The sequence below is a fragment of the Pristiophorus japonicus genome, chromosome 4 (genome assembly GCF_044704955.1).
Source record: "Pristiophorus japonicus isolate sPriJap1 chromosome 4, sPriJap1.hap1, whole genome shotgun sequence".
NCBI lineage: Eukaryota > Metazoa > Chordata > Chondrichthyes > Pristiophoridae > Pristiophorus > Pristiophorus japonicus.
The window spans coordinates 209,249,738-209,681,993 of NC_091980.1; the positions used below are offsets into that span (position 1 = coordinate 209,249,738).

The window sequence follows — 432,256 nt, forward strand, 5'->3', positions numbered from 1 at the left end:
AGGAAACGAGCACCCAAACTAGGCCTATCCACCCACCAAAGAAACACATGGCTGTGAATATAAAGCTCCGAGTCTGAATTATGAGGAAATCTTGATAGCGCCTTCAGCTATTTTATTAACTCAGATTGAAAACATTAAAGGAGAGTGTCATACCATATCCCAATTATTACAGCCTCACCACAGGCCCAAAGACTGGTAAGTCTCTTTCCTCCTCCAAGGCCACGTGGTGCGCGTGCACTCTCTTTTCAAATGCACAAGCGGCTTCCAACCTTAGCTATAAAGACTGCATGCAATGCATCCTGTAGGTTAGGGGTTCTCAAGCATTTTGCTTCTGAAGTCCCCCTCCCATGTAATAAAAATCCCACGGACCCCTGTAACACAACATAACTGTTGGACACCAGTTGAACGCTTAGACAAGTCCCTTTGTGTGTCACTGACTATTACAGCAGTATTTGTCTTGTTAAGTTTTTGTTTGACCGCACCCTATTCACTTCCATTTTCCACTCGCCACTTTTAACTATTAAACAATGGTGGGGAAATCTGTGAGTTAGGTGTTCCGTGGGCCTGGGTAGCACGAGCTTTCCTTTCAAACCTTCTCTTTCCCTTTGTGCAGAGCCGTCCTGTGTTGGTTGGGACAAACCAACTGGTGGACCCCCTGAAATCCTCTCACGGACACTTAGGTGCTGCGGATCCCCAGTTGTGAACCTCTGCTGTAGCTGCTAACTATGTTAGTTACTTACTTAGTACACATTGCAGCTATGGTGAGCCATTGGTCAAGGGAGTGAATGTTTATGGTGGAGGAGTGTCACTGGTGCTAAGGATGAAGTTGGGATGGAAGCAACCATGTTTCGATGGTCAAAGAAGGTAGTCTTGGTGATAGTCTGGAAACTTAGCTCAGGGCAAAGTCAACACCAAAGATACATATCAAATTTAGTTTGTGCAGAAATCCAGGAAGGGAGATGGGATTAGGGACTACAATGCAGAGTTTGTGCTGGGGCTTTGGTCTTGCCAATGTTGAACTTGTAAGCAAGGGTTAATTTGCTCGAAATCTTGGCCATAACATTTTTAAGTATGTAAGTAACTAACATAGTGAGCAACTATTGTGTCGATAACAGCAAAGTCAGCAAGCTGTATCCTGTTATTGAAGCTGGAACAAACCTCCGTTACAATGCTAGGAAGCCAGGACATATATAGGAATCTGATTGGTGCAGGCATATGGTGTGAAAACAAGGGAAGTAAGTGTGGTACCTGCTGATTGGTTTAGGCTCTGTGTAAAGGGCAACGCTTGAGGCTGATTAGTGTAGAAGGATTTTTGAGGCGAAAGAAGAAGAATCGAAGAGGAAGGGAACAAGCCTATTGCATCACATCTAGAGACACATTTCTATCCAGAACAGAGCAGGTGACATACTTTCTGCTTGGTTCTGTAAACTGTCGCTCATGTACTGTAATGTGTTAAGTTTTACAAGTCTTAAATAAAGTATCATTGAATCCAATTGCAGTTGTCGAATTCCCTAGAAACTCAAGAACTTTTTATTCATTCACAACTTGATATTAGATCGGTAGTTGGACAGCATGCAGATAGTCATGGAATCTAGGGTTACAGTGGAGGGGTAAAACTATCTGAAATCTGACCCCATGCTTGATAGGAGGTGGCCAGGGTTGGAAACCTTGGGGAAAAGTGGAGGTAATCATGAGTGCACAGAAGAAGAAGCCAGTGTAAAACCGCTACAAGAAATAATAATACGAATAAAACTGGATGGACCACCCGGCATCGACCTCGGCACCAGCTTCAGATATGACAACGACAAAAGCAGCCCAGTCAACACTGCAATGTCCTCCTCACTAACATCTGGGGACTTGTGCCAAAATTGGGAGCGCTGTTTCACAGACTAGTCAAACAATAGCTTGACATAGTTATACTCACAGAATCATACCTTTCAGCCAATGTCCCAGACTCCTCCATCACCATCCCTGGGTATGTCCTGTTCCACCAGCAGGACAGACGCACCCGAGGTGGCGACACAGTGGTATACAGATGGGAGGGAGTGCCCCTGGGAGTCCTCAACATTGACTCCAGACCCCATGATGTCTCATGGCTTCAGGTCAAGCATGGGCAAGGAAACCTCCTGCTTATTACCACCTACTGCTCTTCTTCAGCTGATGAATCAGTACTACTCCATGTTGAACACCACTTGGAAGAAGCACTGACAGTAACAAGAGCACAGAATCTACCCTGGGTGGGGGACTTCAACATCCATCACCAAGCAATCCCACGATCAACGGATCAGATCAAAGCTCTGCAGTCCTGCCACATCCAGTCGTGAATGGTGGTGGACAATTAAACAACTGACGGGAGGAGGAGGCTTGGTAGCACCACTACTGACCGAGATGGCCAAGTCCTGAAGAACATAGCTGCAAGACTGGCCTGCAGCAGGTGGTGAGAGAACCAACACGAGGGAAAAATCAAATTTACCTTGTCCTCACCAATCTACCTGTCGCAGATACATCTGTCCATCATCATCATCATCATAGGCAGTCCCTCGGAATCGAGGAAGACTTGCTTCCACTCTTAAAAAGAGTCCTTAGGTGGTTGAACATCCAATAGGAGAACCACAGTCCCTGTCACAGGTGGGACAGATAGTCATTGAGGGAAAGGGAAGGTGGGACTGGTTTGCCGCACACTCTTTCCGCTGTCTGCACTTGATTTCTGCATGCTCTCGGCGATGAGACTCGAGGTGCTCAGCGCCCTCCCGGATACACTTCCTCCACTTAGGGCGGTCTTTGGCCAGGGACTCCCAGGCGTCAGTGGGGATGTTGCACTTTATCAGGGAGGCTTTCAGGGTGTCCTTGTAACGTTTCCTCTGCCCACCTTTGGTTCGTTTGCCATGAAGGAGTTCCGAGTAGAGTGCTTGCTTTGGGAGTCTCGTGTCTGGCATGCGAACTATGTGGCCTGCCCAGCCCAGCGGAGCTGATCAAGTGTGGTCAGTGCTTCAATGCTGGGGATGTTGGCCTGGTCGAGGACACTAATGTTGGTGCATCTGTCCTTCCAGGGAATTTGTAGGATCTTGCGGAGACATTGTTGGTGGTATTTCTCCAGCGACTTGAGCTGTCTACTGTACATGGTCCATGTTTCTGAACCATACAGGAGGGCGGGTATTACTACAGCCCTGTAGACCATGAGCTTGGTGGCAGTTTTGAGGGCCTGGTCTTCAAACACTCTTTTCCTCAGGCATCTGTCCATGACAGCATTGGCAGCAGTGATCAGCGCACAGTCATTGTGGAAATGAAGTCGCGTCTTTACACTGAAGACACCATCCATTGTGCTGTGTGACACTACCACCGTGCTAAAAGGGATAGATTTAGAACAGATCTAGCAGCTCAAAACTGGATATCCATGAGGCACTGTGCATCAGCAGCAACAGAATTTCATTCCACCACAATCCAGAACCTCATAGCCCGGCATATTCCTCACTCTACCATTACCATCAAGCCAGGGGACCAAATCTGGTTCAATGAGGAGTGCAGAAGAGCAGACAGGAGCAGCACCAGGTGTACCTAAAAATGAGGTGCCAACCTGGGGTAGCTGTAACACAGGACTACATGAATGCTAAACAGTGGAAGCAGCATGCTATAAACAGAGCTAAGCAATCCCACGATCAACGGATCAGATCAAAGCTCTGCAGTCCTGCCACATCCAGTCGTGAATGGTGGTGGACAATTAAACAACTGACGGGAGGAGGAGGCTCCAAGACAAGCTGAAGCATTTGAAACCACCTTCAGCCAGAAGTGCTGAGTGGATAATCCATATCGGCCTCCTCCTGAGGTCCCCACCATCACAGAAGCCAGACTTTAGCCAATTCAATTCACTCCACTTGACATCAAGTAGCAGCTGAGCACACCGGATACAGCAAAGGCTATGGGCCCCGACAACATCCCGGCTGTTGAGCTGAAGACTTGTGCTCCAGAACTAGCCGCGCCTCTAGCCAAGCAGTTCCAGTACAGGCGCAAGACTGGCATTTATGAGACAATATGGAAAACTGCCCAGGTATGTCCTGTCCACAAAAAGCAGGACAAATCCAATCTGGACAATTACCGGCCCATCAGTCTACTGTCAATCATCAGCAAAGTGATGGAACGTGTTATCGACAGTGCTATGAGCCGGCACTTGTTTACCAACAGCATGCTCACTGATGCTCAGTTTATGTTCCGCCAGGACCACTCGGTTCCAGACTTCATTACAGCCTTGGACAGAAGAGTTGAATTCCAGAGGTGAGGTGAGAGTGGCGGCCCTTGACATCAAGGCAGCATTTGACTGAGTGTGGCATCAAGAAGTCCTAGTAAAATTGAAGTCAATGGAAATCGGGGGAAACACTCCACTGGCTGGAGTCATACCTAGCACAAAGGAAGATGGCTGTGGTTGTTGGAGGTCAATTATCTCAGCCCCAGGACATCACTGCAGGAGTACCTCAGGGCAGTGTCCTAGGCCCAACCACCTTCAGCTGCTTCATCAATGACCTTCCCTCCATCATAAGGTCAGAAGTGGGAATGTTCACTGATGATTTCACAGTGTTCAGTTCCATTCACAACTCCTCAGAAAATGAAGCAGTCTATGCCCGCATGCAGCAAGACCTGGATGACATTCAGACTTCGGCTGATAAGTGGCATGTAATATTCGTGACACGCAAGTGCCAGGCAATGACCATCTCCAACAAGTGAGAATCTAACCACTTCCCCTTGATATTCAACGGATTTACCATCACCAAATCTCCCAACATCAACATCCTGCGGGTCACCATTGACCAGAAACTTAACTGGACCAATCACATAAATACTGTGGCTACAAGAGCAGGTCAGAAGCTGGGTATTCTGTGTCTCACCTCCTGACTCCCCAAAACCTTTTCACCATCTACAAAGCACAAGTCAGGAGTGTGATGGGATACTCTCCACTTGCCTGGATGAGTGCAGCTCCAACAACACTCAAGGAGCTCGACACCATCCAGGACAAAGCAACTTGCTTGATTAGCTCCCCATCCACCACCTTCAATATTCACTCCCTCCACCGACACATCATGTCTGAAGTATGTACCATGTATAAAATGCACTGCAGCAACTCACCACAGCTTCTTCGGCAGCACCTCCCAAACCCGCGACGTCAGCCACCTAGAAGGAAGGATAAGGGCAGCAGTTGCACCAACACCTGAAAGTTCCCTCCAAGTTACACACCATCCTGATGTGGAACTATATCGCCGTTCCTTCATCGTCGCTGGGTCAAAATCCTGGAACTCACTCCCTAATACACTGTGGGAGTACCTTCACCACAAGGACTGCAGCAGTTCAAGAAAGTGGCTCACCACCATCTTCTCCAGGGCAATTAGGGATGGGCAATAAATACTGGCATTGCCAATGATGCTCACATCCCGAAACGATTAAAAAGAAACAGTTGGGCAGATGATCTGGAACCATGAGGGATCAGCACCATGGAGTTGGACCATCCAGGATCATAATTGTCATGTATGTACATGCTGTTTGTAGCCACCAGGTGGTGTAATTGTTGGAGGCCACTGAGCAGCACGCACATGGTGCTGCTCTGGTATAAGAGGCCAGCCTTTTTATGAGTCAGATATTTGGGGCCGTAATAAAGCAGAACCAAGGTTGTACCTTGTTCAGTTAAACAGTACTCAGTTTGTATCTTTATTGCATACATAACATTTGGCGACGAGAATACAAGAACCTTTGTTCACAAAATGAGCACGATTGGATTTTTAGAGTGATTCGTGGAGGGAGAAGATTGGGAAGACTTTGTGAGCCGTTTGAACCAGTACTTCGTGGCCCACAAATTGAAGGAGGTTGACGATGCAGGTCGGCGTCGGGCCGTGTTCCTCACTGTGTGCGGTTCAAAGATCTACAGTCTGATAAAGAATCTACTCATGCCTAGTGATCCAACAGAGAAAACATACGAAGAGTTGTGTACATTGGTACGGGACCACCTCAAGCCAGACAACGGCATCATTATCTCGAAAAATAGGTTTTATACACACGTTCGATTGGAGGGCCAGAGCACAACAGAATTTGTTGCCGACCTGAGACGTTTAGCGGGACCATGCAAGTTCGTGATGGTGTTGGCAGACAGGCTGCGGGATTTCTTCGTTTTCGGTATCAACCACAAGGTGATCCTGCACAAACTTCTGGCGGTGGAGGAGTTGAATTTAAAAAGGGCCATTCAGATCGATCAATCATGTATGACGACAGACAGGTGTTTAAAGCAAATATTGGTGAAGAACCGAACCTTGGCAAGTACTGTAAATGCTATTGATTCGGCGTTTGGCAGAGCGGCACATGGCAGGGCCTATCCGGCTGCGTTCGTGAAACCTGTGGCTGCCCAAAGTCCGCCAGAGGGAATGTATCCGACTTCTCTGTGTTGACGTTGTGGGGGAAATCATCGGTACCAGCAGCGCCGATTTAAGCAATATAGTTGCAAAGGCTGTCTGAGAGTGGGACATCTCTAGCACAAGTGTCCGCAGATGAGCAAGCGAGCTGCGACACACCACGTGGAGGATGAGAGTCAGACTAGCGTGGATCCGGATACGCAATCCGAGTTGCCAGAGGAGGAAGTGTATGGACTGTACTCTTTCGTAACCAAGAGTAAACCAATTTTGATTAATGTGAAGTTTAACGAGATATCGGTATCGATGGAACTGGACACAGGGGCAAGTCAATCGATCATGAACGAGAGGGCATTTAATAAGCTGTGGGATACTAAGACTGTGAGGCCCAGGCTGAGCCCTGTTAACGCCAAGCTGTACACGTACACCAAAGAACTGATAAAGGTGATTGGCAGTGCACAAATTAATGTGTCGTATATTGGTGCAGCTCATGAGTTACCGCTGTGGATTGTTCCAGGCAATGGCCCAACGCTGCTCGGCAAGAGCTGGTTGGAGAAAATCAGATGCGACTGGAATGACATAAAGGCATTGTCATCGGAGGAAGATACATGTGTCCAAGTATTGAGCAAGTTCCCCTCGCTTTCGAACCGGGTATCGGCAACTTCAGGGGAGTCAAGGTGCAGATCCACGTGGACTCAGATGCAAGACCCGTCCATCATAAAGCTCGGGCAGTGCCATATATGATGAGGAAGAAGGTCAAAATTAAACTGGACAGACTCCAGCGTGAAGGGATCATATCACCAGTTGAATTTAATGAATGGGCCGGCCCCATTGTTCCTGTGCTGAAAAGTGATGGCACAGTCAGAATCTGTGGAGACTACAAGGATACGATCAACAGGGTTTCGAAACAAGATCAGTGCCCATTACCGAGGCTGATGACTTGTTTGCGATGCTAGCCAGAAGGAAGTTGTTCACAAAACTGGACTTGACGTCGGCCTATATGACGCAGGAGCTGGTCGAGACGTCGAAGAGACTTACGTGAATTAACACGCACAAAGGACTGTTTATTTACCAGAGGTACCCGTTTGGAATTCGCTCGGCTGCAGCAATATTCCAGAGGAATATGGAAAGTCTACTGAAGTCCGTTCCCAGAACCGTCGTGTTCCAAGATGACATCCTGATCACCGGTCATGACTTCAAGGAACATTTGAACAACCTGGAAGAGGTTCTACTGCGTTTGGACAGAGTGGGACTCAGACTTAAACGCTTGAAGTGCATCTTCATGGCACCGGAGGTCGAATTCCTCGGGAGGAAAATCACCGCCGATGGCATCAGACCTACTGACGTGAAAACCAAAGCCATCAAGAATGTACCCAAGCCGCAGAATGTGATGGAGCTGCGTTCGTTCCTGGGGCTACTCAACTATTTTGGTAATATCCTACCTAAATTGAGCACCTTACTTGAACCACTGCACATGCTATTGAGAAAAGGCAACAACTGGGTGTGGGGCACATTGCAAGACAGAACTTTCAAGAAAGCCACCAATCTGCTTTGCTCGAACAAGCTGCTGGTACATTATGACGCAAGTAAATGTTTAGTTTTGGCCTGTGATGCATCGTCATATGGAATTGGTTGCGAGTTACAACAAGCCAATGAGTCGGGGAAACTTCAACCTGTCGTGTATGCATCCAAAAGTTTGTCTAAAGCAGAAAGAGCCTGCAGTATGGTAGAAAAAGAAGCTTTAGCATGTGTGTACGGTGTTAAAAAGATGCATCAATACCTGTTCAGTCTGAGGTTCGAATTAGAGACCGATCACAAGCCGCTCATTTCGTTGTTTTCCGAGAGCAAAGGTATCAATACCAATGCTTCATCCCGCATCCAAAGGTGGGCGCTGACATTATCTGCCTATGATTATGTCATTCGCCACAGACCTGGTGCTGAGAATTGTGCCGATGCTTTCAGCCGGTTGCCGTTGCCCACACCGGAGGTGGAAACGCCACAACCGGCAGATCTAATGTTAATCATGGATGCTTTTGAGAGTGAAGGTATCCCTGTCACGGCTCAACAAGTTAAGACCTGGACCAGCCAGGACCCAATATTATCGGTGGTAAAGGGTTGCATCCTCAAAGGGGATTGGTCTGCCATACCTAAGCAAATGTGCCAGGAGGCCAAACCGTGCATGCGTCGGAAGGACGAACTGTCTAGGCAAGCAGATTGCATATTGTGGGACAATCGAGTTGTAATGCCTAAGAAACGGAGAGAAAAGTTTGTGCGTGAGTTAAACAGCACACATCCTGGTATAGTGATGATGAAGGCCATCGCTAGGTCCCATGTATGGTGGCCAGGAATTGATTCTGAGCTGGAAGCATGTGTGCATCAGTGCAACACCTGCATGCAGCTCAGCAAAGCACTAGCGGAATGGTCGCTGAGTCTGTGGTCATGGCCATCCAAACCTTGGTCCAGGATCCATGTAGATTTTGCAGGTCTCTTCCTGGGCAAGATGTTTTTAGTGGTAGTGGATGCTTATTCGAAGTGGATAGAATGCATAATTATGTCATCCAGTACGTCCACGGCAACCATAGAGAATCTCAATGTTATGTTCGCGACACATGGTCTGCCTGACATAGTGGTGAGCGACAATGGGTCGTGCTTCACCTGTCAGAAGTTTCAGGAGTTTGTAAAACTTAACGGCATAAAACATGTAAGGTCAGCACCATTCAAGTCTGCGTCCAACGGGCAAGCAGAACATGCAGTACAAATTATCAAGTAAAGCATGAGGAGAGTAACCCAAGGGTCACTACAGACCTGCTTGTCTTGCATACTGCTGAGTTACAGGACAAGAGCCCGCACACTCACAGGGGTCTTGCTTGCTGAACTCATGATGAAAAGAGGTCTTAAGACCAAGTTATCTCTTGTACAGCCGGATTTAAGTAATCATGTTGAATACAGAAGACAGAGTCAACAAGGGTACCACGATCGCGCAACTGTGCCACTCGAGATTTCTGTTAATGGTCCTGTATATGTGTTGAATTATGGTCAGGGTTCCAAATGGATTGCTGGTACAGTCATGGCCAAGGAGGGCAACAGGGTATTTGTTATTAAGCTCAAGATTGGCAAACTTGCAGGAAACACATGGATCAAACAAAGCTGAGGTACACAGACTAGCCGGAGCAGTTGAACGAAGAAACCGTCGATGACCAACCAACCTACCAACAGCCTTCAGTGGACTCAAGGGTCATCAGTGAACCCGGAATTTCCATCACGGACTTGTTCAATAAAAATGGACTTGCAATTCCTGACATGGCCACTGCCACCCCCAGCAAGTCAGTCATCCAGCCACCAGCCACAACAGACTCCGCACATTCACCCAAGGCCGGAATCGAACTGAGACGGTCAACCGGGAGCGTAAAGGACCGGACCATCTGAACCTGTGAAAGTCTATGATACGATCTCAGAGGAGGGTATTGTCATGTATGTACATGCTGTTTGTAGCCGTCAGATGGTGTCATTGTTGGAGGCCACTGAGCAGCACGCACATGGTGCTGCTCTGGGATAAAAGACCAGTCATTTTGTGAGTCAGGCACTTTGGGCCATAATAAAGCAGAGCCAAGGTGGTACCTTGTTCAATTAAACAGTATTCAATTTATACCTCTATTGCACACATAACAATAGTATGGTCCACGCAGAAGGCCTCAGACAGGACAAGGAGGTATAATGCATCTTGGTCATAATCACAAAGACTGTCTTTGGTGACACTGATCAGAGCATTCTCAGTGATGTGGGCAGAATGAAAATCAGACTGAAAGGTTTCGAACAGAGAGGTGGGCATGGCGTGGTCGTAAAATATTTTTTTTCACTTTTTGTCTGTTGAGTCTTGGAAGACAGTGGGAATATTCCAATTGCACAAAATTGCATCTAAAACAACTCTAATTGGCGGTGTATTAATAATCACACTCTGGATGTAAGGATGGCTGCTGTGAAAAATGAAATGAAAGAGACGATTCATCTCTGTTTAGTGCTGATCTGAGAACTTTCATCGATTCAAAATTGATTATCATACACCAGTTTCTTTCATACACTGGTCCTGTACTAATCAAAGTCACACACCACATCCTATGCAACTGTCACAGTGATTTGTCTTTTCTTTTATCCTCTGCTGCCTTTAATACTGTCAACTGTTGCATCCTCCTATATTTTTCTTTCTTCCACTCATATCTATTGCAATGTATTGTGTTCCTAACACAGATGAGGCTGCATACAGGGAGGTTAAAGTAGCAGTGGCCTTTGTCTTTAATAAGACACTCCAGAGTGAGGAACAGGCCTTAGGGGCCTGCTTATATACAGTGCTGCCAAGGGATGCTGGGATCCCTTGGGACTTCAGGGATGAGCTCCCTGGTGGCGGAACATGGGAGTGCATGCTTTACAGATACACAACATCACTTTGGAAGGGGTACAGAGACGATTCACTAGGCTGATTCCGGAGATGAGGGGGTTACCTTATGATGATAGATTGAGTAGACTGGGTCTTTACTCGTTGGAGTTCAGAAGGATGAGGGGTGATCTTATAGAAACATTTAAAATAATGAAGGGGATAGACAGGGGATAGAGGCAGAGATTGTTTCCACTGGTCGGGGAGACTAGAACTAGGGGGCACAGCCTCAAAATACGGGGGAGCCAATTTAAAACCAAGTTGAGAAGGAATTTCTTCTCCCAGAGGGTTGTGAATCTGTGGAATTCTCTGCCCAAGGAAGCAGTTGAGGCTAGCTCATTGAATATATTCAAATCACAGATAGATAGATTTTTGACCAATAAGGGAATTAAGGGTTATGGGGAGCGGACGGGTAAGTGGAGCTGAGTCCACGGCCAGATCGGCCATGATCTTGTTGAATGGCGGAGCAGGCTCGAGGGTCTAGATGGCCTACTCCTGTTCCTAATTCTTATGTTCTTATGTTCTTATTAATATTAGGGAAGTCCAGAATCAGGGGTCACAGTCTAAGGATAAGGGGTAAGCCATATTAGGACCGAGATGAGGAGAAACTTCTTCACCTAGAGAGTGGTGAACCTGTGGAATTCTCTACCACAGAAAGTTGTTGAGGCCAATTCACTAAATATATTCAAAAAGGAGTTAGATATAGTATTACTACTAGGGGGATCAAGGGGTATGGCGAGAAAGCAGGAATGGGGTACTGAAGTTGCATGTTCAGCCATGAACTCATTGAATGGTGGTGCAGGCTCGAAGGGCCGAATGGCCTACTCCTGCACCTATTTTCTATGTTTCTATGTTTCTATGTTTCTATGTTTCTATGTTTCTATGTTATCCCGCCAAAGTCAAAGTGAAAACTATTTACAAGGTGAGGCGGTTGGGAGCCTTTCTTTCCCTGGTGGACCGGCTCGGTACAAACGTCTGTTCTGGTGTGTTGGCTGTGCCTTCGGTGGGCTGGCGTGTTGTTGGCCCTGCAGGGCTGCTGGGTGAGCCTGGCCTTGCTGGGCTGTTGGGCGTGATGGGTTCGATTTCCTGGTCTGGCGTGGTGTTGTTGATGCTTTGGGTGTGTGTTGTGGGCTCGAGAAAGGCGGTGCCTGCTGTGGGTTGTTCAGGGCAGTCTGTGAACCGCAGCCTCGTTTGGTCCAGGTGCTTTCTGCAAATTTGTCCATTGTCTAGTTTGACTACAAACACCCTATTCCCTTCTTTAGCTATCACCGTGCCCGCGATCCACTTGGGACCATGTCCATAGTTTAGCACATACACAGGGTCATTCAGATCAATTTTCCGTGACACAGTGGCGCGACCATGGTTTACATTTTGTTGCTGCCACCTGCTCTCTACCTGATCATGCAGGTTGGGGTGAACCAGCGAGAGTCTGGTTTTAAGTGTCCTTTTCATGAGTAGCTGAGCCGAGGGCACCCCTGTGAGCGAGTGAGGTCTCGTGCGGTAGCTGAGCAGTACTCGGGACAGGCGGGTTTGGAGTGAGCCTTCTGTGACTCACTTAAAGCTCTGTTTGATGGTTTGTACTGCCCGCTCTGCCTGCCCATTGGAGGCTGGTTTAAATGGGGCCGAGGTTTCATGTTTGATCCCAATGCGGGTCATGAATTCTTTAAATTCGGCACTGATGAAACATGGCCCTTTGTCACTGACCAATATGTCAGGCAGGCCATGGGTGGCAAACATGGCCCTCAGGCTTTCAATGGTGGCGGTGGCGGTGCTTCCTGACATTATTTCACATTCAATCCATTTGAAAAAGCATCCACCACCACCAGGAACATTTTACCGAGAAACTGGCCCGCATAATCGACATAGATCCTCGACCATGGTCTGGAGGGCCAGGACCACAAACTTAGTGGTGCCTCTCTGGGCGCGTTGCTCAACTGAGCACGTACGCTGCATTGCTGTACACAGGCCTCTAAGTCAGAGTCGATACCGGGCCACCACACGTGGGATCTGGCTATCGCTTTCATCATACCCGGGTGTGTGCTGTGGAGTTCCAAGATGAACGTCTCCCTGCCCTTTTTTGGTAGCACTACACGGTTACCCCACAACAGGCAGTCTGTCTGAATGGACAGCTCGTCCTTTCGTCGCTGGAACAGCTTGATTGGCTCTTGCATTTCAACGGGGATGCTGGCCCAGCTCCCATGCAGTACACAGTTTTTTACACAGGGACAGCGGAAGGTCTTGGCTGGTCCAAGTCCTAATCTGGCGGGCCGTGACGGGTGATTTATCATTTTCAAACGCTTCCATGACCATCAACAAGTCTGCGGGCTGCGCCACCATCAACAAGTTTGCAGGCTGCGCCATTTCCACCCCCGTGGTGGGCAATGGTAGCCGACTGAAAGCATCCGCACAGTTCTCGGTGCCTGGCCTGTGGCGGATGGTATAATTATACGCTGATAGCACGAGTGCCCATCTTTGTATGCGGGCTGAGGCATTAGTATTTATCCCCTTGTTTTCAGTGAACAGGGATGTGAGGGGCTTGTGATCGGTTTCCAGCTCAAATTTGAGGCCAAACAGGTACTGATGCATTTTCTTTACCCCGAACACACACGCTAATGCCTCTTTCTCAATCATGCTGTAGGCCCTCTCGGCCTTAGACAAGCTCCTGGAAGCATAGGCAACAGATTGCAACTTCCCCGCGACGTTAGCTTGTTGTAATGCACACCCGACTCCGTATTGCGACGCATCACATGCTAGCACAAGTCTTTTACACGGGTTATACAATACAAGCAGCTTGTTGGAGCATAAAATGTTTCCGGCTTTCTCAAAAGCAATTATTTGTTTTTTTCCCCATACCCAGTTCTCACCTTTGCACAATAACACATGTAGGGGCTCTAAAAAGGTACTTAACCCCGGTAGGAAGTTACCAAAACAGTTGAGGAGTACCAGGAACGACCACAGCTCCGTGACATTCTGTGGCCTCGGCACGTTCCTGATAGCCTCTGTTTTGGCGTCTGTGGGCCGAATGCCATCCACCATGATCTTTCTCCCCAGAAACTCCACTTCTATTGCCATGAAGACGCATTTCGACCTCTTCAGCCGCAGCCCTACGCGATCCAGTCGCTGAAGGACCTTCTCCAAGTTTTGTAGGTGCTCGGCGGTGTCCCGACCTGTGACCAATATGTCGTCCTGAAAGACCACCAAGGCTCTCCATGTTTCTCTGGAAGATCGCTGCAGCCGACCGAATTCCAAACGGCCACCAGAGGACACTGCGGTGGGGGACCTGAGGGTCACCTGCATAGGTGTGCAGGGCCCAGTATAAAAGGCTGCCCACCATGCTTGTGTCTCACTCTGGAGTTACAATAAGTGGGACTAAGTTCACAACAGCTCAAGTACAATACTAGACCTCGTGGGGTCATTCATAAGAGTATTAAAGACATAACAACTGGCGACGAGATTACGAACTTTCATGCAAAAATGACTAACGTTGGTGCATTAGAAAAGTTCTCAGAGGGTGAAGATTGGGAAGCCTTTACAGAGCGGCTCAACAATATTTCGTAGCAAACGGCCTGGTAGGCAATGATCCGGCCACGCTGGCAGATAAGTGCAGAGCTATCCTGTTGACCAGTTGTGGGCCCGCGATCTACGGCCTCGTCAGGGACTCGCTTGCACCAGAGAAAACAACGACCAAATCATACGAGGAGCTGAAAGTGCTAATTTGGGACCAACTCAAACTGAAGGAGAACGTCCTCACGGCCAGGCATCGATTTTATACACACCGCCGCCCCGAGGGCCAGGAAATCGTGAAGAACGTTGCCGATCTCAGGAGGCTGGCAGGACCGTGTGAATTCGGTGCATCCCTCGTCGATGCATTGCGGGACGTCTTTGTAATTGCCATCGGTCATGAGGCCCTTCGTCACAGGCTACTGTCTGCCGAAACCACCGTCATTCTGCAGAAGGCCATCTGCATCAGCCAGGTGTTCATGACCTCAAGCTGCAGCTCCAAGCAGATCATGACTCACTCTCAGGACTCAAACCCGGCAAGTATTGTAAATAGAATGGCGCCTTTCACAGGCAGAACTGTTGAACGTGAATCTGCCCAGGGCAGAGCGTACAGGCCCCCGAGTCTTTTAACTCAGAGTCCGCTGAGGGGTGCAAACGTAAATCGAGTAGCACCATGCAGGTGTTGCGGAGGTAATCACAGGGCTCATCAGTGTCGGTTCAGAGACTATGTGTGCAAAGGCTGCAGCACAAAGGGCCACCTCCAGCTAATGTGCAAAAGAACTGTGACTCACCACTTGGAAGAGGAGTTAGCAATGGCTGTGAATCCAGCGCTGATTACGAGGAGATGGCTAGAGAGGCAGCTCAGTCCCAGGACGAAGTGTATGGAGTATATACCTGCACCACAGATTGTCCTCCAGTGATAATGGAAGTCGAGATAAATGGCGTTCCAGTCTTCACGGAAGTGGACATGCAGGGGCGAGTCAGTCAGTAATGAGCCAGGAAGCCTTTGAGAGGCTATGGAATGATCAAGCTGAACGACCCAAGCTGGTCCCGGTTCAGGCAAAGCTGCACACCTATACCAAGGAACTGATATCAGTTGTTGGTAGTGTGGATGTAAGTGTATTCCATGATGGCGCGGTGCACAATTTACCATTGTGGATTGTTTCAGGTGATGGACCAACGCTACTTGGAAGAAGGTGGATGGGGAGGATTCATTGGAACTGGGAAGACTTCATCCCTCCAGCGATCGATGTCCCCCGTGCTCAGAGGCAGAGCGAGCCCCCACCTTCTGTTGGACCAGGCACCGAAGAGCAGATCTGTGCAGCCCCCGAGGCACAGACCGATCATCACGACTGCGTGGCGATGATCCGGCCGAGACGACCCGAACGCACCTTCCCGGTTTCAGTGGCAGGATTCCTGGGGAGGGAGATTGGATCCAAAGGCGCCTTCCCAGCTTCAGTGGCAGAATCTCTGGGAAAGAAGATCGCGGCAGTAGACATCATGGACAGGGAAAAGATGGGGTCCAAATCACGAGGTGCAGTGCTAATGGAGCAATGACACATGGTTCCACACAAGGGAGATAATTGGGGTAAAAGTAGTAAGGCCATTTTAAAGGAGGCCAGCAACCCGCCATTTTTGAATGAACTGCTTGAAATTGGTAACCAATGTAAAAGTCCAGCTGTAACGAGTAAAATGTTGTTATAAGAACATAAGAACATAAGAATTAGGAACAGGAGTAGGCCATCTTGCCCCTCGAGCCTGCTCCGCCATTCAAAAAGATCATGGCTGATCTGGCCGTGGACTCAGCTCCACTTATCCGCCCGCTCCACATAACCCTTAATTCCCTTATTGGTTAAAAATCTATCTATCTGTGATTTGAATACATTCAATGAGCTAGCCTCAACTGCTTAATACAGTGACCCCGACGTGAGCGATGTCAGGTAAAAATTGCAATCAGCCAATGTAGCAGGCGAACACCTAACGGTCGTATACAGGTCCAGCGGGCTACCCAATGCTGTAGCCTGCGTCCCCGGGACCAGAACAATGGAGCATAAAGTATCCCCACAGCTGACAGAAGTAGACAAGCCGCAGAGTAAACGATCCCCGGAGATCAGAGGCACCGGTAGCGATACCCTGCCTCAGATCGGTTTAACATTGCAGGCACCCGATGGCATGAACTGCCATGGACCAGAAACAGTAAACTGTGCCTATGCTCGCAGTTGGCTACTGTCGCCCACCACCCGGGTGGAAAAGGCGCAGCCCACAAACCCACTCGCCACCACGGCAATACCCAAGAGCATAGGATCACCCACAGCGGCTCCTCAGAACGGGACCGGGACCAGCCAGAATCCCAAACTAGAACGTGCTCACAACGGTGCCTTCAAGGAAAGCGAGTCAGCAGTCCCCTGCGAACTGCTAGAGAAGGCGAGGCAGCCCCACCGTCGCTTAGACGAAACGCTTATTCGCTTAGACCGCTTCCCAGGGAGCAGCAGCGACACTGTGCAAACGAAAAGGACAGGAAGGTCACAGACACATCAGCTCTCTTTGGGCCTGCCCGACACTAGGAGTAACGGCAAGAGCCCTGAGCTCTGGCAACTCGAGCAAAATGAGCTCACCTCACCCACAGACCCACTAGTATGGGGCGCTGCACCGCCACTGGACGACCCGGATCTCATCCTGCTGTGCTAGAACTAGATTGTCCTGTGTCGCTGCACTGAGATACCTGTACTGATCATGTAAATGTACCACACAAAAAGAAATGCAACTGTAATCCACTCAACAAATGTACCAAGATGTAAATATAAAACCCATGTGATGAACTTGAATGCAACTTGCATGTAACGGGCCATTAGCATGATCTCTGTGTGGTGGGGGGAGCATGGAGCAGTCATGGACTCACAACCAGAAACCACAGGGACCTCCACTGGCAACAAATCTCACTACCAACCCACCCAAGCTAGAAGGGACCCTCCAATGGTCAACCAGGAAGAGCAAAGCCCAGGTCACCATCAATATATGAGTCAATTTGCAGTAAAGACTTGGGAGGAAGTGATGTCATGTATGTAGACCATGTATTCTAACTGTATAGTCACATAAGGTGTGCCACCAGAGGGCACTGCAGTGGGAGACCTGAGGGTCACCTGTATAGATGTGCAGGGCGCAGTATAAAAGGCTGCCCACCATGCTTGTGCCTCACTCTGGAGTTACAATAAATGGGACTAAGATTACAACAGCTCAAGTACAATACTAGACCTCATGGAGTCATTCATAAGAGTATTAAAGGCATAACAGAGATCACGATGCAGATCCCTATACCACTAACCACATCTTGCTAATGTGAAGAATGTGCATTAATTTCCCCTCTATACTCTCGTTTCCTATGGCTCCAATATCCTTATAACAGCATTCCCAAATTGATACATAATACTCCCAAATGTACTCCATAAAAGGAGCGGCGAGCAGCGGCCATGGGCAGCATGGCAGCGTGCCACTGCAAGGTACAGCGTGAGCTGGTGCAGGAGGGTGACGGCAGCGAAGAGGGACGTCATCAAGGTGCAGGTCTCTGATTGGAATGTGGGCAGGTACAGCAGGAGCGGCAAGGTCAGGGCGAAGGAGCAGCAAGAGATTGTAGAGTGACGTGATCAGGGCCCAGGAGAGGCGCGAGTTCGGGGCCAGAAGAGGCAAGGGCCCAGGGGCAGCACGGACTAGCCCACACTGTGATATGTGTGCGTACTAGGCCCGTGCAGCAGAGCAGGTCTCCAGTCGTCTTGTTAATCCTTGCCACTGGACCAAGACCTAGCTCTGTCAAGCCCGTGTGGTGGCTGATGTGCAATGGCCATCACACGTTAAAAAGTCCACGCACAGGTATCTTCCACACTACACTATGCAGTTCAGGACCTGGAATATTAGATCCTTCATTGAAACACCTGTGAATTCATCCTTTTTAGGCGTGGAAGCAAGTCATCCTTGATTCGCGGGACTGCCTATGATGATGATGATGTACTCTCTTTTAGATATTTATCCATGCAGCTACATTCCCTATAATACCAATACTCGTATCTGGCACCTTATCAAATAGCTCCTGAAAATTCATATATACATCTACCGCCTTCCCATTATCTGTGATTTCTTCAAAGAATTCAATTAAATTAGTCCAACATGACCTATCTTTTACAAATCCATGCTGACTGTTCCATGCCTCAGTATTCACTAATTACATCCCATATTATGGACTCTAGGGATTACGCACAATTCAGGTAAATCTGAATGACCTATAATTTCGTGGTTTATTGTTTCCATTTTTTTTGGACTGGGTGTAACATTTGCCATTTTCCAGTCCTTTGGCATTGACTTCATTGCCAGGGTCGGCAAGGACACAGACCTCTGAGGAGGTGTGATTGGCAGAGGGGGGTAGGGAAAGCCAACTCCAATGGTACCCTACTCCTGACAAAATGTCTAGAACATGAACTTGTCATCACCAACAGCTTGTTCCAGCAGAGGGACAAATACATTTTCTATGTTTCTATCCTTAAGGCTAAAGGGATCAAGGGGTATGGAGAGAAAGCAGGAAACATAGAAACATAGAAACATAGAAAATAGGTGCAAGAGTAGGCCATCCGGCCCTTCAAGCCTGCACCGCTATTCAATAAGATCATGGCTGATCACTCCCTCAGTACCCCTTTCCTGCTTTCTCTCCATACCCCTTGATCCCTTTAGTCGTAAGGGCCATATCTAACTCCCTCTTGAATATATCCAATGAACTGGCATCAACAACTCTGCAGCAGGAAATTCCATAGGTTAACAACTCTCTGAGTGAAGAAGTTTCTCCTCATCTCAGTCCTAAATGGCTTACCCCTTATACTAAGACTATGTCCCCTGGTTCTGGACTTCCCCCACATCGGGAACATTCTTCCTGCATCTAACCTCTCCAGTCCCGTCAGAATTTTATATTTCTATGAGATCCCCTCTCATCTTTCTAAACTCCAGTGAATACAGGCCCAGTTGATCCAGTCTCTCCTCATATGTCAGTCCTGCCATCCCAGGAATCAGTCTGGTGAACCTTCGCTGCACTCCCTCAATAGCAAGAACGTCCTTCCTCAGATGAGGAGACCAAAACTGGACACAATATTCCAGGTGGGGCCTCACCAAGGCCCTGTACAATTGCAGTAAGACTTCCCTGCTCCTATACTCAAATCCCCTTGCTATGAAGGCCAACATACCATTTGCCTTCTTCACTGCCTGCTGTACCTGCATGCTAACCTTCAATGACTGATGAATCATGACACCCAGGTCTCGCTGCACCTCCCCTTTTCCTAATCTGCCGCCATTCAGATAATATTCTGCCTTTGTGTTTTTGCCCCCAAAGTGGATAACCTCACATTTATCCACATTATACTGCATCTGCCATGTATTTGCCCACTCGCCTAACCTGTCCGAATCACCCTGCAGCCTCTTAGCGTCCTCCTCACAGCTCACACCGCCACCCAGTTTAGTGTCATCTGCAAACTTGGAGATATCACACTCAATTCCATCGTCCAAATCATTAATATATATTGTAAAGAGCTGGGTCCCAGCACTGAGCCCTGCGGCACTCCACTAGTCACTGCCTGCCATTCTGAAAAGGACCCATTAATCCCGACTCTCTGCTTCCTGTCTGCCAACCAGTTCTCTATCCACGTCAGTACATTACCCCCAATACCATGTGCTTTGATTTTGCACACCAATCTCTTGCGTGGGACCTTGTCAAAAGCCTTTTGAAAGTCCAAATACACCACATCCACTGGTTCTCCCCTGTCCACTCTACTGGAAACATCCTCCAAAAATTCCAGAAGATTTGTGAAGCATGATTTTCCTTTCAAAAATCCATGCTGGCTTGGACCAATCCTATCACTGCTTTCCAAATGTGCTGCTATTTCATCCTTAATGATTGATTCCAACATTTTCCCCACTGTCAGGCTAACTTGTCTATAATTACCCGTTTTCTCTCTCCCTCCTTTTTAAAAAAAGTGGTGTTACATTAGCAACCCTCCAATCCATAGGAACTGATCCAGAGTCGATAGACTGTTGGAAAATTATCACCAATGTAACCACTATTTCTAGGGCCACTTCCTTAAGTACTCTGGGTTGTAGACTATCAGGCCCTGGGGATTTATCGGCCTTCAATCCCGTCAATTTCCCTAACACAATTTCCCATCTAATAAGAATATCCTTCAGTTCCTCCTTCTCACTAAACCTTCGGACCCCTAGTACATCGGGAAGGTTATTTGTGTCTTCCATTGTGAAGACAGAACCAAAGTACTTGTTCAATTGGTCTGCCATTTCTTTGTTCTCCATTATAAATTCACCCGAATCCGACTGCAATGGACCAACGTTTGTCTTCACTAATCTTTTTCTCTTCGCATATCTATAGAAGCTTTTGCAGTCATTTTTTATGTTTTCGGCAAGCTTCCTCTCGTACTCTATTTTCGCCCTCTTAATTAAACCCTTTGTCCTCTTCTGCTGTATTCTAAATTTCTCCCAGTCCTCCGGCTTGCTACTTTTTCTGGCTAATTTGTATGCCTCTTCCTTGGATTTAACACTATGCTTAATTTCCCTTGTTAGCCCTGTTTTATTTTTACTCCAGACAGGGATGTACAATTGTTGAAGTTTGTCCATATGATCTTTAAAGGCTTGCCATTGCCTATCCACCGTCAACCCTTTAAGTATCATTTGCCAGTCTAATCTAGCCAATTCGCGCCTCATACCATCAAAGTTACCTTTCCTTAAGTTCAGGACGCTAGTTTCTGAATTAACTTTGTCACTCTCCATCTTAATAAAGAATTCTACCATATTATGGTCACTCTTTGCCAAGGGGCCTCGCACAACAAGATTGTTAATTAGTCCCTTCTCATTACACATCACCCAGTCTAGGATGGCCAGCTCTCTCGTTGGTTCGTCGACATATTGGTCTAGAAATCCATCCCTAATACACTCCAGGAAATCCTCCTCCACTGCATTGCTACCAGTTTGTTTAGCCCAATCAATATGTAGATTAAAGTTGCCCATGATTACTGCTGTACCTTTATTGCACACATCCCTTATTTCTTGTTTGATGCTGTCCTCAACCTCACTACTACTATTTGGTGGCCTGTACACAACTCCCACTAGCGTTTTCTGCCCTTTGGTATTCCGTAGCTCCACCCATACCGATTCCACATCATCCAAGCTAATGTCCTTCCTTACAATTGCATTAATTTCCTCTTTAACCAGCAACGCCACCGCCTCCTTTTCCTTTCTGTCTATCCTTCCTAAATGCTAAATACACCTGGATGTTGAGTTCTCAGCCTTGGTCACCCTGGAGCCATGTCTCCGTGATGCCAATCACATCATACCAGTTAACTGCTACCTGCACAGTTAATTCGTCCACCTTATTCCGAATACTCCTCGCATTGAGGCACAGAGCCTTCAGGCTTGTCTTTTTAACACACTTAGACCCTTTAGAATTCTGCTGTAATGTGGCTCTTTTTGTTTTTTGCCTTGGGTTTCTCTGCCCTCCACTTTTACTATTCTCCTTTCTATCTTTTGCTTCTGTCTCTATTTTATTCCCCTCTGTCTCCCTGAGGGAATGATCAGCCATGATCTTATTGAATGGTGGTGCAGGCTCGAAGGGCCGAATGGCTTACTCCTGCACCTATTTTCTATGTTTCTATGTTTCTATCCTTACAAGGTGTCATGGCAACACCCTCGCTCCAAACACTGGCAGCTGCTCGACTATGTCATCGTCCGAGCCAGGGATCGCAAGGGTGTGCGCATCACCAGCGCCATGACAGGAGCTGACGACCGCTGGACGGACCACCATCTAATCCGATCCATCATCGACATTCACATTGCCCCAAAGTGGAGGGGGCAGCAGAAGCAGTTCCACAAAAAAGTCAATGCCGGGGCACTTAACGACCCAGCTAAGAGAGCCCTATACAGTCAGCGCCTCACAGCTAACCTGGTGTGCCTTGATGACCCCGAGACGCAGAATGCCCACAGCGCTTGGTCTACCCTCCAGGCCTCCATAACCAGTGCCTGCAAATAGACACTCGGTCACTCAACCAGGATACACCAGGACTGATTTGATGAGAATGATCCGGAGATCCAAGAGCTAATAGATTGCAAGCGCAGGGCATTTCTGAGCCTTAAAGAACAACCCAACTAGGGAGCAGCAAAGCAGCATTACTGGCGGCTCAAGGCTGAGGTCTAACAAAAAACCCGGGACCTAAAGAACAGGTGGTGGATGGAGAAAGCACAGGAGATACAGCAGCTGGACGACAGCCGTGATATGCAAGGATTCTTCATTGCAGTCAAGGCCATCTACGGTCCAAACACCCAAGGCCCCACCCCACTGCTGGCCAAGAACGGGGAAACACTCATCAATGACACCAAGGCAGTCAGAGCCCACTGGAAGGAGCACTTCAAAGAGCTCCTCAATCGAGGATGCCTTTGACTCGAGTGTTCTCGACTCCAGTCCGCAGCATGCTATCTGCCACCACCTCACCAACACTGCACGAGGGAGAAAAAGCCATAAGACAACTTAAAAACAAGGCTAAGGGTGCGGATGGAATCCCTGCTGAGGCACTGAAGTATGGTGGAGAGGCACTGTTGGCACGAACACATGAACTCATCTCTTTCACCAGAGGGAGGAGAGCATGCCGGGAGATTTCAGAGATGCAGTGATCGTGACCATCTTTAAAAAAGGGGACAAGTCCGACTGCGGCAACTACAGAGGAATCTCCCTGCTATCAGCCACTGGGAAAGTCATCGCTAGAGTCCTCCTCAGCCGTCTTTTCACTGTGGCTGAGGAGCTCCTCCCGGAGTCGCAGTGCGGATTTCGTCCCCTATGGGGCACAACAGACATGATTTTTGCAGCGCGATAGCTGCAGAAAAAATGCAGGGAACAGCGCCAGCCCTTATACATGACCTTCTTTGACCTTACAAAGGCCTTTGACACTGTCAACTGCGAGGGTCTATGGAGCGTCCTCGTCCGCTTCGAATGTCCCCAAAAGTAGGTCACCATCCTCCACCTGCTGCACGACGACATGCAGGCCGTGATCTTTACCAATGGAGCCATCACAGACCCAATCCATGTCCAGACCGGGGTCAACTAGGGTGCGTCATTGTTATGTATATAATAACTCGATAGACTGAATACTGTAAACTCACTCAAGTGCAAATCTGGCTCAACTTTATTCGGGCCCAAAGTACCCACATTACATGGTGGCTTGCTTTATAGACCTGGCCCGCACACACGTGCGTACAGCCCAATGACGGCCTACAGTGGTGCCCCCTGGTGGCTAGTAACCCCAAGCATACATACATGACAACATCCCCCTTCAAGATCTTAGCATCAGTCTTTTTACAAGTTAAGATGGTCCGGGGCTTTCTGCTCACAAATTGATCGTCTCAGTTCAACTCCAGTTCTGGGCGAGCGATCTAAGTCAGTTATGACAGGAGGCTGGGTAGCTGATCTGATGGGAGTGACAATGACCATGTCAGAGATTAAAAGTCCAGATTCATTGATGACAGCAGATTCAATGATGATGACATTGATGATGAATGAATATAGGTTGGTTGGTCACTGATCGTATCTTCCTCAACTTGTTCCAGTTCATCCGTGTGCTGCAGCTTTATCTGATCAACATGTTTCCTGCATGTTTGCCCATTCTTGAGTGTCATGTATTCAACTATCATTGTAACCCATGTATAAGCCGACCTAAGTTGTACACCTTGAGAACATTGACCACAAGGGGTGCACTTGTGGGAGACACTCCTAACCTGGACTTTCAGGTATAAAAGGGGAAGCTCCACCCACCTTCATCACTAAAGGTAACTGGTCACAGAGTAACCTTCTCTCAAGTATGGGCCTCGTGTGCATTTATACTGTATAGTAAGGGCATATCATTGGCGACGAGAAACTGGGATTTAAACCATGCGAGCATGGCCACTAGCAGCACAGAAGAGAGATACTGTGTTGATGATGATTGGGACGACTTTATTGAGAGACGACAGCAAATTTTTGTCACTAAGGAATGGTTGGGACAGGATTCGGCCGACAAACGCAGGGTTCATCTCCTGACGGTTTGTGGATCCAGAACGTACTCCCTGATGAAGGACCTTCTAGCGCAAGAGAAGCCGGTGGACAAGACGTTCGAAGAACTCAGTAAGTCGGGGAACACCTTAAACTGTCGAGCAGCATGCACATGGCGAGACACCGATTTTACACGCAATAGCGGCGAGAAGGGCAAAGCGTTCCAGACTTCGTGGCAGATCTCTGGCGACTGGCGAGCTTATGTAAGTTCCCAGATGCATGCAGAGCGGAGATGCTGTGAGACTTTTTATTGAGGGCATTGGGCACGCTGGGGTTTTCAGGATACTGATTGAGACCAAAGACTTGACCTTGGAAGTGGCGGCTCTGATAGCCCGGACATTTATCTCAGGGGAGGAAGAGACCAGAATGATGTATGACAAAAATCTTGGCTCAAATGCGGCAAACGACCAGGGAGTCAACATTGTTAACGCGACACACAGTTATCTAGGTCAACAAGGGTAATCGGACATGCCCCAGCATGTAGTCGAACCCAGAGGGGGAATTCAACAGAGACAATGGCTAGCTGAACGGCGATTCATGCCATCGCAATGGACAATGCGGCCAGTAATGGGACCATTAACACCTGTTAATGGTGCGCTTAAGGACAGTTACAGAGACAGTCAGAGATGATCGACTGGTAATGGACCTTTTGCTTCCAACAACAGGGCCTCCAGCTCATGCTGGAGGTGTGGAGGCAAACACCCAGCCAGAGTTTGCAGGTATCAGCAATATACCTGCAGAAACTGCAATGTCAGCGGTCACTTGGCGCGTATGTGCAGGAAGTCTGCAGCTAGGTTGATGTACAAGGAGGACGAGCCCGATGTAAGCCTTATGAGGCCAAATGGACACTGGTGGAAATCGCTGGAAGCTGAAGTTCAGCGAGTTGATGTGGAGCACATATACAGCTCATATACCAGGACGCCACCGATAGTGATGAAAGTGCTCCTCAATGACATCCCAGTATTAATGGAGCTAGACACGGGGGCCAGCCAGTTCCTGATGAGTATCAAACAGTTCGAAAGGTTGTGGGTGTCCAAGGCCAGGAGGCCAAAATTATTGCCGATTGACGCACAGCTACAGACATATACAAAGGAGATCATTCCGGTGCTAGGCAGCGCCACGGTAGTCGTGACCCACAAAGATTTTGAGAACAGGTTTCCACTCTGGATTGTCCAGGGGGATGGTCCTGCACTACTGGGGATGAGTTGGCTTGCTGTCATGAACCGGAAATGGGGCGATGTCAATGCAATTTCTTCTGTGGAGTGAGTATCATGCTCACAGGTCCTAGACAAATTTGACTCATTATTTCAACCCGGCATCGGCACTTTCATGGGGGCCAAGGTAGTGATTCACATAAACCCGGACGCCAGACCAGTACACCACAAGGCCAGAGCGGTGCCGTACGTGATGCGGGAAAAGATGCGAATTGGACCGCCTGCTGAGGGAAGGCATCATCTTGCCAGTCGAATTCAGTGAATGGGCGAGCCCGATCATGCCCGTGCTCAAGGCGGATGGGTCGGTCAGGATATGTGGCGATTACAAGGCCTCCATCAACCGGGTGTCACTCCAAGACCAGTACCCTCTACCGAGAGCGGAGGACCTCTTTGCTATCCGATGGCAAACTTTTTTCAAAATTGGACCTGACCTCAGCTTACATGACCCAGGAGTTGGCGAGTGAGTCAAAGAAGCTGACCACCATCATGACACACAAGGGGTTGTTTGAGTATAACAGATGTCTGTTCGGGATTCGTTCGGCCCCCGTGATCTTTCAGCAAAATATGGAAAGCCTCCTCAAATCGATTCCAAGGACGGTGGTTTTTCAAGACGACATCCTCATCACGGGTCATGATACTGAAGAACACCTCCACAACCTGGAGGAGGTGCTACGCAGACTGGACCAGGTAGGGCTGCGACTGAAAAAGGCAAAGTACATCTTCTTAGCTCCAGAGGTAGAATTCCTGGGAGGAGGGTAGCAGCAGACAGGATCAGACCCACTGCATCCAAAACTGAAGCGATCCATAGAGTACCCAGACCCCGGAACACGATGGAGCTGCATTCGTTCCTGGGGCTCCTGAACTATTTTGGTAACTTTCTTCCCAAATTGAGCACGCTGTTAGAGCCGCTACACGTGCTCCTATGCAAAGGTAGGTCTGGGGGGGACAGCCAGGAAAGGGCTTTTGATAGAGCACGCAATTTGTTATGCTCCAACAGACTGTTAACATTATATGACCTGTGTAAGAAACTTGTTTTAACGTGTGATGCGTCGTCCTATGGGGTTGGGTGTATGTTGTAGCATATGAATGCCAATGGTCAGTTACAGCTGGTAGCTTATGCCTCTAGAAGTCTGTCCCAGGCAGAAAGGGGCTATGGGATAGAAGAAAAGGAAGCGCTAGCATGTGTATATGCAGTAAAAAAAATGCATCAGTACCTGTTTGGCAGGAAATTTGAGCTGGAGACAGATCACAAACCCCTAACGTCCCTTTTGGCCGACAACAAGGCCATAAATGCGAATGCATCGGCCCGCATACAGAGGTGGGCAGTTACGTTAGCCACCTATGACTACACAATTCGGCACAGACCGGGCACTGAAAACTGCGCCGATGCACTCAGCAGGCTCCCACTAGCTACCACTGAGGGGGCAACTGAGCATGATGCTGAAATGGTCATTGCTGTTGAAGCTTTTGAAATCGAAGGCTCACTTGTGACAGCCTGTCAGATTAAAATCTGGACAAATAAAGACTGCTACTGTCTTTAGTTAAGAAATGTGTCCTAAATGGGGACTGGGCAGCCATGTACGGGGCATGCCCTGAGGAATTTAAACTGTTTCATAGGCGCAAGGATGAACTCTCGATTCAGGCCAATTGCCTACTGTGGGGAAACCGAGTAGTCATGCCCCAGATGGGCAGAGAGGTGTTTATCAGAGAACTTCACAATGAGCACCCGGGCATTATCATGATGAAGGCAATTGCCAGGTCACACGTTTGGTGGCCAGGGATAGATGCAGACCTGGAACTTTGTGTTCGCAGGTGCAACATGTGTGTTCAGCTGGGCAACGCACCCAGGGAAGCCCCCCTTAGCCCCTGGTCCTGGCCCGCCAAGCCATGGTCACGCATCCATGTGGACTACGCAGGTCTTTTCATGGGAAAAATGTTTTTGGTTGTGGTAGACGCCTACTCCAAATGGATTGAGTGTGCCATTTTAAAATCAAGCACATCCTCTGCCACGGTTGAAAGTTAACGGGCAATGTTCGCCGCCCGTGGTCTACCGGATGTCTTGGTCAGTGACAATGGCCCGTGCTTCACAAGCACTGAATTCCAGGACTTCATGGCACGCAATGGAATCAACCACGTCAGAACAGCACCATTCAAGCCGGCCTCAAACGGCCAGGTGCAACGAGCAGTGCAGATAATCAAACAGGGGATGCTCAGAATCTCTACAAAGCCGCTTATCACGGCTCCTGTTGGCCAATAGATCCCGACCACACTCGCACACAGGGGTTCCACCTGAAGAGTTGCTAATGAAAAGGACGCTCAAAACCAGGTATCCCTTATACACCTTACTATGAAAGAAATTATTGAGAGCAGGCGTAAGTCACAATGTGACTACCATGACAGGAACGCGAGGGTGCGATGTATTGATGTCAATGACCCTGTTTTTGACCTTAATTACGCTGCAGGACCCAAATGGTTTGCAGGCACTGTGATTGCCAAAGAGGGGAAAGGGTTTTGGTAGTTAAACTTACCAGTGGACAAATCTGCTGCAAACACGTGGATCAAACTAAAAGGATGTTCAGCAACCCCATAGAAGAAGCAGAGGAAGAACACGACGTAGAGTTTACTCCACCACAAGTGACCGAACACCGGAACCAAGTGGAGGAGAGCTCATTCACTGTGGGCAGTGCGGACAGGCCTGAGGCATCTGGTAACTGGTCACAGAGTGACCTTCTCTTAAGTATGGGCATCGTGTGCATTTATACTGTATAGTAACGACATATCATTGAGCATGACAATAAACACTCTGTCATGGCAGGAGAGCTCGGACACATGTTATGCTCCTCCTGTACTATGTGGGAAGTCAGGAACACTTCCGGTGTCCCTGACGACTACGTGTGCGGGAAGTGTGTCCGCCTCCAGCTCCTGACGGACCGCGTTGCGGAGCTGAAGCTGCGGGTGGATTCACTCTGGAGCATGCACGATGCTGAGAATGACGTGAATAGCATGTTTAGTGAGTTGGTCTTACCACAGGTAAAGGATCCACAGCCAGCTAGGGAACGGAAGACCAACAGGAAGAGCAGTGCATGGAAGGTAGTGCAGGGATCCCCTGCGGTCATCCCCCTGCAAAACAGATATAGCGCTTTGGGTACTGTTGAGGGGGATGACTCATCAGGGGAGAGCAGCAGCGGCCAAGTTCATGGCACCGTGGGTGGCTCTGCAGCACAGCGGGGCAGGAAAAAGAGTGGGAGAGCTATAGTGATAGGGGATTCAATTGTAAGGGGAATAGATAGGCGTTTCTGCGGCTGCAACCAAGACTCCAGGATGGTACGTTGTCTCCCTGGTGCAAGGGTCAAGGATGTCTCGGAGCGGGTGCATGACATTCTGAAAAGGGAGGGTGAACAGCCAGTTGTGATGCATATAGGTACCAACGATATGGATAAAAAACGGGATGAGGTCTTACGAGACGAATTTAGGGAGCTAAGAGTTAAATTAAAAAGTAGGACCTCAAAAGTAGTAATCTCAGGATTACCACCAGTGCCACATGTTAATCAGAGTAGGAATCGCAGGATAGCTCAGATGAATACGTGGCTTGAGAAATGGTGCAGAAGGGAGGGATTCAAATTCCTGGGACATTGGGACTGGTTCTGGGGGAGGTGGGACCAGTATAAACCGGATGGTCTGCACCCGGCAGGATCGGAACCAATGTCCGAGGGGGAGTGTTTGCTAGTGCTGTTGGGGAGGAGTTAAACTAATATGGCAGGGAGATGGGAACCTATGCAGGGAGACAGAGGGAAATAGAAGTCGGGCAGAAGCAAAATATAGAAGGGAGAATAGTAAAAGTGGAGGGCAGAGAAACCCAAGGCAAAAAGCAAAAAAGGCCACATTACAGCCAGATTCAAAAGGTGCAAAGTGTGTTAAAAAGACAAGCCTGAAGGCTCTGTGCCTCAATGAGAGGAGTATTCGGAATAAGGTGGATGAAGTAACTGCGCAGATAGCAGTTAACGGATACGATGTGATTGGCATCACGGAGACATGGCTCCAGGGTGACCAAGGCTGGGAACTCAACATTCAAGGGTATTCAGCATTTAGGAGGGGATAGACAGAAAGGAAAAAGAGGCAGGGTGGCATTGCTGGTTAAAGAGGAAATCAATGCAATTGTGAGGAAGGACATTAGCCTGGATAATGTGGAATCGGTATGGGTGGAGCTGCGGAATTCCAAAGGGCAGAAAACACTAGTGGGAGTTGTGTATAGACCACCAAATAGTAGTAGTGAGGTTGGGGACAGCATCAAACAAGAAATAAGGGATGTGTGCAATAAAGGTACAGCAGTAATCATGGGCGACTTTAATCTACATATAGATTGGGCTAACCTAACTGGTAGCAATGAAGTGGAGTAGGATTTCCTGGAGTGTATTAGGGATGGTTTTCTAGACCAATATGTCGAGGAACCAACCAGGGAGCTGGCCATCCTAGACTGGGTGATGTGTAATGAGAAGGGATTAATTCGCAATCTTGTTGTGCGAGGCCCTTTGGGGAAAATTTACCATAATATGGTAGAATTCCTTATTAAGATGGAGAGTGACAAAGTTAATTCGGAAACTAGGGTCCTGAAGTTAAGGAAAGGTAACTTTGACGGTATAAGGTGTGAATTGGCTAGAATAGACTGGCAAATGATACTTAAAGGGTTGACGGTGGATAGGCAATGGCAAACATTTAAAGATCACATGGATGAACTACAGCAATTGTACATCCCTGTCTGGAGTAAAAATAAAACGGGGAAGGTGGCTCAGCCGTGGCTAACAAGGGAAATTAAGGATAGTGTTAAAACCAAGGAAGAGGCATATAAATTGGCTAAAAAAAGCAACAAACCTGAGGACTGGGAGAAATTTAGAATTCAACAGAGGAGGACTAAGAGTTTAATTGAGAGGGGGAAAATAGAGTACGAGAGGAAGCTTGCAGGGAACATAAAACTGACTGCAAAAGCTTCTATAAATATGTGAAGAGAAAAAGATTAGTAAAGACAAACGTAGGTCCCTTGCAGTCGGATTCAGGTGAATTTATAATGGGGAACAAAGAAATGGCAGACCAATTGAGCCAATACTTCGGTTCTGTCTTCACAAAGGAAGACACAAATAACCTTCCGAATGTACTCGGGGACAGTGGGTCTAGTGAGAAGGAGGAACTGAAAGATATCCTTATTGGGCGGGAAATTGTGTTGGGGAAATTGATGGGATTAAAGGCCGATAAATCCCCGGGGCCTGATAGTCTGCATCCCAGAGTACTTAAGGAAGTGGCCCTAGAAATAGTGGATGTATTGGTGATTATTTTCCAACAATCTATCGACTCTGGATCAGTTCCTATGGACTGGAGGGTAGCTAATGTAACGCACTTTTTCAAAAAGGAGGGAGAGAGAAAGCGGGTAATTATAGACCAGTTAGCCTGACATCAGTAGTGGGGAAAATGTTGGAATCAATCTTTAAGGATGAAATAGCAGCCCATTTGGAAAGCAGTGACAGGATCGGACCGAGTCAGAATGGATTTATGAAAGGGAAATCATGCTTGACGAATCTTCTGGAATTTTTTGAGGATGTAACGAGTAGAGTGGACAAGGGAGAACCAGTGGATGTGGTGTATTTGGACTTTCAAAAATCTTTTGACAAGGTCCCGCACAAGAGATTGGTGTACAAAATCAAAGCGCATGGTATCGGGGATAGTGTACTGAAGTGGATAGAGAACTGGGTTGGCAGACAGAAAGCAGAGAGTCGGGATAAACAGGTCCTTTTCAGAATGGCAGGCAGTTACTAGTGGGGTGCCGCAGGGTTCAGTGCTGGGACCCCAGCTCTTTACAATATACATTAACGATTTGGATGAAGGAATAGAGTGTAATATCTCCAAGTTTGCAGATGACACTAAACTGGGTGGCGGTGTGAGCTGTGAGGAGGACGCTAAGAGGCTGCCGGGTGACTTGGACAGATTAGGTGAGTGGGCAAATACATGGCAGATGCAGTATAATGTGGATAAATGTGAGGTTATGCATTTTGGGGCAAAAACACAAAGGCAGAATATTATCTGAATGGCGGCAGACTAGAAAAAGGGGAGGTGCAAGGAGACCTGGGTGTCATGGTTCATCAGTCACTGAAAGTGGGCATGCAGGTACAGCAGGCAGTAAAGAAGGCAAATGGTATGTTGGCCTTCATAGCTAGTGCATTTGAATATAGGAGCAGGGAGGTCTTACTGCAGTTGTACAGGGCCTTGTTGAGGCCTCACCTGGAATATTGTGTTCAGTTTTGGTCTCCTAGTCTGAGGAAGGACGTTCTTGCTATTGAAGGAGTGCAGCGAAGATTCACCAGACTGATTCCAAGGATGGCTGGGCTGTCATATGAGGAAAGACTGGATCAATTGGGCCTTTATTCACTGGTGTTTAGAAGGATGAGAGGGGAACTCATAGAAACATATAAGATTCTGACGGGACTGGACAGGTTAGATGCGGGAAGAATGTTCTCGATGTTGGGGAAGTCCAGAACCAGGAGACATAGTCTTAGGATAAGGGGTAGGCCATTTAGGACTGAGATGCGGAGAAACTTCTTCACTCAGAGACTTGTTGACCTGGGAATTCCCTGCCGCAGAGAGTTGTTGATGCCAGTTCATTGGATATATTCAAGAGCGAGTTAGATATGGCCCTTATGGTTAAGGGGATCAAGGGGTATGGAGAGAAAGCAGGAAAGGAGCACTGAAGGAATGATCAGCCATGATCTTATTGAATGGCGGTGCAGGCCCGAAGGGCCGAATGGCCTACTCCTGCATCTATTTTCTATGTTTTTATGTTTCTATGTTACCCTTCTTGGCCGTAACAGTACCGGCGACCCACTTGGGACCTTGACCACAATTTAGCACATACACAGGATCGTTAACAGAGATGTCGCGTGACACAGCAGCACGATCATGATACCACTGCTGATTTTGGCGCCTGTTTTCAACACAATCGTTCAAGTCAGGATGGACGAGGGAGAGCTTGGTCTTGAGACCTCTCTTCATCAATAGTTCAGCAGGGGAGACCGTGGTAAGAATGTGGGGTCTTATTCTGTAAGCAATATGCATGACAAGCGAGTCTGCAGTGAACCCTGAGTTACACGTTTCATACTCTGCTTAATCGTTTGGACAGCACGCTCTGCTTGACCATTAGAAGCAGGTTTGAATGGTGCTGACCTCACATGTTTAATACCATTGAGTTTCATGAATACTTGAAACTCCAGACTTGTGAAGCAAGATTCGATGTCGCTCATAACGATGTCAGGCAGATCATGAGTAGCAAACGTAACACGAAGGCTTTCAATGGTAGCTGTGGATGTACTGGATGACATGATTATACACTCTATCCACTTGGAATATGCATCCACCACCACAAAAAACATCTTCCCCAGGAAAGGACCCGCAACGTCGATGTGGATCCTTGACCATGGTTTGGATGGCCACAACCACAGACTCAGCGGAGATTCCGCTGGTACTTTGCTTAGCTGCATGCAAGTGTCAGAGTCAGTTCCAGGCCACCATACATGAGACCTGGCAATTGCTTTCATCATGACAATACTGGGATGAGTGCTGTGTAGATCACATACAAATTTCTCTCTGCCTTTCTTAGACATAACAACACGATTACCCCACAGTAAACAATCTGACTGAATGGGTAGTTTGTCTTTGCGACAGTTGTAAGATTTGGTCTCATCTCACATTTCCATAGGCATAGCAGACCAATCACGACTAAGGACACAACGTTTTACAACCGATAAAATCGGGTCCTGTCTGGTTCAGGTCCTAACTTGTTGAGCAGTGACAGGGGTTCCTTCACTCTCAAAAGCATCCATAACTAACAGTAGATCTTCAGGTTGTGGTGCCTCCACATCTGGTGTGGGCAACGGCAGACGGCTCAGTGCATCGGCACAATTCTCGGTGCCAGGTCTATGGCGAGTGACATAATCATAGGCAGATAATGTCAGCGCCCACCTCTGGATGCGGGGCGATGCACTGGTATTGATACCTTTGTTTTCCGAAAACAATGAAATGAGTGGCTTGTGATCCGTTTCGAGTTCAAAACGAAGACCAAACTGGTACTGATACATCTTTTTAACCCCATACACGCAGGCTAAAGCCTCTTTTTCTACCATGCTGTAGGCTCTTTCCGCCCTTGACAAACTTTTCGAAGCATACGCAAGAGGTTGTAGTTTACCTGACTCATTAGCTTGTTGGAGCACGCTGCCAACCCCATATGATGAAGCATCACAGGCCAATACTAGACGCTTACACAGATCATAATATACCAGAAACTTGTTGGAGTAAACAGATTTGTAGCTTTCTCGAAAGCTCTATCTTGAGACATACCCCAAACCCAGTTGTCGCCTTTTCGGAGCAGCATGTGCAGTGGCTCTAATAAAGTGCTCAATCTAGGTAAGAAATTCTAGAAGTAGTTGAGTAGACCAAGGAACGAATGCAGCTCCGTCACATTCTGAAGCCTGGGTGCATTTTTGATGGCCTTGGTTTTCGAGTTCGTAGGCCTGATGCCATCAGCAGCAATCTTTCGCCCCAGAAATTTGAATTCTGGTGCCATGAAGATGCACTTCGAATGTTTCACTTTGTCCAGCCGATGTAGAACCTCTTCAAGGTTGTTCAGATGTTCGGTGGAGTCACGACCTGTGACCAGAATGTCATCTTGAAACATGACGGTTCTAAGGACGGACTTCAGTAGACTCTCCCAAGTTCCTCTGAAATATGGCTGCAGCTGAGTGAATTCCAAAAGGACATCTGTTGTAGATAAACAGTCCTTTATGAGTGTTGATGCACGTAAGTTTCTTCGATGTGTTGATGAGCTCCTGTGTCATATTGGCTGATGTCAGATCCAGTTTAGTGAACGACTTCCCACCGGCTAGCGTTGCAAAGAGGTCATCAGCCTTTGGTAACGGGTACTGATCCTGTTTCGAAAATCAGTTGATTGTAACCTTGTAGTTTCCACAAATCCTGACAGTGCCATCACTCTTCAACACAGGAACAATGGGACTGGCCCATTCGTTAAATTCGACCGGTGATATGACCCCTTCACACTGGAATCTGTCCAGCTCAATTTCGACCTTCTCCCTCATGTACGGAACAGCCCGAACTTTGTGATGGACGGGTCTTGCACCCGAGTCCAGGTGAATCTGCACCTTGGCTCCCGTGAAATTGCCGATGCCCGGTTCAAACAGCGAGGGAAACTTGCTCAGCACTTGAGCACACAAAGTGTCATCCACCAATGACAATGCTTTGATATCATTCCAATTCCATTTGATTTTTTCTAGCCAATTCCTGCCGAACAGCGTTGGTCCATTTCCTGGAACGATCCGTAACGGTAGATCATGAACCACACCATCATGCGGCACCTTGACTACTGCACTGCCAACCACCAGTATTAGTTCTTTGGTATAAGTACGCAACTTGGCATTGACTGGTCTCAGCTTAGGCTTCACAGCCTTAGTGTCCCACAGCTTGTCGAATGTCCTTTGGCTCATTACCAACTGACTTGCACCTGTGTCCAATTCCATCGATACTGGCACGCCATTTAGTTTCACATTAACCAGTATCGGTTGGCTCTTTGTCAGGAACGAATACAGTCCATAAACTTCCTCCTCAGGTTACATATCCAGGTCCACGCTGGACTGGTCGTCATCATCCACATGGTGAGTCGCAGCGCGCTTGCTCAGTTATGGACACATTCGCTGAAGATGCCCCACTTTCGAACAGTCTTTACAGATGTACTGTTTAAAACCGACACTGATGTTGCCGATGATTGTCCCCACAACGCCAATAGGGTGAAATTGGATTCGTACCTGTTGGCGGACTTTGAGCAGCCACAGGTTTCGCATACGCAGTCGAGTAAGCCTGCCATAAGCAGCTCTGCCCTACGACGACGCAATCTTGTTTACAGTACTTGCCATGGAGCTCTGACTCTTCGATGATATCTGCCTTAAATTGTCATCCGTCGTCATGCATGCCTGGGCAATCGCGATGGCCTTGCTCAAATCCAGCATCTCTGCAGCCAATAACTTCCAGAAGATCACCTCGTGGCTGATTCCTATTATGAAGAAATCTCACAGCATGTCTCCCAATGCGTCTTCGAACTTACATGGCCCAGCAAGACTTCTTAGGTTGGCGACGACTTCCGACATATCCTGGCCCTCAGAACGAACATGCGTGTAGAATCGATAGCGTGAGATAATGATGCCTTCTTTTGGTTTGAGATGGTCACATACCAGAGCACAAAATTCCTCATAGTACTTGTCCATTGGACGTGCAGACGAGAGGAGATTCTTTATGAGGCCATAGATTTTCGGACCGCAAACAGTGAGGAAAACTGCCCTGCATCTAACTGCGTCAGCAGCTTCTTCCATTTTATCGGCCACGAAGTACTGGTCCAGGCGATCGATAAAATCCGACCAGTCCTCTCCCTCCGTGAATCTCTCCAGAATTCCAATGGTGCTCATTTTTTTTGCATGCGAAGGTTTTTGAGTTGTCTTGTCACTAAATGTTACGAATGTAATAACTCGATAGACTGAATACTGTAAACTCACTCAGGTGCAAACCTGGCTCAACTTTATTCGGGCCCAAAGTGCCCTCATTACATGGTGGCTTGCTTTATATACCTGGCCCGCACACACGTGCGTACAGGCCAATGACCTCCGACAGTGGCACCCCCTGGTGGCTAGTAACCCCAAGCATGCATACATGACAGTCATCGCCCCAACCCTCTTCTCAATCTTCCTCACTGCCATGCTCCACTTCACAGTCGACAAGCTCCCCGCTGGAGTGGAACTAAGCTACAGAACCAGTGGGAACCTGTTCAATCTTCGCCGTCTCCAGGCCAGGTCCAAGACCACCCCAATCTCTGTCGTCAAGTTACAGTACGTGGACGACGCCTGCATCTGTGCCCATACAGAGGCTGAATTCCAGGACATAGTCGACGTATTTACTGAGGCCTACGAAAGCATGGGCCTTACTCTAAACATCAGTAAGACAAAGGTCCTCCACCAGCCTGTCCTCGCCGCACAGCACTATCCCCCAGTTGTCATGTATGTATGCTTGGGTTTACTAGCCACTAGGTGGCGCCATTTTTGGAGGTCATTGGGCTGTGCGCATGTGTGTGCGGTCCAGGTATAAAAGGCCAGCGATCTTGTAATGTAATCATTTTGGACTCTAAAAAATAGAGCCAGGTTTGTACCTGTCCGGAGTTTACAGTATTCAGTCTATTGAGTTATTGCATACACAACATTTGACGACGAGGTAACAAGAACCTTTGCATGCAAAAATGGGCACAATTGGAATTCTGGAGTGATTCGTGGAGGGAGAAGATTGGGAAGACTTTGTAGCCCGCTTGAACCAGTACTTCGTGGCCAACAAAATGGAGAAAGAGGAAGATGCAGTTCGGCGCCAGGCGGTCCTCCTCACGGTTTGTGGTCCGAAAATCTATGGACTCATAAAGAGTCTCCTCTCGCCCTTAAGTCCAACGGGCAAGGACTATGAAATATTGTGTGCTCTGGTACGTGACCATCTCAAACCAGATGAAGGCATCATCATCTCGAGATATCGATTCTATACGCATGATCGTTCTGAGGGCCAGGATGTATCGGAATTCGTTGCCGACCTAAGACGTCTAGCTGGACTGTGTAAGTTCAAAACTGCGTTGGCAGACATGCTGCGGGACTTCTTTGTAATTGGCATCAACCACGAGGTGATCCTGCGTAAGCTACTGGCGGCAGAGATACTAGATTTGAGCAAGGCCATCACGATTGCCCAATCATGCATGACGACGAACAAAAGCTTAAAGCAGATATCATTGAAAAATCAGAACTCGGCAAGTACTGTAAACAAGATAGTATCGTTGTTTGGCAGAGTTACATATGGCAGAGCCTAACCAACTGTGTACGCGAAACCTGTGGCTGCTCAAAGTCCGCCAACGGGAATGAATCCGATATCACCGTGTTGATGTTGTGGGGAAAATCATTGGCATCATCAATGTCGGTTTAAACAGTATATTTGTAAAGGCTGTTCGAGAGTGGGGCATCTCCAGCGCATGTGTCCGCAACTGAGCAAACGTGGTGTGACACACCATGTGGAGGATAATGACCAGTCTAGCGCGGATCGGGATATGCAATCTGAGATACCAGAGGAGGAAGTGTGTGGACTGTATTCTTTGTTCCTAACAAAGAACCAACCGGTAATGATTAATGTAAAACTTAATGGTGTGCCGGTATTGATGGAATTGGACACGGGTGCGAGTCAATCAATAATGAGCCAGAGAATATTCGACAGGCTGTGGGATACTAAGGCTGTGAGGCCTAAGCTGAGTCCAGTCAATGCCAAGTTGCGTACATACACCAAAGAACTCATAACGGTGATTGGCAGTGCAGTAATCAAGGTGTCGTATGATGCGGCAGTTCACGATTTACCGTTATGGATTATTCCAGGCAATGGTCCAACACTGTTCGGCAGGAACTGGTTAGAAAAAATCAAATGGAACTGGAATGAGATCAAAGCATTGTCAACGGAGGAGGATACTCCATGTGCTCAAGTGCTGAGCAAGTTCCCCTCGCTGTTTGAACCAGGCAGCGGCAATTTCACAGGAGCCAAGGTGCAGATCCACGTGGACTCGGATGCAAGACCCGTCCATCATAAAGCTCGGGCAGTTTCGTACATGTTGAGGGAGAAAGTCGAAATCGAACTGGACAGACTCCAGTGTGAAGGGATCATATCACCGGTCGAATTTAACGAATGGGCCAGTCCCATTGTTCCCGTGTTGAAAAGTGATGGCACTGTCAAGATTTGTGGAGACTACAAGGTTACGATCAACCGAGTTTCGAAACAGGATCAATACCCATTACCGAAGGCTGATGATCTGTTTGCAATGCTAGCCGGGGGGAAGTCATTCACAAAACTGGATCTGACATCGGCCTACGTGACACAGGAGCTGGTTGACACGTCGAAGAAACTTACGTGCATCAACATTCATAAAGGACTGTTTATCTACAACAGATGCCCTTTTGGAATTCGCTCAGCTGCAGCCATATTTCAGAGGAACATGGAGAGTCTACTGAAGTCCGTCGCCAGAACCGTCGTGTTCCAAGATGACATACTGGTCACAGGTCGTGACTCCGCCGAACATCTGAACAACCTGGAAGAGGTTCCACATCATTTGGACAAAGTGGGACTCAGACTGAAATGCTCGAAATGTGTCTTCTTGGCACCGGAAGTCGAATTCCTGGGGAGGAAAATTGTTGCTGACAGTATCAGGCCTACGGACTCGAAAACCAAGGCCATCAAAAATGCACCCAAGCCTCAGAATGTGACGGAGCTGTGTTCGTTCCTTGGTTTACGCAACTACTTCAGTAATTTCTTACCTAGATTGAGCACTTTATTAGAGCCACTGCACATGCTGCTCAGAAAAGGCGACAACTGGGTTTGGGGTGCATCTCAAGATAGAGCTTTTGAGAAAGCTACTAATCTGCTTTGCTCTAACAAGCTGCTGGTACACTATGATCCATGTAAGCATCTATTATTGGCCTGTGATGCTTCATCATATGGAGTTGGTTGCGTGCTCCAACAAGCTAATGAGTCAGGCAAATTACAACCTGTTGCATATGCTTCAAAAAGTTTGTCAAAGGCAGAAAGAGCCTACAGCTTGGTAGAGAAAGAAGCACTAGCCTGTGCGTATGGGGTTAAAAAGATGTTTCAGTACCTGTTTGGTCTTATTTAAACTAGAAACAGATCACAAGCCATTCATTTCATTGTTTTCAGAAAACAAAGGTATCAATACCAATGCATCGTCCCGCATCCAGAAGTGGGTGCTGACATTATCTGCCTATGATTATGTCATTTGCCATAGACTGGCACTGAGAATTGTGCCGATGCATTGAACCGTCTGCCATTGCCCACACCAGAGGTGGAAACGCCATAACCGGCAGACCTACTGTTAATCATGGATGCTTTTGAAAGTGAAGGAACCCCTGTCACGGCCCAACAAGTTAAGACCTGGATCAGCCAGGACCCGATATTATCGGTTGTAAAATGTTGTATCCTTAGTGGTGATTGGTCTGCCATACCTAAGCAAATGTGTGAGGAGACCAAACCCTACATCTGTCGTAAAGACGAACTATCCATTCAATCAGGTTCACTAGGTTGATTCCGGGGATGAGGGGGTTGATTTATGAGGAAAGGTTGAGGAGGTTGGGCCTCTACTCATTGGAGTTCAGAAGAATGAGAGGTGATCTTATCGAAACGTATAAGATTATGAGGGGGCTTGACAAGGTGGATGCAGAGAGGATGTTTCCACTGATGGGGGAGACTAGAACTAAAGGGCATAATCTTAGAATAAGGGGCGGCCCATTTAAAACAGAGATGAGGAGGAATTTCTTCTCTCAGAGAGTTGTAAATCTGTGGAAGCTGGGACAGTGAATACATTTAAGACAGAAATATACAGTTTCTTGATCGATAAGGGGATAAGGGGTTATGGGGAGCGGGCGGGGAAGTGGAGCTGAGTCCATGATCAAATTAGCCATGATCTTATTGAAAGGCGGAGCAGGCTCGAGGGGCCGTATGGCCTACTCCTGTTCCTATTTCTTATGTTCTTATATATACTGTGGGGTAATCGTGTTGTTATGCCCAAGAAAGGCAGAGAGAAATTTGTGCATGATCTACATAGCAAGCATCCCGGTATTGTCATAATGAAACCCATTGCCAGGTCTCATGTATGGTGGCCTGGAATTGACTCTGATCTGGAATCATGTGTGCATCAGTGCAACACTTGCATGCAGCTTAGTAAAGCACCAGCGGAATTGCCGCTGAGTCTGTGGTCGTGGTCATCTAAACCATGGTCCAGGATCCACATCGACTTTGCAGGTCCCTTCCTGGGAAAGATGTTCTTAGTTGTGCTGGACGCTTATTCCAAGCGGATAGAGTATACAATCATGTCATCCAGCACACCCACAGCTACCATTGAGAGCCTTCATGTCATGTTTACTACGCATGGTCTGCCTGACATCGTAGCAAGCGACAACGGATCTTGCTTCACCAGTATGGATTTCAAGAGTTCGTCAAACTCAATGGTATCAAAGATGTGAGGTCAGCACCATTCAAACCCGCATCCAGTGGACAAGCAGAACGTGCGGTCCAAACCATCAAGCAGAGTATGAAACGTGTAACTCAAGGTTCACTGCAAACTCGCTTGTCACTCATATTGCTTTCCGGGGTCTCCCCTGCTGAACTATTGATGAAGAGAGGTCCCAAGACCAGGCTCTCTCTTGATCACTCTGATTTGAATAATCGTGTTGAATACAGACATCCAAGTCAGCAAGGGTATCATTATCGTGCTACTGTGTCACGTGACATTTCCATCAATGATCCTGTGTATGTACTGAATTATGGTCAAGGTTCCAAATGAATCACCGGTACTGTTACGGCCAAGGAGGGTAACAGAGTGTTTATCGTTAAGCTCAAGAATGGGTAGACATGCAGGAAACATGTCGATCAGATAAAGCTGCGGCACACGGATGAACCGGAACAGTCTGAGGAAGACACAACCAGTGACCAACAAACCTACCTTCAGTCATCAGAGGACTCCGCTGTCATCAATGAATCTGGACTTTCAATCCCTGACATGGTCAATGAATCTGAACTTTCAATCCCTGACGTGGTCATTGCCACTCCCATCAGATCGGCTACACAGCCCCCAGTCATAACAGACTCAGAACACTCGCCCAAGGCTGGAGTTGAACTGAGATGTTCAACTCGGGAGCGGAAAGCCCTGGACCATCTCAATTTGTAAAAAGACTGTTACTAATATCTTAAAGGGGGATATTGTCATGTATGTATGCTTGGGTTTACTAGCCACCAGGTGGTGCCACTGTCTGAGGTCATTGGGCTGTGCGCATGTATGTGCGGACCAGGTATAAAAGGCCAGCCATCTTGTAATGTAATCACTTTGGGCCCTAATAAAGTAGAGCCAGGTTTGTACCTGTTCGGAGTTTACAGTATTCAGTCCATTGAGTTATTGCATACACAACACCAGTCATCATGATCCACGGCGCGGCCCTGGACAACGTGGACCACTTTACATATCTCAGGAGCCTCCTATCAACAAGAGCAGGCATTGACAACGAGATTCAACGCCGCCTCCAGTGCGCCAGTGCAGTCTTCGGCCGCCTGAGGAAAAGAGTGTTTGAAGACCAGGCCCTCAAAACTGTCACCAAACTCATGGTCTACAGGGCTATAGTAATACCCACCCTCCTGTATGGCTCAGAAATATGGACCACGTACAGTAGACACCTCAAGTCCCTGGAAAAATGCCACCAACGATGTCTCCGCAAGATCCTACAAATCCCTTGGGAGGATAGACGCACCAACATCAGCGACCTCGACCAGGTCAACAACTCCAGCATTGAAGCACTGACCACACTTGATCAGCTCCGCTGTGCAGGCCACATAGTTGCATGCCAGACATGAGAGTCCCAAAGCAAGCACTCTACTCGGAACTTCTTCATGGCAAACGAGCCAAAGGTGGGCAGAGGAAACGTTGCAAGGACACCCTCAAAGCCTCCCTGGTAAAGTGCAACATTCCCACCGACACCTGGGAGTCCCTGGCCAAAGACCGCCCTAAGTGGAGGAAGTGCATCCGGGAAGACGCTGAGCACCTCGAGTCTCGTCGCCGAGAGCACGCAGAAATCAAGTGCAGGCAACCCAGTCCCACCCACCCTTTCCCTCAACGACTATTTGTCCCACCTGTGACGGGGACTGTGGTTCTCGAATTGGACTGTTCAGTCACTTAAGAACTCATGTTAGGAGTGGAAGCAAGTTTTCCTCGATTCCGAGGGACTGCCTATGATGATGATGATAGCGTAATTCTTGACCGGAAAGGTTTTTGGAAAATTACGGGCAGTGTTTCGATCTGAATTGAAAGTTAAGTTGGATAAGTAACAAGGTGCACAAATCCTCGTACGCTGTGCCAGGCGCCCAGCGGCGCGACTATTCGGTTTATTACGGCGCTGCGCCGGGCGCCGAGCAGCGGCTGCCACGTCATCCTGGGCAGCGTCACCGAGCCACAGCAAAGATGGCGGCGTCCGTGCGGGACAAGCAGATTGGTAAGTGGCCGCTGGACAACCAGCTGCGACTGTCTCCTCACAGCCCGGAGTAGCGAGTGAGAACTCACTGAGAGTCAATGTGTGGAAGAATGAGGGGAGAGTAAGAGGCGGGCGGTGCAGCGGGTGTTGTGTCAGGCCTAACTAAGGGTGAGACCCTCAGTTGTGGCACTACTCGGGACGCTTTCTCTGGCTGTGAAGCCGGAGGCGGAATTGCTGATTGTTGCTAACGGAGCATTTAATGTTTTTTTTGGAATGAGCAGCTTCGTCCCTCCCCCTTAGCCCCAGATGTTATCATTTGTACATTGCTCTGTCGTTTCTCCAGGCAATAGTTCTTCAGGCAGAGCTATGGTCTTCCAGGGAATGCCGGCATTTGGGTGTCAACAGAAAAACAAAATTGCTTCATAGTTTCTGTGTAAAATGTGTTTCAATACGTCTGTGTGATGCCTGGTAATTGCCAATTATTTGTCCAAGTGAATATTTTATTAAAATCACACTTCAATGACTTATAACGTAATAACATCTGACATATAAGTCTGATTGTGTTCCCACGCAAATCCCACTTTCTCTTTATATACACGCCCACACCACACACAAGACTACCTCTAATATCAAGGAAAAGTCGTCCCTAAAAACAAGTGATTCTTTTAGGGGGGGGTTCATTGCATGACGCAAGGGACTTTCTTGTCTGAATACTGTGGTTGCATACTCTTAAGTAGTCTTTCATTAAAGGGTCTTAAAAGACAGATTTGACTGTATATATTTTAACTGTCTTGAACTCTCCAGTTCAAAGCTTTTGACCACACATCCACTCATCACCTAGACTGCCAACTTCCATCTTTGTAACATCGTCTGGCTCCACCCCCGCCTCAGCTGATTTGCTGCTGAAGCCCTCATCCATGCTGCTGTTACCTCTATACTTGACTATTCCAATGCTCTCCTGGTCGGCCTTCCATCTTCCACCCTCTATAAATCTGGCTCATCCAAAACTCTGCTGCCCGTATCCTAACTCGCAGCAAGTCCCACTCACCCATCACCCCTGTGCTCCCTGACCTACATTGGCTCTCGGTCTGGTAATGCCTCAGTTTTTAAATTCTCATCCTTGTTTTCATATTCCCTCCATGGCTTCACCCCTCCTCTCTTTGTAACCTCCTCCAGACGTACCACCCTCTGAGATTTCTGCGCTCCTCCAATTCTGGCCTCTTGTGCATCCCCAATTTTAATAGCTCCACCATTGGTGGTCGTGCCTTCAGCTGCCTAGGCCCTAAGCTCTAGAATTCCCTCCTTAAGCCTCTCTGCGCATCTCTCTCCTTTCATCGTCATCATAGGCGGTTCCTTGAAATGAGGATGACTTGCTTCCACGCCAAAAAATGAGTTCACAGGTGTTTCAATGAAGGACCCAAACTACATCCTCAAGGGTATCTACATCTCTCTCCTTTAAGATGCTTGTGAATATCTACCTCTTTGACCAACCTTTTGGGTCATCTGTCGTAATACCTCATGTTGCTCCGTGTCAGATTTTGTTTTATAACGCTCCTGTGAAGAGCCTTGTGATGTTTTACTACATTAAGGGCACGGTATAAATGCACGTTGTTGTTATATACCATATACTTTTTGTTCCTCCTTATTTCCCAATCCTTAAGCTTGGTGAGACAATATACTGAAAGGGCTTCAATATATTCAGGGCTTCCAGATGACCTGTGGGTGTTACTTTCAACTGGCTGCTGGGATAGTCGCCTTATTATAACTAGCTCATTTTTTTTTCACTCATGATGTGGGGTAATCTTTAACATCTGCTTGATGCTTTTCCACCACAACATAGCTGACATCACAAGCTAACTTGTGAGCAGTGTGATAAATGCAAAACTGTTCTCTACTGCTTTGGTCTGGTAAATATCCCTTTAAATCAGGCACACTACATCATTTTAAAAGCCATTTTCAGATTTCACCTATTTTGTTTTAAATGTTGCAGCATTTGTTATAGTCTCCTTGGTAACCAGTTTCAGATCGAGTCTAAAGCATAATTTTCAATTATATGCAGACTTTATGATTGGTTCCGTTATGAATATGTCTTTATTTTTTGAATTAAGCTGGCAGTTCTGAATTTATAACGGGCCTTGGCAGCAGGTCGAGAAAAATAGGATAGAGTAAGCAGACAGCAGTCCACGGAGAGTAGTTAAAAGTGAAATCTTTGTGATAGGTAGTTAGATTTTAAATAACTTTTATAGCTTCTAGGGAAGGGAGTTGTATATACAATAGTTGTTTAGACATACAGGTTAGTACTTAGATTCACAACCTTTTGTTGTTTTCTCCGTTGAGATAGTAGTTCAAATTTTTAGGTTACCTTGTTACATATTTGTTCATTACTTAAGATATTTGCTTAGTAGTTTAAAACTAGACTGAGGTCTGACATGCTCTATTGATTATTGAGTAGAGATAGAATAATTCCAGTAGTTTAAAAAAAAATGACCAGACCATCATTTTCTGTTTGCTATCAAGAGTGGGGAGAGGGGAGGTACAGAGTGGAGTTTCCAGGGATTGGCCGTAACTCTGGTCAAATTCACAGTCGAGTTGTACATTATAAGAAGTTTGGTAAAATCTGCAAATGGACAAATCAGTGACAGCCAGTTCCTTACAGGCAACTACATGGTACTGCATGCTGAAAGGATGGTGTAGAAATAGCTAAAGGTGAAATAAGAAATCAGCTGAGGTGATAACAGACAGTATGATTGGCAAGAGCTTTGCTGTCCAGAGCCAGAATTTACTGTATCCCTGGAGTCTAGCACGTCTAGTGGCAGCCAGCTTTATTTATCACTGGTAGCAGGGAATTGCATAATTTTGGAAGACACGCATACTAGCCGTGCCTTAGTTGGTCGCACTCTCGCCTCTGAGTCAGAAGGTTGTGGGTTCAAGTCGCACTCCAGAGACTTGAGCACATAATCTAGGTTGACACTCCAGTGCAGTACTGAGGGAGTGCTGCTCTGTTAGAGGTGCCATCTTTTGCATGAGACATTAAATGAAGGCCTCGTCTTCCCTCAAGGTTCCATGGCATTATTTTGACGAAGAGCAGGGGAATTATTCCCTGTGTTCTGACCAATATTTATCCCTCATCCAACATCACTAAAACAGATTATCTGTTCATTATCACATTGCTGTTTGTGGGACCTTGGTGTGCACAAATTGGCTGCCACATTTTCTACATTACAATAGTGACTACCCTTCAGAAGTACTTCATTGGCTGTATTTGATGTCTTGAGGTCATTAAAGATGCTATATAAATGCAAGTCTTTCTTTTACTATATCCTTAATCTAATGCATCTCCTGGAGGTCGTATTGTAATATATGTGGGGTATAAAACAAAGAATTCTTTGAATGGTGGAAGAGAGAAATTATTGGGCTAGTTTCCCATGAAAAAATTGTCATTCTCAACAAGTTGACTTGAACATAACACTGAACAATCAATCTTATGCTTAAGTGCAACTGAAAAGAACAGACCAGGTCTTCATTCATAATGGTTTGAATACTGTTTTCTTTGTTTAAACTGAAAGAGAATATTCTAATACCTCATTGGCATGGATTGTTTAGTTTGTCCTATTTGACAAAGTACTACAATCAAACTTTGATTTAGTGACATTTGTGATCTTAACATTTCATGTTTGGCATGCAAGAATGCTTTTTGAGCTTTTTTAAAGAACTTAGAGCCATCGGTTGTTATTTAGAAAAGATAGCCACAAATGTTAAGTGATATTTGAGGGGTTTTGCTGTAAAATGTTTTCTCCTTCATAGCTTTTTCCCACAGCCTCTGTTTTCCTCTAAGTTTTTGGTTCTGAACAAATATTCTGCATTAAATAGCTGCTTCATATTCACTGTCTGACTTTTCGTGTCAGTAGGTGTGGTTCACTGACGCAAGTGCTGGGTCCTTGTCTTTAGGGTACAATGGAGTTTGGTGATTTTATTTTCATTTGTATCTGTCAATCCACAGTCCTACTTTGTACCATAAGTCAATACTGTCTAAGCATTACCATCCTTAGTACCTTATACAAGAGAGGATGAGATTATTGACAGTTATTGAGAGTAAGGTTGTTCCGTAATTCAAATTATTCCGATACTGTTAACACTTCTAATAAATACTTGTGCTTTACGCATCATCTACAGCACCTATATCTTTCCAATGGAGTTAGTCACATCTTGCATTACTCAGTAGAAAGCTGTGGAATCATTTACAAAGACATTTGTTGTTGATTATAGAGAAGTTTGAACAGTGAGCTGAGTAGGTTGCAGTGATGTTCGGGAGTTCGTCATCACGCCAACGCTCTTTTCGATCTTCCTCGCTGCAATGCTTCATCTCACGCTCAACAAGTTCCCTGCTGGAGTGGAACTAAACTATAGAACCAATGGGAACCTGTTCAACCATCATCGCCTCCAGGCTAGATCCAAGGTTGTCCCATCCTCTGTCATCAAACTACAGAACGCGGACGACGCTTGCGTCTGCACACATTCAAAGGCTGAACTCCAAGCCATCGTCAACACCTTCACTGAAGCGTACGAAAGTATGGGCCTTACACTAAACATCCGTAAGACAAAGGTCCTCCACCAACCTGACCCCACTACACAGCATTGCCCCCCCGGTCATCGAAATCCACGGTGCCGCCTTGGACAACGTGGAACATTTTCCATACCTCGGGAGCCTGCTATTAGCGACGACATCGACGACAAGATCCAACACCGCCTCCAGTGCGCTAGCGCAGCCTTCGGTCACCTGAGGAAGAGAGTGTTCGAAGACCAGGACCTCCAATTTGGCACCAAGCTTATGATTTACAGGGCTGTATGATATCCGCACTCCTATATGGCTGAGACGTGGACCATATACAGTAGACACCTCAAAGCTCTGAAGAAATACCACCAACACTGCCTCCGCAGGATCCTGCAAATCCACTGGGAGGATAGATGCACCGCCAGTGTTCTCGATCAGGCCGACATTCCCAGCATCGAAGCACTGACCACACTCGACCAGCTCTGTTGGGTGGGCCACATCATCCGCATGCCCAACACGAGACTCCCTAAGCAAGCGCTCTATTCGGAACTCCTACATGGCAATCGAACACCAGAAGGGTAAAGGAAATTATAGAGTGCAACATTCCCACCGGCACCTGGGAATCCCTGGCCCAAGACTGCCCGAAATGGAGGAAGAGCATCTGGGAGGGCGCTGAGCACCTCGAGGCTTGTCGCCGAGAACATGCAGAAATCAAGCGCAGACAGCGGAAGGAGCGTGCGGCAAACCAGACTCCCCACCCCTTCCTTCAATGACTGACTGTCCCACCTGTGACTGAAACTGTAATTCCCACATTGGACTGTACAGCCACCCGAGAACTCACTTTTAGAGTGGAAGCAAGTCTTCCTTGATTCTGAGGGACTGCCTATGATGATGTCACAGCAGATTGCATTAGGAAATCCCACTATAATGCACTGCAATCAATTACATGTTTAAAAAAGGCAAACTTCTCGCCATGGAGATCGTGAGATCTTTGTTGGCAGCTTTTTTGGGCAGTGGCGAACTCAGGGCCTAGAAGTACTGTGTTGGCTAGGAAGGAGATGGTCACTTAAATAAAGATAAAGATAGCATACTATATAATAGGGATTATGTGCTTTGATCCTATGATGTACTGAAGTATGATTTCTGTGTGTGGGAGAGGTACTTGCCAGAGCATGCCTTGGTAGGTATGTATTGATCTCTCACAGTACCCAAGGATGATATTGATAGCCGTGTAATGAATTCCAAACAATACATTTTCTTTTGCCATTTATGCAAGAGGCTGGACACTTTAAATTTGACTTATCGAGATTGCTAGTCCAGCTAGATATACTACAACATCACCAGGAAATCTATAAACTGGCTTTGATGAGATGCTTTGTATTTTTGATGTGCTAATTGCAATCTTGGTTACTTGTTTTGGTTTGTCAATGGAATGTGAGGACTCTATGTGACCCTAATTTACTCGTGCTTTCATTGATCAAAATGCTTTCTGATTGGCTATGGATTGGTACTTTAGGAAACCTTTCCTTCTGGATAGCTGTGCTCACATGTATGCTGGTTATCTTTCGATCAGTCTCTGATTTTCTGAGAAGGGGGCTGGAATTATTTTGTGTCACTACTGCAGTTTGTGTGGAGTTGGTCTCGGGAACAGGAATAGGCCAATCGAGCCTGTTCCACCATTCACTTCAATCAGGGATGAGCAATTATTTGGACTGGAGGGCCACTTAACAAGTTTTGGCGAGCTGATGAGGGCTGCCCACCAATGTTGCCCCTAGGCACGTGGCTGCACAGTTGCGTGGTCCCGCGCAGGCTGCTCCCCAGCTCCTGCCGCTGGAAGAGATACTGTGCATTCGTGGCTGCATAGTGGCCGGTCGCGCAGCAAATTTAAAGAGACCATGCACGAAAACAAATTAGAGGGGACATTGCATAAACATAAACGTTGCGTAAACATAAATTCAGATAGTAGTCAGATGCTATCTTACATACACGTATTCAATACTGCATAGCAATGAATCAAAGATAAAGGTTGAATATGTTATGGTATCTTCTGGTCTCTCTAAATCAGTCCTGTGAAATAGAACAGTACCCTCTTTGGAGCCTCTGTCAGCATCAGTGCCCCACCTCAGTCATCCTTATGCCCCTCTGCAAAGATTACTAAGGCTGACCCAATTGGTGCCAGATGAGAACTCCCCTGCCGTTGTACTCTAGATACTGGGAGAGGAAAGATCCACTTCTTCGGTAAAAGAGTTTTGGAGATGAGCAGCCATGACTCCACTCTAAAATGGATAGGGCATATTTTTGTGCACAGTGCATTCTGGGAACAGACGTCCGACATTGGGGCCCAGAATCACGGAACGGATCCTTTTAAGATCAGGCCAGGGAGAATCGTTTTTACGAATTATTAGTTTGAATAACATATTACTTGGCTGCTGTTCGGATTTGTCTCTGACCCATAGGAAGTGAAAGTGGATAGACGAATATGCAGCTTGAACTCCAGCTCGCGTTCTATTTCTGTCCTATCCAGCAGGTCAGATAGAATGACTTGGCAGGCTGGATATGGCCCGCGGGCCGTATTTTGCCCACCACTGACTTAGATCATGGCTGATCTGTATCTCGACTCCATTTACTCGCCTTTGCTCCATATCCCTTGATACTCTTACTTATTAACAAACATCTTTGACCTGAGTCTTGAAAATTTCAATGACCCAGCATTCCCAGCCTTTTGGGGAGAGAGCGTATGGAACTCCTAAGCTGTTATGAATTCTCCTGTATACCAGTTACAGTACAGATGCTAGTCCTGGCGTGGTGGTATGAGTAGTTAGCAAAGTTGAGTTCTTTGCCATTTCTATGCCTGAGCAGAGAGTTGGTTGAAAGATCTGTAAAAATAGTGGAAACCATTGTATTTATTCTGACCTATGCTTATCTGCTACTTTTAATAAACCATCTGTTCTTTAGTTTATTGTTTAAAACATTGCCTGATAAAGGGTTTATACTTCTGCTTTCCCACAAGAGGACTCGTGTCAATTTAGTAAGCTATTATAGTATGAATGATTTTTTTCCCCACCTCCTGGACAGGCCACATCATAGATATGGTATGTATTTATGTATTAATTTGTATTGAGCAAGGTGTCAACTTGGCTCACTGGTAGCATTCTTGCCTCTTGTTTAGAAGGTTGTGGATTCAAGTGTTTGCCTATATTGCTCACTACAGCTCAAAAGTACTTCTTAAGCTCTGAAGCACTTTCTGATGTCCTGAGGTTCTTTCTTTTTTACGGAGTGTTCTTTGGCACTGAGAACAAAATATTAATATCGGCAATAAGTCCTAAATATGGAACAGCAATTCTGTTTAGTACTTGCGGCAATTGTGAAAGATGGGAACTGTGTTCTTTGAATATTGTTACTTCAACATGGACAAAGTCCAGAAGTTGAAATGGTACTTTCTCCTTGAGCTCCGTTTTTGAATCAGAAAGCTATAGAAATTTACATCATAGGCCATTCAGTCCATTTGTGTCTCTGCCAACTCTCTCATACAGTAATTCAAAACTCCCCACCCTGTTCTCTCCCTACAGTCCTGTATTATCTTCGTCTTCAAACATATTCCCATTTTTTCCTTAAGATTTGCTGTGGTCTCAGCTATTCCCTTTGGCAAAGCATTCCATGCTCGGACAACTCTCAGTATAACAAAAATTGTCTGTGTCAGTACTTTGATTATTCCTGATTTTTATGCACTTATTAAAGTTTTAAATGCATTGTAATAAATTATTCAAAATATGACTAGGTCAATTAAATATACTGTAGAATTGTATGAAGGGATGCAAACTCTGAGATTTAGTGGTGGCATTTAAAATTCAGTGAGCAATTTTCTTTTATTTTACAGCTGCTTTAAAACGGATGTTAAACTTCAATGTCATTCCTGTTAAAAACAGCACCACAGAACCAGTATGGAAGGTGAGGAAATAATCTAGATTGACAGCAAATGTATTCAAATAAAAAAAACCTTTCCCGCTAATGCTCTAAACTAAGATTTTTAAAATGTTGCATCTTGAAACTCCAGTCTTGTCATCATTGGGGAAGATGCAAAGCATATTAGCAGCAAAAGGCAGTGTTGGATATAATCACCATATTTAATTAAAATGAAGAGTACTGTACAACTCATTTCTGCATAATTTTAAAACTACATGAATCACTATAGATCTTTAACAGAATATATACAATGATCATACAAGATGGTTACAAGACAAGCAACTGTACAAAAGCAACAGATCATTGTTAATGTTACCTCTGTGTTTGGGTTGGAGAAATGGTATTCCCAATTGATTGTTGTGATTTTTAAAGAGGCATGAAGGAAACTGTTATGTGTAGTAATTCATTCTCATTGAAAATCTAAAACCTCTTTCTGTATTAAACTTAAGTTTTCAAAAATGCACAATTTTAATGTTGCTAATATCAAAAAAAGTAAGGGGTGGTGGTTTATATGTATTTGTAAAGTATTTATGGGTCAATAACACAAACTTGAAACACAATTATGAAACAGTTTTAGAAAAGGATTACTAATAATAAAGTACTGTGTGAGCACTCTATAGTTTGTATATAAGCAACAATCCTTTTTCTAATATTACTGTCCTTGTGCAGATTCTGATTTATGACCGATTTGGTCAGGACATCATTTCACCATTGTTGTCTGTGAAAGAGTTGAGAGACATGGGCATCACTTTGCACCTGTAAGATGAATTTACTCTTGAACTTCTAAAGTGTAAAATAAAACATGATGGACATGTGTTCCAATAATAGAGTAAAACATGTTTTAAGAAATTCCTTTTTATTTGTGAATATTTTAAATAATCTGATGCTGCATCAAGTGTCCTTGTTATACCAATTTCTTTAGCTAACAGAATTAATAATTACATTTGTCTCAACAATTCAAAAATAAACTTTTAAAAATGTTTGTATAATTCTCTGATGTTTACAGAAGCTAAGAATATCAAAAATCTGTTCTAGTCGTTCCCATTTCATGTTTTAAATTGCTTTGGAATACCGGATTGTAACATTAAAAATAGCAGATATGTTGAAGATTGTCTTTAAATTGATTAAAATGAAAATCTGACACATTAGTCAGAAAGTTGTTTGTTTTGAGTTTCTAGTTCTGCGAACAAGATGTAACCCAAGTATTAAAACTGCATATGGCATTTTTTCAATCTTGGGATTGAATTTTTGAGTCACAGTGCTGTACACGAGCTCTGCACAGTTGCTGCGTACCATTGTTATGCCGGTTGACAGTCTGAAATCTGGAGTTCCGAAATTTGGAATGTTTCACAATCCGGACACCGGGCCGATCCGTGGTAGGGCCATCCAGAATCCGGAAAATGCTGCAAAATCCGGACACCCTGCCAAACTGATTGCCGCCACGAGCCAAGCCCAGGGAAATTCCAAAAAACAAAAATACTCAATCAAAAAAGAAAAACTCCAACCCATCTCTTCTTGCAGATCTTCACACCCACAGGCACCGCTGCTCCTGGGTCCGCAATGCAGGTCCCCCCCTCCGGTCTTCCCTTGGCCAGAATACGGGCATGCCAAAACAAAGCACGGTGACCGCGGCACCCCCAGCCTTGCACGCCGGTGGTCCGCCTAAAACCGTTGGTGCAAGACCCCAGCGAACCTCCGCAAATGGCACTTCCCAAACGGCGCAACAAAACAGCCGTCCGAAAACCGAACACGCACAGCGCAGTCGTCCGGAATCGGCTAAACATCCTAAAATCTACTGTGGATGGTTATTTCCGAAAAGTAATAGACTGAGCAATTAGTTTCAGCAAGGCAAAACAGTACAGTAGATCAGAATAGCTCTAAACAAATACAGGAGACTTTGGATTAACAAAAACACAAGAGAGGGAGAGCAGCAAAGGACTACAGAAAGATGTCCCGAAATCCGGAAATACCCGAACCTTGGCCCAGGCGTTTCCAGTTTCGGGATGTTGAAAGACATTCCGATATCCAGAAATACCTGAAATCCGGAATGGCCTTGGTCCCGAGGTTTCCGGATTTCGGCCGCTCTATCTGTATTTGGCCAACTACAATAATGCCGAGAATAATTGCCATAGAAAGTCTGTTATTTAATATTCGTTGTCATGTGTATAATCCAGTGAGTTGCCAGAAAACAAATCATACATTTTGTTTTGAAAATGTATTTATAAAAATTTGTTTTGTACAAAATCAAATTTTAGTAATCGAATACTTGGATTTTAAGAAAATATGCATTTCTCTGTATTGATGTATTTACAGTGCAGTGTTTACTTTGATTTTGAATTGAAGTTGAATTTTTTAGGCTATTGCACTCTGACCGAGATCCTATTACTGATGTCCCAGCAATATATTTTGTAATGCCAACAGAAGAAAATGTTGACCGGGTATGCCAGGTAATTAACAGATTTTTAGATAATAAATGTGGCTTTTATGGTATCTGGCATGTAAAGCTTTACTTGATGTTGAGAATTTTACCTAGTTGTTAAATATTGTATGTATATTTTTCAGTTTAGTTCCTATGATTGAAGACAGATATTAAATTGTATGAAATTAAAATTTTTTGTAGGATCTTCGGAACCAGCTTTATGAGTCCTATTACTTAAACTTCATCTCAGCAATTTCAAGAAGTAAGCTTGAAGACATTGCTAGTGCAGCTTTGAGTACTAATGCAGTAGCCCAAGTTGCCAAGGTAAGATTGCCTTATTAGCTCAGAAACCGATGTTTTGTTCTGATCTTTTCATTTATTTTGTTTTTCTCCTGGGTCTAAAGAAGAAACAATACATAATTGTTTAATCCAGAGATGTCTCATTTCATGGATGTCAGCATTTAAATTTGCCTTTTTAAAATTGTCATTTGGAAGCTGTTTGCTAGATGTTTAGCTATAAAGTGTATCCTTGCAGCACTGTTGATCTTTTGTGGTCCTGATCTGTTAAAATTTGCGTAAGTGGGTCCAAGCATGTGTTGCCAATCAAAATGATAAGAACTGTTTCTTTTGTACATAAACAGCATCTATGGATGTGTCTCTATGACAATTTGTTCAATGCAATCCGTTTGTGATCACTTAACTCAACACAAATACAATTCTTAAGAATATTTAATGGTATTATAACTAGGATTAGAATATATTAATTGAAACAGCTGATTTGCTGGCTACAATTGAAATATACTCAATCTGTAGCAAGTTTTAAGTTTTTAATTTAATCATTTAAGATATTTGTGCAGATTCGTCACACAAAGGTGTTTCCACTGTATGACTTCATTTTGGAAGTAAATTGGCTGTGTGGTTGATAATGAAGAAAGCTGTAGACAGCAGGAAGATATCAATGAACTGGTCAGGTGGGCAGGACAGTGGTAAATGGAATTCAATCCAGAGAAGTGTGAGGTAATGCATTTGGGGAGGGCTAACGAGGCAAGGGAATACACATTAAATGGTAGGACACTGAAGTGTAGAGGAACAAAGGGACCTTGGAGTGCATATCCACAGATCCCTGAAGGTAGCAGGCCAAGTAGATAAGGTGATTAAGAAGGCATATGGAATACTTCGCCTTTATTAGCTGAGGCATAGAATACAAGAGCAGGGAGGTTATGCTTGAACTGTATAAAACACTAGTTAGGCTACAGCTAGAGTACTGCATGCAGTTCTGGTCACCACATTACAGGAAAGATGTGATTGCACCAGAGAGGGTACAGAGGAGATTTATGAGGATGTTGCCTGGACTGGAGAATTTTAGCTATGAGGAAAGATTGGATAGGCTGGGTTTGCTTTCTTTGGAACAGAGGAGGCTGAGGGGAGACCTTTATTGAGGTGTATAAAATTATGAGGGGCCTAGATGGAGTGGATAGGAAGGACCTATTTCCCTTAGCAGAGGGATCAACAACCAGGGGGCATAGATTTAAAGTAATTGGTAGGAGGTTTAGTAGAGATTTGAGCGGAAATTTCTTCACCCAGGAGCCTGGAACTCATTGCCTGAAAGGGTGGTAGAGGCAGAAACCCTCACCACATTTTAAAAGTACTTGGATGTGCACTTGAAGTGCCATAATCTAAAGGGCTGTGGGATTAGGCTGGATAGCTCTTTGTTGGCTGACGTGAACACGATGAGCCGAAATGGCTTTCTTCCATGTTTCTAATAAAATTCTTTATTTGGGCTGAAATGTACCACTCGTAAGGTGCTCTTTATATCAGAAAATAAATTAATTATCTGGCGCATTTCCACTCTTGGCTGCCCTTTGTTAGCGGTATGCATACTGGACAACATGGAACCAACCCAATAATAAAGTAAGTGTAGTTTGGCCATTTGTTAATGTTTTTTTTTGCCCCCACCCCTGCTGGCACTTAAGTTCTCATGAACTATTGTGTCAGTTGTAAATTGTTCTTGTGCTCCTAGCATCATAACTGGTGCCAATGGATATCCTCCGTATTACATGTTTAGAAGAGGAGGATCATCTATGGAGGAATACCAGTCAGGCCAGGTTGCCAATGATGCTGTTTACATACCCACTGGTAACCGCACACCCATATCTGTAGCCAGACTTTACTTTGGCTGATAATTAGTACAGGTGGTGACGCGTCTTCCAAAGGAAGCAGTAATCGCAGAATTAACGTATGTGAATGCCTGGCTAAGAGTAATGTTGGATATTTCCTCAGAAAAAAGAAAGGAAGCAGCACCTCAGTCAGAGCAAGATGGCTTAATTACTATAGATTAATGAACTTGTTCTCTGGGATAAAAACAGAAAATGCTGGAAATACTCGGCAGGTCAGGCAGCATCTGTGGAGAGAGAAACAGAGTTCTCTGGGAACTGGATTAATTGCCAGTTTACAGATTGTGCCACTGTTATACCATTATGTTGTACTATTTTGTGTTTTAATGCTACTTTTCTTTGTACTTTTGTTCTTGTAGTTGTTCAACTGTTTATGCAGGGGTTCTAATTGTAGAATACCCACCGTCTCTTTCTGTTCTTTAATTTTCCTTTTACGGTTTGAAACTTGCGCATTTCCTTTTTCAATTCTCTTTCTCTTGTGTCCTTCTAAGTGGTAGAGGTCGCGGATATGGGAGGTACTTTTGAAGAAGACTTGGCGAGTTGCGACAGTGCATCTTGCAGATGGTGCACACTGTGGCCATAGTGTGCCGGTGGTGGAGGGAGTGAATGTTTAAGGTGGTGAATGGGGTGCCAATCAAACGGACTGCTTTGTTCTGGATGGTATCAAGCTTCTTGTGTGTTAGAGCTGCGCTCATCCAAACAAGTGGAGAGTATTCCATCACACTCCTGACTTGTGCCTTGTAGATGGTGGAAAGGTTTTGGGGACTCGGGAGGTGGGACAAGCGCTGTAGCATACCAGGCCTCTGACCTGCTTTTGATAAAGCATCTGAAGATGGTTGGGTCTGCCCTGAGGAACTCCTACAGCAATGTCCTGGCGCTGTGATGATTGGCCCCCAACCATCTTCCTTTGTGCTTGTTATGACTCCAGCCAGTGGAGAAATTTCCACCTGATTCCCATTGACTTCAATTTTACTAGGGTTCCTTGATGCTGTCTTGATGTCCAGGGCAGTCACCCTCACCTCGCTTCTGGAAGTCAGCTCTTTTGTCTATGTTTGGGCCGTCTGTAATGAAACATAGAAACATAGAAAATAGGTGCAGGAGAAGGCCATTCGGCCCTTCGAGCCTGCACCGCCATTCAATAAGATCATGGCTGATCACTCCCTCAGTACCCCTTTCCTGCTTTCTCTCCATACCCCTTGATCCCTTTAGTCGTAAGGGCCATATTTAACTCCCTCTAGAATATATCCAATGAACTAGCATCAACAACTCTCTGCGGCAGGGAATTCCACAGGTTAACAACTCTGAGTGAAGAAGTTTCTCCTCATCTCAGTCCTAAATGGCCCACCCCTTATCCTTAGACTGTGACCCCTGGTTCTGGACTTGCCCAACATCGGGAACATTCTTCCCGCATCTAATCTGTCCAGTCTCATCAGAAGCATACACGTTTCTATGAGATCCCCTCTCATCCTTCTAAACTCCAGTGTATAAAGGCCCAGTTGATCCAGTCGCTCCTCATATGTCAGTCTAGCCATCCCTGGAATCAGTCTGGTGAACCTTTGCTGCACTCCCTCAATAGCAAGAACGTCCTTCCTCAGATTAGGAGACCAAAACTGAACACACTATTCCAGGTGAGGCCTCACCAAGGCCCTGTACAACTGCAGTAAGACCTCGCTGCTCCTATACTCAAATCCCCTAGCTATGAAGGCCAACATACCATTTGCCTTCTTCACCGCCTGTTGTACCTGCATGCCAACTTTCAATGACTGATGAACCATGACACCAAAGTCTCGTTGCACCTCCCCTTTTCCTAATCTGCCGCCATTCAGATAATCTGCCTTCGTGTTTTTGCCCCCAAAGTAGATAACCTCACATTTATCCACATTATACTGCATCTGCCATGCATTTGCCCATTCACCTAACCTGTCCAAGACACTCTGCAGCCTCTTAGCGTCCTCCTCACAGTTCACACCGCCATCCAGTTTAGTGTCATCTGCAAACTTGGAGATATTACACTCAATTCCTTCATCTAAATCATTAATGTATATTGTAAAGAGCTGGGGTCCCAGCACTGAGCCCTGGGGCACTACACTAGTCACTGCCTGCCATTCTGAAAAGGATCTGTTTATCCTGACTCTCTGCTTCCTGTCTGCCAACCAGTTCTCTATCCACGTCAGTACATTACCCCCAATACCATGTGCTTTGATTTTGCACACCAATCTCTTGTGTGGGACTATGTCAAAAGCCTTTTGAAAGTCCAAATACACCACATCCACTGGTTCTCCCTTGTCCACTCTACTAGTTACATCCTCAAAAAATTCCAGAGGATTCGTCAAGCATGACTTCCCTTTCATAAATCCATGCTGACTTGGACCGATCCTGTCACTGCTTTCCAAATGCGCTGCTATTTCATCCTTAATGATTGATTCCAACATTTGCCCCACTACTGATGTCAGGCTAACCGGTCTATAATTACCCATTTTCTCTCTCCCTCCTTTTTTAAAAAAGTGGTGTTACATTAGCTACCCTCCAGTCTATAGGAACTGATCCAGAGTCGATAGACTGTTGGAAAATGATCACCAATGCATCCACTATTTCTAGGGCCAGTGCCTTTCGTACTCTGGGATGCAGACTATCGGGCCCCGGGGATTTATCGGCCTTCAATCCCATCAATTTCCCTAACACAATTTCCTGCCTAATAAGAATATCCTTCAGTTCCTCCTTCTCACTAGACCCTCGGTCCCTTAGTACATCCGGAAGGTTATTTGTGTCTTCCTTCGTGAAGACAGAACCAAAGTATTTGTTCAATTGGTCTGCCATTTCTTCCCCATTATAAATTCACCTGAATCCGACTGCAAGGGACCTACGTTTGTCTTCACTAATCTTTTTCACTTCACACATCTATAGAAACTTTTGCAGTCAGTTTTTATGTTCCCGGCAAGCTTCCTCTCGTACTCTATTTCCCCCCCTCTTAATGAACTCCTTAGTCCTCCTCTGCTGAATTCTAAATTTCTCCCAGTCCTCAGGTTTGCTGCTTTTTCTGGCCAATTTATATGCCTCTTCCTTGGATTTAATACTATCCTTAATTTCCCTTGTTAGCCACAGTTGAGCCACCTTCCCCGTTTTACTTTTACTCCAGTCAGGGATGTACAATTGTTGAAGTTCATCCATGTGATCTTTAAATGTTTGCCATTGCCTATCCACCGTCAATCCTTTAAGTATCATTTGCCAGTCTATTCTCGCCAATTCATGCCTCATACCCTCGAAGTTACCTTTCCTTAAGTTCAGGACCCTAGTTTGTGAATTAATGTGTCACTCTCCCTCTTAATAAAGAATTCTACCATATTACGGTCACTCTTCCCCAAGGGGCCTCGCACGACAAGATTGCTAATTATCCCTTCTCATTACACATCACCCAGTCTAGGCTGGCCAGCTCTCTAGTTGGTTCCTCGACATATTGGTCTAGAAAACCATCCCTAATACACTCCAGGAAATCTTGCTCCACCGCATTGCTACCAGTTTGGTTAGCCCAATCAATATGTAGATTAAAGTCGCCCATGATAACTGCTGTACCTTTATTGCATACATCCCTTATTTCTTGTTTGATGCTGTCCCCAACCTCACTACTACTGTTTGGTGGTCTGTACAAAATTCCCACTAGCGTTTTCTGCCCTTTGGTATTCTGCAGCTCCACCCATACCGATTCCACATCATCCAATCTAATGTCCCTCCTTACTATTGCATTAATTTCCTCTTTAACCAGCAACGCCACCCCGCCTCCTTTTCCTTTCTGTCTATCCTTCCTAAATGTTGAATACCCCTGGATGTTGAGTTCCCAGCCTTGGTCACCCTGGAGCCATGTCTCCGTGATGCCAATTACATCATATCCATTAACTGCTATCTGTGCAGTTAATTTGTCCACCTTATTCCGAATACTCCTCACATTGAGGTACAGAGCCATCAGGCTTGTCCTTTTAACACACTTTGCCCCTTTAGAATTTTGCTGTAATGTGGTCCTTTTTGTAATCTGCCCTCCACTTTTACTATTCTCCTTTCTATCTTTTGCTTGTGACTCCATTTTATTTCCCTCTTGTCTCCCTGCATAGGTTCCCATCCCTCTACCATATTAGTTTAACTCCTCCCCAACAGCACTAGCAAACACTCCCCCTCGGACATTGGTTCCGGTCCTGCCCAGGTGCATACCGTCCGGTTTGTACTGGTCTCACCTCCCCTAGAACCGGTTCCAATATCCCAGGAATTTGAATCCCTCCCTTCTGCACCACTCCTCAAGCCACATATTCATCTGAGCTATCCTACGATTCCTACTCTGACTAGCACAAGGCACTGGTAGAAATCCTGAGATTACTACTTTTGAGGTCCTACTTTTTAATTTAGCTCCTAGGTCCCTAAATTCGTCTTGTAGGACCACACCCCATTTTTTACCTATATCGTTGGTACCCATATGCACCACGACAACTGGCTGTTCACCCTCCCTTTTCAGAATGTCCTGCACCCGCTCCGAGACATCCTTGACCCTTGCGCCAGGGAGGCAACATACCATCCTGGAGTCTCGGTTGCGGCCGCAGAAACGCCTATCTATTCCCCTTACAATCGAATCCTCTATCACTATAGCTCTCCCACTCTTTTATCCTGCCCTCCTGTGCAGCAGAGCCACCCACGGTGCCTAGAACTTGGCTGCTGCTGCTCTCCCCTGATGAAGTCTGGAGCTGAGTGGTCCTGGCAGAACTCAAACTGATCATTGGTGAGCAGGTTATTGGTGAGTAAGTGCCGCTTAATAGCACTGTCGACGATAGTTTCCATTACTTTGCTGATGATTGAGAGTAGGCTGATGGGGACGGTAATTGGCTAGATTGGATTTGACCTGCTTTTTATGGACAGGACATACCTGGGCAATCTTCCATTTTCTCGGGTAGATACCAGTGTTGTAGCTGTACTGCAACAGCTTGGCTAGAGGTGTGGCTAGTTCTGGAGCACAAATCTTCAACACTACAGCCAGGTGGGATGTTGCCGGGCCCCATAGCCTTTGCTGTATCCAGTGCACTCAGCTGCTTCTTGATAGCATGTGGAGTGAATCAAATTGGCTGAAGACTGGCTTGTGATGGTGGGGACCTCAGGAGGAGTAAGAGATGGATCATCCACTTGGCACTTCTGGTTAAAGATGGTTGCCTTGTCTTTTGCACTCGTGTGCTGGGCTCCACCATCATTGAGGATGGGAATATTCGTGGAACCGCTGTCTCCTGTTCGTTGTTTAATTGTTCACCACCATTCACAACTGGATGTGGCAGGACTGCAGTGCTTTGATCTGATCCGTTGGTGGTGGGATCACTTAGCTCAGAGTATAGCATGCCGCTTCCATTGTTTAGCATTCATGTAGTCCTGTGTTGCAGCTTCCCCAGGTTGGCACTACATTTTTAGTTATACCTGGTGCTGCTCCTGGCATGCTCTTTACTCCTCATTGAACCAGGGTTGGATGCCCAGTTTTGAGCTGCTTGATCAGTTCTGAATGTATTCCATTGAGCACGGTGGTAATGCCATACAACTTAATGGAGGGTGTCTTCAGTGTGAAGATGGGACTTCGTCTCCAGAAGGACTGTGCGGTGGTCACTCCTACCAGATGCATCGGTGACAGGTAGATTGGTGAAAACAAGGTCAAGTAGGTTTTTCCCTCGTGTTGGTTCTCTCGGAGGAGGAGGAGGAGCGGCAGTTCGAGCAGCGCGAGTCCGGGGTACTTGGAGGGACCTATAAAGGCCCAACGTCGGAGGAGGAGCGACAGTTCGAGCAGCGCGAGTCCGGGGTACTTGGAGGGACCTATAAAGGCCCAATGTCGGAGGAGGAGCGACAGTTCGAGCAGCGCGAGTCCGGGGTACTTGGAGGGACCTATAAAGGCCCAATGTCGGAGGAGGAGCGACAGTTTGAGCAACGCGAGTCCGGGGTACTTGGAGGGACCTATAAAGGCCCAATGTCGAAGGAGGAGCGACAGTTCGAGCAGCGCGAGTCCGGGGTACTTGGAGGGACCTATAAAGGCCCAGCTTGTGCAGCTGCAGCTGGGAGAAAAAGCAAAAAAGAAGTAGAAAGAAATCAAAAGGTGACGTTACAGACAAAGGGGTAAGTGATTGGTGAGTAGCTTTTCTTTTTCTTTTTCATATCAGAAAGTAACCTGTTAACATTGTTGTCGCCAAATTAAGTGTATCTAAAGATTAAGTCATGGCAGGAGAGCTCGGTCGTGTGATATGCTCCTCCTGTACCATGTGGGAACACGGATACTTCCGGTGTCCCTGATGACTACGTGTGTGGGAAGTGTATCCGCCTCCAGCTCCTGACAGACTGCGTTGCGGAATTGGAGCTGAGGGTGGATTCACTCTGGAGCATCCACGATGCTGAGAATGATGTGAGTAGCACGTGTAGCGAGTTGGTCTTACCGCAGGTGAAGGGTCCACAGCCAGATAGGGAATGAAAGACCAGCAGGAAGAGCAGTGCAAGGAAGGTAGTGCAGGGGTCCCCTGCGGTCATCCCCCTGCAAAACAGATACACCGCTTTGAGTACTGTTGAGGGGGATGACTCATCAGGGGAGGGCAGCAGCAGCCAAGTTCATGGCACCATGGCTGGCTCTGCTGCACAGGAGGGCAGGAAAAAGAGTGGGAGAGCGATAGTGATAGGGGATTCAATTGGAAGGGGAATAGATGGGCGTTTCTGCGGCCGCAACCGAGACTCCAGAATGGTATGTTGCCTCCCTGGTGCAAGGGTCAAGGATGTCTCGGAGCGGGTGCAGGACATTCTGAAAAGGGAGGGTGAACAGCCAGTTGTCGTGGTGCACATTGGTACCAACGATATAGGTAAAAAAAAAAAGGGATAAGGTCCTACGAGACGAATTTAAGGAGCTAGGAGCTAAATTTTAAAAATAGAACCTCAAAAGTAGTAATCTCGGGATTGCTACCAGTGCCACGTGCTTGTCAGAGTAGGAATCGCAGGATAGCTCAGATGAATACGTGGCTTGAGCAGTAGTGCAGCAGGGAGGGATTCAAATTCTTGGGGTAGGTGGAACCAGTACAAACCAGATGGTCTGCACCTGGGCAGGACCGGAACCAATGTCCTAGGGGGAGTGTTTGCTAGTGCTGTTGGGGAGGAGTTAAACGAATTGGCAGGGGGATGGGAACCAATGCAGGGAGACAGAGGGAAACAAAATGGAGACAGAAGCAAAAGACAGAAAGGAGATGAGTAAAAGTGGAGGGCAGAGAAACCCACGGCAAAAAACAAAAAGGGCCACTGTACAGCAAAATTCTAAAGGGTCAAAGTGTAATAAAAAGGCAAGCCTGAAAGCTCGGTGCCTCAATGCGAGGAGTATTCGGAACCCAGGAGAGGGCTCTGAGCTAGTTAGAGTGGGTGAGAGCGCAGATGAACAGGACCCCAAGAAAGAATGCAAAAGGCAGGAGGCAACAGAGCAGAGTAGCACTGGGGTAAGTGTAAACCACAAGGTGATAGGAAGGGACAATATGTATGAATATAAAGGGGCTGCAGGAGGGGTCAAAACTAAAAATCATGGTTTAAAAACTAGTATTAAAACACTCTACCTAAACGCACGCAGCATTCGAAATAAAGTAAATGAGTTGACGGCACAAATCATTACAAATTGGTATGATTTGGTGGCCATTACAGAAATGTGGTTGCAGGGTGGCCAAGACTGGGAATTAAACATACAGGGGTATCTGACAATTCGGAAAGATAGACAAGAAGGGAAAGGAGGTGGGGTAGCTCTGTTAATAAAGGATGATATCAGTGCAGTTGTGAGAGACGAAATTGGCTCTAATGAGCAAAATGTTGAATCGTTGTGGATGGATATTAGAGATAGTAAGGGGAAAAAGTCACTGGTGGGCGTAGTTTATAGGCCCCCAAATAATAACTTCACGGTGGGGCGGACAGTAATCAAGGGAATATGGAGGCATGTGAAAAAGGAACAGCAGTAATCATGGGGGATTTTAACCTACATATCGATTGGTCAAATCAAATCGCACGGGGTAGCCTTGAGGACGAATTCATAGAATGCATACGGGGTTGTTTCTTAGAATAGTATGTTACAGAACCTTCAAGGGAGCAAGCTATCTTAGATCTGGTCCTGTGTAATGAGACAGGAATAATAAACGATCTCCTAGTAAAAGATCCTCTTGGAATGAGTGATCACAGTATGGTTGAATTTGTAATACAGATTGAGGGTGAGGAAGTAGTGTCTCAAACGAGCGTACTCTGCTAAAACAAAGGGGACTACAGTGGGATGAGGGCAGAATTGGCTAAAGTAGACTGGGAACACAGACTAAATGGTGGCACAATTGAGGAACAGTGGCGGACTTTTAAGGAGCTCTTTCATAGTGCTCAACAAAAATATATTCCAGTGAAAAAGAAGGGCGGTAAGAGACGGGATAACCAGCCGTGGATAACCAAGGAAATAAAGGAGAGTATCAAATTAAAAACCAATGCGTATAAGGTGGCCAAGGTTAGTGGGAAATTAGAAGATTGTGAAAATTTTAAACGACAGCAAAGAATGACTAAGAAAGCAATAAAGAAAGGAAAGATAGATTACGAAAGTAAATTTGCACAAAACATAAAAACAGATAGTAAAAACTTTTACCAATATATAAAACGGAAAAGAGTGACTAAAGTAAATGTTGGTCCCTTAGAAGATGAGAAGGGGGATTTAATAATGGGAAATGTGGAAATGGCTGAGACCTTAAACAATTATTTTGCTTCGGTCTTCACAGTGGAAGACACAAAAACCATGCCAAAAATTGCTGGTCACGGGAATGCGGGAAAGGAGGACCTTGAAATAATCACTATCATTAGCGGGGTAGTGCTGGACAGGCTAATGGGACTTAAGGTAGACAAGTCCCCTGGTCCTGATGAAATGCATCTCAGCGTATTAAAAGAGATGGAGGAAGTTATAGCAGATGCATTCGTTATAATCTACCACAATTCTCTGGACGCTGGGGAGGTACCATCGGATTGGAAAGCAGCTAATGTAACGCCTCTGTTTAAAAAAAAAAGGGAGCAGACAAAAGGCAGGTAACTATAGGCCAGTTAGTTTAACATCTGTAGTGGGGAAAATGCTTGAAGCTATCATTAAGGAAGAAATAGCGAGACATCTAGATAGGAATAGTGCAATCAAGCAGACACAACATGGATTCATGAAGGGGAAATTATGTTTAACTAATTTACTGGAATTCTTTGAGGATATAACGAGTATGGTGGATAGAGGTGTACCGATGGATGTGGTGTATTTAGATTTCCAAAAGGCATTCGATAAGGTGCCACACAAAAGGTTACTGCAGAAGATAAAGGTACGCGGAGTCAGAGGAAATGTATTAGCATGGATCGAGAATTGGCTGGCCAGCAGAGAGTCGGGATAAATGGGTCCTTTTCGGGTTGGAAATCTGTGGTTAGTGGTGTGCCACAGGGATCGGTGCTGGGACCACAACTGTTTACAATATACATAGATGACCTGGAAGAGGGGACAGAGTGTAGTGTAACAAAATTTGCAGATGACACAAAGATTAGTGGGAAAGCGGGTTGTGTAGAGGACACAGAGGCTGCAAAGAGATTTAGATAGGTTAAGCAAATGGGCTAAGGCTTGGCAGATGGAATACAATGTCGGAAAATGTGAGGTCATCCACCTTGGGGGGGGGGGGGGGGGGGGGAAAACAGTAAAAGGGAATATTATTTGAATGGGGAGAAATTACAACATGCTGCTGTGCAGAGGGACCTGGGGGTTCTTGTGCATGAAACTCTTTTGAATCCCAAAAAGTTTGTTTGCAGGTGCAGCCGGTAATCAGAAAGGCGAATGGAATGTTGGCCTTCATTGCGAGAGGGATGGAGTACAAAAGCAGGGAGGTCTTGCTGCAACTGTACAGGGTATTGGTGAGGCCGCACCTGGAGTACTGCGTGCAGTTTTGGTCACCTTACTTAAGGAAGGATATACTAGCTTTGGAGGGGGTACAGAGACGATTCATTAGGCTGATTCCGGAGATGAGGGGGTTACCTTATGATGATAGATTGAGTAGACTGGGTCTTTACTCGTTGGAGTTCAGAAGGATGAGGGGTGATCTTATAGAAACATTTAAAATAATGAAAGGGATAGACAAGATGGAGGCAGAGAGGTTGTTTCCACTGATCGGGGAGACTCGAACTAGGGGGCACAGCCTCAAAATACGGAGGAGCCAATTTAAAACAGAGTTGTGAAGGAATTTCTTCTCTGAGGGTTGTGAATCTGTGGAATTCTCTGCCCAAGGAAACAGTTGAGGCTAGCTCATTGAATGTATTCAAATCACAGATAGATAGATTTTTAACCAATAAGGGAATTAAGGATTATGGGGAGCGGGCGGGTAAGTGGAGCTGAGTCCACGGCCAGATCAGCCATGATCTTGTTGAATGGCGGAGCAGGCTCGAGGGGCTAGATGGCCTAATCCTGTTCCTAATTCTTATGTTCTTATGTTCTCACCACCTGTCGCAGGCCCAGTCTGGCGGTTATGTCCTTTGGGACTCGGGGTTCGGTCAGTAGTCGTGCTATCGAGCCACTCTTGGTGATGGGCATTGAATTCCCCCACCCAGAGTACATTCTGTGCCCTTGCTACCCTCAGTGTTTCTTCCAAAAGATGTTCAACATGGAAGAATGCTGATTCATCAGCTGAGGGATGGCGGTGGATGGGAATCAGCAGGATGTTTCCTTGTTAATGATTGACATGATGCCAAGAGATGTCATGGTGTCCGGAGTCATTGTTGAAGACTCTGAGGGCCACTGACTCCTGACTACACAGTTATGCTGCCATCTCTGGTGGGTCTGTCCTGCTGATGGTACAGGACATACCCAGGGATGATGATGGAGTCTGGGACATTGCCTGAAATGTAGGATTCTGAGAGTGTGACTGTCGGGCTGTTGCTTGACTAGTCTGTTGGACAGCCCTTCCAATTTTCGTCAAGGAATACTGTGCAGGGTTGATTGGGGATGTGCCTTTGCCGTGACCGAATCTGGTGCCTAGATCGATGCCGAGTGGTCTGTCTGGTTTTATTCAAACTGTTTTGGATAGCAGCATGATACAACTGAGTGGCTTGCTAGGCATTACAGATGGCAGTTGAGAGTCAACCACATTACTGAGGAACTGGAGTCACACATAGGCCAGACCGGATAAATGTGGCGGATTTCCTTCCCTACAGGACATTAGTGAACCAGATGGGTTTTTGACGACAATCCGGTAGTTTCATGGTCACCATTACGGCTAAAGATTTATTTAATTAACTGAATTTGAATTCCTTTCTCCAGATTATTTGTCCAGGCCTCTGGATTACTTGTCCTCGACGAGTAATCCAGAGACCTTTGGCTAGAATTTGCAATGCATCTCCGCCCGGTTTCTCGGCGGTATTGTCCGGTTTGGGCGAAAACCGGGTCGGTGAAAATCAGTTCTGCCAGCGGTTTTGAAATCCTGCTGGGGAGCGGATCGCCAGTGTGCACCGTCCAAAGACCGCTATTGCCCCATTTTTGACTCAGCGGTGACCCGTAGGTAAGTAGAAAAAAACCGCCCAAGCGAAGCAGCGGGTAAGTAGCCCTGCAAAAAAAGGTAAGTTAATGGGTTTTTAATAATTATTTTACAGTGATTGTGAAAAGGGTCCTGAGAATGTGTTCTGATTTTTTATTTTTTATTTTATCAGATCAGCCATGATCTTATTGAATGGCGGAGCAGGCTCGAGGGGCTAGATGGCCTACTCCTGTCCTAATTCTTATCTTTTCCAAAAAAACATAAACATATGTTTTGTGTTTTCCCCCTCCTAGGCCCAATCTACAGCCTCGGTCTAAATTTTAGTAATTACCGCCCATTCTGTTTAAGAATTGGCCTGTTTTCTGCCAAGAATTGGGGTGCAAGGTCCATTTTTTTTCGCCGGGCGGAATTTTTTCCTTTTTTTGTGGAATTTTTCGTCCGTGGTAATTTAAAAATCTTAGAGGTATTTTGGGCGGCAATCCAGCGCTGGTGGATTTTTTGGAAATTCTAGCTTCAAGAAACCAAACTTCAGTCTCTGAATTGCTGGGATAACATGACTAAAACATCTAGCTTAAAAGTGAAAGTAGCAATTTGAAGTTTCAGTTTCACTATATTGATTGTGCTAATGTCAGTGGATCATTAACAAATTTAATATTTACATAACATAATGCAGAGTTAAAATCGTATTCTGATCTTCCAATTTTGCTTATTTTTGCAGGTATTTGATCAGTATCTAAACTTTATCACTTTGGAAGATGACATGTTTGTGTTGTGCAACCAGAACAAGGAGCTTATCTCGTATCATGGTATTAGCTCTAATTTCTTTCTTACTTTCTACAATTGATGTGTGCGTCAAAAATGTTTTGACAAAAAAGGCTCATTTAGGCTCAATCTAGTTTTTGATGGTACAGGTAGTTCAAAATAACAAACATACAAGCTACATAAATCATTCTTAGAGTAAAATATAGTTGTAGAAAAATGAAAAATTGTGTATTTCCTTCAGCTGTGAGAATGGGCTGATCTGGACTCTGGACATCTCTGCAGATGAGCCAATGGCACATTAGAGTTAGTAATTTAAAAATGTTGTATCTATCTGTCCCTGAAAGAAAAAATTATTGTAAGATGCTCCACATAAATTAACTAGCCTAAAACTTAAGATATTTTTCCCATTGGGATGCATGTCTGTTATATATTAAAAACAATGAATGGGTTGTAACATTCTGATGCAAATTGCATTGAAAATTCCTATGTCAACAACAACAACTTATATTTATATAGCACCTTTAACGTAGTGAAACATCCCAAGGCACTTCACAGGAGTATTATGAGATGCAAAATGACACTGAGCCGCATAAGTAGAAATTAGCACAGGTGATGAGGTATGTTTTAAGGAGGAAAGAGAGGTGGATTTCGGGTTAGGGTTATGGATAGGTTTAGGCAGGGAGTTTGAGCTTGGGGCCTAGGCAACAAGAAGGCACAGCCACCAATGGTTAGGCGATTAAATTCAGGGATGCTCAAGAGGGCAGAATTAGAGAAGCGCAGACATCTTGGGTGGGTTGTGGGGCTGGAGGAGATTACAGAGATGTGGAGGGGCGAGGCCACGAAGGGATTTGAAAATAAGGATGAGAATTTTGAAATCGAGGCGTTGCTTAACCGGAAGCCAATGTACATCAGCGAGCACAGGGGTGATGAGTGAGCGGGACTTGGTGCAAGTTAGGACAGGGGCAGTCGAGTTTTGGATCACCTCTAGTTTACGTAGGGTAGAATGCGGGAGGCCAGCCAGGAGTGCATTGGTATAGTCAAGTCTAGAGGTAACAAAGGCATGGGTGAGGCCTTCAGCAGCGAATGAGCTGAGGCAAGGGCGGAGAAGGGCAATTTTACGGAGGTGGTAGTAGGCGGTCTTTGTTATGTCAGGTACTGTCTATAGCAAAATCAATGTTTAAAATTTCAACATTTCGATACAGTTACACCTGTAGGTAATGTTGTAATAGGTCTTTACAATATTAAAAGACCTGCCACGTAACATTAACTGCAAAACCCATAACTAGTTCGATTTGTTGGCCCTGACAGCATGAAATTGCATTATAAAGGCATTGGCAGAATAGTAATCTCTTAGCCGTTATCAGAATTCATTAATGTTAGGATGAAAGAAAAACATTTGGTACTCTGACACAAACTTTAATCTAAGTATATCTGGAAAGGATTAGTTCTCGTCTCTGCTTGAGCGTAAAATCAAACGCAGTTCCCAAAGCTTCCGGGCCAATAGCACACTATTGACGCATTCTCTGGTCTCATTATGGCCTGCCCAGTCAGTTCCTAATGTTGCACCTCCAGAGCCCTCCCCTGGTACATGCTTGGCCTCTTCCAGTGTGTCTTTAGTTTTTTAAAGGCACCCTGATCCACTGCAATCCTCATCCTCCATTGCCTATCACCTCTGTCCTGCTTTCCCCTTCCTCCTCCTCTGGCCATCTCTTCTGGCTGCCTTCCGAGATATCTAATTTTTGCAAATTGCTTTAACTACTTTTTTACTATTGTCTCTTGTTTTAGCAATCAATAGACCTGATATCACTGATACTGAAATGGAGATCATTATGGACACCCTGGTGGACAGCCTCTTCTGCTTTTTTGTTACGATAGGTAAGTACAGTGCAGTAAATCGCGACATGTTACCGTGAGCCCTTTTAAGACTGGAGATACACGTCAAATGGTTTAAAGAAAAGGATCTGCTTTTATGTACTTCTTCAATATTGCTTTATAAAATGATGTATTAAGAAAGGTACCAACATTTATTATTTTAATGAATATATGCTGGAACTAGTATTTCAAAAGTTGAAAGAGCAGTAAATTTTTTACTACGTTAATTGAGATTAACTGAGTGTGCCAGATTTACAGAATGTAAATAAAACGCTACAGAAAAGTGTATTGCTAAAGACTAATTTAGGTTGCCCAGTTGAGACATCGGTATTCTGCACCACATAGTGGTCAGATGTGATGTATGACTGCACCTCCACAGTCCATATCCATTGAGTTGCAGACCTCATGGACAGCATTGTGGAGAGAAGCCAAGCAGAAGTGAGGTGGTTCACAGAAAAAACTGAGACTGCATTTAACACAACTTCTACTGTCCAGTTCAGAGTGGTATTGGGAAAAGCTTGAGTTGGTGGTGAGTGGTGTGAGACACCGGAAGAAAGATAACAAAAACAAACAAATGTCAGGCTTGTATTTAAAAGTAAATAAATACATTTTGCAACTTTTAAGTCTTGTCGTCTGATTGTCTTCTTTACATTAGGTGCTGTTCCTATTATACGATGTTCTCGAGGAAATGCAGCTGACATGGTAGCAGTGGTAAGAAATGCATTTTAATTTCCTTCAATTTACATGATAGAAAATGTATGGTACTTTTTTAAAAAAAAACTATGTGATATACCAAAACATTGCCTATATGTAACTATCAACTATAAAAAAGTGACGTTGGTTGGTGTTAAGTCTTGTTTTCAATCAGCCAGTAAAGCAAATCAATTTAATTTAGGTATGGTTGGCTCAGGTGGTAGTATATTCACCCGAGTCTGAGGGCTTTGAGTGTACTGCATTGTTGGATGAGCTATTAAACTGCAGTCCCATTTGCCTGCTCATGTAGATGTTAAATATCTCATTTAACTATTCAAGGAAAAGTAGGGAGTTTTATGGCCTGGAAGTGTTCAAAGTTGACAGTTGATGCCAAAATAGAAAATATTCTTTTCCCACCACTAATTCCCCTCAACTTGATGAATACAAAATTCACAGAAAAGAACCCTCACTTCTGTGAGTATTAAGTTTACAAACCTGGTTGCAAACTCAGTTAATTTTGGAAATAGGCATGCTAGCTTATGCAGTAACAGCAATAAAAAATGACTTGGATTTATATAGCGCCTTTCATGACCACCGGACGTCTCAAAGCGCTTCACAGCCAATTAAGTACTTTTGGAGTGTCATCAATGATGTAATGTAGGAAACACAGCAGTAATTTGCACAAAAACAAGCTCTCACAAATAGCAATGTGATCTTTTTTTTGTTATGTTGATTGAGGGATAAATATTGGCCAAGACACCAGGGATAACTACCATGCTCTCTCCAAAATAGTGCCATGGGAACATTTACGTTCACTTGAGAGAGCAGACGGGGACTCTTTAACATCTCATTCGAAAGGTGGAACCTTCAACAGTGCAGCACTCCCTCAGCACTGCACTGGAGCGTCAGCCTAGATTTATGTGCTCATGTCCCTGGAGAGACCCTTGAACCCACAACCTTCTGACTCCGAGGCGAGTGTACTGCTAATCCAATCCGGCCAATGACCACCCCATCAACCTACTCTCATTAGCAAAGTGATGAAAGGCGTCGTCGACAGTGCTATCAAATGGCACTTACCAATAACATGCTCATCGATGCTTGTGATCTATTCACAGAGCACAAGCACACACAGCTTCCAACATGGCAAGCAGCTCTCTTGGAAGCCTCCGGAAATCTGCCTGGTTCTGTTTAATTATTAACTGCAATTGCAGTACACAATACGTCCACATCCACAGGGTGGAGCTACAAACATTACAAGCTTACAGTCATTACACTTCTCCCTCCTTAATGAAGTTATTATAACAAACATCATACATAACTTTCATGTTTAAACATAACACAGGATATAAACTTTCTTTTTCCATATTTACAAATTTAACTTTACCACTTGTTTTCTGTTTCGAAGAGGATACCTTCGCTCTCGAACAGAACCTTCCAAACATTGTGTCGAATCTAAACTCATTCGAGACTCATCCTGAGGAACGTTTTCCTCCACGGAATTTCCTTGATTTTCATTTGAACTCACTAACTTCAGGCTCTTTTGTTTTCTTGACTCTGACTCAGACTTTCATTCTGATTCTCTCCTGGATTTGTTTCCAGTACATTGGATTTAGGATTTGCTACTGGTGTATCAAAACTAACTGATGAGTCAGAAATAATTGAAACATTCCCACCTTCAACTCCTTCCATGTCTGTAGGTAAAATATGATCAATATGAACAAACCTAACCTGTCCATTATCAAACATCTTTACCAAATATGTGCGAGGAACACATATCTTCACCACTCTTCCTGGTGACCACTTTAACCATTTATGGTGATGGTTTTTCACTCTCACCTTCTGGTTTAATTTCACACATCTCACTTTTACTCTACCTCTATCATGATTCTATCGCTGTCTTAATTGCGTCTCTTCTACGGACTGTGCCAAACTTGGCTTTAACAACGAGAATCTGGTTCGTGGCTGTCGTTTCAGAAACAACTCTGCTGGTGTTCTACCAGTAGTTGTATGAGGAGTATTTCGATATGTAATCAAAAAATTAGCCAAATTGTGATCCAATGACAACTGTCGTTTCATTGGATTTGGATCTAACATTTGTTTTATGAGGGCACGTTTTACAATTTGTACAGTGCGCTCTGCTGCACCATTTGAAGCAGGATAGTATGATGGAATCTTGGTATGTTTCACACCATTTTTGCTCGAGAATTGTGCAAATTCTTTTGAACGAAATTGTGGTCCATTATCCGAAACAATTTCTTCAGGGAGGCTAAATGAAGAAAATAATTTTTGCAAAATGTTCAATGTTTTACTTGTTGTTTTCCACATTGGAAACACCTCGACCCACTGCGAATGGCTATCAATCACAATGAACAATTGTTGTCCTTCTAACTCAGCAAAATCAATATGTAGCCTTTGCCACACCCTGGGAGGCCATTTCCAAGGCTGTAATGATACTGGTGGTGATTGCTTGCTTACCGATTGACATATCATACACTGACTCACAATGTACTCTATATCTTTATCAAGACCTGGCCACCATAAATAACTGCGTGCAAAACTCTTGGTCAAGCACATTCCTAGGTGGAGGTCTCCTCATAATTTGGACCTAAATTTATTTGGTATAACCACTCTTGTACCCCGCATGATACAATCTTTATCGACTGATAATTCATTCCTACGAATGAAGAATGGATGTGTATTTTTGTCTGTTACCTGGTTTGGCCATCCATTTGCAATATACTCATACACCTTTGACATCACTGGGTCACGTTTGGTTGCTCTACCAATCTCCTCAGCTGTGACTGGCAATTCATCAATATGAAAAATAAAACACTTCTTCCCTATCGGGTGTAACTTGTGATGGGGAAGGCAATCTAGACATTGCATCAGCATTACTGTGATCAGCTGATCGTCTATTCAATATCATGTATATGCTGACAAAATCAAAGCCCATCTCTGCATTCGGGTTGCAGCTAATGTTGGAACTGGGGACTTTGGATGGAGGATTGCTGTTAGGGGCTTATGGTCTGTAACGATGGTAAACTTATGACCTTACAAGTATTTGTGAAACTTCTTGACCCCAAAAATTAATGCCAAAGCTCCCCTTTCAATTTGCGCATAATTACTCTCACTGGCGCTGAGAGTGTGTGAAGCAAAAGCAATTGGTCTCTCCTCCCCACTACTTAATACATGAGAGATTACTGCCCCAACTCCATACAGAGAGGCATCACATGCTAGCTTAATCTACTTAGATATGTCATAGTGAACTAACATGGTGCTCGCTACCAATTTGCTTTTACACTCCTTGAATGCTGTATCGCATTCTTTTGACCACTTCCAATGGACCTGTTTTTTCAAAAATTCATTCGGTGGATGTAATACTGTAGCCAAATTTTCTAGGAACTTCCCATAATAGTTCAAAAGACCCAAGAATGAGTGAAGTTCAGTGACATTCCTGGGAGTGGGTGCATTTCTAATTGCATCCAATTTTTCCATAGTTGGATGTAAACCATCTTTGTCTACTCTGTACCCTAAGTACTCCACTGAGTTTTTAAATAACTCACACTTACCAGCAGACACTCATACTCTGCTTCTCTAGCCGTTTGAGGACTTCATTCAGTATGTTATGAATTTGCCTATTTGGTGCTGAAATTAGTATGTCATCCAAATAACATACTACCCCTTCAATACCTAGCAAAATCTGGTTCATCACCCCTTGGAATATGGCAGGGTAAGAAGACACTCCAAACGGTAGCCTATTAAATTGATATAGGCCTAATTGAGTATTTATAGTCAAACATGACTTGGACTCCTCATCTAGTTCAAGCTGTAAGTAGGCATTCGTAAGATCCAGTTTTAAGAAGATCTGACCACCTGTCAGTGTTGTGAACAAATCTTCTATATTCGGCAATGTATTGGGGACATTACCCTCTAGAACCTGGTTTACGGTTACTTTATAATCACCACACGATCTTACCTTACCATTGGACTTGGGTACAACAACAATGGGTGTAGCCCAATTACATCGATCTATCTTACAAATAATGTTCTCAGTCTCTAGTCTTTTGAGTTCTTGCTCAACTTTCTCCTTGAGTGCATATGGTACGGAACGTGGCTTGTAGTAAACCGATCTAGCGTCCTTCTGTACCCTGACACTCTCCTTGAAGCCTTGGATCGGACTGCCTGTTTTGCAGAACACCTTCGGATACTTCTTGATAACCTCATTCATTGATAAAAATCTCGCTTCCACACACAAAATCTTACTCCAATCCAGCTTCATTGAGCTCAACCAATTTCTTCCTAGTAAGGCAGACTTGTCTCCTTTCACTACTATTAGAGGCAAGTTCTGAAATTGAACTTTATATTTTACCGGTACAGTGATACGACCTACCACAGGAATTTTCTCTCCCGAGTAGCCTCGCAGCTCTATCTTGGATTTCTCCAGTTGAAAATCTCAAGTTGTCGAGGTAAAGCGACTCCGGTATTACACTCATGGATGCACCCATGTCAATTTCCATTGGTATCTTGAATCCCGCAACATCTGTGTGGATTCTGATGCTTTCCGAATCGCTGTCCGTTAACCTCGTGCTCCTGATAACGTGTAACTCTAACATCTCCTCGTCCTGTTGTTGTTCTTCCATGCTATGTAGTCTCTTGGGATTTCTACTCATAGCTTTGAACGCTGGACTCATAGCTTTAAAAACTGGTTTACCCTTCAGTCGGCATGCCTTCGCAAGATGCCCAATCTTTCTGCAGAAGAAACACTCTGCCTTCACGTATGGACAACTTTGAGCAGGCACCGATAGCACGACTTCGACGCTCTGTTAGAATTTCGAGTTTCTGAGACTTTGGGCCCCCACCATCTTTTACTTTGAACCTGCAGCTGATTTACCTCGGTTGACTGATGACCGTAATTATTATTTGATTCTCGGGAATATTGTTCGGCCATGCCCATCGACCTCGCTGTCTGACAAGCAATCTCAGAAGTCAAGTCATCCGTCGTCAATAACTTCCTTCTGATCGCATCATTTTTCACCCCACAAACAAAACAATCCCGTAAAGCTTGGTTTTGAAAGTTTCTAAAATTACAGTGAATCGATAACTTTTTTAATGCTACAATGTAATCACTGATACTTTCATCAGACTTTTGATTCCGAATCCCAAAATAATAGCTTTCAGCAATTTCTAACGGTTTGGGGTTATAGTGCTGCTCCAGCTTCGTTAAAATCTCTTTAAGCGTTGTGTCCTTTGGCCCATCAGGCACAAGCAGGTTTACAAGGGTTTCGTATAATGCCGGACCCGCCTCCGAGAAGATTGCTTTCTTACGTTCCAACACAGCCCGGTTCTGGACTGCATTGACTGGAACTTCGATTATGTTATTTGCAGTGAACTACATTTCTAGCCGATCCACATACGCTTTAAAATGTTCCCGGTCCTGCCTATATTCCCCCAAATGTCCGATTACACCTGCCATTTTAATCTGTAGCTGTTCACACCATGTGCTGTATTTTACCTCGGATTTTGTAGCTTTTTCCAAAGGCAGAAACTTCCAAAGTGTGTCTGTCGGCTGGCTGAATCCTTCCCCAACAAAATTTAAGCTTTCAATCATTCGAAAAATCCCATCTCGCCGCCAAATGTGATATATTCACAGAGTACAAGCACACACAGCTTCCTACATGGCAAGCAGCTCTCTCGGAAGCCTCCGGAAATCTGCCTGGTTCTATTTAATTATTAACTGTGCAATTGCAGTACACAATATGTCCACATCCACAGGGTGGAGGTAGAGTGACTACCCTTGATATCAAGGCAGCATTTGACCGAGTGTGGCATCAAGGAGCCCGAGTAAAATTGAGGTCAATGGGAATCGACGGGGAAACTATCCACTAGCTGGAGTCATACCTAGCGCAAACAAAGATGGTTGTGGTTGTTGGAGGCCAGTCATCTCCGCCCCAGGAGATTGCTGCAGGGGATCCTCACAGCAGTGTCCTAGGCCCAACCATTTTCAACTGCTTCATCAGTGACCATCTCTCCATCATAAGGTTAGAAGTGGGGATGTTTGTTGATGATTGCATAGTGTTCAGATAATGAAACAGTCCATACCTGGATGCAGCAAGACCTGGATGACATTCAGGCTTGGGCTGAAGGCAAGTAATGTTGGCCCTGACAAAGGCACCACCTTAAACATTCACCCCCTCCACCTGCACACCGTGGCTACAGTGTGTACCATCTACAAGATGCACTGCAGCATCTCGCCAAAGCTTCGTCGACAGCACCTCACAAACCCGTGACTTCTACCACCGAGAAGGACAAGGGAAGGAGGTGCGTGGAAACACCGTCACCTCCAAGTTACCCTCCAAGTCTCTCACCATCCTGACTTGGAAATATATCGCCGTTCCTTCATTGTCGCTCGGTTAAAATCATGGAACTCCCTCCCTAACAGCACTTTTGGAGTAGCTTCACCACACGGACTGCAGCGGTTCAAGAAGGTGGCTCACCACCACCTTCTCAAGGGCAGTTAGGGATGGGCAATAAATGCTGGTCTTGTCAGCTATGCCCACATCCCATGAATGAATATTAAAAAATAGAGGCAGAGAGGTTTATGGTGGGAATTCCAGATCATAGAGCATCAGTAATTCAGGAATGTGTCATTTGATATAAGCCTGACTTGATTTTTCTTACCAAACTCTGACTTGTTTTGAAAAGTAAGCAATATTGAAATAGTTCAGTCTGAGCATCTGTAGGACATAATAAATAAACCAGTTTTGACAGTTTTTAAAATGAAATTTCATACTAATTAGACTGGGCAGCGCCTGTTTTTCAGATGTTACACTGCCTCCTATGGCCCCAAAATGACAGGCAGGAAGTATTGCACGTACCTCCAACCGGAAGTGCGCAAACTGCATATTGGGCGAGGATAAAAGTGATGTCCTTTACCCATGCCTGAAGAAGTGTTAGGCCCTTTATTTGCTTTCTGCAAAGGGACCAACACCTACTTTAATAAAAACAATAGGTAAGGAATAAAAATAGGTTGCTGCAACCTCCCCCCCACCACCCCCCCCCCCCGCCCTCCCCGATCCCAAGTCCAGCCACTTGCCTATGGGCTGCTGTGCTTGCTCCTCCCGCAGTGTCATTCTCATTGTAATGAGGTTTGAAGCCCAATATCCAGGGCTCCTCGGACCTCGCCATTTGGGCACAAGTTATTAACCCAGCATGGGCTCCTGAATTTAAGCCCCACTCAGTTTTATGGTATGGTGGAAAGTTTTGCTTTATCTGAAAATTTGTCAGTACAATAACAAATTTTCAGGTTTTTAAGGGAGTTGTTTAGGAAATCAACTATTGAAGCTTATTGTGCAAATACATACCTCATGATCCAATGTATAATTTGAAGTTTACATCCTTATTTCTATGTACAACAGACTGAACCAGTCAGTACTGCCTATATGAGCTGTTTTTTATATAAGCAGGGATGGATTAAGGGGGCCCCAGGCAGTACCCAGGCCATGGGCCCCCTACTCCCATTCACATCCTGCAGTAAATTACATCAGTGAGCTAAGTCACGGCACTATACTGAGTATTCATCAGGTCAAGGGCAGGTTTACATCTCGGGTTATATTTTCATTGATACTATGACGACACTCACTTAAATATTTTATTATGTTTCCAAACCATCAAACCGATACCTTGATGAAACCCTGTATAAACAGTAAACACCAACATTTTAATTTTAAAAAAACTTACATTTTGAAACTAAATCGACAATGACAACAGTTTAGAACGAGATAGCGCAATTTTTTTGGAAGACCATCATTTGTAATTTTCATTCCATTTTCTCCACAGAGGCAACTACAAGTATAACATTACATTGGTCTTTTCCTAGATTTTTGTCGGCTAAACTCATCAATGATTTTCGAGAAGTCCAGTCCTCTCAGTACTTCACTCTCTATGCTCATGTTTGAAAGACTATTGAGTCGATCTTGTCCCATTCGGTTCCTGACCTCATTCTTGATACGTTTTAGTTTTGCTAATAAGCGCTCTCCACTGCAATTTGATGCCATCATCGACAGATATATCCAAAGAGCTATTTCAAGGTTAGAAAAGGTTTGTGTGAGGGCGTGTGTATGGAGGAATTGGTACATTCTCGGCTCTGCTGACTTAGTTTGTTTGATGCAAATTGAGGTTTGAAGCTCTGTAGAGAATGCCACCAAGCTAGAAAACTGGATGAATTCACTCTCAATCATAGGTTCCAGATCTTTGGGATAGGAGCGGGCAAGATTTGCTGCGGCTTGCTTGATCTCACGAGTCGAGAGAAAGGCTAGCTTGGACAGGAATCCAAACTTACAGTTGATTTCCTTGTATGCTTCAAGGTGGTGTTTCAAGGTACTGATTAGTTGATCAATGATAACAAGGAACACTTCAGTTTTGAATTTCTCCTTCGGTGACAGCACAGTGTTATCAGCATCACCATCGTCATAGCGGCAATTGCATACCTGGATGTACCTCTGAGCTGAATTGTACTCGTTGTGGCCACACAGTTTAATCCCTAAGTCTTTGAAGTCCTCAAACTCTGTCCGCTGGGTCTTGACAAAATCGACAAGGGACTCTAGTAAGGATACCATGACATTCAGATTCAAGCTGGTCTCATGAAGTGAGAAATTGGTCAGGTGAAAGCGCTATAAGACTGTGTTTCATAGAAACATAGAAACCTAGAAAATAGGTGCAGGAGTAGGCCATTCGGCCTTTCTAGCCTGCACCGCCATTCAATGAGTTCATGGCTGAACATTCAACTTCAGTACCCCATTCCTGCTTTCTCGCCATACCCCTTGATCCCCCTAGTAGTAAGGACCTCATCTAACTCCTTTTTGAATATATTTAGTGAATTGGCCTCAACAACTTTCTGTGGTAGAGAATTCCACAGGTTCACCACTCTCTGGGTGAAGAAGTTCCTCCGCATCTCGGTCCTAAATGGCTTACCCCTTATCCTTAGACTGTGACCTCTGGTTCTGGACTTCCCCAACATTGGGAACATTCTTCCTGCATCTAACCTGTCTAACCCCGTCAGAATTTTATATGTTTCTATGAGGTCCCCTCTCATTCTTCTGAACTCCAGTGAATACAAGCCCAGTTGATCCAGTCTTTCTTGATAGGTCAGTCCCGCCATCCCGGGAATCAGTCTGGTGAACCTTCGCTGCACTCCCTCAATAGCAAGAATGTCCTTCCTCAGGTTAGGAGACCAAAACTGTACACAATACTCCAGGTGTGGCCTCACTAATGCCCTGCACAACTGTAGCAACACCTCCCTGCCCCTGTACTCAAATCCCCTTGCTATGAAGGCCAACATGCCATTTGCTTTCTTAACCGCCTGCTGCACCTGCATGCCAACCTTCAATGACTGATGTACCATGACACCCAGGTCTCTTTGCACCTCCCCTTTTCCTAATCTGTCACCATTCAGATAATAGTCTGTCTCTCTGTTTTTACCACCAAAGTGGATAACCTCACATTTATCCACATTATACTTCATCTGCCATGCATTTGCCCACTCACCTAACCTATCCAAGTCGCTCTGCAGCCTCACAGCATCCTCCTCGCAGCTCACACTGCCACCCAACTTAGTGTCATCCGCAAATTTGGAGATACTACATTTAATCCCCTCATCTAAATCATTAATGTACAGTGTAAACAGCTGGGGCCCCAGCACAGAACCTTGCGGTACCCCACTAGTCACTGCCTGCCATTCTGAAAAGTACCCATTTACTCCTACTCTTTGCTTCCTGTCTGACAACCAGTTCTCAATCCATGTCAGTACACTACCCCCAATCCCATGTGCTCTAACTTTGCACATCAATCTCTTGTGTGGGACCTTGTCGAACGCCTTCTGAAAGTCCAAATATACCACATCAACTGGTTCTCCCTTATCCACTCTACTGGAAACATCCTCAAAAAATTCCAGAAGATTTGTCAAGCATGATTTCCCTTTCACAAATCCATGCTGATTTGGACCTATCATGTCACCTCTTTCCAAATGCACTGCTATGACATCCTTAATAATTGATTCCATCATTTTACCGATGTCAGGCTGACCGGTCTATAATTCCCTGTTTTCTCTCTCCCTCCTTTTTTTAAAAGTGGGGTTACATTGGCTACCCTCCACTCCATAGGAACTGATCCAGAGTCAATGGAATGTTGGAAAATGACTGTCAACGCATCCACTATTTCCAAGGCCACCTCCTTAAGTACTCTGGGATGCAGTCCATCAGGCCCTGGGGATTTATCGGCCTTCAATCCCATCAATTTCCCCAACACAATTTCCCGGCTAATAAGGATTTCCCTCAGTTCCTCCTCCTTACTAGACCCCCCGACCCCTTTTATAACCGGAAGGTTGTTCGTGTCCTCCTTCGTGAATACCGAACCAAAGTACTTGTTCAATTGGTCCGCCATTTCTTTGTTCCCCGTTATGACTTCCCCTGATTCTGACTGCAGAGGACCTACGTTTGTCTTTACTAACCTTTTTCTCTTTACATATCTATAGAAACTTTTGCAATCCGTCTTAATGTTCCCTGCAAGCTTCTTCTCATACTCCATTTTCCCTGCCCTAATCAAACCCTTTGTCCTCCTCTGCTGAGTTCTAAATTTCTCCCAGTTCCCAGGTTCGCTGCTATTTCTGGCCAATTTGTATGCCACTTCCTTGGCTTTAATACTATCCCTGATTTCCCTTGATAGCCACAGTTGAGCCACCTTCCCTTTTTTATTTTTATGCCAGACAGGAATGTACAATTGTTGTAGTTCATCCATGCGGTCTCTAAATGTCTGCCATTGCCCATCCACAGTCAACCCCTTCAGTATCATTCGCCAATCCATCCCAGCCAATTCACGCCTCATACCTTCAAAGTTAGCCTTCTTTAAGTTCTGGACCATGGTCTCTGAATTAACTGTTTCATTCTCCATCCCAATGCAGAATTCCACCATATTATGGTCACTCTTCCCCAAGGGGCCTCGCACAACGAGATTGCTAATTAATCCTCTCTCATTACAAAGCACCCAGTCTAAGATGGCCTCCCCCCTAGTTGGTTCCTCGACATATTGGTCTAAAAAACCATCCCTTATGCACTCCAGAAAATCCTCCTCCACCGTATTGCTTCCAGTTTGGTTAGCCCAATCTATGTGCATATTAAAGTCACCCATTATAACTGCTGCACCTTTATTGCACGCACCCCTAATTTCCTGTTTGATGCCCTCCCCAACATCACTACTACTGTTTGGAGGTCTGTACACAACTCCCACTAACGTTTTTTGCCCTTTGGTGTTCTGCAGCTCTACCCATATAGATTCCACATCATCCAAGCTAATGTCCTTCCTAACTATTGCCTTAATCTCTTCCTTAACCAGCAATGCTACCCCACCTCCTTTTCCTTTTATTCTATCCTTCCTGAATGTTGAATACCCCTGGATGTTGAGTTCCCAGCCCTGATCATCCTGGAGCCACGTCTCCGTAATCCCAGTCACATCATATTTGTTAACATCTATTTGCACAGTTAATTCATCCACCTTATTGCGGATACTCCTTGCATTAAGGCACAAAGCCTTTAGGCTTGTTTTTTTAACACCCTCTGTCCTTTTAGAATTTTGCTGTACAATGGCCCTTTTTGTTCTTTGCCTTGGGTTTCTCTGCCCTCCACTTTTCCTCATCTCCTTTCTGTCTTTTGTTTTTGCCTCCTTTTTGTTTCCCTCTATCTCCCTGCATTGGTTCCCATCCCCCTGCCATATTAGTTTAACTCCTCCCCAACAGCACTAGCAAACACTCCCCCGAGGACATTGGTTCCGATTCTGCCCAGGTGCAGACCGTCCGGATTGTACTGGTCCCACCTCCCCCAGAACCGGTTCCAATGCCCCAGGAATTTGAATCCCTCCCTGCTGCACCATTGCTCAAGCCACGTATTCATCTGAGCTATCCTGCGATTCCTACTCTGACTAGCACGTGGCACTGGTAGCAATCCCGAGATTACTACTGTTGAGGTCCTACTTTTTAATTTAGCTCCTAGTTCCTTAAATTCATTTCGTAGGAACTCATCCCTTTTTTTTACCTATGTCATTGGTACCAACGTGCACCACGACAACTGGCTGTTCTCCCTCCCTTTTTAGAATGTCCTGCACCCGCTCCGAGACATCCTTGACCCTTGCACCAGGGAGGCAACATACCATCCTGGAGTCTCGGTTGCGGCCGCAGAAACGCCTATCTATTCCCCTTACAATTGAATTCCCTATCACTATCGCTCGCCCACTCTTTTTCCTGCCCTCCTGTGCAACAGAGCCAGCCACGGTGCCATGAACTTGGCTGCTGCTGCCCGCTCCTGATGAGTCATCCCCCTAGTTCGCCTAGTTTGTCAAGGATCAACTGAGCTTCATTTCGGCATTCAACTTTCTGTTCCACGTCAGTTACCAGGGATTCCAACACTTCGCATATGGGAGTATAGCCTTTGAGCAAGGCTGACACTGCTACATACCTTGCTGACCATCGAGTAGCAGAAAGCTGTTTGACGACGGACAGCCCTAAAGGCTTTAGTTTTTCATAAAGCAGTCGCCAGAGATACATCGATGCAAAGAGAAAGGTACAACTTTTGTACAATGTCAAAAAATCTGATGATCACTGGGCTGCATTTGGCACTGTTTCCCCACAAGGTTGAGTGAGTGCACTGCGCATGGTATAAATGTCGCATATGGGCATTGCTCTTTGATAGTTTGGACACCAATGTATTTCCCACTCATATTTGAAGCATTATCATAAGATTGTCCGTGACAATTTTGTATGTCGATCCCACTCTCAGCCGGAAAGGCCAGTATTATTTTTGCTATTTCTTGTCCACTATGACTGATTATCAGCAAGAACTTTAGGAACTTTTTCTCAGGACCAGTCGGTAGAACATAGCAGACGACAAATGTCAGCTGATCTGAGTGTGTGACATCTGGCGTTGAATCAACAGATATTGAATAGAATTCGCTGATTTCAATTCCTGGATAATCGTCTCGAGTACTTTGCCACTCATCAGACTAATCAATTGTTCACAAGTGGTGGAAGACAAGTATGAAGTATGCCCCTTGCCTTTGTTAGCGAACCGCTTGATGTGTTCAGCAAGAAATGCATCGTAGTTTGCAAGAACCTCCAGCACACCCAGATAATTACCATTACTTGGAGACCCAACGATTTTGTCTCTACCTCGCAATGAAAGACCCCTTTCAGAGAAACGTTATCACAGACAGCCCGCTCTAGCACCTTGCGCCAGTACTGCCGTTCATTTTAAAATTGGAAGACAATATGACCATCCACACAACCAGTGCCTGCTTGTTTAGTGCACATTACTATCATGGCTTCTCTATGCTGGTGGCTGTTTGCGTGAGATGAAATCCTCTCATCTCATGCTTCCGGTCATTAAACCCGTGAGTAAAGTGGCTACTTGTTCGTGCTGTGACTTTGAAAGCAAAGTGGTATACTCTACCGTTTCGCTCCACACATTCCCTGTCAGCGGGTGCACACAAGTGAAGAAGGACTTCGGGCAGTATCGGCGACATCCCTCCTCGGCATGAATCATGCCAGAGTTATGGAAGTCTTTATCACAGTTTCATCAGTCTTTGCTACGTTTTGCAATCCAATGGCATTACATGTCTTCTGAGATATTGTCTCCCCACAGCCCAATGTCACGTAAGTTGCTCCTCTTTCAGCTCAGTATGTGCCAATTGGTTTTCATCTTCAACTTTTTGGACTTGGAGCTCCAACTCTGCCAACTCCGTGTCCAGTGCCACTAGGGTTTCGTTGTTGAAGTTGACTGCACAGCATCATCTTGGCCTTCATCTTTATGATCTTGAGATTTTAGTTGGAAAAAATTATGTTTGAGCAGTTTAGCTACTTCTCGTCTTTTTTGTTCCTTGCGTAGTTGGTGCTCTTTCCTTTTTTTTCGCCCCCAATTTGGGCGTAGGCTGCATCTCTAGAAAAAGGGCATCTAGAAGTCTGTAAGTTGTGAATAACATGCGCCTGAGCCCTCGTGACTTCGCTTATTTCATGTATGTCAATACTGGTTACCCTTCATCCAACCCAGTATGGGCCCCACTCTAGGCTTGGGCCCTGGGCGACTGCCCATCTGCCCCCCTCCCCCACCCCCCCCTTAATCCCTGTATCTGAAAGTACTAGTTTTGGAATTATTTCCTTACTTTCAGCTATATTGGGTATATTGGCTCGGTGGGTAGCACACTTGCCTCTGAGTCAAAAGGTTCTCCAGGAACTTGAGGACATAATTCTAGTTAACACTCCACTCCACTCCAGTGCAGTGCTGAGGGAGTGCTGCACTGTCAGAGGTGCCAGCTTTTGGATGAGACGTTCAACTGAGGCCCTGTCTGCTCTCTCAGGTGCACATAAAAGATCCGATGACACTATCAAAGAAGAGCAGAGGATTTAGTCCTGGCCAATATTTATCCCTCAATCAATACTACAACAAACAGGCTATATCTGGTCATTATCACATTGCTGTTTGTGGGAGTTTGCTGTGCGCAAATTGGCTGCCGCGTTTCTCTCATTACAACTGACTACACTCCAAAAGTACTTCATTGGCTGTAAAGCGCTTTGAGACGTCTGGTGGTCATGAGAGGCGCTATATAAATGCAATTCTTTCTTTATATATTTATAGACATTTCTACAATTCAAACTAACTGCAGTTTATTTTCATAGAAATTGGATAAGAAACTGCGAGAAAACCTGCGAGATGCCAGAAATAGTCTCTTCACAGGAGATAGTCTTGGTGGAGGACAATTCAGGTATAATATTGCAATTTAACTGTGTTCAGAAATCAATCCAGGGCTGTAAGAAAATGCTTCTTTGAAGTTGAGCAACATTTAAGCAAGCTATGCAAAAGCATTTGCATTTACCTTTATACAACTTCTTGTATATCTGGTTCAATCACTGAATGTGAGAATGAGCTTCTGACAGAAGTTTGGAATTGGTGGAACAATTCTGTTGTAAGTTCTACTAGTTTATTTGGATTCTGACCTAGGCAAACTGGATGGTCAATAATTCTTCATTCTCGTTTATAGTTTTAGCGAAGGGCTTATTGTTTACAGTTTTGGAGCCCTAGGCATTATTATCGATATCAAAATCTAAATCATATCTGTGCTCTAATGTGGATGTTACTGTTGCAAACCTAACTCCTCAATATTAACCCCCCAGCCTCCAACAAAGGACAGGAGAGGGGTGTTGGACATTGAAACATGAACACCACTCCAACCAGCCACGCATATGCCTATCGGAATGTCCAAGTGTCCTACCGTGGACAGTCGGGACGCTTATTAACCCATCTAAATCGGACTCCTACAGTACGATTAGGAGCCCGATTTGAATTTAACTGCTGCTCCATGGGTTTCCTGGGGTCAAAAGCTCAGCAGTGAAATGAAGGTGGGAGCTGCCCGTTCCACAAGATGTGGTTCTTTAGCACTCCTTGTGGGCTAGGAGGATTAAGCTCCCACCAGGCCCCTCAAGGAAGTCTTCACTGCCGCCGCCAGCTCCCCTCGCCCCGATCGGAAGCCTCCCCCCACCAACCACCCCCAGCAGCCCCCGATCGGCAGCTGCCCGACCCCGACCAGCAGCCTCCTCCCCCGCCCCAATCGGCAGCCGTCATCCCCTGCCCCGATCATCAGCTTCCTCCCCTCTGCCCCCAATTAGCAGCCTCCTCTTCCTGACCCGCCCCGATCGGCAAGCCTCCTCCCCCGAGCCCTCCCAATCGCAGGCCTCCCAACCTACCTGATTGCCGTCCTCCTTCCCCTCACACCCACCTTAAATTGTTGGTTTAATTAGATAAATATAATTGTGCTTCTAATAAAGATTAGCAGTAAGATCATCCCGCTTAAATAAAACTGAAGATGCTGCCATATTCTTGAAATGAGGGAGAGAAAAAAAATTTCAGTTGTTCATTTAAACTAGCAATTCCTTATGAAATTCTAAACTTTAACTTCATGCTATAATATTTTCATGCTGGTTGTTCAGATAACTACTTTGTTTTTATTTTGTAGGTTAGAATGGCGAGCGGTTCATTGTTAATAAAATGTGGTTTCTCCCATGCAAATGAAATAACTAATAGTATAATTACATAAATCTGCATTAAAATTTTGTAATAGCCAATCTGTAATTTAAAGCGCTCATAATTTAAGTTTTCATTTGGAAGAACATTGTACAAGTTTCTCAACAAAATACTACGGCTGCTGTGGACTTTTTGTTTTAAGCTTGTTGGTAAATTTGTTATTTTAGACTAGAAAACATCCAATTTGCTTCTTTATGCTTCATAGTTCATGTTTTTCATGTGTTTGCTTTTTTATGGCAGTTTCCAAAGACCATTATTAGTCCTTGTGGACAGAAATATAGATTTGGCGACCCCATTACATCACACATGGACATACCAAGCTCTGGTTCATGATGTTCTGGTAAGAAATCAACTGTGCTAACAACCTTGATAACTTATTTTATGGCAATGAAATACAAAGTAACTGAACTATATTACAGTAAAAGTCCAACAGTATTACATGAAGTTATAAACTATGGCCCAGATTTTGCTGAAAACAGAATGGTGTCTGAATAATGCACCTGCTATTAATGTGCAAATTGGCCAGCAACTTGTCGCAAGGAAGAGATACCCCGTGAATTGTGAATCACCAAGTTGCTGGCCGATTTGCTCTGCCATTAACTTCGCCAAAAAGGCACCTCGTGCTTAACCTCCCTGTGATTGTTTTGTGAAGCTGCTGCATTTGCATATTAATTGCCCATTAAACTCTCAGAAAGTTATGTCACGTAATTAACAATGTAATTACCCTTTCAACAACATGATAATTGTTAATGACTGCCAATCAACATCCTTTGCCCAGAAATTAAACAATTATTAGTGTGAGGTCAGGCAGCATCAGTGGAGAGAGAAACAGACTTAACGTTTCAGGTCTTCTTTTCCTTTGTGTCCCTTTTTTCTCCCTTGATCCAAGCTTTCTTTCCCTCTCTCTATTCTCTTTCTGTACCTGATTTGACATTGACTTCAACCACTCTAATTCACCCCCTTTCTCAGTTCTTCCTCTGTTTATTTCTCCATCCTTTAATCTCATTGATTAAGGAGAATCGCATTGATTAAGGAGATACACTGTTTGTCCCGTCATTCACCAAGGTCCCTGTTGTCCTCACTGCACCGTTATCAACTCGCATTTCTCGCAACTTTATGGGCAACATTTTTAAAAATGTAAACGTGCAAAAACAAGTCTAACTAACAGGACATGCCGCAAGATGCCCCGCTGCAACAAAATCTGGGCCTTTATTTTCTGAAATGCATGCACATTAATGCAGTATTAACCTGCACTTACCAGTAGATGGAGCAATGATGCTACAGAGAGATTTTATTTCCTTCTACACTTCCTTCTAAGTATGTAAAGGCAGATTGAGGCATTTTTAACTGTTACAGAAACATAGAAACATAGAAAATAGGTGCAGGAGTAGGCCATTCGGCCCTTCGAGCCTGCACCACCATTCAATATGATCATGGCCGATCGTGCAACCTCAGTACCCCAATCCTGCTTCCTCCCATACCCCTTGAACCCTTTAGCCGTAAGGGCCACATCTAACTCCCTTTTGAATATATCTAACGAACCGGCATCAACAATTTTCTGTGGTAGAGAATTCCACAGGTTCACAATTCTCTGAGTGAAGAAGTTTCTCCTCATCACGGTCCTAATGGCTTACCATTGCCTACTAATATAAATAATCATAAAATCATAGAATGGTTACAGCACAGAAGGAGACCATTCGGCCCATCGAGTCCATGCCGGGTCTCTGCAAGAGCACTTAGAAACGTACAAACATAGAAATTTACAGCGCAGAAGGAGACCATTTCGGTCCATTGTGTCCACGCTGGCCGACAAAGAGTCGCGTCGTCCTCAGTCAGCAGCCCTGAAGATTACATATAAACCTATGAACAATGACGGAAAGGCAAAGAGCACCCAGCCCAACCAGTCCGCCTCACACAACTGCGACACCCCTTCTACTGAAACATTCTACACTCCAACCGGAGCTATGTGATCTCCTAGGAGAGGCAAAAACCAGATGAAAACCCCAGGCCAATTTAGGGAGAAACAAATCTGGGAAAATTCCTCTCTGACCCATCCAGGCGATCGAAACTAGTCTAAGAGATCACCCTGGCCGTATTTGATTCCCTGCAGTACTTACCATTATATCTGCGCCGGCCAACAAAAGGTCATCCAGTCTAGTCCCAATTACCAGCTCTAGGTCTATAGCCCTGCAGGTTACGGTACTTTTAGTGCCCATCCAACTATCTCTTAAAAGTGGTGAGGGTTTCTACATCCACCACTTTTCCAGGCAGCGAGTTCCAGATCCCCACAACTTAAGCTAGTCCCACTCCCCCGCCCTTCCCCTGTAGCCATGCAAATTGTTTTCTTCAGGTACTTAACCAATTCCCTTTTTGAAAGCTGCAATTGAATCTGCCTCCTCCACCCTTTCAGGTAATGCATTCCAGATCTTAACCATTCGCTGCATAAAAAAACTTTTCCTCATGTTGCCTTTCATTCTTTTGCCAATCACCTTAAATCTGTGTCCGCTGATTCTTGATCCTTTCGCCAACAGGAACAGTTTCTCTTTGTCTAATCTGTCTAGATCCCTCATGAATTTGAACACCTCTATAAAAAATCTCCCTTCAACCTTGTCTGCTCTAAGGAGAGCAACCCCCAGCTTCTCTAGTCTATCCACTTAACTGAAGTGCCTCATCCCTGGAATCATTCCACTAAATCCTTGGAAAGTGCGGTGCCCAGAATTGGACACAATACTCCAGTTGAGGCCGAACCAGTGTTTTATAAAGGTTCATCATAACTTCCAATAACTTCCTTGCTTTTGTACTCTATGCCTCTATTTATGAAGCCCAGGATCCTGTATGCTTTTATTAACTGCTTTCTCAACCTGCCCTGGTACCTTCAATGATTTGTGCACATATATCTGTTCATGCACTCGCTTTAGGATTGTATCCTTTCGTTTATATTGCCACTCCTCGTCTTCCTACCAAAATATATCACTTTGCACTTTTGTGTTAAATTTCATCTGCCACGTGTCTGTCCATTTCACCAGCTTGTCTGTCTGTCTTGAAGTCTATCATTATCCTCCTCTCTGTTCACTATACTTAATCCAGTGTATGTTTGCTGCAATAAAGAACTGTAGGCAGGCTAAAACATAAGAAATAGAAGCAGAGGTAGGCCATACAGCCCATCAAAGCCGGCTCCACCATTCAGTAAGATCATGGTTGAACTTCCACATCAACTCCACTTTCCCGCCCTATCCCCATATCTCTTGATTCCCTTAGTGCCCAAAAATCTATCAAGCTCAGTCTTGAATATACTCATCAACTGAGCCACCACAGCCTGCTGGGGTAGAGAATTCCAAAGATTTACAATGCTCAGTGAAAAAATGTATCCTCATCTCAGTCCTAAATGGCCAACCACTTATACTGAGACTATGACCCCCTAGTTCTAGACTCTCCAGCCAGGGAAAACGGTATCTCAGCATCTACCCTGTCAAGCCCTCTAAGAATTTTATTCGTTTCAATTTTTTAAACTCTCATTTTTCTAAACTCCATAGAATATAGCCCATTCTACTTAAACTCTTCTCATAGGAGAACCCTCTCATCCCAGGAATCAATCTAGTGAACCTTCATTGCACCCCTTCTATGGAAAATGTATTCTTAAGTAAAGAGACCAAAACTGTACACAATACTCCAGTGTGGTCTCACTAAAGCCTTATATAATTGCAGCAAGACTTCCTTACTCTTGTACTCCAAGCCCATTGCAATAAAGGCGAAAGGCTAACATACCTAATTGCTTGCTTTTCCTGCATGTTAACTTTCTGTGATTTGTATACAAGATCCCCCAAATCCCTCTGAATAACAACATTTACAAGTCTCTCACCATTTTTAAAAACTATTCTGTTTTTCTATTATTCCTTCCTAAGTGGATAATTTCACATTGCCCCACTTTATACACCATCTGCCATCTTCTTGCCCACTCACTTAACCTGTCTATATCTCTTTGTAACCACTTTGTGTCCTCCTCACAGCTTACTTTTCCACCTTGCTTTGTATTATATTACGCTCGGTCCCCTCATCTAAGTCATTAATATAGATTGTAAATAGCTGAGGCTCAAGCACTGATCCTTGCGGTACCTCACTAGTTTTAGCCTGTCATTCTGAAAATGGCCTGTTTATTCCTACTCTCTGTTTTCTGTCCATTAACCAATGGCAGATGCAGATAAATGTGAGGTTATCCACTTTGGTGGCAAAAACACGAAGGCAGAATATTATCTGAATGGCAGCAGATTAGGAAAAGGGGAGGTGCAACGAGACCTGGGTGTCATGGTACATTAGTCATTGAAAGTTGGCATGCAGGTACAGCAGGCGGTGAAGAAGGCAAATGGTATATTGGCCTTCATAGCTAGGGGATTCGAGTATAGGAGCAGGGAGGTCTTACTGCAGTTGTACAGGGCCTTGGTGAGGCCTCACCTGGAATATTGTGTTCAGTTTTGGTCTCCTAATCTGAGGAAGGATGTTCTTGCTATTGAGGGAGTGCAGCGAAGGTTCACCAGACAGATTCCCGGGATGGCAGGACTGACATATGAAGAAAGACTGGATCAACTGGGCCTGTATTCACTGGAGTTTAGAAGGATGAGAGGGGATCTCATAGAAACATATAAAATTATAATGGGACTGGACAGGTTAGATGCAGGAAGAATGTTCCCGATGTTGGGGAAGTCCAGAACTAGGGGACATAATCTAAGGATAAGGGGTAAGCCATTTAGGACTGAGTTGAGGAGAAACTTCTTCACTGAGAGTTGTTAACCTGTGAAATTCCCTACCGCAGAGTTGTTAATGCCAATTCATTGGATATATTCAAGAGGGAGTTAGATATGGCCCTTCTGGCTAAAGGGATCAAGGGGTATGGAGAGAAAGCAGGAAAGGGTACTGAGGGAATGATCAGCCATGATCTTATTGAATGGTGGTGCAGGCTCGAAGGCCTACTCCTGCACCTATTTTCTATGTTTCTATATCTCTTTCCTCACCTCCATTCCCTGAATTCCTAAAATTAAACTCCGTGATTTGGAGCCTGATCACCAGCTGATAAAACTCCTTTGCAAATAATCTTGGAAGATATCCCTGTTGACAGGCGGATGTACACTTCTCTTGTGCTGCCCAACTCTTTGATATATGTTTGTAAATGCTAATAATTCTTAACAAAATAAGCACAGATAAGAGGGACCATTCAGCAAATCCAAAGAAGCTTACAATCCCCCATCACAGCATCTACATAAATCACAGAGATAAGATGTCAATGATTGTCCATCAAATTGAAGGCGGGGTTCTCTCAACTCAGTTGGTAATTGCAGTATGGAACTGATCCATGCAGGAACTAGGAGGTCCGATCACTGATCTGTGCTTCCTAAGATAGTTGATCTCGTCTGTTAATTGCAGTGGGGCACTGCACTTGATTTCGACACTCCTGAGCTAAGGAGGTAGAAATCGGGTAACCTTCCTGTGCTCAATCGCTATCCAATGAATATTGGGTAACAACAGGATTGGATTCAGCTGGTGGGCGCTCTTTCTCTCCACCCCGCAGCTAACACATGAAGAATTGGTAACTTGAACGTAGTACCAGAGGTCAGCAAGTGTCTGTGTAAACTATAGCCCTGCAAGAGTCAGCAGGAGAGGGAAGAAAACTGAACAAGTGACTTCCTTCAATCAAAAACTAGATTTGAAGAAAAAATTGTGAACATTCATTTAGCTACCTTGTCAGATTTTCGACTAAACAATTTTCAGTGATCTCTTGTTTTAAAATTCTCATTCTGTGAACCATCCACATGTCTCCAAATGTTAGTTTAAAAAAAAAACCTGATGCTTCACTTCAATGAGTACATTGTGCTATGGCAGATTGTTATCATTCTTCTAATCCTTAATGATATTCAGGAGTCCTTTTGAAAATAAGGATCTTGGAAACTGTACATCCATTCAACACTACATCTGTAAACACTAAGATGTCACTGCAACTTTGATATCTTATGAGATTTGATGAGTGACTTCCTAACATAAGATACTTATTTCCTTTTGGAAATGAGCTGCGTAATATTCAACTTACCATGTACATGTGATTGCCGATTTGGAACTTCAGTCGTTCAAAACATATCTGTTTTTCAGTAACCTTAATTAATGTCCTCTCAGATTTTGCATTTCTTTGGAAATAGACATACGATTTCCACTTAGTGTAGTGAATAGTTAGAGCAAAGCATTTGTTAGATTTTCACCTTTTATCTTTTAAAATTCTGGTGTTGATTTATGAAGTCAATAATATTCATGCTTTCCTTGCTTGACACTTGTTGCTTTCAAAATGTTTATGAACTTGCCTCCTCAAAAAGGTTTCTGCATTGGGCTGTTGAGCCATGATGGCATAATTTTCCCAAACAAAAATCAGTATTTTGCAATGTCAACAAAGGTACTGCATTTGCTTGGAACGTTATGCTTTCTCCAACCGTCCAGTCACTACCTCTTTCAGTAGTGTCCTTCAATTGTCTTTTTTTTTAAACTTGTGGTATTGCTGATTAATAACCCAGAGAATTGGGTGGGGAAGGAGAAGAAATATATGTTTGGTAGTAAACTTTCAGTGAAAGTTCAGTTTTGAATTATTGAAGCATTGTACTTTTTGTGCGTATAAACGGATTCCACTTTGTATGTGTGCCTTTAATTACGCTCAACTCACGTTATCCTGTTCAATTTCCAATAGTGTCAAAACCTGTATATTTTCCATAGTGACATCTTTGACTGTTCAAATTGTTTTCAAAGCTACTCCTACTCACAAATTTACACTGCTTATTCCCTTAGCTAGTATGAGCCACCAGAATAGTTTTTCTAAATTCATTTATATTCATTTCAACACCCGGTCTGCTAGAACTGATTTTTAGCAGAAAGCTGCCCAGCTTCTGCTGTCTACTGTGACAGGAGATGCATTTGATCTTTCTAGTTACAACACTTGCATATGGGATACGTTTAATATTTTTGGAAAAAATTGCTTCGTGGTAGAGGTTTGCATGGGTACACATGTGAATTTGATTTGTGATTGATGCAGTGCTTCCAAAACAAACTTTATGGTAGGAAATTATGGTCCAGTCGGACATGATAACATGTTATTGAATGTGTTGATAGCTTCTCAAGTGGGTCATGATTTCTATGGGATTACATCTTAATTATTTTATTTTATATTACAGAAGGTGAACACACCATGTTTTGTTGCTTCAGCATTCTTTAGAAGAAATAAAATAAATGTACTCACTTTATGACACTAGAGAGGTAGTCCTTACTTAATGTATCCCTGGTCTAGTCTCTCAAATTAATGAGATATTGTCAACAATTTTTGGTTTGCAAGCCAGAAATTCCAGTATATACCAACAACAGCCAAAACATTTTAGAAATAACAATGGACATGTGACTCCAGCACAATTTTGTCAATAATGATTTTTATAAATATTTTGAAAGTTGCAGTCTTGGTGTACTACGGATGGTCACTCTGCTTCATATGCAAAGAAATATGATACTTCCTTGGAGCAGATTTTGCAATGCATCGGAAATCTATATTTTCATTGTTTTTCATTCAATGCAGTCTACTCCTGGATAATTCAAAGCTGAATTGAATTGTCTAATAATTTCCTCCATCATCATCCCTAGGGTATGTCCTGCCTCACAATCAGGACAGACTCACCAGAGGTGGCAGAACAGTGGTATACAGTCGGGAGGGAGTGTCCCTGGGAGTCCTACACATTGAATACGGATCTCATGAAGTCTCATGGCTTCAGGTCAAGCATGGGCAAGGAAACCTCCTGCTGATAACCACCTACTACCCTCCCTCAGCTGATGAATCAGCACTCCTCCATGCTGAACACCACTTGGAAGAAGCACTGAGGGTAGCACGGACAGAGAATGTACTCTGGGTGGGGAACTGCAATGTCCATCACCAAGAGCGGCTCGGTAGCACCACTATTGACCGAGCTCGCCGAAGGTCATAGCTGCCAGACTAGGGCTGTGGCAGGTGGTGAGAGATCCAACACAAGGGAACAACCTACTTGAACTCGTCCTCACTAATCTACCTGTCGCAGATGCACCTGTCCATGACAGCATTGGTAGCAGTGACCACCACACAGTTCTTGTGGAGACAAAATTCTGTGTTCATACAAAGGACACCCTCCATCGTGTTGTATGGCTTTACCACCATGCTAAATGGGATGGATTCAGAACAGATCTAGCAGCTCAAAACTGGGCAGCACCAGACATATCTAAAAATGAGGTGCCAACCTGGAGAAGCTGCAACACAGACTACGTGCATAGTAAAAAGCAGAAGCAGCATGCTATAGATAGAGCTAAGCGATTCCACAATCAACGGATTAGATCAATGCTCTGCAGTCCTGCCACATCCAGTTGTAAATGGTGGCGGGCAATTAATCAATTAACGGGAGGAGGAGGCTCCATGAATATTCCCATCCTCAATAATGATGAGCCCAGCACGTGAGTGCAAAAGACAAGCCTGAAACGTTTGCAATCATCTTCAGCCAGAGGTGCTGAGTGGATGATTCATATCGGCCTCCTCCTGAGGTCCCCACCATCACAGAAGCCAGTCAAGATACAGCTGAGCGCACTGGATACAGCAAAGGCTATGGGCCCTGACAACACCCAGGCTTTCATGCTGAAGACTTGTGCTCCCGAACTAGCCGCACTCTAGCCAAGCTATTCCAATACAGCAACAACACTAGCATCCACGTGACAATGTGGAAAACTGCCCAGGTAAGTCCTGTCCACAAAAAGCAGGACAAATTCAATTCAGCCAATTACCGTCCCATCGGTCTACTCTCAATCATCAGCAAAGTAATGGAATGTGTCGGTGACTGTGTTATCAAGCGGCACTTATTCATCAATAATCTCAGCGAAGCTCGGTTTAGGTTCCACCAAGACCACTCTGCTCCAGACCTCATTGCAGCCTTGGTCCAAAAATGGACAAAAGAGCTGAATTCCAGAGCTAAGGTGAGAGTGAATGCCCTTGACATCAAGGCAGCATTTGACAGAGTGTGGCATCAAGCTGCCCTAGTTGAATTGAAGTCAATGGGAATCGGGGAAAACTCACCACTGGCTGGAGTCATACTTGGCACAATGGAAGATGGTTGTAGTTGTTGGAGGCCAGTCATCTCAGCCGCAGGACATCGCTGCAGGAGTTCCTCAGCGCAATGTCCTAGCCCTAACCATCTTCAGCTGCTTCATCAATAATCTTCCCTCCATCATAAGGTCAGAATTGGGATGTTCGCTGATGATTGCACAGTGTTCAGTTCCATTCGCAAATCCTCAGATAATGAAGCGGTCCATGCTCTAAAGCAGCATGACCTGGATAACATTCAGGCTTGGGCTGATAAGTGGAAAGTAACATTCGCGCCATACAAGTGCCAGGCAATAACTATCCCTAACAAGGGAGAGTCTAACCACCGCCCCTTGACATTCATAAGAACATAAGAAATAGGAGCAGGAGTAGGCCGTACGGCCCCTCGAGCCTGCTCCGCCATTCAATATAGTCCCATCTTGGCCTCAACTCCACTTTCCTGCCTGTTCCCCATAAACCCTTGACTCCCTTATAGTTCAAGAATCAGTCTATCTCAGCCTTGAATATATTCAATGACTTGGCCTCTACAGCTCTCTGGGGTAGAGAATTCCAAAGATTTGTGACCCTTTGAGAAGAAATTCCTCCTCATCTCCGTCTTAAATGGGTGACTCCTAGTTCTAGATTCCCTCACGAGGGGAAACATTCTCTCAGTATCTACCCTGTCGAGCCCCCTCAGAATCTTACATGTTTCACCTTGACTCCCCTATAGTTCAAGAATCTGTCTATCTCAGCCTTGAATACATTCAATGACACAGCCTCCACACTCTGTCCCTTCATCCAAGTCATTAATATAGATTGTAAATAGTTGTAGCCCCAGCACTGATCCCTGTGGCACCCCACTAGTTACAGTTCGCCAACCTGAAAATGACCCATTTATCCCGACTCTCTGTTTTCTGTTAGTTAGCCAATCCTCTATCCATAATAATATATTGCCCCCAACACCATGAGCTCTTCTCTTGTTTAGTAAATATTTATGTGGCACCTTATCGAATGCTTTTTGGAAATCCAAATACACTATATCTACTGGTTCCCCTTAATCCACCCTGCTTGTTACATCCTCAAAGAATTCTAATAAATTTGTCAAACACAATTTCCCTTTCATAAAACCGTGTTGACTCTGGTTGTATTATGATTTTCTAAATGTCCTGCTACTGCTACCTTAATAATGGATTCCAGCATTTTCCCAATGACAGATGTTAGGCTAACTGGCCTATAATTTCCTGATTTCTGTCTCCCTCCTTTCTTGAATACATTTGCGGTTTTCCAATCCGCTGGAACCTTTTCAAATCTAGGGAATTTTGCAAGATTACAACCAATGCGTCCACTATCTCTGCAGCCACATTTTAAGACCCTAGGAATCAGGCAAACGGGTCATCAGATTCAATGGCATAACCATCGCCAAATACCCCATCAACATCGTGGGGGTCACCATTGACCAGAAATTTAACTGGACCAGCCACACAAATATTGTGGCTACAAGAGCATGTGTCGAGTATCTCACCTCCTAACTCCCCAAAGCCTTCCCACCATCTACAAGGCACAAGTCAAGAGTGTGATAAAATACTCTCCACTTGCCTGGATGAGTGCAACTCCAACAACACTCAAGAAACTTCATCATCCAGGACAAAACAGCCCGCTTGATTGGCACCCTATTCACTCCCTGTACCACCAGCGCACCGTGAATGCTGTGTGTACCATCTATAAGATGCACTGCAGCAACTCACCAAGGCTTCTTCGGCAGCACCTCCCATACTCACAAACACTACCACCTAGAAGGACAAAGGCAGCAGGTGCATGGGTACACAATCACCTGCAAGTTCTCCTCCAAGTTACACACCACCCTGACTTGGAAGTATATTGCCGTTCCTTCATCATCGTTAAGTAAAATTCCTGGAACTCCCTCACGGAACAGCACTGTGGGAGTAACTTCCCCACAAGGACTGCAGTTGCTCAAGAAGGCGGCTCCTCCTCCACCTTTTCAAGGGCATTTAGGAATGGGCAATAAATGCTGGCCTTGCCAGCAACGTCCATATTCCAGGAACAAATAAAAAAAAACTTCAAATTAAGCAGCTTGAATAACACAACAGAGTGGAAATTTGGTGCTTTTTTTTTTAAAAAAAAGGATTTACCAGATAATTTGAATTAAGCAACTTTGAATTTTGTGTAGAGTAATAATTTTGGAAGCATTCTTGGTCTGAATTTGATTCACTTTTTGGCCCTGTTGATAATGTGCAACTGAGAAGCAGACTGTAATGATTATTGTAAAAAAAAAATCATCTGTATCCTGGCAATTATATGTTGAAGACTCAGACAAATACTTAATTCCCTCCTTTATCTTAACAAGGAACTGTCTGGGATTTTACCTCCCAGTGTAGATCTGGGGATGAACTATGCTTGACCTGGCTTGCTGAACTGTCTTTCACAAACCAATTTGTATAAAAATGAATTTAGTTTACTAAACCTAATTGGGTTTACCCTTAAGCTGCAGAATGAGTGAGTGAACATTTTCTTGCCAAATCATCAAAAAAACCAGATTACAAGTCATGTACTAAAAAATAATAACAACGTTAAAAGTTGAGCACATGCTTAATTGACCTGTATAAATGTAATCAAGAGTTACCTAAAAGTTGAGCAGCAAATTATTAATGGGCAGAGTTACTTTACAAAATGAGTAACAGAGGTTACAAGTCAATTCTGTGTATCACTTTAAATCAATGCTAATGGATGCTGAGTATTATTAACTATAGCGGTGACCAGAGTCCGAGGTTACAAATTGGTGTAATTACTTTAAATGTAATTTCATAGATAGCTGACATTAACAGCTTTCCCTCAATATTTATCCCTCAATCAACATCACTAAAACAAATGTGGTCATTATCACATTGCTGTTTTATTGGAGCTTGGTGTGTGCAAATTGGCTGCTGCATTTCTTACAATTACAACACTGACTATACTTCAAAAAGTACTTCATTGGCTGCAAAGTGCTTTGGGACGTCTGGTGGTTATGGCAGGCACTATATAAATGCAAGTCTGTCTTTCTCTCAGTGCCACAATATAAAGAAATTGTATGGATTGGCGTAAAGCATAAAATAATAATTCCATAATTGAAATGAGAGAATAACAACAGTGTATAGAAAATCAGGGCCTTGATGTGGGTCCCAGCAGGAGAACCAGGACAGTGTGGAGTGCAAGAATTGCTGAAAACATTCGGCCTAGTTGTTGATCCTTAAATTATGTATGTTTTTTCTTTGTTTCCCAAGGATGCTATCTGGTTTTAAAAAAAATAGATTTTTAACACATTTTATTTTATGTTCCATTTACTCTCTCTAGAATGTACAAAATCAGGATTTGGAAAAATGGTATTGACAATAACAGATCAGTATTATTTGAGATGATATATTGTACCCATTGTTTATGTATTTTGCACAGAATGAAAAACTGTCCAATACGAGAGCATTGTACATATGTTATCAATGCTCATTGGAAGAATATGGAGGTATTGAGTAGTAAACTGCATAGATTTAAAACAACAACTTATATTTATATGGCACCTTTAACGTAGTGAAACGTCCTAAGACGCTTCACAGGAGTATTATGAGATATAAAAAATTTGACACCAAGCCGTATAAGGAGAAATTAGGGCAAGAGACCAAAAGCTTGGTCAAAGAAATAGGTTTTAAGGAGCGTCTTGAAGGAAGAAAGAGAGGCGGAGAGGTTTAGGGAAGGAATTCCAGAGCTTTGAGGCTTATGCAGCAGAAGGCACGGCCACCAATGGTTGAGCGATTATAGAAACATAGAAAAATAGGTGCAGGAGTAGGCCATTCGGCCCTTCGAGCCTGCACCACCATTCAATAAGATCATGGCTGATCATCCACCTTGGTACCCCTTTCCTGCTTTCTCTCCATACCCCTTGATCCCTTTAGCCGTAAGGGCCATATCTAACTCCCTCTTCAATATATCCAATGAACCGGCATCAACAACAACTCTGCGGTGGGGAATTCCACAGGTTAACATCTCTGTGAAGAAGTTTCTCCTCATCTCAGTCCTAAATGGCTTACCCCTTATCCTTAGACTGTGTCCCTGGTTCTGGACTTCCCCAACATCAGGAACATTCTTCGTGCATCTAATCTGTCCAGTCCCCTCAGAATTTTATGTTTCTATGCGATCCCCTCTCATCCTTCTAAACTCCAGTGTATAAAGGCCCAGTTGATCCAGTCTCTCCTCATATGTCAGTCCAGCCATCCCGGGAATCAGTCTGGTGGACTTTCGCTGCACTCCCTCAATAGCAAGAACGTCCTTCCTCAGATTAGGAGACCAAAACTGAACACAATATTCCAGGTGAGGCCTCACCAAGGCCCTGTACAATTGCAGTAAGACATCCCTGCTCCTATACTCAAATCCCCTAGCTATGAAGACCAACATACCATTATAATCAAGGATGCTCAAGGGGGCAGAATTAAAGGAGCGCCGACATCTCGGCAGGGGTGGGGGGGGCGGTTTTAAAACAAGAGAATTTTGAAATGGCAGTATTGCTTAACCAAGGGCCAATGTAGGTCAGCGAGCACAGGGGTGATGGGTGAGCGGGACTTGGTGCGAATTAGGACACGGGCAGCTGAGTTTTGGATCACCTCCAGTTTATGTAGGGTAGAATGTAGGAGGCCAGCCAGGAATGCATTGGAATAGTCAAATCTAGAGGTGATGAGGGCTTTGACAGCAGATCAGCTGAGGCAAGGGTGGAGATGAGCAATGTTACGGAGGTGGAAATAGACGGTCTTAGTTATGCTGCGGCTATGTGGTCGAAGGCTCATTTCAGGGTCAACTATGACATCAAAATTGTGGTTCAGCCTCAGACAAAATTTGGGGAAAGGGTTGGAGTCAGTGGCTAAGGAACAGAGTTTGTGGCGGGGACTGAAAAACAATAGCTTATGGGTAGAATTATTAAGGAAGACTCTCCGTTGAATATAATTTGCTTGGATTCTCTGAAGGCAGTGGATATGGAACTTTCAAGGAATGTTGAAGAATTAATGGCAAGTTAGCTCGATTGAGAACTGGCTTTGTAATGGGAAGCTGATGATAATTGAAAAAAATTGTGTTCATGAGTAATGACGATTAGAGTTCCACATGCGTCTGTTAGTTCCCATGCTAGTCACATTATTCATAAACTAATGGAGGAAGTTGCTACTTGTAAAATTTGATGCCAAACTCTGTAATTAAATAGAAAATATAGGAGAGATAAAGGATAAATGTGAAAAGGTCTAGGCCAATTAAGCAGATGGGCTAATGAATAGACTGATTTTAGACATTACACCACAACTGCAATGCATCAATGCTAAGATTGTGGTGTAAAATTGGAGTCGGGGCCTGATATGACTCAAAAAAACTAGAATGAGACTCCTCCTGGAGTCCGATTGAGCCCTGGATCTATACTGCAATAGCAGCTTTGGTGAAAGGCAAAACGGTTTTGAATTCATGTTAAAGTAGTAGTGTGTAGGCACTGTTATAATGTGGGGAAATTAATATGGAGAATACACTTAAAAGTTACCTGTGAATATGAAGCTATTATCCACAAAGCTAAGTAAATTCTAGAATGCAACACAAATGCATTTGACTAAGTTGAAACAAGTTATTTCTCCTTATTTGCATTGCAGATAAGGCCACATTAGATGTACAGATTTTGGATACCCACCCTTCAAAGGGTCATTGGTGCTTGGAGATGGGTCAGAGAAGAGCAGCAAGAGCATTAAATTATAAGGAGATGCTCACCGCGCTAAACTTGTATTTGTTGGAGAAAATAAGATTTACTTCAATAAAAGCTTATTGCAGATAAGAAATTATATAAAGTTCCATTTGCCAAGATTTTATAAAGAGCAACAAACTCTGAAACATGTTGCTGTTCAAATCCATTCTATTTGGAATATCCAATTCTTAGCCTTTGTAACTCCATCATCATCATCATCATCATCATCATCATCATCATCATAGGCAGTCCCTTGAATCGAGGATGACTTGCTTCCACGTCAAGAAGTTCACAGGTGTTTCAATGAAGGATCTAAAATTCCAGGTCCCGAACTAAATCTTGAAGGGTGGAAGATGCCTGTGCGTGGATTTTTTTAACGTGTGGTGGCCGTTGCACACCAGCCACCACACGGGCTTGACAGAGCTAGGTCTTGGTCCAGTAGCAAGGATTAACCAAGACGACTGGAGACCAGCTCTGCTGCACGGACCTAGTGTGCACAAATATCGCAGTGTGGGCTGGCCCGTGCTGCCCCTCCGTCCTCGTCTTTCCTGGGACCCGAACTCGCGCCTCCCCTGGGCCCGATCACGTCCCTCTACAATCTCTCGCCGCTCCTTCGCCCCCAACCTCGCTGCTCCAGCTGTACCTGCCCACGCTCCAATCACCGACCTGGACCTTGGTGATGTCCCTTTTCATTGCCGTTGCTCTCCTGATCCAGCACATGTTGCTCAGAGGTAATGGGGGAGCAAGTCATGTTACAGGCAGTAGAGTTTACGGAGGGTGCAAGATGGGAGTCTGGAGATAACAAAAGCTTGGGTGAGGGTTTCAGCGGTAGATGGGCTGAGGTAGCAACAAAGATGAGTGACTCTAACTGTGTGCTTGCATTGGATCAGTACAATAAGAAAATTGAATGTGACATTGGAATAACCATTTTTTTTTAAAAGTGGAAAGAAAATAAATAGATTAGACATTTTTATTATCTTTATTTACTAAGGAATTGCACAATTTTGTGATCTTGATTTTTTAATTAACCGTTAAACTACCAATAGTTCCAGGAAAATACTTGTCTCAAGGGCACAGCTTTGCAATTTTTAGCTTGCACATTGGTCAGGGCTCAATCGGAGCTAAAACACTAACATCACAGTCAGGGCTAAAACACTAACATCACAGTAATAAGATTGTTTAAGCTTTGTAATTTGTTCTCTTAGCCTCCTGGCTCCCTTAATTTTTTTCAAGTGGGAGCAAATTTTTGAAAGTGATTTTCATTTACTGAAGATGTAGAATGACGGCGTGCATGCTTATTTGTACAGACAATTAACCCGACGTGGAGGATTGACTTGATCCAAGTTGATGTGATGCCGTTTAGTATTCTGAGTACTGTGATAGTGAATAATGATGGATGAGCTGGATGATTTGAATGACCTATAGAACTTACTTACAATAATAACACTTTGCACCAGAGGCATAGACAGGATTCCAATGTGATTGATGCTATCAAATTGGCATTGGGCTGCAATAAATTACACACAAACAAGTAGAAACCTCTGATCATCTCTCTGTATAAACGCTAGCTAGCAATTTTACAAGAAGTAATTGCATACTTGATTGCAAAAAATTCCAGAAATAAATTACCGATGGGCCCTGATTGAAAAGCGAGAACTGATTTTGTCCTCATTTTTAAGGTGATTTTCTCGATTTCCTATTCTTTCAGCAAATATAAGGGCTCTGTTTTATTTTAGCCATAAAATCTATACATATGTTACACCACTTTGCACTTTTTACCACTAGCAAATAACTCACTAGGTTCACCTTTATAAAATCAGCCAAATTGATAGAAGTGTTAGAAAAGAAAGAGTAAAACTATTTGAAAAGTTTCTAATCTTTTTCCTTAATGGATGTGGCTGCTAATGGTTGCTTTTTTGAGTAGCAGCTTTGAAGTGCAGGAGCTTTTTTGCAGTTGGAACGTTAAGAAATATCCGGTCAAAAAATACATAATGGTACAAAGTGCATATGCTGTTCATCTTTTTTAAAAAAAAAACATTTATTAGTCACCATATGTGAAAATGGAAAGTTAATCATTCTTATAGACAGCTGTAGAGTACTGCGTGGTTTGGGCATGGATGAGAGGTTCATCACAAACTAAAGTGACCGAGCACTATTCTTAGAACCTCTGACTGGCCGTAAATCAAAATGTTTGTTTTTCCTCGCACATGTGGATTGGAGATATTGGATATGACTTTTTGGGTAAATCGTGGCAGAAAACATGAAAACTGAAGTGATTGTGCAACTCAAAAACACCATCAGAAATGTTTGAAATTGGGAAAAGTGTAAATCTTGTGAAATCCAATACTTATTAAATTAATACAGTGCGGCAGATGTGATTGAGGACACAACTGCTGATTTATTTCTTGGGTTTAATAAGTTGCACATTTCCAATTTCCAATGAAGCAAATATTTCCATGGACTATTGCCTACAAATGAAAAATCCAATACCTACAACTACTGTGGTGCTGGCCTGTTTCTTTCTCTCTTGGCTGATCAGTTTTCCACATGATTTCCACTAAGATCAGAAATACTGTGTGGAATGATTCCAATTCAGTTTTTTAAAGCAACGTGGGTGTTGAGTAGTTAAACATAAATAGCTAATGATAGCCTTCATACTGAAATTCTGAACCTTCCCAACTCTTGTGTAAATGTATGACATTAATGAAATGTCAAACTATTTTGAATTGGAAGTTCCAAGTGGAATTTTTGATATTTAATATGTCATCGTGATTCGTTTCAGATCAAACACAACTTAGAAAAGAATTTCTTTTTTCCAGTTAGAAACCTTGCCTGTACAATTCAATGTGACCTGTATGACATAACCACTTTATTGCTCTTCCCAGGGCCAAGAAAATCAGAATTAATGAGTTGGATACACAAGCTGATGCTCCATTTTTGTGCCTCTTTGAAGGAATCTCAATATTGAAATATTGCAAAGAAAGTAGTATGTTTTTCTAAGTATATGATAGATCTGCCTTATTGGTGTAATAGTGTTCGTGTCTATAGATAAAGAATACACTCAAAATACCAATTTCAGTGCAAGTTTCTGCTAATTCCAAGTTATATTTCAACAGTAATCATAGTTGTCAATGATGTTCGTCTTGAGCGTGAGCAGTCAGAGTTTTGGTTCCCTGCTGGTATTACTGCTTCTGTATGCTTGCTTATTTTGGGAACTTAAAAACCATCCCCAGAAGTTTGAAGTCCCCAGCTCAGAAGAACTTGCAAATTAGCTTGAGTAACATCAAGTTGCAGATGCAATTTTTGCACTCATCCTTCTCCTTCAATTCAAGCACTGGCCCCTCACCAAGAGTGACTGACTCAAACCCTTTCTCTGCAGGAACGTCCCTTCCACCAAACTCTGGGACAACAAGAAATTAACTTTAATCCTTCTTTCCTCACTGTTGATTGGTCTGTGTCTTCACTCTGCATTATCCTACATTACAACAGTGACTACTTCCAAAAAGTACTTCATTGGCTGTAAAGTGCTTTGGGATGTCCTGAGGTTATGAAATGCAAATTCTTTCTTTTTTCTTTATCATAGTTAATCATTCAATAGCCACTTGTTTTAACTACAAATGTATTTACTATATCTGTTTATAATATAATCTTTCTGCACAACATTAATTGGATTGATATTTTTCGAATAATATATCATAGTATGAGATTCTGCAATCTTTGAGCAAGAAAGTTAAATAATTCATTTTAATCTGTTGAATTTAGTGTGAACAGTAAAGTGTTATTTTATTTGGTGTGAACATGTCAATGTTTAATCATTAAAATTGCAGGTCCAAGTTAGGATTATAAAGGTTATTACATGATAGTTTTCTGTGTCTCTCTGGGCATGTACTGGCACATGCAAGGTCTGTTGCAATTAAAATGCTAACCAGTAAAAATCACTGTATACAAGCTGGTGCGGGGAACAGGATGCACTGCAACTGCAATGAAAGATTTGTTTGTCACATTTCAAATGTCAGAACCATTTGCACAATTATAAAACAATATCCTAACGTGATAAATTGTGTAAAGCATTTCATCCCAACTACAGTATGTGCCATAGTTATTGTAAAATGATTATACTCGACAATTGCTCATGATTTTAGTGAACAATCAGCATTTCTTCCATTTACACAACTCGCACGGTGTTCCATAAATTCTGGGAATTTAAAAACCACCCCACAACACTTTGAGTTATCTCTTCTGTTTCACTGCAGGACTTGAGCACATAATCTAAACTGACACTTTAGTCATGTGCTGAGAGAGTGCTCTATTATAGGAGATGCTTTCTTTTAAATGTGACATGAAATCAGTCTGCTTGTTGAGGTGGACATAAAAAATTCCCTCAGCACTTTTTAAAGAAGAGCAGGGTATCCTGGCCAATACTTATCCCTCAATCAGCACCATTAAAATAAGTTAACTGGTTGTTTATCTTCTAGCTGTTTGTCGGATTTTGCTATGCGCAAATTGGGTGCTGTGTTCCCCAGTGAGTAAACTGCAAAATTAATTCATTGGGTGTGAAGTGCTTTTGAGATGTTTTAGGAGCTAAAAGACAATGTATAAATACAAGCTTTTTAGTAAATCATATATGTGCCTAATCTGTACAAGAATGTAAAAAAGGAGTTTATTACAAAACTTTAATGACTGCCATTATACATTACTGAATCTCATGGGATGTACATAGTTTGGCCACTACTGATTATATTAGTCTTCATTATGAACCATTCAAGAACTTCATCTTGAAGTAAACAAAATTCAGGAGATATGTGCAACTAAGAGTGCTGAAATGGTAAGCAAGAAAAATGATTCATATTTGTTACTTCTGGGATTCAGAATATTTTGAAGCAGTTTAGCTAGCCAAAATTAATAATGTTTTCCTTTTTGAATCCTTTGCCATTAAATTATTTTAACTTTCAAAAATACACATTTGCGTTCTATTATAACGATTTTTTTCAATGCTGAATATTAATTGATAGTTCCCACTGATCTAAACATTGCAATTTCCATTTTAGTACAAAGGTGCCGCTGCATTCTGTAAAGGATAATTTATATAATTTGGAAAAGTTACAAATATTATGACAGAAAAAAGAGGGGTATTGAATAAGATAGGGATTAGCCCCCATTCATTCTGACAACTTCTTTTCTTTAAGTTTATCACCTGGAGAGTATTCTGTGCCTTGGAAAATAATAAATGCAGTTGGCCATAGTGCACAGCCATATTTGCCTTATTATAAGCTGTCAGGACACTCTTCGATGTAGGTAAAATAAAGAAGCTAATTTGATTACATATTAGTATTAACTTGAGCTTTTGCAGATGTACATCTGGAGGTGACGTTGAATGTTTTACACAAGTTTCATAAGTCTCGCCCTTAATAATATAGACTGGGCAGCACTGGCAGGGCCACGTTTATTATTGATCCTGCGTTGCCCTAAGAAGATGGTGGTGGGCTTTATATAGCAATTGGTTTTGCAACTAAGTGTCTTATTAGGCTACTTCAGAAGACTTTTTTTTAATGATAATCGTCATTTATTTTATACTAGCCCACAAATTACCAGATTTATTGAAATTAATTTCACATCTTGCCATGGTGTGGTTTGAACTCATGACCTCTCTGATCTGAATGTAGTTCTCAGTGGGCATAGCCCACAGCAAAAAGAATTGCCCCAGTTTGGCACTAAGTTGGCAGTTTTGGTCAGAGAAGGCCATAAAAGTAGCGGATATAGAAAATGCAGAAGTTCACACAGGTCTAGCAAGGGACTTCTGAGATTCGGATTAATGTATAATATTAGGATTGTAGGGAGTTATAGTCTGCATGAATCCGAAATCTCTCCATGTCAGTGTTACATGCATTCAAAGAAGTACACATTGATCTTTTTATTTATCCATAACATTGATGAGACATAATGATTGGGATTTTCCGGGGTCTAGAGTCCCACAAGTTCCAGGTTTCCACATGCACATGTGTGAAAACCCGGAACTTGCGACCTGTCAAGATTTTGCTTGGAAGATCATCTGCATACGCAAGAAATGGCCATTTGCTGGCGCAGAGTTTGGCTATTTGCCCAACTACTGCACAGCAAATGCCCATGAATTTCACTGATCTGAATATAGTTCTCAGTGGGCATAGACCACATCAAAAAAATTACCCCAGTTTGGCACTAAGTTGGCAGTTTTGGTCAGAGAAGGCCATAAAAGTAGCGGATATGGAAAATGCAGAAGTTCACACAGGTCCAGCAAGGGATTTCTGAGATTTGGTAAAAGCAGGCATAAGGCCTTTCACCAGCGTAAGGGTTTAAATAAATATTAAAATAATTAAAAAAAAAAGATTTAAACATTCAAAAACCTTTAAAATTAGTTTAGGTTATTTTTGGCCCCTTTAAAAATGTTTACATTTATTTTTCAGCAAATTAAATTTTTGTTTTAAATGTTTAATTAAAATGTATTTTAATTAATTTCGAACATGTGATTTATTTTTATTTAAGTGATGTAAAATGTTATTTGTTGGGGGATTCCTATTCTGCTTATGGCGATTCCTTACATAAATGGAATCCCCATAAGCATAATGGAAATCCCGCTTTGTGATTAGTTGGCCTGGCCCAGGTGATCCCAGAGACACTTGACCCATGCGTTTCTGGGATACACGGGCCTTTACACAGACAAATGCCTGCATGCCCAGGAGCGCAAGAGTCCGAAGGTCCGGAAGCACTAGGTAGGTGCTTGCTTTTCTTGCGGTTCTGAGGCATTCGCCCGCAGGAAGCTGCCGACCACAATTTCTAGCCCAATATTTAATTTTTTTCACTTCAAACTAAATTTGGTTAGAATTTTCTCTGCACAAACAATACCTCAACAGTGCCGGGACCAATATCCTCGTAGGGAATTTTGCTAGTGCTTTTGGAGAGAGTTTAAACTAGCTTGGTAGGAGGATAGATTTTGAGAACAATTTCAATAGGGAAGGAAGTAAAGCTGAAATTGCAAAGCAAGAATGTAGAAAGTGAATGTGTAAGACAAGAAACAATGATTAATAAGTAGTAATCAAGAAGGTCTTCCTCTGCTAAATGGTATAAACAATGCAAGGAATATAGCGAATAAGGCAGATGAGCTGAGAGCACAGATAGACACTTGGGAGTATGACATTATAGCCATTACAGAGACATGGCTGAAAGAGGGGCAGGTTTGGCAGCTCAATATTCCTGGTTACAGGATTTTTAGACAGGGCAGAGAGGGGGGTTAAAAAGTGGGGGGGAGGGGTTGCAGTATTGATTAAAGAAACTATTGCAGCTGTGAAGAGGGATGATATGTTGGAGGGATCATCAAATGAGGCTATATAGGTTGAACTGAAAAATAAAAAAGGGGCGATCACATTGCTGGGTGTGTATTATAGACCCCCAAACAGTGGGAGGGAGATAGAAGAACACATATGTAGGCAAATTTCTGTGAAGTCCAAAAACCATAGGGCAGTAATAGGGGATTGGGACAAATATAATGTGAAGGGTAAAGAGGGTGCAGAATTCCTAAAATGCATTCAAGAGAACTTTTTTAGTCACTGTAACAAGCCCAACACTGGAGGGGCGGTGCTGGATTTAGTTTTGGGGAATAAAGCTGGGCAGGTGGAAGGGCTATCAGTGGGAGAACACTCGGGTGCCAGTGACCATAATTCAGTAAGATTCAAGTTAGTTATGGATAAGGACAAGGATAGACCAGGAATAAAAGTCCCAAATTGCAGAAAAGCTAAGTTGAGAAGTGATTTGGCCACAGTGGACTGGAAACAGCTACCTGAAGGTAAATCAGTGTTAGAATAGTGGGAGGCATTCAAGGAAGAGATCCGGAAGGCTCAGGCCAAACATGTGCCCTTAAAGAAAAAGGGTGGCAATAACAATTCTGCAGCCCTCTTGATGTCTAGGGTCCTACAGAGGAAGATAAAGAAAAAAGGGAGGCGTATGTTATAAATCGACAGCTAAATACTGTAGAATCTCTGGAGGAATATAGGAAGTTCATAGGTGAAATTAAAAAGGATATTCGGTATGCTAAGAGAGAGTATGAACAATTCTTGGCAAGTAAAAATAAAGGAAAACCCAAAGATGTTCTATAAATGTATTGAGAGCAAGAGGATAACTAAAGAAAGGCTAGGGCCTATTAGAGACCATGAGGGTAATCTGTTTGTGGAGGCAGAAGGTATGCTTCTTAATGAATACTGTGCGTCTGTTTTCACAAAGGAAAGGAGCAATGTAGATACCCTGTACTGCAATCGGGGAGGAGTGAAATTCTGTGCGAAATAGACATAGTGAGAGAGGAGGTATTGGGGGGTTTGGCAGCTTTGAAAGTGGATAAGTCCTCAGGCCCAGATGAAATGCATCCCAGACTGTTGAGCAAAGCAAGAGAGGAAATAGCAGAGGCTTTGAGAATCATTTTCCAGTCCTCCTTGGATTTGGGCATGGTGCTGGAGGACTGCTAATGCCGAAACTTTGTTTAAGAAGGGTGAAAGGGATATGTCGAGTAATTACAGGCCTGTCAGACTAACCTCTGGTGGGAAAATTATTGGAAAAAATCCTGAAGTACAGGATAAATCTACATTTATAAAGGCAAGGATTAATCAGGGACAGTCAGCATGGATTTGTTAAGGGAAGATAGTGTTTGACTAACCTGATTGAATTTTTCAAGGAGGTAACCTGGAGGGTCGATGAGGGTAGTGCATATGATGTAGTGGAGATGGACTTTAGCAAAGCTTTTGACAAGGTCCCACATGGCAGACTGGTCACGAAAGTAAATGTCCATGGGATCCAGGGCAAAGTGGCAAGTTGGACCCAAAATGGCTTCGAGGTAGGAAGCAAAGGGTAATGGTTGATGAATGTTTTTGTGATTGGAAGGATGTTTGCAGTGGGGTTCCGCAGGGCTCAGTACTGGGTCCCTTGCTTTTTGTGGTATACATCAATGATCTAGATTTGAATATAGGGGTTATGATTAAAAAGTTTGCAGATGATACTAAAATTGGCTGTGTGGTTAATAATGAAGAGGAAAGTCATGGACTGCAGGAGGATATCAATCTACTGGTCAGGTGGGAAGAGCAGTGGCAAATGGAATTTAATTTGGAGAAGTGTGAGGTAATGCACTTGGGGAGGGCTAATAAGGAAAGGGTATACACATTAAACGGTAGGGCACTTAGAAGTGTAGATGAACAAAGGGATCTTGGAGTGCTTGTCCACAGAACTCTTTTTGGGAGGAAACTAAAACGTTAAATCATTAAATCGTGTCCCCCCGATCTGGGGGACACACCAAACATTTTCAAGGCCCTTTTTTTTTTTTTTTTAAAGGTTTTTTTTGGGCACTAAAATCATATTTTTTTCCTCCAAGTGCCCCCTATAAAAGGGGAGGGGGACACTAAAAACATCGGCAATTAAAACAAATTAAACTTTAAAACATAAAATCAAGTTAAAATTTGGTTGCCGGGCGTGATGATGCACTCCAGTCCCTCCGGTGCCCACCTCTCGCGGAAGGCCTCGAGCGTACCGGTGGACACCGCGTGCTCCATCTCCAAGGACACCCTGGCGCGGATGTACACGCGGAAGAGAGGCAGGCAGTCAGGCTGAACGACCCTTCGACCGCCCGCTGCCTGGACCGGCTGATGGCACCCTTGGCCGTGCCCAGGAGCAGTCCTACGAGGAGGCCCTCGGACCTACCCGCTCCCCTCCGCACAGGGTGCCCAAAGATCAGGAGTGTGGGACTGAAGTGCAGCCAGAATTTCAGGAGCAGCCCCTTTAAATAGTAAAACAGGGGCTGCAACCTCGTGCATTCGGTAAAAACATGGAACACGGACTCTTCCAGACCGCAGAAATTGCAGGCGGCCTGGGAGCCCGTGAACCGGCTTAAAAATTTATTGCACGGCACTGCTCCGTGCACCACCCTCCAGGCTAAGTCCCCGATAAATAGTGGGAGGACCCCCGCGTAGAGTGCCCTCCAGTGGGGACCCCCGCCTCCTCCGGACGGCAAGATGGTACGCCATGGCGTGTCCGGACGGCAGGCGAGGATGGCAAAGTTGAGTGTGTGCAGGAGCAGCCCATACAGGAAACCCCTCCGCGCGGAACTGAAAGACACGGAGGGGATTTCCTCGAGGCGGCTCAAGTTGTGAGGCGCCGGCTCTCGAGGGAGGTTCCGGGGTTTGGCGCCGATGAGGAATTCCGTCCGGACGGGGGTCAGTTCGGACGGGATCTCCCCACGTGCTTGAGCCTCCTCAACACACCTAACGGAGTCGGGGCCCAGAGCTGTTTTTAGCGACTCGATGGCATCGGCCGCGCGGCGGACGTTGACAGAATTTAGGCGCCGCGCCAGCATGTCTGCCGCCATCCAGCCCGCTCCTCCGCCATCGAGCAGGTCCCTGACCCTGGTCACCTCACCAGCCACAGCCCTCTCATCCGACCGCCACCTAAAACCTCGGTCGTGGAGGTACGGATTCCCGAGCAGTGGCTCCTGCAGGACAGCCGCCACTCCAGCCGGTGGAGAGCTGCGCTTGGTGGAGACTTTGTTCCAGACCCTGATGAGTTCCTTGTAAAAGACAGGCAGCTCCTGGAAGGCGGTCCTGACGCCGCCCCAAGCTCACAAACAGGAGCTGCGTGTCGTAGTTGAGGCCGTGCTGCTGGCGGAAGAAATACGTCGCCAGAGCACGCCACCTGGGAGGGGGCTCGACGTAAAGGTATCTCTGCAGGGTCTGAAGACGGAAAGTCGCGAGCTGAGTGCTGACGCACACCAACGACTGACCGCCCTCCCCAAGCGGGAGACTCAAGACCGCGGCAGAGACCCAGTGCTTCCTGTTGTTCCAGAAGAAGTCCACCAGCTTCTTCTGTATCTTGGCGACAAACGCAGGGGGAGGGACAAAGTGACCAGCCGGTACCACAACATGGCGGCCACCAGCTGGTTTATGACTAGCGATCGACCCCTGTAGGACAGCACTCGGAGCATGTTTTTACCGAATGCACGAGGTTGCAGCCCCTGTTTTACTATTTAAAGGGGCTGCTCCTGAAATTCTGGCTGCACTTCAGTCCCACACTCCTGATCTTTGGGCACCCTGTGCGGAGGGGAGCGGGTAGGTCCGAGGGCCTCCTCGTAGGACTGCTCCTGTCCAGCGCCCAAGGCGAGCGGCGACCTTGGCCTCCAGCTCTTGCCAGTTCGCCGGCCAGGCTTCCTCGTCGGGGCTAAGGTAGACTCCCAGATAGAGGAGATGGGTCGTGCTCCAGGCAAAAGGCCTGAGCTACTCTGGCAGGGAATCCACGTGCCACTGACCCACCAGGAGTCCGGAACATTTCTCCCAGTTGATCCTGGCAGAGGATGCGGTCGAGTAAATCTCCTGGCACTCACGCATCCTCCGCAGGTCAGCGGGATCCTCTACCGCGAGGAGCACGTCAACCTCGTCTGCAGGAGGCGCAGGAAAGGCTCCACGCAGATGGCATATAACTGGCCGGACATGGGGCATCCCTGGCCACCCTTCTCCCAAAGCGAAGGGGCGCCGTCGAGGACCCGTTAACCTTTATCAGACACTCCGGGCCGGCGTACAAAAGTCGGATCCGGGCGACGAAATGCATCCCGAACCCGAAAGCGCGCAGAGTTCCGAACAGATAGCCGTGATCCACCCTGTCGAACGCCTTCTCTTGGTCGAGAGATAGGAAGGCGACCGACAGACCAGCCTCCTGGGAATGATGGATGAGGTCCCGGACCAGATGGATGTTATCGTGGATTGTCCGGCCCGGGACCATGTAGGACTTGGTCGGGGTGGATCATGTGGTCCAACACGGCGCCAAGGCGAGCAGACATCGCCCTGGCGAAGATTTTGTAGTCCATGCTGAGGAGGGAGACCGGGCGCCAGTTATTAAGGAGGCGGAGATCGCCCTTCTTAGGCAGCAGGACGATGACTGCCTTGCGCCAAGAGAGGGGCATCTCCCCGGTCGCCAGACTTTCCCCCAGGACCCGCGCGTAGTCGCCCCCCCCGGATGTCCCAGAACGCCCTGTGGAACTCCACGGATAGCCCGTCCAGCCCCGGGGCTTTTCCCCCTCGAGAGCCGGTCGAGGGCGCCTGTCAGCTCCGCCAGGCTTAGCGGAGCTTCCAGATTTTCGGTGCCCTCCGGGCCGACCTTCAGCAGGTCCTCCCACAAAACTCTACGCGCTTCCTCGCTGGACGGCTCCGGAGAGAACAGAGCCCCGTAATATTCACGGGCCCTGTCGTTGACGCCCTCCGGATCCGAGACGAGAGAGCTGTCGTCGGCCAGCAGCGTCAAGAGCTGCTTACGGACACTCTTTTTTTTGTCCAGCGATTAGAAGAAGGGGGAGCCGCGGTCCAGATTCAGCAGAATCCAGATCCGCGACCTCACAAACGCGCCTCGGGACCCGACGAGCTGCAGGTCCTTCAGCGCGGCCGCCTTCGCTTCGTACACCATCCGCAGGGCCGGGTCCTCGACGACTTGACCGAGACGGGACTCCAGGTCGGGCACCTCTTTTTCTAGGCGTCCGACCCTGGCCGCCCGCCTCTTGGTCGACTCCCTCGCGTACTCTTGACAGAAGACGCGGACGTGAGCCTTGCCCACGTCCCACCATAGCCTCAAGGAGGGGAAGCCCCCCTGCTTCCTTCTCCAGTCGGCCCAGAAACGACGGAACGAGTCCTGGAACCGCACGTCCTCCAGCAGCCGGTTGTTAAAATGCCAGTACGCGGACCCCGTCCTCGCGCGGAGCGAAGCGAGCTCTGCCTACACCAGGTGGTGGTCCGAACACGGCACCGGCCGCATGGAGGCCGCCGGGACGCAGGAAACGTACGCCCGAGACACGTAAAGGCAGTCGACTCTGGACCATCCTACTCCAGGCCTCACCCAAGTAAAGGCGCTGGAGTCGTGATGGAGATTTCGCCAGACGTCCACCAAGTTGAAGGACCCGATCAGGTCCCTCAACTTCTCCATCGCCGTCATGCTCTGCGGGGCACCGGAGCGGTCCCTCGCCTCGAGGGTGCAGTTAAAATCCCCCCCGAGGACAATGCAGTCGCCGACGTCGACGGAGCCAAGAAGAGCGGACACTTCTTCGAAGAAGCGCGCTTGCCGCGGGCCGGGCTGAGGGGCGTACACGTTCACGAGATGGAGCGGCACGTCCCCCAGGCGAAACGTGATGTGCAGCAAGCGACCTGGCACGGGCTCCTCGACCCCCAAGATCTCTGGCTGAAAATGCGGGGCCAGCAAGATGGCCACCCCACAAGAAGTAGCGGTGAGGTGGCTCATGCGGACCTCTCCTTGCCATTCCAGGAGCCACGTGGCTTCGTCTCCCGGAACGGTGTAGGTTTCTTTCAGGAAGCACACCGCATATTTCCCCTCCCGCAGGAGCGAAAATTTGTTAAATCTACGGCGTGCCTCTCCGATGTTGAGGCTGGCTATGGTTATCTTCATGACAAAAGCATAGTGCAACCTCTACCTAACCTATTGTGGGGGGGGGGGGAGTGGAGTCGTTTGTTGACCTCCACTCCTTCAGCAGCCCAGCGAGGAACTTTTTGAGCCGGCGCAGCTTAAGGCCTTGTGCCTTTGATAAGGGCCCACCCGCGGCCATGGTTTTAGCGGCGGCGCGGACGGACGCGATGAGCAGCCCCGGCTCGGACCATCTTTCCAGGGCCAGATGGGCTCGGTTGCGGCGACCCTGGCTCTGGACCAAAAAGTCCCAGAGTTCCTTTACAGGAATGAGGGGGGACTCGGCGCCGGGCTCGAGGAGATCCACCGCCTCACTGGCGATGGACTCGAGATCTTCTCCCTCGTCCCCCATTGAGTCCCCGTCCCCCTCCGGGAGGTCGCCGCCAGCAGCCGGCCTGTCGACCGCACGAGGTACGGCAAACGGCCCGGCCGCTCCATCCGGCCCTGGCTCTGCCCCGATCCCACCCCCAGGATCGTCGGCAGAGGAGTCCCCACTGGGCTCTTTTAAAAGCGGTGCCGGGTCAGGAAGCGACAGCGGAAGGGGTTCCTCCTCCGCCCCAGGAACCGGGGAACACGGAGAGACCTGGTTTAGGAAATTTTCCAGGTCCTCCAAGTACCCCAGCTCCAAAGTAGGGGGCGAGGGTGGTTGTTCTTCCCCCTCCCCGCCGCCACCCCCCGACCCACCGTGTACAGAATCATTAAAATTGTTAACATTTTGAGTTTCTTCCGGGTCGAGCGACTCCCGGGGGAAGTTGGTTAATTGCTGGGCGGGCTCAGGTCGGCCTTTTCGGCCCCGCCTGCCTCAGTCCCCGGGACGCTCGACCCGGCGGCTACGCATTTCTCCGCTGGCCCCACGACAGGCAGATCTTCCACACCATCCCCGGGAGGCAGAGGCTGGGCAGCCTCGACTGCCCCACCCTCCCCGGGGACAGATTCCTCTTGCCTACGGCACAGTTTGGGGGCGCTGGTGGGGGACGCGGGACACGCGGGACACGCGGTGGCACCGACTCCTCCGCGGAGGGATGTTGTTCCCCCTCCGCCTCATTGGAGCGGCACCTCCTTTTGTTCCTGGGGGGGCGCGGAGGCAGGGAGACCTCCATGTCTGCCGAGGCCTCCCGCTCCGGCCCCCCTTTTTCTTATCTTGCCTGAGCCCCTCTGTGATATTGGTCAAGGGCACGGGCTCAGGGCACCCCGCGCTCGCCGGTGACAAGGTTGGGCCGAGCGCGGTGATCGGGCTGTCTGGCGCACTGAGGGGACCCGCCTCGAGATGTTTCGCCTTCCTCCGCGCCGCCTTTCCGGCCGGACGCTCTCCCTTCCCCCCCCCCCCCCCCCGCCGGAGGCCGTGAAAACAGACCCCCGGCGATGCCCGCGCACCCACAGCTCCCGGCACGCGGACGCTACTAGGGGGAGGGGTGGCGGCAGCGCCAGCCTTGGCCGCCCTCGGTGGTTTGGCGGCCTTGGAGGCGGGGCAGTTCTTACGAACATGCCCCACCTCCCTACAGGCATGGCACCGCACGCCGTCCGACGTTCAGAAGACGCGGTAGGCAGTCCCCTCGTGCACCACATTAAAATAGCCCTCCGTCGTCTCCTCCCGCGCCAGCCGGACAAAGAGCTGGCGGCGGAAGGAGAAGACGTAGCGCAGGCTGTTCTCCCTGAGGCCGAGCGGTATGGGGTTGATCCCTGACCTTACCTCCCCCAGTTGGTGTAGGTGAGGGAGGAGGAGCCCAGCGGGAACAAAGGGCGGGACGTTAGAAAGGATGACCCTCTGCCCGGTGGCCTCGAGAAGGTCCACCGGCAGGAACGTCCCGCCCACCGTGAGCCCCTTTTCAAGGACCAGGGACACCGCCCGCTCCGACCCCAGGAAGAATACAGCCTTCCCAGACATCTTGGAGGCTGCGACAATGGCCGAGGGGCCGACTACCTCAGCCATCACCCGCACGCACTCCTCGATGCTCATTGTGGGGTGAGTGTAGCTCTTGACCCCGTGTTTTTTTGTTATAAGTCTGAATGGTGGCAGGGCAGCGGGTGGCGCAGGAGGCGCCGTGGAAGCGGTTGCCACCTGCGCGTACGTCTTAGCTGGCCCTGCCACCGGCGTGAATGGGGTCGCCATCACGGGGTCCCTTTAAGGGCTACACCCACCCCAAAGTCACAGGCCTTAATGTTCTTAAATTGGCCTCGTTTAAGTGTATGAGCAGAGGAGCTCTCAATGAGGCACACCTCTCCCCTAGTTGACAATTGGGGAGGGGCCTTGCTCCCTCTGCTCAGTTGTCTTAATTGTTTTTTTCAATTAGGAGGAAAGGGCTCAGAGAGAGGGGAGAGACAGAGATTGACAGAGAAGGAGGGGGGGGGTGGGAAAGAGGGAAGCTGCGAGGGCAGGTCTCCCCTCACAGCGATGGGTGGGTGTTTCTTGGGGTGCACTCCCCAGATGGCAAAAAAACACAGTCTTTGTAGATGGTCTTCGGGTGGGGGGAGAAGATGTCTTCACCTGGGGTAGCTGGTGCCACCCAGGCACACACTCCCAACGATGTTAAATAGGGTGATTAATGATTCTTCAGCCAGGTGGCTCCAGCTATCCCAGGCTAGGCAATAGGGGAGGGGTGCTTCAGTGGTGTGTGGGGCCTAGCTGTAAGCAAGACCCCCACACACACTTCCACACACACACACCCCCCGTGATGTTCCGGCCCTCGGAATGGTCTTCTTTCCTCCCCCCACCGATACAACAAAGTCTTTCGGGGAATGCACCAATACACCCACCTTTTGATGATGAAGTCTTTCCCTCCTTCCACACTGGATTGTTGTTCTTTTCCCCCTCTCTCCAACTCTTTGTAGAAGTAATGAAGTTGTTGAATTTTCTGCTCTCCTCCTCTCCCTCTGGATGAATTGGAATTGTAGTAAGCCCCTTCCTCCTCTTCCTGGGCTGTTTCACAGGGCTCACAAAGGCCTTCCAGGCAGGAGCAACAGCAGGTAGCTCCTTCTCTCACTGCTCCAGGCTCCAAGTGAATAGGCCACGCCTCCAAAGCTCCACCATTGGTCCACAGATCCCTGAAAGTAGCAGGCCAGGTGGTTAAGAAGGCATACGGAATGCATGCCTTTATTGGCCGAGGCATAGAATACAAGAGCAGGGAGGTTATGCTTAAATTGTATAATACTCTGGTTAGGTCACAGCTTGAATACTGCATGCAGTTCTGGTCGCCATATTATAGGAAGGATGTGATTGCAATGGAGAGGGTGCAGAGGAGATTTATGAGAATGCTGCCTGGAATGGAGAATCTTAGCTATGAGGACAGATTGGATAGGCTGGGCTTGTTCTTGGAACAGAGGAGGCTGAGGGGAGACCTCATTGAGATGTATAACATTTTGAGGGACCTGGATATAGTGGATAGCAAGGGCCTATTTCCCTTGGTGGAGGGGTCAACTACAAGAAGGCATAGGTTTAAGGTGGTTGGTGGAAGGTTTTGAGGGGAAGCTTCTTCACGCAGAGGGTTGTGGGGTGTCTGGAACTCATTGCCTGGAAGGGTGGTGGAGGCAGAAACCTTCACCACATTTAAAAGGTGCTTGGATCTGCACTTGAAGTGCCGTAACCTGCAGGGTTACTGACCTAGAGCTGGTAAGTGGGATTAGACTGGTTAACCTCTTGTTGGTTGGTGCAGATACGATGGTAAGTACATCATGTAATCTAATATGGCCAGAGTGCTCTCCTGGACTAGTTTCTATCATCTAGATGGGTCGGAGAGGAATTTTCGCAGATTTTTTTTCCCCCAATTGCCTAAGTTTTTATCTTTTTTTTGCCTCTCCCAGGAGATCGCATAGCTCCGGGTGGGATGGAGTGTAAAATGTTGCGATACATGGGGTATCGCAGTTGTGTGGGGCGGACTGGTTGGGCCGGATGCTCTTTACCTGTCTGCCATTGTTCATTGTTCATAGGCTTATATGTAACCTTCAGGACCTTGTGACTCTTTGTTGTCCGGCGCGGACACAATGGGCCGAAATGGCCTCCTTCTGTGCTGTAAGCTTCTGTGTTTCTAATACATTAGAACAGTAGCTCTGCAGCTGAAGTTCAAATCCATCCTAGACTGATGGCATGAAACTCCTCTCTGCTGACTAAATGAAATGTGATGGTGAGGTCTTAACTTTATTCCATTTCGATGTGAGGCCACCTAACCTGCCCCAAATTCAGCACTTACAAACAATCTCTCACAAAGAAGCAGCGAAAATAGCTGATGTCGGAAGAGGAAAATTTGCAGTGGTGCTGCAAGGAACGCTGTCCTGAGTCTTAAGACTAAGACATATAGTTCAGGTACAGGTTTTTAAAAATGTGTTCCGGGATGTGGTCGTCACTGGTAAGGCCAGCATTTATTGCCCATCCCTAATTGCCCTTGAGAAGGTGGTGGTGAGCCGCTGCCTTCAACTGCTGAAGTTCGTGTGTTGAAGGTACTCCCACAATGCTGTTATGGAGGGAGTTCCAGGACCTTGACCTTGATGAAGGAACAGCGATTATATTTCTAAATCTGGATGGTGTGTAACTTAGATGTTCTATAGTTTAGTTCTACTCCAGCTCCCCGCTGGAGTGGAACTAAACTACTGAACCAGTGGGAAGCTGTTCAACCTACGCCCAGGTCCAAGACCACCCCAACCTCTGTCGTCGAGCTACAGTACACGCACATACAGAGGCTGAACTCCAGGACATAGTTGACGCATTTACTGAGGCGTACGAAAGCCTGGGCCTTACATTAAACATCAGCAAGACAAAGGTCCTCCACCAACCTGTCCTTATCGCACAGCACTGTCCCCCCAGTCATCAAGATCCACGGCGCCGCCCTGGACAACATGGACCACTTCCCATATCTCGGGAGCCTCCTATCAACAAGAGCAGGCATTGACGACGAGATCCAACACTGCCTCCAGTGCGCCAGTGCAGCCTTCGGCCACCTGAGGAAAAGAGTGTTTGAAGACCAGGCCCTCAAAACTGCCACCAAGTTCATGGTCTACAAGGCTGTAGTAATACCCTCCCTCCTGTATGGCTCAGAAACATGGGCCATGTACAATAGACACCAAGTCGTTGGAGAAATATCACCAACGATGTCTCTGCAAGATCCTACAAATCCCCTGGGAGGACAGATTCACCAATATTAGCGTCCTCGACCAGCCAACATCCCCAGCATCGAGGCACTGACCACACTTGATCAGCTCCGCTGCGCAGGCCACATAGTTCGCATGCCAGACACGAGACTCCCAAATCAAGCGCTCTACTCAGAACTCCTTCATGGCAAACAAGCCAAAGGTGAGCAGCGGAAACGTTACAAGGACATCCTGAAAGCCTCTCTGATAAAGTGCAACATCCCCACTGACACCTGGGAGACCCGAGCCAAAGACTGCCCTAAGTGGAGGAAGCGCATCTGGGAGGACGCTGAGCACCTTGAGTCTCGTCGCCGAGAGCGTGCAGAAATCAAGTGCAGGCAGCGGAAAGAGCGTGCGGCAAACCAGTCCCACCCACCCCTTCCCTTAACGACTATCTGCCCCACCTGTGACGGGGACTGTGGTTCTCGTATTGGACTGTACAGCCACCTAAGAACTCATGTTAAGAGTGGAAGTAAGTCTTCCTCGATTCCAAGGGACTGCCTATGATGATAATGAACTTGGAGGGGAAATTGCAGGTGACGGTGCTCCCATGCACCTGATGCCCTTGACCACCTAAGTCGCGGGTTTAGGGAGATTCTGCCGAAGAAGCCTTGGCGAGTTGCTGCAGTGCATCTTGTAGATGGTACACACTGCAGCCACAGTGCACCAGTGCTGGAGGGAATGAATGTTGAAGATGGTGGATGATGTGCCAATCAAGCGGGCTGCTTTGTCTGGATGAACATCTTGAGTGTTGTTGGAGCTGCACTCATCCAGGCAAGTGGAGAGTATTCCATCACACTCCTTACTTGTGCCTTGTAAGTGGTGGGAAGTCAGGAGCTGAGACACTCGCTGCAAAATACCCAGCCTCTGACTTGCTCTTATAGCCACAGTATTAATGTGGCTAGTCCAGTTAAGTTTCTGGTCAATAGTGACCCCCAGGATGTTGATGGTGGGGGTTTCGACGATGGTAATGCCCTTAAATATCAAAGGGAGGTGGTTAGCCTCTCGCTTATTGGAGATGGTCATTGCCTGAAACTTATGTGGCGCGAATGTTACTTGCCACTTATCAGCCCAAGCCTGAATGTCATCCAGTGTCTTGCTGCATGGACTACTTCATTATCTGAGGAGTTGCGAATGGAACTGAACACTGTGCAATCACCAGCTAACATCCCCACTTCTGACCTTATGATGTAAAGAAGGTCATTAATGAAGTGGCTGAAGATGCTTGGGCCTAGGACACTGCCCTGAGGAACTCCTGCAGCGATGTCCTGGGGCTGTGATGATTGACCTCCAATAACCATAACCATCTTCCTATGTGCAAGGTATGACTCCAGCCAGTGGAGAATTTTCCCCAGATTCCCATTGACTTCAACAGTGAAGGGAGTATTGTCCTGCAGCTATCTCTGCTATTTGTCTGTCGTTATTTAGGTCTCCTTGGACCGTATGCTGATTGTGGCTCAGAGCATTTCGGTGATCTGTTCTCCGTGTTCGTGAGATGGCTGCTACAAGATGCACGGAAATAATTAGCTACCCTTTGGTGGCATGGCATACTGTAGATGCAAAGCCACATTTTACCAATTCGTGCTATGGTTGTTTACTGCCTGGGAACTTATTTAAGCAGCGTCTAAGCTGATTTCACTTGAGAGTCTTTATCAGAATAAATCACTTTTGGTACAGTCGGTCTGAGCTGGATTGAAACCCATATGCGAAAGATGTCGAGAGCAATCTTACCCCTCATTTATTATTTTTCATTCACAAATCTGTGCTGAAAGTCTCCATTTTTTTTTAAATCAAAGATTTTGGAGGGAGTCAAGAACACTGTCAAAATCAATAATAAAGTTCAACTTTTTTTCAAACCTGTCGACATAGAAGTGTAAATTTGTTGGATTTCACAAGTTTTCTCATTTTTGTACTCACTCGCATGCTACCAGTGGAACGTCTTGAAGTTCTGGAGAGTTGTAGGTTTGGCCGGCAGAATCGGCCTCACGCCCGGAGACAGCGGGTCGAGGTTTGGCTACAAAACAAGCCGCGGGGATGGGGGAGGAGAGAGCGAGAGGTGGTGATCGGAAGGCTTGGAGCCTGGGGAGGGGGAGAGAGAAGTCACAAACAATTAGTAAAGGCTGGGGAGGAAGAGGGGAGAGAGAGAGAGGTGCCGATCGGAAGGCTTGGAGCCCGGGGAGGGGGAGAGAGAGAGCGAGAGAGAGAGGGGTCACAAGACTTGAATGTGGTCCATCTATACAGACCTGGAGAGATACAACTGCGAACCTGTGCTGCAAACTTTCCTGCCGTTTTGAAGGTTAAATTTAAGTCAGCGGCAACTATTCCACATGGACATGTTTACTGTTGGGAGCAGTTATGTAATGTTGTGTTGTGTTAATGGAACATGCTTCAGTTTTAATGTAAAATATATATGATTCAAAAGTTTACAGTAACTTAACTAATAAAATTATTCTTTCATCAAACTTTAAGATCATTCTTTAAGATCGCTTAAAAACTTTAAGATCACTTATAAACTTGTAAATTTGCATAACTTTCGAAAAACTTTTAATTTGAGAACAGTTACAAAAGTATCAATAATAATAACAACAACACAACAGCAGTCCCGGCTATCGTTCACATTTCTCGTGAGTGTTGTTACTTCTCCTGACAGTCCCGCTACCTCATCACTCGCCCCACTGATGGTGTCCAGGAGTGATTGCGTAATGTCAGTGCTCACCACACTCAATGACATCATCTGAATCACATCTGTTAGATCCTGCATCTCAGGAGAGTGTGGTCGAGCTCTCCCTCCCCTCCTCCCCATGCACCACACCACTGGAACCCGCAACCTCGGAAGGTGGGGCCCTGGGTGAGCCTTGCTGCACCCCACCACTGGGACCCCGACCTCGGAAGGTGTGCAACCATGGAATGTCCGGCCAACACTCAAAGGGGCTGTCATCTCCATGAGCGGTACCTCCTCCAAAGTCAGTACAACAGTGGGAGCTTCATCCAGCTCCATCCCCTCCCCCTCGCCCCCATGGATGGATTGGAAGATGTTCTCTTCTGGCTCGTCTGTGTCTGAATAATCTTCTGCATCGTCAGGGTTGGCCTCAAGTTCTGCAAAATATAACAGAACAGTCAAATGGTCAGCAGCAGAGGAGGCGGCACGATGGGTGGCAGGAGTAGGCTCACACATCGCAGGCCAGGCAGCAGGTTGATTTGAAGGGCCACGATGAATTTGCAGGACTTACCCTCTCCCTCGAGTGTGGGCCCAGTTTGTGCAGTACTGATTGCTTTTTTCCAGGCAGGACCCACCAAAGCAGCGACCCTCTCTTCCAAGGGTGTCAGTGGGTGCAGATTTGTCGGGCCTCCTCCTGTTCGAGTTCTTTCCCTTTTGTTGTGTGCCACTTTCCTCTGCAGAGATGAAAATGCAATTTTCTGCTAGGTGAGACATATACAGCTGGTCACATTTACAATTGCATTGGATAAATGAAAATATTACTTACACGAACTACTTGACCAAGGTCCTGCCATTTCTTTTTACACTGGCCTCCAGATCTCGTGGTGTTCACCATTGCGCAGCAATCTTCTCCAACTTTTCTTTTGGTGGAACTTTTATGTGACCTCTGCTGGTGTCCAGCTCCTGCCATGTGTTCTCAATCACAATAACTAGTGCCTCCACTTCTTTCTATAAGAAATTCTTGGTCCTTGCACTGCGTTGCATCTTGTATAGCTCCAGCTGCAATTTTTCCAATACTCTCACACAGCACTTGTAACATACACAACTGGCTCTTTAAAAATGGGCGATTGCCAAATCCGAGCTGTACTGAGCATGCGCGTCCATTGGAACAATGTCAAAAATGTAACTCATTTTTCCCCGCGCATGCGCAGAAGGTGCGGCATCGTTTTTTGGGGCAGACAGCAGGCTCCACTCCCCGAGGCGACTGGACATGCTGCGCGGTGCCAAATTCGAATTATACATCGGGGAAACTTTGGCAAATTATTTCTGGTACATTTCTGGCCTAGAAAAACGGGCGTAACTCTGGCAATATGCCAGAAATTGGGCTTGGGGAAAATTGAGCCCCATGTCTGTAACTGATTTCACCAGAGCAGCTGAAGGAGAAGACGACCTGAAATGGTGGTTCTCGGAGGCACGAAACATGTTTTTTTGATGGTATTGGGGAAAATTGAGTACCAAGTACTTAACTTAAGTTTTACTTACTTAAAAATATATCAAATTAAGAACTTGACTTCTCCAAACTCTTCAGCAGCTAAATTGTAGTGCATCATCTTGATTGCTTAAAAGGATTATTTGTTAATTCTGCTGATAAGTGTTTGGATGAAATGTCAGTGTTGCCAGCTCATTATACAAATATAAAAAATGATAACTATCATCAGTGTTAAGCAACCTCGTTTCTCCTCTGGTTCACAATAACATGTTTCGAGTAAGCATGAGACTTCGTAATGGAGTATACGGAACAGACTTTGTTGATAGTAAAGGTGATCAGTCTTAACTGCATACAGAGAGTGACTTTACCGGTTTCTGTATCTTTCAAGTACACTGACAAACTGTTGAAAACCATGATCCTTTATACACCATATTTTGACTACAACAAAGGAAAATGCCAATGACATGTCTGTTTCCCAAATCCTCTGAAAACAGATTACCGATGTAAACAGTTTGCAATTGTTTACCTCAAAAATTACCTTAAATAAGACTTCCTGACAACATTTTCTAGTATCTTTGACCAATTGTTATCTGTAACCAATGGATCCCTACTTTCCATGTTTATTACCCTAAAACGAAACATTATCTATTCATGGGTGATGTCATCACTAACAATTATTCCTTTACACAAGCACTTTACATTTCAGAAAATAAGCAATGCCTTCTATTCAGACACTTCCGTGTCATCCTGTTTATATCTTGGAAAGCCTGACAATGCAGTCCTTTTACAACACTTCCAGGAAAACCTGTTGCTTTAAGATACAAAGTAGCTTGACTGTTAAACTTTTAACTTTCACGTGTCCAACAATCTACATAGCATCTAACGCATGTATTTTCCTGCAGGATTTCCATTTGAATAGAGTGAACCTGGAAGAAACGCCAGGACTAGAAAATTCTCCTGCAGGGGCTAGACCAAAGAAAAAAAATAAAAAAACCTACGACTTAACAGCTGCTGATCATTTTTGGCAAAGACACAAAGGCAGGTAATGTATTTTGGTATTTTATTTTATTAATGCTTTCATGAGGAAATACTGCCAGAAATATTTACATAATGCATAATGTGTGACAATTCATGTACAGTATGAATGTGTGATGTGTGTGTATATATACATACATACTTGCTAGGAGATCTATAGCATTGCTGATGGTGAGTTAGAGGGTTTTCTATTTTTCTAACAGTCGGGATGTTATATAGAGCATACAGTTATTGAATAAGTCAAATTTCATTTTTTATGTATTCTGAGAGGTATACTGGTGCTTTGGGGATTGAATGCCACAACTCTCTCCATTATTCTATAAAAACTATAAATAAGTGGCTTATATATATTCCTACCTGTGTACTCTGTTTTTATCTGTTACCAGTTTTAAAGCTGACAGTACACACTGAGATGGTATGCAAGTTGCATCAATTGGAGGTAGATATCTGGTATTTCATAGTTGTAGCCAGGGGAGTAGTGTCTAGAAGCACTTTGGTACAGTCCTGTGCTTTGTCACTGAGGATAATCCTGGACATTGATAGCTTTGGGGATGTTCCTGGTTGTTTGGCCTCCTTGTGGGGAAGCATCTGACACTTCCCTCTATGGCGAGCCTGAGATAGTGAGCTCTATTATGGGGAGATGTGAAGTTATTAGCTGATCAACACACTTTTTACTTGAAGTGTGAACTTGCATATCTATCATTTATTCTTGACTATGGTTATGTTATGAATCCCTAATCTCTTTATGCAGTCCTTTTCCAGAGGTAGCTGAATCAGTGCAACAAGAACTGGATTCTTACAGGACCCAAGAAGATGAGGTCAAACATTTGAAGAGCATCATGGTAAGGGGGTAGTCCTTAGCAGCAAGATTTCTTTCCCTTTACTCCTCTGGCGCTGTCTCCTTTGAGTGCTTCACTCTGTTTCACCCCCCATATCTCTCCTTTAAAATCCTGTCTACCGACATAACATAAGAATATAAGAAATAGAGCAGGAGTAGGCCATAGAAACATAGAAAATAGGTGCAGGAGTAGGCCATTCGGCCCTTCTAGCCTGCACCGCCATTCAATGAGTTCATGGCTGAACATGCAACTTCAGTACCCCATTCCTGCTTTCTCACCGTACCCCTTGATTCCCCTAGTAGTAAGGACTTCATCCAACTCCTTTTTGAATATATTTAGTGAATTGGCCTCAACAACTTTCTGTGGTAGAGAATTCCACAGGTTCACCACTCTCTGGGTGAAGAAATTCCTCCTCATCTCGGTCCTAAATGGCTTACCCCTTATCCTTAGATTGTGTCCCCTGGTTCTGGACTTCCCCAACATTGGGAACATTCTTCCTGCATCTAACCTGTCTAACCCCGTCAGAATTTTAAACGTTTCTATGAGGTCCCCTCTCATTCTTCTGAACTCCAGTGAATACAAGCCCAGTTGAACCAGTCTTTCTTGATAGGTCAGTCCCGCCATCCCGGGAATCAGTCTGGTGAACCTTCGCTGCACTCCCTCAATAGCAAGAATGTCCTTCCTCAGGTTAGGAGACCAAAACTGTACACAATACTCCAGGTGTGGCCTCACCAAGTCCCTGTACAACTGTAGCAACACCTCCCTGCCCCTGTACTCAAATCCCCTCGCTATGAAGGCCAACATGCCATTTGCTTTCTTAACCGCCTGCTGTACCTGCATGCCAATCTTCAATGAGTGATGTACCATGACACCCAGGTCTCTTTGCACCTCCCCTTTTCCTAATCTGTCACCATTCAGATAATAGTCTGCCTCTCTGTTTTTACCACCAAAGTGGATAACCTCACATTTATCCACATTATACTTCATCTGCCATGCATTTGCCCACTCACCTAACCTATCCAAGTCGCTCTGCAGCCTCATAGCATCCTCCTCGCAGCTCAGACTGCCACCCAACTTAGTGTCATCCGCAAATTTGGAGATACTACATTTAATCCCCTCGTCTAAATCATTAATGTACAATGTAAACAGCTGGGGCCCCAGCACAGAACCTTGCGGTACCCCACTAGTCACTGCCTGACATTCTGAAAAGTCCCCATTCACTCCTACTCTTTGCTTCCTGTCTGACAACCAGTTCTCAATCCACGTCAGCACACTACCCCCAATCCCATGTGCTTTAACTTTGCACATTAGTCTCTTGTGTGGGACTTAGTCGAAAGCCTTCTGAAAGTCCAAATATACCACATCAACTGGTTCTACCTTGTCCACTCTACTGGAAACATCCTCAAAAAATTCCAGAAGATTTGTCAAGCATGATTTCCCTTTCACAAATCCATGCTGACTTGGACCTATCATATCACCTCTTTCCAAATGCACTGCTATGACATCCTTAATAATTGATTCCATCATTTTACCCACTACCGATGTCAGGCTGACCGGTCTATAATTCCCTGTTTTCTCTCTCCCTCCTTTTTTAAAAAGTGGGGTTACATTGGCTACCCTCCACTCCATAGGAACTGATCCAGAGTCAATGGAATGTTGGAAAATGACTGTCAATGCATCCAATATTTCCAAGGCCACCTCCTTAAGTACTCTGGGATGCAGTCCATCAGGCCCTGGGGATTTATCGGCCTTCAATCCCATCAATTTCCCGACTAATAAGGATTTCCCTCAGTTCATCCTCCTTACTAGACCCTCCGACCCCTTTTATATCCGAAAGGTTGTTTGTGTCCTCCTTAGTGAATACCGAACCAAAGTACTTGTTCAATTGGTCCGCCATTTCTTTGTTCCCCGTTATGACTTCCCCTGATTCTGACTGCAGGGGACCTACGTTTGTCTTTACTAACCTTTTTCTCTTTACATATCTATAGAAACTTTTGCAATCCGTCTTAATGTTCCCTGCAAACTTCTTCTCGTACTCCATTTTCCCTGCCCTAATCAAACCCTTTGTCCTCCTCTGCTGAGTTCTAAATGTCTCAAGTCCCCGGGTTCGCTGCTATTTCTGGCCAATTTGTATGCCACTTCCTTGGCTTTAATACTATCCCTGATTTCCCTTGATAGCCACGGTTGAGCCACCTTCCCTTTTTTATTTTTACGCCAGACAGGAATGTACAATTGTTGTAGTTCATCCATGCGGTCTCTAAATGTCTGCCATTGCCCATCCACAGTCAACCCCTTAAGTATCATTCGCCAATCTATCCTAGCCAATTCACGCCTCATACCTTCAAAGTTACCCTTCTTTAAGTTCTGGACCATGGTCTCTGAATTAACTGTTTCATTCTCCATCCTAATGCAGAATTCCACCATATTATGGTCACTCTTCCCCAAGGGGCCTCGCACAACGAGATTGCTAATTAATCCTCTCTCATTACACAACACCCAGTCTAAGATGGCCTCCCCCCTAGTTGGTTTCTCGACATATTGGTCTAAAAAACCATCCCTTATGCACTCCAGGAAATCCTCCTCCACCGTATTGCTTCCAGTTTGGTTAACCCAATCTATGTGCATATTAAAGTCACCCATTATAACTGCTGCACCTTTATTGCACGCACCCCTAATTTCCTGTTTGATGCCCTCCCCAACATCACTACTACTGTTTGGAGGTCTGTACACAACTCCCACTAACGTTTTTTGCCCTTTGGTATTCTGCAGCTCTACCCATATAGATTCCACATCATCCAAGCTAATGTCCTTCCGAACTATTGCCTTAATTTGCTCCTTAACCAGCAATGCTACCCCACCTCCTTTTCCTTTTATTCTATCTTTCCTGAATGTTGAATACCCGTGGATGTTGAGTTCCCAGCCCTGATCATCCTGGATCCACGTCTCCGTAATCCCAATCACATCATATTTGTTAACATCTATTTGCACAGTTAATTCATCCACCTTATTGCGGATACTCCTTGCATTAAGACACAAAGCCTTCAGGCTTGTTTTTTTAACACCCTTTGTCCTTTTAGAATTTTGCTGTACAGTGGCCCTTTTTGTTCTTTGCCTTGGGTTTCTCTGCCCTCCACTTTTCCTCATCTCCTTTCTGTCTTTTGCTTTTGCCTCCTTTTTGTTTCCCTCTGTCTCCCTGCATTGGTTCCCATCCCCCTGCCATATCAGTTTAAATCCTCCCCAACAGCACTAGCAAACACTCCCCCTAGGACATTGGTTCCGGTCCTGCCACTCGTGTCTGCTCCAGCATTCAATAACATCATGGCTGATCTTCGACCTCAACTCCACTTTCCTGCCCAATCCCCATATCCCTTAAAATCCTTAGAGTCCAAAAATCTATCGATCTCAGCCTTGAATATACTCAAAAACTGAGCATCCACCGTCCTCTGGGGTAGAGAATTCCAACGATTCACAACCCTCTGAGTGAAGACATTTTACCTCAACCTGTCAAGCCTCACTTTGCATTTCTCCTCAAGATATCTTCCCTTCTTTCATACCCCAGCCTCTGAACCAAGCAATACCTCATCCTAGGTGACTTAAATTTCTATCTCCAATCACCTTATTTTCTTGTATCTGAATTCATTGTTATCCTGTCTACTTTAGACATCTCCCTAAGTATAAACAAGCCTACCCCCAAGGTAAGGAAGAAGGGAACAGATACAGTTATAGAACACAAGTATAAAATGACTGTTAAAAATAAAGTGTGCGGAGCGATTAATAAAAACAAATTAAATCACCTGTACAGCAATGTGCACAGCATCCAAAACAAAACAGGGGAACTGGAGACAGTAATTGTAGCGAAGAACCAGATGTAGTAGGGATAACTGAAGCATGACTCATCATCATAGGTGGTCCCTCGAACGAGGATGACTTGCTTCCACAAGAGTTCACAGATGTTTCAATGAAGGACTCGATGTTCCAGTCCTGAACTTCAATTGAGGGGGTGGAAGATGCCTGTGTGGATTTTTTTTTAAACATGTGGTGACCGTTGCACATCAGCCACCACACGAGTTCGACAGAGCTAGGCCTTTATCCAGTGGCAAGGTTTGAACCAGGATGACTGGAGACCTGCTCTGCTGCACGGACTTAGTACACGCACACATCGCAGTGTGGGCAAGCCCGTGCTGCCCCTGGGCTCTCGGCTCTTCTGGGCTCCATACCCTCATTCGCCGCACCTTCGCCCATGACGTTCCAGTGCCCGGCGCTCCAGCTCTATTTATAGCCCCGACCTGCGATGGTGTCCTCACACAGGTCGGGGCGGCCCACGATGTCTACATAAAGTATAGGACTAGCAGGTAAATACCTGTATTACAGGTTATAACATAATAAAAGGATAAGGAAGGAAGAAGAGTGAGTGGGATAACTGTATAAATTAGAGATAACAATAGCGGTAGAAAAAAGGGACATAAACTAACATTAAGATAGAAATAAAATGCACATAGATGGAGATAAAGGATAAGAAGGGATTGGTCACACTAATAGATCTTCTTAACCGAGACTCTGCCTTTGACTCGACTGACCTCGACTCCATCCCGCAGCATGCTACCCACCACCTTCTCAGCAAAACCCCAGCCCTGCACGAGGTAGAAAAGGCCATCCGCCACCTTAAGAACAATAAGGCAACAGGAGCGGATGGAATCTCCACTGAGGCACTACAGTATGGCAGAGAGGCACTATTGACACGAATGCATGACCTCTTTTCTCTCACCTGGAAGGAGGAGAGCATGCTGGGAGATCTCAGAGATGCAGTAATCGTGACCATCTTTGAAAAAGGGACAAGTCTGACTGCGGCAACTACAGAGGAATCTCCCTGCTATCAGCCACTGGGAAAGTCGGCGCTAGAATCCTCCTCAACCATCTTCTCCCTGTGGCTGAGGAACTCCTCTCGGAGTCACAGTGCGGATTTTGTCCTCTATGGGGTACAACGGACATGATTTTTATAGTACGACAGCTGCAAGAAAAATGCAGAGAACAGCACCAACCCCTGTACGTGGCCTTCTTTGACCTTACGAAGGCCTTTCACACTGTCAACCGCGAGGGACTATGGAGCGTCCGCCTCTGTTTCGGCTGCCCCCAAAAGTTTGCCACCATTCTCCACATGCTTCACGACAACATGCAAGCCGTGATCCTGACCAACGGATCCATTATAGACCCAATCCACGTCCGGACCGGGGTCAAGCAAAGCTGCGTTATCGCGCCAACCCTCTTCTCAATCTTCCTTGCTGCGATGCTCCAACTCACACACAACAAGCTCCCCGCTGGAGTGGAACTAAACTACAGAATCAGTGGGAACCTGTTCAACCTCCGTCGTCTCCAGAGCAGATCCAAGACCGTCCCAACCTCTGTTGTCGAACTACAGTACGTGGACAACGCTTGTGTCTGCACACATTTCGAGACTGAACTCCAAGTCATAGTCAACATCTTCACTGAGGTGTACGAAAGCATGGGCCTTACACTAAACATCTGTAAGACAAAGGTCCTCCACCAGCCTGACCCCGCCACACAGCACTACCCCCCAGTCATCAAGATCCACAGCGTGACCCTGGACAACGTGGACCACTTTCCATACCTCGGGCGCCTATTATCAACCAGGGTAGACATCGACGACTAGATTCAACACGGCCTACAATGCAACCTTCGGCTGCCTGAGGAAGAGTGTGTTAGAACACCGGCCCCTCAAATCTGCCACCAAGCTGATGGTCTACATGGCTGTAATCATACCCGCCCTCCTGTATGGCTCAGAGACGTGGACCATATACTGTAGACACCTCATGTCGCTGGAGAAATACCACCAACGATGTCTCCGCAAATCTCCTGGGAGAACAGACGCACCAATGTTAGTATCCTCGACCAGGCCAACATCCCCAGCATCGAAGCACTGACCACACTCTACCAACTCCGCTGGGTGGGCCACATTGTTCGCATGCCTAACAAAAGACTCCCAAAGCAAGCGCTCTACTCTGCACTACAAAGCCTCCTTGATAAAATGCAACATCTCCACTGACACCTGGGAGTCCCTGGCCAAAAACCGTCCTAAGTGGGGGGAAGTGCATCCAGGAGGGCGCTGAGCACCTCGAGTCTCATTGCCGCGAGTATGCAGAAACCAAGCACAGGCAGCGGAAGGAGCGTGCGACAAACCAGTCCCACCCACTCTTTCCTTCAACGACTGTCTGTCCCACCTGTGACAGAGACTGTAATTCCCATATTGGACTGTACAGTCACCTAAGAACTCATTTTTAGAGTGGGAAGCAAGTCTTCCTCGATTTCGAGGGTCTGCCTATGATGATGAGGGGTATTCTACAAGCCACCTAATAGTGCCAGGGAAGTGGAGGAAGAAATATGTAAGACGATCTATGAAATGAGTAAAAGACATCGAATAATAATCATGGGAGATTTCAACTGCTCCAAAATAAACTGGCAGAAAGAGTTGGTAAAGGGGAAAAGGGAATGACATTTTTAGTATGTGCAGGACTCTTTCTTAGCCTGTATGTAGGAAGCTCAAAAAGAGAGGAATCACTGCTGGATCTAGTAACGGGAAATGAACCAGAGCAGATAAGGACATAAGAAATAGGAACAAGAGTAGGCCATATGGCCCCTCGAGCCTGCTCCGCCATTTAATATGATCATGGCTGATCCGCTCATGGACTAGGGCTCACTTCCCTGCCGTTCCCCATAATCCCTTATTCCCTTATCGATTAAGAAACTGTCTATCTTGGTCTTAAATTTATTCAATGACCCAGCTTCCACAGCTCTCTGAGGCAGCCAATTCCACAGATTTACAACCCTCTGAGAGAAGGAATTCTTCCTCATCTCAGTTTTAAATGGGTGGCCCCTTATTCTAAGATTATGCCCCCTAGTTCTAGTCTCCCCTATCAGTGGAAACATTCTTTCTGCATCCACCTTGTCAAGCCCCCTCATAATCTTATACGTTTTGATAAGATCACCTCTCATTCTTCTGAATTCCGATGAGTAGAGGCCCAACCTACACAACATTTCCTCATAAGTCAACCCCCTCATCTCCGGAATCAATCTAGTGAACCTTCTTTGAACTGCCTCCAAAGCAAGTATATCCGTTCTTAAATATGGAAACCAAAACTGCGCGCAGTGTTCCAGGTGTGGCCTCACCAATACCCTGTATAGCTGTAGCAAGACTTCCCTGCTTTTAGACTCCATCCCCTTTGCAATAAAGGCCAAGATTCCATTGGCCTTCCTGATCACTTGCTGTACCTGCATATTAACTTTTTGTGTTTCATGCACCAGGACCCCCAGGTCCCGCTGTACTGCAGCACTTTGCAATTTTTCTTCATTTAAATAATAACTTGCTCTTCGATTTTTTTTTTTTGCCAAAGTTCTAACCTCACACTTTGCAACATTATACTCCACCTGCCAAATTTTTGCCCACTCACTTAGCCTGTCTATGTCCTTTTGCAGGTTTTTTGTGTCCAACTCACACATTGCTTTTCCTCCCATCTTTGTATCGTTAGCAAACTTGGCTACGTTACACTCAGTCCTTTCTTCCAAGTCGTTAATATAGATTGTAAATAGTTGGGGTCCCAGCACTGATCCCTGCAACACCCCACTAGTTACTGATTGCCAACCTGAGAATAGAAACATAGAAAATAGGTGCAGGAGTAGGCCATTCGGCCCTTCTAGCCTGCACCGCCATTCAATGAGTTCATGGCTGAACATGCAACTTCAGTACCCCCTTCCTGCTCTCTCACCATACCCCTTGTAGTAAGGACTTCATCTAACTCCCTTTTGAATATATTTAGTGAATTGGCCTCAACTACTTTCTGTGGTAGAGAATTCCACAGGTTCACCACTCTCTGGGTGAAGAAGTTTCTCCTCATCTCTGTCCTAAATGGCTTACCCCTTATCCTTAGACTGTGACCCCTGGTTCTGGACTTCCCCAACATTGGGAACATTCTTCCTGCATCTAACCTGTCTAAACCCGTCAGAATTTTAAACGTTTCTATGAGGTCCCCTCTCATTCTTCTGAACTCCAGTGAATACAAGCCCAGTTGATCCAGTCTTTCTTGATAGGACAGTCCCACCATCCCGGGAATCAGTCTGTTGAATCTTCGCTGCTCTCCCTCAATAGCAAGAATGTCCTTCCTCAAGTTAGGAGACCAAAACTGTACACAATACTCCAGGTGTGGCCTCACCAAGGCCCTGTACAACTGTAGCAACACCTCCCTGCCCCTGTACTCAAATCCCCTCGCTATGAAGGCCAACATGCCATTTGCTTTCTTAACCGCCTGCTGTACCTGCATGCCAACCTTCAATGACTGATGTACCATGACACCCAGGTCTCGTTGCACCTCCCCTTTTCCTAATCTGTCACCATTCAGATAATAGTCTATCTCTCTTTTTACCACCAAAGTGGATAACCTCACATTTATCCACATTATACTTCATCTGCCATGCATTTGCCCACTCACCTAATCTATCCAAGTCACTCTGCAGCCTCATAGCATCCTCCTCGCAGCTCACACTGGCACCCAACTTAGTGTCATCCACAAATTTGGAGAAACTACATTTAATCCCCTCGTCTAAATCATTAATGTACAATGTAAACAGCTGGGGCCCCAGCACAGAACCTTGTGGTACCCCACTAGTCACTGCCTGCCATTCTGAAAAGTCCCCATTTACTCCTACTCTTTGCTTCCTGTCTGACAACCAGTTCTCAATCCACGTCAGCACACTACCCCCAATCCCATGTGCTTTAACTTTGCACATTAATCTCTTGTGTGGGACCTTTTCGAAAGCCTTCTGAAAGTCCAAATATACCACATCAACTGGTTCTCCCTTGTCCACTCTACTGGAAACATCCTCAAAAAATTCCAGATTTGTCAAGCATGATTTCCCTTTCACAAATCCATGCTGACTTGGACCTATCATGTCACCTCTTTCCAAATGCGCTGCTATGACATCCTTAATAATTGATTCCATCATTTTACCCACTACTGAGGTCAGGCTGACCGGTCTATAATTCCCTGTTTTCTCTCCCTCCATTTTTTTTAAGTGGGGTTACATTGGCTACCCTCCACTCGATAGGAACTGATGCAGAGTCAATGGAATGTTGGAAAATGACTGTCAATGCATCCGCTATTTCCAAGGCCACCTCCTTAAGTACTCTGGGATGCAGTCCATCAGGCCCTGGGGATTTATCGGCCTTCAATCCCATCAATTTCCCCAACACAATTTCCCGACTAATAAAAGATTTCCCTCAGTTCCTCCTCCTTACTAGACCCTCTGACCCCTTTTATATCCGGAAGGTTGTTTGTGTCCTCCTTAGTGAATACCGAACCAAAGTACTTGTTCAATTGGTCTGCCATTTCTTTGTTCCCCGTTATGACTTCCCCTGATTCTGACTGCAGGGGACCTACGTTTGTCTTTACTAACCTTTTTCTCTTTACATATCTATAGAAACTTTTGCAATCCGTCTTAATGTTCCCTGCAAGCTTCTTCTCGTACTCCATTTTCCCTGCCCTAATCAAACCCTTTGTCCTCCTCTGCTGAGTTCTAAATTTCTCCCAGTCCCCGGGTTCGCTGCTATTTCTGGCCAATTTGTATGCCACTTCCTTGGCTTTAATACTATCCCTGATTTCCCTTGATAGCCACGGTTGAGCCACCTTCCCTTTTTTATTTTTACGCCAGACAGGAATGTACAATTGTTGTAGTTCATCCATGCGGTCTCTAAATGTCTGCCATTGCCCATCCACAGTCAACCCCTTAAGTATCATTCGCCAATCTATCTTAGCCAATTCACGCCTCATACCTTCAAAGTTACCCTTCTTTAAGTTCTGGACCATGGTCTCTGAATTAACTGCTTCATTCTCCATCCTAATGCAGAATTCCACCATATTATGGTCACTCTTCCCCAAGGGGCCTCGCACAACGAGATTGCTAATTAATCCTCTCTCATTACACAACACCCAGTCTAAGATGGCCTCCCCCCTAGTTGGTTCCTCGACATATTGGTCTAGAAAACCATCCCTTATGCACTCCAGGAAATCCTCCACCACCGTATTGCTTCCAGTTTGGCTAGCCCAATCTATGTGCATATTAAAGTCCTCCATTATAACTGCTGCACTCTTATTGCATGCACCCCTAATTTCCTGTTTGATGCCCTCCCCAACATCACTACTACTGTTTGGAGGTCTGTACACAACTCCCACTAACGTTTTTTGCCCTTTGGTGTTCTGCAGCTCTTCCCATATAGATTCCACATCATCCAAGCTAATGTCCTTCCTAACTATTGCATTAATCTCCCCTTTAACCAGTAATGCTACCCCACCTCCTTTTCCTTTTATTCTATCCTTCCTGAATGTTGAATACCCCTGAATGTTGAATACCCCTGGATGTTTAGTTCCCAGCCCTGATCATCCTGGAGCCATGTCTCCGTAATCCCGATCACATCATATTTGTTAACACCTATTTGCACAGTTAATTCATCCACCTTATTACGGATACTCCTTGCATTAAGACACAAAGCCTTCAGGCTTGTTTTTTTAAACACCCTTTGTCCTTTTAGAATTTTGCCGTACAGTGGCCCTTTTTGTTCTTTGCCTTGGGTTTCTCTGCCCTCCACTTTTCCTCATCTCCTTTCTGTCTTTTGCTTTTGCCTCCTTTTTGTTTCCCTCTGTCTCCCTGTATTGGTTCCCATCCCCCTGCCATATTAGTTTAACTCCTCCCCAACAGCACAAGCAAACACTCCCCCTAGGACATTGGTTCCGGTCCTGCCCAGGTGCAGACCGTCCGGTTTGTACTGGTCCAACCTCCCCCAGAGCCGGTTCCAATGCCCCAGGAATTTGAAACCCTCCCTGCTGCACCACTGCTCAAGCCACGTATTCATCTGCGCTATCCTGCGATTCCTACTCTGACTAGCAGAATGAACCATTTATCCCAACTCTCTTTTCTATTAGTCAGCCAATCCTCTCTCCATGCTAATATATTACCCCCAACCCCGTGAACTTTTATCTTGTGCAGTAACCTTTTATATGGCACCTTGTCAAATGTCTTCTGTAATTCCAAATACACCACATCCACTAGTTCCCCTTTATCCACCCTATTTGTTACGTCCTCAAAGAATTCCAGAAAATTTGTCAAACATGACTTCCCCTTCATAAATCCATGCTGACTCTGCCTGACTGAATTATGTTTTTCCAAATGTCTTGCTACTGCTTCTTTAATAATGGACTCCAACATTTTCCCAACCAGAGATGTCACTGGTCTATAGTTTCCTGCTTTTTGTCTGCCTCCTTTTTTAAATAGGGGCGTTACATTTGCAGTTTTCCAATCTGCTGGGACCTCCCCAGAACCCAGGGAATTTTGGTAAATTACCAACCAATGCATCCACTATCCCTGCCGCTACTTCTCTTAAGACCCCAGGATGCAAACCGTCAGGTCTAGGGGATTTATCCGCCTTTAGGCCCACCTCCTTAGTGATTGTGATTGTGTTAAGTTCCGCCCCCCCCATAGCCCCTTGACTATCCACTGTTGGGATATTTTTAGTGTCCTCTACCGTAAAGACTGATGCAGAATATTTGTTCAGAGATTCTGCCATCTCAATGTTCCCCATTGCTGATTCCCTGGTCTCATCCTCTAAGGGATCAACATTTACTTTAGCCACTCTTTTTCTTTTTATATACCTATAGAAACACTTGCTATCTGTTTTTATATTTTGCGCTAGTTTACTTTCATAATCTTATCTTCCCTTACTTAATAATTTTTTTAGTCATTCTTTGCTGGCTTTTAAAAGCTTCCCAATCTTCTGTCCTCCCACTAGTTTTGGCCACTTAATGGGCTCAGGTTTCGGCCTGAGTTGCTTCCTATTTTTTTGGAGCATCTTAGAAATTGCAATTCTCGGCATTTAGTTTGCGCCAGTTCCAGTGAGTTAGAATAGTTTCATTTTGGAACAGATTTCTTTTTCCAAAAGAGGGCGTGTCCAGCCACTTACGCCTGTTTTGCAAGTTTAGGCAGCGAAAACTTACTCCAAACTAACTTAGAATGGAGTAAGTGTAGATTTTTGTACGCTCAGAAAAAACTTGCCTACACTTGTAAATCAGGTGTAGGGAACGAGAGATTGGGGGAGGGGGGGGGAGAGAAGTTTACAAACATTAAACACTTCACTTTTACAAATAATGAGCCATCATCAATAATAAATGATAAATAAATCAACCAATAAATCAATCAAAAAAAATAATAAATAAAAATTCAATCAATAAATCAAAAATGTAAGTTTCTACTCACCTGCAGCACCGGGAGCCCTCCAACAGCGTGCTGGTACGAGACCCCCCCCCCCCCCCCTCACCCCCCAATGTGTTTCTCTCTGTCTCTATCAGTGTCTCTCTCTCTGTCTCTGTCTCTCTGTGTGTGGGGTGGGGAGAGGCTGAACGGGAGGGAGAGGGGTGGGGGGAGCTGAATGGGAGGGAGGGCGGGGGGGGTGGGTGGTGGAGCTGAACGGGAGGGAAGCCCGAGTCCCGATCTTCAATGCCTGATGAGCCCATTCGGCCAGGGCTAGGGACGGCGTTTTTCGGGCCCCTCCCACGCAGCCTGCACAGATTTGGGCTGCGAGGAGCTACTGCACATGCGCGCGCACTCTAGCGCGCATGTGCACAGGTCCCGGCACTGTTTTCAGCGCCGGAACCTAGCTCCGCCCTCCACGCGTTCTGCTGTGCTGCGCCAAGGGCCTGGATCGACCGGACGGCGGGGAGAATACCAAGATAAAGAATAGGCACCGTTTCTGTTCTTAAAAAGTCGCCGCACCACACGGAGGTGCGCCATTCTAACCCTGGGTGCAAACTTGGGCCCCATATGCCCTTGTTTTTAATTGGATAGCATCCTTTATTTCTTTAGTTCGCCATCGATGGCTATCTTTTCTCTTACACCCTTTCCTCCTCACTGGAGTATATTTTTCTTGAGAGTTATGAAATATCTCCTTAAATATACGCTACTGTTCATAAACCGTCCTACACTTTAATGTAGTAAGCATATGGGAACATGTAGGCAATACGAATCACAACATAATAAGGATTAAGATAACGATTGAGAAAGACATAAGTAAGACAAAACCGAAGTAACAGATTGGAATAAAGCAAATTTTGAGGGAATGAGAAGTTAACTAAGAAATATATTAACCAAGAAACAGAACAGCAGTCGGAGCTTTCTCCATAGAAATATAAGGATTAAAACTTGATTGGCACAGTAGTTTACTTTTACTGGGGGAGGGTGGAGACGCAGAGAGAGACTTCTGATTCACATAAACATCAGTCGCCTTAGGTGGATTGTGTATAATATCTTTGTAAGTTTAAGATAAAGGACAATGGGGGGGGGGGTGGAATTTTACCTTATTTATGAAGAAGGTAGTTTGAGAAATAAGTGCTACAATTAAAATATTTTCCCTTGTATTTTTTTCTTGAAAATGTGATCAGAAAATAATGTAATTTTAAGGGTTCCTTATTGGAGACTGTACACAAGGCATTTCCCAAGTTTCTGTCTACTTTAATGAATCCACATTGTTAGTAGAGTCCAATAAATGTGATTCTGAAGCTCAGTGCTGACCATGTCTGCTACTCTTGTTCACAGGGGCTGGAGGGAGAGGATGATGGTGCTATTAGCATGCTTTCTGATAATACTGCCAAACTTACATCTGCAGTCAGGTGGGTATTAACCTAAAAAGACTTTGCATTTACTCGGCTGTATTTTTCAGAGTTAATATTTGTAGACCAGCTTTTAAAAAAAAAAAAAATAGTATGGAGATTGTTTATTGTTAAATATGCTACTCTAACTTCGTAGATCCAATTCCAAGATAGATTAATTAAAAAAATTCTAATATTAAGCAAGAATACATTTTGCCGGACATGTGAACTGTCTGGAGCCTCTCTATTGGTCTCAGAATAGCGCCACAAGAAACAATGGGGACCGTGACTTCAGACTAGCATGTTCTTCTGGAATCCTGTGGCTCTAGGTTAGTTGTATGGCCAGTCCGAAATTTCAGCCCTGCTGTTTCCTATGGAATACAATGATAACACACCCCATCAGTCATGTGACTAGTGAGACCAAGCAGGGAGGGAGACCCGAATGGATAGTCTCCATGCTGGCAATACATTTCACCTTTTAGCAAACTACCTGTATTATAATTTTTCTGTAAAATGGCAAAGCACTTCTGAACATAACGTTCTCGTGCCACCTGCACCTCAAACATGTTTTCCTCTTTAGCAATACATTGATGCTTCAGTGCTGCATTTCACACACTACCAAAGACAAGGAACTAAATTCAGTATCAAATTCTGGCATAAATGGGCAGACTAAGGTTTTATTGTGTACATCAAACAATGACATTCTACAAACTGTAGAATGGAATGTGGTAAATGTGCTTCAGAATCAGAGCAATGAGATGAATAATCAGTTCAGTTTGACGCAATATATATTTTTTTGTAGGTGGCACTCTCATCCATGACATTCTATTCAGTAGTGAGAAATTTACTGGAATCTATTATCAGGAATAGAGTAAATTATCACTTGGAAAAGTAAGCTAATTTGGAAGATAGATAATGTTTAACTAGTCCCATGAACTCACTGCCTGAAAGGGTAGTAGAGGCAGAAACCTTAATCACATTTAAAATGTACTTGGATTTGCACCTGAAGTGCTGTAACCTACAAGGCTATGGACTAAGAGCTGGAAAGTGAGATTACGTTGGATAGCTCATTTTCGGCCGGCACAGACACAATGGGCCAAATGGCGGCCTTCTGTGCTGTAAATATGTATGATTCTATGATGAAAATCTTAATTAGAGTAACTGAGGTGGTAGATAGAAGAGGATTGGTCATTGTTACATGCATGGACTTTCAGAAAGTTTTTGGTAAATTTCTATATCAGGGATTACTAGGAAAAATTAAGTTGCGCACAATTGGAAACAACCTTGTGGCACAAATAGGAAATTACTTGGGTGGTAGAGAGCAGACAATTGGTACAAAAGGGACACTCGTTAGTAGGCAGTGACAAATGATGTGCCTTCCCCAGGAGTCAGTGTTCGGACCCAGCTTTTTACCATGGACACAAATGAGCTGGATTTGGAATAGAGAGGGTACATCTAGTCTGTAAATGATAAGGAGCACTGTTTTTCATTTTTTTGGGGTGCACGGCACCTTTAAAGGGCTGTGTGAGCCATTCAAAATATCGCGCCTATGCATTTTTTCCTATTTTAAAAGTCGGTGAGCCAGCTGTTCGAAACTGCAGAGGGCTGCGTGACTGCGCAGCTTAAAGGGAACATTGCTGAGGAGCTATAGTGAATTATGAAAAAGTAGGACATAAAATTGTATGACGATATGGCTAGATTAATCGAGTGGGCAGAACAATGATAGATTCTATTTAATGTAATTAATTTTTAATATAGTACACTTTGGTTCCAAGAACAAAAGATTAGTTTTGAGGTGACAACAGCAAAAATGAGTGCTTGTTTTCACAGTGAACGGGGGGTGATCCTTTCCCTTATTAATACCTCTCGGAGGATACAAAGCCAGGGGAAAATATTGGTTACTAACATCATATCCTGAATTGTTTTTGTTATGATAGATACTCCGAATGTCCTCCATTGGATATGCGTGGAAATTTGAGAGCTGTACTTGGCTCCTTGGGTTCATCTATTCCACCATACAATCTGCTAGATAAATCCCTCCATAGTCTTTGATAGAATGAGAAATTTAAAATGTACTGTTGCTCTATATATTTCTTATGCATAGTTTTCTCTTGACAGTTTGGAAAAAAATTAAAAGTCGTGATATTTTTTTAATGCTTCTTTTGCCATTCTCTTGCCAGTCAGAAAAGTTAAAATACAACATTTTTGTTCTGCTTTACACTTACTATAAGAGACTTGTTTCTCAATCCCAACATCATGCTAGAATTTGAACTAGGTCCTTCCATCCAACCATCTTTACCAGGAATTGATGAATGCTGGCCAACTATCAGAATTTTGGATTTCATTCAACTGTGCATATCATTCAAGTGCACTTAAAATCCAAATACCTGCTTCTATAATGAAGCAACATGAGGAATATTAACCATAACTGTGAAGAAATGACCCGGAATAAATGTTTGGTCCATTTTTGGGAGCAATCCTCTCTTGATGGAGCTGATAAATTATTGTGATTGATATCTGAAAATGTTAATGAAGATATTAAACAATGTGGTAGCAAGATTGTAACAATGTAAGTGTCCAGGTAATATCAATATATTTGTGAAGATCATCATAGTATAGCGAGGATTTAGAGTAGAAAAATAGTGACTTGCAGCCGTAATGGTCCAGAGACTTATTCAATCATCCTGTATATCTATAATATATAAAAAATCTTATGTCTGCACACATTTACTCTCTACGAAACATTGGGGCGTAATTTTCTGCCCTTAAGAGTGCCCCGTAATGGCTGCCCAAGATTCCGGTTTAGGCATGTGAAATGCGAAAACATGGAACTTGCAATCTGTCAGGCATTCTCTTGTTAGGTCGTATGAATTCGAAAGAAATGGGCATTTGCTGGCGGAGAGTTGGGCAATTTGCTGAACTTCTGCCCAGTGAATGCCCTTGAAATTCTTGCATCTTGTAAAAGCAGGCGTAAGGCCTACTTTTACCAGCGTAAGAGTTTAAAAAAAATTTTTATCACTCATTTATACATTAAAAACACTGTCCAATAAGGTAAATTTGTTTTTAGCCCCGTTGAAACATAATTTTTTTCTCCCCAAAATGTAATTTTTTGTTTAAAATACTTAATTAAAAGGCATTTTAATTAATTTTAAATATATAATTTTAAAGAATTTATTTCATGTGTTCGTGTATTTTTTAAGTGATCCCCATTCATACTTGTGGGGATTCCGTTTGTACGGAGCTCCCTTAAGCATGAATGGAAATTCCCTTCTTTTATTGATTGAGCTGGCCCATGTGATCCCAGGGGCGCTTGCGAACCAAATTTTGGGCCCTTATTTTGTTTGCCCCTCTTTTTTTCTGCCTTATCCATTATGAATTTCTATGTCCACTTTTATAATAGAAATTGCTTATGTAAACTGGTCATGTTGCAATTATACCTTACACCATTGGTGGAAGTGTAATGCCTCAGCCTGTACTGCAGAGAAACTTCTATGCTCTAGCCAGCTCTACTCTTCTTCCTAACTTGCTTGGTTCTGCAATTTAACTATAAGTAATATCAAATCAATGTTTATATTAAATTAAAAACAATTTAAAACTTTTAAATGGGGACTGAATTATTTATTGCACACCCTGCTGTATTTATGCCTCATCTTGTAACCCCTCTTCTTAGATCTTGACCCCCTGCGAGATTAACCAATATCTGTCTTTCTAAATAAATTTTACCCTTTGTGTAACTGTCATTTTCCGCCTAATTTTACAAATAGCACAATCCACGAAGAACAAAATTTCACTGATCCAATTTAGTTTTAGGCGATTTTGCATACACTTCCAGGTAAACCTGGCCTTTAAAGCCACCAGTAAGAGCAACTTGATTTTACAATTATTCCTTAGTTTCTCAGCAGTGATTGCTGAATTGTTAGTTTGTATACTGGGTCTACGATACAATTGTAGTTCTGGGAAATCAAGGTACTGTAATGCACTTGCATGCTTCTCACTCCTTGAGAGGTTCTTCCTGTTGACAATACCTAATACTGGATTAGGTATTGTCTCCAAGCATACTACCTATTCCTGCTCTTCATCATTTGTTTACCTAGCAATTATTGCACTGCAAAAAGTAATTCCGCATGTGTGTTGGTGGACTTTGAGACATTATAATGCAAGGCTTATGTTTTTCTTCCTTTCTTCCCTCCCCTCAGTAATCTACAGCAACTCTGTACACACTTTATTGTAAAATAAATGTTCTTATAGACTACTGAGAAGTATGATAGCTGTCATTTCTACATAACCAGATAAGGCTGTGAGCAGCAAATCCATGAATGGATTATGGTCATCCTGTTTTATGTTTTGTTTGTATTTTAATAAGATCTAACACATTTTGTTTAAATTATGTAAATTGTATCTTGCCTCCCTTCAGTACTGCTACTATATTAAAATTCCACTAAAGGGATTGAAGTTAATTATTTCACAAATGCAATATTTATGAATAGCTATGGACCTAGTTTTTAAATTTCTAGATTCAAGATTTGTCTTTTGTTTTAAAAGTAAAATGTACTCTGATAATTTTGTATCTATCTCCCTTGAAGCTCTCTCCCTGAACTGCTACAGAAAAAAAGACTAATTGATCTTCATACAAATGTGGCAACAGCTGTTTTAGAGCACATTAAGGTATGATACTTATTGGCAATGTTCATTTTATAGTAATTTCACCATCAAATCCTTTTACATAGAATAATGACATTTCTAATTCTGTCCCTGCTTGAAATGTTTCATCAGTCAGTAGTTTGTATAACCAGAATGTTTACCATCTCTGGACCTCTGCATCTGAATGGCCAAAAGGTTTCAATATAATGAAGTAAAGAATGCATTTTCTGTAATTGTTTTACTATAAAAGATGATCTAATATTTAAATAAATTCCCCTTTAATGGATATATGGTGTCCTACAGTGTATAAAATTCTCAACCTCAAAGAAGTAGATATTGGACTGTTTTCCAATTTAAGGACAAATTATAGCGATGCTAAGCAGAAACTGTTGAGAGTACAGTTTTATGGAGAATTGACCAATGTTGTTTAGAACATTGTCCTTTCACCCTGGGACCTGGTTTTGAACCCAGTTCAGACTATTGGAATGGAAGTCTTCCTTCTCTAATGGCCATCAAAGTTCTATGTGAAATGAGCTTGGGCAGTCCTAATTATTTTTTTTTTTGCCTGTGTGTAAATTCGTGGTACCAAATGGCCCATAGTTTAGAACTAAATTAGCAATCTCACTTCAAGAGGTTGTAGATGGCAGAATGGGGTTGTCACATTGGTGCAATGAATTGAGGTTAAGGCATTTTGTTGGGCTAGAGTATAGGGAACGTTATCTGTATCTAATTTGTACTGTAACTGCCATTGGATTGCTTGATGCTGATACAAGGTTCAGAAAGTGGAAATTGTTCCATTTCCGATGCTGATTACCCCTTCACAAAAATGAATATAATTGATTCATGATTGGATGATATGAATTAAATAATTTACTTTGTGTTGTAATGCTGGACTTGCTATGACCAACATCTTACGTTTTGTTTCATATTCTTCGAACTCTGATTTTAAAAAAAGGTAATTTTGTTTTCATACTAAAGCAAAATACTGCAGATGCTGGAAATCTGAAATAAAACAAAGAAAATGTTAGTTAACACTCAGCAGGTCAGGCAGCAACTGCAGAGAGAGAAATGGAGTTAACGTTTCAGGTCGATAATCTTTCGTCAGAATTGGAAAATGTTAGAGATGTAACAGATTTTAAGCAAGTGCAGGGAAAGGGGGGAGGGGAGGTGTCTTGTATTTAACCATCTTGCAATGACATAGTCATGTAACTGTAACTCATGTACACTGTACCTGTACCATAGAAATGCACACCCTGACCGCAGGGGGTGAACTTGCGGGAGACACTCCTCACCTGGGTTTCTAGGCATAAAAGGGGAGGTCCCACCCAGGGTCAGCACTCCTTGGTCCTGGCAATAAAGGTGAAGGTCACAGAGTGACTGTGTCTGATATATCCATGCCTCGTGTGAGTTTGTAGTAAGGTGCAGGGACACCACAGGAGGAAAGAACAAAAGGGAAGGTCTGTGATAGGGTGGAAGGCAGAAGTGATTAAATGATAAATGGTATGATTGTACAAAGCAAAAAGAGATGGACCAAGCAAAAATATTATGATTCTATCATTTTCTTCTCTGTCCTCCACCTGAATGGTATGTGTCAATTCAATGTGGCACTCTTAGGCCAGGCTAAGAACTAGCAAATCTCATCAACTGATATGAGCAAGTACTATAATTTTCTGATTGAGTTACCGGGTAATTCCTGTACAGGGTAATTCCTGTAAAGTGATTAATGCAACTGCAGTCTTTAGAGCACAAACAATACCCACTTTCCACATTGTCTTGAACCATTTACTAGTCTTTGTGTCAAAAGGAAACAATAAATAAATCATGTTGGAATCTTGACAGCTAATTTGACACACAGGATTTGGAAACATTTTTGGAAATCTGGGATTTGAAACAACTTATTCCAGTTGTACTGAAAACAAAGCCTGCTGTGTGGAAATATTGCGAAAAACGTACCAGATTTCTGAAGATACTAAGCAGCTAATACAATGGGCTCAATTTTCCACAGTGATTTGCGCCGTTTTTTTTGAGCAGGCTGCTCTTTTTGGCCTGAGTTGAAAAATCAGTTTCCCCAATAAATTTGCACCAGCGTAACTCAGTTAGTTACGTTTTTTTAGGTCACTTTTTTTTCAGCCAAAGGGGGCGTAACCAGCCACCTACGCCATTTCTGACCATTTAGGGAAGTTTGGCCAGCTGAGAGTTACTCCAGTTGTGCTTAGGCCAGCGTATGTGGCCACTGTAGAAAAACCTTCCGGAGAATTAAGGAAATCGGCGCAGGTAAGGAAATCGGGAGAGAGAAAGAGATTGTGCTTTTCCATTCCTTTAATGTGTTGGGAGCTGGCTGTATGCTTCACTTTACAGCCTCAGCTCGCATTGTGTCCCTGGTTACCATGGCAGCCCGATCTTTTTGGTGCAAATCAAGGCTCCACCCCCAAAACTAAAGGTCGGGTTACGCCACGCCAAAATGAAGAAATCCAACGAGGAAGCTTACAATATTTTTTTTTTGGCGTACTTTGGCCCCAAGACATCGGGCGTAACTCTTCAAGTACGCCAAAAAAATGCTTTGGGGAAAATTGAACCCAATAACATTTTTACTTTGAAGGCCCTGCTTTGTAAACTGTTAGACCATGATGTGAGTGGTCTGTGGAAGGAAAGAGAAATTGACCAGGTCGGGATCTCTTACTCTGTTTTGTTGAAGTGTTGCCTCCTCCTGGGTCTAACAAGGAAAGGAATCTGGCTTGTCCGTAAAAATCTTATAGGCTGCATGATGCTTCTTTCCCAACTGAAAAAAAATAGCGAGTGGATAATTAATTTTGTACGGGTAGGGGCGGGGCAGGGGGGAGTGGGGCGATTGGTGGTAAAAGAACAGGAGAGAAAATTGAAACATAAGAGTTCTGTAAATGAGAGTGATAAAACCAGACTTCAAAATTCTTCTGATGACTCTCAGCAGCTTGATGTGATATTAAATCATGTGGACCAGGGAAGGATGCATGGTTTGTGCGTAAATGGCTAATGTCAACCCGGGCAGTGGTGGGAGCATTGGCTTCAGTTTCCTTGACTAGCAAGGGGAAAGATAAGCTGGGTTTCTCCCTCCTGATTACTATCCCGTGATCCTCGCAGGAAGGTATACCCGTGTGGCAATCTGGTAAGGATTGGACCTATCTGTTAATGAAATATTCTGTTGGCAATCACTGTCCATGTTCCAAATTGCAAATTTGAGGTACCTGAAGAGCTGCTGGTGCTTTCCCAGCTGAATCGCTGTATGTAGGAAAGGAGGGAAGAAAGCTTTGGAAGAGAATTATTCTGACTGTTTCTTCACCCCTCTTAATCATTTGGGTCCTGGGATGCCTTTGGTAATAAGTCAGTCCAACAGAATGTTGTTTGTAAGAAAATCTGTTGCATCATAATCCAAAAAATATTGCAACTCCATCTGATATAGTTTAAAGACTTGTGTACAAGCCAGGCTAAACACAGTGATCGCCCTGGGTTCCCTGATGAACACCTGTTTACTTATGTAAGTTGATCTATTCATAGCCTTTTGGCAACACGCTACCATTTCTGTAACCTCATTACTTCCCTTTGCTTTTATCATTTTCTGGTGTTACCCTCTATTTCTGAGGAGTGGGAATCTTTATTATCTTTCTGAATTTAACTGCTTGAATTTGAATCCTTCTGTATATAAATATACGTTATGGGTTATCTATCTGTGACCAGTCACCTTAATACTTAAGTGCGGTTCATTTGGAACACTATGTCCTTTCACTTCTGATGCCTGTTGTTTCAATCAAGATCAGTCTGATGGAAGCAAACTAGCTTGCTTTTTTTGCTTGCTATAAGTATCCTATGTGAAGAGTTTGTACAGATGCATTCCAGTTCCAATTAAGCTAGAGTCCATAGTGCAAAACTGCTTAGACACTGACGGACACGAGCAGAGACCAGAGAGCTTTTGGGTGTGGGAAATGAGGCGCCAGCGGGAGGTCGAGGACGCGTCGGAGAGGCGGAGCAGCAGAGTCGGGGGCCAACAAGAGGCCCATCAGTCGGGAGGCGCCAGCGGGAGGTCAAGGAGGTGTCGGAGAGGTGGAGCAGCAGAGTCGGGAGGCCTACAAAAGGCACATCAGTCGGAAGACCAGCTGCAGCTGCAGCAGGGAGGCAAAAAAGAAATAGAAAGAAATCGAAAGGTGACATTACAGCCAAGGGGGTAAGTGATTGGCTGGTGATTGGTGAGTAGCTTTTCTTTCTTTCTTTTCTTTATCAGTAAGTAATCTTTAGCATTGTTGCCAAATTAAGTTAATTTAAGGGTTAAATCATGGCAGGAGAGCTCCGACACGTGTTATGCTCCTCCTGTAATATGTGGGAAGTCAGGGACGCTTCCAGTGTCCCTGATGACTACGTGTGCGTGAAGTGTATCCGCCTGCAGCTCCTGACGGACTGCATTGCGGCACTGGAGCTGCGGGTGGATTCACTCTGGAGCATCCACGATGCTGAGAATGACATGAATAGCACGTTTAGCGAGTTGGTCTTAGCGCAGGTAAAGGGTACACAACCAGATAGGGGATGGGTGACCAACAAGAAGAGTAGTGCAAGGAAGGTAGTGCAGGGGTCCCCTGCGGTCATCCCTCTGCAAAACAGATACACCGCTTTGGGTACTGTTGAGGGGGATGTCTCATCAGGGGAGAGCAGCAGCAGCCAAGTTCATGGCACTGTGGCTGGCTCTGCTGCACAGGAGGGCAGGAAAAAGAGTGGCAGAGCTATAGTGATAGGGGATTCGATTGTAAGGGGAATAGATAGGCGTTTCTGCGGCCGCAACCGAGACTCCAGGATGGTATGTTGCCTCCCTGGTGCAAGGGTTAAGGATGTCTCGGAGCAGGTGTAGGACATTCTGAAAAGGTGGGTGAACAGCCAGTTGTCGTGGTGCATATAGGTACCAATGATATAGGGAAAAAATGGGATGAGGTCCTACGAGGCAAATTTAGGGAGCTAGAAGCTAAATTAAAAAGTAGGACCTCATAAGTAGTAATCTCAGGATTGCTACCAGTGCCACGTACTAGTCAGAGTAGGAATTGCAGGATAGCTCAGATGAATACATGGCTTGAGGAGTGGTGCAGAAGGGAGGGATTCAAATTCCTGGGACATTGGAACCAGTTCTGGGGGAGGTGAGACCAGTACAAACCGGATGGTCTGCACCTGGGCAGGACCGGAACCAATGTCCTGGGGGAAGTGTTTGCTAGTGCTGTTGGGAAGGAGTTAAACTAGGGGGATGGGAACCTATGCAGGGAGACAGAGGGAAATAAAATGGAGGCAGAAGCAAAAGATAGAAAGGAGAACAGTAAAAGTGGAGGGCAGAGAAACCCAAGGCAAAAAACAAAAAGGGCCACATTACAGCAAAATTCTAAAGGGGCAAAGTGTGTTTAAAAAGACAAGCCTGAAGGCTCTGTGCCTCAATGCGAGGAGTATTCGGAATAAGGTGGACAAATTAACTGCGCAGATAGCAGTTAACGGATATGATGTAATTGGCATCACGGAGACATGGCTCCAGGGTGACCAAGGCTGGGAACTCAACATCCAGGGGTATTCAGCATTTAGGAAGGATAGATCGAGAAGAAAAGGAGGCGGGGGTGGCGTTGCTGGTTAAAGAGGAAATTAATGCAATAGTAAGGAGGGACATTAGCTTGGATGATGTGGAATCGGTATGGGTGGAGCTGCGTAATACCAAAGGGCAGAAAACGCAAGTGGGAGTTGTGTACAGACCACCAAACAGTAGTAGTGAGGTTGGGGACAGCATCAAACAAGAAATAAGGGATGTGTGCAATAAAGGTACAGCAGTTATCATGAGCGGCTTTAATCTACATATTGATTGGGCTAACCAAACTGGTAGCAATGCGGTAGAGGAGGATTTCCTGGAGTGTATTAGGGATGGTTTTCTAGACCAATATGTCGAGGAACCAACTAGAGAGTTGGCCATCCTAGACTGGGTGATGTGTAATGAGAAGGGACTAATTAGCAATCTTGTGCGAGGCCCCTTGGGGAAGAGTGACCATAATATGGTAGAATTCTTTATTAAGATGGAGAATGACACAGTTAATTCGGAAACTAGGGTCCTGAACTTAAGGAAAGCTAACTTCGACGGTATGAGGCAGGAATTGGCTAGAATAGACTGGCAAAGGATACTTAAAGGGGTGAGGGTGGATAAGCAATGGCAAACATTTAAAGATCACACGGATGAACTTCAACAATTGTACATCCCTGTCTGGAGTAAAAATAAAACGGGGAAGGTGGGTCAGCCGTGGCTAACAAGAGAAATTAAGGATAGTGTTAAAACCAAGGAAGAGGCATATAAATTGGCGAGAAAAAGCAACAAACCTGAGGACTGGGAGAAATTTAGAATTCAACAAAGATGGACTAAGGGTTTAATTAAGAGGGGGAAAATAAAGTACGAGAGGAAGCTTGCAGGGAACATAAAAACTGACTGCAAAATCTTCTATAAATATGTGAAGAGAAAAAGATTAGTGAAGACAAACGTAGGTCCCTTGCAGTCGGATTCAGGTGAATTTATAATGGGGAACAAAGAAATGGCACACCAGTTGAACAAGTACTTCGGTTCTGTCTTCACGAAGGAAGACACAAATAACCTTCCAGATGTAATAGGGGACACTGGGTCTAGTGAGAAGGAGGAACTGAAGGATATCCTTATTAGGCGGGAAATTGTGTTGGGGAAATTGATGGGATTGAAGGCTGATAAATCCCCGGGGCCTGATAGTCTGCATCCCAGAGTACTTAAGGAAGTGGCCCTAGAAATAGTGCATGCATTGGTGATCATTTTCCAACAGTTTATCGACTCTGGATCAGTTCCTATGGACTGGAGGGTAGCTAATGTAACATCACTTTTTAAAAAAGGAGGGAGAGAGAAAACGGGTAATTATAGACTGGTTAGCCTGATATCAGTAGTGGGGAAAATGTTGGAATCTGTCATTAAGGATGAAATAGCAGTGCATTTGGAAAGCAGTGACTGGATCGGTCCAAGTCAGCATGGATTTATGAAAGGGAAATCATGCTTGACAAATTTTCTAGAATTTTTTGAGGATGTAACTAGCAGAGTGGACAAGGGAGTACCAGTGGATGTGGTGTATTTGGACTTTCAAAAGGCTTTTGACAAGGTCCCACACAAAATCAAAGCACATAGTATTGGGGGTAATGTACTGACGAGGATAGAGAACTGGTTGGCAGACAGGAAGCAGAGAGTCGGGATAAACGGGTCCTTTATAGAATGGCAGGCATTGACTAGTGGAGTGCCGCAGGGCTCAGTGCTGGAACCCCAGCTCTTTACAATATACATCAATGATTTAGATGAAGGAATTGAGTGTAATATCTCCAAGTTTGCAGGTGACACTAAACTGGGTGGCGGTATGAGCTGTGAGGAGGACGCTAAGAGGTTGCAGGGTGAGTTGGCAAATGCATGGCAGATGCAGTATAATGTGGATAAATGTGAGGTTATCCATTTTAGGGGCAAAAACACGAAGGCAGAATATTATCTGAATGGCTGCAGATTAGGAAAAGGGGAGGTGCAACGAGACCTGGGTGTCATGGTACGTCAGTCATTGAAAGTTGGCATGCAGGTACAGCAGGTGGTGAAGAAGGCAAATGGTATGTTGGCCTTCATGGCTAGGGGATTTGAGTATAGGAGCAGGGCGATCTTATTGCAGTTGTACAGGGCCTTGGCGAGGCCTCACCTGGAATATTGTGTTCAGTTTTGGTCTCCCAATCTGAGGAAGGACGTTCTTGCTATTGAGGGAGTGCAGCGAAGGTTCACCAGACTGATTCCATATGACTGATTGACATATGAGGAGAGACTGGATCAACTGTGCCTTTATTCACTGGAGTTCAGAAGTATGAGAGGGAATCTCATAGAAACGTATAAGATTCTGACGGGACTGGACAGGTTAAATGCGGGAAGAATGTTCCCGATTTTGGGGAAGTCCAGAACCAGGTTACATAGTCTTAGGATAAGGGGTAGGCCATTTAGGACTGAGATGAGGAGAAACTACTTCACTCAGAGAGTTGTTAACCTATGGAATTCCCTGCCGCAGAGAGTTGTTAATGCCAGTTCATTGGATATATTCAAAAGGGAGTTAGATATAGCCCTTACGGCTAAAGAGATCAAGGGGTGTGGAGAGAAAGCAGGAAAGGGGTACTGAGGGAATGATCAGCCATGATCTTATTTAATGGCGGTGCAGGCTCGAATGGCCGAATGGCCTCCTACTGCACCTATTTTCTATGTTTCTATGAAAGGTAGAGTAATTAGGGTTGCATTACAGAGGATGGATTCTAGCTGCAGTTTACTTTGTTTGTCCTTGAGTTATGTCCGACAGGCTACTGGTGAAAGTGGAACATTTCAGTTTAGACAGAATGTCGGTGGCAGCTGTGGCTCAGAGGGAAGCACACTCGCCTCTGAGTCAGAAGGTTGTGGGTTCAAGTCCCACTCCAGGGACTTGAGCACATAAATCTAGGCTGACACTCCAGTGCAGTGCTAAGGGAGTGCTGCACTGTTGGAGGTGCCGTCTTTCAGATGAAACTTTAAACTCAGGCCCCACCTGCTCGCTCAGGTGGACATATTTCGAAGAAGAACAGGGGAGTTATCCCTGGTGTCCTGGCCAATATTTATCCCTCAATCAACATAACCAAAACAGTTTTATCATGTGACTGTTTGTGGGAACTTGCTGTGTGTAAATTGGTTGCTGTGTTTCCCACATTACGACTATGGTGCAAATGTACTTAATTGGCTGTAAAGCGCTTTGAGACGTCTGGTGGTCGTGAGAGGCACTATATAAATGCAAGCCTTTCATTATTTATTTTATTTTTAATTTTCTGTAACATTTCACACATCTCTGCTAAATTCGTAGATGCTTTGAACTTTTTGATGGGATTTAAACTTTTGCCTCCAGTTTCCTCATCTGATGTTTTTCCTGATGTTTCTTTTTTCTATAGTCCAAGCATTTAACCAAATGCATATGTTGTATCTGATTTTTTGAGAAAATGTCATCATCTGGTTCTGCTGCTTAATCTGTGAAGCTCCCCCTGGTGGCATCATCATCACCCAAGATGCAGCTAATTTTTGTGCAAAGTTTATCTGGTACAAAATTATTTTCACCTAGCTGATAAATACGCCTTGTAGAAATTCTAAAGATGGTAATGTTAATATTTTTCCCAATAGGCTCGAAAGCTAGATGTTTATTTTGAATACGAAGAAAAATTGATGAGCAAGTCCACACTGGATAAATCCCTACTGGATATGATCTCTGATCCTGATGGTAACTATTAAAGTTAAAATTAAAAACTTCTCCTTAAATCAGATGTAAATACTCATTCTCTGCATTTCTGCTAACATTTTAATTGATACTGTATTTCAGTAATTCAAATATTCCCAAATTAATAACCGTAAATGGATATAGAAAAAGTTTGTTAGATAATCCAGGAAATTTTAATTTTACTCCAGAGCTAGAAAGTGTATAGGATATATTTACTCCTTTTTATTCCACTCCCCCCATTTTATTCCCTTACAGGTCCCTTTGTCCTCAATCCTTCCAGGACATGCACATCTTTTGAGAGGGTGGACAAGGTGCCTACTTATAGGTACCTCCATAAGGTGCATCAGAGCTCCCGGGTAGAATGTACCTATCAAAGTCTTCCCAATGCCTCCCTATAGCAGCATAGCTGACAGGAAGTCAATAGAATAAGGGAATTAACTATATCCCTCCATTCAACAGCTGCACATGTTAGTTTTCACAATGCAGAGCACCACAGCATTGCCTAGCTGACACTGGACAGAAGAGACTGCCATGTCATTCTGTGACGAGCACTAAATAATAAATACTGCAGTTGCGAATATTCTGGGAATTTGGGATTGTGATGTGCAGTAATTTTTTCCCTTCAAAATTGACTAACTAGCATGGAAAGGTAGGAAAATACCCAGAAATTATCTATAGCTTAAAAATAAAATTGTCTAAATATTTGCATCTTTATTATTTTAACAATTATCTTTGATGCAAAGTCAAATCCATGTGCAATATAAATTAATTTCTGACAATATCTCCATTGTTCCACTGTGCTGATAAATGTTTTGCTTTCATTTTATAGGAGGTACTCCTGAAGATAAAATGAGGCTGTTTATCATTTACTGCATCAGTTCACCACAGCCACCTTCAGAGGTGAGTTGTACTTGATCATTCAGTCACTGAAAAGACTTTAATTCACTGACATAATGTAGAAAGACTAAGGGATCGAAATTCGGTACCGCCGTTTTTGAGGCAGTGTCACTGACTGCTGATTTTATCGGCAGGTGTTAGGTGCAGGCTCAAACTGCCAAATTCAGTTTTTACGCCCAAAGATGAGAGAGCAGCGCTAAAAAGTGGCATTGCACACTCATTCTTGGGCGGGAGCTCAAGAGGCCGACTGAATTTCGCAACGAGAGGCTGCCGCCATGTTAGCTGAAAAATGGAAAGAAAAGGGAAGAAAGAAAAAAAACCTCAAACTGTTACAACTAATGAAAAGATGATGAAATAAAGAAAGAAAAAAACTTACCTTGCTCTCTGGGCGAATACGCCTGAGCACCACGATATTCCCTCCACTTTTCCCAGTCAGTACGGATACCTTGCCGTTAGGCATCCGTACAAACCAAATATCGTGGGAGCAGCGCCAAGGGGGCGTTGCATGCTGGATGATGTCACCATGTGGGTGTGACGTTAGATGGTGCAATGTTACCTCTTGGCGCCTCTACCAAACAGCCTACTGAATTTCTCCCGAGCTGCTTAACACCGATGGTCGGCCTTTGCTGCCCATTAGCCACCTAGTGCCAACGGGCGATGTTATAAAGAGAATTTCGATCCCTAAATGCTATTACAATAATAGAAACCCTCATAATTTTGAATAACTCTATTAGGTCTCCCTGTAACCTTTTCTACTCTGTTGTACTATGGGCCCGTTTGATTTTTCTTCTATGACGGGATTAAAAAAAATAACAGGGCCAATATTTTGGACAAGTCCCTAATTTACAAAACTCGCTATTCCACAAAATCACCGATCTAATGTTACCAAAGTAAGAACATAGTATAATATTTTCTGTGTTCATTTGAGGCTGTTTGTGAAAAGCTTGCAAAATATGTTTTGTGCACACTTCTTGACTTTGAAATGTGACTACTATGCCTTTGGCTAAGTCTTTCATGCTAACTTTATTGTTTTCAGTCTAGAAGATTAAATGTAATTTTAAGAAACATTTAATTAGTACATTTTTACATTCTCACTTGCTAAAGTGCTTCACAACGAATAAATTACTTTTGAAGTGCAACCATTGTTGTTTTGTAGGGTAATGTGGCAGCCAATTTGTGTAAGCAAGGTTCCACAAACAGTAAATTAGTTGAGCAACTAGTTAATCTGTTTTTGGTGGTGTTGGTTGAGGGCTGAGTTTTGGCCGCCTTGCACTTCTTCAAATATTGCTATGAGGTCTTCATATCCATCGGAACAGGGGGACGGGACCTCGGTTTAACATCTGATCAGAAATACATCTCGGACATTGCAACATTCCCTCAGTACTGCACTGAAATATCGGCTTATACTATGTGCTCAAGTCCTGGAGGAGGACTTGAACCCGCAACCTTCTGACTCAGAGGTGAGAGTGCTATCATTGTAAGGGGGAAGCATAAGATGCTTCACAAGATTTAAGTAAAATGCCCAAGTTCAGTCAAATTTTGGGCATGCAATACGTTTTTGAAAATTGGCACACCAAAAGCCAGCCATGGATCTACACATCTGAGAAGCCGTGTATCACTGCAATAACCATCTTAAGGATTCTTAACAAGTGATTTCATGTACCTATCATGATTCCATGGCTACTTTCATAAACATGCTCATTAGTGTAGGACAAGATTAGCTCGATTGTAATGTCCCCAAAAATCAAATTGTTCACAGACATTAATCGTCTAGGTTTAGACATGAAGAATACCCACTTGGGTGAAGTACCAGTGGGCTATCATTACTTAGCATGTGTTATTACTTTCAGGAGAGATAGAGAAAATAGAGAGATGAACTTAGTAAGTGACTTTCTTTCATCCTGGTTGACATAAGCAAAATACTATATTCCGATAAACGGGAGCAGGTGACATTGGTAAATTAGATTTAATTGAAGGATCACCAAAAGTTAATGGTATTCCTTCCATCAGGCCATGTAATTTATAAAACAGATTGCTTATGATTTCATTTGTGTGAGATGCCAAATTAATGTAGCACCAAAAATGTCCACTTGCAGCTAATATAGAATGTATATTTAAAAATAATAATGGTGCCAGTTTTACACATATTTGTGTACTTTATTTTGTGTACAAATGAAACCTTATTATGTAATCTATTATATAAAGTTTGTGTGTCTGAGGCAGGTAAAGCTGTGGCCCTGCCACCTTTCACCCAGAACTGGCTTGACAAGAGATGATATATGAATTTTGTCCTCATTCATGTGCCTGATTTGTACTCTGCATAATGCATTTGTTGCTAAAAGCTTTAAAGATTCCTAAACTCTGTCCTGGTGAATGAATAGGAGAGAAAAATAGTTGCGATATTTGGTTTAAGATTAAGTTGGAGATTGCAAAGTGGATTCAGAGAAAAAGGCTGTCACAGAAAAGGGGATGAAAATAGCGAAGTTCAAGGAAATTTGCAGAAAGAAGCAAAAGGGCAAAACAAAAACTTAAATGGAAAAGTAACGGGTGATTAGAAGAGTAACAATGAAAGGATATCCAAGAGTTGAAGGAATGCAGTTTTGATGAGGGGATGGTATACAATGGGCTACATTGTCCAAAATGCTTCCTCGGAGACTCTGCTTGCTATATGTGTTTGCTTGTTGAGAACTATTCTATAATCACCCAAAAAGTAATTTCCCTTGTTCAGAAATAACTACTTCATTCAGTTAATATTTAAAGTTGCAGGTTATGTTACTCAATAACCTTAAAAGTGCATTGTAATTCAGGCTTATAAAGTAGTTTCCTATTTAAAAGTTTAAATTTGAATTCCAAGGCTTATAAAAAAAACCAAATCAATATTCGCTGGAGTGGGTGGGCGGTGAGAGATTTTTAAAAATTCACAGGTGAAGATGCATACCGCCGCCTGAAGATCGACTTAAAACCACCAGGGTGATCTGCAGGGTCGGCAGTAAGTTGGTGGGTGGTAAGTGATCAAGTTGCAGATTTTGGCCGGTATGTCGGCGGTGTGCATGGGCAGATGGTATGAATACCGCCCAGCAGTATGTCACTGATGAATTTTCCGCCGGGCGGTATGTAGGTATTTTTCGATCAATTTGGCGATTTTGGACGGTATGTCCGCGGGGGGTATGTCCACCAATTTCGGGTCCTTAGCCTTTTGTGTACCAATTCTTTTAAAATATAATCTTAAATTTCATCAATTTTATCTAGTTTTATGAGTTGCAGTTTATGCTGGAATGTATAGGTTAGTTGTATTTCGGATATTCCCTTTAGCCTGCTAATGATTTTCCCAGTAATATAATTGAAAATGCTATATAAATATAATACAGTAAATTAGCATAGTACCCTGGCATTTAAAGGCAAACTGTTCAGCAAAATAAACGTAATACCACAAAATCAACAAAATTAAGTCAAATTACAAAGCAACCGAATTAGTTTGTTCAATTATTGCTTTATATATCAGGTGTGTGTATTAATTCCCTTTACCTTCAATTCCGCCAATTAATATGTTCACATTTATTGCAATACATAATTACGATTTATGACCGCTAAATATAGGTATTTTGAGCCAGCCAGGGTTTGAGATAATTTAAGTTGAAAACAGCAGCTGCAGTTTAACCATTCCATTATTTTATAATTGGCAGATTAGCTCTATTTTGAGTTGGAGATAGTTCAGTGCATATTTTTTTTTGTTAAATTTTCCATTGGTATGTTTTTAAAATGTAATTGAAAATTAACTGAAATTATTGAAATTTAGCAGAACTGAATTGAATTCTATTTAACAGAATTGAATTCTATCAATATGTTCTATTGATAGAATTCAAAACATATAAGGCGTTCTATTTTTTCAAATAAAATAATTTAGTGATAAAAAATTTAGTTTTTAAAATGTCTATTATTTTGTTGCCTGCCATCTTTCGTTATATTTTGCTCTATAAATTATAATACATTTGGGGCTGCAGCTATTTTAATAGAGCTATTGGTACATTTTGTTTGGAGACTCTTTGTCCTCTCTAGATCGACAGGCAGGGTGACTTGGTAACTCAACAGTTTAGCATTTGAGACTCAACCAGGAATTTGGAAGTTCCAAAAACGTAGGGTTGCCTGTGACTTAAACTTATTTGTGTTAATAGTACCTCCTCTTTCCCAGGCCACTAGTAGAGCTTCATATAAGTGTGAGATGGATCATCTTGGGTGTAATGATGTCAACAGCAATAGCAACCTTTTTCTGATTGAACAGTTCCTCCTGAAAACAGATTACAGAAGGACCATTGATGCTTCCTATGTAGAATTCTGCCTTCCAAACCACACTTGCAGTTGAAGGAGATGGAGTGACTAGCCTAAAGCTTTTGTCATGATTAAGACTACCTTTCCCCTCAAAAGCTTTTGAAAATTGGTGTCCTGGTTTTTGTTCATGGGCTCACCAGTTCACCAATCGCTTGTCCATGAATGCAAGCCAATTATTTAAATAACTTAAATATGACTTCTTCCTAAGATATTTAAACAAGAATTTTATTTTCTAGATAATGTATTTGTACAAGATCTTTTATTTATCGCTAGGACAATTCAAACAACAGATGTTTCTTTGACATTGGCCTCATTTAATGTCAAGAATGTGCTCAGCCACCCAAAAGATGCAATCATTATAATTTAGAGCATTGTTTATGAATGTAGTTAGCAGTTTACTTTGGAAACAAAACCACCAACGGTAAGATTATGTGAACTTGGTTTCCAAAATAAAAAAACACAAAACAAAAGAATGCATGTGGTGTAGCTACACACAGCATAAAATATTAACTAAACTCCAGTCTGCTGTTTTATCAAATTGGATTCTACAGGGGAGGTAACACCAGAATTTCACTGAAGTCACAAATTCTGAATACGCTCAATTCACAGTGTTACAGAAGCCACCTGGTATTCAAATTAACCCAATGCATTTGTTCAGTACGGCTCCTAATTCTACTGTCATCATCATCATAGGCGGTCCCTCGTATCGAGGATGAATTGCTTCCATGCCAAAAAGGGATGAGTTCGCAGGTATTTCAATGAATGACCTAATATTCCAGGTCCCGAACTACATGTTGAAGGGCGGAAGATGCCTGTGCGTGGATTTTTTTAACGTGTGGTGGCCGTTGCACATCAGCCACCACACGGGCTTGACCGAGCTAGGTCTTGGTCCAGTGGCAAGGGTTAACCAAGACAACTGGAGACCAGCTTTGTTGCACGGACCAAGTGTGCACACATATTGCAGTGTGGGCTGGCCCGTGCTGCCCCTGGCACCCTCTCCTGGGCCCGATCACGTCGCTCTACAATCTCTCGCCGTTCCTTCGCCCCGACCTCGCCATTCCTTCGCCCAGACCTCGCCGCTCCTGTTGTACCTGCCCACGCTCCACTCAGCAACCTGGACCTTGGTGACGTCCAATCCAATCGCCCTCCTCACAGCCATCGCCCTCCCGAACCGGCTCGCGCTGTACCTTGAGGTGTGGTGCAGCCCTGCCAGAAACAGTAAGTATGAAGACCTGCAAAAAAGGTAAGTTAAACTTTTTATATTTTAATTATTTTTCAGCGATTTAGTAGGTAAGGGTTTTGTGAATTTTTTTGCATTTGTTTTTGTTTGTTTTCCCCCACTCCCAAGGCCTCTCTCGCAGAGCAACCGGCCTTGGACTAAAGTTGTTGAAACTCGTGGTTTGCGCCGTGAATCCACATGCAACGCCAAGTTTACTGAAGTAAAGGCTGAAATTTAGGCCTGAAAATGGTAACTTAGCGAAACGGTACTTTTGATATAAAACTACCGTTTTCACCGACAACCGAATTTCTAGCCCTCCTTCCATAGCCTGGCCCAGCAAGATCCTAATCTGACTCCTCTAGAGCAGAACTAGTGTGTGACCTTGCCTTCCAGCGAGCTGGCACCTACGCTATCCTTTCTCCCCACCCCGGCTCCTGTGCACTTGTGCAGGGTGTCTCACGACATGCAGATCCCGCCCCTATCCTAGCTATTAAAATACACGTCGTGTCAGTCTCTGAGCAAGTGTAAGATCGAGTGACGGTGTCTCTTCATTTTCACAGTTTTCTTCCTCTTCCCCTCCATGACTGGGAAGGTTCCAGTTCTTGGGTATCTGAAATAACAAAGGATCAAGGGTTGGGTTGTGGTGAGGTGAGATGAGAAATATTGGCCGAGAAATCCCGGCCTTCCTGGGTCTGCACCCAGGAAGGCCCCGCAAAAGCCGGTTTTCAGTGCACAGGGGAGGAGTTAAACTAATATGGCAGGGGGATGGGAACCAATGCAGGGAGACAGAGGGAAACAAAAAGAAGGCAAAAGCAAAAGACAGAAAGGAGATGAGGAAAAGTGGAGGGCAGAGAAACCCAAGGCAAGAACAAAAAGGACCATTGTACAGCAAAATTCTAAAAGGACGGAGGGTGTTAACAAAACAAGCCAAAAGGCTTTGTGTCTTAATGCAAGGAGTATCCGCAATAAGGTGGATGAATTAACTGTGCAAATAGATGTTAACAAATATGATGTGATTGGGATTACGGAGACGTGGCTCCAGGATGATCAGGGCTGGGAACTCAACATCCAGGGGTATTCAACATTCAGGAAGGATAGAATAAAAGGAAAAGGAGGTGGGGTAGCATTGCTGGTTAAGGAGGAGATTAAGGCTATAGTTAGGAAGGACATTAGCTTGGATGATGTGGAATCTATATGGGTAGAGCTACAGAACACCAAAGGGCAAAAAACGTTAGTGGGAGTTGTGTACAGACCTCCAAACAGTAGTAGTGATGTTCGGGAGGGCGTCAAACAGGAAATTAGGGGTACATGCAATAAAGGTGCAGCAGTTATAATGGGTGACTTTAATATGCACATAGATTGGGCTAACCAAACTGGAAGCAATACGGTGGAGGAGGATTTCCTGGAGTGCATAAGGGATGGTTTTTTAGACCAATATGTCGAGGAACCAACTAGGGGGGAGGCCATCTTAGACTGGGTGTTATGTAATGAGAGAGGATTAATTAGCAATCTCGTTGTGCGAGGCCCCTTGGGGAAGAGTGACCATAATATGGTGGAATTCTGCATTAGGATGGAGAATGAAACAGTTAATTCAGAGACCATGGTCCAGAACTTAAAGAAGGGTAACTTTGAAGGTATGAGGCGTGAATTGGCTGGGATGGATTGGCGAATGATACTTAAGGGGTTGACTGTGGATGGGCAATGGCAGACATTTAGAGACCGCATGGATGAACTACAACAATTGTACATTCCTGTCTGGCATAAAAATAAAAAAGGGAAGGTGGCTCAACCGTGGCTATCAAGGGAAATCAGGGATAGTATTAAAGCCAAGGAAGTGGCATACAAATTGGCCAGAAATAGCAGCGAACCTGGGGACTGGGAGAAATTTAGAACTCAGCAGAGGAGGACAAAGGGTTTGATTAGGGCAGGGAAAATGGAGTATGAGAAGAAGCTTGCAGGGAACATTAAGACGGATTGCAAAACTTTCTATAGATATGTAAAGAGAAAAAGGTTAGTAAAGACAAACGTAGGTCCCCTGCAGTCAGAATCAGGGGAAGTCATAACGGGGAACAAAGAAATGGCAGACCAATTGAACAAGTACTTTGGTTCGGTATTCACGAAGGAGGACACAAACAAACTTCCGGTTATAAAAGGGGTCGGGGGGTCTAGTAAGGAGGAGGAACTGAGGAAAATCCTTATTAGCTGGGAAATTGTGTTGGGGAAATTGATGGGATTGAAGGCCGATAAATCCCCAGGGCCTGATGGACTGCATCCCAGAGTACTTAAGGAGGTGGCCTTGGAAATAGTGGATGCATTGACAGTCATTTTCCAACATTCCATTGACTCTGGATCAGTTCCTATAGAGTGGAGGGTAGCCAATGTAACCCGACTTTTTAAAAAAGGAGGGAGAGAGAAAACAGTGAATTATAGACCGGTCAGCCTGACATCGGTAGTGGGTAAAATGATGGAATCAATTATTAAGGATGTCATAGCAGTACATTTGGTAAGAGGTGACATGATAGGTCCAAGTCAGCATGGATTTGTGAAAGAGAAATCATGGTTGACAAATCTTCTGGAATTTTTTGAAGATGTTTCCAGTAGATTGGACAAGAGAGAACCAGTTGATGTGGTATATTTGGACTTTCAGAAGGCGTTCGACAAGGTCCCACACAAGAGATTGATGTGCAAAGTTAGAGCACATGGGATTGGGGGTAGTGTGCTGACATGGATTGAGAACTGGTTGTCAGACAGGAAGCAAAGAGTAGGAGTAAATGGGTACTTTTCAGAATGGCAGGCAGTGACTAGTGGGGTACCGCAAGGTTCTGTGCTGGGGCCCCAGCTGTTTACACTGTACATTAATGATTTAGATGAGGGGATTAAATGTAGTATCTCCAAATTTGCGGATGACACTAAGTTGGGTGGCAGTGTGAGCTGCGAGGAGGATGCTGTGAGGCTGCAGAGCGACTTGGATAGGTTAGGTGAGTGGGCAAATGCATGGCAGATGAAGTATAATGTGGATAAATGTGAGGTTATCCACTTTGGTGGTAAAAACAGAGAGACAGACTATTATCTGAATGGTGACAGATTAGGAAAAGGGCAGGTGCAAAGAGACCTGGGTGTCGTGGTACATCAGTCATTGAAGGTTGGCATGCAGGTGCAGCAGGCGGTTAAGAAAGCAAATGGCATGTTGGCCTTCATAGCAAGGGGATTTGAGTACAGGGGCAGGGGGGTGTTGCTACAGTTGTACAGGGCATTGGTGAGGCCACACCTGGAGTATTGTGTACAGTTTTGGTCTCCTAACCTGAAGAAGGACATTCTTGCTATTGAGGGGGTGCAGCGAAGGTTCACCAGACTGATTCCCGGGATGGCGGGACTGACCTATCAAGAAAGACTGGATCAACTGGGCTTGTATTCACTGGAGTTCAGAAGAATGAGAGGGGACCTCATAGAAACATTTAAAATTCTGACGGGGTTAGACAGGTTAGATGCAGGAAGAATGTTCCCAATGTTGGGGAAGTCCAGAACCAGAGGTCACAGTCTAAGGATAAGGGGTAAGCCATTTAGGACCGAGATGCGGAGGAACTTCTTCACCCAGAGAGTGGTGAACCTGTGGAATTCTCTACCACAGAAAGTTGTTGAGGCCAATTCACTAAATATACTCAAAAAGGAGTTAGATGAGGTCCTTACTACTCGGGGGATCAAGGGGTATGGCGAGAAAGCAGGAATGGGGTACTGAAGTTGAATGTTCAGCCATGAACTCATTGAATGGCGGTGCAGGCTAGAAGGGCCGAATGGCCTACTCCTGCACCTATTTTCTATGTTTCTATGTTTTCTATGCGCTGAAAACTGGCTTTTCCGATCTGTCAAGCTCTGGCTTGACAGATCCTCCATATCACCACAGCCAGGACATTCGCATGGGCAAGATTGCGGTATTTACCCATATCTTACCCAGCGGATGTGCTGAAAACTCTTGCGCCTGATAAAAGCAGGCGCATAGCCAACTTTGGACAACTTAGAATGACCCAAGCAAGTGAAACTAATATTCCTTTGTCCAATTTTGTTCTTTCCTCTCAAATGTACAATAGGAATATTTCAGTTTTAAATTTAATTGTAAAATTAATCATTCCTGTTGATACTTGCCCTGAAATGTAGCTATTTCTATTCTGATAGAAACATAAAGACATAGAAAATAGGTGCAGGAGTAGGCCATTTGGCCCTTCGAGCCTGCACCGCCATTCAATAAGATCATGGCTGATCATTCCCTCATTACCCCTTTCCTGCTTTCTCTCCATACCCCTTGATCCCCTTAGCCGTAAGGGCCATATCTAACTCCCTCTTGAATATATCCAATGAACTGGCATCAACAGCTCTCTGCGGCAGGGAATTCCTTAGGTTAACAATTCTGAGTGAAGACGTTTCTCCTCATCTCAGTCCTAAATGGCCTACTCCTTATCCTAAGACTGTGTCCCCGGGTTCTGGACTTCCCCAACATCGGATACATTCTTCCCGCATCTAACCTGTCCAGTCCCGTCAGAATCTTATACGTTTCTATGAGATCCCCTCTCATCCTTCTAAACTCCAGTGAATAAAGGCCCAGTTGATCCAGTCTCTCCTCATATGAAAGTCCAGCCATCCCTCGAATCAGCCTGGTGAACCTTTGCTGCACTTCCTCAATAGCAAGAATGTCCTTCCTCAGATTAGGAGACCAAAACTGAACACAATATTCCAGGTGAGGCCTCACTAAGGCCCAGTACAACTGCAGTAAGACCTCCCTGCTCCTATACTCAAATCCCCTAGCTATGAAGGCCAACATACCATTTGCCTTCTTCACCGCATGCTGTACCTGCATGCCAACCTTCAATAACTGATGAACCATGACACCCAGGTCTCGTTGCACTCCCCTTTTCCTAATCTGCCATTCGGATAATATTCTGCTTTCGTGTTTTTGCCCCCAAAATGGATAATCTCACATTTATCCACATTATACTGCATCTGCCATGCATTTGCCCACTCACATAACCTGTCCAAGTCACCCTGCAACCTCTTACCATCCCCCTCTCAGCTCACACCGCCACCCAGTTTAGTGTCATCTACAAACTTGGAGATATTACACTCAATTCCTTCATCCAAATCGTTAATGTATATTTAAAGAGCTGGGGTCCCAGCACTGAGCCCTGCGGCAATCCACTAGTTACTGCCTGCCATTCTGAAAAGGATCTGTTTTTCCCGACTCTCTGCTTCCTGTCTGCCAACCAGTTCTCTATCCACGTCAGCACATTACCCCCAATACCATGCGCTTTGTTTTTGCACACCAGTCTCTTGTGCGGGACCTTGTCAAAAAGCCTTTTGAACGTCCAATACACCACATCCACTGGTTTTTCCTTGTCTATTCTGCTAGTTACATCCTCAAAAAATTCCAGAAGATTCGTCAAGCATGATTTCCCTTTCATAAATCCATACTGACTTGGACCGATCCTGTCACTGCTTTCCAAATGCACTGCTATTTCATCCTTAATGATTGATTCCAACATTTTCCCCACTACTGATGTCAGGCTATAATTACCTGTTTTCTCTCTCTGTCCTTTTTTTAAAAAGTGGTGTTACATTAGCTACCCTTCATGAAGACAGAATCGAAGTATTTGTTCAATTGGTCTGCTATTTCTTTGTTCCCCATTACAAATTCACCTGAATCTGACTGCAAGGGATCTACGTTTGTCTTCACTAATCTTTTTCTCTTCACATATTTATAGAAGCTTTTGCAGTCAGTTTTTATGTTCCCTGCAAACTTCCTCTCATACTCTATTTTCCACCACTTAATTAAACCCTTAGTCCTCCTCTGTTGAATTCTAAATTTCTCCCAGTGCTCAAGTTTGTTACTTTTTCTAGCCAATTTATATGCCTCTTCCTCGGTTTTAACACTATCTTTAATTTCCCTTGTTAGCCACGGTTGAGCCACCTTCCCCGTTTTACTTTTACTCCAGACAGGGATGTACAATTGCTGAAGTTCATCCATGTGATCTTTAAATGTTTGTATTGCTTATCCACCGTCAACCCTTTAAGTATCCTTTGCCAGTCTATTCTAGCCAATTCACACCTCATACCGTCGAAGTTAGCTTTCCTTAAGTTCAGGACCCTAGTTTCCGAATTAACTGTGTCACTCTCCATCTAATTTTTTTTTTTAAATTGAAACATCAGAATGATCAATGTTCCTAGTTATTTTGTTAGCAAGATCAAATTGCAAAATGGTGAATTAATGAAACAGTTCAGTGTATATTCAAGTTGTAATTTTACTATAGCCAACAATAATTAGTGCAGTGTAGGCTTGGCTCAGATGGTACCATTAACTACTCTCAATCAGATGATTCTGGGTTCAAGCGCACTCCTGGACTTGAATATATAATCTCCATTGGTTGTGAAGTGCTTTTGAAACTATGAGAGGAGCTATATAAATGCAAATTCTTTCTTTAGCAGACACAACAAATATATTTAGTCATCATTGAAGTAACGTTTATTTACTTGTTTTAGAATTTTTTTAAAATAGATTTTATAGTAGTCAATATGTGCAAAATTTTAAAGTTAAACGGTTGTTGGATCAAGCATGCCAACCAAGATGTAGTTCAGGATCTGGAATATTAGGTCCTTCATTGAAACACCTGTGAACTCAACCCTTTTTGGCATGGAAGCAAGTCATTCTTGTTTCGAGGGACTGCCTATGATGATGATGCCAACCAAGAGACAGTTAGTTTGAGCTCTTAGAGGAACTATTAATCTGTTTCTGTAGTGATTTGTTATATCTTTACTCTGCTATCAATCTGGTACTGTAGTGGGATGTACAGTAAAATTTCTTACTCGATTTAGTATAAGTTGAATTGCTACATAAAATTAAATCAAAACAGTTAAATATATTTGGCAAAGTACATTCAGGCATCATTAGTACACTGCAAACAAATATATATAAAATAAACTTTTGCATTTCACATAGCCTACATTTTATTCAACACTTGTTTTACAAAACTTTCAATCCAATTGCAATTTTTGCTGGTCCAAATATGCTTGCCCTTTTGGTAGCCTGATGTCATATTACAATGTCAATAAATGACATATCAAAATTCAGCATCACCAAAGATCTGAATGATGAAATGGAGAACTTATTGAATGGAGAGTAGAATAAAAATAAAAAATGAAACCAGAAGTATACAGAGAGGAGTTTTGACTCCCATTTTCTCCCTATTTCTTTTTAAATCTTCACATTTGTCAATTTTGACACCTTTTCATAGCTCATCATTTTCTATTCAATTTTCTTGCTCCACATGCATTTTATACAATTTTATATCTGCTGGAAAGCTCATTAGAATTGAAGAATAAAATACCCCTGCAGGAAGGGTTGAAGGTTGAATTGGTGCCTTGCAACAGTAATGCATTTAAAGGCTTCCAGAGATATTAGTTCAGGTCTAGTTTCTGTTACAACAAATGCTGGCTTATCACTTCTATTTCCCAACTATTTCTCAAAGCGGTGTGCTGTCATAGCAAAATAATTTAATTGAAAGCATATGAATTCTGTTCCGTCTGATCTATTTAATTGTACTCCTTTGGTTTTTCCAACATTCATTTGTGTGGATTTTAATTTCTGTTCACGTCATTATAAATTCTAATCCTTTCCGTTTTTGTCTCATTCACTTTCAAACTCAAAGGTCCTCATGCTCCTTTTCTAAAACAATATGCTTGCCAATAATATTTGTCCATGTCTGATCTTTTGCTCTTGAAGTATAGCATGTATTAGAAGTTCTGTGTGACTATTTATGCAACAGTCATCTGAACATCTTGTCAATATTATACTGCATAAGAGGGTTAATTAATAACCTTGCAGTAAAGGGGCATTTAGGGAAGAGTTACCATAATATGATAGAATTTTATATTGATAGTGATTTAGTTAAATCCAAAACTCAGGTCTTAATTCTAAACAAAGGTATGAGGGGCGAGTTGGCTAAGGTAGATTGGGAAACTACATTAAAAGGTATGACGGTAGACAAGCAATGGCTAGCATTTAAAGAATTAATCCATAATTTACCATAAACATACATTCCTTTAAGGCACAAAAACCCCACAGGAAAAGTATTCCAACCTTGGCTAACAAGAGAACTTAAATAGTATTAGATCAAAGGAAGTGGCTTATAATGTTGTCAAAAAGAGTAATAAGCCTGAAGATTCGGAGGATTTTAGATTTCAGCAAAGGAGGACTACGAAATTGACAAAGAAAGGGAAAATAAAATATGAGAGTAAACTAGCGAGAGACATAAAAACAGACAGTAAAGGTTTGTATAGGTATGTAAAAAGGAAAAGATTAGCAGAAGTAAATGTGGGTCCCTTCCAGTCTGAGACAGGAGAAATTATAATGGGAATAAGGAAATAGCAGAGAAATTAAACAAATACTTGTATCTGTCTTCACTGAAGAAGACACAAAAAAAAAGCCTCTCGGAAATAGTGGAAAACCAAGGGTCCAACGAGAATGAGGAACTGAAAAAAAATTAGCATTAGTAAAACAAAAGTACTAAAGAAATTAATGGGACTGAAGGCCTGGACCTGATGGCCTACATTTAGGGTTTTGAAAGAGGTGGCTATAGAGATAGTGGATGCATTGGTTGTCATCTTCCAAAATTGCATAGATTCTAGAATGGTTCCCGCAGATTGGTAGATAGCTAATGTAAACCTGCTATTTAAGAAAGGAGGAAGAGAGAAAACAGGGAACTACAGACCAGTTAGTCTGACATCAGTCGTAGGGAAAATGCTCGAATCTATTATTAAGCACGTGGTACCATAAGAACATAAGAAATCTGAGCAGGAGTAGGCCATATGGCCCCTCGAGCCTGCTCCGCCATTCAATACGATCATGGCTGATCCGATCATGGACTCAGGTCCACTTCCCTGCCCGCTCCCCATAACCCTTTATTGTTTAAGAAACTGTCTATTTCTGTCTTAAATTTATTCAATGGCCCAGCTTCCACAGCTCTCTGAGGCAGCGAATTCCATAGATTTACAATCCCCTGTGAAGAAATTTCTCCTCATCTCAGTTTTAAATAGGCGGCTCCTTATTCGAAGATTATGCCCTCTAGTTCTAGTCTCCCCTATCAGTGGAAACTTCCTCCCTGCATCCACCCTGTCAAGCCCCCTCATAATCCTATACGTTTCGATAAGATCACCTCTCATTCTTCTGAATTCCAATGAGTAGAGGCCCAACCTACCCCAACCTTTCCTCATAAGTCAACCTCCTCATCCCCGGAATCAACCTAGTGAACCTTCTCTGAACTGCCTCCAAAGCAAATATATCCTTTCGTAAATATGGAAACCAAAACTGTACGCAGTATTCCAAGTGTGGCCTCACCAATACCCTGGATAATTATAGCAAGACTTTCCTGCTTTTATACTCCATCCCCTTTGTAATAAAGGCCAAGATTCCATTGGCCTTCCTGATCACTTGCTGTACCTGTATACTATCCTTTTGTGTTTCATGCACAAGTACTCCCAGGTCCCGCTGTACTGCAGCACTTTGCAATATTTCTCCATTTAAATAATAACTTGCTCTTTGATTTTTTTCTGCCAAAGTGCATGACCTCACACTTTCCAACATTATACTCCATCTTCCAAATTTTTGCCCACTCACTTAGCCTGTCTGTCCTTTTGCAGTTTTTTGGCGTCCTCCTCCTCACCTTGCTTTTCCTCCCATCTTTGTATCGTTAGCAAACTTGGCTATGTTACACTCAGTCCCTTCTTCCAAGTCGTTAATATAGATTATAAATAGTTGGGGTCCCAGCACTGATCCCTGCGGCACCCCATCTAGTTACTGATTGCCAACCAGAGAATGGCAGACATTTAGAGACCGCATGGATGAACTACAACAATTGTACATCCCTGTCTGGCGTAAAAATAAAAAAGGGAAGGTGGTTCAACCGTGGCTATCAAGGGAAATCAGGGATAGTATTAAAGTCAAGGAAGTGGCATACAAATTGGCCAGAAATAGCAGCGAACCCAGGGACTGGGAGAAATTTAGAACTCAGCAGAGGAGGACAAAGGGTTTGATTAGGGCAGGGAAAATAGAGTATGAGAGGAAGCTTGCAGGGAACATTAAAATGGACTGCAAAAGCTTCTATAGATATGTAAAGAGAAAAAGGTTAGTAAAGACAAACGTAGGTCCCCAGCAGTCAGAATCAGGGGAAGTCATAACTGGGAACAAAGAAATGGCAGACCAATTGAACAAGTACTTTGGTTCGGTATTCACTAAGGAGGACACAAATAACCTTCTGGATATAAAAGGGATCAGAGGGTCTAGTAAGAAGGAGGAACTGAGGGAAATCCTTATTAGTCGGGAAATTGATGGGATTGAAGGCCGATAAATCCCCAGGGCCTGATGGTCTGCATCCCAGAGTACTTAAGGAGGTGGCCTTGGAAATAGCGGATGCATTGACAGTCATTTTCCAACATTCCATAGACTCTGGATCAGTTCCTATGGAGTGGTCGGTAGCCAATGTAACCCCACTTTTTAAAAAAGGAGGGAGAGAGAAAACGGGGAATTATAGACCGACCAGTCAGCCTGACATTGGTAGTGGGTAAAATGATGGAATCAGTTATTAAGGATGTCATAGCAGCGCATTTGGAAAGCGGTGACATGATAGGTCCAAGTCAGCATGGATTTGTGAAAGGGAAATCATGCTTGACAAATCTTCTGGAATTTTTTGAGGATGTTTCCAATGGAGTGGACAAGGGAGAACCAGTTGATGTGTTGTATTTGGACTTTCAGAAGGCTTTCGACAAGGTTCCATGCAAGAGATTAATGGGCAAAGTTAAAGCACATGGGATTGGGGGTAGTGTGCTGACGTGGATTGAGAACTGGTTGTCAGACAGGAAGCAAAGAGTAGGAGTAAATGGGTACTTTTCAGAATGGCAGGCAGTGACTAGTAGGGTACCGCAAGGTTCTGTGCTGGGGCCCCAGCTGTTTACATTGTACATTAATGATTTAGACGAGGGGATTAAATGCAGTATCTCCAAATTTGCGGATGACACTAAGTTAGGTGGCAGTTGAGCTGCGAGGAGGATGCTATGAGGCTGCAGAGTGACTTGGATAGATTAGGTGAGTGGGCAAATGCATGGCAGATGAAGTATAATGTGGATAAATGTGAGGTTATCCACTTTGGTGGTAAAAACAGAGAGACAGACTATTATCTGAATGGTGACAGATTAGGAAAAGGGGAGGTGCAGTGAGACCTGTGTGTCATGGTACATCAGTCATTGAAGGTTGGCATGCAGGTACAACAGCCGGTTAAGAAAGCAAATGGCATGTTGGCCTTCATAGCGAGGGAATTTGAGTACAGGGGCAGGGAGGTGTTACTACAGTTGTACAGGGCCTTGGTGAGGCCACACCTGGAGTATTGTGTACAGTTTTGGTCTCCTAACTTGAGGAGGGACATTCTTGCTATTGAGGGAGTGCAGTGAAGGTTCACCAGACTGATTCCCGGGATGGCGGGACTGACATATCAAGAAAGACTGGATCAACTGGGCTTGTATTCACTGGAGTTCAGAAGAATAAGAGGGGATCTCATAGAAACGTTTAAAATTCTGATGGGTTTAGACAGGTTAGATGCAGGAAGAATGTTCCCAATGTTGGGGAAGTCTAGAACCAGGGGTCACAGTCTAATGATAAGGGGTAAGCCATTTAGGACTGAGATGAGGAGAAATTTCTTCACCCAGAGAGAGGTGAACCTGTGGAATTCTGTACCACAGAAAGTTGTTGAGGCCAATTCACTAAATATATTCAAAAAGGAGTTAGATGTAATCCTTATTACTAGAGGGATCAAGGGGTATGGTGAGAAGGCAGGAATGGGGTACTGAAGTTGCATGTTCAGCCATGAACTCATTGAATGGCGGTGCAGGCTAGAAGGGCCGAATGGCCGCCTACTGCACCTATTTTCTATGTTTCTATGAACCATTTATCTCGACTCTCTGTTTTCTGTTAGTTAGCCAATCCTCTATCCATAGAAACATAGAAACATAGAAACATAGAAACATGCTAATATATTACCCCTAACCCCGTGAACTTTTATCTTGTGCAGTAACCATTCATGAGTTACAGCATAATTCTAAAAGGACAAAGAGTGTTAAAAAAACAAGCCTGAAGGCTCTGTGTCTAATGCGAGAAGCATTCATAATAAGGTGGATGAATTAACTGCGCAGATAGCGCTAAATAGATATGATATAATTGGGATTATGGAGACATGGCTCCAGGGTGACCAAGGCTGGGAACTCAACCACCATAGATATTCAATATTCAGGAAAGATAGGCAGAAAGGAAAAGGAGGTGGGGTAGCATTGCTGGTTAAAGAGGAGATTAATGCAATATTAAGGAAGGATATTAGCGTGGATCAGTTGGAATGTGTATGGGTAGAGCTGCGTAACACCAAAGGGCAGAAAACGCTAGTGGGAGTTGTGTACAGACCACTAAACAATCAGAGTGAGGCATTTAACAGGAAATTAGGGATGCATGCAATAAAGGTACAGCAGTTATCATGGGTGACTTTAATCTACATATAGATTGGGCTAACCAAACTGGTAGCAATATGGTGGAGGAGGATTTTCTGGAGTGTATAAGGGATGATTTTCTAGACCAATATGTTGAGGAACCAACTAGAGAGCTGGCCATCCTAGACTGGGTGTTGTGTAATGAGAGAGAATTAATTAGCAATCTTGTTGTGCGAGGCCCCTTGGGGAAGAGTGACCATAATATGGTAGAATTCTTCATTAAGATGGAGAGTGACACAGTTAATTCAGAGTCTAGAGTCCTGAACTTACAGAAAGGTAACTTCGATGGTATGAGACGTGAATTGACTAGGATAGACTGGCGAATGATACTTAAAGGGTTGACGGTGGATAGGCAATGGCAGACATTTAAAGATCACATGGATGAACTTCAACAATTGTACATCCTAGTCTGGTGTAAAAATAAAACGGGGAAGGTAGCTCAACCATGGCTTGCAAGGGAAATTAGGGATAGTGTTAAATCCAAGGAAGAGGCATATAAATTGGCCAAAAATAGCAGCAAATCTGAAGACTGGGAGAAATTTAGAATTCAGCACAGGAGGACTAAGGTTTTAATTAGGAGGGGGGAAATAGAATATGAGAGTAGGGAACATAAAAACTGACTGCAAAAGCTTCTACAGATATGTGAAGAGAAAAAGATTAGTGAAGACAAATGAAGTCAGAATCAGGTGAAGTCATAATGGGGAACAAAGAAATGGCAGACCAATTGAACAAATACTTTGGTTCTGTCTTCACTAAGGAAGATGCAAATAACCTTCCGGAAATACTAGGGGAACGAGGGTCTAGCGAGAAGGAGGAACTAAAGGAAATCCTTATTGGTCAGCAAATTGTTTTAGGGAAATTGATGGGATTGAAGGCCGATTAAATCCCCAGGGCTTGATGGTCTGCATCCCAGAGTACTTAAAGAAGTGGCCCTAGAAATAGTGGATGCATTGGTGATCATTTTCCAACATTCTATCGACTTTGGATCAGTTCCTATGGACTGGAGGGTAGCTATAATATAACCCCACTTTTTTTTTTAAAAAAAGGAGGGAGAGAGAAAACAGGGAATTATAGACCGGTCAGCCTGACATCGGTGGTGGGGAAAATGTTGGAATCAGTTATTAAAGATATACTAGCAGCGCAATTGGAAAGCAGTGACGGGATCAGTCCAAGTCAGCATGGATTTATGAAAGGGAAATCATGCTCGACATATCTAGAATTTTCTGAGGATGTAACTAGTAGAGTGGACAAGAGGGAGCCAGTGGAAGTGGTATATTTAGACTTTCAGAAGGCTTTTGACAAGGTCCCACATAAGAGATTGGTGTGCAAAATTAAAGCACATGATATTGGGGGTAATGTACTGATATGGATAGAGAACTGGTTGGCAGACAGGAAGCAGAGAGTAGGAATAAACTGGCCCTTTTCAGAATGGCAGGCAGTGACTAGTGGGGTACGCAAGGTTCAGTGCTGGGAGCCCAACTATTTACAATATACATTAATGATTTAGACGAAGGAATTGAATGTAATATCTCCAAGTTTGCAGATGACACTAAGCTGGGTGGTAGTGTGAGCTATGAGGAGGATGCTAAGAGGCTGCAGGATGAGTGGGCAAATACATGGCAGAGGCGGTATAATGTGGATAAATGTGAGGTTATCCACTTTGGTGGTAAAAACAGGAGGGCTGATTATTATCTGTGGTCACAGATTGGTAAAAGGGGAGGTGCACCGAGACCTGGGTGTCATAGTACATCAGTCATTGAAGGTTGGCATACAGGTGCAGCAAGCGGTGAAGAAGGCAAATGGTATGTTGGCCTTCATAGCGAGAGGATTCGAGTATAGGAGTAGGGAGGTCTTACTGCAGTTGTACACGGCCTTGGTAAGGCCACACCTTAAATATTGTGTACAGTTTTGGTCTCCTAATCTGAGGAAGGACATTCTTGCTATTGAGGAAGTGCAGCGAAGGTTCACCAGACTGATAGGACAGGACTGACATATGAAAAAAGACTGGATCGACTCGGCTTGTATTCAATGGAATTTAGAAGAATGAGAGGGGATCTCAGAAACATATAAAATTCTGACGGGATTGAACAGGTTAGATGCAGGAAGAATGTTCCCAATGTTGGGAAAGTCTGGAACCTTAAGACTATAAGGATAAGAGGAAGCCATTTAGGACTGAGATGAACAGAAACATCTTCACTCAGTTGTGGGCATGTGGAATTCTCTACCACAGAAGGTTGTTGGTGCCATTTCGTTTGATATATTCAAAAGGGAGTTAGATGTGGCCCTCGCGGTTAAAGGGATCAAGGGGTATGGAGAGAAAGCAGGAATGGGGTACTGAAATGCATGATCAGCCATGATCATCTTGAATGGTGGTGCAACCTCGAAGGGCCGAATGGCCTACTTCTGCACCTATTTTCTATGTTTCTTTGTGGCATGTTGTCAAATGCCTTCTGGAAGTCCAAATACAGGGTAACAGAGCACTTAGAAAATAATAAGATTGGGCAGAGTCAACACGGATTTATGAAAGGGAAATTATGTTTGACAAATCTGCTGACAAATATTTTTTGAGGTTGTAACTAGTAGAGTGGATATGGTGTATTTGGATTTTCAGAAGGCATTCAATAAGGTGTCACACAAAAAATGATTCAGAAAGGGATGATAGACTATGAAAGTAAACTAGAACGAAATATAAAAACAGATAGCAAGAGTTTCTATAGGTATATAAAAAGGAAAAGAGTGGCGAGAGTAAATGTTGGTCCCTTCGAGGATGAGATCAGGGAATTAGTAATAGGGAACATGGAGAAGGCAGAGACTCTGACCAAATATTTTATATCAGTCTTTACGGTAGAGAACACTAACAATATTTCAACAGTGGAGAGTCAAGGGGCTATAGGGGGGAGGAACTTAACACAATCACAATCACTAAGGAGGTGGTGGTACTCAGTAAGATAATGGGACTAAAGGCAGATAAATCCCCTGGACCTGATGGCTTTCAGCCTAGGGTCTTAAGAGAAGTAACAGCAGGGATTGTGGATGCATTGGTTGTAATTTACCAAAATTCCCTGGATTCGAGGGAGGTCCCAGCAGATTGGAAAACTACAAATGTAATGCCCCTATTTTTAAAAAAAAAAGGAGGCAGACAAAAAGCAGGAAACTATAGACCAGATAGCCTAACATCTGTGGTTGGAAAAATGTTGGAGTCCATTATTAAAGAAGCAGTAGCAGGACATTTGGAAAAGCAAAATTCGGTCAGGCAAAGTCAGCATGGATTTATGAAGAGGAAGTCATGGTTGACAAATTTTCTGGAATTCTTTGAGAATGTAATGAACAGTGTGGATAAAGGGGAACCAGTGGATGTTGTGTATTTCGCATGGTGCCACATAAAAGGTTCCTGCACAAGATAAATTTCACGGGGTTGGGGGTAATATATTAGCATGGATAGAGGATTGGCTAACGAACAGAAAACAATGTGTCGGGATAAATGGTTCATTCTCGGTTTGGCAATCAGTAACCAGTGGGTGCCGTAGGGATCAGTGCTGGGACCCCAGCTATTTATAATCTATATTAACGACTTGGAAAAAGGGACCGAGTGTAACGTAGCCAAGTTTGCTGATGATACAAAGACAGGAGGAAAAGCAAGGTGTGAGGAGGACACACAAAATCTGCAAAAGGATATATACAGGCTAAGTGAGTGGGCAAAAATTTGGCAGATGGAGTATAATGTTGGAAAGTGTGAGGTCATGCACTTTGGCAGAAAAAAATCAAAGAGCAAGTTATTATTTAAATGGAGAAAGATTGCAAAGTGCTGCAGTACAGCGGGACCTGGGAGTACTTGTGCATGAAACACAAAAGGATAGTATACAGGTACAGCAAGTGATCAGGAAGGCCAATGGAATCTTGGCCTTTATTACAAAGGGGATGGAGTATAAAAGCAGGAAAGCCTTGCTATAATTATCCAGGGTATTGGTGAGGCCACACTTGGAATACTGCGTACAGTTTTGGTTTCCATATTTACGAAAGGATATATTTGCTTTGGAGGCAGTTCAGAGAAGGTTCACTAGGTTGATTCCGGGGATAAGGGGGTTGACTTATGAGGAAAGGTTGGAGTAGGTTGGGCCTACTCATTGGAATTCAGAAGAATGAGAGGTGATCTTATCAAAACGTATAGGATTATGAGGGGGCTTGACAGGGTGGATGCAGGGAGGACGTTTCCACTGATAGGGGAGACTAGAACTAGAGGGCATAATCTTCGAATAAGGAGCCACCTGTTTAAAACTGAGATGAGGAGAAATTTCTTCTCGGGATTGTAAATCTATGGAATTCGCTGCCTCAGAGAGCTGTGGAAGCTGGGCCATTTGAATAAATTTAAGACAGAAATAGACAGTTTCTTAAACAATAAGGGGATAAGGAGTTATGGGGAGCGGGCAGGGAAGTGGACCTGTGTCCATGATCGGATCAGCCATGATCGTATTGAATGGCGGAGCAGACACGAGGGGCCATATGGCCTACTCCTGCTCAGATTTCTTATGTTCTTATGGTACCACGTGCTTAATAATAGATTCGAGCATTTTCCCTACGACTGATGTCAGACTAACTGGTCTGTAGTTCCCTGTTTTCTCTCTTCCTCCTTTCTTAAATAGCAGGTTTACATTAGCTATCTACCAATCTGCGGGAACCATTCTAGAATCTATGCAATTTTGGAAGATGACAACCAATGCATCCACTATTTCTATAGCCACCTCTTTCAAAACCCTAAATGTAGGCCATCAGGTCCAGGCCTTCAGTCCCATTAATTTCTTTAGTACTTTTGTTTTACTAATGCTAATTTTTTTTCAGTTCCTCATTCTCGTTGGACCCTTGGTTTTCCACTATTTCCGAGAGGCTTTTTTTTGTGTCTTCAGTGAAGACAGATACAATTATTTGTTTAATTTCTCTGCTATTTCCTTATTCCCCATTATAATTTCTCCTGTCTCAGCCTGGAAGAGACCCACATTTACTTCTGCTAATCTTTTCCTTTTTACATACCTATACAAACCTTTACTGTCTGTTTTTATGTCTCTCGCTAGTTTACTCTCATATTTTATTTTCCCTTTCTTTGTCAATTTCGTAGTCCTCCTTTGCTGAAATCTAAAATCCTCCGAATCTTCAGGCTTATTACTCTTTTTGACAACATTATAAGCCACTTCCTTTGATCTAATACTATTTAAGTTCTCTTGTTAGCCAAGGTTGGAATACTTTTCCTGTGGGGTTTTTGTGCATTAAAGGAATGTATGTTTATGGTAAATTATGGATTAATTCTTTAAATGCTAGCCATTGCTTGTCTACCGTCATACCTTTTAATGTAGTTTCCCAATCTACCTTAGCCAACTCGCCCCTCATACCTTTGTTTAGAATTAAGACCTGAGTTTTGGATTTAACTAAATCACTATCAATATAAAATTCTATCATATTATGGTAACTCTTCCCTAAATGCCCCTTTACTGCAAGGTTATTAATTAACCCTCTTATGCAGTATAATATTGACAAGATGTTCAGATGACTGTTGCATAAATAGTCACACAGAACTTCTAATACATGCTATACTTCAAGAGCAAAAGGTCAGACATGGACAAATATTATTGGCAAGCATATTGTTTTAGAAAAGGAGCATGAGGACCTTTTGAGTTTGAAAGTGAAAGAGACAAAAGCTGAAAGGATTAGAATTTATAATGACGTGAACAGAAATTAAAATCCACACAAATGAATGTTGGAAAAACCAAAGGAGTACAATTAAGTAGATCAGACGGAACAGAATTCATATGCTTTCAATTAAATTATTTTGCTATGACAGCACACCGCTTTGAGAAATAGTTGGGAAATAGAAGTGATAAGCCAGCATTTGTTGTAACAGAAACTAGACCTGAACTAATATCTCTGGAAGCCTTTAAATGCATTACTGTTGCAAGGCATCAATTCAACCTTCAACCCTTCCTGCAGGGGTATTTTATTCTTCAATTCTAATGAGCATTCCAGCAGATATAAAATTGTATAAAATGCATGTGGAGCAAGAAAATTGAATAGAAAATGATGAGCTATGAAAAGGTGCCAAAATTGACAAATGTGAAGATTTTTTTTAAAATAGGGAGAAAATGGGAGTCAAAACTCCTCTCTCTATACTTCTGGTTTCATTTTTTATTTTTATTCTACTCTCCATTCAATAAGTTCTCCATTTCATCATTCAGATCTTTGGTGATGCTGAATTTTGATATGTCATTTAAATTGACATTGTAATATGACATCAGGCTACCAAAAGGGCAAGCATATTTGGACCAGCAAAAATTGCAATTGGATTGAAAGTTTTGTAAAACAAGTGTTGAATAAAATGTAGGCTATGTGAAATGCAAAAGTTTATTTTATATATATTTGTTTGCAGTATACTAATGATGCCTGAATGTACTTTGCCAAATATATTTAACTGTTTTGATTTAATTTTATGTAGCAATTCAACTTATACTAAATCGAGTAAGAAATTTTTACTGTACATCCCACTACAGTACCAGATTGATAGCAGAGTAAAGATATAACAAATCACTACAGAAACAGATTAATAGTTCCTCTAAGAGCTCAAACTAACTGTCTCTTGGTTGGCATCATCATCATAGGCAGTCCCTCGAAACAAGAATGACTTGCTTCCATGCCAAAAAGGGATGAGTTCACAGGTGTTTCAATGAAGGACCTAATATTCCAGATCCCGAACTACATCTTGGTTGGCATGCTTGATCCAACAACCGTTTAACTTTAAATTTTTGCACATATTGACTACCATAAAATATATTTTAAAAAAATTCTAAAACAAGTAAATAAACGTTACTTCAATGATGACTAAATATATGTTGTGTCTGCTAAAGAAAGAATTTGCATTTATATAGCTCCTCTCATAGTTTCAAAAGCACTTCACAACCAATGGAGATTATATATTCAAGTCCAGGAGTGCGCTTGAACCCAGAATCATCTGATTGAGAGTAGTTAATGGTACCATCTGAGCCAAGCCTACACTGCACTAATTATTGTTGGCTATAGTAAAATTACAACTTGAATATACACTGAACTGTTTCATTAATTCACCATTTTGCAATTTGATCTTGCTAACAAAATAACTAGGAACATTGATCATTCTGATGTTTCAATTAAAAAAAAAAAATTAGATGGAGAGTGACACAGTTAATTCGGAAACTAGGGTCCTGAACTTAAGGAAAGCTAACTTCGACGGTATGAGGTGTGAATTGGCTAGAATAGACTGGCAAAGGATACTTAAAGGGTTGACGGTGGATAAGCAATACAAACATTTAAAGATCACATGGATGAACTTCAGCAATTGTACATCCCTGTCTGGAGTAAAAGTAAAACGGGGAAGGTGGCTCAACCGTGGCTAACAAGGGAAATTAAGGATAGTGTTAAAACCGAGGAAGAGGCATATAAATTGGCTAGAAAAAGTAACAAACTTGAGCACTAGGAGAAATTTAGAATTCAACAGAGGAGGACTAAGGCTTTAATTAAGTGGTGGAAAATAGAGTATGAGAGGAAGCTTGCAGGGAACATAAAAACTGACTGCAAAAGCTTCTATAAATATGTGAAGAGAAAAAGATTAGTGAAGACAAACGTAGATCCCTTGCAGTCGGATTCAGGTGAATTTATAATGGGGAACAAAGAAATGGCAGACCAATTGAACAAATATTTCGATTCTGTCTTCACGAAAGGTAGCTAATGTAACACCACTTTTGGTATGCAGGTACAGCAAGTGATCCGGAAGGCCAATTGAATCTTGGCCTTTATTGCAAAGAGGATGGAGTTTTGGTTTCCATATTTACGAAAGGATATACTTGCATTGGAGGCAGTTCAGAGAAGGTTCACAAGGTTGATTCCGGAGATGAGGGATTGACTTATGAAGAAAGGTTGAGTTGATTGGGCCTCTCTCTACTCATTGGAATTCAGAAGAATGGGAGGTGATCTTATCGAAATGTATAAGATTATGAGGAGGCTTGACAGAGTGGATGCAGAGAGGATGTTTCCACTGATGGGGGAGACTAGAACTAAAGGGCATAATCTTAGAATAAGGGGTCGCCTATTTAAAACTGAGTTGAAGAGAAATTTCTTCAGGGTTGTGGATCTGTGGAATTCGCTGCTTCAGAGAGCTGTGGAAGCTGGAACATTGAATAAATTTAGGACAGCAATAGACAGTTTCTTAAACAATAAGGGAATAAGGGGTTAAGGAGAGCAGGTAGGGAAGTGGACCTGAGTCCGTGATCGGATCAGCCATGATCGTATTAAATGGCGGAGCAGGCTCAAGGGGCCATATGGCCTTATCCTGCTCCTATTATGTTCTTATGTAGAAGACAGCCTTTACTTTTCTAATTACTAACACTATTGTACTGCAGTAATCAGTTTGAGATCAGCTTCTGCTTAGAGGGATGATGATCTACAATACTAATGAAAAGCCAAAGCACTGCAAATTACATTCTCCAGGTCGTATCTCATACTTGCCAAAATTCACTGTGCTGTCACCTTAATGACTTCACTCCTGAGTTATTGTGTCAGTGATACAATACTGCAGTTTTTGCATTGCTGAACCACGAACATCATGTTTAAGCAATGCAAAAAGCTCTTAATACGACTGAGTGATAATAAAGTAGCCCAAAGATTTTGTAATGTTGAGAAATCTGAAGCTGCTCTGCAGTGGTCCCATGAACTGATAATTGACTGTACTTCTGCTTGGTTTGCATTGGAATTTTCCTGTGATACAGCAAAGAAAATGAGACATCACTTAAGAAATGAATGTGAATCTATTATTCCATTTGCTGTGTTTTGCTATGAAAGAATAAAGTTCAGAACACATTTATCCTGGCATAACACTACTGTCCTTGAGTAGTGTATTGAATGTGATGAAGTTGGTGGGATTTTGTGATCCTGACGCTTTTAAAGTGCTGATCTATGTTCTTAAATTTCATTTCTTTGCTTTTCTCATGAAAAATGATTGGGGCAAAACCACTCCATTCAGTGATTACGCTTTGGAGTTCAGCCAGAAGGTGTTCAGTGAAAGATATTTAGTGGAGAATGTCAGCCTGCAATTAAAAGTACAGCTACAGTAGTATGAATGGTGGTGCTGGAATGTGTCAGTGCAATCTTTTTGTGTGCTGAACCCAAGAGCAGTTGAGGAAGAAATTTCCACATAGTTATCAAGAAGTATGGGAAAACATGACAACATCTTAATAGGTTCTCTTGCCAAGCTTCTTTATAGCTCCTCACTCTAAATGATCCACCATCACAGAGGACACATCACTAACTGATGATCTAGTAAATGCATAGACAGACTCATTACTTTCCATTGTATGGCATGTTGCCATATCACATTGCAGTCTATGTGACTCTTTAAATGGGACAGGTGTCGAGCCCTGCGCCACGCTAACGTTCCTTACTTCTGAATGTTCATTAATTTACCTAATGTACCGAGTACTTGAATGTAACTCATCTTCTATTGGAATCCTTTTTCCAACAAGAAATGTCCTTTTATATCTACTTACAGGAGGTGTTTACTGCACATAATGAGGCAGTGCTTAAGTCAGATGTAGGGGGTTGGGGAGAAACACTAAAGCTACGACCCTTGACTCCTTGTGAGGGGAGGGCCATCGTGATTATGCATGTGGAGGCAGCTGGGAGGATGAAGTAGGAGGCCACCCCCAATCTCACAGCTGGTATCTTGTTCATCAGTCCTTCATTCCCTCATACAAAGGCATCTGTTTAGTGTAACGCAGTACAAACACTTGCTATGTGCAGCTATATTTCAAGAGATTTCTTACTGCAAGGACTTGTTCAGGTGCCCAAGAGGAAAAGGCAATCAAGCCTAATGTTCAGCCTCAACATAGAGCCTCACAATACGCTGTGTTATTCATTCCTATCGTGGCAAGCATCAGCATGAATATATCCTCTCTGGGATGGAGGGCCTATTATTCATTTGCAAGAGGGAACACTTGAAGCACTAAGCGCAAATGAAAAGGGAAAAGCTCAGGTTGAATTGAAGGAGGAAGCGTGTTAAGGATGCCGTATATGCAAGAGGGTCAACTCAAGTCCTCTTTCAGCTGCTGAGCCTAAGGATTTGGACCTTACACTGCCTGCTTATAAACATTCTTTGACAGCTGAACATAGTTCTATCGAGTTATTTGAGAATGTAGCTTGTGCAATTTGGAGGGGGGCTTATCCATGGAATGGTCCTCAACGTGCATCTTTGCAGTTCTGCATGACCAAGCTGCAGACCCATCATGGAGAATATGGCCAATCAAGGACCCAAAGCTACACAGCATTGATTGTTCAAGACCCTTAACATGTGGCGTAGTTACTTTGGGACATCCTAAGGGCGTGAAAGGTGCTATACAAGTGCAAGTCTGTCTTCTTTCTATGACTATACTAGGCAGATCTTGGCCTCCAAACTACATCAGTTCGTCTAGTCTGGATTCAGCATAGTAAGGAATCATCTTCATATCGTCAACATATAGGAATTAAACAACTTCATTGCTGTGCAGTTGTCTATTCTTTCACATGTGCTGTGCTGCAGAGGGAATACCCTGCAGCAGAGAGATGATGGAGATGCCTCTCATTGCAATACCACATCCCAGCCTAACTGCCACCCCACTCAAATAACTGCAGATGTGTCACTGACTGAACAGGCCCTGTAGCGCCATATCATCACTAGCTATGCTGCCTGTACATTTCAGTTGATCTTCTGAATAGCAGAAGGAGGGGCTGAACCACGACCAGCCCTAGAGGCAAACACTGATGCCCTCGCTTCTTCCTTCGACCAGGGAAGCACTTCAAAGTCACACGAGGTTAGGAAGTAAAAGGCATGCACCATACACTTAACTCAGGGAAAGCATTGGGACAAAACACGCTGAACACATTTGCATTGTATATTGGATTAATAAATGTTGTATTGATTAATACTTGAAGTATCCTAAACTTGCTTTTGACATGAGGTTGATTCAGGTTGTTGCGGCAGAACAGGCTGAGCATTCGCATAGCTTTTGCAAATGCTTATGTATATATAGCTGGATCCATTTGGAGGGAAATCTTTATTTGATATTGGGATTAACCATGCGTAGAGGGCGTTGTGAAGTGGTAAGACTATTAATGGAAGATTTAGGCAATTAAACCCTGCCTGACGACTGGCAGTCGGAGCAGGCAATTCCTGTGTCACATGTCTGGCTTTGCTGTCTTCTGCTTCATGGTACCATTCTTCTTTGGCCTGCTCCCATCATTAGACCCTGTTTTCAGTGCAAAGTTGTATATAGCAGGCAACAGTAATTTTCTGGACCTCAGCAGGGCTATACTGCAGAAGTCCCCCTGATCAGTCCAAGCAATAAAATCTCTGAGGATGCCAAAGGTGTGTTCCAAGATGACTCTGGTAGGTGGAAGGGCTGCATTGCATTTCTCATTATCTCTTGTCCTTGGGAAAGTCACAGATGTCATGAGTCAAAGCTGCAAGGCATTTCTCTGGTTCCTAAAAAGCCATGCTTAGAGTTATCTCGGCTCTTCAATAAGGTGGCATTATTGATTAGCACAGGATGAACAAAAAGGTCAGAGCTCCCAGGACAATGAGCATTGTGTTCTGATGATGGCAGACCACCTGTACATGGATGGAATAGTAGCCCTTTCTATTCTTGAATGGGGCTATGTTTGCACTGAAACCATAGATGTCCACACAAGTGCCACCATTTATACTCTGCACTTGTTGAAATCCTGCCACGTGGTCGAAGTGCCATCGTATTTGGCCTTTGGGAACAATGTGTCCATTCCTTGCTCGATACAATTGAGGACTGAATGTTGGAAGATGTAGACACAATCTCCCACCCTTGCCTGTAAGAAGCCAGCTATAACAATAACCACAACTAACAGAAATGCCTACAACTGTGCACCAACTGCCTGTGACAGAGCACAGAGTTTGATGATGGCTTCCTTCAGGAATCTTGCTTGCCACTGGCAGATTTCTTCACACAGTCCAGATATACACAAGTCTCAGCATAAGCACAAGACTGAATGGACTGTCAAAGATGTAAGCATATCTATTTAGTCATTCTGCTTTGCTCCTTCTCCTCCCCTACAACCCGCAAATAGAGGGGTATTCTGAAAGGAATAGCTATTGTTGGACTCTTATGAGCTTTACGAACAACTGAGAGAAGAGATGCAGTTATGCTTGAAGTAGCTGTCGGGAAATTTCCGCAAAGTAGCCAAAACTTCCTTGTCTAGTAAGACCAAAATTCCATAGAAACAAGTAATTGCTGAGAAGTACCGCAAAGTACCTTTTAACAACAAGGACCCAACTGAAGGGAACAAGCCTTCCCAGCAGCACCTGTTCTGTATAGGCAGTGAGCCCACCATACAATCACATTATATGGAGAACCTTAATTTAAATAAAAATGTAGGCATGAATGAGCTTTACCCAGCCTGTGCGCCAGTTCTAAGTGCACACTGCACCTGCCCACCACATTATGCTGCAGTAGGTGCATTGAGCACAGAGTTTGTCTCTGACCTCGACATCTGATGATATGGAGTACTGGTGCTGGTGTGCAATGGGTGCTGGCCATCACATTATTGAGCCTATGGACTGTTATAGTTCTATTCATACTACAAGTATGATTAGAGTGATTCTCGTATTGTTAGTATAAATCCAACATGCTAGTCATATTGACATTAAGATATGTCCATGGATGTTATCTTTATGTGGTAATACTATTGGTGCATTATCAAAATATTTTAATGCATCTGTTCAATTGCTCATAGCACTTGAATTGATTTTTTTTTCTCTATTAACTTAGCAGTTAAAGTCAAGCCATGTCTGCTTGCTTGTATTCATTTGTAAATGAACTTAAGAGGCTGAATCCTGCTAGGTACAGTTCCCCAAGCACCAGCAGCCCTCCAAGCCTCAACCAAGCAGATATTCTTAATGTACAAGCTCAGGCAGTCAGTTACCATGGGTCAGAAGTATGTACACTTTGCAGCAGTGGAAACCCTAGCTGTGTCTATTGTTCCCTTCCAAATTATGGGGTTCTTCATTCCATTTTGCTCTTTGACATTCTCCAGTGCATAATTGGTTCTATAGCATAATTTAATAAAGGTTTTGTCAGCCAATGCAATAACATAACTGAAAAGTTTAGAATTTATTTCCTGCAATATCCTTTCTCTTTCCTAAATCCGAGCAAAGCTTATTTTGTAAAGAAAATCTGCAAGCAGTTTGGAACTCCAGAGTTCATTGTTTGTTTTTTGTTCCCTAAATAAAATTATTTATACCAACAGGTTGACCTAGAACAATATAAAAAAGCACTGACTGATGCCGGATGCAATCTGGCTCCTTTGAATTACATCAAACGATGGAAGTAAGTAAGAACAACACTGAGAATAGTTGTATTATCAAGGGAACAGCAAATTATTGGGAAACGCATGAGTATAAACCACAAGAACAAAACCCAAATAGGAACCATGTCCTAAAAGTGTGTGTTACAGTTTTGAATATATGCTCAACCAATTTTTATTAATTATTAAAAAATTATTGAAGATGTCAGAATTGAGACATTTTGAAACCAGGTATGAAAATGAACGAGTGACTGAATCTCAAGCTGAGGCTCCAAGAGAAAAAACACCACTCGTGATCAAGCACCACTTGAGTTTAAAAGTTTCAAACACTGACACGAATGTTAATAGCTGTAGCAACGAACAGGATTACCAAAAAACCTCATGAAGACTCATTCTGGGATTGAGAAAGCAGTAAGAACATTACTTTTAAAAAAAAAAACCCATATGTGAGCACTATAGTTCAGCAACTTGTGTAATATACACAAAAAGACTATGGGCGAGAAATTGGTCTTTTGATAGCAGATTTTTTTTGGCATTTTTCACCAAAAATATTGTTAAAAATACCACTACTTTTTAAAGGGGTAAAAGTGGCAACAAAATGCACCCGACGGTAAAAATTGGCATTGCACTAGGATTCGCGGTGGAAACCACGGTCCTCACCAACTTTAGCTCGCGGCCGATTACCGCTAAAAAGGATAAGCTCTTGGAGGAGGGAAAACACACAAGAAAATTGCAAAAAATAAAAAAATCACAAAACACTTATCTAGCGAATCGCTGAAAAAGAATTAAAAAATAAAAACTTTAACTTACTTTTTTTGCAGGTCTTCATATTTACCGCTGTTTCTGGGACTGCAACGCAGGGTTTTTTCAGCCGATATTTTCTTCCTAACTACGGGTGCGCTGAACGGCCAATTTTAAGCGGTTGCATTTTTTTTGGCGTTGCATGCCATCGGTCCGCTTTTCAGCGGTATTTCAAAACCACTGACTCACAACTTTGGCCAATATAGGCGAGTATTTTTTAGTGTCAAAAAAGGCGAAATATCGTCCAAAAAACAGGCGCAAGGCTGGCCACTTTCTATCCCTAAGGATCTGTTTAGAATGAGGCACTGAGTCAGGGAAGGAAAATCACCTGACCTGATTGAAAATATTAAGAGTGATTTTCTCCATCATCCATCTGCTCCCAAGCCATGAGTTTAAGGGATTTCCTATTTGCATGTGGAGATTGAATATTAATTGGAGAATAAAATATACTATGCCTATTTCAAGTAGTCTAACATTCTGTAGTTCCAATTTGGGTGAAAATGCAAAGGAATGATCTTCTGGCTTTTAAAGTTTTATAAAGGTCTATGTTTTCCTTATTGTACAAGAACCTAATATATAGCAAGTAAAAATACATCTAGCTCCTTTAGGTTGCTTCACCCAAAAAAATAAAAAGTACATTTTTCATTGTCATGGGGCAGTGAAAAATCCAAGCAAGGTGAATCGCACCTGGTAAAGCTTTTAAGAGGTTTCTCCCTCGCCCTTGAAGTTAATTGAATGAGATATTTGTTTAGTTTGTTAAGGACATTAATCAATATAATTACTTTTGCTATTGAATGCCATTCCACAGATCTACAGATCTAGGAGATATTATGGGGGAAAATGTTTTCTAATCCCTAGATTCACTTTAATCATGTAATTTATCTTTATTTACAGAGCATTTACCAAAATGGCTTCAGCTCCTGCTAACTTTGGAGGCAGTGGACCAAAACCAATAAGGTATGTGGTGTTACAACAATGTAATTCTGGTACAATCCTACAGGATTGGAAAGATGGGATGGAAAGCAATTTTGACCTAACATAGCATAAGAAATAGGAGCAGGAGTAGGCCATTTGGCCCCTCAACCTGCTCCGCCATTCAATAAGATCATGGCTGATCTGATCATGGACTCAGCTCCACTTTTCTGCCTGCTCCTCATAATCCTTTATCGCTCAAAAATCTGTCTTTCTCTGCCTTAAATATATTCAATGACCCAGCCTCCAAAGCTCTCTGGGGCAGAGAATTCCATAGTAGAAAATATGGAGTTTGATGACACTTGTTGTGCAAAATAAATGTAAGGTCCAATGCCTAAGTGCCCAGCGTATAGAATGTTACTGAATAGAAATAGGCCATTTGGCCCATTAATTCGCCTCTAGTATTTTTCTCCATGAGCCATCTAATCTAATCCAAACTCTTCGCATCAATTCTCGTATCCTTCAATTTTCTTCTTTTTCAAGAAATTATCTAATCCTCTTTTAAAGGCACTTATGGACTCTGCTTCGACAACAGTGTGGGCAGAGAATTCCAAATTCTAGCACCCTCTGTAAATAAGAGTTTTCTAACCTCTCCTTTTAATCCTTGAGTTTGTGCCTTCGCATTAACATCCCACCAACCAATGGAAACTATCAGCACTTAACTGATCATAGCCCTTACTAATCTTGAAGACGTCTATCAGGTCATCCCTCAACCTTCTCCGTTCTGATGAAAAAAGACCCAACTTCTCATTTCTATCTTCACAAATGTCGCCTTGTCACCCTCATCTTAGGAACATCCTAATAAAGCTATATTGCACCTATTCCATTGCTTTTACATCTTTTGTATAATGGGATTCCCAAAGTATCATATAACACTCCAGCTGTGGACTAACTAAGGCCTTGAATAAGTTTAACATTACCTCCTTGCTTTTATATTCTGTGCCTCTAGATACAAAACCAAGGGCAGGTCCCCTCTTACATTGATAGGAAGAACTTTCTGGGGTGAATTTTCACTTTTCGCACTAGACAGTAGCAGCATTTTCACCCTGCCCAATTTTTGTTCCCATTGAAGTCAACAGAAATGATAAACAGTCGGCTGATCTGCTGCCACCCGTTTCTGCCTGATGGTAAAAGTGAAAATTCACCCGTCTGAGTCACTGAATGCAATCGTAGGTTAAGAATGAGTGCATATGTAGCATGCAATTTATAGTTACACTGGCCTTTCTTGTTTCCTCAAGAACTGTTTTATCATCTCAAAATGTAGTGTCATTGGAACCTATAAGGGAATTCGTACCCTGCCCGTTTTGATTGCTACAATTGTGATAGCGGCTGTGTGCAAATGGTCGTAAGATATAGAGTTGGATGTAAATGTTATGCAATTCAAAAAAAAAATCAGGCCTAAACAGCAACAAAAATGAATGCACCACATGAAAATGCAAATAAAACAATACATAATTAAAACAAATAACATTCCAAATGGCAATTAACAAATTATACCTACCTTTTAAGAAGCAGCTATAGGACTGGCCACCAAAAGCTGCTGCCATTGCAGATGAGTAAGTGGTCAACAAGAAATCCACAAACAATCAATCGGGATCAATTGAAATTTTCTTTCCATGCCTGATGAGGCTTGTGCTGGTCACTAACAAAATAGCCCATGGGATCTGGGGCAAAGTGGCAAGTTGGATCCAAAATTGGCTTAGAAGCAGGAAGCCAAGGGTAATGGTTGTTGGGTTTTTTGTTACTGGAAGGCTGTATCCGGTGGGGTTCAGCAGGGCTCAATGCTGGGTCCCCTGCTTTTTGTGGTATATATCAATGACTTGGACTTAAATGTTGGGGGTATGATTAAGAAGTTTGCAGACTACACTAAAATAGGCTGTGTGGTTGATAATGAAGAAAGCTGCGGACTGCAGGAAGATATCAATGTACTGTCAGGTGGGCAGAACAGCGGCAAATGGAATTGGATCCGGATAAGTGTGAGGTAATGCATCTGAGGAGGTCAAACAAGCCAAGGGAATACACATTAAATGGTACGACACTAAAAAGTGTAGAGGAACAAAGAGACCTTGGTTTGCAGGTCCACAGATCCCTGAAGGTAGCAGGCCAGGTAGATAAGGTGGTTAAAAAGGCATATGGAATACTTACCTTTATTAGTCGAGGCATGGAATACAAGCGCAAGAAGGTTATGCTTCAACTATATAAAACACTGGTTAGGCCGCAGCTGGAGTACTGCGTGCAGTTCTGGTCACCACATTACAGGAAAGATGTGATTGCACTGGAAAGGGTGCAGAGGAGATTTACAAAAATGTTGCCTGGACTGAAGATTTTTGGCTATGAGGAAAGATTGGAGATGCTGGGTCTGTTTTCGTTGGAACAGAGGAGGCTGAGGGGATACCTGATTGAGGTGTATAAAATTATGAGGGGCTTAGATACAGTGGATAGGAAGGACCTGTTTCCCTTGGCAGAGGGGTCAACAACCAGGGGGCATAGATTTAAAGTAATTGGGGGAGGTTTAGAAGAGATATGAGGGGAAATTTCTTCACCCAAAGGATGGTGGGGGTCTGGAACTCACTGCTTGAAAGGGTAGTAGAGGCAGGAACCCTCACCACATTTAAAAGATACTTAGATGTACACTTAGAGTGCCGTAACCTATAGGGCTACGGACCAAGAGCTGGAAAGTGGGATTAGGCTGGATAGCTCTTGGTCGGCCGGCTCGGACACGATGAGCCGAAATGCCCTCCTGTGCTGTAAATTTCTATGATTCTGTGTCATTTGTTTGTGCCATGGACTATGGTGAGCTAGCCTGCGCGCCTGATTTTGCAACAGCAAGGAAACTAACAAAATAGCAGCCGTGAAATTCAGCACCTTTGTGGCCGGCTTTTAAGGCTGATTTTGGCAAAACAATGGAGGCTGCCTTGCTTCTGCCCACTTCCAGCGCAGGCCTTACTGGCTGTCATGTGATCCAATCAGTAGCGCAGTTGTTGCCTGCATTCTCCAGAAGAATGCCAACGAGGCAGATTGTGATGTGATATAGCATGTCAGGGCCACGGTAAATTTGAGGGCAACTGGCAGCTGGTCTGGTTCCAAGAGGCCGTGGCTCAACTGCACATCCTCTCCAAATCGTGCATAGCAGAACGTGCGTTCAAGCTGCATGAGGGACCCCCCACCAGCGGTATTTAAAGGAATCATCAACAACTTGCAGGTGACTTGCTCTTTGATTTATACTGGCTCTGTGTAAGTTTGTGCAGCTATTTGGAGCTTTCTGCAGTTATTTAAAGTTGGTAAGGTGACAGGGAGTGGTGCTGCTGCAAGTGGAGAAAGGCCTTGCTTCTGAATTCAAGGGTTTGGCTCGGCTCTACTTGCAGTCCCGCTCATGCTGGAACATGACAGCGAGGGAGCAAAGTGGGTAAGCTACTCAGAGGCAGGAGGGCACTCGGCAGGAGACCTTGCCCACCTAGGGTCTTCCAAGAGCACTTCTCCTACCTGCACTTAAGCCAGAAGCAGTATATTCGAGGCTCCGCTTCACCAAGGAGGTGGTCACAGAACTCTGCCACCTCTTTGAACCAGACCTGCTGCCTCAGAGCAGGGTAACAATGCGCTACCAGTGGTTCTCAAAGTCACCATGGCCCTCAATTTTTTTGCCACCGGATCATTCCAGTCTGGAGCAGGAGACATCGCTAACATCTCCCAGTTTTTACTGTTCATCACTGCAACCGGGCAAAGGTATTTCATTGTCTTCTCTATGAACAGAGAAGCAGGAAGAGCGTGCATGTGGTTTTGCTAGGATATCTGGCTTTCCCGTGGTGCAGGGTGCCGCAAGCTCCTAATCAGACTCCAGTACCCCTGAATGAAACCCCAGAATCCCACCTTACCATCCCTCTGTCACAGAACATCGCAACATCCTCTTGGACACAAAGCTGAAATGAGAGCCACCACAAAACAAATATTCCAAACATAATTTATGAATGAATCAATCCAATACTACATAACAGTCATCTACTCACGCGTGTGCATTCCCTTAGTGTCTTTCGTGTTCCTTTGCCTATTCTAGTGCTTCTACATAGTGCTGCCCCACTAGCTGCAGCATGGCTGGTGGAAGGCTGCTGACTTTCAGAGGGGGAGACTGCAGATGGCCTTGTATGACAACCTCGAGCAGCTCTGGGCCTATAAGGCCCGGCTGTAGACTGCATTACCTCGGCAGCAGTCTGGGCTGGCTGGCTGATGGGCAACAGCAAGGGCACTGGCAAAGTGGCAGGGGTTTGAGTAGGAATGGTGTCATCCTGAGAGGACAGCAGGTTCTTCCTCCACGGAGCAACTGCCTCTCTGCTGGGGCGGCCCCTCAGCTTCCCTTGTCATCTGTTGGAGCACAGATTGCTGGACTGCTGCGACACACTGCAAGCCCCTTTCCACACTCGTAAACCCAGCCTCGAAGGCATCAGTCTGCGCATATGCGGCAGCAAACTGAGCCTGCATAAAAGCTGTCTGAGCTTCAGTACAGCACTCGGACGTTGGGTCACTTCTGCTTGTACTGCAGTGGAAGCTGCAACATCACCTATCACACCCAGCATCATGGTTGGGACCGCAAATGTTCTAACGGAGTTGCCCATCACTTCCATCATGGGCTCCAAGCTCCATGCAAAACCCCGTACAATGTTGGAGTCGGACTCCTCCATGCTCCTTGACACTGACGAGGCCTGTTATTGCACCAAGCATTTCTCTCTGCATGGCTATCACTTCTTCTGAAGACCACCCCATCGAAGTCCTCATCTGAGTCCTGTGCAGCAGAACTCGTGTGCGACCTCGCACCTGAACTATCCTTTCCCCCTGGCCTGACTGCAATCCACTTGTGCCCAGTGACTCACTGCGTACAGATCACACCTCCTATACTACCCTTTGAAGTTTGCGCAGTGCCATTTTCTGAGCTGGTGCCTGGGTGTGTCAGATCGAGTGACTGCTGCTTCTTCCCAACATACTCCTCCTCTACTTGGTCAAGGACTGCGCTTCTGGCAGTTCTTGGGTATCTGAACAGAGAAAGGATCGGGTTGTGATAAAGGGTGGGGCAAGAGCAAAATGTGCATGCTTACATCAGCAGCTTGTGGGTCAGAAGAGATTGTGGGATGAGGGGGAAGTGGGATGTGAGAAGCATTAGGTATGAGCATACCGTCATGAGCAATGCTTTCAACCTCGCCACTCGCCAGTGCCTCTTACGGTCCCTCCAATGATCTCCAGCGCCATCTCCTCCAGCGCAGTTTTGAAGACATGCTTCACCCCCGCCTGTCTGCTGCTGCTCACGGTGGTTCTGAGCCACTTTGGCCTGTAAGAGAAAGGGAAGTATGTCGGTGAGTATAGTGCAATGTGTTTAGGTGATGTGCCTGTTATGGTTGAATAGCTGATATCGTGTGCAAGATGTGAGATTTGGGTGTGAGGCTTGCAGCAGTGGTCAGTGTATGAGGATAAGGTGAAGCTATGATTGTGATGTATGAATTGCGATTGCTAGAGATTGTTGATAGCTGAGTGAAGGGGGTACGGTGTATTGAGCAGTGCATGAGGCTAGTGGTGCAGTTGGTGGAATATGGCATTTGAAGATGCATTTACTCACCTTGACCACTCATGAGGTCATTAAGCTTCTTGTAGCACTGGATCCAGGTTCTGGGGCTAACACGTGGCACTGACAGCTTGTGCTATCACCTCCCACTGCCTTCTGGCATTCTGTCTGGTAGACCTCCGCGCCCCAACCCCCACCCCCCACCCCAGGCGGGTAGAGGGCCTGTCTTCTTCTGTGTATCCCCAGGACCAGTGCTGCATCAGAGAAGCGCCTTGCCCTTTCTCTTCCCTGTTGTAACATGGCTGCATTCAGAGTGACCATGAGATGCTTCTGCAATAACGTCCCCCCCTTGAGCACTGAGCCAACTAGCAAGTGTTTAGCGCACCAATCATTATAGTGAGCAGACCGCACAAATTTTGCATGCTGCCTGCCCCACTTGGAACACTATGGGCAGTTTGCGCTCCCTGTCTTTGGGCCCAATCCAATTTCACCCCCTGTAACTTTTTTGTCTGCTGATAACAGAGCATATATTTTAGAAAAAAAACTTGCATTTCTATAGTGCCTTTCACAACCTCACAATGTCCCAAAGCTGCATACTCTTATGTTCCATAATTTCTTATGAATTTTGTACAAGTAGCAATACACAAAACAAAATCTTTCAGCATTTGAATTCGGAGTACTGAGAATAGCTGTCATGTCAGTGAATTCACCTGATGCACAAAAAGTAATTTATTTAACAAAATAATTTCTATTTGTAAAAGAATACTTTAAGTAGTTTTTGTGTGCAATAAAAGTGTAAAGTTATATTACTTTTAAAACAGCACAGCAGAAGACTTTACTCATTACACTGTGGCTGCCTTTCAAAATGTGAAGCAATAAGACAAATATCAGTGGTTGGAATGTTTGTACCGCTGAGAGCTCTATAGAGCAACTTTTATAATTGAAAGCAGCTCCTGTATTACAGCAGATCTTTTGTTCTGTGCTGATCACTCAAGAAAAAACTAGGACGTTTCAGAATTTTCCTAAACTGACAAAAAATTATATCAATAACATTTGTAAATGTGGAAGATCTCAATGTACTCCTTTGTTCTGCAAAAAGCTGCAAATAACAAATGTATTTGGTAGTCTAGAAAAGTTTTGATTGGCAAATTGAAAAAGAATGAGCACATTATAATGTCCTGTTTCTTTTTTTTCAGCCTGCTTTCACGTGTAATGAATACTGGATCACAGTTTGTGATGGAAGGAGTGAAGAATTTTGTATTAAAGCAACAGGCATGTATATTTATCTTGGGTTAGTTATTCCAAGCGCAACACAATTGTCCACTAGAAATAAAGTAATTTTGGAGCACAAAATAATAGCCCAGAAATTGCGGTCAGAGGCTTCGCGGGCGGACGCCTCCAACCTGAAAAATTTCTATGAACTTACCTGGTGATCGGAGGTTCGGAGACTAGTGGTCCTGGGCCTTTATGCGAAGGCCTGCGTAGTGGCCCACGCATCCCAGGGATGCAGGCACTTCGCATGCGTGCGTGAAATCACGTGGGCCAGCCCAACCAATCAAAGTAGGAGTATTCCCATTCATACTTATGGAGAGTTCCGTATGTACGGAATCACCATAAACTATGAATGGGAATACTCCAAAAACACACAAGCACCTAAAATAAAGTTTTAAAAACATCACGCATTTAAATTAATCAAAATAGAATTTAATTAATTATTTAAAACAAAACTAATTGTTTTAAAAATTATTTTAATTAAAGGGTCTAAAAATAAACCTACCTTATTTAACAGGATTTTAAATGTTTAAATTATTGAAAAATTTATTTTTCTGTCCTTTTAAAAGTCTTGTGCTGGTTTTATCAGTCGTAAGAATTTCACGGGCATTCGCTGGGCAGAAGTTAGGCAAATTACGGAGGCCCTTTACTTCTGGATGTGTGTGATCTGCCCCTACAAGCGCATGCGCACTTCATACACACCCGTAGGGGGCGCGAATTTTATTGAATCCAGATTTAATTAGATTTAACATTTTCTCAGGCTCCTCTACTCACACCCAGCTTTGGAGTGCAGCTGCAATCTATGTCTAGTTGCATCACAAAGTCAACTGTTGTAGCTTGATCTATAAAGGAATGAACCAAAATTTTGATTATAATTATACAAACAATGGGAGATCTTAAAGGTGTCCATTTGAGTCAGTGTTCTACAGATAGTGGATTTGTCTGATGTAAAGTACAGAGGTGGATATGGGTTAATTGAGGGCACTTCAGTTCTGACACAATTGGCATGCAACAAAGGTGTCTTATTCTGCCCGAACTCTGCTGCAAGGCAGTATTCCTGTCTGGTTTTGTGGTTTAAGAACATAAAATTTAGAAGCAGGTGCGCAAGATTTCAGTACCATTGCCGGGATGTTGTCGGGACCCATAATCTTTGCTGTATCCAGTGCGCTCAGCCTTTTCTTGATATCATGTGGAGTGAATCGCTTTGGCTGAAGACTGGCTTCTGTGATGGCGGGAATGTCAGGAGGAGGCCGATATGAGTCACCCACTCGGCACTTCTGGCTGAAGATGGTTGCAACCACTTCAGCCTCATCTTTCCCACTCCCCTGCTCGCTTCCACCATCATTGAGGATGGGGATATTCATAAAGCCTCCTCCTGTTAGTCGTTTAATTGTCTACCACCATTCATGACTGGATGTAGTAGGACTGCAGAGCTTTGATTTGATTGGTTATGGGATCGCTTAGCTCTGTTTATAGCATTCTGCTTTTGCTCTTTAGCATGCATGCAGACCTGTGTTGCACCTATTTTTTTGGTACGCCTGGTACTGCTCTCTCATGTTTCAATGAGATCACCTCTCATTCTTCTAAACTGCAGAGAGTATAGGCCCAATCTACTCAATCACTCCTCATAGGACAAACCTCTCATCCCAGGGATCATTGCACCCGCCTCTAAGGCATGTGTGTTCTTCCTCAGATAAGGAGACCAAAACTGCACAATACTCGGGCATAGTCTCACCAAAACCCTGTACATTGTAGTAAGACTTCCTTACTCTTGTACTCCAACCCCCTTGCAATAAAGGCCAACATGCCATTTGCCTTCCTAATTGCTTGCTGTACCTGCATGCTAACCTTCTGTGTTTCCTGTAGAAGGGCACCTAAATCTCTCCGAGCAGCAACATTTAATAGTTTCTCACCATTTTAAAAATATTCTATTTTTCTATTCTTCCTACCAAAGTGTTTAATCTCGCATTTCCCCACATTATACTCCCATCTGCCACCTTATTGCCCATTCACTTAACCTGTCTATATCCCTTTGCAGGTTCTTTGTGTCCTCCTCACAGCTTACTTTCCCACCAAGCTTTGTATCGTCAGTTTGTATCATCAGCAAACTTGGATACATTGCACTTGGTCCTTTCATCTAAGTCATTAATATAGATTGCAAATAGCTGAGGCCCAAACACTGATCCTTGTGGAACCCCACTAGTTACAGCCTGCCAACCGGAAAATTACCTGTTTATCCCTACTCTCTATTTTCAGTCTGTTAACCAATCCTCTATCCATGCTAATGGGCCTAAAATTCCAGTCAGAGGCTTCCTTCCTACGAACGCCTCCGACCCGAGAATTTTTTACAAAAGTACGTGGTGATCTTGGAGAGGCCTTAGATTGCAGTGGGAGGACTGCTCTTCCTGCGTTTCGGAGTGTGCCCCCTCCTCGAAGCTCGCACATAGAAGCTGGAGTCACGTGATTGGACAACCAATCACGGTACAGTATTCTCATTGATAGCAATGAGAACTCCGTATCTCCGAGTTCTTATTGCTATCAATGAGAAAAAAAACCAAAACACACAAACACAACATAAACATTTTTTTAAAACACCTCACATTTAAAATTAATTGAAGTTAATATTTTTTTCCTTTAAGTGTTTTAATAGGGTTTAAAATAAACTTACCTTAGTGGACAGAGTTTTTAACATAAAAATCTGTATTTAAATTTTATTTTTATATGTTTTAAAACTCTTACGCTGGTTAAAGTAGGCTATGTGCCTGTTTTTACCAGGCATAAGAGTTTTAAGGACATTCGCTGGGCAAATAGCCCAATCTCGCCCACATGAATGTCCTGGCTGCGGAATGCAGAGGATCTGTCAAGACAAGGGAGAACCAGTGGATGTGGTGCATTTGGACTTTCAAAAGGCTTTTGACAAGGTCCCGCACAAGAGATTGGTGTACAAAATCAAAGCGTATGGTATATGGCGTAATGTACTGACATGGATAGAGAACTGGTTGGTAGACAGAAAGCAGAGAGTCGGGATAAACGGGTCCTTTTCAGAATGGCAGGCAGTGACTAGTGGGGTGCCGCAGGGCTCAGTGCTGGGAACCCAGCTCTTTACCATATACATCAACAATTTGGATGAAAGAATAGAGTGTAATATCTCCAAGTTTGTGGATGACACTAAACTGGGTGGCGGTGTGAGCTGTGAGGAGGACACTAGAGGCTGCAGGATGACTTGGACAGATTAGGTGAGTTGGCAAATACATGGCAGATGTAGTATAATGTGGATAAATGTGAGGTTATCCATTTTGGGGGCAAAAACACGAAGGCGGAATATTATCTGAATGGCGGCAGACTAGAAAAAGGGGAGGTGCAAAGAGACCTGGGTGTCGTGGTTCATCAGTCACTGAAAGTGGGCATGCAGGTACAGCAGATGGTGAAGAAGGCAAATGGTATGTTAGGGGATTTAAATATAGGAGCAGGGAGGTCTTACTACAGTTGTACAGGGCCTTGATGAGGCCTCACCTGGAATATTGTGTTCAGTTCTGGTCTCCTAGTCTGAGGAAGGACGTTCTTGCTATTGAGGGAGTGCAGTGAAGGTTCACCAGACTGATTCCAGGGATGGCTGGGCTGTCATATGAGGAGAGACTGGATCAACTGGGCCTTTATTCACTGGTGTTTAGAAGGATGAGAGGGGATCTCATAGAAACATATAGGATTCTGATGGGAAGTCTAGAACCAGGGGACATAGTCTTACGATAAGGGTAGGCCTACTCATGCACCTATTTTCTATGTTTCCAGCCACTTACGCCCGGTTTGCAAGTTTAGGCAGCGAAAACTTACTCCAAACTAACTTAGAATGGAGTAAGTGTAGATTTTTGTACACTCAGAAAAACCTTGCCTACACTTTATAAATTAGGTGCAGGTAGCGAGAGATGGGGGGGGGAAGGGAAGTTAGGGGATTTTACAAAGCATTAAACACTTCACTTTTAACCATAAAGATGCATAGAAACCATCATAATTTTTAAATAACAATAAATGAACATTAAATCAAGTAATAAAAATTTAAAGTCCTACCTTGCTGATTGGAGCACGCACTGCAATTGGTGTATTTTGTACCTAGACGCTTATTAATTTAGGTGTTTATTAATTTGGTGCTTCCAGATTGCAAGATTCCACATTTAGAATTCCAACCAGTCCGGAATAAAAGCAGGGCGTTTCTCCCCTAGTTGAGGCATGCTCCCCGCAGATGCGGTCTTGAAGTGTCATCTCCTTACTTTGCCGAAATCTGTGGTTGTCAGAGAATGTTCGAAGACGTGGATCCCGTGTCCAGCTCAGAGTCGTCCATGGCCGGAGCGCCCATATCCTGTAGATAATACACACTAGCCACTGTGCGCAGAAGACCGAGGGAGTGAATGTTTAAGGTGGTGGATGGCGTGCCAATCAAGCAGTGCTTTGTCCATGATGGTGTTGAGTTTCTCAGAGTGTTGTGACTGCTGCACCCATTTAGGCAAGTGGAGAGTATTCCACTACATTCCTGATTTGTGTCTTGTAGATAGAGAGGTATGGGGTGTTGGGGAGGCGCGGATAACGGGGGTCAGGAGCAATGTTCCCGCTGAGGTCTGTGCAGTAATCTAAAGGGTCCTGTGCAAGCCGCTCACCGACTTTTACGTTGTAAATACCCCGGATGCGGAGAAATTTAACAGGACTGCATTTAAAGAAAAAGAACAAAGTGCAGCTTACAGGGAACATTGGTCAGGAGGTGAGCCACTCATAGAATCATAGAATGGTTACAGCACCGAAGGAGGCCATTAGACCAGTCGAGCCTATGCCGGATCTCTGCAAGAGCACTTCAGCTAGTCCCACTCCCCCGCCCTTTCCCCGTAGCCCTGCAATTTTTTTTCTTTCAAGTACTTATCCAATTCCCTTTTGAAAGCCACATTTGAATCTGCCTCTACCACCCTTTCAGGCAGTGCATTCCAGATCATAACCACCCGCTGCATAACAAAGTTTTTCCTCATGTCGCCTTTGGTTCTTCTGCCAATCACCTTAAATCTGTGTCCTCTGGTTCTCAACCCTTCTGGCAATGGGAACAGTTTCTCTCTACACTGTTTAGACACCTAATGATTTTGACCACCTCTATCAAATCTCCTCTCAACCTTCTCTGTTCTAAGGAAAATAACCCCAGCTTCTCCAGTCTATCCATGTAACTGAAGCCCCTCAGTTCTGGAACCATTCTTGTAAATCTTTTCTGCACCCTCTCTGAGGCCTTCACATCCTTCGAATACCCAGTCTCTGGCCTGCTCTGGTATTGCCATTACTTAAAGTAACTAACTTTGCAGTTTTGTTGTTCCTAATGAATGCTTCAGGTAAAATTAAAGTAAGGCAATTCAAACTCCCCATTAGCTGAATAATATGTCTTGATATGTTGGGGACTGTTTGTATAGTAATGCCTTGCACCTGTTTGGCTTTGCCCCTCGAGTGAAATAACACAACAGTTTGTCAGTATGGACTGATCTCGACTAATCTAGTTCATTGCAGCACCTGAATACTAGTTTCAGGAATGTGACATGCTATTCTCGCAGTGTTTGTGCACTTATGCCTCTGAAAATGTAGCATCGTATGTCTAGATTTAAAACAAAACTTTCTCCTTGGTTTGGTTAATGAAAGCATTTCTGTTCTATGAAATCTAAAGGTGATTAATATACATCACATTTCAATTGTGTTTCATTTCAGCTATATTGGCATTATATTACTTGAACTGGAATAGACCTATCAAAAAATATATCTATATAATTATGTCTCGCATCTAGCCTGTCTGTTGTGCTACACCTTTCAATGGCGTCACAACTCAAAAGTGTCGCTTTCCAATGTGTCTACAGCATAATCATCATAGGCAGTCCCTCGAGATCGAGGAAGACTTGCTTCCACTCTAAAAGTGAGTTCTCAGGTGACTATAGTCCAATACGGGAATTACAGTCTCTATCACAGATGGGACAGACAGTGGTTGAAGGAAAGGGTGGGTGGGAGTCTGGTTTGCCGCACGCTCCTTCCGCTGTCTGCGTTTGGTTTCTGCATGCTCTCGGCGACGAGACTCTAGGTGCTCAGCGCCCTCCCGGATGCTCTTCCTCCATTTAGGGTGGTCTTGGGCCAGAGATTCCCAGGTGCTGGTGAGGATGTTGCACTTTATCAAAGAGGCTTTGAGGGTGTCCTTGAAATGTTTTCTCTGCCCACCTGGGGCTCGCTTGCCATGTAGGAGTTCCGAGTAGAGCGCTTGCTTTGGGAATCTCATGTCGGGCATGCGGACAATGTGACCCACTCAACGGAGCTGGTCAAATGTGGTCAGTGCTTCGATGCTGGGAATGTTGGCCTGATCGAGAACACTGACGTTGGTGCGTCTATAGTGATTGGCTCAAATAACCATTTAATCGATTAGTCAAATAATTAATAACTCAAGTGACAAATCAGTAGCAGCAAAAAAGTACCAACATTGAGCAAATCACCAGCAGAAAATGACCAATTTGGCTCTCACTTTTTTAAAATCTACCATTTTAAAAAAAAACAGCAAAAACCATAAAACTGATCAATCAACTCACTCAAATAATTTCTTGGGTGTTTTCAATTGCCGTTTTCCTTCTTTATTTGGGTGACTATATAAAGCTAGAACTAACAATAATTTATAACCCAACAAACAGAAAAAAAATCACAATAATTAAAAATAACTTGCCAATAAAATTGGTTATTTAATATTAGAAATTCTGGCAAGTTTTCCCCAGGTCGAATTGCCCTTGTGTTTGGGCCCCAAATCGCTCAAGAATGCAGATCTTCAGTTGCTGTGGCCAAATTGTGCATGTGAGGTAGAAATCCATCATGAGACAAAGGGCTAGACTTTCCATTATTATCGCTATAGCCCAAAAATGGGCGATATTTCCGGCGTTAGTGGTTTTATTTTTCAGGATCACCGGAATAGCACCCATTTTAAAAACTACTAGTTTCGCCTTTTTAACTTGGGCGATAGCCTTAGCGATGTGAAATGGGTGATAGCGATGTATTCAGTCGTGCAAGGCTGGCATCTATAGCAACGGCTGTTCTGCGCATGCGCGGTTTTTTTTCAGGCAAATAACTTTTCCCATGATTCAGGAGGTCAGGGGTCACCAGGGAGGGAGAAAGAGAGAGAGAGAGAAGGAAGGTGGTGTTGAGGCAATGGAGATGGAACATGAGGAGTAGGGAGAGTGTTGCGGAGGTTGCAGGGTGAAGGAGGGCGAAAGCCTTTTTTGCTGAAGCCCACGAGGTGGCGACTCGATGGGGGCAATTAACCCGGGGTAGGCATGGGAAACCTACCCACCCCCCCCCGGATATACCAGCGAATATGGGCAGACATTGCCAAAGTGGTAACTTCGGCAGCCCACAACGTGAGAGGCAAACCAGTGCCGCAAGCGCTGGAACATCTGCAAGAGTAAGTATTAAATTATTACATTTATAATTGTTAATGATGCAGTGACTCATTAATTAGAATGTAAATCTGCTGGATTGTAATTAAGCTGGGTAATCTTGGGTAGCAACCCTGTTAAGATTTAGATTGGGGTCGGAACCTGTGCCCCCAGGACTCTAACCCTGGGAGGGCAGGTATCCCAGGAACCATTCCGTGCAAATGTGCATTCGTAATCTTGCAGAGATGCCTTAAATTGAATCAACAGTATTATTATTTAAACGCTTTGATCGAAAATTGGGGCCAAAGGAATGACTGGAAACAGACAGTCTGCAAACACTCGGCATTTCTACCACTTTAGTTTCGAATGAGAATTATTAAATTATATCACTGCTTTGTGTGCTGTGAGCAACTCTTTAACTTGGGCACCGTCTCCTTTTTGGTTAGGTTGGTGGATGGGGGCACAACTGAGCGGTGAGGGGGCCGCTCAACTTTGCCCAGATTGTGAGTCTCTCCGGCTGCTGTCAGTCACACAATGACCCAGCCTGGACTGGGGGAGAGCTGCCCTGGCTCATTGTCTGCTCTGGGATACTTGGGACATTAGCTCCGGCCACACGGAGGTCCCCAAGCGCAACCCAGGGGCACGATGCCCCCTCCCCTCATGGTCCAGTCATTGCCGAGCTCACCAACAGTCCTAATTCCCCCCCTCCCACCTCCCTGGGGACCTCCATCAATTGCAATAACCCGGCTACCTCCCCTCGGGTGGAAAATGGCACAGCCTGTGGATGGGGCCTTTCCTTGGAATTGTACGCAAGGGGGTTGATGTCACGCATTAGTTCCTAACCACGATCTTATTAAATTTCTTCTCTGAACGTAGATGTTATAACCATGCATCAATTGCATACAAACCATATTAGCATATAAAGTTAACAATGAATAGCATGTGCGATGACTAATTGTGGATTACAATATCTGTGTGTTTCCGTAATAGTACCAAGGCAATTAGCTTATGCCATGCTCTTGTCACATTTGCAGAAGAAGATATCTAAGAATCAGGCGGACCGGAGGGGGCCTGCGGATCTTTTTTCGGTTAACCGACCTGGAGGAGCGTGCCTCAGCCCTTGTAGGGGCCCATGGTGGTGCTGATCCCGTTGTTGCGCCACGTGAGTAATGTGTAAACTAGTGGTAATTTAAAATAATTTAATGCCATTTGATTATAATATATGAATGGTGTAAGGTTATGAATGCAGCTTCGGTACTCTCATGTTAATTATATGTAACATCTCTTGTTCATCTTTATTGCAACAGTGTTGCTCCTCGTACATATGCCTGCTCAGCGCAATCATTCTCATGTCTCCCCTTCTCTTCTACTAATCTCAATTATGTTTTCCAACTCCCCAGGCTCAATGGGAGGCCCCTGGAGCATCACCCTAATTGATGCAGGTTGTGCTGACCACGGGGGAAGGAGATACAACCGAGGAGGATGATGATGAGCCGGTCGAGGAATCTGCAGTACCTGCGGCCACGTCATCCTCAACGGATGAAGTAGCGGGGCCAAGCGGCTTGCACCAGTGCCCACGCGGACCCCGCGGAGGTTGGGTCGACGAGTAGGCACACGCAGCGATGGACAGATGTGAACAAGGACATGCTGTCTCTGTCGAGGGCGAGCGTCGATATCGGTCAAGAGCTCCTCCAAGCGCTTGGTGGGTTGACCGGTAACATTGCCACACTATCTGCTAGAATCTCGGAGGACATGGCGCAGATGGTTGCGGCAATGCGGCGAACGGCCAACTCCGTCGATGCCATGCGGCAGGCGATGGTTTCGGGATACGGCACTGCACCCCAAGGTGCCGTACCACCAACAATGTCGACAGATGCGAGTCAGGAGGAAGCAGTTGCTTCTAACGCCGAAGATGTTTCTTCGGAAACGTCTTCTTGGCCCCCTGAATTGAATCTGCCTTCGTCGTCCCCTCCGCCCTCCACCACACAGCAGCAGCCCTCGAGGTGTTCTTCTGCAAGGCGACATGGCCCCATTACATGGGGCGTAAGTGGGAAAGGAGGGGTTGTGATGGGGGGGGTAAAGGAGAGAAGCATGGCTGCAGGTAGGATGGGGTGGGGCGGGGTGCTAGTCTATTTTAATTAAAATTGTTGCCTGTTATTGTTAAAAATTTGTTGAATGGTGGGAGGGTGTTTTTGTAGTGTTCTCGTTATTCAAAATTTATTGTTGGGTGAAAAATTTTGTTGACTGTTGCGGGGTTGGGGGGGGGGGGTGGGCGAGATGGGTGCTATAGTTTGTTTATAAAAATTTTTACATCAATTGTTAAAGTATTAAAACATTTTATTGCACTTTACAATTGTTGTGCAGTATCTTCTAATAACGTAAGATTAAACATCAAAACAAGGGTTGCAAACAATGGCCAGGCCAAGCAAGGCTGAAACGTAATACAATTGTAACTGTTAACAATGTAACTACATGCAAAGCATTCATTTATGAGTTGCTGGCGCAACAGTCTTGCAGCTGCGTAACTACCACTGGGTTTTTCCAGTGGTGGGGAGGGGGGGTGCGGGGGGCATGGGTTCATCACCAGGCTGATTGTCCTTCCCAAGGTCCTCGTCCTCCTCTTCCGCCTCCCCTTTCTTCTGAGATGGACTGGCAGTCTCATCTGGCAATTGTTGTCCTCTCCTGATAGCTAGGTTATGCAACATGCAGCACACCACAATGAACTCAGCGACCTGCTCAGGGTGGTATTGTAGGTTGCCTCCTCAGTAGTCCAGGCATCTGAAACGCATCTTCAGAACTCCAATTGTCTTTTCGACGATATTGCATGTGGCTATATGGCTTTCGTTGTAGCACATCTGGGGATTATGCAGTGGGCGTCATGAGCCAGCTGGCAAGGCCATATTCTTTATCCCCCAACATCCAACCATGGCTGACTGTTAAAACAGGTCAGACAGTGCTCTCACGCAAGATGTGGGCATCATGGTTGCTCCCTGGAAAATTTGCATTTACTGCCATAATTATTTGCTTGTGGTCGACAACAAGCTGCACATTCAGGGAGTGGATTCCATTTCGGTTCCGAAACACCTCTGCATCCTGTAAAGGTACTTGCAGGGCGATGTGCGTACAGTCTATTGCTCCCTGCACCTTGGGGAAGTTTGCTATTCTCGAGAAATCCAAAGCCCTCTCACTCTGTGCCTCCCTGGTCATAGGGAAATTTATAAAGTCCATCCTGCATGCTTCAAGGGCTTCACTCACCTGTCGAATGTAGCAATGTGTGGCATGCTGAGAGATGCAGCAAATGTCGTCAGCTGAAGCCTGAAAGGAGCCCGATGCATAGAAGGAAAGTGCCGCAGTAACCTTAACCTCAATGGGCAGTGCGGTCCTGATGGTGCTGGTAGGCTGCAGATCTCCCTTAATTAACTGATAACCTCTTTTCGGAAGTGCAACCTTCTAACGCATGTGTTATCGGACTCCAGGTATGATCGCTGATCTCTGTAAAATGCGTTGGGTGTAAGGTCGTCTCCTCCTCAGCAGTCTGCCACCTCTTTGAATGGGAATGCTCTTCAGTGAACCTTTTCCCATCTCTATTCTGAGGCATGTGAGCGGTCATCAATACCGGTTGAGAAATTACAGGCCCCATCACTATAAATGCCCTAATCTGTCTTCAAATATTCTTAAATTGTCCTCAACAAATACAATATAAACTCAAAATTGACCACAATGTGATTAGATGATTGGCAAGATTCGAAAATACCCTTAAAATCACTCGAGAATTACTTCAATGCTCCCATCCACTTCAAGCAGCCTTTTATTAAACTTCCTCCGATTTACAAAATGCCAAACATACTGCCGAGTTATGATCAGATGAGTGCAGCTTTTCTTGAGCATCTTTTTGGGCGAGCCATCATTTGGGCGCAATAGGGGCGAAATGCTGAAAGTAGTGCTCGGTGATAATCTGGACGATATTTGGGCGCTAGTTTCCATTATAAACAGCATTCTGGGCCTTGCACGAGTGATGACATCAGATTTTTTTTTAAATAGGCAGGGCGATTCGACTCATTCCTGTATGCTGAAAGTTGCGCCGGCAATAATTGGGCGCTAGTTTCCACATCATCAAATATGGGCGATAAAGTACCTTTCTGCACTTATATGGGCGCTAAATGGGCGAATATGTGCCGAAAGTCTAGCCTTAATGGTTTCTATTCAGCTCTTATGGAGCTCCAGAGTATATTATGACATTCAAATTTGCAGATAACCTTGAGTTGCAAGGTAGAAAGATAGATCAAAACAAAGATTTTATTTTGTTGAACAGTTTGTACAATTTATGCCATTAGTTAAAAACTTAACTAGCAGTATTGCTTGGGATGTGCTTGTGATGCTGCAGGGTATTGATCTTTATGCTCTGATGCTGACTTTGAACATTGTAGCCAGAAGCAGTCAGTCATCCAGTCCCAGACCACGCCAAATGACCACCATGTCTTTACATGCTTGTCATTGGAGACTCAACAGTAGGAAATACCTCTTTCAAACAACCTCAGCAATAAATGCAAATCCACAGTGCAGAGAGTGCAAAGAATATTGTTCGTAATGTAAAAACTGAAAAATAGAAGGAACATTTTGGGGTAGAATCATAGAATGGTTACAGCACAGAAGGAAACCATTTGGCCCGTCGAGCCTGTGCCAGCTCTCTAAGAGCATTTCTGCTCATCCCACTCCCCCACCTATTCCCTGTAGCCCTATAATTTATTTTCCTTCAGGTACTTCTCCAATTCCCTGTTGAAAGCCTCGATTGAGTCTGCCTCCAACACCCTTTCAGGCAGTGCATTCCAGATCATAACCACTCACTGCGTAGCAAAGTTTTTCCTCATGTCACCTTTGGTTCTTCAGTCAATCTCCTTAAATCTGTGTCCTCTGGTTCTCAATCCTTCCGTCAATGAGAACAGTTTCTCTCTATCTACTCTGTTTAGACCCCTCATGATGTTGAACACCTCTATCATATCTCCTCTCGACCTTCTCTGTTCTAAGGAGAATAACCCCAGCTTCTCGATTCAGAAAGATAGGCAAGAAGGGAAAGGAGGTGGTGTAGCTCTGTTAATAAAAGATGATATCAGGGCAGTTGTGAGGGATGATATTGGCTCCAATGAACAAAATGTTGAATCATTGTGGATGGAGATTAGAGATAGTAAGCGGAAAAAGTCACTGGTCGGCGTAGTTTATAGGCCCCCAAATAATAACTTCACGGTGGGGCAGGCAATAATCAAGGGAATAATAGAGGCATGTGAAAAAGGAACGGCAGTAGTCATGGGGGATTTTAACCTACATATCGATTGGTCAAATCAAATCGCATGGGGTAGCCTGGAGGAGGAATTCATAGAATGCATACGGGATTGTTTCTTAGAACAGTATATAACAGAACCTACAAGGGAGCAAGCCATCTTAGATCTGGTCCTGTGTAATGAGACAGGAAAAATAAACGATCTCCGAGTAAAAGATCCTCTCGGAATGAGTGATCACAATATGGTTGAATTTGTAATACAGATTGAGGATGAAGAAGTTGTCAGAAACGAGCGTACTATGCTTAAACAAAGGGGACTACAGTGGGATGAGGGCAGAGTTGGTTAAAGTAGACTGGAAACGAGGACCAAACGGTGGCACAATTGAGGAACAGTGGAGGACTTTTAAGGAGCTCTTTCATAGTGCGCAACAAAAATATATTCCAGTGAAAAAGAAGGGCGGCAAGAGAAGGGATAACCAGCCGTGGATAACCAAGGAAATAAAGGAAAGTATCAAATCAAAGACCAATGCATATAAGGTGGCCAAGGTTAGTGGGAAACTAGAGGATTGGGAAAATTTTAAGCAACAGCAACGAATGACTAAAAAAGCAATAAAGAAAGGGAAGATAGATTACGAAGGTAAACTTGCGCAAAACATAAAAACAGATAGTAAAAGCTTTTACAGATATATAAAACGGAAAAGAGTAACTAAAGTAAATGTTGGTCCCTTAGAAGATGAAAAGGGGGATTTAATAATGGGAAATGTGGAAATGGCTGAGACCTTAAACAATTATTTTGCTTCGGTCTTCACAGTGGAAGACACAAAAACCATGCCAAAATTTGCAGGCCACAGGAATGTGGGAAGGGAGGACCTTGCGACAATCACTATCACTAGGGGGGGTAGTGCTGGACAGGCTAATGGGACTGAAGGTAAACAAGTCCCCTGGTCCTGATGAAATGCATCCCAGGGTATTAAAAGAGATGGTGGAAGTTATAGCAGATGCATTCGTTATAATCTACCAAAATTCTCTGGACTCTGGGGAGGTACCAGCGGATTGGAAAGCAGCTAATGTAACGCCTCTGTTTAAAAAAGGGGGCAGGCAAAAGGCAGGTAACTGTAGGCAGGATAGTTTAACATCTGTAGTGGGGAAAATGCTTGAAACTATCATTAAGGAAGAAATAGCGGGACATTTAGATAGGAATAGTGCAATCAAGCAGACGCAGCATGGATTCATGAAAGGGAAATCATGTTTAACTAACTTACTGGAATTCTTTGAGGATATAATGAGCATGGTGGATAGAGGTGTACCAATGGATGTGATGTATTTAGTTTTCCAAAAGGCATTCGATAAGATGCCACACAAAAGGTTACTGCAGAAGATAAAGGTACGCGGAGTCAGAGGAAATGTATTAGCATGGATAGAGAATTGGCTGGCTAACAGAAAGCAGAGTCGGGATAAATTGATCCTTTTCGGGTTGGAAATCGGTGGTTAGTGGTGTGCCACAGGGATCAGTGCTGGGACCACAACTGTTTACAATATACATAGATGACCTGGAAGAGGGGACAGAGTGTAGCGCAACAAAATTTGCAGATGACACTAAGATTAGTGGGAAAGAGGGTTGTGTAGAGGACTCAGAGGCTGCAAAGAGATTTGGATAGGTTAAGCGAATGGGCTAAGGTTTGGCAGATGGAATACAATGTCGGAAAGTGTGAGGTCATCCACCTTGGGGAAAAAAAACAGTAAAAGGGAATATTATTTAAATGGGGAGAAATTACAACATGCTGTGGTGCAGAGGGACCTGAGGGTCCTTGTGCATGAATCCCAAAAGGTTAGTTTGCAGGTGCAGCAGGTAATCAGGAAGGCGAATGGAATGTTGGCCTTCATTGCGAGAGGGATGGAGTACAAAAGCAGGGAGGTCTTGCTGCAACTGTATACGGTATTGGTAAGGCTGCACCTGGAGTACTGCGTGCAGTTTTGGTCACCTTACTTAAGGAAGGATATACTAGCTTTGGAAGGGGTACAGAGACGATTCACTAGGCTGATTCCAGAAATGAGGGGGTTACCTTATGATGATAGATTGAGTAGACTGGGTCTTTACTCGTTGGAGTTCAGAAGGATGAGGGGTGATCTTATAGAAACATTTAAAATCATGAAAGGGATAGACAAGATAGAGGCAGAGAGGTTGTTTCCACTGCTAGGGGAGACTAGAACTAGGGGACACAGCCTCAAAATACGGAGGAGCCAATTTAAAACCGAGTTGAGAAGGAATTTCTTCTCCCAGAGGGTTGTGAATCTGTGGAATTCTCTGCCCAAGGAAGCAGTTGAGGCTAGTTCATTGAATGTTTTCAAGTCAAAGATAGATAGATTTTTAACCAATATGGGAATTAAGGGTTACGGGGAGAGGGCGGGTAAGTGGAGCTGAGTCCACGACCAGATCAGCCATGATCTTATTGAATGGCGGAGCAGGCTCGAGGGGCTAGATGGCCTACTCCTGTTCCTAATTCTTATGTTCTTATGTTCTCCAGTCTATTCACGTAACTGAAGTCCCTCATCCCAGGAACCATTCTTGTAAATCTTTTCTGCACTCTCTCTAAGGCCTTTACATCCTTCCTAAAGTATGGTGCCCAGTATTGGACACAATACTCCAGTTGAGGCCAAACCAGTGTTTTATAAAGGTTCATCATTACTTCCTTGCTTTTATACTCTGCCTCTATTCATGAAGCCCAGGATCCTGTATACTTTTTGAACTGCTTTCTCAATCTGCCCGGCCACCTTCAACGACTTGAGTACATGTACTCCCAGGTCTCTCTGTTCATGCAACCGCCCCCCCCCCCCCCCCTTAGGATTGTACCCTCTTCTTCCTACCAAAATGTATCACTTCGTACTTTTCTGCGTTAAATTTCATCTGCCATGTATCCGCCTATTCCACCAGCCTGTCTGTGTCCTCTTGAAGTCTATAACTATTCTCCTCATTGTTCACTATACTTCCAAGTTTTGTGCCATCTGCAAATTTTGAAATTGTGCCCTGTACTCCCAAGTCCAAGTCATTAATATATTTCAAGAAAAGCAGTGGTCCAAAAACCGACCCCTGGAGAACACCACTGTATACCTTCCTCCAGTCCGAAAAGCAGCCGTTCACCACTACTGTTTCCTGTCACCTAGTCAATTTTGTATACACGCTGCCACTGTCCCTTTCATTCCATAGGCTTCAACTTTGCTGGCACACCTATTATGTGGCACTTTATCAAATGCCTTTTTAGAAATCCGTATACACCACACCACATCAACCGCACTGCCCTCATGCCCTCATCAACCCTGTCTGTTACCTCATCAAAAAACTCAATCAAGTTAGTTAAACACGATTTGCCTCTAATAAATTCGTGCTGCCGTTCCTTAATTAATTCACTAAAGAATAAATTAAGTACTTGTATCTTAAGCAAATACTGTGGATACAAATTTAAACTATTTAAATTTAAATTATAAATATCTTAATAAAATATTTTATATAAAATTACTGTGGATACAAATTTAAATAATTAAAATTTAAATTATAAATATTTTATGATGCAAAATAACTTGGAATAAGGTTTTGGGGTGGGACAAACAAAGTTACTTTCATCTTGAGCAAGGTCTATAAAATGGTTGATAAATAGTATGACATTGATATTTCAGCATCAGTAAAGTGTGTAATTTTACTTTGCATCACTCATGTAAATTTGCTGCATAATAGTGATAGAAACGTAGAAAATAGGTGCAGGAGTAGGCCATTCGGCCCTTCGAGCCTGCACCACCATTCAATAAGATCATGGCTGATCATCACCTCAGTACCCCTTTCCTGCTTTCTTTCCATACCCCTTGATCCCTTGATCCCTTTAGCCATAAGGGCCATATCTAACTCCCTCTTGAATATATCCAACGAACTGGTATCAACAACTCTCTGCGGTAGAGAATTCCACAGGTTAACAATACTCTGAGTGAAGAAGTTTCTCCTCATCTCGGTCCTAAATGGCTTACCCCTTATCCTTAGACTGAGCCCCCTGGTTCTGGACTTCCCAAACATCGCGAACATTCTTCCTGCCTCTAACCTGTCCAGTCCCGTCAGTATTTTGTATGTTTCTATGAGATCCCCTCTCATTCTTCTAAACTCCAATGAATACAGGCCCAGTTGATCCAGTCTCCTCTCATATGTCAGTCCTGCCATCCCGGGAAGCAGCCTGATGAACCTTCGCTGCACTCCCTCAACAGCAAGAATGACCTTCCTCAGATTAGGAGACCAAAACTGAACACAATATGATGGGCGAACATGATCCCTTTTAGGCTAAAACAGTCAGACCACAGTCCAGGTCAGAAATGAATTCTAAATTGGGCCACAAGAGTGCCATATATTTATGCAATTAGATATATTTCGCATTTTAAGTAAAATCATATGTTTTGTGCTATTCACACTCCTGTGTTCTATTTGTATCTAATTAATTCATCCCTCCAACACTACCAAAACATATAACAACATAATTCCAGATTTTGGAATTGATACCAAACACAGCCACTTTGAGAGAACGGATTTATAAATTTAAATAGAGATTTGCTATTGTTTCTGAAGTCCTAAGGAAGCTTCATTATTTAGTCAATTTGAGTCACAATATAAACAATATTTTATCTTGTACAATTGTGGAGATTTGAAAAGTGCTACGTACTGTGATTAGACGAAGCTTGCTAACAACATTGAGTGATGCATAGGAGCTGATTGCGGTCTGGATTTGAAATGTGATCTTTGGAGCAGAAAACCTTGATGTTTTCCTCTGGTTTGATCGTGTTTTATAATGCACCATTAAAGCAGAAAAACAAATTACCATTGCAGTCATAAAATCATATGCTTTTAAGTGAAATCCACAAACAAATTAAAGGGATTTTGTAGAGGTTTTCATTTAGTGCTCTTTGTTTCAGGTTTTAAAAAAAACTAGAATTATATGTATTTTGTTATCGTTGCATAACTTTTGCAAATGTAATTGCTAATGTGCTGAAACCTTGCTTTTGTTGAGCCAGCTTTTAGTGAATATTTACATTATTGACAGAGGGCAAGTCATTTTAACACTTATATGCAAACACTAACCTTGTTCAGACTATAAGCTCTTCGTGTCCAGAATTAGGATGCAGAAAACTTTAAAAATGTCTACAGAAAAAGGGTAGAGGTTCCACAAGAGTGCTTCCTTTATTTTAGTAGAGGAATCTAGTGGTTTCATGGTTTTTGAAACTCTTAATTCTAATTATGGAGTGTATCACGATAAAAAGAGTCTTCAGTAAATATATTAGCTGAGAAATGTTTAATGAAGCTGGCTGAACATTCAGAGCAGCTCCATTACATCTATTTTTATCAAGATTGGCATTTAATTTATTTCAATATTATTAGATAATGTATGCAAATTTCCCCTGCAGATATTAGAGAAATTGCAGTATTTAGTTTGCAAATTCTCTGGCCAATGTCTTTGTTACACAAAACTTTGCTGTAGGACATTGTGCATAACAAATGATTATGATTATGGGAAGGGTATTTTTGCTTCAAATATCATCTAGTAACACATTTCAAATGTTTGTTATACTAGAATTATTCAAAATAATGAACTGCCATTTAAACCATTAGGCCCGAGCAGTTGTCAAAAAATGAATGCAGCATTACGTATCAGAATTGAGTAATAAACAACTTTATAAAAAGCATGAAAACACACAGATAAAATGAAAACTGTGACATAGTTTACATTTGGCTGAACTTAAAAGCATGGAACTAATTTTGAATTTTCAGCTATGGGTTCTGTAACTATATTTGCATACTAATGTTATAAAACAGTAAAATCCATTGATTTTTTTTCTCCAGGCTGCCATTTTGTTCATATGTACATTTTCACAGCTTTAATGGTGTTGAATTTCCTTACAAAAAGGATATAATTTACTTATAAATCCATTTCTGAGTTACATTTTAAATATTCTACTGGTAGAATAACTAGATTGTTCACATCTGTGTAAATATGATCCTATCAGTGTCCGGCTGCTGGAAACAGTTCACAGGAATGAAGAACAAAAGTATTTTTGATCGTTCCCCCACTAAGGAAATGCTCTTCCTTTATTTAATGCATATCACTGTCTCCTATCTCTAGTTTCTTTACTATCCCCCTCATGCCCTCTCAGAACTTATCTTGTACATGAAACCCGCTTCCTGTTTCCTTGACTCTACTCCCGCGAAACAGAAGACCACCCAACTTCCTTTCCTGGCCCTCATGATAATTGATAATGTAAACGGTTCCCTCCTCACTTACTGTCTCTTTCAAATCATCCGTCATCACCCCCTCAAAAAAAAACACCCTTAATCCCTCTGTCCTTGCAGACTATTGTTCGTATCTCCAACCTCCCTTCCCTTTCAAGTCCTTGAACATGTTATCATCTCTCAAACCATGCCTATTTATCCTGCTCCTCCATCTCACACCTTTTCTAGTTTTTCTCCCATCTTCCCTCACGACCTCTCTGAGCTTATCTTATTCATGAGACTCGCCTTCTGCTCTCTTGACCCAAGCCCACTAAACTGATGACCACCCAATAACTCTTCAAGGCTCCTGTGCTAGAGTTATCACATTGTAAATCGTTCCCCTCTTCTCAGGAGCAGTTCCCCCTCCCTTTCAAATCTGCCATCATTGCCTCACTTCTCAAGAAAAAAACACCCTTGACCCTTCTGTCCAATAAGAACAAAAGAAATAGGAGCAGGAGTAGGCCATTTGGCCCATCGAGCCTGCACCACCATTCAATAAGATCATGGCTTATCTGATCATGGACTCAGCTCCACTTACCTGCCCGCTCCCCATAACCTTTTACTCCCTTATCGCTCAAAAATCTGTCTATCTCCTTAAATGTATTCAATGACCCAGCCTCCGCAGCTCTCTGGGGTAGAGAATTCCATGGATTTATAACCCTCTGAGAGCAGAAATTCCTCCTCATAGTTTTAAATGGGCGGCCCCTTATTCTAAGACTATACCTCTTAGTTCTAGGTTCCCCTATGAGTGGACATATCCTCCGCATCGACCTTGTCGAGCTCCCTCATTATCTTATAAGTTTCAATAAGATCACCCCTCATTCTTCTGAACTCCAATGTATCTAGGCCCAACCTACTCAACCTATCCTCATAAGTCAACGCCCTCATCTCCAGAATCAACCTAGTGTACCTTCTGAACAGCATCCAATGGAAGTATATCCTTCCTTAAATACGGAGACCAAAACTGTACACACTACTCCAGGTGTGGCCTCACCAATACCCTGTACAGTTGTAGCAGGACTTCTCTGCTTTTATACTCTCTCCCCCTAGCAATAAAGGCCAACATTCCATTTGCCTTCCTGATTACTTGCCTCACCTGCATACTAACTTTTTGTGTTTCATCCCCAAGGACCCCCAGGTCTCTCTGTACTGCAGCACTTTGCAATTTTTCTCCATTTAAATTAGAATTTGCTTTTCTATTATTTGTGCCAAATTAGATAACCTCACATTTTCTCACATTATACGCCGTCTGCCAGATTTTTGCCCACTCACTTAGCCTGTCTATACCCCTTTGCAGATTTTTTGTGTCCTCCTCACAATTTGCTTTCCCACCCATCTTAGTATCATCAGCAAACTTGGCTACATTATACCCAATCCCTTCATCCAAGTCATTAATATAGATTGTAAATAGTTAAGGACCCATCACCGATCCCTGCGACACCCCACTAATCACTGTTTGCCAACTGGAAAATGACCCATTTATCCTGACTCTCTGTTTTCTGTTAGTTAGCCAATCCTCTATCCTTGCTAATATGTTACCGCCAACCCAGTGAGCTTTTATCTTGTGCAGTAACCTCTTATGTGGTACCTTATCGAATGCCTTCTGGAAATCCAAATAAGCCACATCCACTGGTTCCCCTTTATCCACCCTGCTTTTTACATCCTCAAAGAACTCCAGCAAATTTGTCAAACATGATTTCCCTTTCATAAAACCATGCTGACTCTGCTTGATTGAATCATGCTTTTCCAATTGTCCCACTACTGCTTCCTAATAATGGACTCCAGCATTTTCCCAACGACAGACGTTTGGCTAACTGGTCTATAGTTTCCTGCTTTTTGTCTGCCTCCTTTTTTAAATAGGGGCGTTACATTTGCAGTTTTCCAATCTGCTGAAACCGCCCCAGAATCCAGGGAATTTTGGTAGATTACAACCAATGCATCCACTATCTCGCAGCCACTTCTCAAGACCCTAGGATGTAAGGCATCAGGTCCAGGGGACTTGTCCGCCTTTAGTCCCATTATTTTACCTGGTAGTACTTCATTAGTGATGGTGATTGTATTAAGTTCCTCCCTACCTATAGCCTCTTGATTATCCACTATTGGGATGTTTTTAATGTCTTCCATCGTGAAGACTGATACAAAATATTTGTTCAACGTCTCTGCCATTTCCCTGTTCTCCATTATTAATTCGCCAGTCATCCTCCAGGGGACCAACATTTACTGTAGCCACTCTTTTCCTTTTTATATACCTGTAGAAACTTACTATCTGTTTTTATATTTCATGCTAGTTTACTTTCATAATCTATCTTCCCTCTCAATCATTTTTTTTTAGTCAATAAGGTTTCTGTCCCTGCCACAACGCTGAAACGGCTCTAATCAAAGTCACAAGCGACATTCTCTGTGACTGCACAATCCCACCTCATCCTTCTCGACCGTTCTGCAGCCTTTGACATGGTTGACCACATCATCTTCCTCCCAACATCTCTCCTCGATTGTCCACCTGAATGGTACTGCCATTGCCTCGTTTCACTCTTAACACTCTGGTTATAGCCACAGAATCTCCTGCAATGGCTTCTCCTCTTGTACCCACACCATTACCTCTGGAGTCCCTCAAGGATTTATCCTTGGTCCTCTCCTGTTTCTCAAACACGCTGCTCCTCGGCAATATCATCCAAAGACATGATACCAGATTCCACATGTACCCTCACAACATGCAGTTCTACCTTGCCACCAGCTCTAGATCCCTCTACTGAGTCTATGTTGTCAGACTGTTTGTCGGGCATCCAGTCCTGAATGAACTGCAATTTTCTCCAATTAATCGTTGGGAAGACCAAAGCCGTTATCTTCATCCCTCGTCATAAACTCTATATCCTTGACACCAATTCCATTTCCCTCCCTGGCCACTGTCTCATAGGAACATAGAAACAGAAGTAGGCCATTTAGCTCCTCGAGCCTGTTCCGTCATTCAGTGAGATCATGGCTGATCTGTGACCTAACTCTATATACCCGCTTTTGCCCCATGTCGCAATACCATTGGTTAACAGAAATATATCAATCTCCAATTTAAAATTAACAATTGACTCAGTATCAACTACCATTTGCGGAAGAGATGTCCAAACTTCTACCATCCTTTGCATGTAGAAGTGTTTCCTAACTTCACTTGTGAAAGGTCTGGCTCTAGTCCTAGACTCCCCAACCAGCAGAAATAGCTTCTCTATCTATGCTATCAGTTCCCCTTAATATCTTAAAAACTTCATTTAAATCACCCCTTAATCTTCTAAATTCCAGGGAATACCACCCTAGATTACGTAATCTCTCCTTGGAATCTAGCTATCATTCTAGTAAATCTACGCTGCTCTCCCTCCTAATGTATCCTTCCTAAGGTGTGGTGCCCAGAACTGAACAAAGTACTCCAGGTGTGGTCTAACCAGGGCTTTGTGTAGCTGAAGCGTGACTCTTAACCCCTTGTATTTTAGTCCTCTAGATGTAAATGCCAGCATTCCATTCGTCTTTTTGATTATATTTTGTACTTGTCCATAACATTTTTAAGATCAATGTACATGGATCCCCAAGCCTCTTTGGTCCTCCACTGCTAGCTTTTCACCATTTAGAAAGTACTCTGATCTATCCTTTTTAGGTTGAAAATGGATGACCTCTCACTTGCCTATATTGAAATCCATTTGCTACAGTTTTGCCCATTCACTTGATCTATTATCTTTGTAATTTTTTGCCTCCATCTACACTGCTTATAATGCAGCCCTTTTTTGTGTCATCGGCAGACTTAGATATGTGGCTTGGTGTCCCATCATCTAAGTCGTTAACAAAAACAGTGAATAGTTGAGGGCCCTATACAGATCCCTGTGGGATGCCACTAGTCATGTCCTGCCAATTAGAGTATCTGCCCATTATCCCTACTCTCTGTCTCCTGCTGCTCGGCCAATATCCTAACCAGATCAATAATTTGCCCTCAATTCCATGGACACCAACCTTACCTAACAGTCTCTTATGAGGGACTTTATCAAATGCCTTCTGGAAGTCCACATAAATAACATCCATTGACATTCCCCTGCCCATACTTTAGTCACCTATTTAAAAAAAAATTCAATGGTTCATCAGATATGACCTACCCTTTACAAATCCAAACTGGCTCATTCTGAATTTTTTTTTGAAATGTTCACTCATTCCATCCTTAATTGTAGTCTGTAGTAATTTCCTGACAACAGATGTTAGGCTACCTGGTCTATAATTCCCTCCTTTCCCTCTAATTGTTCTTAACTAGTGGAGTGACATGCAATTTTCTAATCTAAAGTAACGGTTCCTGAATAGAAGAGTTTTGGAAGATAATAGTTAGGTCATCTGTAATGTTCTCACTTGTTTCCTTTAAACCCCAGAGATGAAAACCATCTGTTCCTGGGGATTTGTCACTTTTTAGTGCCATTATTTCCTTCGTTACTGTTAGTTTGTTAATTTTGGTGAGTCCCCATCCCTGATTCAATATTGTTTTCTTTGGGATGTCCGGCATGCTATCTTCCTCTACTGTAAATACTGAGGAGTATACTCAGAAGAGAAGAGAAGAGCCCACACTGCGATATGTGTGCGCTAGGTCCGTGCAGCAGAGCTGGTCTCCAGTCATCTTGGGTAATCCTTGCCACTGGACCAAGACCGAGCTCTGTCAAGCCCATGTGGTGGCTGGTGTGCAACGGGCACCACACATTAAAAAAAAATCCAAGCACAGGCATCTTCCACCCTTCAAGATGTAGTTCGGGACCTGGAACACGTGTGAACTCATCCCTTTTTGGCGTGGAAGCAAGTCATCCTCGCTTCGAGGGACTGCCTATGATGATGAAATACTGATGTAAAGTAATTATTTACCATGTCTGCCATTTCCTTATTTTCATTTATAATATCATCATGGTCAGTTTTTAAGGGGCCCACATTGCTCTTAACCACACTCTTTTTCCTAATATAATTGTAAAAGATTTTAATGTTGATTTTGATATCCCTTGCCAGTTTCTTTTCATATTCCCTTTTTCAGCTTACGATCAGATATGTCACCCTTTGTTGTTCTTTGTATCTCTCCCATTCACCAGGATCTGTGCTATTTTTTGCATTTTTGTATGCTTTTTCTTTTAGTTTTATGTTGTCCCTTACCTCTTTAGTAGTCCATGGCTATTTTTGGGGGCAAGTAGAGCTCTTGCCCTTCAGGGGTATAAACTGATTCTGTATCACATGAAATTATTTTTCAACCACTCCCACTGATCTGTCATTTTACCCGTTAGCAGATTTGCCCAGTTTACTGTGGACAGTCTCTGTCTCATCCTGTTGAAGTTAGCCTTACTTAAATCTAGAATCTGAGTAGCTGTTTTGCATTTCTCCCTTTCAAGCACAACATTCAAACTCAATCATATTATGGTAGCTGTTAAATAAATGTTAATACACTGTTAGGCTGTTAACTAAATCTGGCATATCGCTCATTATTAAATTAAATATGGCCTGCACTCTTGTTTTTTTATTCGTTCATGGGATGTGGGCGTTGCTGGCGAGGCCAGCATTTATTACCCATCCCTAATTGCCCTTGTGAAGATGGTGGTGAGCCACTTTCTTGAACCGTTGCAGTTCATGTGATGAAGGTATTCCCACAGTGCTATTAAGGAGGGAGTTCCAGGATCTTCAGCGACGATGAAGGAACTGCAATATATTTCCAAGTCAGGATGGTGTGTAACTTTGAAGGGGAAGTGGTGGTGTTCTCATGTACCTGCTGCCCTTGTCCTGGGTGGTAGAGGTTCCGGGTTTAGGAGATGCTGCTAAAGAAGCCTTGGCGAGTTGCTGCAGTGCATCTTGTAGATGGTATACACTGCAGCCACGGTATGCCAGTGGTGGAGGGAGTGAATGTTTTAAGGTGGTGGATGATGTCAAGCTTCTTGAGTGTTGGAGCTGCAATCATCCAGGCAATTGGAGAGTATTCCATCGCACTCCTGACGTGCCCTGTAGATAGTCAAAAGGCTTTGGGGAGTCGGGAGGTGAGACACTCGCTGCAGAATACCCAGCCTCAGACCTGCTCTTGTTGCCACAGTATTTATGTGGCTGGTCCAGTTAAGTTTCTGGTCAATGGTGAATCCCCAAGATGTTGCTGGCAGGAGATTCGGCAATGAATGTCAAGGGTTGGTGGTTAGAGACTCGCTTGTTGGAGATAGTCATTGCCTGACACTTGTGTGGCATGAATGTTACTTGCCAATTATCAGCTCAAGCCTGAATGTCGTCCAGGTCTTGCTGCATGTGGGCATGGAATGCTTCATTACCCGAGGAGTTGCGAATGGCACTGAAAACTGCAGTCATCATCGAACATCCCTACTTCTGACCTTATGATGTAGGGAAGGTCATTGATGAAGCAGCTGAAGATGGTTGTGCCTGGGATACTGCCCTGAGGAACTCCTGCAGCGATGTCTTGGAGTTGTGATGATTGACTTCAAACCACCACAACCATCTTCCTTTGTGCTGGATATGACTCCAGCCAGTGGAGACTTTCCCCCCCTGATTCCCATTGACTTCAATTTTACTAGGGCTCCTTGTCGCCACACTCAGTCAAATGCTGCCTTGATGTCCAAGGCAGTCACTATCGCCTCATCTCTGGAATTCAGCTCTTTTGTCCATGTTTGGACCATGTTGGTTCTAGGACATATTGTTGCAGAAAACTGTCCTGAACACAATCAAGAAATTTGGTACCTTTCTGACATGAGCTCGTCTACTTATCCCAAACTATAAGGAAGTTAAAATCCCCCATTTAAACCACTCTGCCTTTACTACATACTTGTCTAATGTCTGCGTTAATACGTTCTACCATTTCACAGCTACTACCAAGGGGCCTATACAAAACTCCCACTACAGACTTAAATCCTTTTCTATTTCTTAATTCTCATCATCATAATAGGCAGTCCCTCAGAGTCGAGAATGACTTGCTTCCACACTAAAAATGAGTATTCAGGTGACTGATGAACTCATTTTAAACGGTGGAAGGTACGCGTGCATGAATTATTTTGATGTGGGGTGGCCGTTGCACACCATCCACCACACAGGTTTGACGGAGCAAGGTCTTGGTCCAGTGGCAAGGGATCCAAGACGACTGGAGACCAGGCTCCGCCACATGTGCCAATACATACACACAAACTCAAACATACACCTACTGTCCTCCTTCCTTCCTCCTTCTCACAGGATCTCTCTCTTAATTCAACCCATGAAGTCTCCACTGTCTGCTTACCTCTCATTATATCCTCTTTTATCATAGAAGTAATTTCCTCCTTAATTACTAATGTTGCTCCTCTCCCTCTACCTATCGACTTCCTGTAGACTTTCTAACCTAGTATATTCAGTTCCCAGCCCTTGACCATCTTGCAGCAAAGTCTCGGAATTGGCTACCATGTCATACCCTCTGTGTTGAATTTACGCCTGCAATTCATTTAATTTATTCCTTATACTCCGTACGTTTGTATAAAGAACACTTATTTGAGCCATAAACCTTAACCTGTCTTTCTGTTCTAATGTTTTTTTCACACATTTCTTATTTATCTCTCCTGATTTAATTACTTTGCGTCTTTTAGTTTTCTCTCTACCTGTAGTGCCTAACGCACATCTTCTGATCATTACTTTCTACTCTTCATTTTCATTTGTTATTTATACTACATTTTCCACCTGAGCACCCCCCCCCCTAATTTAAGGACCCTAGTCTCAGCTCAGGTGGAACCCATGTCCCAGTACTGGTGCCAGTGCCCCATGAAATGGAACCACTCTTTCCCACACCACTCCTGCAGGCACGTGTTCCCCTCTCTAATCTGCTTATCCCTATGCCAGTTTGCACGTGGTTCAGGTAATAATCCAGAGACTCTAACCCTTGAGGTCCTGTTTTTTAATACTCTGGTATTCTCTGAACAGGACTTCTTGCCTACTCTTTCCTATGTTGTTGGACCCAACATGAACCACAACTGGATCCTCCCCCTCTCCAATATATTTTCAAGCCGGTTCGAAATGTCCCTCATCCTGGCACCAGGTAGGCAAAATACCATGTGGGACTCTCGATCATGCTTATAAAGAATGCTACCTGTCCCCCTAATTATTGAATCCCCAATAACCACCACATTATGCATTCCTTCCTCCTACTCCAAGCTGCCATGATCAGCGTTCTGGCTGTCCTTCCAACAGTATTCATCCTTATCCTCACAGCTAGCACGTACATTGTACCTGTTAGATAGGATTAGTTTCTGTGGATCCTTGTTCTTTATCTCACCTGGGTTCCCCTTGCTTCTGTACACTATCGGTCACGCCAACCTCATTCTGTTCCTGCACCTCTCTACGAGGTGTGACTGAGGTCTGGAGCAAACTGTCCAGATTCTCCTGCCCCTCCCTTATGTGTCTGGGAGTGTCTCCAACTTAGTGACTCTTGAGTCGAAGAGATACAAGGCGAAGAAATCTACTGCCGACGTATTCGCTCGAGACAGTCTCGCTGTCCACAGGTTTCCACACCCTGAAATCCAGACACACAAGCTGCTCTGCCATATCTTGGTCTATATTTATTTATAGATAACATTTATTTATAGATTCTTTTTTAACTTTAAGACTATTTAACTTTTTAGTTGACACCAAAACACAAATACTAACTAGTAACTAAAAACACTAACCAATAAACGTAATACTTATATGTAACTGCCCCATGCCACACAACACTCTGCAGACTGTAACATCACTTTTTGAGTTTTTCCATCTTTGGTATCTGCTGCTCTGCTTCTCGCGATAGGCTTTGTTGCTACCAGCTCCTGCGCGCTGTTTAAATCTACCGCTCTACTTACTGCCTCAAGCTTCCACAAACCGCTAAAAGTGTTAAAAGCAAAAAGAAGCACCTCCTTCGCCCTCTGCACTAAATTCCAACTCTCTCTAAATTCTAAACTTCCCAGTCTGTTCATGATCCACTCAGTTAACTTTGTGACCTGTGGTTATGCTCTGTGCCTTAGCCACCAGTAATGTCAGGCTGAACCAGACTGTTCGGAACCTAAGCTGAGCTTCCATAAGAAATAGGAGCAGCAGTGGGCCATACAGCTCCACGGCCATTTAATAAGATCATGGCTGATCTTCGACCTCAACTCCACTTTTCCGCCCGATCGCCATGTCACTCGATTACCCTAGAGTCCAAATATCTATCTATCCCAACCTTGAATATACTCAACGACTGAGCATCCACATCCCTCTGGGGGGTAGAGAATTCCAAAAATTCACAATCCTCTGAGTGAAGAAATTCCTCCTCATCTCAGTCTTAAATGGCTGACCTCTTATTCTAAGACTATGACCCCTATTTCTAGACTCTCCAGGTAGAGGGAACAACCTCTCAGCATCTACCCTGTCAATCCCCCTCAGAACATTATATGTTTCAATGAGATCACACCTCATTCTTGTAACCTCCAGAGAGCATAGGCCCATTCTACTCAATCTCTCCTCATAGGACAACCCCAAGGCAAGTATATTCCAAAAGATACAATGTGATTTTCCCCCAGGACCAAGACCTTGCTCTGTCAAGCCCGTGTGGTGGCTGGTGTGCAATGGCCACCCCACGTTAAAATAATTCACGCACAGGCATCTTCCACCATTTAAAATTAGTTCATCGGTCACCTGAGTACTCATTTTTAGTGTGGAAGCAAGTCCCGACCCCGAGGGACTGCCTATGATGATCTTTCCTTGGATAAGGAGACCAAAACTGTGCACAGTACTCCAAAGCCCTGTACAATTGTAGCAAGACTTCCTTACTCTTGTACGCCAACCTCCTTGCAATAAAGGCAAACATACCATTTGCCTTCCTAATTGCTTGCTGTACCTGCAATGCTAACTTTTTTGTATCAAGATGCCAAAATCTCTCTGAACACCAACATTTAAAAGTTTCTCCCCATTTAAAAAATATTCTGTTTTTCTATTCTTCCTACCAAAGTGAATAACCTACATTTCCCCATATTATTCTCCATCTGTCACCTATTGCCCACTCACTTAACCTGCATATATCTCTTTGAGACGCTTTGTGTCCTCTTCACAGCCTACTGTCCCACCTGGCTTTGTATTGTCAGCAAACTTGGATACATTACACTCGGTCCCTTCATCTAAGTCATTAATATGTATTGTAAATAGCTGAGGCCCAAGCATTGATCCTTGCGGCACCCCACTATTATAGCCTGCCATCCTGCCATTTATCCCCACTCTCTGTTTTCTGCCCATTAACCAAACTTCTATTCATGCTAATATATTACTCCCCACCTTATCTTGCATAACAACGTTTTATGTGCCATCTTATCAAATCGAATGCCTTTTGGAAATCCAAATATACTATTACAAATATACGAATACACTGATCCTATATTCTCTCCATCACAAAGACTGCCTGCTCCCATCTCTACTACATCGCCTGTCTTACCCCTGCTTCAGCTTATCTGCTGCTGAAACCCTCAACCATGCTTTTGTTACCTCTAGATTTGACTATTCCAATGCTCTTCTGGCTGGCCTCCCATTTTCTGTCCTCCATAAACTTTACCTCATCCAAAACTGCAGCCCATATTCTAACCCACACCAAGTCCCGTTCATCCATCGCCCTTGTACTCGCTGACCTATATTGGCTCCTGGTCCACCAATACCTCAATTTTAAAATTCCCATCCTCGCCTTCAAAGCCCTCCATTGACCTCGCTCCTCTCTGATTCTGTAACTTCTTACAACCCTCCAAGAATTCTGCGTTCTTCCAACTCTGGACTCTTGTGCGTACCCACTCCCTTTACCTTACAATTGGTGGCCTTGCCTTCAGCCTTCTCGGCCCTCAGCTCTGCAATTCCCTCCCAAAACCTCTCCACCTCTTCACCTCTCCCTCCACCTTTAAGATCCTCCTTAAGACTTATCTCTTTGACCAAGTTTTTAGTCACCTGTTGTAATATCCTCTCTTGTTCAGTGTCAATTTTTGTCTTACTACAATCTTGTGAATGTTGTTTTACTATGTTGAAGGTGAAGTAGTGTCTCGAACAAGCATACTATGCTTAAACAAAGGGGACTACAGTGGGATGAGGGCAGAGTTGACTAAAGTAGACTGGGAACACAGACTAAATGGTGGCACAATTGAGGAACAGTGGAGGACTTTTAAGGAGCTCTTTCATAGTGCTCAACAAAAATATATTCCAGTGAAAAAGAAGGGCGGTAAGAGAAAGGATAACCAGCCGTGGATAACCAAGGAAATAAAGGAGAGTATCAAATTAAAAACCACTGCGTATAAGGTCGCCAAGGTTAGTGGGAAACTAGAAGATTGGGAAAATTTTAAACGACAGCAAAGAATGACTAAGAAAGCAATAAAGAAAGGAAAGATAGATTACGACGGTAAACTTGTGCAAAACATAAAAACAGATCGTAAAAGCTTTTACAGATATATAAAACGGAAGAGAGTGACTAAAGTAAATGTTGGTCCCTTAGAAGATGAGAAGGGGGATTTAATAATGGGAAATGTGGAAATGGCTGAGACCTTAAACAATTATTTTGCTTCGGTCTTCACAGTGGAAGACACAAAAACCATGCCAACAATTGCTGGTCACGGGAATGTGGGAAGGGAGGACCCTGAGACAATCACTATCACTAGGGGGGTAGTGCTGGACAGGCTAATGGGACTCAAGGTAGACAAGTCCCCTTGTCCTGATGAAATGCATCCCAGGGTATTAAAAGAGATGGCGGCAGTTATAGCAGATGCATTCGTTATAATCTACCAAAATTCTCTGGACTCTGGGGAGGTACCAGCAGATTGGAAAGCAGCTAATGTAACACTTCTGTTTAAAAAAAGGGGGCAGACAACAGGCAGGTAACTATAGGCCGGTTAGTTTAACATCTGTAGTGGGGAAAATGCTTGAAACTATCATTAAGGAAGAAATAGCGAGACATCTAGATAGAAATAGTGCACTCAAGCAGATGCAACATGGATTCATGAAGGGGAAATCATGTTTAACTAATTTACTGGAATTCTTTGAGGATATAACGAGCATGGTGGATAGAGGTGTACCAATGGATGTGGTGTATTTAGATTTCCAAAAGGCATTCGATAAGGTGCCACACAAAAGGTTACTGCAGAAGATAAAGGTACGCGGAGTAGAGGAAATGTATTAGCATGGATCGAGAATGGCTAACAGAAAGCAGAGAGTCGGGATAAATGGGTCCTTTTCGGGTTGGAAATCGGTGGTTAGTGGTGTGCCACAGGGATCGGTACTGGGACCACAACTGCTTACAATATACATAGTGACCTGGAAGAGGGGACAGAGTGTAGTGTAACAAAATTTGCAGATGACACAAAGATTAGTGGGAAAGCGGGTTCTGTAGAGGACACCGAGAGACTGCAAAGAGATTTGGATAGGTTAAGCGAATGGGCTAAGGTTTGGCAGATGGAATACAATGTCGGAAAATGTGAGGTCATCCACCTTGGGGGAAAAAAAACAGAAAAGGGAATATTATTTGAATGGGGAGAAATTACAAAATGCTGCAGTGCAGAGGGACCTGGGGGTCCTTGTGCATGAATCCCAAAAAGTTAGTTTGCAGGTGCGGCACCTAATCAGGAAGGCAAATGGAATGTTGGCCTTCATTGCGAGAGGAATGGAGTACAAAAGCAGGGAGGTCCTGCTGCAACTGTACAGGGTATTGGTGAGGCCGCACCTGGAGTACTGAGTGCAGTTTTGGTCACCTTACTTAAGGAAGGATATACTAACTTTGGAGGGGGTACAGAGACGATTCACCAGGCTGATTCCGGAGATGAGGGGGTTACCTTATGATGATAGATTGAGTAGACTGGGTCTTTACTCGTTGGAGTTCAGAAGGATGAGGGGTGATCTTATAGAAACATTAAAAATAATGAAAGGGATAGACAAGATAGAGGCAGAGAGGTTATTTCCACTGGTCGGGGAGACTAGAACTAGGGGACACAGCCTCAAAATACAGGGGAGCCAATTTAAAACCGAGTTGAGAAGGAATTTCTTCTCCCAGTGGGTTGTGAATCTGTGGAATTCTCTGCCCAAGGAAGCAGTTGAGGCTAGCTCATTGAATGTATTCAAATCACAGATAGATAGATTTTTAACCAATAAGGGAATTAAGGGTTATGGGGAGCGGGTGGGTAAGTGGAGCTGAGTCCACGGCCAGATCAGCCATGATCTTTTTGAATGGCGGAGCAGGCTCTAGGGGCTAGATGGCCTACTCCTGTTCCTAATTCTTATGTTCTTGTATATAAATGCAAGTTGTTCTATATTTATTTCCAATTAATACAGTACTCCACTTTTAATTCCACCTTGAAAATTAATTTTGATTTTAAAATAACATTGGTAGGCATCCTTACTGCTAATAATGAGTTAGTAAAAAACAGGCAAACACCGAAATATCTGTTCCAATAATTTTTTTAGTACCAATTTCAATTCTGACACATTGTAATCCACCTAATGGCAGATTAACAAAAAGCATACATCAAAAACTTATCTCCTCGCACCTAAATTACTGGCTAAGTTATGTGCTCTTTTTAAATATCCAATTGGATCTATTTTACATTATTGCATTCACTTAACATTCTTTTTCCTGGGTGACTTTGTCAACCATCATTATTCTACTTATTTAGCTGTAACAGTTTTCATCTAAATTATCAGATTGCATTCAAGTTGGATTATATCCAAGAAAGCTCGTATGTTAACTCTGAGAAAAACAGTGGAGTTAAAGATGGGATACTGTATTAATAAATCTGTTTTCTGCAAAGAAATGTCTTTGAAGGATATATAAAGAAGCTGGTTATGTGGGTTTGATGAATGAAACGGGGACAGGATTGTTGAGTGTAAAGGTCTTCTCCTAAAAATATTCTCACGTTATTACCATGATTGGCCAGTATAAACGTGGCCTCATTTTGTTTAGGACCTGGCTATTGATCCTTTATTTAAAAAAGATTAACCAAAGCAGTATAAGCATATAAAATGCAAAAACAGTTGAATCAGAGTAAACACTGTATTTTAATTCTGCCATTGATTGGTTGCATGCATTAGTTATCAAGTTTTACAGTGAACAAAATGTAATCATTGAGTCTTGCTGTATTATTTTAGCCTACCTGAAGATCTGATCTGTTCTGTTGTATAAATGTGTTACTAAATGCTGATTGTCTTCTGAAAGCCTCTGTGCAGTCACTTTGCTATTCTGGTCAATCTGCTGTTTTACTGGTAGAGCCTACCAAACTAGCATGTAACCTAAAGTGAAAACAAGAAATCATTGCTTCAAATAATTTATTGGAATGAGTGTCATGTCAAGACAGTCCTCAAGGAGACCTTGAAGTTATATTGATGGTGCATAATTGGCTTTTTCCCATTCAAGAAATAAAATAATTTACAAAAATAACATGACCTGTAGGTCCTAGTGGAGCAGTTGGGAATGTCGTGAGGCTAATTTGAGAATGGTAATTTGTACTGAATTCATTGGGGTCAAGTATGATGTAAATGCCTGTCACTCAGAATGGATCAAATTCAAGAGGATCTGGAGAACAAGCCCTATTAGAAAGGGATAAATAGTTAGGAGCCAGACCCATACTTCCATCGTTTTTCCATTAAACTTGTCAAGTGATCATGGCTTGGGTTGCTCACCCTTGCATTGGTGGTACTTGAGGAAAATGAGTTGCATCTCACACCAAGCTTAAATATGTGGTGCAAATCCCAATTTGAGTAATTTCCTGAAGATGTTTCCATGAAATGTCTCTGGCTTTTTAGTCTATTGCTCAAACCTAATTGATCTTCGCACATTGTTTTTAGCCAGTAGGTGGGCTAATCCATTAGTAGACTGAAGAGCAAAAATTGTCTACATGTAGTACCTTCCAAACAAGGTCAAGGATTCATACAAGAAGAATAGGTGCAGATCTGCACTAGTAGTTTGTGGGACAGTGCCTCAGCAGATACAATTCTTAATAGTCACCTATATGGTCACTTTGTGGAAGACAAAACAGGACCACTTAGAGTAAATTACACCTCACTTCAGTTGTACATATCAATCTTGACTCCCTTAACAATAAATTAGTATTCAGAACACAGGAAACTTGGAAAAATGTCTTGGCCATTATATTGAGTCTCTTACAGGAAGTGAAGTGGATGGCTATTTGGCGCCTTCCCTTGGTCTTGTCCACGCTGCTCCACCTCTGGGCTTCGACCTCTCTGCTCTTCCATGCCTCGTCCGTCCTCTCCTCTTCCGACCTCTGGGCCTCGCCGGTCCCGACCTCTGGGCCTGACCTCCGTTCATGAGGCTCGCATTGCGTACTATGAATTTCATGTAGAGAGAAGTCCTGTGGGAAGGAAGGAGGACATTAGGAGTATGTTTGAGTTTGTGTGTATGTATTGGAACATGCGGCGGAGCCTGGTCTCCAGTCATCTTAGATCCCCTTGCCACTGGACCAAGACCTTGCTCCGTCAAGCCCGTGTGTTGGCTGCCCCACGTTAAAAGAATTCACGTACAGGCATCTTTCACCATTTAAAATGAGTTCATCAGTCACCTGAGTACTAATTTTTAGTGTGGAAGCAATTCATCCTCGATCCCAAGGGACTGCCTATGATGATGAGCTATACATGCTGTGCACAAGACTGTATCTCAAAACAAAATTCAAAGCAAATTATTACATTGAATTTATGGTCACTGTAAAATTGCATTGTATCCTTTGCTTTGGAGTAGGGACAATCAGTAAGCTACTATTTGCAAGGATATTATTGCTGTACTCCCTTCTTCAAAAAGTAATCCGTCTAAATAGAATCTAAGGTGGTTCAACTGACTTTGTTTTCATTGGGGCAGAAATTCCTCTTGAGGACTTCCCGCGGGCAAAGCCCTAAATAATAGACATAAAATGTGCACTTACCTGAAGCTGCTGCACCCGCTCAAAATCCCGATCCACAGGCCTCCTCTCCCTGCACGTCGTAGCGCGTGCTCGTAGGGACGTGCGCAGGAGTCACGTGTGCCTGGCCATCCAATCATAGGTAAGTATTTTCTCATTCATTGTAATAGATTTGTAAGTTACAAATCCCCTATTACAATGAATGAGACAAACCCTAAAATGCGCGTACACTACATAAAACATTTTTAAAAAACACCTCACACAATACACTAATAGAAATTAAAGTTGTTATACATGTTTTTTAAAGAAAAAAAATTGCAGATTTTTTTTTAAAGTTAGTGTTTAAAATAACTATCTGAGTGGGCAGGGTTTTAACTTAAATATGTGTTTTTGATTTCTATTTTAATCATGTTTTTTATAGGTTTTTAAACTCTTACGCCTGTAAAAATCTGCCAGCTTGACAGATCAGAAAAGCCGGTTTTCAGCACATGCGCATTGCGTGCTGAAAACCGGCTTTTCCGATGTGTTCCCGGGTCCGTAGAAACTTCGTACAGGCCCGGGACGTCGGAATTTCTATGCCATTATATTAGTTTCCACATGTATGTTGACGACACCCAGCTCAACCTACTTCTCTCGATTTCTCCACGGTCTCAAAATTATCAGACTGCTTGTCCAACATCCAGTTCTGGATGAGCAGAAATTTTCTCCAATTAAATATTGGGAAGACTAAAGCCATTGCTTTCGATCCCCTCCACAAACTCTGTTCCGTAGCCACTGACTCCATACCTCTCCCTAACATCTGTCTAAGGCTGAACCACACACTTTGCAACCTTGATGTCATGCTTATCCGCGGCATAGCTAACACGACCTATTTCCACCTCCATAACATTGCCTGTCTCCACCTTTACCTCAGCTCATCCACTGTTGAAACCCTCATCGATGCCTTTGTTACCTCTAGACTTAACTATTCCAATGCACTCGTGGCTGGCCTCCCACGATCTACCCTACGTAAATTAGGTCATCCAAAACTCGGCTGTCCGTGTCGTAACTCGCAGTAAATGCTGTTCACCCAACACCCCTGTGCTCACTGACCTACATTGACTTCCGGTTAAGCAACGCTTCAATTTCAAAATTCTCATCATTGTTTTCAAATCCATCCGTGACCTCGCCCCTCCCTATCTCTGTAAGCTCCGTTGGGCGGGCCACATTGTTCACATGCCTGACACCAGACTCCCAAAGCAAGAGTTCTACTCGGAACTCCTACATGGCAAGCGAGCCCCAGGTGGGCAAAGAAAACGTTTCAAGGACACCCTCAAAGCCTCCTTGATAAAGTGCAACGTCCCCACCGGCCCCTGGGAGTCCCTGCCCAAAGACCACCCTAAGTGGAGGAAGCGCATCCGATAGGGCACTGAGCTCCTCGAGTCTCGTTGCCGAGAGCATGCAGAAAACGGGCACAGGCAGCGGAAGGAGCTTGCGGCAAACCAGGCCCCCCCACCCTTTCCTTCAATGACTGACCGTCCCACCTGTGACAAAGACTGTAATTCCCGTATTGGACTGTTCAGTCACCAAAGAACTCATTTTTAAAGTGGAAGCAAGTCTTCCTCAATTTCGAGGGACTGCCTATGATGAATCTCCTCCAGTGCCACAACTTCCCCCCCGCCCCCCCCCCCCCCCCACGAGGTATCTGTGCTCCTCTAATTCTGCCCTCTTGAGTATCCCTGATTATTATCGCTCAACTGTTGGTGTCCATGCCTTTTGTTGCCTCAGCCCTAAGCTCTGGAATTCCCTGCCTAAATCTTTCTGCTCATCAACCTCTCTCTACCTCATCTGCCCTAATTTCTCCTTATGTGACGTGGTTTAAAAAATGTTGTCTTATAACACTCCTATGAAATGCCTTGGGACGTTTTACTATGTTAAAGGTGCTGCATAAATACTTGTTATTAATTAGAAGCTAAATTCATTTAGACAGAAAATATGGTGAGGAAAACTGAATGCATTAATCTGACATGGAATTAAATTGATATGGGGAGGAAGTGATTTTGCCAATGAATATTGTCGAAGCGTTCAAATATTTAATGAATGACTCAAAAAATAGAATCATACAATTTCAATTAAAAGCACCTGTTTACCAAAAGGACAGTTAACCTAACACATTTTCGCCACAAAATTGACCCTTGCCCTGATTGGGGGTGGTAACCTTCCGGGCCAGGGACTTCCTTGCGCCCTCTCAAAGGAAGCGGAACCCTGGCTCCAGCTGCATTGAGGCCAGTGCTATGTGGATGCTCTGCTTAGCATTGATGCGCTGCAACACCCCTCCCCTTCAATTAAAGGGGAGGGCCACTGTGCACTCTGCAGGCCCTTTGATGGCCACTGGGGAGGCAATCAACTGGGTCAGCAACCCGGCACCCAAAACGAAGTGCCGGGCTGCATGATAACAGCCCGGTCGACGCGAGAGCCGCCATTGTCGGGCCGACGCAAGAGTTGGCTGACAAATAAAAATAGCGGCCCGGGGCACTAAAGGCCTCCCCTTTAAGGGGCGCCCTAACGGCGGATGTCTACCAACTTTGTGACTCGCGAAGCTGACGCTGACATCCGCCCATGCCAGCCTTTTCCCCCGTAGGGCGCAAAGGGGTCGGCGCAGTGAGGGTTCGGTGCGCACAGCGATGACATCATCGGCGGTTGGGTGCTGGCCGAGAGTGCTATTCGCTGGGCGGGGTGCCGCCGGAATAGCTCCCCCAAACCTCCAGGGCAATTTCTCCAGAGACGCCCCCCCACCCCCGGGCGCAAACCCCATTGCGTCCCATTGGCACCCCCCTGAGGCGCTAACGGAGCTATTAAAAAAGGGCAATTTCAGCCCCTTTGAATACAGACATGGTCTCACTAGACTTAAAATATGTAATCTTCTGCCAGTGCTGCTAAGTCTGTGGAAAATTTTAATGAAATAACTACTGCCAGTATAAAACCAAAGAGGCATTAAACACTGATATCTTTGTAGTTTACTACAGCACCTCTTTATGATAAAGTTATATAAGGGAATCCATGTGAGCAATGCATACAGCAGCTTCCCTTTTTATACATACATCTTACTGCCGAGCCTAATACCTTAAATATATAAAAGGGATAGACAGTACAGTCTATATATAAAAACAACTCTCCATTCCAAACCACAGGTAAATAAATTTAATCTGAAAATAATATAATTGCTTAACTTGACTGCTTCCATTTGTGAATCAGCAGCCAAATATAAACTTTTAGAAGATTTGTAAGCATCAAAGTGGCTCATTTAAGTATGTTTTAAAGATTGATTTCTAATTGAATGCAACAAAGGTAAACTATCCCTTCTCAACCTATCTGTAGCCTTTGACATGGTTGCTCACAAAATTCAGCTCCAGTACATCTCCACCCTCTTCCAGCTGGATGGGACTACACTTGCCTGGTTCCATTCTTATCTATCTAGTCGTAGCCATAGAATCACCAGCAATGGCTTCACTTCTCGCTCCTGCAACGTCACCTCTGGTGTCCCCCAAGAATCTATCCTTGGACCCCTCCTATTTCTCATCTGCATGCTGCCCCTCAGTGACATAGCATGAGTTTTCACATGGACGCTGATGATACCCAGCTCTACATCTCCACCTCTCTCAAACCCTCTACTAACTCTATACTGTCGGACTGCTTGTCTGACAACCAGGATTGGATGAGCAGAAATTTCCTCCAATTAAATAATCAGGAAGACCAAAACCATTGTCTTCAATCCACGTCACAGATTTTACCTTGCCACCAATTCCATCCCTATCCTTGCTAACTTTCTGAGGCTGACCAGGTTTATTCGTAACCAGTTGAGCTTTCTATCTCCTATCTGCCCTATCGCTAAGACCGCCCATTTCCACCTCCGTAACGTCGCTCGTCCATGCCCTTGCCTCAGCTTATCTGCTGCTGAAATCCTTATCCCGTGGCTTTGTTACCTCTAGACTTGATTAATCCAATGCATTTCTGTCCGGCCTCCCAAGCTCTACCCTCCATAAACTTGAGGACACCCAAAACTCTGTCGCCCGTGTCCTATCTCGCACCGTGTCCTATCTCGCACCAAGTCCTGCTCACCCATCTCCCCTGTTGCCTCCCAGTTAAGCAACGACTCAATTTTAAAATTCTCATCCTTGTTTTCAAATCCCTCCATGGCCTTGCCCCTCTCCATCTCTGTAATTTCCTCCAACCCTACAATCCCCAAGATCTCTGCGCTCTGCCAGTTCTAGCCTCTTTAACATCTCCGATTTTAATCACTGCACCATTGGCGGCCATGCCATCAGCTGCCTCCGTCCTAATCTCTGGAATTCCCTCCCTAAACCTCTTTGCTCCTTTAAGATGTTCCTTAAAACCGCTAGGTCATCTGCCCTAGTACTGTTCTGAGCACTGGTGAAGGCGATGGTGTCTCTGGGGAATGCAGCCAGAGCCAAGTCCACGCACCACGGGTGGCTCAGCTGCACGGGGAGGAGGAAGAAGAATGGAAGAGCAATAATGGTAGGGGATTCAATAGTCTGGAGCAGGCAGACATTCCTGTGGCCGCAGACATGACTCCAGGATGCTATGTTGTCTCTGGTGCCAGGGTCAAGGATGCGGCTGCAAGACATTCAGGTGGGGGGAGGGTGGGGGTGAACAGCCAGAGATTGTGGTCCATATTGGTACCAATGACATAGGTAGAAAGAGGGCTGAGGTCTTGCAGGCAGAGTTTAGGGAGCTAGGAGAGAGATTAAAAAGCCGAACCTCAAAGGTAGTAATCTCTGGATTACTGCCGGTGCCACGTGCTGGTGAGTACAGAAATATGAGGACAGAGAAGATGAATGTGTGGCTGGAGAGATGGTACAGGAGAGAGGACTTTAAATTCCTGAGACACTGGGACTGTTTCTGGGGGAGGTGGGATGTGTACAAACCCGACGGGTTGCACCTCAACAGAGCCGGGACCTGTATCTCCGTTGGAGGTTTTGCTAGTGCTGTTGGGGAGGGTTTAAACTAGCTTGGCAGGGGGATGGGAACCGGAGAATAGATTCAGTGGGGAGATAAGCAAAGCTGGAATTGGGCAGCAGAGAAGTAGAAAGTGAATTTGGAAGACAGAGGAAACAATGGCTGGAAAAGAAACAACAATGCTAAATGGTATATACTTCAATGCAAGGGGTATAAGAAATAAGGCAGATGAGCTGAGAGCACAGATTGACACTTAGGAGTATGATATTACTTAGACATGGTTGAAAGACGGGCAGGTATGGCGGTTCAACATTCCTGGTTACAAGGTCTTCAGACAGGATAGAGAGGGGGGTCGCAGTATTGATTAAAGAAACAATTACAGCTGTGAGAAGGGATGATATGTTAGAGGGGTCATCAAACAAGACCATATGGGTTGAATTCAAGAACAAAAAAGGGGCGATCACACTACTGGGAGTGTACTATAGATCCCCAAGCACTTAAAGGGAGATAGAAGAACAAATATGTGGGCAAATTGCTGCGAAGTGCAAAAACTGTTGAGCTGTAAGAGTGGGGGATTTCAACTATCCTAATATTCGTCCCAATTTTCCCCAACCCCTTTTTTCGGCGCACTTACCTTAAATGCGCCGACTTTGCGCACTGGAAACGGCGCCGAAAAAAGTGGCCCCATCCTACCCGCTCTGCCCAGTCTCCGGTGTCCCAGCGTGGCATATAGTGAAGTGGGGGGGGGTGGCGGAGCCGCAGCACAGAAAGCACTGCCGGCAGTTGCACGCATACTCCTCGCCCTCCCAGCGTGTCCTGCGGGCTGTGGGCAGGACCCGATGCTCGCAGCCCCTATCCCCGGCCGAAGGGATGCCCCGATGTTTGCCGCACCCTATCCCCGGCCAAGTGGCTTCCCGCACCGGCCGGCCGGCCCGCTGACTTCCCGGGCCGAGGTAGGACTTCAGTTTTATTTTTTATTTATTGATGGTTGTGCTTTGCTAAGTGAGGAGAGTTTTGATGGGGGGTGGGGGAAGAAAGTGTGTTTTGATGGCGGGGCGGGAGGGGTGGAGAGACGAGACTTTTTTTTGAAAAAACTTGATTCTGGCATAAAGGTTGGACTTCTATTTTTTATTTGTTCTGGATTGATTGCTTATTACTTTTTGTGGTTTGTTTAGTGCTTTGTAAGTCTTGGTGCAGGTCCTCAGCTTCCTTCTATTTTTTATTTGTTAACTAATTGCTTATTACTTTTTGGCCTTTGTTTAGTGCTTTGTAAGTCTTGCTGCTTTAAATGTACTAACCTGCGCCGAATTGTTAACTGCCCACAATGTTTTTCACAGCTGGCCACATACGCTGACCTAAGTCGATTTGGAGTAAGTTTTAGCTGACCAAAGTGGCATAAATGGCCAAAACTGGCATAAGTGTCTGGGAACACCCCCTTTTGGGGAAAAAAAAAAACTGAACTAAAAAAAATTGTACCTAACTGACATACTCTGGAGTAAATTTTTGAGGGAAAATGGCATTTTTTAACTTGCTCCAGAAAAAACAAGTTATTCCAAAAAAAATGATGCAAGTCATGGCCAAAATTGGCCCCATTAACTGGGAAAAAGATGGTGTGACTGGTACAGAGGGTGCGGAATTTCTAAAATGCATTTAGGAGAACTTCTTTAGCCAGTATGTAACAAGCCCAACAAGGGATGGGGCGATTCTGAACTTGGTTTTGAGAAATGAAGAGGGGCAGGTGGAAGGTGCATCAGTGGGTGAGCATTTTGGTGCTAGTAATTATAATTCAGTAAGGTTTAGGGTAGTTGTGGAAAAGGACAAAGGGAGACCAGGAATAAAAGTTCTCAATTGGGGCAAAGCCAATTTTGCTGAGCTGAGATGAGATTTGGTCAAAGTGGACTGGAAACGGCTACTTGATGGTAAATCAGTGTCAGAGCAGTGGGAGGCATTCAAGGAGGAGATCCTGAGGGTACAGAGCAAGTATGTTCCCTTTATATAAAAGAAAAGGTTGGCACTAACACATTTAGAGCCCCCAGGATGTCAAGAGACATACACGGTAAGATAAAGAAAAAAAGGGAGGCATATGACAGATACAGAGAACTCAACTGCAGAAACTCTAGAGGAATATAAGAAGTGCAGGAGTGCAATTAGAAAAGGTATCAGGAAACATAGAAACATAGAAAATAGGTGCAGGTGCATTCAGCCCTTCGAGCCTGCACCACCATTCAATAAGATCATGGCTGATCATTCACCTCAGTATCCCTTACCTGCTTTCTTTCCATACCCCTTGATGCCTTTAGCCGTAAGGGCCATATCTAACTCCCTCTTGAATATATCCAATGAACTGGCATCAACAATTCTCAGCAGTAGGGAATTCCACAGGTTAACAACTCTGAGTGAAGAAGTTTCTCCTCATCTCAATCCTAAATGGCTTACCCCTTATCCTTAGACTGTGTCCTCTGGTTCTGGACTTCCCCAACATCAGGAACATTCTTCCTGCATCTAACCTGTCCAGTCCCATCTGAATTTTATTTGTTTCTATGAGATCCCCTCTCATCATTCTAAACTCCAGTGAATACAGGCCCATTCGATCAAGTTTCTCCTCATATAACAGTCCTGCCATCCCGGGAATCAGTCTGGTGAACCTTCGCTGCACTCCCTCAATAGCAAGAACGTCCTTCCTCAAATTAGAAGACCAAAACTGAACACACTATTCCAGATGAGTCCTCACCAAGGCCCTGTAAACTGTAGTAAGACTTAAGACCTCCCTGCTCCTATACTCAAATCCCCTAGGTATGAAGGCCAACATATCATTTGCCTTCTTCACCGCCTGCTGTACCTGCATACCAACTTTCAATGACTGATGTACCATGACATCCAGGTCTCGTTGCACCTCCCCTTTTCCTAATCTGCCATTCAGATAATATTCTGTCTTCGTGTTTTTACCCCGAAAGTGTAAAACCTCACATTTATCCACATTATACTGCATCTGCCATGCATTTGCCCACTTACCTAACCTGTCCAAGTCACCCTGCAGCCTCTTAGCGTCCTGCTCACAGCTCACACCACCACACAGCTTAGTGTCATCTGCAAACTTGGAGATATTACACTCAATTCCTTCATCTAAATCATTAATGTACATTATAAATAGCTGGGGTCCCAGCACTGAGCCCTGCGGCACCCCACTAGTCACTGCCTGCCATTCTGAAAAAGACCCGTTTATCCCGACTCTCTGCTTCCTGTCTGCCAACCAGTTCTTTATCCTCGTCAATACATTACCCCCAATACCATGTGCTTTAATTTTGCACACCAATCTCTTGTGTAGGACCTTGTCAAAAGCCTTTTGAAACTCCAAATACACCACATCCACTGGTTCTCCCTTGTCCACTCTACTAGTTACATCCTCAAAAAAATTCCAGAAGATTTGTCAAGCATGATTTCCCTTTCATAAATCCATGCTGACTTGGACCGATTCTGTCACTGCTTTCCAAATGTGCTGCTATTTCATCTTTAATAATTGATTCCAGCATTTTCCCCACTACTGATGTCGGCTAACCGGTCTATAATTAACTTTTTTCTCTCTCCTTTTTTAAAAAGTGGTGTTACATTAGTTACCCTCCAGTCCATAGGAACTGAACCAGAGTCGATAGACTGTTGGAAAATGATCACCAATGCATCCACTATTTCTAGGGCCACTTCCTTAAGTACTCTGGAATGCAGAGTATCAGGCCCCCAAGGACTTATCGGCCTTCAATCCCATCAATTTCCCGCCTAATAAGGATTTCCTTCAGTTTCTCCTTCTCACTAGACCCTCCAGAAGATTATTTGTATCTTCCTTTGTGAATACAGAACCAAAGTATTTGTTCAACTGGTCTGCCATTTCTTTGTTTCCCATTACAAATTCACCTGAATCTGACTGCAAGGGACCTATGTTTTTATTCACTAATCTTTTTCTCTTCACATATCTGAAGAAGCTTTTGCAGTCAGTTTTTATGTTCCCGGCAAGCTTCCTCTCATACTCTATTTGCTCCTCCTAATTAAACCCTTTGTCCTCCTCTGCTGTATTATAAATTTCTCCCAGTCCTCAGGTTTGCAGCTTTTTTTGGCCAATTTATATGCCTCTTCCTTGGATTTAACACTATTCTTAATTTCCCTTGTTAACCACGGTTGAGTCACCTTCCCCGTTTTATTTTTGCTCCAGACAGGGATGTACAATTGTTGCAGTTCATCCATGTGACCTTTAAATGTTTGCCATTGCCTATCCACCGTCAACCCTTTAAGTATCATTTGCCAGTCTATTCTAGCCAATTCACGTCTCATACCATCAAAGTTACCTTTCCTTAAGTTCAGGACCCTAGCCTCTGAATTAACTGTGTCACTCTCCATCTTAATAAAGAATGTTACCATATTATGGTCACTCTTCCCCAAGGGGCCTCGCACAACAAGATTGCTAATTAGTCCTTTCTCATTACACATCACCCAGTCAAGGATGGCCAGCCCCTAGTTGGATCATCGACATATTGGTCTAGAAAACCATCCCTAATACACTCCAGGAAATCCTCCTCCACCGTATTGCTACCAGTTTGGTTAGCCCAATCAATATGTAGTTTAAAGTCGCCCATGATGACTGCTGTACCTTTATTGCACGCATCCCTAATTTCTTGTTTGATGCTGTCCCCAACCTCACTGCTACTGTTTGGTGGTCTGTACACAACTCCCACTAGCGTTTTCTGCCCTTGGTATTCCGCAGCTCTACCCATACAGATTCCACATCATCCAAGCTAATGTCCTTCCTTACTATTGTGTTAATTTCCTCTTTAACCAGCAATGCTACCCCACCTCCTTTTTCTTTCTGTCTATCCTTCCTGAATGTTGAATACCCCTGGATGCTGAGTTCCCAGCCTTGGTCACTCTGGAGCCATGTCTCCGTGATGCCAATTATATCATATTCATTAATTGCTGCCTGTGCAGTTAAAGCAAAGAGAGGGCATGAAAGAACGATGGCAAGTAAAATCAGTGATACCCAAAGATGTTTTATAGATACATTAAGAGTAAGAGGATGACTAGAGAAAGAGTGGGGTCTATTAGAGACCACAAAGGAAATCTGTGTGTAGAGATGGAAAATGAGGGTAGGATTCTTAATGAATACTTTGCATCTGTTTTTACAAAAGCGAGGGGCGATTCAGATTTTGCAATGAGGGAGGAGGAGTGTGAAATATTAGATGAGATAAACAAAGTGAGAGGGGAAGTATTAAGGGGCTTAGCAGCTTTGAAAGTGGATAAATCCCCGGGCCCGGATGAAATATATCCCAGGCTGTTAAGAGAAGCAAAAGATGAAATAGCCGAGGCTCTGGCCATCATTTTCCAAACCTCTCTGGCTACAGGTGTGGTGCCAGAGGACCGCTAATGTTTTACCTTTGTTTAAAAAGGGAGAAAGGGATAGACGGAGTAATTATAGGTCGGTCAGTCTAACCTCAGTGGTGAGAAAGTTATTGGAAAAAATCCTGAGGGACAGGATAAATCTTCATTTGGAAAGATATGAATTAATCAAGGACAGTCAGCATGGATTTGTTAAGGGAAGGTCGTGTCTGACTAACTTGATTGAATTTTTCGAGGAGGTAACCAGGAGGGTTGATGAAGGTGTAGTATTTATGGATTTTAGCCAAGATTTTGATAAGGTCTCACATGGCAGACTGGTCATGAAAGTAATAGCCCATGGGATCCAGGGAAAAGTGACAAGTTAGATCCAAAATTGGCTCGGAGGCAGGAAGCAAAAGATAATGTTGGATGGGTGTTTTTGTGACTGGAAGGCTGTATCTAGTGGGGTTCCACAGGGCTCAGTGCTGGGTCCCTTGCTTTTTGTGGTATATATCAATGACTTGAACTTAAATGTTGGGGGTATGATTTAAGAAGTTTGCATTTGACACTAAAGTAGGCTATGAGGTTGATAATGAAGAAGAAAGCTGCAGACTGCAGGAAGATATCAATGTACTGATCAGGTGGGCAGAACAGTGGCAAATGGAATTCAATCCGGATAAGTGTGAGGTAATGAATTTTGGGTGGTTGAACAAGGCAAGGGAATACACATTAAATGGTACGACACTGAAAAGTGTAGAGGAACAAAGGGCCCTTGGAGTGCAAGTCCACAGATCCCTGCAGGTAGCAGGCCAAGTAGATAAGGTGGTTAAAAAGGCATATGGAATACTTGCCTTTATTAGTCGAGGCATGGAATACAAGAGCAAAGAGGTTCTGGTTGAACTGTATAAAACATTTGTTAGGCCGCAGCTGGAGTACTGCGTACAGTTCTGGTCACCACATTACAGGAAAGATGTGATTGCACGGGAAAGAGTGCAAAGAAGATTTACAAAAATGTTGCCTCGAATGGAGAATTTTGTCCATGAGGAAAGATTGGAGATACTGGGTCTGTTTTCTTTGAAACAGAGGAGGCTAAGGGGAGCCTGATTGAGGTGTATAAAATTATGAGGGGCTTGGATAGAGTGGGTAGGAAGGACTTGTTCCCTTGACAGAGGGGTCAACAATCAGGGGCGTAGATTTAAAGTAACTGGGGGGAGGTTTAGAGGAGATATGAGGGGACATTTCTTCACCCAAAGGATGGTGGGGGTCTGGTACTCACTGCCTGAAAGGGTGATAGAGGCAGGAACTTTCACCACATTTCTTCATCATCATAGGCAGTCCCTCGGAATAGAAACATAGAAAATAGGTGCAGGAGTAGGCCATTCGGCCCTTTGAACCTGCACCACCATTCAATATGATCATGGCTGATCATGCATTTCAGTACCCCATTCCTTCTTTCTCTCCATACCCCTTGATCCCTTTAGCCATGAGGGCCACATCTAACTCCCTTTTGAATATATCTAACAAACTGGCCCCAACAACTTTCTGTGGTAGAAAATTCCACAGGTTCACAATTCTCTGAGTGAAAAAGTTTCTCCTCATCTCGGTCCTAAATGGCTTCCCCCTTATCCTTAAGACTGTGACCCCTGGTTCTGGACTTCCCCAACATCGGGAACATTCTTCCTGCATCTAACCTGTACAATCCCGTCAGAATTTTATGTTTCTATGAGATCCCCTCTCATCCTTCTAAATTCCATTGAATCCAAGCCTAGTCGATCCAGTCTTTCTTCATATGTTAGTCCTGTCATCCTGGGAATCAGTCTATTGAAACTTAGCTGCACTCCCTCAATAGCAAGAATGTCCTTCCTCAGATTAGGAGACCAACACTGTACACAATATTCAAGGTGTGGCCTTACTAAAGCCCTGTACAACCGTAGTAAGACCTCCCTGCCTATACTCGAATCCTCTCGCTATGAAGGCCAACATGCCAATCGAGGAAGACGTGCTTCCACTCTAAAAATGAGTCATTAGGTGACTGAACAGTCCAATACGAGAACCACAGTCCCTGTCACAGGTGGGACAGATAGTCGTTGAGGGAAAGGGTGGGTGGGGCTGATTTGCCACACGCTGTTTCCTCTGCATGCTCTCGGCGATGAAACTCGAGGTGCTCAGCGCCCTCCCGGATGCACTTCCTCCACTTAGGGCAGTCTTTGACCAGGGACTCCCAGGTGTCAATGGAGATGTTGCACTTTATCAGGGAGGCTTTGGAGGTGTCCTTGTAACGTTTCCTCTGCGCACCTTTGGCTCGTTTGCCATGAAACATAGAAACATAAAAAATAGGTGCAGGAGTAGGCCATTCGGCCCTTCGAGTCTGCACCACCATTCAATAAGATCATGGCTGATCATCATCTCAGTACCCCTTTTCTACTTTCTCTCCATACCCCTTGATCTCTTTAGCCATAAGGGCCATATCTAACTCTCTCTTGAATATAGCTAATGAACTGGCATCAACAACTCTCTGCGGTTGAGAATTCCACAGGTTCACAACTCTGAGTGAAGAAGTTTCTCCTCATTTCGGTCCTAAAAAGCTTACCCCTGATCCTTAGACTGTGACCCCTGGTTCTGGACTTCCCCAACATCGGGAACATTCTTCCTGCATCTAACCTGTCCAGTCACGTCAGAATTTTAGATGTTTCTGTGAAATCCCCTCTCATTCTTCTAAACTCCAGTGAATACAGGCCCAGTCGATCCAGTCTCTCCTCATATGTCAGTCCTGCCATCCCGGGAATCAGTCTGGTGAACCTTCGCTGCACTCGCTCAATAGCAAGAACGTCCTTCCTCAGATTAGGAGACCAAAACTGAACACAATATTCCAGGTGAGGCCTCACCTTTTGAAAGTCCAAATACATCACATCCACTGGTTCTCCCTTGTCCACTCTACTAGTTACATCCTCAAAAAATTCTAGCAGATTTGTCAAGCATGATTTCCCTTTCATAAATCCATGCTAACTTGGTCCGATCCTGTTACTGCTTTCCAAATGCGCTGCTATTTCATCTTTAATAATTGATTCCAACATTTTTCCCACTACCGATGTCAAGCTAACCGGTCTATGATTACCCGTTTTCTCTCTCCTTTTTTTAAAAAGTGGTGTTACATTAGCTACCCTCCAGTCCATAGGAACTGATCCAGAGTCGATAGACTGTTGGAAAATGATCACCAATGCATCCACTATTTCTAGGGCCACTTCCTTAAGTACTCTGGGATGCAGACTATCAGGCCCTGGGAATTTATCGGCCCTCAATCCCATCAATTTCCCTGACACAATTTCCTGACTAATAAGGATTTCCTTCAGTTCTTCCTTCTCGCTAGGAGTTCAGAGTAGAGCTTTGGGAGTCTCGTGTCTGGCATGCGGACATTGTGGCCTACCCAGCGGAGCTGATCAAGTGTGGTCAGTGCTTCAATGCTGGGGATGTTGACCTGGTCAAGGACACTAACGTTGGTGCGTCTGTCCTCCCAGGGGATTTGCAGGATCTTGCGGAGACATCGTTGGTGGTATTTCTCCAGCGACTTGAGGTGTCTACTGTACATGATCCATGTCTCTGAGCCATACAGGAGGGCGGGTATTACTACAGCCCTGTAGACCATGAGCTTGGTGGCAGATTTGAGGGCGTGGTCTTCAAACACTCTTTTCATCAGGCGGCCGATGGCTGCACTGGCGCACTGGAGGCGGTGTTGAATCTCGTTGTCAATATCTGCTCTTGTTGATAAGAGGCTCCCGAGGTATGGGAAATGGTCCACGTTGTCCAGGGCCGCGCTGTGGTTCTTGATGACTCACCACATTTAAATGATACTTGGATGTGCACTTAAAGTGCCGTAATCTACAGGGCTACGGACCAAGAGCTGGAAAGTGGGATTAGACTCGATAGCTTTTGGTCGGCCGGCACGGTCACGATGGGCCAAAATGGCCTCCTTCCATGCTGTAAATTTCTATGATTCTATCAACATCTTATATAGCTCATTGTCAAATTTTGTTTTTGATAACGCACCTCAGGATGTTTATTAAGTTAAAGGTGCTATATAAATGCAGGTTGTTACGAAAAGGCATATTATCATCATCCAGTAACTGTCGCTGGTGGCCAGCCATAGGAACGTTAATTTTGTGGTTGAGTGCACCATTTGAACTTTTGTTGCAGTTGTACCTCACTTGCATCTATAGCACTGAAAGGCTTAAAGACAGCCTGCTTATATTGGTGTTTAACTCCATCAAGTTGACTTGCAAATAAGATCTTTTTTTGGTGACATTCAAAGGAGCCTTTTAGTATTTTTAGTCCTATTTGAATTAAAACCATATTAAACTGAGCAACTTAGCCAGTGTTTATTTTATTTTATGTGGTATGAGGGAGGAGAAATGTTGATGTCGGAGTCATTTGTATGTTTTTTTCAAAAGTTACTCTAATGCTGTGTAATGTTTGAAGGAAACCAGAAAATAATAGTAATTAATGTGCATATTATTGAGCATTCGTAAAGTAAATAAATATTTATTTCAGAATGCAATAGATGTGTAGGTTAGTAATATTTGAGTACACCTGGGAAGACAAAAACAGGAAGAGGCAATTAGACCCTTGAGCCTGTTCCATCATTTAGTTAAATCATGGCTGATGTGTACCTCCAATCCATTTACCCGTCTTTGATCCTCATCCTTTGTTACTCTTACTTATCAAAAATCTATTGAACTCACTCCCCAACTAGATTACCGCTCAACCTTTTAAACTCCAGTGAATGCAAACCTATACAAACCTGCCTTCATAATTTAACCTTTAAAGTCCTGTTATCATTCTGGTGAATCTACACTCTGTTCCCTCCAAGGCCAATATATCTTTGAAGTTTGGTGCCCAAAATGGAACACAGTATTCCAGATGGAGTCTGCCCAAGGCTCTGTACAACTAAAGCATCATTTTTTCACTTTTGATTTCCAATCCTCTTGAGATAAAGGCTAATATTCCATTAGCCATTCTGATTAAAAGCTGGTGCAAAGGGACAAAAGTAGTGATTTGTGTACCTGGACACCTAAATCTCTTTGCTCCGATATAAATGCAAGTTGTTGTTTGTGATTGCAAATGTAAACTATGTAGAAAGATGAGAGAAGCTCAATGTCTACAGTGTAGCGAGTAGGTTAAGGGATGACCTCAATGAGATATATCAAGTATTAAATTATATAGATAATGTGAATGTGGGATATTACTTTAAGATCAGTTAGGCCAGTAGGACAAAAGGACATAATTTTAAATTAGTGAGAAGTAAATTTATAATCAATTTTAGAAAAAGCTAATTTGATAAAAAAGTGTTGTGTTTGAAATAATCTACCAGGTAAGGTAGTGGAATCGAAGACTGTAGGAGAGTTCAAGATGCAGTTGAGTGTTCTTTTTCCATCTGTCTGATATGTTTGTTCATATTAACTGGTCTTTTTGAAGGAGGGAAGAAATTCTATCCATAACCACTTTATACTAGCCATGCCACTGAAATGCTAAGTGCAGCAGAAGTTCTGCTTGAGCTGAACAAAAACAGGGCGAGGTAATGGTACATATTAAGGATTTTTTTCGAACCAAAATGAAGGGGGCAGCATTGATGGAGTTTTCCAGCGTCACATCACTCCTGCACTCTGTTCTCGCACAGTGCTGTAGGAGTTCTGAGTCCAGGAGAGTGTCATTGGCTCCATGGAGAGGCTAGTGCTATCCTCTCTCAAGCTAACGGCCTACCTGTGCCCCCACCAACCACTCCAACATCTGACCCAGTGCCCTTGTCAGTGCCATGTAGCCAGCTGGGCCAGATGCTGCAGTCTGCAATGAACATAGGAGTAGGCCATTTGGCTCCTCGAGCCTGTTCTGCTATTCAGTGAGATCATGGCTGATATAGTTCCATATATCTGCCATGTCCCTTAATACCTTTTGGTTAACAAAAATCTATCAAGTCTCAGATTTACAATTAACAATTCACCTACCATCAATTGCTGTTTGCGGAAGAGAGTTCCAAACTTCTACCACTCTTTGTGTGTAGGAATGTTTCCTGATTTCATTCCTGAAAGACCTGGCTCTAATTTTTAGACACTGCCCCCATTCCGAGATTCCCCAACCAGTGGAAATAGTTTCTCTCTATCTACCCTATCAGTTCCCCTTGATATCTTGAAAACTTTGATCAAATCACCCCTTTACATTCTAAATTTCAGGGAATACAACCCTAATTTGTGTAATCTCTGCTCGTACTTTAACCCTTGGAGTCCGGGTATCATTCTGGTAAACCTATGCTGCACTCCCTCCAAGGCGAGTACATACTGTCTAAGGTGTGTCCAGAACTGCTCATAGTACTCCAGGTGTGGTGTAACCAGGGGTTTGTATAGCTGTAGCATAAATTCTACCCTCTTGTACTTTAATCCTCTAGATATAAAGGCCAGCATTCCATTAGCCTTTTTGATTATTTTCAGTACTTGTTCATGACATTTTAATGATCTATGTACCTGGATCCCCAAGTCTCTTTGGACCGCCACTGTTTTTAGCCATTACCATTTATAAAGTACCCTGTTCTGTCATTTTTAGATCTAAAGTGCATGACCTCGCATTTGCCTACATTGAAATCCATTTGTCTCAGTGTTGCACATTCACTTAATATATCAATAATCTATCAATATCTCTCATTTTAAGCTTTCATCTACACTGCCTACAATGCCACCTATCTTTGTGTCATTGTCAAATTTGGATATGTGACTTTCTATCCCATCATCTAAGTCGTTAATAAATACAGTGAATAGTTGAGGCCCCAACACAGATCCCAACAGGACACCACTAGTCACATCCTGCCAATTAAGAGTACATAACATAAGAAATAGGAGCAGGAGTAGGCCATTCGGCCCCTTGAGCCTGCTCCGCCATTCAGTAAGATCAAGGCTGATCTGATCTTGGCCTCAACTCCACTTTCCTGCCTGTTCCCCATAACCCTCGACACCCCTGTAGTTTAAAAATTTGTCTATCTCCACTTTGAAAAGAAATTCCTCCTCATCTCCATTTTAAATGGGCAATCCCTTAATCTGAAACTATGCTCCCTAGTTCTAGATTCCCCCATGAGGGGAAACATCCTCTCAGCATCGACCCTGTTAAGCCCCTCAGAATATCTTGCATGTTACTTCTAATTTATTCTTCTAAACTCCAATAATTATAGGCCCAACCTGCTCAACATTTCCTCATAAGACAACCCCTTCATCTCAGGAATCAACCGAGTGAGCCTTCTCTGAACTGCCTCCAATGTAAATATATTCCTCCTCAAATAAGGAGACCAAAACTTTATACAGTACTCCAGGTGTGGTCTCACCAACGCCCTGTACAGTTGTAGCAGGACTTCCCTACTTTTATACTCCATTCTCCTTGCAATAAAGGCTAACATTCCATTTGCCTTCCTAATTACTTGCTGTACCTGCATACTAACTTTTTGTGTTTCATGTTACGAGGACACCCAGATCTCGCTGTACTGCAGCATTCTGTAGTCTCCATTTAAATAATATTTTTCTTTTTCATTCTTCCTACCAAAGTGGATAACCTCACATTCACATTATATTCCATCTGCCAAATTTTTGCCCACTCACTTAACCTATCTATATCCCTTTGCCATACCCTTTCTGTCCTCCTCACAACTTGCTTTCCCACTAACCTGCCCATTATCCCTACTCTCTGTCTCCAGCCGCTCAGCCAATTTCCTAACCAGATCAATAATTTGTTTTCAATTCCATGGGCTCCAACCTTAGTTAACAGTCTCTTAAAAGGGACTTTATCAAATGCTTTCTGGCAGTTAATATAAATAATATCCATAGGCATTCCCCTGTCCACCACGTTAATCACCTCTTTAAAAAATTCAATCAGTTTCGTCAGGCATGACCTACCTTTTACAAATCCATGCTGGCTCCCTCTGATCAGCTAAAAAAAAATTTAACCATTGACAGATTTGCCCAGTTTACAGTGGACTGTCTCTGTCCCATCGAAACACAAAATTGAACTCAATCATGTTATGATCACGATTAGATAAATGTGCACGCACCGTTAGGCTGTTAAATAAATTTGGTTCATTGCTCATTACTAAATCTAATATGGCATGCCCCCTTGTTGGTTCTAGGACATATTTTTGAAGAAAGCTATCCTGGACACGCTCAAGAAATTCACCACCTTTCTGACACACCAATCTATATACAAGTTAAAATCCTCCATTAAAACCACTCTGTTTCTGCTGCATGCATGTCTAATCTCTGCATTTATACTATCTAGCACTTCACAACTGCTACTGGGGGAGTTATACACAACTCCCACGACAGTCTTAAATACTTTCCTATTCTACCCATAAAGTCTCCACTGCCTGTTTACCTCTCGTTATATCCTCTCATCATCATTGAAGTTATTTCATCCTTAATCACTAAGGCTACTCCTCCTCCTCTATCATTTTCCCTATCTTTCCTGTAGACCTTATAGCCTGGTATATTTAGTTCCCACTCTTGACTGTCTTGCAGCCGTGTCTCGAAATTGGCTACCCTGTCATACCCTCCAAATTGAATTTGCGCCTGCAGTTCATGAGATTGTATAAAGAGCGCTTATTTGAGCCACACACCATAACCTGTCCTTCAGCTCTAATGTTTTATTCACATGTTTCTTATTTCTGTCTCCTGGTTTAATCACTTTACAGCTTTTAGTTTTCCCTTCATCTGTAGTGTCTAAAGAACAATTTCTGATTACTACTCTACTCTCTTCCCATTTTTTTTAAAACTATTATTTATACTACATTTTCCACCCAAGCCTTCCCTCCCCACCCCCCCATTTATTAGCTTAAAGTCCTTGTGACCTCTGTATTTATCCTTTCCACTAGGACCCTGGTCCCAGCCAGTTTCAGGTGGAGCCCGTCCCAACAGTACAGTTTCTTTATGTCCCAGTACTGGTGCCAGTGCCCCATGAAATGGAACCACTCTTTCCCACACCACTCCTTCAGGCACGTGTTCACCTCTCTAATCTGCTTATCCCTATGCTAGTTTGCATGTGGCTCAGGTAATCAGAGATTATAACCCTTGAGGTCCTGTTCTTTAATTTAGAGCCTAGTTCCTGGCACTCCCCAAACAGAATGTCTTGCCTACTCTTCCCTATGTTGTTGGTCCCAACATGGACCACAATGACTGGATCATCCTCCTCCCTCTCCAATATCCTTTCAAGCCGGTTCGAAATATCCCTCACCCTGGTACCAGGTAGGCAACATACCATGTGGGACACTTGATCGTACTTACAAAATATGCTATTTGTCCCCCTAATTATTGAGTCCCCTACAACTACCACATAATGCTTGCCCTTCTCTTCCTCCTCCCACTTTTGGACAGCCTCTTGCTCCAAGGTGCCATGGTCCACATTCTGGCTGTCCTTCCGACAGTCTTTTATCCTATACTCACAGGTAGCAAGTACATTGTACCTGTTGAATAGGACCAGTTTCTATGGATCCTCGTTTTCTATCTCACCTGGGTTCCCCTTACTCTGCACATTATCGGTCACACCAATCCCCATTCTGAACCTGTATCTCTCTGAGGTGTGACTGAAGTCTAGAGCAAACTGTCCAGATATTGCTTCCCCCTCCATTATGTGTCTGTGTGTCTCCAACTCACACTCCAGCTCAATGCCTCTGAGCCGGGGAGATTGGAGGCTGAGACATCTACTGCAGATGTGTTCACTTGGGACATTCTTGCTGTCCCATATGCTGCAGTCTAGACACACAACCTGCTCTGCCATATATTACTCTAGATTATTTTAATATTTATGTCTACTTCAGTTTTTTTACACACTAATTGCACGAAGCACAAACACTTGAAACATTTTTAAGTGCTTCTATTTATTAGACTACTATCTAAATTTACCAGAAATAAAGTATTAAATTGGACCTAAGAAACCACCTTCCTCCTCTCCACTGAATCCCTGCTATCACCAAATTGTTCCACTCTGCTTGCGATCCACTTTGATTGCACTTCACCCAGCTCTGTCTCCAAGCTCTATGCTCAAGCTCCACAGATGCTTGAGGTCGTCCACCACGGCCATCTGAAGTGTCCTCAATAGAAATTCGGCGCCTTACACCACTCAAGTTGTAGCCACTGGGGATACACCTCATAGGAGCATTAGGATAGGTAATCCAGCACACAGACAGGCACTAATGGGTTGCACAAGGGTGATTCTGAATTAGTTCCATTAACTTGTATTCAAATCTGAAGCGAGTTGTTGAAGTAAAGTTTCTGTTGGTTTTCACATTTGTAATCAGTTGAGATCAAGACTCATGAGGCTGCACTGAAGGAAGGTAGGTGATGGTAGTGTGGATGGTGATGATCAGGATTGTGGGACTGTTGGTGTATTGGGGATGGGAGGGATGGTTTAGGTGAAGTGTTGGAGATGAGCTGCTCTCCCTGAGCTCTGGCAGTTATTGGTGGTTGATGCTGCTCTTCCTCCTCCTTCACTTATTGCTGACCAGGACTTGGCAGAATAACAAATGATAACAAAAATGTATGTAATATTATGTAACTTCATCATCAATCCTTTATAAGAATGTGTAATTGATAGATAAATAAAAAAATAATGAGTGGGAGTGGTTATAAGGAAGTAATCTCATCTTTGTGTTCAGATAGTGTCATATGCTGGCACAGGCTGAATGGTGGCCTCCTGTGCTGTAACTATTCTATGATTCTGTTTTATGCCTTGAGAGAAGAACTCAAGTATTTTTATCTGAATGCTTGGATGTTTTTATTGTAATGACTCGCACCTTTTTTTTTTAGTCAATTAGTCAATTAAGTCGTACATTCTGTCCATTATTTTATGTAATATAATTAGGGCAAATGATCTTGACTTGAATCTGACAAATCCAATGGATTTCAATTCTTAACGTGTGGTGAGGTTTGGTGCTTAAATACTACAATTCTGCATGAAAAGTCCAGGAAATAGTGAACAATCTATTTTCTGACTATATATCCGAAGAATAGCACATCGCTTGCTCTATTCATATTGTAGTTAGATTCATGACAGGTGATTTTTATCTTTAGTTTCTTTTTCTGGAAGAGATGTCAGTGGGAATTATGGTAGATCTCAGCAGCCTTGCTCTACCATAGATAGGGGATGACATCTACTCTGATGTCATGATCCTTGTTAGTTAACATGTTAGTCTTAAACTTTTTAATGTCAATACCATGGTTTATATAATATAAATACCAGTGTTAATAAATAATCTTAATTAAAGGAGTTTAATAAAAATACTGGAACCTTTATGAATATTTTACTGCCATTCTTCATGGCCAATAACTGATGAATTTCTGATTATCTCCTTTCCAGAATCTACCAGTGACTCGTGTCTTGGACAACCTAATAGAGATGAAATCCAATCCCGTGAGTAAAATTCCTAGTATTAAACTTGTAAGATCAGAATTACAAGATTTATAAAATTACCCCAATATCTGTACTTCACTCAGGAACATAGACATAAAGGAACAGGAGCAGGCCATTTAGCTTCTCGAGCGTGTTCCTCCATTCCACTAGATCATGTCTAATCTGTACCTCAACTGCATTTGCCCATCTTTGCTCCATATCCCTTGATGCCCTTTACCTAACAAAAATCTATCAATCTCAGTTCAGTAAATTTTGATTGACCCAGCATCCACATCCTTTTGAGGCAGAGAGTTCCAGATTTCCACTACCCTTTTGTGTGGAATACCCTTCACTGTTTGATGTTCCAATCAAGGGATGTGTTGCCGGATTTGAGTGTTGCACTGAAGTAAATAGGTGAATTGATAGTTAATGGTGTAAAAGTTACTTGTGTTCTGACATTTCTGCAGTAAACAATATCTACAATATGCATATGGTTCAACCTGACCGAGTGGCTGAGAGGGGTATGCAGTCAGTAGCAAAAGCTGACCCTGTGCCTATAGATGGTGTTAGTGAGGGCAGCACGTAGATGAGAAAAGGGGAGGAGACTAATGATCGATGCTTGGGGGACTCAAGGTGGTGATGCTCATCTTTTTATTTGTGGTTGGAAAAGAAGCCATTGCTTGAGATGCATTGTCTGGGTTTGGATAGATAGGAATAGAACCACACAAAGGGGAATCCCATGGAGCTGAACAGTGGAGGAGAGGTGAAATGGCAGGATAGCATGGTCGACGGTGTTAAATATTATGGAGCAGCTGAGGAGGACTGCGCTACCCAGTTCCACATGTACATTTTCATTTGAATTACATATTTAGTATTGTTATTTGGAAGATTGCAGATGAAATAAGTAAAAATATGTGGTGAATTGCTACTCATCAGTACAAATTACTCATGCAATATCGAAGACTAGAGTATTTAACCCCTAATAGAAATGTGCTGATGTAACAATTACTTCCAACTATACAAAAGCAGCATACTACGGATGCTGGAAATCTGAAATAAAAATAGAAAATGCTGGACCTACTCAGCAAGTCAGACAGCATCTGTGGAGAGAGAAACCGTTAACGTTTCAGGTCGATGACCCTTCGTCGGAATTGGAAAAAGTTAGCGATGTAACAGATTTTTACATGATGGTACAAGGCAAAAGGAGATGGTAATGGACAAGTTAAGAAACAAAAGATGAGTCTCCTTTCGCTTGCACCATCATCCCTTTTGTCTCTTAATCTCTTCTGCCTTCCACCCTCTCTCTACAGATGCTGCCTGACCTGAGTATTTCCAGCATTTTCTGTTTTTACTCTCAACTAAACAGCTGTTTACGATAAGACTGTGTGTATAGTACTGGGAAAGAATGGAAAGTCATGCTTATGATTTCTGAAACTTTTTACTCTGAAGTACTGTCCAAATTTTATAAATCATACATTTGTGGGGTTTTTGTGTATCAAGAAGAGTTAAGTAATAGACTTAATGAGCAGGTTCTGTGTTGCAGAACAATGGTTCTATTTGTGTGTGTGAATGGAAGAGAAAATTAAGTAGGTATTTAATTCTAAAGTCCTTGGTGTCTTGGCGCAAAACTGTGTATAAAAGCCTGAGGAGTATTAGATGAAATTCTTTGGACTTTTGCAACAAGAGGTCCATGCCAGTGATGAGTTTTAATTTGCCCAGTCAGTTAGTATTTTTAATTTGAGAATACATCCTGTGTGTCATTTGAAGAAGAGAACACACTTCAGATCATCTACAAACGCCTATCTTGCACATCAGTTATACAATAAAAAGGGAGAGAAGGAAGGGGAACTAGCTTGGCAGGGGGATGGGAACCTGAGAACAAATTCAATAAGGAAGGAAGTAAAGCTGAAATTGCAAAGCAAGAATGTAGAAAGTGAATTTGTAAGACAGAGGAAACAATGGTTAGTAAGTAGTAATCAAGGAGGTCTTCCTCTGCTAAATGATATATACTTCAATGCAAAGAGTATAGTAAATAAAGCGGATGAGCTGAGAACATAGGTAGACACTTGGGAGTATGACAATATAGCCATTACAGAGACATGGCTGAAAGAGGGGCAGGTTTGGCAGCTCAATATTCCTGGTTACAGGATTTTTAGACAGGACAGAGAGGGGGTAAAAAGCGGAGGGTTGCGGTATTGATTAAAGAAACTATTACAACTGTGAGGATGATATGTTAGAGGGATCATCAAATTAGGCCATATGGGTTGAACAAACATTTTTTTAAAAGGGCGATCACACTGCTGGATGTGTATTATAGACCCCCCAGCAGTGGGAGGCAGGTAGAAGAGCAAATATGTAGGCAAATTTCTGTGAAGTCCAAAAACCATAGGGCAGTAATAGTAGTAGGGGATTTCAACTATCCTAATATTGATTGGGATAAATAGAGGGTGAAGAATTCCTAAAATGCATTCAAGAGAACTTTTTTAGTCAGTGTGTAACAAGCCCAACATGGGAGTGGTGGGATTCTGGATTTAGTTTTGGGGAATGAAGCTGAGCAGGTGAAAGGGGTATCAGTGGGAGAGCACTTGGGTGCCAGTGCCAGTGACCATAATTCAGTCAGATTCAAGATAGTTATGGATAAGAGTTCAAGGTAGTTATGGATAAGGACAAGGATAGACCAGGAATTAAAGTCCCAAATTGGGGAAAAACTAACATTGCTAAGTTTAGAAGTGATTTGGCCACAGTGGACTGCAAACAGCTACTTGTGGATAAATCAGCGTCGGAACAGTGGGAGGCATTCAAGGAGGAGATCCGGACTGCTCAGGCCAAAAATATGCCCTTAAAAAAAAAAAGGGTGGGAATAACAATTCTAGAGCCCCCTTGATGTCTAGGGACCTACAGGGGAGGATAAAGAAAAAAGTGAGGTGTATGTTATAAATCGATGGCTAAATACTGTAGAATCTCTGCAGGAATGTAGGAAGTTCAGAGGTGAAATTAAAAAGGATATTAGGAATGCTATGAGAGAGCATGAAAATTTCTTGGCAAGTCAAATCAAAGGAAACCCAAAGATGTTCTATAAATATATTAAGAGTAAGAGGATAACTAAAGAAAGGGTGGGGCCTATTACAGACCATGAGGGTAATCTGTGTGTAGAGGAGGAAGATGTGGGCATGGTTCTTAATGAATACTTTGTGTCTGCTTTCACAAAGGAAAGGGGCTATGTAGATACTGCTATCGAGGAGGAGTATGAAATTCTGGACGGAATAGACATTGTGCGAGGAAGTATTGGCGGGGGGGGGGGGGCTTGGCAGCTTTGAAAGTGGATAAGTCCTCAGGCATCCCAGGCTGTTGAGTGAAGCAAGAGAGGAAATAGCAGAGGCTTTGAACCTCATTTTCCAGTCTTCTTTGAATTCAGGCATGGTGCCGGAGGACTTGAGGACTTGAGGACTGCTAACGTGGTACCCTTGTTTAAGAAGGGAGAAAGGGATAGGCCGAGCAATTGCAGGGCTGTCAGTCTAACCTCAGTGTTGGGAAAATTATTGGAAAAAATTTTGAAGGACAGGATAAATCTACATTTATAAAGGCAAGGATTAATCAGGGACAGTCAGCATGGATTTGTTAAGGGAAGATCGTGTTTAACTAACCTGATTGAATTTTTCTAGAAGGTTACCAGGAGGGTCGATGAGGGTAGTGCGTACGATGTAGTGTATATGGACTTTAGCAAAGATTTTGCTAAGGTTCCACATGGCAGACTGGTCACAAAGGTAAAAGCCCATGGGATCCAGGGCAAAGTGTCAAGTTGGATCCAAAATTAGAGTTAGGAAGCAAAGGGTAATGGTTGATGGATGTTTTTGTGACTGGAAGGATGTTTCCTGTGGGGTTCTACAGGGCTCAGTACTGGGTCCCTTGCTTTTTGTGGTATACATCAATGATCTAGATTTGAATATAGAAGGTATGATTAAAAAGTTTGCAGGTGACACAAAAATTTGCTGTGTGGCTAATAATGAAGAGGAAAATCATGGACTGCAGGAGGATATCAATTTACTGGTCAGGTGGGCAGAACAGTGGCAAATGGAATTTAATTTGGAGAAGTGTGAGGTAAACACTTGGGGAGGGCTAATAAAGAAAGGGTATACACATTAAACGGTAGGCCACTGAGAAGTCTAGATGAACAAAGGGATCTTGGAGTGCTTGTCCACAGATCCCTGAAAGTAGCAGGCCAGGTGGATAAGGTGGTTAAGAAGGCATACGGAATGCTTGCCTTTATTGGCCAAGGCATCGAATACAAGAGCAGGGAGGTTATGCTTAAATCGTATAGCAGTTCTGGTCGCCATATTATAGGAAAGACGTGATTACACTGGAGAGGATGCTGCCTGGAATGGAGAATCTTAGCTATGAGGACAGATTGGATAGGCTGGGTTTGTTCTCCTTGGAACAGAGGAGGCTATGGGGAGATCTCATTGAGGTGTATAAAATTTTGAGGGGCCTGGATATAGTGGATAGCAAGGGCCTATTTCCCTTGGTGGAGGAGTCAGTTCCGAGGGAGCATAGTTTTAAAATGGTTGGTGGAAGGTTTAGAAGGGATTTGAGGGGAAGCTTCTTCACGCAGCGGGTTGTGGGGGTCTGGAACTCACTGCCAGGAAGGGTGGTGAGGGCAGAAACCCTCACCACATTTAAAAGGTGCTTGGATGTGCACTTGATGTGCCGTTACCTGCAGGATTACGGACCTAGAGCTGGCAAGTGGGATTAGACTGGATAACCTCTTGTTGGCTGGCGCAGACATCATAGAATCTAATACGGCCAGCGTGATCTCCTAGACTAGTTTCGATCACCTGGATGGATCGGAGAGGAATTTTCCCAGATTTTATTTCCCTAATTGGCCTGAGTTTTTAACTTTTTTTGCCTCTCCCAGGAGATCGCATGGCTCTGGGTGGGGTGAAGTGTAAAATGTTGCAAAAAATGGGGTATCACAGTTGTGTGGGATGGACTGGCTGGGCTGAATGCTCTTTACCTGTCCGCCATTGCTCATAGGTTTATATGTAACCTTCAGGGCTGCTAATTGAGGGCCGTGCGACTCTTTGTCGGTCGGTGCAGACATGATGGGCCAAAATGGCCTCCTTCTGTGCTGTAAATTTCTATGTTTCTAACGAGAGGGAAAGGATAGGAAAAAAGAGAGGGAGGGTACTCACTTTTTCCCTTCTTTCTCTCTCCCTCTTCTTCCCTTACCTCCAGCCTCTCCTCTTCCCATTTGTGTCCCTCCCCCATTCTAACTTGATCCAGTTATCCACCCAATCTCTAATCATGCTTGATCTGGGTCTGCTGACTCAGGCGCAAATGCAACCACTGAGGCAGTGTTGACACCGTTGTATCAATAACCTCATTGTGTCCAGTTTTAGCTTTGACTTAGAAAAAATAAGTATGCCAAGAAAAGGGCAATCTGTCCCAAAAGCCAACAAAATCATTGATATAAATGCAAAAGGAGAAAAGCTTGTGATGTGTAGGAGGGGGGAAATTTCTCAAAGTACTTACATTCATTATATTGAATAATGTGTTCACTTCTAAATATCGTTTTTAAAGGATTTAGTCAGAGGTACTTTTAACAATAACAATTCTTTATAGTATCTGATTACAAAATCCCAAATTTAATTTGAATGTTTGAACACATTAACAGTTTATGATGCTGCTTAGGTTTTCTTGACACACTGTTGCTTCTCACAGTCTGTGAATTGAAAAATACAAGCCTGATTTTGATCTTCTGAATAATAATGTTAGTAATAAAGTATCAGACCTGGTTATATCAGATATTTTACAAAATCCCATTTTTTAAATTATGTTTAAGCCTGATTTTTAAATTGGTAATCTTGAGTTTTTATCCTTTAGTTCTCTCCTTGGGTTTCTGCTCCAGGCAACATTTTCCAGTCAGGAGTGAGTGCCAGATGATCTGATCTCAGACCACTGCTAATACCATTTTTAACTAATCACTAGGCTTAACACAGTGATTCACCTCTGATTTTTCTTCACTCTTTTTGGGAGCGCCAAAGTTTAATTGCTTCCCCCAATGATTGATCTGAGATCAAGAATTCACTATGTGAGGAAACATAGGAACAGTGACTTGCAATTCAATATTTGGGTGGAGGCAATAGATGAAATACGATAATAGAATGGCATGTATGTGGGTGATTTCTTCCAGAAGGAGCATCAGAAGAAAATAAAATAGTTACTCATCTATTGGTGGAGACAGAAGGCATGGCTGAGGTACTAAATGAGTACTTTGCATTGGTGTTTACCAAAGAAGAGGACTTTGCTAAAGCTATGGTAAATAAGGAGGTTGCTGTATTATTGAATGAGATAAAAATGTATAAAGAGGACCCAAGTTTGGCCAGGATTTGCTCCGTTTCTTTTGGAGAAACTAGATTTTTTTAAATCTTAAAAATCACAATTCTGCCCATTTAATTTGCTCCAGTATAAGTGAGTTAGTTAGGTTTTTTTATCAAAAGGGGGCGTTACTAGCCACTTAGGCCTATTTTGGCCATTTAAGGAAGTATAGACAGCTAAAAGTTACTCCAAACTAACTTAGGCCAGCGTATGTGACCACTTGTGGCCGCACAGAAAAACCTTGCGGAGAGTTAAGAAATCAGCGCAGGTAAGTACATTTAAAGCACCAAGCACTTAAACAAAGCACAAAAAGTAATAAGCAATTAATTAACACATTAAAAATTACAAGGAACCCTGCACCTAGAGCACCAACTGAAAGATTTGTTAACAATAAGTTTAAACATTGTTCCCTGTTCTTTCCTTACGAAAGAACAGCAGAAACTAAGGTCTGCAGAGACCGACCAGGGCTGCCGCCCCACCGACTTTCAACCCTTTTCGGGCGGGAATTTTTTCCCTTCTTGCCCATTTTTCGGGTTTTTGGTCGGGCTTTAAAAACGGCAGCCTGAAACCTGGCAGAGGCATGGGACTTCAGCTCCCTCACATGAGGGACCGCAGACGACTCCATTTAGCCCCGAAAGGAGTTCGGAGATCGGCCAGCACACCCGAATTCAGCCCTGGGGGAGGTTGGGGGCGGGTCAAATCATTAACCAAAAGTCGGCACTTGGTCGCTGGAGAAACTAAGTGCTAGATAAATCATTAAGCAGAAGTCGTTGGAGAGACAGAGGTGACCAGGGCTGAAGGTTGAGGTCAGCCATAGCCGGGAGAGTCAAAATCCCCGTTTCTGGAAGTCTGATGAGGTCGGATTCGGCCGCCTCACCGGGTCTGCAGTTGAAGGCTTCCCGCTTTGGGATGGGAGGAGGGTGAAGGAGAAAAGCAGGGGGAAAAAATCGACAGGTTGTTCAAATTATTTAAGTGTTAATATACATATGCTTTAATTACCTTAATATTAAAATATTTATTTTAAAATACAAGCATATATTGACATGATTGCATCTAAAATTTTAGTCATTAAAAGAAAACACAGGCTTGCAACTTCAAATTTCTTGATTCATCACTTGAAATTAATGTGATTTCTCCTTCTCTTCCCATTCACAATACTCCTTCCCCTCCCCGACTGATCAAAACTCAGTCTCCCCGCACCAACCTGTTTCTTGCAGCCGGCAGTTGCGGCAGGCCATTTGGCCTGGGATAGGGGCGGGACGCGTTCTGCAGGCATCATCATTACAATCATGGGAGTAGCTACTGCGCATGCGCGACCGCTCTACTGCACATGTGCGCAGCTACTGGCACTGTTTTCGGCGCAGGGCTGTAGCTCCACCCCCCACTCCACGAGGAGCGCAGCACCAGGCAGAGCAGCCAGAATCCCGAGTATGTTTTTTGCCGCCGTTTTGAGCGCACAAAGTCGGTGCATCTCGGGAGAGTGCACCAGAAAAAGGGGTTGGGGAAATTTGGGCCCCAGAAAGGCTGGTCGTATTTAAAGTGGATAAGTCACCCGGCACCCTAGGTTGCTGAGGGAAGCAAGGGTAGAAATTGCAGAAGTGCTGGCCACAATCTGCCAATCCTCCTCAGATACAGGGGTGATGCCAGAGGACTGGTGGATTGCAAATGTTGCACCCTTGTTCAAAAATGAGGAGAAGGATAAACCTGGCAATTACAGGCCAGTCAGTTTCACGTCAGTGGTGGGGAAGCTTTTAGGAACAATAATCCAGGAGAAAATTAACAGCCATTTCGATAAGCATGCACTAATAAAGGAGAGCTAGAACAGATTTGTTTGGGGCAAATATTGTTTGATTAACTTGATTGAGTTTTTTTGATGAGATAACAGAGAGGGTGGATGAAGATAGTATAGTTGATGGTGTGTATATGGACTTTCAAAAGACATTTGATAAAGTACCACATATTAGGCTTGTTAGCAAAATTGAAGCCAATGGGATAAAAGGGGCAGTAGCAGCATGGCTACAAAATTGGCTAAGGGACAGAAAACAGAGAGTTGTGGTGAATGGCTGTTTTTTAGACTGGAGGGAGGTATACAGTGATGTTCCCCAAGGTTCAGTGCCAAGACCACTGCTGTTTTTAATATACATTAATGACTTGGACTTGGGGGTACAGGGCACAATTTTGAAATTTGCACATGACCCAAAAATTGGAAGTGTGGTAAACAGTGAGGAAAATAGTAATAGACTTCAAGACAGGCTGGTAGAATGGGCGGATACATGGGAGATGAAATTCAGCGCAGGAAAGTGTGAGGATGCATTTTGGTACAAAAAACGAGGAGAGACAATACATGCTAAATGGTACAATTTTAAAGTGAGTACATGACAAAGATCTGGGGCTGTTTGTGTACAAAATCTTTGAAGGTGGCAGGACAGGTTAGCAAAGCAGTTAATAAACCATATGGGATCCTGGGCTTTATAAGTGGGGCATAGTGTACAAAAGCCAGGAAGTTATGCTAAACTGATATAAAACACTAGTTCAACCCCAACTGGAATATTGTGTCCAATTCTGGGAACCACATTTTAGGAAGGATGTGAAGGCTTTGGCGTGGGTGCAGAAGAGATTTTACTAGAATAGATCCAGGGATGAGGGATAGACTGGAGAAGCTAAGGTTGTGTCCTTAGAGCAGAAAAGGCTAAGAGGAGATTTGAAAATAGTGTGAATTAGACATGAATAGACAGAACTGCTCATAAATTACCGTGAACCAAGCATTTAAATTGATCACTGAACTTAATGGTACAAACTGATGCAGTGTCATACACTAGTCTGTCGACACATTGTGTATAGGAGTTAGAATGCAATCACTCCTGCAGTTTCCCACATGGTGAGTTACAAATCTTGGCAGGGTGGAAGAGAGCGGCGGAGCGGGGCGGTGGGCGGGGGGGGGGGACAATTGGAAAACATGTCTTCCCAGACTACTACCTTGCATCAGCGTTAGCAGAGCTCTGGGCAAGTTGCAGTCATACTCTGTTCTGGGGAATCCAAATAGGAGGGAGAAAAATAAATTAACATTGCTTTTTTAAATGTGAGCAACTGGTTTATGGAGATTATTTAGTATGTTTCATTTTAATTACTGTATCTCTAGCAATCAGTTGGGTGAAGCATATTTTAAATTAACCAACAGATTGGAACAGGCTTTGGATTAATGCTTCAATTCTTGGCACCTAATATAGCTAAGGAAGTCTTTTTGAGATGTGTAATGAATATTTTAGTGATGGGTTGCTGGTCCTACCATCTGTGGAATGAATTAAACATCCAAACACCAACTTAGTGCACAGTATGTGTTTCCATGGCTAGTGACATGATCAATTCTCCTTCTACATGCTGATGTCATGCATCATTACATTTTTAATTTTGAAGAAAATCTGTTCTTTACATAAACCTAAACATTTCCAAATCTTAAAGTTGATGCCAGTGCTCAAAAATGTTAATGTTAACAGTTAACTGCAACATAGAGTTTCCATGTCTCCGTAGCAAAGCAGGTAAGAACATGTCAACAAACAGTTATTGAAATTGCCAGTCTGATTTTGTGGGAGCAATGTCCTGCATGCTTCACCAGTCAAGCTGAACAATATTAATTTCACTTTAACATAATGCAAAAATTTAGCAAATTTCCCTCCATTCCTTTCATGGAGTAATTCTACCTCTGGACTAAAATCCTCAATGTTATTTCTATAGGAAACCGATGACTACAGATATTTTGATCCAAAAATGCTTCGTGGCAGTGAGAGGTAAGCTCACTATGATTTACTACACAGCAGCAAATGTATATTACATCTAAAGAGCACATGTTCAAAATGTAATAGAATGGGATGGATGTTATAGGTCAAGAGAACTTGCGCAGTGGAAGTTAAAACAAAAAATTGTAAAACAATTGGTTATGTAAAAGAAGTTGTAACTTACAAAATTAGTAATTTGTAATGGAATATGTCTCTGCAATATTTACTTTTTCCATTTAGCAGAGTATAAATTCAAAGGAGGACTCCAGTCATAAGCACTCATTTTAAAAATGAGTTACAAGAATTATAAATTTTAATATCCTTTGGTATTTATTTTTGAATTCTTGTTAGAGTTTTTTTTTACCCTTTTCCTGTGGGGAAATGCTTTCCCCAACAGACTGATTGACTGAGATTAACAACAACCCATTTTAGAATTTTGGTGCTGTGCACTGTTAATTTCACCCCCTAACACGGTGTCACCAGGCCACTGCAGCAAATCTTCATCTTTCTAGTACACTAGCATTAAATCCCAAATATTACAAGATTAACTTGTTTGTTAGTGTACAATAAACTTTTCAGTACTGGGTTTCCCAATGAATCAATGGGTAAGTGAACCACAAGGTGTAGTACATTCAAACAGATTCCAAGTTAACTGATCTTAGAAACATAGAAACATAGAAAATAGGTGCAGGAGCAGGCCATTCAGCCCTTCTAGCCTGCACCGCCATTCAATGAGTTCATGACTGAACATGAAACTTCAGTACCCCCTTCCTGCTTTCTCGCCATAACCCTTGATCCCCCGAGTAGTAAGGACTTCATCTAACTCCCTTTTGAATATATTTAGTGAATTGGCCTCAACTACTTTCTGTGGTAGAGAATTCCACAGGTTCACCACTCTCTGGGTGAAGAAGTTTCTCCTCATCTCGGTCCTAAATGGCTTACCCCTTATCCTCAGACTGTGACCCCTGGTTCTGGACTTCCCCAACATTGGGAACATTCTTCCTGCATCTAACCTGTCCAAACCCATCAGAATTTTAAACGTTTCTATGAGGTCCCCTCTCATTCTTCTGAACTCCAGTGAATACAAGCCCAGTTGATCCAGTCTTTCTTGATAGGTCAGTCCCGCCATCCCGGGAATCAGTCTGGTGAATCTTCGCTGCACTCCCTCAATAGCAAGAATGTCCTTCCTCAAGTTAGGAGACCAAAACTGTACACAATACTCCAGGTGTGGCCTCACCAAGGCCCTGTACAACTGTAGCAACACCTCCCTGCCCCTGTATTCAAATCCCCTCGCTATGAAGGCCAACATGCCATTTGCTTTCTTAACCGCCTGCTGTACCTGCATGCTAACCTTCAACGACTGATGTACCATGACACCCAGGTCTCGTTGCACCTTCCCTTTTCCTAATCTGTCACCATTCAGATAATAGTCTGTCTCTCTGTTTTTACCACCAAAGTGGATAACCTCACATTTATCCACATTATACTTCATCTGCCATGCATTTGCCCACTCACCTAACCTATCCAAGTCACTCTGCAGCCTAATAGCATCCTCCTCGCAGCTCACACTGCCACCCAACTTAGTGTCATCCGCAAATTTGGAGATACTGCATTTAATCCCCTCGTCTAAATCATTAATGTACAATGTAAACAGCTGGGGCCCCAGCACAGAACCTTGCGGCACCCCACTAGTCACTGCCTGCCATTCTGAAAAGTACCCGTTTACTCCTACTCTTTGCTTCCTGTCTGACAACCAGTTCTCAATCCACGTCAGCACACTACCCCCAATCCCATGTGCTTTAACTTTGCACATTAATCTCTTGTGTGGGACCTTGTCGAAAGCCTTCTGAAAGTCCAAATATACCACATCAACTGGTTCTCCTTTGTCCACTTTACTGGAAACATCCTCAAAAAATTCCAGAAGATTTGTCAAGCATGATTTCCCTTTCACAAATCCATGCTGACTTGGACCTATCATGTCACCATTTTCCAGATGCACTGCTATGACATCCTTAATAATTGATTCCATCATTTTACCCACTACTGAGGTCAGGCTGACCGGTCTATAATTCCCTGTTTTCTCTCTCCCTCCTTTTTTTAAAAAGTGGGGTTACATTGGCTACCCTCCACTCCATAGGAACTGATCCAGAGTCAATGGAATGTTGGAAAATGACTGTCAATGCATCCGCTATTTCAAAGGCCACTTCCTTAAGTACTCTGGGATGCAGTCCATCAGGCCCTGGGGATTTATCGGCCTTCAATCCCATCAATTTCCCCAACACAATTTCCCGACTAATAAAGATTTCCCTCAGTTTCCCCCTCCTTACTAGTAGACCCTCTGACCCCTTTTATATCCGGAAGGTTGTTTGTATCCTCCTTAGTGAATACCGAACCAAAGTACTTGTTCAATTGGTCTGCCATTTCTTTGTACCCCGTTATGACTTCCCCTGATTCTGACTGCAGGGGACCTATGTTTGTCTTTACTAACCTTTTTCTCTTTACATACCTATAGAAACTTTTGCAATCCACCTTAATGTTCCCTGCAAGCTTCTTCTCGTACTCCATTTTCCCTGCCCTAATCAAACCCTTTGTCCTCCTCTGCTGAGTTCTAAATTTCTCCCAGTCCCCAGGTTCGCTGCTATTTCTGGCCAATTTGTATGCCACTTCCTTGGCTTTAATACTATCCCTGATTTCCCTAGATAGCCACGGTTGAGCCACCTTCCCTTTTTTATTTTTACGCCAGACAGGAATGTACAATTGTTGTAATTCATCCATGCGGTCTCTAAATGTCTGCCATTGCCCATCCACAGTCAACCCCCTAAGTATCATTCGCCAATCTATCCTAGCCAATTCACGCCTCATACCTTCAAAGTTACCCTTCTTTAAGTTCTGGACCATGGTCTCTGAATTTACTGTTTCATTCTCCATCCTAATGCAGAATTCCACCATATTATGGTCACTCTTCCCCAAGGGGCCTCGCACAATGAGATTGCTAATTAATCCTCTCTCATTACACAACACCCAGTCTAAGATGGCCTCCCCCCTAGTTGATTCCCCAACATATTGGTCTAGAAAACCATCCCTTATGCAATCCAGGAAATCCTCCTCCACCGTATTGCTTCCAGTTTGGCTAGCCCAATCTATGTGCATATTAAAGTCACCCATTATAACTGCTACACCTTTATTGCATGCACCCCTAATTTCCTGTTTGATGCCCTCCCCAACATCACTACTACTGTTTGGAGGTCTGTACACAACTCCTACTAACGTTTTTTGCCCTTTGGTGTTCTGCAGCTCTATCCATATAGATTCCACATCATCCAAGCTAATGTCTTTCCTAACTATTGCATTAATCTCCTCTTTAACCAACAATGCTACCCCACCTCCTTTTCCTTTTATTCTATCCTTCCTGAATGTTGAATACCCCTGAATGTTGAGTTCCCAGCCCTGATCATCCTGGAGCCACGTCTCCGTAATCCCAATCACATCATATTTATTAACATCTATTTGCACAATTAATTCATCCACCTTATTGCGGATACTCCTTGCATTAAGACACAAAGCCTTCAGGCTTGTTTTTTTAACACCCTTTGTCCTTTTAGAATTTTGCTGTACAGTGGCCCTTTTTGTTCTTTGCTTTGGGTTTCTCCGCCCTCCACTTTTCCTCATCTCCTTTCTGTCTTTTGTTTTTGCCTCCTTTTTGTTTCCCTCTGTCTCCCTGCATTGGTTCCCATCCCCCTGCCATATTAGTTTAAATCCTCCCCAACAGCACTAGCAAACACTCCCCCTGGGACATTGGTTCCGGTCCTGCCCAGGTGCAGACCGTCCGGTTTGTACTGGTCCCACCTCCCCCAGAACCGGTCCCAATGCCCCAGGAATTTGAATCCCTCCCTGCTGCACCACTGCTCAAGCCACGTATTCATCTGCGCTATCCTGCGATTCCTACTCTGACTATCACGTGGCACTGGTAGCAATCCCGAGATTACTACTTTTGAGGTCCTACTTTTTAATTTAGCTCCTAGCTCCTTAAATTCGTTTCGTAGGACCTCATCCCTTTTTTTACCTATGTCATTGGTACCAATGTGCACCACGATCTTAGATGAGATGGCAGTGAGGAAGCTATTGTCAACCTGAATGTCTCTTGGGTTTGTGATAACAATTAATCCCATTCCTGATCACTATCTAGTGAAGTTATGCAAAAGTGTGTGCCTTTGTGGATGTACAGTGACAACAGGATGGGACTTAGCCATGATGTGCCTGCAGACATAGAATGGTTACAGCACAGAAGGAGGCCATTTGGCCCATCAAGCCCATGCTGGCTCTCTGCAAGAGCACTTCAGCTAGTCCTCCCCCATCCTTTCCCCACCAGCTTAGTTTCCATTTGAGGAATAGCTATTTCAGAAAGGTGCCAAAGATTGGCAGCACCAGTGGGATCATATTCTGGCATGAATTACCACCTTCAAGAGAGGGGGAGAAAATCTTCAGGTTAGAGGAAGCACAACTTTGCTGATTGTGTCATAAGCACGAAGATTTGGCCGAATAGCCTTTGCAAAAATGTGCCATTTCATAGAGATGGGAATAAAAGCCTGGTGTCCTCAAAGATCTAGGTTACCTATTACTGTAAATCACATGTTTTTTTTAAGTACTGGTATAACATTCTTGAGTAATCTCATATGTTATAAAAGGTCTAAATTTCCAGCATCATCCCTTGAGATAAATTAAAAAGAGCATTCAAAGAATCAAATTGACATACTTTATATTTTTTTTTAAATTACAGGTAGTACATAGTACAGTGTTCTTTCTGAAGTTGATGTTTGAGCTTGAGTTTAAATTGTGATAGAATTATAAGGGAATAATTATTAATTAATAAAATCCAGCTTTCTGGAACAGTTCTCCAGTAACATTTGATGTTTGTGAAAGGTCACAGTTTATGATAGCTAATTGCTTTAGTATACTGTTAATATGCTGATTATACATTTATAGAAACACATGTTGAAGTTATTGTGCAGTTACTGTGTTTTGTTGATCAGTTTCAATATATAATGTCTATCCATCATTTCTAACCCCAAAGCTGGAATAGTTTATCAGCAATTTATTCTGTACTAGACAATATGTGCATGAAGAAATGGATTTAGAAAGCCAGAGTGTTGTATTAGAATATAATTTCTCATAGAAACATAGAAAATAGGTGCAGGAGTAGGCCATTCGGCTCTTCGAGCCTGCACCGCCATTCAATGAGATCATGGCTGAACATGCAACTTCAGCACCCCATTCCTGCTTTCTCGCCATACCCCTTGATCCCCCTAGTAGTAAGGACTTCATCTAACTCCTTTTTGAATATATTTAGTGAATTGGCCTCAACAACTTTCTGTGGTAGAGAATTCCACGGGTTCACCACTCTCTGGGTGAAGAAGTTTCTCCTCATCTCGGTCCTAAATGGCTTACCCCTTCTCCTTAGACTATGACCCCTGGTTCTGGACTTCCCCAACATTGGGAACATTCTTCCTGCATCTAACCTGTCCAAACCCATCAGAATTTTAAATGTTTCTATGAGACCCCCTCTCATTCTTCTGAACTCCAGTGAATTCAAGCCCAGTTGATTCAGTCTTTCTTGATATGTTAGTCCCGCCATCCCGGGAATCAGTCTGGTGAACCTTCGCTGCACTCCCTCAATAGCAAGAATGTCCTTCCTCAAGTTAGGAGACCAAAACTGAACACACTACTCCAGGTGTGGCCTCACCAAGACCCTGTACAATTATAGTAACACCTCCCTGCCCCTGTACTCAAATCCCCTTGCTATGAAGGCCAACATGCCATTTGCTTTCTTAACCGCCTGCTGTACCTGCATACCAACCTTCAACGACTGATGTACCATGACACCCAGGTCTCGTTGCACCTCCCCTTTTCCTAATCTGTCACCATTCAGATAATAGTCTGTCTCTCTGTTTTTACCACCAAAGTGGATAACCTCACATTTAGCCACATTATACTTCATCTGCCATGCATTTGCCCACTCACCTAACCTATCCAAGTCATTCTGCAGCCTCATAGCATCCTCCTCGCAGCTCACACTGCCACCCAACTTAGTGTCATCCGCAAATTTGGAGATACTACATTTAATCCCCTCGTCTAAATCATTAATGTACAGTGTAAACAGCTGGGGCCCCAGCACAGAACCTTGCGGCACCCCACTAGTCACTGCCTGCCATTCTGAAAAGTACCCATTTACTCCTACTCTTTGCTTCCTGTCTGACAACCAGTTCTCAATCCACGTCAGCACACTACCCCCAATCCCATGTGCTTTAACTTTGCACATTAATTTCTTGTGTGGGACCTTGTCGAAAGCCTTCTGAAAGTCCAAATAACCACATCAACTGGTTCTCCCTTGTCCACGCTACTGGAAACATCCTCAAAAAATTTCAGATTTGTCAAACATGATTTCCCTTTCACAAATCCATGCTGACTTGGACCTATCATGTCACCTCTTTCCAAATGTGCTGCTATGACATCCTTAATAATTGATTCCATCATTTTACCCACTACCGATGTCAGGCTGACCGGTCTATAATTCCCTGTTTTCTCTCCCTCCTTTTTTAAAAAGTGGGGTTACATTGGCTACCCTCCACTCCATAGGAACTGATCCCGAGTCTATTGAATGTTGGAAAATGACTGTCAATGCATCCGCTATTTCCAAGGCCGCCACCTTAAGTACTCTGGGATGCAGTCCATCACGTCCTGGGGATTTATCGGCCTTCAATCCCATCAATTTCCTCAACATAATTTCCCGACTAATAAGGATTTCTCTCAGTTCCTCCTTCTTACTAGACCCTCTGACCCCTTTTATATCCGGAAGGTTGTTTGTATCCTCCTTAGTGAATACCGAACCAAAGTACTTGTTCAGTTGGTCTGCCATTTCTTTGTTCCCTGTTATGACTTCCTCTGATTCTGACTGCAGGGGACCTACGTTTGTCTTTACTAACCTTTTTCTCTTTACATATCTATAGAAGCTTTTGCAGTCCATCTTAATGTTCCCTGCAAGCTTCCTCTCGTACTTTATTTTCCCTGCCCTAATCAAACTAACTTTGGAAGCACAATGACATTAAGCTATTTTTGGATAATATACAGATTGTCTAAACTTGTCAGAATCCAGAAAAAATATGCATTGTTGGGCACCTGTCATCATTAGGCAACCAAAGATTAATATCCATGCAATACATACTATTAATCCAAGGACATGGAAGGATGAAAACGTACACAACATCTTAAATAACTTTTTTAAATGATTAATTAATAGGGTTTAATTATTGATGCATCAAACATTGCTAACAAAATAGTGAAAAAATTCCTCCAAGTTCAAATGATCATGCTGCTTTATAATTCTTCATCAATGCTTGAGTACTGATTTACAGTGATGCTGGTTATATTCTACATAGAAATGGGTAACTGAGAGCTAAAGAAAATATAGATGGTTATTTCAGTTTTACGATCTATTTTTTCCTGTAAAATAAATTTTCTGTCCAAGCATTTTCCAGTGACGAGTTTGTACTGCCATTAACATTAAGATTTCTATCAATAATTTTGTTTGCCTACATTTGCAGCTCCGTTCCAAGAAACAAAAATCCATTCCAAGAGGTAAGTAGGTTGCTCACGTAGTTTAGAGACACTGGACTGACATTGCAAATAGTCTTAATGAGTTCTGACACAAGCACTGGGGATATTGGAGAACTGTCAGGATAACTGCAACTGGTAGCTACCAATTTCACTTGAAAATATTCAATTTTGAATCTGAAAGTAAAAAGTCATATCTCGGAATTTCATGAAAAGAAGTGACCATTTGTTTTGTGGCTGCGAGGAAATATAGTTGGAATTTGTTCATGTGCATAATGGAAAACAACAGCTGCCAATCTTTTCTGCTGTCAATATGTGCCAAAATTTCATTCTGTCTGTATGTTTCAAAGTACAGCAGTTTATTAGCATTTTATTCTGATAAATACAGTTGATGGAGGTTGTATAGGAGCATAATAGACCATATGGCCCCTTGAGCCTGCTCTGCCGTTCAATAAGATCATGGCTGATCTTCGACCTCAACTTCACTTTCCTATCCTATTTCCATATCCCTTAATTCCCCTGTAGTCCAAAAATCTATCTATCTCAGCCTTGAATGTACTCAACGACTCTACATTCAGAGCCCTTTGGGGTAGCGAATTCCAAAGATTCACAACCCTCTGAGTGATGAAATTCCTCCACATCCCAGTCTTCAATGGCCGACCCCTCATCCTGAGACTATGCCCCCTAGTTCTAGACTCTCCAACCAGGGGAAACAACCTCTTGGCATCTGCCCTGTCAATCCCCCTCACAATCTTATATGTTTCAATAAGATGACCTCTCAGTCTTCTAAACTCCAGGGAGTATAGGCCCAATATACTCAAACACTTGTCATAATACAACCCTCTCTTCCCAGGGATCAATCTCGTAAACCTTTGTTGCACCACCTCTAAGGCAAATATATCTTTCTTTGGATAAGATGAGCAAAACTGTGCACAATACTCCAGATGTGGTCTCACCAAAGCCTTCCTTACTCTTGTACTCTAACCCCCTGAAATAAAGGCCAACATGCCATTTGCCTTCCCAATTGCTTGCTATACCTGCACACTAATACTGTGATTCCTGTACAAGGACACTTAAATCTCTCTGAACGCCAACAATGAATAGTTTTTAACCGTTTAAAAAATATTCTGTTTTTCTATTCTTCCTATCAAAGAGAATCACCTGACATTTCCCCACATTGCCCACTCACTTAACCTGCTTATATCCCTTTGCAGGTCTGTGTCCTCTTCACAGGTTACTTTCCCACCTCGATTTATATCATCATCAAATTTGGATACATATCACTCGGTCCCGTCATCTAAGTCATTAAATTTAAGTCGGCATGGATTTATGAAAGTGAAATCACGCTTGACAAATCTTCTAGAATGTTTTGAGGATGTAACTGGTAGAGTGGACAAGGGAGAACCAGTGGATGTGGTGTATTTGGACTTTCAAAAGGCTTTTGACAAGGTCTCACACAAGATTGGTGTGCAAAATTAAAGCACATGGTATTTGGGGTAATGTACTGACGTGGATAGAGAACTGGTTGGCAGACAGGAAGTAGAGAGTCGAGATAAACGGGTCCTTTTCAGAATGGCAGGCAGTGACTAGTGGGGTGCTCAGTGCTGGGACCCCAGCTATGTACAATATACATCAATGATTTGGATGAAGGAATTGAATGTAATATCTCCAAGTTTGCAGATGACACTAAGCTGGGTGGCAGTATGAGCTGTGAGGAGAATGCTAAGAGGCTGCAGGGTGACTTGGACAGGTTGGGTGAGTGGGCAAATACATGGCAGATGCAGTATAATGTGGATAAATGTGAGGTTATCCACTTTGGTGGCAAAAACACGAAGGCAGAATATTATTTGAATGGCGGCAGTTTAGGAAAAGAGGAGGTGCAACGAGACCTGAATGTCATGGTACATCAGTCATTGAAAGTTGGCATGCAGGTACAGCAGGCGGTGAAGAAGGCAAATGGTATGTTGGTCTTCATAGCTAGGGGATTTGAGTATAGGAGCAGGGGAGGTCTTAATGCAGTTGTACAGGGCCTTGGTGAGGCTTCACCTGGAATATTGTGTTCGGTTTTGGTCTCCTAATCTGAGGAAGGATGTTCTTGCTATTGAGGGAGTGCAGCGAAGGTTCACCAGACTGATTCCTGGGATGGCAGGACTGACCTATGAGGAGAGACTGGATTGACTAGGCCTGTATTCAGTGGAGTTTAGAAGGATGAGAGGGGATCTCATAGAAACATATAAAATTCTGACTGGACTGGACAGGTTAGGTGCAGGAAAAATGTTCCCAATGTTGGGGAAGTTCAGAACCAGGGGACACAGCCTAAGGATAAGGGGTAAGGCCATTTAGGACTGAGATGAGGAGAAACTTGTTCACTGAGAGTTGTTAACCTGTGGAATTTCCCTACCGCAGAGAGTTGTTGATGCCAGTTCATTGGATATATTCAAGAGGGAGTTAGATATGGCCCTTACGACTAAAGGGATCAAGGTGTATGGAGAGAAAGCAGGAAAGGGGTACGAGTGAATGATCAGCCATGATCTTATTGAATGGTGGTGCAGGCTCGAAGGGCCGAATGACCTACTCCTGCACCTATTTTCTATGTTTCTATATAGATTTTAAATAGCTGAGGGCTAAGCACTGATCCTTGCGGCACCCCACTAGTTACAGCCTGCCAACCCAAAAATGACCCGTTTATTCCTACTCTCTGTTTTCTTCCATTACCCAATCCTCTTATATTACCCCCAACTCTGTGAAAGTATCAACCTTTTTTGTGGCACCTTATCGAATGCCTTTTGAAAATCCAAATATACTACGTCCACTAGTTCCATTTTATCTACCCTGCTAGTTACATCCTCAAAAAACTCTTAATAAATTTGTTAAACAATAAAAACATATTGACTCTTCCTAATAGTATGATTTTCTAAGTGCCCTGTTACCACTTCCTTAATAATGGGTTCCAGCATTTTTCCGACGACTGATGTCAGCTATTAGTCTATAGATATATTGCAAAACCATAGAAGAGTCATGATTTAAATAGTTATTAATTTTGTTTTTGAAGTCTCCGCTCATCTATCTAGTGTTAATTATACTCAAGTGATGTATAGTAATTGGGTGTTAATTATATTCAGGTGGTAGCTATTATTTGGGGATTCTCTCGTGCTCATACATATCTGGGAATAGGGTGGGGAAGGGTTGCAAGCTTATCTTGGGGGTGCACAGTATGTAATGTGTGTCTCTGTAAATAAGGGCTTGTAAGCAAGTAAGACTAGATTCTAGTATTCTATTCTTCACCACATGGCTATCTGATTTTTATGTCCTCAAATTTCTTAAATCACAGTTGAGCAGAATTTACACCGATTTCTGCATCAGTGTTTCTGACGGGCACTTATGGGCAAACTTCCTGCGGAGCTCATTAGCCTATGCCTCTACTGTTTCTTTTCTTCTGCCATTATTATGCACAACATGGGTATGCGCATTGGGAAGGCTACTCCAGCTGTTTAGTCCGTCTGAATGGACCGGTGGGGGTGTTTGTGTCTGAAACATTTTTGGTGCACTGAGATTGACAGAACTTTGGTTTAGTGCAGGCATCGGTAAGACTTGATTTTTAAATTTTGGGCGTAAATCTACACCAGGGTATTATTTGCGTAAATCCAGGAAATTCATGTAAGTAAGGCTTTTGCACAGGGTTGGAGTTGTGTAAATGAACAGCAGAGAGTTTCAGCAGATGAATTTCTGAAGTTCAAACGATCAAGGAAATACACAATATGGCGATGCTTCAGTGTAAAACCAGCATTAATCAGTCACGCACAAATTTCCTCCGGTGGGGTGGCGGGGGAAGCAAACGACACATGCCGCTTTTACGCCATAGTTACACAGAAAAGTTCCAAGAAATTCACGGCATATGTCCAAATATTTGCTGGAAGATTTTAAAACCATCCACTGCACTTTCTCCAATTATCTGAAGCAAGTTTAAAGTTCTTTGTAGATCAGACTGTAAAAAGGGTGTGAATAAGCAGATTAGAGAAAATAATTCTAGCAGCTCAGCTAATTTATCTTTTCATTCAGTTAATTACCTATGGGAGGAAATCAGGATTTTATCATTTGTAGTATGGGTCGAAGCTTAAAAATTAATTTCAGTACAGTAGTTACACAATGGTTATTGCCACAGTGACCAAAGCTTCAATCACTTTCAGTTCATATATCAACAATTCTGTTGAACTTTACATGATTCGGTGCTTAAACACACACTGCTTATTCAATTCGTACCAGTTTTCTTTTTTTTTTGAGTACCCAGTTTTGAATTCTAGTATTTATCCAGTTGGAGGGCCTTTTATAGTTGCATAAACTGTGCTGGAAGTATCTAATACAAAAGCAAAATACTGCAAATGCTGGAATCTGGAATAAAAAGAGAAAATGCTGGAAATCTCAGCAGGTCAGGCAGCATCTGTGGAGAGGAAGAAGAGTTAATGTTTCGGGTTGATGAACCTTCGTCAGAACTGGAGAGTGCTCAAAAAGAACATATTTTTAACAAGCACTGAAAGGGGGAGAGGAAGAAAGAACAAAAGTGAAGGTCTATGATAGGTTGGAAGACAAGAGAGATCAGAGCCTGTTTCTTTTTTTCCCCGTGTCTCTAATGGAAGTTGATCATTATCTCATCATTTACACCCTATCTTGACTAATGTTTTTCTAACTCCTGGTATTACCATTTGAATTTGGGCCATCATCCCTTTGTCTCTCTAATCTCTCTTGTCTTCCAACCTATCGCAGACCTTCCCTTTTGTTCTTTCTTCCCCTCCCCCTTTCAGTGCTTGTTAATAATCTGCTCTTTTCGAACAGTTCTGACGAAGGGTCATCGACCTGAAACATTAACTCTGCTTCCTCTCCACAGATGCTGCCTGACCTGCTGAGATTTCCAGCATTTTCTGGAAGTATCTAATCCCATCCCCAACATTGTTTATACTTATGAAAATGATGAGTTGTGTCTGTCTCAAAGCTGCACACGGAGAAATGCATTGCATTTCAGAGCAGAAAACAAAAAACATTTCAGAACGTGATTATATGTTATGTTAAGTCAGTGGGAGTCTGCGTGACAGCCATGTGAGCTGTAAGGAGCTCAATTTACAATATCCAACGCTAAATTAAAAATTCATTCACTCTTTCAATCAGCCTAAGCCAAAGTTATTAGAGATGAATTAAAGAATTGTCATAGATACTTTTGAAGGCAGAGAGAACCAGAGAGGGAATTCAAGAATTGGAGTTTATAGCGTTTGGGAGGCCAGCAAGGGAGACCTGGAGAAATAGATTCCAGATATGACGTGCTTTGTGGCTGTAGCAATGAGACCGAAACAGCTGCACACCATGTTGCCAAGTGTAAGTAAGCAGTGTTGGTGATGAATAGGTTATCAGATTTGAAGCTCAGCTCTAAGTTGAGCACGGTGCCATGGTTTGCACAGCCTGGTCCAGTCAGGAGAAGGATAGGGCCAGTGTCAAGACAATGAGAGATTTTGACAGGATCTGAAGACAGTGCCTTTGCTATTCCTGATGTTCAGTTGGAAGTTCTGGCTCATCCATGACTTAATGTCAGGCAGGCTGTCTGACAGCACAGAAACAGTAAAGGGAAATGGTGCAAAGGTAGAACTAGAGGTTGTGAACATGCATATAGATTCCATGATTGTATCAAGAAATGATGTATAGATGAAGAGGAGTGGGCCAAGAATGAACAACGTCAATGCTCTTGATCAGCCCAGCATCGACCACATTCGACCAGCTCCGTTGGGCGGGCCACATTGTTCGCATGCCTGACATGACTCCCAAAGCAAGCGCTCCACTCGGAACTCCTACACGGCAGGCGAGCCCCAGGTGGGCAGAGGAAACGTTTCAAGGACACTCTTAAAGCCTCCTTGATAAAAATGCAACATCCCCACCGACACCTAGGAGTCCCTGGCCAAAGACCCCCCCCTAAGTGGAGGAAGAGCATCCGGGAGGGCGCTGAGCACCTCGCGTCTCATCGCCGAGAGCATGCAGAAATCAAGCACAGAAAACGGGAGGAACGTGCGGCAAACCAGACTTCCCACCCACCCTTTCCTTCAACGACGGTCTGTCCCACCTGTGACAGAGACTGTAATTCCCATATTGGACTGTACAGCCACCTAAGAACTCACTTTTAGAGTGGAAGCAAGTCTTCCTTGATTTCGAGATACTGCCAATGATGATGGGCCAAGAATGGATCTTTGTGGAACTCTGAAGATGACCACGTGGGGTGGATAAGCCATTGTTGGAGATGCACTCGCTGCGTTGGTACTGTTTGGGCAGTCCCAGGGAGAAGAGGCATTGGAGAAGGATGGCATGATCAACTGCTCTGATAATCTGGATTTTACAGATAAAATAATTCATGAGAAATATTTGAGGGGATTGAATCACAGTAAAGCTTGACATTGCTACGACAAATCTGACAACTGAAGATAAGGCCAGTTGTGGCCCAAGTAGGCTTGAGTTTGCACCTCTCTGGCTTGAGTGAAGTTTTTCAAATAATTTTGAGATAATTATTAAAATGTAATTCTTATAGAATACTAGTCAAACTTTAGTTTGTCACAGTGGTACAATACATTGGACTTGCAAATGTACTGTTTCAGGGAGAGTAAAGGTACAGTCATATTAGTGATTCCCAGTGTATTGAGTTCACAATCTCATTTGAACGTTATAATGAGATGAACAAAGATCAAGCACAGGTTGGAGCTGAGAGAGATTCACCCAGGCCGCTCTTGTATCCCTGGAGTGTTGGGGAATTGACTGAGACCTTCCAACAGCTTTCTTGTCTCTGTTCCCAGTCAAGTGATAGTGCATGTCACAGGGAAATAACAATTGTAGAATTGGGAAAAAGTTAAGTTGCAAAAAAAAAGTTTGTGATCATTATACGATCTCTATAGAAATGCTTGCCTGATGCCTCAGTTTTGGTGTGCCAGGGGATTCATGAAATGATATGTACAATAAGGTTAGAATAGATTATTACAAGCTTGTAAAGCTGATTCCTTGTCCATTTTTATATCCCGATTAAACGGATGAATGTAGGTTACAGATATAGAAACATAGAAAATAGGTGCAGGAGTAGGCCTTCGAGCCTGCACCACCATTCAATAAGATCATGGCTGATCATTCCTTCAGTACCCCGTTCCTGCTTTCTCTCCATACCCCTTGATCCCTTTAGCCGCATGGGCCATATCTAACTCCCTCTTGAATATATCCAATGAACTGGCATCAACAACTCTCTGCAGTATAGAATTCCACAAGTTAACAACTCTGAGTGAAGAAGTTCCTCCTCATCTCAGTCCTAAATGGCTTACCCCTTATCCTTAGACTATGTCCCCTGGTTCTGGACTTCCTCAACATCAGGAACATTCTTCCTGCATCTAACCTGTCCAGTCCCGTCAGAATTTTATATGTTTCTATGAGATCCCCTCTCATCCTTCTAAACTCCAGTGAATACAGGCCCAGTCAATCCAGTCTCTTCTCATATGTCAGTCCTGCCATCCCAGGAATCAGTCTGATAAACCTTCGCTGCACTCCTTCAATAGCAAGAACGTCCTTCCTCAGATTAGGAAACCAAAACTGAACACAATAATTCCAGGTGGGGCCACACCAAGGCCCTGTACAACTGCAGTAAGACTTCCCTGCTCCTATACTCAAATCCCCTAGCTATGAGAGCCAACATACCATTTGCCTTCTTCACCACCTGCTATACCTGCATGCCAACCTTCAATGACTAATGAACCATGACACCCAGGGCTCGCTGCACCTCCCCTTTTCCTAATCTGCCGGCATTCAGATAATATTCTGCCTTCGTGTTTTTACCCCCAAAGTGGATAACCTCACATTTATCCACATTATACTGCATCTGCCATGTATTTGCCACTCGCCTAACCTGTCCAAATCACCCTGCAGCCTCTTAGCATCTTCCTCACAGCTCACACCGCCACCCAGTTTAGTATCATCTGCAAACTTGGAGATATTACACTCAATTCCATCATCTAAATCATTAACATATATATTGTAAAGAGTTGGGGTCCCAGCACTGAGCCCTGCGGCACTCCACTAGTCACTGCCTGCCATTCTGAAAAGGATCCATTAATACCGATTCTCTGCTTCCTGTCTGCCAACCAGTTCTCTATCCACGTCAGTACATTACCCCCAATACCATGTGCTTTGATTTTGCACACCAATCTTTTGTGTGGGACCTTGTGAAAGGCCTTTTGAAAGTCCAAATGCACCACATCCACTGGTTCTCCCCATCCATTCTACTAGTTACATCCTCAAAAAATTCCAGAAGATTTGTCGAGCATGATTTCCCTTTCATAAATCCATGCTGACTTGGATCGATCCTGTCACTACTTTCCAAATGTGTTGCTATTTCATCTTTAATAATTGATTCCAACATTTTCCCCACTACTGATGTCAGGCTAACCGGTCTATAATTCCCTGTTTTCTCTTCCCTCCTTTTTTAAAAAGTGGGGTTACATTGGCTACCCTCCACTCCATAGGAACTGATCCCGAGTCTATGGAATGTTGGAAAATGACTGTCAATGCATCTGCTATTTCCAAGGCCACCTCCTTAAGTACTCTGTGATGCAGTCCATCAGGTCCTGGGGATTTATCGGCCTTCAATCCCATCAATTTCCTCAACATAATTTCCCAACTAATAAGGATTTCCCTCAGTTCCTTCTTCTTACTAGATCCTCTGACCCCTTTTATATCCGGAAGGTTGTTTATGTCTTCCTTCGTGAAGACAGAACCAAAGTATTTGTTCAACTGGTCTGAGATTTCTTTGTTTCCCATTATAAATTCACCTGAATCTGACTGCAAGAGACCTACGTTTGTCTTCACTAATCTTTTTCTCTTCACATATCTATAGAAGCTTTTGCAGTTAGTTTTTATGTTCCCGGCAAGCTTCCTCTTATACTCTATTTTCCCCCTCCTAATTAAACCCTTTGTCCTCCTCTGCTGAATTATAAATTTTTCCCAGTCCTCAGCTTTGCTGCTTTTTTTGGCCAATTTATATGCCTCTTCCTTGGATTTAACACTATCCTTAATTTCCCTTGTTCGCCATGGTTGAGCCACCTTCCCCGTTTTATTTTAACTCCAGACAGCGATGTACAATTGTTGAAGTTCATCTATGTGATCTTTAAATGTTTGCCATTGCCTATCCACTGTCAACCCTTTAAGTATCATTTGCCAGTCTATTCTAGCCAATTCATGCCTCAAACCATCGAAGTTACCTTTCCTTAAGTTCAGGACTTTTGTCTTGTAACCCAAACTCAACTAATGTTTTGCAATTGTAGTTATAAAAGTAACACATTATGATATTGGGCAGGAGTAATTCAAAATACCTATTGCAAGAATACAGTGTTACAGCTTTGTTTTGTAGGCATGCAGAAACTTTTACACAATGTATTTTCTTTGTTTCTTGAAGTCTGCCTTGCAGCTTGTTTCCGATGAATTGAAATAGAGCATTTGTTGTGAGTTTGAGCAAAATATCCTTTCAGTAGCATTACTCAGCCTAGCAGATAAACCAGATGATCGAAAGTCCTTTACATGCATTATCCCTGATCTGGGATTACTGGTTCAACCTTAAATTGAGGGCTCAATTATCCCTAGTGACTTGCGCCGTTTTTTTGGCCTATGTTTTAAAAATACAAGTTTCCCCAATCGATGTGTACCAGCGTAACTCAGTTAGTTACAATTTTTTTAGGTTCGGTTTTTTTGAGTCATGGGGGCGTAACGTGCCACCCGTGCCACTTCTGGCCATTTAGGCATGTTTGGCCAGTTCCGATTTACTCCAATTCTTCTTAGGCCGGCGTATGTGGACTCTATAGAAAAACCTTCTGGTGAGTTAAGAAAATCGACGCAGGTAAGTAAATCAGTGCAGCAGATGCCCAGACAGCAGCGGTAAGAGAGGGGGGGTTTGGCGGGGTGGTGGGGAAGCCTTTTCGGCATAGTTTGGAGCGGGTCCCGGGAGGGAGGAGGCCGTTCAACCAGGGATAGGTGCGGGGACCGGGACCAGGAGGCCATTCGGCCAGGGATAGGTGTGGGGACCGGGAGAGGGGAGGCCATTCGGCCTGGGGTAGGAACAAGGACCGGGAGGCCATTCGGCCAGTGATACGTGCGCGGACCAGTAGAGGGGAGGCCATTCGGCCTGGGATAGAAGCGGGGACTGGGACCAGCATTGGGTGTGGGGGGCGCGGGGTAGGAGATAAGTTGCTGCAATGTTTAATGTGTTTGTGCAGGTTGCTGTGAGCTGGCTGTGTGATTCACTTTCCAGCTTCAGCCCACATTGTGTGTGTCCCTGGTTATCGTGGCAATCCGATCTTTTTGGCGCAGATCTTGGGCTCCACCCCCAAAACTAAACGACAGACTAGGCGACGCCAAAATGAAGAATTCAAATGGGGAAACTTGGATGATTTTTTTTTGGCATACTTGGGCTTCCAAAAAATGGGCATAAGTATGCCAAAAAAACAGCTTTGGGGAAAATTGAGCCCTAAATATGTTTCCTGAGTTCATTTCCAGTTCATTGGTGTAATTTAAGTGCAAATTCATTTGAAAGTGATATTTTCTTTGACCTTTCTTGTAATCACAATACAGCAAAATAAAACAAAACAAGATCAAAGTAAAAAAGGCTGAGATTAAAACGTTTAAAAAGTAGTCCCATCAAGCATACATTTTATTCATTTCCAGTTCAATTAATTTGATTTAATTTGAGTTCAAATTAATTTGAGAGTGATGTTTTCTCTGACCTTTCTTGTAATCACCAATACAGCAATGAAACAAAACAAGATCAAAGTGGGGAAAAAAGGCTGAGATGAAAAAATTAAAAGTCCCGTCAAGCATACATTTTATCCTTTTTTTAAAAAAATTGCAATCATTCAAGTTGCCCTCAAAACTTTCCCGATGGCATTGAGCGTAGAGGCACTGTTTGTCAGAACACTAAGCCAGACAGATCAGAAGCTCCCAGGTTCAAATCTCAGTCTGTGCTGAGCTAGCTATTCTCTGCTGGGAGAAAGTTTAGAATTTTGCCATTGGCCTTAACGTCAATGAATTAGGGAGAGGATAAATCACCATGGTTGTTGATTGTAATCCAGTTATTCCATTGGAAAGTCCATGTATATAAATGTTGGATGTAAACAGGATCTGGCTTGACCTCCATGGCCAAATAGCTTGCCAACATTCACTCTGCAGTCAGGCCTGACCATTTCAGTAAGATGCCTGATGACTACCAACACCCAGGGCATTCAGCAAGAATCAGGAGAGGAAGGGGAAAAAAATTAGGAGGAAAGATTTAATGTAGGCTTCATTAGGGGATCATTGTGGCATCCATCAATTATGTTCTAATTTAAAATGTAATGAACACGTTCTACGCAAATTCTGGTATCATAAAAATGGGAAATCACCAGTAATATATTCAGACAACTAAATTCAATTGTAACAGCTCGCAAGAAAATATTAGGCCACTCACGCAGAATGCTGTAGTTACTTCTGTTAAGACTAATAACTCTTAGAGCACTTACAGCCCTTTTATAGCTAATATCTTAGTGATTAACTTGATCTGATCTAGTTCTAAATTTTGTCAGAATTACTTAGATTTGGATAATTGTGTTTTATTATCTATATAACTAAAACAGAACATGTGTTTTTGCTGTTAATTGTTGTATCCTTTCAAAATCCAATTCACATTTCACACTTAAGCAATTAAAAATAGAGATAATATTGTAATAGCTTGTCTGCATTTGTATTCACCTTGTTATTTACATGACCTGGAACAGCCAATTTAAAAGTTCAAAGAGGGCAAAATAGACTAAAATTTAAATAAGAAATGTGCTGTTGTCTAAATGAGAGTTCATGAAGTTTGTTTGTTCATTTTCTAGGCCATTGTCTTTGTTGTTGGAGGTGGAAATTATATTGAATATCAGAACCTTGTTGATTACACAAAGGTAAGATGACATTTAATACTGGAACAAGCACAATATATTCAAGAGTGCTAAGTGAGCCTAGGGGCAAAATCTATGAAATACTGACAGTCATCAGGAGAAAGTCAGTGTACAGCGAAAGTCTCACTGAACTGGAAACAAGCCAACATAGTACCTATTTTCAAGAAAGATAATAAAACAAACCTGGGTACCTACAGACCTATTAATCTTAGATTAGTAACTTGCAAAATAATTATTAGAAACAAAGTTGAATACCTAAATAAAAATTACTTAATCAGTGGTAGCCACCATGGTTTCATAAGGTGCAGATCCTGCCTGACCAACTTCCTTGACTATTTTCAGTAACTAACATTACAAGTGAATATTCGAAAGCCTCATGATATAATCTTATGCGGAGCATAAACACTGCATGGACCAGATGGATCAAATGGGATATTTCTGTGTTGTACATTCTATGTAATATACTTAAACATATAATAAACATAAAAATCTGCTAAACAAGCTAAAGACAACGGGATTTCTAGTAAAAACTTGAAACTGTTTAAGGAATTGACTAAAAGAGAGAGTCTGTATTAGTTAGGGGGTGGTATGAGGCTAGGGAGATGTATTGAGTGGACTACCCCACTGATCAGTGATGGGGGCTCCTTCTCTTCCTAATCTATATAACTGACCTGAATACGGAACACAATGTATTTTGGTCAAATTTTCTGATGATACTAAGCTAGGAGGCAAATTAGAGTTTGATAAAGCAACTAGGGAATTATAGAAAAACATTGACAATATTTGCAAATGGACAAAAATATGACACGTGCATTGCAGACAAGGACAACAGGGCAGATCCATGTTGTCAGAGGATTGAGTTATGAAGATTAAAGAAACTCAGACCTTTCGGCCTTGAAAGGAGCAGAATGAGAGAGAACGTTATTAAGTAGAATATTAAATAAAATATAAAAAGCTAACCCTGACAAGCATTTCAAGTTAAACCATGACTACAGGACAAGGGGACATGGGTGCAAATTGTTTTTTAAAATTCAGAACTGATGTCAGGAAGCAATTCTTTGTGTGACCAATGACTAGAATTGTGTTCCGAGTAGGATAGGGGAACAACAAACTCTGGATCATTTAAGAGCTACTTAAATGTTGTGATGGAAGTTATATGTATCATGGGATGGATGAGCTACAGGAGCCAAATGGGCTTCTTCATCTTGGAAACGAGCATGGCATCTATTAAAAGTTATATTTTAAACTTATACAGATACAACGTCCGGAATCCTCGGGACCGAGTCCGTTTCAGCTTTTGGGTTTTTCCGGATTTCAGACTAGAAAATCAATAGTCTGAAATCCGGAATCGTCGACCATATCCGTGCCGGGTTTTGAGTGGCGAGGTCAGAAATCCGGCATGGATTCGGTCGAGGATTCTGGATTTCACACTTGATTTTCTTCTCTGAAATCTGGAATCTTTGACCGAATCCGTGCCGGATTTTGGGTTTTGACTCAAAAATGTACGGTTTTCGGACAATAATTCCGGACGACTCCATCAGCTATGCGCGAAATGTCCGGTTTTCGGACAATTCCGGTTTTCGGAGTTCCAGATTTGGGACGTTGCACCTGTACAACTCTTAGCGCCTGAAATTCATGGACGTACCGCCCGCTTACCGCTCAAAAATGCGATTTTGGTGAAAAAACACTGACATACTGCTCGGCGGAGTATTCATCATTGACATACCGCTGAGCGGTATGCACACCGTCCGCATGCAGGACCGTCCACATACTGCCCAAAAAGTCTGATTTTTCAGCTCATACTGCCGACATACCACATCCTGGAAAATGATGGTTTTACACGATGTTAAGTGGGCAGGAATGGGCGGAGTGCTTGGAGCCACCATTTTTAAATCAAGAACAGTCAGCTCGAGCAGCACCTCTGTATTTCTGACATGAACAGTGACTTTACAGTGCGATTTATAGTGGAAAAGTATTTTTATTGGTATTGAGTAAATTATTAAGATCAAAGGCATTTTAGTTGTATATTTTTTCATTGAAAAATATTCTGGAGCTTTAAAAAGAATGGGGCCTGTAGTATCTCAACCTGTATTGCTGATTACCTGTTTAGTGGAGGATCCAGTTGTGCGAAGGTTTATTGAGCAGTTATCAGGGTAATGGAGGACGTTACAGGCTGATGAGGAGGGGGAGGCCTTACCCGCAAAGATTTTCAGGGAGAAACGTTCATATTTGGACCTGACCGATCGACAGTGCGTTCGAAGGATGCGCTTCCGAAAAGAGGTGATCACTAAGATTTGCCAGCTCATTAAGGCAGATCTGCAGCCCAGTACCACCAACATTACCTCACTCTGTCGAGATGAAAGTGACCACGGCACTTTCCTTTTATGCATGTGGCTCTTTTCAGGCATCAGCTTGGGACATATGCTGTATTTCTCAGTACGTTAATCATCAGTGCATTCAACAGGTAATCGAAACACTGTACGCACGCCGGATGGAATTTATAAACTTCCCAGTGACCAGGGAGGCACAGAGTGACAGGGCTTTGGGATTTGCACACATTTCCAGCTTCCCCAAGGTGCAGAGTGCTGTTAACTGTACCCATATTATGCTGCGAGCACCATTACAGGAGGCGGAGGTGTACCGAAACCGTAAGGGATGCCACTCCCTCAACGTACAGCTCGTATGTGACCATACACAGTGTATAATGACAGTGAATGGCAACTTTCCAGGGAGCATCCATGATGCGCACATCTTGCGTGAGAGCACTGTGTCTGACCTGTTGAAGACTGAGCCACAAGGTAAATGCTGGATGCTAGGAGACAAAGGGTATGGCCTCACCACCTGGCTCTTGAACCCCCCCCCCGGGGAACCCTCAGACAGAAGCCGAGCAACGATATAATAAGAGCCATATAGCCACACGTAATATTATCAAAAAGACAGTGTCCTTGAGCAATTCGTGACCTATGTCGACGCTGGCCTGTGACAGACACATCATGTCCTGGTACACGCCTATTAGTCATGCAGCAACCGACCTTTTCTGCACCAATCACCGTCGCTGCGGCATAGGCGTTGCAACACTGCGGGTGCCTTGCTGCACACGGTTTGGTCCCACAGAATCAGAGGAGGCATGGGGGAATCCCCTTCATATAGACTCGCAGGTGGAGGATGTTCCAGCTGTCCCACATGGAACAGCTGTATCCTCCTCCATCTCCACCCCCACCGGCTGCAGAATCAGAAGCTCTTCCTCTCCCTCTTCCTCTTCCTCTCCTTCCTCTTCCTCTTCCTCTCCTTCCTCTCCCTCTTCCTCTCCTTCCTCTCCCTCTTCTTCTCCTTCCTCTCCCTCTTCCTCTCCCTCTTCCTCTCCCTCTCCCTCTTCCTCTCCCTCTTCCTCTCCCTCTCCCTCTCCCTCTTCCTCTCCCTCTTCCTCTCCCTCTTCCTCTCCCTCTTCCTCTCCCTCTTCCTCTCCCTCTTCCTCTCCCTCTTCCTCTCCCTCTCCCTCTCCCTCTCCCTCTCCCTCTCCCTCTCCCTCTCCCTCTTCCTCTCCCTCTTCCTCTCCCTCTCCCTCTTCCTCTCCCTCTCCCTCTTCTTCCTCTTCCCTCTTCTTCCTCTTCCCTCTTCCCTCTTCCCTCTTTCCTCTTTCCTCTTTCCTCTTCCTCTTCCTCCTCGTCTTCCTCATCTCTGCCAGTGGTGAAGTCGGGAGAGGGCTGGGTGACGTCAGAGGTGGAGGCAGTGGCCATGTCGTCTGGTCTCTCTGTGTCGGTGTGGTCTGAATCGTCCGAGTCTGGAAGTACAAAACAACATTTTAAAAATGCTTGACACCAGGGGAGGGATCAGGGTTACATGAGTACATAGTGCAGTGACTTATCGCAGTCTTACTTGAATGTCCACCACTGCCGCAGTACTGCATTACATATCACAGACAGACAATACATAAAAGCATTGCGTTACATGCCCCCAACATTGCATCACATGAGGCCAACATTACAATGCAATAAACTTACATTACATTATATGAGGCCAACATTACAGTTACATTACATGTCATGACAGGACCGCAACACAGACCGGGGATGTATTCAATTGACCATCCTGTGTGAGTGGGTCAGCTCCAATGCCGGTAGTGGCAAGGTTGCTATCCCTGACCAGGGACAGGGCACGGATCTCTCTTGCAGTCAATTGCTCTTGGGTTATGGGTCCTCCCCCGTACGCTGCTGTTCGGCTGCTATTGTAGATGTCGTCTTCTGCAGAACGTAAAGTAAATGAAAGTAAAAATCTTCAATCCATTTAACATCGCAAATACACAGGGACACACACACACATACAAAAAAAACCACTGTGTTGATCCTCTTGTCATTGCCTGACAGCGTGAATACATTGCCGTAACCCTAAAATAAAATCATCCGTGTGATACAGAACCTACATTTACATGGCACATGGGGGGTTACATAAATAAAAAAATAAATAAAATTACTCTTGCTACCTTCACCAGGTCGTTCCACCACGGTGCATACCATGGTATTTGTGAAGAACGCAGCCTCCCCAATCTTGTCCCATATCCTGCTGTACTCCTTTTGGGGGGGGAGGGGGTGGTGGCTTTCCACGACCACCCTTCGTTAGCTCGGAGTACCTCTCTGTAATATTCTCGAAGGGCAGGTAACTCTGTCTCGCCGAAGGCGGATGCCCTCAACCTCCCGTCCTTTATGATGATCCTGCGCTTCGACTTTTTTTTTAACATTTCTTATATTTATGTTATGATTTTTGCTTTGTAAAATCTACCTTCTTCAAACTGTAGAATTATTTATTAATTGTTATGAATATTTTTTAACACTGCAATTTTTTTTTAAAAGTAATTGACCATCGACTAGCTTGCTGCTCCTTCTCACTCTCTCTACCTCCTCTTCAACTCACTGCGCATGCGCGGGTGACCCCTGACCCCCAAAATCACGGATCAAACGCTTTTGTGAAAAAAACAGGGGGGGGGAAATGGCACATGCGCAGTTCAGTGCTGCACCGTCCATCGAAAAGAAAGTCGATCTGGATTGACTACAATGTTACCTACCGCCTGCTGGCATACCGCTGACATAACACCGAAACAAAATCGGTCTCGGCGGTTTGAAACGACGCACCGCCAGCATAACGCCAAGAAATGGATGGACCTTATGCCCTTACATTTTCTGAATCTGCAAATTGACACTGGAAGTTTTATTTCAATTAGAATAGGGATTGGCATAAGAATGTAAAATAATTTATTTGTGGCACCATAGAATGGAATTTTATATGTGAATTTAATGTTAAATAATTGGTAAATTCTCACTAACATTTTTAATCTGTGATGACAAATCAGTTTAAATTATGTCAAACTGGTGTGTGTAGTCCTAAAGCTCTCTTCATGGTCATAACAGTGTCACTTTTCCAGCAAAGTGGATGAAAGAGTTTGAAAATTCTGGTTACGATTGTTTAGTAACATTACTGGAGAGTGCTGATTGAAAACATTATACCTTTGTAACGTTATGAAAAGTCAACAGTGTACTACAGCTGGGTGCACACAAGTTGCATAACACTTCACAAATGCAAAGTGCTGGAAGCACTCAGCAGCTCAGGCAACATCTGTAGAGTGAACAGATAAGTTAGCATTTCAGGTGTAGATCCTTCATCAGAACTGGAGAAATGTATAACATTTCACAACTTGCAATGATTAACATCAATTTAAGAAGGCTGTATCTGTGAGATGTCAACCAGCAATTGGTAGGTAACCTTGAGGATTTTGCTTATATTTAATTGGACCTCAGTCAAGAAATTCAAGAGACCTGCTTGTAAATGGTATTGAAACTGGCATTTTAGCATGAATGTGCCAGGAACAGTTGTCAAATTTCACTATAATTAGACTGAAGTTTTTGTTGAAAAGCTGGATCCTATTATGGAAGGTTAGATTAACATCAGCACAACAGACTTGTTTGTAGACTGACACTGAATGACTAAATAACTGAAAACTTGTAACTTTAAAGATCAGTTCTTACTAATTCATGGTGCTTTTCTTGGTTGTGCTGCTGCCAGAGTGCCTGGCCTCTGCTTGGCATCTCTTCTCAACAGCATAGCTGACACAAGATACATCATGGATGCAAACCTACAACCTGTAGCATTCAACTTGGCAACTCATTTTTATGAAGCTTGGCATCTTTACCAATCTGTTGGTGAGAGCTGGAATTTTTTTTTAATGTTTTGCTTCCCACAAGGAGATGTTTTTAAATCTACATTTTGTCCCCTGTACCATAGAATTACAAATATTTTACAGCACAGAAATAAGTCACTTGGCTCAACTAGTCTCTGCCAGTGTTTATGCTCCACGCAAGCCTCTTCCCACTGTGCTTCATCTCATTGTATCAGCCATCATGCATTTCCTATGTCTCACCTTTCTCCCATGGCTCAGTGAAGATCCCCACTGCCATTCCAGGACCCAAGATGCTCTCGGGTTTGATCTCTGGTCCATGCTAAATCAGCTTATCCAGAATAGTGCAACAGTGAAGTGCATTAATTTGTGTCCCTGGGTTAACAAGAAGAAACACTGGTCCATGTTTCTATTCTTGGTAGTTATCCCAGTAACCCCTTCAGGAAGTGTATGCATATGGATAAGAAGGGAGGGCAGATTCGGCTACACTCGAATAGTCACTGTACAGGCTCACCGATGAAAAATGATTGCTTAGATATGGTTCAGAGAGCTACACCACTTCGAGAACGGTACCCCAGAAGTGAGTCATTGCCTTCAGCAGAGAAAGAGCATGGGAGAAGATGAACAAAATTTACTCTTGCTCTCCAACCCCTCACCTTCTCCCCCCCGCCCCCACTCCCCCAACATGTTCGTGATGCAACAGTTTGCACTATCAATTTCCTGGACTATGTTTTTCTAAAGGGGTACTTTGCAGTTTTGCACTTCATCTTGTATGCCAATTGAGAAGATAAAAACCAAACCAAAATAGATATGATTTACATCAAAACTCTCCGGCAAACTGAATTTGCAAGAAACATAGAAACATAGAAAATAGGTGCAGGAGTAGGCCATTCGGCCCTTCTAGCCTGCACCGCCATTCAATGAGTTCATGGCTGAACATTCAACTTCAGTACCCCATTCCTGCTTTCTCGCCATACCCCTTGATCCCCCTAGTAGTAAGGACCTCATCTAACTCCTTTTTGAATATATTTAGTGAATTGACCTCAACAACTTTCTGTGGTAGAGAATTCCACAGGTTCACCACTCTCTGGGTGAAGAAGTTCCTCCGCATCTCGGTCCTAAATGGCTTACCCCTTATCCTTAGACTGTGACCTCTGGTTCTGGACTTCCCCAACATTGGGAACATTCTTCCTGCATCTAACCTGTCTAACCCCGTCAGAATTTTAAATGTTTCTATGAGGTCCCCTCTCATTCTTCTGAACTCCAGTGAATACAAGCCCAGTTGATCCAGTCTTTCTTGATAGGTCAGTCCCGCCATCCCGGGAATCAGCCTGGTGAACCTTCGCTGCACTCCCTCAATAGCAAGAATGTCCTTCCTCAGGTTAGGAGACCAAAATTGTACACAATACTCCAGGTGTGGCCTCACCAATGCCCTGTACAACTGTAGCAACACCTCCCTGCCCCTGTACTCAAATCCCCTTGCTATGAAGGCCAACATGCCATTTGCTTTCTTAACCGCCTGCTGCACCTGCATGCCAACCTTCAATGACTGATGTACCATGACACCCAGGTCTCTTTGCACCTCCCCTTTTCCTAATCTGTCACCATTCAGATAATAGTCTGTCTCTCTGTTTTTACCACCAAAGTGGATAACCTCACATTTATCCACATTATACTTCATCTGCCATGCATTTGCCCACTCACCTAACCTATCCAAGTCGCTCTGCAGCCTCACAGCATCCTCCTCGCAGCTCACACTGCCACCCAACTTAGTGTCATCCGCAAATTTGGAGATACTACATTTAATCCCCTCATCTAAATCATTAATGTACAGTGTAAACAGCTGGGGCCCCAGCACAGAACCTTGCGGTACCCCACTAGTCACTGCCTGCCATTCTGAAAAGTACCCATTTACTCCTACTCTTTGCTTCCTGTCTGACAACCAGTTCTCAATCCATGTCAGTACACTACCCCCAATCCCATGTGCTCTAACTTTGCACATCAATCTCTTGTGTGGGACCTTGTCGAACGCCTTCTGAAAGTCCAAATATACCACATCAACTGGTTCTCCCTTATCCACTCTACTGGAAACATCCTCAAAAAATTCCAGAAGATTTGTCAAGCATGATTTCCCTTTCACAAATCCATGCTGACTTGGACCTATCATGTCACCTCTTTCCAAATGCACTGCTATGACATCCTTAATAATTGATTCCATCATTTTACCCACTACCGATGTCAGGCTGACCGGTCTATAATTCCCTGTTTTCTCTCTCCCTCCTTTTTTTTTTTTAAAAGTGGGGTTACATTGGCTACCCTCCACTCCATAGGAACTGATCCAGAGTCAATGGAATGTTGGAAAATGACTGTCAACGCATCCACTATTTCCAAGGCCACCTCCTTAAGTACTCTGGGATGCAGTCCATCAGGCCCTGGGGATTTATCGGCCTTCAATCCCATCAATTTCCCCAACACAATTTCCCGGCTAATAAGGATTTCCCTCAGTTCCTCCTCCTTACTAGACCCCCCCGACCCCTTTTATAACCGGAAGGTTGTTCGTGTCCTCCTTCGTGAATACCGAACCAAAGTACTTGTTCAATTGGTCCGCCATTTCTTTGTTCCCCGTTATGACTTCCCCTGATTCTGACTGCAGGGGACCTACGTTTGTCTTTACTAACCTTTTTCTCTTTACATATCTATAGAAACTTTTGCAATCCGTCTTAATGTTCCCTGCAAGCTTCTTCTCATACTCCATTTTCCCTGCCCTAATCAAACCCTTTGTCCTCCTCTGCTGAGTTCTAAATTTCTCCCAGTCCCCAGGTTCGCTGCTATTTCTGGCCAATTTGTATGCCACTTCCTTGGCTTTAATACTATCCCTGATTTCCCTTGATAGCCACGGTTGAGCCACCTTCCCTTTTTTATTTTTATGCCTGACAGGAATGTACAATTGTTGTAGTTCATCCATGCGGTCTCTAAATGTCTGCCATTGCCCATCCACAGTCAACCCCTTAAGTATCATTCGCCAATCCCTCCCAGCCTCATACCTTCAAAGTTACCCTTCTTTAAGTTCTGGACCATGGTCTCTGAATTAACTGTTTCATTCTCCATCCCAGTGCAGAATTCCACCATATTATGGTCACTAGCAGTAGGACAGTAGCAGTGAACAATGTTGGATGAATGGACTTCACTATAGAGTAACAGGATATTATTCCTATTTACAGTTCTGCAGACAGTGAGTTAATAAATTCAGCCACATCCCAAATAAACTTGGAGGTAGAAATTAGCTTGGGACATCTTTAAACTTCTCCTGAGATTGATGATACAACAGCATTGGCTGAAGCCTCGGTACAGGTCACTGCCTGCCCTTCTGTTCAGGAAACAGCATGTGGTATGGGAAACTAAAAGCAGATTAGTGCATTGCAGCAAGTAGAGAAGTGTGTCTAGGATGAATTTAGGGTGAATGAAATTATGAAGGGAGACCCACAGAACTGAACTAGCATTAATTGTCAAGAAAGATAGAGGGGAAGGATGGTCCTGGTGTTTAGAAAGTTGAAAGTTTAAAGCTTGGGTAATGTAGATCTCTAGAGGTGACTTCATTTGAACTATGATTGCAGAATAAGAGGACATCAGTACAAAATTAACTAGCTTCAAGCAAAGTTAAATATTTTAAGATTATTTTTTTCCTTTCTGGTAATATATATAGCAAAAGCAGTTAGTGTCATGTTAAAAGATTACTTTTTTAAAAAGTTGTGTAAATATCTGGTTAAGAACATGATTTAAGGTTATTAGGACTCATCCACCATCATCGGAATCGAGAAAGACTTGCTTCCACTCTTAGAATGAGTCCTTAGGTGGCTGAACAGTCTAATACAGAGCCACAGTCCCTGTCACAGGTGGGACAGATAGTCATTGAGGGAAAGGGTGGGTGAGAAAGGTTTGTCGCACACTCTTTCCGTTGCCTGCACTTGATTTCTGCATGCTCTCGGCGATGAGACGCGAGGTGCTCAGCGCCCTCCCGGATGCAGTTCCTCCACTTAGGGCGGTCTTTGGCCAGGGACTCCCAGGTGTCGGTGGGGATGTTGCACTTTATCAGGGAGGCTTTGAGGGTGTCCTTGTAACATTTCCTCTGTCCACCTTTGGCTCGTTTGCCATGATGGAGTTCCGAGTAGAGCGCTTGCTTTGGGAGTCTCGTGTCTGGCATGCGGATAATGTGGCCTGCCCAACGGAGCTGCTCAAGTGTGGTCAGTGCTTCAATGCTGGGGCTGTTGGTCTGGTCGAGGACGCTAATGTTGATGCGTCTGTCCTCCCAGGGGATTTGTAGGATCTTGCGGAGGCATTGTTGGTGGTATTTCTCCAGCGACTTGAGGAGTCTACTGTACATGGTCCATGTCTCTGAACCATACAGGAGGGCGGGTATTACTACAGCCTTGTAGACCATGGGCCTGGCCTTCGAACACTCTTTTCCTCAGGCGGCTGAAGGCTGCGCTGATGCACTGGAGACGGTGTTGAATCTCCTCATCAATGTCTGCTTTTGTTGATAAAAGGCTCCCGAGGTATGGGAAATGGTCCACGTTGTCCAGGGCTGTGCCATGGATCTTGATGATTGGGGGGCAATGCTGTGCGGCGAGGACAGGCTGGTGGGGGACCTTTGTGTCGACGTATTTTATTAGGACTAGTATAGATGTAAATGATCACAGAAAAGAATGGTTCCTTCGTTAGTCAAGTGCTGTCTTTTGAATTCAATTCAATTGTGTAAGTTTTAATGTTACATTGGTATCGTGGGCATCCACAAATACTTTAGTGGGTCAGAGAAATTCAAACTACCTGCAGCCAGTCACCTCCCTGAGACTGAACTAGTTGGTTGGAGTGTATAATATGCCATATTCTTCTTGTTCTGAGAAATGAATAAGTTCAATGTGCCGATTCTCCTTTTACTTTTTTAGCTTTTCTTATGCTCCCACATATAATACACAAAACTAAAAGTTGAAATGCATAACTACTTTAATTAACAAATTTAAACTAAAGCATCAGGACATGCTGTGATAACAATGGCCTGGATTTTGCAGTAAGAATTTCTGTGAAGCTATCTGAGCTCATCTTTATTAAGGAGTAAATCAGACAGCAACTTCTGGCGTCCGCACATGCGCAGTTAAACACTGAGATCAGGAAGTTGCTGTTGCATTTGTCCTGTTCCTCTGCAAGCTTCGCTACACATGTACCTTGCCGAGAGATTCGGCATTCAAACACATGAAGAGCATGAAGTTGCGGTACTTGCGTGATAGATATCCACTAAACACGCCAGAAAAAGTTAGGACTGGTCGATTTAAGTGTACAGGAATTTTTAATGGCGTGATAAGTCTTAATTACTGCCAAACAACACCTCTGGCACTGAAAACTAACTTATATGTGTAGTCTTATTCCATCAGATTTTAATTATTGTTGGACATTTTATTAAAATTATTTTTTTTTTTTACTTTTTCTTTGTCACTTTTATCTCTCTTTCTCTCTCTCTCTCTCTCTCTCTCAATCCCATCTTTCTTTTCTTCTATTTTGTTTTCTGTACATGACTTTACATTAAATTAAATATTCCAACTTACATTTCCTGGTTTAGACTCTGATCTCAGTAAGGATTCTTCAATTAAACAACTAACGGGAGGAGGAGGCTCCACGAATATCCCCATCCTCAATGATGGCGGAACCCAGCACAGAAGTGCAAAAGACAAGGCTAAAACGTTTGCAACCATCTTCAGCCAGAACTGCCGAGTGGATGATCCATATTGGCCTCCTCCCAAGGTCCCCACCATCACAGAAACCAGTCTTCAGCCAATTCGATTCACTCCACGTGATATCAAGAAGCGGCTGAGTGCACTGGATACAGCAAAGGCTATGGGCCCCGACAACATACCGGCTGTCGTGCTGAAGACTTGTGCTCCAGAACTAGCTGCACCTCTAGCCAAGCTGTTCCAGTGCAGCTACAACATTGTCATCTACCCAACAATATAGAAAACTGCCCAGGTATGTCCGCTCCACAACAAGCAGGATAAATCCAATCCGGCCAATTACCGTCCATCAGTCTACTCCCAATCGTCAGCAAAATGATGGAAGGGGATGTCGGCAGTGCTATCAAGCAGCACTTACCAATAACCTGCTCAACGAAGCTCAGTTTGGGTTCCGCTAGAACCACTCGGCCCCAGACCTCATTACAGCCTTGGTCCAAACATGGACAAAGGAGCTGAATTCCAGAGGTGAGGTGAGAGTTGACTGCCCTTGACATCAAGTCAGCATTTGACGGAGTGTGGCATCAAGGAACCCAGTAAAATTGAAGTTAATAGGAATCAGGGGGAAAACTCTCCACTGACTGGAGTCATACCTAGCACTAAGGAAGATGGTTGTGGTTGTTGGAAGTCAATCATCCCAGCCCCAGGACATTGCTGCAGGAGTTCTTCAGAGCAGTGTCCTAGGCCCATCATCTTCAGCTTCTTCATCAATGACCTTCCCTCCATCATAAGGTCAGAACTGGGGATGTTCGCCGATGATTGCAGTGTTCAGTTCCATTTGCAACTCATCAGAAAATGAAGCAGTCCATGCCAGCATGCAGCAAGACCTGGACGACATTCAGGCTTGGGCTGATAAGTGGCAAGTAACATTCGTACCTGACAAGTGTCAGGCAATGACCTTCTCCAACAAGCGAGATTCTTATCACCTCCCCTTGATATTCAACTACCATCGCCGAATCCTCCACCATCAACATCCTGAGGGTCACCATTGACCAGAAACTTAAGAGGACCAGCCACAAAATACCGGGCAGCAAGAGCAGTTCAGAGGCTGGGTATTCTGCTGCGAGTGTCTCACCTCCTAACTCCCCAAAGCCTTTCCACCATCTACAAGGCACAAGTCAAGTGTGTGATGGGATACTCTCCACTTACAGTGCAGCTCCAACAACACTCAAGAAGCTCAACACCATCCAGGACAAAGCAGCCCGCTTGATTGGCATCCCATCCACCACTCCCTCCACTACTGGTGCACCGTGGCTGAAGTGTGTACCATCTACAAGTTGCACTGCAGCAACTCGTCAAAGCTTCTTCGGCAGCACCTCCCAAACCGCGACTTCTAACACCTCAAAGGACAAGGGCAGCAGGCGCATGAGCACCATCAACTGCAAGTTACACTCCATCCTGACCTGGAAAATGTATCGCCATTCCTTCATCATCGCTGGGTCAAAATCCTGGAACTCCCTCCCTAACAGCACAAGTTCCTTCACCACAAGGACTATAGCAAGAAGGTGGGTCACTACCACCTTCTCAAAGGCAATTAGGGATGGGCAATAAATGCTGGCCTTGCCAGCAATGCATACATCCCAGAACCAAAAAAAAACGGATGGTGGGAACTAAGAGGAAGAAGAAGCAAGGCAAGTAAAAGATGTGAAAGTTAATGGCCTAGAAATCCTGGTCGAGGTCTTCCCACGGGCAAACGACTGAAAGAAAGAAAAAAATGGGCACTTACCTGTTCCTGCCACTCCCACTCGAGATCCCGGTCCTGAGGCCTGCGCGTCGCCGCGCGTGCACATTGGTACGTCCGTAAGCTGGAGCTGGAGTCACATGGCTCTGGGCAGCCAATCAAGGTACAGTTATTTTCTCATTCATAATAATGGGAACTCCGTAAGTTGGAGTTCCCATTATTATGAATGAGCAACCCCTCCAAACACCCAAAACACTAATTTAAAAAAAATAGAAAATATACACTGCATATTTAAGATTCATTCAAATTAAAGTTATTAATGTCATAAAAAAAATATATTTATCCGATTTTTTAAAAGTTTTTTTAATTATGGTTTTAAATAAACTTGTTTTTAACAATAAAATGTGTTTATTTAATTTTACTTTATTGTGTTTATGTATGTTTTAAAACACTTGCGCCGGTAAAAGTAGGCTATGCGCCTGCTTTTATCAGGCGCAAGAATTTTGAGGACATTTGCTGGGCAAGATATGCATAAATCCCGCAATCTTGCCCAAGCAAATGTCCTCGCTCCCGATCTGCAGATGATCTGTCAAGCTCCTAACAGATCGGAAAAGCCCGTTTTTAGCGTATGTGCATTGCGCGCTGAAAACTGGCTTTTCCGATGCCTTCCCAAGTCCGTAGAAACTTTGTACGGGCCCTGGAGGCCGGGATTTCTGCCCCATCAATTTAAGGGGAAAGGATTAGAACACAAGGGATTGATGAAATGCGGTAGAAAAAAGTAAAATTAATGTTTTTTAAAAAATAAAATAGGACAGCAAATATGAATAAACAGAGATTAGGGATAAGTAAAAACAATAGGGCGAGCAGAATTTAAGTGTTTAAAAGTTGTTTTCAAATTAAAATTGTTTTAAGTCTGTCAATATTACTTTGGAAAGCTATTCCTGATATTGGAGTAACTTTATTCCTGAGATTTTCATTCCACTTCCTCCAAACATCATACAATTTTTGTCTGGCCTCATTGGTTTTGAGGAAACCATGTGCTGGGCACGCCCATGCCTATATCGTTACAACTTTGCTGATAGGTAGTCTTATGGCAACACTGGGTGGAGGATCCTGGAATCTGGGTGCAGTGCAGAAAGAAGCCTGATCTCTGACAGCATAGAAGAGGGAATCATGTAGGCTGTCGGCTGTGGAGACAGTGGTGTTGGAGTCTGTCTGGATAGAGAATTGCTACACCTCCCCCACACCCGCCACAATATCACATGCACTCAGCACTAGTTTGTCTTGTACAACCCAGCATTGCCATACCCCACATTCAGCCCACATTGTACTGTCTGCAGTATGGTTCTTTTTGAGGGGTGTATTGTGTTAGGTTGTGTGTTTTAACACATGAGGCATCAGCAACTGAATAAGTATGTATTAAAGCACAGGAATGATTTTTTGACTGTACAATATTGGTCTGTTAAGATATTCAGAGATATAAGGCTTTTCTCATTACTTTTCAGAATAATATAATTGAAAAAGTTTTATTGTTCGTGGAATCTTTGTTTATCTCCTGTTCAAACAACAATTTTAGCTGTGATGTTTTTTAAGATGCTTGGTGCATGGCCTCATTTCAGGTTTAATTCCATGTATTATACTTGGGAGTAAATTCATTTCTTCTGTTTTTATTCAGAATAAACCAGGTAAACATGTGTTATATGGCTGCAGTGAGCTCTTCAATGCTGGACAATTCCTGAAGCAGGTACTGTATTTTATCTGTTCGTTAAGTGGTATTGATTAAAAGAGTAGACAATCACATGGTTTATATAAACATAATTGGTTCTGAGTTTCACCTAAAAAAAAAAGTCAGTCAATGATTTATGCTATCAGTATTTAAGTATGTATAGCTGCATAAAATGTACTTGGGGATAATTAATTTCTTCTTAACGGGTCCAGTTAAGCTTCTGCTCAGATGCTGCTGTTCAAGTTTAGGTGGAGGTGGTTAAAAGCCTTCTATTGTTGGTGGTGGTCATTGCTTGGAACTTTGCACAAATGTTACCTGCCACTTGTCAGCCCAAATCCGAGTATAGTACAGGTCCTGCTGTGGGCTGATTTGGGCTGCTTCATTATTGGAGGAGTTCTGAATAGAGCTTAATACTGTAGAATCATCAGTAAACAGCCCCACTCTTGATCTTATGATAAAATGGAGGTCATCAGCTGGAGATGAATAGGCTAAAGTTGCTTCCCTGAACTGGCAGGGATGTCCTGGGGCTCTGATTATTGGCCTCCAATAAATACAGCCTTCTTCCTGTGTCAGAAAAGAGTCCCGCCACTAGAGAGTTTTCCCATTGATCTCAGTTTTGCCAGGCCTCCTTGGTGCTGTTCTCGGTCACATGCTACCTTGATGTCAAGAGCAGCAATTCTTCTATTACCTGATGGCACTATTGATGACTCCTTCCGTCACTTTACTTATGATTGAGAGGTTGCTGATATTGTGGTAATTGGTTGGGTTAAATTTGTCCTGCTTTTAATGGATAGGACATAGCAATTTTCTACTTTAGTGGGCAGATGCCAGCGTCATAGCTGCAGTGGAATAGCTTTGCGAGGGAAATAACTAGTTCAAGTTTGCAGACCATCAACACTCCAGTTGGGATGTTATCAGGGATTGCAGCTTTTGCTATGTCCAGTTCTTACTGTCACATGGACTGAACTGAATAGGCTGGACACTGGCATATAACATGCTGGATCCTCGGGAGGAGGCTGAGGAGAATCATACACAACACTTTTGGCTTAAAATGCTTACAAACACTTCAGCCTTCTCTGTTGCACTTGTTCTGGGCTCTGCTATGATGGAGGATGGGGATGTCCATTGATAGTCCTCCCATTAGTTGCTCAATTGTCCTCCACCATTCTCGGCTGGATGTGGTAATGCCGCAGAATTTTGGTTGTATAACTACTTAGCTCTGTCTATAGCCTGCCTCCCTCGGTGTTTAGTAGGCAGATAGCCCTTTGTTGTACCTTCATTAGCTTGGTCTCTCATTCTAAGGAATGCCTGGTGCTACTCCTGCCATACCCTTCTACACTGATATGTAACTAGTGCTTTTTTCTGTCCTTCAGCTATCGCAACTTGGATCTCAGAGCTAAGACACACCATTGTTTCTCTGCATACATCTTCTTTACAAGGTGGGGAGAATACAGGCAGCACATTTTAATACCCCAATGTCACCCTTTATTTACATACTGCTCCATGTGCTTTCTTGTAATAATATAATTCTTGTAATTCCATTTATTTGATCATTCTTGGATGTAGTTTCTGTCATTTTTAACACCAACCTGTACATCATGTAACTGTACAAATAGTTGAAATAAATCTGAAAATAGAAATCTTTGTGGTATTAAATGGAATTATTTACCCTAACTATAGTGGTTTGTATATATTGTTTTTATTTTGTGATATATCCTACCAAATAAAAACTAAAATTAGAATGCAGGTCGCTTGACAGCAATCAGGAGTGGGATGTTGGCTAATTTTTTTTCACCCCCAGCTGAGAATTGCCATACTCTTACTGCCCCTCAGCTGAAATTGGGTAAATATAACACTCCTGTGAAGCTCCTTGGGACGTTTTACTACCTTAAAGGTGCTATATAAATAAAAGTTGTTGTTGTAAATCTGCAAAGACCAGTGATTGAACTATCCTGATCTGTATGCATCAGGGCCGCACCATGCAATGCTTTCACCCACTAGGTGGTAGGGGTGCTTTTCCTAAATGACAAAATATGTAACGCAGAAAAAACAATCCATTGATTCCAGGAAAGAATTGCTGTATATCTTGCCTTGGATACTTGGCTATGAAATTGTCCAGGTACTTGGTCATTCTACATGAATCCATTTAATATTGTAATACTGCAGTGCACTTCCTAGTTTAGAGGCCCCCTGTGAGCTACGTAATTAGCTCTTCCTAGTGGGAGAATCTGGTACTGCTTCAGTTTATCTCACAGGTCCAATGGGCTTTTACACTGATAATTCTGACAAGTTCTAACCCAAATGTCTTAAGTCTGACCTGGAATTTTCAACTTGTATTTAATTCATAGTTTTATAAATAAACTAAGTAAAAAGAATACAATTGTAACTTCCATCATTTCCTGTAAGCAAAGGGAACAATCGTTATGCAAGCTTTTGAAACGGCTTTGTTGGGGTGAACCACGGTTACAAAGTACTTATTTTGCTGATTTAACAAGGCTATTTATTTTGAGTTGTGCTACTTTCATTGAATTGTTAAAAATTATTGTAATTTTTATAACTTTAAGAAGCCAACATCTATACAAAAAAGGGCTGTTTTTAATTAATTCATTTACGAGATATGGCATCACTGGCAAGGCCAGCATTTATTGCCCATTCCGAATTGCCTTCGAGAAGGTGGTGGTGTGCTTCCTTCATGAACTGCTGCAGTCTGTGTGGTGAAGGTACTCCAACAGTGCTGTTAGGGAGGGAGTTCCAGGATTTTGACCCAGCGAGGATGAAGGAATGGCAATATATTTCCAAGTCAGGAAGGTGTCTGTGAGACTTGGAGGGGAACTTAGAGGTGGTGGGATTTACATGCACTTTGCTGCCTTTGTCCTTCTAGACGGTGGAGGTCATGGGTTTGGGAGCTGCTGTCGAAGAAGTCTTAGCGAGTTGCTGCAGTGCCTCTGGCCTGCTCTTGTAACCACAGTATTTATGTGGTTGGTCCAATGGTGACCCCCCCCCCCCAGGATGATATTGGTGGGGGATTCGGTAATGGTAATGTCATTGAATGTCAAGGGAAGATGGGTAGACTCTCGCTTGTTGGAGATGGTCATTGCCTAGCACTTGTGTAGCGTAAATATTACTTGCCACTTATCAAACCTGGATGTTATCCAGATCTTGCTGCATACAGACACGGACTGCTTCATTATCTGAGGTATTGTGAATAGAACTGAACACCTTATGAGAAGATCATTGATGAAGCAGCTGACTATGTTTGAGCCTAGGATTCTGCCCTGAGGAACTCCTGCAGCCTGCTACTCTACCACTTCAAATGACCCTAATTTCAGAAGATTTCAAAAGCTCAGTCATCTGGGACTCGAATCAGTGGCCGTGTCTAATTATTTTGCTACTGGTTCTCTGAAATCTAACTCTAGCTTTTTGACAAATGCCTGATCATCATCTATAGTTCAAGGTATGTTCAACATTTTCACTTTTACTGCCACTAGTGTTAAGAAACAGTGGCGGGGAAATTGGAACCATTTGCGCGGGTCGTTGAGGCCGGTTTGGAAGAAAAAATGGCAGAGCCTGCCTTCCACCCGCTTCCAGCACCTGTGCTTGCTTCTGGTATTTAGATGAACCGGATCATGATGTCACTGTCAGCTGTGGCTCATTTGATAGCACTCTCGCCTCTGAGTCAGAAGGTTGTGGGTTCAAGTCCTACTCCAGGGACTTGAGCACTAAAATCTAGGCTGACACTCCCAGTGCAGTGCTGAGGGAGTGCTGCACTGTCGGAGGTGCCGTCTTTCGGATAAGACGTTAAACCGAGGCCCTGTCCGCGCTCTCAAGTGCACGTAAAAGATCCCATGGCACTATTTCATAGAAGAGCGGGGGAGTTAGCCCCAGTGTCCTGGCCAATATTTATCCCTGAATCAACATCACTAAAACAGATTTTCTGGTCATTATCACATTGTGTGCAAATTAGCTGCCGCGTTTCCTACATTACAACAGGGTCTACACTCCAAAAATACGTCATTGGCTGTAAAGTGCTTTGAGACATCCGGTGGTCGTGAAAGGCGCTAGATAAATCCAAGTCTTTTTTTTTTCAATCGGCATGCAATGCTGAATTGATGCACGATCTGGTATTTTGAGCGTCGTCACTTTTATTACTGCCCTCTCCAAAGCACGCACGACAGAACGTGCATGCAGCAGTACGACTGATCCACTGCCAGCATTTCCTAAAGAGAGAGACACAACTGTCAGGTCAGTTTAGATTTTTACTTTTTGCTCACGACATCATCACTGTGCATAGCAACCCGTTTTCCCCACCTGGAGTGAAAATTCAGTAGCGACCCGTGAAGCTACCGGGTTGTAGGCCGCTCGCAGGGCAATAATTAAAGGGGAGGTGGGGAATGTAAAAGAAACAAATGGCCGACTTACCAGTCGCGGCCACCTTTGTCCTCGATCGCGGGATCCGTGTCACGATCTTGCAACTCAGCATTCCGTTTGTGTGCTGGGCTGCTGCCACGGCAACCTGCTCCTTGGTGGTCCAGGGATGGCCCCGTTTCCCGCCCGCAGAGTCGGCAGCTTGGCCCACCCCTTTAATGAAGGAGAGGACCCTATCTACGCGGCGGCGCAATGCGTGCCACCACATAGTGCTGCACTCTTTGCGGAGTCGTTCCACCCCACTCCTACCCCACTGAGCGAGTGGAGTGCTCTCGGGGGCAGTAAGCCAAATATAGATCGTGGGGGCGGGACTTCCGCACCTGCAGCAGGAACTCCCGTCTCGAGACTGTTACCACCCCCAAACGTTAACAATTGGAATAGTCAAGCCAGAGGTAACAGAACCATGGATGGGAATTTCAGCAGCAGATGAGCTGAAGTAGGGGCAGAGGTTTACAATATTACGGAGGTTGAAGTAAGCAAAAATATAAAAACAAAACAAATATATAAAAATACATAGTAAGAGCTTCTACAGGTATATGAAAAGGAAGAGAGTAGCTAAAGTAAATGTTGGTCCTTTAGAGGGTGAGACTGGGGAATTAATAATGGGGAACAGGGAAATGGCAGAGACTTTGAACAAATATTTTGTATCAGTCTTCAGGTTAGAAGACATTAAAAACATCCCAATAATGGATAATTATAGGGAGGGAGGAATTTAAAACAATCACTATCACTACAGAAAACGTACTCGGTAAAATAATGGGACTAAAGGTGGACAAGTCCCCTGGACCTGATGGCTTGCATCCTAGGGTCTTAAAAGAAGTGGCTCATCATCATCAAAAGCAGTCCCTCAGAATCGAGGAAGACTTGCTTCCACTCTTTTTATAAAAAAAAAATGTAAAAAAAATTCCTTAGGTGGCTGAACATCCAATACGAGAACCATAGTCCCTGTCGCAGGTGGGACAGATAGTTGTTGAGGGAAAGGGTGGGTGGGACTGGTTTGCCGCACGCTCTTTCTGCTGCCTGCGCTTGATTTCTGCATGTTCTCGGCGATGAAATTTGAGGTGCTCAATGCCCTCCCTGATGCACTTCATCCACTTAGGGCGGTCTTTGGCCAGGAACTCCCAGGTGTCGGTGGGGATGTTGAACTTTATCAGGGAGGCTTTGAGGGTGTCCTTGTGACGTTTCCTCTGTCCACCTTTGGCTCGTTTGCCGTGAAGGAGTTCCGAGTAGACCGCTTGCTTTGGGAGTCTCGTGTCTGACATGCGAACAATGTGGCCTGCCCAGCAGAGCTGATCAAGTGTGGTCAGTGCATTAATGCTGGGGATGCATCTTATCAAATACCTTCTGGAAATCCAAACCAAGGTAGTGGATGCCTTGGTTGTAATTTACCAAAATTCTCTGGATTCTGGGGAGGTCCCAGCGAATTGGAAAACTGCAAATGTAACGCCCTTATTTAAAAAAGGAGGCAAACAGAAAGCAGGAAACTATAGACCAGTTATCCTAACATCTGGCGTTGGGAAAATGCTGGAGTCTATTGTTAAGGAAGCAGTAGCAGAACATTTGAAAAAGCATCATTCAGTCAAGCAGAGTCAGCATGGTTTTATGAAAGGGAAATCATGTTTGACAAATTTGCTGGAGTGCTTTGAGGATGTACCGAGCAGGGTGGATAGGTGGGAATAGGTCAATGTGGTATATTTGGATTTCCAGAAGGCATTCGATAAGGTGCCACATAAAAGTTAACTGCACAAGATAAAAGTTCACAGGGTTGGGGGTAATATATTGGCATGGATCGCGGATTCGCTAACGAACAGAAAACAGAGAGTCGGGATAAATGGATCATTTTCCGGTTGGCAAACAGTAACTAGTGAGGTGCCACAGGGATCAGCAATGGGTCCTCAACTAGTTACAATCTATATTAATGATTTGGATGAAGGGACCAAGTGTAATGTAGTCAAGTTTGCTGATGATACAAAGATGGATAGGAAAGCAAATTGTGAGGAGGGGACACAAAATCTGCAAAGGGATATAGACAGGCTATATGTTCTAAGTGAGTGGGCAAAAATCTGGCAGATGAAGTATAATGTGGAAAAGTGTGAGGTTATCCACTTTGGCAGAAAAAATAAAAGTAGCAAATTATTATTTAAATGGAGAAAAATTACAAAATGCTGCAGTACAGCGGGACCTGGGGGTACTTGTGCATGAAACACAAAGTTAGTATTCAGGTACAGCAAGTAATCAGGAAGGCAAATGGAATGTTGGCCTTTATTGCAAAGGGGGTGGAGTATAAAACCAAAGAAGTCCTGTTATAACTGTACAACACCATCATAGGCAGTCCCTCGAAACGAGGATGACTTGCTTCCACACCAAAAAAGGATGAGTTCACAGTTGCGGCAAACCAGGCTCCCCACCCACACTTTCCTTCAACCACTGTCTGCCCCACCTGTGACAGAGGCTGTACTTCCCACATTGGACTGTACAGTCACCTGTGAACTCACTTTTAGAGTGGAAGCAAGTCTTCCTCGATTTCGAGGGATTGCCTATGATGATGAGTTTGAGGAGGTTGAGCCTATACTCTTTTGGAGTTGAGAAGAATAAGAGGTGATCTTTTTGAAACATAGAAGATAATGAGGGGGCTCGACAAGATAGATGCAGAGGATATTTCCACTCATTGGGGAACCTAGAACTAGAGGAGGCATAGTTTCAAAATAAGGGGTCGCCCATTGAAAACTGAGATGAGGAGGAATTTCTTCTGAGGGTTGTAAATCTGTGGAATTTTCTACCATGGAGAGCTGTGGAGGCTGGGTCATTGACTATATTTAAGGCGGAGATAGACAGATTTTTGAGCGATAAGGGAGTAATGGGTTATTTGGAGCGGGAAGGGAAATGGAGCTGATTCCATGATCAGGTCAGCCATGATCTTAATGGCGGAGCAGGCTCGAGGGGCCGAATTGCCTACTCCTCCTATTTCTTGCGTTTTTATGTTCTTAAAAGGTTACTGCACAAGGTAAAAGCTCACAGGGTTGGGGGTAATATATTAGCATGGATAGCGGATTGGCTAACTAACAGCAAACAGAGAGTCGGGATAAATGGGTTATTTTCCGGTTGGCAAATGGTAACTAGTGGGGTGCCACAAGGATCAGTGCTGGGGCCTCAACTATTTACAATCCATATTAATGATTTGGGTAAAGGGACCGAGTGTAATGTAGCCAGGTTTGCTGATAATACAAAGATGGGGGAAAGTAAGTTGTGTGGAGGGGACACAAAATCTGCAAAGGGATATCGGCAGGCTAACTGGGCAAACATTTGGCAGATGGACTATAATGTGAGAAAGTGTGAGGTTATCTACTTTGGCAGGAAAAATAAAAAAGCAAATTATAATTTAAATGGGGAGAAATTAAAAAATGCTGCAGTACAAAGGGACCTGGGGGTCCTTGTGCATGAAACACAAAGTTAGTACAAAAGCGAAATACTGCGGATGCTGGAATCTGGAATAAAAATAGAAAATGCTAGAAATCTCAGCAGGTCAGGCAGCACCTGTGGATAGGAAACAGAGTTAACATTTCGGGTCGATGCCCCTTCATCGGAATGTTTTGACGAAGGGTCATCGACCTGAAACGTTAACACTGCTTCCTCTCCACAAAAAGTTAATGTGTAGGTACAACAAGTAATCAGGAAGGCAAATGTAATGTTGGCCTTTATTGTAAAGGGGATGAAGTATAGAAGCAAGGAAATCCTGCTATAACCGTACAGGGTATTGGTGAGGCTACACCTGGAGTACTGTGTACAGTTTTGGTCTCCTTATTTAAGGAGGGATATACTTGCATTGGAGACAGTTCAGAGAAGGTTCACTACGTTGATTCCGGAGATGAAAGGATTGGCTTATGAAGAAAAGTTGAGCAGGTTGGGTCTATACTCATTGGAGTTGAGAAGAATGAGAGGTGATCTTATTGAAACATATAAGATACTGAGGGAGCTCGACAAGGTAGATGCAGAGAGGATGTTTCCCCTCATGGCAATCTAGAACTAGGGGGCATAGTTTCAGAATAAGGGGTCGCCCATTTAGAGCTGAGATGAGAAACATAGGAGATGGTCATTGCCTGGCATTTATGTGGCCCGAATGTAACCTGCCACTTATCAGCCCAAACCTGAATGTCATCCAGGTCCTGCTGCATGCGGGCATGGACTGTTTCATTTTCTGAGGAGTTGTGAATGGAACTTAACACTGCAATCATCAGAGAACATCCCCACTCTGGCTTTATGATGGGGGGGGGTGGGGGAAGGTCATTGAGGAAGCAGCTGAAGATGGTTGGACCCGGGACACTAGTCTGAGGAACTCCTGCAGCAATGTCCTGGGGCTGGATGATTGACCTCCAACAACCACAAGCTTGCAAAATAATTTATCAGATTTCTGATTGTTGAGTATTATGACAGCAATGGTTTCTTAACATTACCTTTCTTAACATTTGATAAAACAAATAACTTGCATATATTGTGCCTTTCACGATCTCAGGACCTTCCAAAGCCCTTCACAGTAAATGAAATACTTTTGAAGTGTAGTCATTGCTGTAATGTAGGAATCGTAGCGCACAGCAAAATCCCACAAACAGCAATGTGATAATGTTCAAATAGTCTATTATAGTGGGCCATAATTTGCAGCCACCACGGGCACGTACGAGATGCACGCACACCCGTAGGGGCCTCGAAAGTAGGCATGCGAAGCGCATGTGCTAAAACTCACAACTTGCGATCTCCTTGACAGATCGCACGCATCCCCGGAAAAGAACTTAAGAAACAGGAGTAGGCCATCTGGCCCCTTGAGCCTGCTCCGCCATTTAATAAGATCATGGCTGATTTGATCATGGACTCAGCTCCACTTCCCTGTCTGCTCCCCATAACCCTTTATTTCCTTATCGCTCAAAAATCTGTCTATCTCCGCCTTAAATATATTTAATGACCCAGCTTCCACAGCTCTCTGGGGCAGAGAATTCCATAGATTTACAACCCTCAGAGAATAAATTCCTCCTCCATCTCAGTTTTAAATGGGCAGCCCTTTATTCTGAGACTATGGGCTCAATTTTCCCGGGTCATTTGCGCACTTTTTTTGGCACACGCAGTTTTTTGGGGCATTTTCTTTCCCAAGTTTCCCCCTGCGATCTGCGCCGGCGTAACTGAATTAGTTACGATTTTTCTAGGCCAGTTTTTTTTTTTTACGTCATGTCTGCACCGGTTTTTATAATTTTTCGCAGTTTTGCCCACATTTTCTCCTAGGTTGGCGTACCTGGCCATTCCCGAAAAACTTTCTGGGCACTTAAGAAAACCAGCGCACCTTGAGAAATCAGCGCTGAAAGACGTAATTGTTTTTAAATCGAAGATTTTGGAGGGAGTCAAGAACACTGTCAAAATCAATAATAAAGTTCAACCTTTTTTTAACCTGACAACGTAGTAAATGGAAGTTTGTTGGATTTCTGAAGTTTTCTCTTTTTTACTCACGTCACCACTGAACATCTTGAAGCAGGGCCGGAGGGTCGTAGCTCTGGCCGGCAGAATCGGCCCCGCGCCCGGACACGGGCTCGTGGCTCGGCTAGAAAACAAGCCGTGTGGGGCGGGGAGGAGGAGGAAGAGAGAGAGAGAGAGAGAACGAGATGCCGATCGGAAGGCTTTGAGCCCAGGGAATGAGGTGCCGATCGAAAGGCTTATGCAGACTGAGCCCGGGGAGCGAGATGCCAATCGGCAGGCTTCTGAAGACTGCAATGGGTGGGGGGGGGGGGGGGGGAGAGGGAAAGTGAGAGAGAGAGAAGGAGAGAAGTCACAAGACTGCATTAGTTAAGGGGTGGGGGTGGGGGGAGAGAGGAGAAATCACAAGACCTTTGGTGGGTCCATCCATACAGACCTTGAGGAGAGAGAACTATGAACCTGTGCTGCCTGCTTTCCTGCCGCTTTGAGCTTCTTTCAAAGGTTAAATTTCAGTATGGGGGCAATACTGACAATGCCATACCTTGTGCGAGCCTTCTGCATCATGGTGCTACGTAGGAGACAATTGATTCGATGTCACTGCATCAGGAACATCAGAGCCCATAGGGTGCAGGGCAGGAGGCTTTACCCACCTCGGGTATATCGATACAGGCATTCGTACCTCTACCTGAATGATGCAGACTGTCAGAAGGCTGCGTTTCCGCAAGGAAGTTGTAACTGAGATTTTGTGAGTTGGTCAAAGCAGACCTGCAACCTAGAAACATCAGGAGGATTGCTTTGTCAGTTGAAGTGAAGGTTACAGCTGCACTTTCATTCTATGCCTCCAGCTCATTTCAAGCTACAACTGGGGATGTGTGCGCCATCTCTCAACATGCAACGCATGCCTGCATTCACCAGGTGACAGCTGCGGAGGAATGACTTCATAAAGTTCCCCATGACTGCCCAGGCAATCCGTGACAGGGCTGTGGGCTTCTCCAGGATTGCTGGCTTCCCAAAGGTACAGGGTTGCATTGATTGTACCCACATCGCCTTGCGAGCACCTTTGGAGGATTCCGAGATGTACAGGAACAGAAAAGGCTTCCACTCCATTCATTTCCAGCTCATGCATGACGACATGCATCGTATCATGTCAGTCGATGCAAGATACCTTGGGAACACCCATGTTGCGTTCATCCTACACGACAGCCATGTTTTAGCAACAGCCAGAAGGGCAGAGCTGGCTACTGGGAGACAAAGGGTACAGCCTCGCCACCTGGCTCATGATGCCCCCACGCGTAACCCGGATGGAAGTTGACTGTGAATACAACATGTCGCACATTGCAACGCGCAGCATCATAGAGATGACCGTTGGCATCTTGAAACAGAGTTTCCGATGCCTGGACCATTCCGGAGGCCACTTGCTGTACTCTTCTGAGATTGTCGATCAGTTCACTGTTGTGTGCTGCATGCTGCACAACGTAGCCATCATGAGGCAGCAGCACCTGGTAGTGGAAGTCCCACCTGCGGTGAGAGTGGCTGATAATGATGCGGAATGATGACGACGAGCAGGAGGAGAATGAGGAAGCCATGCAAGTGCCTAAGGCCAGAGCACGACGGCGGAGGAAGGCGGACCATCATGCCCCTTTAACGATTGCTCGAGCCTTTTGCCAGCAGCTCATCCGTGAACGCTTTATGGACATGTTTATTGTTTGGAGCTGTCCCGTAATATTGTATAGTGTTAATGGAAATGATTCAGTTTTAATGTAAAGTAGATTTCATTCAAAAGTTTAACAAACAGTTCTTTTGTACTTAACTTTAATAAAATTATTCTTGTATCAAACTTTACTTTAAGATCACACTTTAATATCACTTAAAAACTTTAAGATCACTTACAAACTTTTAAACTTGTAAATTTACATAATTTACAAAAAACATTTAATTTGAGAAGTTACAACAGTAACAACAATAATAATAATGACAACAGCAAAGAAAGGCTGCACCCATCTCTCCTCCACCTTATTCTAAGACCGTCCGCTGCGCTTGGCTTGGATTCTCCACCACCCCTGCCCGCAGGCAATGGTACAGTGTTTCTGGGCTTGATACCAAGCTTATTCTTTCTAAGATCTTGGGTACTGTGCACCTCTTGGGGATGGGGGCGTCGGCAGCAGGCGGCGAGTTGGAGGACCCAGGCCGCAATATGGAGGGCCCAGCTTTGGGCTCTTCAGAGGCTGGTGTGGGGATTGGAGTGAGAGTGACAATTGATTCTGTCAATGGGCGCAGGGTCTGGGCGTGTTCCCTTATTGCAGCAGCTAACTCCAAGGCGACCGGACACGCTGCCCGGCGCCAAATTCGAATCATAGATAGGGGAAACTTTGGCAAATTATTTCTGGCTTAGAAAAAAACAGGCATAACTCTGGCAATATGCCAGAAAACGGGATTGGGCAAAATTGAGTCATATGTCCCCTAATTTTAGTTTCCCCGATGAGTGGAAATATCCTCTCTGCTTCCACCTTGTCGAGCCCCCTCATAATCGTATACGTTTCGATAAGATCACCTCTCATTCTTCTGAACTCCAATGAGTATAGGCCCAACCTACTCAACCTATCTTCATAAGTCAACCCCCTCATCTCCAGAATCACCTTAGTGAACAGCCTCCAATGCAAGTATATCTATCCTTAAATACGGAGACCAAAATTGTACGCAGTTCTCCAGGACCTCCGTGGGCAGAGAGTTGGCCCATTTGCCCAACGAATGCACGTGAAATTCTTATGCCTGGTAAAAGCAGGTGTAAGGTCTGCTTTTACCAGCATATGACTTTTATAGGACATAAAAATAAATTTATTTCATTCATTTAAACATTAAAACACATGTAAAATAAGGTAAGTTTATTTTAGGCCCTTTAAAATATTTAAATGCATTTGTTTTTAAATTAAATTTTTGTTTTAAATATTTAATTAAATGCCATTTTGATTAATTGTATGTGATTTTTTATGTTTTTAATTTTAAGTGTACTTGTATTTTTAGTGCTATTCCCATTCATACTTATGGAGGTTCCGTAGATACAGAATCCCCATAAGTATGAATGAGGATCATCCTCCTTTCATTGGTTGGACTGGCTCACGTGATCCCAGGGGCGCTTGCGAACCGTAGGCTTACGCATGGTGGCCCAGGAGCGCAAGGGTCCGAACCTGCAGGACCATCAGGTAGGTTCGTAGATTTTTTGCAGGTCGGAGACATCTGCTCGAGGGAAGCCTCCGACTGCAATTTCAGGCCTAGTTATGTTGGTTGAGGGATAAATATTTTCCAGGACACCAGGGAGAACTCTCCTGCTTTTCTTTGAATTAGCCATGGGATCTTTTAGATTCACCTGAAAGGCAGATGCAGCCAGAATTTAATGTTTCAGCCAAAAGACACCACCTCCAACAATGCAGCACTCACTTGATGCTCCACTAAAGTGTCGGCCTAGATGATGTGCTCAGGTCTTGGAGCGAGACTGAAGCTAGCACTTAATATCACTATTGCATATTGCTTTCCAATTCTTCAATACACCAGGAGATGGTTGGAGATTTTTTTTAAGCAGGACTGGTTTCTTGAAAATCTAACTTCATAATGAATGGTTAACTTCCTGGATAAATCTCCAGGAAACTGTATGAATATGGGTCTTAACCTTTTTTTAACAGAAACAGAAGTAGTTTTGATATTTTGCAAAATGTCACTCCAGTTCTAGTTGTTGCATCTTTGAAGATGTTTAACTGAGAAGTTCTTGTCTCATTAGAAATTCTGCTATATTTGTTTGATGGTGTGCATGTTTCAAGTCAAAATGACAGATATTTAACCATAGTATTAAAATCATTTACTACCCAATAAATGCCCTTGCATCAACTTTAGGAAAAAATCTTTGATTTAATACTATAAACCAGAATGGCAAATGTGTACTTGGCACCAAAAACTATTTCCTGTCTGCAATGGAAGAAAATTCAGTGGCTTGTTGTCTAACATCAAGGTTAATGAAAGGTTTGCTCTATTTGAATTTTCTATAAGATCTATGGCTTCTCCATGGGAACCTGAATTTAGTATTAAACAAGCTACTGTTACATCTGGGCAGACGGCCACATTGTACTGATATATATTTATTCTGGAAGACGGCTTTTCTAGTAGCAATCCTAATTGGAAGACGGGTTAGTGAACTAAAAACATTGGACAGTGATTCTCCGTTCAAACTGTTTAAATGAGGACGGAATTAATATATATTTTCTGGCTCAATGATTAGCTAAATTCCTTGCTATCATAAGTTCAGCCCTGTGACCTTTCCAACTTCTGCAGAGTAAACCATTTCTAAAACAGTCCAAAGGCCTAAGCACAATTGTTACCATGACATAAAGCCTTGGTTACTTTTGGAGTATATACTCAGGTTGCACAAGAATAAAACATTTAGGTGATTACAAACTTGAATTTTGTTAAACAAAATGATTATAATTTCAATCAGAAACGTATCTTTCAAATGCCCACATTTGACAATGATATTTTAAATGGAGAAATATTATGGACAAACGTTTGCTAGTAGATAATCTTTCCTTTAGAAGTTGGATTTGATAAATATTAAGATGTTGATAGCACCAAAATATTCGAGAGACTTACAAATCATAATTAAATATTACAGGCAAGCTAAAGAAGAGTACCCATAAAAATAGCGTTTAGTTACATAATATCAATCGGAAAGAAATTTCCCTTCTAGTTTTAACAAAATAGTTACAGGATATTAAGTCCATTCTAATTCCATGCGTAACATTTTGGACAATAGTCTATGATTTTACGTGGTTCTGTATATGATTTTAAATATTAGACAAAACATTATTGATAATACACTCATTGTATTGATTGCATTCTTCCCTATTCAATTTTAAGTGATGGCAATGGTAGTATTTAGTTCATTATCTGCAAGGTGCATATCTTTTCAATTGTCCCTTTATTTTACAGAAGTCTTGTTCATTTTTGGAGAGTTGGTATCAATAAAACAGGCATAAGAGACGTTGGCCTAGACTTTGTTGAAGCACAGCATCTCATGGTGAGCCCCATTTGTTAGGCTTTTTTTGTTCACACTTCAGCTCAAATATTTTGCGTCGTAAATTGCAGGATACAAATTGCTGATAATGACACGGCGAGGTCAACGAGGTGTCTGGGACCTTGGTGAACAACGGGACCAATGATCTACCTCCTTAACAAATGAGATTTAAGGATAGAGAAAGAAACAGAGGATTGATGGAGAAGGAAATAAGAGGAATTAGAGTCAAATTAGGTACAGAATTAGAAATAAAGAGAGAGAAAACAGAGACAAAGGAAAAGTGAGAAAACAAATTTTAAACTTTGAATACCTCTTGGAACAATTTACTACCTGCGGGCGATTCGCAATTCATAGAATCACAGAATGGTTACAGCACCGAAGGAGGCCGTCCAGCCCGTGCCAACTCTGTGCAAGAGCACTTCAGCTAGTCCCACTCCCCCATCCTTTCCCCATAGCACAGCAAATATTTTTTCCTTGCAGGTACTTATCCAACTCCTTCTTGAAAGTGATTGAGTCTGCCTCCACCACCCTGTCAGGCAGTGCATTCCAGATCCGAACCACTCGCTGCGTAAAAAAGTTTTTTCTTATGTCGCCTTTGGTTCTTTGGCCAATCACCTTTAATCTGTGTCCTCTGGTTCTCGGCCCTTCTGCAATGGGAACAGTTTCTCTCTATCTACTCTGTCCAGACCCCTTATGATTTTGAACACCTCGATCAAATCTCCTTTCAATCTTCTCTGCTCTAAGGAGAACAACCCCAGCTTCTCCAGTCTATCCATGTAACTGAAGTCCCTCATTCCTGGAATCATTCTTGTAAATCTTTTCTGCACCCTTCACATCCTTCTTAAAGTGCGGTGCTCAGAATTGGACATAATACTCCAGTTGAGGTCGAATCAGTGTTTTATACAGGTTCATCATAATTTCCACACTTTTGTACTCTATGGGGTGGATTTTCAACTCATTTGCGACCCGTTTAGCAACTAGGCAGGGTGCAAAACAATTTTCTTTTGCCGTAAAATGGGGCGCACAACATTTTGCGCCTGGGCGGAACTTTTGGCAGTGGTTTTGCGGCAGTGCTTAAACTTAGCGCCCGCCCGATGTTTTCAGCATTTTGGATGATGCCAATCAGCGTGCAACGCAGTGCTAGCGCCCTGGGCGGAACTTGCGGGTATATTGCCCGATTTAGCGTCCACCCGGGAACCTGCCAGCAAAAAGCAGTCGGACCCAGGGCACACCCGGCACTAATGGTACCTTTTAAAATGGATCTTTAAAATGCCATCTTTAAATCTAATCCAACCTTCCGTTGAATAATTTGTTAAAGAAAAAATAATGCTTGCACTTGAATTTATATCCTGAGGTCTTGTGTCAGACTGATTTGAAACACCACTCCAGTGCTGCATAGCTGCACCAATCTGACATTACAGTGGTTTGTTTGGCAATACTTAAGGCCCCTTTATGATTGATGTCTCGTGCAGTTAATAAATTGTTTTATTTTAGTTTTAAAAAGCAAGAAATCTCAGTTGTCCATTGACCATCTTTTCATTTCTTTTTTGCACCCTCCTCAGCTTTCCTCCATTCCCTCACCTAGCTTCCATGGAGCAGGCTGTTTGGGGAGGGGTAGGGAAAGGCACGGCTAGGTGAAGCCTGTTCTCATTCAGCATCCATATGTGTGCACTTTCCAGAAGGGTCACTAAGCCATCTGTCATTGTCTTGAGACGTAAGCCAATTATATAGTGGCCCTTGCTGTCTTGACTAATTCACTATCGAAAAGGATTGGGAGAAGAAGGCTGCGATTTTCACACTGAAGTTTTGTATGAGCTTATAGTATGTTTTAAACAACATTTTAAAAGATGGGGGCTGTACTATGTCAGCCATTATTTCTGGCTGCTATATTTATATGGCATCGAGCTGGAAGAAGGCTTATGGATAATTTTGAACGTAATCAAAGAGGTCGCAGAAGTATGGGGAGAAGGCCATACTCCCAACGAGTTTACAGGGAACATCGTTCATACCTGCAGCTCTGTGAGACACAGTGTGTTAGAAAGTTGTGCTTCTGAAAAGAAGTGCTGACAGAGATATGCCAGCTCATACAGGCAGACCTACCAGCGGCAACAGGACTGCACTGTCCGTCGAGGTGAAGGTGACTATGTCACTTGCCTTCTATGCTTCCGACTCCTTTCAAGTATCAGCAGGGGACATATGCTCCATCTCACAGCACGCTACACATTGCAGCATTCGCCAGGTGACAAAAGCACTGCACACATGCGGAATGGACTTCATAAACTTCCCAATGACCAAGGAGACTCAGAATGAGAAGGCTATAGATTTTGGACGATTTGCTGGCTTCCCCAAGTTTTAAGATGCCATTGACTGTACGCACATCACCTTGCAAGTACCTTTACACAATCCAGAGGTTTACCAAAACCAAAAGGGATTCCACTCCATAAACATACAGATCGTCTGCGACTATACGCCGCATCATGGCAGTCAATGCCCAATATCCAGGGAGCATCCATGATGTTTTCACCTTGCGTGAGAGCACTGTCTCAGGCCTGTTCCACCGTCAGCCACAAGGCAAGAGCTGGATGTTTGGGGACAAAGATTCCAGCCTCGCCAACTGGCTCATGACCCCCTTCCGGAACCCTCGGACAGAAGCCTAGCATTGCTATAATGAAAGCCATGCAGCCACATGGAACATCGTCGAACAGACAATTAGAGTGCTCAAGCAGCACATCCAATGCCTGGACCACTCTGGAGGCTGCCTGCAATATTCCCCTCAGCAGGTCTCTGAGTTCATTGTGGTGTGCTGCATGCAGCACAATTTAGCCATCATGAGGGGACAGAAATTGCCAATGGGCATTGCAGAACCACCTCAGGAGAGAGGGGAGGAGGAAGAGAAGCCTGGCAAGGAAGCCAATCCACCACCACCACCACCACCACCACAACCACAATCACGGGAGGCATCGTGGAAATTTTGCCGCTGCAAAAGCCTTATGTCAGCAGCTCATAATTGAATACTTTGCTTGAAGAGTGAATGGCATGTTTGAGCATTGCCTGGCCACTCTAGTCCACATGTTGACTATTCCCCTTTTTATTCTGCAAACCCGACACCGGACTGGTTATGGTGAACAACAGAATTTATGAAAAATTTTAACTTTTAGAACTTTGTAAATGTAATTTTGAAACATTGAAACTTTAATAAACATTCTGAACTTTTATAACTTTATATAAACATAATTGGAAAACGTTTAAAACTTTAATAAAATAACAATAAAACAACCCCCTGATCCACTGTCTTAACACCGGCTCTTCCTCTTCCCCCATCCCCACCCCCCTTTACCCTTACCCCTAGCACCCTCCCTCACCTGCTGCCCCTACCAAAAGTGGCGCCAAGTGTTCATGCAGTGAGGCGGCCATAGTCCTGTTGTATTGGGGGGAGGAACCTTAGAGATGCCATCTGGAGTTGAACTGGGAAGCTCGTGATATGGAAGGCCCGGTTTCTGACTGGTAAGCCTCTTGATCGGCATCGCCAGTTGCAGGTGGTGTGGGTCTGGGTGTGACACTGGGGACTCCGTAATCGACGCAGTGAGCTTCTCGATGCTCGCGGGAATTCTACCTGGGACATCAAGGAGCTGTCGGGTGAGCTGGTCGCTCTCCCTGGACAGTCCCACCATGTCCAGTTCCGCGTCTGCCTGTCAGCAGATCGACTTTGCCGACTCACCCTCCAGAGAGATGGCATAAGGGATTCGACCCCAGAACTGCGTTGCTGCATGCCACTAGTCCAAGGAGGCTCGGATGTGTCAAAGCCCAAGAATGTGAGATCATTCTTGGATGACATGTTTACCGTTGGCAAAAGAGGTGCGGAGTGCACTTGCGTTCCCCCGCCCCCCAGTTGGCTTGTCACTGGTCTCCTCTTCCTCCTCCTCCTCCCCCCTTCCCCCACATGATGGCCTGATGTGGAGGGTTCATGAGAGGGATGCTGCGCCTGTGACTGGTCATCTGGAAGTAGAAAGCAACAGATGAGTGGTTAGCAGCAGGGGAGGGGGCAGGGTGACATGAGGAAGGTCACATAGCACAGGCTCACTTAAAGGACCACCGCGACTCCATTATATGTAGTCCAGAGCCAGAGACACTGCATCACATTGCCCTAACCCTAGTCCACAGACAATGCATGACATTGCCCCAACCCTAGTCCACAGACACTGCATGACACTGCCCCAACCCTAGTCCACAGACACTGCATCACATTGCCCCAACCCTAGTCCAGAGACACTGCATGACATTGCCCCAACCCTAGTCCACAGACACTGCATCACATTGCCCCAACCCTAGTCCAGAGACACTGCATGACATTGCCCCAACCCTAGTCCACAGACACTGTATCACATTGCCCCAGCCCAGCCCAGGGAGCATACAGGACTTACCCTCACTTTCCAATTGGGGGTCAGCACTCCCACCGGCAGTTGCCTGACCGGAGACACACTGAGGCCTGCCACTTGCTCCTCGACATCAGTGAGTGGCAGGATGTGAGTCGGGCCACTCACTGATGCCTGTGCACAGCTGCTCCTGCCGGTTGTGCACCTTTGCCTGCAAAGATGAAAATTGGAATTGTTACCAGAGGGTCCATCAGTTCTTGTGGCATACACAGATAGCCACCAAAACACTTATACCATACTGTGAATGTAATCGAGTCTTCTGTTTAATGGCCTTTGAAGTTGCACGTTGGTCATCAAGAGGGCATCGAAGTGCGGAAACATCTTATGAGATCTCAGAATGTAATCTTAATAATGTGTAAAGATCATTCATGGCAAATAGGATGCCAAACTAAGCCTACCTATGGGTCATGCAATTTAGGAGGCAACCCACAGAGTGCTGAGAGACAGCAACAACATCAGAACAAATAGTGTGTCAGATTTATAATTTCAGTAATCAAAGAGTGCATGAATGAAAATGGTACTCTAACCACCCTGGTGAGATTGTTAAATTTCTTTCGACACCAGATGCTACTTTGAACCACGGTGTTGGAGGCAGAGACCGCCTCAGTTATTTTCCTCCAGATCTTGTTAAACATTGCTGGGAGGGGTCTAGATCCACCCCTCCTATACAACTGATCCCATCTCCTCTCGACAGCCCCAACAAGAGCCTCGTGTGCCTCTGGTGTGAATCGTCTGGCATGCTGTCTGTACTCCTTAATCATCATCTGCTCCTCCATTATCAAATTCAAAAGTAAAATGGCTGATTCAGCCCCGGGTGTACTCCGCATGCGTGAGGTTGCTCCCTGACTACATTAGCGTTTGCGATCGGACAGCTGACCAGAAGCGCAGAAAGAAACAAAAAAAAACACACACACACAATTGTGCTTGCGCAGAAGGGCCAATTTTTTTCGGAGCGGAGGTTTCGGCTCCGGCGCACAAAATCTGTTGTGCAATGCCAGAGTTAGCGCGAACGCTCGTCGCCAACTTTCATTTGCCGAAAGTTGCGCTCTCTGGCGCTAACACTAAACCGCTGCTTAAAAAAAAATTTCCGCCGTTCACATTATGGGCTGATTTCCCAGCCCCTGAACAAAACAGTGCAAACTGGCCTGGAAAAGTTGGTGGTATATAAAAGAAACTGTGAAATCCATGACACAGACATCTTAACTTTGATAAGCAAAACAAGGTACAAATTTAAGGTTTGACAGTTTTTTTTATCCATGACATTGACTGACTGAAACCATGTTAACTGAACTTTGGAAGGATGGGTAATGAATACTCAGGTTGTCTAAAAGGCCACCACTTTGGCCACTTATACTTTTGTTTGGGAATCTTATGTCTTGTCAAGGAAGTTCTCTCACGTTGAGGATCTGATCAATTGCAAAGCTGCCTTCTGGTTAGATTGACTTCTAGCAGTTATCCCTGCATACAAGTTGGAATATTGCATTCAAATATTTAAATGTTTTGTCTCATTGTCACCTTTCTTTCCAATTTGGTGGAAAATGAATGAATTAAATAATTAACTTTTTAAGTTCAAAACTAGTACTATATTTAAGAACCACCTGCAGTTGTGTTGAAAACTGTCACTGAAGGCAAGTCTTTGGCAAGCTCTAGAGATTGATACTTCAAGTGGGCTCAAAACCCAGCTAATCTGAGCAAGAAAAACTTGGAAATAAAAACACAATGTGGATGATGTAATCAACTGATAATTGCAGAATATTTATTCATACTTCAGCCCACAGCAATGAATAGTTCTGTTGTTCCAACTATTATTCAATTAAAGTTTGCTTATATTTGATATGATTCAAACCAGTAGCTAGATTGAGCAAAAGCTGCAGTTTAGATTATGAATTGCATTAATAAAACATGCATATGTTTGGACTTTAGGTGAACTTTTCTGAAATATGAGCTATCAAGCTGTACCATTGCCAGTCAGTGTAGGTACTGGTACAAATTCTATCAGAATAGCTGCAAAAGTTCCAAGTTTGTGGTTTGTCTTTCTCAATCCATCTGCTGAAAACTACGTAGACAATATATTTTACATGACATATTATGTTTAATAGTGTGACCTGGAAACTCTACAGAATGTGATTGAGGAAGAAAATTGGTTTGGACAAACAACTTAATCGAGTCAGAAAAGAGTTTGATAAGTTCAAAAGGTTATGTTGTTCAACATTGAGATACTCAACTTGGTGTTATCTTGGCTATATCATTCCTCAAGCAACTTTATCCTAGTGTTCATTCTAGCTGTAGCTAATATTGCTAGTGGTCTCTGCTGGCATTTTACTAAGTCTTCTGTGTCTGTATACTTTATGTTCTCTGGATTCTAATGACTATCTTGTAGAATCTCTGATATTGGAGGTATATGATATAGTTTGGTGGTATCCCAAACTAGGCTATCATAAAGAACTGAATGGAACAAATATCAATAGCCGAACTGTGGTATGTTACTACTAATGGATCTGAATGAGGCTCCCACTACACTACAGAATTTGTTGGGAAAATAACTGAGAGTTCAATGTGCACGTCGTTAGTGTGAAACTTGTCCAGCAATTTGTGGCGAGGGGATAACCCTTGAATTGAAAAGGACAGGGAGCAATCTAGAATAAAAATACTTAATTGGAGGAAGGCAAATTTCAGTGGGATGAGAACGGATTTGGTCCAAGTAAATTGGAATCAAAGATTGGCAGGCAAAACTGTAGTGGAACAATGAATTGCCTTTAAAGAAGAAATAGTTCGGGTACAGTTGAGGTACATTCCCACAAGGGGAAAGGTAGGGCAACTAAAGTCAGAGCTCCCTGGATGATGAAAGAGACAGAGAGCAAGATGAACCAGAAAAAGAGCACATGTGACAGATGTCAGGTCGAGAATACATCGGCGAACCAGGCTATATATAGAAAGTTCAGAGGAGAAGTGAAAAGAAAATAAGAGGGGCAAAGAGAGGGTATGAGAATAAAATGGCAGCCAACATAAAAGGTAATCCAAAAGTCTTCAAAATGCATATAAACAGTAAAGGGGTAATAAGAGGAGGGGTGGGACTGATTAGGGACCAAAAAGGAGATCTAGATGTGGAGGCAGAGGGTATTGGATGAGGTACTAAATGAGTATTTTGCATTTGTCTTCACCAAGGAAGAAGATGCTGCCATAGACATAGTGAAGGAGGAGGTAGAAAAGATACTGGATGGGATAAAAATTGATAAAGATGAAGTACTAGAAAGACTGGCTGTACTTAAAGTTGATAAGTCACCAGGATCGGATGGGATGTATCCGAGGATGCTGAGGGAAGTGAAGGAAGAAATCGTGGAGGTACTGGCCAAAATCTTCCAATCCTCCTTAGAAACAGAGGGCTAGAGAATAGCAAATGTTGCACCCTTGTTCAAAAAAAGGTGTAAAGATAAACCCAGCAACTATAGGCCAGTCAGTTTAGGTAATGGGATCGCTTTTAGAAACAATAATCAGGGACAAAATTAACAATAACTTGGACAAGTATAGATTAATTAAGGAAAGCCAGCACAGATTTGTTAAAGGCAAATTGTGTTTAACCAACTTGATCGAGCTTTTTGATGAGGTAACAGAGAGGGTTAATGAGGGCAATGCGGTTGACGTGATGTACATGGATTACCAAATGGCGTTCGACAAAGTGCTACAAATAGGCTTGCCAGCAAAGTTGAAGTCCATGGAATAAAAGGGACAGTGACAGCATGGATACGAAATTGGCTAAGTGACAGGAAACAGTTGTTTTTCGGATTGGAGGAAGGTATACAGTAGCGTTCCCCAGGGGTCGGTTCTCGGACCCCTGCTTTTCTTGATATATATTAATAACTTGGACTTGGTACAGGACACAATTTCAAAATTTGCAGATGAGACAAAACTTGGAAGTATAGTGAACAGTGAGGAGGAAAGTGATGGACTTCAAGAGGACACAGACAGGATGGTGGAATAGGCGGACGCGTGGCAGATGAAATTTAATGTAGAAAAGTGTGAAGTGATGCATTTTGGTAGAAAGAATGAGGAGAGGAAATATAAGCTAAAGGGTACAATCCTAAAGGGGGTGCATGAACAGAGAGACCTCGGGGTATATGTGCATAAATCGTTAAAGTGGCAGGGCAGGTTGAGAAAGCAGTTAACAAAGCTTACAGGATCCTGGGCTTCAAGAATAGAGGTAACGGGCTGGATTTTCGGCTGTTTGCATGTCTGAGTCACGATGCTCATTTATTTCAGTGCTGTGATGATCATCTGGTACTTGTGCATCTACTATTATTGCACAGCAAGACTGGACAAGTTCCACAATCAAGAAAAGGAGGAAAGTATATGAGCCACTTCATTATCGCCTGAAGGCCATGGTATGTAAGCGAGGGCTGGGAATGAACATAGGAACAAGAGTAGGCCATTGTGCAATAAAGTAAACATTATCCGCCACTCGGTAGTGTGTCAGGCATTGTTCAGATCTTGCTGGTTTGTAAAATTCTTTTTCCAAGGGAGTTTAGGGAATTGTTAGTAATCTGAGGGATTTTTCACATTGTAGAAAGTGCTGATCTTTATAGAAAACAGAGGGCTGTGCAGTACTTAATATTTTGAAACGCTTCTCTCCTTTCCCTCCCTCCCCGGCATGACCTTTGAAGAGAAAAAAAGTTTAAAGCTAAGAATTTGTTTTCCATTTTTCAGTTTCATCAGATTGCACAAGTAGAATGATGCTATCCTCATAAAAGACCATGGGCGAGAATTTCCTATCAGCCCGCCAGCACCCGATTGCCGTCCAAAAGACCGCTAAGACTGGGAAGATTATCGCCGGCGAAAACTCCCCCCCCCAAATAAAAAAATCTGCTGAGCGAAAAACATGGGCATTGCACCTCCATTCTGGGCGAAAAAGTGCAATTTAGGGTCGATTGGGCGGTTCCTAAACAAAATGGGCGATAAAATCAATAAAAATTTACCCCGAGGCTGCGAGTTGGGCCTAGCAGCAGAAAAACAATAAAAATAATTTTTCAAAAAACATCACCTAAAAAATTCAAGAAAACATTTCCAAGACCCTTTTAAACTAAATAATCACAACAGATTTTTAAAATAATTAGTAAAACACCAATCACTAACCTTTTTCTTGAAGAGCTACTCACCTACCGCCCAGCTCCACTGATCCTCGTGGGCGTTTTTTTTCATATTTGCCTACGGGTCACCGCTGAGCCAAATATCGTGCCAGGGCAGTCTCAGGACGATGCACGCTGGCGGTCCGCTCCCCAGCGGTATCTCAACCGCCGACGTAACTCAGGTAGGGAATTTTCTGCTTACCTGATTAGCGCCCACAATGGCCAATACTGTCCAGCACCGGGCGGTAAGCCATTGGAAATTCCAGCCCCATATCTTCTCAACATGAGCGATATCTCAGGACGATACACTAGTAACGGTCATTTAACACAGTAGTTACCCTTTCTAATCTTTTTAAAACATCATTAGGAATTTCCATAAAATATTCCACACTGCATTTCAATTGGTGTGCAATTATGTGGTCTTGGTTTATTTAATATGTGTTTATGATGCACAAAAAATAGTTACATTACATTTTGGGTTTTATGTATATTTTTATTTTCACTGTTCAGCAAACAATTCTTATTTATATCCAAACCTTCTATCTTCAGTTGGTATTGTACTGTCCATCATTGCTATCAAAAATCTAGGATAGTGTTGACTTATTCACAAGTTGAAACCGGCAACTTCAATCTGCCAAATCATTCATTTTTTAAAAATGTAACCTCTGATTGCAAGTGACTCTGAGCTAAAGGTGCTGTACATCCAGGGAGCTCAAAATGCTCCCATTGCCGTTCCTCTTGGGCACAACACTGACTTTCAGCATCAACACTTTAAAATTCCTGGACCTGGATGATTAGATAAGGTTGCTCTCTGATTGATGGATTTAGATCAATGAGGAAGAAGCCTTTTTGCAAAAAATCAGTACTCCAGATCCGGGAAGTTTAAAGAGTTGAGGCTGAAATCTCTAACTTTTCAGACATGGACACTATGGTGACTGAGGACAACACAGTTTGAAGAAAAGACCAGGAGAAGACAGCAGTGGGCCAGACCAAACCAGGCAGAAGAAGACAGCAGATGGCAGTGGACCAAACAAAGCCCGGCTGGAAAGTGAAAAGCAAAGCAGTGAGGTATAGGCAGACTGCCAACTTTTATGGGGGAGATTTGATTGTTTTGTGCATGGGGTCTTCCAATTTTTTCCATCTAAGCTTTCAAAGAACTTCACTTTAGTTAGCATTCCAGGCCTAGTGGGCACTTGCCCAGAAAGTCCTAATTCTTCATAATTGACACTAAATTAGAAATCTGATTTATTAAAAGCAAGAGGGTGGATGGAATGGGATGCAATAAATTCTCACACTCATACTAAAGTATGCCCTTCTGAAATGGGGCTCAGGCACATTGTTGGGGTAGAGTACAGGAAGTTTTACCCTGTATTCAACTGTGTTGTACCTGTCCTGGAGGGTGGCTGAAATGGAAAGTATGCCAGTCCTCATCTTGAAAAGCACAACAAATATAATTTACAAAACTACCTACATATGTGGATATAATTGCAAGCCTATTATAGACAGTGAATAGATTTAGGACGATCAGAATTTTACCCGTGCCTTGGGGTTTCACATTCTACCTAGCTAAATATTGCTAATGCTTGATAGTATTTTTCAACAGTAGTGATGAGAAATGAAGGCCTAGAAATTCGGGTCATTTGCGCCCATGGGCACAAACGACATTTCGCCTGGGCTAATGACTCCTGCTAAATTCCGTGGGAGTTTAGCAGTGGCGGTAACCCGTTGCACCCCCCTCCCCTGCGCCGGCGATGATTACATCATCACCATGCGCAGCGCCCCATTAGCGTCCCAGATCCTAAATTGGGTATCGCCCTCTGAAGCTGCAATGAAGCGATGCCAGCGACAGCTTCAGGGGATGTGAATCAGGCGGCTGGTCATTGCGGGGCGCAAGTTAAAAGGGAGGTGTAGGCCTTTCAAAACACAAAATTATGGTGATTTGTCCTGTGCCACATTCAATGCGGGGTCCGTGCCACAATTGGTCAACCCGCATTCTGCTTGAGTGCCAGGCTGCAGGCACGGCTCCCCCGCTCCCCGGTGGTCCAGGGAGGCCCATTTTTATACTGCAGAGTTTGCAGCTTGGGCCCTTCCCTTTAATTAAGGGAAGAACTCCTCCTACGAGGCCCAGTGCATCACTGCGCCCCGCATCCCGACACATCCGCCCCGCTAGCGTCCCCGAAAGGAAGTGGAGCACGTTATTGTGCAATGTCTTCCTGGGTCCATACGGACCCGGTGAGGCGCAATTTCAGGCCCATTAAAAATGCACTCCATGACCACCTTAATAGGGATTGAGTTATTAGAGAACCTCAACATAGCTTCTGGAAAAGAAAGTCACCGACCAGGTTGAATTTTTTCAATAGTCACTAAGTTGGTGAATGTAGGTAGCTCGGTCAACATTGTATATCATGATTTTCAAAAAGCCTTTGACAAAGTGCCACACAATAGGCTACTGAATAAAGGCAAGTCCTGTGGGATTAGCAAACAGATTTTAGGTTGGATAAGGAATTGGTTGGATTTTTGTAGATAGAAGGTAGTTGTAATGTTGATGGCTCTGTGTGGGACTGGTTATAGTTATTCATGGAGTAACTCGGGGATCTGTGTTGGGACTGTTGCTCTTCATTTTTTGAATGATCTGGATTAAGGTATCTCAGCAAGTTTGCGGATGATACAAAGGTATATGCTGGTGTTAGGACCTTGGATGAGGAAAAATAGTTTACAGGCTGATCTCAATGGGGTGGGGGTAATGGCCCCTTATCTGGCAGATGTCATTTAATATAGACAAATGTACTGTTACCTGTCTGGGTGGGGCCAACACCAAGCATGTGTACACCATGCAGGGTTGTATACTCAAAGCTGTTAAGTGGAAGATAGACCTGGGTGGTATAGTCTGTGTAGAATTCAATGTGGTGGCTACCTCTAAACCTCAGTCAGGTCCTGTTTAATGGATACTGTTTAATGTCAGTCTTTCTAAGCTTGTCACAATCCTGGGTACAATTCTCATTAGAAATGTAGCAATGTTACATAACTTTGTGCCTTGCCCACATAAGGCAATGACTAATTGAACTTCAAGTCCCTGTTGTGGAAGACAGTGGATCAGCTGGCAAGGTCTGCAAAATGTGTCAGAAATGCACCTTGCTGCCAGATGTAATAAGAAGTTTCTGAGCAAAATTTGAGGTCAGCCTGTTAAGTTCAGAATAACTTGACGAGGCTGTGTTGTAAGCTCAAACCATTGTGACCTTGGTCTCTTTAATATAACTCCAAAGTGAGGCAGCAGCGTAGTGGACTGCCTTTTATACCTGCTTGCTCCAGGGTACACAGGTGACCCATAGGTCTCCCACAGGTGTACCCCCTAGTGGCAAGTCTTACACACAGGGGAGGTTCACATACATAACATCACTTTCCCCCAAAGTGTTGAGTATGTTATTTACAGGTTGAGGCGATCTGGCGGTGTGTGTTCCCTGGTCGATCGCCTGAGTTGAAGTCCTGGCATGGGTGAGTTGGTCGGATCATTGCTGCACAGCAGCTCGGCTAGTCTGATCGGACTGTCGGGCATGGTGGGTTCATCCCTGTGGTTCACAGCGAGGTCAATTGCTGGTTGGGTGTGTGTTGGTGGATCATCGATCGTAGGGTCTTTTTCAAACTGTTCTTGGTAGTCCGTGAATCGCTGTTTGGTTTGATCCAAGTGCTTCCTGCACGTTAGCCCATTCAACAATTTCACAACAAACACTCTATTCCCCTCCTTGGCTGAGACAGTGCCAGCAATCCACTTGGGACCGTGACCGTAATTTAAAACAAACACCGGATCATTGACTTTAGTGTCACGCGAGGCCGCCGTGCGATCATGGTACACGTTATGCCGGTGCCGCTGGGTTTCTACATTATCATTGAGATCCGGGTGGACTAAGGACAACCTGGTTTTGAGTGCTCTCTTCATTAACAATTCTGCAGGGGGAACCCCGATGAGCAAGTGGGGGCACATCTGGTTGCTGAGCAGGACCCGAGATAACCGGGTCTGCAAGGAGCCATCCGTTACGCGTCTCAAGCTTTGCTTGATGGTTTGGACTGCCTGTTCCGCTTGGCCATTGGATGCGGGCTTAAATGGGGCAGACCTGATATGCTTGATGCCATTGCAGGTCATGAATTCATTGAATTCCGAGCTGGTGAAACATGGTCCATTGTCACTGACAAGGACGTTGGGCAAACCACGGGTGGCGAACATGGCCCTGAGGCTTTCAATGGTGGCAGTGGACGTACATGATATTATTATACATTCAATCCATTTTGAGTAAGCATCCACTGCGACTAGAAACATCTTCCCTAGAAAAGGGCCAGCGAAATCTACGTGAACCCAGGACCACGGTTTGGAGGGCCATGACCACATGCTCAGGGGGGCCTCCCTAGGTTCGTTGCTCAGTTGTGACCAAGTGTCGCATTGGTGTACGCATGACTCTAATTCGGAGTCAATGCCGGGCTACCAGACGTGCGACCTGGTGATAGCCTTCATCATGACTATGCCTGGGTGGGTACTGTGTAGGTTGTGTATAAACATTTCCCTGCCCTTTTGGGCAAAATCACACGATTTCGCCATAGGAGACAATCCGACTGGACTGACAGTTCGTCCTTGCGTCGGTGAAAAGGCTTAATTTCATCTTCTCCGGGAACCCCCGATCAGCTCCCATTGAGGATGCATCTTTTTACTAGTGATAGCAGGGGGTCTTGGCTGGTCCAGGTCCTAATCTGGTGAGCCATGACAGGTGACTCCTCGCTCTCAAAAGCATCCATTACCAGAAGCAAGTCTGCAGGTTGCGCCATTTCCACCCCGGTGGTGGGCAGTGGCCGCCGACTGAGGGCATCCACACAGTTCTCTGTGCCTGGTCTGTGGCAGATTACATAGTCATACGCAGATAACATTAGTGCCCATCTTTGGATGCAGGACAAAGCATTGGTGTTGATACTTCACTGCTCTTAAAAAGCAAAGGTAAGCAGTTTGCGGTCGGTTTCAAGTTGGAACCGGATTCCAAATACATATCGGTGCATTTTCTTAACCCGTATACACAAGCTAATGCTTCTTTCTCAACCATACTGCAGGCTCTTTCAGCCTTGGATAAACTTCTGGACACATATGCAACCAGCTGCAGTTTGCCTGACACATTTGCTTGCTGTAACACACAAGCGACCCCGTACAACGACGCATCACATGCTAGTACTAAGCGTTTACATGGGTCATACAATACAAGTAACTTATTTGAGCATAGCAGGTTTCCGGTCTTGTTAAAGGCTGTCTCTTGAGATTTACCCCAAACCCAGTTGTCACCGTTGCATAGCAACAAATGCAAGGGTTCCAGCAAAGTGCTCAACCCCAGTAGAAAGTTACCAAAGTAGTTGGGGAGTTCCAGGAGCGAACACAGCTCCGTCACATTCTGTGGTCTGGGTGCATTCTTGATGGCCTCCGTCTTGGAGTCCGTGGATCTGATGCCATCCGCCGCAATCTTTCTCCCCAGATGTTCGACCTCTGGCACCAGGAAAACATACTTGGAGTGTTTCAGCCTGAGTCCCACTCTATCCAGTCGCTTAAGAACCTCTTCCAGGTTGTGCAAGTGTTCGGTGGTATTGCGGCCGGTGATCAGGATGTCGTCTTGGAACATCACTGTGCGTGGAACCAATTTCAGCAGATTCTCCATGTTCCTCTGGAAGATGGCCACCGCCGAGCGAATCCCAAAGGGGCATATGTGGTACATAAATAGTCCTTTATGCGTGTTGATGGACGTCAACTTCTTTGATGGTTCAGCCAACCTCTGTGTCATATAAGCAGAGGTTAGGTCTAGCTTGGTGAGCAACTTTCCCCTGATAGCATTGCGAATAAGTCCTCCACTTTGGATAGCAGGTACTGGTCCTGTAACAAGACTCAGTTGATCGTCACCTTGTAGTCCCTGCAGATTCTGACCGTCCCATCGCTCTTTAGTATCGGCATGATTGAACTGGCCCACTCGTTGAACTCAACTGGCGATATGATTCCCTCTCATTGAAGTCTGTCCAGCTCGATTTCGACTTTCTGTCTCATCATATATGGGACTGCTTGGGCCTTGTGATGAACGGGCCGTGCCCCAGGAACAAGATGGATCTGCACTTTGGCGCCTGTGAAGTTGCCGATGCCTGGCTCAAATAACATCGGGAATTTGTTTAGCACCTGGGTGTACGGGACGTCATCCACCGAGGACAGTGCTTTGATGTTGTCCCAGTTACACCGGATCTTGCCGAACAGTGTTGGGCCATCGCCTGGTAAAATCCATTGTGGTAAATCATGCACCCTTCCGTTATACGATACTTTCACTGCCACACTGCTGATAACAGGTATGAGTTCTTTGGTGTAAGTGTGCAGCGTAGTGTGATTTGGGATCAGTTTTGGCCTCTGTCCCTTGTTACTCCACAGTTTCTCAAAAGCCTTCTGGCTCATAATTGATTGACTCATTCCCATGTCCAATTCCATGGAGACTGGAATGCCGTTAAGTTTGACTTTTAACATTATTGGAGGGCTTTTGGTGGTGAAGGTGTGTATCCCATACACTTCCTCCTCATCCTCCGGTTGAGTTGCCTCTCCTGCTTGTTCAGCGTGATCCGCGCTGGTTTGGTCGTTCTCTGCTGACTCTGCCACGTGGTGAGTCCGAAGTCGCTTGCACATTCGCTGGAGGTGCCCCATTGTTCCACAGCTCTTGCACACGTAGTGCTTGAATCGATATTATTGGGCTCTGTGACTGCCCCGCAGCACTAGCATGGTGTTAATGGATTCACATTAGCACTCCCCAGCAGCCTCTGAGTCACCCTAGGCCTGGCCTCTGCGGTTGTGTGGCCACTACTATGTACAGTTCTGCCTGCTGAGGGCATTATTTTATGCCGATGAGCTTCAATTCTGCGAAGATATCTGTTTCGTGTTATCGCTCGTGGATGTGAAGGCCTGGGCTATCTGATGGCCTTGCTCAGATCTAAGGATTCGACAGACAGCAGTTTGCGGAGGATGGCCTCGTGGCCAATTCCAAGCAAGAAAAAGTCCCACAACATTTCCCCCAAAGACCCGGCAAATTTGCACTGTCCCACAAGGCGCCTTAAGTCGGCGACAAAGCTCGCCACGTTCTGGCCCTCGGAGCGATGGTGCGTGTAAAAGAGATACCTGACCAATAAGATGTTCTCCTTCTGCTGAAGGTGTTCTCGAGCCAGCGCGCACAGCTCTGTGTAATTCTTGTCCGTTGGTTTGTCCGGGACCAGTAGATCTTTGAGGAGGCCATATACTGATGACCCGCATGCGGTGAGGAGAATCGCCCTGCGCTTGGTCTCCGTCTCAGCCGTGTCCGGCTCGTTCGCCATGAAGTATTGATCGAGATACTCAACGAAGGCTTCCCAATCTTCACATAGAAACATAGAAAATAGGTGTAGGAGTAGGCCCTTCGAGCCTGCACCACCATTCAATAAGATCATGGCTGATCATTCATCTCAGTACCCCTATCCTGCTTTCTCTCCATACCCCTTGATCCCTTTAGCCATAAGGGCCATATCTAACTCCCTCTTGAATATATCCAATGAACTGGCAACAACTCTCTGTGGTAGGGAATTCTACAGGTTAGCAACTCTCTGAGTGAAGAAGTTTCTCCTCATCTCAGTCCTAAATGGCTTGCCCTTTATCTTTAGACTGTGTCCCCTGGTTCTGGACTTCCCCAATATCGGGAACATTCTTCCTGCATCTAACGTGTCCAGTCCCGTCAGAATTTTATGTTTCTATGAAATCCCCTCTCATTCTTCTAAACTCCAGTGAATACAGGCCCAATCGATCCAGTGTCTCCTCATATGTCAGTCATGCCATCCTGTGAATCAGTCTGGTGAACCTTCGCTGCACTCCCTCAATAGCAAGAATGTCCTTCCTCAGATTAGGGGACTAAAATTAAACACAATAGTCCAGGTGAGGCCTGTTTACATCCATCATTGTTGGTGTTAGATCATATCCGGCCAGGAAAAGTCTGATTGGACTGGATTCACTTTTATCGGGAGCTCCATCCATTATTTCATACTTGTCAATAGTTTCCGTCTCAATGGCTCAACTGCAGTAAGATCTCCCTGCTCCTGTTCTCAAATCCTCTAGCTATGAAGGCCAACATACCATTTGCCGCTTTCACCGCCTGCTGTACCTGCATGCCAACTTTCAATGACTGATGTACCATGACACCCAGGTCTCGTTGCACCTCCCCTTTTCCTAATCTGCCGCCATTCAGATAATATTCTGCCTTCGTGTTTTTGTCACCAAAGTGGATAACCTCACATTTATCCACATTATACTGCATCTGCCATGCATTTGCCCACTCACTCACCCTGCAGCCTCTTAGCATCCTCCTCACAGCTCACTCCGCCACCCAGCTTAGTGTCATCTGCAAACTTGGAGATGTTACACTCAATTCCTTCATCTAAATCTTTAATGCATATTGTAACTTGCTGGGGTCCCAGCACTGAGCCGTGCGACATCCCACTAGTCACTGCCTGCCATTCTGAAAAGGACCCGTTTATCTTGACTCTCTGCTTCCTGTCTGCCAACCAGTTCTCTATCCTCGTCAGTACATTACCCCCAATACCATGTGCTTTACTTTTGCACACCAATCTCTTGTGTGGGACCTTGTCAAAAGCCTTTTGAAAGTCCAAATACACCACATCCACTGGTTCTCCCTTGTCCACTCTATTAATTACATCCTCAGAAAATTCTAGAAGATTTGTCAAGCATGATTTCCCTTTCGTAAATCCATGCTGACTTGGACCGATCCTGTCACTGCTTTCCAAATGCACTGCTATTTCATCTTTAATAATTGATTCCAACATTTTCCCCACTACTGATGTCAGGCTAACCGATCTATAATTACCCGTTTTCACACTCCCTCATTTTTTAAAAATGGTGTTACATTAGCTACCCTCCAGTCCATAGGAACTGATCCAGAGTCGATAGGCTGTTGGAAAATGATCACCGATGCATCCACTATTTCTAGGGCCATTTCCTTAGTCTGCATCCTTAAGTCAGTACTTATCAGGCCCCGGGGATTTATCGGCCTTCAATCCCATCAATTTCCCTAACACAATTTCCCGCCTAATAAGGATTTCCTTCAGTTCCTCCTTCTCGCTAGACCCTCGGTCCCCTAGTATTTCCTTCGTGAAGACAGAACCAAAGTATTTGTTTAACTGGTCTGCCATTTCTTTGTTCCCCATTATAAATTCACCTGAATCTGACTGCAAGGGACCTATGTTTGTCTTCACTAATTTTTTTCTCTTCACATATCTATAGAAGCTTTTGCAGTCAGTTTTTATGTTCCCGGCAAGTTTCCTCTCGTACTCTATTTTCCCCCTCCTAATTAAACCCTTTGCCCTCCTCTGCTGAATTCTAAATTTCTTACAGTCCTCAGGTTTGCTGCTTTTTCTGACCAATTTATATGCCTCTTCCTTGGATTTAACACTATCCTTAATATCCCTTGTTAGCCACGGTTGAGCCACCTTCCCCGTTTTATTTTTACTCCAGACAGGGATGTACAATTGTTGAAGTTCATCCATGTGATCTTTAAATGTCTGCCATTGCCTATCCGCCATCAACCCATTCAGTATCATTTGCCAGTCTATTCTAGCCAATTCACGTCTCATACCATCGAAGTTACTTTTCCTTAAGTTCAGGACCCTAGTCTCTGAATTAACTGTGTCACTCTCCATCTTAATAAAGAATTCTGCCATATTATGGTCACTCTTCCCCAAGGGGCCTCGCACAACAAGATTGCTAATTAGTCCTTTCTCATTACACATCACCCATTCGAGGATGGCCAGCCCTGTAGTTGGTTCCTCGACATATTGGTCTAGAAAACCATCCCTAATACACTCCAGGAAATCTTCCTCCACCGTATTGCTACCAATTTGGTTAGCCCAATCAATATGTAGATTAAAGTCGCCCATGATAACTGTTGTACCTTTATTGCACGCATCCCTAATTTCTTGTTTGATGCTGTCCGCAACCGCACTACTACTGTTTGGTGGTCTGTACACAACTCCCACTAGCGTTTTCTGCCCTTTGGTATTCCGCAGCTCCACCCATACAGATTCCACATCATCCAAGCTATGCACCTGACTGTAGTAAAATGCATCAACGTGCAGTGTCACCTTTGATAAATATTTTGAAGAATACAGTTATATCCCTTGATGGTTGACTTGCTTACTGGACCATGCAGTGTGGAACCATTCAAACCAGTAAGACACCTGTGCTGATTTAGCTGGTCTCTACTGGGAACAATAGAGTTGATTTCAGTGTCCACGGGCGAAGGAGTCAATCAGGTTCATACAAAAAGCTCATCTGTGAATGTCAGATCAAGTCAGACTGAGCTGGGAAACCTTCCCTAGTTGCACAGCCTGCTAATAATCACTGTGAAAGCTCACATATAATGAAGAATGACCATTTGGATGAGGTTTTGGGGAACAAGCTGGACACTTTTTTTAAAAAAAATTAGTTTCAATAATTTTTGTACTTAATCTTTTTTTTTTTAAATAGACATCACCAGGAGAACAGCCTAGGAGGAATTACTGAGCCAGACAGTATAAGAAAGCTTAACTAATTTGTATAATTAAAGCTGAAATATCCTGAGCTACTTACTGCTTCTCTGTGACTTTTATTTCCGATCTCACACAATTAGGCTGATATATGTCCCTCAAGGCAATTCTTGATAATGTCATCAGTGTTTGATTTTTTTTTAATACATTTTTAAAACTGTTGTGTATGCATGCCTGTTTCCTGTGTGATGTCTGTAACACTGTTATGCCACATTGAATATACCCTTATACTTTACACATCTTACCTGTACACCAGAAGGTGCTGCTGCTGGAGACCTAAGGGTTGCCTGCACACGGCAGGTAACCCAGTATAAAAAGGAACTCTCAGCTTGTTGTCCTCACTCAGGAGCTGCAAATAAAGGACTACAGGTCTACACAGCTTAAGTATCATACCCTGCCTCGTCGAGTCATTACTAAAGGCGCCTACATACACTACAACTGGCGACGAGAATGGAATACGAGGTCACGAACCACACGCTCAGCATGTCGAATCTCAGCATGTTTCAGCAATTTACCAATTGGGAAGATTGGGACGCTTTTGTAGAAAGATTGGAACACTTAAGGAGACTGGCTGCACCGTGCGATTTTGGCGACCACCTAAATGAAGCACTAAGGGACTCTAAACCGACGAGAGCAGTGCACCGCATTGATACTTCTAAGGGCAGAAATGCTGCCCCGAGTCCCCCAACCCTGAGTCCGCCACATGGGGCAAACCAGCTAGCTCTGTGCTGGCGCTATGGAGGAAACCACAGGGCCCACCAGTGCCGCTACAAAGACTATGCATGTAAAAGGAAAAGGCACCTTCAAAGGATGTGCAGAAAAAGCTTTACTCACCGCATCTCTGATGAGTTGGCTGATCACCGGGGCTCCGACACAGATGAAGGCGATGTTGCTCAACCCCTGGAAGAAGAGTATGGAACTCATACCTGCTCCACCAAAAGTTCTCCGTGGGCGATGAAAGTAGACATCAACGGGGTCCCAGTTTCTATGGAGATCGACACAGGGGCGAGCTAGTCTGTGATGAGCCAAATGACCTTTGAGAAAATTTGGATGAATCCTGCCACTAGACCAAAACTGTCTCCTGTCCAGGCAAAGCCGCTCACCTACACCAAAGGTAAAATCCAAATTGTTGGCAGCAGAGACGTCCAGGTCTCCCAGGGCGGCGTGTTGAACAAATTCCCCCTGTGGATTGTAGCCGGCGACGGTCCCATGCTGCTGGGCAGGAATTGGATGAACCAGGTCCACATCAGACCAAGTGGCCCTGCGGAAGAAAAGACCACCACAGCCCACCTGCAGGCATCAGCACCACGAGGAGAAAAACTTGTAATCAAAATGGCTGCCGTCATGCCACGAGTGAGCATAGAGGAGCATCACATGACACCGAGCGGCCAATCGGATTTGAAAGCTCCCTTAAAGGAGACCGGTAACCAAAGAAATTTAAAGGGGAAGTTTCAACTATTTGAGTACACGGACTTTAAAGCTAAAGATGCGATTAAAGGATGCAAGTATGAAAATGTATGCAATGTAACAATGAATTGTGATGCTGGTTTAACTAATGTGACTAATGAGATGAATGCAGGTGTCAGTAAGGTTAAGAACAAGTTTATTATGCTTAACAATAATGATAGAGAATGTGAAAATCCTAATGTAAGCATGTCTGTTGAAACCAGGACACCCAAAAGTGATGCAAATGCTAGAATGTATAATGCTGGCTCAAATATGTGTGATCAGAGCCAAGGTGTCATGTATACCGGTAGGATACTGCCAAAGGACATTGGGTCCTACAGGGACCATGCTGATGCCAATGGAATCCCCCTGTGGGAGACCCCCAGGTCCAGCAGGCTATCTGACCATGTAGCCTGGACCTTTGGAACGAATGTGATGCCCCTTGCAGGACACACACACAGCCAGTGGAGCAGACCCACTATAGAGACAGTGGTCAATGGGCAGCCCAACCACCACCAATGGCAACCTGCACCAGGCCAGCCCTACAACCACTGGCCACCAGGGCCAACACCAGGAGCATGAGGCCAATACCCTCCAGCTTCCCTGGCAAACTCTGGGATGACCTGATCCTCACCCCAATTGGTGGACAAGGAGCCCATCCAGTCTTGTGGCCCTGCCCACCACCCCACAACTACCCACATCACAGAGTATACACACCACCCACTGCTGCCATGGCTACCTCCCTGAGGGATCCCACAACAGTGACACCTACTTGGTTTGTGTGTGAAGGAGGGGAAACGTACGAGGCCAGCCTCAAGCACAGGGGTCACACCTGGCAACCACACAACCCTCACCACAACCTCCCATAGCCCACCACTGATCACCTCTCCTGGTCATGACAATAAGGATATGAAAAATGCTTAGGGGGGAGTATTGTTGTGTATTCATGCCTGTTTACTGTATGATGTCTGTAACACTGTTATGCAACACTGAATGTACCCTTATACTGTACACACCTTACCTGTACACCAGAGGGTGCTGCTGCTGGAGACCTAAGGAGCTAAATTAAAAAGTAGGACCTCAAAATTAGTAATCTCGGGATTGCTACCAGTGCCACGTGCTAGTCAGAGTAGGAATCGCAGGATAGCGCAGATGAATACGTGGCTTGAGCAGTGGTGCAGCAGGGAGGGATTCAAATTCCTGGGGCATTGGAACCGGTTCTGGGGGAGGTGGGACCAGTACAAACCGGACGGTCTGCACCTGGGCAGGACCGGAACCAATGTCCTCGGGGGAGTGTTTGCTCGTGCTGTTGGGGAGAAGTTAAACTAATATGGCAGGGGGATGGGAACCAATGCAGGGAGACAGAGGGAAACAAAAAAGAGACAAAAGCAAAAGACAGAAAGGAGATGAGGAAAAGTGGAGGGCAGAGAAACCCAAGGCAAAGAACAAAAAGGGCCACTGTACAGCAAAATTCTAAAAGGACAAAGGGTGTTAAAAAAAACAAGCCTGAAGGCTTTGTGTCTTAATGCAAGGAGTATCCATAATAAGGTGGATGAATTAACTGTGCAAATAGATGTTAACAAATATGATGTGATTGGGATTATGGAGACGTGGCTCCAGGATGATCAGGGCTGGGAACTAAACATCCAGGCGTATTCAACATTCAGGAAGGATAGAATAAAAGGAAAAGGAGGTGGGGTAGCATTGCTGGTTAAAGAGGAGATTAATGTAATAGTTAGGAAGGACATTAGCTTGGATGATGTGGAATCTATATAGATAGAGCTGCAGAACACCAAAGGGCAAAAAATGTTAGTGGGAGTTGTGTACAGACCTCCAAACAGTAGTAGTGATGTTGGGGAGGACATCAAACAGGAAATTAGGGGTGCATGCAATAAAGGTGCAGCAGTTATAATGGGTGACTTTAATATGCACATAGATTGGGCTAGCCAAACTGGAAGCAATATGGTGGAGGAGGATTTCCTGGAGTGCATAAGGGATGGTTTTCTCGACCAATATGTCGAGGAACCAACTAGGGGGGAGGCCATCTTAGACTGGGTGTTGTGTAATGAGAGAGGATTAATTAGCAATCTCGTTGTGTGAGGCCCCTTGGGGAAGAGTGACCATAATATGGTGGAATTCTGCATTAGGATGGAGAATGAAACAGTTAATTCAGAGACCATGGTCCAGAACTTAAAGAAGGGTAACTTTGAAGGTATGAGGCGTGAATTGGCTGGGATAGATTGGCGAATGATACTTAAGGGGTTGACTGTGGATGGGCAATGGCAGACATTTAGAGACCGCATGGATGAACTACAACAATTGTACATTCCTGTCTGGCGTAAAAATAAAAAAGGGAAGGTGGCTCAACCGTGGCTATCAAGGGAAATCAGGGATAGTATTAAAGCCAAGGAAGTGGCATACAAATTGGCCAGAAATAGCAGCGAACCCGGGGACTGGGAGAAATTTAGAACTCAGCAGAGGAGGACAAAGGGTTTGATTAGGGCAGGGAAAATGGAGTACGAGAAGAAGCTTGCAGGGAACATTAAGACGGATTGCAAAAGTTTCTATAGATATGTAAAGAGAAAAAGGTTAGTAAAGACAAACGTAGGTCCCCTGCAGTCAGAATCGGGGAAGTCATAACGTGGAACAAAGAAATGGCAGACCAATTGAACAAGTACTTTGGTTCGGTATTCACTAAGGAGGACACAAACAACCTTCCGGATATAAAAGGGGTCAGAGGGTCTAGTAAGGAGGAGGAACTGAGGGAAATCCTTACTAGTCGGGAAATTGATGGGATTGAAGGCCGATAAATCCCCAGGGCCTGATGGACTGCATCCCACAGTACTTAAGGAGGTGGCCTTGGAAATAGCAGATGCATTGACAGTCATTTTCCAACATTCCATTGACTCTGGATCAGTTCCTATCGAGTGGAGGGTAGCCAATGTAACCCCACTTTTTAAAAAAGGAGGGAGAGAGAAAACAGGGAATTATAGACCGGTCAGCCTGACCTCAGTAGTGGGTAAAATGATGGAATCAATTATTAAGGATGTCATCGCAACGCATTTGGAAAGAGGTGACATGATAGGTCCAAGTCAGCATGGATTTGTGAAAGGGAGATCATGCTTGACAAATCTTCTGGAATTTTTTGAGGATGTTTCCAGTAGAGTGGACAAGGGAGAACCAGTTGATGTGGTATATTTGGACTTTCAGAAGGCTTTCGACAAGGTCCCACACAAGAGATTAATGTGCAAAGTTAAAGCACATGGGATTGGGGGTAGTGTGCTGACATGGATTGAGAACTGGTTGTCAGACAGGAAGCAAAGAGTAGGAGTAAATGAGGACTTTTCAGAATAGCAGGCAATGACTAGTGGGGTACAGCAAGGTTCTGTGCTGGGGCCCCAGCTGTTTACATTGTACATTAATGATTTAGACGAGGGGATTAAATGTAGTATCTCCAAATTTGCGGATGACACTAAGTTGGGTGGTAGTGTGAGCTGCGAGGAGGATGCAATGAGGCTGCAGAGTGACTTGGATAGGTTAGGTGAGTGGGCAAATGCATGGCAGATGAAGTACAATGTGGATAATGTGAGGTTATCCACATTGGTGGTAAAAACAGAGAGACAGACTATTATCTGAATGGTGACAAATTAGGAAAAGGGGAGGTACAACGAGACCTGGGTGTCATGGTACATCAGTCATTGAAGGTTGGCATGCAGGTACAGCAGACGGTTAAGAAAGCAAATGGCATGTTGGCCTTCATGGCGAGGGGATTTGAATACAGGGGCAGGGAGGTGTTGCTACAGTTGTACAGGGCCTTGGTGAGGCCACACCTGGAGTATTGTGTACAGTTTTGGTCTCCTAACCTGAGGAAGGACATTCTTGCTATTGAGGGAGTGCAGCGAAGATTCACCAGACTGATTCCCGGGATGGCGGGACTGATCTATCAAGAAAGACTGGATCAACTGGGCTTGTATTCACTGGAGTTCAGAAGAATGAGCGGGGACCTCATTGAAACGTTTAAAATTCTGACGGGTTTAGACAGGTTAGATGCAGGAAGAATGTTCCCAATGTTGGGGAAGTCCAGATCCAGGGGTCACAGTCTAAGGATAAGGGGTAAGCCATTTAGGACCGAGATGAGGAGAAACCTCTTCACCCAGAGAGTGATGAACCTGTGGAATTCTCTACCACAGAAAATTGTTGAGGCCAATTCACTAAATATATTCAAAGGGAGTTAGATGAAGTCCTTACTACTAGGGGGATCAAGGGGTATGGCGAGAAAGCAGGAATGGGGTACTGAAGTTGCATGTTCAGCCATGAACTCATTGAATGGTGGTGCAGGATAGAAGGGCCGAGTGGCCTACTCCTGCACCTATTTTCTATGTTTCTATGTTACGTGCACACGGCAGGTAACCCAGTGTAACAAGGAACTCACAGCTTGTTGTCCTCACTCAGGAGCTGCAAATAAAGGACTACAGGTCTGCACAGTTTAAGTATTATACCCTGCCTCGTGGAGTCATTACTAAAGGTACCTACATACACTACAAAAATATTAGTCTTATTACTCCTATAGAAAGAACCGTAATGTTATGGAACTATTTGATGTTTTTAAAAGAAAGTTAGTGTTACTCATCTTCAACAATCATATATGGCTGTGTATGTTCGAACAGTCTCAAACCAAATGTTTCAAGTCTACTTCCATAAGAAAACAAAATGTTTCTAAGAGCCATGGTTACTGGTTCTTGCTGTATAGTTATTGCTGTATAGTTAACAAATAAATATTGACAAGCTCATCAGAATAGGAATATTGATGCAAAAGATAGAGAAAGCAAAAAAATTGTAACAAGAAAACTCATGGATGAATAAAAGAAAAATGAGATTGCGTAAAGATGAGCAAAGAAAAGTGTTGGTGCCAGAAAGAAGAAAGACTTACATTTATATAGCACCATTCACAACCTCAGGACATCTCAAAGTGCTTTGCAGACAATGAAGAACATTTTGAAGTGTAGTCACTGTCGTAATGTTGGAAATGCAGCAGCCAATTTGCGCACAGCATGGTTCCACAAACAGCAACAAGGATAATGACCAAACAATCTGTTTTAGTGAAGTTGGTGAAGCGGTAAATATTAACCAGGACACCGGGGAGAACTTCCGTGCTCTTCTGCGAAATAGTGCCATGGGATCTTTTGTGTGCACCCTGAGAGGGCAGACGGGGCCTCGGTTTAATGTCTCATTTGAAAATCAGAGCTTGAGAGAAGAGTGGAGAAAACTAGGGAAGATAAAAATGTGTCCTCAATCCTGCTGGGTTCAACACTCACAAGATAATTATGGATGAGGTAGGCCATTCAGCCCATCTTAATTCATCCATCAAGGACAACACTTTACTCCCCTATTGCTGCATCTAGTTGTTGCTTAAACTATTCCAGGATTTTCACTTCCACCACTCTGCCTGGAAATCCATTCCAAGTGTCAATCTGTTTCTGCATGAAGCAGAATCTTCTGATATTAGTCTTTAAAGTTTCCTTTTACTAGTTTGAACCTATGTCCCCATGTCCTACTTGCACAGTTTAATTTAATGCCGTATTCTGGATTAACCTTTTTCAGGTGCTGGCTTACTCTTCATCCTTGCCACTGGACCAAGACCTTGTCAAGCCCGTGTGGTGGCTGGTGTGCAACGGCCACCACATGTTAAAAAAATCCAAGCACAGGCATCTTCCACCCTTCAACATGTAGGGCTCATTTTTCCCCAGGCCCGTTTGCTGGCGTATTGCCAGAGTTACGCCCATTTTTCTAGATCAGAAATGTGCCAGAAATATTTTGCCAAAGTTTCCTCGATGTATAATTTGAATTTGGCACCATGCAGCGTGTCCAGTCGCCTCGGGGGCCGGAGCCTGCTGTCTGCGCCAAAAAATGAAGCCGCACTTTCTGCGCATGTGCGGGGGAAAAAATTACGTTTTTGACGTCGTTCCAATGGACGTGTATGTTCAATACAGCTCGGATTTGGCAATTGGCCATGTTTAAAGAGCCAGTTGTGTGTGTGAGAAGGAGTGCTGTGTGAGAGCATTGGAAAAATCGCAGCTGAAGCAATACAAGATTCAATGCAGTGCAAGGACCAAGAATTTCTTGGTGGAAGAAGTGGAGGCACTAGTTACTGTGATTGAAGGCAGATGGCCGGAGCTGGATACCAGCAGAGGTCACATAAAAGTTCCGCCCAAAGAAATGAAGAAACGCTGGAACTAAGTTGCAGAAGATTACTGTGCAATGGTGACCACCACAAGATCTGGAGGCCAGTGTGAAAAGAAGTGGCAGGACCTTGGTCAAGTAGTAGGTGTAAGTAATATTTTCATTTATTCAATGGAATTGCAATTGTAAATGTGACCATCTGTATGTCCCAACCAGCAGAGAGACACCCTCTCTAAAAAGTTGCATTTTCATCTTTGCAGAGGAAGGTGGCACATCTCGGAATCCTTTAAAGGTGCTGGCAAGGTGATGTGGGTACAATCAATGCAGCCCTTTGTAGCCGAGCCCTGAGCCCCTGTGTCTGGGCACAGGGCAGATTCTGCTGGCCAACCTTTGGGAAGCCAGCAAACCTGGAGAAGCCCACAGCCCCGTCATGGATTGCTTGGGTGGTCATGGGGAACTTTATGAAGTCATTCCTATGGCATACAGTGCAGCCATGACCTGGCGAATGGAGACATGTGTTGCATGTTGAGAGATGGCGCACACATTCCCAGTTGTAGCTTGAAACGATCCGGAGGCATAGAATGATAGTGCAGCTGTAACCTTCACTTCAATTGACAAAGCAGTCCTCCTGATGCTTCTAGGTGGCAGGTCTGCTTTGACCAACTCACAGATCTCACTTACAACTTTTTTGCAGAAACGCAGCCTTCTGACACAGTCTGCATCATTCAGGTAGAGGTACGAATGCCTGTATCAATATACCCGAGGTGTGTAAAGCCTCCTGCCCAGCACCCTATGAGCTCTGATGTTCCTGATGCGATGAAGTTGAATCAATTGTCTCCTACGTAGCACCATGATGCAGAAGGCTTGCACAAGGTATGGCATTGTCAGTATTGCCCCCATACTTAAATTTAACCTTTGAAAGAAGCTCAAAGCGGCAGGAAAGCAGGCAGCACAGGTTTGCAGTTGTATCTCTCCATGGATGTCTGTATGGATGGACCACACTTAAAGGTGTTGTGACTTCTCTTCTCTCCCCCCCCCCCCCACCCCACCCCACCCCACCCCTCCCTTTACTAATTGCAGGCACCTCGCTCTCTCTCTCCTCTCTTCCCCTCCTCCCTTTACTCATTGGAGTCTTGTGACCTCTCTCTCCCTCCCCCTCCCCAGGCTCTCCAAGCCTTCCGATTGGCACCTCGCTCTCTCTCCGCCGCCCCCCCACCCCCCCACCGGCTGGTTTTGTAGCCAAGTCCTGAGCCGCTGTGTCCAGGCCTGGAACCGATTCTGCCGGCCAAACCTACGACCCTCCAGCCCTGCTTCAAGACGTTTGCTGGTGGTGTGTGAGTGAGTTTAAAAAATGAGGGAACTTCTGAAATCCAACAAATTTACACTTCTACGTTGACAGGTAAAAAAAAGTTGAACTTTATTATTGATTTTGACAGTATACTTGACTCCCTCCAAAATCTTCAATTTAAAAACAATGGCGTCTTTCAGCGCAGATTTGTGAATGTGCGCTGGTTTCTTAACTCGGCAGAAGGTTTTTCAGGAGTGGCCAGATACGCCGACCTAAGAGAAAAAAATGTTGGCCAAACTACGAACAATTGAAAAAAAACAGCGCAGACATGAGGGAACGTCCCCCATGACGTAAAAAAAAAACTGGCCTAGAAAAATCGTAACTAAGTCAGCTAGGCCGGTGCAGATTACAGGAGGAAACTTTCATAAAAATAAATATGCAAAGAAAAACGGCGCACGCCAAAAATACGGGGCAAATGAACGGGGAAAATTGAGCCCGTAGTTCGGGACCTGGAATATTAGATCCTTCATTGAAACACCTGTGAACTCATCCCTTTTTGGCGTGGAAGCAAGTCATCCTCGATACAAGGGACCGCCTATGATGATGATGATGATGACTCTTCGTGGTGAGGTGGCGTGACAGACAGAATAGTGAGCTTTTCCTGTGTCTTGACATGTTGTACAGGATATGGGGAAGACTACTGTGTGAAAACATATATAGCGTTCAATAACCAAAAGCAGAAAATGCTGCAAATACTCAGCAGGTCAGGCAGCATCTGGTGGCGAGAGAAACAGAGTTAACTTTTCAGATTGATGACCTTTTGTCAGATGAATATTGTTCTTATGAAAGGTCATCAATGTGAAACATTAACTCTGTTTCTCTCTCCACAGATGCTGCCTGACCTGCTGAGTATTTCCAGCATTTTCTGTTTTTATTTTAGATTTCCAGCATCTGCAATATTTTGCTTTTGTCTAGCATTTTGGAAATGATTAGCGCAAGAATTGTATTATTAGTGATTCAACCACCGGCAAATCATTCTGATCTTTTAAAACATATATCCTAGGTACAACACATACTCAATCTAGCCTCTTCTTGATAGGGCCACAACTTACAACTGCTGTGTATTAAGCACCTAATTCAAATGTCTGAAACTATGGGGATGCAAAAGCTGCCTGGTGTACCCAAGGATGGGTTGAAAGGGATCGTGATATAGCAGAAACAGCACTGATTCATCAAAACTGAGTTTTGAAGTGTTTGATGGTCATTGTTTGATGATGAAAGTGGAACATTCAATTTTTCAGCAGTGTTGCATCTTATTGTCTTGTTAAGAATTAATGTATCTGTTTAAAAAAAAATCAGGAGCAACAATGAGCCATTAGTACTAAAAAATCATCGAGCCAGAATTTGCTGTCAAAATAACGATGAGGTTAAGGGCATGCGGTCATTTATGTGCAAATGGAACAGCAACTTCAGGCCAGGTGCAGAGGCACAGTTAAATGTTGATGTCCAGAAGTTGCTGCCCGAGTTGCATGCACTGCCGTTGGCTTCACAAAAGCAGCATCTCGCTATCTACCTCAGCATTGAAATTCATTGAATGGAGTGAAGTTGCAGTATTTGCGCGGTAGCTATGACTTAAACTCGCTATAGAAAGTTAAGTCTTGTCCATTTCAGTCTAAGTACTCTTTTAATTACATGATTAATATAATTAATCTCTCTGGCACTGCAAATGAACTATTATAAGTTCATTTCTTCAGGTTTTAATTGTTGGAGATTTTAAATGTCAACATTGTTTTTTACTTTTCCTTTCTGTCTTTTTTTCTCTCTCAATCTAATCGTTTTCTTGCTCTATTTCTCTTTACTTGATTTGACATTGAATTCACCCCGTTACTTGAATTTACGTAATTTACTTCTCAGTCCTGGTGCTGTTAATTTCACAATCTTTCAATCTGATTGGTTGAGGAGATATGCAGTTGCATACCCTATTCACTCAGATCCCAGATTCCCTGTTTCCCTCACTGTGACATTATCAGCTCACACTTTCAGCAACTGTGGCAGGTTGTTTCATTATTTATTTCAAAATCAGCTAAAATCTTCTAAGATTCTTAGTTTTAATGAGGAAATAGTTTTTAAATATTTGTTATGTCTTTAATACTCTTATGAATGACTGCACGAGGTCTAGTATTGTACTTGAGCTGTTGTGACCTTAGTCCCATTTATTGTAACTCCAGAGTGAGGCACAAGCATGGTGGGCAGCCTTTTATACTGGGCCCTCTGGTAGCACATCTTATGTGACTATACAATTAGTATTTATGGTCTACATACATGACATCACTTCCCCCCCAAGTCTTTAATGCAAATTGACTCGTACATTGACAGTGACCTGGGCTTTGCTCTTCCTGGTTGACCACTGGAGGGTCGTTTCTAGCTTGGGTGGGTTGGTAGTGAGATTTGTTGCCAGTGGCGGTCCCAGTGGTTTCTGGTTGTGAGTCCATGATTACTCCATGCTCCCCCCCCCACACAGAGATCATGCTAATGGCCCGTTACATGCAAGTTGCATTCAAGTTCATCACATGGGTTTTACATTTACATCTTGGTACATTTGTTGGGTGGATTACAGTTGTGTTTATTTTTGTGTGGTACATTTACATGATCAGTACAGGTATCTCAGTACAGATACACAAGGACAGGCTAGTTCCAGCACGGCCGGATGAGATCCGGGTCGTCTGATGGCGGTGCAGCGCCCCATGCTCGTGGGTCTGTGGGTGAGGTGAGCTCATTTTGCTCGAGTTGCCAGAGCTCAGGGCTCTTGCCGTTACTCCTAGTGTCGGGCAGGCCCAAAGAGAGCTGATGTGTCTGTGACCTCCCTGTCCTTTTTGTTTGCACAGTGTCGCTGCTGTTCCCTGGGGAGCGGTCTGAGCGAGTGAGCATTTTGTCTAAGCGATGGTGGGGTGGCCTCGTCTTGTCTAGCAGTTCGCAGGGGCCTGCTGACTCACTTTCCTTGAGGGCACCGTTGTGAGCACTCTCTAGTTTGGGATCCTGGCTGGTCCAGGTCCCGTTCGGAGGAGCCGTTGTGGGTGACCCTTCGCTCTTGGGCATTGCCGTGGTGGCGAGTGGGTTTGTGGGCTGCACCTTTTCCACCCGAGTGGTGGGCGATGGTAGCCGACTGTGAACATAGGCGCAATTTACTGTTTCTGGTCCGTGGCGGTTAATGCCATCGGGTGCCTGCAATGTTAAACCGATCTGAGGCATGGTATCGCTACCGGTGCCTCTGCTCTCCGGGGATTGTTTACTCTGTGGCTTGTCTACTTCTGTCAGCTGTGGGGACACTTTATGATACATCGTTCTGGTCCCGGGGACGCAGGCTACAGCATCGGGTAGCCCGCTGGACCTGTATACGACCGTTAGGTGTTCGCCCGCTACATTGGCTGATTGCAATTTGCACCTGACATCGCTCAACAACAGTTTGCTCGTTACAGCTGGTCTTTTACATTGGTTACCAATTTCAAGCAGTTCATTCAAAAATGGCGGGTTGTTGGCCTCCTTTAAAATGGCCTTACTACTTTTACCCCAATTATCTTCCTTGCGTGGAACCAAGTGTCGTTGCTCCATTAGCACTACACCTCGTGGTTTGGACGTCATCTTTTCCCTGTCCATGACGTCAACTGCAGCAATCTTCTTTCCCAGGGATTCTGCCACTGAAACCGGGAAGGTGCGTTCGGGTCGTCTTGGCCGGATCATTGCCATGCGGTCCTGATGATCAGTCTGTGCCTTGGGGGCTGCGCGGATCTGCTCTTTGATGCCTGGTACAACTGAAGGTGGGGCTTGCTCTGCCTCTGAGCATGGGAGACGTCGATCGCTGGAGGGATGAAGTCTTCCCAGTTCCAATGAATCTTCCCTATCCATCTTCTTCCAAGTAGCGTTGGTCCATCACCTGAAACAATCCACAATGGTAAATTGTGCACCGCGCCATCATGGGATACACTTACATCCGCACTACCAACAACTGATATCAGTTCCTGGTGTAGGTGTGCAGCTTTGCTTGAACCGGGACCTGCTTGGGTCGTTCAGCTTGATTGATCCATTGTCTCTCAAAGGCTTCCTGGCTCATTACTGACTGACTCGCCCTCATGTCCACTTCCATGAAGACTGAAACGCTATTTGCCTCGACTTCCATTATCACTGGAGGACAATCTGTGGTGCAGGTACATACTCCATACACTTCATCATGGGACTGAGCTGCCTCTCTAGCCATCTCCTCGTAATCCGCGCTGGATTCACAGCCATCTGCTCACTACTCTTTTGCACATTAGCTGGAGGTGGCCCTTTGTGCTGCAGCCTTTGCACACACAGTCTCTGAACCGACACTGATGAGCCCTGTGATTACCTCCACCATGGCAGCATGGTGCTACTCGACTTACGTTTGCACCCCTCGGCGGACTCTTGAGTTAAAGGAGGGGGCCTGTATGCTCTGCCCTGGGCAGATTCATGTTCAACAGTTCTGCCTGTGAAAGGCGCCATTCTATTTACAGTATTTGTCGGGTTTGGGTCCTGAGAGTGAGTCATCATCTGCTTGGAGCTGCAGCTTGAGGTCATGAACGCCTGGCTGATGCTGATGGCCTTCTGCAGAGTGACGATAGTTTTGGCAGACAGTAGCCTGTGACGAAGGGCCTCATGACCGATGCCAATTATGAAGACATCGCATCGACGAGGGATGCACTGATTTCCCATGGTCCTGCTAGCCTCCTGAGGTCGGCAGCGTACTTCGTGATTTCCTGGCCCTCGGGATGGTGGTGTGCATAAAATCGATGCCTGGCTATGAGGATGCTCTCCTTCGGTTTGAGTTGGTCCCGAATTAGCACTTTCAGCTCCTCGTATGACTTGGTCGTTGTTTTCTCTGGTGCAAGCAAGTCCCTGACAAGGCCGTAGATCGCAGGCCCACAACTGGTCAACAGGATAGCTCTGCGCTTATCTGTCAGCGTGGTCGGATCATCGCCTACCAGGTCGTTTGCTACAAAATATTGGTCGAGCTGCTCCGTAAAGGCTTCCCAATCTTCACCCTCTGAGAACTTTTCTAATGCACCAATGTTAGTCATTTTTGTGTGAAAGTTCGTAATCTCGTCGCCAGTTGTTATGTCTTTAATACTCTTAGAAATGACTCCACGAGGTCTAGTATTGTACTTGAGCGTGTTTGTGACCTTAGTCCCATTTATTGTAACTCCAGAGTGAGGCACAAGCATGGTGTGCAGCCTTTTATACTGGGCCCTGCACACCTATGCAGGTGACCCTCAGGTCTCCCGCCACAGTGCCCTCTGGTGGCACACCTTATGTGACTCTACAGTTAGTATACATGGTCTATATACATGACAATATTCGTGCAAAAAATGGATTAAACAATTTAATCCCTAGTCTTTGTTGATTTAGCTGACCATAGTGGGGGATACAGTGGAGCTACAATTGGCCTGATCCAAATCATTATCCAGAGACCAGTGCCAGAAAAGTGCACTCGTATACTCTTGAGATGAGGACAAGACTAAAATAGTCTGCCAACACTTTCTCTGAAGTCTCACATGAAAAGTGATCACTTTGGAAGGATTCTAACATGCATGGAAATGTATTGCAGCATGAGCCAGTGCGGGCTTCAAGAGAGGAAGAGAGAAATTGGGGGGGAAGAAAGTACAAAAACATATAAGAGTAGCAGCACTTAGATATTAAATTAATATTGATATAATCCAAGGCTTCACTCCAACTATCATGAGATTTTAACTGCTAAATAGTTTACACAGAGGTTATAAATATGTAAAATAGAACAATTCACCATGAGTAGGATGCTATAGATAGCTACTTTCATACAGGGTTAGTATTCTGCAGTAGTTGCTTTCCCTGAAAAGCAGATACAAAACACATTTTTGAAAGGTATTTATTTTTGTGGTGCTCATGTTTACCTAAGAATAATGTCTACAGGATTTGAGCTATATTGGCATCCCAAGTAAATTTCACATCCAATCTGATCATACACCTAGCATTCTTCCACTCTTGGTAGGCTGAGGGGCATATATGAAAAAGAGCTTCTTGTACTCCAGCATTTCAAACCACTAGATATTCAAACAAATCAAAAGTCTACTGAAAGAAAGTGCTTCTTCTGAATTTGCATTCATTTAGCGTACATATACCATTTGAACTTGTGGTTTTTCCACACAAAAGAATACACCTATTGCTGGCAGTGGTTCGACAGCTTCATCCACAAAGCAATGTCGCTGCATAGCGGAGGTCGTGTTTAAGATGGGCCACAAACAATTGCACTCCATCTCATTTTATTGAAAGGCAGTGTCTTTTGTAAATCTCTAGTCTATAGTGGAAGCAGTGCAGGTATATTTCCTTTGCGATTTCAATATAGAATAAAAATAATAAATTCTGTGATGGGGTTTCTATTCCGCCTTATGAAAATTATAGTCCTTACTATTTCAACTTCGTATATCTCTCAAATTGGCGTAAAGATAATTCCATTAGAAAAGCATGTATTGCTCCCCAATGGTTGTTAGTATGTTAACTGTCCAATATGGAACTGGTGTAAACCAAGAAAGTTAATGGTTCAATCCCTGGTCTGAATTACTTGATCTTGACTAGGATGGCTACAATTGGCCTTAATACCACTGGACTAGGGGATGGTGGGAGGTGGGGGGGCTTTGGTGCGACCTGACTACTTTATTAGCTCTCAAAGTGAGGATTAAACATGGAGGCTTTCTTTATATACAAGGGCTGCATGTGTGTGTCTGTGGCCCAATGACTTCCGCCGGTCGCTCCCACTGGTGGCAGGTAAACTCAGGCATACATACATCACACCATTCCCCTCCCCCCCCCTCCTCCACCCCAAGATCTTGGTATCAATCCTATTTACAAATTGGGACGGTCCGGGGCTTTCCACCCCCTAGTTGATCGTCTCAGTTCAATTCCAGATCTGGGTGAGCTCTCCGAGTCATTCATGACTTGAGGCTGGGTAGCCGATCTAATGGGAGTGGCAGTGTCCATGTCGGGGATTGAAGGTCCAGATTCATTGACAACAGCAGGGTCTTCTGATGGCTGAATATGAATCGGTTGGTGATTGATGGTGTCTTCTTCAAGCTGTTCCGATTCGTCTGTGTGCCGCAATTTCATCTGATCAATGTGCCTCCTGCATGTTTGCCCATTAGTGAGCCTGACAATAAGCACCCTGTTACCCTCCTTGGTCGTAACAGTGCCAGTGACCCACTGCCTTGACATAATTTAGCACATACACAGGATCATTAATAGAGATATCGCGTGACACAGCAGTGCGATCATGATACCATTGCTGATGTTGACGTCTGTTTTTGACGTGATCATTAAGATCAGGGTGGACAAGCGAGAGCCTGGTCTTGAGACCGCTCTTCATCAACAGTTCAGCAGGGGGGACCCCGGTAAGCGTGTGAGGTCTCGTGCTGTAACTAAGCGTGACAAGCGAGTCTGCAAAGAACCGTGAGTTACACGTTTCAGGCTCTGCTTGATGGTTTTGACGGCCCGCTCCGTTTGACCATTAGACGCGGGTTTGAATGGTGCTGCCTTTACATGCTTGATACCATTGAGTCTCTCAAACTCTTGAAACTCCAGACTCGTAAAGCACAATCTGTTGTCGCTCACAACAATGTTGGCAGACCATGAGTGGCAGACATGGCACGAAGGCTCTCAATGGTGGCTGTGGCTGTGGATGTACTGGATGACATGATTACACATTCTATCCATTTGGAATACACATCCACCACCACCAAAAACATTTTGCCCAGGAAAGGACCCGCATAGTCGATGTGGATCCTCGACCATGGTTTGGATGGTCACGACCACAAACTTAGCGGAGATTCCACTGGTGCATTGCTTAACTGCATGCAAGTGTTGCACTGATGCACACATGACTCCAAATCAGAGTCAATGCCAGGCCACCAAATGTGAGACCTGGCAATGGCTTTCATCATCACAATACCAGGATAGGTACGGTGTAAATCCCGTACAAATCTCTCTCTGCCTTTCTTGGACATAACATGATTACCCCATAGCAAACAATCAGATTGAATGAATAGTTTGTCTTTGCGACGACTGTAAGGTTTGGTCTCATCACACACTTCCCTGGGAATGGCCGACCAATCACCACTAAGGACACAACGTTTTACAATCGATAAGATTGGATCCTGGCTGGTCCAGGTCCCAGTTGGACCACATTTATAAACTTGGAGTGACAGAATTAATCACCCGATCTGCTAAGCACATCTTCAAAATATACCTTCAGGTAAGAGCTAGTTCATAAGCTAACCCCTGGAGGACATGTGAATGTAAAGTTGAGCTTGAAACTGGGGCTGGAGTTAGGTCACAGATCAGCCATGATCTCATTGGCTCAAGGGGCTCAATGTCCTACTCCTATGTTCCCAAATAAGGCGTGTAGTAGCAGTGTAACATATACAGCATCCGCACTTACTCTTGTGCTGTCCGAAAATAGAACTAGGATCAGGGGAAATGGGTGTACAGTACATGGGTCTGGTTGAAGAGCTAGCACATTCAAATTGGGCTGAATGGCCTCATTCTAGCTCATTATTACTGCTGCTTGCATTGAGCGTTATCATCATCATAGGCGGTCCCTTGTATCGAGGATGACTTGCTTCCACGCCAAAAAGGGATGAGTTCACAGATGTTTCAATGAAGGACCGAATATTCCAGGAACCCGAACTGCATGTTGAAGGGTGGAAGATGCCTGTGCGTGGATTTTTTTAATGTGTGGTGGCCGTTGCACACCAGCCCCACCAGTGCTGGAGAAATATCACCAACGATGTCTCCGCAAGATCCTACAAATCCCCTGGGAGAACAGGCGCACCAACATCAGCGAACTCATCCAGGCTAACATCCCCAGCATTGAAGCATTGAAGCACTGACCACACTCGATCAGCTCCGCTGGGCAGGCCACATAGTCTGCATGCCAGACACGGGACTCCCAAAGCAAATGCTCTACTCGGAGCTCCTTCACGGCAAACGAGCCAAAGGTGGGCAGTGGAAACGCTACAAGGACACCCTCAAAGCCTCCCTGATAAAGTGCAATATCCCCACTGTCCCTGGCTCAAGACCGCCCTAAGTGGAGGAAGTGCATCCAAGAGGGCGCTGAGCACCTCGAGTCTCAACGCCGAAAGCATGCAGAAATCAGGCGCAGACAGCAGAAAGAGCGTACGGCAAACCTGTCCCACCCACCCCTTCCCTCATCGACTATCTGTCCCACCTGTGACACAATCTGTGGCTCTCATATTGGGTTGTTCAGCCACCAAAGAACTCACTTCAGGAGTGGAAGCAAGTCTTCCTCGATTCCAAGGGACTGCCTATGATGATGGTCCAGTGGCAAGGATTAACCAAGACGAATGGAGACCAGCTCTGCCACACGGACCTGGTGCGCGCACATATCACAGTGTGGGCTGCCGCTGGGCCCTCGCCTCTTAATACCTTATTTAATAGCAAGAATTTGTATGACTTATTTTTCCCTCTGATTTTCCCCCTTCCTTAAATGGTCCGCCAATGTACACAGCCAAGGGAAACCGCTTCCTTTATGCAGTTTAGTTCAACTCCTTTGTTGCTCTTCTGCACATCCTTCAATGGGAGCTCTTAAGGGAAAAGAGGTGGAGCATTCTGCCTCTGGAAGCAAGGCTCAGTGCTGGGACCCCAGCTATTTACAATATGCATTAACGATTTGGATGAAGGAATAGAGTGTAATATCTCCAAGTTTGCAGATGACACTAAACTGGGTGGTGCAGTATGAGCTGTGAGGAGGACGCTAAGAGGCTGCAGGGTGACCTGGACAGATTAGGTGAGTGGGCAAATACATGGCAGATGCAGTATAATGTGGATAAATGTGAGGTTATCCATTTTGGGGGCAAAAACACGGAGCAGAATATTATCTGAATAGCGGCAGACTAGAAAAAGGGGAGGTGCAATGAGACCTGGGTGTCATGGTTCATCAGTCACTGAAAGTGGGCATGCAGGTACAGCAGGCAGTGAAGAAGGCAAATGGTACATTGGCCTTCATAGCTAGGGGATTTGAATATAGGAGCAGGGAGGTCTTACTACAGTTGTACAGGGCCTTAGTGAGGCCTCTCCTGAAATATTGTGTTCAGTTTAGGTCTCCTAGTCTGAGGAAGGACGTTCTTGCTATTGAGGGAGTGCAGCGAAGGTTCACCAGACTGATTCCAGGGATGGCTGGGCTGTCATGAGGAAAGACTGGATCAACTGGGCCTTTATTCACTGACATTTAGAAGGATGAGGGGATCTCAAAGAAACATATAAGATTCTGACGGGACTGGACAGGTTAGATGCGGGAAGAATGTTCTCTATGTTGGGAAATCCAGAACCAGGGAACATAGTCTTAGAATAAGGGGTAGGCCATTTAGGACTGAGATGAGGAGAAACTTCTTGTTGACCTGTGGAATTCCCTGCCGCAGAGAGTTATTGATGCCGGTTCATTGGATATATTCAAGAGGGAGTTAGATATGGCTCTTATGGTTAAAGGGATCAAGAGGTATGGAGAGAAAGCAGGAAAGGGGTACTGAAGGAATGATCAGCCATGATCTTATTGAATGGTGGTGCAGGCTCGAAGGGCCGAATGGCCTACTCCTGCACCTATTTTCTATGTTTCTATGTTGAGCACCTGTTGTAAATGAACAGCCCTTTATGCGTATTGATGCACGTAAGTTTCTTCGACAATTCACCAAGCTCCCGTGTCATATAGGCCAACGTCAGATCCAATTTGGTGAACGACTTTCCCTGGCTAGCGTTGCAAACAGGTCATCAGCCTTTGGGAATGGGTACTGATCCTGTTTCGAAACTCGGTTGATCGTAACCTTATAGTCTCCACAAATCCTGACAGTGCTATCACTCTTCAGCACAGGAACAATGGGACTAGCCCACTCGTTAAATTCGACCGGTGAAATTACCCCTTCACGTTGGGGTCTGTCCAGTTCGATTTCGACCTTCTCCCTCATGTACGGGATCTCCCGGGCTTTGTGATGGATGGGTCTTGCATCCGAGTCCAGGTGGATCTGCACCTTGGCTCCAGTGAAGATGCCAATGCCCGGTTCAAACAGTGAGGGAAATTTGCTCAGCACTTGAGCACACGAAGCATCATCCACTGATGACAAAGCTTTAATATCGTTCCAGTTCCACTTTATTTTTTCGAGCCAACTCCTGCTGAACAGTAATGGACCATTGCCTGGAGTGATCCACAGTGATAGCTCATGAACTGCCCCATCGTACGACACCTTAACTGCTGCACTGCCAATCACTGGTATGAGCTCTTTGGTGTAGGTATGCAATTTAGCATTTACTAGACTGGGTTTCACGGCCTTGGTGTCCCACAACTTTTCGAAAGTCCTCTGGCTCATAATTGACTGACTCGCACCTGTGTCTAATTCCATAGATACCGGCACGCCGTTCAATTTTACTTCAATCATTATCGGTTGGCTCTTTGTCAGGAACGAATGTACACTATACACTTCCTCCTCGGGTATCTCGGATTGCATTGCCGGATCCATTCCGGATCAGTCATCATCATCCACGTGGTGTGTCGCAGCACGCTTGCTGAGCTGCGGATACATTTTCGCACAGCCTCTACAAATATACTGTCTAAAACGGCACTGATGATGCTGATGATTGCCCCCACAATGCCACCAGGGTGAAATCGGATTCGTGCCCAATGGCGGACTTCGAGCAGCTACAGGTTTCGCAAACACAGTCTGGTAGGCCCTGCCAGGTGCAGCTCTGCCAACCGATGACACAATCTGGTGCACAGTACTTGCCGTGGAGTTCTGACTGCGAGGATATCTGCTTTGTACTATCAACCGTGGTCAGGAAAGCCTGGGCGATTGTGATAGCCCTGCTCAGATCTAGCATCTCCGCAGCCAGCAGCTTCCGCAGGATCATCTCTTGGTTTATGCTCATTTCAAAGATATCGCGCAGCATGTCTTCCAACGTGGTTCCAAACGGCCCAGTGAGACGTCTCAGGTTAGCAACAAATTCTGCCACGTCCTGGCCCTCAGAACGAACATGCTTGTAAAAGCGATATCTCGAGATAATGGTGCCTTCTTTAGGTTTGAGATGGTCCCGAATCAGAGCACACAATTCCTCATAGGTCTTTTCCGTTGGAAGTGCAGGTGAGAGCAGATTCTTTGAGGCCATAGATTTTTGGACCACAAACCGTGAGGAAAACAGCCCTGCGCCTAATTGCATCAGCGTATTCATCCATCTTTTTGACCAAGAAGTACTGGTTGCGGCGATCTGTAAAATCCTCCCAGTCTTCTCCCTCCATGAATCGCTCCAGGATTCCAACGATGCTCATTTTTTTGTTTGTTTGAAAGTTCGTATTGTGCTTCGTCGCCAAATGTTGCGTATGCAATAACTCAATAGGCTTAGTACCGTGAACTCAATCAGGTGCGACCTGATTCTACTTTATTAGCTCTCAAAGTGAGGATTAAACATGGAGGCTTTCTTTATGTACAAGGGCTGCACATGTGTGTCTGTGGTTCAATGAACTCCGATGGTCGCTCCCCCTGGTGGCAGGTAAACCCAGGCATACATATGTTACATGTATATATTAGATGAAGACAGGATCTGGCTTGGCTTTGATGCCTGCTCCCAGTTAAATAGCATTCCCATTCTTTCAGTATAGACACACAAACAGCAACTATTTGGATGAGGTACCATTTTGAAAGGGGTCTACTGCTGGGCAGCTATAGAACCACACCCAAAAACGGGAGTACTCAGTAGTCCAAGCCACAATACAGAATGTATAAAAATATTAAGAGCTGATATTTCCATGGTAAGTCTGGAATGAAGGAATAAACATCACATGGTATTTATGCACTACTTATAGAATACTTATAGTTATTTTAGATTATTGCTGCCCATGAGATACTGAGGTAGCAAAGCTGTTGACATATACTGTTTGCAGGAAGAAGGTTGCATGATGGACACATTGAAAGAATAACTTTTCTCAGTAAACTCTGTGAGCCTTTCTGCCTGTCATATTGATCTGGTAAATGTCTTCTGGGTATGAGTCGAGCTAGAGACAACAGCACTGTCAGTAATTGTTGGGGGAGCTCTCAAAGAAATGTCATTTTCAGTGGTAGGAGGCTGTACCAAACCATCTTTGTGTCATAATTGAGAAGCTGTCTCTGGATACTGACAAGATCACGATTAGTTCCCCTCCCCGGCCCTGCAGCATTCTCAAAACCTTCATCCATAATCCCCAGAAATTTCATTCTCCCTCGTGTGCTTCAGTTTTGGCAAATTGTGTCAGTTGAATCCCTAAGTGTACAACCAGGATCCAAAGGTTTTCCCACTGCACTTTGACAGATGCTACAGTCTTTATAGTAATGCAAGTATTGTGGACTATTTTCAAAGCTATGAAGTAAATTAGACTAAAGAATGGAATCTCTTCTTTAAAAAAAAGTAAGAATATAAGAAAGCATGGCTGAGAAAGAATATTTATGCTGTTAAGCCTCTTTTTCCACAATCATGTTCAACCTACACTATCGTAAACTTTCCTCCGCACCATTTAATCTCTTGATAGTAAGATCTGCACAAATGCTTCTCAGTTACAAATGGTAAATAAGCATTAATCTTTCTCCATTATTTCACTTTGGCTGCTGTTCTTCACAAAATCTCATCCTTTTCCCAACCCCAGTGGTACAGGAACCTTACTCAATCACCTTGGTCTTTACTTATCACTATAATCTTTCATAACTATACATTGAGAGTTAATTGACATAGTATGTGGCTGAACATGATATTACATGTGACAGTAATAGCCTCAAAATGGGATCTGAAACCATTACCCCGTTAACATTGGCGATAATGCTGGTGCCATTTTGAAAGGGACCTACCACTGGGCATCCAAATCTGCTGCCCGTTTCAGGTGGTAGAATTACATGGCATTTACAGCACAGAAACATGCCACAGCCTTTGAAACATCAACATTTTATATTTTTATATATTCTGTATTGTGTTAGGGGCTATCTTCTATTTATTCCCCCTTTTTCTGGACTCGCCCACAAGTGGAAACAATTTCTTCACATCCACTCTATCGAACTCTTTCATTATTTTAAAAGCTTTTATCAGGTCTTCACTTAGTCTTCTCTTTATCAGAGAAAATAACCCAAACCTGTTTAATCTTTCCTGATTGTTGCATCCTCTCAATTCTGCTATATACCAACACTTACACAGACTATGCTTCATTCACAGGTGTAGTCTTTTTTTAGTTTCCTTGTTAGCTTTGGTTGCATAGTTCTTTATTCCACATGCCAAATACATATTCATTTTGTGATAATAGAAATCATACATATAGAATGATCAATGCTTGAAATAAATTTCTCTGAAGAGGCTCTTGCATTGATATAAAATGCAGAAGCAAGATTTGAATGACATAGCACAGAAGGAGGCCATTTAACCCATCATGCCTGTGCTGGCTCTTTGAAAGCTATCCAAGTAATCTTACTTCCTGCTCTTTCCCCACAGCCCTGCAAACTTTTCTCCCTCAAGTATTTATCCAATTCCCTTTTGAAAGTTAATTATTGAATTTGCTTTCACCACCCTTTCAGGCAGTGCATTACAGATCATCATAACTCGCTGCGTAATTTTTATTTCCTCGTGTCACCTCTGGTTCTTTTGTCAATTACCCTAAATCTCCTCTGGTTACCGCCCTTCTGCCATTGGAAACCATTTCTCCTTATTTACTGTATCTAAACCCTTCATGATTTTGAACACCACCATCAAATCTCCCGTTAAACTTCTCTGCTCTAAGGACAACAACTTCAGTTCCTCTAGTCCACGCAACTGAGGTCTTTCATCGCCGATACCATTATGGTGAATCTCCTCTGCACCCGCTCTAAGGCCTTGACATCGTTCCTAAAGTGTGATACCCAGAATTGGACACAATACTCCAGCTAGGGCCTAACCAGTATTTTATAAAGGTTTAATATAATGTCAACAAAACCCAGAATTAAACTATAGCCTTTACCTCCTTAACCCTCACCCCAAGAATCTGTTATTTGTGCGATATATGTAGTCAGTTTTTAACAAACAGCCTTGCTGCTGTTCTGAAGAACTATGGAAAAGAGCTTCTGCATTTATTAGCCATTTAATTCTTCTGTTGATAGTTGAACAATTACTGACTAAAGTTGAAAAGCATATTGTTATACCGTGACAAAAAAATTGCAAAATGATATTCTCACATGATAAATCATGTGTTCTATAGAAGGTTATCAGAGATTATTCTCCTTTCAGCATATATGTGTATTATGATATTTTAATTTATTCATCAAAATTTACATCGGGGCCTTTAACTGAAATAGTAGCGCACTGGTCATCTGGACCCAAGTTTAAACTCTAATGCCAGCTGTCATTTGAACTCCATTGTGTTAATTTGACGAGTTTTGATAGCTAAGGCCCTGTTGCTAGAAGAGGGTAAAGGTACCAGAAGCCTGTTTAAAGGGATACTTTCTTCCAGCAATCACACACAGACTTCAACAGTGGTTGTCGAAGTCTGGAGCTCATAATATGTTGCCATACAAAGTGTGGCAGCAGTTAACAATAGGAATCTTACAGGGGTAGAAACCGAATAAAATACCAAATCCATTTTTGTTGTAAAGCAAAAAGAAATCACTTGGAGTGCCACCACATGGTAGATTTTGGTAGTGTCTTTGTTAAAGAAAATTTGTTTGTATTTGATTTGTTATTTTGAGTAACATTGCAACATCGATTGTTATTCTCCTTTTGGTTTTGTGAATCAAAGCTTTTTCACCATTATTAGATTGATAGTCATACATTTAATTTTAGCAATTATGCACCAGTGTGTAGAAATGTTAGTGAAGCAAAAATATATTGAAATGATATGGTGCAATTCAAGCTGATGACTGTTCAACTCTCAATTCATTATTAAAGTATAATTATCAATCTGACCACCTGTATTAAAAGATGGATACTTGAAAAGATCTTGCATTTGTATTACGGAATTAAGCAATGTAGAGCAAAGGTAAGCATGATAAAAGAGAAGCATTATAGTCAGTAAGAGCAATTTATACAAACTGTATAGAGGTAACATAGATGTGGTGTACATGGTCGCCCTTTAGCTGAGGCAACCATGGCCAAAGTTTTTTCATGTCTAAGGGCCTGATACCATACAATTTGCTCTTTGTCAATGTGTGGTCAACACCAAGGGTGATCCATCATATTCTGTAACAAAAACATACTGCTGTAATTTATCAATGATATCTAAAACCATTATACTATGTTGATCTGTGTTGTATCTATTTTGTCTCCTTTACTATATTGTAATGTCCAGTGTCTGCTAACTTTCTTTTGGGAGAGAACTTATAAACAAGTTTTCAAGTTTAACTGGGGCATGCTGTGCAAGTATATTTAATAGAAGAGGTTTGTAAAATGCTACATTAATAAAACTGAACTGCTAAATTTAGAAATGATTATGTTAGAGTTTTTTAAATCTACATAAGTGAATTTGTAGATTACTGCTGTTTATTTTATACTCTTGGTTCCATCTTACTTTTGTCAATTTTTCATCACTTTTGCTGCAAAAATTGAGAAAAGACCATGATCAAGAAAAGATTCGGACAAAGCTGGGAATGTTAGTAATACTAATATAAACAAGCAGTTTGGACTTCAATATTAAGACACCATTTTTCATTTTTTTTCCAATGAATCATCTGCTAATGTCAAATTGTACAAATCCTTAAAAAAATAAACTGTAAACTTGGAAATATGTGTATTATTTAATAAAGTCCGAGAACAATTTATCTGGAGCACATCGAGGAGCTGCAGAATTCTGAATCCAACTGCTGCTGTCATTCTAGTCGTTTTGGCAGAGAGACAATGCACTGTTTATGGAGTGATCTGTCTACTGTAAAATTGCAAATTCCTTTTATAAATTAAAAATGACAACCTGGTGAGGAAAGTAATTATATCTGATACACAATGTATTTTAAGATTTTAGCCTCTTTTTCTTTTTGAAAAGCAATGTATTAGATCATAGATTTAAACACATTGCATTTAATCATTCCCTGGTTTTGTTTCAGGCTGGCTGTCCTGGATTGGGAATGGGATTATCGTCGTCATCATGTACAAACAAAGACTAGCCCTCGAGCCCCAAAATGATCTTACATTTAATCTTGCTATATCGGACGCCAGCATTTCAAATTTTGGCTACTCGTGGGGCATAATTCAAATTTTCATTCTAGCTATCAAATGTGTAGGGTCTGCCTTGAAATCAGTTACAAATTGTTAGAAATTGTAACTTTCCCATGTTCAGGAGACATATGAGGCTTATGGAGAAATCCAGATAAAGCATCATCACCATCATCATCATCATCGGCAATCCCTCGGAATCAAGGAAGACTTGCTTCCACTCCTGAAGTGAGTTCTTTGGTGGCTGAACAGTCCAATACGAGAGCCACAGACTCTGTCACAGGTGGGACAGATAGTTGTTGAGGGAAGGGGTGGGTGGGACAGGTTTGCCGCACGCTCTTTCCGCTGCCTGCGCTTGATTTCTGCGTGCTCTCGGCATTGAGACTCGAGGTGCTCAGCACCCAGATAAAGCACACATGCTAAATGTACAGGTTTATCTTTAGTTTAAAAGGTAGAAAGTGAATAGAATAGTACTACTTAGCTGATTATAGCAGACTGAGGTGCCGCTGGGCGAGGAGAAAATATATTTAATATATGGAAAATGTTATTTCTGCAAAGCTGCACATGGTAGGATGTGATGGAAAGTGACTTGGAAACTACATTTGCAAGGACACAATCTTAAAGGGAGAATGATGGATTAGATAAGTCAAGAAAACTGTTAAATATTTAAGAACATTGAAAGAATAGTTGGGTATTTCCAAATGTAACCTGTAGTATGTGAGAACATTTGCAAACCTGAAGTTCATTTTGATTTCAATGATAATCTAAACTCTATTGCTTTGGTAAGGATAAAAGGAAATAACTGCAAGTATTGGAAATTTGAAATAAACCCCAAAATGCTAAAAGTACACAGCATGCCAATCAGCATCTCTAAAGAGAAAAGACAGACTAAAATTTTATGATGAAGGAGCAACATCCAAACATTAACCTATCTTTTCTGTTAAATATACTGGTTGACCTATTATGTATTTGCAGCATGTTTTTCTGTCATCACTTTCGTAGCTCAATGGCTGCAGAGGAACACTATTCTCGCTGTTGTCTGCTCAACAAGTCACAAGTGGATCCTCTGGCTAACTCTTCAATGCTAATGTGCTGTATCTTCTTGTGACAATACAGCAAAGACTCCATCCCATCATAAGAATGGGGACAGATTAGAGGTGACAGCATAAATAACTGGAAATATTTAAGCACCTTGGAGCTCCAGGTCGTGGGGCATAATTCAAATTTTCATTCTAGCTATCAAATATGTAGGGTCTGCCTTGAAATCTGTTACAAATTGTAACTTTCCCATGTTCAGGAGACAGATAGAGGCTTATGGAGAAATCCAGATAAAGCATCATCATCATCATCGGCAATCCCTCGGAATCAAGGAAGACTTGCTTCCACTCCTGAAGTGAGTTCTTTGGTGGCTGAACAGTCCAATACGAGAGCCACAGACTCTGTCACAGGTGGGACAGATAGTTGTTGAGGGAAGGGGTGGGTGGGACAGGTTTGCCGCACGCTCTTTTTTAGCCTGAAAAGAACAGGGACATTAATTTAATAAAGGGTACAGAAATAAAGAAACATAGAAAATAGGTGCAGGAGTAGGTCATTTGGCCCTTCGAGCCTGCACCACCATTCAATATGATCATGGCTGATCATGCAACTTCAGTACCCCATTCCTGCTTTCTCTCCATACCCCTTAATCCCTTTAGCCGTAAGGGCCATATCGAACTCCCTTTTGAATATATCTAACGAACTGGCCTCAACAACTTTCTGCGGTCGAGAATTCCACAGGTTCACAAGTCTGAGTGAAAAAGTTTCTCTTCATCTCGATCCTAAATGGCTTACCCCTTATCCTTAGACTGTGACCCCTGGTTCTGGACTTCCCCAACATCGGGAACATTCTTCCTGCAACTAACCTGTCCAATCCTGTCAGAATTTGATATGTTTCTATGAGATCCCCTCTCATACTTCTAAATTCCAGTGAATATAAGCCTAGTCGATCCAGTCTTTCTTCATATGTCAGTACTACCATCCCGGGAATCAGTCTGGTGAACCTTCGCTGCACTCCCTCAATAGCAAGAGTGTCCTTCCTCAGATTAGGAGACCAAAATTGTACACAATATTCAAGGTGTGGCCTCACCAAGGCCCTATACAACTGCAGTAAGACCTCCCTGCTCCTATCCTCAAATCCTCTCACTATGAAGGCCAACTACCATTTGCCTTCTTCACTGCTGCTGTATCTGCATGCCAACTTTCAATGACTGATGTACCATGACACCCAAGTCTCGATGCACCTCCCCTTTTACTAATCTGTCACCATTCAGATAATATTCTGCTTCCCTGTTTTTGCCACCAAAGTGGATAACCTCACATTTATCTACATTATACTGCATCTGCCATGCATTTGCCCACTCACCTAACCTGTCCAAGTCACCCTGCAGCCTCTTAGCATCCTCCTCACAGCTCACACCGCCACCCAGCTTAGTGTCATCTGCAAACTTGGAGATATTACAGTCAATTCCTTCGTCTAAATCATTAATGTATATTGTAAATAGCAGGGACCCCAGCACTGAACCTTGCGGTATCCCACTAGTCACTACCTGCCATTCTGAAAAGAACCCGTTTATTCCTACTCTTTGCTTCCTGTCTGCCAACCAGTTCTCTATCTACGTCAATACATTACCCCCAATACCATGTGCTTTAATTTTGCACACTAATCTCCTGTGTGGGACCTTGTCAAAAGCCTTTTGAAAGTCCAAATACACCACATCCACTGGTTCTCCCTTGTCCACTCTAATAGGTACATCCTCAAAAAATTCCAGAAGATTTGTCAAGCTTGATCTACCTTTCATAAATCCATGCTGACTTGGACCGATCCTGTCACTGCTTTCCAAATGCGCTGCTGTTACATCTTTAATAATTGATTCCAACATTTTCCCTACTACCTGATGTCCTGAAGATGATGGCAGGCTGCAGATCTGCCCTGATGAGCTGGCATATTTCAGTGATCACCACTTTCTGGAAGCGTAGTCTCCGAAAGCAAGTGTTTGCGGACATATCAAGGTAAGACCTCTTCTCCCTGTAAGTGCGGGGTGTGTATGGTCTGGACCTCCTCATTCTGGCACGTCTTAGATTGGGCACATAATGGTGTGCATTAGATGTTGTGCCATTTTCACTCTACAGCATCTGCGTATTAATCGATGCAGGCTGAGAAATGGCTGGGCCCCTTTTATGGGCTTTGCTGCTCCCGACCTGCTCCGCTCCAACCTCCGCCGCTCCCGAATCCATTAACCAATGGAACTCTACAATGTAGAATAACTCGAGAGCTCCCATTGCAAACTCTATGGGGGTGGTTTTCAGCTTATGCCCAAAGTGGGCAGGGCATCTGCAGTGCCTGCCCAATGAGATAGGCGAGTGGCACCCATAGCACAGTGCTGGAAAAAAATCAGTGAGTTGACCAGAGATGTTAAGGTAATATTCCTACTCACAACTCTCTTACTCTCTGTTCAGCCCTGCGCCACCTGTTGCCCAGCATTCTAAGGCCTTCCCTCCTTCGCTTCCCTCCTTGCTGTCCTCCAATCACAGCAGCGGACTTTGCTGTACCTCTTTCTGCTGACACTGTACACCTGCTACTCTCCTCACAATTACTACCTATCCACACTGTTCTACCCGAACATGCATATCCTCACAACCCTTTGATAGGCCACACACTAACACACCCCTTTTTGCAGGGCAAGCTGGCACACAATAAAAGTGAGCAGTTGAGAACCGGAGGAGGGCCACCATCAATCCAAGTATTGATATCAATGGACAGAACTGCCATTGAAGTAGTGGGCAGAGGGTGGGTCACAGAGGGGGTAGGATATGGGCTGCAGGCTGTTTAACCAACTTTCAGTTTTCACTGAACTCGCTCCCACTCATGCTGCATGTGACAATTTGTGCTGCATTGAGCTGCCACTCATCTGTTACTGCTGCCCCTTGCTACTAATTGCTAACCATTGTCCCTCTCCCCTTTCCAGGTCCATCACATGCCCCAGGCCCAGCCAGAACAGAGGAAGAGAACACCTCTGGAAGATGCACCATCACTCTCTCTCACCCTTACAAGCACAGCTCAGAAATTGGCATCCCATGTAGTTTAGTGAATTATTAGAGAGGCCTGCACTGGGAGACTCCCCTCGCACCAGTGCACAGGAGCAAGGCCATGGAGATAGGACGGTCTGGGATCTAGCTCTCCAGAGGATAAGTTTGCATCCTATCCCTGCTGTAGAGGGCACAGATAAAGACTTCTAGAGACCGGTCTATAAAATAAGGCTGATGACTTTGTACTAGCGACTGTTCAATGCATTAGGCTGCCTGCCAGCGAGCATGCATACAATGTCAGATGGTGTGGAGGAGTCCACCTCCAAATTGTGTGGGGTCCTCCCACATACATCGAAGCACTGCAGTCAATCATGGAGCATGCGATCAGCTCTAGGCACAATGCAGCAGGGCCCTCCATTATTCAACCTGTTATGACAGCTCTGACAGCTTCGATGGAAGCTCAGGCCACTGCCATTCAGGCTCTGGGTAGCACCATCTGCTCCAGCTTGCTAAGCTTTAAAGAAACCATGAGTAGAGGCTTCCAAGCCATCAAATCACTCCTACACTCTTCTTGCACAGAGCAGTGGGAGTGCTGAGGCACAGCTCCCTTCCGAGTGGCAGTGGTGCCATAGGAGCGGCACATGCTGTCTGCTCACAGGATCACAGCACGCCTGCTCCCCTGCCACCCCCTCAACAAGTGCAGAAGCCAGAACTTCACCTGAGCCAGACTGCTCTGGCAGTAGACTAGATACTTCAGTCTACAGCCGGGCTCTCTCAGGCCCGAGCAACTCGAGATTACCAACAACAGCCAACTCAAGTGCCCTCATTGGATGCAGAGCTTCCTTCCACCTCCCATGTTATAGCCACCAGGGTAGCACCTTGTAGGAGCATGAGGTAAGGTAAAAGAGCACCTAAAACAGGAACTAGGATTTGCACAAAGGTGACTTTAGTTTTTGTATCTGCTGACAATTTAAAAATCACAAGTTTTTGACCAAGTTCTTATGCAGATTTTCATTGGATTGGTGTTTGTTTACCATGCCATGTGATGTGTTAAAATACCCATTCTGGTGTTTAAGTTGATGGATATGTCTGAAAGGTGAAAGGACTGGGTCTGAAGATGGGACGAACTGTTGGTTTGAGGGGAGGGATGATTCCGCAATGATCTGCCAGTTTACAGCCCTGGCAGCTGGCAGGATTGGTGGCCCTTGCTCCTCCTCCTGCTGTTCTTCCTGCTCCTGTGCATCGACATCGTTCTCCACAGATGCCTCGAAAGATTTCCCCCTTTGCAGAGAAAAGCTATGGAGCATTCAACAGACTACAGCAAGTCTGGAGACACACTCAGGGCTATATTGTAAGCATTGGAATCTCTGTTTCAGGATACCGATGGTTTGCTCAGTCAGAGCTCTGGTAGAGGCCGACTCTTATTGTATTGCCCCTCTGCGTCTGTGATAGTGCGCCTAACATGTCAGAAGCCACATGTGCAGAGAATACCCCTGGTTTCCAAGCAGCCAACCTACCATGGAATGGTCTGGGTGGATGAGAGAGGGAATTGAGGACTAGCGCAAGATGAAGACATCATGACAACTGCCAGGAAATTGGACACAGACCTGATTGATGCACATTCAACAAGTGGAAGCCCTTCACATTCATGTATACTCCAGGGTTTTGATATGGAGCACACAATGCTATGTGAGAACTGTCAATAATGCCCTGCACCCCAGGAAAGCATGGAATTCTGCTTTGCTGCCTCCATTGAACATAACATAAGAATTAGGAACAGGAGTAGGCCATCCAGCCCCTCGAGCCTGCTCCGCCATTGGGAAGGAGTTAAGTTGTTTGCTTTTGTGAAGAGATCATCCATGACCTGCTTGATACATGCATGGACCACAAATTGAGCATTGCTTATATAACCTGCTGCAGCCTGGATTGACCCTGAGGTGTAGAAATTCAGGGCCACAGTCACCTCCCAAGGCACAGGCAATGAGGTGTGTGACCTCTTCCTGGGCTCCAGTCCCTGCTGTCACAGCTGCCACAACTCTGTAACCGGCTTCTTGGTGAAATCAAGCCACCAGGCACACTGAATTGGAGGTGCAATGTCCTTGTCTTGTAACTGCATGTAGGCCAAGGCCTCCTGTTACAACCCTCCTTTGCCCTCTACTTCCTACAGGTGGAGGACTCTCCACTCTTGCTTGCTGCTCTTCCACCTCCTGGTGCTCCAGCCACAATGGCAGATCAAGTAACACACCCAATGCTGCCAAAAGGAAGTTTGTGCAGAAATCCCTGGGCAGAAATTCATACCCAGCTCTAAAATATTAACTTGCCACCATATTTTCAGCACAGCAAGAAATAGGCACAAAAGCCCACCAACGGTTGAAAACAATTAACTAGGTACTTCTCTAACTGCAGCTGAAGATCTCTTTAAATAACATTAGTGCAGCACTCCTCGCAGCTGTTCCCACTCAGGATTTGCAGACTGTTATGTCTGTAATGTACCTATGAATGACTCCACGAGGCAATGTCTTGTACTCAAACTGTAGTGACCTTGGTCCTTTATTCGTAACTCCAGAGTGAGGCAGCCGCATGGTGACTACCCTTTTATACAGCCCCTGCCACAAGGGCAGGAAACCCCGGTCTCCACCAGTTGCACCCTCTAGTGGTGCCAGCATAGTATATACACAGTGTAAACCTTATTGATACCACATCAGGTAAACAAGTTTCCATCTTATGCAACTATACAGTGACTACACAGGGAGTATATCTATAGTCTGCATATATAACATCACTCTCCCCCAAGTCCTTTGTGCCAATTACCTTTGCACTGTGTGCTCTGGCTTAGCTCTCCCCAGACTTAAGTGCCAATAGCCCTTGCACCTTGGCTGTGCTTTGGCTTGGCTCTCTCCCTGTTAACCCCCAAGTCCTTTTGCCACAACATTGGGTAGTGGTCACCAGTTTGGATGGTTTGATGTAGTGAGGTTCCAGTGGGTTATGGCTGTGATCCATGTGTGTGTCCATGGTTACATACATCCATTACCCCCCACCGCACCCCCACAGCGAGATCATGCAGCTGGCCCGTTACATTAACATACAGGATCAGACACAGTGCAAGTACAAAGAAAGGAAGAAAAAAAAATGTTTTTTACAGTTTGTATCATGACACCTTGATTCAGTGACTTACATTCGTTACGTTTTACGGTCGTGCGCCCAGGATTGGGTAGATTGCATTCATGGTTCAGTCATGGTCAATACTGAGGTAGCAGTACAGGTATGCGAGGACGCTGGTTCCAGAGCAACTAGTCATCTGATGGCAGCGTAGCACCCTCTGCTAGTGGGGTGGGCTTGGTTCGTTCACCTTGCCAGGACTCAGGGCCTTTGCTGTTGCCTAGTGGTGGGCAGAGCCACAGATGTGTGTGGCCTCCCTGTCCTCTTTTGAGGGCTGCAGAATCTTCTGCCTGCTCTCTAACAGTGTTGGGAACCTGGCTGTTCCAGGTCCCGTTTGGAGAACTCGTTGGTTCTGACCTTTCGCTCCCGGACATGGCCGAGGTAGCGACTGGGTCTGGGGGCTGCACCGTCTCCACCTGGGTGGTGGGTAACGGCGGCCGACTGCGCGAATTGGCACCGTTTCCGTGGCGAATAGTGCCATCGGGTGCCTGCAGCGTGGGATATACCTGGGGCAGGGCATCAGGATCAGTGCCTTCACCCTCCTGAGGCCGCTCGACTATAACTTGTGGGGACACCTGGGGCAAGACATCAGTATCAGCACCTTTATTCACCTGAATTCGCTCGCTTGCTACTTTTGGGGACACACTATTCCCGACATCTAGCAACAACATTTTGTTCACAATCTTAATCGGTTCGTTACATTGATTGCCATGCATACAATGTCTCTAAGTTCAGTTGATTGCAGGTCTCCTTTAAGAGAACCTTGCTGGCTTTACCCCAATCAAATCCTTTGTTAGACACCACGTGTTGGTCTCTCAGTGTTGAACCTCGTGGTCTGGCCTTTTTTTTCAGCCACACTGCACTTCGCTGCAGCAGAGACGCCATCTTGCCTCTGCACTCGAGGTCGACTGCTTGATCCTTCTCTCCCGCGATGCTGCCACATAAGCTGGAAGAGTGCCTGTGAATTCAATCTTCCTCCCCAGGAGTCCTGCCACTGGAGCTGGGAAGATACTTTTAGGTTGTTCCAGTCGGATCATTGCCACGCAGTCATGATGGTCGGTCTGTGTCTCAGGTGCTGCGCTGGTCTGTTCTCTGGTGGCTGGCCCAAGTGAAGGTGAGGTTTTGCTTTACCTCTGAGCACAGGGGACATCGATTGTTGGAGTGAAAAGGTCTTCCCATCTTCCCATCCACCTTCTTCCGAGTAGCATTGGACCATCACCTGCAACAATCCACAGAGGTAACTTGTGCACCATGCCATTATGGATTACACTTACATCTGCACTACCAAGGAATGGGATCAGCTCCTTGGTGTAGGTGCGCAACTTTTCCTGTTCTGGAACCAGCTCGGGTCGCTTTTCTTTCCATAGCCTCTCAAAGGCATGCTGGCTCATTACTGACTGGTTTGCTCCCATGTCCACTTCCATGAAGACTGGAACGCCGTTTATCTCGACTTCCATTTTCACTGGAGGACAATCGGTGGTGCAGGTATACACTCCATGCACTTCTTTTTGGGGCTGAGCTGCCTCTCTGGCCAAATCATCATGCTCCCCGCTAGATTCAAAGTCATCTACCGACTCCTCTGCTAGACGGTGAGTCGTATTTCTTTTACACATACGCTGGAGGTGATCCTTCATGTTACAGGCTTTGCATACGTACTCAGCAAACCAACACTGGTGAGCCCTATGGTTTCCTCCGCAACGCCAGCATGGTGTTACGCGATTAGCACCCCTCGGCGTACTCTGAGTTCTGGAACCCTGAGGTCTGTGCTCTCTGCCCTGGGCAGAGCCACGTTCTACAGTCTTGCCTGTGAAAGGCACCATTCTGTGTACAGTACTTGCCGGGTTTGAGTCCACAGGATGAGTAATTTGCTTGGTGCTGTAGGTCGAGGTCATGAACGCCTGACTGATGCTGATAGCCTTCCGCAGGTTGACTGTGGTGTCGGCAGATAATAGCTTGTGAATGAGGCCCTCGTGGCCAATTCGTATAACGAAGATGTCTCGCAATGCTTCGTTGAGGTGCGTGCCAAAATCACACGGTGCCGCAAGTCTCCTGAGGTCGGCAGCAAATTTTGCAATCTCCTGGCCCTCAGGTCTATGGTGAGTGTAGAATCTGTGCCTGGCCGTGAGGATGCTCTCTCTTGGTTTTAGTTGGTCGCGAATTAGTTCAATCAGCTCATCGTATGTCTTATCCTTCGCCTTCGTAGGTACCAGCAAGTCCCTGATGAGGCGGTAGACCTCGGGCCCACAACTGGTCAGCAGTAAAGCCTTGCGCTTCTCCACCGATGCATCCGTCTCCCATGCCAGATCGTTTGCCACGAAATATAGCTCGAACCTTTCTGTGAAGGCATCCCAATCATCACCCTCTGCGAAGTCTTTTAGTGTGCCAAAGGTAGCCATAATCACGTGAAAGTCCGTATTCTCGTCGCCAGTTCTTATGTCTGTAATGTACCCATGAATGACTCCACGAGGCAATGTGTTGTACTCAAACTGTAGTGAGCTTGGTCCTTTATTCGTAACTCCAGAGTGAGGCAGCCGCATGGTGGCTATCCCTTTTATACAGCCCCTGCCTCCAGGGTAGGAAACCCCGGTCTCCACCAGTTGCACCCTGTAATGGTGCCAGCATAATATATACACAGTGTAAACCTTATTGATACTACATCAGGTAAACAAGTCTCCCTCTTATGCAACTATACAGTGACTACACAGGGAGTATATCCATAGGCTGCATATATAACAGAATAGCCAATCCAGTACTGAGGAAGTTGAAAATGGTAGTGGGGTCTTGAAGTCATAACGGGGAACAAAGAAATGGCAGACCAATTGAACAAGTACTTTGGTTCGGTATTCACTAAGGAGGACACAAACAACCTTCCGGATATAAAAGGGGTCAAAGGGTCTCATAAGGAGGAGGAACTGAGAGAACTTATTAGTCGGGAAATTGTGGTGGGGAAATTGATGGAATTGAAGGCCGATAAATCCCCAGGGCCTGATGGACTGCATCCCAGAGTACTTAAGGAGATGGCCTTGGAAATAGCGGATGCATTGACAGTCATTTTCCAACATTCCATTGACTCTGGATCAGTTCCTATCGAGTGGAGGGTACCAATGTAACCCCACTTTTTAAAAAAGGAGGGAGAGAGAAAACAGGGAATTATAGACCGGTCAGCCTGACCTCAGTAGTGGGTAAAATGATGGAATCAATTATTAAGGATGTCATAGCAGCGCATTTGGAAAGAGGTGACATGATAGGTCCAAGTCAGCATGGATTTGTGAAAGGAAAATCATGCTTGACAAATCTTCTGGAATTTTTTGAGGATGTTTCCAGTAGAGTGGACAAGGGAGAACCAGTTGATGTGGTATATTTGGACTTTCAGAAGGCTTTCGACAAGGTCCCACACAAGAGATTAATGTGCAAAGTTAAAGCACATGGGATTGGGGGTAGTGTGCTGACGTGGATTGAGAACTGGTTGTCAGACAGGAAGCAAAGAGTAGGAGTAAATGGGGACTTTTCAGAATGGCAGACAGTGACTAGTGGGGTACCGCAAGGTTCTGTGCTGGGACCCCAGCTGTTTACATTGTACATTAATGATTTAGACGAGGGGATTAAATGTAGTATCTCCAAATTTGCGGATGACACTAAGTTGGGTGGCAGTGTGAGCTGCGAGGAGGATGCTATGAGGCTGCAGAGTGACTTGGATAGGTTAGGTGAGTGGGCAAATGCATGGCAGATGAAGTATAATGTGGATAAATGTGAGGTTATCCACTTTGGTGGTAAAAACAGAGAGACAGACTATTATCTGAATGGTGTCAGATTAGGAAAAGGGGAGGTACAACGAGACCTGGGTGTCATGGTACATCAGTCATTGAAGGTTGGCATGCAGGTACAGCAGGCGGTTAAGAAAGCAAATGGAATGTTGGCCTTCATAGCGAGGGGATTTGAGTACAGGGGCAGGGAGGTGTTGCTACAGTTGTACAGGGCCTTGGTGAGGCCACACCTGGAGTATTGTGTTCAGTTTTGGTCTCCTAACTTGAGGAAGGACGTTCTTGCTATTGAGGGAGTGCAGCGAAGGTTCACCAGACTGATTCCCGGGATGGTGGGACTGACCTATCAAGAAAGACTGGATCAACTGGGCTTGTATTCACTGGCGTTCAGAAGAATGAGAGAGGACCTCATAGAAAAGTTTAAAATTCTGACGGGTTTAGACAGGTTAGATGCAAGAAGAATGTTCCCAATGTTGGGGAAGTCCAGAACCAGGGGTCACAGTCTAAGGATAAGGGGTAAGCCATTTAGGACCGAGATGAGGAGAAACTTCTTCACCCAGAGAGTGGTGAACCTGTGGAATTCTCTACCACAGAAAGTTGTTGAGGCCAATTCACTAAATATATTCAAAAGGGAGTTAGATGAAGTCCTTACTACTAGGGGGAATCAAGGGGTATGGCGAGAAAGCAGGAAGGGGGTACTGAAGTTGCATGTTCAGCCATGAACTCATTGAATGGCGGTGCAGGCTAGAAGGGCCGAATAGCCTACTCCTGCACCTATTTTCTATGTTTCTATGAAACAGTCTTAAGACCCTCATTTACATATATGTATTTGATATCTGCCCGTTTTGGGCGTTGCCCTGTACGACTGAAGCATACCTGACTGAAAATGATGTTAGGCGGACCTTCAGCAAACATGCAAGATGCCCATCCAAAACTCAAAGCCCTTGTATCCATTTTTCCAGGGCAAAAATGTGAAAATTGCCCCCATTTGCTTCCAATTATGAAAAGACCAATGGGTCCCTGGTGTGCATCCTAATTGGCAGCTAGAGGTGACTCTACCATCAAGGAAGAATAAAAGGATCCTTGTGATAGCAGAAAGAGGATTGCTTTGACAAGAGCTAAAATCTGAGCATCTTTTTATGTTTTGCTGATAGTGTGTATGTCACTGCAACAGTTTGTTTAGAAACACTGTAGGTCTATGTAACAACCCCAATAAATAGCTTATACGCATCTGGTTGGGAAACGCAGAACAATCACAGTGCTGTTAGAGCTGGGAATTTTACAGCCCTACATTTAAATGAGAACGAAGAGAAATAAAAAGTACATTTTCTTTCACAGCAAACTTGTTTCTGCATTGACATACTTCTGTTAAATATGGCCTGTAGTCATATTGAAAAAATACTAATGTACATGGCCATTTTAAATGGTTTATACAGCCATAGATATTGCATCATGGAAAGCAACCTTGAATGAAGTATTCATTTGGGAAATTAAGTGAGAGTTTTGGCATTTGTCAAACTGCTACTTTGGGATTTAGTGGCTGCAAAATTTCTTGTAAGTGTTTGGATTGTGTGTTGTGTACTGACAAGTTTCTGTGTCTTTTAGGTGGATGGATTTTTGACTCTGCTATTTTGCTTGGCAGCATTAACACTTTGTCAGCCATCAGCATCATCAGATACATCAAAGGTTGCAAGCCGCACCAAGGTAAAGCACCAGTGCCTCTGCTAAACGGTTACTCCTCACAATAACCTCAATAGCTAAATGCCCACAGTAGCATCTGGATTGAAACACAGCTTGAGTGCAAACTCCTACAACCTTCACTTAGTAAAAGTAACAAGTGAATTCCAGTTGGCAGTACATTGAAGTAATTGGAATATCACATAGGATTGAAACAAAGCATTTCAAGTAAATCTTGTTGTAAGAACAAGAACATTCTGTGACAGTTTAACATAATTTAAAGTAGCAATATTACCTAGAAATTGAATTTCTTGTCCCAGAATATTGAACTGCTTGCCAAAGTATTGCTATTGCAGACTTATTTGATCGGATATTGTTTTCCAGTCTCTCCCCAGCTCCGAGTTAACAAAGCTAATATTATACTGGCCTTGTCTGTCGTGTGGCTGACAGTTCTTTTCTGGTCTGCAGCACCTCTTCCAGGGTGGGCAGTTTCACAGGTGAGAGCAGTGGAATAGTGTATGATATGTTAAGATAGCTTGATACCAGTCCACTGGACAAGTATGTAGAGTTGTATCCCATTTGAACCCAATCTTGGGATATAAGCAATTAGTTTTGATATTTTTCTTTCTTATTCTGAAAATCCAATTATATTGTTGCAGGGTCAAAATCCTGGAACTCCTTCCAGCACTGTGGTTCCTTTTGCACAGGACAGCACACCAAGCTGGGACATGATCACGGAAGGAGTAGGACTTCCATATTTGTAGGGGGCTGCCCTGTGCATAATCTCTGTTTTAGAGCAGTTGAGTTTTTTAACTGGAGAATCACCTAACTTTTCTGATGTTTTGAAAGATTCTGGGGACTAAGGTGATTTGGATGGTTACATATAGCAGTATGTTGTCAACATACAGGGATATTTTGTGTTCAGTCCCCCCAGTCAAACTCTACGGATGCCGGGGGTCATTCTGATGCATGTCGCCATAAGTTCTTGGGACAGGACCAAGAGAAGGGCAAATAGAGGACATAGCTGGCTGCTGGTCCATTGATGGAGTAGCAAGCAGGGGAACTAAGACTAAAGAGTCAACACCATGGGTCTGTGGCGAGAGTACAGGATTTTTCCAAATGTGTCACCAAAGGCCATTCTCTCGAGTGTTGCAAGGAGGAATTTACACTCCATCGGGTCAAATATGAATTCTGTATCCAAAAGGATACCCTTAGCAAGCTTGTTGGGATTGCTGTGGTGCACCACATTAACTTCCTGCCTAATGTTCTTATTGTGGGGCGCTCCCAAATAAAGTCAGTTTGATCCGTAGGACCAGCCCAGCAATTACTACATCCAGTTCGGAAGCTAGGATTGCGGCCAATATTTTATAGTCAGTGATGAGAAGTGTGAATATATTTTTTACAATAACAAGGAGTATTAGGAATACATTTTTGAATCAAAAATGTACATCAACTGAGCAGAATATTGGGGTAGAAATTCATCTCTGGCAGCAGCGCAGAGAGGGCAGCATTTCCAGGAGGGGGGGAGGGGGAAGGGGATGAGGGGGGGTTGCCGCCTGTTACACTCCCTGCCCTCTCTTCAGACCATGGCCTTCAGTAGACCGGAATATCGGGTGGAGTGTAGAATGGTCAGCTGGAGCCACACTGCTTGTTTTGCACTACCGACCAAGACAAATTTCTGACCCATTGACTTTGAAAATCTAGTTGCCAGCACAAGATAAGGAAGAGATGGAACAACGGGCCCAAGTTTGCCCCCTCTGCTAGTACGGCGCACCTCCATTGTCATGTATGTACATGCTGTTTGTAGCCACCAGATGGTGTAATTGTTGAACACCACTGAGCAGCATGCAAATGGTGCTGCTTGGGTATAAAAGGCCAGCCATTTTGTGAGTCAGGCACTTTGGGATTAAATAAAGCACAGGGAAGGTCGAACCTTACTTAGTTAAACAATACTCAGTTTGAACCTTTATTGCATACATAACATTCATGAGGTGCGCCGACTTTCTGGAACAGAAACGGCGCCGATTTCTTACCTCCATATTCTCCCCATTGGTTCCTGGCCTGTGGCACAGTGCATCGGAACGCGTGGTGGGCAGAGCCAAGTCCCAACGCTGAAAACCATGCCGGGACCTCTGCACATGCGCACTAGAGTCTGCGCGCATGTGCAGTAGCTCCTGGCAGGCCGTTTCTGCAAACGCGCGCTGCAGGCTGTGTGGGAGGGGCCCAAAGCACGCCGCCCCTAGCCCTGGCCGAATGGGTTCTCTCATCGGCAGCCAGAGTGTGCTCTGCAGGCTGTGTCAACTCTGATCTGATTGTAAAACTCCTGAAGTGTTTCTGGGGGTCTGGGCTTGTAACTCTCGACCAGATGAACCAGGGATTCATGCGGGTGTTTGATGCCATGCCGGACATCGGTCTAGACATGCCAAACTCTTACAGGACTCTGAAGGTGTTTGTGGACCATTGTCATCAGCAAGCGGTCATCACCAAAGCCCTCCAAGATCAGTGCCCCAAACGTGAAACCAGGCCCTCTGTGAGTGAGGACGGGAGTAACTGCGTCGTGCAGGCAGCCCAGTAAGCGGCCCCGACAGCAGGAACAGAGGCGCCTGAGCGGAGAGAACGTCCATTGTATCTCGGGCGAACAAGAAGTCCAAGGGGCTGACTCCAGACCTTCCAGAGCATTTATACCATTTGATCAAGAGGGTACTTCCACCACCACCCCCCGTCCCCGTCCCTCACCTCCCTCCCCCCTCCTCTTAGCCCTGGCCGAATGGTTTCCCTCATTGGTGGCCCAGTGCCTTCCTTGGCCATGTTTTGGTAGGACTTCTATTTTTTATTTGTTATTGATTGATTGATTACTTATTACTTTGGTCTTGGTGCTTTAGGTGCAGAGTTTCTTCTATTTTTTGTTTATTTGTGCTTGGTGGTGCTTTAAATGTAGTTACTTGCGCCGATTCCTTAACTCTAGGTAAGGTTTTTCTGTGTGGACAGAAATGGCAACATACGCTGGCCTAAGTTAGTTTGGAGCAACTATTTGCTGGCCAAACTCTTAAAACAGGGATAAGTGGCTGGGAACACCCCCTTTTTAAAAAAAAACTGAACTAAAAAAAAAACCTAACGAACTCACTTACACTGGCGCAAATTAAATGACCAGAATTGCAACTAAAAAGATAATCCAGAAAAACAAGTTGCTCCAAAAAAAAGGAGCAACTCCGGGGGAAACTTCAGCCCTAAGATGCTAGAGTTTTTTTGGAAAGACATACATCTCACCTGTTGAGATAGGCAGATGATATAAGGGCATAAAGGGAAATAACAGAAACAATGGGGTCAAGTTTCGGGCTGCGCCCAGAACAGCGCAGCCCCGACATCGACGCATGTTTTTCGCGCCCAAAAGCGCGACAAAAACTTACCTTGGAATTCTCGGCCTCCCTGCAGGTCCCTCGCAGCTCGGCGCAGCGCATAGAGATCAGCAGGGGCAGAGCCACAGCGGCGAGCTGATTCTGGAAGTGCAGGGGGGCGGGGCGGGGCTAACTTAGATGCGAGGACGTTGTGCTGGCAGCCCTGCGCGTAAGCGTTGAAGCGAGCGCGCGCACGCAGTAGGTCACAAACATTGGCACTCGACCATTTTTAAAGGAACTTGAAGAAAAGTGCTGATTTGTCTCGTGGACCTCTGGAAAGGCTTGGGATTGAATCTTGGTGACTTTTTTGTGCCTGAAGGAGTGCTTTTAGCAGCACTGTTGAACAAATCACCTGTTGAAATCAGTGAGTGCTGCTTTTTGCTGCTAAACTTCCAGAACAAGTGCTGCATAGGTGCATGCAAAATAAGGACTGTGTGCTTTGAAAAATAAGAGGGTCAATTCAATAAAGCAATGGAACAACGGCCACCAAGAACAAAGAATTTCTTGCTTGAGGAAGTGGAGATATTAGTAAACGTCATTGAGCAGAGATGGCAGCAGCTGAATACCAGCAACAGAGGTCGCATAAAAGTTCCACCCAAAGAAATGAAGAAACGCTGGAATCAAGTTGCAGAAGATTACTGCGCAGTGGTGCATACCATGAGATCTGGAAGCCAGTGTAAAAAGAAATGGCACGACCTTGATCAAGTAGTTAGTGTAAGTAATATTTTCATTTTTTAATGTAATCGTAATTGTTATGTATCTGTAAAACATGCACTCCCATGTTCCGTCACCAGGGAGCTCATCCCCTGAAGTCCCAAGGGATCCCAGCATCCCTTAGGAGCACTGTATATAAGCTGGCCCCTAAGGCCTGTTCCTCACTCTGGAGTGTCTTATTAAAGACTGAGGTCACTGCTACTTTAACCTCCCTGTGTGCAGCCTCATCTGTGTTAGGAACACAATAACTGCCGACGAGTATACGAATCCAACGCAAAGATGCAGCAAACTGTAGGCATCCTGGAGAAGTTCTCGGAGGGTGAGGACTGGGAAGCCTATGTCAAACAGCTAGACCAGTACTTTGTAGCCAACGAGCTGGACGGAGAAGGAAGCGCTACAAAAAGGAGAGTGGTCCTCCTCATGGTCTGCGGGGCACCGACCTACAGCCTCATGAAGAATCTTCTGGCTCGGGTGAAACCCACAGATAAGTCGTATGAGGAGCTGTGTACACTGGTTCGGGAGCATCTTAACCCAAGGGAAAGCGTGCTGATGGCGAGGTATTGGTTCTACACGTGCCAGCGATCTGAAGGTCAGGATGTGGCGAGCTACGTCGCCGAGCTAAGGCGACTTGCAGGACAATGTGAGTTTGGTGGCTACCTGGAGCAAATGCTCAGAGATTTTTTTGTACTGGGCATTGGCCACGAGACCATTCTACGAAAACTTTTGACTGTAGAGACACCGACCCTCAGTAAGGCCATTGCGATAGCACAGGCGTTTATGTCCACCAGTGATAACACCAAACAAATCTCTCAGCACACAAGTGCTAGCAATGTTCATAAATTAACTGGAACTATATTTGCGAGCAGAAATGTAGAGGGCAGAACCCACGAGTCTGCAACTGCCAGCAGACCTCAAGTGACCCAGGTGACTCAGAGTCCTCAACAAAGGATGAATGCAAGGCAATTCACACCTTGTTGGCGTTGTGGAGACTTCCATTCAGCCTATTCATGCCGCTTCAAAGGGTATGTTTACAAGAGCTGTGGAACAATGGGGCACCTTCAATGAGCTTTCAAATGAGCTGCAAGCTCTATAAAACCTGCTAACCATCACGTGGCAGAGGAAGATCGGTTCATGGTGGATCAAAGCAATTTCGAGCCTCAGAGAGAGGAGGCAGATGCTGAAGTACACTGGGTGCACATATTTTCGATGAAATGTCCACCTATAATGCTAAACGTAAAATTGAATGGCTTACCCGTAGCCATGGAACTGGACACTGGTGCTAGCCAATCCATCATGAGTAAAAAGATGTTTGAGAGACTGTGGTGCAACAAGGCATTCAGACAAGCCCTGAGCCCCATCCACACGAAACTGAGAACGTACACCAAAGAGCTTACCACTGTTCTGGGCAGCACCATGGTCAAAGTCACCTGCGAGGGCACGGTGCATGAACTGCCACTCTGGATTGTCCCGGGCAATGGCCCCACACTGCTTGGAGGGAGCTGGCTGGGCAAAATCCGCTGGAACTGAGATGACATCCGAGCGCTTTCACATGTCGATGAGGCCTCATATACCCAGGTTCTTAACAAATTTCCTTCCCTTTTTGAGCCAGGCATTTGAAACTTTTCCGGGGCGAAGGTGCGGATCCACTTGGTCTCAGAGGCACGACCCATTCACCACAAGGCGCGAGCGGTACCTCACATGATGAGGGAGAGAATGGAAATCGAGCTGGACAAGCTGCAATACGAGGGCATCATCTCCCCAGTGGAATTCAGCGAGTGGGCTAGCCCGATTGTTCCAGTACTGAAAAGTGATGGCACGGTCAGGATTTGCAGCGATTATAAAGTAGCTATTAATCGTTTCTCGCTACAGGACCAATACCCGCTACCTAAGGCAGACAACCTATTTACGACGCTGGCAGGAGGCAAGACGTTCACCAAGTTCGACCTGACTTCGACCTACATGATGCAGGAGCTGGAAGAGTCTTCAAAGGGCCTCCTCACCCTCCCCCAAGGTCTTATTGTCTTTATAGGTTCAGCCTCTCAGGTGGTCTACGCTCTCGCATGGAGCGTCTGAGTTGTGGTTCAGTTGTTTGCCTTGGTGTCTGTTTTTCTTTGGGTGTGGTTGCTGGTATCTCGCCTGGGCTGTCTGGTTTGATTGGTGTGATTGTTGTTGACTCGCCTGGGCTGTCTGTTGGGATTGCCCTTTCCTCAGGTTGTTCCCTCTGTCTGTCCACCAGGTGTGGTGCGAGTTCCACATTGTAGTCTGCCTCTGGTTTCGCAGTGTTGTTGGTAAATCTGCTTTTGACTTGGTCTACATACCTCCGGCAGGTTTTGCCATTGTCCATTTGTACTACCAGTAGCCTGTTTCCTTCCTTGCCCATTACTGTCCCTGCAAGCCATTTGGAACCTCTGCCATAGTTTAGTACAAACACTTTGTCCCCTATCTCATTCCATCTCCCCCTCGAATTTCTGTCATGGTACTCAGTCAGCTTACGGCGCTTTGCCTCAACGATTTCGTGCATGTCTGGGAGGATTAATGAGAGCCTTGTTTTTAAAGTCCTTTTCATCAACAGTTGCGCGGGGGGGGATCCCAGTCAATGAGTGCGGACGAGATCTGTATGCCAGCAGCAGTCGCGACAGGTGACCCTGCAGCGTGGGACCTTGGATTTTAAGCATGCCTTGTTTAATGATTTGCACTGCTCTCTCCGCCTGGCCGTTGGAGGCTGGCTTGAACGGTGCCGTCTTGACATGATTTATGCCGTGGTCAATTATAAAGTCTTGGAATTCTGCGCTGGTGAAGCACGGACCATTGTCACTGACCAATATGTCAGGGATTCCGTGCATTGCAAACATGGTTGCGAGGTTCTCCACAGTGGTGGAAGTTGTGCTCGAGTTTAAAATGGTGCATTCGATCCACTTTGAAAATGCATCTACAACTACGAGGAACATTTTGCCCATGAATGGGCCCGCATAGTCTACGTGCACCCACGACCACGGTTTGGTAGGCCAGGGCCAGGGGCTCAGTGGAGCCTCCCTGGGGGCATTGCTGAGTTGGGCACAAATGGTGCACCTTCGGACACAGAGCTCCAAGTCCGCATCAATACCAGGCCACCAGACGTGGGATCTGGCTATGGCCTTCATGAGAACGATCCCCGGGTGCTCGCGGTGAAGCTCCCGGACAAATGCCTCTCTGCCTCGCAGAGCCATAACTACTCAGCTGCCCCACATCAGGCACTCTGCTTGTAGTGATAGCTCATGCATGCCCCTGTGAAATGGTTTTAATTCCTCGGGGCAGGCATCGTGAGCCTCTGCCCAGTCACCGATTAGGACACATCTTTTTACTTAGGATAACGTGGGGTCGCTGGCCGTCCAGGCTCTGATTCGGCGAGCCGTCATGGGCGAACCTGTGGACTCAAAGGCATTGATTGCCATGACTATCTTACAGTCCTGTTCGTCAGATCCCATCCTCGTCGCCACTGTAAAGTCCTGTCCCCTCAGTACAGATTCACACGAGGCATGTAGTGAAGTCAAGGTCACCCTGGACCTGCACCTTTATTTCACAGCTCTGGAATGCTGCACTTGCCTGAGACCTGTCCATATATACCTGTCTCTTGCAAGTGCACCCCTGGTGGTAAGGTATGCTGGTGGTTACAGATCATATCTTATTACAGTCATGTATAGTATGTTAGGATACAGTTATATATAATAATGTAAGATACATGACAGGCCTCACCTGCATCAACACGCACAAGGGACTGTTCAGCTACAACAGATGCCCGTTTGGAATTTGGTTGGCTGCAGCGATCTTCCAGAGAAACATGGAGAGCTTACTCAAGTCGGTACCACACACAATAATCTTTCAGGACGACATATTGGTCACGGGTTGGGACACCGCCGAGCACCTACAAAACCTGGAGGAGGTCCTCCAGCAACTGCATCGCGTAGGGCTGCGGCTGAAGAGGTCGAAATGCGCCTTCATGGCAACAGAAGTTGAGTTTTTGGGGAGAAAGATCGCGGCAGATGGTATTCGGCCCACAGACGCCAAGACAGAGGCTATCAGGAACGCGCCCAGGCCACAGAATGTCACGGAGCTACAGTCGCTCCTGGGACTCCTCAACTATTTTGGTAACTTCCTACCGGGGTTAAGAACCCCTACATGTGTTATTGCGCAAAGGTGAGAACTGGGTATGGGGAAAAAAACAAGTAATTGCTTTTGAGAAAGCCAGAAACATTTTATGCTCCAACAAGCTACTTGTATTGTATAACCCGTGTAAAAGACTTGTGCTAGCATGTGACGCGTCGTCGTACGGAGTCGGGTGTGTATTACAACAAGCTAATGTTGCGGGGAAGTTGCAACCTGTTGCCTATGCTTGCAGGAGCTTGTCTAAGACCGAAAGGGCCTACAGCATGATTGAGAAAGAGGCATTAGCGTGTATGTTCGGAGTAAAGAAAATGCATCAGTACCTGTTTGGCCTCAAATTTGAGCTGGAAACTGATCACAAGCCCCTCACATCCCTGTTCACTGAAAACAAAGGGATAAATACTAATGCCTCAGCCCACATACAAAGGTGGGCACTCGCATTTTCAGCATATAACTATACCATCTGCCACAGGCCAGGCACCGAGAACTGTGCGGATGCTCTCAGGCGGCTACCATTGCCCACCACGGGGATGGAAATGGCGCAACCTGCAAACTTGTTGATGGTGGCGCAGCACGCAGACTTGTTGATGGTCATGGAAGCGTTTGAAAATGATAAATCACCTGTCACGGCCTGCCAGATTAGGACTTGGACCAGCCAAGATCCTCTGCTGTCCCTAGTAAAAAAAACTGTGTACTGCATGGGAGCGGGGCCAGCATCCCCATTGAAATGCAAGAGCCAATCAAGCCGTTCCAGTGGTGAAAGGACGAGCTGTCCATTCAAGCATACTGTCTGTTGTGGGGTAACCGCGTAGTGCTACCAAAAAGGGCAGGGAGACGTTCATCTCGGATCTCCACAGCATACACCCGGGTATAGTAATGATGAAACAAAGGGGACTACAGTGGGATGAGGGCAGAGTTGGCTAAAGTAGACTGGAAACACAGACTAAAAGGTGGCACAATTGAGGAACAGTGGAGGACTTTTAAGGAGCTCTTTCATAGTGCTCAACAAAAATATATTCCAGTGAAAAAGGAGGGCGGTAAGAGAAGGGATAACCAGCTGTGGATAACCAAGGAAATAAAGGAGAGTATCAAATTAAAAACCAATGCGTTTAAGGTGGCCAAGGTTAGTGGGAAACTAGAAGATTGGGAAAATTTTAAACGACAGCAAAGAATGACTAAGAAAGCAATAAAGAAAGTAAAGATAGATTACGAAAGTAAACTTGCGCAAAACATAAAAACAGATAATAAAAGCTTTTACCGATATATAAAACGGAAAAGAGTGACTAAAGTAAATGTTCGTCCCTTAGAAGATGAGAAGGGGGATTTAATAATGGGAAATGTGGAAATGGCTCAGACCTGAAACAATTATTTTGCTTCGGTCTTCACAGTGGAAGACACAAAAACCATGCCAAAAATTGCTGGTCATGGGAATGTGGGAAGGGAGGACCTTGAGATAATCACTATCACTAGGGGGGCAGTGCTGGACAGGCTAATGGGACTCAAGGTAGACAAGTCCCCTTGTCCTGATGAAATGCATCCCAGGGTATTAAAAGAGATGGAGGAAGTTATAGCAGATGCATTCGTTATAATCTACCAAAATTCTCTGGAATCTGGGGAGGTACCATCGGATTGGAAAGCAGCTAATGTAACGCCTCTGTTTAAAAAAGGGGGCAGAAAAAAGGCAGATAACTATAGGCCGGTTAGTTTAACATCTGTAGTGGGGAAAATGCTTGAAGCTATCATTAAGGAAGAAATAGCGGGACATCTAGATAGGAATAGTGCAATCAAGCAGACGCAACATGGATTCATGAAGGGGAAATCATGTTAAACTAATTTACTGGAATTGTTTGAGGATATCACGAGCATGGTGGATAGAGGTGTACCGATGGATGTGGTGTATTTAGATTTCCAAAAGGCATTCAATAAGGTGCCACACTAAAGGTTACTGCAGAAGATAAAGGTACGCAGAGTCAGAGGAAATGTATTAGCATGGATCGAGAATTGGCTGGCTAACAGAAAGCAGAGAGTCGGGATAAATGGGTCCTTTTCGGGTTGGAAATCGGTGGTTAGTGGTGTGCCACAGGGATCGGTGCTGGCACCACAACTGTTTACAATATACATAGATGACCTGGAAGAGGGGACAGAGTGTAGTGTAACAAAATTTGCAGATGACACAAAGATTAGTGGGAAAGCAGGTTGTGTAGAGGACACAGAGAGGCTGCAAAGAGATTTAGATAGGTTAAGCGAATGGGCTACGGTTTAGCAGATGGAATACAATGTCGGAAAATGTGAGGTCATCCACCTTGGAAAAAAAAAACAGTAAAAGGGAATATTATTTGAATGGGGAGAAGTTACAACATGCTGCGGTGCAGAGGGACCTGGGGGGTCCTTGTGCATGAAACTCTTTTGAGTTTACCTGAAAAAAAACATAAACATTAAACCGTGCCACCCGCCTGGGTGACACAGCAGACATTTTCAAGGCCCCTTTTTTTTTTTCCTTTTTTTGTGGTTTTTTTTTTGTTATTTTTTTTTGTTTTTTTTTTTGGGCGCTAAAATCAAATTTTTCCAAGTGCCCCCTATAAAAGGGGAGGGGGACACTAAAAGCACCGGCAATTAAAACAAATTAAACTTTAAAACGTAAAATCAAATTAAAATTTGGTTGCCGGGCGTGATGATGCACTTCAGTCCCTCCGGTGCCCACCTCTCGCGGAAGGCCGCGAGCGTACCGGTGGACACCGCGTGCTCCATCTCCAAGGACACCCTGGACAGGATGTAAGAGCGGAAGAGAGGCAGGCAGTCAGGTTGAACGACCGCCCGCTGCCTGGAACGGCTGATGGCACCCTTGGCCGTGCCCAGGAGCAGTCCTACGAGGAGGCCTTCGGACCTACCCGCTCCCCTCCGCACAGGGTGCCCAAAGATCAGGAGAGTGGGACTGAAGTGCAGCCAGAATTTCAGGAGCAGCCCCTTCAAATAATAAAACAGGAGCTGCAACCTCGTGCATTCCATAAAAACATGGAACACGGACTCTTCCAAACCGCAGAAATTGCAGGCGGCCTGGGAGTCCGTGAACCGGCTTAAAAATTTGTTGCACGGCACTGCTCCGTGCACCACCCTCCAGGCCAAGTCCCCGATGAATAGTGGGAGGACCCCTGCATAGAGTGCCCTCCATCGGGGACCCCCGCCTCCTCCGGACGGCAAGATGGTACGCCATGGCGTGTCCGGACGGCCGGCGAGGATGGCAAAGTTGAGAGTGTGTAGGAGCAGCCCATACAGGAAACCCCTCCGCGCGGAACTGAAAGGCACGGAGGGGATTTCCCCGAGGCGGCTCAAGTTGTGAGGCGCCGGCCCCCGAGGGAGGTTCCGGGGTTTGGCGCCGATGAGGAATTCCGTCCGGACGGGAGTCAGTTCGGACGGGATCTCCCCACGTGCTTGAGCCTCCTCGATGCACCTAACGGGGTCAGGGCCCAGAGCTGTTTTTAGCGACTCAATGGCATCGGCCGCGTGGCGGACGTTGGCAGAATTTAGGCGCCGCGCCAGCGTGTCTGGCGCCATCCAGCCCGCTCCTCCGCCATCGAGCAGGTCCCTGACCCTGGTCACCTCACCAGCCACAGCCCTCTCTTCCGACCGCCACATAAAACCTTGGTCGTGGAGGTACGGATTCCCGAGCAGCGGCTCCTGTAGGACAGCCGCCACTCCAGCCGGCGGAGAGCTGCGCTTGGTGGAGACTTTGTTCCAGACCCTGATGAGTTCCTTGTAAAAGACAGGCAGCTCCCGGAGGGCGGTCCTGACACCCCCCAAGTTCACAAACAGGAGCTGCGTGTCGTAATTGAGGTCGCGCTGCTGGCGGAAGAAATACGTCGCCAGAGCACACCACCTAGGAGGGGGCTCGACGTAAAGGTATCTCTGCAGGGTCTGAAGACGGAAAGTCGCGAGCTGGGCGCTGACGCACACCAACGACTGACCGCCCTCCTCAAGCGGGAGACTCAAGACCGCGGCAGAGACCCAGTGCTTCCTGTTGTTCCAGAAGAAGTCCACCAGCTTCTTCTGTATTTTGGCGACAAACGCAGGGGGAGGGATCAAAGTGACCAGCCGGTACCACAACATTGCAGTCCTGTCCAGCGCCCTAGGCGAGCGGCGACCTTGGCCTCCAGCTCCTGCCAGTTCGCCGGCCAGGCTCCCTCATCTGGGCTAAGGTAGACTCCCAGATAGAGGAGATGGGTCGTGCTCCAGGCAAAAGGCCTGAGCTCCTCCGGCAGGGAGTCCACCCGCCACTGACCCACCAGGAGTCCGGAACATTTCTCCCAGTTGATTCTGGCGGAGGATGCGGCCGAGTAAATCTCTTGGCACTCACGCATCCTCCGCAGGTCAGCGGGATCCTCTACCGCGAGGAGCACGTCATCGGCGTAAGCCGAGAGGACAACCTCCACGCCCGGCCCTTGCAGAGCCAGTCCCGTCAACCTCGTCCGCAAGAGGCGCAGCAAAGGCTCCACGCAAACGGCGTATAACTGGCCGGACATGGGGCATCCCTGGCGCACCCCTCTCCTAAAGCGAAGGGGCGCCGTCAAGGACCCGTTAACCTTAATCAGACACTCCGCGGCGGCGTACAAAAGTCGGATCCGGGCGACGAAATGCGTCCCGAACCCGAAAGCGCGCAGAGTTCCAAGCAGATAGTCGTGATCCACCCTGTCGAACGCCTTCTCTTGGTCGAGGGATAGGAAGGCGACCGACAGACCAGCCTCCTGGGAACAATGGATGAGGTCCCGGACCAGATGGATGTTATCGTGGATTGTCCGGCCCGGGACCGTGTAGGACTGGTCGGGGTGGATCATGTGGTCCAGCACGGCACCAAGGCGAGCAGACATCGCCCTGGCGAAGATTTTGTAGTCCGTGCTGAGGAGGGAGACCGGGCGCCAGTTCTTAAGGAGGCGGAGATCGCCCATCTTAGGCAGCAGGACGATGACTGCTCTGCGCCAAGAGAGGGGCATCTCCCCGGTCGCCAGACTTTCCCCCAGGACCCGCGCGTAGTCGCCCCCCAGGACGTCCCAGAACGCCCTGTGGAACTCCACGGTCAGCCCGTCCAGCCCCGGGGATTTTCCCCTCGAGAGCTGGTCGAGGGCACCGGTCAGCTCCGCCAGGCTTAGCGGAGCTTCCAAATTTTCGGCGCCCTCCGGGCTGACCTTCGGCAGGTCCTCCCACAAAACTCTACGCGCTTCCTCGCTGGACGGATCCGGAGAGAACAGAGCCCCGTAATATTCACGGGCCCTGTTGTTGACGCCCTCCGGATCCGAGACGAGAGAGCCGTCGTCGGCCAGCAGCGTCAAGCGCTGCTTACGGACACTCTGCCTTTTTTCCAGCGAGTAGAAGAAGGGGGAGCCGCGGTCCAGATCCCTCAGGAACCGGATCCGCGATCTCACGAATGCGCCTCGGGACCCGACGAGCTGCAGGTCCTTCAGCGCGGCCTTCTTCGCTTCGTACACCGTCCGCAGGGCCGGGTCCTGGACGACTTGACCGAGACGGGATTCCAGGTCGAGCACCTCTTTTTCTAGGCGCCCGACCTTAGCCGCCCGCCTCTTGGTCGACCCCCTCGCGTACTCTTGACAGAAGATGCGGACGTGAGCCTTGCCCACGTCCCACCATAGCCTCAAGGAGGGGAAGCCCCCCCTGCTTCCTTCTCTAGTCGGACCAGAATCGACGGAACGAGTCCTGGAACCGCACGTCCTCCAGCAGCCGGTTGTTAAAGTGCCAGTACGCGGACCCCGTCCTCGCGCAGAGCGAAGCGAGCTCCGCCCACACCAGGTGGTGGTCCGAACACGGCACCGGCCGCATGGAGGCCGCCGGGACGCAGGAAACGTACGCCCGAGACATGTAAAGGCGGTCGACTCTGGACCATCCTACTCCAGGCCTCACCCAAGTAAAGGCGCTGGTGTCGGGGTGGAGATTTCGCCAGACGTCCACCAAGTCGAAGGACCCGACCAGGTCCCTCAACTTCTCCATCGCCGTCATGCACTGCGGGGCACCGGAGCGGTCCCTCGCCTCGAGGGTGCAGTTAAAACCCCCCCGAGGACAATGCAGTCGCCGACGTCGACGGAGCCAAGAAGAGCGGACACCTCTTCAAAGAAGCGCGTTTGCTGCGGTTCGGGCTGAGGGGCGTACACGTTCACGAGATGGAGTGGCACGTCCCCCAGGCGAACCGTTACGTGCAGCAAGCGGCCTGGCACGGGCTCCTCGACCCCCAAGATCTCCGGCTGAAAATGCAGGCCCAGCAAGATGGCCACCCCACTAGAAATAGCGGTGAGGTGGCTCATGCAGACCTCTCCTTGCCATTCCAGGAGCCACGTGCCTTCGTCTCCCGGAACGGTGTGGGTTTCTTGCAGGAAGCACACCGCATATTTCCCCTCCCGCAGGAGCGAAAAATTGTCAAATCTACGGCGTGCCCCTCTGCCGCCGTTGATGTTGAGGCTGGCTATGGTTATCTTCATGGCAAAAGCATAGTGCAACCTCTACCTTAACCTATTGTGGGGGAGGGAGCGGAGTCTTTTGTTGAACTCCGCTCCCTCCGCAGCCCAGCGAGGAGTCCCTCGAGCTCGCGCAGCTCAAGGTGTTGCTCCTGTGTCAAGGGCCCGCCCGCGGCCAAGGTTTTAACGGCGGCGCGGACGGACCCCTTGATCAGCTCTGGCTCGGACCATTTTCCCAGGGCCAGTCGGGCTTGGTCGCAGCGACCCCGACTCTGGGCCAAAAAGTCCCGGAGTTCCTTTGCAGGAATGAGGAGGGCCTCAGCGGCGGCCGCGAGCAGATCCACCGCCTCCCTGGCGGTGGTCTCTAGTTCTTCTCCCGCGTCCCCCACCGAGTCCCCGTCCTCCTCCGGGAGGTGGCCGCCAGCAGCCGGCCCATCGACCGCACAAGGTACGGCAAATGACCCGGCCGCTCCAACCGGCCCTGGCTCTGCCCCGATCCCACCCCCAGGATCGTCGGCAGAGGAGTCCCCACTGGGCTCTTTAAAAAATGGTGCTGGGTCGGGAAACGACAGCGGAAGGGGTTCCCCCTCCACCCCAGGAACCGGGGAACAAGGAGAGACCCGGCCATAGGAAATCCCCAGGCTCCCCAAGTGCTCCAGCTCCAAAGTAAGGGGCGAGGGTGGGTGTTCCTCCCACTCCCCGCTGCCACCCCCCGGCCCAGCATGTACAGTTTCATTAAAATTGTTAATTTGTGTTTCTGCCGGGTCGAGCAAATCCCGGGGGAAGTTGGGTATTGGCTGGGCGGGCTCAGGTTCGGCCTTTTCGGCCCCGCCCGCCTCAGTCCCCAGGACGCCCGGCCCGGCGGCAATGCTTTCCTCCGCGATCCCCACACCCCCCACGACAGGCAGATCTTCCACGCCATCCCCGGGAGGCAGAGGCTGGGCAGCCTCGACTGTCTCACCCTCCCCGGGGACAGACTCCTCTCGCCTACAGCGCAGCTTGGGGGCGCTGGTGGGGGACGCGGGACACGCGGCGGGCATCGACTCCTCCGCGGAGGGATGTTGTTCCCTCTCCGCCTCAACGGAGCCGCGCCTCCTTTTGTTCCTGGGGGCGCGCGGAGGCAGGGAGACCTCCATGTCTGCCGAGGCCTCCCGCTCCGCCGCCCCCTTTTCCTTTTCTTGCCCGCGCCCGGGCCCCTCTGTGGTGTTGTTCAAGGGCTCGGGCACGGGCTCAGGGCACCCCGCGCTCGCCGGTGACTGGGTTGGGCCGAGCGCGGTGGTCAAACTTTCTGGCGCACTGAGGGGACCCGCCTCTAGATATTTCGCCTTGTTCCGCACCTTCTTTCTGATCGGACGCTCTCCCTCCCCCCCGCCGGAGGCCCTGAAAACAAAGGCCTCCGACGATGCCCACGCACCTACGGCTCCCGGCACGCGGACGCAACTAGGGGGAGGGGTGGCGGCGGCGCCAGCCTTTGCCGCCTTCGGTGGTTTGGCGGCCTTGGAGGCGGGGCAGTTCTCACGAACGTGCCCCACCTCCCTACAGGCATGGCACCGCACGCCGTCCGACGTCCAGAAGACGCGGTAGGCAGTCCCCTCGTGCACCACATTAAAGTGCCCTTCCGTCGTGTCCTCCCGCGCCAGCCGGACAAAGAGCTGGCGGCCGAAGGAGAACACGTGGCGCAGGCTGTTCTCCCTGAGGCCGAGCGGTATGGGGTTGATCCCCGACCTTACCTCCCCCAGTTGCTGTAGGTGAGGGAGGAGGAGCTCAGCGGGAACAAAGGGCGGGACGTTTGACACGATGACCCTCTGCGCGGTGGCCTCGAGAGGGTCCACCGGCAGAAATGTCCCGCCCACCGTGAGCCCCTTTTCGAGGGCCAGGGACACCGCCCGCTCCGACCCCAGGAAGAACACGGCCTTCCCAGACATCTTGGAGGCTGCGACAATGGCCGAGGGGCCGACTACCCCAGCCATCGCCCGCACGCACTCCTCGATGCTCATTGTTGGGTGAGTGTAGCTCTTGACCCCGTGTTTTTTCGTGATGAGTCTGAATGGTGGCAGGGCAGCGGGTGGCGCAGGAGGTGCCGTGGAAGCGGTTGCCACCTGCGCATATGTCTTCGCTGGCCCTGCCACCGGCGTGGATGGGGTCGCCATCACGGGGTCCCTTTAAGGGCTACACCCACCCCAAAGTCACAGGCCTTAATGGTCTTAATTGGCCTCTTATCTAAAAGACTGAGCAAAGGAGCTCTTAACGAGGCACACCTCTCCCCTAGTTGGCAATTGGGGAGGGGCCTTGCTCCCTCTGCTCAGTTGTTTTTTTTTTTGTTTGGTTTTTTAAAATTAGGAGGAAGGGGTCTCAGAGAGAGAGGGGAGAGACAGAGAGAGAGAGATAGAGAAAGGGGGGTGTGGGAAAGAGGGAGGCTGCGAGGGCAGGTCTCCCCTCACAGCGATGGGTGGGTGTTTTTCTTGGGGTGCACTCCCCAGATGGCAAAACACACAAGCACAGTCTTTGGGTTGGTCTTCGGGTGGGGGGAGAAGATGTCTTCACATGGGGCAGCTCGAGCCACCAGGCACACACTCCTAACGATGTTTAAATGGGTGATTAAGAAAATCTTCAGCCTGGTAGCTCCAGCTATCCCAGGCTAGGAAATTGGGGGGGGGGGTTCAATTGTGTGTGGGGCCTAGTTGTAAGCAAGGCCCCCACACACACTTCCACACACACACACCCCCCGCGATGTTCCGGCCCTCAGTGGTCTTCTTTCCTCCCCCCACCGATACAGCAAAGTCTATTGGGGAATGCACCAAAACACACCCACCTGTCGAATAGTAGAGTCTCCCTCCTTCCACACTGGATGTTGTTGTTGGTGGTCTTTCCCCCTCTCTCCCACTCTTTGTAGAATGTTAAAGTTGGTAAAAGTTTTCTGCTTCCCTCCTCTCCCTCTGGGTGAAAAGTTGGTGGTGAAGCCCCTTCCTTCCTTCTCTTCCTGGGCTGTTCTCAGGGCTCTCCAGGCAGGAGCTAAGGTTGGTAGCTGCTCCTCTCTCAGCAGCTCAGCTCCAACTGTGCAGGACACGCCTCCACTGCTCCACAATTGGCCCTTGTGCATGAAACTCTTTTGAGTTTATCTGTAAAATAAAAAAAACATTAAACCGTGCCACCCGCCCTGGATGACACAGCAGACATTTACAAGGCCCTTTTTTTTCCTTTTTTGTGTTTTTTTTGTGTTTTTCTTTTTTTTGTTTTATTTTTGGGCGCTAAAATCACATTTTTCCAAGTGCCCCCTATAAAAGGGGAGGGGGACACTAAAAGCACTGGCAATTAAAACAAATTAAACTTTAAAACGTAAAATCAAATTAAAATTTGGTTGCCGGGCGTGATGATGCACTCCAGTCCCTCCGGTGCCCACCTCTCGCAGAAGGCCGCGAGCGTACCGGTGGACACCGCGTGCTCCATCTCCAAGGACACCCTGGACCGGATGTAAGAGCGGAAGAGAGGCAGGCAGTCAGGTTGAACGACCCCCTCGACCGCCCGCTGCCTGGAACGGCTGATGGCACCCTTGGCCGTGCCCAGGAGCAGTCCTACAAGGAGGCCTTCGGACCTACCCGCTCCCCTCCGCACAGGGTGCCCAAAGATCAGGAGAGTGGGACTGAAGTGCAGCCAGAATTTCAGGAGCAGCCCCTTCAAATAATAAAACAGGGGCTGCAACCTCGTGCATTCCATAAAAACATGGAACACGGACTCTCCCAGACCGCAGAAATTGCAGGCGGCCTGGGAGTCCGTGAACCGGCTTAAAAATTTGTTGCACGGCACTGCTCCGTGCACCACCCTCCAGGCCAAGTCCCCGATGAATAGTGGGAGGACCCCTGCGTAGAGTGCCCTCCATCGGGGACCCCCGCCTCCTCCGGACGGCAAGATGGTATGCCATGACGTGTCCGGATGGCCGGCGAGGATGGCAAAGTTGAGAGTGTGCAGGAGCAGCCCGTACAGGAAACCCCTCCGCGCGGAACTGAAAGGCACGGAGGGGATTTCCCCGAGGCGGCTCAAGTTGTGAGGCGCCGGCCCCCGAGGGAGGTTCCGGGGTTTGGCGCCGATGAGGAATTCCGTCCGGACGGGGGTCCGTTCGGACGGGATCTCCCCACGTGCTTGAGCCTCCTCGATGCACCTAACGGAGTCAGGGCCCAGAGCTGTTTTTAGCGACTCGATGGCATCGGCCGCGTGGCGGACGTTGGCAGAATTTAGGTGCCGCGCCAGCGTGTCTGGCGCCATCCAGCCCGCTTCTCCGCCATCGAGCAGGTCCCTGACCCTGGTCACCTCACCAGCCACAGCCCTCTCTTCCGACCGCCCCAAAGTCACAGGCCTTAATGGTCTTTAAATGGCCTCGTTTAATAGACTGAGCAGAGGAGCTCTTAACGAGGCACACCTCTCCCCTAGTTGGCACTTGGGGAGGGGCCTTGCTCCCTCTGCTCAGTTGTTTTTTTGTTTTTTTTTTAAATTAGGAGGAAGGGGTCTCAGAGAGAGAGGGGAGAGACAGAGAGAGAGAGATAGAGAAAGGGGGGAAGCGGGAAAGAGGGAGGCTGCGAGGGCAGGTCTCCCCTCGCAGCTGTGGGTGGGTGCAATCCCCAGATGGCAAAACACAAATAGTCTTTGGGGATGGTCTTCGGGTGAGGGGAGAAGATGTCTTCACCTGGGGCAGCTAGAGCCACCAGGCACACACTCCTAACGATGTAAAATAGGTGGTAAATTTTCTTGAGTCTGGTAGCTCCAGCTATCCCAGGCTAGGCAATGGGGGAGGGGTGTTCAATTGTGTGTGGGGCCTACCTGTGGGCAAGACCCCCACACACACTTCCACACACACACACCCCCCCACGATGTTCCGGCCCTCAGTGGTCTTCTTTCCTCCCCCCACCGATATAACAAAGTCTATTGGGGACTGCACCAATACACCCACCTGTAGAATGGTAGAGTCTCCCTCCTTCCACACTGGATTTTGTTGTTGGTCTTTCCCCCTCTCTCCAACTCTTTGCAGAAATGGTAAAGTGTTCAAAGTTTTCTGCTTCCCTCCTCTCCCTCTGGGTGAAAGTTGGTGGTGAAGCCCCTTCCTTCCTTCTCTTCCTGGGCTGTTCTCAGGGCTCTCCAGGCCTTCCAGGCAAGAGCAAAAGTTGATAGCTGCTCTCCTCACTGCAGCTCAGCTCCAACTGTGCAGGACACGCCTCCACTGCTCCACAATTGGTCCTTGTGCATGAATCCCAAAAAGTTAGTTTGCAGGTGCAGCAGGTAATCAGGAAGGCGAATGGAATGTTGGCCTTCATTGCGAGAGGGATGGAGTACAAAAGCAGGGAGGTCCATGCTGCAACTGTATAGGGTATTAGTGAGGCCGCACCTGGAGTACTGCGAGCAGTTTTGGTCACCTTACTTAAGGAAGGATATACTAGCTTTGGAGGGGGTACAGAGACGATTCACCTGGCTGATTCCGGAGATGAGGGGGTTACCTTATGATGATAGATTGAGTAGACTGGGTCTTTACTCGTTGGAGTTCAGAAGGATGAGGGGTGATCTTATAGAAACATTTAAAATAATGAAAGGGATAGACAAGATAGAGGCAGAGAGGTTGTTTCCACTGGTCGGGGAGACTAGAACTAGGGGGCACAGCCTCAAAATACGGGGGAGCCAATTTAAAACCGAGTTGAGAAGGAATTTCTTCTCCCAGAGGGTTGTGAATCTGTGGAATTCTCTGCCCAAGGAAGCAGTTGAGGCTAGCTCATTGAATGTATTCAAATCACAGATAGATAGATTTTTAACCAATAAGGAAATTAAGGGTTATGGGGAGCAGGCGGGTAAGTGGAGCTGAGTCCACGGCCAGATCAGCCATGATCTTTTTGAATGGCGGAGCAGGCTCGAGGGGCTAGATGGCCTACTCCTGTTAGTAATTCTTATGTTCTTATGAAAGTGATAGCCAGATCCCACGTGTGGTGGCCCGGTATCGACTCTGACTTAGAGTCCTGTCTACGGCAATGCAGCGTATGTGCTCAGTTGAGCAACGTGCCCAGAGAGGCACCACTAAGTTTGTGGTCCTGGCCCTCCAGACCATGGTCGAGGATCCATGTCGACTATGCGGGCCCGTTTCTCGGTAAAATGTTCCTGGTGGTGGTGGGTGCTTTTTCCAAATGGATTGAACGTGAAATAATGTCAGGAAGCACCGCCACCGCCACCATTGAAAGCCTGAGGGCCATGTTTGCCACCCACGGCCTGCCTGACATACTGGTCAATGACAACGGGCCATGTTTCACCAGTGTCGAATTTAAAGAATTCATGACCCGCAATGGGATCAAACATGTCACCTTGGCCCCGTTTAAACCAGCCTCCAATGGGAAGGCAGAGCGGGCAGTACAAACCATCAAACAGAGCCTGAAACGGGTCACAGAAGGCTCACTCCAAATCCGCCTGTCCCGAGTACTGCTCAGCTACCGCACGAGACCCCACTCGCTCACAGGGGTGCCCCCGACTGAGCTACTCATGAAAAGGACACTTAAAACCAGACTCTCGCTGGTTCACCACAACCTGCATGATCAGGTAGAGAGCAGGCGGCAGCAACAAAATGTAAACGATTGTCGCGCCACTGTGTCACGGGAAATTGATCTGAATGACCCTGTGCATGTGCTAAACGATGGACATGGTCCCAAGTGGATCGCAGGCACGGTGATAGCTAAAGAAGGGAATAGGGTGTTTGTAGTCAAACTAGACAATGGACAAATTTGCAGAAAGCACCTGGACCAAACGAGGCTACGGTTCACAGACTGCCCTGAACAACCCACAGCAGACACCACCTTTTTCGAGCCCACAACACACACCCAAAGGATCAACGACACCATGCCGGTCCAGGAAATTGAACCCATCACACCCAGCAGCCCAGCAAGGCCAGGCTCACCTAGCAGCCCTGCAGGGCCAACAACACGCCAGCCCAGCAAGGGCACAGCCAACACACCAGAACAGACATTTGTACCGAGGCGGTCCACCAGGGAAAGAAAGGCTCCCGACCGCCTCACCTTGTAAATAGTTTTCACTTTGACTTTGCGGGGGGAGTGATGTTGTGTATCTGTAAGGCATGCACTTCCATGTTTCGCCACCAGGGAGCTCATCCCCTGAAGTCCCAAGGGATCCCAGATCCTTGGGAGCACTGTATATAAGTCAGCCCCTAAGGCCTGTTCCTCACTCTAGAGTGTCTTATTAAAGACTGAGGTCACTGTTACTTTAACCTCCCTGTGTACAGCCTCAACACAATAGTAATTGTCATGTGACTATCTGTATGCCCACCCTGCAGAAAGATGCACTCTGTAAAAAGTTATATTTTACTCTTTGCAGAAGAAATTAGCCCACAACAAAAGGGAAGCAACTCGAACAGGAGGAGGCATGCCCAATCTGCATCCACTAACACCCTTGGAACAGAGGGTAGCTGCTATGATGAGTCGTACATGGAGAAAAGCAATCAGTACAGCACAAGCTGGGTCCGCACACGAGGAAGTCCTGAAAATGCATCATGGCCCTTCAAATCAATCTGCTGCCTGGCCTGCTATGTGTGAGAGTACTCCTGCCACCCATCCTGCACCCTCCCTTGCTGTTAAACATTTGACTGTTCTGATATATTGTGCAGAACATGATGATGATGATGATGATGATGCCAACCCTGAAGATCGTGAAGATCCAGAACAAGAACCAGTACAACCAGATGCGGACGATCCAGACTGGATGCTGATGGCGATTACTGAAATGTCTGCAGGGGAGACCTTCCAAATTAATGTTTATGAGCCCACATTAAGGGGCACCAGAGATTCAACCCCTTGCATAGGTTCTGGTTCCACCTTCCATGATTTTGATTCCAATGTTGCGGGTCCCTGTGGTGCTGCTGGTGTAATCCAGCAGTTTACAGCCAGTGCCCCACCGTCCGAGTCTGCGCCTCCCACTCGCATAGGTTCTGGTTCCACCTTCCATGGTTTTGATTCCGACGTTGTGGGTCCCAGTGCTGCTGGTAATATCATGGAGCAGTTTACATCCATTCACCCACCATCCCAGCCCACGACTCGCACTCTAGTACTGCCGTCTGCAACACCGAGCATCCCACCGTCCCAGCCCGCGCCTCCCTGTGTAGTGGTGCCGTCTGGAACACCGAGCATCCCACCATGCCAGCCCGCCCCTCACTCTAGTACTGCCGTCTGGAACACCGAGCATCCCACCGTCCCAGCCCGCGCCTCTCACTCTAGTACTGCCATCTGGAACACAGAGCGTCCCACCGTCCCAGCCCGCGGCTCCCTGTGTAGTGGTGCCACGAGGCAGACCCAGGCAGAGGAGAAGGAGATTGGAAACACGCTCTCCTGAGATGCAGCATGCAACAGATGCGACTCAGGTTGTGGCATTGGGAATGGAGACCAATGAGCTTACCTGATCACTCATCGGTAGCGTCAGTGCAGTGGGTGAAGAGGTGACGGTACTGACGGGAGAAATAGCAGTAATGACACGGGAACTTAGGGAGGGAATGTCCGAGGGAGTGCAATCGACGGCACAGGCCGTCAGGGAGGGCATGCAAGCGACTGCACAGGCCCTCATGGAGATAGCTGTTGCAATAAGGACACACAGCCCCGCCACTCAAATGACACCCCCATGAAGAAGTGAACATTCACTGAGATGTGGATGAGAGATGGTTTGCAGCCTTTCTTTGCTGCTTTTGTTCTTGTTCTTGATGTAGCTGTAGTAGCGTTTTTCAAATTGAAATTGTTTTGTAACTTTACAACTTATAAGTGATCTTAGGGTTTTTAAGTGATCTTATAGTGTAAATGCTCTCACATTTTGTATCTTATTTAATTTTGCACCTAAAAAGTGATCTTGAAGTTTGTGATCTTAAGAGTGTAAGATTTTTCACATTGAAATTGTTATGTAACTTTTGTAACTTTGCAAGTTTATAAGTGATCTTAAAGTTGTTAAGTGATCTTCAAGAGTCATATTGAAAGGTAAAGTTTGATACAACAAATATTTTATTACAGTGACGTTAACTTTTCAATAAAATACTTTTTCATTAAAACTGAATCATGTTCCATTAACACAACACAACATAGGAACAACTCCAAAAAATAAAATGTCCATGCACAACTGTTATCGCAGAGCCCTCTGGCATCAGTAATTAAAGCGTTCACGGATGAGCTGCTGGCGCAGGGCTCGAGCAATCATTAAAGGAGCACGATGGACGGCCCTCCTCCGACCTCGTGCTCCGGCATCAGGCACTTACATGCTTTCCTGATCGTCGTCATCATCCTCATCCTGCTCTTCCAAATTACTATCATCAGGCACTGGCCCCTCATGTGGGTCTTCTGGTTCCACTACCAGCTCCTGCTGCCTCATGATGGCTAAGTTATGCAGCATGCAGCACACAACAGTGAAGTGATGACAATCTGAGAAGAGTATTGCAAGTGGCCTCTGGAATGGTCCAGGTATCGGAATCGCTGTTTCAATATGCCAATGGTCCTCTCATTGATGCTGCGCGTCGCAATGTGCGCCATGTTGTATTGATGGTCAGCTCCCGTCCGTGTCACGCATAGGGGCGTCATGAGCCAGGTGACGAGGCCGTACCCTTTGTCTCCCAGTAGCCAGCTCTGCTCTTCTGGCTGCTGCTCAAACATGTCAGATATAATGCTGTCGCATAGGATGAACGCATCATGAGTGCTGCCAGGGTATCTCGCATCGACTGACATGATGCACTGCTTGTCGTCACACACAAGCTGCACATTGATGGAGTGGAAACCTTTTCTATTCCTGCTCGGAATCCTCCACAGGTGCTCGCAAGGTGATGTGGGTACAATCAATGCAGCCCTGTACCTTTGGGAAGCCAGCAATCCTGAAGAAGCCTACAGCCCTCTCATGGATTGCTTGTGCGGTCATTGGGAAATTGATGAAGTAATTCCTCCGTGCATACAGTGCAGCCATGACCTGGTAAACACAGGCATGTATTGCACGTTGAGAGATGGTGCACACAGCTCCAGTTGTAGCCTGAAACGATCCCGAGGCATAGAAGGCAAGTGCAGCTGTTACCTTCACTTTGACAGACAAGGCAGTTGGCGTTCTGCTTCTGGGCTGCAAATCTGCTCTCAGCATATCACAGATCTCAACGACAACTTCTCTGCGGAAACACAGCATTTTGACGCAATCAGCCTCGCTCATGTCCAGGCACGAGCGCCTGGCTCGATATTGCCGACGTGGGTAAGGTCTCCTACCCATCAGCCTACGGGCTATGATGTTCCTGGTGCGGTGAGCTCTAATCAATTCTCTCCTATGCAGTGAATTGCTGGCGAACCATTGCATAATACGTGGTGTTGACAATGCTGCAATTACAAATTTAAGTTTTAAACTGGCTAGCTGGCTGGCTCTCCCTCCCGGTGCTTTGCACGCCTACCCTGTCCCCTGGCCGAATGGCCTCAGTCTCCTACGCAACTCGAAGGCTGCTTGCTGTGTCTTCGGCTGCCGTCGAGCCACTGATGCCGCCCCTAACCCATGGCCGAATGGCCTCAGTCTCCTACGCAACTCGAAGGCTGCTTGCTGTCTCTTTGGCTGCTGTCGAGCCACTGACGCTGTCCCTGTCTCCTACATAGAAGGCCTGCCTGAAACACCTCAGCTCGAAGGCTGCTGCTGTTTCACACAGGTAGGAATATTCAATATTTTGTATTTGCTTTGTTTATGATTTTTTATTCAGGATGGCTCTTTATTTGTATAAGTGAGACTGTTGAATACTTGTAGAATTTAATTATTTCCCTTCCCCCGCCCCCGTCCCCCGTCGTTCCCTACGCCTGATTTGTAACCTACGCCTGATTTCTAAGTGTAGGCAAGGTTTTTCTGAGCGTACAAAAAATCTACACTTACTCCATTCTAAGTTAGTTTGGAGTAAGTTTTTACTGACTAAACTTGCAAAACAGTAAGTGGCCGGACATGCCCCCTTTTGGAAAAAAAATCTGTTCCAAAATGAAACTGTTCTAACTGACTAGAACTGGAGCAAACTAAATGCTGAGAATTACAATTTCTAAGATACTCCATTCTAAACCAGTTGCTCCAAAAAAATAGGAGCAACTTAGGCTGAAACTTGACCCCAATGTGGGCAATAAAATATAAGAAACTGTATCGACCACTGCTCATGTTCAACAAGTTAGTAGACAGCTGTTTACATAAGTAAAATAAACTGCAACAAATTATACAGCTACATAGGACTAAGTGCAATCTTTGAATAGTCTTTTTCACTTGTTACCCTTCAATTAGAATCCAGTCCAATAGGCATCTCTGCCTGACTCGCTCCCTGCTATAAGAATTGAATTTAGTGAAGTTAGCCTGAATATAGTGTCTACTTAATGTGTCAACTGCACCAAATCTTCGATAATTGAGCATTAATTGAGAGGTTTGCTCCAAGGAAGCTATAAGATTTGGCATTGAATGGTAATTTTACCAATGGTAATCTTTACCCAGAGAATGGTTCGAATGTGGAACTCGCTATCACAGGGAGTACTTGAGGTGAATAGCATAGATGCATTCAAGGGGAAGCTAGAGGAGCATATGCGGGAGAAAGGAATAGAGGATAAATTGATGGGGTTAGATGAAGAGGGGTGGGAGGATGCTCGTGTGGAGCATAAACACCGGCATGGACCATTTAGACCAAATGGTCTGTTTCTGTGCTGTAAATATTTTGAAATACTTTTTAATGTCACGCTAAAATTGCACCGAATTTTCCATCATCTCAGTGTTTTGTCTCAGTCGCATTGCAGCCATCACATACTCATAACATCAATTTTAAAATCATGTTTACTGCCAAAGGAATAAACTTGCCTCAGAGGATTCTGGAAAGGAATATGTTGGATACAGTTAATAGCACAAGTTCTAAATGGCCAGTTTACAAAAAAAACAAGTACCGTAAATCAATTATGAAAAAGGTTATTTGATATTCTTCTCTCTTTATTTGGATTACTCTTCTGTGAAGTGCTTTAAAATGATTTTCTATATTAAAGACGCTATCTTAAATGCAAGTTGTTGTTGGAAAATGTTACTGCACAAGACAAAAGTTCACGAGGTAAGGGGTAATATATTAGCATGGATAGAGGATTGGCTAACTAACAGAAACAGAGATTCGGGATAAATGAGTAATTTTCCGTTCGGCAAACAATAACTAGGGGGGTGCCACAGGGACCAGTGATGGGGCCTCAACTATTTACAACCTATATTAATGATTTTGATGAAGGGACTGTGTAATGTAGCCAAGTTTGCTGATGATACAAAGATGGGTGGGAAAGCAAATTGTGAGGAGGACACATGGATATAAGCAGGATAAGTGAGTGGGCAAAAATTTGGCAGATGGAGTATAATATGGGAAAGTGTGAGGTTATCCACTTTTGCAGAAAAAATTAAAAAGCTAATTATTATTTAAATGGAGAAAAATTCCAAAATGCTGCAGTACAAAGGGACCTGGGGGTCCTTGTACATGAAACATATGGGACTAGATTTTCCACTTAATGTCCATTTTACGGCTGAAATTATGTATAACGCCCAGATATCGCCAATTTAGCCACAAAATGGAAACTGTTGGGCATTTTTCGAAACTTATCGCCGAGAATTACTTTCCCCATGTGCGTAAAGCCGGGAAAAAATATTACCGCCCGCCCACTGTTTTTTGGGTGGAATCATCAGAATGGGCGAAATCAACGGCCATAATATCGCCCAGCGTTACTTTCCATACAGAATTAACGCCGAGATTCTATAATACCACCTGCCCACCTTTTTTTGTCGAAAAGAGCACATTTGGCAAAACTAATGCCCAGGAGATCGCCCACTTTCACCACCTCGCACACACATCGCCCACAATATCGCTCACCCAAAAAAACACCCAGAAAAAGTGCAACTGTTCTGAACTAAAGCCAGTGGTGTGGCTGCCATTTTTAAAATCGCAAGTCGCTTCATTCAAAAGGCTGCTTCAACTTCGGGGGAGTTTGGATTGACTCTCGAGTTCTTCTCAGGTGAAGTGACCATCTCAACAGACATATTTTCAGACTCTGGACTATTGAGGATTTACTCTAGGTGTATTTTAGTGAGGAAATTATTGCTTCTGATCATCACTATTATACTTTCATTGCAATGGGGCCAGCCATTTCTCAGCCTGCATCGATTAATACGCAGATGCTGTAGAGTGCAGATGGTTCAATGTGTGATGCACATCATTAGGTCCCCAATTTAAGACGTGCAAGAATGAGGAGGAGGGCCAGACCATACACACCCCACACGTACAGGGAAAAGAGGTCTTTCCTTGATGTGTCTGACCACATCTGCCTTCAGAGACTGCGCTTCCACAAGGTGGTGATCAATGAAATATGAGAATTCATCAGGCCACATATGCAGCCTGCTATCAGGACATCAGTGCCAGTTGAGGTCAAGGTCACCGCGGCACTGTCTTTCTACGCATCCAGTTCCTTTTGGGCCTCCGCGGTCGAGATTTGCCCTCTGTCTCACCATGCAACCCATCGCTGCATTAGACAGGTCACGGAGGCCCTGTACACGAGAAGGATGGACTTTATCAGCTTCCCCATGACCACGGAGGCTCAGACTGACAGGGCTGGAGCATTCTACCGCATTGCTCAGTTCCCCAGGGTGCAGGGAGTTATACAGTGCACTCACATCGCCATGCGGCCACCTTCTCAGGATCCGGAGCATTTTCGTAACAGAAAAGGATTTCACTCCCTGAAGGTCCAACTAGTTGTCGACCACAACCAGATCATAATGGCAGTGAATGCCAAATGTCTGGGCACCTTCGATGAGGCTCACATCCTGCGTGAGAGCACTGTCTCTGACATCTTTAAGAGTCAGCCACAAGGACAATGCTGGATGCTTGGTGATAACTTATATGGCCTAGCCACCTAGCTGATGACCCCCCTGCGTGACATCCACACCGAGGCCGAGAAGTGATACAACCAGAGCCACAGAGACACATGCAATGTGGTCCACACAACAATAACTGCTTGAGCAGCACTTCAGATGTCTGGACCCATCATCATAGGCGGTCCCTCGAACGAGGATGACTTGCTTCCACAAGAGTTCACAGATGTTTCAATGAAGGACCCGCTGTTCTAGTCCTGAACTCCAATCGAGGTGGTGGAAGGTGCCTGTGCATGGATTTTTTTTAACGTGTGATGACTGTTGCACATCAGCCACCACATGGCTGCCTAAATTCAACTGCAGATCCCAGAAATGAAGCACCACTAGCCTACCCACTGCACTACTCACTGCGCATGCACTGTTTCTTTTTAAAACCACTCAGGAGGAGAGCTACAATAGAACCCTGAGCAAGTAGGTAAATTCATGGTCGTGTGCTCCACGCTGCTATCAGGAGGGGCCAAGAACTGCCAGAAGGGACTGATGCTCCACCTCAGGAGAGAGAGGAAGAGGACGACGAGGGGCTGGATGCTGACCTAGGGCCAGGCAATCAGGCTGGCTATGCAACCATGCCCACGACCCCCTCCAGACCGCAGGAAAGGGCCTGTGATGGCTACATAGCTGCGAGACTCTTATGTGAAGAGCTGATATCTGAACGATTTGCCTGAAAGAACATTGCTGTGAGTGACAACGCTGACACACTGCTGTGTGTGCAGCTCAGACATCAATGGTGCCCATCACCCTGGTGCCAGTTAAAGTTTACATTGAAGTTAAGTTTTATTTAAGCCTTTCATATTAAGGAATCACCAGTGTGCAATGGTCCAGCTATCTGAGACAATGCACAACAAAATTATGTTCAATAAAAAAAAAATTTATACCAACATTGGTCTGAAATGAAAGTATCAGAGGCAAAAACACGCAACCCCCGCCTACCCCCGCTTTTTCCACCATTGACATCAATCAAATGTTCAACATGTCCAGCAACACAGAATACAAAGGCAAAGCAGGAGGGTGGTCCCCAGCCCCCATACATTACAACAAATTGCAAACAGATGGAGATATAACACAGCCATCAGCTGCGGACATGCATCTCACTTTCCTTTCCCCCCCCCACCCCACTTCTTCTCCCCACCTCTACCCCTTCCCCATCTCGCTCCATGGTGCCTGGCCCAGGAACTCCTCAGGTGGTGCCTCATTGGGCTGGGTGAAGGCAGAGACGGTGGTTGCACGGGTACGGGAGCAGGAGGTGCCGAGGAGGCAACATTCTCTGATGCAGAAGCAGGATCTTAGTCCTTGCTCGCATCTGTCATTCGCAGTGGTGCTGCGGAACCTAGGGGTGGAGTGCCGCGCTCTGGGACCACTGGGAGGCCTGTGCCAACAGTGTTCCTGGCTATCGCATCCAGGGCCTCCGCCATCCGTGGAACGTACTCTGTCATGGTGGCCAGCTGTCGGGATATACCCCCCAATGCTTCAATGAGCTGGTTACCAATGTCTACAGTCCTCCTGGACAACTGTACCATCTCTCCGCTCTCGTGTCACGCTCGTGGACTAGACCTGCCGCGCCCACGAAACCTCCGCGGGGTCGGCGCCGTCCTGGGGACAAATGGGGTGCCCTGTGATGAGGTGCTTGGGGCCGGTACCTCCAGAGTGGAGGCGGGAATGACTGGAGGACCACTAGATGGCCTTGGGGTGGAATGGCTTCTGGAGCGTGGTGATGCAGTTTCCTCGAAGTCCGCACTCTCATCTGTGGAGAACAGACCCAGCGGATTGACGGGCGAGAATCGGAGCTCCTCAGCACCAGATGTAGGATCGTCTGGAGAGTCGAGCCCTGCGCCCCCACCTTCTGGCCTCTGTGGTCTTGCCTGGGGCCACGCTGCTGGCTGAGCTGCAAAACACAAATGAGGTTATTAGAGGAGGTGGTGGTGCTAGGGTCCCAAGGTGAGTCCAGCGCTACACACAGCATACGCACGACAAAAGCACCACCGCTATCTAGATCATCACAGACAGCACATTTCATGACCATCAACACATTGTGCATTGCAATGATTTTCATTAGGCCAGCATTATTTCTAGGACAATTTTAGAAATCATCCATCATATATGATTGTTCGGATATGAGTAGGTGTGGCATCTATTGACTTTACATCACACAATGGTGTAAGCTTTACTCACTTGGCATCACTTCAGGGTCTGCAGATGCATCCGTGACTGTCCGGGTGTGCTTCCCCATGAGTGCGAGCACCCGCTCCTCCGTCTCAATGATGTCACTGGGGACTGGTGGCCCCCCACCTGTTCGCCTCTGCTCGGACCTGATCGTCGATAGCTTCTTCTGTAAAAGTGTGACAGAACAACATGGCATGAGATCATTGCTAGGTACTGTCAGAGACTGATCCAACACATAACCGACAGATGTAATCATGATTATTATGATAATTATCATTCTTTACCTAAAGATGTGCACCGTGACCGCAGGCTTTGAGTAAAATATTCCCAGTAAAAGTGAAAGACCTCACATCTGCTGATAGTCACTCATGACTGTTACAAAGCAAATTATAGATCCCACAAGGTCGTTCCATAATTTGCGACATTGGTTGCCCTCACGCACCTCGTTGATCACCGACGAGACCATCTCTGCTATCTCGGGCAATATCTTCTGGTAAGCCTTTGGGGTGGGCGTCCCATGCCCTCCGTGTGTCAAATCACCTCAGCGTAACTTGACCTCCTGCAGGAGGAAGGCATTTGCCTCGTCTGAGAACCACCTTGCTCTTTTGCGCCCTCCAGTGTGCTCCTCTCCCACCTCACTGCTCTCTCCAGCATCAGCCTCCACAGCATGCTGTGATGCCTACCCCTCTCCCTCCATTATAGGCCAAATTCGGACAAATATCTGGCTGGTAACAGCTAATTTTTGTTTCCTTATTTGCTGTAAAGCTCTAAAGTCTCCCTCTTTCCTCCCAAAGCATCCTCGCACGTCTTCAGTCCTTCTCAACTCCTTCGCTCTCTGTCTCCTCTTCTGCGCATGTCATGATGACCCTTGACCTCCTGAATCGCGGGAATCGAGCGTTGCCATGCCGTTGCTAAGGACGGTGACACTTTACGGCAGAAGGTCAGCAAGATTTAACGCTACCGCCCATTTCATATCGCTCGCGGTAACACCCAATTTCAAAAATGGAGACTAGGTGCTTTGAGAATGGGCGAGAAGCTGGTGATATGAAAACCCATTTTTACCACCCACGCCGGAAATAACACCCATTTTTGGGCGATAAGCCCAAAAGTGTAAAATCTATCCCATGAAGTTAATTATGCAGGTACAGCAACTAATCAGGAAGGCAAATGGAATGTTGGCCTTTATTGCCAGGGGGTTGAAGTATAAAAGCAGAGATGTCCTGCTACAACTGTACAGGGTATTGGTGAAGCCACACCGAGAGTACTGCGTACAGTTTTGGTCTCCTTATTTAAGGAGGGATATATTTGCATTGGAGGCAGTTCAGATAAGGTTCACTAGGTAAATTCCTGAGATGAAGGGGTTAACTTATGAAAAAAGGTTGAGCAGATTGGGCCTGTACTCATTGGAGTTCAGAAGAATGAGAGGTAATCTTATTGAAACATATAAGATAATGAGGGGGCTCGACAAGGTAGATGCAGAGAGGATATTTCCCCTCGTGGGGGAACCTAGAATTAGGGAGCATAGTTTCAGAATAAGGGGTCGCCCATTTAAAACTGAGACGAGGAGGTGTTTCTTCTCTCAGAGGGTTGTAAATCTCTGGAATTCTCTGCCCCAGAGAGCGGTGGAGGCTGGGTCAATGAATATATTTAAGGTGAAGATAGACAGACTTTTGAGCAATGCGAGAGTAAAGGGTTATGGGGAACAGGCAGGGAAGTGGAGCTAAGTCCATGATCAGATCAGCCATGATCTTATTAAATGGTGGAGCAGGCTCATGGGGCCAAATGGCCTACTCCTGCTCCTATTTCTTACGTTCTTATGACTCCTGTGTTCTGCTAATTCTTTATTGTGCTACTGTAGGTGTAGTGTATGAAATGATACAATGAACTCCGTACTGTGAGCCAGTGACTAGGTGTAACCTGGTCAGTCTTTAATGGCTTCCAGAAGTGAAGGATCAAAGGCGAAGTTCAGCTTATAGGCTGGGCCCAGCACGTGTGTACCTATGACCCTAGGACCTCCGACGGTCGTGCCCTCTGTTGGTGGGCAGACCTTCTGTACATACATTACATCATTCCCCCCTCCAGTTCTTGGCACATATTACAAGTTCAGACGGTCTGGAGCCCTTCGCTCCCTGGTTGACCGTCTCAGTACAATCCCAGTGCTTTCAGAGTTTCTCACGACTTGGGGCTGGGCGTTGACCACAATGGTTTCTTCTGATGGCTAGACGTGAGTTGCTTGGTCGTCTAAGCTCACAGTGTCTTCGTCCAACTGTTCCGGTTCGTCACTGTGCCTTAGCTTGATTTGATCAATGTGTTTTCTGCACATCTGTCCATTCTTGAGCTTAACCATAACAACACCCAGTTACCTCCTTATCCATAACATTGCCCAGGAGCCACTTGGGCCCTTGACCATGGTTAAGTACATACACTGGGTCATTTACAGATATGTCACGTGACACTGTGGCGCGGTCGTGATACCACTGCTGGCGTTGACGTCGGGTTTCGACATGATCGTTAAGGTCAGGATGGACTAGAGAGAGCCTGGTTTTGAGGCCTCTCTTCATCAATAGTTCCGCAGGCGGGACCCCGGTGAGCATGTGTGGCCTTGTCCTGTAACTGAGCAGTATGTGTGACAGGCGTGTCTGCAAGGAACCGTGAGTTACACATTTCAGGCTCTGTTTGATGGTTTGAACTGCCCGCTCCGCTTGACCATTGGATGCGGGTTTAAACGGGGCTGACCTCACGTGTTTTATGCTGTTGCGTTTCATGAACTCTTGAAACTCCAGGCTCGTGAAACACGGTCCGTTGTCATTGACAACAATGTCTGGCAGACCATGTGTGGCAAACATGGCTCTCAGGTTCTCAATGGTGGCAGTGGAAATGCTGGATGACATGATCACACATTCTATCCATTTGGAGTATGCATCCACCACCACAAAAAACATTTTACCGAGGAAGGGGTCAGCAAAGTCGATGTGGATTCTAGACCACCGTTTGGATGGCCATGACCACAGACTGAGTGGAGCTTCCTTTGGGGCATTGCTTAACTGCATGCAAGTGCTGCACTGATGCACGCATGACTCTATGTCCAAGTCAATGCCAGGCCACCAAACATGGGACCTGACGATGGCCTTCATCATGACAATACCGGGATGCGTACTATGTAACTCATCTACAAATCTCGCCCTGCCTTTCTTGGGCATTACAACACGATTACCCCACAGTAAACAGTTGGACTGGATGGAAAGCTCATCTTTGCGACGGCTGTACGGTTTGGTTTCATCACCCATTTCCTTGGGGTTGGTCGACCAGTCCCCGTTAAGAGCACAACGTTTTACAACCGATAGGGTCGGATCCTGGTTGGTCCAGGTCTTAACTTGATGAGCTGTGACAGACGACCCTTCACCCTCAAAGGCATCCATGACCACGAGTAGCTCTGCGGGCATTGGCATTTCCACCTCCGGTGTGGGCAACGGTAACCGGCTCAATGCATCAGCGCAGTTATCGGTGCCTGGTCTATGGTGAATGACATAATCATAGGCAGATAATGTCAGTGCCCACCTCTGGATGCGGGACGACGCATTGGTATTGATACCTTTATGTTCCGAGAACAACGATATAAGTGGCTTGTGATCGGTTTCCAGCTCAAAGCGAAGCCCAAACAGGTACTGGTGCATTTTCTTTACCCCATAAACACATGCTAAAGCCTCTTTCTCTACCATGCCGTAGGCTCTTTCCGCCTTGGACAGGCTTCAAGAAGCGTATGCAACTGGTTGTAGTTTGCCTGGCTCATTGGCTTGCTGGAGTACGCAGCTGACCCGATAGGATGATGCAGCACAGGTCAAAACTAGACGTTTGCATGGGTCATGCAGTACCAGTAGCTTGTGGGAACACAACAGATTTCTAGCCTTCTCAAAGGCTCTGTCTTGAAGTTCACCCCACACCTAGTCATCTCCTTTCCTGAGCAGCTTGTGCAAAGGCTCTAATACTGTGCTCAATTTGGGTAAGAAGTTACCGAAGTAGTTGAGAAGACCCAGGAACGAACGCAGCTCCTTCACATTCTGGGGCCTGGGCGCATTTTTGATGGCCTCTGTTTTCGCATCTTTAGGCCTGATTCCGTCTGCAGCAATCTTTCGACCAAGGAATTTGACCTCGGTGCCATGAAAACGCACTTCGAACGTTTCAGCCTGAGTCCCACTTTGTCCAGACAATGCAGAACCTCTTCCAGATTGTGCAGGTGCTCGGCGGTGTTACGACCTGTGACTAGGATGTCGTCTTGGAATACCACGGTCCTGGGGATGGATTTCAATAGGCTCTCCATGTTTCTCTGAAATATGGCTGCTGCCAAACGAATGCCAAAAGGGCACCTGTTGTAAATAAACAGTCCTTTGTGCGTGTTGATGCACATAAGTTTCTTTGATGATTCAACCAGCTCCTGCGTCAAGTAGGCCGATGTTAGATCCAATTTGGTAAACGATTTTCCCCCAGCTAGAGTTGCAAACAGGTCATTAGCTTTCGGCAGCGGGTACTGATCTTGTTTTGAAACTTGGTTGATCGTGACCTTGTAGTTTTCACAAATCCTGATCGTGCCGTCGCTCTTTAACACTGGAACAATGGGGCTGGCCCTTCATTAAATTCTACCGGTGAAATGACCCCCTCACGTTGTAACCTGTCCAATTTGAGCTCGACCTTTTCTCTCATCATGTGCGGGACCGCCCTGGCTTTGTAATGGATGGGCCTTGCGTCTGGGCCTAGGTGAATCTGCACCTTGGCTCCCTTGAAGCTGCCAATTCCCGATTCAAACAGTGAGGGAAATTTGCTCAGCACTTGAGCACACAAATCATCATCCGCTGATGACAAAGCTTTGATATCATACCATTTCCATTTTATTTTCTCAAGCCAACCCCTGCCGAATAACGATGGGCCGTTGCCCGGGATAATCCATAAAGGTAGATCATGAACCGCTCCCTCGTACGACACTCCCTCGTGCTGCACTATCGATCACTGGTATGAGTTCTTTGGTGTAGGTACGCAACTTCGCATTAATCGGACTCTGCTTGGGTCTCTCTTCCTTGGTCTCCCACAGCTTTTCGAAAGTCCTCTGGCACATTATCGATTGACTCGCACCCGTGTCTAATTCCATGGATACCGGCACGCCGTTTAATTTTACCTCCATCATTATGGGTTGGCTCTTTGTTAGTAATTTTACCTCCATCATTATCGGTTGGCTCTTTGTTAGGAATGCTCGTATGCTATGCATTTCCTCCTCAGAGCTCTCAAAAGCCTCGGGCTGCATCGCCAGATCCACACTGAATTGATCATCATCCGTGTGGTGTGTCGCAGCTCGCTTGCTCTGCTGTGGACATGTCCGCTGAAGATGCCCCGTCTTCGCACACCCTCTGCATACATACTGTCTGAAGCGGCACTGATGGGATCGGTGATTGCCCCCGCAACGCCAACATGTTGAGCTCGGATTTGCGCCCGATGGCGGGCTTTGAGCGGCTCCCATTCTCTCATACGCAGTCGAGTAGGCCCCCGATTGTGAACTTTGAGCAGCTCCCGGTCTTGCAGATGCAGTCGAGTAGACCCTGCCATGTGCAGCTCTGTCGGCCGTTGATACAATTTTGTACACAGTACTTGCCGTGGAGTTCCTGTTTTGTAGCGATATCTGCTTCGTGCTTTTCTGCGTGGACATGCAAGCCTGGGCGATGGTGATGACCTTGTTGAGGTCCGGCGTCTCCGCAGCTAGCAGCTTACTTAAGATCGCCTCGTGGTTGACCCCGATCACGAAAAAGTCACACAGCATGTCTTCCAACGCAGGCCCAAACTTGCAAGGTCCTGCAAGACATCTCGGGTCAGCAACAAATGCTGCTACATTCTGGCTGTTATGTATGCTACACCATGTAACCAGCATTCTACCGACACCAGAGGGCGCATCTGTTGGAGTCCCAAGGAATCCCAGCATCCCTTGGGAGCACTGTATATAAGCAGGCTTCCCATGCTGTGCCAGCACTCTGGAGTCAGAATAAAGAGACTAAGGTCACACTTACTCAAGTCTACAGTACTCAGTCACATTGCTTTATTAGAGACATAACACTGGCCTTTTGTACAAACGTGCATATAGAAGCGATATCTGGATATGAGGATTTCTTCCGTGGGTTAAAGGTGTTCCCGAACTAGAGCACACTGTTCTTTGTAATCCTTTTCTGTAGGAATAGTGGGCGAGAGCAGATTCTTGATGAGTGCATAGATCATGGGGCCACAGACGCTGAGAAGAACTGCCCTGCGCTTCTCTGCATCCTTGTCTTTGTTTAGGTCATTTGCCACGAAAAACTGGTCAAGACGATCCATGAAATCTCCCCAATCCTCTCCCTCATGAATCTCTCGAGAATTCCAACAGTACTCGGTTGTGCTGTGCTCGCCATACTTTTGAGTGGGTTCGTATTTGCCTTGTCGCCAGTTGTGGTGTATGAAATGATACAATGAACTCCGTACTGTGAGCCAGTGACTAGGTGTAATCTGGTCAGTCTTTAATGGCTTCCAGAAGTGAAGATACAAAGGTGAAGTTCAGGTTATATACCAGGCCCAGCACGAGTGTACCTATGGCCCTAGGACCTCCGACGGTATGCCCCTGTTGGTGGGCAGACCTTATGTACATACATTTCAGTAGGATATGGCCATTTCCCCAACGTGTTCTGGAAAATAGATTATTGCTACATCTGAGCATTTGCACAGTGCCACCCCCTGCCACAGCATAAGGCACTCATACAGGACTATCAGCATGATTTAGCTGCAGTATAAAATCTGACCCATAGTCTGTCTGATTTAGTGCGCTCCCTGAGCCATATCTAATCCATGTTATGACCTGGCATTGATTTAGGAAGCTAGCACTGGTATGCTTCACCAAAATGATTTTAGTAAAACGTCAAGAATGACAGCCATAAAATGCTGGCCCACAAAGAATTGAAGAATAAAGCAAAATCAGTTTCCACTTCACATAAGAACCTAAGAAATAATAGCAGGAGTAAGCCCTTCGGCCCTTCAAGCCTGTTCCGCAATTCAATAAAATCATGGCTGACCTTCGACCTCAAATCCACCTTCCTGTCCGATCTCCATATCCCTTGATTCCCTTAGTATCCAAAAAGCTGTCAATCTCTGTCTTGAATATACTCACCTGTTCTTACAACTCTCAAGTGGTGCATAGGACTTTCATTATAACAAATTTGATAAACTAACATGTTGTAAACTAAATATATTGAGATTCAAATGTTGTATTTTTTTATTACAACAAAAAGAGGAATCTGTACTGTTATGTAGCTTCTTATTGCAATATTGAATAATTAAAAATGAAGAATAATATTTTAATTGTTCATGACAACAAATCTTAAAATAGCATTAGTACTGATAGCATGATTCTACTTATATAGAATCCATATTAAGAGGTGCTGAGACTCCATTTTTAAATATTTTCTTTTATTTTGTCCCAAATTTGCTATTTTTCTAATTCTGTTTTCTACTTTGTGGAACACTAATCTCAATTTAAATTGTAACCTTTAAATTCGCTTTCATTTCTCCTGTTTTCTCTGACAAAAATTCCATGATCCCTTGCTCCCAGAGGGAGACATACTTGCAGGGGGCTGGCTTGTAGAAGCAGGTTTACACTGTTGTAGTGCTGTCTATAACTGTTGTGTCCTTAGATGCTCTAGTAATAACTCCACGAGGCAGTGTGCTGTACTTGAACTGTAGTGACCTTAGTCCTTTATTTGTTAACTCCAGAGTGAGGATCACACCTGGTGGCCTGCCTTTTATACTAGGCCAGGCACACCTGTACAAGTAACCTACAAGTCTCCCACTGCTGTGCCCTCTGGTGGCACACCTTGTGATAGTACCAACAGTAGCCATGTAGGATATATGACAGTGACCTCCAGTCCCCTTTCAGTACAGCTTCCCATTGGGAGTGCCGGTCCAGAATTACCCCTTGTGTCTCAATTTTGATTCCCTTTACTCTTCCTTTCTTTCCTGTTGTGCTTGTCTTCTTGACTTCTGAGGTTATCCTGCACTAAAACCAGCATTGTCCAATGAATTTGTTGCCAATGCCAAACAGTTATCTAATTCTATAGCAGCAAGCATGTAGGGGGGATTGGTTAATGTTGCCTGATAAGCTCCACTGTGCTGCCTGGCTTTCTCTGCCTTGCACAGTAGGAACTATTGGGATCTAAAGAAAATGGAAATTAAACACTAGCCCAGGCTCTCAGAGGATGAAGCACTAATGATTAAATAACTGTGGTGTAACTTATGTTGTAAATTCACTGCAGTCACACACAACAGTTTTGCTTGTTGGTACTAAACTGCCTTAAATTCTAGACCAGCATTTCACATCTGGTTTCTGCTTTCAGTTTACTGTAGATTCCAAAATAAAATATTAAAAGTCTGCAGCTTGTCCATCATCTGGGGCCAGCTATTATTTCACTATAGCACACCAATCCTGGATCTGCAATGTATAAAAGACAGATTAACATAATAGGAAAACAAAAAGAAAGATTTGCATTTACATAGCGCTTCTCATGAACTGAGGACTTCCCAAAGTGCTTCTGAAGTGTAGTCACTGTTGTAATGTAAGAAAAATTCATTTTTGTTAATTTTTTGCATTTTTTATAATACTTCCAGCATCAACCACCCCTGCCCCAGCACATTTAAATATATCCAATTCTACGATCCCGTGCCTTGTCAGAAAGCACATGGCAGGAAATTTCAGGCTTGCAGCATGAGACTTTTTATGCAAATGGTTGGAAACTTGAGGGCAGGGTACCTGAAATTTCCTGCAATGTTTTTCCCCTGAGCTCTCCGCTGTCAATTCCGGACTAGACTTGTGAACTGAGTGACTGATATTCGTGACAGCACCTGTATCTTATTCAGTCCAACAGTCCCTTATTATGAAATAAGCGCAAGAAGTAGACCTGACGCCATTCTGGTATCATTGTTTTCTTAATCCAAGATTGAAAAAAGTTAGAATATTACATGCAAAGTCGATAGAGTTGGTGAACCAATTATAAATGATGATGAACACAGAGCTTGACAACTACAGGGGAGATAAATTGGGTTAGAAACTTCATCTCCAAACAATATAACTGTTGCAGATTTGATCTTTACATGTTCTTATATTTACTATATTTTTTATAGAATCATAGAAATTTATGGTACAGAAGGAAGTCATTCGATCCATCATGTCTGTTGTTATATATATATATTAAAATCTTTGAATTGGCAACAACGTACCGTTCCCAATACATTGAATTTATTGGGTAACAGTCTAACAGTAGTACATGCTGATTGTACTTCCTCCAGAGGCAGCGCTGTAACCTATCTCAGCCTGTTTTCTCAACCCGTCCTGCCCGCCGCTGCCACCATCTGTCTCACTCTTCACTTGCTTCTGACACCACCAATGAGCCATTCCATGGGAGGTTTTATATGTGTGTGTGTATATATATATATATTTATTCAGGTATAGGGCAGATAGAGAGCAGGGACAAATTAGACCACGGTGAAGAGATGTAATTGTCCCCATTTTAAAGTCATACATTCTGTCGTTATGTTTATGTAACACTTTAATTTTATATTATTATTTATAGCTAAATAGCAAAATTAATGCCAATTTAGGAAACAGGAGGTCAAAGACAGCACTAGAGTTGTTGGGGTTTCTCTGCATTACAGGTTACGGAGTTTGGAGATGCAAAACTGAGGTGTAATAGCACTACCAGTGGAGAATAGGTGTAACTACAGCTTAACATGTTTACATAGCCAGTTTCCATTACAAATAGGTACTCGGGGTTAGAAATTGCACAGCGCCTCGTTTGAGGCAATAACTTTTCAGAGAGTGCAAAAATAGCGCCAGGTGAAAAAAAACAAGTGCTCCCAGGAACTTCCACTTTAGCGCTCCAATCAAGCGCTATCACTTCCCTTAGAGCGTTACGGTGAGTTAGAGTGCCGGTAGCAGCAGAGCGCTGAACAATGTTCCGTGCAGCCCTGTCGTCTTTGGAGGCTCCTTCCCTCACTTCAAGGGAAGGGCCAATGTTGTTTTGAATCAATCCTCAGGCTATCTCCGTGAGTCCACGGGACCTGTGCTATGTGTATAACAGCCCCAAGCACTCTGAGTGTAGGGCTGAGGAATCACGGCATCAAAACAAGTCAGGAGACACCAGACTGGTGAGAGAATTTCTTTTTGCCCTACCTGACCATCACAGCCTTTAAATATCGTTCCCCAAGCGGCCAGGCAAGGTGATAACGCCTCCTGTAGCTGCCATTGTCGATGCCCGGCAATGCTGCAGGGGGTGGTAGCGAATATTACATCCGGGACGCTGCGTACCAGATGACATCATGATTTATGGGATGCAAGAGAATGAAGCGGTAAGTGTTAGTGCCAGCGCAAAATTGCCAGGGAAGTTCGCGAGCATCAGTGAATTTGCCATGTCCGGTCAGTAACTCCTTCGCATGCTGTTACCGCCCCCCGCAGGTGCTAATGGGAGGCACAAACCAGGCCAATTTCTCCCCCTTAGGATTTTAGAAAGAAAACGTTGGGGCAAAGGTATGACAAATTGTGAAAACACAAAGTACGTTTTTGGACTGGAAATGCACATCCTATACAAGGTTTTTAATCATTTATATTCATGGATCTCCCATGGTGTTGCTTATGAGAGGTCAGAGCATAAAACCCTTCTTTTACCTATCTTTGTTGTCTTCATATTGGCACCTCTTTACATATATGTGTATGTCTCACCATTTTTGTCTCCCCTTCCGTTTGTCATTCTTTGTCTTTGTGTCATCTTCTGCTTCTGTCTATTTTTCTTTTCTTTTGGTTATGAGATAGTGAATGGCGTGACTGGGAAGGGATTTACTTCTTCTGCTAACATCACCCTCATCACCTCTGCCTCCAACATTTCCCTCTGTCCCCCACCTCTTTAATATCTGCCTGTCCCTCCATAACATGATGCTATCCCCTAAACCCCCAATATCCTTCTACCCTCTCCTAACATTCCCCTCCATCTTCCTAACATCCACCTTTGGCCCATGCATCCCTAACCCCTCCTCTATCAGCACACTATGGCTGCAGTATTTATGATCTACAGGATGCACTGCAGCTACTTATCAATCTTGCTTTAATAGCACTTGTCTCCCTTGCAACCTCTACCACCAAGAAGGACAAGAACAACAATATAATGGGAAAACCATCACCTCCTAGTTCCTCACCTTCCTTACTTGGACATATGTAATCATTCCTTCATCGTTGTTGGTTAAAAATCCTGCAATTGCTACCTAACATCATTGTAGGAGTACTATCACCACAAGTACTGCAGCAATTCAAGGGGAAGGCCCACCATCACCACATCTCAGGGCAACTAGGGATGGGCAATAAATACAGCCTTGCCTGGATTGCCCACATTCCAGGAACAATTTTTTTTAAACTCCCTTTCACTTCATAACTTCCCCCCTCCCCTATTGATATCTCACACAATTGCTTGTTTTCCTTTAAGCCATCTTGCTCTCTTCAATATTCCCTCTGCCTCCCCTGCCTGTCTAGCAGAGAGAGAGGGAAGATCTTTCTAATTGTACATATCAGAGTGAAATAATGTGTTTTTAAACAGTTAATGTCTGTATTTACCAATTAAAATACCTCTAAAGCATAAGCTGGTCCACTGCATGCTTACTTTCAATATCCTATCCTTGCTTTACAAGGAAAATCTTACACACATATTGGAACCTTGTTTGGTTAGTAATACAGAACACTCAACAATCCTACAATGTGCAAGAGTCGTTTCTGTTATAAAGTGAAATCATTCAATATCTGATTTTCAATATAAGTGACTTGCGAATGTGAAGGGATTATTAATATTGCAGACTAATGATTTCTATTTATGCAGTAAGAATGCTCTACTCTCTATCTGTATTGCTTATGTACATTTGAACTGCTACAGATCACATGTACGGCACTTATGAGATTGACTGGATCCAGGCAACATTCTCTTGCCTACAAAGCCTATATATTGGCATATTTCTCTGCCGCTTCTTCCTCTCTGTCTCAGTCATGATTTTCTCATATGTGTCCATAATAAAAATGGTTAGATCCAGTCACAAGTGTGTGAGAAGAGGAGAGATCAATAAACACCAATGCCATATGGAATGAGAAATAACACGGGTAAGATCTGGGACATCTGTCATGAAGACAAGTGATTAGAGATGTATATGTAACCAGGGTAAGAGAAGAGCTCGATAATAGAATATTAGCATTAAAATGTCCTGGATACGAATTAAATGGGAAAAGACCAGGCCGTTGCCTGACCACGAGGTGAAAGTGGATATATAGCCATGTATATAACTTAAATAAAATTTGGAAATCACAATGGCCCAGATTTTTGCTCGTTACTGGCCTCAAAAAAGCTGCCCACAAAGTTTTAGCGGGCTCTAAAACATTTATTTCCCCTATTCCAGCATGACTTTGAATCTGGCACCATCTATAGGGGATTTGTGGTGTCCAGCAACAGTGAAGTCATCAAGCAGGCTAATCAGCCAATTGGATTGAAGAATTCTCACAGACAGCAAACCAGGAAGTAAAAAACAGATTATAATTCACTTTTTAATCATTTTACAGAAAGCAAATTAAAGATAGGATGGGATTAAGGTAGAAGCTGAAATATAAACAAACTTTTTAAAAATATAATAATTATGTATTATTATTTTTAAAATCATAGAATGTTTAAATATTATTGTGAGGGAATGACTCCCCACACTTGAAAAAAAAATTTCAGGGCCAGAGAAGTTGTTCAGCAGTAATTTTGACAGGACAGCATTGAAAACTCAGTTTTATGTAATAATATAGGACACTTTTGATGTGTAATTTAATTTTTATTGACTGTTATAACTATGCTCTCTCCCAGCTTAAGATCCCCCTCCCATCAGAACCACGTTAACTTTAATTTGGATAATCTGATCTGCAGACACTGCCTTGACCAATATCTTTAGAGATAGTGATGGGAACCACTTGCTTCTGCTGTTTTGGCAACTATTATAACAATTGCTGTGCCCTGTTTTACAGATGTCCTTTGTAATCTGTACAGCCTTCATTCTGGCTTGGTCCCCCTGTGCAGTAATCTCCATGTGGTTAGCATGGGGTTATAGTGCACTGGTCATCAGTAGTGTACTTGCCCATCTCATTGCCAAGTCTGCCAGCTTCTACAGCCCCATCATCTACTTTGGCATGAGTCCCAACTTTCGCAAGGAAGTGCGGGCTCTCTCTTCCACTGCTTCTAAGAAAAGAATGATGCAGGCTTTGTGAAACTTGCAAACCAGTTCAATGAGAGGAGGAAACCAGAGCCTGTAAACCAGGCTGATCAGTACCAGGTACCTCAGCTTCCTACAGCTAAGATCTCAGACTGGGGTGCAGAGTTAGAATCTGTTTTAGACAACACTACACCCAGCACCACTGTGACCACGAACTTAGAAAAGAAACAGACACCAGGGCTGGAAAGTGAGTCAGAACACCTTTAATTGTGGACAATTCAAGTTTCATTCCAAATTTGACTGTGAAACTAGGGAAGGAGATTTTCTAATCATATATTTTGATGGTATTTTAGGATTTATTTAAAAATAATGTATATGTTTAATATAGATATTTGTTTTGAATACAATTCTATGTATTCTTAATCATTTCATTTTGGGTTAATGTGACTAATTATCAGTAATAGTTGAAATCAGCCCTTTTACTGTAAAAAAAAAAGGCTTTGATGAGTAAAAGTGGCACTGCAGTCTGTTCTCCTCGGCCCATGGCCATTTTATAGTTACCAGAAGGCACCAAAACTGTTACAAAAACACCATTCTTGAAATACTCAGCAGGTTAGGCAGCATCGGTGGAGAGAGAAACACAATTAATGTTCAGGTCAAAGACCTTTCATCAGAACTAACAAAAGTTAGAGATATAACAGGTCCCTTGCAGTCAGAATCAGGTGAATTTATAATGTGGAACAAAGAAATGGCAGACCAATTGAACAAATACTTTGGTTCTGTCTTCACCAAGGAAGACACAAATAACCTTCTGGAAATACTAGGGGATCGAGGGTCTAGCGAGAAGGAGAAACTGAAGGAAATCCCATTAGTCAGGAAATTGTGTTAGGAAAATTGATGGGATTGAAGGCCGATAAATCCCCAGGGCCTGAGAGTCTGCATTGCAGAGTACTTAAGGAAGTGGCCCTAGAAATAGTGGATGCATTGGTGATCATTTTCCAACAATCTATCGACTCTGGATCAGTTCCTATGGATTGGAGGGTAGCTAATGTAACACAACTTTTTAAAAAAGGAGAGAGAAAACGGGTAATCATAGACCAGTTAGCTTGACATCAGTAGTGGGGAAAATGTTGGAATCAATTATTAAAGATGAAATAGCAGCGCATTTGGAAACAGTGACAGGGTCGGTCCAAATCAGCATGGATTTATGAAAGGGAAATCATGCTTGACAAATCTTCTAGAATTTTTTGAGGATGTAACTAGTAGAGTGGACAAGGGAGAACCAGTGGATGTGGTGTATTTGGGCTTTTGACAAGGTCCCACACAAGAGATTAGTGTTCAAAATTAAAGCACATGGTATTGGGAGTAATTTATTGACGTGGATAGGAAACTGGTTGGCAGACAGGAAGCAAAGCGTCAGGATAAAGGGGTGCTTCTCAGAATAGCAGGCAGTGACTAGTAGGGTGCCGCAGGACTCAGTGCTGGGACCCCAGCAAGTTACAATATACATCAATGATTTGGATGAAGGAATTGAGTGTAATATCTCCAAGTTTGCAGATGACACTAAGCTGGGTGGTGGTGTGGGTCTGATGACGACATTTGATGACACATCATCAGGCAGTTTCCTTAAAGGAACCATGGGCAACTTTTTTTGACAGCTGTTTTATAACATTGAGGTGCTGCAAACACTTACGAGCTCTGCACAAAGGTACATACATGGCTGCACCCAGGCTTTCCCATGACTCTCTCCAGATGCTTATGGAGGGAATCACAGCATGCAGGGATATTCTCTTCCCTTTCAATGGATGGAAGAGACCTCCCCGGGCACCAACGCAGTCTGGTTGCACATTGCACAGAAGGACACAAGCAAGGATATCATCAAAAGGACCTAGCTGCAGTGGTACAAACCTTTCAATGATCTCATTAGATCACAAAACATTACCGCAAAGCCACACTCGACCTCATCCTGCTGTGCCACTCATCAAGTATCCATCACTCTGTCTTCCCTACCCTGCTCCTGCACATTCTTACTCACACCAACTGACCTTGCACCTCCATCCATCCCTCTCTCTCTCTCTATCTACCTACATTATCACTTCCCCATCTTACTAGCCACCCCTCACACTCACCCTCATCCTTGTCCAATACCAATTACTAGTCACAAGGGTAGATACTTGGGTCTTTTAGCCAATGTTCATGTAGAGTTTCGGTTAATGTGTTGTCAAACATTGAAAACATTATTTTGAGGACCTTGTGTTCTTGGACAGATCTGTGTGCACCTTTGGAAGTGGCTTAGTGAGTTGTAGTGAATGGTCAGACATAAGGATACCCCCACAATGGTGAGTGTGAAAGGAATGGCTTGGGCATTGCAGGGATGCTTTATGGTGTTGGTGTGGGGTTGGGGTGCCAACCTGGCGCATCATGTGGCAGCCAGGGTGTACAGTGTCAAGTGAAGAAAATATGGCCATGGCAAGGCCATCCCTGGCCTCTTGGGCAGCAATGTGGTCAGGTGCTGATGCCCTCTGTCCTGTGCAGCATCAGGTGTTTGCGGAGAAGGTTGGTGTTGTTGGTGATGCTGGTTTGCCTAGTGATGTTGGTGCAGGGGCTGATCGTGGTGGGATTCTGAGGACCAAGGTGAGATTTTTTTCAAGGGCACCAATGCTGCTGGAATAGATGGCAGGTGAGGTTGAAATGACAGGAGTGATTTGTCAATGGTGAATGAAGTTGCTCCAAGGAGGTGACAGTGAATAGCAAGTTCACTGCAAACAATTCCAAACCGCATACAAGCTCAAAACTTTCTTCCAAATCCTGAAGGCTTCATCTTCTGACATTGGAAAGTGAACAGCTGTGAAATGGTAGCTTTTATACCACTTCTGCTGCTGTCAACTAGCCAAAGCAATGGAGAGTCACTGAGAACCCGACGCACTTGGCGTGAAACCCGAGGGATGGCAAACTCATTGAAAGCTTGGTAAAAGGATAAGTGCCTGGGTAAAATCCTTTTAAATACCTTTAAATTGCCTCTTAAGCATCTTAATTGATTGGTCCGCCACTTGGTGTCGGATCTGCAATCCGTCGCAGACCCGAAAGTTGAGAAATTAACACGGAGGCAGGTTCAGAGCAGACTTCTGCTCTGCTGTTAATCAGGATCATTTTGACAGCGGGCCCGCCTCCAAACCCACACTCGCAGGGCTGATTCCGGCCGTGGTGTTAGTAATGACTTCAGTCAGATTACAACGTTGGATTGGAATTATGTGCTTGTACTGATTTTTTTTAAATAAATTATATACAGTATTTATTAGTAAGCTGGCTATGTAAAATGACATCGCATTTGTTATTTATACTTTGACAGTGGAGAACTGGAGGTAGAGAAGAAACCTTACTAAATGATAGAATTTTGTATCTAAGAAATGTAATCAATCATTGGAGATAATAAAAGGCAGCTTATGAAGAAATTAATGTTTCAATAAAATACGAGAGGGCCACAAACTCGGCCAACCAGAATAATCTCAACATTTCCACAAGGATCACCTGAGGACCCGGGGAATACTCCCTGTTCCAGCAGGAACCTGTATACATAACGGAACTTTACACTGCAAACTCCACATTCCATGTTTTGGTTTGCAAAACAAAATGGAAGCATTTATGTTTGAGGGGTAACTGGAAAAAGGAGGTTTCCTTGAACAAACCAGACCAATATGACCCCAGTTCTGACCAACGGTCATCGACCTGAAACGTTAACTCTATTTCTCTCTCCACAGATGCTGCCTGACCCGCTGAGTATTTCCAGCATTTTCTGTTTTTATTCCAGCATGACTTCTATTGTTGACAGCAACTCCCTCCCCACTAGCTAGATTAAAAATGAACCTATTGAGTGGTGTTCAACATGGAGCATCCACCACCCCGCTGCTCACAGCTCTGATCAGATGCTGATAGTATTTTGTTGTCTCAATAAAGTATTGTTACTAATTGAAACAATTCTAGAAATAAAGTTTTGATGATGATACCGAGTCCTTTCATTGTTTCTTACAATCAGGTTTTTTTTGTCGAATGTTGTTTCTATGAAGCGCCTTAGGATATTGTTCTGTGTTAAAGGTGCTATATAAATGCAGGTTGTTAGGTCATCCTAACTGGGGAGCGCACTTACAGTATATTATTGGTCAGAATGAAAATACTGACTATCATTATCAATCATTAGAAACATAAATGTAATGGGGAAAGTGATTTGCCCGTCACTGGAATTTGGTTTGTCAGCAATTTTCTATAAGATGGTCCAAACTTGGTGCCATTAAAGCCATTACTATTGCGTGCCAGGATGCTGGAATGTAATGCATCTGACAATGCTTTCAGACCAAAGGGTTCCAGAATATTGAGGGAAGCTGCTGTGTTTTGTTTTGTTTTAGCTTTGATTTCAGTTTTGTGATTTTCAGTTTTGTGATTTTCAGTTCTGGAGATTTTCAGTTTTGTGATTTTCCACATCCCCTATCTGTGATCTCTGAGTCTGGCCCGTCCACTTACAGAAGCCGATCGCTGGTATCAGCGCAGATGTTTTACTATCCTTACACATCCGCTCACAAATCATCGCCACTCGCTTTGAATTCTTCGTATTTGAAAAATCCAATTGCCACCAGAATGCCAGATCTTAATATGAAAAATCCCGTCATTCGCAAAATTGCACATCTGGAACGCCTCGGCGTGACGCAACCGGGCGTATTTAGGTGAATTTGAGAAGTTTGGGGCTGAGCGTGAGTTTGGAGACTTTTGCTGATTCCGGCAGCTCAGAAAATCCACAGTGTGAAGGAGAAGATCGGCTGGTACCAGCAGCAAACGGTGGAAGTGCTTTACACCTGTGAGTAGGAACCTTCTGTACAGGGGTCTTCACTGGAGAATAGTGGGGAAGGGTAGACCTAAGTTATTGTTAATAAAGTCCAGGTTCTGCACAGTGAACTTCAATGCTGTTATTAATCTGCATGGATCGTAAATAAACTGCAGGATATCGAACAACTGTGTGGAAGTTAGAATTGACGATACAGCTCCAATACCAAATGCTGTTGATTATAATAGAAAACATGTCACGGTTGCTGTGAAGTTTCGTCAATGAGATCACAAGAATGAGCAAACAGCAAGGTGACTGTGTTGTGACTACGGATCTGTCCTACTCTTGTCATTTGATGTATTGACTACAATGCTAGTAGATAAACCGAGAGATGCCCCCAGAAAGCAAAATAAAGCGTTAGTCAACATTCTGGGTGCGGACTGTTGCTGGGACAGTTGGAAGGGACTTCACCCCGTTCAATTGTGGCGCTCCTGTTTTGCAAATAATTGCTAACTCCGTTTGAAAATGATATGGTAAACTTTCCTTTGAAAGGTGTTTTGTTTCAGACGCTATCCTGTACTTTTGTTGCATTGTTTCTGGAGCGACTCGTTCTCGGTACTATTCACCTTGTGCGGTTTGTCATTTACTGTAGCTCTCGGACTGGGAGACTCTGGCTGCTGTTACCATGTCCATTCTCACCACGGCGATCCTTTCTCTCGGTAAGTGCTTCATTTCCATCAACGATTCGGCAAACTACTGTGACGGTGAACTCGATCAGTCCACCAGTTGGAGATTCAAACACCTTCAGAGCAGGTGGAGTGTTTGGGTCGAATGGCCTGTTTCTGTGCCGTATATCCTATGTAAGGGGAGCCACTGAGTTCACCTGAAACACCAGAGCGACATAGAATAAGACCCGGCATAGATTGGGGGGTAGTGGTTATGCGCGGTCCCGGGTTCTGACTTCACTACAGTACAATCCAGCCCTGGAGGCAGAGCAGCCGGCTCGTACCCTGTCCCAGCCGCTCTGCTTTGTATGTATCGGGTAGATTTAGAACTGGGATACGGAAGAGGTGAACGCGCAGGTAAAGTGAACTTGCACAGCGAATGGGCATTACCGGGTCAGAAACCCAGGAGATGCAAATATCTCCAGAGGAACAATCCAACCGCGCTAACTCGTGAACCTGCAGTTTAAAGGGATTTTCAGAAAAAGCAACTGTGTTCTAGTATTGTGTACAGTATACTTTCAATTCAAAGTTGCTTATTTTAAATTACTTCATCGTTCGCTTTTAGCACCAAACTCCCAATTTGCTCACACATTTCGATTGCTTAGTTCACATTTTTCCGTAGAAAAATGGCTTTGAATTATCGGAGTGGACTGTACTGTGTATCATGTTTTACACAAGCTATCATTTCTAATTTCTCTAACTGGTGTGACTGATTCTTAAACTTACGTTTGAAAGTAATGCTCTGGAATTACAAGATGTTGTTCGTTTTGATGTGTGCAGGCATCTTAACATTTACCTCACCAGCAAGGGGAGACCATGGAGCAGGTACGTTTTGTGAACAATAATGGCTCCCTGCATGCTTGCTTTGTTTTATTAGACATGTTCCGTTTAAAATACTTTAAAAAAATCTTTACAAGCAATCAATGTATTTATTGTGGCACAATAATGTGTTCTTATACCGATCCGGTGCACCAGATGTGTATTCTCCTTTATGAAGTCATACAATGTAAATTTATTGTGTATTGCCTATTCAATGTAAAAGGAAAAACTTCTGCCACATTGTAAAGCTGTTATCATGTTATGTCTCTAATATGTTTGGATTAGAATTTTTTTTAATGATTGCTGAAGGGACATCTTGGATAGTTCTGCTCCTTTGACATTCATTGTGAGTTATATTACAGAATATGCTTTATTCTTCAAGTGCCAATTTCAATTGACTGTGCCACCCGAGGTGCTAGCTACACGGAGGAGCTGGTGGAAGTGCTGTGTCCACCGCGTTGTGATCACTCCAAGCTATCAGTCTGGGGAACTGGAGTGTATGCCTCCGTCTCCAGTATCTGCGCAGCCGCTGCTCACAGGTGAGATCTTCAAATTAAACTTAATCTTAAAGAAACATGCAGGTGATCCCAAAATGAATCCCCATGAGTCAGATCACAATCAGATATGCAAGCAATGTGTTAGGAGATACCTATGGGTCTTGGCACCCCGGCAGGCTGACATTTGAAATCTCAAGAAGGGCGGAGTGTAGATGGTATCATGAAATAATGAGCTTGACTGTCTTTTCATTTTTATTATGATTTCTTTTGTTCATCTATAGCAACACGCTTTTAAAAATCAGTGTTTATGAACAGCTACGTTTCCAAAGAACTCCTACCATTTGCAGACGATGGAGGAGAAATTCAACTCATGGCTGTTTTACACCTTTAAAAACAGGCAGCCACGAGTTAAAAATCATGGGCCACTCCATTGATGCTGAAAGCCCACCCTATGCCATATTCAGGCAGGCCTGCAAATGGGTGAGCAGGCCACTCACCTGAAACAGGTGTAACTCAAGGTCCTAGATTAAGGTACAAGTGGGCAGAGCTTGTGCAGCCCAAACTCCGCCCAGTTGTACCAGGTCTTGAAGACTGAACTGGCAGTCCTTTAAGGGACTGCTGGCAGCTGCTCAAAGAACAGTCACAAATCTTTTCCAAAGTTGTCGTTTTTGGAGCCAGAAGGTACTCATCCTAGCTCCACAAAAATACAGCTGACCGGGGCTCACCACCTCGACTTAAGGATGAAGGTGAAAGGGACCTAGGAGTTTTACTAGATTCAACACCCAGCATGTGCACAAATGCAAAGCAAATTTCTCAATCTTTAAATCTTATTGGTTAAGGAGAGACAGTGTTGATCCCGCCATTGACTAATGTCCCAGGTGCCCTGTTGCCCTCGTTATCAGCTTGCATTTCCAGCAATTTAGGGTGCCAAAAGTGTTTGAGCTGAAGGGTGCAGGAAAAAGTCTAACTAAAGGCGTATGCTGTGAAATGACCTGTTCCAGGAAATTCCGGCCCAATCTCTACTTCTTTGGCTCAGTGTCCGTTTTCCTATATTATCTCTGTGAAGCACCTTGGGGTATTTTTCTATATAAATGCAAGATTTTGTTAATTAGGAAAAACATTTTTTTAATTCTTTAAATTTAAAAAAAATTCTTTTTATTAATGATTATCCCTTAGAGAGCCAGGAAGTAGGGAAATTCCAGTTTGTGAGTCAGCAGTGTTTTTGTAAAGTTTTCGCATATGATTCTGAAACAAACCCTAATGTTAAAGTAATAGTGTGACTCGGATGTTAGATGTCAGATATTACTGATGGACCCTAATATTACTAAATCTTTTAAAAATGTTTTTTAAATGAACTGGTTTTTTTAAAACTACTGCTCACTGAGCCATTCTCTCTATTCTTTCTTTCTTCTATATTTATAATTATAACTTTAAGTCTTACAATATTATTTAACTTTAAGTGCATTATTTAACTAGTTGCAGTACATGAAGTCTTTATTTAGCTGGGTTCTGTCGATCTCCACAGCCTGCTGAGTGTACTTAATGGTAGAATGGTTACATCATTGGCTGGGCTGAATCTGTGATGTAATCTTGTCAATCATCTATGTTTGGCTTTTCAATTGATTGAAAATCTGGCCTTACAATTAATTCATTTTTAACCAATAAAAGCTAGCTTCTCTAAACTGTCTCGCCTTCTACCCAAAATGAACGGTTGGAACAGGAGGCCAAAAAAGCAATGTCAATAATGGTTTTAAACTAAATTTTTTAGGGAAAAGATAATAAAATATAGAGCAGATTGATAAGATAGAAAACAAAGTAAATTAAAGTTATACATATAATAGAGCGACTGGGCAGGGGGGGGGGGTGGTATAGAGCAGAATGAAAGTATTTAATTTGTTTTAAAAAATAGCTAAAATTAAGCTTAAATGTTTGATTTAGTTCCATAGGGTTAAAACAACTCCTAACATTGGAATACTTTTATTACAGGTACTGTAATATTATAACAACTGTCCCTCAGTATAAGAGAAAGCAGCATTGTATTGGGTAAAGTGTTGCATGTGAAGCCAGTTCATGATTCACATACTGTAGCGTCTTCCCAACATTTCTCAGACTCTTCCCAAAAAATGTATTAAAAAGTTTTGAGTTAAAAGAAAAACAGGATGATGTATATTCTGAATATCTGGGCAAGAGTATTTCAAAGAAAGCAGACTGTGCAGATTAAATCTCAATAATTGTAAGTGGCATACACTGCTCAGTTTGCTTACCCTTTCCATTGCAGGATAGGATTAGGTGGCAGACCATCTGTGGCTACTCACATTTCCTTTCACACAGTCCCCTCATCCATCATGAATTAAAATAGATTTTAATTTTAGGAGCCAAGTATAAATAATATTGTATGTGGAATAAATTTGTGAAGGAATGTCTGTATTTATTTCAGAGAGACAGTGCATGAGCCGAATACTTGCAAAACTTTCATAGCCAGTGATAGTCATTTCGCTCGGCCTGTTAGCAGTCTAAGAATAAAATACCCAATCTAACCTTTATTATGTAACTAATTTAGTTTAAATTCCAGAAACCTATATACCTATTTTCACCTGCCTTTTGCATCCTCCCATTTATAAATTGGGAGTGGCCCATATGTGTTTCAGACACTGATGTACCACTGACTCCAGCGAGAGGCTTTAAGACCAATCATGGTGTAACCTAGTTTCATCATTGGAGCTACCAGTTGAAATGATTAAGCTAAAATCAGCCAATGTTCAGAAGGCAAAATGAGCACAGGATAACTCATCAGTGGTACAGCCAGTCGAGAGCACAAGTAAGACATATCCTGTCAATGGTGCTCCAGGAGTTAAAGATGAGTGATGAGTGATAAGCAGAGGAGTTTTTTTGTTTTAAATAGTTGTGTTGGATCTTGAATTTGTTCCTTTAATGGGAACAGATATGTATAGTGGTGACTTGAAGAGATATCCATGTCACAGTCAAACTGTAAACCAAGTCTGCCATCCACTGGGGATCTGTAATCTGATTCCCTCGTAGCTTCATTCTGTTCCAATAATTTCTCTTGATACATTTTAAAAGACAAAGGAGTTAAAGCAAAAATGTAGGATTTACTAATCATAGAATCATAGAATGGTTACAGCACAGAAGGTGGCCATTTGGTCCATCAAGCCCATGTCAGCTCTCTGCAAGAGCACGTCAGCTAGTCCCACTCCCCCGCCCTTTTCCCATAGCCCTGCATTTTTTTCCCTTCAGCCACGATTAAGACTGCCTCCTGTTCAGGCGGTGCATTCTAAGTCATAACCACTCACTGCATAAAAAAGTTTTTCCTCATGTCACCTTTGGTTCTTTTGCCAATCACCTTAAATCTGTCCCCTCTGGTTCTTGACTCTTCTGCCAATGGGAACAGTTTTTCTCTAGCTACTCGGTCTAGACTCGCCATGCTTTTGAGCACCTCTATCAAATTTCCTTGCAACCTTCTCTGCTCTAAGGAGAACAACCCCAGCTTCTTCAATCTATCCATGTAATTGAAGTCCCTTAAACCATTCTTGTAAATCTTTTCTGCACCTTCTCTAAGGCCTTCACATCCTTCCTAAAGTGCAGTGCCCAGAATTGGACACAATACTCCAGTTGAGGCAGAACCAATGTTTTATAAAAATTGATTATAACTTCCTTGTTTTTATACTCCATGCCTCTATTTATGAAGCCCAGGAAGCTTTTTTAACTGCTTTCTCAACCTGCCATGCCATCTTCAATGATTTTTGCACATATACCCCCAGGTCTCTCTATTCATGCACCCCCTTTAGAATTGTACCCTTTAGTTTATATTGCCTCTCTTCGATCTTCCTACCAAATCACTTCGCACTTTTCTGTGTTAAATTTCATTTACCACGTGTCCGTCCAATCTACCAGCCTGTCTATGTCCTCTTGAAATCTATCACTATCCTCCTCACTGTTCACTATACTTTCAAGTTTTGTGTCATCTGCAATATCTGTGCTTAGTCTGCTGCTGCTTATTTTTTGCTGGTAACCACAGAATGCTTGCATCAAACTACTAAATTCACTGAAATATTGATACAGGCATAAGAGCATTTTGCCACTGAGACACTTTTCTGCAAATAGGTATGTCTGAGATTAGTTGAATTTGAAGAGAACTGAAATGTTTAATTCAAAGTAGGAATTAGTTAAGTTGTAGCACAGAATCTTTTCTAACACTACAGTGATGCAGATTTGTTATCTTGCATTAAACATCCCAACTAATATCCTATCACAAGAATCTCAGCATCATTTTGAAAACAATGAAATGACAGGGTAAAAAACAGAAAAATGCTATTGTCTCGTTATTTCTGACAATGACATTGTAAAGGAGGATTTTCCATACCTCACCCTCCTGCTACTGAATTCCAAATCACAGCAAATATCAAAACACTGAACAAGTGACCATCATCTTAAATATACATGTACAGCAGTATCTTCTTCAAGACAATCATCAAATTGAGCAGTAAACTAATACAAATGTAACAGTTTAAATTTGATCAAATTACACTGCTGCCTGATTTCAGTGTGAAATAAGTCCAGCAGTCTGTGCCTGCCTTTGAATAGCATTCACACTCAACACTTTCATCAAGGGAGACTTGCCAGTTCTCAGCTGGGCCACTGAATGGAGCACTGTAAGGAAACAGAGTGCTCCACTTCAGATAGGATAATAAAGTACAGGGCTTGTGCTGTCTTGCAGATGCTTGCATTTTATCAGCTGACTGCAGGCCACCCTAATCCGAAGAGTAAATAAATCTTTGTATCAGGTATAATTCTGATGTAAGTAACATTGATTGCTGAATAAGAAAGCCCTAACTTACATCAATGATGGTAACAAACTCCCTGGTTAGCATTACCCAGTACAGCAGCAAACTGGAGCTTTGTAGGAATCTTTGAAATAATCCTATTCTAGCAGAAATCTCAGTATGCTACTTCAATATTTCACTTATGCTGCAAAAGAGTCAATTGCCAATTGCCACATCAGTAGTGTAGCTGCTGCTGCTAGTGACTCAATATAACTAAAGGCATTGCATTATTGTGCATCTTCCCAGGTGAAATGGTAGTACCACCTTTAAAGTGTAGAGCATTATACGTGCTCCCCGATGGCTCAACGTATTGACTCACTGAGTAGTTGGGCCATTCATGCCAGATCGGTTCCAAGCTTGAACCCTCCTGGTCAGTGCTGAGTTGGCACTGCAATTTAGCTCGGATTTCCTAGTTTAGAGAAGAGAATGCTGTGCAGGGTTTCTGCTCCCCAACTCACTATCCAGAAACCTTGCATGAAGTGCATGATGAAGACAGGATGAGGCCTAGCTGTAAAGTTTCCATGATTGAATAGCAGCCAGCACTTACTTTCTAGCCTCACACATAAAATATAGCCACTTGGTCAAAGTATTAGAGGGAACCTGGGGAGAAAGGGAGGCTGGCAATTAGCAAGGAAAAAAAATGAAATGCCTCAAAAATCTAAAGTCCAGGAATAAAATGTGAAAAAGGCATCAATCAAATTTGTTTGTGTATTCATAATATTTATACTGTATTTTGTTGAAAAGTGCCAAATTCATTCATTCACAACAAAATCAGTAAAATTGCAATTTTACCATCGACAATTTCATAGAATCATAGAATGGTTAGAGCACGGAAGAAGGCCATTTAGCCCATCGAACCCATGCCGACTCTCAGAAAGTCCTACTCCCCTGCCCTTTCCCCATAGCCCTGCAATTTTTATTCCTTCAGATACTTGTCCAACTCCAACAATTATCCAACAATTTATCAATGAAAGCAAAAGAACAGATCTGACTTAAGGTGTATGCACTTGAAATGTATTGTCTCTTCACAGATGCTGACTGAGCTGCTGTATATTTCTAGCATTTTCTGTTTTATGTCAGGAAGAAAATCAATTGAGTCAGAAGATTAGTAGAATCATAGAATCATGTAGTGTAGAAAGAGGCCATTCGGTCCATCGTGCCTGTGCCGGTAGAGCAATTGGAACAACATTTTTGCTTGTTTATAAGTACTCACCAGAGGAATGAAGCTACAATGTAGCCTTATTTTAAAAGTAAATAAATAAAGAGCATACTGGTCCTTTCAAATAGATGTTGCCGTGATGAGTAATTGCCTTTAAGCTGACGTTAGAAATACAGTATGAGTAAAGCTTTTGTGTTAATTGCATCCATGTGTAGATTTAAAGTGTTTGGCTGATCTGAACTCCAAGCAAAGTTTCGTAATATTGATGACTGCAGCAACTGAGATTCATTTTGATTTTTTATTTAAACAACTCTTTGAAGTTTAGGAGTAATTATCTTGTTCACACCTATCCTTTAAAAACCAGCAGCACAGAAATATTGCTAGCTCTCGGCTTTTATATAAATTAACTGATAGAAATCCCAAATGCTGCAGTGTCATCTTTCATTTTAAATATCAAAAGTAACAATTTTTACAAGCTGTTTTCTGCGCATGCCCCTCCTGACCCCGCCCCTTCCCAGCAAAATTTGTCCTAACGATATTCTGCGCATGCGTCCCCCTGATGTCCGGAACCGGAAGTGGGGCCCCGAACACGTTAATCACCCAGCCCCGAGCCCCCGCACAGCGCTGCAACCCGCGGGGCCCCGGGGGGAGGGGAGAAGAGAGAGAGAGAACCTGGGGAGGGGAGAGAGAGTAGAGAGGGCGGGCGGGCGGGGAGAGAGAGAGGACGGGAAGGGGGGAGAGAGGGTTGAGAGAGAACGGGGTGGGGGGAGGGGGTGAGAGAGAGAGAACGGGGTGGGGGGAGGGGATGAGTGAACGGGGTGGGGGGGAGGGGGTGAGTGAACGGGGTGGGGGGGAGGGGATGAGAGAACGGGGAGGGGGGAAGGAGGTGAGAGAGTGTGGGGGGAGGGGGTGAGAGAACAGGGAAGGGGTGAGAAAGAGAACAGGGAGGGGGGTGAGAGAGAGAACGCGGCGGGGGTTGAGAGAGAACAGGGAGGGAGGTGAGAGGGAGAACGGGAGGGCGGTGAGAGAGAACTGGGGGGAGGAGGGTGAGATAGAGAGAACGGGGTGCGGGGGAAAGAGAGAGAACGGGGTGGGGGGTGAGAGAGAACAGGGAGGGAGGTGAGAGAACGGGGAGGGGGTGAGAGAATGGGGCGGGGGAGGGGATGAGTGAACGGGGTGGGGGGGAGGGGGGTGAGAGAACGGGAGGGGGGAAGGAGGTGAGAGAGTGTGGGGGGAGGGAGGTGAGAGAGAACGGGGCGGGGGAGGGGATGAGTGGTGGGGGGGAGAGAACGGGAGGGGGGATGAGAGAGAACGGGGAGGGGGGAAGGAGGTGAGAGAGTGGGGGGAGGGGGTGAGAGAGAACGGGGAAGGGGTGAGAGAGAACGGGGAGGGGGGTGAGAGAGAACGGGGCGGGGGTTGAGAGAACAGGGAGGGAGGTGAGAGAGAGAAGTGGGGGGAGGAGGGTGAGATAGAACGGGGTGGGGGGGAAAGAGAGAGAATGGGGAGAGGGGAACAGCAGGGAGGGGTGTGAGAGAGAGAACAGGGTGGGGGAGGGTGTAAGAGAGAACAGGGTGGGGAGAGGGGGTAAGAGAGAACAGGGTGGGGGGAGAGGGTAAGAGAGAGGAGGGGGTGAGAGAGAACAGGGTGGAGGGAGGGGGAGAGAGAGAACGGGGTGGGGGGAGGGTGAGAGAGAGAACAGGGTGGAGGGGAGGGGGTAAGAGAGAGAACGGGTGGAGGAGGGTGAGAGAGAACGAACGGTAGGGGGGGGGAGAGAGAGAGCGTGGGGAGAGAGTGGTGGGGAAGCGGTTGAGGGAGGGGGGGGGAAGAGAGAGAGCGGCGGGGAAGGAGGGAAAGAATGGGGGCTGGAGAGAGAGAACGGGTTTTAGGCGGGGGGGGAGAGAAGAGAAAGCGTGGGGTGGAAGAGAAGAGAGAGAGAGAGAAACATAGAAAATAGGTGCAGGAGTAGGCCATTCGGCTCTTCGAGCCTGCACCGCCATTCAATGAGTTCATGGCTGAACATGCAACTTGGAGTGAGAGAACGTGGGGGAGAGAGAGAGAGAGAGCGTGGGGGAGGGGGAGAGAGAGAGAGAGCGTGGGGGAGGGGGAGAGAGAGAGAGAGCGTGGGGGAGGGGGAGAGAGAGAGAGAGCGTGGGGGAGGGGGAGAGAGTGAACGGGGGGGGGAGGGGGAGAGAGTGAACGGGGGGGGGGGGGAGGGGAGAGAGTGAACGGGGGAGGAGGGGAGAGAGAGAGAATGGAGTGAGGGGGAGAGAGAGAATGGAAGGAGTGGGAGAGAGAGAATGGAGGGGGGGGGAGGAGGGGAGAGAGAGAGAATGGAGGGAGGGGGAGAGAGAGAATGGAGGGAGGGGGAGAGAGAGAATGGAGGGAGGGGGAGAGAGAGAATGGAGGGAGGGGGAGAGAGAGCGAACGGAGGGAGGGGGAGAGAGTGAACGAAGGGAGGGGGAGAGAGAGTGAACGAAGGGAGGGGGAGAGAGAGCGAGAAAGGGGAGAGGGAGGGTGAGGGAGAACGGGGGGAGGGTGAGAGAGAAAGGGGGGAGGGGGAGAGAGAACGGGGGGAGGGGAAGAGAGAACGGGAAGTGAGGGGAGAGAGAACGAGAAGTGAGAGGGGGGGAAAGAGAACGGGGGGAGGGGGAGCGAGAGAAAGGGGATAGCGAGAGAACGAGGGGGAGGGTGGAGCGAGAATGGGGAAGGAGGGCGGGGGGAGGGGGAGCGAGAGAAAGGGGATAGCGAGAGAACGAGGGGGAGGGGGGAGCGAGAATGGGGAAGGAGGGCGGGAGAGAGAACGGGGTGGAGGGTGGAGCGAGAACGGGTTGTGGAGGGCAGGAGAGAGAGAACGGGGGTGGGGTGCGAGAGAGGGGGTGGAGGGGGAGAGAGAATGGGGATGGGAGGGGGGGAGAGAGAATGGGGATGGGAGGGGGGGAGAGAGAATGGGTATGGGAGGGGGAGAGAGAGAGAATGGGGATGGGAGGGGGGGGAGAGAGAGAATGGGGATGGGAGGGGGGGGAGAGAGAGAATGGGGATGGGAGAGGGGGAGAGAGAGAATGGGGATGGGAGGGGGGGAGAGAGAGAATGGGGATGGGAGAGGGGGAGAGAGAGAATGGGGATGGGAGAGGGGGAGAGAGAGAATGGGGATGGGAGAGGGGGAGAGAGAGAATGGGGATGGGAGGGGGGAGAGAGCGAATCGGGATGGGAGGGGGGGAGAGAGAGAATGGGGATGGGAGGGGGGGAGAGAGAGAATGGGGATGGGAGGGGGGGAGAGAGAGAATGGGGATGGGAGGGGGGGAGAGAGGGAATGGGGAATGGGAGGGGGGGAGAGAGGGAATGGGGAATGGGAGGGGGGGAGAGAGGGAATGGGAGGGGGGGAGAGGGAATGGGAGGGGGAGAGGGAATGGGGATGGGAGGGGGGGAGAGAGAGAATGGGGATGGGAGGGGGGGAGAGAGAGAATGGGGATGGGAGGGGGGGAGAGAGAGAATGGGGATGGAAGGGGGGGAGAGAGAGAATGGGGATGGGAGGGGGGAGAGAGAGAGAATGGGGATGGGAGGGGGGAGAGAGAGAGAATGGGGATGGGAGGGGGGGAGAGAGAGAGAATGGGGATGGGAGGGGGGGAGAGAGCGAATGGGGATGGGAGGGGGGGAGAGAGCGAATGGGGATGGGAGGGGGGGAGAGAGCGAATGGGGAATGGGAGGGGGGGAGAGAGCGAATGGGGAATGGGAGGGGGGGAGATGGGGAATGGGAGGGGGGGAGATGGGGAATGGGAGGGGGGAGAGAGGGAATGGGAGGGGGGGAGATGGGGAATGGGAGGGGGGGGAGAGCGAATGGGAGGGGGGGAGAGAGCGAATGGGAGAGGGGGAGAGAGCGAATGGGGAATGGGAGGGGGGGAGAGCGCGAATGGGGAATGGGAGGGGGGGAGAGCGCGAATGGGGAATGGGAGGGGGGGAGAGAGCGAATGGGGAATGGGAGGGGGGGAGAGAGCGAATGGGGAATGGGAGGAGGGGAGAGAGCGAATGGGGAATGGGAGGCGGGGAGAGAGCGAATGGGGAATGGGAGGGGGGGAGAGAGCGAATGGGGAATGGGAGGGGGGGAGAGAGGGAATGGGGAATGGGAGGGGGGGAGAGAGGGAATGGGGAATGGGAGAGGGGAGAGAGGGAATGGGGAATGGGAGGGGGGGAGAGAGGGAATGGGGAATGGGAGGGGGGGAGAGAGGGAATGGGGGGAATGGGAGGGGGGAGAGAGGGAATGGGGAATGGGAGGGGGGGAGAGAGGGAATGGGGAATGGGAGGGGGGAGAGAGGGAATGGGAATGGGAGGGGGGGAGATGGGGAATGGGAGGGGGGGAGAGAGGGAATGGGGAATGGGAGGGGGGGAGAGGGAATGGGGAATGGGAGGGGGGGAGAGAGGGAATGGGAGGGGGGGAGAGAGGGAATGGGAGGGGGGGAGAGAGGGAATGGGGAATGGGAGGGGGGGAGAGAGGGAATGGGAGGGGGAGATGGGGAATGGGAGGGGGGGAGAGAGGGAATGGGAGGGGGGGAGAGAGGGAATGGGGAATGGAGGGGGGGAGAGAGGGAATGGGAGGGGGGGGAGAGAGGGAATGGGGATTGGGAGGGGGGGAGAGAGGGATTGGGAGGGGGGGGAGAGAGGGAATGGGGAATGGGAGGGGGAGAGGGAATGGGAGGGGGGGAGAGGGAATGGGGAATGGGAGGGGGGAGAGAGGGAATGGGGAATGGGAGGGGGGGAGAGGGAATGGGGGGAGGAGGAATGGGAGGGGGGGAGAGAGGGAATGGGAGGGGGGGGGAGAGAGGGAATGGGAGGG

At 44.6% G+C, this 432,256-nt stretch overlaps 2 protein-coding genes across 2 annotated transcripts in view; both read left to right on the forward strand.

Moving 5' to 3' along the window:
* The first annotated feature begins 42,704 nt into the window (after positions 1–42,704).
* Positions 42,705–298,222, forward strand: scfd1 (sec1 family domain containing 1). The gene is made up of 25 exons (XM_070877445.1): positions 42,705–42,791; positions 51,200–51,270; positions 51,955–52,043; positions 53,642–53,732; positions 53,906–54,028; positions 68,131–68,218; positions 69,960–70,049; positions 70,702–70,757; positions 85,453–85,538; positions 87,095–87,194; positions 125,351–125,490; positions 126,235–126,325; positions 139,970–140,043; positions 144,606–144,687; positions 153,869–153,965; positions 154,792–154,862; positions 186,292–186,371; positions 188,044–188,106; positions 194,863–194,938; positions 251,489–251,542; positions 261,629–261,681; positions 269,268–269,301; positions 281,184–281,249; positions 296,546–296,614; positions 297,970–298,222. The coding sequence occupies exons 1-25, from the start codon at positions 42,761–42,763 to the stop codon at positions 297,994–297,996; spliced, it is 1,902 nt and encodes a 633-aa protein (XP_070733546.1). The 5' UTR covers positions 42,705–42,760; the 3' UTR covers positions 297,997–298,222.
* A 122,645-nt stretch (positions 298,223–420,867) lies between these two features.
* The window catches only part of coch (coagulation factor C homolog, cochlin (Limulus polyphemus)), a 55,758-nt gene continuing 44,369 nt past the window's right edge, over positions 420,868–432,256 (forward strand). Inside the window, exons 1-2 of the mRNA XM_070877891.1 lie at positions 420,868–420,937; positions 421,314–421,470. Coding sequence (XP_070733992.1) covers positions 420,868–420,937; positions 421,314–421,470 — 227 coding nt within the window. The remainder of the gene's footprint in view (positions 420,938–421,313; positions 421,471–432,256) is intronic.

Coding starts and splice junctions, on each gene's coding strand:
- scfd1 (XM_070877445.1), top strand. CDS start 42,761: ATGGCGGCGTCCGTGCGGGACAAGCAGATTG. Junction 126,326..139,969: donor AACATTTGAAGAGCATCATG/GTAAGGGGGTAG, acceptor TCTTGTTCACAG/GGGCTGGAGGGAGAGGATGA. Junction 251,543..261,628: donor TAGAGATGAAATCCAATCCC/GTGAGTAAAATT, acceptor TTATTTCTATAG/GAAACCGATGACTACAGATA.